This window comes from Phyllobates terribilis, unplaced genomic scaffold (genome assembly GCF_046119375.1).
Source record: "Phyllobates terribilis strain yellow unplaced genomic scaffold, ASM4611937v1 Scaffold_7__3_contigs__length_470593459, whole genome shotgun sequence".
Taxonomy (NCBI): Eukaryota; Metazoa; Chordata; class Amphibia; order Anura; family Dendrobatidae; genus Phyllobates; species Phyllobates terribilis.
In genome coordinates this window covers 140,379,167-140,915,646 of record NW_027362767.1, presented here as the reverse complement: position 1 = coordinate 140,915,646, position 536,480 = coordinate 140,379,167, and the positions used below count along the sequence as shown (strand labels likewise).

Genomic DNA, 536,480 nt, shown 5'->3' with positions numbered 1-536,480 from the left:
TACCCATTGTCCGCTGCTGAGACCCGGTCGATGTCCGAATATATTGAGGAGAATTTGGCCAGGGGATTCATCCGGAAATCTACCTCCCCGGCGGGAGCAGGCTTCTTTTTCGTAAAAAAGAAGGACGGCTCTCTCCGTCCCTGTATAGACTATAGAGGCCTTAACCAGATCACGGTGAAGAATAAGTACCCCCTTCCGCTCATTCCAGAATTACTTGATCGTCTGAGGGGGGCTAGAATCTTCACCAAACTGGACCTCCGTGGGGCGTACAACCTGGTCCGTATCCGTCAAGGGGATGAATGGAAGACTGCATTCAACACCCGGGAAGGCCACTATGAATATCTGGTAATGCCCTTTGGTCTCTGTAACGCTCCTGCCGTCTTTCAAGAGTTGGTCAATGACATCTTCCGGGACCTTCTCTACTCCTGCATAGTGGTGTACCTGGACGACATCTTGGTCTTCTCTCCGGATCTCCAGACTCACCGGAGGGATGTTCGTCAGGTCCTGCTCAGGCTCAGGCAGAATCACCTCTTCGCTAAATATGAGAAGTGCCTCTTTGAGCAGACCTCGCTTCCGTTTTTGGGCTACATTATTTCTCAGACCGGCCTACGAATGGATCCAGAGAAACTGTCTGCCATCGAGAAATGGCCCCGACCGGAGGGGTTAAAGGCCATTCAGCGGTTCCTGGGCTTCGCCAACTACTACCGCCTCTTCATACCGCACTTCTCTTCCCGGACTGCCCCAATTTCCGCGCTCACCCGTAAGGGCACTAATCCCAGAGAGTGGCCGCCCGAAGCAAAGGAGGCCTTTCTTTCCTTAAAACAGGCCTTCTCTTCCGCCCCGGTGCTGCATCGCCCAGATGGCAACAAGCAGTTCTTCCTGGAGGTTGACGCCTCCTCCTCTGGAGCCGGAGCGGTACTTACCCAAAAATCATCTTCCGGGAGAATGGTAACTTGTGGCTTCTTCTCTAAACTCTTCTCCTCTTCTGAGCGCAACTATTCCATAGGAGATCGAGAGTTATTGGCCATCAAGCTGGCATTGGAGGAGTGGCGTTACCTGCTCGAAGGGGCTCTTCACCCGGTAATAATTTACACTGACCACAAGAACTTGGCTTACTTCCAGCATGCCCAGAGACTTAACCCGCGCCAAGCTCGGTGGTCCTTGTTTTTTGCTCTCTTTGATTTTATTCTTCATTTTCGCCCGGCTGACAAAAACATCAAGGCGGACGCCTTGTCCAGATCCTTTCTGGTGTCTGATCTCGAGGAGGAACCGAAACACATCATCGATCCCGCCAGAGTAATGCAGGTGGCTCCCGTGAGTCTAAATCGTCTCCCTCCCGGTAAGACGTTCGTATCAGTACCTGATCGGGAGAAGATCCTACACTGGGGTCACTCGTCTAAACTAGCTGGCCACGCCGGTCAGAAAAAGACCCTCCAGCTTATTACCCGGCACTACTGGTGGCCTACCCTGCACAAGGACGTAATAGACTTTGTTTCTGCCTGTGTGTCCTGCGCCCGCAACAAGGTTCCGAGACATCTGCCAGCCGGTCGCCTCCTTCCGCTCCCAGTACCTGCTGCCCCCTGGCAGCATATAGCAATGGACTTTATAACTGATCTCCCCGTCTCTGCCGGTTGTACGGTCATTTGGGTGGTCGCTGACCGCTTTTCCAAGATGGCTCATTTCGTTCCCCTGCCAGGCCTCCCGTCTGCACCCGAGCTGGCTAAAGACTTTATCCGCCACATCTTCCGTCTTCATGGACTGCCCCTCCACATAGTGTCGGATCGTGGGGTACAGTTCACCTCACGCTTCTGGAGAGCCACTTGTAAATTGCTAGACGTCACCCTGGACTTCTCCTCCGCTTACCACCCACAGTCTAATGGTCAAGTGGAGCGGATCAATCAGAACCTGACCAGTTACCTCCGGCACTTCGTTAATGCCCACCATTCAGACTGGGTGGATCTCCTGCCATGGGCCGAATTTTCTTACAACAATCACGAGAGCGAATCTTCCTCCAAATCCCCGTTTTTTGTTGTCTTCGGTCAGCATCCTCGGATCCCATTTCCCGTCTCCACCTCGGTGGACAATGCGGCTGCGGAATCTCTTGTTAACAAATTTTCCTCCATATGGGAGAGCACCCGGTCCGCACTCCTTCTGTCATCCGAGCGTATGAAAAGACATGCTGACAAAAAACGTCTGGATCCTCCTCAATTCCGTCCAGGGGATAAGGTCTGGCTCTCGTCCAAGTATGTCCGGCTCAAGGTTCCTTCCTATAAGTTAGGGCCTCGGTTCATTGGTCCTCTGGAGGTCATCAGTCAGATCAACCCGCTGGCCTATAAATTGAAACTCCCGGCCAACTTGCGGATCCCTAACTCCTTCCATGTATCTCTCCTCAAACCTGTGGTACTTAACTCTTTTTCCAAGTCTACAGGTACGCCTCCTGCTCCGGTTTCCGCTGAAAACGAATTTGAGGTAGAGAACATTCTGGCCACCAAAAGGGTAAGAGGGAAGACCTTTTTTCTAGTAGATTGGAAGGGGTTTGGTCCTGAAGAGAGAACGTGGGAGCCCCGGGAGAACATCCATGCCCCTCTCATCCTAGCTAAATTTCTCTCTGGCCTAAAAAAGGGGGGGCCTAAAGGGGGGGGTACTGTAGCGCCGGCGTCCCTGCCCTCTGCTAGGCAGGGACGCTGTTCCCCTCACCCCTCTGCTCCGAGCCCGGCGTCCTCCTCCCGCTCTGCTGGCAGCGCGTGCTCCTTCCCAGCCACTGTGCTTAGGGCGCGCGCGCGCGCGCTCCCTCCCTCTTAAAGGGGCCGCGCGCGCCGTCCTAAGGAGTCCCCGGCCAATGGCCGGAGGACTTCACCATATATAAGGCACCTCCTCCAAAATGGAGGTGCCCGAGCAATGTTGTTGCACTGTTCACTACTCTGCTTCAGCCCTCAGGTCCCGTTGCCAGTTACCTGCCAGATTCCTGCCAGTTTGCTGTCTGATTCCTGCCAGATATTCCGCTTACCTGCCTGCTAGCCTGAGGTCCGACGGTCTGCCTACCGACTCCTGTCAGTCTGTCTATGGACCAGCTTGCCCGCTCACCTGGGAGCGCACATCTGCTACCTGCCTGCTAGCCTACCTGGAGGCTCCGCCGTCACGTGCTGTGACCACCCGCCTGTCCAGAGACTCCTGCCCGCTCACCTGGGAGCGCTCATCTGCTGCCTGTCTGCTAGTCTTCCTGGAGGCTCCGCCGTCACGTGCTGTGACCACCCGCCTGTCCAGAGACTCCTGCCCGCTCACCTGGAGCGCTCATCTGCTGCCTGTCTGTTGGTCTACCTGGAGGCTCCGCCGTCACATGCTGTGACCACCCGCTTATCCAGTGACTCTCACCTGCTCACCTGGGAGCTCGCGTCTACCATCTGCCTGCTAGCCTACCTGGAGGCTCAGCCGTCACAGGTCGTACCAACCCTTTACCCAGAGACTGCCCCGGTCACTTGCCGTGACCTCCTGCCCGTTCATCCAGAGACTGCCCCGGTCACTTGCCGTGACCTCCTGCCCGTTCATCCAGAGACTGCCCCGGTCACTTGCCGTGACCTCCTGCCCGTTCATCCAGAGACTGCCCCGGTCACTTGCCGTGACCTCCTGCCCGTTCATCCAGAGACTGCCCCGGTCACTTGCCGTGACCTCCTGCCCGTTCATCCAGAGACTGCCCCGGTCACTTGCCGTGACCTCCTGCCCGTTCATCCAGAGACTGCCCCGGTCACTTGCCGTGATCTCCTGTCCGTTCACCCAGAGACTGTCCCAGTCACCTGCTGTGACTGCCTGCCCGTCTTCCCTGGTCGCCACCCGCTCCCTTACAAGGACCGCCCCCTTGTATAGTAGCTCAGAGGTTCCGCCTCCCAGACCCGTTACATGGAGTATTTACTTATTACCCCCATGATCTCTCTCTTATTTTTCTGGGTTCTCCATTTTTTTCCACCATTTCAAAAACATACTGAGAAAATATTTGGCTTCCATTTAAATGAGAGCAAATGTGTTCATGTTTTTGGAATATTTGATTTTGAGTCTGACTGGGGACAAGGACTGACATGATGACTATATCTCTACACATTGCTAGCTGTTGGTGATATAAATAAATAATTACTTACGAACACTCGGAGAATTTCCACCAGGCGCTACAAGCGGAAGAAACAAAGGTTAGAATTGTTGACAATCTGAAACCAAAAAGTTTTTATCATACTGGGCAGCACGGTGGCTCAGTGGTTAGCACTGTATGGTGGCTCAGTGGTTAGCACTGCAGCCTTGCAGCTCTGGGTCCTGGGTTCAAATCCCACCAAGGACAACATCTACAAGGAGTTTGTATGTTCTCCCCGTGTTTGCGTGGGTTTCCTCCGGGTTCTCCGGTTTTCTCCCACATTCCAAAGGCATACTGATAGGGAATGTAGATTGTGAGCCCCAATGGGGACAGTGCTGATAATGTCTGTAAAGCGCTGTGGAGTTAATGGCGCTATATAAGTGAGTAAAATAAATAAATACATAAGAAGAATCAACATATACTATATTTCCTTAATTTTCAAAGTTGTCCAATTAGTTTAAGACCCTGTCAAGACCATCCCAAAAAATTACCTGAAGTCTGATAGTTGTCAATTGGGTCACATAATATAATCCAGAATGTCTATTGACATCAATGATTGACCATTTAATGCATGATCAAGTCAACGCAACATTCACAAATTATACACATCATCTTATGGAAATGTTCCAGAAAAGACATTGTCTTGTCCCATAACAATTAGACATTGTCAAATCTTTACAAATTACCATCAGTTGTGACATCGTAAAGTTGTACACACAGATAACTCCGGTTCGCATCAAACATCTCAGCTCTGTAGATCTGTCCATCTGTGGGGGTCAACCTTGAAATTACTAAAGAGCCATCGCTGGAGCTGGAGAGTCTTCCGGCATATTTGTAGCTATACTTCTCCAGCTTTAATGGTTGTCCAGGTCTTGTGATCGCAATGATATGCTGTTCAAAGTTCCAATTGATATTAGATAACTGAGTGTATTTCCTACTAACTTGTAGTATGGCGTCTTCCCCTTCATCAAAAGTAAGTGTCTCTGCAGGTCCATCACAGGTGACATCTAGGGTAAAAAAAAGGCAATAGGACCTATGGGTAGGTTTATATTAGCCATAAATTGCACCAATAGTCCACAGTTCGCTTCTAAAACATGTATTGTAAAAAGGGTAGTCCACTTTGGACAGTCGCTTATTGTTAAAAGTGACCCTCTGAGACCACCAAAAGACAACGGTGATCTGAGGTGAAACTAGGCATGCCTGGTGCCCGCCCCACCCCAGGATAAACCAAGCACAACACAGAGTACCTTTGAATTGATGCAATGTTCGTGTAATATACGGACCAGCCTATTCCTTGAGATTGAGATGATTTACTCTGGGATATGTTAGATATGGGCTATGAAAGTGGGATTTTCCTCTAGTAACTGTAAGGATTTCATAACACAATGTTTGAAAATTAGTTTTCTAAACTAGACAATCCTCTAATGTTAGTACTTCCAAAATAATTACTCAATGGAGAGAATTGCATTAAAGGGCTTGTCCACTACTTTATATGATCCCCCAATGTATTCCCCCAGGGCTCATAAGTGTTTCTCTAAATACCTTGTGTGCCTTTTCTGCCTGTTATCGGCGCTATCTCTGGCCATTCACAGGCATCACGTGACCCCCGGCTGCAGCCGGCTCTGACATCCGCTGATGTCACATCAAGTTCTGGTTGTAGCAGGGGGTACTCACTTTTGCGTTCTATGGTGGACGCTGGGCGGTGGACGGGCTTACCCAGTACATCACACCTGGCATCCACCCCGCACACTCCCTCTCCTCATTCACTGGGAAAGCGCGTGGTGGATGCTGGGTGTGACGCATGGGGTAACCCTGCCCACATGGTTGTAGCAGGGGGTACTCACTTTTGCGTTCTATGGTGGACGCTGGGCCGTGGACGGGCTTACCCAGTACATCACACCTGGCATCCACCGCGCACGCTCCCTCTCCTCATTCACTGGGAAAGCGCGTGGTGGATGCTGGGTGTGACGCACGGGGTAACCCTGCCCACAGCCCAGCATCCACCGCGGGGAGCGCATCACTGATGTCACGCCACTCTTGACGTGACATCAGTGACGGGTGACGTGATGCCCCTGAGCGGCCAGCAATAGCGCAGTTCAGAGGCAGAAACGGCACCACAAGGTATTTACAAAAACACTTCTGGGCCCCGGGGGGATACGTTTGGGGGTTCATATAAAGTGATGGACAACTTCTTTAAGCGAGCTGCGCTTTGGGAAAGGAAAAAAAAGAAATGGTAATTTACTTCCAGAATATATTACTCAAACATACATGTGACAAGTGGATGTCGCACTACCAACTTTTTCTCTAAAACAACATATGTGCTTAAATTTGTAAGAGCTGGTTGTTGACTTTGCCCAATCTTACAAATTCTTGGATGGCTTGTGAAAGACTTCACAGAGGAGACAACAACTAAAAACAGAAACAAAATGACACACAAAAAAGTAAATGCTTAAAAAATTGAAACTCACTTAACTGTGTTAAAACAAATGAAATCCAACAGAAGAAGAAGAAGAAGACTCGCGTTAATCTTTCTTGTGACATCTCTGGCGTCCAGGAATGGTTGAGGAAGGTTTACTTCCCTCTTGAATATATTCCACAACTAAACACTGACACAACATCCCCCTTTTCTATATATCCAGTTTCAACGCCCACTGTCGTTAAGGTAAACCAACCAAATGTTGTTAGTAAAAGATTAGGAAATTGTAACGTCTGTCTGAGGCCACTGGCTCAAAAGGCTGCCTCAGACAGACTTGGTACTAGCCACTACATCTGGTAGGTTCCAGAAAAATCCCAATACCCTTTAACTCCTGTACAGGGATCTAGTTGTATAAAAGGACCCAGTGGAATGCTACCATGGATGAGCCGCCATCCAGAGGCAAGAGAGGTGGTCAAACAGGGTCAGAGCTGAGAGGTCAAGGACAAAATCAAGATCCGTAAGAACAGTCAGAAACATTAGCCGGGGTCAAAACAGGAATACTGTTATGCACACGTGGTAGGAAACTCTGGGTTAATCCCTTCCCGACATGCGCCGTATGTGTACTGCTCTGCGGGACTCCTCCTTCCTGCCTGTCCGACGCTGATCTGATGCACAGCAGAGCATCAGATGACTGATTTGCCTGTGTAAAGTTGATGTCCCATCCTGGGACAATGTGAAAAAGTAATAAAAAAGTTAATAAAAATTGTAAAAATCAAAAAAAAATAATCACAAAATAAAGAACAAAAAAAAAAGAAAAAATATTGACATCTGTGTAAAAAAATAAACAAAAAAGCAGCAAAACATAAAAAAAATGAAAATGTAGTATCGCTGTAATTGTACTGACCCGAAGAATAATGCTGCCTTATCAATTTTACCACACGCAGAATGGCGTAAAAAAAATCCCCAAAAAACAATTCCTGAATTGCTGTTTTTTGTTCATTCTACCATCCAAAATACAAAATAGAAAGCGATCAAAAAATGTCTGTTTGCCCGAAAATGGTACCAATAAAAATGTGAACCCGTCCCGCAAAAAACAAGCCATCACATGACTATGTCGGCAGAAATATGGAAAAACTATAGCTATCAAAATATGTGGATACAAAAACTGTTTTTTACAATAAAAAGCGTCTTTTAGTTTGTGACAGCTACCAAACATAAAAACCTGACATAAATCTGGTATCACTGTAATCACAATGGCCTGCAGAATAAAGTCGTCTAATCACTTATATGCCTTATTATAATGAATGGATCTCTCGGGATAGGGTTAAGGTTCTGTTAGGGTTAGGGTTGTGTTAGGGTTAGGATTAGGGTTATAGTTAGGGTTGTGTTAGATTTAGGGTTGCAATTGGGTTAGAGTTGTGATAGGGTTAGGGTTGTGTTGGGATTAGGGTTAGGGTTGTGTTAGATTTAGGGTTGTGATAGGGTTAAGGTTGCGATAGGGTTAGGGTTGTGATACGGTTAGGATTAGGGTTGTGTTAGGGTTGTATTAGGGTTAGGATTAGGGTTAGGGTTGTTTTAGGATTAGGATTAGGGTTGTTTTAGATTTAGAGTTGTGATAGGGTTAGGGTTGTGTTAGGATTAGGATTAGGGCTGTGTTAGGGTTAGGGTTGTCTTGGGGTTGGGATTTTTTTAAAAGTAAAGAGAAAAAAATGATGACGATATGGTGACTAGTGTTGAGTGCAAGTACTCACTACTTGAGTTTGCATTGGGTTCTTGGGTATGCACTGAGTATCGCGGGACATGCTTGAGTCTCCGCCCCATATGTTTCACGACTGTTATACAGCCGAAAAAAACACACGGGGATTGCCTGCCATACACAAGCAATCCCCGCATGTTTTTTTGGGGGGTGTCTAACAATTGTGAAACATGCGGGACGGGGACTCAAGCATGTCACTCGAGCACCCGTGATACATGATGCATACCCGAGCACCCAATGCAAACTCAAGTAGCGAGCACTTGTGCTCAAGACTAATGACAACATATACAATATGGTGACCTAATGTTATCAAATTCTGTGTTGTATCTCTCGGTTAAAAAAGTTCACTATACCCCTTGATAAAATCCTTGACAGGGTGTAGTTTCCAAAATGGGGTCACTTGTTGGGGTTTGCACTGTTTAGGCACATCAGGGGCTCTCCAAATGCGACATGGCATCCAATCTCGATTCCAGACAATTTTGCGTTCAAAAAGTCACACAGTGCTACTTCCCTTCTGAACCCTGCCGAGCACCCAAACAGTGTTTTTTACCCACATATGGGTATTGGCATACTCAGGAGAAACTGCACAACAATTTTGGGGGTCCATATTCTCCTGTTAACCTGGTGAAAATAAAAAAATTGGGGCTAAAAGATAATTTTTGTGGAAAAAGTTAGATTTTTTTTATTTTCTCGGTTCTACGTTTTAAAAATCTGTGAAGCACCTGGGGTTTCAAGGCCCTCACCACACATCTAGATAAGTTACCAAAGGGGTCTAGTTTCCAAAATGGAGTCATTTGTGGGGGGCTTCCACTGTTTAGGCACATCAGGGGCACTCCAAATGCGACATGGCATCTGCTAATTATTCCACAAATTTTACATTCATAAAGTCAAACGGCGCTCCTTTAGTTTCAAACCCTGCTGTGCACCCAAACAGTAGTTTTCCTCAACATATTGGGTATCTGTGTACTCAGGAGAAGTTGCACAACAAATTTTGGGGTCCATTTTTTCCTGTTGCGCTTGTGAAAGTAAAAAAAAATGGGTCTCAAGTAAATTTTTTGTGAAAAAAATCTAAATGTTTATTTTTTCCTTCCACATTCTATTAATTCCTGTGAAGCACCTGAAGGGTTAATAAACTTCTTGAATGTGGTTTTGAGAACCTTGAGGGGTGCAGTCTTTAGAATGGTGTCACTTTGGGGTATTTTCTGTCTTATGGACCCCTCAAAGTCACTTCAAATATGATGTGGTCCCTAAATAAAATTGTTTTGTAAATTTTGTTGTAAAAATAAGAAATCGCTGGTCAACTTTTAACCCTTTTAATTGTGCTGATGTAAAGTAGACATGTGGGAAATGTTATTTATGAATGATTTTGCGTGACATGACATGTGTGACATGACTCTCTGATTTAAAGGCATAAAGATTAAAAGTTTTAAAATTGCAAAATTTTCAAAATTTTCACCAAATTTCAGATTTTTTCACAAATAAATGTAAGTCATATCAAATAAATTTTAACAATATCATAAAGTACAATATGTAATGAAAAAAAAATCTTAGAATCACTGGGATCCGTAGAAGCGTTCCAGAGTTATTGCCTCATAAAGTGACATTGGTCAGAATTCAAAAAATTGGCCTTGTCAGGAAGGTGAAAAAAGGCTTCGGGGTGAAGGGGTTAAAGGATCTAACTATGAAAAATCTGTGCAAACCCCACCCGGTTCCTGTACAGATTAAAGTATCCAGTAATGAAGGCCCTAGCGGCTCCAGTGCAACCTGGATAAACCCTAAAGGTAAAACAAGAGTAGCCAACTCGGACCTGACTACCTGAAAGGTTGTTGAGTGTATCACGTATCTCCTAAGGAACCGAGAGAGAGTGCAGCATAAGAAAGAAACCCCAGCAATACACTTATCTGAATGGCCTAGATACCCAGAAGTAGGACTTGAACTTCAAGCAGAATCCACTAAAGACTATCACGAGCATAGAAGACCAGTACAGGGAAGGTTTAAATAGTAGCACATGCAGTGTGATAGAACAGGCTAGATAACAAATGAAAAACAACTGCTGTCCAAAAGGAGTGGACAAACGCAAAAGGTAATCAGCACCCAGACAGAGACAGAACCTGCTGTGGCTCAGCAGACAGAGATGCCAACAGAAGAGCACAGGACCGTTGGATCGAACCCCAAAGCATGACAGTACTACCCTTCCACGTGGCGCCACCAGACATGTCAAGAGCCCCCTTCCCCAATGTCACTGCCAGAACTCTTTTATCAGACGGCCCGCATGCAGATCTTTCACATTAACCCAGGAGTTGTCCTCTGGGCGGTAACCCTTCAACTTAACCAAGTACTGCAGCCGGCGTCTGACACTTCTGGAACAAAAAAATCGCTCTACATTAAACTACTAATCCCCCTCTAAATCCATCTCAATAGTGCCCTGAGGACTAGGCATCGCTGGCGACATTAATTTTTTGAGGATAACCACATAACGTCTCCTACCCTAAAAATAGGAGCTCTCCTATGTCTTTGGTTAGCAGTTCTCTCGCCCAGTCACAAGTCACTAGAAGACCTTTTTCAACCTTCCTCCATACCTTAATCAAGTGTGAAGAAAATTTCTCTTCCTTTGGTACAGAGGACGGCAACCCAGAAAAATTCCCAAACACAGGATGAAAACCTCCACAACAAAACAAACGGTGAGGTACCGGCAGCTGTAGAGGTGCGATTATTGAGCGCAAGCTCAGCAAAAGATAGAAATTGAACCCAATCCTCCTGATTTGATGAAATAAAACATCTTAAGCACTGTTCAACCTCTTGATTCATTCTCTCTATCTGACCATTAGTCTCGGGGTGGTAACCCGAGAACAAAGGCTTAATACCTAATCTGGAGCAAAACTACACCAATGGTGTCTGCTTTCTTGTCTCCCACAAGATTTCTGAAGGAAAAAAGAAAAGCTATGAAAATGTGTTTTGTTGATTTGTTTATTGATCCCATTGGTTCAAAATATTTAAGGATATCTCCAATGGTGTCTGCTTTCTTGCCTCCCACAAGAAATTTTAATCTGAGATGAAGGAAAATAGGACAATAACTGATCACCATAACCATGATGCCCACAAGCCATTGGAAGGTAACCACACAATGTACATTAGGATGTCAACATAATAGGCAGGTGTCATTGGGAAATAACCAAAAAACAAGCATTCTCTGTAATGCACCCAAGACATAGAGAGCCCAGATAAACCTTGTCATTATAAGGGAAAATGTAGATTTTTAAGACTTACCTTTCACTCTTACATCATAATGTTGGGTACATAGGTGAACCCATTGTTGGTTGAAATGGTCTGCTCTGTAGACATGCTGATCTTTGGTGGTCAGATTAAATATCTTTAAGGATCCATCATTCGTCACAGACAATTTACCATTATAGCTGGAATTCTGGCGATAAATAATGCCGCCTGGTTGTGTAGTAACTATATGATCAATGTTGTTAATGTCCCAGTATATACTTGCAATTCTGGAATGACTTGGAAGCCTCAAAATGACATTTTCTCCAACTTTATACAAGACTTGTATAGTGGGACTGCAGGCCTCCGAAAGAGCTAGGAAAATATTGAGATGAGGGGACGGGTTATTTTCATTCTTTTTTTTTCTGAATTAGTCACATAGAACATTTGTTTAGAGCTGTGCACTAAGTTAAAGTTACAAATGAATGGCTGCAACAACAAAGCAGTAAACAAAATACAACTATGTAAGATCCAAATGGATCCATGCTACTGCATAGATGACCTATTGACAGGACGGACCATCATACGTATAATAATAGGGAGTCTCTGCGTTGCAGAGAAAAAAGACGGCCATAAAGTCCATTAGAAATATAAAAAAAATGTATCTTTATTGAAAAATTCATACACCATATCAAAACCAAGTTCATATATTTACACAAATGATCCACAGTGTGGGAACATGATGCTGGGGACCAAAATTAAAAGAAATACCGCATAAAATCATGTGATGCAGCGGCAGCAGATAGCTGGCCCATTTTTCAATGTATGTATAATAATTAATCAATGACTTCAAAGAGACTAGAAACAAAATATCTAAATTTACCTTATAAGTGTCACACATTATATAGATACAATGTTAACGCATCACCATTGTTCACACATATAGATAGTTGAAGTCATATTATCCAGGATACTCATGCATTGATATTACAATATACTGGTATTCAAGACATCTATAAATCAAACGAATTACATTCATGCAATCATTACCTGTATACGCCACCCCGACGCACGTTTCGGTTTAAAACCTTGAAAAATGAATGTAATTCATTTATAAGGTAAATTTAGATACTTTGTTTCTAGTCTCTTTGAAGTCATTGATTAATTATTATACATATATTGAAAAATGGGCCAGCTATCTGCTGCCGCTGCGTCACATGATTTTATGTGGTATTTCTTTTAATTTTGGTCCCCAGCATCATGTTCCCACACTGTGGACCGCTTGTGTAAATATATGAAATTGGTTTTGATATGGTGTATGAATTTTTCAATAAAGATATATTTTGTGATATTTCTAATGTACTTTAGTGGCCGTCTTTTTTCTCTGTAACGCAGAGACTCCATATTACGAAGTTAAAGTTAGCAGCTAACTCGTAGTCAATCAGCTGGTTATCAAAATGACACTCCACAAATATGGGTACACTTATCATGTTATTCCTCCTAGCCAACAACCTAGGAGATATTCACTACTCACCGTACATTGTGAGTGGTTTCTTAAGCCTTAAGGACTCTTCAAAATATGTATTAATGCATTAAAAGGCTATGGACACCTTTACACTGATATTTTTTTATGGTTCATGTGCAACTTTCCAAATAGTATAGATTAGAAATGCCCTGCTTTTTTGCTGCTGTACAGTGACATGTAAAAGTTTGGGCACCTCTCGTCTAAGGGGCAAAGTTTCTTCTTGTGAAGAGTGACAAGCCAGGCCTGGCATGTCAGAGTGAGGAGACTTATATACGCCATGCATGCTCCTCTGGGAAATTAAATGTGTAAATTGCCTCTTCAGAGAGGAAGAGGACTAGAATTCTAGTGTCACCTATAGGAAGTAGAAATCCTAAAAGTCAATATCGACCCTTGCACCCCTGGCCAAAATTACTGTTATTGTGAACAGTTAAGCAATTTGAAGATAAATTGATCTCTAAAAGAATATCCTCTCATATCCCCCCTGTTTCACAACCCTAAACAACTATTCAACACTTTCAATTCTCTCCTCCATCCCCCAGTGCCTCCTCCCTCTCCTCTCATCTCACCTGAAGAGTTTGCCTCATTCTTCAAGCAGAAGATTGACAACATCAGACAAAGCTTTTGCCTAAAGTCCCCACAGCCCCTCCTCATATCTACTCAACCCTCCTCCTCCAACCCAACTTCTACACCATTACAGAAGATCAAGTCTCGTCTTTACTCTCCAAATCCCACCTCACCACCTGTGAACTTGACCCAATCCCGTCCCACCTCATCCCTAACCTTACCACAATCTTCATCCCACCTCTTCAATCTTTCACTAACAACCGGTGTGTTCCCCTCATGTTTCAAACATGCCTCGATCACACACATCCTCAAAAAGCCCTCCCTTGAGCCATCCTCTCCGACTAGCTATGTCCTCATATCCCTTCTCCCCTATGCCTCAATGCTTCCGATCGCATCACTCCACTGAAACTGCCCTGACTAAAGTCCCCAACGACCTACTAACCGCCAAATTCAAGCGACACTGCTCCATTCTCCTCCTCCTGGACCTGTCATCTGCCTTCTACACAGTCGACCATTCCCTCTTACTACAGACTCTCTCATCTCTTGGCATCACAGACTTGGCCCTATCTTGGATCTCCTCATACATAACAGACCGGCCATTCAGCATCTCCCACTCACATACCACCTCCTCATCTCACCCCCTATCTGTCGACGTCCCCCAAGACTCAGTCCTAGTACTCCTGCTCTTCTTCATCTACACCTTTGGCCTGGGACAGCTCATAGAGTCTCATGACTTTCAATACCACCTCTATGCTGATGACACACAGATCTACCTCTCTGGACCCGATATCAACTCCTTACTAACCAAAATCCCTCAATGTCTGTCCGCTATTTCATCCTTCTTCTCTGATAGAGTTCTAAAACTTAACATGGAAAAAACTGAATTCATCATCTTTCCCCACCTCACTCAACCCCCATCTGACCTATCCATCAAAGTAAATGGCTGCCCGCTCTCCCCAGTCCCACAAGCTTGCTGTCTCGGGGTAACCCTGGACTCTGATCTCTCCTTCAAACCACATATCTAAGCCCTTTCCACTTCCTGCCGACTCCAACTCAAAAATATCTCCTGGATCCGCACATTCCTCAACCAAGACTCTGCAAAAACACTAGTGCATGCTCTCATCACCTCCTGCCTCGACTACTGCAACCTCTGCTCTGTGGCCTCCCTTCCAACACTCTCGCACCCCTCCAATCTATCCTAAACTCTGCTGCCCGACTAATCCACCTGTCCCCCCGCTATTCCCCGGCCTCTCCCCTCTGTCAATCACTTCACTGGCTCCCCATTGCCCAGAGACTCCAGTTCGAAACCCTAACCCTGGAATACAAAGCCATCCACAACCTGTCTCCCCCATACATCTGTGACCTAGTCTCCCGGTACTTACCTGCACGTAACCTCTGATCCTCACAAGATCTCCTTCTCTAATCCCCTCTTATCTCCTCTTCCCACAATCACATACAAGATTTCTCCCATGCATCCCCCCTACTCTGGAACTTTCTACCTCAACATATCAGACTCTCGCTTACCGTGGAAACCTTCAAAAGAAACCTAAAGACCCACCTGTTCAGACAAGCCTACAACCTGCAGTAACCACCACTCCACCACATCGCTGCACGACCAGCTCTACTCTCACCTACTGTATCCTCACCCATCCATTGTAGACTGTGAACCCTCGCGGGCAGGGTCCTCTCTCCTACTGTACCAGTCGCTGACTCGTTCTGTTAAGATTATTGTAAGTGTTTTTTGCTATGTATACCCCCTTTTTCACATGTAAAGTGCCATGGAATAAATGGCGCTATAATAATAAATAATAATAAAAGAACTACAGTTAAAGAGGACACATTTCCTTTGCATTTTAGGCAAAAAAACCTTGTATGGTTAGTACCTAGTAGCACCCAGGGGTGCCACTGTATGCCACTGTATAGTCTGTGTAACTCCATCACCTTGATGACTGTCCTGTTGCCTCAAACAGCAGAATGCTCCCATCAGTGATTGACAGCGGCATTTAACCTGTTAACAGTCGCGAGTGGATCGCGATTACACCAGCGGCTTATGAGATCAGGAGTCATGTCCCCGGAAAGGTGCAGGCTCATCACCGTAGCCCGCTCCAAAGGGAGAGACACGACATGTGCCGTACATGTACGGCACATGTCGGAAAGGGGATAAAGTAACCACAAACATATGAAACATATTTTATTTTCGCAGGACACATTCTTCTTAAAACTAATCCATGGTCAAAAGTTATCAATGGCCCTTGAAGTGCAGGTCAGCAGCTCCTAGGTTCAAAACTAACCAAGAATAATATTTGTATGGAGTTTTCATATTCTCTCCATGATCTCTCTCTTATTTTTCTGGGTTCTCCATTTTTTTCCACCATTTCAAAAACATACTGAGAAAATATTTGGCTTCCATTTAAATGAGAGCAAATGTGTTCTTGTTTTTGGAAAATTAGATTTTGAGTCCTACTGGGGACAAGGACTGACATGATGACTATATCTCTACACATTGCTAGTTGTTGGTGATATAAATAAATAATTACTTACGAACACTCGGAGAATTTCCACCAGGCGCTACAAGTGGAAGAAACAAAGGTTAGAATTGTTGACGATCTGAAATCAAAAAGTTTTTATCACTCATAAGAAGAATCAACATATACAATATTTCCTTATTTTTTCGAAGTTGTCCAATGAGTTTAAGACCCTGTCAAGACCATCCCAAAAAATTACCTGAGGTCTGATAGTTGTCAATTGGGTCACATAATATAATCCAGAATATCTATTGACATCAATGATTGACCATTTAATGCATGATCAAGTCAACGCAACATTCACAAATTATACACATCATCTTATGGAAATGTTCCAGAAAACACGTTGTCTTGTCCCATAACAATTAGACATTGTCAAATCTTTACAACTTACCATCAGTTGTGACATCGTAAAGTTGTACACACAGATAACTCCGGTTCGCATCAAACAGCTCAGCTCTGTAGATCTGTCCATCTGTGGGGGTCAACCTTGAAATTACTAAAGAGCCATCGCTGGAGCTGGAGAGTCTTCCGGCATATTTGAAGCTATACTTCTCCAGCTTTAATGGTTGTCCAGGTCTTGTGATCGCAATGATATGCTGTTCAAAGTTCCAATTGATAATAGACAACTGAGTGTATTTCCTACTAACTTGTAGTATGGCGTCTTCCCCTTCCTCAAAAGTAAGCGTCTCTGCAGGTCCATCACAAGTGACATCTAGGGTAAAAAAAAAGGCAATAGGACCTATGGGTAGGCTTCATATTAGCCATAAATTGCATCAATATTCCACAGTTCGCTTCTAAAACATGTATTGTAAAAAGGGTAGTCCACTTTGGACAGTCACTTATTGTTAAAAGTGACCCTCTGAGACCACCAAAGGGCAACGGTGATCTGAGGTGAAACCAGGCAAGTCTAGTGCCCGCCCCACCCCAGGATAAACCAAGCACAACACAAAGTACCTTTGAATTGATGTGATGTTTGTGTAATATACAGACCAGCCTATTCCTTGAGATTGAGATGATTTACTCTGGGATATGTTAGATATGGGCTATGAAAGAGGGATTTTCCTCTAGTAACTGTAAGGATTTCATAAGACAATGTTTCAAAATGAGTTTTCTAAACTAGACAATCCTCTAATGTTAGTACTTCCAAAATAATTACTCAATGGAGAGAATTGCATTAAGCGAGCTGCGCTGTGGGAAATGAAAAAAACAAATGGCAATTTACTTCCAGAATATATTGCCCAATCTTACAAATCCTTGGATTGCTTATGAAAGACTTCACAGAGGAGACAACAACTAAACGCAGAGAAACAAAATGACACACAAAAAAGTAAATGCTAAAAAATTTAAACTCACTTAACTGTGTAAAAACAAAAGGAATCCAGCAGAAGATCAAGAAGACTCGCGTTAATCTTTCGCGTGACATCTCTGACTTTCAGGAACGGTTAAGAAAGGTTTACTTCACTCTTGAATATATTCCACAATTAAACACTGACACAACATCCCCTTTCTTTATGTATGTCCAGGTTCAACGCCCACTGTCGTTAAGGTAAACCAACCAAATGTTGTTAGTAAAAGATTAGGAAATTGTAATGTCTGTCTGAGGCCACTGGCTCAAAAGGCTGCCTCAGACAAACTTGGTACTAGCCACTACATCTGGTAGGTTCCAGAAAAATCCCAATACCCTTTAACTCCTGTACAGGGATCTAGTTATATAATAGGACCCAGTGGAATGCTACCATGGATGGGCTGCCATCCAGAGGCAAGAGAGGTGGTCAAACAGGGTCAGAGCTGAGAGGTCACATCAAGGACAAAATCAAGATCCGCAAGAACAGTCAGAAACATTAGCCAGGGTCAAAACAGGAATACTGTTATGCACACGTGGTAGTAAACTTGGGATTAAAAGATCTAACTATGAAAAAACTGCACAAACGCCACCGGGTTCCATTACAGACTAAAGTATCCAGTAACAAAGGTCCTAGTGGCTCCAGCACAACCTGGATAAACCTTGAAGGTAAAACTAGAGAAGTTAACCTCGGACTAGGCTCCCTGAAAGATCGTTGAGTGTATCGGGTACCTCCTAAGGAACCAAGGGAGAGTGCAGCATAAGAAAGAAACTCAAGCAGTACACTTATCTGAATGGCCTAGATCACTAGCATAGAAGACCAGCAGGGGGAAAGTTTAAATAGTAGCATCTGCAGTGTGATAGAACAGGCTAGAAAACAAATGAAAAACAGCCGCTGCCCGAAAGGAATGGACAAAGGCAAAAGGTAATCAGCACCCGGACAGAGACAGAACCTGCTGTGGTTCAGCGGACAGATACGCCAACAGAAGAGCGCAGAACCATTGGATCGAATCCCAAGGCATGACAGTACCACTCCTCCCCAGGGGCCACTGGACCAGCCAAGATCCCCATTCTCCAATATCACTGCCAGAACTCTTTTATCAGACGATTCACATGCAGATCTTCCACATTAACCCAGGAGTTGTCCTCTGGGCACTAACCCTTTAACTTAACCTTTTAAGTAGAGAGGAGTGAAAGAAATTATTGATCTTTCATGCCACCGGGAGCTGGAGTTTGAACGTCACAGCATTAAGGATTTTAATTACCTTATATGAACCAACAAACTTGGGAGAAAATCTTCTATAAGGTACTTTGAGACGTCCATTTTTGAGGATAACCACACAACTTTTCTTACTCTGAAATTAGAAGCCCTCCTACATCTATGGTAACTAGTTCTCTCGACCGGTCACAAGTCACTAGAAAACCTTTTTCAACCTCCTTCCGTACCTTAATCAAGCCTGAAGAAAATTTCTCCTTTGGTACAGAGGACTGCAACCCAGAAAAATTCCCAAACACAGGATGAAAACCTCTACAACAAAACAAAAGGCGAGGTACCAGTAGCCGTAGAGGTGCGATTATTGAGAGCAAACTCAGCAAGAGGTAGAAATTCAACCCAATCCTCCTGATTATATGAAACAAAACATCTTAAGTACTGTTCATCATCTTCATGCATTCTCTCTGTCTGACCATTAGTATCGGGGTGGTAACCTGAGGAGAATAAAAGCTTAATATCTATTCTGGAGCAAAAACCATGCCAGAAGCTGTCCAAAAACTGAATTTTCTTAGGAACACCATGTAATTTAACAAAGTGCGAGATGAACAATGCAGCCAGACTTTTAGCCATATGCAATTTCTGCAGTGGATCAAGTGCACCATTTTACTGAAACGGTCCACCACCACCCACACTACCATATTACCCCACGAACTAGGCAGATCAGTAACGGAGTCCATGGACAAGTGTGTCTATGGTTGAGATGGGATCTTGTTAGGCAAGAGAAAACCCACCAGGGCTTGACGAGAGGCTTTGGCTCTGGCACAAACTCTGCACTTCCAGACATAATCATCAACATCTTTATGAGTGTTTTGCCACCAAAAGGACCTAGCTATAGCTCTCCAGATGGTTGAAGAACACGGGTGCCCGGCCAACACAGAATCATGTACTATGTTGAGAAGATGTGTGCGTAATAAGGTCAGCTCAAAAAGCTTGCTTTGGGGTAAGCCCTCTTGCACACCATCACAGGGTCAATATACAGCAGTCTTTTTTGATCAGTAAAGACCGTTACCTTATGTCTAGCCTCCTCCAACCCTTGACTCCATTCCTCAAATGCTGTCTTAACTGCAAGAGTTCTTGGTCCCCAATATCAGTTAGACTCTGTTTATGAAAATTTTAGAGAAAAAAAAGCACAGGGATGAAGGTAACCATCTCTCTTTTGCAACAGAATGGCACCCATCCCAACAGAAGAGGCGTCTATCTCCACTATAAAAGGCAAGTCAACCTCAGGTTGACTGAGAACAGGGGCCTTCAAGAAGGCTGTCTTCAGAGCAGCAAAAGCATTCACAGCCTCATTAGACCAGGAGGAGAAGTCAGTACCCTTTTTGGTCATATCAGTAAGGGGTTTAACTATGACTGAGAAATTCTTAATGAACTTACGGGAATAGTTAGCAAAGTCTAAAAACCTCTGCAACGCTTTAAGGTTGGTGGGTTGCATGCAACCTAGGACAGCCTGCCCCTTAATGGAGTCCATCTGAAATCCTGATGCCGAAATCAAATGACCCAAAAAATGAATCTGTTGCACCTCAAATTGACATTTCTCCAGTTTGGCAAATAAATGATTGTCATGAAGAATTTGAAGAACTAGTCAAACATGCTCCTCATGCTGCTCACGAAAATATGAGTAAATCAATATGTCATCCACGTATATAACTACAAACCTACCCTATAAAGGGCAAAAATTGTCATTTATGAAGTGCTGAAAAACCGCCGGGGCATTCATCAACCCGAACGGTATCACCAAATTCTCAAAGTGACCCTCTGATGTATTGAAGGCAGTTTTCCATTTATCACCATGCCAAACGCATATGAGGTTATATGCTACCCTCAGATCAAGCTTAGAAAACCATTTAGCTCCCTCTAGTTGACTAAAAAGGTCAGGTGTAAAAGGCAAAGGATAAGGATTACGGATCGTGATCTTAATAATCTTCCTAAAATCCAGGTAAGGACGCAAAACTCCATCTTTTTTCTTGACAAAGAAAAACCCCACAGTGACTGGAGAGGTGGATGGATGTATATGCTCCTTGGCCTGACTCTTTTAAATATACTCTTTCCATGCATCTCTTTCGGGAAGTGAGAGGGTAAACAGACAAGACTTTGGCATTTTGGCACCAGGTATGAATTTGATCGAGCAATCATACAGTCTCGATGGAGGAAGAAATTCATGCTTGGTCTCAGAAAACATATCCTCAAAATCTTGAACGGACCCTGGAAGATAAGATCTCACGGACGCTAAGGACTTTGATAGACCTAAGGACTTCCCCAAGACCTAATCTCACAAGACTCCCAATCAATGGTAGGGTTGTGTTTAACAAACTAGGGCATACCTAAAACTAGTTTAGCAGGTAAGCAAGGAAAACCATTAATGAAATGAATTCTGTGTATAATACGCTCACTCTCATGCATACTTTCTCGACCTTAGATGTAACATGACTTTGAGCGAGAGGAGAGTTGCCAATTTCTGAAACTTGAATGGGATAATAATGTGTAGAAATAATGTAACCACATTTAATAGAGAAATCACAGTCAATGAGATTTAAGGCAGAAGCAGAATCTACAAATGCGGAAGTAACAATAAACCCAGTTTCAGTCTTCACATACTTGTAGGAAAAAACTGTTTGTATGCATGAGAGATCATTTCAGACACTTAGAACCTGCATCTTTACACCTTAAATTTGTTTTCTTTTTCAAGAAATGATTTTTTTATATTTGAAGCATTGAATCATAACATGACCAGAATGACCACAGTACAAACAAAAATGAGCAGGTCAGTTCCCTCATTGGGACCTCAGCAAGCACCAATTTGCATAGGTTCGTCTGGATCTTCCAAAGAGGAAGAAGTAGTAATTGGCACAGCCTTAAGGCTGTGTGCCCACGGTGCGTTTTTTAAGCGTTTCCGCAGCGGCAAGAACGCTGCAGAAATGCTTAAAAAACGCTTGGTAGAAGGCCTGCCATGTTCCCCAATGATAATCCGCATGTGCTGTGCACATGCTGCGGAAATTTCTGCTGCGGATTATCATTGCGGAAAAAAACGCAGCACTACCAATTATATTGCGGAAGTGCTGCGTTTTCGCTGCCATTGACTTGCATTAGATCGCATGGATTACGCATCACTGTATATGTAGATGCGCATTCCATGCGTTCCAATGTGCGGATGGTACCCAGGTCTGGAGGACAGGAGACTCTCCTCCGGACCCGGGTACCATAGAACCTGTAAAAAAAAGAATAAAATAAAAAATAAATATATACTTACCTTCTGGCGGCCCGCGGTGCGCTCCTCCTCGCATGCCGGCAGTTCGCGATGGACTGGAGGACCTGCACTAACGTCATAGTCATGTGACAGGTCACGCGACGCTGACCTCGGCAGGTCCTTCAGTGTACCGCTGCCGGCAAGGGAGAACGGAGGGAAGCAAGACACTGGGGGCCATCAGAGGGTAAGTATATATTTATTTTTTTATTTTTTACCATTCTTTTACGGTCACAGTATATAAATCCATGCTGTTTGCATGGATTTATATAGTGTGACCAAGTTGACAAGCACTTTCCAAGTGATGCTAAAATCGCTTGGAAAGCGCTTGTCAACCCGCATGCGGAAATGCAAGTGAAGAACACTTCACATCCGCATGTCCCTGGCAGGAAAATGCATGTACAATCCGCATGTACAATCTGCATGTACAATTCGCATGTACAATCCGCATGTGTTTTTTTCTGCCAGGGAGATGCAGAAACGCTCAGGAAAAAATCCTGAGCATTTCTGCATCGTGGGCACATAGCCTTAAAGTGTCTTTATCCCTCAGACATCTGTCTAGACGGACAGCAAACATTGCCTCCTCCAGTGACATTGGGGAAGGGCTGTAAACCATCCTGTGTCTAATCTGATTAGAAAATCCCTGGCAAAGAGCCAGTCATTCCAGGATGTCTCCATTGACCAATGTGTAAATTGAGAGCAGAAATCTCCCACTTTATGATTACCCTGAACCAACCTGCGAATCTTGGACGCAGCATCTGCGACCCTATCGGCATTGCCATAAATGAGTCCAAGTGCAGAAAAAAAGAGTCAACAGAAGAAAACACTGGAGGATCCCCAGGCAAAGAAAATGCCCAGGCCTGAGGATCCCCATGGAGCAACGACAGAACAATATCCACTTGTTGACTTTCTTCCCCGGAGGAAACAGGCCAGAGGCAAAAAATACAGCCTACATGATGAAAGAAAAATTGAAAACTTACTTCAGTCCCCGTCAAAGCAATGCGGCAATTTTACCTTAGGTTCAGGAAGAAACATTGGAAGGGCTGAACCTCCAGCAATGGTGGAGAGTGTCATTTGCTGTTATTGCTTGATAGCTGCTACCTCCATAGATAGGGACTGTAGCTGCATAGCCAAGGTGTCCATAATGTCCATAAAAAAGTCTCAGCTCACACAAAAATTGGATCAGCTAGTGACAATGTTATGGCCACATGGTAGTAAATGTGGGGTTAACGGATCTAACTATGAAAAAAATGCACAAACCCCTCACGGTTCCTGAACAGACTAAAGCAGGGATGTCAAACTCAAATACACAGAGGACCAAAATTAAAAGCTTGGACAAAGTCGCAGGCCAACCATGATAGTTATTAAAACATCTCTACAATTGAGGAAGTTTTTCCTTATCATCATATATTCATATGGAAACAAACTTAAAGGAGTTGTCCTACAAACAAAGTACATTTTAAATAATAGATCTTAGAATAAAATATTGAAATAATATAATATGTTAGTTAAGAGCAGTAAAAAGCATATGGCCCAATGACCTAATTTAAATATGTAATAACAAAGGATAAAAAACCTTGAATAAGACAGATAATAAAGAATGATGCAAACAAAAGTTCCCCCAAACAAAGTATGATACCCTCACAGTGACCCTTCACATGCACGGTATGATTCCCCTACTGTACCCCCCCACACCTTAATCCCCCCAACAAAGAATGGTGCCCCATCACAGTATGATTCTCAAACTGTAATCCCCACACAGCCCTCCACACAGTATAATGGCCCCATATAGTCCCACATAGAGTATAATGGGGCCCTGCATTGCCTTCCATACAGTATAATGGCCCCAAATAGTCCTCCATTAAGCATAAAGGGCCCCACATAGTCCTCCATACAGTATACTGGCCCCATATAGTGCTCCATAAGGTATAAAGGTCCCACATAGTCCTCCATACAGTATAATGGCCCCATATAGTGCTCCATACAGCATAAAGGGCCCACACATAGTGCTCCATACAGTAAAATGGCCCCACATAGTCCTCCATACAGTATAATGGGCCCCACATAGTCCTCCATACAGTATAATGGGCCCCACATAGTCCTCCATACAGTATAATGGTCCCACATAGTCCTCTATACAGAATAATGGGCCCCACATAGTCCTCCATACAGTATAATGACCCCACATAGTCCTCCATACAGTATAATGGCCCCACATAGCCCTCCATACAGAATAATGGCCCCACATAGCCCTCCATACAGAATAATGGCCCCACATAGTCCTCCATACAGTATAATGGCCCCACATAGTCCTCCATACAGTATAATGGACCCCACATAGTGCTCCATACAGTATAATCGGCCACACATAGTGCTCCATATAGTATAATGGGCCCCACATAGTCCTCCATACAGTATAATGGCCCCACATAGTCCTCCATACAGTATAATGGGCCCCACATAGTGCTCCATACAGTATAATGGGCCCCACATAGTTTTCCATACAGTATAATGGGCCCCACATAGTCCTCCATACAGTGTAATGGGCCCCACATAGTCCTCCATACAGTATAATGTAGGCCCCTGAGGAATCCACAAAAGGTGGCGACATGCGTTGGGCAGTTCATCGCGCTGGTCCATGCTGGTCACCTTTTGCTCTTTATTTGATCTTTGCTTTTGTCAGGTAGTTACCATATTTTTCGGATTATAAGACGCAACGGACCATAAGACGCACCCCAATTTGGGGTGGAAAACAGGGGGAAAAAAAATTATAAGATGGGGTTCCATCTTAGAGTCCAAATAGGTATCTTACCTGGGGGGGCAGTGGAGAACGGGTCCCTCAGGAAGCTGGCGGAAGTGGTGGAATGCTGCGGACCCTGGGTGGGAGAAGGGGGTGCCACAGCAGCAGGGGTTTGCGGTGGTGGTCGAGCAGGCTCGCAGGAAGCAGGATCCCTCCATTACCTCCCTCAGGAACCATACAGTAAAATGGCCCCACATAGCCCTCCATATAGAATAATGGGCTCCACATAGTCCTCCATACATTATAATGGCCCCACATAGTCCTCCATACAGTATAATGGCCCCACATAGTCATCCATACAGAATAATGGGCCCCACATAGTGCTATATACAGTATAATGGACCCCACATAGTGCTCCATATAGTATAATGGCCCCACATAGTCCTCCATACAGTATAATGGCCCCACATTGTGCTCCATACAGTATAATAACCCCACATAGTCCTCCATACAGTATAATGGCCCCACATAGTTCACCATACAATATAATAGCCCCACATAGTCCTCCATACTGTATAATGGGCCCCACATAGTCCTCCATACAGTATAATGGGCCCCACATAGTCCTCCATACTGTATAATGGGCCCTACATAGTCCTCCATACAGTATAATGGCCCCACATAGTGCTCCATACAGTGTAATGGGCCCCACATAGTCCTCCATACAGTATAATGGGCCCCACATAGTCCTCCATACAATATAATAGCCCCACATAGTGCTTCACACAGTATAATGGCCCCACATAGTACTCCATGTAGAATAATGGCCCTACATAGTCCTCCATATAGAATAATGGCCCCACAGAGTGCTTCATACAGTATAATGGTCACACATAGTGCTCCATACAGAATAATGGCCTCACATAATGCTCAATACAGTATAATGGCCTCACAAAGTGCTACACACATTATAATGGGTCCCACGTAGTCTTCCATACAGTATAATAGCCCATCCAGTTCTTCATAGAGTATAATGGCCCCACATAGTGCTCCATACAGTGCAATGGGCCCCACATAGTGCTCCATACAGTATAATGGCCCCACATAGTGCTCCATACAGTATAATAGACCATCCAGTGCTTCATAAAGTATAATGGCCCCACATAGTCCTCCATACAGTATAATGGGCACCACAAAGTCCTCCATATAGAATAATGGCCCCACATAGTCCTCCATACAGTATAATGGCCCCACATAGTCCTCCATACTGTATAATGGCCCCACATAGTTCTCCATACAGTATAATGGCCCCACATAGTCCTCCATACAGTATAATGGCCCCATATAGTTCTCCATACAATATAATGGGCCCCACATAGTCCTTCATACAGTATAATGGGCCCCACATAGTCCTCCATACAGTATAATGGGCCCCACATTAAAAAAATAATACTTACTTCTGCCCGTTCCCCCTCTGCTCTGGACATGGTGTCTTCAGATCTTCTGCACATCTCGGTACAGCAGGTGCGTTGTAATGACATCATCGAGCCCGCTGTGCTGAGACATCAGAGGCAGAGGGGGAATGATGTGAGCTGCCGCTCCCTCCTCCATCATTGCTTTCAACTGTATCAGCATCTAGGACGCCGATATAGTTAAAAGTGCGATGCCAGGTGAAAGTATAGGCTAAAATATACTCGGGAAACCAGCCCGGCATCCAGGCCCAATATTCTCACCCTGCGGGCCAGAGTTTGACATATATGGACTAAAGTATCCAACAACAAAGGCCCTAGTGACTTCAGCGCAACCTGGATAAACCCTGAAGGTTGAAATAGAAAAGACAACTCGGACCTGGCTCCCTGAAAGGATATCGAATGTATCACGCACCTCCTAAAGAACCGAGGAAGAGTGCAGCATAAGAAAGAAACCCAAGCAATACACTTATCTGAATGGCCTAGATACTTAGAAGTAGGGCTAGAACTTCAAGGTGAATCCACCAAAGACTATTACTAGCATAGAAGATCAGCAGGGAGAGGTTTAAATAGTAGCACCTACAGTGTAATAGGACAGGCTAGATAACAAATGGAAAACGCCTGCTGTCCGAAAGGAATGGACAAAGGTAAAAGGTAATCAGCACCCTGATCAACAGTAAGCTGGAAGCTTTAGTAGGGTGTGGTGCTCTCCAGTTGGCTGGCGCACGGAGCTGATAACTTCAGCTGGCAGCACACACACCCATACTGCCAAACTGGACAGCACTGCAGATCCCAGCCACTCTAACCTTAGTGGCTGGATAGAGCCCACCATCCAGAGCTCCTGATTCTGACATCTCTTCTATCACCAGACCCACCCGCAGAGTGAATAGTATGGCATCTGGTGACAGAAGCAGAAGTCACAGGAGCAGGTTCTGGTGATGTCGCAGAAAGTTTTGAGAAACTTAAATCTTAAGATTGAGCCAGTCCCAACCTTATTGTCCATGCAAAAAAATAGAAACATCTGAGTAAAAGCTTGCTTGTTTCCATATCTACTAGTTGAGTTGTAGAGGTATTTTTTTTACTCTTTTACAAGCCTGGATAAATGTTATTCAATATTGTCTTTCCTTAAACCCAGATCCCAAAATTGAGTCAGTCCCAACCCTCCATAAAGCAGAGATGGTCCTACTAACCTCTGAAGTGTTTCCGGAACTCTTATTTGTAATATTATATTTTTTCACAAGACTGGACAAGAGTGATTTTGCCAAATCCTAAGACTCAGTCACTCCCAACCTTCAATGGAAAGGTTGACCCTACAAGAAAGAATAACCTCTGAATAAATACTTGGACATGTTTGCGTAAATCTTATTTGTGTTGTAAAAGTGTTTCTTACTTTTATAAGTTTGGACAAATGTGTTTTGGCTTGTCTTTCAAAATATTCATGAACCAAAATTTAGAGAGTCACAACCTTCATAAAAAGATGTCCACACAAGAGATAGAAACCTCTGAATGCTTTCACATATTTCCCTAACTTCCATTTGTGTTGTTTTTGGACCAGTATGGACAATGTGTTTCTGCCTTGTCTTTTGTCTAACCCGAAATTGAACAATCGATGAGTAGAGCATAGGTACCCTAATTTCAAAAAGGCTGATCTATAGATATCAATAGCCCATAACTTGAGTTAGCACCGGTGTCAATAGCTTGAAACTGACCAACGACAAGATTTGCATGGAGTTATCATGTTTTTCTTAAAAAAAGGTACACCCTACAAGATTTGGAAATGCATTAGATGATTGTCCGACTGTTCAGCAGGCAGACATCTTAGCTGTCTCTCCCATACACAAGAGCACTTGCTTGGCTGAACACTCATGTTCTCTATGGGAGAGCAACCCTTAGACAAGTCTAGGAAAACAATACTATCGACAGTCCAAAATTGGACCTGTTGGATCGATATTTCCTTCAGCAATAAATTGTCCAGGGCTGCCATTGACATTAGATCGTTGGTTGACACTAGTCTAATAAGGGACTTAAAGGCTTGCCGATATTTACAAAATCCCTTTTTAAAGTGTGCTTCTGTCTTGTCTTTCGACTAACCTAAATTCTGAGATTCAGTTAGTAGAAACCTTTGATAAAAAGTTTGGTCCTCTAATAGATAGAAGCTTCTGAGATAAGGCTCTCACGTGATTCTGTAACTCCCTTATTGTCTCCATTGTTCATAAACTCTACATTCTGCTGCATCTTGGGCACAATATATTTCTCTTGTATGGCTCATTAAAGGAATTCTTCCATCAGGTTGAGCTAAATACAAAGAGTTCAGAAGAAGATACTGACTGCACAGTGCCTATCTATGATAATGGCCACAATGAGTCCTCCAGAACTTTGAGTGGTTCTCCACAGAGAACCTTTATCGTCAGAAGTCATCTTGGAATTCCGTGTCCTGTCGTCACAATATATATTTCCATGTATTTTTTACCAATGTCATCTTATCAACTCTGTAAGACATTTCCGGGAGTCGACCTTTAATCTTTCATCATTAGTCTTGTTTTGTTCTTTCACATCCTCTTTCTCTACATGAAGCAATAACAGAGAGGCGTTCAGGTCTGTTGTAACGTCAGACTTCCCTCATCATTTCTGTTATACATGGAAAAGATTTTGAAACTCTAGTAAATTGTCAGTTCTTGAAACTATTACCAGCCACATTTCTACTTGTTTTCAACTTTTACACATAGGATCTCAATATATCTGATGATTTCAAGTAATGGGCATTATACATTATGCCTCTATTTAATAATTACATTCACGATTATATGCCTTGCAAAATTTACACCTCAGCTGCAGCAGTACATTTTTGTGAGACATAGGATAGGTGATAACTTACTAAGGGTTCAACCTCTGGGACCTCCAGCGATCCTAAGATCGGGACTTTGTGTATGTACGGTGTATGTTTTCTTTCTGCTCCATTCATTGGCTATGGTACTGCTGATTGCAGCACTCGGCTATTTCCAGCAGTCCCATAGACTGGACCAGATGGAGCAGAGATTGAACATGTGCACCTCTTCTTCATTCAGGACAGTACTAGAGAGTAGAGATGAGCAAATGGTTCAATGTTTGGTTTGGATTATGATCGGCAAATTTGCAATATTCACCGATTTATTTGTCAAATAGTCGCCGAACATTACCGAACGCCATTAGATTCAAAGGTGGGGCAAAAACAAATACATACACAACACCTTCCAATGGGTCCAAAAGCTGCCAAAACACATCAAATTTGGGGCAGACACCAGGAAAGTGCCATCAATTGACTCAGAGTACAAGTACTATAATTATTATTATTACAGCGACATTTATTCCGTGGCACTTTACATGTGAAAAGGGGTCACCGACTGGGACAAGAGGAGAGAGGACCCTGCCCGCGAGGGCGCACAAACAATCTAAGGGATGGGTGAGGATACAGTAGGTTAGGGTACAGCTGGACGTGCAGCGGTATGCTAGAGCAAGGGTTACCGCAGATTGTACGCTTGTCAGAAGAAGTGGGTCTTCAGCTTCCTTTTTAAGGTTTCCACAGTAGACGAGAGGCTGATGTGTTGGGGTACAGAGTTACACAGTAGGGGAGATGCACGGGACAAATCTTGTATGCGATTGGGGCAAGAAGAGATAAGAGGGAAGTAGAGAAGGAGATCTTGGAAGGATGGGAGGTTACATGCAAGTAAGTACAGGGAGACTAGGTCACACATGTATGGAGGAGACAGGTTTTCGATGGCTTGGTATACCAAAGTTAGGCTTTTCAACTGGAGTCTCTGGGCTACGCGGAGCCAGCGCAGTGACTGACAGAGAGAGGGGAGAAGCCAGGGAATAGCGGAGTGACAGGTGGATTTGTCGGCCAGCACAGTTTAGGATAGATTGGAGGAGTGCAAGAGTGGTAGAAGAGTGGTAGAAGGGAGGCCACAGAGCAGGAGCTTGCAGTAGTCGAGAAGGGAGAGGATGAGGGCATGCACTGATACTTTGAAGTTGGAGTCGGCAGCAAGTGGAAAGGGCTTGGATCTGATGTTTAAAGGACAGATCAGAGTGGGCAGCCAATGACTTTGATGGATAGGTCAGTTGGGGGGGTGAATGAGATGGTGGAAAGATGATGAATTTGGTTTTATCCATGTAAAGTTTTACAAATCTAGCAGAGAAGAAAGTTGAAATAGCGGACTCACATTGTGGTACTCTGGTTAGTAAGGAGGAGATAGCAGGTCAAGAGAGATTGATCTGTGTGTCATCAGCATAGAGGTGATACTGAAAGCCATGAGGCTCTACGAGCTGTCCCAGGCCGAAGGCATAAATTTAGAAGAGCAGGGGTCCTAGATATTAATCTTGGGACACACCGACACATAGGGGGTGAGATGAGGAGGTGGTGTGTGAGTGGGAGAGACTGAATGTCTGGTCGGTTAGGTATGAAGAGATTCAAGATAGGGCCAAGTCGGTGATACAGAGACAGCGGTAAGCTTTGTAGATGAGGGCCAGAAAGAACATGTGCTTGAGTAGATGACAAGCGCTGCATCAAGTGGCCTCTGCTCCTGTTCCTCCACCTTAACATCACAAACAGTACAGTCCTCAAAGATGACACCCCAATTACCCTTGTTTTTTCCCCACATCACAACTCTCCAACCGCCCAACTGACTGTGGAGAACCACAGATGGGCGAGTCTGCAGAGCTGTTCACACATTCTATTCGGGGGCATCAGAGGTGTGATACAAATCTTCACAGATTCAGGAGGGGGAAAGCATGTGTAGTGATTCCCCAAATTTTAATTTCAGTTGATCCGGGCCCGGACGAAGTACGGTCCGAGCAGAATCCAAACCCTCGTCAACAAACGTTAACCCCTGGGGGTGGCAATGGATGGGTTGTAGAACAAAACAAATACACACCAGCACATGGAGAACTAAACTAATATCCAACAGGGGTTGGAAAACTAAACTACTAAAGAGCTACGGTTGGAGAACTAAACTACTACACACAAGAGGATGGAGAACTAAACCACTAGACACCAGAAGATGGAGAACCAAACTAATAGACAACAGGGGTTGGAGAACTAAACTACTAAACAGCTAAGGTTGGAGAATTAAACAAATACACACCCGAACATAGAGAAAAAAGCTAATAGAAAGTACAGGTTGGAGAACTAAACTATTACAGACCAGGGGATGAAGAAGTAAACCTCTAGACACCAAGGTGTCACTAGACAGCAAGTGTTTGAATCCCCAAGGCTTGCGGGACAAATCTCTGTATCTAACACTTCCTCCAGTGCTTCTGCCTCCTCCTCCTCCTTTAGGGCCTCCACCTGCGGGCTCAACCTCTGCCTTAATGAGACACTCATTCCAACAGTGCAGAGAGAATCCCTCCCACATCTGTACTGTGCAGCCAGGGATCACCGCAATCAGGCAGTGTTAAAATTAATATGCCTTGGAGATCGCAGTCATACAGCTGAAGAGTGTGTGACATACAGAAGCAGTGCTGTTGCAGAGTGTGACATGTAGAAGTAGTGCTGTTGCTTTAAAAGCATTCAGCAACTATTAGAAGTAACACAAGCACATGATACAGGAAGTGTTGTGCTCCAGAAGTATCCAGCAACTAGAGAGGTTAACACAGTCACAGGAAAAGTGGAGTGTTTTAGCAGAGCCCCAGGGGGATTGTGGGGAAGTTGTTTACTGTCTGGCTGGAGCCGAAGAGAAAGGTGGTGTGCGTGTCCTGCATCTGACAGAAGTGCCCCTGCAAGTGAAAATGATTCAAGTCAGAAATGAAGCTAAGCACAGGTCAGGTACAGTTCCTGAAGTAGCAGTGCAGAGTATTGTCAAGCAGAAAGATAAGGACTGGAAGAAATGGTGTCACAGGGATTATCTCCCTCAGCAAACCCTGCCCCCTCCTCCATCTCACTGTGCTGTAAAGAATGCTGCGTTCATTAATGTGCCTTTGCATTAGAACTGTGCTGTCCAGTACTACTGGGAAGACTGTGAACTGCTGTGCTGCTAAGGAAACTTTTTGTCACTGGAGCCTGTTGCTCATAAGACTTAACTTGGACTGGCTGTGCAGCTTCTTATTAAATGCTACTGTTCTACCATTTATGAGGACTCTTGTCAAGTGTGTTTGGTCAGCAAGTGAAACAACCTATGTGTCTGTGCCTGAGGGTCAATACCCCTGTGTATCTGAGAGAAGCTGCAGCACATGGTCTATGGTCGCCCTGAGTAACAGTTCCCCCAGGATTCCAAAGAATTCATGTAACCTGTCTCACCCCTGTTTGAACCTAGCGGCGTCCGTGTAACATTGGTGGCCCTTCCGGGGAGTCCTGAGCGGGAATTAGCGTGTAGAGGGAGAAGAGGAAAAGTGTCTAGAAAAGCACAGCAGCACAGCACCTCAACTCAACTCTGCTACACCAGTTAAAGGGGACCAGCCCTAAAGAAGATTCACTAGCAGCAATGGATGTGGAAATACAATGGACAGAATTAGTGAGCTGCTTCTTCAGTTAACCTGTGAAGAATTGAGAACAGTAGGAGAACATATAAAGATGTCAGAAGAACAGATTTCTAAAGGACACAACCGCAGGCAACTGTTAATGCAAAAATGGATGAGCTAGGGGAGAAAGAAGCTGAAAATGTCATGGGGATATTCCTCCAGGAACTAACACAGTTTCTAACCAGGTTGAAGTTGGAGGATGGAGGGGCAGCACCAATTAGCAAAAGCAGGAATCTCCGTCCACAAACTGAACTACAGGAATTGAAAGAACAATTCAGAGCCCTAACAACAGCCCTGCAGGAATCAACCAATATCTCTTAACGGGTGACAGACACAGACAGGACCTTTAACCTGCTCGGGTTAAATAAATCAGGGAGACAGTCCTCTCAAACACAACACATCACTAGAAGGAAAGAATTCAAGATCCTGGGACAGATTGGAGAGTGTGAACAGAAAGAGAGACTGTCTTATATGAACTTGTTGCACCAGATCCATGCAGGCTTACTGAGAGGCTACCAGTCAGATGAGATTGTTGAGGGAGTGGTGAAAGTGATCAGCCCAGGACTGAACCTCCGTAGTATGCTAGAAATGAAAAGTCAACTCACCTTGCAACAGTTGAAGATGATTTTAAAAGGGCACTATAAATAAGAGAGTACTTCAGAATTCTTCCACTGACTCATTAACCTCTCACAGAAAAATAATGAATCACCCCAAAGTTTCTTTTCAGAGCAATTAAACTGAAGGATAGACTGTTGTTTGCATCCAGAGATGTAGAAGCGGAAGAGAAGTTTCATGCTGGACTAGTCCAGAAGAAGTTCTTGAGATCATTGGGAATGGGGTTAATCAGCAAAGATATCAAGTTGCAGCTGAAACAGTACCTAGAAGATCCTGGCATTCTGGACAAAGTCCTAATTGAAAAAATGAATGAGGCAGCCAGTTTGGAGCCAGAGAGCGAACAGAAGTTAAAGAAAGGCTCTGCTCCTAAAATTACCAAATTGAGTTACCTGAAGTTGGAGACCCCCAGTGGCCAGCCCAAAGATCATCATGGAGACCCTCCACTGCCGCCTCCGAGAGGGAACCTTAAATCACCAACAAAAGAGAGAACCGCCAGCGCTGACTGGGAGGAAGTAATAGGAGAACTGAGAGCCGAGTTGATTGAGGTGAAAAAGTTGATTCGTTCCAGGCCAGAACTTGTATCCCTTAGACCCAGGAGTGGGTTCCAAAACAGAAGATATCCAGCTTGTGAAGCGTGCCGTTCATCAAATCAGAATACGGTGTGTGTTCACTGTCTGAGATGTGGTGAGGAAGGACATTACGCCAAGGAATGCCAATGGTCACGGTCATTTGGGTTAAAAGACAGGAGGTTACCAGTGCAGGTCGACTGGTAACCACGACACAGAGAAGGCCCCAGAAGCAAATCCAAATCTCACCAAACCCCAGTACGGTGCATGAGTTAAAAATGGCTGCGTCAGTACTATCCCCAAGTGTGTTTCCGTCTACAACAGCTGCAAGGGAGACAGGGGCTTCAGTAATTTAATGCCCAGTGCGGAGGTCAAATGATGTACTCATGGATTCCTCGGTCAGTAAAGATAGCCTCATCAGCCTAACCGGTAAAAGGTGCTTTATACAGTGCCAGCTAGATGGACTCCTGGTAAAAGCACTGTGGGACACAGGAGCCAAAGCGAGCCTTTTAAATTAAGAATGGAGAAGGCGCTACCTGCCACATACCTGCCTTCGGTCAATAAAAGAACTCTTAGGACCAGTGGAACTCCACGGCAAAGCCGTCAACCAGACCGAAATCCCTTTCAAAGGCTGGGTGGAAGTGACTTTCCAACTCAGGGCCATGAAGAACAGCAACACCATTGAGCTTTTGGTACCTTTTCTCGTGACCAGGGATCAGAACGTGGCAGAGGATCCTATCCTGGGTTATAATGTAATCAGTGAGGTCATCACGAAACACAAGACAGGGGGGTTGGTGGTGGATGCAATTACCAGATCGTCCGCCATACCTAACGCCGTGGTGGAAAACGTGATTCATAGAGTAAAGAAAGCACAGAATACAATGGACCTAAAAAAAGTCAATGAAGGCTTGCACCCAACCATCATCACTGCAAACCAAATGGTGGGGTGAGGTGTGGAGTCCATGTAGAACTAGGAAGAAAAGTCCAGAAAAGACTGTTCGTGCCAAAAGACTCCTCAAAACTTCCGGAAGGCCTAGTTCAAGGTGAGACTGTGCTTACGATTCCTACTGGTGGGTTTGTTCGAGTGACAATACCGGTGAGGAATACTACGAAACACAAAATTAGACTGGATCCAAAGACTGTGTTAGGCCACATTGAAACCGTTAAAATGGTATATCCAGCTAGTGTGAGACCCTCCCAGGGGTCTATAATGAATTCAGTCTCCCCACCAAGGAACAGAAGTTGCCCAGGGAAAGACATTGCACGACCCATCTTGGAGTCCTGGGATCCCCCAGTACCCCTGGAAAACTTGTGTGCTGAAGATCGAGCAGTAGCAAAACAGATGCTGAGAGAAGAGTGTCATGCATTCTCCAAAGATGACTTTGATATGGGCTGTATCTCATCATTGCAGTTGGAAATCAATTTGAAAGACACGAACCCAGTAACAAGAAGTTACATGTCTGTGACGAAACCATTACACCGTGAAGTGAAAGAGTATACAAGACCTAATCAACAGAGGTTGGGTCCAAAAGTCAAAGTCGTCTTATTCCTCTCCTATTGTTTGTGTTAGGAAGAAGACAGTACGTTGAGACTCTGCTGTGATTACCGGGAACTAAACCGAAAGTCAGTACCTGATAGGCACCCAATACCAAAGATCCAAGATATGCTGGATAGCCTATCAGGAAGTACCTGGTTCTCTGTCCTCGATCAGGGTAAGGCATACCACCATGGGTTTGTTGAAGAGTCCAGTAGACCCTTGACAGCATTCATCACACCGTGGGGATTATATGAGTGGATCCACATACCGTTTGGGCTCAGTTCAGCTCCAGCAGAATTCCAGAGGAGCATAGAGACATGTTTAGAAGGATTCAGGGACAATATCTGCCAGCTGTACTTAGATGACAATGTGGTGTACAGCAAAACCTTCCGGGAGCATGTTGAACACATGTGGCCCGTATTACAGCGGTATCAACAATACAGAGTTAAGTTGACCCCAAAGAAGTGTGAACTGTTCAAAAGGCAAGTCCGATTTCTAGGGAAAATTGTGTCTGTGGAAGGATATACCATGGACCCAGCAGAAATCGCTCCGGTACTGGCCTTAAAAGACAAGCAGCTCTCTACCGTTGGGGAGTTGAGGCAGATATTAGGATTCCTCTCCTACTATCGTACTTACGTTCGTAACTTCTCCAGGATTGCCACCCCACTATACCTCCTCTTGGGGGTGACGACAGAGACCACAACACCCACGGAGAAAAAGAAGAAAACGTGTAGGACCAGGCTTAAAAGAAACAGCGCTGTTTCGTCCAAACAGCCCATTTTCTGGACAGGAGACCACCAGGAGGTATTGGAAGAACTAGTAGACTACCTGGTAAAACCACCCATCTTGGGATATCCTGATTTCAATTTACCATTTGTTTTTCATTGTGATGCTTCTCAAGTTGGACTGGGAGCTGCCCTCTATCAGAATCAAGATGGAAAATTGAGAGAGTCATCGGTTACAGTTCTAGAAAATTGACAGATGCCGAGAAGAATTGCCATCTACATTCCGGAAAATTGGAGTTCCTGGCACTGAAATGGGCTATCTGTGAACGATTTAGAGATTATCTCTACTACAGCAAAGAGTTTGAGGTATACACTGACAACAACCCTTTGACCTATGTCTTTACTAAAGCCAAACTGAATGCAACGGGTCAGAGATGGGTCGCTGAACTAGCCAACTTTAATTTCAGCATCAAGTACAGGCCAGGAAAATGCAATGCGGATGCTGACGGATTGTCGTGATTGCCACTAGAGCCTGAGGAGTTCATGCAAGAATGCTCAGAGGAAGTCAGCCTGGAAGCAATTAAGAGCATTACCCAAGCAGTACAAGCTTATCAGAATGAAGACACAGCATTGTGGTGTAAGTTGACGGTGGAAACCACCATAAAAGCGAGAGAACAAGATCACCAACGGTCTATTCAACAACTGCCAAAAGAGAAAATACAAAGAGTACAATGGGGAGATCAGATAATTGGTAGAAGACTACTTTATGTGGACCAAAATCGGTTTCCAAGTAAACGAGAGAGAGACAATGAGTCACCAGCAGTATCTGTTTTAATTATAGAATGGATGAAGCTCTACCTCAGTGAAGATGGTATCTTGTATCGTAAAGGAGGACACAACCGGCAGTTGGTACTACCCAGAGTATTCCGTAGGTTGGTCTTCAAAGAACTCCATGAAAACATGGGACACCTGGGAGTGGAAAGGATAACCAACTTGATCCGTGAACGTTACTTCTGGCCATACATACAGAGAGATATTGAGAGGTACGTGACCAGGGAGTGTGGGTGTCTGAAAGATAAACGTCCCAACACATCAACCCGGGCACCTATGGGCAGCATCCAAACTACGTATCCATTTGAGATGGTCTCAATAGACTTTATAGATCTCAAGATGTGCAAGGGTGGCTACGAATACATCTTGGTGGTGATGGACCATTTCACTCGATTTGCTCAAGCATATGTCACCACCAATAAATCAGGTCGAACAGCGGCAGAGAAGATCTTCAATGACTTTTCTTTGAGGTTTGGGTTCCCTACGAGGTTACACCATGACCAAGGAAGAGAATTTGAGAACCAGCTCTTTCTCAAGCTAGGAAAGTACTGTAGAATTCAGAGATCCCAAACTACGCCCTATCACCCAGAGGGTAATCGACAAGTGGAATGTTTTAACCGGACATTATTGTTGATGTTGCGCGCTTTAACAGCTGATGAGAGGAAAGACTGGAAGAGTTCTCTGTCAAAAGTAGTACATGCCTATAACTGTACAAAGAGCAATGCAACGGGTTACTTACCCTTTTTCCTATTGTATGGATGATCTTCAAGACTGCCAATCGACATCATGTTCGATACTCCGGTGTCAGAGACTTACAGAACGTATCCGGAGTACGTTCGGAAATGGAAGGAACGGATGGCAGAGGCATACAACATAGCGTCCAAAGTGGTTACGCAAGGACAGAGCAAGAGTAAGGAGTACTATGATCGAAAATGTTATGGAGCAGAATTGGCACCAGGAAGCCGGGTGCTAGTCAAGAATGTACGTGAGAAAGGCGGTCTAGGAAAACTTTGTTCATACTGGGAAGACAAGGTGTATGTGGTCGTAAGGAGGAAAGCTGATGACAGCCCAGTGTATGAAATCCGATTGGAAACGGGAGACAAGAAAACCAGAATAGTCCATCGGAATTTACTGTTACCCTGTGATTATCTCCCACCACAACAAGACTTCCCAGAAGTAGTCCGAGATCGACTAAGGGACCACCACAGACTGAAGGTCCAGAGGTGGATAGTGACCTTGAAAGTTCTGATGGAGAAGAACACACCGTTTTATTTCTCGGACATGCAAGGAGAGGGATGTACCATCCTCAGGAGAATGAACTAAGTCCTGAGGCTCCAGAGTTCGTACCAAGGAGTACAGATGAACTCCAATTCAGATCTGATAATTGAGCACCGGCCCCTGAAGAGACCGATCAACACTCAGGAGGAACGGAATTACCAGACCGTGTGGAAACAGGTGACTCAGGAGAAGTACAGGAACTTACAGAGGCAGTTCCAAGAGCATCTGAGGAAGCACGGGAAATGAGTGCAGCAGAAAAAACTCCTGTGACCACAGAACCCGTGGTATCTGAGGAACAACCCACCAGAAGGATGTTGACTCTAGAAGTGAGGAGGCCCGTGATGCTGACGTATGAGACACTTGGTGCCAAGTACTGTCGACTGGAAACAAGTATCTCTGCCTGCGGACCAAGTAATCCCACTTGAGTGGTATTCACCACCGAGAGGCAGTATGGAAGATGTTGCATATTGGAAAGACTTGTTTTCATACTTTGATTTTTCTTAAAAGATTTTGTAGAAACAAAGAACTGTTAAAGCATAGATAGAGAGAGCTGGTTGAAAACGTATGAAAATTTCCAGCTGAAGGGATGCTGATTGTTTTAATTGTGTTAATTGTTTATTTCTTACAGGCATCCTACAAGAGAAAGGTCATAAGATTAGGTTGTTATCAATGTTTATGAACGTTCTACCAATTTCTCAATGCCAATTTGTATATAAAGCTATCCAACTTTCACCACGGTCTCAGAATTGGTCAGATTGACCAATTAAGACGAATGTCGAGGACGACATTAAAAAAGGAGGGAAGAGTGTGACATGCAGAAGTAGTGCTGTTGCAGAGTGTGACATGCAGAAGTAGTGCTGATGCTTTAAAAGCATTCAGCAAGTATTAGAAGTAACACAAGCACATGATACAAGAAGTGTTGAGCTCCAGAAGCATCCAGCATCTAGAGGGGTTAACACTGTCAAAGGAGAAGGGGAGTGTTTTAGCAGAGCCCCAGGGGGATTGTGGGGAAGTTGTTTACTGTCTGGCTGGAGCCAAAGAGAAAGGTGGTGTGCGTGTTCTGCATCTGACAGAAGTGCCCCTGCAAGTGAAAATGATTCAAGTCAGGAATGAAGCTAAGCACAGGTCAGGTACAGTTCCTGAAGTAGCAGTGCAGAGTATTGTCATGCAGAAAGATAAGGACTGGAAGAAATGGTGTCACAGGGATCATCTCCCTCAGCAAACCCTCCCCCCTCCTCCATCTCACTGTGCTGTAAAGAATGCTATGTTCATTAATGTGCCTTTGCATTAGAACTGTGCTGCCTTGTACTACTGGGAAGACTGTGAACTGCTGTGCTGTTAAGGAAACTGTACTGTTTGTCACTGGAGCCTGTTGCTCATAAGACTTACTTTACACTGGCTGTGCGGCTTCTTATTAAATGCTACTGAGCAATGGCTGTGTCCACTGAACCTGGAGCAAGGGAAGGCCATGTGCGATAACGGTGCAAACCAGGTGGTGGCCCTACGCCAGGGCAACCTCACACACGTTTCTTGCATGGCTCGCATCCTCAAACTGATGGTACAGCAATTTCTCCACCACTATCCTTGCCTGCATGCACTGCTGCACAAACCACAGTCTCTGTATGCTCACTTAAAACTATAAAAATACCAGGATCTCTAGTATAAAAACCAGATTCACCAATGTAACCGCTTTATCCTCGCAAGTTAGACAGCAGTGGAGGTTGGTCCCCTAGACTACGAGTAAACTCCTTCATAATAATAGAGGCCACCATCTCCTTAGCTTGTTGGTACTTTTCTGTGGGAATGAGCTTGTCTCCAACCAGTTAGGAATATCCAGTGAATGGCACGCCACTGTTTGGTATTAGCACCCAATACCAGAAGCGAAGCCATCCACAATTTCCTTCTCTGGAATTTTATTTGGTAGACTGCCTGCCCAAACGTTACTTTCTCACAAAGAAGCTGAAGACACTGAGTGGCAGTAGGTGCAAGTTTCTCCAGCATGTTAGACCGGAGATTATGTAAGGGAATATAGCGGTAGATTAGTTAAGAGATGTACTGAGGAGAAAGGATATGGATGGCTTTGTAGGTCAGTGTTAGTAGTTTGAACTGGATACACTGGGCAATCGGGAGCCAGTGAAGGGATCTTATAGATTGCAATCTTATAGATTGCTGGAGCCAATCCACAGTAAAAAAGAAGCCATATATTGTCCAGCAACCTTAACACAGGCTTTTCTTAGCCAGGGGTGCTTCTCGGCAGGGTTGGACGGGCCCACCAGAGAAGTGGAGACTCCTCCTGTGGGCCCTGGCTTCTCTATCAGGAGAGTTCATAACACAAACCTTGCAGCTGCTATGGGGCTCTTGAGCGGGGGAGAAAGTTGGGCCCTCAGAATCAAATCCTCTGGTTGGCCCAGTGTTCTTCAGTCTGACACTGCTTCTCGCTGACAGTTGTATTTCACAACAGCCATATTATTTAGCTTGGTGAAAGGACTGGCATAGAGGGAAACTGTATCTACTCCCCTGGCTGTCATTTCTCCCAGGAAAGTCCTGTAATGCAGCTTGTTCCATAAGCAATGACATCCCGTCCAACATAAGCTCACACTTCTCGATGCTGCTTCGACACATAAAGATCTTTCTTTGTGCCTTGAATTTCATGACTACAGAGTTGGGCAATGGCCTGATCTGTAATGCACTTTCAGAAATAACGTGCATAAGCAAAGCCACGGTTTAGGCCACTCAAGGTCATCATTAAGCAAAACTCATACAGCTTTCCCACAGACTGAAAGAGGGGTATCAAGACTTCCAAGACAGCCAAGACTTCCCTGTTGCTCCGCCTGCAATACCTCCTCTTTAATTGTGAGCAGCGAACATTTCAGTAGAGAGAGAAGTGGGATGGTGATGCTAATTATGGCGTCATCGCTGCTCACCATCTTGGTGGCATCCTCAAAGTTTTGGAGGACAACACAGATGTCAGACATCCATGCCCACTCATCAGCTGTTATGTGCAGAGGCTAACCTGAATTCCAACGGGCTTGTTGAAGCTCGTACTCAACAACTGCTCTCTGCTGCTCACAAATCCTTCCCAAAATCTGCAACGTTGATTTCAAACGTGTGGTCACATCGCATACCAGTCGGTGAGCTGGAAGCTGCAAACGCTGCTGAAGCACTGCCAGGGTGGCGGAAGCTGTACTTTCTGAAATGGGCACACATGTGGCATACTTTCACAAGCAGCTCTGGCAGATCTGGGTAGGTTTTGAGAAACTGCTGAACCACTAAGTTGAGCACTTTTAGTGCTCGCCCATCACTAATGGGTAACCCTCTCTGGAGAATAATGTTTTTACCACAGAATTAAAAGAAGAAATATAGCCTGCTTTATATACCACAGTACTAAGAAAACCAACTTTGATTATATCATGTGTACCCCTGTGACAACAATATCTGCACCAAAGAATTAATTTCACTAGAGTAGAACTAGAATAATGGGGACCGACAACTCTTCCACTACAGCCAACCCAGCAGATGTTCACATTTAAAAAAATTAGGGCCTGACACCACCATTTCCGTGGCCAACAGATTGGAGATGGCGGAGTGCAATCTCTTAGCTTTGTCATGTGTAGGAGGAAACAATCTTTCACGTGACCACAGCTATGGGACTGAGGGCTGGCTGCAGTGCTGAGAGAGCGGAGTATGGTGAACCGGACAAACAGCTGGACCGTGAGTGAGATGCAGGTGGAGATATTTCAATGGTTTGTTAAGGTTCTGGTGTGCTTGTTCTCTGAGATCGGTCAAAAACACCAGGCATGTCTGCTTTCGTTACAGCTGACGGGTTCTCACTCAGCCTGACTGGAGCGAGTAAAGAACTGGAGGTTCTGCGGTGGGAAACCTGTGTGACAATACTTGGCAAGGTAACAGAGGAGGAGGAAGAAGCAGCAGCAGAAGTAGTTGTTGGGGTGGCTGATGGTTGTTGAGGTCAGCATTATATCGCAGTGAGATTGACAGAGTAACGCATGTTGATTGCGCATGCAATGGCCCATGGTAGCATGGTCTGTCATGTCTGTGTACCCCTGTGTGGAGAATAATATCTGTACCAAAGAATTAAAAGATGAAATATAGCCTGCTTTATATACCACGGTAGAAAGAAAACCAATTTCTATTATACCATGTGTACCCCTGTGACAACAATATCTCCAACAAAGAATTTGATTGCTAATTGCAATAGAGTATAACTATTATAATGGAGACAGACACCTCTTCCACTGCAGCCAACCAAGCAGATGGAGACCCAATCAGGAGTGTTCACATTTCCATAAAATAGGGCCTAACCCTACCAAAGTGGCATCAATTTCACCACAGTAGAAGTAGATTAAGGGAGACCAAAACCTCTTCCACTACATCCAACCCAGCAGATGGAGACCCAACCAGGATTCTCCACATTTACAAAAATTAGTGGCAGATACCAGCAAAGTGGCATCAATTTCAGTACAGTAGAAATAGTAGAATTAGGAACGACACCTGTTCCACTACAGCAAACCCAGCAGATGGAAACCCAATCAGGATTCTCCACATTTCCAAAAATTAGGGCCTAAAACCACCAAAATGTCATCAATTTCACCAGAGTAGAAGTAGTATAATGGGGACCGACACCTCTTCCACTACAGGCAACCCAGTAGATGGAGACCCAATCAGGATTGTTCACATTTACACAAAATAGTGACATACACCAAGGAAGTGGCATCAATTTCAGTACAGTAGAAATAGTAGAATTAGGAACGACACCTCTTCCTCTACTGCCAACCCAATAGATGGAGACCAAATCAGGATTCTCCACATTTCCAAAAATTAGCGGCAGACACCAGTGAAGTAGCATCAATTTCACTACAGTAGAAATAGTAGAATTAGGAATGACACCTCTTCCACTACTGCCAACCCAGTAGATGGAGACCCAATCAGGATTCTCCACATTTACAAAAATTTGTAGCAGACACCAGCAACCAGCAAAGTGACATCAGTTTCAGTACAGTAGAAATAGTAGAATTAGTAATGACAACTCTTCTACTACAGCTAATCCAGCAGATGGAGACTCAATCAGAAGAGTTCACATTTTAAAAAAAGTAGGGCCTAAAACCACCAAAGTGGCATCAATTTCACTAGAGTAGAAGTAGTATAATGGAGACCGACAACTCTTCCACTACAGCCAACCCAGCAGATGGAGACCCAATCAGGACTGTTTATATTTAAAAAAATTGGGGCCTAAGACCACCATTTCCGTGACCAACAAATTGGAGATGGTGGACTTCAACCTCTTAGCTTTGTCATGTGTAGGAGAAAATAGTCTTTTATATCACCACAACTGTGGGACCGAGGGCTGGCTGCAGTGCTGAGAGAGGGTGAGTAAGGTGAAATAGATAAACTGCTGGACCGTGAGTGAGGTGCAGATGGAGTTGTTATGGTGGATTGAGAAACATGTGGTGTTCTTGGTGAAACAAACACAGCAGGTATGTCCTCTTCCATTACAGCTGACGGGCTCTCACTCAGCCTGACTGGAGCGGGTATACAACCGTAGATTCTGTGATCAGAGACCTGGGAGACACTACTTGGCAAGGTAACAGAGGTGGAGGAAGAAGCAGCAGATGTGTTTGATGGGGCGGCTGATTTGTTGTTTATTTAGTGTAGAGAACAATATCTGCACCAAAAAATTAATTTCACTAGATTATAACTATTATAATGGAGACCAAAACCTCTTTCACTACATGCAACCCAGCAGATCAGATGGAGACCCAATCAGGAGTGTTCAGATTAAAAAAATTAGGGCCTAACACCAGCAAAGTGGTATTAATTTCAACAGAGTAGAAGTAGTATAATGGGGACAGACACCTCTTCCACTACAGCAAACCCAGTAGATGGAGACCCAATAAGGATTCTCCACATTTACAAAAATGTGTGGCAGACACCAGCGAAGTACCATCAATTTCAGTACAGTAGAAATAGTAGAATTAGGAACTACACCTCTTCCCCTACAGCCAACCCAGCAGATGGAGACTCAATCAGGAGTGAACCATCCTCTCCAGTCGTTCACCACGTGTCAGACTTGTACTCTGTTGTGCTGGGGCATGAGCTTTTCTAAAAAATGTGTGAAAGGACTCACAGAAATTGATTCTGCCACTTTCACTACTGCTGCTACTAATATTTTGGCGTTGACGAATTGACGTGCCAGAGGTAGGAAGTGTATAGCTGCGATGCACACTGTGTGCCTCACTGCTGGGGAAGACCTATCTTAAGGTTGTGTAAAAGCGTGTTTTGACACTCCGGCATTCGTGGGTCTCTTTCCAGGAAGGGAAGAATCTGGCAAAATTTACTCTTATAACATGGATCTAACAGAGCGGCAACCCAGTTGTCATGCTTATTTCGAATCATAACTATACGGGGATCATGTTGCAGATAGTGCAGCAAGAAGGCACTCATATGTCGGGCTCTTCCATGAGGTTCAAGCTCATGCTGTGTTGGTGGCTGGGTAATTCTGATGCTTGTTTCCTCTGTCACCTCCCGCCAAACACGAACAGAGAGGGGGCGATTATCCTCTTCATCTTCTGACTGTTGCTCGCCCATCACCTCTTCCTCCTCCGTTTGTTCCTCTCCTCTTGCACCTTCACTAACAGTTTGTCTGGTATCACCAACCCCCCTTGATCGCAGTGATCCACCCTCTCTTGGCACCCTGAGATGTCCCCTAGTGTATGACGTTAGTAACAGAAGAAAGTATTTCTTTAGTGTGGATGATGCCTGTATAACATAGCAGATATGCTCCAAACTATTTCAAACTGAGATGTCCCCTGCTGTATAATGTTAGGAACAGAAGAAAGTATTTTTTTAGTGTGGATGAGGCCTGCGTAATATACGAGATATTCTCCAAACTATTTCAAACTGAGATGTCAACTGATCCCTGATGTTTAACGTTAGGAACAGAAGAAAGTATTTTTTTTACTGTGGATGAGGCTTGTATAACATATGAGATATTCTCCAAACTATTTCAAACTGAAATGTTCCCTGCTGTATAACGTTAGTAACAGGAGAAAGTATTCTTTTAGTGTGGATGAGGCCTGTATAACATAGAACATATGCTCCAGGATATTTCAAACTCAGATCTAGCTTGCTGTATCACATTTGTCACAGCAAAAAATCGATTTTTTTACTCTGTATAAGGTCTGCATACAGCTGAATTTCACCACCACAAAAGGACTAAGTGGCTTATAGCAGACGCTATCATGTTTGTCACAGAAAAAAATATTTTTTGTACTCTGGCTAGCAACAGAAAAAATATATTTTTTACTCTGAAAACAGGTGAAGTTCAACGTCACAAAAGGAATAGGTGGCTTATAGCAGACTGTATGACATTTGTGACAGAAAAAAATATGTTTTGGACTCTGGCAAGCAACAGATAAAATATATATTTTTACTGTGTGTGCAGCTGAATTTCACCCCCAAAAAATGGCAAGGTGGGCTACTATAGCTTGCACTATCACATTAGCAAATGAAAAAAATAGATTTTTGTACTCTGCATTCAGGAGTTCTGCATACAGCTGAATTTCAACCCCACAAAGTGAAAAGGTGGGCTACTAGGGCTTGGTTGCTGTATCACATTAGCAAGTGAAAAAATAGATTGAAGGGATATTCGTGCATAGAGCACAATACAAGCAGTGCACAACACAGTTCTAGGACATGGGCCCAGCTGTTTTACTCTGAACCTCAGTCACTAATAGCACAAGAAAAAAAAAATCTGCTGCAAGGTCGATTTCACAGACACACAGGTTATCTAAACTATTTGATTTCCAAGCAACCGCCTATCTGTCTAGCTAAAATCTCTCAGTACACAGGAGCAGCATCCAGCAGCAGCGTCTGTGACCAGTGACATGCATAAAATGGTGCTCAGAGAACATGGTCGCTCTTTATATAGAGAGGACATGTGATTTTAGCAGCCAATGACAGAAACCCTTGTGTCTAGACAGTGTGGATGCTTCCTGCGCTCTGATTGGCTAGCCATGATTTGCACACATAAAGTTACAGAAAAAAAATTAGAAGCATGGCGCTGCTCTCAGCTTGTGTCTGCTCTCCGACCAGCCCCTCCCCTCATCAAACACATCCCCCCGCTCATTATACACAAGCAGTATGCCAGCCAAACTGGTAAAAACACTGTAGTTGCACTGCAATAATTTTCCCGCGTTTTTTCATTGAATGTTACCGATTTTTGCCGATTTTAAGAAAAAATGCTCGCGTTACCAATCACGATTCCAAATGTCCCATATTCGTGCCGAATTTAACATTTGAGATCGGAATTCGAACATATTCGCTCATCACTACTAGAGAGCCCTGTTCAAAGGGCTCCAAAGCCCAAGAGATCCAGGCTATGGATAGGGAATAACTTACTTTTTTTGAAGAGGGGAATAACCTTTTACTGATTTTTTTCAACTATGTCACCCTGATAAGTGAAGAATTCCCAAACAGCACTAAAAAAAAATGTGAATAGCAATATTTACTTTTTCACATGACCGTATCTTAATGAAAATTCTCCATTACAATATAACATAATAGCAGGAACAGTAACTGTGTCATATGGGGGCATTTTATAAAGACCTAGAGTAATTACAGGAAATTCATACACTTAACAGGATGGATGAGTCCTACAAGAGAAACAGAAAAAGGAAGTCTTTGGCAGAGTTTTCACTGAATTTACAAATGTAACATAAATGCAACAAAAATATCACAAGATGTAAAATACCAGGAACTGTTGTCTGAGGTCACAGTATGGGCCCACTGTAATACTAAGGCAAATTACAGAGATCACCGAACAGAAAGGGAGGGGGACTGAGTAGAGAGATTAATATTTCTCCTCCAATGGGATAAAAATAACATTTAAAGTGCCATTCACATAGCTGTATGGCTATGCCCCAAATTCTCCAAACCTTACAATTAATAATATGTTACAAACATGTAAAAACAGAAAAATGTAATCCTCCAACTGATCCCATACATTGGCCATGTGGTAGAATGGTTGTTTTACTTTACGTGGTGACATACCCTTTTTCCGAAAGTGATGAGACTGGTTCTAGACTCTGAAATGGCAAAGGGCATACAAATAGGTGACAGTACAACTGCTTTATTCACAGGAAGGCAATGAACTTAAAGGTTACATAGATTTTTATGGGTTAACGTGCTTGATGTTTACAAAATCTCATAAGAGGAAACAGTCGTGGACAGAGGTAGACAGTCGGCATAGAGTAATGGATAAGCTTCCCTTTTACTTATAATTGTGACACTTTATTTGCACTTGTCACAGGCTGCTGGCAAGCTCCTCAGCAGCACCTCCTTAACTCTGTCAGAGGCACAGTGCACATATTCAAATCTCTTGGCACCACTGCCCTGTAATAGCTCTTGTATGGCAATTTGCATACTCCTATTCTCTCAGTTATGCTTTTCGGTAGCTGAACCCTAATAGTTGTTGCTACCTTCCTCCACTTGTTAGGTGGCTAAGACACAGGTCTTTATGCCGGGCACATTTCTAATTAAAATTACACAGTTCCCCAAGCAAAATTAAAAAACATGTATGAAATCTATTGCTGCTGACAACAAGCCTGTATATCATATGTGATAGGTTGTCAGCCCCGTCCTCTGGTGATGACATCATTGATATAATGTTATTGTGATCAGACATGAGACCACACACCTTCTACCACAGCACCAGCTCATCATCTTTTACTGCTGACAATAAGGCTGTATGATAGGTTGTCAGTCCCGTCCCCTGGTGATGACAACACTGATAGTATATAATATGTGTCACCCACTTGCGTATAAACCCTTCATCATCATTTTACTCCACAGACAATATTTATACTAAGAAATAATTGTGCAAGAGAATTCAGAGTGTTCCCCGAGCGGACAAACAGGAAACAGGAAATCATTGATCAGGACAAAGTTTTGTCAGTTTGCAGTTTTCATACTCCATACAAACTATCTCCTAGAATTGTTTTTTTGTGCAAGGTGAAAATTAGACTACATAATGTATATATCACTGTCTGCCAGAAAGTATACAGCTGAGTACTGTGTAAAGGGTGAAAGGTGGAACCTCATCTCCTGCTTGGTCTTCTCTTTATTGCATGTTCCTTTAAGGACTACTGTTTGCCTTTAAGGACTGCATGCTATGTTGTACTGTGTATAAATGTTTTTGTTTTGCAAGAACCGCAGGAAGAGGGGCCACGGTGCCCTCTGCAATAATAGTGCTGTGACTGGATGAATGAATGAGGGGATTTTAGGGAGATGATACCAGAAAGGGTGCTAATTAATCCCAGGAAGAGCCAGGGGCCAAAGGAGGATGCTAGGGAGATCCCATAAATTGCACCACTTTGGAGACGCTAGACTTGGGAACGTGGCCACGACCATAGGGTGTGGCAATTTCTCCCTCTGGAGGACAGACATAATTTAAATAAAAGGTTCTGGATTCATGGATGGTGGGAAGTGGTGACTAGTGACATGTGAGGAGCAAGTCAGAGTATGTCATTTGTGGGATCAGGTGTTGACCAAAAAGTGGGACCTGGTGAGTGAGTCACAATGTCGAAATTGAGCTAGTGATAAGTAATGTTCTTGGCCTAGAGCGTTGGACCTTTAATGGTGGCCTTCCATGTGGAACCTAATGAGTGATGACTGAAGAGACTTGTCAGGAACCAGTGTGGATGAGAGCCCAAAATCTAAATTCAAGGGAGGCTGTAGTTATCACCTTGCCATCAATGATGGCGGTGATCAGGTTGACCTGTTAGCTTGAAATGTGACCTGGACACATAGTCCCCTAGGGAAGCAGACAGTGTGGACAAGACAAAGGCAGGGGTGGTTCTTCTAAATAACCGGTCACCAAAGAGTGGCTTCTATTTGTACAGCCGAGGATTGTTGGCTTGCCCCAGAGACTAGTTTGGGTATATTCTTCTGAGCACTGTACACACCACTAGCTAAGCCATATTCTGAAAATTCAGCCTCCAATACTAATACAATGACTTAGAACTTTCTGAGGAATCATGTGAGTGGTCAGTAACAAGATGCTGAAGCAGCTTTGTGTCCAGAAATCCAGGAGCCGTCCCTCCACTTTTCAGGAAACCAACATTTCATTTTTTTCATATGCTTTTCCTACAGCAGAAAAACAACATCCATTCAGCCACAGATAAGCCCAGGCACCATGTCAGCTCTAGTCCTGTGTCTGCTAGCCTGTGAGTATGAATGTATCTACTTTATTATAGACTTATTGTTGTGTTATACTGTTTTATAGCGCTAATATACTATTATCCTTATACTATGATGGTCATGCATGGAGTCATTGTGTCTGATAGATGTAATAGTATTACAGATCTAGTCTGTGGAGTAAAAACTTTTTTGAACTTTCTGAGACACAGAAGATATATATTCTATATTACATGCATTGTATATTGTGATTATTCCACTTTGTAGTTTTTAGTGTACTTAGTTTTGTATATTTTATTATATTATTTACAGCTGTAAAAAAATGCCACATTACACAATAATAGTGCAGTGATAATTAGTTACTCATCATATCATTTTACATCAGAGTTAAAAAGGATATATAAAAACATTTAAATATAATTTTTTGACCCATTGTCCAGAACAGGATGCAAATAATTTACCACTACGACAAGTGTCGGAAGGACAGTTCTTTGTTTCGACCCAAATCCCCTAAAATAAGTGCAAATCAGCCATGAAACCTGAATCCCTAACTGACACTTTACTGTTCCCTACCGTGTTGAATATCTATATTTTCCACAGGGTTAGGGGATTGTGGGCCCCCAGATTTGGAAGATGAATCTCTTATCTAGGCAGGATGTTTCATCTTGTGCACAGAAGATATTGTCAAAATCTCTAAAATCTCCACAGAATCCAAGGAATTGGCCAAAAATCTAACCTGGGTTTCCATCTTGGGTGGCATTTTTGAAGATCTCCACTCTATGATTATTGGTGGGATGTCCACTCCTTCTTGAATCTCTTATTCGCAAGCCTATTTGATGATTACATGAAACCATAGGGACTAAGTTATGATAAGCTAGTACAATATCACAGGAACCTTTAAAAGAAAAGTAGAAAACACATTTGCCAGCAGAAGACCTCCTGCCGAATTGAAGACCACAAATATTTGTGCAATGCTTCACTCAAGTAGAACGTCTTCACAAATGCCAATGGCTACTAGTCACGTGGTGTCAACATTGGCAAAGCTATATCTATCCTTCTGGCTTCCATATGGGAGCTAGGCACTCAAATGAACAGTTGTTGCCTCGTTCACTATCAGGCTCATAAAGTCCAGGGGTCTCATGGAAAAAGTGGAGACCTTCCAGACTCTCAGAAGAGTTGAAAAATCTACCAAACGAAGTAGAAGCCACCTGAGACCTCTTAGTAGAAGGCAGCTCTTGTCCTGAAGGTTTTGTTGCCATGAGGTCAATCTCCAGTGTCCAGAGTTGCTTTCAAGGGCCAGAAAATGTGAAATCAAAAGATAAAAATGTGATTTTTCAACTGGAAATGGTCTATGAAGTTTAATCTCTCCGAATAGTGACCATGTAGAAAAACTAAGATCTTTCTGTGGTTTTGACTACATAAATATAAAATATATAATAAGGCATAATATACACTGTGTGCAGAATTATTAGGCAAGTTGTATTTTAGAGGATTATTTTTATTATTGATCAACAACTATGTTCTCAATCAACCGAAAAGACTCATAAATATCCAAGCTTAGTATTTTTGGAAGTTGGAGTGGGGTTTTTTAGATTTGCTATCTTGGGAGGATATCTGTTTGTGCAGGTAACTATTACTGTGCAGAATTATTAGGCAACTTAATAAAAACCAAATATAATCCCATCTCACTTGTTTATTTTCACCAGGTAAACCAATATCAGTGCACAAAATTTAGAAATAAACATTTCTGACATGCAAAAACAAAAAACAAAAAAATTAGTGATGAATATAGCCACCTTTCTTTATGATGACACTCAGCAGCCTTCCATCCATAGATTCTGTCAGTTGCTTGATCTGTTTTCGGTCAACATTGCGTGCAGCAGCCACCACAGCCTCCCAGACACTGTTCCGAGAGGTGTACTGTTTTCCCTCCCTGTAGATCTCACATTTTATCATGGACCACAAGTTCTCTATGGGGTTCAGATCAGGTGAACAAGGGGGCCATGTCATTATTTTTTCTTCTTTTAGACCTTTACTGGCCAGCCACGCTGTGGAGTAGTTGGATGCATGTGATGGAGCATTGTCCTGTATGAAAATCGTGTTTTTCTTGAACGATACCGACTTCTTCCTGTACCACTGCTTGAAGAAGTTGTCTTCCAGAAACTGGCAGTAGGTTTGGGAGTTGAGCTTCACTCAATCCTCAACCCGAAAAGGTCCCACAAGTTCATCTTTGATGATACCACCCCATACCAGTACCCCACCTCCACTTTGCTGGCGTCTGAGTCGGAGTGGAGCTCTCTGCCCTTTACTGATCCAGCCTCTGGCCCATCCATCTGGACCATCAAGAGTCACCCTCATTTCATCAGTCCATAAAACCTTTGAAAAATCAGTCTTAAGATATTTCTTGGCCCATTCTTGACGTTTTATCTTATGTTTCTTGTTCATAGGTGGTTGTTTTTCAGCCTTCCTTACTTTGGCCATGTCCCTAAGTATCACACACCTTGTGCTTTTTGATACTCCTGTAACATTGCAGCTCTGAAATATGGCAAAACTGGTGGCGAATGGCATCTTGGCAGCTTCACGCTTGATTTTCCTCAATTCATGGGCAGTTATTTTGCGCCTTTTTTGGCCAACACGCTTCTTGCGACCCTGTTGGCTATTTGCCATGAAACGCTTGATTGTTCGGTGATCACGCTTCAAAAGTTTGGAAATTTCAAGACTGCTGCATCCCTCTGCAAGACATCTCACAATTTTGGACTTTTCAGAGCCGTCAAATCTCTCTTCTGACCCATTTTGCCAAAGGAAAGGAAGTTGCCTAATAATTAAGCACACCTTATATAGGGTGTTGATGTCATTAGTCAACACCCCTCCTCATTACCGAGATGCACATCACCAGATTTACTTAATTGGTAGTTGGCTCTCAAGCCTATGCCGCTTGGAGTAGGACGACATGTATAAAAAGTATCATGTGATTAAAATACTAATTTGCCTAATAATTCTGCACGTGGTGTAGAACAATATAATAAAACATTATGATAAGCATCCTATAATATATGACAATATAACATTACATTACATACAGTATAAAAACATAATAAATATATCATATAATATATGATATAAAAAACAATAATATATAATAATATAATAAAGCATAACATGATTGATTCATTGAAGTCTTGTCTTTTTCTTTTCACGCAGCAACTTTTCTACCCATTTTCGGTGAGTACTATTGTATTTTGTCAAGTCAAAAAAGGTATTATTGGTTCTTGACAATTGGGAAAAACGATGGAGAGGTTAATTTACTATTAAATGGGCATAGACAGAACATGGAAGAGAGGGGTTGAAGAATTAAAAGTAAAAAAGAAAAGAGGGGAGTCTTGTAGTGACACCTCTATCCTTAGTATTTATTATTTATGACACATTTTTGTAGAAATATTTTAGTAATCAGATTTCTCATATATTGAATTAACATTTTTCTACCCGTTTTGTTATTTTTTTTAGCTGAAGACATGGAAAACCCAGGTAAGCTGGTAAATACAATGCATAGATAGGTAGAACATGCAAGCTCTATGCATAGATAGGTAGAGCATGTGAGCCTCATCCTAATATTGGTGTCTTCTGCCCTATCTTAGATGTGGACAGGCCGGTGGTGTCCTTTACACCTGACTGGAGAATGATGTTCTATAATGAAACTTTGACCATATCTTGCCTCCACCCGTACAATGTGAAGGACAATGAGACGTACACTTGGTACCGGAATGACATTGAAATGAATGTAAATCGACAGAACTTCACTGTCTCCTCCATTCAGTTGTACGATCGGGCAGTCTACCAGTGCCAGACCCGCACCAGTTTGAAAAGTGAACCTGTTCGACCACATGTAATAACAGGTGAGACAATGACATGTATAATATCTGCTCACCATTATATCAGTCGTGTTTGAAGGTGGAGAGAAAAAGATAACAATATTTTGGTCATAGTGTAACATCGGTCTACATTTCATGCATCCTTCCACCAGATCTTACCATACTGAGGGTCTCTCGCTACGTCTTCGAAGGTGACATCCTAACCCTGAAGTGTGACAGTCGGCTTGATGTGAATACAACCAATGCTCAAGTCTCGTTTTTCAGAAACTATGAATTAGTGAAACCTATGAGCTATGAGACACATTTATTTATTGGGAAAGTGGACAGAACTGTGACTGGAAGATATAAGTGTTCGAAAAAAGCCATCTTCAAGAATGAAATAAAGGAGTCTGCAGCTGAAGAGCAGATTGAAATCACAGGTAATGTCTTTTTCACCTTTGTATATAATGTTCATTGTGATTCTTAGTGGCACAGACCAGAGAAGACCTATAGCACCTCGTTTTCCATGACTCTGAATTGTGTGGAGGCACTTAGCTGGCCCTAGGACATGTGTGTGTCTAGTCAGTCCAGTGGTTCATTGTTATTCTTAGTGGCACAGACCAGAGAAGACCTACGGCATTTCATTCCCCATGACTCTGAATACGTGGCAGCACTTAGCTGGCCGTAGGACTTCTGGGTGTCTAGTCAGTCCAGTGGGTCATTGTGATGTTTGGTGGCACACACCAGTGAAGTCCTATGCCACCATGTTTACCATGTTTCTGATTTGGGGTAATGTAGCTGGTGTCCAAACTTTGGTGCCTCTAGGCAGACTAGTGGTCGATTATGATGCTTGGTGACACAGACAAAAGAAAATCTATAGCACCTCATTTCAATTTTCTGATTTGAATTGAGACACTTGAACTGTTCCAGAACTTTTGAGCCTCTAGCTATCCCTGTGGTCCACTGTAATGCTTGGTGGTACAGACCAGAGAAGACTTAAATGATTTTGTTTCCCATGATTCTGATTTGGGGTGAGACACTCAGTTGGTCCCAGAATTTTGGTGTTTATCTCCAGCCCTGTGGTCTATTGTGGAACTTGGTGTTTCTTCTCCTTTTAGGAGAAATTTACACTACCAAGATAGCACACCGACTAAAAATAAGGTCATGGCAACGCAATGAATACCATGGACCATACCATTATGATTCAGCCCTCAGTGTGTTGTTTTTAGCTTACTGTGTATAGTGTTACTAATTTATTTTGCCTTTCCCAATCTCTTCCAGAGTTGTTTTCGCCTCCAGAAGTAAAAATAAGTCAATATCCAATATTGGTGGGGATGGACATGACCCTGACTTGCATGACAACTCTTAATCCTTTTAAAGTAGACACAGAATTAGAATTTGCTTTTTACAGAAATGGTTGGCATGTCCGAGAATTTGGGTCCTCCAATAAATACACAGTTCAGTTTGTTCAACTGGATGATTCTGGGGATTATACATGTGAAGTAAGAACAATAATGAACAGTGTGAGGAAGACGAGTAAAGAACTGTTGGTCCTTATACAAGGTAAGTAACTCTACATAGCTCTTTGCATTAGACAAGAGCAAGATTGGAGTTGTTACTCACTTCATTCTTGTAATACTCTGATTCCTACCACAACTAGAGAATGAACCAAGCAGGCAGCACAAATTTACCTACAGCAAGACATTTACCATTACCGTGGTTAGAGTTGAGGAACTCACGTTGTAGACTGTGTCTAAGCATAAGGCTCCAGCAGGCATGTACCCCTGAAACTGATGCACGGTAAAGTGCACATTCGCTCTGCCGGCACCATTATAGCCCTGCGACACACACCAAATCCTGTTTTGGGGGGGTTTGGACGTAAGCACCCAGGGGCCACCGAACGGGTGCCGGAATGAAATGTGAAAGCACCCTTAGCGTTCCTGCAGCCAGTAGAATCGAAGGCAATCCAGCTCACAGGCACTTGATAATTTCTTTATTTACATGAATATGGTACAGAGAAGTAAATCAAGGCTTTCATGATAAAAATGACGTGTTTCTGGTGACAGTCGCTGATACAGTTTCCTGAAGTCTTTCTGCAGTATATTGAAAGTAGAAGTTTTGAAGGACACTTTTTTGTCATACAATGAAAGGATATGAACATCAACGTTGGATTCAAATCAAGGTGACGGGTGTATTAATATTCAATTTGTGAAAAACTGTTCAGGGTTGGGTCTACTAGTTTTGGATTGGGATTTAACTTGGATAGACCCTTGATTATATGGTGAAGGGTTGATCCATTCTTCACAATTAATCACCTTGCAAAGTGGCGTCCTCAGATTATAGTTCCCTGGATAGTTTTTCTAGCTCAGTAGATAAACAACGGATGGATCATATACTGTACAAAGCAAAGGGTCAATGTAGACGTCTGATGTCCAAACACAAGATATGGGATATAGGTCGGGAAAGGAGGGGAATCAATAACAAGGTCCAAGTCAATGTTCTCATCCTCAATATATTGGAGAAGGTCCACTGATGCATTGTCACATGTGACTAATAGTTGTGGTTATGCAACAATGGACCAAACCATCTTATCAAATAAAATATAGGATTGCTTTATATGAATATGATTATTTTAATAAACAAATATAAATGATATTGTGTTTTTACGATAGAGTCCATTAAGCCTGTGCTGTCCGCTAACCCAAACTGGAACAAAGTCTTTAGATTTGATCAAATCACCTTGACATGCAATGACCAGACGAGCACAAAGTTTTCTTGGTATAAAGACAAAGTCAAGCTACGCTGGACTGAAAGGACGCTAAAAATGTTAAGTACTAGCGACACAGATATTGGACATTACCAGTGCCAGGGCGAATCTGGTGAGACGAGCAACCCTATTCATCTGGATGTTTTCTTTGGTAAGATTAGCAGTTCAACTCCAAAATCTTTGAAGTTTAGCTACTGCTGATAGGGCAAAAAAATATACAGTGGCATGTAAAAGTTTGGGCACCCTTGGTCAAAATTACTGTTATTGTGAACAGTTAAGCAAGTTGAAGATGAAATGATCTCTAAAAGGCCTAAAGTTAAACGTGACACATTTCCATTGTATTTTAGGCAAAACATATATATATAATGTCATATTTTACATTTTAAAAATTGCAAAAAGGACAATGGGTCGATGGAAAAGTTTGGACACCCTTGGAGATTTGTGTGCTCAGATAACTTTGACCAAGGTTTCAGACCTTAGATAGCCTGTTAGGGTTATGGCTTGTTCACTATCACCATTAGGAAAGGCCAGGTGATGCAAATTTTACAGCTTTATAAAAAGCCAGCCTCCTCTAACCTCGTGCCAAAACACTGCAGCCATGGGTTCTTCTAAGCAGCTGCCTAGCACTCTGAAAATGAAAATGGTAGAGACCCACAAAGCAGGAGAAGGCTATAAGAAGATAGCAAAGCGTTTTCAAGTTGATCTTTCCTCAGTTCGAAATGTAACTAAGAAATGGCAGTTAACAGGAACAGTGGAGGTCAAAATAAGGACTTGAAGAACAAGCAAAATTTCAGTGAGAGCTGCTCGTAGGATTGCTATGGAGGCAAATAAGAACCACCGCTTGACTGCAAAAGACCATCAGAAAGATTCAGCAGACTCTAGAGTTGTGGTACATTGTTCTACTGTTCAGAGACACCTACACAAATATGGCCCCCATGGAAGAATCATCAGAAGAAAACCTCTCCTGCATCCTCACCATAAAATTCAGTGTCATAAGTATGCAAAGGAACATCTAAATAAGCCTGATGCATTTTGCAAACAAGTCCTGTAGACCGATGAGGTTAAAATAGAACTCTTGGGCCACAATGATCAAAGGTACACACGTGGTCAAAATTGTTGGTACCCCTCGTTTAATGAAAGATAAAACCCACAATGGTCACAGAAATAACTTGAATCTGACAAAAGTAATAATAAATTAAAAATCTATGAAAATGAACAAATGAAAGTCAGTCATTGCTTTTCAACCCTGCTTCCACAGAATGTTTTTAAAAAATTAAACTCATGAAATAGGCCTGGACAGAAATTATGGTACCCCTGAAAATAATGTGACAAAAGGGACATGTTAAATCAAGTTGTATTCACTAATTAGCATCACAGGGGTTTACAGTCTTGTAATCAGTTAGTGGGTTTGTATATAGGGCTACAGATACTCACTGTGCTGTTTGGTGACATGGTGTGTACCACACTCAATATGGACCAGAGGAAGCAAAGGAAAGAGTTGTCTCAGGAGATTAGAAAGAAAATTATAGACAAGCATGTTAAAGGTAAAGGTAATAAGACCATCTCCAAGCAGCTTGATGTTCCTGTGACTATAGTTGCACATATTATTCAGAAATTTAAGATCCATGGGACTGTAGCCAACCTCCCTGGATGTGGCCGCATGAGGAAAATTGATGGCAAATCAAAGAGACGGATAATACGAATGGTAACAAAAGAGCCCAGGATAACTTCTAAAGAGATTAAAGGTGAACTTCAAGCTCAAGGAACATCAGTGTCAGATGGCACCATCCGTCGTTGTTTGATCCAAAGTGGACTTCACGGGAGACGACCAAAGAGAACACCATTTTTTAAAAAAAATCATAAAAAAGCCAGACTGGAATTTGCCAAACTACATGTTGACAAGCCACAAAGCTTCTGGGAGAATGTCCAATGGACAGATGAGACAAAAATGGAAGTTTTCGGCAAGGCACATCAGCTGTATGTTCACAGATGGAAAAATGAAGAATATCAAGAAAAGAACACTGTCCCTACTGTGAAACATGGAGGAGGCTCTGTCATGTTCTTGGGCTGCTTTGCTGCATCTGGCAAAGGGTGTCTTGAAACTGTGCAGGGTACAATGAAATCTCAAGACTATCAAGAGACTCTAGAGTGAAATGTGCTGCCCAGTGTTAGAAAGCTTGGTCTTAGTCGCAGGTCATGGGTCTTGCAACAGGATAATGACCCAAAACACACAGCTAAAAACACCCAAGAATGGCTAAGAGGAAAACATTGGACTATTCTGAAGTGGCTTCTATGAGCCCTGACCTAAATCCTATTGAGCATCTTTGGAAAGAGCTGAAACATGCTGAAACACGAGACAACTGGAGCAGTTAGCTCATGAGGAGTGGGCCAAAACACCTGTCGAGAGGTGCAGAAGTCTCATTGACAGTTACAGGAATCGTTTGATTGCAGTGATTGCCTCAAAAGGTTGTTCAACGAAATATTAAGTTAAGAAGAACCATCATTTCTGTCCAGGCCTATAAAAGAAGTTAAATTTTTTGAAAAACATTCTGTGGAAGCAGGGTTGAAAAGCAATGACTGACTTTCAGTTGTTCATTTTCATAGATTTTTTATTTATTATTACTTTTGTCAGATTCAAGTTATTTCTGTGACCATTGTGGGTTTTTCTTTCATTAAACGAGGGGTACCAACAATTTTGACCACGTGTGTATGTGCAAAGAGAAAAGAGCACAGAATGTCATGAAAAGAACATCTCGCCAACCATTAAGCATTGGGGTGGATCAATTATGCTTTGAGGTTGTGTTTCAGCCAATGGCAAGGGGAACATTTCACGGTTAGAGGGAAGAATGGATTCAATTAAATTTCAACAAATTCTTGATGAAAACATAATAATATCTGTAAAGAAGCTGACGTTGTAAAGAGGATGGCTTCTACAAATGGATAATGATCCTCAACACACGTCAAAATCCACAATAGACGACTTCAAAAGGTGCAAGCTGAAGGTTTTACAATAGCCCTCACAGTCCCCTGATCTGAACATCATTGAAAATCTGTGGCTAGACCTCAAAATAGCAGAGCATGCAAGCCGACCCAGGAATCTCACAGACATGGTAGAATTTTTCTTTTTTTGCTCCTCTTTTTCCCAGAGCCATAACTATTTTATTTTTCCATCAATATGGCCATGTGAGGGCTTTATTTTTTGCAGGACAAGTTGTACTTTTGAACAACGACACCATTGATTTTACAATATTGTGTACTAGAAAACGGGAAAAAATTCCAAGTGCGGTGCAATTGCAAAACAAGTGCAATTCCACAATTTTTTTTTTTTTTTTACCATGTTCACTTAATGCTAAAACTGACCAGCCATTATTATTCTGCAGGTCATTATGAGTTCGTAGATACCAAACATGTATAGGTTCTTTTTTATTTAAATGGTGAAAAAAAAAAAAAAGTTTAAAAAAAAAAAGGCGCCATATTCCAAGACCCGTAGCGTCTCCATATTTCAGGATCTGGGGTCGGGTGAGAGCTTATTTTTTGCGTGCTGAGCTGTCATTTCTATTGATACCATTTTGGGGTTGATACGATGTTTTGATCAATGTTGCAGCGATCCAAAAAATTTAATTCTGGAGTTTTTCTTCTCGTTACGCCGTTTACTGATCGGATTAATTATTTTTATATATTGAAAGATGGGGCAATTCTGAACGCAGCGATACCAAATATGTGTATTTTTGTTTGTTTTTTGAATTGTTTTATTTTGAATTGGGCGAAAAGGGGGGTGATTTGAACCTTTATATATTTTTTATTTTTTTAATATTTAAAATAAAAAAATTTCACTGGCTTCAGTAGTCTCCATGGGAGACTAGAAGCTGCGATCATCCGATCACTTGCAAGGCTTCAGCGCTGGTAAGTGTAACAGAAATACTCATCTGCTATGAGCGCTGACCATGGGGCGGCGCTCATAGCAGTTCGGCAATGACAACAACAGAGGTCTCCTGCAGACCCCGGGTTGTCATGCGAACCCATCTGTGGCCCGTGATCATATGACAAGGGCCCCGATGGGCAGGGTTTGTGACGCGCTTCTGGCGCGATTATTTTAAATGCTGCTGTCAGAGATTAACAGCGACATTTAGCATGTTAGGGGCACATGAATCAGCTGTCATGTGCCTAAAAAGGTGTGGGCTCAGTGCTAGAGCCAGCACCAAAAAGGGGGAGGCAACCTATGACGTACCTATATGTCATAGGTCATAAAGGGGTTTAACCATGCAGGGTGCTCAAACTTTTGCATCAGCCCATTATCCTTTTTGTAATTTTTAATATGTAAAAGATGACTATATATGTATATTTATTTATTTTTTATTATTATTATTTTAAAAAAACAATTCTTGCCTAAAGGAAATGTGTCATCTTTAACGTTAGGTCTTTTAGAGATCATTTCATCTTCAACTTAATTAACTGTTCACAATAACAGTAATTTTGACCAGGGGTGCCCAAAACTTTTACATGCCACTGTAAGTTAGTATGGTTGAATAAAGATCAGTGGAGTTGAGGATTAATTTTCCTCCAGCCAGAATTTGTACAAATTCTTGCACAAATTTTTCATATGACTTTTAAGACTAAAAATTGCCTTTAAAGATGGCCACACTCAACGATTTCAATGGAACCAGTTGAATACATTCTGACTTATAAAAACTAGAAGATGTTAGATGGAAAAAGACAGGGCTTTTAGCATTTCAACATGCCAGATTGTTTATTTTCAAGGGAAATCAAAGTCCTACAGAGTTTTCTGGCAGCGGCTCACTCCCCCCTCTCTACTGAAGTCACAGCCAATCCGAGCATGCATGTGGAACAAAGCATCAGGGGAAACAGCTGTTGTCCTAATGAGCATTCAGGCAACAGCAATCTAAAATGTACGCCCAACCTTATTCTTATTTTTTTTCCACCTGTATTGACCGCTTAACCATTTTGTTTCTCTTCTGTAACTTTTCTAAGTTAGAAACCATCTTATATATCAACGAGTTTCCTTAAGTGAACTATATACGGTAGGCTGCTCCACTGCTATGTAATAGCATTATGCTTCTGTCTAGAGGGGTCAAGCCTGTAATAATACACAACAGTAATCTCCAGGCTTTAGGAGCAGCTTACTGGCATTGACCATTAATTTTTCTATTATGTTAAAATAATTTATTTTTGTGCTTCCAATCTGGAAACAGATAATATCAGTGATCAAATATTAAGTGGTTTTAGTAATATATAAAGTTTGTCTTTACAGTTTTTCCTCTTTATTCCAGTATGGCTTATCCTACAAGTACCTTTTTCCATCCACGAAGGGGACAGCGTGACACTGAAATGTAACATGTGGCGCAGCGGCACGGCTGTTAATACCACATTTTACAAGGATGACAATATGATACAGTTTTTGGGTTCTCAGTCTGACTTAATACTTGGAACTGTTTCCAAAAACGCTACAGGAAAATATAAGTGTACAAGATTTATAAACACGGGGTCTATATCTAAAATCTATGATGCCGAGGAGTATATTTCAGTAACAGGTAAATCTGGGATATTTAGATATTAAGGGTTCATTGTTTTCATTGTATATCGTAGAGTAGTCCTATCAATTTTTTTATTTTATTCAAGGCGATTTTCCAGGTATAGAATATTGATGGTCTGTCGTTAAGATATCAGATTGATGAGCGTCCGAGTCTAGAGCCCATGCCGCTAGCAGTAGTCTCTTCATACCACCTATGTGTATGCCGACTGCTTATTAAGGACCAGAGCAGGTTCCCATTCACTTCAGTGGGTCAATGATCTGATATTGATGACCTATCCTAAGATCATCAAAGTCTAAGGATAAGCCATCATTATCCTGATCATGAAAACCTTCTAAGCATGATGAACACCAATATTTCCCCCTTTCGCAAAAGTCATCCAACTCCTCCATTTGGGTTTCCAAGCCAATGACCCTATATAAGGGTGAGTGGTGCTTTCTACTAGTCCTGATTTCTTAAAATTATTTCTTAGGAAGGAAGGTGGCTTGACACTGTCCACGTCCAACACCATTACCAGTCCACATCCAACATCTTTACCACAATGTAACACAGGTACTTTAGATGCAGTGACACAGAAACACAGAGCAGCCTGTACAGGGTTAATAAACAAGGGGGATTTACTGTAACAGGGTCAATCTCCATGCAGGGAGTAACAGGGGAAATATATGGGGACAACAAGGGAAGTAGCAGGTAATATGCTATAACTGCCAATCCACAGTTGGGCTAGTTGTAGCAAAGTCGACACGGTTGTAATCGGCAGTTTTACACTTAACTGACTCTTGCTCCTCACAAGGCCGTTGCCGGCTGATGCCGGTGTTGCCTTCTTCCAGCTTCCACGCCTAAACAATGCTCCATCTTCTGGCGGCAGCGGGCGGTCTCCGGTTTGACCCGCTGAGCCCCTAGCCCATAACAGTGCACCTCACTTGCTTGGCTCCAGGGATCCTGCATCTCTTCTCCCTCTAGTTGGGCTTGACTCCCACTGTCGACTGCCGCTTTTCCTGAGCAAAAACTCCTTTTCCACCCTCTTCCTAGACATGAGCTCAGCTCCCCGGTCACCTGACTCCTCAGCTCTCTCTCTGGACACACCCCCAGCTTCCCGGTCACCTGACTCCTGTCTCCCAGTCTGTTTTCCCCCTGCAACAAGAGGCACGGCCCCGGCAGTTCCGGATCCCTTGTTCTGAAAGTACTTATACCCCGGTCTTCCCCCTTACACTCCCGCTCTCCTTTAACTCGCCATTCCACGGGCGAGAGTTCCTTTACCAAACGTTCACATTCTTGGACTTCCTGGATGATACATTGCCATATAAATTGATCTTGTTCGTAACGGTGAGGAGGCACTCCTGCTGTTGTCCGTTCTGACCGACGTAACTCAGTTTGACCGATGGGGGGTGCAGGGTCACTTGGATTCCCAATCTCCGCCTGCCCGGTGGCTTCAACCAATGGTGTTCCTTCGCCGCTTGCACTAGGGACTGCAGATAATCGAGTGCTGGGGCTCCGAGGTAGAATCAACAATTCTTCTTCATCCACATCATGGCATGGGGCAACTGTGACAGGACCCTCTCTAGAAGCAGGTGATTCTTCTTCATCCTCGTCATCTTTAGACAGACAGGGCCGCAGCATACAACGATGAACCACTCTGGTAGGGGCTCCTTCAGCCCCCTCGGGTTGAACTTCATACACAGGTCCTTCAGCACCAAACCTGCGCTTCACTCGGTGCGGGGTCCGTTCCCACCGCCTACTCAATTTGCCCCGGGGCCACCTGTCTCGAACCAACACCCGCTTCCCTGGCGAACAGAGCTGTCCCTCGAAGAGGCAATGTCTCATGATGTTTGAGCTCCCGACACTTTTGTTGTATCAACCATCAGAGGGTCTGCAGTCGATGCTGGTGTTCTCGGACCCAGGAAGACATCCCTGTCCGTGGGTAGTCCTCCTCGGGGTCCAGCTCTAACTCGGTAATCTCTCGCCCCTTTCGCCCGAACAGTAAGGTTCAAGGAGTGAACCCCGTCGTACTATTCACTCGGTTGTTGTAGACCCACACCAGCTCGGCTACAAAATCAGTCCATCACACCTTCCGATCTTCCTCCAACGTGCGGAGCATTTGGATCAGTGTCTGATTAAAGCGTTCACAGGCCCCATTTCCTTGAGGGTGATAAGGAGTAGTCCGTGACTTCTCAATCCTGTACAACCGGTGCAGCTCTTCCATCACCCGGCCCTGGAAGAAGGCGCCTTGATCGGAATGGATCCTCTTTGGGCATCCGTACACACGAATGTTGTCTCGGCAGATGGCCTGCGCAGCTGATTCGGCGGTCTGATCTCTGGTCAGGGTCACCACAGCAAACTTTGTGAAGTGGTCTGTCATTACCAGGCAATGTTCATACCCGAGATTCGCCAGTCCAACAGTCAAATAGTCGATCATCAGCACCTCCAAGGGGACAGAAGTCACAATGGTTTGTATGGGGACCCGCTGCTCCGGGGGCTTAACCAGCTCACAGCTCTGGCATCTTCGACAAGTGTCTTCTATTGTTGCTCGCAGTCGGGGGTGATACACCAGCCTCTGCAACCACTGAAATGTCTTCTCTGGTCCGAAGTGAGCCCCTCGTTCATGAGCCTCCTTAGCCACTACTCCGACCAACTTCTCTGGGATCACCACTTGCCAGGTGGTCCCGAACTCTCGCAGTAGCTGTACCCATCGGTACAGCAGCCCGTCTCGCAAACACAGTCTCTCCCATTGTCCCAGCATTTTCAGCGCTCCCGGGGACAGGGTACTCCTCTCCTCTTGACTGGGGACCTGCCTCAAAGCCACCCATTGACGTAATTGAGCAACTTCTCTGTCAGTCTGTTGAAGTCGGACCCAGTCATCTCTTGGCCGCCCTAGCACTTGTTCTTCCGACATCTCTCCGATCTATCCCTGCGCCGCGACCAGCGGTCCCACGAAACTTCGGAAGCTAGGGATCTCATCTGCCTCCAAATCTTCATCGCGGCCATGATCAGGCCGTTCATATGTCATTCTGGAGAGGGCGTCGGCGTAAATATTCTCTGCCTTAGACTGGTAGGCGATTTTATACCGGTACCTGGCCATGCGGGCCACCTATCGCTGCTCCAGGGCCCCCAACTTCGCATTCTCCAGGTGAGACAACGGGTTGTTATCTGTTCTCACCAGTACTTCGGACCCGGACAAATACTCTGCAAACTTCACAGTCATTGCCCAAACCAGAGCCAGCAACTCTAATTTGAAAGAGCTATAATTATCTGGGTTCCTCTCGAAGTCGTGAAGGGAGCGACTGGCGTACGCAATCACACCTTTAGACCATGACTCTGTAGGCGGCTCAGTACTTGCTCCAGTCGCTGGAGGTGCTCCTCGAAGGTCGTGGCATATACAATTATGTCGTCAAGATAAATCAGTGTCGCATCGAAGTTCAAATCGCCCAGGCACCTCTCCATCAGATGCTGGAACGTCCCGGGGGGCGTTAGTCAGGCCGAAGGGCATCCGATTGAACTCGAACAGTCCCATGGGTAATATGAATGCCGTCTTCGCACAGTCATGTTCGGCCACGGGCACCTGGCAGTACCCGCTGACCATATCCAAGGAGAAGTATCTTGCCTTCCCTAAGGCCGACAAAGACTCTTCAATTCGGGGTAGTGGGTAAGAGTCTCGTACTGTACAGGCATTCAGTCGTCTATAGTCCACACAGAACCACAGGGTCCCATCTTGCTTCCGGACCAGGACAATCGGGGCTGCCCACGGACTCTGACTCTCCCGTATCACACCATTTTGTAACATATGGGCTAGCATCTCCTTAACCTCTTTATACATCTGGGGAGGTATCTGCCGGTATCTCTCCCGCACTGGGGCAGCGCTCCCCATGGGAATCTCGTTGGTAATGGCTTCGGTGCAACCAAAATCATCCTCATGGCAAGCAAAGACTTCCTGGTACCGCTCTAGTACCTCCTCAACCTGCTGCACCTGTCGAGGTGAAAGTCCCGTCAATTCAGCCCGCATTCGTTCTAGGATTCTTCGTCCACCCTTCGCACCAGCACAGTGGGATTCAGGCGACACGGTGACCGCCAGACTCCATGGGTCTCCTCGTACAGCGGACAGCTGTAAAGCATCAGGTTGCACCAACTTCTCTGGCATTCCCAGAATCTGGGTTATTTCCGCCCTCAGAGGGAGTGTGAGATCACCTTCGCCCAGATTAACGCACCGCACTATAACATTGCCACCCTGGACGGTGGCCAATGTCCGAGCCACCAGGAGTCCGGGGGGTACTTTGTCCATCGATGATGGTTCTATCTGTACTTCGACCCCCTCAAGAGGTGTGCAGGCCCGTGCGGGTAATGTGAGTACAGTTTGTCCTGGCGGTAAGGTGAGCGCTATAGTTGCTGGTACTATTACTTTCCCCAGGACCTTCCCTTCACTTGACATCTCCTGAGCCTGGGCGGCTCGGATTAATTGTTGAAAAACCCTCCTTTGGGAGGTTCGTGGGTCCCACCGGTCTAGAGGAATCTCCTTCGGCTCACTAATCATAATTTGCCCGATCTCTTTCAGCACATTCATTCCGAGGGTCACCGGGGGTCCACTTCCGGTTCCCCCTGCGACCAAGACGACCCCTTTTTTTCCCACATCTTTTCCACACACTCGGATCTTCATCCACACCACCCCTGCAGCCGGGATGGGTAATTGATTAGCTGCCATGAGTCTAATTACTGGTCCCCATTCAGGCCGTGCTATCTCTGGAAATTGCTGTTGAAAGTAGGCTTCTGTCATCGTAGTCACCTGGGATCCCGTGTCAATCAGGCAGTGAACAGCCTGACCACTCATTTCGACCCAGACAGTCGGGCTGGTGGAAACTAGGTCCTTGGGACTTCCTCTTTTTCTTTCCCATTCTTTTGGCTCCGGGCTGTGTCCCCCAAAACACGGAGCCCGTTAGTTTAACGGCTGCCGCGACAGGGGCCGCCCTCGGCTAGCACAGCCCCTGGCGTAATGTCCTGCGCCTCCACACTTCCAGCAGGTCGTGTCTCTGTCTGTGTAGGGCTGCCTCACTTCTCTACGGAACTCTCCTGCAGGGTGGGGCCTGAATTCAATTCTTTCCCTAACTGGGGCAATCGATCTGGGTATCTCTGGTGTCGGTGCAGGGGCCTTCTTGAGCTTGGACCATTCACTCCGCATCTCCTGTATCTCCTTTCGCATCTCTCGAGCCCATTCCAGTTCAGCTGCAGGCGGGGTGGGTACCTCGTTACTCCGGACCATCCCTGCCAGGGCCATCACCCCCATTTCCTGCTCTCTCACACGTGCCTCCGCCCCCACTTCTAGAAAAGTCATACATGGGTTAGGGCGCAGGCGCTCCCGCAAGGCCTGCTTCAGCTGCACATCCCTAAGGCCTGCCACAAATTGGTCCCTTAAGATCACGTCAGGGGGGCCCATTCCCAAATTCCCCAAGCGTCTTTTCTAGTGATATAGGCATTAACATATTGCGTCACAGTCTCCCCCTCCTGCTGCACTTGGTGAAACAGTCGTATCCTCAGCTCTCCTACATTGGTGGGATCCCCATGCATCTCCTCCAATATCCGCACCACTTTTTCTACAGTATCCCGGTCATGAGGAGGGCAGTAGATCATGGAGTGCTGGGCCTCGCCGTCCACGGCCAGTAAGGCTATTTCGGCTTGCATAGCTGGGGTCATTGGATGCATACGTAACATACTCCTAACTCTCTCAACCCAGTCCCACAGCATCATATTGTCCCCGGTGAACTTTGGGAGATTGCTGAGCATGGCCCCCCGAGGCAAGCTAGATCTAGGGGCTCCCAGGATGGACTGATCTGCAGTGTCTGTGTCTAAAGACTGCATCCTGCCGACTACGCCAAATGTAACACAGGTACTTTAGATGCAGTGACACAGAAACACAGAGCAGCAAGTACAGGGTTAATAAACAAGGGGGATTTACTGTAACAGGGTCAATCTCCATGCAGGGAGTAACAGGGGAAATATATGGGGACAACAAGGGAAGTAGCAGGTAATATGCTATAACTGACAATCCACAGTTGGTCTAGATGTAGCAGAGTCGACACGGTTGTAATCGGCAGTTTTTACACTTAGCTGACTCTTGCTCCTCACAAGGCAGTTGCCGGCTGATGCCAGTGTTGCTTTCTTCCGGCTTCCATGCCTAAACAATGCTCCGTCTTCTGGCGGCAGCGAGCGGTCTCCGGTTTGACCCGCTGAGCCCCTAGTCCATAACAGTGCACCTCTCTTACTCGGCTCCAGGGATCCTGCGTCTCTTCTCCCTCTAGTCGGGCTTGACTCCCACTGTCCACTGACATTTTTCCTGCGCAAAAACTCCTTTTCCACCCTCTTCCTAGACACGAGCTCAGCTCCTCGGTCACCTGACTCCTCAGCTCTCTCTCTGGACACACACCCCCTTCCCGGTCACCTGACTCCTGTCTCGCAGTCTGTCTTCCCCCTGCAACAAGAGGCACGGCCCCGGCAGTTCCGGATCCCTTGTTCTGAAAGTACTTACACCCCGGTCTTCCCCTTTACAACTACATAGGCCCCATTGCTCTGCAGTTCACCATTGGATGGGTTTGAAATTAGAGAAGTCAACTGTTTGTGGTTTCAGAGATAGTGGGAAAAAAAACAAAGGAAGCACCTTACAGGCTAAGCCCCAGGGGTTTTGCTCCATTATGACTTTATTTTGTGTTCTGTTTTTCAAGCTATTAGTTTTATCAAATACTATAAGTTGTACTGATTTATGTTTCATGCTTCCTTATTTCATTTTGACTTCACATGAGATTTCAGCCATGAGCATTAGGAGTACTAAGTAGGCTTCATAATTTAGTTACCACAGCAGATATAGTGACATACTGTATAAGTTTTATTGTGGAATTTCTTACAATGCAATCATTTTATACTTTGTTTTATTTCGTTTAAGAACTTTTTAGTTCTCCGGAAATAGGACTAAATTTACATCCAGTGGTGGAAGGAGCTGACATGACCTTAACCTGTCACACCACCATTAGTCCACTGAGACAATCGACACGTTTGGCCTTTTCCTTTTATAAAGATGGAAAGATTCTGCAAGAATTCAGTGACTCAAATAAATACAAACTTTCATCTGCCCAGTTGGAGGATTCTGGGAGTTATGCATGTGAGGCAAAATCGTCCTCCAATACTGTGAAGAAAAGGAGTGAGACATTATCTATTAATGTACAAGGTGAGGCGGTTGTGTGTCTGGAGGAGAAACATACTGGTTAAGGGTTTTTTACTGTCTTATAAAAGTCAGATTCCTTTATTTAGCTTTGAGTTAAGTTACAAAAGGAGACTGGTAGTATGGGGCAAACTCGGGAAACCAGTTGTACTGTACCATCCGGATATATGACAATATTCTCACCAATCATGGCCACTACCTTAAAGTTATGGGATTCCTGGAGAGCTAAGGCAAGCCCAATTCCATTTTTGTATAGGTGATTTGGACTTGTTCTGAGCTTACCCTCACCAGTTTATGTCACCCTTTTCCCTTATGATGAGAAAAGAATAAGCAATGGATGCTTCTGCCAAAGAAAGGGGTGAAATAGTGTGAACCCAACTTATAATTTCACTAGAGTCACTTCCCCTCATATTGGTGTGGACCAAACAAGGTCTGTGTTATCTTATGGGCAGCTCAGCAAATTTAAATGGAATACCCTATCCCTTAAAAAGAAAAAAAATACATTTTTCCAAGACATGGATTCATTAAGAATAACAAACATAGGCATTCTCACTTGTTGTAACTCCCGTGAATCTAGTCTGTATCCGGTATGAACAAGATCCAGTTGTAGGAAAAATCATGCCAGAAGCACTTCAATGCATGTTTTGCAATCTTCATTAGGAGTTGTCTCAGGGCCAGCTGAGCTAATTAAAAAAATGGCTGTCCTTATCCTTAAAAATATTTTTTCTTAGGCATGGATTCATTAAAAATAACAAACTAAAGGCGTTTTTTTTTAAGAACAGCCATTCCTTTTAAGCTAGCTGAGCTTGCCCCTAAGTAAACTCCTGATGAAGGTTGCAAAGCACACATTGAGGTGCTTCCGGGATGATTTATTCTGCCACTAGACTGGATCCAGTGGTGGAAGGAGCTGACATGACCTTAACCTGTCACACCACCATTAGTCCAATGAGACAGTCGACACGTTTGGCCTTTGCCTTTTATAAAAATGGAAAGATTTTGCAAGAATTCAGTGAATCAAATAAATACAAAACTTTATCTGCCCAGTTGGAGGATTCTGGGCAGATATTCGTCACTTACTGTCACCAGCGTGGATCCAGTCCAGTGGTAGAATAAATCATCCCAGAATCACCTCAATCTGTGTTTCGCAACCTTCATCAGGAGTTTACTTAGGGGCAAGCTCAGCTAGTTTAAAAGAAATGGCTGTTCTTAAAAGTTCTTAGGCATGGATTCATTAAAAATAACAAACTAAGGCATGCTCACTTGCTGTCACCAGCTTGAATCCAACATAGACTGCTCCATTGGTCATGGAAGTGATAACTGCATTGTAAAGAAAACACAGGACGACAGAAACCTGTAATTGTCTGCAGTGGTTCCTATGCCTGGTACAGCGAGTTGACGGATGTTTCTGTACCCCATGTCACAGTTTCTCATTTTCAAGATTTTCATTATCTTATTTTCTTTTTTTTTTAGGTATGGCAGTGGTGTCTTTTACACCCAATTTTGGTAAAATATTGACGGCAGAAACCATGACCATGACATGTAATGTGGATGCCAAAATCAAAGACAAACAAGCATATTTCTGGTACAAGGATGGTAACCAGATGAATATAACTCAGCAGAGCTTTACCATTCAGGATGCACTTGTCAGTGACAGTGGGTATTACCAGTGCCAATCCACTAATACTCATATGAGTGAACCCCTCAGGCTGGATGTCTCTAATAGTAAGTCATTTACGTGAAGAAGAATCTCATTACTTCCTAAACCTTAATGAGGTTGTATGAAGTCAGAAATTTGACCATTTTCCAGAAGCAGCCCCACTTTCCTCCACAGGCTGTGTATGATATTGCAACGTTATGTAGTCCAACAACAATCAGTGAAATGGTGCTCAAAGGCAGGCACATCTTCTAACTCTACACTTTGTGTTTTTATGTCTTTCAGGCAATCTCATTGTGCAAGCTCCTCCATTCATATTAGAAGGTGACGAGCTGACCCTCACATGTCACCATCGTAAAGGTCTAGATTTAGAACGCACTAAGTTTTATAAAAATGGCGCTCTCTTTAAAATTCTGGAAAGTAAATCTGCTATGACGCTAGGAAATGCGTACTATAATATGACCGGGGAATATAAATGCACTAAGAATACCAGGCTGTCTTCTTTCTCCTATGGCTCTTACTCCGCATATCTATACGTCCCCATCTCTGGTAAGATCTCGTATTTTTACATCAATAGTTCTCACAATTAATTAGTGATTCCTTGCTTTATGTTGGTGATTTGCCAGGGCATTGTGCTTGGTGCTGGGTGCCAGATAGACAGCACAGAAGCTTCTTCATGCTGGTCAGGGTACTTAGGGCATCGAATTGTATTTTTGTTTGTAGTGAAGGAGAGTCTATGGTCGATATTATCATGATGGCATCTAAATGGCACGAAATAACAATACCCTACAGTAGCAAGTTCAAAACAGATCCGGGAGACCAGGGAAGAGGTTTGGAGATGTCCACTCTTGCAGAGAGCTGGTTGGTGGATGCTTTGGAGTAATCATGATGAAAGCCCTGTATGGGATGATGACAATTGATGATATTGATTTAGCTCTAGGCTTCACTGAGTCAAAAAGTGTCCAAACTTCGTTACAAGAACCAGGTGTCACTCCCAAATTCCTTGTACACATAAACGCTTACTCCACTGAGTGATCACTTCTCTCTGTTGAGATCATATGTGTCTCTTGGGTGAAACACGATCAAAAGGATCGGGTGTTAGAATTCAAACTGGATGACCCTTATCTCCTCCAACATCATCTGGAATATTGAGTTGGAAGACCTCGATAGACATCAGATGTTTAGCCAATCCCAGCAAAATTGGCCAACTTTATTTGATCAAGACTAGGGTTGAGCGAGTATGTTCTGTCCGAGTATGATCGGGCCGAGCTCCGAGTATTTACAGCTGCTTGGTGATATGGTTGAATCGCTCCCGTGTGCATGATTTGCGACTGTTTGACAGCTTTATTACATGTGAGGAATGTGTAAGAAATAGACATTCCTCACATGTAATAAAGCTGTCAAACAGTTGCAAATCATGCACACGGGAGCGATTCAACCATATCACCGAGCAGCTGTAAATACTCGGAGCTCGGCCCGAGCATACTCGGCGCAAGGGTTAATAGAACATACTTGCTCAACACTAAAGACGTTTCCATTTTTGTAGCCTATAAGTTCATGCTCAGTTTAGTCTCCATTAACAGTAGTTGAGGTATAGAAGATTGTAATATATGGTACCAAAGAGGAAGACGAAAAGTCAGGATCAGGCAAAGGTCTCACAATGGTATACGTGTGTCTTTCAAGAATACCATTTTTTAGAATTTTCAAGAGTAATTGGACTACTGTTGGTGTTTCCCTAACCGGGGCAGTAATCATTCCTTGCTTACATGGGAAAGACGATATCTAACATAGGTATTGATTAGAATCTTCCATCTTCTTCTCTTTGGTTTCTCCTTTATTCTTTGTCCCCTGCTTCTTTGTCGCTTGTTTCTATTTTTCTAAAACTAGACGTTAGAGCTCCCGATTGGAGCTGATTGAATCTATTTTGGCGTAAAGTTAACTTGACAGCATTTAATCAGATTTCTTTTCAACCTTTTTTTTCTTCCCCTAGAATACTTTACCTATCTGGTTCTAAAAGCAAAAACAACTTCAATAATAGAAGGAGATCCCATCACTCTGTCCTGTAATGTCGCTCTAAATCCAACCTTGAATCCTCTCCGTGGTAGCACAAAGCTGGAATTTGCATTTTACAAGGACGAAAAAAAATTACAAGATTATGGTGAACTCTCTACGTATCAAATTGCATTTTCTATAAAGAGGGATTCTGGAAATTATACGTGCAGTGTTAGATGCACAAGTAATGATGTCGTGAAGGTCAGCCAAAAACTTGACATTGACGTACAAGGTAACAAAAAGTGGGATCGGCTAGTTTAGTGGGATTCATGCAAGATTGTGTTTTTCTTTACATTTTATAACTCATTCAGTGTAAACACCATTTTATATCAAGATGCAGGGGCAAATATTGGTGTTGGTGGCCTGGATCCTGGGGTGAACCCCAAATCTTGAGCACAAAAATCACATTGTTCACCCAAATTGAAAAAGCAGCCCCCACACTCAGTAGGTATGGTGGCTGTAAAAACTATGTCATTTAACTCTAGTGTGAAAGAAGTAAGAAATGTAGAGGTACACTGCCGATTTTGCAAGTTTTCCCACCTACAAAGAATGGAGAGGGCTGTAATTTTTATCGTACGTACACTTCACATGTGAGAGACAGAATTTAAAAATAATTAAATTTTATTGCATGAAATAAGTATTTGATCACCTACCAACCAGCAAGAATTCTGGCTCTCACAGACCTGGTAGTTTTTCTTTAACCCCTTTACTCCCGAAAGTTGTTTGCACATTAATGACCGGACCAATTTTTACAATTCTGATCAGTGTCACTCATTTTATGATGTAATAACTCTGGAACACTTCAATGGATCTCACTGATTCTGAGAATGTTTTTTCGGGACATATTGTGCTTCATGATAGTGGTAAAATTTATTCGATATGACTGGCGTTTATTTGTGAAAAATTCAGAAATTTGGCGAAAAAAATTAGCATTTTTAAACTTTGAATTTTCATGCCCTTAAATTAGAGAGATATGTAACACAATATAGTTAATAAATAACATTTCCCACATGTCTACTTTACATCAGGACAATTTTGGAACCAACATTTTTTTTGTTAGGAAGTTATAAGGGTTAAAAGTTGACCAGTAGTGATGAGCGAGTGTGCTAATATATTATGTTGGAGTCCCTGTGTCTGCATGATTTACAGCTGTAAGACAGCCTGAACACATGCAGGGATTGCCTGTTTGTTAGAGAATCATCACTTGCTGAAGCTGTCTTACAGCTGTAAATCATTGAGACACAGAGACTCGAGCATAATATATGAGCACGCCGAAGCTACTCGGTAAGCACCCGAGCATGCTCGGTTAACCCCTTAACCGAGCACATTCGCTCATCACTATTGACCAGCAATTTCTCATTTTTCCAGCAAAAGTTACAATTTTTTTTAGGGACCACATCACATTTGAAGTCACTGTGAGGGGTCTATATGACAGAAAATACCCAAAAGTGACACCATTCTAAAAATTACACCCCTCAAGGTGCTCAAAACCACATTCAATAAATTTAATAACCCTTCAGGTTCTTCACAGGAATTTTTGGATTGTGGAAGAAAACAATGAACATTTAACTTTTTTCACAAAAATGTTACATTAGACCCAAATTTTTTTATTTTCGCAAGGGTGTTGTGCAATTTCTCCTGAGCACACAGATACCCCATATGTTGGGGAACACCACTGTTTGGGCGCACAACATGGCTCAGAAGGGAGGGAGCGCCATTTGACTTTTTGAATGTAAAATTTGCATGAATAATTAGCGGACGCCATGTTGCGTTTGGGGAGCCCCGGATGTGCCTAAACAGTGGAAACCCCCCCACAAGTGACATCATTTTGGAGACGACCCCTCAGGGAACTTATCTAGATGTGTGGTGAGGACCTTGAACCCCCAGGTGCTTCACAGAAGTTTATAACACTGAGCCGTAAAAATTAAATTTTCACATTTTTCCCGCAAAAATGTTTTTCAGCCCCCAATTTTGCATTTTTATAAGGGTAACAGGAGAAATTGCACCATGCAGTTTGTTGTGCAATTTCTCCTAAGTAAGCCAATACCCAATATGTGAGAGAAAACCACTGTTTGGCCACACGGCAGGGCTCGGAAGGGAAGGAGCGCCATTTGACTTTTTGAATGTAAAATTTGCTTGAATAATTAGCAGATGCCATTTCGTGTTTGGAGAGCCCCTGATGTGCCTAAACAGTGGAAACCCCCCATAAGTGACACCATTTTGGAAACTACACCCCTCAAGGATTTTATCAAGGGGTATAGTGAACATTTTGAACCCAGAGGTACGACACAGAATTTGATAATATTAGGTCATCATATTGAATAAGTTGTCATTAGTCTTGAGTGCAAGTGCTCGCTACTTGAGTTTGTATCGGGTACTCAGGTATGCACCAAGTATCATGTGTGCTCGAGTGACATCCTCGAATCCCTGCCCCGCATGTTTCACAGTTATTAGACACCCAAAGAAGAAAACATGCGGGGATTGCTCGTGTATGGCAGGCAATCCCCACGTGTTTTTTTTGGCTGTATAACAGTCGCGAAACATATGTGGCGGAGACTCAAGCATGTCACTCGAGCACCCGCGATACTCGGCGCATACCCGAGCACCTGATGCAAACTCAAGTAGCGAGCATTTGAGCTCAACACTAGTCGCCATATCGGCATCATTTTTATTTTCCTTTACTTTTGAAAAAATCCCAACACAACCCTAACCCTAACACAAACCTAACCCCAACCCTAACCCTAACACAACCCTAATCCTAACCCTAAAACAACCCTAACCCTATCACAACCCTAATCCTAACACAACCCTAATCCTAACCCTAATACAACCTTAACCCTAATACTAATCCTAACACAACCCTAATCCTATCACAACCCTAACCCAATCCCGAGGGATCGATTCACTATAATGAGGCAGCAGAGTTACTCTGGACTCCGTCTGGCCTCTGTTTAGCGGTATCCTTTTTTTCATAGGGTCACAAAACTGTGGCCGACAGCACTTTTATGCATGCCTAATAAAAAGACAGACACCGTGGGATCACAGGCCAGACAGCATCCACAATGCTGCCATCTGCCTCATTATGGGGAATCTTCTGCCGCGGGTTCCGTCTGAATCACGTATTTCAGAGATTTACACAGAAACCTCGGTGTGAGCGCTCAGCGCAGAGCGCAGGATAAATGTGAACCGAGCCTTACTGCGATCTTTGGGAGGCAGAATTAACAAATCAGAAGCAGGTGAAGAAATTGGTTTTATTTATTTTTTGTTCCTCGTGTGATATAAGTGATTAGACGACTTTGTTTTTCAGGCCGATGCGATTACAGCGATACCAGATTTACATCAGGTTTTTATGTTTGCCAGCTGTCACACACTGAAAGATGCTTTTATTTTGCTAAGACCAGTTTTTGCATCGCCATATTTTAAGAGCTATAATTTTTCCATATTTCGGCCAACAGAGTCATGTGATGGCTTGCTTTTGTGGAACAAGTTGACATTTTTACTGGTATGTAACAATTTCTGATCGCTTTCTATGCTGATATTTGTGAGGCAGAATAAACAAAAAACAACAATTCAGGAATTGTTTTTTGGGTTTTTTTTTTTAAGGCGTTCCGCGTATGGTAAAATTGATAAGGCAGCTTTATTCTTCGGGTCAGTATGATTATAGCAGTACTACATTTATATCTTTTTTATGTTTTGGTGCTTTCACACAATAAAAACTATTTTATAGAAAAAAAAATTTTTTTGCATCACTTTATTTTGAGAGCTATAACTTTTTTATTTTTTGGCTGACTGAGCTGTATTGAAGCTTGTTTTTTGAGAGAAAAGATGACGTTTTCAGTGGTGCCATTTTTATTTACATTCATTTTTTTATCGCGTTTTATTTCACTTTTTTTGGCAGTATGATGATAAAGCACCATTTTTTGCTTCGTTTTTCATTTATTCTTTTACTGTGCTCACTAAAGAGGTTAACTAGTGAGGCAGTTTTATAGGTCAGGTCGTTCCGAATGTGGCAATACAAAAATATGTGTACTTTTATTTTTTGTTTTTTTTTCATAATATTTATTTATGGGTGCTATATATATATATATATATATATATATATATATATATATATATATATATATTAAAATATATATATATACAGTTGAAACCAGAAGTTTATATACACTATATAAAAAGACCCATCTGCATATTTTTCTCAATATCTGACATGAAGTCGGAATAAACCTTTCCCGTTTTAGGTCAGTTAGGATTACCATAATTTTTAATATTTGCCAAATGCCAGAATAATGAGAATGAGAGAATGTTTTAAGACATTTTTATTACTTACTGCAAAGTTAAAAGTTTCCATACATTTCATTAGTATTTGGTACCATTGCCCTTAAACTGAATGACTTGGGTCAATGGTTTGGGATATTCTTCCACAAGCTTCTCACAATAGTTGGTGGGAATTTGGGCCCATTCCTCCTGACAAAACTGGTGTAACTGATCCAGGTTTGTAGGTCGCCTTGCTCGCAGCCTTTTCAGCTTTGTCCATAAATTTTCAATAGGATTGAGATCAGGGCTTTGTGATGGCCACTCCAAATCATTGACTTTGTTATCCTTAAGCCACTTTGTTACCATTTTGGCAATATGTTTCGGGTCACTGTCCATTTGGAAGACCCATTTCCGCCCAAGCTTTAACTTCCTGGCAGATGTCTTGAGATGTTGCTTCAATATTGCCACATAATCTTCTTTTTTCATGATGCCATCTATTTTGTGAGGTGCCCTAGTCCCTCCTGCAGCAAAACAACCCCACAACATGATGCTTCCACCTCCGTGTTTCACAGTTGGGATGGTGTTTTTAGGCTTCCAAGCTTCTCCCTTTTTCCTCCAAGCGTAATGATGGTCATTATACCCAAAAAGTTCAATTTTAGTTTCATCAGACCACAGGACATGTCTCCAAAATTAAGGTCTTTGTTCCTATGTGCATTTGCAAACATTAATCTGGCTTTTTAATGTTTCTTTTGGAGTAATGGCTTCTTCCTGGCAGAGTGACCTTTCAGTCCATATTGATACAGTACTCGTTTCACTGTTTATATTGGCACAATCTTACCACCTTCCGCCATCATCTTCACAAGATCTTTTGCTTTTGTCCTTGAGTTGATATGCACATGTCAGACCAAAGCACGTTCATCTCTGGGACACAGAACCAGTCTCCTTCCTGAGCGGTATGATGGCTGGACATTCCCATCTTTTTTGTACTTGCGTATAATTGTTTGTACAGATGAACAAGGCACCTTCAGGTATCTTGAAATTGTACCCAAGGATGAGCCAGACTTGTGCAAGTCCACAATTCTCTTCCTGATATCTTGGCTGATTTTTTTAAACTTTCCCATGATGCTACACAAAGAAGCAGTGTTTTTCAGGTATGCATTAAAATACATCCACTGGTGTGTCTCTAATTAACTCAGATGTTGCCAAAAACATGCCATCATGATATGGGCAGTCCAGAATTGTTTGAAGGCATAGTAATTTTAGTGTATGTAAACTTTTGACTTTGCAGTAAGTAATAAAAATGTCTTAAAACATTCTCTCTCTCTCTCATTATTCTGGAATTTGGCAAATATTAAAAATTATGGTGATCCTAATTGACCTAAAACGGGAAAGGTTTATTCTGATTTCATGTCAAATATTGAGAAAAACATGCATATGTGTCTTTTTATCTAAGGTATGTAAACTTCTGGTTTCAACTGTATGCATATATATATTATTATTTTTTTATATCGTAGTTATAATGTATAGCAGTGCAGGATCACTGCTATACCTTATGATCTGTCAGTGCTGCAGACACAAGTTACTTTGATCATGCACTGCGCATGATCAAAGTAATTTGCTGGGGCCTGTTGACCCAGATGTCGTCATGATGACATTGGGTCACCATGGCAACGATCAGGACCCTGCGCTGACAGTGCAGGGTCTCCGATCTAAGAACCAGAGGGACTTTTGTCCCTTTGCTCGCTTACTAAATGCTTCGATCGCTGTGATTACAGCATTTATGGGGTTAAAGTACCGGGAGCGGTGCGGACACCGCTCCTGGCACTGAGTGCTGGGTGTCAGCTGTCAGAATCAGCTGACACCTGGCGGCGATCGCGCCTTCACAGCCTATGCGTGGGCGCGATCTCCATGTCGTAATAATACATACCTGGTCCATAAGTACCAAGGCACAGGGACATATTATTACGTAGTATGTCAGAAAGAGGTTAAGAAGCCCTCCTACTCTGCACTCATTACCTGTATTAATTGCACCTGTTTGAACTTGTTACCTGTATAAAAGACACCTGTCCTCACACTCAATCAATAACACAAACCCCAAGAACACCGTCCCAATTGTGAAGCATGGTGGGGGAAACATCATAATTTGGGAATGCTTTTCTGCAAAGGGGACAGGACGACTGCACCATGTTGAACGGAGGATGGATGGGGTCATGTATCACGAGATTTTAGCCAACAACCTCCTTCCCTCTGGAGGAGCATTGAAGATGGGTCGTGACTGGGTCTTCCAGCATGACAATGACCCGAAACACACAGCCAGGGCAACTAAGAAGTGGCTACTTAAGAAGAATTTCAAGGTTTTGGAGTGGCCTAGCCAGTCTCCAGACCTGAACCCAATAGAAAATCTTTGGAGGGAGCCGAAACTCAATGTTACCCAGCGACAGCCCCAAAACCTGAAAGATTTGGAGAAGATCTGTATGGAGGAGGGGGCCAAAATCCCTGCTGCAGTGTGTGCAAACCTGGTCAAGAACTACAGGAAACGTCTGACCTCTGTAATTGCAACAAAGGTTTCTGTACCAAATATTAAGTTCTGTGTTTCTATTGTATCAAATACTTATTTCATGTAATAAAATGCAAAATAATTATCTAAAAATCATACCATGTGATTTCCTGGTTTTTGTTAGATTCAGTCTCTCACAGGTGAAGTGTACCTGTGATAACAATTACAGACCTCTCTATTCTTTGTAGGTGGGAAAACTTGCAAAATCAGAAGGATCAAATATTTATTTTACCCACTGTATGTATGGTAGAAGTATGAAGTACGAAGCCCCCAAGGTTTAGTAGGGGGACATTCACTATAAAACTAAAAAAAGATATGCGTGTTCATGCGATATATATTAATATATGTGTACAAATTATTTCTTTTTATTGTTCAATTCTTGATTTTAGAGCTTTTCTCCACTCCTGTTGTGTTGGTAAACCCTACAAATGTTCAGCTTGGGAAATCAATGTCTATAACATGTGACTATATAGTTCATCCAAAAAGAAGTATTTCACATGTGACCATTACCATGTACAAGAATGCCAAAGTTTTAAGGAAAGGATATGCTAAAACTTATTTCGCTGAGGACAGCGATTCTGGAGAATATATGTGTGAAGTGGCTGATTCCAGCAGAAGCATCATCAGATACAGCAAAACCAGTTACATTATGGTTGAAGGTAATCAATTTGCATTACAATTGGCCTGACATCCTGGACACCTTTGGCACTTACTAGGCTCTGAGACTAAAGCCCCCGTCTCACATAGCGAGATCGCTGCTGTGTCACGGTTTTGGTGACGCAACAGCGACCTCACCAGCGATATCGCTATGTGTGACACTTTGCAGCGATCAGGCCCCTGCTGTGAGGTCGCTGATCGCTGCAAAGTGTCCTGGACTATTTTTTGGTCGTTGCCCTCCCGCTGGTCAGCACACATCGCTGTGTGTGACCAGCGGGAGCAGCGATCAGGCTGGTAACCATGATAAACATCGGGTTACTAGGGGCACACGCGCACCTAGTAACCCGTTGTTTATCATGGTTACGAGCCTGCTAAAGTGAGCGGTAACCGCTCACCGTAGCAGAGTGGTAACCATGATAAACAACGGGTTACTAGGTGCGCATGTGCCCCTAGTAACCTAATGTTTACCATGGTTACCAGCCTGCTCCTGCTTCAGCAGGCTCGTAACCAGGAGCAGGACATCGTGGAAAGATTCTTTCCACGATGTCGCTGCTCCCCTGATCGTTGGTGAGCCTGCCTGTTTGACAGCTCACCAGCGACCACATAGCGACGCAGCAACGATCCCTGACAGGTCGTATCGTTGTCGGGATCGTTGCAGCGTCGCTAAGTGTGACGGGGCCCCTAGTCTGGAATCCAGCCTGTCCTCCATAGCGGATGGTCTTCACATCATGCGTTTGACATCCTGGTACAGCATTCTGGGCGCCTCTGATGCTTACCAGACTCAGTGACCTGGTCAAGTCTTTTGGCATTTAGTCTTCAATTTTGTGCCCGGCACTCTCATCCTATCATTCTGGGTGCCTCTGGCATTTGCTTAGCCCCATGATGTCAAGACAATGTCCAGTCCTGTCCTCCGTTTTTACAATTTTAGCTTACAGACATTTGAGGGGTGGGACTTTGTTGATTTCCAATCGCAGACAAAGCAGTGTGGGGAAGTTCCTTCTGCAGATGATTGCCTAAGGCCACGGTCCCACTATCAGTATTCAGTCAGTATTTTTTCTCAGGAGTGGGTGATAAATGCAGAATTGGTGACTTGTTTCTATTATACTTTTTCTCTGATTGTTCCTCACCTCGTTTTGGCTCCCACTCCTGAGAAAAAATATTGACCGAATACTGATAGTGGGCCGTGGCCTTACAGCTAGTAACAGGTTTGATCTTAGGTTTATGAGTAGAATGGGGAGGGTGATAATTTCTTAGAATATATATTGAATACTTTACCTTTTTTGGAGTTGATTGCAACATACTGTATGACAGAATGGGTGATATATATATATATATATATTTTTTTTTTTTTTTGCAGAAAAAGTGGAAGGTGCAAAAATCAGAGCTGACCCAGAAGACCCCAAGATGTTGGTTGGAAGTAATGTAACAATCACGTGCTCTGTGTCTAAAGGAAGCTCTCTTTCATTTACCTGGCTACACAATATGAAGCAGATAGATGTGAGCAGTGAGTCTTATCAAGTCCGACAGGATGGGAGGGTACTCTTTATAGGATCTCTTCAGAAGTACAACTCCGGATTGTATCAATGCAAAGTCAGCAACCACTTCTCCTCCACTGAGAGTAATGAGCTGAAGGTCTCTGTCATAGGTAAGAGTCATGAAAGCCAACAAGATGAAAAAGACATCACTCAAATGTTTTTTATTGTACCCCAAAAGAGCTAATTGAAGCGATTCCTAACATTTCTCTTACAGAACCGATAGGTGGCGCCTTCCTCAGCACCAACAGGAAAGTCCTTGACTTGGCATTTGAAGACAGTTTCACCTTTACTTGCTTTTTGGCTCAAGGCAATGGTTCCCACTTCTTTTGGATACACAACGAAGAACACTTGAAAAAAGACACATCTACATACGAGTTCAGGGAAGGAGGCAAAGTGCTTCATATAAAGTCTGCCCAAGCCCACCATGAAGGATCATACCAATGTAGGGTGGAGAAGGACATCTCTTCTAGACAAACATTGGTATCAAAAAGTAATACTCTGACCTTAAAAATGTCAAGTAAGTCTTCTACTGATGGCCTAAGGACCTAGTAGATGACACAGGACCAATCAGCTCTCTTAATCTTGACTTATTTCATAGGTAAATGTGGCTCATACGTGAAACCATTGCTTATTATCTTTGTGGTGGCGTCTCTCGTTTTCATCTCTATTGTTGTGTACAAGTATCAGAACAAGATAGTAAAGCCTCAATTTCTCCAAAGAAAACCACACATCACCAGAGGTAAGTAGAAAAAGAATATTTTATTAGGGGTGTGAATAATATTGCTTCACCAGGACATACCGAATAAAACATATAAAAAAACACCTTTTAGAGGAGACCATCCGCATCTAGACCACATAGTGGTTAGCACTGCAGCCTTCCATCACTGGGGTCCTGGGTTCAAATCCCACCAAGGACAACATCTGCAACACCTGTGTTTGCGCCGGGTTCTCCGGTTTCCTCCCACACTCCAAAGACATACTGATAGGGAATGTAGATTGTGAGCCCCAATGGGGACAGGGATGATGTCTGTAAATTGTCTGAATTGTAAAGCGCTGTGGAATATGTTGGCGCTATATAAATAAAAAGATTATTATTATTATATTTGTAAGGTGGGGTAGCCCTCTTTTCTCCTCTTTGGGTTTCTTGTCTCCTTATATATTAGTTCTTGTCCTGATTGGTGGATCCCTACTTGTTGACTATATGGGGTTCTCTCTCCTTGCTACTTATGCCTTTTTTTTACTCTTGTTTTGTCAATGTATTCAACGGTCCTGAATTTGCTGCAAACAATCCTGGCAAAAATGTAGGAATATCCTGTTTCAAAAAGGAGAATGGTTTATGTAAACCCCACTCAAAAGTGTCTAGGTTTTGGAGGTTTCCAATGTTGTTTGGAGCCAGCAGGCCACTGTATGTAGCACCATCAAACCCTGCCGGCATGCAAGGAGAAAAATCTGGCATCAGCATGGACCTATAAAGGGATTGATGTTGACGTAAAGGCAGTGTTATGGCAATAACTGCTGCCCAGAAGTATTGTTGGATAGCAATGAACCATTAGAAGAGTATATTAGGAGGAAGAAGTGAGGAGCAGTGCGGTAGTGACCACATGTAGTTGTGGCGCCCGTGTCTATAGCGCCACAAAAGGCCTGCATGTGTGATATAATTCATATGTATTGCCAGCTATGGTGAGGGATAAGTTCTCTGCTGTTTTCATTACATACACATATTGTTACCTGATCCCTTACTGAAGGATTGTGCACTTTTGTCCAAACCAGCAAGTTTTGCAGGATCCCTCAGATAGAGGAGGGGATGCTTGAGTTCTAGTTGTAGTTTTGAGGAGGAAAGATGTAGCATCATGGAGGGTCCTGGTGAAGGGGAGAGAAGCGTGCTCCCTCTGCAAGGACAAGCTGCACAAGGCCGGGTCTCAGTCCCGCGAGCACAGAGACTTCCAGGGTCCATGCTAAACTGAAAGACTGCTCAGTCTTTATGACTGGCAGAAAAGTGCTTTTTCCTAGGGGTTCAGCGGCACATAGAGTAAGGAACACTACTACAGGAGAAAGTAGGTGTTTTCCACAGGATTCAAGCTGCCTGCTCGCTAGAAGGGATCACGGATCCAATAACTGTTCACCTTGGACCCCTGAAGATCCAAGGAATCGTCTACCAGAGGTGTAATTAGCAGCAGGGAGGCTACACAACCTCACAGCAGAGAGTCTGAACCCTCACCATGCAGATCTGTCTAAAATTCTGTATGTGAATTGTACAGAAGCTTCTGGAACTGTTTGCAGAACTACAGTACACTGTGTGCAGAATTATTAGGCAAGTTGTATTTTAGAGGATTATTTTTATTATTGATCAACAACTATGTTCTCAATCAACCCAAAAGACTCATAAATATCCAAGCTTAATATTTTTGGAAGCTGGAGTGGGTTTTTTTTAGATTTGGCTATCTCAGGAGGATATCTGTGTGTGCAGGTAACTATTACTGTGCAGAATTATTAGGCAACTTAATAAAAACCAAATATAATCCCATCTCACTTGTTTATTTTCACCAGGTAAACCAATATCAGTGCACAAAATTTAGAAATAAACATTTCTGACATGCAAAAACATAAAAACCCAAAAAATTAGTGATCAATATAGCCACCTTTCTTTATGATGACACTCAACAGCCTCCATCCATAGATTCTGTCAGTTGCTTGATCTGTTTTCGATCAACATTGCGTGCAGCAGCCACCACAGCCTCCCAGACACTGTTCCGAGAGGTGTACTGTTTTCCCTCCCTGTAGATCTCACATTTTATGATGGACCACAGGTTCTCTATGGGGTTCAGATCAGGTGAACAAAGGGGCCATGTCATTATTTATTCTTCTTTTAGACCTTTACTGGCCAGCCACACTGTGGAGTAGTTGGATGCATGTGATGGAGCATTGTCCTGCATGAAAAACATGTTTTTCTTGAACGATACCGACTTCTTCCTGTACCACTGCTTGAAGAAGATGTCTTCCAGAAACTGGCAGTAGGTCTGAGAGTTGAGCTTCACTCAATCCTCAACCCGAAAAGGTCCCACAAGTTCATCTTGGATGATACCAGCCCATACCAGTACCCCACCTCCACCTTGCTGGCGTCTGAGTCGGAGTGGAGCTCTCTGCCCTTTAGTGATCCAGCCTCTGGCCCATCCATCTGGCCCATCAAGAGTCACTCTCATTTCATCAGTCCATAAAACCTTTGAAAAATCAGTCTTAAGATATTTCTTGGCCCATTCTTGACGTTTTATCTTATGTTTCTTGTTCAAAGTGTAGCGCTGGCGTCCCTGCCCTCTGCTAGGCAGGGACGCTGCTCCCCTCACCGCTCTGCTCCGTGCCCGGCATCTTCCCCCCGCTCTGCTGTCAGCGCGCGCTCCGTCCCGGCGTCCTCCTCCTGCTCTGCTCTCAGCGCGCGCTCCTTCCCGGCCCCTGTGCTTAGGGCGCGCGCGCGCGCGCTCCCCTCCTCTTAAAGGGGCCGTGCGCGCCGCCCTAAAGAGTCCCCGGCCAATGGCCGGAGGACTTCATCATATATATGGCACCTCCTCCAAAATGGAGGTGCCCGAGCAATGTTGTTTGCACCTGTGTCTCACCTGTGCTTCAGCCCTCAGGTCCCGTTGCCAGTTACCTGCCAGTTACCTGCCAGTTACCTGCCTGATTCCTGCCAGTTACCTGCCTGATTCCTGCCTGAATACTTGTTACCTGTCTGCCAGTCTGAGGTCCGACGGTCTGCCTTACTACTCCTGTCAGTCTGTCTAAGGACCAGCCTGCCCGCTCACCTGGGAGCGCATATCAGCTACCTGCCTGCTTGCCTGAGGTCCGATGGTCTGCTTTACTACTCCGGTCAGTCTGTCTATGGACCAGCTTGCCCGCTCACCTGGGAGCGCTTCTCCGTTACCTGCCTGCTTGCCAGCCCGGAGGCTCCGTTGTCACGTGCTGTGACCACCAGCTATCTCAGAGACTCTTGCCCGCTCACCTGGGAGCGCATCTCCGTTACCTGCCTGCCTGCCAGTCCTGAGGCTCCGCCGTCACGTGCCGTGACCACCTGCTATTCCAGAGACTCTCGCTTGCTCACCTGGGAGCACCCATCTACCATCTGCCTGCTTGCCTACCCGGAGGCTCTGCCATCACAGGTCGTACCTACCCCTTACCCAGAGACTGCCCTGATCACTTGCCGTATCTCCCTGTCCGTTCATCCAGAGACTGCCACCCGCTCCCTTACAAGGGCCGCCCCCTTGTATAGTAGCTCAGAGGTTCCGCCTCCCGGACCCGTTACAGTTTGCTCGGGCCATGGAACCCGGTGGCACCCAAGCTCCCTCGCTCTCGGACCTCTGTCTTGAACTGTCCCGTCAGAGGTCCCAACAGGAGACCATCCTGGGTCACCTGCGGAATGTTAATACTCGCCTGAACACTCTGTCTGATCCACCAACAACCTCCGCCAGTACCATGGTATCCTTTTCCAGACCCCGGCTCTCTGCACCTCCTCGCTTCGGAGGCGACTCCGTCCTGGCTCGGGGCTTCATAAATCAGTGCACCCTGCATTTTGAACTATTATCCCACCAGTTTAACTCCGACCGAGCCAAAATTGCCTTTATCATGTCCCATCTCACCGGGGAGGCCCTGGCCTGGCTAAATCCTCTATGGGAGAGAGGAGATCCCCTGGTGTCCGACTTGCCTGCCTTTCTCATGGCTTTCCGGAAAGCCTTCGACGAACCCGGACGGAGGACCTCATCCGCATCTTCACTGCTTCGCCTCCGTCAGGGAAGCCTCACCGTGGGCCAATATGCCATACGGTTCCGTACCCTTGCCTCGGAGCTGGCCTGGGATAACGAAGCCCTGGTATCCGTCTTCTGGGAGGGTCTGTCCGGCCGTATTAAAGATGAACTTGCTGGTCGGGACATTCCTACCACTCTCGATGATCTAATAACCCTTGCCACCCGGATTGACCTACGGTTCCAGGAGCGTGCCAAAGAGGTCACCCGTGAGAGAAGGATTCCACGTCTAGCTCCTACTTTCCAGGAACCCGTCATTCCTTCCGTTTCTCCACAGGTACACTCTCCTGAGCCTATGCAGGTCGACCAGACCAAGATGGTCAAATCCCGTCAGGATTTCCGCCGTGCCGAGGGGAGCTGCTTCTACTGTGGCAGTAAGGAGCATCTGATCCGTGCCTGCCCGGAGAGGTCGGGAGAACGCCTGTATCTAGGTTCACTCAGAGGGGTCGATCTAGACAAAAATAAATCCTCTCCATCCCTGCTGTTGTCAGTCTCAATCATCTGCGGGGAGAATCGTTATTCCGAACTAGCCCAACTTGACTCTGGAGCAGCCGGAAATCTTATTTCACAGTCCCTGGTGGAGAAATTCCGCATCCCCACCAAACCTCTGGCTGTACCCTTGTCTGTTGTTGCCGTGGATGGGGGCCTCTTACCTCGCCCCATCCAATTCATCACCGAATCCATTACTCTGCAGGTGGGAATGCTGCATTCAGAGAGTATCTCCTTTCACGTTCTGCCTGGTCTCCCTCACGCCCTCTTGCTAGGTCTGCCTTGGCTCCAGAGACATGCACCCGTGCTTGACTGGCAAACCGGAGAAGTCCTTCACTGGGGACAGGCCTGTCATAAAACCTGCCTGGTTCCCGTCCATTCCGTCCGTCCCTCTCCTATCCCAGCTAATCTACCTGGACTTCCGATTCCTTATTGGTCTAGTGCTGATGTCTTTGTTAAGGAGGAGGCAGAGACATCACCACCTCATAGACCATGTGACTGCCCCATCGATCCCGCCAGAGTAATGCAGGTGGCTCCCGTGAGTCTAAATTGTCTCCCTCCTGGTAAGACGTTCGTATCGGTACCTGATCGGGAGAGAATCCTACACTGGGGTCATTCGTCTAAACTAGCTGTCCACGCCGGTCGGAAAAAGACCCTCCAGCTTATTACCCGACACTACTGGTGGCCTAACCTGCACAAGGATGTTATGGACTTTGTTTCTGCCTGTGTGACCTGCGCCCGCAACAAAGTTCCGAGACACCTGTCGGCCGGCCGCCTTCTTCCTCTGCCAGTACCTGCTGCCCCCTGGCAGCATTTAGCGATGGACCCTCCTCAATTCCGTCCTGGGGATAAAGTCTGGCTCTCGTCCAAATATGTCCGACTCAAGATCCCTTCCTATAAGTTAGGGTCTCGGTTCATCGGTCCACTGGTGGTCATCGGTCAGATCAACCCGGTAGCCTATAAATTGAAACTCCCGGCCAACTTACGGATCCCTAACTCCTTCCATGTATCTCTCCTCAAACCTGTGGTACTTAACTCTTTTTCTAAGTCTACAGGTACGCCTCCTGCTCTGGTTTCTGCTGAGGACAAGTTTGAGGTAGAGAACATTCTTGCCAGCAAAAGGGTAAGAGGAAAGACCTTTTTTCTGGTAGATTGGAGGGGGTTTGGTCCTGAGGAGAGAACGTGGGAGCCCCGGGAGAACATCCATGCCCCTCTCATCCTAGCTAAATTTCTGTCTGGCCTAAAAAAGGGGGGGCCTAAAGGGGGGGGTACTGTAGCGCTGGCGTCCCTGCCCTCTGCTAGGCAGGGACGCTGCTCCCCTCACCGCTCTGCTCCGTGCCCGGCATCTTCCCCCCGCTCTGCTGTCAGCGCGCGCTCCGTCCCGGCGTCCTCCTCCTGCTCTGCTCTCAGCGCGCGCTCCTTCCCGGCCCCTGTGCTTAGGGCGCGCGCGCGCGCGCTCCCCTCCTCTTAAAGGGGCCGCGCGCGCCGCCCTAAAGGGTCCCCGGCCAATGGCCGGAGGACTTCATCATATATATGGCACCTCCTCCAAAATGGAGGTGCCCGAGCAATGTTGTTTGCACCTGTGTCTCACCTGTGCTTCAGCCCTCAGGTCCCGTTGCCAGTTACCTGCCAGTTACCTGCCAGTTACCTGCCTGATTCCTGCCAGTTACCTGCCTGATTCCTGCCTGAATACTTGTTACCTGTCTGCCAGTCTGAGGTCCGACGGTCTGCCTTACTTCTCCTGTCAGTCTGTCTAAGGACCAGCCTGCCCGCTCACCTGGGAGCGCATATCAGCTACCTGCCTGCTTGCCTGAGGTCCGACGGTCTGCTTTACTACTCCGGTCAGTCTGTCTATGGACCAGCTTGCCCGCTCACCTGGGAGCGCTTCTCCGTTACCTGCCTGCTTGCCAGCCCGGAGGCTCCGTTGTCACGTGCTGTGACCACCAGCTATCTCAGAGACTCTTGCCCGCTCACCTGGGAGCGCATCTCCGTTACCTGCCTGCCTGCCAGTCCTGAGGCTCCGCCGTCACGTGCCGTGACCACCTGCTATTCCAGAGACTCTCGCTTGCTCACCTGGGAGCACCCATCTACCATCTGCCTGCTTGCCTACCCGGAGGCTCTGCCATCACAGGTCGTACCTACCCCTTACCCAGAGACTGCCCTGATCACTTGCCGTATCTCCCTGTCCGTTCATCCAGAGACTGCCACCCGCTCCCTTACAAGGGCCGCCCCCTTGTATAGTAGCTCAGAGGTTCCGCCTCCCGGACCCGTTACACAAAGGTGGTGGTTTTTCAGCCTTCCTTACCTTGGCCATGTCCCTGAGTATCGCACACCTTGTGCTTTTTGATACTCCAGTAATGTTGCAGCTCTGAAATATGGCAAAACTGGTGGCAAATGGCATCTTGGCAGCTTCACGCTTGATTTTCCTCAATTCATGGGAATTTACTCCTCCTGAGTAATAAAGTGCATCTTCTGATGTAGCCTTGCCACCATTTTATAGTTTGCAGGTGGGTTGGGTATGGGAATCTTTGGCAAAAATTACTCATAGAAAAATGTAGCATGTGTAAAATATAGTATATAACATATTGTAGAATAATATGTATAACATGTGAATGATGTAATTGGACCCTTTAAACATGTCAGGACAAATAGTAAATTGAGATAAGCACAAAAAGAAGAAAAAACACAATCAGATGTCCCCAATAATAGTGAAAATACTAAAAAAAATGTACTGAGAAACCAAAAGTGGGGGAAAGGGGTATAAACACACATGTGAGGAAACAGGGACGCACATACCAAAAAGCATCAATGGTATATAAATATATGTCAAAGAACCCAATAGTAAATTTACATGAGTTAATGCACAATTGCATAACCCAAATCTGTATGTAAGGGAGATGTATATCAGTGCCCAGGGTTAGCAGTGTGACTGCATTTGTAAGTGTATCAAGTATTGTATAGAGTAAAAATTACCTGGGACTTGTACTAATTATACACACCAGGGCTAACACATGCGTCCACTCCAACGCGCGTTTTGTCACAGCCTTTGTCAGGGGGAGCCCTGGTGTGTGTAATATGAATCCTCCCAGCGCACACACTGCGCTGCAGGGATTTGCCGGTTTCAGACCCGGAACCGAAGGGTATGTATGAGTTATACATACTCCAGGCCAGTGGGCGCATCCTCTCTCCCCATACACTTGTATTGAGTGTGGACTCGCCCTCTATTCGAACACGCCCATTGGCCTCCGCATCACTAGACGGGGCGCAGCCTCGTCTCTATACCAGTGTATGGAGAGAAAGGCCATGCCCACCACTGGCCGGGGGTATGTAAAATTCATACATATCCTCCGGTCCTGGGTCTGAAACTGGCGAATCCCCGCAGCGTACAGTGCATGCACTGGGGGGATTCATAAGTCTGCAGTCAAACAGTGTGACTGCAAACTTATCAGTATTGACTGGACAACCCCTTTAACTCATGTAAATTTACTATCGGGTTGTTTGACATATATTTATATGCTAATGATGTTTATTGGTATGTGGGTTCCTGATTCCTCACATGTGTGTATATACCCCCTTACCCCACTTCTGGTTTCTCAATAAAAAAGTGTTGTATTTTGACTAATATTGGGGACATTTGATCATGTTTTTTCTTCTTTTTGTGCCTATGGGTATCTTTGGGTAGAAAGGGTTTATTCATAGTAACATTTTATCCTATTATTGATCTCCAGTGTTCGTGGAAAAGGTTGAAGATAAGGTTCTTCTCATGGAAAATATGGAAAATATTGAGAGGTCAGTACTTATTGCTTTAACATTAAAATGGCTCCTTGTTTCTTTTATGAAGGTACATTAGTCCAAATTAATAATTAAGAACAGTTCCGGTTTAGATACCCCACTAGACAATGCAGAGTGTTAACCGGAGTTCTTCTTTTAGGGTTGACTGGACAAGAGAGGAGCTACAAAGAGTGTCTCTCTATCACTCTTTGGAGGACTTAAAACTATCATGCATTACACTGACAAACCATTGTTTTCAATGTTATATGTATAATGCTTCGTTTCTCCTGTGGGGAAACTGCAGGCAGTGTCATACTGAAGAACATAGGGCCCACCAGAGGATATGATTCTGAGGGGCCACCTTTCTCCCCCACTCAAGAGCCTCATAGCAGCTGCAAGGTTTGCACTATGAACTCTCCTGAAGGAGAAGCCAGGGCCCACCGGAGGATTCTCTGGTGGGCCAGTCCAACCCTGACTGCGGGGGAATTGAACACATGCTTCCCAACAGTTTCCAGATGATCACTGTTGATCAAGGTGATGGGACATCTAGTGATGAGCTTAATTTTTTGGGGGAACATTCTAAGAAAAAAAGGATGTGTATCTGGGGGTAAAAGCAGTGGTTTTGTTCCTCATTTCTAATTTTTCTATTTTGCTTTCAGAACTTCCAATTCCCTTCACTGAAAAGACAGGAGAATATGAGAGGAACAAATGAATAATGACTTGGCCATGGGTGCACTCCGTCTGTTTACTACAAATGTGGCCCTCAATGGTTTTATTGTGACTAGAATTTGTCCCCCTGTGTACTAAATTGCCAAAGTGTTGCCCTTATTGTGGCCCCTGTGTAGCCTTTAAACCTTCAAAATAGAGATGTACTTCTTCATGCTTTGATGGTGGTCCTTACATTTCCTTCATCCTTCCTTCATCCCTTCACTGGGGCCTTTATGCATACTTTCTAACTTTTCAGGATGCCCTTCCAGGAGGGGATTTTACGTCGGAGCTTCACCAAAGGTGTTTTCTCATTGCCATGGTATTTTGGGGGCATATCGTCCTCTTCCAAGCATTCTGGAGTTTCTTAGGCTGCAGCATGAGCAAGGGAAATTTGTCAACTCTTACTGGAGTCCAGGAGGTCTCCCCTTGGCCAGTATGTGTATATGTAGCCATTCATGAATGTACTAGGCCAATAGATCCAGTATGTTTATATGCCTTATTTATGCCCTACATGTCATTCTTCACACCTTTACTGTATTCCCTCACCCTCCATCCACATCTTTGCTACGGCCTAAAGGTTCTCCCCTTTGAGTCTACTTTTGCCTATATGTTGATCTTCATGCCCACATGGTCTAAATGTGATCTTACCTATTGTTCTGTGGCCCTAATGTGACCTTCATTGTCTTAACGTAGGCTTATAATTAATTTTTTTTAAGAATTTTGAATATTTCAAACAGAATTAGAATACTACATTTTTCACTTGATTTTTCTGAAAAAAAAAAAAAAATAAAAATAATGCAAAAAAAAAAAAGAATTTAAAAACTACCAGGACTGAGTTATTTATTTTTCTTTTGGTGTTTTTTGTTTTTATTCATTTATATTGCTCAAAGGTGTAGATCATTTCTTTTTCAAGCATTATGTTGCATCAATTACCAATGTCGGAGAGAGTGGAGATCACCGAAGCTTATGAGACCCAAAGTGGTTCAAGTTCTACCCTAAACACCAGCAAAAACATTTTTTTGAACAAAATAGAAAGATAAAATCTCTTTCTTATTGTTATGACAGCGGTAATGCTAACTTAAAACATTCAGTTCACAGCCACTAAGAATATAAAATACATAGCTAATAGCTTGCGATTTACAACGATCTCCAATGTTTAAGGGAGTGCTCGTTTTTTCATACCCTTGATGAATATAGGCGATACGTACATACATTTAGGGTTTTTACATAATAGCAAAATTTATAGCTACATAAGTAAACGACCCTTTGAGATTTGGCAGATCTGAAGACATTAATCATATTTGCTCCAATTTCAGGAGGAATTTGATACATATACATTTATAACAGTGGTATAACAAGAGTCTGATGGGCCTCGATGCAAAATTTAGATCTGGGCCCCCCCCACATGTTGGTCAGATGTATGGGCCCTTTTAGTGTTCCAAATCCTCTAAAGACATATGTGTTCCTCCCCTTCATTATGTAGTATTGTCCTCCATCCTGGGGCCCTTCCAAGAGTATATGTCAGTCTATCCTGGACCCCTTCCAGGTACATATGTTCCCCATCCTGGGCCCCTTCCAGGTATGAATGTTCCCCATCCTGGATCTCTTCCAGGTAAATATGTCTCCCTTCTTGGTTTGTGTGTCCCCCATCCTAAGCCCCATCTTGGTATATATGTCCTTCATCCTGGTATACATGCCCCCCCCCATCCTGGGCCCCTTCCTGGTATATATGTCCACCTTCTTGGTATATGTGTCCCTCATCCTGGGCGCCATTATGGTATATATGTCCCCCATCCTGGTATAAATATTCCCATTCCTGTATACATATTCCCTTCCTGGTATATACTGTATGTCCTCCTTCCTGATATATATGTCTTCCTTCCTGGTATATATGTCCCCCATCCTGGTATATATGTCCCCCATCCTGCTGTGTATATCCCCATCGTGGTATAAATATCCCCCATCCTGTATACATATCCCTTTCCTGGTAGGTATGTATGTATGTATGTCCCTCTTGCTGGTACATATATTTCCCCCATCCTGTTATATATGACTTCCTACCTGGAAGCATCCTGGTATATGTGTTCCCCATCCTGTATCCATTCTCACATATGTCCTCCATCCTGGGCCGATCCTAGTATATATGTCCCCCATCCTCAGACGCACATCCAGCTGAAGTAGGCGCTGGCGTCGGCAGCCCCCCTCCAGCATGGACCTGGATGCAGTCGCACCCTTTGCTACCACAATTGTTACTCCCCTGCATTTATAGTATACCAGATCGAAAGTTGAAAATGTTTTATTATTTGTAATCCAGATAGAGTGTTTATGACAAGATAAAGCACAATGTGATTGGTATGTCACGTTCAGTGGGGTCTATGCTTCACAACGGCGTAAGTGGCAGTCGCATCAACCTGCAAGGAAAAAAGTAAGAAAATAATTAGTATTTTTGGATAATGTTTCTTTACAATTATATTTTTGTACAGTTGAAGATAATATAGATAACATACACCACAGAAATAGGTTGATGGTTTTTCAGGGGAGCTCATGATTATTGAGACAGTATCCTACAAGGCTCAGCAGTGGTGAACAGGCCACCAAAGCTTCCTACACACTTCTCCTTCAAAGGTTGTGTTGCACCTATTGAAATGTGCCAAATCCTTCAGACAGAGAAGCATGGACAGATACAACAGCCCAATGGGACAAAGGGGCCGAAGGCAGTGTGGGTAAACATAACAGAGAGAGAAACGTGGGCAGATACATGGGCCTACTGGGCCTGAGGGATCAAAGCCACTCTGGGTAAACATACCAGACAGAGAAAGATGGGCAGATGCAAAAGCCTATTGGGCGTGAAAGCCAAAGGCAATCTGGGTAAAACATACTTTACAGGCCAACAGTAGGGCAGGGAAGAGGTCCATTGTAATCCTTATACACAAGGGCCAACAAAAAACAGTAGTCCTCTGTGCTCCCAGTGAAGGATATGATTTTTCTAGTGGCATTCCATTTTGGCTAATAGAGGGGTCCCAAGTGGGATTCCCTCTTTTTACATTCATGGGGAGGGATCATAGTCATGGAAAAGGCTCAACTTCTTTAGGTCTAATGTGAAACTATCAAGGTTAAAACTATGTTCTTCCACCAGTTATACACTTTTGATAACTCTACTGCAATGTTCCCAAACCTAAAATGTTCCATATTGTATGCATGTAGATTATACTCACTATTTCGATGGCCGATGTGGATGAGGCTAGAAAAAAGTAAAGAACATAGAAAATTAATAACTATAAAGGACAAAACGGAGACTTAAAGAGAATTTCCAACCTGACTTGACGGCCCTACAGTCCCTAGTCAAGAGCAGCGATAGCGAAGCATGTGGAGGCCGACATATGCAGGAATCGTATTAGAAAACAGATAAACTGCTTTCATTGTGGTGGTATAATGTTGTCATTCCAAGTCTACTAAACAGAAAAAGAGTCGGTGATGCCCACAGGAAGGAAGAGGTTGTAGGACACTGTTCTGATAGCCACAAACTACTAACATGGGTACTGGGCCAGAGTCCTTCAAATCTTTTTGCTCAACGTTCCTGAGAGGTTCTTGGGGTCACAAAAAAAAAGAATAACTAAGAGATTCTAAACTATGAGCTCTCAAATGTCTTCTATGAACTTCAGCATCAACACCAGCCACCCTTTTCCTTCTGTTGTCACACAGTACTGAAGATCAAGCACTAAAACTAAAATGCTCGAGTGTTCGGTACTCAAATTGAACAGGTCGGACTCATGGACAGGTTCGAGTAACGAGAATAATGGAAGTCAATGGGAAACTCGAGCATTTTTCCAGAAGGCCCCAACAGGAGGAAGGGGGGGGGGGCAGAAAAATCATTGAAGTGAATGGAAATAGTGCTTAAATGGAATGGGAACAGCACAGGGAAGATGCCTGGATGCATCTCTGACTCCCAGGTCGCTGCTGGGAACAATGAGTATTACTGAAATTTTACGAACTGACAATAAAACATATAAAACCAAAGATAAAATTGATTTACGGGAAAAAATGTTAGGAAACATTCTTTCCTGTATAATGACTAGTATATAAGGAATAATTGAAGAGAATGAATGTAATAGAAAAAAATATTTTTTGAACTATCATATAGTCATAAATACAATAAATACCTACAGAAGACTACATAACAACAGTATACTCAATTGAAATTAATTATAACCAATATAAATTGGTTATAATAACAGAATCTAAAAAAGGAATGTAAACAACAGGTGGAAAGAATTAGGCTGAGGACAAAAGATAAATATATCACAGTGTGATAAGAGATTGGAGAAAATGCTTCAAACTACATGGCAGCACAAAAATAAGTCTACAGATACCAGTTGCATATACAGAAAATGAAATCTGACAATATGTCACTGAGCACACAGTACAGTATAATACCCAGCTTCCCACAAACCAAATTATACATTATATGATGACCCTGTTGATATGGTGAAGGAGGAGGAGGAGGACAAGAAAAAAAAGAAACCATGAACCCTGTACTCTTTTTTAGGTGAGAAGGGGTGCATGGGAATAAATTATGAGTGAAGGCTCCCTGATGACCTTCTAAACATTATGAGCGAAGGCCACCTGATGACCCTCTAAAAATGATGAGCGAGGGCCACCTGATGACTCTCTAAAACTTGTGAGGGAGGGCCTCATGATGATCCTGTTGATATGGTGGAGGAGGAGGAAGGCAAAAAAAAGAAGAAACCATGAACCGTATACTCTTTTTTGTGTGTGAAGGAGGTGTGCATAGTAATACACCAAAAAATAAAAGGAACATTTGAATTGGCTTTATGTTCTGCTGCTGTCATCCAGTGGCGTTGAGAATTCTGGGCCAATTCTGGCCTTATTCATTTTTATAAGAGTCAGCCTGTCAGCATTTCCAGTTGATGTTGATTTTCAGGATGCGCTTATCAGTTATAATTCCACCAGCGGCACTAAAAACCCGCTCTGATAAAACGCTGGCGGCAGGGCAGGCCAGGACCTCCAAGGCATAGAGAGCCAGTGCATTCCACGTATACAGCTAGGATACCCAATAATTATAAGGCACAGAGGAATCACGGAGGACGTTGGTACGGTCGGCGAGGTACTCCCTCAGCATCTTCCCAAACTTTTCCCTCCTTGTCAGACAACCCTGCACATTAGGGCCTGGGCCCTGGGAGGGTCTGAGAAAACTGTCCCTGACCTTTGATAGTGTTCACATGCCTCTGTTGGACCTGGTGTGTGTCTGTAAGGGTGTGACATATCTCCCTCCACCTGCTCCATCATCATTGCCATATCTCCCCCACCTCCTCTATCACTAATGCCATGTCATATCTCCCCTACCTCCTCCATCACCATGCCATGCATATCTCCCCCCACCTCCCCCATTGTCATGCCATATATCCCCCACCATGTCATATCTCCCCCCACATCCCCCATTGCCATGCCATATCTTCCCCCATTGTCATGCCATATATCCCCCATGTCATATCTCCCCCCACCTCCCCCATTGCCATGCCATATATTCCCCCATTGCCATGTCATATCTCCCCCCACCTCCCCCATTGCCATGCCATATCTTCCCCCATTGCCATGTCATATCTCCCCCCACCTCCTCCATAGCCATGCCATATCTCCCCCCACCTCCACCATTGCCATGCCATATCTCCCCCCACCTCCTCCATCACCATGCCATATCTCCCCCCACCTCCTCCATCACCATGCCATGCATATCTCCCCCCACCTCCCCATTGCCATGCCATATATCCCCCACCATGTCATATCTCCCTCCACCTCCCCCATTGCCATGCTATATATCCCCCACCATGTCATATCACCCCCCACTTCCCCCATTGCCATGCTATATCTCCCCCCACCTCCCCCATTGCCATGTCATATCTCCCCCCATAGCCATGCCATATCTCCCCCCACCTCCACCATTGCCATGCCATATCTCCCCCCACCTCCTCCATCACCATGCCATGCCATATCTCCCCCCACCTCCACCATTGCCATGCCATATCTCCCCCCACCTCCTCCATCACCATGCCATGCATATCTCCCCCCACCTCCCCATTGCCATGCCATATATCCCCCACCATGTCATATCTCCCCCCACTTCCCCCATTGCCATGCTATATCTCCCCCCACCTCCCCCATTGCCATGCCATATCTTCCCCCACCATGTCATATCACCCCCCACCTTCCCTATTACCATGCCATATCATCCCCCACCATGTCATATCTCCCTCCACCTCCTCAATCATCATTGCTCTCCCTCAAAAAAAAAACTTACCTCTCAACGCGCTCCCCCGCAGCACCGTCCCTGTGCTTCCTGCCCGGCGTCTTTCTCCCTGACACAGGCCCGCGCTGCATGATGACGTCATCAAGCAGCGCGGGCCTGTGTGAGGGAGGAAGCGCCGGGCAGGAAGCACAGGACAGATCACTACAGCTCCGCTGCCATTTTCCTCCTGTCGGCAGCGGAGCTGGAGGGATCGACCCTGTCCGCCGCACAGGAAGAGGGCAATCTGGCCATGGGCCCCCCTGGAGCCTGGGGGTCCGAGAAGTAGGCCAGATTGCCCTCATCAGCTGCCCTGCAAGGCCCCACCTGACCCTCCGGGCCCTTGAAGTGCGGAGCACTGGCGGCCATGTTAACCAGGGGCCCCCGTGCATCCTGCTCGGGGGCACGCTGAGGACCCGGGCCCACTGGAAAATTCTCCAGTGTCCCGGTGCCCCAGTCCGACCCTGAATGTAGCTAAAGTATAGTGTTATAGTGCTGATGCTGCTCTTCGGGTACTGCAAGGTAACTCTGGTACACTTGTGGAGAGATGAGTATAGTTGATGCCTAGCTGAGTAACTGCAAGGAAACACCGCCATCTGCTGGTCAAAGACGAAAGTGAAAATAAAGGAAGAATTAGAGTAGTAGGAACTGAATAGGGAGATCCTATTTTCCAAGAGGAAGAGTTTAAAGACGACACTGGGTCAGACGACACCTGTGTCGCAGTGACTAATTATAAAATGCCTGACTGGGCTGAGAAGAGGCAGTTGGCGCCAGAACCTTAACCAGGAAAAGTCATTTGGCTGCTAGGTGGACCTACAGCCACCATCACCACAGAAGAGCCCGGAAGTGATCAGATGCCAGAGAAGGCCTGAGCTGATAGGAAGATCCGTGACCATAAGCAGCACCAGTAGAACATTCGCACCCCGCACCAGTAGCAGATTCATACCCCTCACCAGTAGCAGATTCATACCCCGCGCCAGTAGCAGATTCATACCCTGCACTAGTAGCAGATTCATACCCCTCACCAGTAGCAGATTCATACCCCGCGCCAGTAGCAGATTCATACCCCGCGCCAGTAGCAGATTCATACCCTGCACTAGTAGCAGATTCATACACCCTCACCAGTATCAGATTCATACCCCGCACCAGTAGCAGATTCATACCCCTCACCAGTAGCAGATTCATACCCCTCACCAGTAGCAGATTCATACCCCGCGCCAGTAGCAGATTCATACCCTGCACTAGTAGCAGATTCATACACCCTCACCAGTATCAGATTCATACCCCGCACCAGTAGCAGATTCATACCCCTCGCCAGTAGCAGATTCATATTCCTCTCACCAGTCGCAGATTCATACCCCTCATCAGTAGCAGTTTCATACCCCTCGCCAGTAGCAGATTCATACCCCTCACCAGTAGTAGATTCATACCCCTCACCAGTAGAAGATTCGCACCCCGCACCAGTAGCAGATTCATACCCCTCACCAGTAGCAGATTCATACCCCTCACCAGTAGCAGATTCATACCCCGCGCCAGTAGCAGATTCATACCCCTCACCAGTAGCAGATTCATACCCCTCACCAGTAGCAGATTCATACCCCTCACCAGTAGCAGATTCATACCCCTCACCAGTAGCAGATTCATACCCTGCACTAGTAGCAGATTCATACCCCTCACCAGTAGCAGATTCATACCCCGCGCCAGTAGCAGATTCATACCCCTCACCAGTAGCAGATTCATACCCCTCACCAGTAGCAGATTCATACCCCGCGCCAGTAGCAGATTCATACCCCTCACCAGTAGCAGATTCATACCCCTCACCAGTAGCAGATTCATACCCTGCACTAGTAGCAGATTCATACCCCTCACCAGTAGCAGATTCATACCCCGCGCCAGTAGCAGATTCATACCCCTCACCAGTAGCCGATTCATACCCCTCGCCAGTAGCAGATTCATACCCCTCGCCAGTAGCAGATTCACACCCTGCACCAGTAGCAGATTCATACACCCTCACCAGTATCAGATTCATACCCCTCGCCAGTAGCAGATTCATACCCCTCGCCAGTAGCAGATTCATATTCCTCTCACCAGTCGCAGATTCATACCCTGCACTAGTAGCAGATTCATACCCCGCACCAGTAGCAGATTCATACCCTGCACTAGTAGCAGATTCATACCCTGCACTAGTAGCAGATTCATACCCCGCACCAGTAGCAGATTCATACCCCGCACTAGTAGCAGATTCATACCCCTCGCCAGTAGCAGATTCATACCCTGCACTAGTAGCAGATTCATACCCCTCACCAGTAGTAGATTCATGCCCTGCACCAGTAGCAGATTCATACCCCTCACCAGTAGTAGATTCATGCCCTGCACCAGTAGCAGATTCATACCCCTCGCCAGTAGCAGATTCATACCCCTCGCCAGTAGCAGATTCATACCCCTTGCCAGTAGCAGATTCATACCCCTTGCCAGTAGCAGATTCATACCCCTCACCAGTAGCAGATTCATACCTCGCACAAGTAGCATATTCATACCCCTCACCAGTAGTAGATTCATGCCCTGCACCAGTAGCAGATTCATACCCCTCGCCAGTAGCAGATTCATACCCCTCGCCAGTAGCAGATTCATACCCCTTGCCAGTAGCAGATTCATACCCCTTGCCAGTAGCAGATTCATACCCCTCGCCAGTAGCAGATTCATACCCTGCACTATTAGCACATTCATACCCCGCAACAGTAGCAGATTCATACCCCTCGCCAATAGCAGATTCATACCCTGCACTAGTAGCAGATTCATACCCCTCACCAGTAGCAGATTTATACCCCTCTCCAGTAGCAGATTCATACCCCTCGCCAGTAGCAGATTCATACCCTGCACCAGGAGCAGATTCATACCCCTCACCAGTAGCAGATTCATACCCCCCTCCAGTAGCAGATTCATACCCTGCACTAGTAGCAGATTCATACCCCTTGCCAGTAGCAGATTCATACCCTGCACTAGTAGCAGATTCATACCCCTCGCCAGTAGCAGATTCATACCGTGCACCAGGAGCAGATTCATACCCCTCGCCAGTAGCAGATTCATACCCCTCGCCAGTAGCAGATTCATAACCTGCACTAGTAGCAGATTCATACCCCTCGCCAGTAGCAGATTCATACCCTGCACCAGTATCAGATTCATACCCCTCGCCAGTAGCAGATTCATACCCCGCACCAGTAGCAGATTCATTCCTCTCACCAGTCGCAGATTCATACCCTGCACTAGTAGCAGATTCATACCCTGCACTAGTAGCAGATTCATACCCCGCACTAGTAGCAGATTCATACCCCGCACCAGTAGCAGATTCATACCCCTCGCCATTAGCAGATTCATACCCTGCATTAGTAGCAGATTCATACCCCTCACCAGTAGTAGATTCATGCCCTGCACCAGCAGCAGATTCATACCCCTCGCCAGTAGCAGATTCATACCCCTTGCCAGTAGCAGATTCATACCCTGCACTAGTAGCAGATTCATACCCCTCGCCAGTAGCAGATTCATACCCTGCACTAGAAGCAGATTCATACCCCGCACCAGTAGCAGATTCATACCCTGCACTAGTAGCAGATTCATACCCCTTGCCAGTAGCAGATTCATACCCTGCACTAGTAGCAGATTCATACCCCTCGCCAGTAGCAGATTCATACCCTGCACTATTAGCAGATTCATACCCCGCACCAGTAGCAGATTCATAGCCCTCTCCAGTAGCAGATTCATACCCCTCGCCAGTAGCAGATTCATACCCTGCACCAGGAGCAGATTTATACCCCTCGCCAGTAGCAGATTCATACCCCTCGCCAGTAGCAGATTCATACCCCGCACCAGTAGCAGATTCATATCCCTCGCCAGTAGCAGATTCATTCCCCTCGCCAGTCACAGATTCATACCCTGCACTAGTAGCAGATTCATACACCGCACCAGTAGCAGATTCATACCTCGCACAAGTAGCAGATTCATACCCCTCGCCAGTAGCAGATTCATACCCTGCATCAGTAGCAGTTTCATACCCCTCGCCAGTAGCAGATTGATACCCCTCACCAGTAGTAGATTCATACCCCTCACCAGTAGAAGATTCGCACCCCGCACCAGTAGCAGATTCATACCCCTCACCAGTAGCAGATTCATACCCCTCACCAGTAGCAGATTCATACCCCGCGCCAGTAGCAGATTCATACCCCTCACCAGTAGCAGATTCATACCCCTCACCAGTAGCAGATTCATACCCTGCACTAGTAGCAGATTGATACCCCTCACCAGTAGCAGATTCATACCCCGCGCCAGTAGCAGATTCATACCCCTCACCAGTAGCAGATTCATACCCCGCGCCAGTAGCAGATTCATACCCCTCACCAGTAGCAGATTCATACCCCGCGCCAGTAGCAGATTCATACCCCTCACCAGTAGCAGATTCATACCCCGCGCCAGTAGCAGATTCATACCCCTCACCAGTAGCAGATTCATACCCCGCGCCAGTAGCAGATTCATACCCCTCACCAGTAGCAGATTCATATCCCTCACCAGTAGCAGATTCACACCCCGCGCCAGTAGCAGATTCATACCCCGTGCCAGTAGCAGATTCATACCCCTCACCAGTAGCCGATTCATACCCCTCGCCAGTAGCAGATTCATACCCCTCGCCAGTAGCAGATTCATACCCCTCGCCAGTAGCAGATTCACACCCTGCACCAGTAGCAGATTCATACACCCTCACCAGTATCAGATTCATACCCCTCGCCAGTAGCAGATTCATACCCCTCGCCAGTAGCAGATTCATATTCCTCTCACCAGTCGCAGATTCATACCCTGCACTAGTAGCAGATTCATACCCCGCACCAGTAGCAGATTCATACCCTGCACTAGTAGCAGATTCATACCCTGCACTAGTAGCAGATTCATACCCCGCACCAGTAGCAGATTCATACCCCGCACTAGTAGCAGATTCATACCCCTCGCCAGTAGCAGATTCATACCCTGCACTAGTAGCAGATTCATACCCCTCACCAGTAGTAGATTCATGCCCTGCACCAGTAGCAGATTCATACCCCTCACCAGTAGTAGATTCATGCCCTGCACCAGTAGCAGATTCATACCCCTCGCCAGTAGCAGATTCATACCCCTCACCAGTAGCAGATTCATACCTCGCACAAGTAGCATATTCATACCCCTCACCAGTAGTAGATTCATGCCCTGCACCAGTAGCAGATTCATACCCCTCGCCAGTAGCAGATTCATACCCCTCGCCAGTAGCAGATTCATACCCCTTGCCAGTAGCAGATTCATACCCCTTGCCAGTAGCAGATTCATACCCCTCGCCAGTAGCAGATTCATACCCCTTGCCAGTAGCAGATTCATACCCCTTGCCAGTAGCAGATTCATACCCCTCGCCAGTAGCAGATTCATACCCTGCACTATTAGCACATTCATACCCCGCAACAGTAGCAGATTCATATCCCTCGCCAATAGCAGATTCATACCCTGCACTAGTAGCAGATTCATACCCCTCACCAGTAGCAGATTTATACCCCTCTCCAGTAGCAGATTCATACCCCTCGCCAGTAGCAGATTCATACCCTGCACCAGGAGCAGATTCATACCCCTCACCAGTAGCAGATTCATACCCCTCTCCAGTAGCAGATTCATACCATGCACTAGTAGCAGATTCATACCCCTTGCCAGTAGCAGATTCATACCCTGCACTAGTAGCAGATTCATACCCCTCGCCAGTAGCAGATTCATACCGTGCACCAGGAGCAGATTCATACCCCTCGCCAGTAGCAGATTCATACCCCTCGCCAGTAGCAGATTCATAACCTGCACTAGTAGCAGATTCATACCCCTCGCCAGTAGCAGATTCATACCCTGCACCAGTATCAGATTCATACCCCTCGCCAGTAGCAGATTCATACCCCGCACCAGTAGCAGATTCATTCCTCTCACCAGTCGCAGATTCATACCCTGCACTAGTAGCAGATTCATACCCTGCACTAGTAGCAGATTCATACCCCGCACTAGTAGCAGATTCATACCCCGCACCAGTAGCAGATTCATACCCCTCGCCAGTAGCAGATTCATACCCTGCATTAGTAGCAGATTCATACCCCTCACCAGTAGTAGATTCATGCCCTGCACCAGCAGCAGATTCATACCCCTCGCCATTAGCAGATTCATACCCCTCGCCAGTAGCAGATTCATACCCTGCACTAGTAGCAGATTCATACCCCTCGCCAGTAGCAGATTCATACCCTGCACTAGAAGCAGATTCATACCCCGCACCAGTAGCAGATTCATACCCTGCACTAGTAGCAGATTCATACCCCTTGCCAGTAGCAGATTCATACCCTGCACTAGTAGCAGATTCATACCCCTCGCCAGTAGCAGATTCATACCCTGCACTATTAGCAGATTCATACCCCGCACCAGTAGCAGATTCATACCCCTCTCCAGTAGCAGATTCATACCCCTCGCCAGTAGCAGATTCATACCCTGCACCAGGAGCAGATTTATACCCCTCGCCAGTAGCAGATTCATACCCCTCGCCAGTAGCAGATTCATACCCCGCACCAGTAGCAGATTCATATCCCTCGCCAGTAGCAGATTCATTCCCCTCGCCAGTCACAGATTCATACCCTGCACTAGTAGCAGATTCATACACCGCACCAGTAGCAGATTCATACCTCGCACAAGTAGCAGATTCATACCCCTCGCCAGTAGCAGATTCATACCCTGCATCAGTAGCAGTTTCATACCCCTCGCCAGTAGCAGATTCATACCCCTCACCAGTAGTAGATTCATACCCCTCACCAGTAGAAGATTCGCACCCCGCACCAGTAGCAGATTCATACCCCTCACCAGTAGCAGATTCATACCCCTCACCAGTAGCAGATTCATACCCCGCGCCAGTAGCAGATTCATACCCCTCGCCAGTAGCAGATTCATACCCTGCACTAGTAGCAGATTCATACCCCTCGCCAGTAGCAGATTCATACCCCTCGCCAGTAGCAGATTCATACCCCTCGCCAGTAGCAGATTCATACCCCTCACCAGTAGCAGATTCATACCCCCCGCCAGTAGCAGATTCATACCCCTCGCCAGTAGCAGATTCATACCCTGCACTAGTAGCAGATTCATACCCCTCACCAGTAGCAGATTCATACCCCTCACCAGTAGCAGATTCATACCCCTCACCAGTAGCAGATTCATACCCCTCGCCAGTAGCAGATTCATACCCTGCACTAGTAGCAGATTCATACCCCTCGCCAGTAGCAGATTCATACCCCTCGCCAGTAGCAGATTCATACCCCTCGCCAGTAGCAGATTCATACCCCTCGCCAGTAGCAGATTCATACGCTGCACGAGTAGAAATCTGACCTGATCCAAACCAAGGTCTGGAGATGATCCGACTGTAGCAGAGGACCGTTCTTGTGGGCCATTACTTCCAGAGCAGACGTACGGTACAGGGGGTGGGGTGGGGATTTTTGTGTTTGTTAAATAAATAGTGTGGGCTAAGTACCACTGTCTCCTCATTCTCTGCGCTGCTGCATCCAAGTAACCTGCTTACACACTCAGCTGAGAGTTAGGGAAAGCATAGTATATAGATTAGGATAAGATGTATGTTAGGGTTTAGTACCCAGAGCAGTGATAGAGTAAGGCAGGTAGTGGTGGGCCTTATTAGTATATAAGTGATAGGAATAGTGTATAATATAGTTAAATGTTTGGGACCAGCCCAGGGTGGGAGGGTGTAGGTCAAGTCAAAAGGGGAACTACTTCCTGCTATAGTTAGTTACAGTAAGTGTGAGGTTCATGTCAAGATCAAGTTCAAGGTGCAATGGGCTGGAGTCATGTGAAGTACATATCGTTCTAGCAGTATGAGATCGTACCAAATTTCCTGCGGACCTTGCTTCAACGTCCGGGGCCTACGGACTGAACTTGGCACTGAGGAGTGTTGCTTAATCCCTTCCATACAGAGGAAGCTGGACAGGGAACCATGTAAGGGAAACGTAGCGGATCTCGGGAATACTGTAGTGCTGGATGGGGAATCCCTAGGGCTCACAGGAGCTGTTAAAGTGGGGACAATCCAAACTGAACTTAAGCAAATGCTTAAAATGTATTGTGTTAATGAAACAAGAACCGGAGGGTGCTGTGCCTGATAATGCGTCTTAAAGACTAATGTACTTGAAGTATCCAGTAAAGTTGAACTTCTTAAAAATGAATCAGGTGTCCCCTGACGTGTGTGCTGATCCTGTGACAGAGGACGTGGATGCAGCGGAAGCCTCTGGCCTACAGGACAGTGCAAACCAAACTTCACAGCACAACACATATGGACTGGGACACAATTTATTTGTAATGTGCCAGGGCTTTATGGAGCAGCAGCTCACTCACAGCTACAGTCCTGGGCACCTTACATGTCACCCTTGTCTCTCCTCCTTGGTTGCCCAAAGATCTATGACCTCTGCTGCCAGCATTGTCAGATGGGATTTTTTTTTACTAATTGTTCGACTAGTACCTTGGTATTGCACCATTTTACTAGCCCTCTCTGCCACAGGAAGGAGGGATGGAAAGTTCTCCTTGTAGTGTGGGTCGAGAAGGGTGAATGACCAATAATCAGTGTTGGCCAAAATGAGTATGATGCGAGGGTGACAGGAAAGGCAGTGGAACGTAAAATGTTGCCAACAGGCAAGACTTCCCTGTCCACACCTGGAGGACAACGGCTCTCCTCCTCCTTCTCCTCCTCCTTCTCCTCCTCCTCTTCAGCCCTTCCATGCTGAACAGACGAGATGAAGCTGGTGTGGGTAGTACCCTCTGTAGCGCAGGCAACCATCTCCTGTTCCTCCTCCTCCTCAGCCCCCTCCTCCTCATTATCAGCTATTTTGTGCTGCGAAGATGAGATGAGGCTGGGCTGGGTAGTATCATCCTGTGTACTTTCCTCCTCCATCTCCACCGAGTCCAAAATCAATGTGTAACATCCCTGGCGGCGTGCTGACATGGCTTACCATCTCCCACCATGCAAGATCGCCAACTTACGTGCCAGTCCAGGCTGCGCACTATGCTCCTCTACTTGCAACGTGCATGTCTCTTGTCTGCTGACTTAGGGCGGTGGCGCTGGAATTTCCTGGGTCTTAAAGGAGCAGTGCACGCAGTCCTAATATATCCCCAGCCTATTGCTGAGAGGCACTGGATACTTAAACCACCTCCACCCATTGGGAGGGGCCTGAGCATCACTATCTTTCAGTGTGTTCTGTGCAACTGTGAGTTCCCAGGTCCTGTCCTGTCCTGTATCTTGCCTGTTTCTGCCACCCTGGGGGTTGAGTACCCAGCCTGTACCTGTGTTCCTGTATCTATCTTGTTCCACCACCCTGGGGGCTGAGTACCCAGGCCCATTACCTGTACCTGTGACTTCTAGTCTATTTCCGCCATCCTGGGGGCTGAGTACCCAGGCTTGTACCTGTATCTCATTCCTGTGTCAGTTCCTGTCTGAACTGTGTCCTAGCCCGTTACCTGTTTGTCTCTACGTCCAATCCTTCCCTTTGACTGCAATGTCTGTACCAGTACCTAACTCCAACTCGTTGTCGCTGTACTTTTGTTTGTGAGTTCTGTGTCCACTCGCTACTTCATAGCAAGTACCTTGTGTGTATCTGACTCTGCTGGTCCTGTTTCCCTGTCTGTTCCATGTGAATAGAGCCCTGTACCACCTGGCCGCTCCTGCGGAATTCTCGCCTGGCTGCTCCTGTGGCATTCCCGCCTGGCCGCTCCTGCGGTATTCCCGCCTGGCCGCTCCTGCGGTATTCCCGCCTGGCCACTCCTGCGGCATTTCCACCTGGCCGCTCCTGCGGTATTCCCGCCTGTCCGCTCCTGCGGCATTCCCGCCTGGCCGCTTCTGCAGCATTCCCATTCGCACATGCAGCTCTGCTCCGCTTCCCGTCCGCACCTGCAGCTCTGCTCTGCTCCGCTTCCAGTCCACACCTGCGGCTCTGCTCTGCTCCGTTTCCCATCCGCACTTGCGGCTCTGCTCCTGTATCCCAGTCTTTACTGGTCCCTATCCAGCCTGTCTACCTGCCTTCCTGTATACCATCCGTGCGCGCCAGTACCTGCCTGCCTGTATACCAGCTGTGCCCGCCAGTACCTGCCCGTTCCTGCATACCCCAGTGTGGATCAACAGCTGTGTGTCCGGGGTCTGCCCTGGAGTTGCACCTGGGCCACCTCCCTCATCACTCCTTAGTTCACGGAGTCGACTAAGCTGCTGTATGAGCCAGGGTCGGATCTGGCGAGGCCCCTAGTCAAGCCCCTCCAGGCACTCCTCGGTTCGTGGACCAGTGGGACCACTAACCATGCTCACGCCAGAAGATCGAGCCTCCTCTTTAATTGTAAGCAGCAAGCTTTTGAGTAGACACAGAGGCAGGATGGTTATGCCGATTATGACGTCATCACCGCTCACAATCTTGGTTGATACCTCAAAGTTTAGGAGTACTGCACAGATGTCAAACATCCATGCCCACTCATCGGTTGTTGCGTGCGGAAGCTGATCGGAATACCGGCATGTTGTAGCTAGTATTCAACTACTGCTTCTGCAGTTCACAAAGCCTTGCCAACATATGTCATGTGGAGTTCCAGTGTGTGGTTACGTCGCATACCAGTTGGTGAGCTAGCACTTGCAAGCATTGTTGCAGCACTGCCAGACCAGCAGGAGCTGTGGCTGACTTGCGGAAATGGGCGCACAAGTGGCATACCTTCACAAGTAGCTCAGACAAGGTTTTCAGAAACCGCTGAACCACTAAGTTGAGCATGTGGGCCAGGCATGGTACATGTGCGAGCTTGCTAAGCTTCAGAGCCACCACCAGGTTATGGCGATTATCACACACGACCATGCCTGGTTGTACATTCAGCGGCAAGAGCCACAGATCTGTCTGGTCTGTTAAACCTTTCAACAACTCTGCGGCGGTGTGCCGTTTGTCACCTAAATAAATTAGTTTCCGCAGAGCTTTCACCGAGGCAGTGCTGCAGTGCTTCCAGCTTGCGACTGATATGGATGACAATTTGGAGATGGAGGATGAGGAGGGGGTGCAGGAATTGGTGTAGGAGATGGAGGAAACCATTGTGGAACAAGGACCCGCAATCCTCGGCATTGGTAGCATGTGTGCCGCCACCGGGTCGGACCCGGTCCAGCCTCAACTAGATACACCCAGTCAGGGAAATGTAGCGTCCTTGGCCACAAGCACTTATCCACGTGTTGGTGGTTATGTGGACTTTCCCAGTAACTGCAACTCTTTTTAAGGTGGGAAGGTGTGCATAGGAATACACCAGAAAAAAAAGGTACATTTGAATTAGCTTTATGTTCTACTGATGTCATCCGGTGGTGTTGAGAATTCTGGGCCAATTCTGGCCTTATTCATTTTGATAAGAGTCAGCCTGTCAGCATTTTCAGTTGACAGGTGGATGCGCATATTAGTTATAATACCCCCGGTGGCACTAAAAACCTGTTCTGCCAAAATGCTAGCGGGAGGGCAGGCCAGCACCTCATAGGCATAGAGAGACAGTTTATGCGATTCATACGACGTGTCCAGCTTGGATACCCAATAGTTATAAGGCACAGAGGAATCATAGAGGATGCTGGTACGGTCCACAAGGTACTCCTTCAGCATCTTCCAAAACTTTTCCATCCTTGTCAGACAACTCCGCACATTAGGGCCTGGGCGCTAGGAGGGTCTAATGAAACTGTCCGGCCTCAACTAGATACACCCAGTCAGGGAAATGTAGCATCCCTGGCCACAAGCACTTGTCCACTCGTCGGTGGTTATGTGGACTTTCGTCAGGGCACGGGTGATGTTATGGGACACGTGCTGGTGTAAGGTGGGGACGGCACACTGGGAAAAATAGTGGCAGCTGGGGACTGAGAATCGAGGAATGGCCACCCTCATGAGGTTGCAGAAAAACTCAGTGTCCACAAGCCTAAATGGCAACATTTCCTGGGCAAGCAGTCTGGAATTGTGGCTGTTTAGTGTTTGGGCCTGTGGGTGGCTGGGTATTTACACTTGCGTTCCAAGTCCTGGGGTAGGGAAACTGAAAGCTGCACTAGGACAAGAAATTGGACGTTGTTGCTGATGGTGCTTACGAATGTGCAACGACAGGTGCAGGGCAGGGGGCATCTGTGCCTGCATCATGGACAGGGGATTGACAAACACATAGCATAGGGGAAGTGGCAGTGGTGTCACCCGCAGACACTGATTGTGGACCCAGGCGTTCAACCCAACTAGTCGGGTGCTTTGATGACATGTGCCTGAGCATGCTGATGGTGGTCAAGATGGTAGGGGTCAGGCCCCTGCTAATCTTGGTATGGCACAAATGACCATTAGTTTATCGTCTGCACTTTCTTTAAAAAAGCTCCAGACTGGGGAAAACCTAACCCCTGGCCTGGGAACTTGCTGCATGTTGGTGCTCTAGGGAACAGTTGCCCGCCTTCTCCCTCTGGCCACCCCACTGCATCTTCCTGCTTGTTGCGGTGCTGCGTTCTCCCCCCTCTGTACTACACTTCATCATCCACCACCTCGTCTTTCACTTCCACACTCTGATCCTCCTGACTTGTTGACTTAACAACATCACTTATTGGCAAATGTGTGTCATCATCATCCACCTCTTGAAACACCAATTGACATTTCACACAGTCATCTTCTATTGACCGTGGCTGCTCAAATATTTGGGCATCACTACACACAAGCTCCTCAAGTCCCTCTTGAAATGTGCAGGGTGAGAGGCTAGAATCAATAAATAGAAATGTAAAGAGCTCCTCAGAATGTCTAAGTGTGGGATCACTTGTCTCCTGGGACTCGCCATGGTGGAAGGAAGGAGGATCAAGGTTAGGATTATGTGGTCCAAACTCTTGGCTAGTGAGACTGGACCGTGTGGAAGACAGGGTGGTGCTGGGAAACATAGTGGAAGCATTATCTGCCATCCAACCGACCACCTGTTCGCACTGTTCGGGATGTAAGAGTGGTGTCTCATGCCACCCTGCAAAGTGGGACAGGAAGCTAGGTCTCATGGATAAGCGTGTTTATTGTGTTCTCGCTGCAGGCACAGTTTCACCTGGCCCACGCCTCGGCCTCTGCATGGACCATCAGCAGCACGTCTACTTTCCCATCCCTTAATATTTTAAATCCCTTGCATTTTTTAAATTAGGTATATATGCATGCAAAGTTTACAGTATTAATAGGGAAAAAAATATTTAGCCCTGAAAAGGACTGTTGTTTTAAAGGTGTAGCAGCAGTGGTGGTATACTAGTACTGCAATAATCCTAAACTTTCCCTCCACTGAATGCAGGTAACAGCAGTTTTACTTCAGAAAGTAAAATATTTTGCCCTGAAAAGGACCGTTGTTTTAATGCTGCAGAAGTATGCAAGTACTGCAATAGCAATATTATTAAACCCTGACTATATACTGCACCTGCTCTTAACTACACTCTCCCTCCTTTACCAACTCTCACTGAACTGCTTCCTGAACACACTGTGCCGACCATCGCGTCACCGGGTTTTATATTACACCCCATGACGTGATGAGGTCAGCTAATCACAGTAATGCCAGTAGCCAACATGACTACGGCATCACTCTGCATGGCGGGCAATTCCTTCATGTTCATTGGCTGTCTAACAGGCGCCAAACATGCGGGGCGGGGATTCAAGCATGCCGCTCAAGCACCTGCAATACTAGATCGAGTACTGAACATGACCAAGCACCTAGATACTCGATGGAGTATAGAGCAGTGGCAAGCACGCTCGCTCATCTCTATCACCAGTTCATACAGTCGGACTGGTAGACTATTGTCCTAGTTCCACCTTGACTATCTCCTGTGGAATATATGGCAACCTTGGACAGCGGTTTTGAAATAGAGGGTACAACACCAACCTGTCTGCAAGTGGTCCATATTGAGAAAGATATAGCAGATATCCTCATCAGGAGCAGCTACAAAATCAAAAAACAATATGTTGACATTGTTTAGGTGTCAAAGCCAACTGAAAAATGTAAATCCACTGTAAAACTTTTGTACTATCCAAAAAAAATCCCGTCTCACCATGGTTACCACCTGCATGTTTTTTCTAAGCTCTCCGTATGCATCCCTCTCCAAATGTCCTCCTTGATAAAGAAAGGATTAGCATGCTAGTGAGGGTACACGATAACTGCTCAGTACCCCCATTGGTCCTTCAGTCTTTTCTGCAGGAAGTGAACAATTTGGTTCTGCGAAGAGGACAGCCGTAGCCTACAATAATCACACTTCCCCAATTTTAATAGACATAATTGGTGACCTCCCCATTGGCCAATGACTTTAGTTCTACAATAACTTCTGTATTCGATGATTCTTCGCCTCTCTTACTTACCCTACTATGATGCTTCAACCATATTGGCCACCCAAAAATAATCCTCCGAACCCACCAATATTACCATGACATAAGCACTCTCTTTTCTAAAAATTAGTTACCTGCTATTGGTGCGCTGGTTACTTGCTGTTCTTGACATGAAGATAGTGCAGTTTTTTTATTTCTACACTTCCAGAAAAAAATAAGAAAGAGGATGAAAATGGCTACTAGAGTCCCAATTGTAGCTCCGGCAATGATAATGTGATCGAATCCATTCCCTGAAGAAGAACGTCCTGAAATAGATTGCAACATTTTGTGATCCTAAAATCTTAGAGCATCATGAATGATGACTCTTCAAGTATTAGTAATGTCATAATATTTTCAATTATAATACCACTCCTGGCCACATGGTGTGCTGTTATACACTCGAAACAATGGAAACAATGGAAATGCCCCTTTGGACATGTCATAGAGCATGCTTACTATACTCTCTATTAGTATTCAGTAAGTTTCTGACTCAGTGAGTAGCTGATATTACCAGGAGTGGTTGCAGGATCCCTCATGTTCTATCAAATATTACACAGGGTCTACAAAAATAATCAATTATACAATATATAACCATGCTTAATTGCTCTTATTTATTATGAAAAAAAATCTAATTACCAATTGTATTCTACCTGCTTCCAAAATGAGTGAATCTGGGTGATTTTACCTGTCTGAGGCGACCACTAGAGGGAGCTCTAGTAGCCATGTTTTTTTTCATTATAGACTTACCCAATACTGAGATGTATGTTTCTGCATTGTAGATGTGATATTGATTATTTTTTCCAACCAGTTTAGTACACTTGTATTTCCCGGATGAACCCTCAACTGCTGTAACTATATGTAACTCCGAATCATTGACCGAGAACTTTATTTCTTTATCTTCCTTGTAAAATGTTGTGTTTATTCCTTCAAATCCAATTGAACTGTGACATCTCAGAGTCAGGGGGTCTCCTGCATAGATAACTGGGGGTCTCTGCAGGATGAGAAAACCTGCAATAATAACGGTGAGTACACAATAATGAATTTTCTCTGGATATGACGTTAGTAGTTTGCTCGGATGAGATGGCTGCTTACTTGCACTTGCGTTCAATGTGACACGAGGACTGAGGACACCACTGCTGGTCCTACACTGGTAATCGCTTAAATCCTCTCGATGAACAGAGTGAATCTTCAAGCTCTGCTGAACTTCATCTGTTAATAGTGACCCATCTTTATACCAGGAATACCTCTGTTTCTCCAGGACACCAGACCCCACATCACATAATAAGATCACTGGATCCTCGTATAATATTTCACTCCAGTTAGATGTAAAAATCACCAAAGGTCTGACATCTGCTCCTAGAAAAACATAAAGGGTTAAATAAAGAAGTATTCCGGATTTACTTGTGTATTAATTCTTCACAGTTTTCAAGATTTGAGCATCAAGCGTTCAAGAAATTTCGAGAACATCTCTCTTTCCTTCCTTTTCCTATTCTCCCCTCTATATTCCATTCTCCTTAATCTCAAAAAAACACATAAGACCTTTTGGATCACTAATACAATTCACTAAACTTTGGGAACATGTATTAAAATTCTGTGGGAGATTTACTAAAATTGTGTCATTTTTAGACAGCGCAAATTTAGACGATAAAGTTGAGATGAACTAATGTCTTGTAATTTGAATTTGGAACATCATGATGACTCTTATTCAATTATAATGTTTTGTGTTATTTTCAGTTGTAATACCCCTCCTGTCCACATGGTGTGCTGTTATTGACGCGCCCCCTGGGCCGCGGGGTACTCGGCAGCCGGGCCTCTGGTTGCCGGTATGGGGGTTATCACGGTGGCTGGCCCGGTCCGTGACCCAGGGCGGTCAGTAAAAGGGGATAGATATGGGGGATTTGGACAGTTCGTGATGCCACCTTTGGAATGCGGCCAAGGGGTGCCATCGTTGCGGAGCAGTCCTCTGGAGCTGGTGTTACGGCAACAGGGATGGTGTGGCTCTCCACAGGTAGAGCTAGCTCCAGGGCAGCGTGGGGGGTAATGGATGGTGGTGCAGGGGAGAGACGGCAGGACGGTCCTGGAGGAAAGACGGACACTCACATGGGGGTAAGCTTCAGTACCTTTACTGGTGATGCTGCAGGCACGGTCCAGGGTACTCCAGGCGAAGGGCGCACTTTTGGACTCTCTCCCCAGTGAGCGGGTATAGGGCCTCCTGATCCGTTGCTTTGTTCTCTAAGCTTCTGACCTGCCTGGAGCTAGGCCTAGCTTGGTTACTGTCTCTCTTAGCACCTGCTGACCTGGTGGTAGGGCCTTCTCTTTGGAGATCACTCTCCCTGGACGCTGGGACCTCCGTGACTCCTAGCCCTGGTACTGTAGTCAGCGTTTGGTGAACCTGGGACATGTAGTCCTCCAGGGGTTCCGGTGGTTCCTACTGGGTATAAAGGGTCCCTGTAGGCGCGGACCCGGTGTCTGGTATATAACTCGGGGTGAGCCTGGTATGCTCCTCTGCCCCCTCACTACTTCTTCCTTCTCCTCTCTGCCTTCGGCCCACTCAGGGCCCTCACTAGACCTTCACACGCGCTGTAGGCCTTGGCTCACCTAAGCACAGCAGCCAGCTCGCTGCCTCTACTCTGCTCTCTGAGCGTCAGCACGCTTTCTGCTCATCTCTGAGCTGTGTTCCTCTCTGTCTCTGAACACTGAACTTCAACTAACTGAGCTGCCTAGCTCCACCCTCCCTATATATGTCCCTAACGGGCTCCCTCTGCTGGTCTGAGGTGGTAGGGTGGAGGTGTGTGAATGTGTGAGGGCCTCTTGTGGAGAAGTCCATCCATGTACCCTTCTGGGTTCTGTGGCACCTCTGCGCAGCGGGGCGCCACATTTTACATATGAAAGAATTTTCACTCAGGTGGAAGTGCTGCTTTACTATTAGAAAGCCGAATTCAAATTTTGCCAGTAATTGATTGTCAGCAAATGGATTACCTGCAAATGAAAAGTTCTCCAAGGCCTCCAAATTGCCTTGATATGACGAGTATGACACTTTGAGGTCTCCTTTATCTCTCTTTCCATTAGTTAAGCATTTTACTCTTTTACTCACACACTGCTGTCCTGTCACACACTATCTGTACTGTTTCTTTAGTGTTATATGGCCTCTTCTTCGTATCTCTAAACTAACCTATGAGCAGTGGCATCCTCTCACTATCCATATTCACCACAAAATGGCTGCTGTATTCCTTGCATCTGCTTTTATAAAGGCTCTCCTTATTAACTTTCTTTCATTGTCTCAATAGCTAAGTTGTGATGTCCTCACACTATCTAGATTGCATTCCATGCATATGCTTTTATACTGGCTGTGATTGCCCCTCTTGATTGACTGTGACAGCTGCAACACACTATGGAAAAGCCTGCCTGGCCTCGTTTGGAGTCATATGATAATTTTCTGGCTGATGCAATCTTTTGCTATACAAAAATGTTGTTGGCCATTTTAGGTAATTTTTGCAAATTTTGTTTGAATTCACAGAGTTCAGCAAATTCCTAAAAATTCAAGACAAATTTTATTCACATTGAATTCATTTGCTCATCTCTCCAGTTTTAAAATTCACCAAAGTGGCTCACACTGTTGATCATTTTTGGTATATTTTTAGACTGTTTGATTTTGCATCCAAAAATTTGTACCAGAAATTTTCCAAAAAGTTTGTCTCATTTTACGATTTGGCAATTTAAATGAGTAGTAGAGAAAGAACTGCTACCACATCCATTACCCTGCCTTTTAGTATGTCCATTTTAGTCCAAAAATGTATTCGATAAAAAGAAAACAATAATAGTTTCCAGACTTTGCAAACTGGAACTAAAACTCAGACACTGCGGTATGAGAGGAAGAAACACTAACAGTGAGCCACAGGCATCAACACTTTTGGGGAATTTTCTCAACCTACAAAGCTAAATAGCATTCTTCACTGCAAGTTCATTTCACTGATAGATAAGGGGTAACTTTCCGACTGCCGTGGCCCCCAGCAATTCTGAAAACCGGGGTGATGAAGAGTCCTGGCTGAGTAGAGCAGTGGTCGATCATGCGCACTGTCGCTCCACTCAGTCTTAAAGGAAGATTGCCAAGCGCATCGCTCAGCTAGTCTTTGGTATTCCCATAAGGATGAGTAGTTTGGCAGTGCACTCAAACTTAGACTCTGCGGTATGAGAGGAAGAAACACTAACAGTGAGCCATAGGCATCAACACTTTTGGTGAATTTTTTCAACCTAAAAAGCTAAATTGCATTCTTCACTACATGATAATTTCACTGTTATACACTCACAAAGGATAAGGGGTAACTCTTCGACTGCCGAGGCCCCCAGCAATTTTGAGAACCAGGGTTATGATGAGCCCTGGCTGAGTAGGGCAGTGGTCAATCATGCACATTGCTGCTACACTCAGTCTTAAAGGGAGATTGCCGACCGCATCGATCAGCTAGTCTTTGGCACTCCCATAAGGATGAATGGTTTGGCAGTGCACATGACCAACCTCTGCTTCATTCAGCCGGGGCTTTTCATTGCTTTGGATCTTGGGATCACAGGTAGAACCAACGATTGGAAAGTTATCCCCTATTAAACTTAAATATACCCCTTTAACAAATGTCTAGAAGACTTTAAGACATAGACTAGTCCCCAATTCAATTTTGCACGGAAAAGTTTCAAGCTTGTTAAATTTATTTCTGTCTTAAAAGTGGTGGAAATATCATGCGGCTGTATTTTACTCACCAAGTCCTCTGATATTCAATACTGAAATGAGAAGACAGAAGTACGAGAGTTTCCGCCAATCCATTATCACACTCATATACTTGTATTATAGGTTTCTTAAATATCCACTTCTGTCTTACATCTTCTCCCCAGATCTTAGTTAAGTAGTCGTATTCCTCCAGTTGTTAGAAGTTTTAGCTTTATCGCAATAACTTCTTAGTATTATGACTGTAGCCAGGATGGGCATGGCGCAGTCACATTTTTTATGAGGTCAGTTTCCTGGCTGTTTCGTAAACCAAAAAATGGAAATAGCCACTAACTTCCCAATTTTATAGCAGAAGTATAAGAAGAAGCAAAGGGTCATGCAAAAAAAAAAAGTTTATGAGTACTTTATTGATGCCCTGTAAAAATGCTGACCCTGACATGAATCAGACGGGGAAGTGATGCCATTCACATTTTTACTACGAGGTTGACCAAATAACTCTGAGCTGATGATTGCATCCATAGTCTACATGTATATTACTGACTCGCCCAGGGGAAATAGGAATTACTCGGTTACCCGGGCCTTTAGCCTTGGGGATGTCGCGGTGGTTGGCTCCCGGGCCCGTACCCTGGGGTCTCTCTTTAAAAGCGTTAATAATTGTTTATTTTATAAAAGTTCGTGACGCCACCTGTGGCTTCTGGTGAGGATCACCAGCGCTGCGTAGTCCACTGAGGCCGATGATAAGGCAGCTTGATGGTATTGCTCCCCACAGGTGGAGCTAGGCCTCAGGGCAGTGTATGACAGGGAATGTAGGACAGGCGAGACCCAGCCGGGTCAGAGCAAGAACAGGGACAGACACGATAGTCACTTCAGTACCTTTTACTGATGGAAATTTAGGCACATCCCGGAGCACTGTAGGGTGAAGGGTGCACGTCAGGATCCTCCCCAATGAGCGGGTTTTGGGCCTCCTGTTTCTTGCTTCTGCGTAGTAAGCTTCTGACCTGCCTGGAGCTAGGCCTAACTTTGTCTCTGTCCTGCGCTGGCTGACCATGTGGTAGGGCCTTTTCCTGGAGTACACGCACCTTAGCTGCGGGCCTATGTGTCTCCTGGCTCTGTTACGATCCTGGGACTTGTAGTTCCCCAGAGATTCCGGTTATACCTTACTGGGTCGTGGAGATCCCGGTAAACTTCGGACCCGGTGTCCGGTAACTGCTTCGTGGTGAGCCAGTTAAGCTCCTCTGCCCCCTATGTACTAACTCTCCACTCGCCTTCGGCCTACTCGGGCCCTCAGTAGGCTACTCACACTAACGGCAGCTTGCCGCACTTCACCGATCTTATGGTGCCGGCACACCTAAAGCTCCCTCCTTTGAGCTACACTGAGTCTTGATCTGGAAGCTCCACTGCAGGATAGCAATTGCAGGAGCTGGAACAGGCTTTTGTCCTCTAAGGTAACTCTTCTCAGACTGCACTGGTCTCACTGCTAAACCAGACTCTGACTCCAACTAACTGCTGCCTGGCTCCACCTTCCCTATTTATCTATCCCTAATGGGCTCCCTCTGGTGGTCTGAGGTGGAAGGTGGAGATGTGTGAATGGTTATGAGGGCCTCTAGTGGAGGAATCCATCAATACACCCTTCTAGGATCTGTGATACCAATCGCAGCTGGGCGTCACATTACTAATGATAAAGAGATGTTATGGAATTTCAAATCCCTGATATAAAACTAGAATTAGAATCTAAAGCGATGCATGCAGCTACCACTAGGGGGAGCCCAATTCATACTTCTTATACATCGATGCCTGTTAAAATACGGAGATTTACTTTAAGCACTTAAAGGGATCGTTCATACTTAGCAAATAAAATGTATTAGTTGCATAAAAAAAAGTTCTGCCTTTTGTAATAATGAAAAATAAGTGTGAAAATTATTTCTAACACATTGTACACACAGACGACAACAAGGCCATCCTGTTGCAAAGATTTCAAATTGTGGTGGTTGTTCAAAAGAAGTGTGGGTTTCTAGACAATATATTCCTCGTGTTATATGTGTGAATTGTTAAAAATATGACATGAAAACTACTCATTGACATTTATTCAGGGATTTGACTTAAAAGCCAATCATGTGTAGATTACACATAGCCATGGGGTTCTTTAACGTTTTTTGATAATTCTTTCTTAAATTATTTTCTACTATTAGGTAAATAGACTTTCACACTATTTTCATGATCAAACAAGAAAGTTTGTTTTTAAGTTTTCCTTATTAATTTGGTGGAGAATGCGGGCACGTACGGCTAATCAACGTTCCAATGCAAGCTACTCACACAGGAGGATCGTTCAGACACATATCTTTGCATCAATACTTTATTGATAGTAGTCTATCAGGACCACCACTGTATTTTATTCTTTCGCAATGTGAGGTTGAGACCCAAATCCTACTATTGATTGTGCGCACAATTGTAAGCATGGGGAATATCTTTGGGAGATACAAGTAGCGGCAGAAGTCTAGGATTCCAGACATCGTTGCCGACAAAAGCGTTGCACTAATGCACCTTCACCCACTTATGTCAAAAGTTGACATTGCACATAAAGGTGGATTGGGGCTGGAATGATCTCCTAGATCCCAGCATGCTGCTGTTACATTTATGAACACTGAATGAGATGAAACATCAGAAAGTTGTGATCATTTTCATTTTATTCATAATAGAAAGTCAAACTGAAAAAAATGGCAAAGTAAGGAAACCTCGCTGCCCTAACATCTAATGCCCTCTGTCCTGGAGACATCCGGATCCAAGCCAGAAGTTTTGTAACAGTATATAGCAATTGCTCACTGGCGCCTCTGTGTGGTTAGATGGAGAATTGCACAGTGATTGATAAAGCTGTCACCATCTCCATGGACATCATCCTGTCATTCGGCATCACGTGAAGTTACATGTTGTGATTCTTTGTGATAGAGGAGAACGCAGGCGGCAGCCATTAGTGTCAGTCCGGACAGCACCAGTCTCATTATATTCTGGTTGGTGTAGTCTGACAGAGGGGGATAAAAAAAAGAGGAATTATACGTGACATTCATAGTCTGCCCTGCTTTATATGGGGGTGGGTATTATTCATTGGCTCAACCTAGTAGACAATGGATCCTTAATGTAACAATCAGACTTATAGAAGATCCGTCACTCGCGATATGTAATATTTTACCTGGTGTAAATGCCGCTGTTCTCCTGAATCCAGCGTTGTTTTTCTTTTGTACCTACGCCTCTCCGTTCCTGAGATATGGCCTCCTTTTCTCTGAATCTAAATGTAGTCTTTTTAGCCAAGTGTGCGTGGTGACGCGCCCCCTGGGACATATTCCTTTTTGAGGGGAATACCCGGCACCGGATCAGATGGGGGGTTGTAGTCTCCGAGCGGCTGTGACCCGGTCCCGTGCCCAGGGCGTCAAGCTCAGGGTTATGTGGCAGTCCTTACTGATGTTATAAGAGTTCTTTTGTGTCGACTACGCCACCCGTTGTAATGCGGTCACTGTGGCCGCCGCTGCAGCAGGGTCCGCTGAGGCTGATGGTGGATGTGCAGCTTGGTGGGATAACCCCCAACGGGAGGGGTATAGCCTCAGAGGGGACAGGCGCAGAGGATGGGGGTTGTGGTGGTGCGGTGCAGCCGGTAATGATGACAGACTCGGGTAGTGCAGTTAAGGGTCTTTACTTACTGCAGATGTTCCTGGTCACTCTAGCTCCAAGTGACCTCCCGAGCCGTGCTGCGTCCACCAGGTCCTGGATCCGGCCAACCCCCAAACAAGTCCGGAGCGTGGCCCTGAGCTCTCCCTCTGTCCTTTCTTCAGCCGTCCCCACCAGTGATTCACCTAAATCCAGCTCCCTCGGGCCTTCTGTTGGGCAACCTTTGGCCTCAGGTTCCCTGACCCTCCATGTGGTGTGCCTTCAGGGTGAATGTAGTGGGTGACCGTGACAGACACTGCCCACGGTCTCCGGTCTCTGGCTGGGGAATGTCTTTACCCCCACCAGCTTGGGTTCCGGTACCCTTCTGCTGACTCCTCACCCGGTGTTCTTATTTGGGTTCTTGGGTCCCTTCTTTGTCCCCCCTCTGGGTCTTTCTGCACTCCACTCTCTCTCTCTTCAGGCTCAGGTCTGCTCTGCTCCCTTGCTGCAGGCTGACTTCCTCTGCAGCAGACTTGTTCTCTGCAGCTGACTGACTGACTGACAGGCTCCTCTGCGTCTGACCCTGATCCTAGTTGGTGCCCACCTTATATAGCCCTCTATGTGTGAGCTCAGGTGACCAGCACCCAATGAGCTCCTACCACTACCCAGACTGCTCCCCCTATCTGCCCCTACACTACATGGGATGTTCCTCCCCCCTCCCACTCCAGCCAGGAACAGGCTCGGTCGCACCTGCACATTTCTAAGTGGGAGTGCCGTCGGCCTGCTCCTCTGGAATGGGATGTATGTAGTGCATGCAGTCTATCTGAGCTCAGTTCCACACTCCTTCCTTACCCGGGAGTGGAATATCACACCTCTGGGTTGAGGTGCAATACTCCTGTAGCAGCCGAATCCTCAGGGTGCTACATTCCCCCCTGGTAAATCACAGCACGTCCTCGGGCTGCAAAGACAAAAAACACCAAAACATACAACATTTTATAAACATGTAAAACATATTAAATTTTATACGAAATACTATATAAATATATATATAAACTTTTTCAGGTAAACAACATTCTCGTCGTCTCTTTCTCTCTTCTGTTCCTCTGGTCACCGTGCAACTCGTGACCAGGTAGAGTGCGACAGTCTTTTAGAAAAATGGTTTTTCCTATAAAACCGGTAGGGGGCGCTTTAGCAAGCGCAACTATGTACAGGGAATTTTGGCCGTTCTCAGTCCCCGGCCAGGTAAAGGGAAAGGGATGGCTGCTCACAGTCCTCAGCCTGGTATGGAAAGGGTTACAGGTAACAGTTCGCTGGTCCCAACGGGGACTATTTTAGCAGCAACAACAGTTCCAGTTTCAGTTCCGATTCACTGTGCCCCGACAGGCAACTATATACAGTCTCCTGCTCTGCCGCACTCAACGGCGTCTGCCTCCTGCTCTTATCTTACGGCTGGTGGTTTCTTCAGACCCGTCCGGGTCCTCTTGCTCCTCCTCCTCGCACCGCAACTCCTCCTCCGTCAAGCGATGCACGTGGAGGGCGTAAGGTCCCTTGGCACACTTGTGCCGGGTGAACGTTACCTCATCACCGACGTAGAGGTCACGGCCTTTGTGACCCTCTGGCAGGTGGGACTCGACGTCCCGTCGTGTAACGAAGACGTCACCCATGGTGTTCCGGTCCCTTATGAAGCCCCACCCATGCTGCGCATTAAACTTTATTACCGTCCCGATGGTACGGGGACGATCTGCTGCACGGGGGTCCCTTCTGGTCCGACTCTTTTGCTCCGCGCTGCGGGTCTGGGCCCATTGCTCTTTGGCCTGCCTCTCCTCCCGCTCTCTCTTGAACTCTGCCAGCTGTTGACGGCAACACTCTGTGCGCGCTGCTGCAGCTGCCCGAGTCTCTCCGGTGAACCCCATCAGATCTTCTCCCTTGGGGTCCCACGCAAATTGAGCCTCTTCTAGGGGAGGCGAGACCCGAGTCACGGGCTTTGGAGCCGGGATCAGGGGCTCACACAGGGGACCTAGTTGCTTCTGCCGCTCCAGCTCCAAGAATCCTTCGGGCCAGATGAAAGGCCGACCGTCCGGCCACGTTAGCTGGCTGAAGGGGTCCTCTCCCAGATGTGGCACCCTAGGTATTACGGGCGCGGGCGCGGTGGTGGTGGCGCCCGGGTTGCCCAGGCCTTGCGGCCAGGCCTGGGGCACCTGGAAGGTGAAGGGCACCGTTAGGACGGCGGCGCCCTGGGTTACCTGGCCTTGCGACCAGGCCGGAGGCTCCGCGGAGGTAGATGGCTCTGCTTTGGATGCGGCGCCCGGAAATGCTAGGCCCTGTGACCAGGCCGGAGGCTCCTCTTCCGGCGCCACGCTCCGGGTCACGATGCGTGACGTCATCGGGGTCGCGACGGCGGCTTCCGGTCGGGGCCTAGTCGGTGGCGATGTCATGGCGGTCTCGGGTACGGCCGGGGGACCTTCGGGCTCTGCGACGGGGAGCTGGGGCAGGTAAGCGGTCTTCCGGTATGGGGTATAGGCATCCCCCTTACCTGCTGCCATGCGTCTCGCTCCCTCTTCTGCGCCGTCTCCGGCCTTGGGTCCTCCCGCGTCATCCGCAGAGGCAGTCGATGTCTTCTTCCAAGGGAGCGGGTTAAGTGGACGGGTTCCAGCTTGCTGGGCCATCTCCCGGCCCCACTCCGCCAGGATCTCCCTCTGCACTCGGGCCATCCTTCCCGCGAGGCCCTCCAGGGCACTCCGCGCGCACTCCCGATCTCGGGGAAGCTGCGCCAGGATCTCCGCTAAGCCTAGCGGGGTTGTTGACTCCAGCAGGCTCCTGACCATCGGGTCGGTGCTGCTCTGCTCTGCTTCCGGCAGGCTCCTGGCCAGCGGGCCGGTGCTGCTCTGCTCTCCTCCTTCTTCCTCCAGCAGGCTCCTGGCCAGCGGGCCGGTGCTGCTCTGCTGCCGCTCCATTCCCGGGTCCACTCTTTCTCTCCTCGACTCCGGGTGAGCTTCTCCGCTACTCCTCATTAGACCTCTTGCCTCCGGGTGCGCTCGTTCTAGACTGCTCCAAGCGACACCCATCTTTGCTCTTTTCTTTCGTCTCCTCCCACTTCGAGGGCGGTCCCGGGGCAACTCGGTGACTGTCAGCTCCAGGGGGAGTTCTTTCACGCTGACAGACACCTCCAGCATCACAGTCTCTGTTGGTGGGGGCGGTTTCCACTTTTGGCGCCATTTTCGGTCCTGGCCCACGATGGGATGTGGCCTCTTGCCCTCCTTTGGCACGCCCATAATGGCGTCCGCTGCTCTTCCAAGGCGGGAAATCTGCGGTTTTGGCGGGAAGCGTCGCCCAGTGGCGGGAAACTCTGCAGATGGCGGGAACAAGCTGGAAATGGCGGACAATCGGCGGGAAACGACTGGTGATGGAGTCCGATGGCGTGGACCCTCCGGAACCGGCGGGAGACTTCTTTCTGAGGTAAACTTGCACTTTTCTTCAGGCACGCAGTACCCGGGTGTTGCGGGCACGTAATCCTGCCGACTACGCCAAAGTTGACGCGCCCCCTGGGACATATTCCTTTTTGAGGGGAATACCCGGCACCGGATCAGATGGGGGGTTGTAGTCTCCGAGCGGCTGTGACCCGGTCCCGTGCCCAGGGCGTCAAGCTCAGGGTTATGTGGCAGTCCTTACTGATGTTATAAGAGTTCTTTTGTGTCGACTACGCCACCCGTTGTAATGCGGTCACTGTGGCCGCCGCTGCAGCAGGGTCCGCTGAGGCTGATGGTGGATGTGCAGCTTGGTGGGATAACCCCCAACGGGAGGGGTATAGCCTCAGAGGGGACAGGCGCAGAGGATGGGGGTTGTGGTGGTGCGGTGCAGCCGGTAATGATGACAGACTCGGGTAGTGCAGTTAAGGGTCTTTACTTACTGCAGATGTTCCTGGTCACTCTAGCTCCAAGTGACCTCCCGAGCCGTGCTGCGTCCACCAGGTCCTGGATCCGGCCAACCCCCAAACAAGTCCGGAGCGTGGCCCTGAGCTCTCCCTCTGTCCTTTCTTCAGCCGTCCCCACCAGTGATTCACCTAAATCCAGCTCCCTCGGGCCTTCTGTTGGGCAACCTTTGGCCTCAGGTTCCCTGACCCTCCATGTGGTGTGCCTTCAGGGTGAATGTAGTGGGTGACCGTGACAGACACTGCCCACGGTCTCCGGTCTCTGGCTGGGGAATGTCTTTACCCCCACCAGCTTGGGTTCCGGTACCCTTCTGCTGACTCCTCACCCGGTGTTCTTATTTGGGTTCTTGGGTCCCTTCTTTGTCCCCCCTCTGGGTCTTTCTGCACTCCACTCTCTCTCTCTTCAGGCTCAGGTCTGCTCTGCTCCCTTGCTGCAGGCTGACTTCCTCTGCAGCAGACTTGTTCTCTGCAGCTGACTGACTGACTGACAGGCTCCTCTGCGTCTGACCCTGATCCTAGTTGGTGCCCACCTTATATAGCCCTCTATGTGTGAGCTCAGGTGACCAGCACCCAATGAGCTCCTACCACTACCCAGACTGCTCCCCCTATCTGCCCCTACACTACATGGGATGTTCCTCCCCCCTCCCACTCCAGCCAGGAACAGGCTCGGTCGCACCTGCACATTTCTAAGTGGGAGTGCCGTCGGCCTGCTCCTCTGGAATGGGATGTATGTAGTGCATGCAGTCTATCTGAGCTCAGTTCCACACTCCTTCCTTACCCGGGAGTGGAATATCACACCTCTGGGTTGAGGTGCAATACTCCTGTAGCAGCCGAATCCTCAGGGTGCTACACGTGGTACTCAAGAACACACCAACAGTGAAGAGTCGAGGGCCACTCCCACTTGTCTAAAAAGACTAGATTTACCTACAGAGAAGAAAGGTCCATATCTCAAGGAGCGGACAGGCGCAGGAAGAAAAGAAAAACATAGCTGGATTGAGGAGAACAGCGGCTTTTACACCAGAAAACTTACATATTTATGGTCCTCTTTAAGGTCGAATGTCATCTTCAAATGCCATATAAGGAAATTCTGAGATCACAGTAAGGTGTCATCCCTCAACCCAACACTTCCCCTTAATACATTTGCCCTGTTAAATATTTGCTCCCTGGTTGTTCTGCAGGTTGCAGATGATTGTTCAGGGTTTTAACTGTGAGATTTCTTGTATCTTCTAGTCTTATAACAGAGGTTGTCTTATGTGCAGAGCCCCTTTAATATCCTGAACTTATTGTAAATTACTTTTACGTTTATAGAAATGATCAGATCCATCTAGTCTGGGGAGATATCTTGCATTATATACCCCTGTAATGGCTCACCCTGTATATGGACATATGAGATGTTGCTCATTTTCCTTGTAAGACCAGACACCGTCGACACCGCTGTTGCGGGTCCGGGTGGTGGAACCTCTGTGCCGAGGTGCAAGGAGGGACCCAGAGGGGCGTGACTAAGTATCTACCCGAACCGACCCTGGTCGTACGGCAGCTAACGACACCGTGACCAGGGAGGATCCGGGCTGAGGGACCAGGTGCTACTCTGGGGACGACCTTGTAAGAGAGCAGGTGGCTCCCACGGGTCAGATGGCTGGGACTGACCGGTATGACGGATGGACACAGCAAGCAGGCGGAAGTCTCTGGTAGCAGACAGGTGGTCACAGTTCGAGAAAGCAGGGCAAGTAGAAGTCTTTAGGTTTACCAGGAAGGTGGTCACAGCAAGTGACGGCAGGGTCTCCAGGCAGGCTGGCTGGAAACAGGCGGGTGCTCCCAGGTGAGAGGGCAGACAGACGAGGCAGGTCACTGGCAGGTAACAGGTGGGCGCTCCCAGGTGAGCGGGCAGACAGACGAGGCAGGTAACAGGCGGGTGCTCCCAGGTGAGCGGGCTGACGGACACAGCAGGTAACAGATGGGTGCTCCCAGGTGAGCGGGCAGACAGACGAGGCAGGTAACTGGTGGGCGCTCCCAGGTGAGCGGTCTGACAGACAAGGCAGGCGAATGCTCTCAGGTGAGTGGACAGATAGCCAAGGCAGGTAACAGGCAGGTAACAGGTGAGCGCTCCAGGTGAGCAGGCTGGCAGGCTCGGCAGGTAACGGGCAGATAACAGGCTGGCAGGCAGGACGAGAAGTCAGGCTACCAGCGGGACCTGAGGGCTGAAGCACAGATCAGACACAGTGCAAACAACTTTGCTCGGACACCTCCATTTTGGAGGAGGTGCCTTATATATGGGAGATCCTCCGGCAATTGGCCGGGGACTCCTTAGGACGGCGTGCGCGGTCCCTTTAAGAGAGGGGGACCGCGCGCGCGCCCTAAGCACACAGCTGGGGAAGGAGCGCGTGCCGGAAGCAGCGGGGAGAGAAGCGCTAGAGGACGCCGCGCCAGGAGCGGGGAGGTGAGAGGGACGGCGTCTCTGCCTAGCAAGGGGCAGAGACGCTGATGCTACAACCGCACAGGTATAATTCCCAGAATCCTCCAGCCGAGCGGACTGAATTGTGTATGTGTCCAATGATCTCGATTGCTGCACCTCCTGGCCATTTCTATAGAAGGTAATCTGTAGTTCTTTACCGCGTCGGAGAGGGTTCAGTCTGGTGACACACGTTAGGGTCAGCTCATGCCCTAATATTCTATGCAGGTCCACCTCAATTTCTGGAAAGGAGAACAGTTCTAGAAGATGAAATATCAGATGAGATATACCGGTAAGTAAAAAATGTGGAATATATTCGAGACAAGACAGACCAAGCTTCAGTCACCTTGTACATGGATATATGACACATCACTCATCTTCCTTATCGTGGGAGTCATCACCTCGCAGGTGTAATTCCCAGGATCCTCCGACTGAACAGACGGGACCCTGTACTGTCGGAAGAGCTGAATTCCTGCACTTTCCGTCCATCTCTGTAGAAGGCAAATTTCAGTTCTGTATCACCTCTGAGAGGATTGAGTCTTCTGACACAGCTCAGGTCATCATCTTCTACTATAATGTATGGGGGAGCTATTATTTTTGGATGTGAGAAAAGCTCTAAAAATAAAAAAGTTATTATAATCTATGTGATATATAGACCATAAAGTATCTGTTGTTGAGGTTGGACTAGAAAAAATTAGTCATTCTTGGCCCTTGCCCCATTACTTGTTTCTTTCCTCGTATCGGTGGCTTGGACTTGTGACGTCAGGGTAGGTTAAAGAGTCAGAAGAAAAAGTGATATCTCTCTTACTACTTTAGTATTAGATTTGGGTGCACCAACAAACCTGAAACACTCTGCTAATCCGCCATAATTTACCCTCATCTACTGTACATTCCTTCCGATGTTCTCAATTTATTGTCATAGGTTCCACATCCCTATGTCTCGCCCAACCTATCACATTTAGTCTACCCCATGATCACACAGTCACTGTTACTCTACACATGATCACATAATCACAGTTATTTCGGCACATGATCACACAATCACCCTTACTCTACACTTGATCACATAATCACAGTTACTCTAGCACAGGATCACACAACCACCGTTACTCTAGCAGATGATCATAAAATCACTGTTACTCTAGCACATGATCACACAATCACCATTACTCTACACTTGATCACATAATCATAGTTATTCTAACACATGATCACACAATCACCGTTACTCTAGCACATGATCACACAATCACTGTTACTCTAGCACATGATCATACAATCACTGTTACTCTAGCACATGATCATACAATCACTGTTACTCTAGCACATGATCACACAATCACTGTTACTCTAGCACATGATCACACAATCACTGTTACTCTAGCACATGATCATACAATCACTGTTACTCTAGCACATGATCATACAATCACTGTTACTCTAGCACATGATCATACAATCACTGTTACTCTAGCACATGATCACACAATCACCGTTACTCTCGCACATGATCACACAATCACTGTTACTCTAGCACATGATCATACAATCACTGTTACTCTATCACATGATCACACAATCACTTTTACTCTAGCACATGATCACACAATCACTTTTACTCTAGCTCATGATCACAAAATCACTTTTACTCTAGCTCATGATCACACAATCACTGTTACTCTAGCACATGATCATACAATCACTGTTACTCTAGCACATGATCACACAATCACTTTTACTCTAGCTCATGATCACACAACCACTGTTACTCTAGCACATGATCACACAATCACCGGTACTATAGCACATGATCACACAATCACCAATATAGCAATATAGCACATGATCACACAATCACTGTTACTCTAGCACATGATCACACAATCAACGATACTCTACACATGATCACACAATCACCGTTACTCTAGCACATGATCACACAATCACCGGTACTATAGCACATGATCACACAGTCACTGTTACTCTACACATGATCACATAATCACAGTTATTTCGGCACATGATCACACAATCACCCTTACTCTACACTTGATCACATAATCACAGTTACTCTAGCACAGGATCACACAACCACCGTTACTCTAGCACATGATCAAAAAATCACTGTTACTCTAGCACATGATCACACAATCACCATTACTCTACACTTGATCACATAATCATAGTTATTCTAACACATGATCACACAATCACCGTTACTCTAGCACATGATCACACAATCACTGTTACTCTAGCACATGATCATACAATCACTGTTACTCTAGCACATGATCATACAATCACTGTTACTCTAGCACATGATCACACAATCACTGTTACTCTAGCACATGATCACACAATCACTGTTACTCTAGCACATGATCACACAATCACCGTTACTCTCGCACATGATCACACAATCACTGTTACTCTAGCACATGATCATACAATCACTGTTACTCTATCACATGATCACACAATCACTTTTACTCTAGCACATGATCACACAATCACTTTTACTCTAGCTCATGATCACAAAATCACTTTTACTCTAGCTCATGATCACACAATCACTGTTACTCTAGCACATGATCATACAATCACTGTTACTCTAGCACATGATCACACAATCACTTTTACTCTAGCTCATGATCACACAACCACTGTTACTCTAGCACATGATCACACAATCACCGGTACTATAGCACATGATCACACAATCACCAATATAGCAATATAGCACATGATCACACAATCACTGTTACTCTAGCACATGATCACACAATCAACGATACTCTACACATGATCACACAATCACCGTTACTCTAGCACATGATCACACAATCACCGGTACTATAGCACATGATCACACAGTCACTGTTACTCTACACATGATCACATAATCACAGTTATTTCGGCACATGATCACACAATCACCCTTACTCTACACTTGATCACATAATCACAGTTACTCTAGCACAGGATCACACAACCACCGTTACTCTAGCACATGATCAAAAAATCACTGTTACTCTAGCACATGATCACACAATCACCATTACTCTACACTTGATCACATAATCATAGTTATTCTAACACATGATCACACAATCACCGTTACTCTAGCACATGATCACACAATCACTGTTACTCTAGCACATGATCATACAATCACTGTTACTCTAGCACATGATCATACAATCACTGTTACTCTAGCACATGATCACACAATCACTGTTACTCTAGCACATGATCACACAATCACTGTTACTCTAGCACATGATCATACAATCACTGTTACTCTAGCACATGATCATACAATCACTGTTACTCTAGCACATGATCATACAATCACTGTTACTCTAGCACATGATCACACAATCACTGTTACTCTAGCACATGATCACACAATCACCGGTACTATAGCACATGATCACACAATCACCAATATAGCAATATAGCACATGATCACACAATCACTGTTACTCTAGCACATGATCACACAATCAACGATACTCTACACATGATCACACAATCACCGTTACTCTAGCACATGATCACACAATCACCGGTACTATAGCACATGATCACACAGTCACTGTTACTCTACACATGATCACATAATCACAGTTATTTCGGCACATGATCACACAATCACCCTTACTCTACACTTGATCACATAATCACAGTTACTCTAGCACAGGATCACACAACCACCGTTACTCTAGCACATGATCAAAAAATCACTGTTACTCTAGCACATGATCACACAATCACCATTACTCTACACTTGATCACATAATCATAGTTATTCTAACACATGATCACACAATCACTGTTACTCTAGCACATGATCACACAATCACTATTACTCTAGCACATGATCATACAATCACTGTTACTCTAGCACATGATCATACAATCACTGTTACTCTAGCACATGATCACACAATCACTGTTACTCTAGCACATGATCACACAATCACTGTTACTCTAGCACATGATCATACAATCACTGTTACTCTAGCACATGATCATACAATCACTGTTACTCTAGCACATGATCATACAATCACTGTTACTCTAGCACATGATCACACAATCACCGTTACTCTCGCACATGATCACACAATCACTGTTACTCTAGCACATGATCATACAATCACTGTTACTCTAGCACATGATCACACAATCACTTTTACTCTAGCTCATGATCACAAAATCACTTTTACTCTAGCTCATGATCACACAATCACTGTTACTCTAGCACATGATCATACAATCACTGTTACTCTAGCACATGATCACACAATCACTTTTACTCTAGCTCATGATCACACAACCACTGTTACTCTAGCACATGATCACACAATCACCGGTACTATAGCACATGATCACACAATCACCAATATAGCAATATAGCACATGATCACACAATCACTGTTACTCTAGCACATGATCACACAATCACCGATACTCTACACATGATCACACAATCACTGTTACTCTAGCACATGATCACACAATCACCGGTACTATAGCACATGATCACACAATCACTGTTACTCTAGCACATGATCACACAATCACTGTTACTCTAGCACATGATCACAAAATCACCGTTACTCTAGCACCTGATCACACAATCACCGGTACTATAGCACATGATCACACAATCACTGATACTTTATGCATAATCACACAATCACTGTTACTCTAACACATGATCACACAATCACTGTTACTCTACACATGATCACACAATCACCGATACTCTACACATGATTACATAATCACAGTTATTTCAGCCTATGATCACACAATCACCGTTACTCTAGCACATGATCACACAATCACCGTTATTCTAACACATGGTCACACAATCACCGTTACTCTAGCACATGATCACACAATCACCGTTACTCTAATACATGGTCACACAATCACCGTTACTCTCGCACATGATCACACAATCACCGTTATTCTAACACATGGTCACACAATCACCGTTACTCTAACACATGGTCACACAATCACCGTTACTCTCGCACATGATCACACAATCACCATTACTCTAGCACATTAGCACATAATCACAATTATTCTAGCACATGATCACACAATCACCGATACTCTCGCACATGATCACACAATCACCATTACTCTACCACATGATCATACAATCACCGTTACTCTCGCACATGATCACACAACCACCGTTATTCTCGCACATGATCACACAATCACCGTTACTCTAACACATGGTCACACAATCACCGTTACTCTAACACATGGTCACACAATCACCGTTACTCTAACACATGGTCACACAATCACCGTTACTCTCGCACATGATCACACAATCACCATTACTCTAGCACATTAGCACATAATCACAATTATTCTAGCACATGATCACACAATCACCGTTACTCTAACACATGATCACACAATCACCGTTACCCTAGCACATGATCACACAATCACCGTTACCCTAACACATGATCACACAATCACCGTTACCCTAACACATGATCACACAATCACCGTTACTCTAACACATGATCACACAATCACCGTTACCCTAACACATGATCACACAATCACCGTTACTCTAACACATGATCACACAATCACCGTTACTCTCGCACATGATCACAGTTACTTACCACTTACAGAGACATAGGTCTCATCGGAGAGCGAATGGAACGTTCCATCATAATCTTGTAATGTTTTCGTACATTTGTATTTCTCAGCCACCGCTCCCTCCACCTTATCAATATGTAGTTGTGAGTTGCCGTCCGAGGACTTTATCTCTTTGTCATCCTTGTAGAATATTGTGGCTACGACTGTATATTCAGAGCGACTGTGACATCTTAGAGTCAAGGAGTCTCCTTCGAGAATTTCCTGTGGCCTCTGCAGGATGAGGGCGGCTGATATAGAAGCATTGAATTAGAGACATATTCCTTAATTAGGTAATATATTCTGACTAATATGTGAACTCACCATTAATCACATTCAGTTTGGCAGGATAACTGATATCACTTATGTTGGTGTAACACTGGTAGCCCCCTATATCTCTCCATGAAGCAGACTGGATCGTAAAGTTCTGTTGCTGAGCATGTGCTGGTTTTTCATCTATATACCAGTAATACATTTGTGTTGTTTGGTCATCTGAGACCACATCATAGGATATAGTCACTGTGTCACCAGACAATATGTTTCTCCAGTTGGGTTTGAAGGTGACCACTGGCCTGAGTGCAGCTTCTATAAAGCAAGAACAGACTATTAGAATTATATAGATTTATTTATGGAAAAAAAAAACTTGTATATGTTGCACATCCCATCGGAGAAGTCCAATACTGATGCCGTTATTACTTACCAAATTATAATTTTACAATGAAACGTTTAGATTATTAGTAATATTTCTAATGTTCACTTGTAACTTAGAATTTTTGGTGAAATTCGAAATCCCATGTAATTGGGCTTAAGTGTTTTAACTAATAGTTCTGAAGCCTGATGTCAAATATATTTTAGAAGTATCCCTTGGAGACAGGAAGAGGTAATTAGGTTGAGTAATTTTTCAGATTTTTCACCTGTACGATGAATTAGTGAAAGTGACTATTAGCTCAAGGATTATGGTAAGAGGAACCAGGAAAAGTCCCATCACATGCTCTGAGAAATATAGAAGAATTATGGAAGTATACTCACTTGTAACATGGATATAAGTTTCACATGACAATGTATGGAGAGATCCATCATCATCTACTATCACTCTACTACATCGGTATTTCCCACTCACATCTCCATCTACTTTCTTGAGATATAACTCGGACTCGGAGTCAATGGTTGAGGTCTGAATCTCTTCATCTTCCTTATAAAATGTTGTGTTTATGACCTTATATCCAAAGCGGCTGTGACATTTGAGAGTCAGGGGGCGTCCTTCATGAATGGACACCGGTCTCTGCAGGATGAGCATTGCTAATAAAAAGAATAATGTCATAGATCAGTCCAGTAACGTAAATTGGGTTACGAGGTGGAGATATGCAGAGCTCACCTTGACTAACATACAGTCTGATGGGATGACTGATGTCACTCGTACTGGTATGACACTGGTAGTTTCCTATATCTGTCCATGAGGCTGATTGGATAGTTAGATCCTTTTGGCTGATTCCCATTAATTCATTCTCTTTGTACCAGTAATAGGTCTGGTTCTCCGGGGTAACATTACATGTTAGGGTCACCGTGTCTCCAGATAATATATTTTCCCAGTTGGGTGTGAAGGTCACCATTGGTCTTATGGCAGCTCCTATCACTTAAAAGTAACATCATTAGGTAATTTTTAGAGGGGAACAACACCCACATGTCGTTATAAAGAATAACTCACCTGGTCGATCAATGATCAGCACTGAAAAATAGGGAAAAATTCACAATAAATGAGAATATATTGACAAGGTAATGACAGAGACATAATCCATTTATTAAAGACATTCTCTTACTAGGACCACCAAACAAGATGTCATAGAGAGGGTCTCCCATTCAGGAGTCCCATATTCCCCTCTTAGCAGCTACTTGACTCTGCTAGTTCCAACCATAGCCAGCCATAGTGGAGGCTGTGGAGGGTCGGACATGGTCACCTGGACGCTGAGTCTACATATACATATAGGGTACTAGAAGACAAAATATAAATACCATCTCCATCATCTCAAGCCTCGGAACTTACATGCCAGCGTGATGAGGAGGAGAGAGGACATGGCGTCGGGCACAGACACAAACTGTTCAATGTTTCTGGGTCATAGATGTTAAACCTCTGCTCTCACATCCTGTGGTCAGTGATGTAACTGCTATTAGCCCTTAAAATGTGACCCAGAAAAATAATAACGAGGTAAGAGAAACCCCCCAGTATGGAAAATCTTACATTCTCCGGAATCAGTTGTCAGATTAAACACAGGCATCACATGAACACAAAGGGGGTCCATGTGGCGGCACCGTGAGGGGGGAAAAGACTGGTTGGGGGAATGTGCCTGCACTGTTAATAGGGTAAGATGCCGCCACAGTAAATGGCTTGTGTGGCAACAATGTTGTAGGCAAAGTGGATTGGATAAAAAGTTGGAACTGTTAAGGAAAATGTTGGTAAATTGTGTAAGGGATTGTAGTCTTTGCCATTGCAGAAGCATGCACAGCTAAAAGTAATGGGGGCACTAAATATGACGTCCCATCATGTTTGCAGCAATTCCTCTTACTGAACACCAGATGGCGCTGTGCACTACCTACTTTCATCAATAATTGCGCTCATTAACATTATGTAAATGACAATCCATTTTCACATATGCTGACACCTATGACACCCAGAGCTGGGCCTTGGGGCGTAAATATTGGGGGGCAGTAATCTGCCAGAAAATTATTGGCCATGCTTCAATCTATAGTCTTCATATTTTGTGAAATTGTTATTAAGCATTTTCCAAATCTGTTTTTCATTTTGTGATCCGCCACCTGCAGTATTCCAGCTGTTGGGAAACTATAACTCTCATCATGCACTGACAGCAGGAGTAGGGGGTTAATAAGTATACGTATAGACTGAACGTGGAGGCAACGACATTCCATCACTAGACCACAGAAAGTCCAGCTCAGCACATCAGTCTCACCCCGGCCGACTCCTGGACGTATAATCTGCTTAGTAATGAGGATGTATCGTTCTTCTGCCCACATGTATATGTATGCTGCCATTCAGGGGTCTGGAAAAGATAGGTGACCATCGTAGAGAGCCCTGGACTGACGAAGTTGTAATAAGAGGTGAGGAACGGATGAAGAACTTCTTCTAAGTATTAACCCCCTGAAGTGCTGCAGATGTTCCACCCCCGCATCCTCCACTACTTGTTGAATTTCACCTTGACCCCTCCATCATCCACGTCTCTGTGGCTTGGGGCAGTTTCCACCTCTGCTGGGTGGCCGTTCCATGGATCCACGCCCCTGGGCAGCTGCCCTTGAATTTGTAGGCAGCGGGTCCAGGAAAAACCAGGATTATTTTTAGCTGCCAATGAAAGGGGGCAGGAGACGCAGGGACTGAGGACAGAGCGAGCTTTCAGCTTGTGGCTGGGGAACACCCATCTGCATCCTAAATTCTGGGCACTTTTTTCCTCCCCATCGCCTGAGCTGTGACCATGGAGCCTCACAGATCCCTCACCTTCCTGCTCTTCCTCCTGTCCACACAAGGTAAGCGCTGGACTCTGGGGTCTCACAGTGGCCACTTGTTGAATGTTGTCTTCTTCATTGGTCAGGAGTGGTCACTTTCAGGGGTCCGGTGTTATCTCTCTGGTGGGTCACATTATTGCACTTTTCAGTCCAGTAATATCTCTCTTAAGGGTGTAATGTTGTCATTCTTACCTGTACGGTACAATGATGCTTGAGGATTCGGTGTTGATGCTCTTGTTGGTTCGATGTTGTTGATCTTATGGGTTTGATGTTGTAGTTCTCATTGGCCAGGTGTTGACACTCTCACATGACGAAAGGTGTCTTTCCTGCTGGTCCATTATTATCACTTGTAGATCCACTGTAGTCATTCTTGTCGGTATGGCATTATCACTTTAGCATCCAGCATTGTTCTTCTCGTGGGTCCAGTGTTGTCCTTCTCATGGATCCAGTGTTGTCCTTCTCGTGGGTCCAGTGTTGTCCTTCTCGTGGATCCAGTGTTGTCCTTCTCGTGGGTCCAGTGTTGTCCTTCTCGTGGGTCCAGTGTTGTCCTTCTCGTGGGTCCAGTGTTGTCCTTCTCGTGGGTCCAGTGTTATCCTTCTCGTGGATTCAGTGTTGCCCTTCTTATTGGTCCAGAATGATCATTCTCATGGGCTCAATGTTTTAGTTCTCAAGGGTCCAGAGTTGTTGCTTTTGTCAGTATAGTAATATCTCTATTTTGTGGGACTGGTGTCGTCGCTCTCATAGGTCCAGTACTATCTTTCTTGTCGGTCCAGTGTTGTTGATCTTGAGGATCCTACAAAGGACCAACACAGTCCTGAAATAAATTGTCTTGCTACCAATAAAAAACTTTGCCATTTATCAGCACACATGCTTCTGGATTTACCCTGGGGAGCAGCACAGCACTGAAGACGTAACTTTGCCCACATCCAACCATAGTTGATCCAGTGTGGTTTCTCTTGAGAGTCCAAGGTTGTCTTTTTTGTAGGTCTGGTTTTGTTACACTCGTGGTTTCAGTACTATTGTCCTTGTAGGTGCAGTGTTGTCCCTCTCGAGGATCAGGTGATAACATTCTTGTCGGTCAGGTCTTGTCTCTTTTGGGGCTCTAGTGTCATTCTTGTAGGTCCAATTTAGTCTCTTTTATTGTCGTTCTTGTAGGTTTGGTGCAGTTACTTTTGAGATATCAGTGTTGATGATCATATTTTGGGTCTTGTCAGTACAATGTTAATTTTACATGTAGCCAGTGCTGTTCTCGAAGATCCAGTTTTGTCATTTGTAGATCCAGTCTTCTTGCTCTTGAGGGTCTGGTGTAGCTTTCACAGTTCCAGTGTTACCGATGCTGTAGGTTTGATGTTGGAGCACTAGTGGCTTCGAGTGTAGTTCTCAGGAGATCTTTGTTGATGTTCTCTTGCGTCTCCTGGGTCCAAGAGTGACAACATCATCCTACATTCCATGCGCTTTCTTCGTTCCCGTTGTCTGAGCTGGAATCCCATGTCATTCAGCTGTTTCCCCTGCTCAGACAAGGAGAATCCCTGGAGATCTCACACTTGCCACTTGTTGAGTACTGTCACTCTCATGGATCCAATGTATTTGGGGGCTGTATCTCTGAATAAACATCTCATTCATCATATATCCCCCTACTCTTATATTTCCATATCATTATCCCCTCTATTATCTGCAATAGGATCATGAGACTTCCATCATGTTTATTGAATGCTGGAGACATTTTGGATTTGGAGGGTCCTTATAAGATTTTCTCAGGACGCAACACATGGAGGTCAGAAAATCATATATACTTATGAGTCAGATTTAAACATACATTGCCTTCCCATTGCTACACATCCCCTTTAAGTGTTGTCGCCTCATCCTCGCTCTGTCTGGGGGCAGGATTAGGTCGTTTTCTCCTTTGTCTCCTCTGACCCCGGTGACCAGACAATTCTTCTTGCCATTGTCATCTGTAAATAACCGTGAGTGCCCCACCAGGCGAGGTGTCCTGAGGTGTGGGTGATGAGTATTTATAGATATTGTAGGGTGTATTTAGTTGTCTCCAGGCTGTAATTTACGGTCTCCACTAAGAATTTAAATAGCAATGTGTGTAACTTTTAAACTCAACCCCCACACGATAAACACCACCTCTGCCCAGCAGCCACGATAGCCCCCTTCAGTCAATGTATCCCCCACTGTCACTCCAGCAACCAGAAGTGACCTTTGCCCTTCTAGAAATATGGCAGTATTCCCCACCATTACCCCAGTAAACAAGAGTTACCCTAGAAAACCACAGTCACCATACCCCCTTCACTGTCACCAAAGCACCCAAAGTTATTCCACCCCCAAGAGTAAAAGCACTCACCTTCAATTAATCTAAATTCCCCATTGTCACCGCAGCACCCCACTGTCACATAATGTCGCTGCAGCCCCATTATTGTTACTGCAGCTTCTTTACTGTCATTACACTGCCATGGATAAGAGGCCTGATGGATGTCACCACACATGCTGGAGATGAAGCCTAATTTTTTTTATTTATTTTTTTATTGAAGGTTTTGTAATTTCATTTAACATCGATGCTAAGCGGCCACAGGTTTTCCGGGGTCCTGAAGATGCTCAATTTGGATACAGAGTTCTCCAGCATGAAGCAGACGGAGAGAAATGGTGAGTTACATGACACAGTGATCAGCCCTTTATTTAATGCTCCCAGAATGAAGAAAAGCAGGGGATGCAAGGTAAATGGAAGTGTGCCAAGCCATGCTGCAAGTAATCACTGTTAAGATTCTGTCTACATCTACCACTAGGTGGAGCTCCCTGTATACAGAGACACATGATACGTTTCTGTCTGCAGCCCCCACTAGGGGGAGCTCCGTGCATACAAAGATACATAATAAGATTCTGTTTGCAGCCACCACTAGGGGGAGCTCCCTGTATACAGAGATACATGATAGCATTCTGTCTGCAGCCACCACTAGGGGGAGCTCCCTGTATACAGAGATACATGATAGTATTCTGTCTGCAGCCACCACTAGGGGGAGCTCCCTGTATACAGAGATACATGATAATATTCTGTCCGTAGTCACCACTAGGGGGAGCTCCCTGTATACAGAGATACATAATAATATTCTGTCCGCAGTCACCACTAGGGGGAGCTCTCTATATACAGAGATACATGATAATATTCTGTCTGCAGCCACCAATAAGAGGAGCTCACTGTATACAGAGATACATGATAATATTCTGTCTGCAGCCACCACTAGGGGGAGCTCACTGTATACAGAGATACATGATAGTATTCTGTCTGCAGCCACCACTAGGGGGAGCTCACTGTATACAGAGATACATGATAATATTCTGTCTGCAGCCACCAATAAGGGTAGCTCACTGTATACAGAGATGCTTGATAAGATAATGTCTGTCTGTAGCCACAACTAAGGGGAGCTCCCTGTATACAGAGATACATGATAAGATTCTGTCTTTCTGCTTCCACCACTAGGTGGATCTCCCTGTATACAAAGATTCATAAGATTCTGTCTGCAGCCACCACTAGGTGGAGCTCCCTGTATACAGAGATACATGATTAGATTCTCTCTGCAGTCACCACTAGGGGGAGTTCCCTGTATACTGAGATACATGCTAATATTCTGCCTTCAGTCACCACTAGGGGAAGCCCCCTGTATACAGAGATACATGATAATATTCTGCCTTCAGTCACCACTAGGGGAAGCTCCCTGTATACAGAGATACATGATAGTATTCTGTCTTCAGCCACCACTAGGGGGAGCTCCCTGTATACAGAGATACATGATAAGATTCTGTCTGCAGCCAGCACTATGGGGAGCTCCTTGTATACAGAGATACATCATAATATTCTGTCTGCAGCCACGACTAGGGGGAGCTCTGTGTATACAGATATACATGATAAGATTCTGTCTGCAGCCACCACTAGGGGGAGCTCCCTGTATACAGAGATACATGATAAGATTCTGTCTTTCTGCTACCACCACTAGGGGGAGCTCCCTGTATACAGAGATACATGATTAGAATCTCTCTGCAGTCACCACTAGGGGGAGCTCCCTGTATACAGAGATGCACGATTAGATTCTCTCTGCAGCCACCACTAGGAGGCGCTCCCTGTATACAGAGATACATGATAATATTCTGTCTGCAGCCACCACTAGGGGGAGCTCCCTGTATACAGAGATACAGGAGAATATTCTGTCTGAAGCCATCAGTAAGGGGAACTCCCTGTATACAGAGATACTTGATAAGATTCTGTCTTTCTGCCCCCACCACTAGGGGGAGCTCCGTGTATACAGAGCTACATGATAAGATTCTGTCTGCAGCCACCACTAGGGGTAGCTCCCTGTATATAGAGATACTTGATGAGATCATGTCTGTCTGCAGCCACCACTAGGGGGAGCTCCGTGTATACAGAGATACATGATAAGATTTTGTCTGCAGCCACCACTAGGGGGAGCACTCTGTATACAGAGATACATGATAAGATTTTGTCTGCAGCCACCACTAGGGGGGGCCACTCTGTATACAGAGATACATGATAAGATTTTGTTTGCAGCCACCACTAGGGGGAGCACTCTGTATACAGAGATACATGATAAGAATCTTACTGCAGCCACCACTAGGGGGAGCTCATAAATCTATAACTGAGCTCCCCCTAGCGGTGGCTGCATGTAAACATGATTGCATCATGTACCTCAGTGGCTGTGTAAGGGAGAGATCCCCTGCAGCATTCAGCAGCATTCATACAAGAGTCTAAATGAGTTCCAGATGAGAAAGGGCTAATGGGGTCTCATCATACAACCCACCTATAGGAAGTGGGGTCTCGTGGGAACCTCCTTTATACAGAGAGTCTGATAATGCACTCTTCTAGATCAAGTTACATCAGTGTGTAAATGATGGGAAAATCCAAGCTCCTCGTACCTTGCACCTCATATCCTCTCTGCCCCCGGGTAGGCGGAGGTTCCCTTTAATAACTTATCCAGATGGGAAATTGTAGGAAAGTGTGTCCAATAATGAATGTTCGTGTGCAGACATAACGACACAGACATGTCTCATCTCTGGTCCAGGGATGATTGCTGAAAAAATATTGTACTGTCACTTTAAGACAATTTTTTCCGTCTTTTTTCGGGGGGGGGGTTTAATCGCTGTTTTCTCCATCTGAGAAATGAGAATCACAGCCGCATGTATCCTGCCGAGGAAGGTGGGAGGGAGTTGGAACCAAAAACATGTTATGTTACATGTCCACCGAGCCGTGTATCTAATCGCTGAGACTTATACAGTGGAGGCCAAAAGTATTGGCACCCCTGCAATTCTGTCAGATAATACTCAGTTTCTTCCTGAAAATGATTGCAATCACAAATTCTTTGGTCTTATTCTCTTCATTTCATTTGTCTTCAATGAAAAAACACAAAAAGAATTGTCCTAAAGCCAAATTGGATATAATTCCACACCAAACCTAAAAAAGGGGGTGGACAAAAGTATTGGCACTGTTTGAAAAATCATGTGATGCTTCTCTAATTCGTGTAATCAACAGCACCTGTAACTTACCTGTGGCACCTAACAGGTGTTGGCAATAACTAAATCACACTTGCAGCCAGTTAACATGGATTAAAGTTGACTCAACCTCTGTCCTGTGTCCTTGTGTGTACCACATTGAGCATGGAGAAAAGAAAGAAGACCAAAGAACTGTCTGAGGACTTGAGAAACCAAATTGTGAGGAAGCATGAGCAATCTCAAGGCTACAAGTCCATCTCCAAAGACCTGAATGTTCCTGTGTCTTCCGTGCGCAGTGTCATCAAGAAGTTTAAAGCCCATGGCACTGTGGCTAACCTCCCTAGATGTGGACGGAAAAGAAAAATTGACGAGAGATTTCAACGCAAGATTGTGCAGATGGTGGATAAAGAACCTCGACTAACATCCAAACAAGTTCAAGCTGCCCTGCAATCCGAGGGTACAACAGTGTCAACCCGTACTGTCCGTTGGCGTCTGAATGAAAAGGGACTGTATGGTAGGATACCCAGGAAGACCCCACTTCTTACCCCGAGACATAAAAAAGCCAGGCTGGAGTTTGCCAAAACTTACCTGAGAAAGCCTAAAACGTTTTGGAAGAATGTTCTCTGGTCAGATGAGACATAAGTAGAGCTTTTTGGGAAAAAGCATCAACATAGAGTGTGCAGGAAAAAAAAAGAGGCATTCAAAGAAAAGAACACGGTCCCTACAGTCAAACATGGCGGAGGTTCCCTGATGTTTTGGGGTTGCTTTGCTGCCTCTGGCACTGGACTGCTTGACCGTGTGCATGGCATTATGAAGTCTGAAGACTACCAACAAATTTTGCAGCATAATGTAGGGCCCAGTGTGAGAAAGCTGGGTCTCCCTCAGAGGTCATGGGTCTTCCAGCAGGACAATGACCCAAAACACACTTCCAAAAGCACTATAAAATGGTTTGAGAGAAAGCACTGGAGACTTCTAAGGTGGCCAGCAATGAGTCCAGACCTGAATCCCATAGAACACCTGTGCAGAGATCTCAAAATGGCAGTTTGGAGAAGGCACCCTTCAAATATCAGGGACCTGGAGCAGTTTGCCAAAGAAGAATGGTCTACAATTCCAGCAGAGCATTGTAAGAAACTCATTGATGGTTACCGGAAGCGGTTGTTCGTAGTTATTTTGGCTAAAGGTTGTGCAACCAAGTATTAGGCTGAGGGTGCCAATACTTTTGTCCGGCCCTTTTTTGGAGTTTTGTGTAAAATGATCAATGATTTGATTTTTGCTTCATTCTCTTTTGTGTTTTTTCCTTGCAAGCAAATTAAATGAAGATAATAATACCAAAGAATTTGTGATTGCAATCATTTTCAGGAAGAAACTGAGTATTATCTGACAGAATTGCAGGGGTGCCAATACTTTTGGCCACCACTGTATCTAATCCTATCGGACCTCAGAGTACTAAAATCCCCATCATATAAATTTCTGGACTTTTCCTAGCTTCCTCCTATTTCCGCAGGATCCTGGTGGGGGCGCCGTGGGCCGGGGCAGATGGTAACCGACAGGGAGAAGTATATAAATGCACCGTCGGAGCGCACAGTAATTCCTCCTGCACCAAGATCCGCTTGGGTGAGTATCTTCCTGTGATACCGTGGGGGCTGGAGTGCCGCCATATAGTCACCCAGCTTTCCCAGCCACTGATAGAACACTATGCATTAAATATGGTTCCATGTCATAGGGACCCTCTAATTTCCATATTTCATCCTCTCTACCCATCATCATCTCCCCGCTGAAGGTGATCTCGCCCCCCAGAATATCTCCAGGCAGATGAATAACATGCATTTCGGGATGTCGCTGGCACAGGATGCACATGGCGGTTTTGTGGTGAGTCTATGAAAAGTGTTTGACCCTTAAAGGAATTGTCCATTTTGCAAAACCACTTTCATATGTCCTGTTAGACTTTGGAGTGGTAATGAACTGAATGGTAAAATTGCCATATAATGTACATATACTTGTGCCATATAGTCCACACATAATAGTGCAGTAATAAGTCACATACTAGGTCCATGTAGTACTACCATATAGCACAAGCAAAAAAGTGCCCTAGTAACATTGCCATGTTATGTATATATAGTAGTGCCATATATTGCTGTTAAAATAGCGCTATAATGCCATAACTTACAACCTGATACTATGGCCACCGTCTGTCAGTGAACAGACATGTTTTCCACTTTCCACCTAGTTCTAGGTTGACACTCTCCGTGTCATGTTTTTGTAGCCCTGGTAATTCATGGGTTAATGGCAGGAAGAAGTCAGGAGGGGGCAGGGGGTGCGGGCATACTTGTGGTCTTCCGGACCAGCAATTGCTGACGTCTTGTGCCAAAACAAGCTCTTGTGACTGCTGAGGCCGAGGCAGGTAAGACATTCCCTCCTTCCTGAGTCAGCAGCACCCCTCATCGGGTCAACACCTCAGAGAAGGAGTCCAGAGACCACTAGAAAAGACATAGTGCAGGCACTTGAAGCACCGGTGGTCGGGAGGTGCTGATGACTTGGCCAAAAATATTAATAATCTGGAGGGTGTACAAGAAACCCAAAAACCAGGACCCAAATTCAGTATAAGATGGTGGAAGGATCACATACATTCTAATTCATCTAAGATCCTATCCATGGAACGTTCTACAGGTCATTGGATGTTGCCCGACTTCTAGATGTGATAGAGACTGCAGACTTGTGAGTGATTGGTGACCGAAGAAGGCACTGATTTGGACAGATGGCTCAGCGGTGACCTGGCTAAGGATATCCTAACTTGAACTGATGGGTCAGAGACCTGGCCAAAGAGATCCTGACTTGGATCATGTGTTAAAGACCCATCTCAAGAGGCCTTGACTTGGACGCACAAGTCGGAAACCAAACCAAGATATCCCTAACTTGGACTCATGGGCCAGAAACCCAAACAAGGAGGCCTTGACTCAGACTGATGGGTCAGTGATCCAACTTAGGAGGCCCTGACTTAGACTTACTGACTCATGGATCAGTGTTCCAACTGAGAAGGCCCTGGCTTGGATTCACTGGTTGGAGACCAAGCCAAGGTGGCTCTGACTTGGACAGATGGGTTAGTGATCCAACCGAGGAGGCCCTTACTTAGACTGACGGATCAGTGTGCCAATTCAGGAGGCTCTGACTTAGACTTAAAGGTAGGAGACCAAACCGATGTGGCCCTGACTTGAACTGATAGGTTTGTGATCCAACCGAGGAGGCCCTGACTTGGACTGATGCATCAGTGTTCCAAACGAGGAGGTCCTGACATGGACACGCAGGTTAGAGATCAACTGAGGAGGCTCAGACTTGGATTGATGGATCGGTGACCCAAATGAGGAGGTTCTGACTTGGACTGTCGACTCAGTGACCCAACCAAGAAGGCCCTAACTTGGAATGATGGGCCAGTGACCCTACCGAGAAGGCCCTGACTTGAACTGACGAATTGGTGACCCAACTAAGGAGGCCCTAACTTGGATTGACAGGTTGGTAACCCAATTGAGGAGGCCCTGACTTGGACTTACAGGTCAGTGCTTCAACCGAGAAGGCCCTGACTTTGACTGATGGGTCGGTGTACCTACCGAAGAGGCTCTGACTTGGTCTGATGGGTCAGTGAACCTACTGAGGAGGCCTTGACTTGGACTGACAAATAGTTGACCCAATCAAAGAGGCCCTAGCCTAGACTGATGGATCGGTGCCCCAACCGTGGAGGCTCTGACTTTGAATAATGAGTCAGTGCCCCAACCAAGGAGGTGCTGACTTGAACTGATGGGTCAGTGACCCAACTGAGGAGACCTTGACTTGGACTTGCAGGTCATTGACCCAACTGAGGATGCCCTCACTGATGGGTTGTTATTATCATCTCCGCATATTTTGGGATTACATCTCCTTCTGTTTCTCCTTAGGCTTGTGCCCCTCTCTGGTCTCAGGAATGTGGAACCTCCATGTACAGCACCGGGATCTGCGCCAGAGTAGATAAATCCTTTAAACCTACAGGGACCATTGCCCCCACAGTGCAGAGTGAGTCGTGACAATGTGCCAGATACAAGGCATGGAGAGATTTTTGGGGGGTTTCAGTGCAGAAACTGAAAAAAAAAATGTTTGGTCCAAGCGTAAAGGTGAAGTGTTAATGTAACATTGCCCATAGTGGACATATTCACATGAAAAATGATGAAGAATTTTGAGATGTACAGTACAGACCAAAAGTTTGGACACACCTTCTCATTTAAAGATTTTTCTGTATTTTCATGATTATGAAAATTGTACATTCACACTGAAGGCATCAAAACTATGAATTAACACATGTGGAATTATATACTTAACAAAAAAGTGTGAAACCACTGAAATTATATCTTATATTCTAGGTTCTTCAAAGTAGCCACCTTTTGCTTTGATGACTGCTTTGCACACTCTTGGCATTCTCTTGATGAGCTTCAAGAGGTGTTCACCGGAAATGGTCTTCCAACAATCTTGAAGGAGTTCCCAGAGATGCTTAGCACTTGTTGGCCCTTTTGCCTTCACTCTGCGGTCCAGCTCACCCCAAACCATCTCGATTGGGTTCAGGTCTGGTGACCGTGGAGGCCAGGTCATCTGGTGTAGCACCCCATCACTTTCCTTCTTGGTCAAATAGCCCTTACACAGCCTGGAGGTGTGTTTGGGGTCATTGTCCTGTTGAAAAATAAATGATAGTCCAACTAAACGCAAACTGGATGGAATAGCATGCCGCTGCAAGATGCTGTGGTAGCCATGCTGGTACAGTATGCCTTCAATTTTGAATAAATCCCCAACAGTGTCACCAGCAAAGCACCCCCACACCATCACACCTCCTCCTGCATGCTTCACGGTGGGAATCAGGCATGTAAAGTCCATCCGTTCACCTTTTCTGCGTCGCACAAAGACACGGTGGTTGGAACGAAAGATCACAAATTTGGACTCATCAGACCAAAGCACAGATTTCCACTGGTCTAATGTCCATTCCTTGTGTTCTTTAGTCCAAACAAGTATCTTCTGCTTGTTGTCTGTCCTTAGCAGTGGTTTCCTAGCAGCTATTTTACAATGAAGGCCTGCTGCACAAAGTCTCCTCTTAACAGTTGTTGTAGAGATGTGTCTGCTGCTAGAACTCTGTGTGGCATTGACCTGGTCTCTAATCTGAGCTGCTGTTAACCTGCGATTTCTGAGGCTGGTGACTCGGATAAACTTATCCTCAGAAGCAGAGGTGACTCTTGGTCTTCCTTTCCTGGGGCGGTCCTCATGTGAGCCAGTTTCTTTGTAGCGATTGATGGTTTTTGCAACTGCACTTGGGGACACTTTCAAAGTTTTCCCAATTTTTCAGACTGACTGACCTTCATTTCTTAAAGTAATGATGGCCACTCATCTTTCTTTACTTAGCTGCTTTTTTCTTGCCATAATACAAATTCTAACAGTCTATTCAGTAGGACTATCAGCTGTGTACCCACCAGACTTCTGCACAACACAACTGATGTTCCCAACCCCATTTATAAGGCAAGAAATCCCACTTATTAAACCTGACAGGGCACACCTGTGAAGTGAAAACCATTTCCGGTGACTACCTCTAGAAGCTCATCAAGAGAATGCCAAGAGTGTGCAAAGCAGTCATCAAAGCAAAAGGTGGCTACTTTGAAGAACCTAGAATATAAGACATATTTTCAGTTGTTTCACACTTTTTTGTTAAGTATATAATTCCACATGTGTTAATTCATAATTTTGATGCCTTCAGTGTGAATGTACAATTTTCATACTCGTGAAAATACAGAAAAATCTTTAAATGAGAAGGTGTGTCCAAACTTTTGGTCTGTACTGTATATGGGGTGCATTTACATATGTGGTATATCGTTTTTGGGTACTGTCCAACTGCAATTTTTTATGGGGTACTGCTTGAGTACATGTCTTTTAGGGGTGTCGTACAGTTTAATTTCTCTCGTCCTTCCACTCCCATCTCCGCTCCAGGATGCTCCACGTACCTAGACATTGTCATCCTGCTGGACGGGTCTAACAGCATTTACCCATGGAACGAGGTGCAGAATTTCCTCAGTAACATCCTCAGCAAGTTTTTCATCAGTCCGGACCAGATCCAGGTCAACCTCTGGTTTTGCTTACTTCTTTCTTTCTTTAGGCTTGTTTCATGCCACACACCCTAATTCATTACAGGGTGCATATACATTTTATGTACATCTCATTTAAATTCAAACCCCCTACAGTAGTAAATATTGCAGTATTTCTTTGACTATGGCGCTTCCCCCCCACCTTTTCCCCCTGAGGTCAGTGCTTCCTGTGTGGTTTCCATCCCCTGTCCTGACTGCTTTATATAGCCCCAGACGCTGATCGCTGCACATTAACTAATTAGCCACAGAAATCATGAATAAAACCACGTACATTTGTGCACGAGTCATCCAAAATCTCACCCCTGACATAGAAATCTGATCTACGGGCACAAGGGCAAAGGAAATGGGAGGATAACTACGGCCATGTTCATAGACTAGTCTCTTACAGGTAGGGGTTCTGCAGTATGGAGAGATTGCAGTCCACGAATGGTCCCTGAACGATTACGTCACCTCGAAAGAAGTGGTGGAAGCGGCAAAGAACATCAGTCGCCAGGAAGGAAGAGCGACCCGCACTGCATTCGCCATTCATAAGGCCTGGTATGTCCAAAACCAGAACCAGAATAAATGTTAACTACCCTCTATATAGTGATGTACAGTGCCTTACAAAAGTATTCAAACCCCGTGAACTTTTCCAAATTTTTTCACGTTAAGGTGACATTTTTTGCTCCTTGCTCTTTGCAAACTCACTCTCGCTCAGTGAGACTGGATGGAGACATCTGTGATCAGCAATTTTCAAGTCTTTCCACAGATTCTCAATGGGATTTGGGTCTGGACTGTGACTGGGCCATTCACAGACATGAATATGCCTTGATGTAAACCATCCATTGTAGCTCTGGCAGGATGTTTAGGGTTGTTGTTCATCTGGAAGGTGAACTTATGCCACATTCTCTAGTCTTTTGCAACCTCTAACAGGTTTTCCCCCATCATTACACTGAATTTAGCTCCATCCATCTTCCCATCACCTCTGACTAGCTTCCCTGCCCCTGCTGAAGAAAAGCCTCAACACAGCATGATGCTGCCACCACCATGTGTGACAGTGAGGATGGTGTTTTTAGGATGATGTGCAGTGACAGTTTTCCGCAACGCATAGCGTTTTGCATTTATCCCAAAAAGTTCTCCTTTGGTCTCATCTGACCAGAGCACCTTCTTCCACATGCTAGCTGCGTCCACAACATGGCTTTTTACAAACTGCAAATGGGACTTTTTATGGATTGCAAAAATGGTTTCTTCTTATCAATCTTCCATAAAGGCCAGATTTGTGGAGTATACGACTAGGCCACGTTCACACGTTCAGTATTAGGTCAGTATTTTACATGAGTATTTGTGAGCCAAAATCAGGAGTGGGTGAAAAATGCAGAAGTGATGTACGTGCTTCTATTATGCTTTACCTCTGATTGTTCCACTCCTGATTTTGGCTTACAAATACTGATGTAAAATACTGACCAAATACTGAAAGTATGAACATGGTCTAATATTTCTCCTGTTGACAGATTCTCCCACCGGAGCTGTGGATCTCTGCAGCTCCTACAAACTGACAATGGGCCTTTTGGCAGCTTCTCTAATTAGTGCTCTCCTTGCTTGGGATGTTTGTTTAGGTGGACGTCCATGTCTTGGTAGATTTGCAGTTGTGCCATACCCCTTCCATTTTTGGATGATGGATTGAACAGTGCTCCGTGAGATGTTGAGAGCTTGGGATATTTTTTTTAACCCTGCTTTACTCTTCTCCACAACTTTATCTCTGACATATCTAGTGGGTTCCATAGTTTTCATGATGCTGCTTGATCCCTAATGTTCTCACACTTCTGAGGCCTTCAGAAAACTGCTTTAGTTATACTGAGAAGAAATCTCACACAGGTGGACACAATTTACTAATTATGTGACATCTGGAGGAAATTGGTAACTCAGGATTTTATTTAGGTGCATCAGACTGTAGGGAACTGAATACAAATGCACCTCACACTTGTCAGATTTATATTTTTAAATAATTGGAAAACCATGTATCACTTCCTTTACACTTCACGGATACGTGCTACTTAGTGTTGGTATCACATAAAATGCCCTAACATCAAAAAGGGGTGGAAAAGTTAACGGAGTATGAATACTTTTTAAAGGCACTATGTATAATTATACATGTACAGCCGGTATAACCTGGGCATCTCCTGTATATAATTATATATGTACAGCTGGTATAACCTAGGCATCTTCTGTATATAATTATACATGCACTGTTGCTATAACTTGGGCATCTTCTGTATATAATTATATATTGTGACAGAGTCACTGGTGATATATGTGAGTGGAGATATGTTTCACTATGCTTATTAGCCTTAGTGAACTAAAACTTACAATTTCCTCCAGCATGTTATGTATCGGGGGTTAATTAATTATATTCAAAGGGTGTGGTTTTTGTGAGTAGGTGAGAGACGGGCGGGATGCCTATTCACCGTATCCCTGCCTCGAGGGTGTGGCTGGGAGCAGTTAAATACTCAGTCACTGTTTTTTCCTGTTGTGGTCTGGAGAGTGAAGTTTCCAGGCTGTGTGTTGTGAAGCCAGAGAGCTCCACCGAAGGACTGGTGTTTGGTGGGACTTCACTGTGTCTCCCAGAGTGGGCGAAGCCCCGCTCACTTATGGACTGTGCTATACTTTATCTTTTGTTTCCCGTTATCCCGGAGATGACTTGTTTATTTTTGTGGAACCCTGCTGGAGTTTATGCCATCTAATAAACCAGCAGGAAGTTAACCCGAGACGTGTGTCCTGAGCCTCTGTGAGAGCCGAGCAAGTCGCTCTACCACAGTTGGTGTGGGAGTGCTAGCAAGATTCCAGGAACACGTGTACCTGCCACAGAGAAAGGTGGATGTCCTGACTGAAGGCCGTCAGCCAGCCAAAGCTGTCCGGCAGCATGGAGGAGCTTATTAAGCAATTAGCCCAGAGCCAAGCGCAGCAACACCAGCAACACCTGCAGCAATTACAGCAGCACCGGGAGCTATAGCAAAAGCAGATCCTCTAATAGCAGCAGGCTCAGCAGGAAACGATCAAATTATTGTTGCAACAGATCCAGTTACAGCAGAAGGCGCAGCAGCAGCACCAGCAGGAGCTCCAGCAGCAGATACAGCTTCTGGCGGACGCCATCCAGGGCAGAGCAACCGCCCCACCCCCAGGGCCGACTCACGCGTCAGGAAGGCGGTAAGATGGGCCATGCAGAAGATGATCCCCGGTGATGATGTAGAAGCCTTTCTGACTGTCTTTGAGAGGGTGGCTGATCGGGAGAGACTTCCACCAGAACACTGGGCTGAGGTTCTGGCTCCATATTTGTCCAGTGAACCCCAAAAAGCATATTATGACTTAGCACTGCAGGATGCCAAAGAATATGCCAAACTAAAGACAGAGATCTTGGCACACCTAGAAGTGAATATGGTCGTGAGAGCCCAACGAGTCCACCACTGGGCGTATGCTGGCGACAATCCCCCTCGTTTCGCAGATGTTTGACCTGCATCTCGTCCAGAAGTGGTTGCAGACAGAGTCTTCCACTCCTGCCCAGATGGTCGAGCGGGTGTTGATTGATAGGTTCATACACTCCCTTCCCAAGTCGGTACAGACTTGGGTTGCCCAGGGCGATCCCCAGAATGCAGACAACCTCGTTGGCCTAGTAAAGAGGTACCAGGTGGTTGAGAAATCCCTCGGGAAACCGGATATAGTCACTTCCCCGTACTGGGATACCCAAAAGGGGGTGGGTTCACCATGAAAGGGGTTTAGAGCCACAACTGGGGGCGTCCCACTTCCACTGAAGGTGCCGCAAGGACCGTTGTTAAGGATATGGTCTATTGGCGGTGTCACAATCCGGGACATGTAGCCGCCCGGGGTCCTATGTCAAGTGAGCCAATGGACTGCAGCATAGGCAGACGGTGTTCCTATTATGCATATCCAGCCTGCAGTGTGGACTGCCAACCCGGCGAGGGGCCGCAGGCGTGTGCCGTGTCCATTAATGGAGTAAAGGTGCTTGGACTGTTAGACTCTGGGAGTCTGCTGACTTTAATCAGAGCTACCCTTCCCCACCAGTTGGTCCCTTCCCAAACCGTGGGCGTTCGGTGTTTCTATGAGGATGCCAAAGACTACCCCGTGGCCACAGTGACAGTGGGAACAGACTGTGGTGCCCAGTCCCACGAGGTCGGGGTGGTCAAGGACCTAATACATCCCGTCATATTGGGCCACGATTTTTCTTTGTTTGGAACTTATGGTGAAAGGGAACCGAGCTAAGTAGTATGGACAAAAGCCAGGTCCCTATGGAAGAACCTCCGATGAAGTCTCAAGTGGATGAGTTCCCACTGTGTGTCCTTGCCGTCGATGACTGTGAGACGGTGACCGAGGAGGCTGACCTTCCTGAGTTAGATGTGTCCGGAGAGAACTTTGCGACTGCTCAAGTTCGGGACCTGTACTTAAAGGGGTCGTTTGACCAGGTTACTGTATGTAATGGGGTCACTCAAGAGCCGGGGGCCGACACCAGGTTCCCCCACTTTGCAGTTCAGGGGAAGTTGTTATTTCAGGTGGCAAAACTAAGGGACGGTGAGATAGTGGAAAAGCTGCTAGTGCAGGGCCACACCGTCAGAGGGTATTAGATATGGCCCATTCACATGTTCTGGGGGGACACCTAGGGGTTGAGAAAACTCAGGAGAGGATATTGAGAAGGTTTTATTTTCTAGGGTGTTAACGAGAAATTCTAAACTATTGTAGGTCCTGCCCCACCTGCCAAATACCCGCTCCCTCTTCCCACTTCCGTAGTCCACTAATCCCACTACCGGTGATAGAAATCCCCTTTGAGAGGATTGCTATGGACCTAGTGGGGCCCGTAGTCAAATCAGCCCGGGGCCACCAATACATTCTGGTGGTCATGGACTATGCGACCCGGTATCCAGAAGCGGTACTGCTAATGAACTCATCGAGTAAGTGCATAGCCAGGGAACTTGTTCATATATTTGCCAGGATGGGTCTGCCTAAGGAAATACTAACTGATTAAGGGACACTGTTCATGAGCAAGGTAATGAAGGAGCTGTGTGAGGTCCTCCAGATTACCCAGTTGCGAACCACCATTTACCACCCGCAGACAGATGGCCTACTAGAGCGCTTTAATAAAACCCTAAATGTGATGCTCAAGAAAGTCGTAGAGAAGGATGGACGTGACTGGGACTATTTGCTACCGTTCCTGCTCTTCTCGATAAGGGAGGTTCTACAAGCCTCTACTGGCTTTTCCCCGTTGGAGCTAATGTATGGACGACATCCGCGAGGGCTCCTGGATATCGTTAAGGAAGCCTGGGAAGCCGAGGTTACGCCACACCGGAGCATCATTGAACATGTTGCCAGATGCAGTAAAAAATGGCGAAAGTGATGCCTATCATGAAGGCGCATCTCCTCCAGGCACAGGAGGCTCAGGCAAGGGTCTATAACCAATCGGCGAGGCTGAGGCAGTTTTCAGCCTGGGGTTCGTGTTTTGGTGCTAATCCCTACGGTCAAGAGCAAGTTCCTGGCCAAATGGCAAGACCCATATGAGGTGGTGAAGAAAATCAGCGAAGTTAATTATAAAGTCCACCAACCTGACCAAAGAAAGCCGCACCAAGTGTACCATGTGAACCTGCTCAAGCCGTGGTGAGATCGGGAACCTGCGGAAGTTCCTTGCCTGGGAGCCGCTCCGAAGGCAAGGTGGAAGAGGTCACAATAGCAGAGACTCTATCGCCGGCCCAGAAGCACCAGTGTCGAGAACTGCTACAGCGGAATCGTGAGCTGTTCTCAGAGTTGCCGGGGCGTACTCAGGTGGTAGAGCATGACGTGTTAACAGAGCCACATATATGAGTGAACCTGAAGCCATACAGGATTCCTGAAGCACGCCGAGAGGTGACCTCAAATGTTAGACCTCGGTGTGATAGAGGAATCGAAGCGTAGATGGTCGAGTCCCATCGTCCTCGTGCCAAAACCCAACGGGGAGAGGAGGTTTTGTAACGACTACCGCTGGCTGAATGAGGTGTCCAACTGTGACGCATACCCAATGCCCCGCGTCGCCGAACTCATCGAGAGGCTTGGACAGGCGAGGTACATTACCACCCTCGACCTGACAAAGGGCTACTGGCATACCCCATGTCAGAGACGGCCAAGGAGAAGATGGCTTTCTCAACACCTGATGGGTGCTTCCAATACACTAGGATGCCGTTCGGACTGCAGGGGGCCCCAGCTACCTTCCAGAGGGCTATGGATCAGATCCTAGCCCTACATAAGAAGTATGCCACGGCCTATTTTGATGACATTGTGATCTTTAGCCCAGACTGGGCTAGTCATCTACCTAAGGTACAGGCCATTCTGGATGCTCTGAGGAAGGTAGGATTTACTATAAATCCGAGAAAATGTGCCGTTGGAAAGGAGGAGGCCAAGTACTCGGGTTATGTCATTGGAAGAGGCGAAATAAAGCCAAAAGTCAAAAATGGGAGGCAATCCAGAACTGGCCGCAACCGCTCTCCAAGAAGCAAGTGAGAGCGTTCCTCGGAAATGTGGGATATTACCAGTGGTTTATCCAAAATTTTGCCATGATGGCCACGCCACTTACAGATCTCCTAAAAGGCACCAGGTCAACGATGGTGAAATGGACGGAGGAAACAGAGACGGCGTTCCAACAGTTGAAGCTAGCATTGTGTAAGCAGCCGTCCTGGTCGCACCAGACTTTAAGAAAGAATTCGTGGTCAATACAGATGCTTCAGAAGTTGGCCTGGGAGCTGTACTCTCTCAAGAGATAAATGGGGAAGAACATCCCATTCTCTATCTGAGCCAGAAGCTCTCACCTTGTGAGAAAAACTACGCTATAGTAGAAAAAGAGTGTTTAGCCATAAAATGGGCCGTAGATACACTGAGATATTACCTACTAGGCCGGAAGTTTAAACTTGTGTCAGACCATGCCCCTTTGAGGGAAAAGAGGTGTAAAAACGCCCGAGGAACCAGGTGGTTTTTTAGGTCTCCAGGACTTTAATTTCCACGTGGAGCATAGGCCCGGGAAGTTACACGGGAGCGCTGATGCCCTCTCTAGAATTCCCTGTCTGGTGTCTGAAGGTGCACAAACCCCCGGCTTTGGGCAGAGGTGGGGAATATGTGACAGCGTCACTGGTGTTATATGTGAGGAGAGATATGTTTCACTATGCTTATTAGCCTTAGTGAACTAAAACCTACAATTTTCTCCAGCATGTTATGTGTCGGGGGTTAATTAATTATATTCAAAGGGTGTGGTTTTTGTGAGAAGGTGAGAGACGGGCAGGATGCCTACTCACCATATCTCTGCCTCGAGGGTGTGGCTGGGAGCAATTAAATACTCAGTCACTGTTTTTTTTCCTGTTGTGGTCTGGAAAGTGAAGTCTCCAGGCTGTGTGTGGTGAAGCCAGAGAGCTCCACTGAAGGACTGGTGGTTGGTGGGACTTCACTGTGTTACCCGGAGTGGGCGAAGTCCCGCTCACTTATGGACTGTGCTATACTTTATCTTTTGTTTCCCCTTATCCCGGAGATGACTTGTTTATTTTTGTGGAACCCTGCTGGAGTTTATGCCGTGTAATAAACCAGCAGGAAGTTAACCCAAGACGTGTGTCCTGAGCCTCTGTGAGAGCCGAGCAAGTCGCTTTACCACAGTTGGTGTTAGAGTGCTAGCAAGATTCCAGGAACACCTGTACCTGCCACAGAGAACGTTGGATGTCCTGGGTGAAGGCCGTCAGCCAGCCAGAGCTGTCCGGCAGCATGGAGGAGCTTATTAAGCATTTAGTCCAGAGCTTTGGGCAGAGGTGGGGAATATGTGACAGAGTCACTGGTGTTATATGTGAGGGGAGATATGTTTCACTATGCTTATTAGCCTTAGTGAACTAAAATCTACAATTTTCTCCAGCATGTTATGTGTCAGAGGTTAATTCTGTTACAAGCACGCTGCTAGGTTCAGATAGGGGCGAGACAGGTTATATGAATTCTTTGGAATCCTGGGGGAACCGTTACTCAGGGCGACCATAGACCATGTGCTGCAGTTTCTCTCAGGCACACAGGGGTATTGACCCTCAGGCACAGACACGTAGGTTGTTTCACTTGCTGACCAGACACACTTTACAAGAGTCCTTATAAACGGTAGAACAGTAGCATTTAATAAGAAGCCGCACAGCCAGTGCAAGTTAAGTCTTATGAGCAACAGGCTCCAGTGACAAACAGTACAGTTTCCTTAGCAGCACAGCAGTTCATAGTCTTCCCAGTAGTACAGGACAGCACAGTTCTAATGCAAAGGCACATTAATGAACACAGCATTCTTTACAGCACAGTGAGATGGAGGAGGGGGGAGGGTTTGCTGAAGGAGATGATCCCTGTGACACCATTTCTTCCAGTCCTTATCTTTCTGCTTGACAATACTCTGCACTGCTAGTTCAGGAACTCTACCTGACCTGTGCTTAGCTTCACTCCTGACTTGAATCCTTTTCACTTGCAGGGGCGCTTCTGTCAGATGCAGAACACACACACCACCTTTCTCTTTGGCTCCAGCCAGACAGTAAAGAACTTCCCCACAATCCCCCTGGGGCTCTGCTAAAACACTCCCCTTCTCCTGTGACTGTGTTATCCCCTCTAGCTGCTGGATTCTTCTGGAGCACAACACTTCCTGTCTCATGTGCTTGTGTTACTGCTAATAGTTGCTGAATGCTTTTAAAGAAACAGCACTACTTCTGCATGTCACACTCTGCAACAGCACTACTTCTGCATGTCACACTCTTCCTTCCTTCCTGAATGTCGTCCTCGACATTCGTCTTACTTGGTCAATCTGACCAATTCTGAGACAGTGGTGAAAGTTGGATAGCTTTATATACAAATTGGCATTGACAAATTGGTATAGCGTTCATAAACATTGATAACAACCTACTATTACGACCTTTTTCTTGTAGGACGCATGTAAGAAATAAACAATTAACACAATTAAAACAATCAGCATCTCTTCAACTGGAGCTTTTCATACGTCTTCATCCAGCTCTCTCTATCTATGCTTTAACAGTTCTTTGTTTCTACAAAGTCTTTTAAGAAAAATCAAACCATGAAAACAAGTCTTTCCAGTAGGCAACATCTTCCATACTGCCTCTCGGTGGTGAATACCACTCAAGTGGGCTTACCTGGTCCTCAGGCAGAGATACCTGCTTCCAGTCTATAGTCCTTGACACTTGACTCGGTTCACCAAGTGTCTCATACGTCAGCATCACGGGCCTCCTCACTTCTCGAGTCAACATCCTCCTGGTGAGTTGTTCCTCAGATACCATGGGTTCTTCGGTCACAGGAGTTTCTTCCGCCGCACTCATTTCCCATGCTTCCTCAGATGCTCTTGGAGCTGCCTCTGTAAGTTCATGTAATTCTCCTGAGTCACCTGTTTCCGCACGGTCTGGTAATTCCGCTCCCCCTGAGTGTCGATCGGTCTCTTCAACGACTGGTGTTCGATCATCAGATCTGAATTGGACTTCATTTGTACTCCTTGGTACGAACTCTGGAGCCTCAGGACTTAGTTCACTCTCCTGAGGATGGTACATCACTCTCCTTGCCGGTCCGAGAAATACAACGGTGTATTCTTCTCCATCGGAACTTTCAATGTCACTATCCACCTCCAGAGCTTCAGTCTGTGGTGGTCCCTTAGTCGATCTCGGACGATGTCGGTCTACTTCTGGGAAGTCTTGTTGTGGTGGGAGATAATCACAGGGTAGTAGTAAATTCCGATGGACTATTCTAGTTTTCTTGTCTCCTGTTTCCAATCGGATTTCATACACTGGGCTGTCATCAGCTTTCCTCCTTACAACCACATACACCTTGTCTTCCAAGTACGAACAAAGTTTTCCTGGACCGTCTTACTCACGAACGTTCTTGACTAGCACCCGGCTTCCCGGTGCCAATTCTGCTCCATAACATTTTCGATCATAGTACTCCTTACTCTTGCTCTGTCCTTGCGTATCCACTTTGGATGCTATGTTGTATGCCTCTGCCATCCGTTCCTTCCATTTCCAAATGTACTCCGGATACGTTCTGTGAGTCTCTGACACCGGAGTATCGAACATGATGTCAATTGGCAGTCTTGGCGATCGTCCATACAATAGGAAAAAGGGTGAGTAACCTGTTGCATCGCTCTTTGTACAGTTCTAGGCATGTACCACTTTTGATAGAGAACTCTTCCAGTCTTTCTTCTCATCAGCTGTTAAAGTGCTCAACATCGACAATAATGTCCGGTTAAAACGTTCCACTTGTCCATTACCCTATGGGTGATAGAGCGTTATGTGGGATCTCTGAATTCTACAGTACTTTCCTAGCTTGGCAAAGAGCTGGTTCTCAAATTCTCTTCCTTGGTCATGGTGTAACCTCGTAGGGAACCCAAACCTCAAAGCAAAATCATTGAAGATCTTCTCTGCCGCTGTTCGACCCGATTTATTGGTGGTGGCATATGCTTGAGCAAATCGAGTGAAATGGTCCATCACCACCAAGATGTATTCGTAACCACCACCCTTGCACGTCTCGAGATGTAGAAAGTCTATTGAGACCATCTCAAACAGATACGTAGTTTGGATGTTGCCCATAGGTGCCCGGGTTGATGTGTTGGGACGTTTATCTTTCAGACACCCACACTCCCTGGTCACGTACCTCTCAATATCTCTATGCATATATGGCCAGAAGAAACGTTCACGGATCAAGTTGGTTGTCCTTTCCACTCTCAGGTGTCCCATGTTTTCATGGAGTTCTGTGAAGACCAATCTACGGAATACTATAGGTCAGTGTTTCCCAACTCCAGTCCTCAGGACCCCCCAACAGATCAGGTTTTCATGATCTCCTTAGTATTGCACAGGTGATGGTATTATTATCAAGGCATTAAAAAATGCCACAGGTTCTCTCACCTGTTCAATACTAAGGAGATCCTGAAAACCTGATCTGTTGGGAGGCCCTGAGGACTGGAGTTGAGAAACACTGCTCTAGGTAGTACCAACTGCCGGTTTTGTCCTCCTTTACGATACAGCATACCGTCTTCACTGAGTTAGAGCTTCGTCCATTCTTTAATTAAAACAGATACTGCTGGTGACTCATTGTCTCTCTCTCGTTTACTTGGAAACCGATTGTGGTCCACATAAAGTAGTATTCTACCAATTATCTGATCTTTCCGTTGTGCTCTATGGATTTTCCTTTTTGGTAGTTGTTGAACAGACCGGGGGTGATCTTGTTCTCTCACTTTTATGGTGGTTTCCACCGTCAACCGACACCACAATGGTGTGTCTTCCTCCTGATAAGCTTGTACTGCTTGGGTAGTGCTCTCAATTGCTTCCAGACTGACTTCCTCCGAGCATTCTTGCATGAACTCCTCAGGCTCTAGTGGCATTCTTGACAATCCGTCAGCATCCACATTGCATTTTCCTGGCCTGTACTTGATGCTGAAATTGAAGTCAGCTAGTTCAGCAACCCATCTCTGACCTGTTGCATTCAGTTTGGCTGCAGTAAGGGCATAGGTCAAAGGGTTGTTGTCAGTGTATACCTCAAACTCTTTGAGGTAGTAGAGATAATCTCTAAATCGTTCACAGATAGCCCATTTCAATGCCAGGAACTCCAATTTTCCGGAATGTAGATGGTAATTCTTCTCGGCGTCTGTCAAAGTTCTAGAACCATAACCGATGACTCTCATTTTTCCATCTTGATGCTGATACAGGGCAGCTCCCAGTCCAACTTGCGTCACAATAAAGAACAAATCGTAAATTGAAATCAGGATATCCCAGGATGGGTGGTTTTACCAGGTAGTCTACTAGTTCATCCAATACCTCCTGGTGGTCTGCTGTCCAGAGAATGGGCTGTTGGGACGAAACGGCGTTGTTTCTTTTAAGCCCGGTCCTACCCGCGTTCTTTTTTTTCTCCTTGGGTGTTGTCGTCTCTGTCGCCCCCCCCCAAGAGGAGGTATAGTGGGGTGGCAATCCTGGAGAAGTTCCGAATGTAAATACGATAGTAGGAGAGGAATTCTAATATCTGCCTCAACTCCCCGACGGTAGAGGGCTGCTTGTCTTTTAAAGCCAGTACTGGAGCGATTTCTGCTGGGTCCATGGTATATCGTTCTCCGGACACAATTTTCCCTAGAAATCGGACTTGCCTTTTGAACAGTTCACACTTCTTTGGGGTCAACTTAACTCCGTGTTGTTGATACCGCTGTAATACGGTCCTCACGTGTTCAACATGCTCCTGTAAGGTTTTGCTGTGTACCACATTGTCATCCAAGTAAGGCTGGCAGATATCGTCCCTCAATCCTTCTAAACAGGTTTCCATGCCCTTCTGAAATTCTGCTGGAGCTGAACTGAGCCCAAATGGTATGTGGATCCACTCATATAACCCCCACGGTGTGATGAATGCTGTCAATGGTCTACTGGACTCTTCGACAAACCCTTGGTGGTATGCCTTACCCTGATCGAGGACCGAGAACCAGGTACTTCCTGATAGGCTATCCAGCATATCTTGGATCTTTGGTATTGGGTGCCGATCAGGTACTGACTTTTAGTTTAGTTCCTGGTAATCACAGCAGAGTCTCAACGTACCATCCTTCTTCTTAACACAAACAATAGGAGCGGAATAAGACGACTTCGACTTTTGGACCTAACCTCTGTTGATTAGATCTTGTAAATACTTTTTCACTTCACGGTGTAATGGTTTCAGCACAGACATGTAACTTCTGGTTACTGGGGTCGTGTCTTTCAAATTGATTTTCAACTGCAACGATGGGATTCAGCCTATATCAGAGTCATCTTTGGAGAATGCATGACACTCTTCTCTCAGCATCTGTTTTGCTACCGCTCGATCTTCAGCACACAAGTGTTCCAGGGATACTGGAGGGTCCCAGGACTCCGAGGTGGGTCGTGCAATTTCTTCCACTGGGCCACTCCTGTTCCTTGGTGGGGAGACTGAATTCACTATAGACCCCTGGGCGGGTCTCACACTGGCTGGATATACCGTTTTAACGGTTTCAATGTGACATAACACAGTCTTTGGATGCAGTCTAATTTCGTGTTTCGTAGTATTCATCACCGGTACTATCACTCGAACAAACCCACCAGTAGGAATCGTAAGCACAGTCTCACCTTGAACTAGGCCTTCTGGAAGTTCTGAGGAGTCTTTTGGCACGAACAGTCTTTTCTGGACTTTTCTTCCCAGTTCTACCCGGACTCCACACCTCACTTCCACCATTCGGTTTGCAGGGATGATGGCTGGGCGCCAGCCTACCTTGACTTCTTTTAGGTCCATTGTATTCTGTGCTTTCTTTACTCTATGAATCACATTTTCCGCCACGGCGTTGGGTATGACAAGTGATGCGGCAATTGCATTCACCACCAGCGACCCTGACTTGTGTTTCGTGATGACCTCACTGATTACATTATAACCCAGGATAGGATCCTCTGCCACGTTCTGATCACTGGTCACGAGAAATGGTACCAAAAGCTCAATGGTGTTGCTGTTCTTCGTGGCCCTCAGTTGGAAAGTCACTTCCACCCAGCCTATGAAAGGGATTTCGGTCTGGTTGACAACTTTGCCGTGGAGTTCCACTGGTCCTAAGAGTTTTTTTAGCGACCGAAGGCAGGTATGTGGCAGGTAGCTCCTTCTCCATTCTTTATTTAAAAGGCTCGCTTGGGCTCCTGTGTCCCACAGTGCTTTTACCAGGAGTCCATCTAGCTGGCACTGTATAAAGCACCTTTCACCGATTAGGGTGATGAGGCTATCTTTACTGACCAAGGAATCCTCCTCCCAGGAGTACATCGTTTGACCTCCGCACTGGGCATTAAGTAACTGATGCCCCTGTCTCTCTTGCAGCTGTTGTAGATGGGAACACACTTGGGGATAGTATTGATGCAGCCGATTTACCTCATGCGCCGTTCTGGGGTTTGGTGAGCTATGGATTTGCTTCTGGGGCCTCCTCCGTGTCGCGGTTACCAGTCGCCCCGCACTGGCAACCTCCTGTCTTTTAACCCAAACGACTGTGACCATTGGCATTCCTTGGCATAATGTCCTTCCTCACCACATCTTAGACAATGGACACACACCGTACTCTGATTTGATGAACGGCACGCTTCACGAGCCAGGTATCTTCTGTTTTGGAACCCACTCCTGGGTCTGAGGGATACAAGTTCTGGCCTGGAACGAATCAACTTTTTCACCTCAATCAATTCGGCTCGCAGTTCTCCTATTACTTCCTCCCAGTCAGCGCTGGCGGTTCCCTCTTTTGTTGGTGATTTAAGGTTCCCTCTCGGAGGCGGCACTGGAGGGTCTCCATGATGATCTTCGGACTGGCCACCGGGGGTCTCCAACTTCAGCTGACTCATTTTGGTGATTTTAGGAGCAGAGCCTTTCTTTAACTTCTGTTCGCTCTTTGACTCCAAACTAGCTGCCTCATTCATTTTTTCAATTAGGACTTCATCCAGAATGCCAGGATCTTCTAGGTACGTTTCAGCTGCAAATTGATGTCTTTGCTGATTAACCCCGTTCCCTACGATCTCAAGAACTTCTTCTGGACTAGTCCAGCATCAAACTTCTCTTCTGCTTTTACATCTCTGGATGCAAACAACAGTCTATCCTTCAGTTCAATTACTCTGAACAAGAAACTTTGGCGTGATTCATTATTTTTCTGTGAGAGGTTAATGAGTCGGTGGAACAATTCTGAAGTACTCTCTTCTTTATAGTGCCCTTTTAAAATCATCTTCAGCTGTTGCAAGGTCAGTTGACTCTTCATTTCTAGCATACTACGGAGGTTCAGTCCTGGGCTGATCGCTTTCACCACCCCCTCAACAATCTCATCTGGCTGGTATTGACCCTCAGGCACAGACATGTAGGTTGTTTCACTTGCTGACCAGACACACTTTACATGAGTCCTCAGAAACGGTAGAACAGTAGCTTTTAATAAGAAGCCGCACAGCCAGTGCAAGTTAAGTCTTATGAGCAACAGGCTCCAGTGACAAACAGTACAGTTTCCTTAGCAGCACAGCAGTTCACAGTTTTCCCAGTAGTACAGGACAGCACAGTTCTAATGCAAAGGCACATTAATGAACACAGCACTCTTTACAGCACATTGAGATGGAGGAGGGGGGAGGGTTTGCTGAAGGAGATGATCCCTGTGACACCATTTCTTCCAGTCCTTATCTTTTTGCTTGAAAATACTCTGCACTGCTAGTTCAGGAACTCTACCTGACCTGTGCTTAGCTTCACTCCTGACTTGAATCCTTTTCACTTGCAGGGGCTCTTCTGTCAGATGCAGAACACACACACCACCTTTCTCTTTGGCTCCAGCCAGACAGTAAAGAACTTCCCCACAACCCCCCTGGGGCTCTGCTAAAACACTCCCCTTCTCCTGTGACTGTGTTAACCCCTCTAGTTACTGGATGCTTCTGAAGCACAACACTTCCTGTCTCGTGTGCTTGTGTTACTGCTAATAGTTGCTGAATGCATTTAAAGCAACAACACTACTCCTGCATGTCACAGTCTGCAACAGCGCTACTTCTGCATGTCACAATTCATTATATTCAAAGGGTGTGGTTTTTGTGAGTAGGTGAGAGACGGGTGGGACGCCTACTCATCATATCTCCGCCTCGAGGGTGTGGCTGGGAGCAGTTAAATACTCAGTCACTGTTTTTTTTCCTGTGTTGTGGTCTGGAGAGTGAAGTCTCCAGGCTGTGTGTGGTGAAGACAGAGAGCTCCACCGAAGGACTGGTGTTTGGTGGGACTTCACTGTGTTACCCGGAGCGGGCGAAGCCCCGCTCACTTATGGACTGTGCTATACTTTATCTTTTGTTTCCCGTTATCCCGGAGATGACTTATTTATTTTTGTGGAACCCTGCTGGAGTTTATGCCATCTAATAAACCAGCAGGAAGTTAACCCGAGTCATGTGTCCTGAGCCTCTGTGAGAGCCCAGCAAGTAGCTTTACCACAATATATACAGCTGGTATAATCTGAGCATCTCCTCTACATAATTATATATGTACAACTGGTATAACCCGAGCATCTGTAATTATATATGTAGAGCTGGTATAACTTGGGCGTCTTCTGTATATAATTATGTATATACAGCTGGTATAACCTTGGCATCTCCTGTATATAATTATATATGTACAGCTGCTATAACCTGGGGATTCTCGCGTATATAATTATATATGTACAGCTGGTATAACCTGGGCATCTCCTGTATATAATTATGTATATACAGCTGGTATAACCTTGGCATCTCCTGTATATAATTATATATGTACAGCTGGTATGACCTGGGCATCTCCTGTATATAATTATATATCTACAAGTGGTATAACCTGAGGATCTCATGTATGTTATTATATGTATACAGGTGGTATAACCTGGGGATCTCCTGTATATAATTAATTATATATGTACAGCAGGTATAACCTGAGCATCTCCTGTATATACCTATATATATATATATATACAGCAGGTATAACCTGGGCATCTTCTGTATATAATTATATAGGTACAGCCTGAAGAGCATGACGAGATACTGTCACGGGTATTAAAGGCCATTTTCCATTCATCACCCTTACAGATACAAATCAAGTTGTAAGCCCCTCAGAGATCTAGTTTAGAGAAGATCTTAGCTGCATGGATTCTGTCAAATAGCTCAGAAATCAGAGGCATGGGGGACTTATTCTTTATAGTGATTTTATTGAGACCTCAATAGTCTATACAGGGGCTTAGAGAACCATCCTTCTTAGTCACGAAGAAGTCGGTTCCAGCAGAAGAGGATTTATGGATGAATCCCTTGGCAAAATTCTCCTGATGTACTCCAAATACACAAGCATGGAAACATAGTGGAGATCCCGGAAGATGTCCTTAACGAAATCCTGAAACATGGCTGGTGCATTACACAGCCCGAAGAGCATGACGAGATACTCGTAGTGACCGTCACAGGTATTAAAGGCCATTTTTCCATTCATCACCCTTACGGATATGAATCAAGTTGTAAGCCCCTTGGATATCTAGTTTAGAGAGGATCTTAGCTCCACGGATTCTGTCAAATAGCTGAGAAATCAGGGGGTACTTATTCTTTATGGTGATTTTGTTGAAACCTCGAAGAAAGGAAGAAGGTTGATGGGACAGTCATAAGATCTGTAAGGTGGCAGAATCTCAGGCTTTTTTCACAGAAGACGTCCGCAAAAACACGATATTGAATGGGCAATGAGGTAAGGTTCAAAGGCACAGGAGGCAGAGTCTTTGACGTCACCTTGGCCAGGCAGAGGAGGTAGCAGAGGAGTTATGGCCTGGAACATCTCCAGGAACTTCTCCACATCACAGGTCTCCGGATGACCACTGTCCCAAATAGGGTTCACCCAGGCCAGGACTTGTCCAGACAGCAAGGAGACCATAAATGCTACTCTGATTCAAAGGCTACTCTGATGTAAAGTGGATCTTACACTGATTTACGAAACAGCGGCTCTCTTTAGGGTCTCCATCAAACCGGGAAAGAAATGGAAGCTGGAGCTTGGCGGCTCCACCAGAAACTTGATCATAAGGCAGATCCCTCGTAGAGACTGACTTTCCAGAAGGGGGCTGGCTGACATGGCGGTGGACAGACCCTGCAGCTGGGTTGCCACCACATTCATGGCCTGCATCAGTTGGTCCTGGAGCTCACGCTGAGAGTGGACCTCATCACTGTTATGTCCAACGGTGGCGCTAACTTGGGGTTCACTAGAGCCTCTAGTGGTGAGGTCAGGCTTGTGCAGCAGGTAGATGACAGGTGCCACTCCAGGGCGGTGTCCTGCAGTTGCTGCTGACCCCAGGAGTCAGGTTAGCTGACACTGATTACTGCTCCGTTCAGACTCAGTAGATACAGTCCAGGATCACTGACATGGAGACTTAGATAGGGGAACATTCAGATACTGGCCACACTGGGATCAGAGGGCTTTGGGAGCAGGACACCAGGACCAAGGGACAGGAACTTCAGGGACAGGGCTGGCCGCACCAGGGCCAGGGGACAATGTTCAGGCACTGGCCGCTTCGGGGCCAGGGGATGAAGGTACAGGCAATGACCCCTCTGGGACCAGTTAACAAGGGTGCAGGCACTGGCTGCTCCTGGACTAGGGGACGAGAGTACAAGCACTGACAACTCAAGGACCAAGGGATGAGGATTCAGGCACTGGCCACTCTGGGACCGGGAGGCGAGGGTTCAGAAACTGGCCGCTTCGGGACCAGGAGAAGAAGGTTCAGGCTCTGGTCGTTCTGGGACTGGGGGACAAGGGTTCAGGCTCTAGCCACTCCGGGACCAGGGATTCGGGTACAGGACTCTGGCCACACCCCGGACCAGGGGACTACGGACTCAGGACTGGCCACACAAGGAAAAGAGGTCTATGGACTCAGAACTGGTCACACCGGGACCAGGGGACTACAGACTCAGGACTGCCCACACCGGGACAAGAAAGAGGTCTATGGACTCAGGACTGGTCACACCGGGACCAGGGGACTAAGGACTCAGGACTGGCAACACTGGAACCAAGGGACTACGGTCTCAGGACTGGCAACACCAGGACCAGGGGACTACGGACTCAGGACTGGTCACACTGGGACCAGAAGACTACAGACTCAGGACTCTGACCACTCCAGGACCAGAGGACTACGGACTCAGGCCACTCCAGGATCAAGGGACGTAACAACTCACAAGCAGTACACCTTACTAACTAATGATTCAACTCATTGCTTGGCCACTCCCTAAGGGAGAGGGAGTGTTCTATAAAAGAGGCCTCCCAGCTATTGGCTGGGAGCCATCTTGCAGGTGTACTACTTATGCTAAATGCCTCTCAGCAACCAGCTGAGGGCATTTAGCATTATGTGCACTGCCCCTTTAAGAGCAGGGGAGAGTGGGCACTAGATGCCGCCAGGAAGCGAGGACAGGGAGCGCACCTGAAACCATGTTGAGGGCGGACAATAAGCCAGCATCCCTGCATAGAGGAAGAAGAGGACACCATGCAGCGCTACATTTCCCCCTTTATGCCCCCTCTTCTTCAAGTCCGCAAGGACTCTTTGTAGAGAAGTTGGAGGCTGACACCTTATCATGGACTCCCACGACTTCTCATCAGGATCACGATCTCTTCTGTTCACTAGAAGAAAAGTGACACCTCTCACCATCTTCTCAACTAGGATGCTTCTCTCCATCAAGCCATCCTCAGCATTGGACAAAGCGGGCATAGTACCAAGAACTGGGCATTGGAAAGTCTCTCTCTGTAGATTGAGATCAACTACCACCCCGGAGGATTCAAAGACCGACTGGAGTTCGTCCGCTTGGTTGGTGGAATGCAGAGACTTGGAAGATGCCACCACCTTGACGTTCTCTTCACCAGACCTACTAAAAACTGAAGATACCTGCTCAGGGTCCGTCTTCAGCCTGGTCTCCAAGATGAGGTCTCCATGAGGCTGGGAGGTTCCTGGGGGCAGATCATTGGAACAATAGGGACTGTGTGGGGATACCGCCTCCGCTTTCCTTCATTTGGAGGTACTGGCAAACAGCGACTCGGCGACTAACAGACTTCGCGGAGAAAATGACGACACTACTGACTGACCTAGGCATATGGGGACCAGACAGCTCTTGTGACTCAGCTGTCCCCAACGAAGCACCATGCCGGGTCTCCAGACTAAAACAGACACTTGAGTTCTCAGCTCTGGATGACCGATGGGAATACCAGAGAGCACGTGGAAGGCAATCTTCTCCGTGTATAACGCTCTGATCTGGAGCTTAAGTTGTTCCTTCATGACTTGACTGTTTTTGAATAGGGCTCATCCTTCACCTGACAACACCCTCACTGTCATCTGGAGCTGTCGGACAGGAATCTGACACCGACTCTTTACGGCTTGCAGAATGAACTCTCCCGCCGAACCGAAGCCTCCACTTGCCACAGATACAGTCACAGTCATCTGTGGAGAGGTAATACTCCCGTCAAGGGCAGCCTCTCCCACTGGCCCAAGGTTTTGGAGTTTTTTAAGCTTCACTGGACAAAGACCATCAAGATCCTCCACACAACCGCAGCGATACCGCAATCCCATCTTACGACTGAGTTCCGGCTTCTATTTCGCCTGCTGAACACAGTCGACCCTCATGGATTCAGCACGGGTAGCTGCCTCAACAGGCTGACGAACAGGTGGTCTTTGAAAGGACAGGGCCAGATGTGACGGCTTCCTCACACACGTCACCCGTTTGGTCTGCTCCTGAAAGCTGGGAAGGGAAGTCTCTGCAGAAGATTCAGGATTCGGCTCATTGAAGACCATACGGAGGGCCATCAGGAAGGTCTGCAGGTGATAGGAGCCTCTTTTTCCCATAGGGGCTGAGCCATGCCAGGGCATCTCCTGCTAAGTAGGACATCAGGAATCGCACCTTGGCCTGATCGAAGGAAAACTGCTGACTGAAAACTTCATAGTGCCGCATGCACTGCTCCAGGAACCCACGGCACTGCTTCAGATCACCGTAGTACTGAGGTGGATGAGACAGCATGGGTTCCATTACAGGAGCACAAGTTTCAGGTTGTCCAAACGTCAGGGCTTCCAATCGGGCATCTAGTGTTGTCATCAGATGGCACAAAATTTTTTCCTGGCTCTCTCGCTGGTAGATCACCTGGCGACACAGCTTCGAACATAGAGAGGACTGGGGATCAGCGGGGCCCATGGCCAAGGAAACTCTTACACCCAACGGTGGTGCACGTGGATTTGTTGACCCACTGTGCCATGGACCAGGCCTACCCTGGAGGGGCATGACTAAGCAGCTACCTTGATGTTCACTGGAGCCTCTAGTGGTGAGGTTAGGCTTGTGCGGCAGGTAGCTGCCAGGTGCCACTCCAGGGTGGTGTCTGGCAGTAGCTGCTGTCCCCAGGGATCCGGTTAGCTGACACTGACTAGGGCTCTGTTCAGATTCAGTAGATACAGTCCAGGATCACTGATAAGGAGACTTAGATAGGAGAACATTCAGATACTGGCACACCGGGACCAGGCGACTTCGGGAGCAGAACCAGCCGCACTAGTACTAGGGGACAGGAACTTCAGGGACTTTATGAGCAGGGGAGCGCCCGCGCACTAGACACCACTGGGAACTGTAGCGCACATACAGAAAGCGAGGACAGGGTGCGCACCAGAAACCACGCCGAGGGCCGCAAAGGTGAGTAACCCGGAGTCCCTACATGGAGGAAGAAGAGGACACCATGCAGGGGCGCCGGCAGCAGCGCTACACTCGTACAGCACTTGTACTGTTGACTTGGGGGCCCTGGATCCTGACTTGTCAGCGGGGTCCATGGCCAGAACGCAATGTAACGCTGGCGGGTGTGAACCCACTGTGCTACAGGCCGGGCTTAGCCTGGAGGGGCGTAACTAAGTGTCTACCTGGTCTTCACTAGTGCCTCTGATGGTGAGGATAGGCTTGGCCACAAGTAATCCCCAGGTTCCACTCCAGGGCAGTCCCCAGGTCTGCAGCCGCTGACCAGAGGGTCAGAGGCATGGTACAGGAGGGCAAAGACAACACGAGGTCAAACGGTCCAAGGTAGCGCCAGGCAGCACAGGATCACTATGAATAGCCATGGTCAGGAGTGGAGAGGTCAGACAGGATGGAAAATTGGCTGGGTCAGTAACGCGAATCAGAATACAGGATAGCATGCTCAAAAACAAACAAGGTAGGAACCAAACATTCGGTGAAGGGTTGGTGGGAGGAGATACAGAGCCTGCTCGCATGGGAAAGGCTAGGGTGCCAGATCTCTGCAGGACACAGCAGGGTTAAATTCCTGTATAGAGTAGCGATGCCCCCCTGAGGCCAGATGAAACTGACATGCTTTAATAGCAGAACACGGGAGTGCAGCAAGAAACAGCAAACCGACCTGATGCGAGGATACGCTGCGCTGTGACCATGGTGAGTGGGTCGGCACTGAGGAGGCAGGCGGGTTATTGCCGTGACATGTATATAATTATATATACAGCTGGTATAACCTGGGCATCTCCTGTATATAATTATATATGTACAGCTGGTATAACCTGGGCATCTTCTGTATATAATTATATATACAGCTGGTATAACCTGGGCATCTCCTGTATATCATTATATATGTACAGCTGGTATAACATGGGCATCTCCAGTATATAATTATTTATGTACAGGTAGTATAACCTGGGCATCTCCTGTATATTATTATACATGTACAGCTGGTATAACCTGGGTATCTCCTGTATATAATGATATATGTATAGCTGGTATGACCTGGGCATCTCCTGTATATAGTTATATATCTACAGCTGGTATAACCTGGGCATCGTCTGTATATAATTATATACAGTATGTACAGCTGGTATAACATGGGCATCTTCTGTATATAATTATATATGTACAGCTGGTATAACCTGGGCATCTTCTGTATATAATTATATATGTACAGCTAGTATAACCTGGGCATCTCCTGTATATAATTATATACATACAGCTGGTATAACCTGGGCATCTTCTGTATATAATTATATATATATACAGCTGGTGTAACCTGGGCATCTTCTGTATATAATTATATATGTACAACTGGTATAACTTGGGCATCTCCTGTATATAATTATATATATATAGCTGGTATAACCTGGGCATCTCCTGTATATAATTATATATGTACAACTGGTATAACCTGGGCATCTCCTGTATATCATTATATATACAGCTGGTATAACCTGGGTATCTCCTGTATATAATTATATATGTAGAGCTGGTATAACATGGGCATCTCTAGTATATAATTATTTATGTACAGCTGGTATAACCTGGGCATCTCCTGTATATAATTATATACATACTGTATATTATAAACTGGGCATCTTCTATAATAACAATAATAATAATATTTTTTTATTTTAATAGCGCCAACATATTCCGCAGCACTTTACAAATTTTAGGGGAGGACTTATACAGACAATACAGAATAAGCATATTTCATATTGAAGGGAGTGAGGGTCCTGCTCGCCAGCTTACAGTCTATGAGGAAATGGGGGAGACACAAAAGCTAGAATGTATAATGCAGCCTTCATATACTGAATAGGATAAATAATACATGTACTGGTCGCCTGCCAGTATGTATGCAGTCCTGACCGAGCTATTATGTGCATGGTTGGTATGAACCTGAAATTGAAGAAGATTTTAATATGGGGGAAAATTGGGACGGACTTCTGTATATAATTATATATGTACAGCTGGTATAACCTGGGCATCTTCTGTATATACAGTACAGACCAAAAGTTTGGACACACCTTCTCATTTAAAGATTTTTCTGTATTTTCTTGACTATGAAAATTGTACATTCACACTGAAGGCATCAAAACTATGAATTAACACATGTGGAATTATATACTTAACAAAAAAGTGTGAAACAACTGAAAATATGTCTTATATTCTAGGTTCTTCAAAGTAGCCACCTTTTGCTTTGATGACTGCTTTGCACACTCTTGGCATTCTCTTGATGAGCTTCAAGAGGTAGTCACCGGAAATGGTCTCCCAACAATCTTGAAGGAGTTCCCAGAGATGCTTAGCACTTGTTGGCCCTTTTGCCTTCACTCTGCGGTCCAGCTCACCCCAAACCATCTCGATTGGGTTCAGATCTGGTGACTGTGGAGGCCAGGTCATCTGGCGTAGCATCCCATCACTCTCCTACTTGGTCATATAGCCCTTACACAGCCTGGAGGTGTTTGGGGTCATTGTCCTGTTGAAAAATAAATAATGGTCCAACTAAACGCAAACCGGATGGAATAGCATGCCGCTGCAAGGTGCTGTGGTAGCCATGCTGGTTCAGTATGCCTTCAATTTTGAATAAATCCCCAACAGTGTCACCAGCAAAGCACCCCCACACCATCACACCTCCTCCTCCATGCTTCACGGTGGGAACCAGGCATGTAGAGTCCATCTGTTCACCTTTTCTGCGTCGCACAAAGACACGGTGGTTGGAACCAAAGATCTCAAATTTGGACTCATCAGACCAAAGCACAGATTTCCACTGGTCTAATGTCCATTCCTTGTGTTCTTTAGCCAAAACAAGTCTCTTCTGCTTGTTGCCTGTCCTTAGCAGTGGTTTCCCAGCAGCTATTTTACCATGAAGACCTGCTGCACAAAGTCTCCTCTTAACAGTTGTTGTAGAGATGTGTCTGCTGCTAGAACTCTGTGTGGCATTGACCTGGTCTCTAATCTGAGCTGCTGTTAACCTGCGATTTCTGAGGCTGGTGACTCGGATAAACTTATCCTCAGAAGCAGAGGTGATTCTTGGTCTTCCTTTCCTGGGACAGTCCTCATGTGAGCCAGTTTCTTTGTAGCACTTGATGGTTTTTGCAACTGCACTTAGGGACACTTTCAAAGTTTTCCCAATTTTTCGGACTGACTGACCTTCATTTCTTAAACTAATGATGGCTACTCGTTTTTCTTTACTTAGCTGCTTTTTTCTTGCCATAATACAAATTCTAACAGTCTATTCAGTAGGACTATCAGCTGTGTATCCACCAGACTTCTGCACAACACAACTGATGGTCCCAACCCCATTTATAAGGCAAGAAATCCCACTTATTAAACCTGACAGGGCACACCTGTGAAGTGAAAACCATTTCCGGTGACTACCTCTTGAAGCTCATCAAGAGAATGCCAAGAGTGTGCAAAGCAGTCATCAAAGCAAAAGGTGGCTACTTTGAAGAACCTAGAATATAAGACATATTTTCAGTTGTTTCACACTTTTTTGTTAAGTATATAATTCCACATGTGATAATTCATAGTTTTGATGCCTTCAGTGTGAATGTACAATTTTCAAAGTCATGAAAATACAGAAAAATATTTAAATGAGAAGGTGTGTCCAAACTTTTGGTCTGTACTGTAATTATAAAGTATATCACAAAAGTGAGTACACCCCTCACAATTTTGTTAATATTTTATATTTTTTCATTGGACATCACTGAAGATATGATACTTTGGTACAATGTCAAGTAGTCAGTGTACAGCTTGTATAACAGTGTACATTTGGTGTCTCACACGTCCATTAATGTCTAAACCGATGGCAACAAAAGTAAGTACACCCTTAAGTGAAAATGGCCAAATTGTGCCCAATTAGCTATTTTCCCTTCTCAGTTTCATGTGGCTCATTAGTGTTACAAGGTCTCAGGTGTGAATGGGGAGCAGGTGTAGTAAATTTGGTGTCATCGCTGTCACACTCTCTTATACTGGTGACTGGAAGTTCAACATGGCGACTCATGGCAAAAGACTCTCTGAGGATCTGAAAAAAAGAATTGTTGCTGTATATAAAGATGGCCTAGGCTACAAGAAGATTGCCAACACCCTGACACTGAGCTGTAGTACGGTGGTCAAGACCAGACAGTGGTTTAACAAGACAGGTTCCGCTCAGGACTGGCCTCGTCATGGTCAACCGAAGAAGTTGAGTACACGTGATCAGCGTCATATCCAGAGGTTGTCTTTTCAAAATAGACGTATGAGTGCGTCCAGCATTGCTGCAGAGGTTATAGGGGTGGGGGGTCAGCCTGTCAGTGCTCAGACCATAAGCGAAACACTGCATCAAATTGGTCTGCATGGTTGTCACCCCAGAAGGAAGCCTCTTCTAAAGATGTTGCACAACCTGCAAATAGACAAGTAGACTAAAGACATGGATTACTGGAACTATTTCCTGTGGTCAAATGAGACCAAGATAAACTTATTTGGCTCAGATGGTGTAAAACGTGTGTGGTGGCGACCAGGTGAGGAGTACAAAGACAACTGTGTCCTGCCTACAGTCAAGCATGGTGGTGGGAGTGTCATGGTTTGGGGCTGCATGAGTGCTGCCTGCTGTGGGAAGCTACTGTTCATTGGGGGAACGATGAATGCCAATATGTACTGTTACATACTGAAGCAGCGCATGATACCCTCACTTCGGGAACTGTTCTGCAGGGCAATATTCCAACATGATAATGACCCCAAACACACCTCCAAGATGACCACTGCCTTGTTAAAGAAACTGAGGGTAAAGGTGCTGGACTGGCCAAACATGTCTGCAGACCTAAACCCTATTGAGCATTTGTGGGACATCCTCAAATGTAAGGTGGAGGAGCGCAAGGTCTCTAACATCCACCAGCTCCGTGATGTCGTCACAGAGGAGTGGAAGAGGATTCCAGTGGCCACCGTTGAAGCTCTAGTAAAGTCCATGCCCAAGAGAGTTAAGTGCTTGAAAATAATGGTGGCCATACAATATATTGACACTTTGGACACAATTTGGTTATTTTCACTGAAGGGTGTACTCACTTTAGTTGCCAGCGGTTTAGACATTAATGGCTGTGTGAGTTATTTAGAGGGCACACCAACTGTTATATAAGCTGTACACTGACTACTTTACATTGTATCAAAGTGCCATATCTTCAGTGATGTCCCATGAAAAGATACAATAAAATATTTACAAAAATGTGAGGGGTGTACTCACTTTTGTGATATACTGTAAATGTACAGCTGGTATAACCTGGGCCTTTCGTGTTATCTTACGCCCTCTCGTCCCTTTAGCTCTGAAGCTTTCCATCCGGAGCGCGGGGGAAGGGAAGGTGCCAGTCGACTCCTCATCGTTGTAACAGATGGCGAGTCACATGACGGTGATGAGCTGCCGCACGCCTTGGCGGAGTGTGAGAAGCGCGACATAACCCGCTACGCCATCGCGGTACGATCAGCATGTGATAGACCCCCACGATCAGGGTTGTGAGATTCCATTGACCCTTCCCCCATTAACTCCACAGGTGCTGGGCAGCTATATGAGGAAACAGCAGGACCCCGAATCCTTCATCAATGAGATTAAATACATCGCCAGCGACCCGGATGACAAGTACTTCTTCAACGTCACTGATGAGGCTGCGCTCAATGACATTGTGGACGCGCTGGGAGACAGGATCTTCAGTCTGGAAGGTGCAGTACCACTTCAATCCACTGGAGGGCGATGCATCATCTCTTAGTTTGTAGACTATTCTAGGGTAGGATTCTGTTATAGGTGTACAGTGGGTGCTGGGGAGCCTTTATGGGGGGAATCAAATGCTCCTCAGAGGTTGAACCTCTACTCTCGGACCTTCTCCACAGCAACTCACGAGCTGAATGAAAGTTCCTTCGAGCTAGAAATGTCCCAAGTCGGATTCTCCATTCACATCCTGGAGGTGAGAAGCGGAGCAGCATCACGGCGCCACGGCTGGAGTGGTAGGAACACTTTACATGTGGCCTCTTGGTCTCCGCAGGACGGTATCTTGTTTGGCACGGTCGGTGCTTATGACTGGGATGGAGCGGTTCTAAAGGAGACCCAGAACAGTCGGATCATGCCCCCACGATCTGCCTTCGAGAAGGAATTTCCAGTGAAAATGAAGAAACACGCTGCCTACTTGGGTAATCTGGCATTATACACGACCACTAGTATTGCTAAAGAGCTCCATTGAAATAAATTTTGCTAAGTTGCAATACCACATATGACCTGAGCACGAGGGGGCGCTGTTTGTAAATGAAACTTGCAATATCTCTTATCTCCAGGTTACACTGTTTCTTCCATAACCTTGCGCAGCGGGAAGAAGGTATATATAGCCGGGGCCCCCCGATTCAAGCACAAGGGGAAGGTCATTCTGTTTGAGATGTCCAAGACAGGCGACGTGACCATCTCTCAGGCTTTGGTGGGGGAACAGGTGAGGAGTAATGCTTTTACGCTGATGTTTGTGGGTTACTCCCGGGCAGGATGCCTCTCATACAGGACCCTCTCCGCCATATTTTTCCCCGCAGATCGGCTCCTATTTTGGCAGTGAGGTGTGCCCGATGGATGTTAACGGGGATGGGATCACGGATGTCCTACTGGTGGCCGCCCCAATGTTCCTGGGACACCATAATAAAGAAACCGGACGTGTTTATATCTACCGGGTGGGGCAGGTAAGGCCAAAATAAGGGGGCGCACCAGGTTGAGGGAGGAGGTAAAGCTAAAATGAGGGGGCGCAACAGGTGGAGGAAGTAAAGTGAAAATAAAGGAGCAGACAAGGTGGAGGAGGTAAAGCCAAAATATGGGGGTGAGCTTGGGGGAGGAGGTAATGTCAAAATAAGTGGGCGCACCAGGTTGAAAAAGTAAAGTCAAAATGAGGGGGCACACCAGGTAGAGGAGGTAAAGCCAAAATGAGGGGGCACACAAGGTAGAGGAGGTAAAGCCAAAATGAGGGGGCACACAAGGTGGAGGAGGTAAAGCCAAAATAATGGGGCACACCTGGTGGAGAAAGTAAAGCCAAAATAAAGGAGCACACCAGGTGGAGGAGGTAAAGCCAAAATGATGGGGCACACCAAGTGGAGCAAATAAGGCCAAAGTAAGAGGGCGCATAAGGTGGAGGAGGTAAAGCCAAAATAAGGAGGTAAACCAGGTGGAGGAAGTAAAGAAAAATGAGGGGGCACACCACTGTAAGACTTGATTATCTCAGACATTGATAATGGTGTTGCCTTCTTGGACTCGATCATATAGGTTTCTGTAAGATCAGTGTATGGAGAGTCCCTCTAAGGACTGTCTGAAGTGGTCAACTCACCCTTCCAGGGACTGTTAACATCCACTGGGCAGAGTATCTGCCTCTTCTTCAGGTTTGTCATTATTTCCATCATAGATTCTCCTAACCCAGAACGGCACATTGCACTTGGACCGAAAAGTCCAGGACTCCCGCTTCGGTTACTCCATGGCAAGCGCACCAGATCTGAACCATGATGGCTTCAACGATGTAGTAGTTGGTGCACCTCTAGAGGATAACCACCGGGGGGCAGTGTATATCTACCATGGGTACCGCAATACCATCCTACCGGCTTATAAACAGGTATGGGGTAAGAATAATAGGGCAAATGAAAATAAGTGAACCCTTGTTCAATGAGAGATAATAGGAATATTCTTATGTCATCAGAGAATAGACTCTGTCTCTTTCCATCACGGACTCACATATTTTGGTCGCAGCGTGAACGCTCAGATGGACCTGGATGGTGACGGGTTGGGGGACTTGACCATCGGCAGCCAAGGAGCAGTCGTCATGTTGAGGTATGGACGGTTCGTGGGTCGGAGGTGTAGTGGCATTTTTGGGTGGTGGGTCAAAGGAGGATTGGCATTTTTGGATGGTGGATTGGAGAAGGGTTGGTATCTTTGTGTAGTTGGTTGCAGATGAGGTGGTATTTTTGGACGGTGGATTGGAGATAAGGTGGGATGTTTGGGTGGTGGGTCAGAGATGGAGTGGGATGTTTGAGTGGTGTGTCAAAGATAGGGAGAGTTGGGCGCTTTATAACAGGTCACCACAATACAACAGACTGAGAATTTGCCCCATGATCTCGTGACTCCTATAAAGACCCTTCCACAATGGTGCCAAACCTCCCAGCCTACATGGATAACTACATGGGTCGGAGATGGGGTGGCATTTCTGGATGGTGGGTCAGAAATAGGTTAGTATCGTTGGGTGGTTGGTTAGAGAAGAGGTGGGATGTTTGGGTGGTGTGTCGGAGATGGGGTGGCATTTTTGGGTGATGGATTGGAGATAAGTTGGGATGTATGGGTGGTGTTTCGGAGATGGGGTGGGATGTTTGAGTAGTGTGTCAAAGATAGGGAGATTTGGGCGCTTTATAACAGGTCATGACAATACAAGAGACTAAGTGAGAATTTGCCCCATGATCTCCTGACTCCTATAAAGACCCTACCACAATGGTGCCAAACCTCCCAGCCTACATGGATAACTATGGTCGACTCACCCCCCCCAGGTCTCGCAGCATCGTTCGAGTGAACGCCACCTTGCAGGTAACGCCAACCTCGATTAACCTTCTCCAGAAGAACTGCCTAAGACAAGGGAAGGAGTCCGTCTGCCTGAACATCACCGTCTGCTTCTCCGTTAACTCCAAATCCCCCGGCAAATGGGACAGCCGATTTGGTGAGTAACTAACGATCGTAACCAAAAACAATCGCCTATTGACTCTCCCCGTCATGATTATCAGGAATCTTTTATCATTTTCATAGGACTCCATTACAACTTGTCTTTAGACGATCGGAAGGTCACCCCTCGTGCTGTGTTCGATGACAACTTCCAAAAACTCCTAAGCAAACGAGTTAGAGTAACCACGGGGAAAGTGACCTGTATAAACATCGGATTCCACGTCATTGTGAGTGTCAGGAGTGACTGAACCGAGGGTGAGGACCTCGTTGTAGGTGATATTAACCTTGGCGAGGGACTATTCTGAAAAACTGACTTGACTCTTTGAAAATACTGTCTCTTCTTGGGAGATTCAACTGTTGTAGGGAGTTCTGGTATCCAAATTAGCTATCCTCCTATCTCTCTACTGCTATCTATAGGTCTGACCCATTAAAGTGTTGTGACACATGACTAAGGATATCAACCAAGCTGGAGACTCACTTTTAGGCAGCAGTTTTGGGGTTCTTGCCCCTCAACAAGGTGTTGGTTGCCTGGTTGATATGTAAAATGTCATCTGTATCGATGTTCCTTGCATCCTACGTTCCCCAGAAAACTGATGTTATGAGCATATCTAGCAGCCCCCATTGACATTTGATGGCCTTCGACCAGTGTATGGGTCAAGCTTATCAAATTCTTGTCCCCAATACCTGTTCCTGTAGGGCATCTTAGGTGATAAGTCACCTTGATGGCTGATATGACCAAAGGAGTCTGAAAGACTTCTAATGTCTCTGGAGCCACGCAATACCTGACTGAAATCCTATGATTTATGTGTGATGGTGCGGAGTTTAGAGGGACAGGTCACCAGTTAAAGTAATCTGCTCCCTCAGTACGGCAGGAGACATTGTTGGGCCCTCATAGGACAGTTCCCAGATTTAGAGATTCTCCTCGTCTCTTCTCATCTGTTCCTCAGCTTTGACATTTCTTTGGAGGAGCCTTGTTGGAAGCTTCCACTTGGCTTTCTGCTGCACTGTGCACTACAACTCCTGAAGATGATGGAGTTCCCTTTTAAATTGTCCAATCATCGATATATACCAACTCCTATTCTCTTGCTCAGGATACTGTCGACTATCTGAGACCCATCGGTGTCCACCTCCGCTTCAATCTGAGTGACACAGAGTCCAGTCCTGTTCTTGACGACCGCTGTCCTACTTCTGTGAAAAAACTGGTGAGCTCTATTACCTAGAACCTTCCCTGAGGCAAACCTAAAACATTCCGCAAATTCTCCTCTCCCTTCTTCTTCAGGTTCCTTTCTTCAAGGACTGCGGCGACGATAACGAGTGTATCACGGACTTGTCCCTCCGAGCTCATATGGACATTAATGGCACCCGGTGAGCCACTGCCTGATGACACCAGGGTTTTGGTTCTGATCACCATTTTCCATGGCTGAAACCTTCTACTATTTATCGCCTCCGACTCCAGGGATGAACCGACCATAATACGGAGAGATCGGAAGAAGGTGTCCGTGGAGATCGAGCTGGAGAACCGCAGGGAGAACTCCTACAACACCAGCCTGAAGGTTTGGTTCTCCAGAAACCTCCTGTTCTCCAGCGTCTACAGCAAAGTAAGCGGAGTCCCCCCTAAACCGATCGGCTACCTTGGTGTGTAATATAATGATATAATATTGAAGTGATGACATTATTTCTCTTCTTCCTCCCATTTTAGGGCGATGCTCAGGGTAAGGTGGAGTGCACCTCGCTGTCTCCCAACACCCGCTCCTGCAGCGTGAGCTATCCAGTCCTCAGATCCATGGCCACGGTAAGATTTGGGGTTACCGTGGAGGGTGTCAGCGATGTGAGATGTGACCCGTCTCCCCCTGTAGGTGGCATTCGTCCTGGAGTTAGAGTACAGCTGTACCAGTCTCCTGAATAGGGTGCAGATTAGGCTCTCCGCCAGCAGGTAAGGGGGCGCTCCACAGATGCCGTGCCAGGGAGAACAGTAAACTGACCCGTCTCTTTTCCGCCAGTGACAACACTGAACTGGGCGAGACGCTTCACGACAACCTAGTCCAGCTCAGCGCTCACATCCGATACCTCCCCGAGCTGTTCATCCATAGGTGAGGAGAGCCACAGCGCCAAGTGACCTAAAGAACTTCTACTCTGCTCACCTCCAGAGCTGCATTCTTAATGTTGCCATTCCCCGGGTGCAGTTTTGGAGCTGACAACTCATATTGATTCTGTTTGCAGTGAATCCAGTCTGAACCGCTATGAGGTCCAACCCGTCCTGTTACCCACCCAGGAGCCCGGCCCAGAGTTCATAACGAAATTCAAGGTAATGGGAGAGGACGGACAAAGCCGGTGATTACACCTGGGCATAACAGTGCCATACCGTGTCCAAATAATAGCCCCTCCTCTAGACTGATAGCATCCTGCAGGGAGGCCGCATGTTGCGGTGAGACCCCACTGTAGTGACCACTCCATCCTACTAAAGTCCTGAGGAAATGTATAAGCAATGATGCAATGCAACGCTGCCACCGTGTGGTCGCTGAGCAAAGTGCACCCCATGCTGAAAAACGCAATTCAACTGGTTGGGAGGGAGGTTATAACCCTAGACCCCTAAATTAATGCAGACACTAAACCACAACCCTAAATTAATGCAGACACTAAACCACACCCCTAAATTAATGCAGACACTAAACCACACCCCTAAATTAATGCAGACACTAAACCACACCCCTAAAGCAATGCAGGCAATATAGCAATCCCGTAAAGTAATGAAGACCCCAGAATACAACCCTAAAGTAATAAACCCCAGACCAAACCCCTAAACTAATGCAAACCCAGACCAGACCGCTAAGGTAATGCAAACCCCTAAGGTAATAAGGACCCACTCTAACTATACAGACCGCAGACCCAATCCCCTAAAATAATGCAGAACCCAGATCAGAACCCCACCTAAACTAAGAGTCCCTGAGTACTGACACAAGTAGGAAGTAGAATGGAAGAAAAATGTCTACATATAAAAGACAGGACACATGTGTAGAGACCCCCGCCCATACCATGGAGTGTGAGCCTACTCTAAGAATGCGTGTACAGGGTTCCCCTATAATAACACAGGGTAAGGGGTTCTCCTATAATAACACGGTGTAGAGTTCCCCTATAATAACATGGTGTAGAGTTCCCCTATAATAACAGTGTATAGGGTTCTCCTATAATAACACGGCATACAGGGTTCCCCTATAATAATAACGGTGTACAGAGTTCCCCTATAATAACACGGTGTACAGAGTTCCCCTATAATAACACGGTGTAAGGGGTTCCCCTATAATAACACGGTGTATGGGGTTCCCCTATAATAACACGGTGTACAGAATTCCCCTATAATAACAAAGTGTAAGGGGTTCCCCTATAATAACACGGTCTACGGGGTTCCCCTATAATAACACAGTGTACAGGGTTCCCCTATAATAACACGGTATACAGTGTTCCCCTATAATAACACGGTGTAAGGGGTTCCCCTATAATAACACGGTGTACAGGGTTCCCCTATAATAATACAGTGTACAGAATTCCCCTATAATAACACGGTGTACGGGGTTCCCCTATAATAACACAGTGTACAGAATTCCCCTATAATAACACGGTGTACAGGGTTCCCCTATAATAACACGGTGTAAGGGGTTCCCCTATAATAACACGGTGTACGGGGTTCCCCTATAATAACACGGTGTACAGGGCTCTATAATAACACGGTGTACGGGGTTCTCCTATAATAACACGGTGTACGGGGTTCCCCTATAATAACACAGTGTACAGGGTTCCCCTATAATAACACGGTATACAGTGTTCCCCTATAATAACACGGTGTAAGGGGTTCCCCTATAATAACACGGTGTACAGGGTTCCCCTATAATAACACGGTATACAGTGTTCCCCTATAATAACACGGTGTAAGGGGTTCCCCTATAATAACACGGTGTACAGGGTTCCCCTATAATAATACAATGTACAGAATTCCCCTATAATAACACGGTGTACGGGGTTCCCCTATAATAACACAGTGTACAGAATTCCCCTATAATAACACGGTGTACAGGGTTCCCCTATAATAACACGGTGTAAGGGGTTCCCCTATAATAACACGGTGTACAGGGCTCTATAATAACACGGTGTACGGGGTTCTCCTATAATAACACAGTGTACAGAATTCCCCTATAATAACACGGTGTACAGGGTTCCCCTATAATAACACGGTGTAAGGGGTTCCCCTATAATAACACGGTGTACAGGGTTCTCCTATAATAACACGGTGTACAGGGCTCTATAATAACACGGTGTACGGGGTTCTCCTATAATAACACGGTGTACAGGGCTCTATAATAACACGGTGTACGGGGTTCTCCTATAATAACACGGTGTACGGGGTTCTCCTATAATAACACGGCGTACAGGGTTCCTCTATAATAACACGGTGTAAGGGGTTCCCCTATAATAACACGGTGTACAGAGTTCTCCTATAATAACACAGCGTACAGAGTTCTCCTATAATAACACGGCGTACAGGGTTCCCCTATAATAACACGATGTACGGGGTTCCCCTATCATAACACGGTGTACGGGGTTCCCCTATAATAACACGGTGTACGGGGTTCCCCTATAATAACACGATGTATGCGGTTCCCCTATAATAACACGGTGTACAGAGTTCCCCTATAATAACACGGTGTACAGAGTTCCCCTATAATAACACGGTGTATGGGGTTCCCCTATAATAACACGCCGTACAGAGTTCTCCTATAATAACACGGCGTACAGGGTTCCCCTATAATACCATTGTGCACAGGATCCCTGTGACAAAACAGCTTCTAATCTTAATCAGCCAGATGTCTAGATTTGGTAAGCCAAGAGAAATGCACTATTGTGTTTGTGTTGACTTGTGAATGCATGTGTTTTTCTGTGGCTGCTCAAGGACATACTATTATGTGTATAAACCTGAATGTTGTCTTCTCTTGGTCGGGAAACCATAATGTTTGTTAGTATGCTAATTACATATTATACTAAAGCCAGCTAGTTGTTGATTTACAAGAGCCCCCCACTATACCAACTATGTAAATTGATTAAATGCTCAGACAATGAGACCTGAGCCCTGTGGAATAATACCCTCCCTAATCCTTGACCTGTGGATGTGTGCTTGAAAGAACAATTGTGAACTATTTAAGAAACAAGGCCCCTTTAGCAAGGAGAATCAAAGATCAGACAGACTCTTCAGGACATCAGCTTGGTAGCATGGCTCGATCCAGAGAGACACAGATTTGGATTCTATGTGATTCTGGCCTAAGGGTATACGGCCCTGACTGGAAGGATACAGATCTGCTCCACTGACAATCAGAGAACCCATGGATACATTTGGGAAGACCAGGTTGGGACGATGAAGTTACGTGGCCCCATTGATATGTTGTTTGGGGTTGCCAGGAGGGACCGTCCGGTCACCTGGAACCCATGGAGACATTCGGAGAAGCCAGATTGGGACCCACCGGTCATCTGGCCCCATGGAAACTCTCAGAGAAGCCAGGGTGGGACCCTCTGGTCTCCTGGCCTTGTACGTCGATGGACTATCAGCTTCCTAAGCTTGCTGCTACCTTCTCTCTGTGGGGGCCCGACAGAATCGTGGCACCACTGGTTGAGGTAGTCGGCCCTGGAAGTCACAAAGTCACAGCTGTTCTATTCCAATCGGGCCAGTGGAAGGGTGAGACTAATGCTCTACCATCTTGGGTATTTGCTGGGACTGTTCTGTGAGTTTATTGTCCATTTTGTGGTTTAATAAAGTATTTTCACGCTGTTTTACCCTCACCCTGTGTTGTCTGAGTAGCGTTACACCCACAGAAGACCCCGGGTCTTAACATTCCCCTTATAATAACACGGTGTACGGGGTTCCCCTATAATAACACAGTGTACGGGGTTCTCCTATAATAACACGGTGTACGGGGTTCTCCTATAATAACACGGTGTACGGGGTTCTCCTATAATAACACGGTGTACGGGGTTCCCCTATAATAACACGGTGTATGGGGTTCTCCTATAATAACACGGTGTACGGGGTTCCCCTATAATAACACGGTGTACGGGGTTCCCCTATAATAACACGGTGTACGGGGTTCCCCTATAATAGCACGGTGTACGGGGTTCCCCTATAATAACACGGTGTACGGGGTTCTCCTATAATAACACGGTGTACGGGGTTCTCCTATAATAACACGGTGTACGGGGTTCTCCTATAATAACACGGTGTACGGGGTTCTCCTATAATAACACGGTGTACGGGGTTCCCCTATAATAACACGGTGTATGGGGTTCTCCTATAATAACACGGTGTACGGGGTTCTCCTATAATAACACGGTGTACAGGGTTCTCCTATAATAACACAGTGTACGGGGTTCTCCTATAATAACACGGTGTACGGGGTTCCCCTATAATAACACGGTGTACAGGGTTCTCCTATAATAACACAGTGTACAGGGTTCTCCTATAATAACACAGTGTACGGGGTTCTCCTATAATAACACGGTATACAGGGTTCTCCTATAATAACACAGTGTACGGGGTTCTCCTATAATAACACGGTGTACAGGGTTCTCCTATAACACGGTATACAGGGTTCTCCTATAATAACACGGTGTACAGAGTTCCCCTATAATAACACGGTATACAGGGTTCTCCTATAATAACACAGTGTACGGGGTTCTCCTATAATAACACGGTGTACGGGGTTCTCCTATAATAACACGGTGTACAGGGTTCTCCTATAACACGGTATACAGGGTTCTCCTATAACACGGTGTACGGGGTTCCCCTATAATAACACGGTATACAGGGTTCTCCTATAATAACACAGTGTACGGGGTTCTCCTATAATAACACGGGGTACAGGGTTCTCCTATAATAACACGGTGTACAGGGTTCTCCTATAATAACACGGTATACAGGGTTCTCCTATAATAACACAGTGTACGGGGTTCTCCTATAATAACACAGTGTACGGGGTTCTCCTATAACACGGTGTACGGGGTTCTCCTATAATAACACGGTGTACGGGGTTCTCCTATAATAACACGGTGTACGGGGTTCTCCTGTAATAACACAGTGTATGGGGTTCTCCTATAATAACACAGTGTACAGGGTTCTCCTATAATAACACAGTGTACAGGGTTCTCCTATAATAACACAGTGTACGGGGTTCTCCTATAACACGGTGTACGGGGTTCTCCTATAATAACACGGTGTACGGGGTTCTCCTATAATAACACGGTGTACGGGGTTCTCCTATAATAACACGGTGTACGGGGTTCTCCTATAATAACACGGTGTACGGGGTTCCCCTATAATAACACGGTGTACGGGGTTCCCCTATAATAACACGGTGTACGGGGTTCCCCTATAATAACACGGTGTATGGGGTTCTCCTATAATAACACGGTGTACGGGGTTCCCCTATAATAACACGGTGTACGGGGTTCCCCTATAATAACACGGTATACAGGGTTCTCCTATAATAACACGGTGTACGGGGTTCCCCTATAATAACACGGTATACAGGGTTCTCCTATAATAACACAGTGTATGGGGTTCTCCTATAATAACACGGTGTACGGGGTTCTCCTATAATAACACGGTGTACAGGGTTCTCCTATAACACGGTATACAGGGTTCTCCTATAATAACACGGTGTACGGGGTTCCCCTATAATAACACGGTATACAGGGTTCTCCTATAATAACACAGTGTACGGGGTTCTCCTATAATAACACGGTGTACGGGGTTCTCCTATAATAACACGGTGTACAGGGTTCTCCTATAATAACACGGTGTACAGGGTTCCCCTATAATAACACGGCGTACGGGGTTCTCCTATAATAACACGGTGTACAGGGTTCTCCTATAATAACACGGTATACAGGGTTCTCCTATAATAACACGGTGTACGGGGTTCTCCTATAATAACACAGTGTACAGGGTTCTCCTATAATAACACGGTGTACAGGGTTCTCCTATAATAACACGGTATACAGGGTTCTCCTATAATAACACGGTGTACGGGGTTCTCCTATAATAACACGGTGTACGGGGTTCTCCTATAATAACACGGTGTACGGGGTTCTCCTATAATAACACGGTATACAGGGTTCTCCTATAATAACACGGTGTACAGGGTTCTCCTATAATAACACGGTATACAGGGTTCTCCTATAATAACACGGTGTACAGGGTTCTCCTATAATAACACGGTATACGGGGTTCCCCTATAATAACACAGTGTACGGGGTTCTCCTATAATAACACGGTATACAGGGTTCTCCTATAATAACACGGTGTACGGGGTTCTCCTATAATAACACGGTGTACAGGGTTCTCCTATAATAACACGGTATACAGGGTTCTCCTATAATAACACGGTGTACAGGGTTCCCCTATAATAACACGGTGTACAGGGTTCCCCTATAATAACACAGTGTACGGGGTTCTCCTATAATAACACAGTGTACGGGGTTCTCCTATAATAACACAGTGTACGGGGTTCTCCTATAATAACACGGTGTACGGGGTTCCCCTATAATAACACGGTGTACAGGGTTCTCCTATAATAACACGGTGTACAGGGTTCCCCTATAATAACACAGTGTACGGGGTTCTCCTATAATAACACGGTATACAGGGTTCTCCTATAATAACACAGTGTACGGGGTTCTCCTATAATAACACAGTGTACGGGGTTCTCCTATAATAACACGGTATACAGGGTTCTCCTATAATAACACAGTGTACGGGGTTCTCCTATAATAACACGGTGTACAGGGTTCTCCTATAACACGGTATACAGGGTTCTCCTATAATAACACGGTGTACAGAGTTCCCCTATAATAACACGGTGTACGGGGTTCTCCTATAATAACACGGTGTACGGGGTTCTCCTATAATAACACGGTGTACAGGGTTCTCCTATAACACGGTATACAGGGTTCTCCTATAATAACACGGTGTACAGGTTTCCCCTATAATAACACGGTGTACAGGGTTCTCCTATAATAACACAGTGTACGGGGTTCTCCTATAATAACACGGTGTACGGGGTTCTCCTATAATAACACGGTGTACAGGGTTCTCCTATAACACGGTATACAGGGTTCTCCTATAATAACACGGTGTACGGGATTCCCCTATAAAAACACGGTATACAGGGTTCTCCTATAATAACACAGTGTATGGGGTTCTCCTATAATAACACAGTGTACGGGGTTCTCCTATAATAACACGGTGTACAGGGTTCTCCTATAATAACACGGTGTACAGGGTTCTCCTATAATAACACGGTGTACGGGGTTCTCCTATAATAACACGGTATACAGGGTTCTCCTATAATAACACGGTGTACAGGGTTCTCCTATAATAACACGGTGTACAGGGTTCTCCTATAATAACACGGTGTACAGGGTTCTCCTATAATAACACGGTGTACGGGGTTCTCCTATAATAACACGGTATACAGGGTTCTCCTATAATAACACGGTGTACAGGGTTCTCCTATAATAACACGGTGTACAGGGTTCTCCTATAATAACACAGTGTACGGGGTTCTCCTATAATAACACGGTATACAGGGTTCTCCTATAATAACACGGTGTACGGGGTTCTCCTATAATAACACGGTATACAGGGTTCTCCTATAACACGGTGTACGGGGTTCTCCTATAATAACACGGTATACGGGGTTCCCCTATAATAACACAGTGTACGGGGTTCTCCTATAATAACACGGTATACAGGGTTCTCCTATAATAACACAGTGTACGGGGTTCTCCTATAATAACACGGTGTACAGGGTTCTCCTATAATAACACGGTATACAGGGTTCTCCTATAATAACACGGTGTACAGGGTTCCCCTATAATAACACGGTGTACAGGGTTCCCCTATAATAACACAGTGTACGGGGTTCTCCTATAATAACACAGTGTACGGGGTTCTCCTATAATAACACAGTGTACGGGGTTCTCCTATAATAACACGGTGTACGGGGTTCCCCTATAATAACACGGTGTACAGGGTTCTCCTATAATAACACGGTGTACAGGGTTCCCCTATAATAACACAGTGTACGGGGTTCTCCTATAATAACACGGTATACAGGGTTCTCCTATAATAACACAGTGTACAGGGTTCTCCTATAATAACACAGTGTACGGGGTTCTCCTATAATAACACGGTATACAGGGTTCTCCTATAATAACACAGTGTACGGGGTTCTCCTATAATAACACGGTGTACAGGGTTCTCCTATAACACGGTATACAGGGTTCTCCTATAATAACACGGTGTACAGAGTTCCCCTATAATAACACGGTGTACGGGGTTCTCCTATAATAACACGGTGTACGGGGTTCTCCTATAATAACACGGTGTACAGGGTTCTCCTATAACACGGTATACAGGGTTCTCCTATAATAACACGGTGTACAGGTTTCCCCTATAATAACACGGTGTACAGGGTTCTCCTATAATAACACAGTGTACGGGGTTCTCCTATAATAACACGGTGTACGGGGTTCTCCTATAATAACACGGTGTACAGGGTTCTCCTATAACACGGTATACAGGGTTCTCCTATAATAACACGGTGTACGGGGTTCCCCTATAAAAACACGGTATACAGGGTTCTCCTATAATAACACAGTGTATGGGGTTCTCCTATAATAACACAGTGTACGGGGTTCTCCTATAATAACACGGTGTACAGGGTTCTCCTATAATAACACGGTGTACAGGGTTCTCCTAAAATAACACGGTGTACGGGGTTCTCCTATAATAACACGGTATACAGGGTTCTCCTATAATAACACGGTGTACAGGGTTCTCCTATAATAACACGGTGTACAGGGTTCTCCTATAATAACACAGTGTACGGGGTTCTCCTATAATAACACGGTATACAGGGTTCTCCTATAATAACACGGTGTACGGGGTTCTCCTATAATAACACGGTATACAGGGTTCTCCTATAACACGGTGTACGGGGTTCTCCTATAATAACACGGTGTACAGGGTTCTCCTATAACACGGTGTACGGGGTTCTCCTATAATAACACGGTGTACGGGGTTCTCCTATAATAACACGGTGTACAGGGTTCTCCTATAACACGGTATACAGGGTTCTCCTATAATAACACGGTATACAGGGTTCTCCTATAATAACACAGTGTACGGGGTTCTCCTATAATAACACGGTGTACGGGGTTCCCCTATAATAACACGGTATACAGGGTTCTCCTATAATAACACAGTGTACGGGGTTCTCCTATAATAACACGGTGTACAGGGTTCTCCCATAATAACACGGTATACAGGGTTCTCCTATAATAACACGGTGTACAGGGTTCCCCTATAATAACACGGTGTACAGGGTTCCCCTATAATAACACAGTGTACGGGGTTCTCCTATAATAACACAGTGTACGGGGTTCTCCTATAATAACACGGTGTACAGGGTTCTCCTATAATAACATGGTGTACAGGGTTCTCCTATAATAACACGGTGTACAGAGTTCCCCTATAATAACACGGTGTACGGGGTTCTCCTATAATAACACGGTGTACGGGGTTCTCCTATAATAACACGGTGTACAGGGTTCTCCTATAACACGGTATACAGGGTTCTCCTATAATAACACGGTGTACAGGGTTCCCCTATAATAACACGGTATACAGGGTTCTCCTATAATAACACGGTGTACAGGGTTCTCCTATAATAACACAGTGTACGGGGTTCTCCTATAATAACACGGTGTACGGGGTTCTCCTATAATAACACGGTATACAGGGTTCTCCTATAATAACACGGTGTACGGGGTTCCCCTATAATAACACGGTATACAGGGTTCTCCTATAATAACACAGTGTATGGGGTTCTCCTATAATAACACAGTGTACGGGGTTCTCCTATAATAACACGGTGTACAGGGTTCTCCTATAATAACACGGTGTACAGGGTTCTCCTATAATAACACGGTGTACGGGGTTCTCCTATAATAACACGGTGTACAGGGTTCTCCTATAATAACACGGTGTACAGGGTTCTCCTATAATAACACGGTGTACAGGGTTCTCCTATAATAACACAGTGTACGGGGCTCTCCTATAATAACACGGTATACAGGGTTCTCCTATAATAACACGGTGTACGGGGTTCTCCTATAATAACACGGTATACAGGGTTCTCCTATAACACGGTGTACGGGGTTCTCCTATAATAACACGGTGTACAGGGTTCTCCTATAACACGGTGTACGGGGTTCTCCTATAATAACACGGTGTACGGGGTTCTCCTATAATAACACGGTGTACAGGGTTCTCCTATAACACGGTATACAAGGTTCTCCTATAATAACACGGTATACAGGGTTCTCCTATAATAACACAGTGTACGGGGTTCTCCTATAATAACACGGTGTACGGGGTTCCCCTATAATAACACGGTATACAGGGTTCTCCTATAATAACACAGTGTATGGGGTTCTCCTATAATAACACGGTGTACAGGGTTCTCCTATAATAACACGGTGTACAGGGTTCTCCTATAATAACACAGTGTATGGGGTTCTCCTATAATAACACGGTATACAGGGTTCTCCTATAATAACACGGTATACAGGGTTCTCCTATAATAACACAGTGTACGGGGTTCTCCTATAATAACACGGTGTACGGGGTTCTCCTATAATAACACGGTGTACGGGGTTCTCCTATAATAACACGGTGTACAGGGTTCTCCTATAACACGGTATACAGGGTTCTCCTATAATAACACGGTGTACGGGGTTCCCCTATAATAACACGGTGTACGGGGTTCCCCTATAATAACACGGTGTACAGGGTTCTCCTATAATAACACGGTATACAGGGTTCTCCTATAATAACACGGTGTACAGGGTTCCCCTATAATAACACAGTGTACGGGGTTCTCCTATAATAACACGGTATACAGGGTTCCCCTATAATAACACGGCGTACAGGGTTCTCCTATAATAACACGGTATACAGGGTTCTCCTATAATAACACGGTATACAGGGTTCTCCTATAATAACACGGTGTACAGGGTTCTCCTATAATAACACGGTGTATGGGGTTCACCTATAATAACACAGTGTACGGGGTTCTCCTATAATAACACAGTGTACGGGGTTCTCCTATAATAACACGGTGTACAGGGTTCTCCTATAATAACACGGTATACAGGGTTCTCCTATAATAACACGGTGTACAGGGTTCCCCTATAATAACACAGTGTACGGGGTTCTCCTATAATAACACGGTATACAGGGTTCCCCTATAATAACACGGTGTACAGGGTTCTCCTATAATAACACGGTATACAGGGTTCTCCTATAATAACACGGTATACAGGGTTCTCCTATAATAACACGGTGTATGGGGTTCACCTATAATAACACAGTGTACGGGGTTCTCCTATAATAACACAGTGTACGGGGTTCTCCTATAATAACACGGTGTACAGGGTTCTCCTATAATAACACGGTATACAGGGTTCTCCTATAATAACACGGTGTACAGGGTTCCCCTATAATAACACGGTGTACAGGGTTCCCCTATAATAACACAGTGTACGGGGTTCTCCTATAATAACACAGTGTACGGGCTTCTCCTATAATAACACGGTGTACGGGGTTCCCCTATAATAACACGGTGTACAGGGTTCTCCTATAATAACACAGTGTACAGGGTTCTCCTATAATAACACAGTGTACGGGGTTCTCCTATAATAACACGGTATACAGGGTTCTCCTATAATAACACAGTGTACGGGGTTCTCCTATAATAACACGGTGTACAGGGTTCTCCTATAACACGGTATACAGGGTTCTCCTATAATAACACGGTGTACAGAGTTCCCCTATAATAACACGGTGTACGGGGTTCTCCTATAATAACACGGTGTACGGGGTTCTCCTATAATAACACGGTGTACAGGGTTCTCCTATAACACGGTATACAGGGTTCTCCTATAATAACACGGTGTACAGAGTTTCCCTATAATAACACGGTGTACGGGGTTCTCCTATAATAACACGGTGTACGGGGTTCTCCTATAATAACACGGTATACAGGGTTCTCCTATAATAACACGGTATACGGGGTTCCCCTATAATAACACAGTGTACGGGGTTCTCCTATAATAACACGGTATACAGGGTTCTCCTATAATAACACAGTGTACGGGGTTCTCCTATAATAACACGGTGTACAGGGTTCTCCTATAATAACACGGTATACAGGGTTCTCCTATAATAACACGGTGTACAGGGTTCCCCTATAATAACACGGTGTACAGGGTTCCCCTATAATAACACAGTGTACGGGGTTCTCCTATAATAACACAGTGTACGGGGTTCTCCTATAATAACACGGTGTACGGGGTTCCCCTATAATAACACGGTGTACAGGGTTCTCCTATAATAACACAGTGTACAGGGTTCTCCTATAATAACACAGTGTACGGGGTTCTCCTATAATAACACGGTGTACAGGGTTCTCCTATAACACGGTATACAGGGTTCTCCTATAACACGGTATACAGGGTTCTCCTATAATAACACGGTGTACAGGTTTCCCCTATAATAACACGGTGTACGGGGTTCTCCTATAATAACACGGTGTACGGGGTTCTCCTATAATAACACGGTGTACGGGGTTCTCCTATAATAACACGGTATACGGGGTTCTCCTATAACACGGTATACAGGGTTCTCCTATAATAACACGGTGTACAGGTTTCCCCTATAATAACACGGTATACAGGGTTCTCCTATAATAACACAGTGTACGGGGTTCTCCTATAATAACACGGTGTACGGGGTTCTCCTATAATAACACGGTGTACAGGGTTCTCCTATAACACGGTATACAGGGTTCTCCTATAATAACACGGTGTACGGGGTTCCCCTATAATAACACGGTATACAGGGTTCTCCTATAATAACACAGTGTATGGGGTTCTCCTACAATAACACAGTGTACGGGGTTCTCCTATAATAACACGGTGTACAGGGTTCTCCTATAATAACACGGTGTACAGGGTTCTCCTATAATAACACGGTGGGTGTACAGGGTTCCCCTATAATAACACGGTGTACAGGGTTCCCCTATAATAACACAGTGTACGGGGTTCTCCTATAATAACACGGTATACAGGGTTCTCCTATAATAACACAGTGTACGGGGTTCTCCTATAATAACACGGTGTACAGGGTTCTCCTATAATAACACGGTATACAGGGTTCTCCTATAATAACACGGTGTACAGGGTTCCCCTATAATAACACGGTGTACAGGGTTCCCCTATAATAACACAGTGTACGGGGTTCTCCTATAATAACACGGTATACAGGGTTCCCCTATAATAACACGGTGTACAGGGTTCTCCTATAATAACACGGTATACAGGGTTCTCCTATAATAACACGGTGTACAGGGTTCCCCTATAATAACACGGTATACAGGGTTCTCCTATAATAACACAGTGTACAGGGTTCCCCTATAATAACACGGTATACAGGGTTCCCCTATAATAACACGGTGTACAGGGTTCTCCTATAATAACACGGTATACAGGGTTCTCCTATAACACGGTGTACAGGGTTCTCCTATAATAACACGGTATACAGGGTTCTCCTATAATAACACGGTGTATGGGGTTCTCCTATAATAACACGGTGTACGGGGTTCTCCTATAATAACACGGTATACAGGGTTCTCCTATAATAACACGGTGTATGGGGTTCTCCTATAATAACACGGTGTACGGGGTTCTCCTATAATAACACGGTATACAGGGTTCCCCTATAATAACACGGTATACAGTGTTCTCCTATAATAACACAGTGTACGGGGTTCTCCTATAATAACACGGTATACAGGGTTCCCCTATAATAACACGTATACAGTGTTCTCCTATAATAACACAGTGTACGGGGTTCTCCTATAATAACACGGTGTACGGAGTTCTCCTATAACACGGTATACAGGGTTCTCCTATAATAACACGGTATACAGGGTTCTCCTATAATAACACGGTATACAGGGTTCTCCTATAATAACACAGTGTACGGGGTTCCCCTATAATAACACGGTATACAGGGTTCTCCTATAATAACACAGTGTACGGGGTTCCCCTATAATAACACGGTGTACGTGGTTCCCCTATAATAACACGGTGTACAGGGTTCTCCTATAATAACACGGTATACAGTGTTCTCCTATAATAACACAGTGTACAGTGTTCTCCTATAATAACACAGTGTACGGGGTTCTCCTATAATAACACGGTATACAGGGTTCCCCTATAATAACACGGTATACAGTGTTCTCCTATAATAACACAGTGTACGGGGTTCTCCTATAATAACACGGTGTACAGGGTTCTCCTATAATAACACAGTGTACGGGGTTCTCCTATAATAACACGGTATACAGGGTTCCCCTATAATAACACGGTATACAGGGTTCTCCTATAATAACACAGTGTACGGGGTTCTCCTATAACACGGTGTACGGGGTTCTCCTATAATAACACGGTATACAGGGTTCCCCTATAATAACACGGTATACAGGGTTCTCCTATAATAACACGGTGTACGGGGTTCCCCTATAATAACACGGTTTACAGGGTTCTCCTATAATAACACGGTGTACGGGGTTCTCCTATAATAACACGGTATACAGGGTTCCCCTATAATAACACGGTGTACAGGGTTCTCCTATAATAACACGGTATACAGGGTTCTCCTATAATAACACGGTGTACAGGGTTCCCCTATAATAACACGGTGTACAGGGTTCCCCTATAATAACACAGTGTACGGGGTTCTCCAATAATAACACGGTATACAGGGTTCCCCTATAATAACACAGTGTACGGGGTTCTCCTATAATAACACGGTGTACAGGGTTCTCCTATAATAACACGGTATACAGGGTTCTCCTATAATAACACGGTGTACAGGGTTCCCCTATAATAACACGGTGTACAGGGTTCCCCTATAATAACACGGTGTACAGGGTTCTCCTATAATAACACAGTGTACGGGGTTCTCCTATAATAACACATTATACAGGGTTCTCCTATAATAACACAGTGTACGGGGTTCTCCTATAATAACACGGTGTACAGGGTTCTCCTATAATAACACGGTATACAGGGTTCTCCTATAATAACACGGTGTACAGGGTTCTCCTATAATAACACGGTGTACAGGGTTCCCCTATAATAACACGGTGTACAGGGTTCCCCTATAATAACACAGTGTACGGGGTTCTCCTATAATAACACGGTGTACAGGGTTCTCCTATAATAACACGGTGTACAGGGTTCTCCTATAATAACACGGTATACAGGGTTCTCCTATAACACGGTGTACGGGGTTCTCCTATAATAACACGGTGTACGGGGTTCTCCTATAATAACACGGTATACAGGGTTCCCCTATAATAACACGGTATACAGGGTTCCCCTATAATAACACGGTATACAGTGTTCTCCTATAATAACACAGTGTACGGGGTTCTCCTATAATAACACGGTGTACGGGGTTCTCCTATAATAACACGGTGTACGGGGTTCTCCTATAATAACACGGTGTACAGGGTTCTCCTATAACACGGTATACAGGGTTCTCCTATAATAACACGGTGTACAGGTTTCCCCTATAATAACACGGTGTACAGGGTTCTCCTATAATAACACAGTGTACGGGGTTCTCCTATAATAACACGGTGTACGGGGTTCTCCTATAATAACACGGTGTACAGGGTTCTCCTATAACACGGTATACAGGGTTCTCCTATAATAACACGGTGTACGGGGTTCCCCTATAAAAACACGGTATACAGGGTTCTCCTATAATAACACAGTGTATGGGGTTCTCCTATAATAACACAGTGTACGGGGTTCTCCTATAATAACACGGTGTACAGGGTTCTCCTATAATAACACGGTGTACAGGGTTCTCCTAAAATAACACGGTGTACGGGGTTCTCCTATAATAACACGGTATACAGGGTTCTCCTATAATAACACGGTGTACAGGGTTCTCCTATAATAACACGGTGTACAGGGTTCTCCTATAATAACACAGTGTACGGGGTTCTCCTATAATAACACGGTATACAGGGTTCTCCTATAATAACACGGTGTACGGGGTTCTCCTATAATAACACGGTATACAGGGTTCTCCTATAACACGGTGTACGGGGTTCTCCTATAATAACACGGTGTACAGGGTTCTCCAATAACACGGTGTACGGGGTTCTCCTATAATAACACGGTGTACGGGGTTCTCCTATAATAACACGGTGTACAGGGTTCTCCTATAACACGGTATACAGGGTTCTCCTATAATAACACGGTATACAGGGTTCTCCTATAATAACACAGTGTACGGGGTTCTCCTATAATAACACGGTGTACGGGGTTCCCCTATAATAACACGGTATACAGGGTTCTCCTATAATAACACAGTGTACGGGGTTCTCCTATAATAACACGGTGTACAGGGTTCTCCCATAATAACACGGTATACAGGGTTCTCCTATAATAACACGGTGTACAGGGTTCCCCTATAATAACACGGTGTACAGGGTTCCCCTATAATAACACAGTGTACGGGGTTCTCCTATAATAACACAGTGTACGGGGTTCTCCTATAATATCACGGTGTACAGGGTTCTCCTATAATAACATGGTGTACAGGGTTCTCCTATAATAACACGGTGTACAGAGTTCCCCTATAATAACACGGTGTACGGGGTTCTCCTATAATAACACGGTGTACGGGGTTCTCCTATAATAACACGGTGTACAGGGTTCTCCTATAACACGGTATACAGGGTTCTCCTATAATAACACGGTGTACAGGGTTCCCCTATAATAACACGGTATACAGGGTTCTCCTATAATAACACGGTGTACAGGGTTCTCCTATAATAACACAGTGTACGGGGTTCTCCTATAATAACACGGTGTACGGGGTTCTCCTATAATAACACGGTATACAGGGTTCTCCTATAATAACACGGTGTACGGGGTTCCCCTATAATAACACGGTATACAGGGTTCTCCTATAATAACACAGTGTATGGGGTTCTCCTATAATAACACAGTGTACGGGGTTCTCCTATAATAACACGGTGTACAGGGTTCTCCTATAATAACACGGTGTACAGGGTTCTCCTATAATAACACGGTGTACGGGGTTCTCCTATAATAACACGGTGTACAGGGTTCTCCTATAATAACACGGTGTACAGGGTTCTCCTATAATAACACGGTGTACAGGGTTCTCCTATAATAACACAGTGTACGGGGCTCTCCTATAATAACACGGTATACAGGGTTCTCCTATAATAACACGGTGTACGGGGTTCTCCTATAATAACACGGTATACAGGGTTCTCCTATAACACGGTGTACGGGGTTCTCCTATAATAACACGGTGTACAGGGTTCTCCTATAACACGGTGTACGGGGTTCTCCTATAATAACACGGTGTACGGGGTTCTCCTATAATAACACGGTGTACAGGGTTCTCCTATAACACGGTATACAAGGTTCTCCTATAATAACACGGTATACAGGGTTCTCCTATAATAACACAGTGTACGGGGTTCTCCTATAATAACACGGTGTACGGGGTTCCCCTATAATAACACGGTATACAGGGTTCTCCTATAATAACACAGTGTATGGGGTTCTCCTATAATAACACGGTGTACAGGGTTCTCCTATAATAACACGGTGTACAGGGTTCTCCTATAATAACACAGTGTATGGGGTTCTCCTATAATAACACGGTATACAGGGTTCTCCTATAATAACACGGTATACAGGGTTCTCCTATAATAACACAGTGTACGGGGTTCTCCTATAATAACACGGTGTACAGGGTTCTCCTATAATAACACGGTGTACGGGGTTCTCCTATAATAACACGGTGTACAGGGTTCTCCTATAACACGGTATACAGGGTTCTCCTATAATAACACGGTGTACGGGGTTCCCCTATAATAACACGGTGTACGGGGTTCCCCTATAATAACACGGTGTACAGGGTTCTCCTATAATAACACGGTATACAGGGTTCTCCTATAATAACACGGTGTACAGGGTTCCCCTATAATAACACAGTGTACGGGGTTCTCCTATAATAACACGGTATACAGGGTTCCCCTATAATAACACGGCGTACAGGGTTCTCCTATAATAACACGGTATACAGGGTTCTCCTATAATAACACGGTATACAGGGTTCTCCTATAATAACACGGTGTACAGGGTTCTCCTATAATAACACGGTGTATGGGGTTCACCTATAATAACACAGTGTACGGGGTTCTCCTATAATAACACAGTGTACGGGGTTCTCCTATAATAACACGGTGTACAGGGTTCTCCTATAATAACACGGTATACAGGGTTCTCCTATAATAACACGGTGTACAGGGTTCCCCTATAATAACACAGTGTACGGGGTTCTCCTATAATAACACGGTATACAGGGTTCCCCTATAATAACACGGTGTACAGGGTTCTCCTATAATAACACGGTATACAGGGTTCTCCTATAATAACACGGTATACAGGGTTCTCCTATAATAACACGGTGTATGGGGTTCACCTATAATAACACAGTGTACGGGGTTCTCCTATAATAACACAGTGTACGGGGTTCTCCTATAATAACACGGTGTACAGGGTTCTCCTATAATAACACGGTATACAGGGTTCTCCTATAATAACACGGTGTACAGGGTTCCCCTATAATAACACGGTGTACAGGGTTCCCCTATAATAACACAGTGTACGGGGTTCTCCTATAATAACACAGTGTACGGGCTTCTCCTATAATAACACGGTGTACGGGGTTCCCCTATAATAACACGGTGTACAGGGTTCTCCTATAATAACACAGTGTACAGGGTTCTCCTATAATAACACAGTGTACGGGGTTCTCCTATAATAACACGGTATACAGGGTTCTCCTATAATAACACAGTGTACGGGGTTCTCCTATAATAACACGGTGTACAGGGTTCTCCTATAACACGGTATACAGGGTTCTCCTATAATAACACGGTGTACAGAGTTCCCCTATAATAACACGGTGTACGGGGTTCTCCTATAATAACACGGTGTACGGGGTTCTCCTATAATAACACGGTGTACAGGGTTCTCCTATAACACGGTATACAGGGTTCTCCTATAATAACACGGTGTACAGAGTTTCCCTATAATAACACGGTGTACGGGGTTCTCCTATAATAACACGGTGTACGGGGTTCTCCTATAATAACACGGTATACAGGGTTCTCCTATAATAACACGGTATACGGGGTTCCCCTATAATAACACAGTGTACGGGGTTCTCCTATAATAACACGGTATACAGGGTTCTCCTATAATAACACAGTGTACGGGGTTCTCCTATAATAACACGGTGTACAGGGTTCTCCTATAATAACACGGTATACAGGGTTCTCCTATAATAACACGGTGTACAGGGTTCCCCTATAATAACACGGTGTACAGGGTTCCCCTATAATAACACAGTGTACGGGGTTCTCCTATAATAACACAGTGTACGGGGTTCTCCTATAATAACACGGTGTACGGGGTTCCCCTATAATAACACGGTGTACAGGGTTCTCCTATAATAACACAGTGTACAGGGTTCTCCTATAATAACACAGTGTACGGGGTTCTCCTATAATAACACGGTGTACAGGGTTCTCCTATAACACGGTATACAGGGTTCTCCTATAACACGGTATACAGGGTTCTCCTATAATAACACGGTGTACAGGTTTCCCCTATAATAACACGGTGTACGGGGTTCTCCTATAATAACACGGTGTACGGGGTTCTCCTATAATAACACGGTGTACGGGGTTCTCCTATAATAACACGGTATACGGGGTTCTCCTATAACACGGTATACAGGGTTCTCCTATAATAACACGGTGTACAGGTTTCCCCTATAATAACACGGTATACAGGGTTCTCCTATAATAACACAGTGTACGGGGTTCTCCTATAATAACACGGTGTACGGGGTTCTCCTATAATAACACGGTGTACAGGGTTCTCCTATAACACGGTATACAGGGTTCTCCTATAATAACACGGTGTACGGGGTTCCCCTATAATAACACGGTATACAGGGTTCTCCTATAATAACACAGTGTATGGGGTTCTCCTACAATAACACAGTGTACGGGGTTCTCCTATAATAACACGGTGTACAGGGTTCTCCTATAATAACACGGTGTACAGGGTTCTCCTATAATAACACGGTGGGTGTACAGGGTTCCCCTATAATAACACGGTGTACAGGGTTCCCCTATAATAACACAGTGTACGGGGTTCTCCTATAATAACACGGTATACAGGGTTCTCCTATAATAACACAGTGTACGGGGTTCTCCTATAATAACACGGTGTACAGGGTTCTCCTATAATAACACGGTATACAGGGTTCTCCTATAATAACACGGTGTACAGGGTTCCCCTATAATAACACGGTGTACAGGGTTCCCCTATAATAACACAGTGTACGGGGTTCTCCTATAATAACACGGTATACAGGGTTCCCCTATAATAACACGGTGTACAGGGTTCTCCTATAATAACACGGTATACAGGGTTCTCCTATAATAACACGGTGTACAGGGTTCCCCTATAATAACACGGTATACAGGGTTCTCCTATAATAACACAGTGTACAGGGTTCCCCTATAATAACACGGTATACAGGGTTCCCCTATAATAACACGGTGTACAGGGTTCTCCTATAATAACACGGTATACAGGGTTCTCCTATAACACGGTGTACAGGGTTCTCCTATAATAACACGGTATACAGGGTTCTCCTATAATAACACGGTGTATGGGGTTCTCCTATAATAACACGGTGTACGGGGTTCTCCTATAATAACACGGTATACAGGGTTCTCCTATAATAACACGGTGTATGGGGTTCTCCTATAATAACACGGTGTACGGGGTTCTCCTATAATAACACGGTATACAGGGTTCCCCTATAATAACACGGTATACAGTGTTCTCCTATAATAACACAGTGTACGGGGTTCTCCTATAATAACACGGTATACAGGGTTCCCCTATAATAACACGGTATACAGTGTTCTCCTATAATAACACAGTGTACGGGGTTCTCCTATAATAACACGGTGTACGGGGTTCTCCTATAACACGGTATACAGGGTTCTCCTATAATAACACGGTATACAGGGTTCTCCTATAATAACACGGTATACAGGGTTCTCCTATAATAACACAGTGTACGGGGTTCCCCTATAATAACACGGTATACAGGGTTCTCCTATAATAACACAGTGTACGGGGTTCCCCTATAATAACACGGTGTACGTGGTTCCCCTATAATAACACGGTGTACAGGGTTCTCCTATAATAACACGGTATACAGTGTTCTCCTATAATAACACAGTGTACGGGGTTCTCCTATAATAACACGGTATACAGGGTTCCCCTATAATAACACGGTATACAGTGTTCTCCTATAATAACACAGTGTACGGGGTTCTCCTATAATAACACGGTGTACAGGGTTCTCCTATAATAACACAGTGTACGGGGTTCTCCTATAATAACACGGTATACAGGGTTCCCCTATAATAACACGGTATACAGGGTTCTCCTATAATAACACAGTGTACGGGGTTCTCCTATAACACGGTGTACGGGGTTCTCCTATAATAACACGGTATACAGGGTTCCCCTATAATAACACGGTATACAGGGTTCTCCTATAATAACACGGTGTACGGGGTTCCCCTATAATAACACGGTTTACAGGGTTCTCCTATAATAACACGGTGTACGGGGTTCTCCTATAATAACACGGTATACAGGGTTCCCCTATAATAACACGGTGTACAGGGTTCTCCTATAATAACACGGTATACAGGGTTCTCCTATAATAACACGGTGTACAGGGTTCCCCTATAATAACACGGTGTACAGGGTTCCCCTATAATAACACAGTGTACGGGGTTCTCCAATAATAACACGGTATACAGGGTTCCCCTATAATAACACAGTGTACGGGGTTCTCCTATAATAACACGGTGTACAGGGTTCTCCTATAATAACACGGTATACAGGGTTCTCCTATAATAACACGGTGTACAGGGTTCCCCTATAATAACACGGTGTACAGGGTTCCCCTATAATAACACGGTGTACAGGGTTCTCCTATAATAACACAGTGTACGGGGTTCTCCTATAATAACACATTATACAGGGTTCTCCTATAATAACACAGTGTACGGGGTTCTCCTATAATAACACGGTGTACAGGGTTCTCCTATAATAACACGGTATACAGGGTTCTCCTATAATAACACGGTGTACAGGGTTCTCCTATAATAACACGGTGTACAGGGTTCCCCTATAATAACACGGTGTACAGGGTTCCCCTATAATAACACAGTGTACGGGGTTCTCCTATAATAACACGGTGTACAGGGTTCTCCTATAATAACACGGTGTACAGGGTTCTCCTATAATAACACGGTATACAGGGTTCTCCTATAACACGGTGTACGGGGTTCTCCTATAATAACACGGTGTACGGGGTTCTCCTATAATAACACGGTATACAGGGTTCCCCTATAATAACACGGTATACAGGGTTCCCCTATAATAACACGGTATACAGTGTTCTCCTATAATAACACAGTGTACGGGGTTCTCCTATAATAACACGGTGTACGGGGTTCTCCTATAATAACACGGTGTACGGGGTTCTCCTATAATAACACGGTGTACAGGGTTCTCCTATAATAACACGGTATACAGGGTTCTCCTATAATAACACAGTGTACGGGGTTCTCCTATAATAACACGGTGTACGGGGTTCCCCTATAATAACACGGTATACAGGGTTCTCCTATAATAACACAGTGTACGGGGTTCCCCTATAATAACACGGTGTACGTGGTTCCCCTATAATAACACGGTGTACGGGGTTCTCCTATAATAACACGGTATACGGGGTTCTCCTATAATAACACGGTATACAGGGTTCTCCTATAATAACACGGTGTACGGGGTTCCCCTATAATAACACGGTGTACGGGGTTCTCCTATAATAACACGGTGTACGGGGTTCCCCTATAATAACACGGTGTACGTGGTTCCCCTATAATAACACGGTGTACGGGGTTCTTCTATAATAACACGGTATACGGGGTTCTCCTATAATAACACGGTATACAGGGTTCTCCTATAATAACACGGTATACAGGGTTCCCCTATAATAACACGGTATACAGGGTTCTCCTATAATAACACAGTGTACAGGGTTCTCCTATAATAACACGGTGTACAGGGTTCTCCTATAATAACACGGTGTACGGGGTTCTCCTATAATAACACGGTATACAGGGTTCTCCTATAATAACACGGTGTACAGGGTTCTCCTATAATAACACGGTGTACAGGGTTCTCCTATAATAACACGGTGTACAGGGTTCTCCTATAATAACACGGTGTACGGGGTTCTCCTATAATAACACGGTATACAGGGTTCTCCTATAATAACACGGTGTACAGGGTTCTCCTATAATAACACGGTGTACAGGGTTCTCCTATAATAACACAGTGTACGGGGTTCTCCTATAATAACACGGTATACAGGGTTCTCCTATAATAACACGGTGTACGGGGTTCTCCTATAATAACACGGTATACAGGGTTCTCCTATAACACGGTGTACGGGGTTCTCCTATAATAACACGGTATACGGGGTTCCCCTATAATAACACAGTGTACGGGGTTCTCCTATAATAACACGGTATACAGGGTTCTCCTATAATAACACAGTGTACGGGGTTCTCCTATAATAACACGGTGTACAGGGTTCTCCTATAATAACACGGTATACAGGGTTCTCCTATAATAACACGGTGTACAGGGTTCCCCTATAATAACACGGTGTACAGGGTTCCCCTATAATAACACAGTGTACGGGGTTCTCCTATAATAACACAGTGTACGGGGTTCTCCTATAAAAACACAGTGTACGGGGTTCTCCTATAATAACACGGTGTACGGGGTTCCCCTATAATAACACGGTGTACAGGGTTCTCCTATAATAACACGGTGTACAGGGTTCCCCTATAATAACACAGTGTACGGGGTTCTCCTATAATAACACGGTATACAGGGTTCTCCTATAATAACACAGTGTACAGGGTTCTCCTATAATAACACAGTGTACGGGGTTCTCCTATAATAACACGGTATACAGGGTTCTCCTATAATAACACAGTGTACGGGGTTCTCCTATAATAACACGGTGTACAGGGTTCTCCTATAACACGGTATACAGGGTTCTCCTATAATAACACGGTGTACAGAGTTCCCCTATAATAACACGGTGTACGGGGTTCTCCTATAATAACACGGTGTACGGGGTTCTCCTATAATAACACGGTGTACAGGGTTCTCCTATAACACGGTATACAGGGTTCTCCTATAATAACACGGTGTACAGGTTTCCCCTATAATAACACGGTGTACAGGGTTCTCCTATAATAACACAGTGTACGGGGTTCTCCTATAATAACACGGTGTACGGGGTTCTCCTATAATAACACGGTGTACAGGGTTCTCCTATAACACGGTATACAGGGTTCTCCTATAATAACACGGTGTACGGGGTTCCCCTATAAAAACACGGTATACAGGGTTCTCCTATAATAACACAGTGTATGGGGTTCTCCTATAATAACACAGTGTACGGGGTTCTCCTATAATAACACGGTGTACAGGGTTCTCCTATAATAACACGGTGTACAGGGTTCTCCTAAAATAACACGGTGTACGGGGTTCTCCTATAATAACACGGTATACAGGGTTCTCCTATAATAACACGGTGTACAGGGTTCTCCTATAATAACACGGTGTACAGGGTTCTCCTATAATAACACAGTGTACGGGGTTCTCCTATAATAACACGGTATACAGGGTTCTCCTATAATAACACGGTGTACGGGGTTCTCCTATAATAACACGGTATACAGGGTTCTCCTATAACACGGTGTACGGGGTTCTCCTATAATAACACGGTGTACAGGGTTCTCCTATAACACGGTGTACGGGGTTCTCCTATAATAACACGGTGTACGGGGTTCTCCTATAATAACACGGTGTACAGGGTTCTCCTATAACACGGTATACAGGGTTCTCCTATAATAACACGGTATACAGGGTTCTCCTATAATAACACAGTGTACGGGGTTCTCCTATAATAACACGGTGTACGGGGTTCCCCTATAATAACACGGTATACAGGGTTCTCCTATAATAACACAGTGTACGGGGTTCTCCTATAATAACACGGTGTACAGGGTTCTCCCATAATAACACGGTATACAGGGTTCTCCTATAATAACACGGTGTACAGGGTTCCCCTATAATAACACGGTGTACAGGGTTCCCCTATAATAACACAGTGTACGGGGTTCTCCTATAATAACACAGTGTACGGGGTTCTCCTATAATAACACGGTGTACAGGGTTCTCCTATAATAACATGGTGTACAGGGTTCTCCTATAATAACACGGTGTACAGAGTTCCCCTATAATAACACGGTGTACGGGGTTCTCCTATAATAACACGGTGTACGGGGTTCTCCTATAATAACACGGTGTACAGGGTTCTCCTATAACACGGTATACAGGGTTCTCCTATAATAACACGGTGTACAGGGTTCCCCTATAATAACACGGTATACAGGGTTCTCCTATAATAACACGGTGTACAGGGTTCTCCTATAATAACACAGTGTACGGGGTTCTCCTATAATAACACGGTGTACGGGGTTCTCCTATAATAACACGGTATACAGGGTTCTCCTATAATAACACGGTGTACGGGGTTCCCCTATAATAACACGGTATACAGGGTTCTCCTATAATAACACAGTGTATGGGGTTCTCCTATAATAACACAGTGTACGGGGTTCTCCTATAATAACACGGTGTACAGGGTTCTCCTATAATAACACGGTGTACAGGGTTCTCCTATAATAACACGGTGTACGGGGTTCTCCTATAATAACACGGTGTACAGGGTTCTCCTATAATAACACGGTGTACAGGGTTCTCCTATAATAACACGGTGTACAGGGTTCTCCTATAATAACACAGTGTACGGGGCTCTCCTATAATAACACGGTATACAGGGTTCTCCTATAATAACACGGTGTACGGGGTTCTCCTATAATAACACGGTATACAGGGTTCTCCTATAACACGGTGTACGGGGTTCTCCTATAATAACACGGTGTACAGGGTTCTCCTATAACACGGTGTACGGGGTTCTCCTATAATAACACGGTGTACGGGGTTCTCCTATAATAACACGGTGTACAGGGTTCTCCTATAACACGGTATACAAGGTTCTCCTATAATAACACGGTATACAGGGTTCTCCTATAATAACACAGTGTACGGGGTTCTCCTATAATAACACGGTGTACGGGGTTCCCCTATAATAACACGGTATACAGGGTTCTCCTATAATAACACAGTGTATGGGGTTCTCCTATAATAACACGGTGTACAGGGTTCTCCTATAATAACACGGTGTACAGGGTTCTCCTATAATAACACAGTGTATGGGGTTCTCCTATAATAACACGGTATACAGGGTTCTCCTATAATAACACGGTATACAGGGTTCTCCTATAATAACACAGTGTACGGGGTTCTCCTATAATAACACGGTGTACGGGGTTCTCCTATAATAACACGGTGTACGGGGTTCTCCTATAATAACACGGTGTACAGGGTTCTCCTATAACACGGTATACAGGGTTCTCCTATAATAACACGGTGTACGGGGTTCCCCTATAATAACACGGTGTACGGGGTTCCCCTATAATAACACGGTGTACAGGGTTCTCCTATAATAACACGGTATACAGGGTTCTCCTATAATAACACGGTGTACAGGGTTCCCCTATAATAACACAGTGTACGGGGTTCTCCTATAATAACACGGTATACAGGGTTCCCCTATAATAACACGGCGTACAGGGTTCTCCTATAATAACACGGTATACAGGGTTCTCCTATAATAACACGGTATACAGGGTTCTCCTATAATAACACGGTGTACAGGGTTCTCCTATAATAACACGGTGTATGGGGTTCACCTATAATAACACAGTGTACGGGGTTCTCCTATAATAACACAGTGTACGGGGTTCTCCTATAATAACACGGTGTACAGGGTTCTCCTATAATAACACGGTATACAGGGTTCTCCTATAATAACACGGTGTACAGGGTTCCCCTATAATAACACAGTGTACGGGGTTCTCCTATAATAACACGGTATACAGGGTTCCCCTATAATAACACGGTGTACAGGGTTCTCCTATAATAACACGGTATACAGGGTTCTCCTATAATAACACGGTATACAGGGTTCTCCTATAATAACACGGTGTATGGGGTTCACCTATAATAACACAGTGTACGGGGTTCTCCTATAATAACATAGTGTACGGGGTTCTCCTATAATAACACGGTGTACAGGGTTCTCCTATAATAACACGGTATACAGGGTTCTCCTATAATAACACGGTGTACAGGGTTCCCCTATAATAACACGGTGTACAGGGTTCCCCTATAATAACACAGTGTACGGGGTTCTCCTATAATAACACAGTGTACGGGCTTCTCCTATAATAACACGGTGTACGGGGTTCCCCTATAATAACACGGTGTACAGGGTTCTCCTATAATAACACAGTGTACAGGGTTCTCCTATAATAACACAGTGTACGGGGTTCTCCTATAATAACACGGTATACAGGGTTCTCCTATAATAACACAGTGTACGGGGTTCTCCTATAATAACACGGTGTACAGGGTTCTCCTATAACACGGTATACAGGGTTCTCCTATAATAACACGGTGTACAGAGTTCCCCTATAATAACACGGTGTACGGGGTTCTCCTATAATAACACGGTGTACGGGGTTCTCCTATAATAACACGGTGTACAGGGTTCTCCTATAACACGGTATACAGGGTTCTCCTATAATAACACGGTGTACAGAGTTTCCCTATAATAACACGGTGTACGGGGTTGTCCTATAATAACACGGTGTACGGGGTTCTCCTATAATAACACGGTATACAGGGTTCTCCTATAATAACACGGTATACGGGGTTCCCCTATAATAACACAGTGTACGGGGTTCTCCTATAATAACACGGTATACAGGGTTCTCCTATAATAACACAGTGTACGGGGTTCTCCTATAATAACACGGTGTACAGGGTTCTCCTATAATAACACGGTATACAGGGTTCTCCTATAATAACACGGTGTACAGGGTTCCCCTATAATAACACGGTGTACAGGGTTCCCCTATAATAACACAGTGTACGGGGTTCTCCTATAATAACACAGTGTACGGGGTTCTCCTATAATAACACGGTGTACGGGGTTCCCCTATAATAACACGGTGTACAGGGTTCTCCTATAATAACACAGTGTACAGGGTTCTCCTATAATAACACAGTGTACGGGGTTCTCCTATAATAACACGGTGTACAGGGTTCTCCTATAACACGGTATACAGGGTTCTCCTATAACACGGTATACAGGGTTCTCCTATAATAACACGGTGTACAGGTTTCCCCTATAATAACACGGTGTACGGGGTTCTCCTATAATAACACGGTGTACGGGGTTCTCCTATAATAACACGGTGTACGGGGTTCTCCTATAATAACACGGTATACGGGGTTCTCCTATAACACGGTATACAGGGTTCTCCTATAATAACACGGTGTACAGGTTTCCCCTATAATAACACGGTATACAGGGTTCTCCTATAATAACACAGTGTACGGGGTTCTCCTATAATAACACGGTGTACGGGGTTCTCCTATAATAACACGGTGTACAGGGTTCTCCTATAACACGGTATACAGGGTTCTCCTATAATAACACGGTGTACGGGGTTCCCCTATAATAACACGGTATACAGGGTTCTCCTATAATAACACAGTGTATGGGGTTCTCCTACAATAACACAGTGTACGGGGTTCTCCTATAATAACACGGTGTACAGGGTTCTCCTATAATAACACGGTGTACAGGGTTCTCCTATAATAACACGGTGGGTGTACAGGGTTCCCCTATAATAACACGGTGTACAGGGTTCCCCTATAATAACACAGTGTACGGGGTTCTCCTATAATAACACGGTATACAGGGTTCTCCTATAATAACACAGTGTACGGGGTTCTCCTATAATAACACGGTGTACAGGGTTCTCCTATAATAACACGGTATACAGGGTTCTCCTATAATAACACGGTGTACAGGGTTCCCCTATAATAACACGGTGTACAGGGTTCCCCTATAATAACACAGTGTACGGGGTTCTCCTATAATAACACGGTATACAGGGTTCCCCTATAATAACACGGTGTACAGGGTTCTCCTATAATAACACGGTATACAGGGTTCTCCTATAATAACACGGTGTACAGGGTTCCCCTATAATAACACGGTATACAGGGTTCTCCTATAATAACACAGTGTACAGGGTTCCCCTATAATAACACGGTATACAGGGTTCCCCTATAATAACACGGTGTACAGGGTTCTCCTATAATAACACGGTATACAGGGTTCTCCTATAACACGGTGTACAGGGTTCTCCTATAATAACACGGTATACAGGGTTCTCCTATAATAACACGGTGTATGGGGTTCTCCTATAATAACACGGTGTACGGGGTTCTCCTATAATAACACGGTATACAGGGTTCTCCTATAATAACACGGTGTATGGGGTTCTCCTATAATAACACGGTGTACGGGGTTCTCCTATAATAACACGGTATACAGGGTTCCCCTATAATAACACGGTATACAGTGTTCTCCTATAATAACACAGTGTACGGGGTTCTCCTATAATAACACGGTATACAGGGTTCCCCTATAATAACACGGTATACAGTGTTCTCCTATAATAACACAGTGTACGGGGTTCTCCTATAATAACACGGTGTACGGGGTTCTCCTATAACACGGTATACAGGGTTCTCCTATAATAACACGGTATACAGGGTTCTCCTATAATAACACGGTATACAGGGTTCTCCTATAATAACACAGTGTACGGGGTTCCCCTATAATAACACGGTATACAGGGTTCTCCTATAATAACACAGTGTACGGGGTTCCCCTATAATAACACGGTGTACGTGGTTCCCCTATAATAACACGGTGTACAGGGTTCTCCTATAATAACACGGTATACAGTGTTCTCCTATAATAACACAGTGTACGGGGTTCTCCTATAATAACACGGTATACAGGGTTCCCCTATAATAACACGGTATACAGTGTTCTCCTATAATAACACAGTGTACGGGGTTCTCCTATAATAACACGGTGTACAGGGTTCTCCTATAATAACACAGTGTACGGGGTTCTCCTATAATAACACGGTATACAGGGTTCCCCTATAATAACACGGTATACAGGGTTCTCCTATAATAACACAGTGTACGGGGTTCTCCTATAACACGGTGTACGGGGTTCTCCTATAATAACACGGTATACAGGGTTCCCCTATAATAACACGGTATACAGGGTTCTCCTATAATAACACGGTGTACGGGGTTCCCCTATAATAACACGGTTTACAGGGTTCTCCTATAATAACACGGTGTACGGGGTTCTCCTATAATAACACGGTATACAGGGTTCCCCTATAATAACACGGTGTACAGGGTTCTCCTATAATAACACGGTATACAGGGTTCTCCTATAATAACACGGTGTACAGGGTTCCCCTATAATAACACGGTGTACAGGGTTCCCCTATAATAACACAGTGTACGGGGTTCTCCAATAATAACACGGTATACAGGGTTCCCCTATAATAACACAGTGTACGGGGTTCTCCTATAATAACACGGTGTACAGGGTTCTCCTATAATAACACGGTATACAGGGTTCTCCTATAATAACACGGTGTACAGGGTTCCCCTATAATAACACGGTGTACAGGGTTCCCCTATAATAACACGGTGTACAGGGTTCTCCTATAATAACACAGTGTACGGGGTTCTCCTATAATAACACATTATACAGGGTTCTCCTATAATAACACAGTGTACGGGGTTCTCCTATAATAACACGGTGTACAGGGTTCTCCTATAATAACACGGTATACAGGGTTCTCCTATAATAACACGGTGTACAGGGTTCTCCTATAATAACACGGTGTACAGGGTTCCCCTATAATAACACGGTGTACAGGGTTCCCCTATAATAACACAGTGTACGGGGTTCTCCTATAATAACACGGTGTACAGGGTTCTCCTATAATAACACGGTGTACAGGGTTCTCCTATAATAACACGGTATACAGGGTTCTCCTATAACACGGTGTACGGGGTTCTCCTATAATAACACGGTGTACGGGGTTCTCCTATAATAACACGGTATACAGGGTTCCCCTATAATAACACGGTATACAGGGTTCCCCTATAATAACACGGTATACAGTGTTCTCCTATAATAACACAGTGTACGGGGTTCTCCTATAATAACACGGTGTACGGGGTTCTCCTATAATAACACGGTGTACGGGGTTCTCCTATAATAACACGGTGTACAGGGTTCTCCTATAATAACACGGTATACAGGGTTCTCCTATAATAACACAGTGTACGGGGTTCTCCTATAATAACACGGTGTACGGGGTTCCCCTATAATAACACGGTATACAGGGTTCTCCTATAATAACACAGTGTACGGGGTTCCCCTATAATAACACGGTGTACGTGGTTCCCCTATAATAACACGGTGTACGGGGTTCTCCTATAATAACACGGTATACGGGGTTCTCCTATAATAACACGGTATACAGGGTTCTCCTATAATAACACGGTGTACGGGGTTCCCCTATAATAACACGGTGTACGGGGTTCTCCTATAATAACACGGTGTACGGGGTTCCCCTATAATAACACGGTGTACGTGGTTCCCCTATAATAACACGGTGTACGGGGTTCTTCTATAATAACACGGTATACGGGGTTCTCCTATAATAACACGGTATACAGGGTTCTCCTATAATAACACGGTATACAGGGTTCCCCTATAATAACACGGTATACAGGGTTCTCCTATAATAACACAGTGTACGGGGTTCTCCTATAACACGGTGTACGGGGTTCTCCTATAATAACACGGTATACAGGGTTCCCCTATAATAACACGGTGTACAGGGTTATCTATAATAACACAGTGTACAGGGTTCTCCTATAATAACACAGTGTACGGGGTTCTCCTATAATAACACGGTATACAGGGTTCTCCTATAATAACACAGTGTACGGGGTTCTCCTATAATAACACGGTGTACAGGGTTCTCCTATAACACGGTATACAGGGTTCTCCTATAATAACACGGTGTACAGAGTTCCCCTATAATAACACGGTGTACGGGGTTCTCCTATAATAACACGGTGTACGGGGTTCTCCTATAATAACACGGTGTACAGGGTTCTCTTATAACACGGTATACAGGGTTCTCCTATAATAACACGGTGTACAGGTTTCCCCTATAATAACACGGTATACAGGGTTCTCCTATAATAACACGGTGTACGGGGTTCTCCTATAATAACACGGTGTACAGGGTTCTCCTATAACACGGTATACAGGGTTCTCCTATAATAACACGGTGTACGGGGTTCCCCTATAATAACACGGTATACAGGGTTCTCCTATAATAACACAGTGTATGGGGTTCTCCTATAATAACACAGTGTACGGGGTTCTCCTATAATAACACGGTGTACAGGGTTCTCCTATAATAACACGGTGTACAGGGTTCTCCTATAATAACACGGTGTACGGGGTTCTCCTATAATAACACGGTATACAGGGTTCTCCTATAATAACACGGTGTACAGGGTTCTCCTATAATAACACGGTGTACAGGGTTCTCCTATAATAACACAGTGTACGGGGTTCTCCTATAATAACACGGTATACAGGGTTCTCCTATAATAACACGGTGTACGGGGTTCTCCTATAATAACACGGTATACAGGGTTCTCCTATAACACGGTGTACGGGGTTCTCCTATAATAACACGGTGTACAGGGTTCTCCTATAACACGGTGTACGGGGTTCTCCTATAATAACACGGTGTACGGGGTTCTCCTATAATAACACGGTGTACAGGGTTCTCCTATAACACGGTATACAGGGTTCTCCTATAATAACACGGTATACAGGGTTCTCCTATAATAACACAGTGTACGGGGTTCTCCTATAATAACACGGTGTACGGGGTTCCCCTATAATAACACGGTATACAGGGTTCTCCTATAATAACACAGTGTACGGGGTTCTCCTATAATAACACGGTGTACAGGGTTCTCCTATAATAACACGGTATACAGGGTTCTCCTATAATAACACGGTGTACAGGGTTCCCCTATAATAACACGGTGTACAGGGTTCCCCTATAATAACACAGTGTACGGGGTTCTCCTATAATAACACAGTGTACGGGGTTCTCCTATAATAACACGGTGTACAGGGTTCTCCTATAATAACACGGTATACAGGGTTCTCCTATAATAACACGGTGTACAGGGTTCCCCTATAATAACACGGTGTACAGGGTTCCCCTATAATAACACAGTGTACGGGGTTCTCCTATAATAACACAGTGTACGGGGTTCTCCTATAATAACACAGTGTACGGGGTTCTCCTATAATAACACGGTGTACAGGGTTCTCCTATAATAACACGGTGTACAGAGTTCCCCTATAATAACACGGTGTACGGGGTTCTCCTATAATAACACGGTGTACGGGGTTCTCCTATAATAACACGGTGTACAGGGTTCTCCTATAACACGGTATACAGGGTTCTCCTATAATAACACGGTGTACAGGGTTCCCCTATAATAACACGGTATACAGGGTTCTCCTATAATAACACAGTGTACGGGGTTCTCCTATAATAACACGGTGTACGGGGTTCTCCTATAATAACACGGTGTACAGGGTTCTCCTATAATAACACGGTGTACAGGGTTCTCCTATAATAACACGGTGTACGGGGTTCTCCTATAATAACACGGTATACAGGGTTCTCCTATAATAACACGGTGTACAGGGTTCTCCTATAATAACACGGTGTACAGGGTTCTCCTATAATAACACGGTGTACAGGGTTCTCCTATAATAACACGGTGTACAGGGTTCTCCTATAATAACACGGTATACAGGGTTCTCCTATAATAACACGGTGTACAGGGTTCCCCTATAATAACACGGTATACAGGGTTCTCCTATAATAACACAGTGTACGGGGTTCTCCTATAATAACACGGTGTACGGGGTTCTCCTATAATAACACGGTGTACAGGGTTCTCCTATAATAACACGGTGTACAGGGTTCTCCTATAATAACACGGTGTACGGGGTTCTCCTATAATAACACGGTATACAGGGTTCTCCTATAATAACACGGTGTACAGGGTTCTCCTATAATAACACGGTGTACAGGGTTCTCCTATAATAACACAGTGTACGGGGTTCTCCTATAATAACACGGTATACAGGGTTCTCCTATAATAACACGGTGTTCGCGGTTCTCCTATAATAACACGGTATACAGGGTTCTCCTATAACACGGTGTACAGGGTTCTCCTATAATAACACGGTATACAGGGTTCTCCTATAATAACACGGTGTACAGGGTTCTCCTATAATAACACGGTATACAGGGGTCTCCTATAATAACACGGTGTACAGGGTTCTCCTATAATAACACGGTGTACAGGGTTCTCCTATAACACGGTATACAGGGTTCTCCTATAATAACACGGTGTACGGGGTTCCCCTATAATAACACGGTATACAGGGTTCTCCTATAATAACACAGTGTATGGGGTTCTCCTATAATAACACAGTGTACGGGGTTCTCCTATAATAACACGGTGTACAGGGTTCTCCTATAATAACACGGTGTACAGGGTTCTCCTATAATAACACGGTGTACGGGGTTCTCCTATAATAACACGGTATACAGGGTTCTCCTATAATAACACGGTGTACAGGGTTCTCCTATAATAACACGGTGTACAGGGTTCTCCTATAATAACACAGTGTACGGGGTTCTCCTATAATAACACGGTGTACAGGGTTCTCCTATAATAACACGGTGTACGGGGTTCTCCTATAATAACACGGTATACAGGGTTCTCCTATAATAACACGGTGTACAGGGTTCTCCTATAATAACACGGTGTACAGGGTTCTCCTATAATAACACGGTGTACAGGGTTCTCCTATAATAACACAGTGTACGGGGTTCTCCTATAATAACACGGTGTACGGGGTTCTCCTATAATAACACGGTATACAGGGTTCTCCTATAACACGGTGTACGGGGTTCTCCTATAACAACACGGTGTACAGGGTTCTCCTATAACACGGTGTACGGGGTTCTCCTATAATAACACGGTGTACGGGGTTCTCCTATAATAACACGGTGTACAGGGTTCTCCTATAACACGGTATACAAGGTTCTCCTATAATAACACGGTATACAGGGTTCTCCTATAATAACACAGTGTACGGGGTTCTCCTATAATAACACGGTGTACGGGGTTCTCCTATAACACGGTATACAGGGTTCTCCTATAATAACACGGTATACAGGGTTCTCCTATAATAACACGGTATACAGGGTTCTCCTATAATAACACAGTGTACGGGGTTCCCCTATAATAACACGGTATACAGGGTTCTCCTATAATAACACAGTGTACGGGGTTCCCCTATAATAACACGGTGTACGTGGTTCCCCTATAATAACACGGTGTACAGGGTTCTCCTATAATAACACGGTATACAGTGTTCTCCTATAATAACACAGTGTACGGGGTTCTCCTATAATAACACGGTATACAGGGTTCCCCTATAATAACACGGTATACAGTGTTCTCCTATAATAACACAGTGTACGGGGTTCTCCTATAATAACACGGTGTACAGGGTTCTCCTATAATAACACAGTGTACGGGGTTCTCCTATAATAACACGGTATACAGGGTTCCCCTATAATAACACGGTATACAGGGTTCTCCTATAATAACACAGTGTACGGGGTTCTCCTATAACACGGTGTACGGGGTTCTCCTATAATAACACGGTATACAGGGTTCCCCTATAATAACACGGTATACAGGGTTCTCCTATAATAACACGGTGTACGGGGTTCCCCTATAATAACACGGTTTACAGGGTTCTCCTATAATAACACGGTGTACGGGGTTCTCCTATAATAACACGGTATACAGGGTTCCCCTATAATAACACGGTGTACAGGGTTCTCCTATAATAACACGGTATACAGGGTTCTCCTATAATAACACGGTGTACAGGGTTCCCCTATAATAACACGGTGTACAGGGTTCCCCTATAATAACACAGTGTACGGGGTTCTCCAATAATAACACGGTATACAGGGTTCCCCTATAATAACACAGTGTACGGGGTTCTCCTATAATAACACGGTGTACAGGGTTCTCCTATAATAACACGGTATACAGGGTTCTCCTATAATAACACGGTGTACAGGGTTCCCCTATAATAACACGGTGTACAGGGTTCCCCTATAATAACACGGTGTACAGGGTTCTCCTATAATAACACAGTGTACGGGGTTCTCCTATAATAACACATTATACAGGGTTCTCCTATAATAACACAGTGTACGGGGTTCTCCTATAATAACACGGTGTACAGGGTTCTCCTATAATAACACGGTATACAGGGTTCTCCTATAATAACACGGTGTACAGGGTTCTCCTATAATAACACGGTGTACAGGGTTCCCCTATAATAACACGGTGTACAGGGTTCCCCTATAATAACACAGTGTACGGGGTTCTCCTATAATAACACGGTGTACAGGGTTCTCCTATAATAACACGGTGTACAGGGTTCTCCTATAATAACACGGTATACAGGGTTCTCCTATAACACGGTGTACGGGGTTCTCCTATAATAACACGGTGTACGGGGTTCTCCTATAATAACACGGTATACAGGGTTCCCCTATAATAACACGGTATACAGGGTTCCCCTATAATAACACGGTATACAGTGTTCTCCTATAATAACACAGTGTACGGGGTTCTCCTATAATAACACGGTGTACGGGGTTCTCCTATAATAACACGGTGTACGGGGTTCTCCTATAATAACACGGTGTACAGGGTTCTCCTATAATAACACGGTATACAGGGTTCTCCTATAATAACACAGTGTACGGGGTTCTCCTATAATAACACGGTGTACGGGGTTCCCCTATAATAACACGGTATACAGGGTTCTCCTATAATAACACAGTGTACGGGGTTCCCCTATAATAACACGGTGTACGTGGTTCCCCTATAATAACACGGTGTACGGGGTTCTCCTATAATAACACGGTATACGGGGTTCTCCTATAATAACACGGTATACAGGGTTCTCCTATAATAACACGGTGTACGGGGTTCCCCTATAATAACACGGTGTACGGGGTTCTCCTATAATAACACGGTGTACGGGGTTCCCCTATAATAACACGGTGTACGTGGTTCCCCTATAATAACACGGTGTACGGGGTTCTTCTATAATAACACGGTATACGGGGTTCTCCTATAATAACACGGTATACAGGGTTCTCCTATAATAACACGGTATACAGGGTTCCCCTATAATAACACGGTATACAGGGTTCTCCTATAATAACACAGTGTACGGGGTTCTCCTATAACACGGTGTACGGGGTTCTCCTATAATAACACGGTATACAGGGTTCCCCTATAATAACACGGTGTACAGGGTTATCTATAATAACACAGTGTACAGGGTTCTCCTATAATAACACAGTGTACGGGGTTCTCCTATAATAACACGGTATACAGGGTTCTCCTATAATAACACAGTGTACGGGGTTCTCCTATAATAACACGGTGTACAGGGTTCTCCTATAACACGGTATACAGGGTTCTCCTATAATAACACGGTGTACAGAGTTCCCCTATAATAACACGGTGTACGGGGTTCTCCTATAATAACACGGTGTACGGGGTTCTCCTATAATAACACGGTGTACAGGGTTCTCTTATAACACGGTATACAGGGTTCTCCTATAATAACACGGTGTACAGGTTTCCCCTATAATAACACGGTATACAGGGTTCTCCTATAATAACACGGTGTACGGGGTTCTCCTATAATAACACGGTGTACAGAGTTCCCCTATAATAACACAGTGTATGGGGTTCTCCTATAATAACACAGTGTACGGGGTTCTCCTATAATAACACGGTGTACAGGGTTCTCCTATAATAACACGGTGTACAGGGTTCTCCTATAATAACACGGTGTACGGGGTTCTCCTATAATAACACGGTATACAGGGTTCTCCTATAATAACACGGTGTACAGGGTTCTCCTATAATAACACGGTGTACAGGGTTCTCCTATAATAACACAGTGTACGGGGTTCTCCTATAATAACACGGTATACAGGGTTCTCCTATAATAACACGGTGTACGGGGTTCTCCTATAATAACACGGTATACAGGGTTCTCCTATAACACGGTGTACGGGGTTCTCCTATAATAACACGGTGTACAGGGTTCTCCTATAACACGGTGTACGGGGTTCTCCTATAATAACACGGTGTACGGGGTTCTCCTATAATAACACGGTGTACAGGGTTCTCCTATAACACGGTATACAGGGTTCTCCTATAATAACACGGTATACAGGGTTCTCCTATAATAACACAGTGTACGGGGTTCTCCTATAATAACACGGTGTACGGGGTTCCCCTATAATAACACGGTATACAGGGTTCTCCTATAATAACACAGTGTACGGGGTTCTCCTATAATAACACGGTGTACAGGGTTCTCCTATAATAACACGGTATACAGGGTTCTCCTATAATAACACGGTGTACAGGGTTCCCCTATAATAACACGGTGTACAGGGTTCCCCTATAATAACACAGTGTACGGGGTTCTCCTATAATAACACAGTGTACGGGGTTCTCCTATAATAACACGGTGTACAGGGTTCTCCTATAATAACACGGTATACAGGGTTCTCCTATAATAACACGGTGTACAGGGTTCCCCTATAATAACACGGTGTACAGGGTTCCCCTATAATAACACAGTGTACGGGGTTCTCCTATAATAACACAGTGTACGGGGTTCTCCTATAATAACACAGTGTACGGGGTTCTCCTATAATAACACGGTGTACAGGGTTCTCCTATAATAACACGGTGTACAGAGTTCCCCTATAATAACACGGTGTACGGGGTTCTCCTATAATAACACGGTGTACGGGGTTCTCCTATAATAACACGGTGTACAGGGTTCTCCTATAACACGGTATACAGGGTTCTCCTATAATAACACGGTGTACAGGGTTCCCCTATAATAACACGGTATACAGGGTTCTCCTATAATAACACAGTGTACGGGGTTCTCCTATAATAACACGGTGTACGGGGTTCTCCTATAATAACACAGTGTACAGGGTTCTCCTATAATAACACGGTGTACAGGGTTCTCCTATAATAACACGGTGTACGGGGTTCTCCTATAATAACACGGTATACAGGGTTCTCCTATAATAACACGGTGTACAGGGTTCTCCTATAATAACACGGTGTACAGGGTTCTCCTATAATAACACGGTGTACAGGGTTCTCCTATAATAACACGGTGTACAGGGTTCTCCTATAATAACACGGTATACAGGGTTCTCCTATAATAACACGGTGTACAGGGTTCCCCTATAATAACACGGTATACAGGGTTCTCCTATAATAACACAGTGTACGGGGTTCTCCTATAATAACACGGTGTACGGGGTTCTCCTATAATAACACGGTGTACAGGGTTCTCCTATAATAACACGGTGTACAGGGTTCTCCTATAATAACACGGTGTACGGGGTTCTCCTATAATAACACGGTATACAGGGTTCTCCTATAATAACACGGTGTACAGGGTTCTCCTATAATAACACGGTGTACAGGGTTCTCCTATAATAACACAGTGTACGGGGTTCTCCTATAATAACACGGTATACAGGGTTCTCCTATAATAACACGGTGTTCGCGGTTCTCCTATAATAACACGGTATACAGGGTTCTCCTATAACACGGTGTACAGGGTTCTCCTATAATAACACGGTATACAGGGTTCTCCTATAATAACACGGTGTACAGGGTTCTCCTATAATAACACGGTATACAGGGTTCTCCTATAATAACACGGTGTACAGGGTTCTCCTATAATAACACGGTGTACAGGGTTCTCCTATAACACGGTATACAGGGTTCTCCTATAATAACACGGTGTACGGGGTTCCCCTATAATAACACGGTATACAGGGTTCTCCTATAATAACACAGTGTATGGGGTTCTCCTATAATAACACAGTGTACGGGGTTCTCCTATAATAACACGGTGTACAGGGTTCTCCTATAATAACACGGTGTACAGGGTTCTCCTATAATAACACGGTGTACGGGGTTCTCCTATAATAACACGGTATACAGGGTTCTCCTATAATAACACGGTGTACAGGGTTCTCCTATAATAACACGGTGTACAGGGTTCTCCTATAATAACACAGTGTACGGGGTTCTCCTATAATAACACGGTGTACAGGGTTCTCCTATAATAACACGGTGTACGGGGTTCTCCTATAATAACACGGTATACAGGGTTCTCCTATAATAACACGGTGTACAGGGTTCTCCTATAATAACACGGTGTACAGGGTTCTCCTATAATAACACGGTGTACAGGGTTCTCCTATAATAACACAGTGTACGGGGTTCTCCTATAATAACACGGTGTACGGGGTTCTCCTATAATAACACGGTATACAGGGTTCTCCTATAACACGGTGTACGGGGTTCTCCTATAACAACACGGTGTACAGGGTTCTCCTATAACACGGTGTACGGGGTTCTCCTATAATAACACGGTGTACGGGGTTCTCCTATAATAACACGGTGTACAGGGTTCTCCTATAACACGGTATACAAGGTTCTCCTATAATAACACGGTATACAGGGTTCTCCTATAATAACACAGTGTACGGGGTTCTCCTATAATAACACGGTGTACGGGGTTCCCCTATAATAACACGGTATACAGGGTTCTCCTATAATAACACAGTGAATGGGGTTCTCCTATAATAACACGGTGTACAGGGTTCTCCTATAATAACACGGTGTACGGGGTTCTCCTATAATAACACAGTGTATGGGGTTCTCCTATAATAACACGGTATACAGGGTTCTCCTATAATAACACGGTATACAGGGTTCTCCTATAATAACACGGTATACAGGGTTCTCCTATAATAACACAGTGTATGGGGTTCTCCTATAATAACACGGTATACAGGGTTCTCCTATAATAACACGGTGTACAGGGTTCTCCTATAATAACACGGTATACAGGGTTCTCCTATAATAACACGGTGTACAGGGTTCTCCTATAATAACACAGTGTATGGGGTTCTCCTATAATAACACGGTATACAGGGTTCTCCTATAATAACACAGTGTATGGGGTTCTCCTATAATAACACGGTGTACAGGGTTCTCCTATAATAACACAGTGTATGGGGTTCTCCTATAATAACACGGTGTACAGGGTTCTCCTATAATAACACAGTGTACGGGGTTCTCCTATAATAACACAGTGTACAGGGTTCTCCTATAATAACACGGTATACAGGGTTCTCCTATAATAACACGGTGTACAGGGTTCCCCTATAATAACACGGTATACAGGGTTCTCCTATAATAACACAGTGTACGGGGTTCTCCTATAATAACACGGTATACAGGGTTCCCCTATAATAACACGGTATACAGTGTTCTCCTATAATAACACAGTGTACGGGGTTCTCCTATAACGGTATACAGTGTTCTCCTATAATAACACAGTGTACGGGGTTCTCCTATAATAACACGGTATACAGTGTTCTCCTATAATAACACAGTGTACAGGGTTCTCCTATAATAACACGGTATACAGGGTTCCCCTATAATAACACGGTATACAGGGTTCTCCTATAATAACACAGTGTACGGGGTTCTCCTATAATAACACGGTATACAGGGTTCTCCTATAATAACACAGTGTATGGGGTTCTACTATAATAACACGGTATACAGGGTTCTCCTATAATAACACGGTGTACAGGGTTCCCCTATAATAACACGGTATACAGGGTTCTCCTATAATAACACAGTGTACGGGGTTCTCCTATAATAACACGGTATACAGGGTTCCCCTATAATAACACAGTGTACGGGGTTCTCCTATAATAACACGGTATACAGGGTTCCCCTATAATAACACGGTATACAGTGTTCTCCTATAATAACACAGTGTACGGGGTTCTCCTATAATAACACGGTATACAGGGTTCCCCTATAATAACACGGTGTACAGGGTTCCCCTATAATAACACGGTATACAGGGTTCTCCTATAATAACACAGTGTACGGGGTTCTCCTATAATAACACGGTATACAGTGTTCTCCTATAATAACACAGTGTACGGGGTTCTCCTATAATAACATGGTATACAGGGTTCCCCTATAATAACACGGTATACAGGGTTCTCCTATAATAACACAGTGTACGGGGTTCTCCTATAACACGGTGTACGGGGTTCTCCTATAATAACACGGTATACAGGGTTCCCCTATAATAACACGGTGTACAGGGTTCTCCTATAATAACACGGTATACAGGGTTCTCCTATAATAACACAGTGTACGGGGTTCTCCTATAATAACACGGTATACAGGGTTCCCCTATAATAACACGGTATACAGGGTTCTCCTATAATAACACAGTGTACGGGGTTCTCCTATAACACGGTGTACGGGGTTCTCCTATAATAACACGGTATACAGGGTTCCCCTATAATAACACGGTGTACAGGGTTCTCCTATAATAACACGGTATACAGGGTTCTCCTATAATAACACAGTGTACGGGGTTCTCCTATAACACGGTGTACGGGGTTCTCCTATAATAACACGGTATACAGGGTTCCCCTATAATAACACGGTGTACGGGGTTCTCCTATAATAACACGGTGTACGGGGTTCTCCTATGACACGGTATACAGGGTTCTCCTATAATAACACGGTATACAGGGTTCTCCTATAATAACACGGTGTACAGGGTTCTCCTATAATAACACGGTATACAGGGTTCTCCTATAATAACACAGTGTACGGGGTTCCCCTATAATAACACGGTGTACGGGGTTCCCCTATAATAACACGGTATACAGGGTTCTCCTATAATAACACAGTGTACGGGGTTCCCCTATAATAACACGGTGTACAGGGTTCTCCTATAATAACACGGTATACAGGGTTCTCCTATAACACGGTATACAGGGTTCTCCTATAATAACACGGTATACAGGGTTCTCCTATAATAACACGGTGTATGGGGTTCTCCTATAATAACACGGTGTACGGGGTTCTCCTATAATAACACGGTATACAGGGTTCCCCTATAATAACACGGTATACAGTGTTCTCCTATAATAACACAGTGTACGGGGTTCTCCTATAATAACACGGTATACAGGGTTCCCCTATAATAACACGGTATACAGTGTTCTCCTATAATAACACAGTGTACGGGGTTCTCCTATAATAACACGGCATACAGGGTTCTCCTATAATAACACGGTATACAGGGTTCTCCTATAATAACACGGTATACAGGGTTCTCCTATAATAACACAGTGTACGGGGTTCCCCTATAATAACACGGTATACAGGGTTCTCCTATAATAACACAGTGTACGGGGTTCCCCTATAATAACACGGTGTACTTGGTTCCCCTATAATAACACGGTGTACAGGGTTCTCCTATAATAACACGGTATACAGGGTTCTCCTATAATAACACGGTATACAGGGTTCTCCTATAATAACACGGTGTACGGGGTTCTCCTATAATAACACGGTATACAGGGTTCCCCTATAATAACACGGTATACAGTGTTCTCCTATAATAACACAGTGTACGGGGTTCTCCTATAATAACACGGTATACAGGGTTCCCCTATAATAACACGGTATACAGTGTTCTCCTATAATAACACAGTGTACGGGGTTCTCCTATAATAACACGGTATACAGGGTTCTCCTATAATAACACAGTGTACGGGGTTCTCCTATAATAACACGGTATACAGGGTTCCCCTATAATAACACGGTATACAGGGTTCTCCTATAATAACACAGTGTACGGGGTTCTCCTATAACACGGTGTACGGGGTTCTCCTATAATAACACGGTATACAGGGTTCCCCTATAATAACACGGTATACAGGGTTCTCCTATAATAACACGGTGTACGGGGTTCTCCTATAATAACACGGTATACAGGGTTCCCCTATAATAACACGGTGTACAGGGTTCTCCTATAATAACACGGTATACAGGGTTCTCCTATAATAACACGGTGTACAGGGTTCCCCTATAATAACACGGTGTACAGGGTTCCCCTATAATAACACAGTGTACGGGGTTCTCCTATAATAACACGGTATACAGGGTTCCCCTATAATAACACAGTGTACGGGGTTCTCCTATAATAACACGGTGTACAGGGTTCTCCTATAATAACACGGTATACAGGGTTCTCCTATAATAACACGGTGTACAGGGTTCCCCTATAATAACACGGTGTACAGGGTTCCCCTATAATAACACAGTGTACGGGGTTCTCCTATAATAACACGTTATACAGGGTTCTCCTATAATAACACAGTGTACGGGGTTCTCCTATAATAACACGGTGTACAGGGTTCTCCTATAATAACACGGTGTACAGGGTTCTCCTATAATAACACGGTGTACAGGGTTCCCCTATAATAACACGGTGTACAGGTTTCCCCTATAATAACACAGTGTACGGGGTTCTCCTATAATAACACGGTGTACAGGGTTCTCCTATAATAACACGGTGTACAGGGTTCTCCTATAATAACACGGTATACAGGGTTCTCCTATAATAACACGGTGTACAGGGTTCTCCTATAATAACACGGTGTACAGGGTTCTACTATAATAACACAGTGTACGGGGTTCTCCTATAATAACACGGTATACAGGGTTCTCCTATAATAACACGGTGTACGGGGTTCTCCTATAATAACACGGTATACAGGGTTCTCCTATAACACGGTGTACGGGGTTCTCCTATAATAACACGGTGTACAGGGTTCTCCTATAACACGGTGTACGGGGTTCTCCTATAATAACACGGTGTACGGGGTTCTCCTATAATAACACGGTGTACAGGGTTCTCCTATAACACGGTATACAAGGTTCTCCTATAATAACACGGTATACAGGGTTCTCCTATAATAACACAGTGTACGGGGTTCTCCTATAATAACACGGTGTACGGGGTTCCCCTATAATAACACGGTATACAGGGTTCTCCTATAATAACACAGTGTATGGGGTTCTCCTATAATAACACGGTGTACAGGGTTCTCCTATAATAACACGGTGTACGGGGTTCTCCTATAATAACACAGTGTATGGGGTTCTCCTATAATAACACGGTGTACAGGGTTCTCCTATAATAACACAGTGTATGGGGTTCTCCTATAATAACACGGTATACAGGGTTCTCCTATAATAACACGGTGTACAGGGTTCTCCTATAATAACACGGTGTACGGGGTTCTCCTATAATAACACAGTGTATGGGGTTCTCCTATAATAACACGGTATACAGGGTTCTCCTATAATAACACAGTGTATGGGGTTCTCCTATAATAACACGGTATACAGGGTTCTCCTATAATAACACGGTGTACAGGGTTCTCCTATAATAACACGGTGTACGGGGTTCTCCTATAATAACACAGTGTATGGGGTTCTCCTATAATAACACGGTATACAGGGTTCTCCTATAATAACACAGTGTACAGGGTTCTCCTATAATAACACGGTATACAGGGTTCTCCTATAATAACACGGTGTACAGGGTTCCCCTATAATAACACGGTATACAGGGTTCTCCTATAATAACACAGTGTACGGGGTTCTCCTATAACACGGTGTACGGGGTTCTCCTATAATAACACGGTATACAGGGTTCCCCTATAATAACACGGTATACAGGGTTCTCCTATAATAACACGGTGTACGGGGTTCTCCTATAATAACACGGTATACAGGGTTCCCCTATAATAACACGGTGTACAGGGTTCTCCTATAATAACACGGTATACAGGGTTCTCCTATAATAACACGGTGTACAGGGTTCCCCTATAATAACACGGTGTACAGGGTTCCCCTATAATAACACAGTGTACGGGGTTCTCCTATAATAACACGGTATACAGGGTTCCCCTATAATAACACAGTGTACGGGGTTCTCCTATAATAACACGGTGTACAGGGTTCTCCTATAATAACACGGTGTACAGGGTTCTCCTATAATAACACGGTGTACAGGGTTCCCCTATAATAACACGGTGTACAGGGTTCCCCTATAATAACACAGTGTACGGGGTTCTCCTATAATAACACGTTATACAGGGTTCTCCTATAATAACACAGTGTACGGGGTTCTCCTATAATAACACGGTGTACAGGGTTCTCCTATAATAACACGGTGTACAGGGTTCTCCTATAATAGCACGGTGTACAGGGTTCCCCTATAATAACACGGTGTACAGGGTTCCCCTATAATAACACAGTGTACGGGGTTCTCCTATAATAACACGGTGTACAGGGTTCTCCTATAATAACACGGTGTACAGGGTTCTCCTATAATAACACGGTATACAGGGTTCTCCTATAATAACACGGTGTACAGGGTTCTCCTATAATAACACGGTGTACAGGGTTCTACTATAATAACACAGTGTACGGGGTTCTCCTATAATAACACGGTATACAGGGTTCTCCTATAATAACACGGTGTACGGGGTTCTCCTATAATAACACGGTATACAGGGTTCTCCTATAACACGGTGTACGGGGTTCTCCTATAATAACACGGTGTACAGGGTTCTCCTATAACACGGTGTACGGGGTTCTCCTATAATAACACGGTGTACGGGGTTCTCCTATAATAACACGGTGTACAGGGTTCTCCTATAACACGGTATACAAGGTTCTCCTATAATAACACGGTATACAGGGTTCTCCTATAATAACACAGTGTACGGGGTTCTCCTATAATAACACGGTGTACGGGGTTCCCCTATAATAACACGGTATACAGGGTTCTCCTATAATAACACAGTGTATGGGGTTCTCCTATAATAACACGGTGTACAGGGTTCTCCTATAATAACACGGTGTACGGGGTTCTCCTATAATAACACAGTGTATGGGGTTCTCCTATAATAACACGGTGTACAGGGTTCTCCTATAATAACACAGTGTATGGGGTTCTCCTATAATAACACGGTATACAGGGTTCTCCTATAATAACACGGTGTACAGGGTTCTCCTATAATAACACGGTGTACGGGGTTCTCCTATAATAACACAGTGTATGGGGTTCTCCTATAATAACACGGTATACAGGGTTCTCCTATAATAACACAGTGTATGGGGTTCTCCTATAATAACACGGTATACAGGGTTCTCCTATAATAACACGGTGTACAGGGTTCTCCTATAATAACACGGTGTACAGGGTTCTCCTATAATAACACGGTATACAGGGTTCTCCTATAATAACACAGTGTACAGGGTTCTCCTATAATAACACGGTATACAGGGTTCTCCTATAATAACACGGTGTACAGGGTTCCCCTATAATAACACGGTATACAGGGTTCTCCTATAATAACACAGTGTACGGGGTTCTCCTATAATAACACGGTATACAGGGTTCCCCTATAATAACACGGTATACAGTGTTCTCCTATAATAACACAGTGTACGGGGTTCTCCTATAACACGGTATACAGTGTTCTCCTATAATAACACAGTGTACGGGGTTCTCCTATAATAACACGGTATACAGTGTTCTCCTATAATAACACAGTGTACAGTGTTCTCCTATAATAACACGGTATACAGGGTTCCCCTATAATAACACGGTATACAGGGTTCTCCTATAATAACACAGTGTACGGGGTTCTCCTATAATAACACGGTATACAGGGTTCTCCTATAATAACACAGTGTATGGGGTTCTCCTATAATAACACGGTATACAGGGTTCTCCTATAATAACACGGTGTACAGGGTTCCCCTATAATAACACGGTATACAGGGTTCTCCTATAATAACACAGTGTACGGGGTTCTCCTATAATAACACGGTATACAGGGTTCCCCTATAATAACACAGTGTACGGGGTTCTCCTATAATAACACGGTATACAGGGTTCCCCTATAATAACACGGTATACAGTGTTCTCCTATAATAACACAGTGTACGGGGTTCTCCTATAATAACACGGTATACAGGGTTCCCCTATAATAACACGGTGTACAGGGTTCCCCTATAATAACACGGTATACAGGGTTCTCCTATAATAACACAGTGTACGGGGTTCTCCTATAATAACACGGTATACAGTGTTCTCCTATAATAACACAGTGTACGGGGTTCTCCTATAATAACACGGTATACAGGGTTCTCCTATAATAACACAGTGTACGGGGTTCTCCTATAATAACACGGTATACAGGGTTCCCCTATAATAACACGGTATACAGGGTTCTCCTATAATAACACAGTGTACGGGGTTCTCCTATAACACGGTGTACGGGGTTCTCCTATAATAACACGGTATACAGGGTTCCCCTATAATAACACGGTGTACAGGGTTCTCCTATAATAACACCGTATACAGGGTTCTCCTATAATAACACAGTGTACGGGGTTCTCCTATAACACAGTGTACGGGGTTCTCCTATAATAACACGGTATACAGGGTTCCCCTATAATAACACGGTGTACGGGGTTCTCCTATAATAACACGGTGTACGGGGTTCTCCTATAACACGGTATACAGGGTTCTCCTATAATAACACGGTATACAGGGTTCTCCTATAATAACACGGTGTACAGGGTTCTCCTATAATAACACGGTATACAGGGTTCTCCTATAATAACACAGTGTACGGGGTTCCCCTATAATAACACGGTGTACGGGGTTCCCCTATAATAACACGGTATACAGGGTTCTCCTATAATAACACAGTGTACGGGGATCCCCTATAATAACACGGTGTACGTGGTTCCCCTATAATAACACGGTGTACAGGGTTCTCCTATAATAACACGGTATACAGGGTTCTCCTATAACACGGTATACAGGGTTCTCCTATAATAACACGGTATACAGGGTTCTCCTATAATAACACGGTGTATGGGGTTCTCCTATAATAACACGGTGTACGGGGTTCTCCTATAATAACACGGTATACAGGGTTCCCCTATAATAACACGGTATACAGTGTTCTCCTATAATAACACAGTGTACGGGGTTCTCCTATAATAACACGGTATACAGGGTTCCCCTATAATAACACGGTATACAGTGTTCTCCTATAATAACACAGTGTACGGGGTTCTCCTATAATAACACGGCATACAGGGTTCTCCTATAATAACACGGTATACAGGGTTCTCCTATAATAACACGGTATACAGGGTTCTCCTATAATAACACAGTGTACGGGGTTCCCCTATAATAACACGGTATACAGGGTTCTCCTATAATAACACAGTGTACGGGGTTCCCCTATAATAACACGGTGTACAGGGTTCTCCTATAATAACACGGTATACAGGGTTCTCCTATAATAACACGGTATACAGGGTTCTCCTATAATAACACGGTGTACGGGGTTCTCCTATAATAACACGGTATACAGGGTTCCCCTATAATAACACGGTATACAGTGTTCTCCTATAATAACACAGTGTACGGGGTTCTCCTATAATAACACGGTATACAGGGTTCCCCTATAATAACACGGTATACAGTGTTCTCCTATAATAACACAGTGTACGGGGTTCTCCTATAATAACACGGTATACAGGGTTCTCCTATAATAACACAGTGTACGGGGTTCTCCTATAATAACACGGTATACAGGGTTCTCCTATAATAACACAGTGTACGGGGTTCTCCTATAACACGGTGTACGGGGTTCTCCTATAATAACACGGTATACAGGGTTCCCCTATAATAACACGGTATACAGGGTTCTCCTATAATAACACGGTGTACGGGGTTCTCCTATAATAACACGGTATACAGGGTTCCCCTATAATAACACGGTGTACAGGGTTCTCCTATAATAACACGGTATACAGGGTTCTCCTATAATAACACGGTGTACAGGGTTCCCCTATAATAACACGGTGTACAGGGTTCCCCTATAATAACACAGTGTACGGGGTTCTCCTATAATAACACGGTATACAGGGTTCCCCTATAATAACACAGTGTACGGGGTTCTCCTATAATAACACGGTGTACAGGGTTCTCCTATAATAACACGGTATACAGGGTTCTCCTATAATAACACGGTGTACAGGGTTCCCCTATAATAACACGGTGTACAGGGTTCCCCTATAATAACACAGTGTACGGGGTTCTCCTATAATAACACGTTATACAGGGTTCTCCTATAATAACACAGTGTACGGGGTTCTCCTATAATAACACGGTGTACAGGGTTCTCCTATAATAACACGGTATACAGGGTTCTCCTATAATAACACGGTGTACAGGGTTCTCCTATAATAACACGGTGTACAGGGTTCCCCTATAATAACACGGTGTACAGGGTTCCCCTATAATAACACGGTGTACAGGGTTCCCCTATAATAACACAGTGTACGGGGTTCTCCTATAACACGGTGTACAGGGTTCTCCTATAATAACACAGTGTACGGGGTTCTCCTATAACACGGTGTACAGGGTTCTCCTATAATAACACGGTATACAGGGTTCTCCTATAACACGGTGTACGGGGTTCTCCTATAATAACACGGTGTACGGGGTTCTCCTATAATAACACGGTATACAGGGTTCCCCTATAATAACACGGTATACAGTGTTCTCCTATAATAACACAGTGTACGGGGTTCTCCTATAATAACACGGTGTACGGGGTTCTCCTATAATAACACGGTGTACGGGGTTCTCCTATAATAACACGGTGTACAGGGTTCTCCTATAATAACACGGTATACAGGGTTCTCCTATAATAACACAGTGTACGGGGTTCCCCTATAATAACACGGTGTACGGGGTTCCCCTATAATAACACGGTATACAGGGTTCTCCTATAATAACACAGTGTACGGGGTTCCCCTATAATAACACGGTGTACGTGGTTCCCCTATAATAACACGGTGTACGGGGTTCTCCTATAATAACACGGTATACGGGGTTCTCCTATAATAACACGGTATACAGGGTTCTCCTATAATAACACGGTGTACGGGGTTCCCCTATAATAACACGGTGTACGGGGTTCTCCTATAATAACACGGTGTACGGGGTTCCCCTATAATAACACGGTGTACGTGGTTCCCCTATAATAACACGGTGTACGGGGTTCTTCTATAATAACACGGTATACGGGGTTCTCCTATAATAACACGGTATACAGGGTTCTCCTATAATAACACGGTATACAGGGTTCCCCTATAATAACACGGTATACAATGTTCTCCTATAATAACACAGTGTACGGGGTTCTCCTATAACACGGTGTACGGGGTTCTCCTATAATAACACGGTATACAGGGTTCCCCTATAATAACACGGTATACAGGGTTCCCCTATAATAACACGGTGTACGGGGTTCTCCTATAATAACACGGTGTACGGGGTTCCCCTATAATAACACGGTGTACAGGGTTCTCCTATAATAACACAGTGTACGGGGTTCTCCTATAATAACACGGTATACAGTGTTCTCCTATAATAACACGGTGTACAGGGTTCTCCTATAACACGGTGTACGGGGTTCTCCTATAATAACACGGTGTACGGGGTTCTCCTATAATAACACGGTGTACGGGGTTCTCCTATAATAACACGGTATACAGAGTTCCCCTATAATAACACGGTATACAGGGTTCTCCTATAATAACACGGTATACAGGGTTCTCCTATAATAACACGGTGTACGGGGTTCTCCTATAATAACACGGTGTACGGGGTTCCCCTATAATAACACGGTGTACAGGGTTCTCCTATAACACGGTGTACGGGGTTCTCCTATAATAACACGGTGTACGGGGTTCTCCTATAATAACACGGTGTACGGGGTTCTCCTATAATAACACGGTGTACGGGGTTCTCCTATAATAACACGGTGTACGGGGTTCTCCTATAATAACACAGTGTACGGGGTTCTCCTATAATAACACAGTGTGCGGGGTTCTCCTATAATAACACGGTGTACGGGGTTCTCCTATAATAACACGGTGTACGGGATTCTCCTATAATAACACGGTGTACGGGGTTCTCCTATAATAACACGGTGTACGGGGTTCCCCTGTAATAACACGGTGTACGGGGTTCCCCTATAATAACACGGTGTACGGGGTTCCCCTATAATAACACGGTGTACGGGGTTCTCCTATAATAACACGGTGTACGGGGTTTTCCTATAATAACACGGTGTACGGGGTTCTCCTATAATAACACGGTGTACGGGGTTCTCCTATAATAACACGGTGTACGGGGTTCCCCTATAATAGCACGGTGTACGGGGTTCCCCTATAATAACACGGTGTACAGGGTTCCCCTATAATAGCACGGTGTACGGGGTTCCCCTATAATAGCACGGTGTACGGGGTTCCCCTATAATAGCACGGTGTATGGGGTTCCCCTATAATAACACGGTGTACAGGGTTCTCCTATAATAACACGGTATACAGGGTTCTCCTATAATAACACGGTGTACGGGGTTCTCCTATAACAACACGGTGTACAGGGTTCCCCTATAATAACACGGTGTACAGGGTTCTCCTATAATAACACAGTGTACGGGGTTCTCCTATAATAACACAGTGTACGGGGTTCTCCTATAATAACACAGTGTACGGGGTTCTCCCATAATAACACGGTGTACGGGGTTCCCCTATAATAACACGGTGTACAGGGTCCTCCTATAATAACACAGTGTACGGGGTTCTCCTATAATAACACGGTGTACAGGGTTCTCCTATAATAACACGGTGTACGGGGTTCTCCTATAATAACACGGTGTACAGGGTTCTCCTATAATAACACGGTGTACAGGGTTCTCCTATAATAACACAGTGTACGGGGTTCTCCTATAATAACACGGTGTACAGGGTTCTCCTATAACACGGTATACAGGGTTCTCCTATAATAACACGGTGTACAGAGTTCCCCTATAATAACACGGTGTACGGGGTTCTCCTATAATAACACGGTGTACGGGGTTCTCCTATAATAACACGGTGTACAGGGTTCTCCTATAATAACACGGTGTACAGGGTTCTCCTATAACACGGTGTACAGGGTTCCCCTATAATAACACGGTGTACAGGGTTCCCCTATAATAACACGGTATACAGGGTTCTCCTATAATAACACGGTGTACAGAGTTCCCCTATAATAACACGGTGTACAGGGTTCCCCTATAATAACACGGTATACAGGGTTCTCCTATAATAACACAGTGTACGGGGTTCTCCTATAATAACACGGTGTACAGGGTTCTCCTATAATAACACGGTGTACAGGGTTCTCCTATAATAACACGGTGTACAGAGTTCCCCTATAATAACACAGTGTACGGGGTTCTCCTATAATAACACGGTGTACAGGGTTCTCCTATAATAACACGGTGTACAGGGTTCCCCTATAATAACACAGTGTACGGGGTTCTCCTATAATAACACGGTATACAGGGTTCTCCTATAATAACACGGTATACAGGGTTCTCCTATAATAACACGGTGTACAGGGTTCCCCTATAATAACACGGTATACAGGGTTCTCCTATAATAACACAGTGTACGGGGTTCTCCTATAATAACACGGTGTACAGGGTTCTCCTATAATAACACGGTATACAGGGTTCTCCTATAATAACACGGTGTACAGGGTTCCCCTATAATAACACGGTGTACAGGGTTCCCCTATAATAACACAGTGTACGGGGTTCTCCTATAATAACACGGTATACAGGGTTCCCCTATAATAACACGGTGTACAGAGTTCTCCTATAATAACACGGTATACGGGGTTCTCCTATAATAACACAGTGTACAGGGTTCCCCTATAATAACACGGTATACAGGGTTCCCCTATAATAACACGGTATACAGGGTTCTCCTATAATAACACGGTGTACAGGGTTCCCCTATAATAACACGGTATACAGGGTTCTCCTATAATAACACAGTGTACAGGGTTCCCCTATAATAACACGGTATACAGGGTTCCCCTATAATAACACGGTGTACAGGGTTCTCCTATAACACGGTATACAGGGTTCTCCTATAACACGGTATACAGGGTTCTCCTATAATAACACGGTATACAGTGTTCTCCTATAATAACACAGTGTACGGGGTTCTCCTATAATAACACGGTATACAGGGTTCTCCTATAACACGGTATACAGGGTTCTCCTATAATAACACAGTGTACGGGGTTCTCCTATAATAACACGGTATACAGGGTTCTCCTATAACACGGTATACAGGGTTCTCCTATAATAACACGGTGTATGGGGTTCTCCTATAATAACACGGTGTATGGGGTTCTCCTATAATAACACGGTGTACGGGGTTCTCCTATAATAACACGGTGTACGGGGTTCTCCTATAACACGGTATACAGGGTTCTCCTATAATAACACGGTATACAGGGTTCTCCTATAATAACACGGTGTACAGGGTTCTCCTATAATAACACGGTATACAGGGTTCTCCTATAATAACACAGTGTACGGGGTTCCCCTATAATAACACGGTGTACGGGGTTCCCCTATAATAACACGGTATACAGGGTTCTCCTATAATAACACAGTGTACGGGGATCCCCTATAATAACACGGTGTACGTGGTTCCCCTATAATAACACGGTGTACAGGGTTCTCCTATAATAACACGGTGTACAGGGTTCTCCTATAATAACACGGTATACAGGGTTCTCCTATAATAACACAGTGTACGGGGTTCTCCTATAATAACACGGTATACAGGGTTCCCCTATAATAACACGGTATACAGTTTTCTCCTATAATAACACAGTTTACGGGGTTCTCCTATAATAACACGGTATACAGGGTTCCCCTATAATAACACGGTATACAGTGTTCTCCTATAATAACACAGTGTACGGGGTTCTCCTATAATAACACGGTATACAGGGTTCTCCTATAATAACACACTGTACGGGGTTCTCCTATAATAACACGGTATACAGGGTTCCCCTATAATAACACAGTATACAGGGTTCTCCTATAATAACACAGTGTACGGGGTTCTCCTATAACACGGTGTACGGGGTTCTCCTATAATAACACGGTATACAGGGTTCCCCTATAATAACACGGTATACAGGGTTCTCCTATAATAACACGGTGTACGGGGTTCTCCTATAATAACACGGTGTACGGGGTTCTCCTATAATAACACGGTGTACGGGGTTCCCCTATAATAACACGGTGTACAGGGTTCTCCTATAATAACACGGTATACAGGGTTCTCCTATAATAACACGGTGTACAGGGTTCCCCTATAATAACACAGTGTACGGGGTTCTCCTATAATAACACGGTATACAGGGTTCCCCTATAATAACACAGTGTACGGGGTTCTCCTATAATAACACGGTGTACAGGGTTCTCCTATAATAACACGGTATACAGGGTTCTCCTATAATAACACGGTGTACAGGGTTCCCCTATAATAACACGGTGTACAGGGTTCCCCTATAATAACACAGTGTACGGGGTTCTCCTATAATAACACGTTATACAGGGTTCTCCTATAATAACACAGTGTACGGGGTTCTCCTATAATAACACGGTGTACAGGGTTCTCCTATAATAACACGGTATACAGGGTTCTCCTATAATAACACGGTATACAGGGTTCTCCTATAATAACACGGTGTACGGGGTTCTCCTATAATAACACGGTATACAGGGTTCCCCTATAATAACACGGTATACAGTGTTCTCCTATAATAACACAGTGTACGGGGTTCTCCTATAATAACACGGTATACAGGGTTCCCCTATAATAACACGGTATACAGTGTTCTCCTATAATAACACAGTGTACGGGGTTCTCCTATAATAACACGGTGTACGGGGTTCTCCTATAATAACACGGTGTACGGGGTTCTCCTATAATAACACGGTGTACAGGGTTCTCCTATAATAACACGGTATACAGGGTTCTCCTATAATAACACAGTGTACGGGGTTCCCCTATAATAACACGGTGTACGGGGTTCCCCTATAATAACACGGTATACAGGGTTCTCCTATAATAACATAGTGTACGGGGTTCCCCTATAATAACACGGTGTACGTGGTTCCCCTATAATAACACGGTGTACAGGGTTCTCCTATAATAACACGGTATACGGGGTTCTCCTATAATAACACGGTATACAGGGTTCTCCTATAATAACACGGTGTACGGGGTTCCCCTATAATAACACGGTGTACGGGGTTCTCCTATAATAACACGGTGTACGGGGTTCTCCTATAATAACACGGTGTACGTGGTTCTCCTATAATAACACGGTGTACGGGGTTCCCCTATAATAACACGGTGTACGTGGTTCCCCTATAATAACACGGTGTACGGGGTTCTTCTATAATAACACGGTATACGGGGTTCTCCTATAATAACACGGTATACAGGGTTCTCCTATAATAACACGGTATACAGGGTTCCCCTATAATAACACGGTATACAGGGTTCTCCTATAATAACACAGTGTACGGGGTTCTCCTATAACACGGTGTACGGGGTTCTCCTATAATAACACGGTATACAGGGTTCCCATATAATAACACGGTATACAGGGTTCCCCTATAATAACACGGTGTACGGGGTTCTCCTATAATAACACGGTGTACGGGGTTCCCCTATAATAACACGGTGTACAGGGTTCTCCTATAATAACACGGTGTACGGGGTTCTCCTATAATAACACGGTGTACAGGGTTCTCCTATAACACGGTGTACGGGGTTCTCCTATAATAACACGGTGTACGGGGTTCTCCTATAATAACACGGTGTACGGGGTTCTCCTATAATAACACGGTATACAGGGTTCCCCTATAATAACACGGTATACAGGGTTCTCCTATAATAACACGGTATACAGGGTTCTCCTATAATAACACGGTGTACGGGGTTCTCCTATAATAACACGGTGTACGGGGTTCCCCTATAATAACACGGTGTACAGGGTTCTCCTATAATAACACGGTGTACGGGGTTCTCCTATAATAACACGGTGTACGGGGTTCTCCTATAATAACACGGTGTATGGGGTTCTCCTATAATAACACGGTGTACGGGGTTCCCCTATAATAACACGGTGTACAGGGTTCTCCTATAACACGGTGTACGGGGTTCTCCTATAATAACACGGTGTACGGGGTTCTCCTATAATAACACGGTGTACGGGGTTCTCCTATAATAACACGGTGTACGGGGTTCTCCTATAATAACACGGTGTACGGGGTTCTCCTATAATAACACGGTGTACGGGGTTCTCCTATAATAACACGGTGTACGGGGTTCTCCTATAATAACACGGTGTACGGGGTTCTCCTATAATAACACGGTGTACGGGGTTCTCCTATAATAACACGGTGTACGGGGTTCTCCTATAATAACACGGTGTACGGGGTTCTCCTATAATAACACGGTGTACGGGGTTCCCCTGTAATAACACGGTGTACGGGGTTCCCCTGTAATAACACGGTGCACGGGGTTCCCCTATAATAACACGGTGTACGGGGTTCCCCTATAATAACACGGTGTACGGGGTTCTCCTATAATAACACGGTGTACGGGGTTCTCCTATAATAACACGGTGTACGGGGTTCCCCTATAACAACACGGTGTACGGGGTTCCCCTATAATAACACGGTGTACGGGGTTCCCCTATAATAGCACGGTGTACGGGGTTCCCCTATAATAACACGGTGTACAGGGTTCTCCTATAATAACACGGTATACAGGGTTCTCCTATAATAACACGGTATACAGGGTTCTCCTATAATAACACGGTGTACGGGGTTCCCCTATAATAGCACGGTGTACGGGGTTCCCCTATAATAGCACGGTGTACGGGGTTCCCCTATAATAGCACGGTGTACGGGGTTCCCCTATAATAACACGGTGTACAGGGTTCTCCTATAATAACACGGTATACAGGGTTCTCCTATAATAACACTGTGTACGGGGTTCTCCTATAATAACACGGTGTACAGGGTTCCCCTATAATAACACGGTGTACAGGGTTCTCCTATAATAACACAGTGTACGGGGTTCTCCTATAATAACACAGTGTACGGGGTTCTCCTATAATAACACGGTGTACGGGGTTCCCCTATAATAACACAGTGTACGGGGTTCTCCTATAATAACACAGTGTACGGGGTTCTCCTATAATAACACGGTGTACAGAGTTCCCCTATAATAACACGGTGTACGGGGTTCTCCTATAATAACACGGTGTACGGGGTTCTCCTATAATAACACGGTGTACGGGGTTCTCCTATAATAACACGGTGTACGGGGTTCTCCTATAATAACACGGTGTACGGGGTTCTCCTATAACACGGTGTACAGGGTTCTCCTATAATAACACGGTGTACAGAGTTCCCCTATAATAACACGGTGTACAGGGTTCTCCTATAATAACACGGTATACAGGGTTCTCCTATAACACCACGGTGTACAGGGTTCCCCTATAATAACACGGTATACAGGGTTCTCCTATAATAACACAGTGTACGGGGTTCTCCTATAATAACACGGTGTACGGGGTTCTCCTATAATAACACGGTGTACAGGGTTCTCCTATAACACGGTATACAGGGTACTCCTATAATAACACGGTGTACAGGGTTCCCCTATAATAACACGGTATACAGGGTTCTCCTATAATAACACAGTGTACGGGGTTCTCCTATAATAACACAGTGTACGGGGTTCTCCTATAATAAAACGGTGTACAGGGTTCTCCTATAATAACACGGTGTACAGGGTTCTCCTATAATAACACGGTGTACGGGGTTCTCCTATAATAACACGGTGTACAGGGTTCTCCTATAATAACACGGTGTACAGGGTTCTCCTATAATAACACGGTATACAGGGTTCCCCTATAATAACACGGTGTACAGGGTTCCCCTATAATAACACAGTGTACGGGGTTCTCCTATAATAACACGGTGTACAGGGTTCCCCTATAATAACACGGTATACGGGGTTCCCCTATAATAACACGGTATACAGGGTTCCCCTATAATAACACGGTGGACAGAGTTCCCCTATAATAACACAGTGTACGGGGTTCTCCTATAATAACACGGTGTACAGGGTTCTCCTATAATAACACGGTGTACGGGGTTCTCCTATAATAACACGGTGTACAGGGTTCCCCTATAATAACACAGTGTACGGGGTTCTCCTATAATAACACGGTGTACAGGGTTCCCCTATAATAACACGGTATACAGGGTTCCCCTATTATAACACGGTATACAGGGTTCCCCTATAATAACACGGTATACAGGGTTCCCCTATAATAACACGGTGTACAGGGTTCCCCTATAATAACACAGTGTACGGGGTTCTCCTATAATAACACGGTGTACAGGGTTCTCCTATAATAACACGGTGTACGGGGTTCTCTTATAATAACACGGTGTACAGGGTTCTCCTATAACACGGTGTACGGGGTTCTCCTATAATAACACGGTGTACGGCGTTCTCCTATAATAACACGGTGTACAGGGTTCTCCTATAATAACACAGTGTACGGCGTTCTCCTATAATAACACGGTATACAGGGTTCTCCTATAATAACACGGTGTACAGGGTTCTCCTATAATAACACGGTGTACGGGGTTCTCCTATAATAACACGGTGTACGGCGTTCTCCTATAATAACACGGTATACAGGGTTCTCCTATAATAACACGGTGTACGGGGTTCTCCTATAATAACACGGTGTACGGCGTTCTCCTATAATAACACGGTATACAGGGTTCTCCTATAATAACACGGTGTACGGGGTTCTCCTATAATAACACGGTGTACGGGGTTCTCCTATAATAACACGGTATACAGGGTTCTCCTATAATAACACGGTGTACAGGGTTCTCCTATAATAACACGGTGTACAGGGTTCTCCTATAATAACACGGTGTACGGGGTTCTCCTATAATAACACGGTGTACAGGGTTCTCCTATAATAACACGGTGTACAGGGTTCTCCTATAATAACACAGTGTACAGGGTTCTCCTATAATAACACAGTGTACGGGGTTCTCCTATAATAACACGGTGTACGGGGTTCTCCTATAATAACACGGTGTACGGGGTTCTCCTATAATAACACGGTGTACGGCGTTCTCCTATAATAACACGGTATACAGGGTTCTCCTATAATAACACGGTGTACGGGGTTCTCCTATAATAACACGGTGTACAGGGTTCTCCTATAATAACACGGTGTACAGGGTTCTCCTATAATAACACGGTGTACGGGGTTCTCCTATAATAACACGGTGTACGGGGTTCTCCTATAATAACACGGTGTACAGGGTTCTCCTATAATAACACGGTGTACAGGGTTCTCCTATAATAACACGGTGTACGGGGTTCTCCTATAATAACACGGTGTACAGGGTTCTCCTATAACACGGTGTACGGGGTTCTCCTATAATAACACGGTGTACGGGGTTCTCCTATAATAACACGGTATACAGGGTTCTCCTATAATAACACGGTGTACAGGGTTCTCCTATAATAACACGGTATACAGGGTTCTCCTATAATAACACGGTATACAGGGTTCTCCTATAATAACACGGTGTACGGGGTTCTCCTATAATAACACGGTGTACAGGGTTCTCCTATAATAACACGGTGTACGGGGTTCTCCTATAATAACACGGTGTACAGGGTTCTCCTATAATAACACGGTGTACGGGGTTCTCCTATAATAACACGGTATACAGGGTTCTCCTATAACACGGTGTACGGGGTTCTCCTATAATAACACGGTGTACGGGGTTCTCCTATAATAACACGGTATACAGGGTTCCCCTATAATAACACGGTATACAGGGTTCCCCTATAATAACACGGTATACAGTGTTCTCCTATAATAACACAGTGTACGGGGTTCTCCTATAATAACACGGTGTACGGGGTTCTCCTATAATAACACGGTGTACGGGGTTCTCCTATAATAACACGGTGTACAGGGTTCTCCTATAATAACACGGTATACAGGGTTCTCCTATAATAACACGGTATACAGGGTTCTCCTATAATAACACAGTGTACGGGGTTCCCCTATAATAACACGGTGTACGGGGTTCCCCTATAATAACACGGTATACAGGGTTCTCCTATAATAACACAGTGTACGGGGTTCCCCTATAATAACACGGTGTACGTGGTTCCCCTATAATAACACGGTGTACGGGGTTCTCCTATAATAACACGGTATACGGGGTTCTCCTATAATAACACGGTATACAGGGTTCTCCTATAATAACACGGTGTACGGGGTTCCCCTATAATAACACGGTGTACGGGGTTCTCCTATAATAACACGGTGTACGGGGTTCCCCTATAATAACACGGTGTACGGGGTTCTTCTATAATAACACGGTATACGGGGTTCTCCTATAATAACACGGTATACAGGGTTCTCCTATAATAACACGGTATACAGGGTTCCCCTATAATAACACGGTATACAATGTTCTCCTATAATAACACAGTGTACGGGGTTCTCCTATAACACGGTGTACGGGGTTCTCCTATAATAACACGGTATACAGGGTTCCCCTATAATAACACGGTATACAGGGTTCCCCTATAATAACACGGTGTACGGGGTTCTCCTATAATAACACGGTGTACGGGGTTCCCCTATAATAACACGGTGTACAGGGTTCTCCTATAATAACACAGTGTACGGGGTTCTCCTATAATAACACGGTATACAGTGTTCTCCTATAATAACACGGTGTACAGGGTTCTCCTATAACACGGTGTACGGGGTTCTCCTATAATAACACGGTGTACGGGGTTCTCCTATAATAACACGGTGTACGGGGTTCTCCTATAATAACACGGTATACAGGGTTCCCCTATAATAACACGGTATACAGGGTTCTCCTATAATAACACGGTATACAGGGTTCTCCTATAATAACACGGTGTACGGGGTTCTCCTATAATAACACGGTGTACGGGGTTCCCCTATAATAACACGGTGTACAGGGTTCTCCTATAACACGGTGTACGGGGTTCTCCTATAATAACACGGTGTACGGGGTTCTCCTATAATAACACGGTGTACGGGGTTCTCCTATAATAACACGGTGTACGGGGTTCTCCTATAATAACACGGTGTACGGGGTTCTCCTATAATAACACAGTGTACGGGGTTCTCCTATAATAACACAGTGTGCGGGGTTCTCCTATAATAACACGGTGTACGGGGTTCTCCTATAATAACACGGTGTACGGGATTCTCCTATAATAACACGGTGTACGGGGTTCTCCTATAATAACACGGTGTACGGGGTTCCCCTGTAATAACACGGTGTACGGGGTTCCCCTATAATAACACGGTGTACGGGGTTCCCCTATAATAACACGGTGTACGGGGTTCTCCTATAATAACACGGTATACAGGGTTCTCCTATAATAACACGGTGTACAGGGTTCCCCTATAATAACACGGTGTACAGGGTTCCCCTATAATAACACAGTGTACGGGGTTCTCCTATAATAACACGGTATACAGGGTTCCCCTATAATAACACGGTGTACAGAGTTCTCCTATAATAACACGGTATACGGGGTTCTCCTATAATAACACAGTGTACAGGGTTCCCCTATAATAACACGGTATACAGGGTTCCCCTATAATAACACGGTATACAGGGTTCTCCTATAATAACACGGTGTACAGGGTTCCCCTATAATAACACGGTATACAGGGTTCTCCTATAATAACACAGTGTACAGGGTTCCCCTATAATAACACGGTATACAGGGTTCCCCTATAATAACACGGTGTACAGGGTTCTCCTATAACACGGTATACAGGGTTCTCCTATAACACGGTATACAGGGTTCTCCTATAATAACACGGTATACAGTGTTCTCCTATAATAACACAGTGTACGGGGTTCTCCTATAATAACACGGTATACAGGGTTCTCCTATAACACGGTATACAGGGTTCTCCTATAATAACACGGTGTATGGGGTTCTCCTATAATAACACGGTGTATGGGGTTCTCCTATAATAACACGGTGTACGGGGTTCTCCTATAATAACACGGTGTACGGGGTTCTCCTATAACACGGTATACAGGGTTCTCCTATAATAACACGGTATACAGGGTTCTCCTATAATAACACGGTGTACAGGGTTCTCCTATAATAACACGGTATACAGGGTTCTCCTATAATAACACAGTGTACGGGGTTCCCCTATAATAACACGGTGTACGGGGTTCCCCTATAATAACACGGTATACAGGGTTCTCCTATAATAACACAGTGTACGGGGATCCCCTATAATAACACGGTGTACGTGGTTCCCCTATAATAACACGGTGTACAGGGTTCTCCTATAATAACACGGTGTACAGGGTTCTCCTATAATAACACGGTATACAGGGTTCTCCTATAATAACACAGTGTACGGGGTTCTCCTATAATAACACGGTATACAGGGTTCCCCTATAATAACACGGTATACAGTTTTCTCCTATAATAACACAGTTTACGGGGTTCTCCTATAATAACACGGTATACAGGGTTCCCCTATAATAACACGGTATACAGTGTTCTCCTATAATAACACAGTGTACGGGGTTCTCCTATAATAACACGGTATACAGGGTTCTCCTATAATAACACAGTGTACGGGGTTCTCCTATAATAACACGGTATACAGGGTTCCCCTATAATAACACAGTATACAGGGTTCTCCTATAATAACACAGTGTACGGGGTTCTCCTATAACACGGTGTACGGGGTTCTCCTATAATAACACGGTATACAGGGTTCCCCTATAATAACACGGTATACAGGGTTCTCCTATAATAACACGGTGTACGGGGTTCTCCTATAATAACACGGTGTATGGGGTTCTCCTATAATAACACGGTGTACGGGGTTCCCCTATAATAACACGGTGTACAGGGTTCTCCTATAATAACACGGTATACAGGGTTCTCCTATAATAACACGGTGTACAGGGTTCCCCTATAATAACACAGTGTACGGGGTTCTCCTATAATAACACGGTATACAGGGTTCCCCTATAATAACACAGTGTACGGGGTTCTCCTATAATAACACGGTGTACAGGGTTCTCCTATAATAACACGGTATACAGGGTTCTCCTATAATAACACGGTGTACAGGGTTCCCCTATAATAACACGGTGTACAGGGTTCCCCTATAATAACACAGTGTACGGGGTTCTCCTATAATAACACGTTATACAGGGTTCTCCTATAATAACACAGTGTACGGGGTTCTCCTATAATAACACGGTGTACAGGGTTCTCCTATAATAACACGGTATACAGGGTTCTCCTATAATAACACGGTATACAGGGTTCTCCTATAATAACACGGTGTACGGGGTTCTCCTATAATAACACGGTATACAGGGTTCCCCTATAATAACACGGTATACAGTGTTCTCCTATAATAACACAGTGTACGGGGTTCTCCTATAATAACACGGTATACAGGGTTCCCCTATAATAACACGGTATACAGTGTTCTCCTATAATAACACAGTGTACGGGGTTCTCCTATAATAACACGGTGTACGGGGTTCTCCTATAATAACACGGTGTACGGGGTTCTCCTATAATAACACGGTGTACAGGGTTCTCCTATAATAACACGGTATACAGGGTTCTCCTACAATAACACAGTGTACGGGGTTCCCCTATAATAACACGGTGTACCGGGTTCCCCTATAATAACACGGTATACAGGGTTCTCCTATAATAACATAGTGTACGGGGTTCCCCTATAATAACACGGTGTACGTGGTTCCCCTATAATAACACGGTGTACAGGGTTCTCCTATAATAACACGGTATACGGGGTTCTCCTATAATAACACGGTATACAGGGTTCTCCTATAATAACACGGTGTACGGGGTTCCCCTATAATAACACGGTGTACGGGGTTCTCCTATAATAACACGGTGTACGGGGTTCTCCTATAATAACACGGTGTACGTGGTTCTCCTATAATAACACGGTGTACGGGGTTCCCCTATAATAACACGGTGTACGTGGTTCCCCTATAATAACACGGTGTACGGGGTTCTTCTATAATAACACGGTATACGGGGTTCTCCTATAATAACACGGTATACAGGGTTCTCCTATAATAACACGGTATACAGGGTTCCCCTATAATAACACGGTATACAGGGTTCTCCTATAATAACACAGTGTACGGGGTTCTCCTATAACACGGTGTACGGGGTTCTCCTATAATAACACGGTATACAGGGTTCCCATATAATAACACGGTATACAGGGTTCCCCTATAATAACACGGTGTACGGGGTTCTCCTATAATAACACGGTGTACGGGGTTCCCCTATAATAACACGGTGTACAGGGTTCTCCTATAATAACACGGTGTACGGGGTTCTCCTATAATAACACGGTGTACAGGGTTCTCCTATAACACGGTGTACGGGGTTCTCCTATAATAACACGGTGTACGGGGTTCTCCTATAATAACACGGTGTACGGGGTTCTCCTATAATAACACGGTATACAGGGTTCCCCTATAATAACACGGTATACAGGGTTCTCCTATAATAACACGGTATACAGGGTTCTCCTATAATAACACGGTGTACGGGGTTCTCCTATAATAACACGGTGTACGGGGTTCCCCTATAATAACACGGTGTACAGGGTTCTCCTATAATAACACGGTGTACGGGGTTCTCCTATAATAACACGGTGTACGGGGTTCTCCTATAATAACACGGTGTACGGGGTTCTCCTATAATAACACGGTGTACGGGGTTCTCCTATAATAACACGGTGTACGGGGTTCTCCTATAATAACACGGTGTACGGGGTTCTCCTATAATAACACGGTGTACGGGGTTCTCCTATAATAACACGGTGTACGGGGTTCTCCTATAATAACACGGTGTACGGGGTTCTCCTATAATAACACGGTGTACGGGGTTCCCCTGTAATAACACGGTGCACGGGGTTCCCCTATAATAACACGGTGTACGGGGTTCCCCTATAATAACACGGTGTACGGGGTTCTCCTATAATAACACGGTGTACGGGGTTCTCCTATAATAACACGGTGTACGGGGTTCCCCTATAACAACACGGTGTACGGGGTTCCCCTATAATAACACGGTGTACGGGGTTCCCCTATAATAGCACGGTGTACGGGGTTCCCCTATAATAACACGGTGTACAGGGTTCTCCTATAATAACACGGTATACAGGGTTCTCCTATAATAACACGGTATACAGGGTTCTCCTATAATAACACGGTGTACGGGGTTCCCCTATAATAGCACGGTGTACGGGGTTCCCCTATAATAGCACGGTGTACGGGGTTCCCCTATAATAGCACGGTGTACGGGGTTCCCCTATAATAACACGGTGTACAGGGTTCTCCTATAATAACACGGTATACAGGGTTCTCCTATAATAACACTGTGTACGGGGTTCTCCTATAATAACACGGTGTACAGGGTTCCCCTATAATAACACGGTGTACAGGGTTCTCCTATAATAACACAGTGTACGGGGTTCTCCTATAATAACACAGTGTACGGGGTTCTCCTATAATAACACGGTGTACGGGGTTCCCCTATAATAACACAGTGTACGGGGTTCTCCTATAATAACACAGTGTACGGGGTTCTCCTATAATAACACGGTGTACAGAGTTCCCCTATAATAACACGGTGTACGGGGTTCTCCTATAATAACACGGTGTACGGGGTTCTCCTATAATAACACGGTGTACAGGGTTCTCCTATAATAACACGGTGTACGGGGTTCTCCTATAATAACACGGTGTACGGGGTTCTCCTATAATAACACGGTGTACGGGGTTCTCCTATAACACGGTGTACAGGGTTCTCCTATAATAACACGGTGTACAGAGTTCCCCTATAATAACACGGTGTACAGGGTTCTCCTATAATAACACGGTATACAGGGTTCTCCTATAACACCACGGTGTACAGGGTTCCCCTATAATAACACGGTATACAGGGTTCTCCTATAATAACACAGTGTACGGGGTTCTCCTATAATAACACGGTGTACGGGGTTCTCCTATAATAACACGGTGTACAGGGTTCTCCTATAACACGGTATACAGGGTACTCCTATAATAACACGGTGTACAGGGTTCCCCTATAATAACACGGTATACAGGGTTCTCCTATAATAACACAGTGTACGGGGTTCTCCTATAATAACACAGTGTACGGGGTTCTCCTATAATAAAACGGTGTACAGGGTTCTCCTATAATAACACGGTGTACAGGGTTCTCCTATAATAACACGGTGTACGGGGTTCTCCTATAATAACACGGTGTACAGGGTTCTCCTATAATAACACGGTGTACAGGGTTCTCCTATAATAACACGGTATACAGGGTTCCCCTATAATAACACGGTGTACAGGGTTCCCCTATAATAACACAGTGTACGGGGTTCTCCTATAATAACACGGTGTACAGGGTTCCCCTATAATAACACGGTATACGGGGTTCCCCTATAATAACACGGTATACAGGGTTCCCCTATAATAACACGGTGTACAGGGTTCCCCTATAATAACACAGTGTACGGGGTTCTCCTATAATAACACGGTGTACAGGGTTCTCCTATAATAACACGGTGTACGGGGTTCTCCTATAATAACACGGTGTACAGGGTTCCCCTATAATAACACAGTGTACGGGGTTCTCCTATAATAACACGGTGTACAGGGTTCCCCTATAATAACACGGTATACAGGGTTCCCCTATTATAACACGGTATACAGGGTTCCCCTATAATAACACGGTATACAGGGTTCCCCTATAATAACACGGTGTACAGGGTTCCCCTATAATAACACAGTGTACGGGGTTCTCCTATAATAACACGGTGTACAGGGTTCTCCTATAATAACACGGTGTACGGGGTTCTCCTATAATAACACGGTGTACAGGGTTCTCCTATAACACGGTGTACGGGGTTCTCCTATAATAACACGGTGTACGGCGTTCTCCTATAATAACACGGTGTACAGGGTTCTCCTATAATAACACAGTGTACGGCGTTCTCCTATAATAACACGGTATACAGGGTTCTCCTATAATAACACGGTGTACAGGGTTCTCCTATAATAACACGGTGTACGGGGTTCTCCTATAATAACACGGTGTACGGCGTTCTCCTATAATAACACGGTATACAGGGTTCTCCTATAATAACACGGTGTACGGGGTTCTCCTATAATAACACGGTGTACGGCGTTCTCCTATAATAACACGGTATACAGGGTTCTCCTATAATAACACGGTGTACGGGGTTCTCCTATAATAACACGGTGTACGGGGTTCTCCTATAATAACACGGTATACAGGGTTCTCCTATAATAACACGGTGTACAGGGTTCTCCTATAATAACACGGTGTACAGGGTTCTCCTATAATAACACGGTGTACGGGGTTCTCCTATAATAACACGGTGTACAGGGTTCTCCTATAATAACACGGTGTACAGGGTTCTCCTATAATAACACAGTGTACGGGGTTCTCCTATAATAACACGGTGTACGGGGTTCTCCTATAATAACACGGTGTACGGGGTTCTCCTATAATAACACGGTGTACGGCGTTCTCCTATAATAACACGGTATACAGGGTTCTCCTATAATAACACGGTGTACGGGGTTCTCCTATAATAACACGGTGTACAGGGTTCTCCTATAATAACACGGTGTACAGGGTTCTCCTATAATAACACGGTGTACGGGGTTCTCCTATAATAACACGGTGTACGGGGTTCTCCTATAATAACACGGTGTACAGGGTTCTCCTATAATAACACGGTGTACAGGGTTCTCCTATAATAACACGGTGTACGGGGTTCTCCTATAATAACACGGTGTACAGGGTTCTCCTATAACACGGTGTACGGGGTTCTCCTATAATAACACGGTGTACGGGGTTCTCCTATAATAACACGGTATACAGGGTTCTCCTATAATAACACGGTGTACAGGGTTCTCCTATAATAACACGGTATACAGGGTTCTCCTATAATAACACGGTATACAGGGTTCTCCTATAATAACACGGTGTACGGGGTTCTCCTATAATAACACGGTGTACAGGGTTCTCCTATAATAACACGGTGTACGGGGTTCTCCTATAATAACACGGTGTACAGGGTTCTCCTATAATAACACGGTGTACGGGGTTCTCCTATAATAACACGGTATACAGGGTTCTCCTATAACACGGTGTACGGGGTTCTCCTATAATAACACGGTGTACGGGGTTCTCCTATAATAACACGGTATACAGGGTTCCCCTATAATAACACGGTATACAGGGTTCCCCTATAATAACACGGTATACAATGTTCTCCTATAATAACACAGTGTACGGGGTTCTCCTATAATAACACGGTGTACGGGGTTCTCCTATAATAACACGGTGTACGGGGTTCTCCTATAATAACACGGTGTACAGGGTTCTCCTATAATAACACGGTATACAGGGTTCTCCTATAATAACACAGTGTACGGGGTTCCCCTATAATAACACGGTGTACGGGGTTCCCCTATAATAACACGGTATACAGGGTTCTCCTATAATAACACAGTGTACGGGGTTCCCCTATAATAACACGGTGTACGTGGTTCCCCTATAATAACACGGTGTACGGGGTTCTCCTATAATAACACGGTATACGGGGTTCTCCTATAATAACACGGTATACAGGGTTCTCCTATAATAACACGGTGTACGGGGTTCCCCTATAATAACACGGTGTACGGGGTTCTCCTATAATAACACGGTGTACGGGGTTCCCCTATAATAACACGGTGTACGTGGTTCCCCTATAATAACACGGTGTACGGGGTTCTTCTATAATAACACGGTATACGGGGTTCTCCTATAATAACACGGTATACAGGGTTCTCCTATAATAACACGGTATACAGGGTTCCCCTATAATAACACGGTATACAATGTTCTCCTATAATAACACAGTGTACGGGGTTCTCCTATAACACGGTGTACGGGGTTCTCCTATAATAACACGGTATACAGGGTTCCCCTATAATAACACGGTATACAGGGTTCCCCTATAATAACACGGTGTACGGGGTTCTCCTATAATAACACGGTGTACGGGGTTCCCCTATAATAACACGGTGTACAGGTTTCTCCTATAATAACACAGTGTACGGGGTTCTCCTATAATAACACGGTATACAGTGTTCTCCTATAATAACACGGTGTACAGGGTTCTCCTATAACACGGTGTACGGGGTTCTCCTATAATAACACGGTGTACGGGGTTCTCCTATAATAACACGGTGTACGGGGTTCTCCTATAATAACACGGTATACAGGGTTCCCCTATAATAACACGGTATACAGGGTTCTCCTATAATAACACGGTATACAGGGTTCTCCTATAATAACACGGTGTACGGGGTTCTCCTATAATAACACGGTGTACGGGGTTCCCCTATAATAACACGGTGTACAGGGTTCTCCTATAACACGGTGTACGGGGTTCTCCTATAATAACACGGTGTACGGGGTTCTCCTATAATAACACGGTGTACGGGGTTCTCCTATAATAACACGGTGTACGGGGTTCTCCTATAATAACACGGTGTACGGGGTTCTCCTATAATAACACAGTGTACGGGGTTCTCCTATAATAACACAGTGTGCGGGGTTCTCCTATAATAACACGGTGTACGGGGTTCTCCTATAATAACACGGTGTACGGGATTCTCCTATAATAACACGGTGTACGGGGTTCTCCTATAATAACACGGTGTACGGGGTTCCCCTGTAATAACACGGTGTACGGGGTTCCCCTATAATAACACGGTGTACGGGGTTCCCCTATAATAACACGGTGTACGGGGTTCTCCTATAATAACACGGTGTACGGGGTTTTCCTATAATAACACGGTGTACGGGGTTCTCCTATAATAACACGGTGTACGGGGTTCTCCTATAATAACACGGTGTACGGGGTTCCCCTATAATAGCACGGTGTACGGGGTTCCCCTATAATAACACGGTGTACAGGGTTCCCCTATAATAGCACGGTGTACGGGGTTCCCCTATAATAGCACGGTGTACGGGGTTCCCCTATAATAGCACGGTGTATGGGGTTCCCCTATAATAACACGGTGTACAGGGTTCTCCTATAATAACACGGTATACAGGGTTCTCCTATAATAACACGGTGTACGGGGTTCTCCTATAACAACACGGTGTACAGGGTTCCCCTATAATAACACGGTGTACGGGGTTCTCCTATAATAACACAGTGTACGGGGTTCTCCTATAATAACACAGTGTACGGGGTTCTCCTATAATAACACAGTGTACGGGGTTCTCCCATAATAACACGGTGTACGGGGTTCCCCTATAATAACACGGTGTACAGGGTTCTCCTATAATAACACAGTGTACGGGGTTCTCCTATAATAACACGGTGTACAGGGTTCTCCTATAATAACACGGTGTACGGGGTTCTCCTATAATAACACGGTGTACAGGGTTCTCCTATAATAACACGGTGTACAGGGTTCTCCTATAATAACACAGTGTACGGGGTTCTCCTATAATAACACGGTGTACAGGGTTCTCCTATAACACGGTATACAGGGTTCTCCTATAATAACACGGTGTACAGAGTTCCCCTATAATAACACGGTGTACGGGGTTCTCCTATAATAACACGGTGTACGGGGTTCTCCTATAATAACACGGTGTACAGGGTTCTCCTATAATAACACGGTGTACAGGGTTCTCCTATAACACGGTGTACAGGGTTCCCCTATAATAACACGGTGTACAGGGTTCCCCTATAATAACACGGTATACAGGGTTCTCCTATAATAACACGGTGTACAGAGTTCCCCTATAATAACACGGTGTACAGGGTTCCCCTATAATAACACGGTATACAGGGTTCTCCTATAATAACACAGTGTACGGGGTTCTCCTATAATAACACGGTGTACAGGGTTCTCCTATAATAACACGGTGTACAGGGTTCTCCTATAATAACACGGTGTACAGAGTTCCCCTATAATAACACAGTGTACGGGGTTCTCCTATAATAACACGGTGTACAGGGTTCTCCTATAATAACACGGTGTACAGGGTTCCCCTATAATAACACAGTGTACGGGGTTCTCCTATAATAACACGGTATACAGGGTTCTCCTATAATAACACGGTATACAGGGTTCTCCTATAATAACACGGTGTACAGGGTTCCCCTATAATAACACGGTATACAGGGTTCTCCTATAATAACACAGTGTACGGGGTTCTCCTATAATAACACGGTGTACAGGGTTCTCCTATAATAACACGGTATACAGGGTTCTCCTATAATAACACGGTGTACAGGGTTCCCCTATAATAACACGGTGTACAGGGTTCCCCTATAATAACACGGTGTACGGGGTTCTCCTATAATAACACGGTATACAGGGTTCCCCTATAATAACACGGTGTACAGAGTTCTCCTATAATAACACGGTATACGGGGTTCTCCTATAATAACACAGTGTACAGGGTTCCCCTATAATAACACGGTATACAGGGTTCCCCTATAATAACACGGTATACAGGGTTCTCCTATAATAACACGGTGTACAGGGTTCCCCTATAATAACACGGTATACAGGGTTCTCCTATAATAACACAGTGTACAGGGTTCCCCTATAATAACACGGTATACAGGGTTCCCTTATAATAACACGGTGTACAGGGTTCTCCTATAACACGGTATACAGGGTTCTCCTATAACACGGTATACAGGGTTCTCCTATAATAACACGGTATACAGTGTTCTCCTATAATAACACAGTGTACGGGGTTCTCCTATAATAACACGGTATACAGGGTTCTCCTATAACACGGTATACAGGGTTCTCCTATAATAACACGGTGTATGGGGTTCTCCTATAATAACACGGTGTATGGGGTTCTCCTATAATAACACGGTGTACGGGGTTCTCCTATAATAACACGGTGTACGGGGTTCTCCTATAACACGGTATACAGGGTTCTCCTATAATAACACGGTATACAGGGTTCTCCTATAATAACACGGTGTACAGGGTTCTCCTATAATAACACGGTATACAGGGTTCTCCTATAATAACACAGTGTACGGGGTTCCCCTATAATAACACGGTGTACGGGGTTCCCCTATAATAACACGGTATACAGGGTTCTCCTATAATAACACAGTGTACGGGGATCCCCTATAATAACACGGTGTACGTGGTTCCCCTATAATAACACGGTGTACAGGGTTCTCCTATAATAACACGGTGTACAGGGTTCTCCTATAATAACACGGTATACAGGGTTCTCCTATAATAACACAGTGTACGGGGTTCTCCTATAATAACACGGTATACAGGGTTCCCCTATAATAACACGGTATACAGTTTTCTCCTATAATAACACAGTTTACGGGGTTCTCCTATAATAACACGGTATACAGGGTTCCCCTATAATAACACGGTATACAGTGTTCTCCTATAATAACACAGTGTACGGGGTTCTCCTATAATAACACGGTATACAGGGTTCTCCTATAATAACACAGTGTACGGGGTTCTCCTATAATAACACGGTATACAGGGTTCCCCTATAATAACACAGTATACAGGGTTCTCCTATAATAACACAGTGTACGGGGTTCTCCTATAACACGGTGTACGGGGTTCTCCTATAATAACACGGTATACAGGGTTCCCCTATAATAACACGGTATACAGGGTTCTCCTATAATAACACGGTGTACGGGGTTCTCCTATAATAACACGGTGTATGGGGTTCTCCTATAATAACACGGTGTACGGGGTTCCCCTATAATAACACGGTGTACAGGGTTCTCCTATAATAACACGGTATACAGGGTTCTCCTATAATAACACGGTGTACAGGGTTCCCCTATAATAACACAGTGTACGGGGTTCTCCTATAATAACACGGTATACAGGGTTCCCCTATAATAACACAGTGTACGGGGTTCTCCTATAATAACACGGTGTACAGGGTTCTCCTATAATAACACGGTATACAGGGTTCTCCTATAATAACACGGTGTACAGGGTTCCCCTATAATAACACGGTGTACAGGGTTCCCCTATAATAACACAGTGTACGGGGTTCTCCTATAATAACACGTTATACAGGGTTCTCCTATAATAACACAGTGTACGGGGTTCTCCTATAATAACACGGTGTACAGGATTCTCCTATAATAACACGGTATACAGGGTTCTCCTATAATAACACGGTATACAGGGTTCTCCTATAATAACACGGTGTACGGGGTTCTCCTATAATAACACGGTATACAGGGTTCCCCTATAATAACACGGTATACAGTGTTCTCCTATAATAACACAGTGTACGGGGTTCTCCTATAATAACACGGTATACAGGGTTCCCCTATAATAACACGGTATACAGTGTTCTCCTATAATAACACAGTGTACGGGGTTCTCCTATAATAACACGGTGTACGGGGTTCTCCTATAATAACACGGTGTACGGGGTTCTCCTATAATAACACGGTGTACAGGGTTCTCCTATAATAACACGGTATACAGGGTTCTCCTATAATAACACAGTGTACGGGGTTCCCCTATAATAACACGGTGTACGGGGTTCCCCTATAATAACACGGTATACAGGGTTCTCCTATAATAACATAGTGTACGGGGTTCCCCTATAATAACACGGTGTACGTGGTTCCCCTATAATAACACGGTGTACAGGGTTCTCCTATAATAACACGGTATACGGGGTTCTCCTATAATAACACGGTATACAGGGTTCTCCTATAATAACACGGTGTACGGGGTTCCCCTATAATAACACGGTGTACGGGGTTCTCCTATAATAACACGGTGTACGGGGTTCTCCTATAATAACACGGTGTACGTGGTTCTCCTATAATAACACGGTGTACGGGGTTCCCCTATAATAACACGGTGTACGTGGTTCCCCTATAATAACACGGTGTACGGGGTTCTTCTATAATAACACGGTATACGGGGTTCTCCTATAATAACACGGTATACAGGGTTCTCCTATAATAACACGGTATACAGGGTTCCCCTATAATAACACGGTATACAGGGTTCTCCTATAATAACACAGTGTACGGGGTTCTCCTATAACACGGTGTACGGGGTTCTCCTATAATAACACGGTATACAGGGTTCCCATATAATAACACGGTATACAGGGTTCCCCTATAATAACACGGTGTACGGGGTTCTCCTATAATAACACGGTGTACGGGGTTCCCCTATAATAACACGGTGTACAGGGTTCTCCTATAATAACACGGTGTACGGGGTTCTCCTATAATAACACGGTGTACAGGGTTCTCCTATAATAACACGGTATACAGGGTTCCCCTATAATAACACGGTATACAGGGTTCTCCTATAATAACACAGTGTACGGGGTTCTCCTATAACACGGTGTACGGGGTTCTCCTATAATAACACGGTATACAGGGTTCCCATATAATAACACGGTATACAGGGTTCCCCTATAATAACACGGTGTACGGGGTTCTCCTATAATAACACGGTGTACGGGGTTCCCCTATAATAACACGGTGTACAGGGTTCTCCTATAATAACACGGTGTACGGGGTTCTCCTATAATAACACGGTGTACAGGGTTCTCCTATAACACGGTGTACGGGGTTCTCCTATAATAACACGGTATACAGGGTTCCCATATAATAACACGGTATACAGGGTTCCCCTATAATAACACGGTGTACGGGGTTCTCCTATAATAACACGGTGTACGGGGTTCCCCTATAATAACACGGTGTACAGGGTTCTCCTATAATAACACGGTGTACGGGGTTCTCCTATAATAACACGGTGTACAGGGTTCTCCTATAACACGGTGTACGGGGTTCTCCTATAATAACACGGTGTACGGGGTTCTCCTATAATAACACGGTGTACGGGGTTCTCCTATAATAACACGGTATACAGGGTTCCCCTATAATAACACGGTATACAGGGTTCTCCTATAATAACACGGTATACAGGGTTCTCCTATAATAACACGGTGTACGGGGTTCTCCTATAATAACACGGTGTACGGGGTTCCCCTATAATAACACGGTGTACAGGGTTCTCCTATAATAACACGGTGTACGGGGTTCTCCTATAATAACACGGTGTACGGGGTTCTCCTATAATAACACGGTGTATGGGGTTCTCCTATAATAACACGGTGTACGGGGTTCCCCTATAATAACACGGTGTACAGGGTTCTCCTATAACACGGTGTACGGGGTTCTCCTATAATAACACGGTGTACGGGGTTCTCCTATAATAACACGGTGTACGGGGTTCTCCTATAATAACACGGTGTACGGGGTTCTCCTATAATAACACGGTGTACGGGGTTCTCCTATAATAACACGGTGTACGGGGTTCTCCTATAATAACACGGTGTACGGGGTTCTCCTATAATAACACGGTGTACGGGGTTCTCCTATAATAACACGGTGTACGGGGTTCTCCTATAATAACACGGTGTACGGGGTTCTCCTATAATAACACGGTGTACGGGGTTCCCCTGTAATAACACGGTGCACGGGGTTCCCCTATAATAACACGGTGTACGGGGTTCCCCTATAATAACACGGTGTACGGGGTTCTCCTATAATAACACGGTGTACGGGGTTCTCCTATAATAACACGGTGTACGGGGTTCCCCTATAATAACACGGTGTACAGGGTTCCCCTATAATAGCACGGTGTACGGGGTTCCCCTATAATAGCACGGTGTACGGGGTTCCCCTATAATAGCACGGTGTATGGGGTTCCCCTATAATAACACGGTGTACAGGGTTCTCCTATAATAACACGGTATACAGGGTTCTCCTATAATAACACGGTGTACGGGGTTCTCCTATAACAACACGGTGTACAGGGTTCCCCTATAATAACACGGTGTACGGGGTTCTCCTATAATAACACAGTGTACGGGGTTCTCCTATAATAACACAGTGTACGGGGTTCTCCTATAATAACACAGTGTACGGGGTTCTCCCATAATAACACGGTGTACGGGGTTCCCCTATAATAACACGGTGTACAGGGTTCTCCTATAATAACACAGTGTACGGGGTTCTCCTATAATAACACGGTGTACAGGGTTCTCCTATAATAACACGGTGTACGGGGTTCTCCTATAATAACACGGTGTACAGGGTTCTCCTATAATAACACGGTGTACAGGGTTCTCCTATAATAACACGGTGTACAGGGTTCTCCTATAATAACACAGTGTACAGGGTTCTCCTATAACACGGTGTACAGGGTTCCCCTATAATAACACGGTGTACAGGGTTCCCCTATAATAACACGGTATACAGGGTTCTCCTATAATAACACGGTGTACAGAGTTCCCCTATAATAACACGGTGTACAGGGTTCCCCTATAATAACACGGTATACAGGGTTCTCCTATAATAACACAGTGTACGGGGTTCTCCTATAATAACACGGTGTACAGGGTTCTCCTATAATAACACGGTGTACAGGGTTCTCCTATAATAACACGGTGTACAGAGTTCCCCTATAATAACACAGTGTACGGGGTTCTCCTATAATAACACGGTGTACAGGGTTCTCCTATAATAACACGGTGTACAGGGTTCCCCTATAATAACACAGTGTACGGGGTTCTCCTATAATAACACGGTATACAGGGTTCTCCTATAATAACACGGTATACAGGGTTCTCCTATAATAACACGGTGTACAGGGTTCCCCTATAATAACACGGTATACAGGGTTCTCCTATAATAACACAGTGTACGGGGTTCTCCTATAATAACACGGTGTACAGGGTTCTCCTATAATAACACGGTATACAGGGTTCTCCTATAATAACACGGTGTACAGGGTTCCCCTATAATAACACGGTGTACAGGGTTCCCCTATAATAACACAGTGTACGGGGTTCTCCTATAATAACACGGTATACAGGGTTCCCCTATAATAACACGGTGTACAGAGTTCTCCTATAATAACACGGTATACGGGGTTCTCCTATAATAACACAGTGTACAGGGTTCCCCTATAATAACACGGTATACAGGGTTCCCCTATAATAACACGGTATACAGGGTTCTCCTATAATAACACGGTGTACAGGGTTCCCCTATAATAACACGGTATACAGGGTTCTCCTATAATAACACAGTGTACAGGGTTCCCCTATAATAACACGGTATACAGGGTTCCCCTATAATAACACGGTGTACAGGGTTCTCCTATAACACGGTATACAGGGTTCTCCTATAACACGGTATACAGGGTTCTCCTATAATAACACGGTATACAGTGTTCTCCTATAATAACACAGTGTACGGGGTTCTCCTATAATAACACGGTATACAGGGTTCTCCTATAACACGGTATACAGGGTTCTCCTATAATAACACGGTGTATGGGGTTCTCCTATAATAACACGGTGTATGGGGTTCTCCTATAATAACACGGTGTACGGGGTTCTCCTATAATAACACGGTGTACGGGGTTCTCCTATAACACGGTATACAGGGTTCTCCTATAATAACACGGTATACAGGGTTCTCCTATAATAACACGGTGTACAGGGTTCTCCTATAATAACACGGTATACAGGGTTCTCCTATAATAACACAGTGTACGGGGTTCCCCTATAATAACACGGTGTACGGGGTTCCCCTATAATAACACGGTATACAGGGTTCTCCTATAATAACACAGTGTACGGGGATCCCCTATAATAACACGGTGTACGTGGTTCCCCTATAATAACACGGTGTACAGGGTTCTCCTATAATAACACGGTGTACAGGGTTCTCCTATAATAACACGGTATACAGGGTTCTCCTATAATAACACAGTTTACGGGGTTCTCCTATAATAACACGGTATACAGGGTTCCCCTATAATAACACGGTATACAGTGTTCTCCTATAATAACACAGTGTACGGGGTTCTCCTATAATAACACGGTATACAGGGTTCTCCTATAATAACACAGTGTACGGGGTTCTCCTATAATAACACGGTATACAGGGTTCCCCTATAATAACACAGTATACAGGGTTCTCCTATAATAACACAGTGTACGGGGTTCTCCTATAACACGGTGTACGGGGTTCTCCTATAATAACACGGTATACAGGGTTCCCCTATAATAACACGGTATACAGGGTTCTCCTATAATAACACGGTGTACGGGGTTCTCCTATAATAACACGGTGTATGGGGTTCTCCTATAATAACACGGTGTACGGGGTTCCCCTATAATAACACGGTGTACAGGGTTCTCCTATAATAACACGGTATACAGGGTTCTCCTATAATAACACGGTGTACAGGGTTCCCCTATAATAACACAGTGTACGGGGTTCTCCTATAATAACACGGTATACAGGGTTCCCCTATAATAACACAGTGTACGGGGTTCTCCTATAATAACACGGTGTACAGGGTTCTCCTATAATAACACGGTATACAGGGTTCTCCTATAATAACACGGTGTACAGGGTTCCCCTATAATAACACGGTGTACAGGGTTCCCCTATAATAACACAGTGTACGGGGTTCTCCTATAATAACACGTTATACAGGGTTCTCCTATAATAACACAGTGTACGGGGTTCTCCTATAATAACACGGTGTACAGGGTTCTCCTATAATAACACGGTATACAGGGTTCTCCTATAATAACACGGTATACAGGGTTCTCCTATAATAACACGGTGTACGGGGTTCTCCTATAATAACACGGTATACAGGGTTCCCCTATAATAACACGGTATACAGTGTTCTCCTATAATAACACAGTGTACGGGGTTCTCCTATAATAACACGGTATACAGGGTTCCCCTATAATAACACGGTATACAGTGTTCTCCTATAATAACACAGTGTACGGGGTTCTCCTATAATAACACGGTGTACGGGGTTCTCCTATAATAACACGGTGTACGGGGTTCTCCTATAATAACACGGTGTACAGGGTTCTCCTATAATAACACGGTATACAGGGTTCTCCTATAATAACACAGTGTACGGGGTTCCCCTATAATAACACGGTGTACGGGGTTCCCCTATAATAACACGGTATACAGGGTTCTCCTATAATAACATAGTGTACGGGGTTCCCCTATAATAACACGGTGTACGTGGTTCCCCTATAATAACACGGTGTACAGGGTTCTCCTATAATAACACGGTATACGGGGTTCTCCTATAATAACACGGTATACAGGGTTCTCCTATAATAACACGGTGTACGGGGTTCCCCTATAATAACACGGTGTACGGGGTTCTCCTATAATAACACGGTGTACGGGGTTCTCCTATAATAACACGGTGTACGTGGTTCTCCTATAATAACACGGTGTACGGGGTTCCCCTATAATAACACGGTGTACGTGGTTCCCCTATAATAACACGGTGTACGGGGTTCTTCTATAATAACACGGTATACGGGGTTCTCCTATAATAACACGGTATACAGGGTTCTCCTATAATAACACGGTATACAGGGTTCCCCTATAATAACACGGTATACAGGGTTCTCCTATAATAACACAGTGTACGGGGTTCTCCTATAACACGGTGTACGGGGTTCTCCTATAATAACACGGTATACAGGGTTCCCATATAATAACACGGTATACAGGGTTCCCCTATAATAACACGGTGTACGGGGTTCTCCTATAATAACACGGTGTACGGGGTTCCCCTATAATAACACGGTGTACAGGGTTCTCCTATAATAACACGGTGTACGGGGTTCTCCTATAATAACACGGTGTACAGGGTTCTCCTATAACACGGTGTACGGGGTTCTCCTATAATAACACGGTGTACGGGGTTCTCCTATAATAACACGGTGTACGGGGTTCTCCTATAATAACACGGTATACAGGGTTCCCCTATAATAACACGGTATACAGGGTTCTCCTATAATAACACGGTATACAGGGTTCTCCTATAATAACACGGTGTACGGGGTTCTCCTATAATAACACGGTGTACGGGGTTCCCCTATAATAACACGGTGTACAGGGTTCTCCTATAATAACACGGTGTACGGGGTTCTCCTATAATAACACGGTGTACGGGGTTCTCCTATAATAACACGGTGTATGGGGTTCTCCTATAATAACACGGTGTACGGGCTTCCCCTATAATAACACGGTGTACAGGGTTCTCCTATAACACGGTGTACGGGGTTCTCCTATAATAACACGGTGTACGGGGTTCTCCTATAATAACACGGTGTACGGGGTTCTCCTATAATAACACGGTGTACGGGGTTCTCCTATAATAACACGGTGTACGGGGTTCTCCTATAATAACACGGTGTACGGGGTTCTCCTATAATAACACGGTGTACGGGGTTCTCCTATAATAACACGGTGTACGGGGTTCCCCTGTAATAACACGGTGCACGGGGTTCCCCTATAATAACACGGTGTACGGGGTTCCCCTATAATAACACGGTGTACGGGGTTCTCCTATAATAACACGGTGTACGGGGTTCTCCTATAATAACACGGTGTACGGGGTTCCCCTATAACAACACGGTGTACGGGGTTCCCCTATAATAACACGGTGTACGGGGTTCCCCTATAATAGCACGGTGTACGGGGTTCCCCTATAATAACACGGTGTACAGGGTTCTCCTATAATAACACGGTATACAGGGTTCTCCTATAATAACACGGTATACAGGGTTCTCCTATAATAACACGGTGTACGGGGTTCCCCTATAATAGCACGGTGTACGGGGTTCCCCTATAATAGCACGGTGTACGGGGTTCCCCTATAATAGCACGGTGTACGGGGTTCCCCTATAATAACACGGTGTACAGGGTTCTCCTATAATAACACGGTATACAGGGTTCTCCTATAATAACACTGTGTACGGGGTTCTCCTATAATAACACGGTGTACAGGGTTCCCCTATAATAACACGGTGTACAGGGTTCTCCTATAATAACACAGTGTACGGGGTTCTCCTATAATAACACAGTGTACGGGGTTCTCCTATAATAACACGGTGTACGGGGTTCCCCTATAATAACACAGTGTACGGGGTTCTCCTATAATAACACAGTGTACGGGGTTCTCCTATAATAACACGGTGTACAGAGTTCCCCTATAATAACACGGTGTACGGGGTTCTCCTATAATAACACGGTGTACGGGGTTCTCCTATAATAACACGGTGTACGGGGTTCTCCTATAATAACACGGTGTACGGGGTTCTCCTATAATAACACGGTGTACGGGGTTCTCCTATAACACGGTGTACAGGGTTCTCCTATAATAACACGGTGTACAGAGTTCCCCTATAATAACACGGTGTACAGGGTTCTCCTATAATAACACGGTATACAGGGTTCTCCTATAACACCACGGTGTACAGGGTTCCCCTATAATAACACGGTATACAGGGTTCTCCTATAATAACACAGTGTACGGGGTTCTCCTATAATAACACGGTGTACGGGGTTCTCCTATAATAACACGGTGTACAGGGTTCTCCTATAACACGGTATACAGGGTACTCCTATAATAACACGGTGTACAGGGTTCCCCTATAATAACACGGTATACAGGGTTCTCCTATAATAACACAGTGTACGGGGTTCTCCTATAATAACACAGTGTACGGGGTTCTCCTATAATAAAACGGTGTACAGGGTTCTCCTATAATAACACGGTGTACAGGGTTCTCCTATAATAACACGGTGTACGGGGTTCTCCTATAATAACACGGTGTACAGGGTTCTCCTATAATAACACGGTGTACAGGGTTCTCCTATAATAACACGGTATACAGGGTTCCCCTATAATAACACGGTGTACAGGGTTCCCCTATAATAACACAGTGTACGGGGTTCTCCTATAATAACACGGTGTACAGGGTTCCCCTATAATAACACGGTATACGGGGTTCCCCTATAATAACACGGTATACAGGGTTCCCCTATAATAACACGGTGTACAGTGTTCCCCTATAATAACACAGTGTACGGGGTTCTCCTATAATAACACGGTGTACAGGGTTCTCCTATAATAACACGGTGTACGGGGTTCTCCTATAATAACACGGTGTACAGGGTTCCCCTATAATAACACAGTGCACGGGGTTCTCCTATAATAACACGGTGTACAGGGTTCCCCTATAATAACACGGTATACAGGGTTCCCCTATTATAACACGGTATACAGGGTTCCCCTATAATAACACGGTATACAGGGTTCCCCTATAATAACACGGTGTACAGGGTTCCCCTATAATAACACAGTGTACGGGGTTCTCCTATAATAACACGGTGTACAGGGTTCTCCTATAATAACACGGTGTACGGGGTTCTCCTATAATAACACGGTGTACAGGGTTCTCCTATAACACGGTGTACGGGGTTCTCCTATAATAACACGGTGTACGGCGTTCTCCTATAATAACACGGTGTACAGGGTTCTCCTATAATAACACAGTGTACGGCGTTCTCCTATAATAACACGGTATACAGGGTTCTCCTATAATAACACGGTGTACAGGGTTCTCCTATAATAACACGGTGTACGGGGTTCTCCTATAATAACACGGTGTACGGCGTTCTCCTATAATAACACGGTATACAGGGTTCTCCTATAATAACACGGTGTACGGGGTTCTCCTATAATAACACGGTGTACGGCGTTCTCCTATAATAACACGGTATACAGGGTTCTCCTATAATAACACGGTGTACGGGGTTCTCCTATAATAACACGGTGTACGGGGTTCTCCTATAATAACACGGTATACAGGGTTCTCCTATAATAACACGGTGTACAGGGTTCTCCTATAATAACACGGTGTACAGGGTTCTCCTATAATAACACGGTGTACGGGGTTCTCCTATAATAACACGGTGTACAGGGTTCTCCTATAATAACACGGTGTACAGGGTTCTCCTATAATAACACAGTGTACGGGGTTCTCCTATAATAACACGGTGTACGGGGTTCTCCTATAATAACACGGTGTACGGGGTTCTCCTATAATAACACGGTGTACGGCGTTCTCCTATAATAACACGGTATACAGGGTTCTCCTATAATAACACGGTGTACGGGGTTCTCCTATAATAACACGGTGTACAGGGTTCTCCTATAATAACACGGTGTACAGGGTTCTCCTATAATAACACGGTGTACGGGGTTCTCCTATAATAACACGGTGTACGGGGTTCTCCTATAATAACACGGTGTACAGGGTTCTCCTATAATAACACGGTGTACAGGGTTCTCCTATAATAACACGGTGTACGGGGTTCTCCTATAATAACACGGTGTACAGGGTTCTCCTATAACACGGTGTACGGGGTTCTCCTATAATAACACGATGTACGGGGTTCTCCTATAATAACACGGTATACAGGGTTCTCCTATAATAACACGGTGTACAGGGTTCTCCTATAATAACACGGTATACAGGGTTCTCCTATAATAACACGGTATACAGGGTTCTCCTATAATAACACGGTGTACGGGGTTCTCCTATAATAACACGGTGTACAGGGTTCTCCTATAATAACACGGTGTACGGGGTTCTCCTATAATAACACGGTGTACAGGGTTCTCCTATAATAACACGGTGTACGGGGTTCTCCTATAATAACACGGTGTACAGGGTTCTCCTATAATAACACAGTGTACGGGGTTCTCCTATAATAACACGGTGTACGGGGTTCTCCTATAATAACACGGTGTACAGGGTTCTCCTATAACACGGTGTACGGGGTTCTCCTATAATAACACGGTGTACGGGGTTCCCCTATAATAACACGGTGTACAGGGTTCTCCTATAATAACACGGTATACAGGGTTCTCCTATAATAACACGGTGTACAGGGTTCCCCTATAATAACACAGTGTACGGGGTTCTTCTATAATAACACGGTATACAGGGTTCCCCTATAATAACACAGTGTACGGGGTTCTCCTATAATAACACGGTGTACAGGGTTCTCCTATAATAACACGGTGTACAGGGTTCTCCTATAATAACACGGTGTACAGGGTTCTCCTATAATAACACGGTGTACAGGGTTCCCCTATAATAACACGGTGTACAGGGTTCCCCTATAATAACACAGTGTACGGGGTTCTCCTATAATAACACGTTATACAGGGTTCTCCTATAATAACACAGTGTACGGGGTTCTCCTATAATAACACGGTATACAGGGTTCTCCTATAACACGGTGTACAGGGTTCTCCTATAATAACACGGTATACAGGGTTCTCCTATAATAACACGGTATACAGGGTTCTCCTATAATAACACGGTGTACGGGGTTCTCCTATAATAAAACGGTATACAGGGTTCCCCTATAATAACACGGTATACAGTGTTCTCCTATAATAACACAGTGTAAGGGGTTCTCCTATAATAACACGGTATACAGGGTTCCCCTATAATAACACGGTATACAGTGTTCTCCTATAATAACACAGTGTACGGGGTTCTCCTATAATAACACGGTGTACGGGGTTCTCCTATAATAACACGGTGTACGGGGTTCTCCTATAATAACACGGTGTACAGGGTTCTCCTATAATAACACGGTATACAGGGTTCTCCTATAATAACACAGTGTACAGGGTTCCCCTATAATAACACGGTGTACGGGGTTCCCCTATAATAACACGGTATACAGGGTTCTCCTATAATAACACAGTGTACGGGGTTCCCCTATAATAACACGGTGTACGTGGTTCCCCTATAATAACACGGTGTACGGGGTTCTCTTATAATAACACGGTATACGGGGTTCTCCTATAATAACACGGTATACAGGGTTCTCCTATAATAACACGGTGTACGGGGTTCCCCTATAATAACACGGTGTACGGGGTTCTCCTATAATAACACGGTGTACGGGGTTCTCCTATAATAACACGGTGTACGTGGTTCTCCTATAATAACACGGTGTACGGGGTTCCCCTATAATAACACGGTGTACGTGGTTCCCCTATAATAACACGGTGTACGGGGTTCTTCTATAATAACACGGTATACGGGGTTCTCCTATAATAACACGGTATACAGGGTTCTCCTATAATAACACGGTATACAGGGTTCCCCTATAATAACACGGTATACAGGGTTCTCCTATAATAACACAGTGTACGGGGTTCTCCTATAACACGGTGTACGGGGTTCTCCTATAATAACACGGTATACAGGGTTCCCCTATAATAACACGGTATACAGGGTTCCCCTATAATAACACGGTGTACGGGGTTCTCCTATAATAACACGGTGTACGGGGTTCCCCTATAATAACACGGTGTACAGGGTTCTCCTATAATAACACGGTGTACGGGGTTCTCCTATAATAACACAGTGTACGGGGTTCTCCTATAATAACACGGTATACAGTGTTCTCCTATAATAACACGGTGTACAGGGTTCTTCTATAACACGGTGTACGGGGTTCTCCTATAATAACACGGTGTACGGGGTTCTCCTATAATAACACGGTGTACGGGGTTCTCCTATAATAACACGGTATACAGGGTTCCCCTATAATAACACGGTATACAGGGTTCTCCTATAATAACACGGTATACAGGGTTCTCCTATAATAACACGGTGTACGGGGTTCTCCTATAATAACACGGTTTACGGGGTTCCCCTATAATAACACGGTGTACAGGGTTCTCCTATAATAACACGGTGTACGGGGTTCTCCTATAATAACACGGTGTACGGGGTTCTCCTATAATAACACGGTGTATGGGGTTCTCCTATAATAAAACGGTGTACGGGGTTCCCCTATAATAACACGGTGTACAGGGTTCTCCTATAACACGGTGTACGGGGTTCTCCTATAATAACACGGTGTACGGGGTTCTCCTATAATAACACGGTGTACGGGGTTCTCCTATAATAACACGGTGTACGGGGTTCTCCTATAATAACACGGTGTACGGGGTTCTCCTATAATAACACGGTGTACGGGGTTCTCCTATAATAACACGGTGTACGGGGTTCTCCTATAATAACACGGTGTACGGGGTTCCCCTATAACAACACGGTGTACGGGGTTCCCCTATAATAACACGGTGTACGGGGTTCCCCTATAATAGCACGGTGTACGGGGTTCCCCTATAATAACACGGTGTACAGGGTTCTCCTATAATAACACGGTATACAGGGTTCTCCTATAATAACACGGTATACAGGGTTCTCCTATAATAACACGGTGTACGGGGTTCCCCTATAATAGCACGGTGTACGGGGTTCCCCTATAATAGCACGGTGTACGGGGTTCCCCTATAATAGCACGGTGTACGGGGTTCCCCTATAATAACACGGTGTACAGGGTTCTCCTATAATAACACGGTATACAGGGTTCTCCTATAATAACACTGTGTACGGGGTTCTCCTATAATAACACGGTGTACAGGGTTCCCCTATAATAACACGGTGTACAGGGTTCTCCTATAATAACACAGTGTACGGGGTTCTCCTATAATAACACAGTGTACGGGGTTCTCCTATAATAACACGGTGTACGGGGTTCCCCTATAATAACACAGTGTACGGGGTTCTCCTATAATAACACAGTGTACGGGGTTCTCCTATAATAACACGGTGTACAGAGTTCCCCTATAATAACACGGTGTACAGGGTTCTCCTATAATAACACGGTGTACAGGGTTCCCCTATAATAACACGGTGTACGGGGTTCTCCTATAATAACACGGTGTACGGGGTTCTCCTATAATAACACGGTGTACGGGGTTCTCCTATAATAACACGGTGTACGGGGTTCTCCTATAATAACACGGTATACAGGGTTCTCCTATAATAACACGGTGTACAGGGTTCTCCTATAATAACACGGTATACAGGGTTCTCCTATAATAACACGGTATACAGGGTTCTCCTATAATAACACGGTGTACGGGGTTCTCCTATAATAACACGGTGTACAGGGTTCTCCTATAATAACACGGTGTACGGGGTTCTCCTATAATAACACGGTGTACAGGGTTCTCCTATAATAACACGGTGTACGGGGTTCTCCTATAATAACACGGTGTACAGGGTTCTCCTATAATAACACAGTGTACGGGGTTCTCCTATAATAACACGGTGTACGGGGTTCTCCTATAATAACACGGTGTACAGGGTTCTCCTATAACACGGTGTACGGGGTTCTCCTATAATAACACGGTGTACGGGGTTCCCCTATAATAACACGGTGTACAGGGTTCTCCTATAATAACACGGTATACAGGGTTCTCCTATAATAACACGGTGTACAGGGTTCCCCTATAATAACACAGTGTACGGGGTTCTCCTATAATAACACGGTATACAGGGTTCTCCTATAATAACACGGTGTACAGGGTTCTCCTATAATAACACGGTGTACAGGGTTCTCCTATAATAACACGGTATACAGGGTTCTCCTATAATAACACGGTGTACAGGGTTCCCCTATAATAACACGGTGTACAGGGTTCCCCTATAATAACACAGTGTACGGGGTTCTCCTATAATAACACGTTATACAGGGTTCTCCTATAATAACACAGTGTACGGGGTTCTCCTATAATAACACGGTGTACAGGGTTCTCCTATAATAACACGGTATACAGGGTTCTCCTATAATAACACGGTATACAGGGTTCTCCTATAATAACACGGTGTACGGGGTTCTCCTATAATAACACGGTATACAGGGTTCCCCTATAATAACACGGTATACAGTGTTCTCCTATAATAACACAGTGTACGGGGTTCTCCTATAATAACACGGTATACAGGGTTCCCCTATAATAACACGGTATACAGTGTTCTCCTATAATAACACAGTGTACGGGGTTCTCCTATAATAACACGGTGTACGGGGTTCTCCTATAATAACACGGTGTACGGGGTTCTCCTATAATAACACGGTGTACAGGGTTCTCCTATAATAACACGGTATACAGGGTTCTCCTATAATAACACAGTGTACAGGGTTCCCCTATAATAACACGGTGTACGGGGTTCCCCTATAATAACACGGTATACAGGGTTCTCCTATAATAACACAGTGTACGGGGTTCCCCTATAATAACACGGTGTACGTGGTTCCCCTATAATAACACGGTGTACGGGGTTCTCCTATAATAACACGGTATACGGGGTTCTCCTATAATAACACGGTATACAGGGTTCTCCTATAATAACACGGTGTACGGGGTTCCCCTATAATAACACGGTGTACGGGGTTCTCCTATAATAACATGGTGTACGGGGTTCTCCTATAATAACACGGTGTACGTGGTTCTCCTATAATAACACGGTGTACGGGGTTCCCCTATAATAACACGGTGTACGTGGTTCCCCTATAATAACACGGTGTATGGGGTTCTTCTATAATAACACGGTATACGGGGTTCTCCTATAATAACACGGTATACAGGGTTCTCCTATAATAACATGGTATACAGGGTTCCCCTATAATAACACGGTATACAGGGTTCTCCTATAATAACACAGTGTACGGGGTTCTCCTATAACACGGTGTACGAGGTTCTCCTATAATAACACGGTATACAGGGTTCCCCTATAATAACACGGTATACAGGGTTCCCCTATAATAACACGGTGTACGGGGTTCTCCTATAATAACACGGTGTACGGGGTTCCCCTATAATAACACGGTGTACAGGGTTCTCCTATAATAACACGGTGTACGGGGTTCTCCTATAATAACACAGTGTACGGGGTTCTCCTATAACACGGTGTACGGGGTTCTCCTATAATAACACGGTATACAGGGTTCCCCTATAATAACACGGTATACAGGGTTCCCCTATAATAACACGGTGTACGGGGTTCTCCTATAATAACACGGTGTACGGGGTTCCCCTATAATAACACGGTGTACAGGGTTCTCCTATAATAACACGGTGTACGGGGTTCTCCTATAATAACACAGTGTACGGGGTTCTCCTATAATAACACGGTATACAGTGTTCTCCTATAATAACACGGTGTACAGGGTTCTTCTATAACACGGTGTACGGGGTTCTCCTATAATAACACGGTGTACGGGGTTCTCCTATAATAACACGGTGTACGGGGTTCTCCTATAATAACACGGTATACAGGGTTCCCCTATAATAACACGGTATACAGGGTTCTCCTATAATAACACGGTATACAGGGTTCTCCTATAATAACACGGTGTACGGGGTTCTCCTATAATAACACGGTTTACGGGGTTCCCCTATAATAACACGGTGTACAGGGTTCTCCTATAATAACACGGTGTACGGGGTTCTCCTATAATAACACGGTGTACGGGGTTCTCCTATAATAACACGGTGTATGGGGTTCTCCTATAATAACACGGTGTACGGGGTTCCCCTATAATAACACGGTGTACAGGGTTCTCCTATAACACGGTGTACGGGGTTCTCCTATAATAACACGGTGTACGGGGTTCTCCTATAATAACACGGTGTACGGGGTTCTCCTATAATAACACGGTGTACGGGGTTCTCCTATAATAACACGGTGTACGGGGTTCTCCTATAATAACACGGTGTACGGGGTTCTCCTATAATAACACGGTGTACGGGGTTCTCCTATAATAACACGGTGTACGGGGTTCCCCTATAACAACACGGTGTACGGGGTTCCCCTATAATAACACGGTGTACGGGGTTCCCCTATAATAGCACGGTGTACGGGGTTCCCCTATAATAACACGGTGTACAGGGTTCTCCTATAATAACACGGTATACAGGGTTCTCCTATAATAACACGGTATACAGGGTTCTCCTATAATAACACGGTGTACGGGGTTCCCCTATAATAGCACGGTGTACGGGGTTCCCCTATAATAGCACGGTGTACGGGGTTCCCCTATAATAGCACGGTGTACGGGGTTCCCCTATAATAACACGGTGTACAGGGTTCTCCTATAATAACACGGTATACAGGGTTCTCCTATAATAACACTGTGTACGGGGTTCTCCTATAATAACACGGTGTACAGGGTTCCCCTATAATAACACGGTGTACAGGGTTCTCCTATAATAACACAGTGTACGGGGTTCTCCTATAATAACACAGTGTACGGGGTTCTCCTATAATAACACGGTGTACGGGGTTCCCCTATAATAACACAGTGTACGGGGTTCTCCTATAATAACACAGTGTACGGGGTTCTCCTATAATAACACGGTGTACAGAGTTCCCCTATAATAACACGGTGTACAGGGTTCTCCTATAATAACACGGTGTACAGGGTTCCCCTATAATAACACGGTGTACGGGGTTCTCCTATAATAACACGGTGTACGGGGTTCTCCTATAATAACACGGTGTACGGGGTTCTCCTATAATAACACGGTGTACGGGGTTCTCCTATAATAACACGGTATACAGGGTTCTCCTATAATAACACGGTGTACAGGGTTCTCCTATAATAACACGGTATACAGGGTTCTCCTATAATAACACGGTATACAGGGTTCTCCTATAATAACACGGTGTACGGGGTTCTCCTATAATAACACGGTGTACAGGGTTCTCCTATAATAACACGGTGTACGGGGTTCTCCTATAATAACACGGTGTACAGGGTTCTCCTATAATAACACGGTGTACGGGGTTCTCCTATAATAACACGGTGTACAGGGTTCTCCTATAATAACACAGTGTACGGGGTTCTCCTATAATAACACGGTGTACGGGGTTCTCCTATAATAACACGGTGTACAGGGTTCTCCTATAACACGGTGTACGGGGTTCTCCTATAATAACACGGTGTACGGGGTTCCCCTATAATAACACGGTGTACAGGGTTCTCCTATAATAACACGGTATACAGGGTTCTCCTATAATAACACGGTGTACAGGGTTCCCCTATAATAACACAGTGTACGGGGTTCTCCTATAATAACACGGTATACAGGGTTCTCCTATAATAACACGGTGTACAGGGTTCTCCTATAATAACACGGTGTACAGGGTTCTCCTATAATAACACGGTATACAGGGTTCTCCTATAATAACACGGTGTACAGGGTTCCCCTATAATAACACGGTGTACAGGGTTCCCCTATAATAACACAGTGTACGGGGTTCTCCTATAATAACACGTTATACAGGGTTCTCCTATAATAACACAGTGTACGGGGTTCTCCTATAATAACACGGTGTACAGGGTTCTCCTATAATAACACGGTATACAGGGTTCTCCTATAATAACACGGTATACAGGGTTCTCCTATAATAACACGGTGTACGGGGTTCTCCTATAATAACACGGTATACAGGGTTCCCCTATAATAACACGGTATACAGTGTTCTCCTATAATAACACAGTGTACGGGGTTCTCCTATAATAACACGGTATACAGGGTTCCCCTATAATAACACGGTATACAGTGTTCTCCTATAATAACACAGTGTACGGGGTTCTCCTATAATAACACGGTGTACGGGGTTCTCCTATAATAACACGGTGTACGGGGTTCTCCTATAATAACACGGTGTACAGGGTTCTCCTATAATAACACGGTATACAGGGTTCTCCTATAATAACACAGTGTACAGGGTTCCCCTATAATAACACGGTGTACGGGGTTCCCCTATAATAACACGGTATACAGGGTTCTCCTATAATAACACAGTGTACGGGGTTCCCCTATAATAACACGGTGTACGTGGTTCCCCTATAATAACACGGTGTACGGGGTTCTCCTATAATAACACGGTATACGGGGTTCTCCTATAATAACACGGTATACAGGGTTCTCCTATAATAACACGGTGTACGGGGTTCCCCTATAATAACACGGTGTACGGGGTTCTCCTATAATAACATGGTGTACGGGGTTCTCCTATAATAACACGGTGTACGTGGTTCTCCTATAATAACACGGTGTACGGGGTTCCCCTATAATAACACGGTGTACGTGGTTCCCCTATAATAACACGGTGTATGGGGTTCTTCTATAATAACACGGTATACGGGGTTCTCCTATAATAACACGGTATACAGGGTTCTCCTATAATAACATGGTATACAGGGTTCCCCTATAATAACACGGTATACAGGGTTCTCCTATAATAACACAGTGTACGGGGTTCTCCTATAACACGGTGTACGAGGTTCTCCTATAATAACACGGTATACAGGGTTCCCCTATAATAACACGGTATACAGGGTTCCCCTATAATAACACGGTGTACGGGGTTCTCCTATAATAACACGGTGTACGGGGTTCCCCTATAATAACACGGTGTACAGGGTTCTCCTATAATAACACGGTGTACGGGGTTCTCCTATAATAACACAGTGTACGGGGTTCTCCTATAATAACACGGTATACAGTGTTCTCCTATAATAACACGGTGTACAGGGTTCTCCTATAACACGGTGTACGGGGTTCTCCTATAATAACACGGTGTACGGGGTTCTCCTATAATAACACGGTGTACGGGGTTCTCCTATAATAACACGGTATCCAGGGTTCCCCTATAATAACACGGTATACAGGGTTCTCCTATAATAACACGGTATACAGGGTTCTCCTATAATAACACGGTGTACGGGGTTCTCCTATAATAACACGGTGTACGGGGTTCCCCTATAATAACACGGTGTACAGGGTTCTCCTATAATAACACGGTGTACGGGGTTCTCCTATAATAACACGGTGTACGGGGTTCTCCTATAATAACACGGTGTATGGGGTTCTCCTATAATAACACGGTGTACGGGGTTCCCCTATAATAACACGGTGTACAGGGTTCTCCTATAACACGGTGTACGGGGTTCTCCTATAATAACACGGTGTACGGGGTTCTCCTATAATAACACGGTGTACGGGGTTCTCCTATAATAACACGGTGTACGGGGTTCTCCTATAATAACACGGTGTACGGGGTTCTCCTATAATAACACGGTGTACGGGGTTCTCCTATAATAACACGGTGTACGGGGTTCCCCTATAATAGCACGGTGTACGGGGTTCCCCTATAATAGCACGGTGTACGGGGTTCCCCTATAATAGCACGGTGTACGGGGTTCCCCTATAATAACACGGTGTACAGGGTTCTCCTATAATAACACGGTATACAGGGTTCTCCTATAATAACACTGTGTACGGGGTTCTCCTATAATAACACGGTGTACAGGGTTCCCCTATAATAACACGGTGTACAGGGTTCTCCTATAATAACACAGTGTACGGGGTTCTCCTATAATAACACAGTGTACGGGGTTCTCCTATAATAACACGGTGTACGGGGTTCCCCTATAATAACACAGTGTACGGGGTTCTCCTATAATAACACAGTGTACGGGGTTCTCCTATAATAACACGGTGTACAGAGTTCCCCTATAATAACACGGTGTACAGGGTTCTCCTATAATAACACGGTGTACAGGGTTCCCCTATAATAACACGGTGTACGGGGTTCTCCTATAATAACACGGTGTACGGGGTTCTCCTATAATAACACGGTGTACGGGGTTCTCCTATAATAACACGGTGTACGGGGTTCTCCTATAATAACACGGTATACAGGGTTCTCCTATAATAACACGGTGTACAGGGTTCTCCTATAATAACACGGTATACAGGGTTCTCCTATAATAACACGGTATACAGGGTTCTCCTATAATAACACAGTGTACGGGGTTCTCCTATAATAACACGGTGTACAGGGTTCTCCTATAATAACACGGTGTACGGGGTTCTCCTATAATAACACGGTGTACAGGGTTCTCCTATAATAACACGGTGTACGGGGTTCTCCTATAATAACACGGTGTACAGGGTTCTCCTATAATAACACAGTGTACGGGGTTCTCCTATAATAACACGGTGTACGGGGTTCTCCTATAATAACACGGTGTACAGGGTTCTCCTATAACACGGTGTACGGGGTTCTCCTATAATAACACGGTGTACGGGGTTCCCCTATAATAACACGGTGTACAGGGTTCTCCTATAATAACACGGTATACAGGGTTCTCCTATAATAACACGGTGTACAGGGTTCCCCTATAATAACACAGTGTACGGGGTTCTCCTATAATAACACGGTATACAGGGTTCTCCTATAATAACACGGTGTACAGGGTTCTCCTATAATAACACGGTGTACAGGGTTCTCCTATAATAACACGGTATACAGGGTTCTCCTATAATAACACGGTGTACAGGGTTCCCCTATAATAACACGGTGTACAGGGTTCCCCTATAATAACACAGTGTACGGGGTTCTCCTATAATAACACGTTATACAGGGTTCTCCTATAATAACACAGTGTACGGGGTTCTCCTATAATAACACGGTGTACAGGGTTCTCCTATAATAACACGGTATACAGGGTTCTCCTATAATAACACGGTGTACGGGGTTCTCCTATAATAACACGGTATACAGGGTTCCCCTATAATAACACGGTATACAGTGTTCTCCTATAATAACACAGTGTACGGGGTTCTCCTATAATAACACGGTGTACGGGGTTCTCCTATAATAACACGGTGTACGGGGTTCTCCTATAATAACACGGTGTACAGGGTTCTCCTATAATAACACGGTATACAGGGTTCTCCTATAATAACACAGTGTACAGGGTTCCCCTATAATAACACGGTGTACGGGGTTCCCCTATAATAACACGGTATACAGGGTTCTCCTATAATAACACAGTGTACGGGGTTCCCCTATAATAACACGGTGTACGTGGTTCCCCTATAATAACACGGTGTACGGGGTTCTCCTATAATAACACGGTATACGGGGTTCTCCTATAATAACACGGTATACAGGGTTCTCCTATAATAACACGGTGTACGGGGTTCCCCTATAATAACACGGTGTACGGGGTTCTCCTATAATAACACGGTGTACGGGGTTCTCCTATAATAACACGGTGTACGTGGTTCTCCTATAATAACACGGTGTACGGGGTTCCCCTATAATAACACGGTGTACGTGGTTCCCCTATAATAACACGGTGTACGGGGTTCTTCTATAATAACACGGTATACGGGGTTCTCCTATAATAACACGGTATACAGGGTTCTCCTATAATAACATGGTATACAGGGTTCCCCTATAATAACACGGTATACAGGGTTCTCCTATAATAACACAGTGTACGGGGTTCTCCTATAACACGGTGTACGGGGTTCTCCTATAATAACACGGTATACAGGGTTCCCCTATAATAACACGGTATACAGGGTTCCCCTATAATAACACGGTGTACGGGGTTCTCCTATAATAACACGGTGTACGGGGTTCCCCTATAATAACACGGTGTACAGGGTTCTCCTATAATAACACGGTGTACGGGGTTCTCCTATAATAACACAGTGTACGGGGTTCTCCTATAATAACACGGTATACAGTGTTCTCCTATAATAACACGGTGTACAGGGTTCTCCTATAACACGGTGTACGGGGTTCTCCTATAATAACACGGTGTACGGGGTTCTCCTATAATAACACGGTGTACGGGGTTCTCCTATAATAACACGGTATACAGGGTTCCCCTATAATAACACGGTATACAGGGTTCTCCTATAATAACACGGTATACAGGGTTCTCCTATAATAACACGGTGTACGGGGTTCTCCTATAATAACACGGTGTACGGGGTTCCCCTATAATAACACGGTGTACAGGGTTCTCCTATAATAACACGGTGTACGGGGTTCTCCTATAATAACACGGTGTACGGGGTTCTCCTATAATAACACGGTGTATGGGGTTCTCCTATAATAACACGGTGTACGGGGTTCCCCTATAATAACACGGTGTACAGGGTTCTCCTATAACACGGTGTACGGGGTTCTCCTATAATAACACGGTGTACGGGGTTCTCCTATAATAACACGGTGTACGGGGTTCTCCTATAATAACACGGTGTACGGGGTTCTCCTATAATAACACGGTGTACGGGGTTCTCCTATAATACCACGGTGTACGGGGTTCTCCTATAATAACACGGTGTACGGGGTTCTCCTATAATAACACGGTGTACGGGGTTCTCCTATAATAACACGGTGTACGGGGTTCTCCTATAATAACACGGTGTACGGGGTTCCCCTGTAATAACACGGTGTACGGGGTTCCCCTATAATAACACGGTGTACGGGGTTCCCCTATAATAACACGGTGTACGGGGTTCTCCTATAATAACACGGTGTACGGGGTTCTCCTATAATAACACGGTGTACGGGGTTCCCCTATAACAACACGGTGTACGGGGTTCCCCTATAATAACACGGTGTACGGGGTTCCCCTATAATAGCACGGTGTACGGGGTTCCCCTATAATAACACGGTGTACAGGGTTCTCCTATAATAACACGGTATACAGGGTTCTCCTATAATAACACGGTATACAGGGTTCTCCTATAATAACACGGTGTACGGGGTTCCCCTATAATAGCACGGTGTACGGGGTTCCCCTATAATAGCACGGTGTACGGGGTTCCCCTATAATAGCACGGTGTACGGGGTTCCCCTATAATAACACGGTGTACAGGGTTCTCCTATAATAACACGGTATACAGGGTTCTCCTATAATAACACAGTGTACGGGGTTCTCCTATAATAACACGGTGTACAGAGTTCCCCTATAATAACACGGTGTACAGGGTTCTCCTATAATAACACGGTGTACAGGGTTCCCCTATAATAACACGGTGTACGGGGTTCTCCTATAATAACACGGTGTACGGGGTTCTCCTATAATAACACGGTGTACGGGGTTCTCCTATAATAACACGGTGTACGGGGTTCTCCTATAATAACACGGTGTACGGGGTTCTCCTATAACACGGTGTACAGGGTTCTCCTATAATAACACGGTGTACAGAGTTCCCCTATAATAACACGGTGTACAGGGTTCTCCTATAATAACACGGTATACAGGGTTCTCCTATAACACCACGGTGTACAGGGTTCCCCTATAATAACACGGTATACAGGGTTCTCCTATAATAACACAGTGTACGGGGTTCTCCTATAATAACACGGTGTACGGGGTTCTCCTATAATAACACGGTGTACAGGGTTCTCCTATAACACGGTATACAGGGTACTCCTATAATAACACGGTGTACAGGGTTCCCCTATAATAACACGGTATACAGGGTTCTCCTATAATAACACAGTGTACGGGGTTCTCCTATAATAACACAGTGTACGGGGTTCTCCTATAATAAAACGGTGTACAGGGTTCTCCTATAATAACACGGTGTACAGGGTTCTCCTATAATAACACGGTGTACGGGGTTCTCCTATAATAACACGGTATACAGGGTTCTCCTATAATAACACGGTGTACAGGGTTCTCCTATAATAACACGGTGTACGGGGTTCTCCTATAATAACACGGTGTACAGGGTTCTCCTATAATAACACGGTGTACAGGGTTCTCCTATAATAACACGGTATACAGGGTTCCCCTATAATAACACGGTGTACAGGGTTCCCCTATAATAACACAGTGTACGGGGTTCTCCTATAATAACACGGTGTACAGGGTTCCCCTATAATAACACGGTATACGGGGTTCCCCTATCATAACACGGTATACAGGGTTCCCCTATAATAACACGGTGTACAGGGTTCCCCTATAATAACACAGTGTACGGGGTTCTCCTATAATAACACGGTGTACAGGGTTCTCCTATAATAACACGGTGTACGGGGTTCTCCTATAATAACACGGTGTACAGGGTTCTCCTATAACACGGTGTACGGGGTTCTCCTATAATAACACGGTGTACAGGGTTCTCCTATAATAACACGGTGTACAGGGTTCTCCTATAATAACACGGTGTACAGGGTTCTCCTATAATAACACAGTGTACAGGGTTCTCCTATAATAACACGGTGTACAGGGTTCTCCTATAATAACACGGTGTACAGGGTTCTCCTATAATAACACGGTGTACAGGGTTCTCCTATAATAACACGGTATACAGGGTTCTCCTATAATAACACGGTGTACGGGGTTCTCCTATAATAACACGGTATACAGGGTTCTCCTATAATAACACGGTGTACAGGGTTCTCCTATAATAACACGGTGTACAGGGTTCTCCTATAATAACACGGTATACAGGGTTCCCCTATAATAACACGGTGTACAGGGTTCCCCTATAATAACACAGTATACGGGGTTCTCCTATAATAACACGGTGTACAGGGTTCCCCTATAATAACACGGTATACAGGGTTCCCCTATAATAACACGGTATACAGGGTTCCCCCATAATAACACGGTATACAGGGTTCCCCTATAATAACACGGTGTACAGGGTTCCCCTATAATAACACAGTGTACGGGGTTCTCCTATAATAACACGGTGTACAGGGTTCTCCTATAATAACACGGTGTACGGGGTTCTCCTATAATAACACGGTGTACAGGGTTCTCCTATAACACGGTGTACGGGGTTCTCCTATAATAACACGGTGTACGGCGTTCTCCTATAATAACACGGTGTACAGGGTTCTCCTATAACACGGTATACAGGGTTCTCCTATAATAACACGGTGTACAGGGTTCTCCTATAATAACACGGTGTACGGGGTTCTCCTATAATAACACGGTGTACAGGGTTCTCCTATAATAACACGGTATACAGGGTTCTCCTATAATAACACGGTGTACAGGGTTCTCCTATAATAACACGGTGTACGGGGTTCTCCTATAATAACACGGTGTACAGGGTTCTCCTATAATAACACGGTGTACGGGGTTCTCCTATAATAACACGGTGTACAGGGTTCTCCTATAATAACACAGTGTACGGGCTTCTCCTATAATAACACGGTGTACGGGGTTCTCCTATAATAACACGGTGTACAGGGTTCTCCTATAATAACACGGTGTACAGGGTTCTCCTATAATAACACGGTGTACGGGGTTCTCCTATAATAACACGGTGTACAGGGTTCTCCTATAACACGGTGTACGGGGTTCTCCTATAATAACACGGTGTACGGGGTTCTCCTATAATAACACGGTATACAGGGTTCTCCTATAATAACACGGTGTACAGGGTTCTCCTATAATAACACGGTATACAGGGTTCTCCTATAATAACACGGTATACAGGGTTCTCCTATAATAACACGGTGTACGGGGTTCTCCTATAATAACACGGTGTACAGGGTTCTCCTATAATAACACGGTGTACGGGGTTCTCCTATAATAACACGGTGTACGGGGTTCTCCTATAATAACACGGTGTACAGGGTTCTCCTATAACACGGTGTACGGGGTTCTCCTATAATAACACAGTGTACGGGGTTCTCCTATAACAACAAAGTGTACAGGGTTCTCCTATAATAACACGGTATACAGGGTTCTCCTATAATAACACGGTATACAGGGTTCTCCTATAATAACACGGTGTACGGGGTTCCCCTATAATAACACGGTATACAGGGTTCTCCTATAATAACACAGTGTATGGGGTTCTCCTATAATAACACGGTGTACAGGGTTCCCCTATAATAACACGGTGTACGGGGTTCCCCTATAATAACACAGTGTACGGGGTTCCCCTATAACACGGTGTACGGGGTTCCCCTATAATAACACAGTGTACAGGGTTCTCCTATAATAACACGGTGTACGGGGTTCTCCTATAATAACACGGTGTACGGGGTTCTCCTATAATAACACGGTGTACAGGGTTCTCCTATAATAACACAGTGTACGGGGTTCTCCTATAATAACACGGTGTACGGGGTTCTCCTATAATAACACAGTGTACGGGGTTCTCCTATAATAACACGGTATACAGGGTTCTCCTATAATAACACGGTATACAGGGTTCTCCTATAATAACACGGTATACAGGGTTCTCCTATAATAACACGGTATACAGGGTTCTCCTATAATAACACGGTGTACGGAGTTCCCCTATAATAACACAGTGTACGGGGTTCTTCTATAATAACACGGTGTACAGAGTTCCCCTATAATAACACGGTATACAGGGTTCTCCTATAATAACACAGTGTACGGGGTTCTCCTATAATAACACGGTGTACGGAGTTCCCCTATAATAACACGGTGTACGGGGTTCTTCTATAATAACACGGTGTACAGAGTTCCCCTATAATAACACGGTATACAGGGTTCTCCTATAATAACACAGTGTATGGGGTTCTCCTATAATAACACAGTGTACGGGGTTCTCCTATAATAACACGGTGTACGGGGTTCTCCTATAATAACACGGTGTACAGGGTTCTCCTATAATAACACGGTATACAGGGTTCCCCTATAATAACACGGTGTACAGGGTTCTCCTATAATAACACGGTGTACAGGGTTCTCCTATAATAACACGGTGTACAGGGTTCTCCTATAATAACACGGTATACAGGGTTCCCCTATAATAACACGGTGTACAGAGTTCCCCTATAATAACACGGTGTACAGGGTTCTCCTATAATAACACGGTGTACAGGGTTCTCCTATAATAACACGGTATACAGGGTTCTCCTATAATAACACAGTGTACGGGGTTCTCCTATAATAACACGGTGTACGGGGTTCTCCTATAATAACACAGTGTACGGGGTTCTCCTATAATAACACGGTGTACAGGGTTCTCCTATAATAACACGGTGTACAGGGTTCTCCTATAATAACACGGTATACAGGGTTCCCCTATAATAACACGGTATACAGGGTTCTCCTATAATAACACGGTGTACAGAGTTCCCCTATAATAACACGGTGTACGGGGTTCTCCTATAATAACACGGTGTACAGGGTTCTCCTATAATAACACGGTATACAGGGTTCCCCTATAATAACACGGTATACAGGGTTCTCCTATAATAACACGGTGTACAGAGTTCCCCTATAATAAGACAGTGTACGGGGTTCTCCTATAATAACACGGTGTACAGGGTTCTCCTATAATAACACGGTATACAGGGTTCTCCTATAATAACACGGTGTACAGGGTTCCCCTATAATAACACGGTATACAGGGTTCTCCTATAATAACACGGTGTACAGAGTTCCCCTATAATAACACGGTGTACAGGGTTCTCCTATAATAACACGGTGTACAGGGTTCTCCTATAATAACACGGTGTACGGAATTCCCCTATAATAACACGGTGTACGGGGTTCTCCTATAATAACACGGTGTACGGGGTTCTCCTATAACACGGTGTACGGGGTTCTCCTATAATAACACGGTGTACGGGGTTCTCCTATAATAACACGGTGTACAGGGTTCTCCTATAACACGGTATACAGGGTTCTCCTATAATAACACGGTGTACAGGGTTCTCCTATAATAACACGGTGTACGGGGTTCTCCTATAATAACACGGTGTACAGGGTTCTCCTATAATAACACGGTATACAGGGTTCTCCTATAATAACACGGTGTACAGGGTTCTCCTATAATAACACGGTGTACGGGGTTCTCCTATAATAACACGGTATACAGGGTTCTCCTATAATAACACGGTGTACGGGGTTCTCCTATAATAACACGGTGTACAGGGTTCTCCTATAATAACACGGTGTACGGGGGTCTCCTATAATAACACGGTGTACAGGGTTCTCCTATAATAACACGGTGTACGGGGTTCTCCTATAATAACACGGTGTACAGGGTTCTCCTATAATAACACAGTGTACGGGGTTCTCCTATAATAACATGGTGTACGGGGTTCTCCTATAATAACACGGTGTACAGGGTTCTCCTATAACACGGTGTACGGGGTTCTCCTATAATAACACAGTGTACGGGGTTCTCCTATAATAACACAGTGTACAGGGTTCTCCTATAATAACACGGTATACAGGGTTCTCCTATAATAACACGGTGTACGGGGTTCCCCTATAATAACACGGTATACAGGGTTCTCCTATAATAACACAGTGTATGGGGTTCTCCTATAATAACACGGTGTACGGAGTTCCCCTATAATAACACGGTGTACGGGGTTCTTCTATAATAACACGGTGTACGGAGTTCCCCTATAATAACACGGTGTACGGGGTTCTCCTATAATAACACGGTATACAGGGTTCTCCTATAATAACACGGTGTACGGGGTTCTCCTATAATAACACGGTGTACGGGGTTCTCCTATAATAACACGGTGTACGGGGTTCTCCTATAATAACACGGTGTACGGGGTTCTCCTATAATAACACGGTGTACGGGGTTCTCCTATAATAACACGGTGTACGGGGTTCTCCTATAATAACACGGTGTACGGGGTTCTCCTATAATAACACGGTGTACAGGGTTCTCCTATAACACGGTGTACGGGGTTCTCCTATAATAACACAGTGTACGGGGTTCTCCTATAATAACACAGTGTACAGGGTTCTCCTATAATAACACGGTATACAGGGTTCTCCTATAATAACACGGTATACAGGGTTCTCCTATAATAACACGGTGTACGGGGTTCCCCTATAATAACACGGTATACAGGGTTCTCCTATAATAACACAGTGTATGGGGTTCTCCTATAATAACACGGTGTACGGAGTTCCCCTATAATAACACGGTGTACGGGGTTCTTCTATAATAACACGGTGTACGGGGTTCCCCTATAATAACACGGTATACAGGGTTCTCCTATAATAACACGGTGTACGGGGTTCTCCTATAATAACACGGTGTACGGGGTTCTCCTATAATAACACGGTGTACGGGGTTCTCCTATAATAACACGGTGTACGGGGTTCTTCTATAATAACACGGTGTACGGGGTTCTTCTATAATAACACGGTATACAGGGTTCTCCTATAATAACACAGTGTACGTGGTTCTCCTATAATAACACGGTGTACGGGGTTCTTCTATAATAACACGGTGTACGGAGTTCCCCTATAATAACACGGTGTACGGGGTTCTCCTATAATAACACGGTATACAGGGTTCTCCTATAATAACACGGTGTACGGGGTTCTCCTATAATAACACGGTGTACAGGGTTCTCCTATAATAACACGGTGTACAGGGTTCTCCTATAATAACACGGTATACAGGGTTCCCCTATAATAACACGGTGTACAGGGTTCCCCTATAATAACACAGTGTACGGGGTTCTCCTATAATAACACGGTGTACAGGGTTCCCCTATAATAACACGGTATACAGGGTTCCCCTATAATAACACGGTATACAGGGTTCCCCTATAATAACACGGTATACAGGGTTCCCCTATAATAACACGGTGTACAGGGTTCCCCTATAATAACACAGTGTACGGGGTTCTCCTATAATAACACGGTGTACAGGGTTCTCCTATAATAACACGGTATACGGGGTTCTCCTATAATAACACGGTGTACAGGGTTCTCCTATAACACGGTGTACGGGGTTCTCCTATAATAACACGGTGTACGGGGTTCTCCTATAATAACACGGTGTACAGGGTTCTCCTATAACACGGTATACAGGGTTCTCCTATAATAACACGGTGTACAGGGTTCTCCTATAATAACACGGTGTACGGGGTTCTCCTATAATAACACGGTGTACAGGGTTCTCCTATAATAACACGGTATACAGGGTTCTCCTATAATAACACGGTGTACAGGGTTCTCCTATAATAACACGGTGTACGGGGTTCTCCTATAATAACACGGTATACAGGGTTCTCCTATAATAACACGGTGTACGGGGTTCTCCTATAATAACACGGTGTACAGGGTTCTCCTATAATAACACAGTGTACGGGGTTCTCCTATAAAAACACGGTGTACGGGGTTCTCCTATAATAACACGGTGTACAGGGTTCTCCTATAATAACACGGTGTACGGGGTTCTCCTATAATAACACGGTGTACAGGGTTCTCCTATAACACGGTGTACGGGGTTCTCCTATAATAACACGGTGTACGGGGTTCTCCTATAATAACACGGTGTACAGGGTTCTCCTATAATAACACGGTATACAGGGTTCTCCTATAATAACACGGTATACAGGGTTCTCCTATAATAACACGGTGTACGGGGTTCTCCTATAATAACACGGTGTACGGGGTTCTCCTATAATAACACGGTGTACAGGGTTCTCCTATAATAACACGGTGTACAGGGTTCTCCTATAATAACACGGTGTACGGGGTTCTCCTATAATAACACGGTGTACAGGGTTCTCCTATAATAACACAGTGTACGGGGTTCTCCTATAATAACACGGTGTACGGGGTTCTCCTATAATAACACGGTGTACAGGGTTCTCCTATAACACGGTGTACGGGGTTCTCCTATAATAACACAGTGTACGGGGTTCTCCTATAATAACACAGTGTACAGGGTTCTCCTATAATAACACGGTATACAGGGTTCTCCTATAATAACACGGTGTACGGGGTTCTCCTATAATAACACGGTATACAGGGTTCTCCTATAATAACACGGTATACAGGGTTCTCCTATAATAACACGGTGTACGGGGTTCCCCTATAATAACACGGTATACAGGGTTCTCCTATAATAACACAGTGTATGGGGTTCTCCTATAATAACACGGTATACGGGGTTCCCCTATAATAACACGGTGTACGGGGTTCTTCTATAATAACACGGTGTACGGAGTTCCCCTATAATAACACGGTGTACGGGGTTCTCCTATAATAACACGGTATACAGGGTTCTCCTATAATAACACGGTGTACGGGGTTCTCCTATAATAACACGGTGTACAGGGTTCTCCTATAATAACACGGTGTACGGGGTTCTCCTATAATAACACGGTGTACAGGGTTCTCCTATAATAACACGGTGTACGGGGTTCTCCTATAATAACACGGTGTACAGGGTTCTCCTATAATAACACAGTGTACGGGGTTCTCCTATAATAACACGGTGTACGGGGTTCTCCTATAATAACACGGTGTACAGGGTTCTCCTATAACACGGTGTACGGGGTTCTCCTATAATAACACAGTGTACGGGGTTCTCCTATAATAACACAGTGTACAGGGTTCTCCTATAATAACACGGTATACAGGGTTCTCCTATAATAACACGGTATACAGGGTTCTCCTATAATAACACGGTGTACAGGGTTCTCCTATAATAACACGGTATACAGGGTTCTCCTATAAAAACACAGTGTACAGGGTTCTCCTATAATAACACGGTATACAGGGTTCTCCTATAATAACACGGTATACAGGGTTCCCCTATAATAACACGGTATACAGAGTTCCCCTATAATAACACGGTGTACGGGGTTCTCCTATAATAACACGGTGTACAGGGTTCTCCTATAATAACACGGTATACAGGGTTCCCCTATAATAACACGGTATACAGGGTTCTCCTATAATAACACGGTGTACAGAGTTCCCCTATAATAAGACAGTGTACGGGGTTCTCCTATAATAACACGGTGTACAGGGTTCTCCTATAATAACACGGTATACAGGGTTCTCCTATAATAACACGGTGTACAGGGTTCCCCTATAATAACACGGTATACAGGGTTCTCCTATAATAACACGGTGTACAGAGTTCCCCTATAATAACACGGTGTACAGGGTTCTCCTATAATAACACGGTGTACAGGGTTCTCCTATAATAACACGGTGTACGGAGTTCCCCTATAATAACACGGTGTACGGGGTTCTCCTATAATAACACGGTGTACGGGGTTCTCCTATAACACGGTGTACGGGGTTCTCCTATAATAACACGGTGTACGGGGTTCTCCTATAATAACACGGTGTACAGGGTTCTCCTATAACACGGTATACAGGGTTCTCCTATAATAACACGGTGTACAGGGTTCTCCTATAATAACACGGTGTACGGGGTTCTCCTATAATAACACGGTGTACAGGGTTCTCCTATAATAACACGGTATACAGGGTTCTCCTATAATAACACGGTGTACAGGGTTCTCCTATAATAACACGGTGTACGGGGTTCTCCTATAATAACACGGTATACAGGGTTCTCCTATAATAACACGGTGTACGGGGTTCTCCTATAATAACACGGTGTACAGGGTTCTCCTATAATAACACGGTGTACGGGGGTCTCCTATAATAACACGGTGTACAGGGTTCTCCTATAATAACACGGTGTACGGGGTTCTCCTATAATAACACGGTGTACAGGGTTCTCCTATAATAACACAGTGTACGGGGTTCTCCTATAATAACATGGTGTACGGGGTTCTCCTATAATAACACGGTGTACAGGGTTCTCCTATAACACGGTGTACGGGGTTCTCCTATAATAACACAGTGTACGGGGTTCTCCTATAATAACACAGTGTACAGGGTTCTCCTATAATAACACGGTATACAGGGTTCTCCTATAATAACACGGTATACAGGGTTCTCCTATAATAACACGGTGTACGGGGTTCCCCTATAATAACACGGTATACAGGGTTCTCCTATAATAACACAGTGTATGGGGTTCTCCTATAATAACACGGTGTACGGAGTTCCCCTATAATAACACGGTGTACGGGGTTCTTCTATAATAACACGGTGTACGGAGTTCCCCTATAATAACACGGTGTACGGGGTTCTCCTATAATAACACGGTATACAGGGTTCTCCTATAATAACACGGTGTACGGGGTTCTCCTATAATAACACGGTGTACGGGGTTCTCCTATAATAACACGGTGTACGGGGTTCTCCTATAATAACACGGTGTACGGGGTTCTCCTATAATAACACGGTGTACGGGGTTCTCCTATAATAACACGGTGTACGGGGTTCTCCTATAATAACACGGTGTACGGGGTTCTCCTATAATAACACGGTGTACAGGGTTCTCCTATAACACGGTGTACGGGGTTCTCCTATAATAACACAGTGTACGGGGTTCTCCTATAATAACACAGTGTACAGGGTTCTCCTATAATAACACGGTATACAGGGTTCTCCTATAATAACACGGTATACAGGGTTCTCCTATAATAACACGGTGTACGGGGTTCCCCTATAATAACACGGTATACAGGGTTCTCCTATAATAACACAGTGTATGGGGTTCTCCTATAATAACACGGTGTACGGAGTTCCCCTATAATAACACGGTGTACGGGGTTCTTCTATAATAACACGGTGTACGGGGTTCCCCTATAATAACACGGTATACAGGGTTCTCCTATAATAACACGGTGTACGGGGTTCTCCTATAATAACACGGTGTACGGGGTTCTCCTATAATAACACGGTGTACGGGGTTCTCCTATAATAACACGGTGTACGGGGTTCTTCTATAATAACACGGTGTACGGGGTTCTTCTATAATAACACGGTATACAGGGTTCTCCTATAATAACACAGTGTACGTGGTTCTCCTATAATAACACGGTGTACGGGGTTCTTCTATAATAACACGGTGTACGGAGTTCCCCTATAATAACACGGTGTACGGGGTTCTCCTATAATAACACGGTATACAGGGTTCTCCTATAATAACACGGTGTACGGGGTTCTCCTATAATAACACGGTGTACAGGGTTCTCCTATAATAACACGGTGTACAGGGTTCTCCTATAATAACACGGTATACAGGGTTCCCCTATAATAACACGGTGTACAGGGTTCCCCTATTATAACACAGTGTACGGGGTTCTCCTATAATAACACGGTGTACAGGGTTCCCCTATAATAACACGGTATACAGGGTTCCCCTATAATAACACGGTATACAGGGTTCCCCTATAATAACACGGTATACAGGGTTCCCCTATAATAACACGGTGTACAGGGTTCCCCTATAATAACACAGTGTACGGGGTTCTCCTATAATAACACGGTGTACAGGGTTCTCCTATAATAACACGGTATACGGGGTTCTCCTATAATAACACGGTGTACAGGGTTCTCCTATAACACGGTGTACGGGGTTCTCCTATAATAACACGGTGTACGGGGTTCTCCTATAATAACACGGTGTACAGGGTTCTCCTATAACACGGTATACAGGGTTCTCCTATAATAACACGGTATACAGGGTTCTCCTATAATAACACGGTGTACAGGGTTCTCCTATAATAACACGGTATACAGGGTTCTCCTATAATAACACGGTGTACAGGGTTCTCCTATAATAACACGGTGTACGGGGTTCTCCTATAATAACACGGTATACAGGGTTCTCCTATAATAACACGGTGTACGGGGTTCTCCTATAATAACACGGTGTACAGGGTTCTCCTATAATAACACAGTGTACGGGGTTCTCCTATAAAAACACGGTGTACGGGGTTCTCCTATAATAACACGGTGTACAGGGTTCTCCTATAATAACACGGTGTACGGGGTTCTCCTATAATAACACGGTGTACAGGGTTCTCCTATAACACGGTGTACGGGGTTCTCCTATAATAACACGGTGTACGGGGTTCTCCTATAATAACACGGTGTACAGGGTTCTCCTATAATAACACGGTATACAGGGTTCTCCTATAATAACACGGTATACAGGGTTCTCCTATAATAACACGGTGTACGGGGTTCTCCTATAATAACACGGTGTACGGGGTTCTCCTATAATAACACGGTGTACAGGGTTCTCCTATAATAACACGGTGTACAGGGTTCTCCTATAATAACACGGTGTACGGGGTTCTCCTATAATAACACGGTGTACAGGGTTCTCCTATAATAACACAGTGTACGGGGTTCTCCTATAATAACACGGTGTACGGGGTTCTCCTATAATAACACGGTGTACAGGGTTCTCCTATAACACGGTGTACGGGGTTCTCCTATAATAACACAGTGTACGGGGTTCTCCTATAATAACACAGTGTACAGGGTTCTCCTATAATAACACGGTATACAGGGTTCTCCTATAATAACACGGTGTACGGGGTTCTCCTATAATAACACGGTATACAGGGTTCTCCTATAATAACACGGTATACAGGGTTCTCCTATAATAACACGGTGTACGGGGTTCCCCTATAATAACACGGTATACAGGGTTCTCCTATAATAACACAGTGTATGGGGTTCTCCTATAATAACACGGTATACGGGGTTCCCCTATAATAACACGGTGTACGGGGTTCTTCTATAATAACACGGTGTACGGAGTTCCCCTATAATAACACGGTGTACGGGGTTCTCCTATAATAACACGGTATACAGGGTTCTCCTATAATAACACGGTGTACGGGGTTCTCCTATAATAACACGGTGTACAGGGTTCTCCTATAATAACACGGTGTACGGGGTTCTCCTATAATAACACGGTGTACAGGGTTCTCCTATAATAACACGGTGTACGGGGTTCTCCTATAATAACACGGTGTACAGGGTTCTCCTATAATAACACAGTGTACGGGGTTCTCCTATAATAACACGGTGTACGGGGTTCTCCTATAATAACACGGTGTACAGGGTTCTCCTATAACACGGTGTACGGGGTTCTCCTATAATAACACAGTGTACGGGGTTCTCCTATAATAACACAGTGTACAGGGTTCTCCTATAATAACACGGTATACAGGGTTCTCCTATAATAACACGGTATACAGGGTTCTCCTATAATAACACGGTGTACAGGGTTCTCCTATAATAACACGGTATACAGGGTTCTCCTATAAAAACACAGTGTACAGGGTTCTCCTATAATAACACGGTATACAGGGTTCTCCTATAATAACACGGTATACAGGGTTCCCCTATAATAACACGGTATACAGGGTTCTCCTATAATAACACGGTATACAGGGTTCTCCTATAATAACACGGTGTACAGGGTTCTCCTATAATAACATGGTATACAGGGTTCTCCTATAATAACACGGTGTACGGGGTTCTCCTATAATAACACAGTGTACGGGGTTCTCCTATAATAACACAGTGTACAGGGTTCTCCTATAATAACACGGTATACAGGGTTCTCCTATAATAACACGGTATACAGGGTTCCCCTATAATAACACGGTATACAGGGTTCTCCTATAATAACACAGTGTATGGGGTTCTCCTATAATAACACGGTGTACGGAGTTCCCCTATAATAACACGGTGTACGGGGTTCTTCTATAATAACACGGTGTACGGGGTTCCCCTATAATAACACGGTATACAGGGTTCTCCTATAATAACACGGTGTACGGGGTTCTTCTATAATAACACGGTATACAGGGTTCTCCTATAATAACACGGTGTACGGGGTTCTCCTATAATAACACGGGGTACGGGGTTCTCCTATAATAACACGGTATACAGGGTTCTCCTATAATAACACGGTATACAGGGTTCCCCTATAATAACACGGTATACAGGGTTCTCCTATAATAACACAGTGTATGGGGTTCTCCTATGATAACACGGTGTACGGAGTTCCCCTATAATAACACGGTGTACGGGGTTCTTCTATAATAACACGGTGTACGGGGTTCCCCTATAATAACACGGTATACAGGGTTCTCCTATAATAACACGGTGTACGGGGTTCTTCTATATTAACACGGTATACAGGGTTCTCCTATAATAACACGGTGTACGGGGTTCTCCTATAATAACACGGTGTACGGGGTTCTCCTATAATAACACGGTGTACGGGGTTCTCCTATAATAACACGGTGTACGGGGTTCTTCTATAATAACACGGTGTACGGGGTTCTTCTATAATAACACGGTATACAGGGTTCTCCTATAATAACACAGTGTATGGGGTTCTCCTATAATAACACGGTATACAGGGTTCTCCTATAATAACACGGTATACAGGGTTCCCCTATAATAACACGGTATACAGGGTTCTCCTATAATAACACAGTGTATGGGGTTCTCCTATAATAACACGGTGTACGGAGTTCCCCTATAACACGGTGTACGGGGTTCTTCTATAATAACACGGTGTACGGGGTTCCCCTATAATAACACGGTATACAGGGTTCTCCTATAATAACACGGTGTACAGGGTTCTCCTATAATAACACGGTATACAGGGTTCTCCTATAATAACACAGTGTACGGGGTTCTCCTATAACACGGTGTACGGGGTTCTCCTATAATAACACGGTATACAGGGTTCCCTTATAATAACACGGTATACAGGGTTCTCCTATAATAACACGGTGTACGGGGTTCTCCTATAATAACACGGTATACAGGGTTCCCCTATAATAACACGGTGTACAGGGTTCTCCTATAATAACACGGTATACAGGGTTCTCCTATAATAACACGGTGTACAGGGTTCCCCTATAATAACACGGTGTACAGGGTTCCCCTATAATAACACAGTGTACGGGGTTCTCCTATAATAACACGGTATACAGGGTTCCCCTATAATAACACGGTGTACAGGGTTCTCCTATAATAACACGGTATACAGGGTTCCCCTATAATAACACAGTGTACGGGGTTCTCCTATAATAACACGGTATACAGGGTTCCCCTATAATAACACGGTGTACAGGGTTCTCCTATAATAACACGGTGTACAGGGTTCCCCTATAATAACACGGTGTACAGGGTTCCCCTATAATAACACAGTGTACGGGGTTCTCCTATAATAACACGGTATACAGGGTTCTCCTATAATAACACAGTGTACGGGGTTCTCCTATAATAACACGGTGTACAGGGTTCTCCTATAATAACACGGTATACAGGGTTCTCCTATAATAACACGGTGTACAGGGTTCCCCTATAATAACACGGTGTACAGGGTTCCCCTATAATAACACAGTGTACGGGGTTCTCCTATAATAACACGGTATACAGGGTTCCCCTATAATAACACGGTGTACAGGGTTCTCCTATAATAACACGGTGTACAGGGTTCCCCTATAATAACACGGTGTACAGGGTTCCCCTATAATAACACGGTATACAGGGTTCTCCTATAATAACACAGTGTACAGGGTTCCCCTATAATAACACGGTATACAGGGTTCCCCTATAATAACACGGTGTACAGGGTTCTCCTATAATAACACGGTATACATGGTTCTCCTATAACACGGTATACAGGGTTCTCCTATAATAACACGGTATACAGGGTTCTCCTATAATAACACGGTGTATGGGGTTCTCCTATAATAACACGGTGTACGGGGTTCTCCTATAATAACACGGTATACAGGGTTCCCCTATAATAACACGGTGTACAGGGTTCTCCTATAATAACACGGTGTACAGGGTTCCCCTATAATAACACGGTGTACAGGGTTCCCCTATAATAACACAGTGTACGGGGTTCTCCTATAATAACACGGTATACAGGGTTCTCCTATAATAACACGGTGTACGGGGTTCTCCTATAATAACACGGTGTACAGGGTTCTCCTATAATAACACGGTATACAGGGTTCTCCTATAATAACACGGTGTACAGGGTTCCCCTATAATAACACGGTGTACAGGGTTCCCCTATAATAACACAGTGTACGGGGTTCTCCTATAATAACACGGTATACAGGGTTCCCCTATAATAACACGGTGTACAGGGTTCTCCTATAATAACACGGTGTACAGGGTTCCCCTATAATAACACGGTATACAGGGTTCTCCTATAATAACACAGTGTACAGGGTTCCCCTATAATAACACGGTATACAGGGTTCCCCTATAATAACACGGTGTACGGGGTTCTCCTATAATAACACAGTGTACGGGGTTCTCCTATAATAACACGGTATACATGGTTCTCCTATAACACGGTATACAGGGTTCCCCTATAATAACACGGTGTACGGGGTTCCCCTATAATAACACGGTGTACGGGGTTCTCCTATAATAACACGGTATACATGGTTCTCCTATAACACGGTATACAGGGTTCTCCTATAATAACACGGTATACAGGGTTCTCCTATAATAACACGGTGTATGGGGTTCTCCTATAATAACACGGTGTACGGGGTTCTCCTATAATAACACGGTATACAGGGTTCCCCTATAATAACACGGTATACAGTGTTCTCCTATAATAACACAGTGTACGGGGTTCTCCTATAATAACACGGTATACAGTGTTCTCCTATAATAACACAGTGTACGGGGTTCTCCTATAATAACACAGTGTACGGGGTTCTCCTATAACACGGTATACAGGGTTCTCCTATAATAACACGGTATACAGGGTTCTCCTATAATAACACGGTATACAGGGTTCTCCTATAATAACACAGTGTACGGGGTTCCCCTATAATAACACGGTATACAGGGTTCCCCTATAATAACACGGTGTACAGGGCTCCCCTATAATAACACGGTGTACAGTGTTCTCCTATAATAACACAGTGTACGGGGTTCTCCTATAATAACACGGTATACAGGGTTCCCCTATAATAACACGGTATACAGGGTTCTCCTATAATAACACAGTGTACGGGGATCTCCTATAACACGGTGTACGGGGTTCTCCTATAATAACACGGTATACAGGGTTCCCCTATAATAACACGGTATACAGGGTTCTCCTATAATAACACGGTGTACGGGGTTCTCCTATAATAACACGGTATACAGGGTTCCCCTATAATAACACGGTGTACAGGGTTCTCCTATAATAACACGGTATACAGGGTTCTCCTATAATAACACGGTGTACAGGGTTCCCCTATAATAACACGGTGTACAGGGTTCCCCTATAATAACACAGTGTACGGGGTTCTCCTATAATAACACGGTATACAGGGTTCCCCTATAATAACACAGTGTACGGGGTTCTCCTATAACAACACGGTGTACAGGGTTCTCCTATAATAACACGGTATACAGGGTTCTCCTATAATAACACGGTGTACAGGGTTCCCCTATAATAACACGGTGTACAGGGTTCCCCTATAATAACACAGTGTACGGGGTTCTCCTATAATAACACGGTATACAGGGTTCTCCTATAATAACACAGTGTACGGGGTTCTCCTATAATAACACGGTGTACAGGGTTCTCCTATAATAACACGGTATACAGGGTTCTCCTATAATAACACGGTGTACAGGGTTCCCCTATAATAACACGGTGTACAGGGTTCCCCTATAATAACACAGTGTACGGGGTTCTCCTATAATAACACGGTATACAGGGTTCCCCTATAATAACACGGTGTACAGGGTTCTCCTATAATAACACGGTATACAGGGTTCTCCTATAATAACACGGTGTACAGGGTTCCCCTATAATAACACGGTATACAGGGTTCTCCTATAATAACACAGTGTACAGGGTTCCCCTATAATAACACGGTATACAGGGTTCCCCTATAATAACACGGTGTACAGGGTTCTCCTATAATAACACGGTATACAGGGTTCTCCTATAACACGGTATACAGGGTTCTCCTATAATAACACGGTATACAGGGTTCTCCTATAATAACACGGTGTATGGGGTTCTCCTATAATAACACGGTGTACGGGGTTCTCCTATAATAACACGGTATACAGGGTTCCCCTATAATAACACGGTATACAGTGTTCTCCTATAATAACACAGTGTACGGGGTTCTCCTATAATAACACGGTATACAGGGTTCCCCTATAATAACACGGTATACAGTGTTCTCCTATAATAACACAGTGTACGGGGTTCTCCTATAATAACACGGTGTACGGGGTTCTCCTATAACACGGTATACAGGGTTCTCCTATAATAACACGGTATACAGGGTTCTCCTATAATAACACGGTATACAGGGTTCTCCTATAATAACACAGTGTACGGGGTTCCCCTATAATAACACGGTATACAGGGTTCTCCTATAATAACACAGTGTACGGGGTTCCCCTATAATAACACGGTGTACAGGGTTCTCCTATAATAACACGGTATACAGGGTTCTCCTATAATAACACGGTATACAGGGTTCTCCTATAATAACACGGTGTACGGGGTTCTCCTATAATAACACGGTATACAGGGTTCCCCTATAATAACACGGTATACAGTGTTCTCCTATAATAACACAGTGTACGGGGTTCTCCTATAATAACACGGTATACAGGGTTCCCCTATAATAACACGGTATACAGTGTTCTCCTATAATAACACAGTGTACGGGGTTCTCCTATAATAACACGGTATACAGGGTTCTCCTATAATAACACAGTGTACGGGGTTCTCCTATAATAACACGGTATACAGGGTTCCCCTATAATAACACGGTATACAGGGTTCTCCTATAATAACACAGTGTACGGGGTTCTCCTATAACACGGTGTACGGGGTTCTCCTATAATAACACGGTATACAGGGTTCCCCTATAATAACACGGTATACAGGGTTCTCCTATAATAACACGGTGTACGGGGTTCCCCTATAATAACACGGTATACAGGGTTCTCCTATAATAACACGGTGTACGGGTTTCTCCTATAATAACACGGTATACAGGGTTCCCCTATAATAACACGGTGTACAGGGTTCTCCTATAATAACACGGTATACAGGGTTCTCCTATAATAACACGGTGTACAGGGTTCCCCTATAATAACACGGTGTACAGGGTTCCCCTATAATAACACAGTGTACGGGGTTCTCCAATAATAACACGGTATACAGGGTTCCCCTATAATAACACAGTGTACGGGGTTCTCCTATAATAACACGGTGTACAGGGTTCTCCTATAATAACACGGTATACAGGGTTCTCCTATAATAACACGGTGTACAGGGTTCCCCTATAATAACACGGTGTACAGGGTTCCCCTATAATAACACGGTGTACAGGGTTCTCCTATAATAACACAGTGTACGGGGTTCTCCTATAATAACACATTATACAGGGTTCTCCTATAATAACACAGTGTACGGGGTTCTCCTATAATAACACGGTGTACAGGGTTCTCCTATAATAACACGGTATACAGGGTTCTCCTATAATAACACGGTGTACAGGGTTCTCCTATAATAACACGGTGTACAGGGTTCCCCTATAATAACACGGTGTACAGGGTTCCCCTATAATAACACAGTGTACGGGGTTCTCCTATAATAACACGGTGTACAGGGTTCTCCTATAATAACACGGTGTACAGGGTTCTCCTATAATAACACGGTATACAGGGTTCTCCTATAACACGGTGTACGGGGTTCTCCTATAATAACACGGTGTACGGGGTTCTCCTATAATAACACGGTATACAGGGTTCCCCTATAATAACACGGTATACAGGGTTCCCCTATAATAACACGGTATACAGTGTTCTCCTATAATAACACAGTGTACGGGGTTCTCCTATAATAACACGGTGTACGGGGTTCTCCTATAATAACACGGTGTACGGGGTTCTCCTATAATAACACGGTGTACAGGGTTCTCCTATAATAACACGGTATACAGGGTTCTCCTATAATAACACAGTGTACGGGGTTCTCCTATAATAACACGGTGTACGGGGTTCCCCTATAATAACACGGTATACAGGGTTCTCCTATAATAACACAGTGTACGGGGTTCCCCTATAATAACACGGTGTACGTGGTTCCCCTATAATAACACGGTGTACGGGGTTCTCCTATAATAACACGGTATACGGGGTTCTCCTATAATAACACGGTATACAGGGTTCTCCTATAATAACACGGTGTACGGGGTTCCCCTATAATAACACGGTGTACGGGGTTCTCCTATAATAACACGGTGTACGGGGTTCCCCTATAATAACACGGTGTACGTGGTTCCCCTATAATAACACGGTGTACGGGGTTCTTCTATAATAACACGGTATACGGGGTTCTCCTATAATAACACGGTATACAGGGTTCTCCTATAATAACACGGTATACAGGGTTCCCCTATAATAACACGGTATACAGGGTTCTCCTATAATAACACAGTGTACGGGGTTCTCCTATAACACAGTGTACGGGGTTCTCCTATAATAACACGGTATACAGGGTTCCCCTATAATAACACGGTGTACAGGGTTCTCCTATAATAACACAGTGTACAGGGTTCTCCTATAATAACACAGTGTACGGGGTTCTCCTATAATAACACGGTATACAGGGTTCTCCTATAATAACACAGTGTACGGGGTTCTCCTATAATAACACGGTGTACAGGGTTCTCCTATAACACGGTATACAGGGTTCTCCTATAATAACACGGTGTACAGAGTTCCCCTATAATAACACGGTGTACGGGGTTCTCCTATAATAACACGGTGTACGGGGTTCTCCTATAATAACACGGTGTACAGGGTTCTCTTATAACACGGTATACAGGGTTCTCCTATAATAACACGGTGTACAGGTTTCCCCTATAATAACACGGTATACAGGGTTCTCCTATAATAACACGGTGTACGGGGTTCTCCTATAATAACACGGTGTACAGGGTTCTCCTATAACACGGTATACAGGGTTCTCCTATAATAACACGGTGTACGGGGTTCCCCTATAATAACACGGTATACAGGGTTCTCCTATAATAACACAGTGTATGGGGTTCTCCTATAATAACACAGTGTACGGGGTTCTCCTATAATAACACGGTGTACAGGGTTCTCCTATAATAACACGGTGTACAGGGTTCTCCTATAATAACACGGTGTACGGGGTTCTCCTATAATAACACGGTATACAGGGTTCTCCTATAATAACACGGTGTACAGGGTTCTCCTATAATAACACGGTGTACAGGGTTCTCCTATAATAACACAGTGTACGGGGTTCTCCTATAATAACACGGTGTACGGGGTTCTCCTATAACACGGTGTACGGGGTTCTCCTATAATAACACGGTGTACAGGGTTCTCCTATAACACGGTGTACGGGGTTCTCCTATAATAACACGGTGTACTGGGTTCTCCTATAATAACACGGTGTACAGGGTTCTCCTATAACACGGTGTACGGGGTTCTCCTATAATAACACGGTGTACAGGGTTCTCCTATAATAACACGGTGTACGGGGTTCTCCTATAATAACACGGTATACAGGGTTCTCCTATAACACGGTGTACGGGGTTCTCCTATAATAACACGGTGTACAGGGTTCTCCTATAACACGGTGTACGGGGTTCTCCTATAATAACACGGTGTACTGGGTTCTCCTATAATAACACGGTGTACAGGGTTCTCCTATAACACGGTATACAGGGTTCTCCTATAATAACACGGTATACAGGGTTCTCCTATAATAACACAGTGTACGGGGTTCTCCTATAATAACACGGTGTACGGGGTTCCCCTATAATAACACGGTATACAGGGTTCTCCTATAATAACACAGTGTACGGGGTTCTCCTATAATAACACGGTGTACAGGGTTCTCCTATAATAACACGGTATACAGGGTTCTCCTATAATAACACGGTGTACAGGGTTCCCCTATAATAACACGGTGTACAGGGTTCCCCTATAATAACACAGTGTACGGGGTTCTCCTATAATAACACAGTGTACGGGGTTCTCCTATAATAACACGGTGTACAGGGTTCTCCTATAATAATACGGTATACAGCGTTCTCCTATAATAACACAGTGTACGGGGTTCTCCTATAATAACACGGTATACAGGGTTCTCCTATAATAACACAGTGTACGGGGTTCTCCTATAATAACACGGTGTACAGGGTTCTCCTATAATAACACGGTATACAGGGTTCTCCTATAATAACACGGTGTACAGGGTTCCCCTATAATAACACGGTGTACAGGGTTCCCCTATAATAACACAGTGTACGGGGTTCTCCTATAATAACACAGTGTACGGGGTTCTCCTATAATAACACAGTGTACGGGGTTCTCCTATAATAACACGGTGTACAGGGTTCTCCTATAATAACACGGTGTACAGAGTTCCCCTATAATAACACGGTGTACGGGGTTCTCCTATAATAACACGGTGTACGGGGTTCTCCTATAATAACACGGTGTACAGGGTTCTCCTATAACACGGTATACAGGGTTCTCCTATAATAACACGGTGTACAGGGTTCCCCTATAATAACACGGTATACAGGGTTCTCCTATAATAACACAGTGTACGGGGTTCTCCTATAATAACACGGTATACAGGGTTCTCCTATAATAACACGGTGTACAGGGTTCTCCTATAATAACACGGTGTACAGGGTTCTCCTATAATAACACGGTGTACAGGGTTCTCCTATAATAACACGGTGTACAGGGTTCTCCTATAACACGGTATACAGGGTTCTCCTATAATAACACGGTGTACGGGGTTCCCCTATAATAACACGGTATACAGGGTTCTCCTATAATAACACAGTGTATGGGGTTCTCCTATAATAACACAGTGTACGGGGTTCTCCTATAATAACACGGTGTACAGGGTTCTCCTATAATAACACGGTGTACAGGGTTCTCCTATAATAACACGGTGTACGGGGTTCTCCTATAATAACACGGTATACAGGGTTCTCCTATAATAACACGGTATACGGGGTTCTCCTATAATAACACGGTGTACAGGGTTCTCCTATAATAACACGGTGTACAGGGTTCTCCTATAATAACACAGTGTACGGGGTTCTCCTATAATAACACGGTATACAGGGTTCTCCTATAATAACACGGTGTTCGCGGTTCTCCTATAATAACACGGTATACAGGGTTCTCCTATAACACGGTGTACAGGGTTCTCCTATAATAACACGGTATACAGGGTTCTCCTATAATAACACGGTGTACGGGGTTCTCCTATAATAACACGGTGTACGGGGTTCTCCTATAATAACACGGTGTACAGGGTTCTCCTATAATAACACGGTGTACAGGGTTCTCCTATAACACGGTATACAGGGTTCTCCTATAATAACACGGTGTACGGGGTTCCCCTATAATAACACGGTATACAGGGTTCTCCTATAATAACACAGTGTATGGGGTTCTCCTATAATAACACAGTGTACGGGGTTCTCCTATAATAACACGGTGTACAGGGTTCTCCTATAATAACACGGTGTACAGGGTTCTCCTATAATAACACGGTGTACGGGGTTCTCCTATAATAACACGGTATACAGGGTTCTCCTATAATAACACGGTGTATGGGGTTCCCCTATAATAACACGTTATACAGGGTTCTCCTATAATAACACGGTGTACAGGGTTCTCCTATAATAACACAGTGTACGGGGTTCTCCTATAATAACACGGTGTACAGGGTTCTCCTATAATAAAAAGGTGTACAGGGTTCTCCTATAATAAAAAGGTGTACGGGGTTCTCCTATAATAACACGGTATACAGGGTTCTCCTATAATAACACGGTGTACAGGGTTCTCCTATAATAACACGGTGTACAGGGTTCTCCTATAATAACACGGTGTACAGGGTTCTCCTATAATAACACAGTGTACGGGGTTCTCCTATAATAACACGGTGTACGGGGTTCTCCTATAATAACACGGTATACAGGGTTCTCCTATAACACGGTGTACGGGGTTCTCCTATAACAACACGGTGTACAGGGTTCTCCTATAACACGGTGTACGGGGTTCTCCTATAATAACACGGTGTACGGGGTTCTCCTATAATAACACGGTGTACAGGGTTCTCCTATAACACGGTATACAAGGTTCTTCTATAATAACACGGTATACAGGGTTCTCCTATAATAACACAGTGTACGGGGTTCTCCTATAATAACACGGTGTACGGGGTTCCCCTATAATAACACGGTATACAGGGTTCTCCTATAATAACACAGTGTATGGGGTTCTCCTATAATAACACGGTGTACAGGGTTCTCCTATAATAACACGGTGTACGGGGTTCTCCTATAATAACACAGTGTATGGGGTTCTCCTATAATAACACGGTATACAGGGTTCTCCTATAATAACACGGTATACAGGGTTCTCCTATAATAACACGGTATACAGGGTTCTCCTATAATAACACAGTGTATGGGGTTCTCCTATAATAACACGGTATACAGGGTTCTCCTATAATAACACGGTGTACAGGGTTCTCCTATAATAACACGGTATACAGGGTTCTCCTATAATAACACGGTGTACAGGGTTCTCCTATAATAACACAGTGTATGGGGTTCTCCTATAATAACACGGTATACAGGGTTCTCCTATAATAACACAGTGTACAGGGTTCTCCTATAATAACACGGTATACAGGGTTCTCCTATAATAACACGGTGTACAGGGTTCCCCTATAATAACACGGTATACAGGGTTCTCCTATAATAACACAGTGTACGGGGTTCTCCTATAATAACACGGTATACAGGGTTCCCCTATAATAACACGGTATACAGTGTTCTCCTATAATAACACAGTGTACGGGGTTCTCCTATAACACGGTATACAGTGTTCTCCTATAATAACACAGTGTACGGGGTTCTCCTATAATAACACGGTATACAGTGTTCTCCTATAATAACACAGTGTACAGGGTTCTCCTATAATAACACGGTATACAGGGTTCCCCTATAATAACACGGTATACAGGGTTCTCCTATAATAACACAGTGTACGGGGTTCTCCTATAATAACACGGTATACAGGGTTCTCCTATAATAACACAGTGTATGGGGTTCTCCTATAATAACACGGTGTACGGGGTTCTCCTATAATAACACGGTGTACAGGGTTCTCCTATAATAACACGGTATACAGGGTTCTCCTATAATAACACGGTGTACAGGGTTCCCCTATAATAACACGGTATACAGGGTTCTCCTATAATAACACAGTGTACGGGGTTCTCCTATAATAACACGGTATACAGGGTTCCCCTATAATAACACGGTATACAGTGTTCTCCTATAATAACACAGTGTACGGGGTTCTCCTATAACACGGTATACAGTGTTCTCCTATAATAACACAGTGTACGGGGTTCTCCTATAATAACACGGTATACAGTGTTCTCCTATAATAACACAGTGTACAGGGTTCTCCTATAATAACACGGTATACAGGGTTCCCCTATAATAACACGGTATGCAGGGTTCTCCTATAATAACACAGTGTACGGGGTTCTCCTATAATAACACGGTATACAGGGTTCTCCTATAATAACACAGTGTACGGGGTTCTCCTATAATAACACGGTGTACGGGGTTCTCCTATAATAACACGGTATACAGGGTTCTCCTATAATAACACGGTGTACAGGGTTCCCCTATAATAACACGGTATACAGGGTTCTCCTATAATAACACAGTGTACGGGGTTCTCCTATAATAACACGGTATACAGGGTTCCCCTATAATAACACAGTGTACGGGGTTCTCCTATAATAACACGGTATACAGGGTTCCCCTATAATAACACGGTATACAGTGTTCTCCTATAATAACACAGTGTACGGGGTTCTCCTATAATAACACGGTATACAGGGTTCCCCTATAATAACACGGTGTACAGGGTTCCCCTATAATAACACGGTATACAGGGTTCTCCTATAATAACACAGTGTACGGGGTTCTCCTATAATAACACGGTATACAGTGTTCTCCTATAATAACACAGTGTACGGGGTTCTCCTATAATAACACGGTATACAGGGTTCTCCTATAATAACACAGTGTACGGGGTTCTCCTATAATAACACGGTATACAGGGTTCCCCTATAATAACACGGTATACAGGGTTCTCCTATAATAACACAGTGTACGGGGTTCTCCTATAATAACACGGTATACAGGGTTCCCCTATAATAACACGGTATACAGGGTTCCCCTATAATAACACGGTGTACGGGGTTCTCCTATAATAACACGGTGTACGGGGTTCTCCTATGACACGGTATACAGGGTTCTCCTATAATAACACGGTATACAGGGTTCTCCTATAATAACACGGTGTACAGGGTTCTCCTATAATAACACGGTATACAGGGTTCTCCTATAATAACACAGTGTACGGGGTTCCCCTATAATAACACGGTGTACGGGGTTCCCCTATAATAACACGGTATACAGGGTTCTCCTATAATAACACAGTGTACGGGGATCCCCTATAATAACACGGTGTACAGGGTTCTCCTATAATAACACGGTATACAGGGTTCTCCTATAACACGGTATACAGTGTTCTCCTATAATAACACGGTGTATGGGGTTCTCCTATAATAACACGGTGTACGGGGTTCTCCTATAATAACACGGTATACAGGGTTCCCCTATAATAACACGGTATACAGTGTTCTCCTATAATAACACAGTGTACGGGGTTCTCCTATAATAACACGGTATACAGGGTTCCCCTATAATAACACGGTATACAGTGTTCTCCTATAATAACACAGTGTACGGGGTTCTCCTATAATAACACGGCATACAGGGTTCTCCTATAATAACACGGTATACAGGGTTCTCCTATAATAACACGGTATACAGGGTTCTCCTATAATAACACAGTGTACGGGGTTCCCCTATAATAACACGGTATACAGGGTTCTCCTATAATAACACAGTGTACGGGGTTCCCCTATAATAACACGGTGTACTTGGTTCCCCTATAATAACACGGTGTACAGGGTTCTCCTATAATAACACGGTATACAGGGTTCTCCTATAATAACACGGTATACAGGGTTCTCCTATAATAACACGGTATACAGGGTTCTCCTATAATAACACGGTGTACGGGGTTCTCCTATAATAACACGGTATACAGGGTTCCCCTATAATAACACGGTATACAGTGTTCTCCTATAATAACACAGTGTACGGGGTTCTCCTATAATAACACGGTATACAGGGTTCCCCTATAATAACACGGTATACAGTGTTCTCCTATAATAACACAGTGTACGGGGTTCTCCTATAATAACACGGTATACAGGGTTCTCCTATAATAACACAGTGTACGGGGTTCTCCTATAATAACACGGTATACAGGGTTCCCCTATAATAACACGGTATACAGGGTTCTCCTATAATAACACAGTGTACGGGGTTCTCCTATAACACGGTGTACGGGGTTCTCCTATAATAACACGGTATACAGGGTTCCCCTATAATAACACGGTATACAGGGTTCTCCTATAATAACACGGTGTACGGGGTTCTCCTATAATAACACGGTATACAGGGTTCCCCTATAATAACACGGTGTACAGGGTTCTCCTATAATAACACGGTATACAGGGTTCTCCTATAATAACACGGTGTACAGGGTTCCCCTATAATAACACGGTGTACAGGGTTCCCCTATAATAACACAGTGTACGGGGTTCTCCTATAATAACACGGTATACAGGGTTCCCCTATAATAACACAGTGTACGGGGTTCTCCTATAATAACACGGTGTACAGGGTTCTCCTATAATAACACGGTATACAGGGTTCTCCTATAATAACACGGTGTACAGGGTTCCCCTATAATAACACGGTGTACAGGGTTCCCCTATAATAACACAGTGTACGGGGTTCTCCTATAATAACACGTTATACAGGGTTCTCCTATAATAACACAGTGTACGGGGTTCTCCTATAATAACACGGTGTACAGGGTTCTCCTATAATAACACGGTATACAGGGTTCTCCTATAATAACACGGTGTACAGGGTTCTCCTATAATAACACGGTGTACAGGGTTCCCCTATAATAACACGGTGTACAGGGTTCCCCTATAATAACACAGTGTACGGGGTTCTCCTATAATAACACGGTGTACAGGGTTCTCCTATAATAACACGGTGTACAGGGTTCTCCTATAATAACACGGTATACAGGGTTCTCCTATAATAACACGGTGTACAGGGTTCTCCTATAATAAAACGGTGTACAGGGTTCTACTATAATAACACAGTGTACGGGGTTCTCCTATAATAACACGGTATACAGGGTTCTCCTATAATAACACGGTGTACGGGGTTCTCCTATAATAACACGGTATACAGGGTTCTCCTATAACACGGTGTACGGGGTTCTCCTATAATAACACGGTGTACAGGGTTCTCCTATAACACGGTGTACGGGGTTCTCCTATAATAACACGGTGTACGGGGTTCTCCTATAATAACACGGTGTACAGGGTTCTCCTATAACACGGTATACAAGGTTCTCCTATAATAACACGGTATACAGGGTTCTCCTATAATAACACAGTGTACGGGGTTCTCCTATAATAACACGGTGTACGGGGTTCCCCTATAATAACACGGTATACAGGGTTCTCCTATAATAACACAGTGTATGGGGTTCTCCTATAATAACACGGTATACAGGGTTCTCCTATAATAACACGGTGTACAGGGTTCTCCTATAATAACACGGTGTACGGGGTTCTCCTATAATAACACAGTGTATGGGGTTCTCCTATAATAACACGGTATACAGGGTTCTCCTATAATAACACAGTGTATGGGGTTCTCCTATAATAACACGGTATACAGGGTTCTCCTATAATAACACGGTGTACAGGGTTCTCCTATAATAACACGGTGTACGGGGTTCTCCTATAATAACACAGTGTATGGGGTTCTCCTATAATAACACGGTATACAGGGTTCTCCTATAATAACACAGTGTACAGGGTTCTCCTATAATAACACGGTATACAGGGTTCTCCTATAATAACACGGTGTACAGGGTTCCCCTATAATAACACGGTATACAGGGTTCTCCTATAATAACACAGTGTACGGGGTTCTCCTATAATAACACGGTATACAGGGTTCCCCTATAATAACACGGTATACAGTGTTCTCCTATAATAACACAGTGTACGGGGTTCTCCTATAACACGGTATACAGTGTTCTCCTATAATAACACAGTGTACGGGGTTCTCCTATAATAACACGGTATACAGTGTTCTCCTATAATAACACAGTGTACAGGGTTCTCCTATAATAACACGGTATACAGGGTTCCCCTATAATAACACGGTATACAGGGTTCTCCTATAATAACACAGTGTACGGGGTTCTCCTATAATAACACGGTATACAGGGTTCTCCTATAATAACACAGTGTATGGGGTTCTCCTATAATAACACGGTATACAGGGTTCTCCTATAATAACACGGTGTACAGGGTTCCCCTATAATAACACGGTATACAGGGTTCTCCTATAATAACACAGTGTACGGGGTTCTCCTATAATAACACGGTATACAGGGTTCCCCTATAATAACACAGTGTACGGGGTTCTCCTATAATAACACGGTATACAGGGTTCCCCTATAATAACACGGTATACAGTGTTCTCCTATAATAACACAGTGTACGGGGTTCTCCTATAATAACACGGTATACAGGGTTCCCCTATAATAACACGGTGTACAGGGTTCCCCTATAATAACACGGTATACAGGGTTCTCCTATAATAACACAGTGTACGGGGTTCTCCTATAATAACACGGTATACAGTGTTCTCCTATAATAACACAGTGTACGGGGTTCTCCTATAATAACACGGTATACAGGGTTCTCCTATAATAACACAGTGTACGGGGTTCTCCTATAATAACACGGTATACAGGGTTCCCCTATAATAACACGGTATACAGGGTTCTCCTATAATAACACAGTGTACGGGGTTCTCCTATAACACGGTGTACGGGGTTCTCCTATAATAACACGGTATACAGGGTTCCCCTATAATAACACGGTGTACAGGGTTCTCCTATAATAACACCGTATACAGGGTTCTCCTATAATAACACAGTGTACGGGGTTCTCCTATAACACGGTGTACGGGGTTCTCCTATAATAACACGGTATACAGGGTTCCCCTATAATAACACGGTGTACGGGGTTCTCCTATAATAACACGGTGTACGGGGTTCTCCTATAACACGGTATACAGGGTTCTCCTATAATAACACGGTATACAGGGTTCTCCTATAATAACACGGTGTACAGGGTTCTCCTATAATAACACGGTATACAGGGTTCTCCTATAATAACACAGTGTACGGGGTTCCCCTATAATAACACGGTGTACGGGGTTCCCCTATAATAACACGGTATACAGGGTTCTCCTATAATAACACAGTGTACGGGGATCCCCTATAATAACACGGTGTACGTGGTTCCCCTATAATAACACGGTGTACAGGGTTCTCCTATAATAACACGGTATACAGGGTTCTCCTATAACACGGTATACAGGGTTCTCCTATAATAACACGGTATACAGGGTTCTACTATAATAACACGGTGTATGGGGTTCTCCTATAATAACACGGTGTACGGGGTTCTCCTATAATAACACGGTATACAGGGTTCCCCTATAATAACACGGTATACAGTGTTCTCCTATAATAACACAGTGTACGGGGTTCTCCTATAATAACACGGCATACAGGGTTCTCCTATAATAACACGGTATACAGGGTTCTCCTATAATAACACGGTATACAGGGTTCTCCTATAATAACACAGTGTACGGGGTTCCCCTATAATAACACGGTATACAGGGTTCTCCTATAATAACACAGTGTACGGGGTTCCCCTATAATAACACGGTGTACAGGGTTCTCCTATAATAACACGGTATACAGGGTTCTCCTATAATAACACGGTATACAGGGTTCTCCTATAACAACACGGTGTACGGGGTTCTCCTATAATAACACGGTATACAGGGTTCCCCTATAATAACACGGTATACAGTGTTCTCCTATAATAACACAGTGTACGGGGTTCTCCTATAATAACACGGTATACAGGGTTCCCCTATAATAACACGGTATACAGTGTTCTCCTATAATAACACAGTGTACGGGGTTCTCCTATAATAACACGGTGTACGGGGTTCTCCTATAATAACACGGTATACAGGGTTCTCCTATAATAACACAGTGTACGGGGTTCTCCTATAATAACACGGTATACAGGGTTCTCCTATAATAACACAGTGTACGGGGTTCTCCTATAACACGGTGTACGGGGTTCTCCTATAATAACACGGTATACAGGGTTCCCCTATAATAACACGGTATACAGGGTTCTCCTATAATAACACGGTGTACGGGGTTCTCCTATAATAACACGGTATACAGGGTTCCCCTATAATAACACGGTGTACAGGGTTCTCCTATAATAACACGGTATACAGGGTTCTCCTATAATAACACGGTGTACAGGGTTCCCCTATAATAACACGGTGTACAGGGTTCCCCTATAATAACACAGTGTACGGGGTTCTCCTATAATAACACGGTATACAGGGTTCCCCTATAATAACACAGTGTACGGGGTTCTCCTATAATAACACGGTGTACAGGGTTCTCCTATAATAACACGGTATACAGGGTTCTCCTATAATAACACGGTGTACAGGGTTCCCCTATAATAACACGGTGTACAGGGTTCCTCTATAATAACACAGTGTACGGGGTTCTCCTATAATAACACGGTGTACAGGGTTCTCCTATAATAACACGGTGTACAGGGTTCTCCTATAATAACACGGTGTACAGGGTTCCCCTATAATAACACGGTGTACAGGGTTCCCCTATAATAACACGGTGTACAGGGTTCCCCTATAATAACACAGTGTACGGGGTTCTCCTATAACACGGTGTACAGGGTTCTCCTATAATAACACAGTGTACGGGGTTCTCCTATAACACGGTGTACAGGGTTCTCCTATAATAACACGGTATACAGGGTTCTCCTATAACACGGTGTACGGGGTTCTCCTATAATAACACGGTGTACGGGGTTCTCCTATAATAACACGGTATACAGGGTTCCCCTATAATAACACGGTATACAGGGTTCCCCTATAATAACACGGTATACAGGGTTCTCCTATAATAACACAGTGTACGGGGTTCTCCTATAATAACACGGTGTACGGGGTTCTCCTATAATAACACGGTGTACGGGGTTCTCCTATAATAACACGGTGTACAGGGTTCTCCTATAATAACACGGTATACAGGGTTCTCCTATAATAACACAGTGTACGGGGTTCCCCTATAATAACACGGTGTACGGGGTTCCCCTATAATAACACGGTATACAGGGTTCTCCTATAATAACACAGTGTACGGGGTTCCCCTATAATAACACGGTGTACGTGGTTCCCCTATAATAACACGGTGTACGGGGTTCTCCTATAATAACACGGTATACGGGGTTCTCCTATAATAACACGGTATACAGGGTTCTCCTATAATAACACGGTGTACGGGGTTCCCCTATAATAACACGGTGTACGGGGTTCTCCTATAATAACACGGTGTACGGGGTTCCCCTATAATAACACGGTGTACGTGGTTCCCCTATAATAACACGGTGTACGGGGTTCTTCTATAATAACACGGTATACGGGGTTCTCCTATAATAACACGGTATACAGGGTTCTCCTATAATAACACGGTATACAGGGTTCCCCTATAATAACACGGTATACAATGTTCTCCTATAATAACACAGTGTACGGGGTTCTCCTATAACACGGTGTACGGGGTTCTCCTATAATAACACGGTATACAGGGTTCCCCTATAATAACACGGTATACAGGGTTCCCCTATAATAACACGGTGTACGGGGTTCTCCTATAATAACACGGTGTACGGGGTTCCCCTATAATAACACGGTGTACAGGGTTCTCCTATAATAACACAGTGTACGGGGTTCTCCTATAATAACACGGTATACAGTGTTCTCCTATAATAACACGGTGTACAGGGTTCTCCTATAATAACACGGTATACAGGGTTCTCCTATAACACGGTGTACGGGGTTCTCCTATAATAACACGGTGTACGGGGTTCTCCTATAATAACACGGTGTACGGGGTTCTCCTATAATAACACGGTATACAGGGTTCCCCTATAATAACACGGTATACAGGGTTCTCCTATAATAACACGGTATACAGGGTTCTCCTATAATAACACGGTGTACGGGGTTCTCCTATAATAACACGGTGTACGGGGTTCCCCTATAATAACACGGTGTACAGGGTTCTCCTATAACACGGTGTACGGGGTTCTCCTATAATAACACGGTGTACGGGGTTCTCCTATAATAACACGGTGTACGGGGTTCTCCTATAATAACACGGTGTACGGGGTTCTCCTATAATAACACGGTGTACGGGGTTCTCCTATAATAACACAGTGTACGGGGTTCTCCTATAATAACACAGTGTGCGGGGTTCTCCTATAATAACACGGTGTACGGGGTTCTCCTATAATAACACGGTGTACGGGATTCTCCTATAATAACACGGTGTACGGGGTTCTCCTATAATAACACGGTGTACGGGGTTCCCCTGTAATAACACGGTGTACGGGGTTCCCCTATAATAACACGGTGTACGGGGTTCCCCTATAATAACACGGTGTACGGGGTTCTCCTATAATAACACGGTGTACGAGGTTTTCCTATAATAACACGGTGTACGGGGTTCTCCTATAATAACACGGTGTACGGGGTTCTCCTATAATAACACGGTGTACGGGGTTCCCCTATAATAGCACGGTGTACGGGGTTCCCCTATAATAACACGGTGTACAGGGTTCCCCTATAATAGCACGGTGTACGGGGTTCCCCTATAATAGCACGGTGTACGGGGTTCCCCTATAATAGCACGGTGTATGGGGTTCCCCTATAATAACACGGTGTACAGGGTTCTCCTATAATAACACGGTATACAGGGTTCTCCTATAATAACACGGTGTACGGGGTTCTCCTATAACAACACGGTGTACAGGGTTCCCCTATAATAACACGGTGTACAGGGTTCTCCTATAATAACACAGTGTATGGGGTTCTCCTATAATAACACAGTGTACGGGGTTCTCCCATAATAACACGGTGTACGGGGTTCCCCTATAATAACACGGTGTACAGGGTTCTCCTATAATAACACAGTGTACGGGGTTCTCCTATAATAACACAGTGTACGGGGTTCTCCTATAATAACACGGTGTACAGGGTTCCCCTATAATAACACGGTGTACAGGGTTCTCCTATAATAACACAGTGTACGGGGTTCTCCTATAATAACACGGTGTACAGGGTTCTCCTATAATAACACGGTGTACGGGGTTCTCCTATAATAACACGGTGTACAGGGTTCTCCTATAATAACACGGTGTACAGGGTTCTCCTATAATAACACAGTGTACGGGGTTCTCCTATAATAACACGGTGTACAGGGTTCTCCTATAACACGGTATACAGGGTTCTCCTATAATAACACGGTGTACAGAGTTCCCCTATAATAACACGGTGTACGGGGTTCTCCTATAATAACACGGTGTACGGGGTTCTCCTATAATAACACGGTGTACAGGGTTCTCCTATAATAACACGGTATACAGGGTTCTCCTATAATAACACGGTGTATGGGGTTCTCCTATAATAACACGGTGTATGGGGTTCTCCTATAATAACACGGTGTACGGGGTTCTCCTATAATAACACGGTGTACGGGGTTCTCCTATAACACGGTATACAGGGTTCTCCTATAATAACACGGTATACAGGGTTCTCCTATAATAACACGGTGTACAGGGTTCTCCTATAATAACACGGTATACAGGGTTCTCCTATAATAACACAGTGTACGGGGTTCCCCTATAATAACACGGTGTACGGGGTTCCCCTATAATAACACGGTATACAGGGTTCTCCTATAATAACACAGTGTACGGGGATCCCCTATAATAACACGGTGTACGTGGTTCCCCTATAATAACACGGTGTACAGGGTTCTCCTATAATAACACGGTGTACAGGGTTCTCCTATAATAACACGGTATACAGGGTTCTCCTATAATAACACAGTGTACGGGGTTCTCCTATAATAACACGGTATACAGGGTTCCCCTATAATAACACGGTATACAGTGTTCTCCTATAATAACACAGTGTACGGGGTTCTCCTATAATAACACGGTATACAGGGTTCCCCTATAATAACACGGTATACAGTGTTCTCCTATAATAACACAGTGTACGGGGTTCTCCTATAATAACACGGTATACAGGGTTCTCCTATAATAACACAGTGTACGGGGTTCTCCTATAATAACACGGTATACAGGGTTCCCCTATAATAACACAGTATACAGGGTTCTCCTATAATAACACAGTGTACGGGGTTCTCCTATAACACGGTGTACGGGGTTCTCCTATAATAACACGGTATACAGGGTTCCCCTATAATAACACGGTATACAGGGTTCTCCTATAATAACACGGTGTACGGGGTTCTCCTATAATAACACGGTGTATGGGGTTCTCCTATAATAACACGGTGTACGGGGTTCCCCTATAATAACACGGTGTACAGGGTTCTCCTATAATAACACGGTATACAGGGTTCTCCTATAATAACACGGTGTACAGGGTTCCCCTATAATAACACAGTGTACGGGGTTCTCCTATAATAACACGGTATACAGGGTTCCCCTATAATAACACAGTGTACGGGGTTCTCCTATAATAACACGGTGTACAGGGTTCTCCTATAATAACACGGTATACAGGGTTCTCCTATAATAACACGGTGTACAGGGTTCCCCTATAATAACACGGTGTACAGGGTTCCCCTATAATAACACAGTGTACGGGGTTCTCCTATAATAACACGTTATACAGGGTTCTCCTATAATAACACAGTGTACGGGGTTCTCCTATAATAACACGGTATACAGGGTTCTCCTATAATAACACAGTGTACAGGGTTCTCCTATAATAACACGGTATACAGGGTTCTCCTATAATAACACGGTATACAGGGTTCTCCTATAATAACACGGTGTACGGGGTTCTCCTATAATAACACGGTATACAGGGTTCCCCTATAATAACACGGTATACAGTGTTCTCCTATAATAACACAGTGTACGGGGTTCTCCTATAATAACACGGTATAAAGGGTTCCCCTATAATAACACGGTATACAGTGTTCTCCTATAATAACACAGTGTACGGGGTTCTCCTATAATAACACGGTGTACGGGGTTCTCCTATAATAACACGGTGTACGGGGTTCTCCTATAATAACACGGTGTACAGGGTTCTCCTATAATAACACGGTATACAGGGTTCTCCTATAATAACACAGTGTACGGGGTTCCCCTATAATAACACGGTGTACGGGGTTCCCCTATAATAACACGGTATACAGGGTTCTCCTATAATAACACAGTGTACGGGGTTCCCCTATAATAACACGGTGTACGTGGTTCCCCTATAATAACACGGTGTACGGGGTTCTCCTATAATAACACGGTATACGGGGTTCTCCTATAATAACACGGTATACAGGGTTCTCCTATAATAACACGGTGTACGGGGTTCCCCTATAATAACACGGTGTACGGGGTTCTCCTATAATAACACGGTGTACGGGGTTCTCCTATAATAACACGGTGTACGTGGTTCTCCTATAATAACACGGTGTACGGGGTTCCCCTATAATAACACGGTGTACGTGGTTCCCCTATAATAACACGGTGTACGGGGTTCTTCTATAATAACACGGTATACGGGGTTCTCCTATAATAACACGGTATACAGGGTTCTCCTATAATAACACGGTATACAGGGTTCTCCTATAATAACACGGTATACAGGGTTCCCCTATAATAACACGGTATACAGGGTTCTCCTATAATAACACAGTGTACGGGGTTCTCCTATAACACGGTATACAGGGTTCTCCTATAATAACACGGTGTACAGGGTTCCCATATAATAACACGGTATACAGGGTTCCCCTATAATAACACGGTGTACGGGGTTCTCCTATAATAACACGGTGTACGGGGTTCCCCTATAATAACACGGTGTACAGGGTTCTCCTATAATAACACGGTGTACGGGGTTCTCCTATAATAACACGGTGTACAGGGTTCTCCTATAACACGGTGTACGGGGTTCTCCTATAATAACACGGTGTACGGGGTTCTCCTATAATAACACGGTGTACGGGGTTCTCCTATAATAACACGGTATACAGGGTTCCCCTATAATAACACGGTATACAGGGTTCTCCTATAATAACACGGTATACGGGGTTCTCCTATAATAACACGGTGTACGGGGTTCTCCTATAATAACACGGTGTACGGGGTTCCCCTATAATAACACGGTGTACAGGGTTCTCCTATAATAACACGGTGTACGGGGTTCTCCTATAATAACACGGTGTACGGGGTTCTCCTATAATAACACGGTGTACGGGGTTCTCCTATAATAACACGGTGTACAGGGTTCTCCTATAATAACACGGTATACAGGGTTCTCCTATAATAACACAGTGTACGGGGTTCCCCTATAATAACACGGTGTACGGGGTTCCCCTATAATAACACGGTATACAGGGTTCTCCTATAATAACACAGTGTACGGGGTTCCCCTATAATAACACGGTGTACGTGGTTCCCCTATAATAACACGGTGTACGGGGTTCTCCTATAATAACACGGTATACGGGGTTCTCCTATAATAACACGGTATACAGGGTTCTCCTATAATAACACGGTGTACGGGGTTCCCCTATAATAACACGGTGTACGGGGTTCTCCTATAATAACACGGTGTACGGGGTTCTCCTATAATAACACGGTGTACGTGGTTCTCCTATAATAACACGGTGTACGGGGTTCCCCTATAATAACACGGTGTACGGGGTTCCCCTATAATAACACGGTGTACGGGGTTCTTCTATAATAACACGGTATACGGGGTTCTCCTATAATAACACGGTATACAGGGTTCTCCTATAATAACACGGTATACAGGGTTCTCCAATAATAACACGGTATACAGGGTTCCCCTATAATAACACGGTATACAGGGTTCTCCTATAATAACACAGTGTACGGGGTTCTCCTATAACACGGTGTACGGGGTTCTCCTATAATAACACGGTATACAGGGTTCCCATATAATAACACGGTATACAGGGTTCCCCTATAATAACACGGTGTACGGGGTTCTCCTATAATAACACGGTGTACGGGGTTCCCCTATAATAACACGGTGTACAGGGTTCTCCTATAATAACACGGTGTACGGGGTTCTCCTATAATAACACGGTGTACAGGGTTCTCCTATAACACGGTGTACGGGGTTCTCCTATAATAACACGGTGTACGGGGTTCTCCTATAATAACACGGTGTACGGGGTTCTCCTATAATAACACGGTATACAGGGTTCCCCTATAATAACACGGTATACAGGGTTCTCCTATAATAACACGGTATACGGGGTTCTCCTATAATAACACGGTGTACGGGGTTCTCCTATAATAACACGGTGTACGGGGTTCCCCTATAATAACACGGTGTACAGGGTTCTCCTATAATAACACGGTGTACGGGGTTCTCCTATAATAACACGGTGTACGGGGTTCTCCTATAATAACACGGTGTATGGGGTTCTCCTATAATAACACGGTGTACGGGGTTCCCCTATAATAACACGGTGTACAGGGTTCTCCTATAACACGGTGTACGGGGTTCTCCTATAATAACACGGTGTACGGGGTTCTCCTATAATAACACGGTGTACGGGGTTCTCCTATAATAACACGGTGTACGGGGTTCTCCTATAATAACACGGTGTACGGGGTTCTCCTATAATAACACGGTGTACGGGGTTCTCCTATAATAACACGGTGTACGGGGTTCTCCTATAATAACACGGTGTACGGGGTTCTCCTATAATAACACGGTGTACGGGGTTCTCCTATAATAACACGGTGTACGGGGTTCTCCTATAATAACACGGTGTACGGGGTTCCCCTGTAATAACACGGTGTACGGGGTTCCCCTATAATAACACGGTGTACGGGGTTCCCCTATAATAACACGGTGTACGGGGTTCTCCTATAATAACACGGTGTACGGGGTTCTCCTATAATAACACGGTGTACGGGGTTCCCCTATAACAACACGGTGTACGGGGTTCCCCTATAACAACACGGTGTACGGGGTTCCCCTATAATAACACGGTGTACGGGGTTCCCCTATAATAGCACGGTGTACGGGGTTCCCCTATAATAACACGGTGTACGGGGTTCTCCTATAATAACACGGTGTACAGGGTTCTCCTATAATAACACGGTATACAGGGTTCTCCTATAATAACACGGTATACAGGGTTCTCCTATAATAACACGGTGTACGGGGTTCCCCTATAATAGCACGGTGTACGGGGTTCCCCTATAATAGCACGGTGTACGGGGTTCCCCTATAATAGCACGGTGTACGGGGTTCCCCTATAATAACACGGTGTACAGGGTTCTCCTATAATAACACGGTATACAGGGTTCTCCTATAATAACACTGTGTACAGGGTTCCCCTATAATAACACGGTGTACAGGGTTCTCCTATAATAACACAGTGTACGGGGTTCTCCTATAATAACACAGTGTACGGGGTTCTCCTATAATAACACGGTGTACGGGGTTCCCCTATAATAACACAGTGTACGGGGTTCTCCTATAATAACACAGTGTACGGGGTTCTCCTATAATAACACGGTATACAGGGTTCTCCTATAATAACACGGTGTACAGAGTTCCCCTATAATAACACGGTGTACGGGGTTCTCCTATAATAACACGGTGTACGGGGTTCTCCTATAATAACACGGTGTACGGGGTTCTCCTATAATAACACGGTGTACGGGGTTCTCCTATAATAACACGGTGTACGGGGTTCTCCTATAACACGGTGTACAGGGTTCTCCTATAATAACACGGTGTACAGAGTTCCTCTATAATAACACGGTGTACAGGGTTCTCCTATAATAACACGGTATACAGGGTTCTCCTATAACACCACGGTGTACAGGGTTCCCCTATAATAACACGGTATACAGGGTTCTCCTATAATAACACAGTGTACGGGGTTCTATTATAATAACACGGTGTACGGGGTTCTCCTATAATAACACGGTATACAGGGTACTCCTATAATAACACGGTGTACAGGGTTCCCCTATAATAACACGGTATACAGGGTTCTCCTATAATAACACAGTGTACGGGGTTCTCCTATAATAACACAGTGTACGGGGTTCTCCTATAATAAAACGGTGTACAGGGTTCTCCTATAATAACACGGTGTACAGGGTTCTCCTATAATAACACGGTGTACGGGGTTCTCCTATAATAACACGGTGTACAGGGTTCTCCTATAATAACACAGTGTACGGGGTTCTCCTATAATAACACGGTGTACGGGGTTCCCCTATAATAACACGGTATACAGGGTTCTCCTATAATAACACGGTGTACAGGGTTCCCCTATAATAACACAGTGTACGGGGTTCTCCTATAATAACACGGTATACAGGGTTCCCCTATAATAACACAGTGTACGGGGTTCTCCTATAATAACACGGTGTACAGGGTTCTCCTATAATAACACGGTATACAGGGTTCTCCTATAATAACACGGTGTACAGGGTTCCCCTATAATAACACGGTGTACAGGGTTCCCCTATAATAACACAGTGTACGGGGTTCTCCTATAATAACACGTTATACAGGGTTCTCCTATAATAACACAGTGTACGGGGTTCTCCTATAATAACACGGTATACAGGGTTCTCCTATAACACGGTGTACAGGGTTCTCCTATAATAACACGGTATACAGGGTTCTCCTATAATAACACGGTATACAGGGTTCTCCTATAATAACACGGTGTACGGGGTTCTCCTATAATAACACGGTATACAGGGTTCCCCTATAATAACACGGTATACAGTGTTCTCCTATAATAACACAGTGTACGGGGTTCTCCTATAATAACACGGTATACAGGGTTCCCCTATAATAACACGGTATACAGTGTTCTCCTATAATAACACGGTGTACGGGGTTCTCCTATAATAACACGGTGTACGGGGTTCTCCTATAATAACACGGTGTACGGGGTTCTCCTATAATAACACGGTGTACGGGGTTCTCCTATAATAACACGGTGTACAGGGTTCTCCTATAATAACACGGTATACAGGGTTCTCCTATAATAACACAGTGTACAGGGTTCCCCTATAATAACACGGTGTACGGGGTTCCCCTATAATAACACGGTATACAGGGTTCTCCTATAATAACACAGTGTACGGGGTTCCCCTATAATAACACGGTGTACGTGGTTCCCCTATAATAACACGGTGTACGGGGTTCTCCTATAATAACACGGTATACGGGGTTCTCCTATAATAACACGGTATACAGGGTTCTCCTATAATAACACGGTGTACGGGGTTCCCCTATAATAACACGGTGTACGGGGTTCTCCTATAATAACACGGTGTACGGGGTTCTCCTATAATAACACGGTGTACGTGGTTCTCCTATAATAACACGGTGTACGGGGTTCCCCTATAATAACACGGTGTACGTGGTTCCCCTATAATAACACGGTGTACGGGGTTCTTCTATAATAACACGGTATACGGGGTTCTCCTATAATAACACGGTATACAGGGTTCTCCTATAATAACACGGTATACAGGGTTCCCCTATAATAACACGGTATACAGGGTTCTCCTATAATAACACAGTGTACGGGGTTCTCCTATAACACGGTGTACGGGGTTCTCCTATAATAACACGGTATACAGGGTTCCCCTATAATAACACGGTATACAGGGTTCCCCTATAATAACACGGTGTACGGGGTTCTCCTATAATAACACGGTGTACGGGGTTCCCCTATAATAACACGGTGTACAGGGTTCTCCTATAATAACACGGTGTACGGGGTTCTCCTATAATAACACAGTGTACGGGGTTCTCCTATAATAACACGGTATACAGTGTTCTCCTATAATAACACGGTGTACAGGGTTCTCCTATAACACGGTGTACGGGGTTCTCCTATAATAACACGGTGTACGGGGTTCTCCTATAATAACACGGTTTACGGGGTTCCCCTATAATAACACGGTGTACAGGGTTCTCCTATAATAACACGGTGTACGGGGTTCTCCTATAATAACACGGTGTACGGGGTTCTCCTATAATAACACGGTGTATGGGGTTCTCCTATAATAACACGGTGTACGGGGTTCCCCTATAATAACACGGTGTACAGGGTTCTCCTATAACACGGTGTACGGGGTTCTCCTATAATAACACGGTGTACGGGGTTCTCCTATAATAACACGGTGTACGGGGTTCTCCTATAATAACACGGTGTACGGGGTTCTCCTATAATAACACGGTGTACGGGGTTCTCCTATAATAACACGGTGTACGGGGTTCTCCTATAATAACACGGTGTACGGGGTTCTCCTATAATAACACGGTGTACGGGGTTCCCCTATAATAACACGGTGTACGGGGTTCCCCTATAATAGCACGGTGTACGGGGTTCCCCTATAATAACACGGTGTACAGGGTTCTCCTATAATAACACGGTATACAGGGTTCTCCTATAATAACACGGTATACAGGGTTCTCCTATAATAACACGGTGTACGGGGTTCCCCTATAATAGCACGGTGTACGGGGTTCCCCTATAATAGCACGGTGTACGGGGTTCCCCTATAATAGCACGGTGTACGGGGTTCCCCTATAATAACACGGTGTACAGGGTTCTCCTATAATAACACGGTATACAGGGTTCTCCTATAATAACACTGTGTACGGGGTTCTCCTATAATAACACGGTGTACAGGGTTCCCCTATAATAACACGGTGTACAGGGTTCTCCTATAATAACACAGTGTACGGGGTTCTCCTATAATAACAGTGTACGGGGTTCTCCTATAATAACACGGTGTACGGGGTTCCCCTATAATAACACAGTGTACGGGGTTCTCCTATAATAACACAGTGTACGGGGTTCTCCTATAATAACACGGTGTACAGAGTTCCCCTATAATAACACGGTGTACAGGGTTCTCCTATAATAACACGGTGTACAGGGTTCCCCTATAATAACACGGTGTACGGGGTTCTCCTATAATAACACGGTGTACGGGGTTCTCCTATAATAACACGGTGTACGGGGTTCTCCTATAATAACACGGTGTACGGGGTTCTCCTATAATCACACGGTATACAGGGTTCTCCTATAATAACACGGTATACAGGGTTCTCCTATAATAACACGGTGTACGGGGTTCTCCTATAATAACACGGTGTACAGGGTTCTCCTATAATAACACGGTGTACGGGGTTCTCCTATAATAACACGGTGTACAGGGTTCTCCTATAATAACACGGTGTACGGGGTTCTCCTATAATAACACGGTGTACAGGGTTCTCCTATAATAACACAGTGTACGGGGTTCTCCTATAATAACACGGTGTACGGGGTTCTCCTATAATAACACGGTGTACAGGGTTCTCCTATAACACGGTGTACGGGGTTCTCCTATAATAACACGGTGTACGGGGTTCCCCTATAATAACACGGTGTACAGGGTTCTCCTATAATAACACGGTATACAGGGTTCTCCTATAATAACACAGTGTACGGGGTTCCCCTATAATAACACAGTGTACGGGGTTCTCCTATAATAACACGGTGTACAGGGTTCCCCTATAATAACACAGTGTACGGGGTTCTCCTATAATAACACGGTGTACAGGGTTCTCCTATAATAACACGGTGTACAGGGTTCTCCTATAATAACACGGTATACAGGGTTCTCCTATAATAACACGGTGTACAGGGTTCCCCTATAATAACACGGTGTACAGGGTTCCCCTATAATAACACAGTGTACGGGGTTCTCCTATAATAACACGTTATACAGGGTTCTCCTATAATAACACAGTGTACGGGGTTCTCCTATAATAACACGGTGTACAGGGTTCTCCTATAATAACACGGTATACAGGGTTCTCCTATAATAACACGGTATACAGGGTTCTCCTATAATAACACGGTGTACGGGGTTCTCCTATAATAACACGGTATACAGGGTTCCCCTATAATAACACGGTATACAGTGTTCTCCTATAATAACACAGTGTACGGGGTTCTCCTATAATAACACGGTATACAGGGTTCCCCTATAATAACACGGTATACAGTGTTCTCCTATAATAACACAGTGTACGGGGTTCTCCTATAATAACACGGTGTACGGGGTTCTCCTATAATAACACGGTGTACGGGGTTCTCCTATAATAACACGGTGTACAGGGTTCTCCTATAATAACACGGTATACAGGGTTCTCCTATAATAACACAGTGTACAGGGTTCCCCTATAATAACACGGTGTACGGGGTTCCCCTATAATAACACGGTATACAGGGTTCTCCTATAATAACACAGTGTACGGGGTTCCCCTATAATAACACAGTGTACGTGGTTCCCCTATAATAACACGGTGTACGGGGTTCTCCTATAATAACACGGTATACGGGGTTCTCCTATAATAACACGGTATACAGGGTTCTCCTATAATAACACGGTGTACGGGGTTCCCCTATAATAACACGGTGTACGGGGTTCTCCTATAATAACACGGTGTACGGGGTTCTCCTATAATAACACGGTGTACGTGGTTCTCCTATAATAACACGGTGTACGGGGTTCCCCTATAATAACACGGTGTACGTGGTTCCCCTATAATAACACGGTGTACGGGGTTCTTCTATAATAACACGGTATACGGGGTTCTCCTATAATAACACGGTATACAGGGTTCTCCTATAATAACATGGTATACAGGGTTCCCCTATAATAACACAGTATACAGGGTTCTCCTATAATAACACAGTGTACGGGGTTCTCCTATAACACGGTGTACGGGGTTCTCCTATAATAACACGGTATACAGGGTTCCCCTATAATAACACGGTATACAGGGTTCCCCTATAATAACACGGTGTACGGGGTTCTCCTATAATAACACGGTGTACGGGGTTCCCCTATAATAACACGGTGTACAGGGTTCTCCTATAATAACACGGTGTACGGGGTTCTCCTATAATAACACAGTGTACGGGGTTCTCCTATAATAACACGGTATACAGTGTTCTCCTATAATAACACGGTGTACAGGGTTCTCCTATAACACGGTGTACGGGGTTCTCCTATAATAACACGGTGTACGGGGTTCTCCTATAATAACACGGTGTACGGGGTTCTCCTATAATAACACGGTATACAGGGTTCCCCTATAATAACACGGTATACAGGGTTCTCCTATAATAACACGGTATACAGGGTTCTCCTATAATAACACGGTGTACGGGGTTCTCCTATAATAACACGGTGTACGGGGTTCCCCTATAATAACACGGTGTACAGGGTTCTCCTATAATAACACGGTGTACGGGGTTCTCCTATAATAACACGGTGTACGGGGTTCTCCTATAATAACACGGTGTATGGGGTTCTCCTATAATAACACGGTGTACGGGGTTCCCCTATAATAACACGGTGTACAGGGTTCTCCTATAACACGGTGTACGGGGTTCTCCTATAATAACACGGTGTACGGGGTTCTCCTATAATAACACGGTGTACGGGGTTCTCCTATAATAACACGGTGTACGGGGTTCTCCTATAATAACACGGTGTACGGGGTTCTCCTATAATAACACGGTGTACGGGGTTCTCCTATAATAACACGGTGTACGGGGTTCTCCTATAATAACACGGTGTACGGGGTTCCCCTATAATAGCACGGTGTACGGGGTTCCCCTATAATAGCACGGTGTACGGGGTTCCCCTATAATAGCACGGTGTACGGGGTTCCCCTATAATAACACGGTGTACAGGGTTCTCCTATAATAACACGGTATACAGGGTTCTCCTATAATAACACTGTGTACGGGGTTCTCCTATAATAACACGGTGTACAGGGTTCCCCTATAATAACACGGTGTACAGGGTTCTCCTATAATAACACAGTGTACGGGGTTCTCCTATAATAACACAGTGTACGGGGTTCTCCTATAATAACACGGTGTACGGGGTTCCCCTATAATAACACAGTGTACGGGGTTCTCCTATAATAACACAGTGTACACCGTTCTCCTATAATAACACGGTGTACAGAGTTCCCCTATAATAACACGGTGTACAGGGTTCTCCTATAATAACACGGTGTACAGGGTTCCCCTATAATAACACGGTGTACGGGGTTCCCCTATAATAACACGGTGTACGGGGTTCTCCTATAATAACACGGTGTACGGGGTTCTCCTATAATAACACGGTGTACGGGGTTCTCCTATAATAACACGGTATACAGGGTTCTCCTATAATAACACGGTGTACAGGGTTCTCCTATAATAACACGGTATACAGGGTTCTCCTATAATAACACGGTATACAGGGTTCTCCTATAATAACACGGTGTACGGGGTTCTCCTATAATAACACGGTGTACAGGGTTCTCCTATAATAACACGGTGTACGGGGTTCTCCTATAATAACACGGTGTACAGGGTTCTCCTATAATAACACGGTGTACGGGGTTCTCCTATAATAACACGGTGTACGGGGTTCTCCTATAATAACACGGTGTACGGGGTTCTCCTATAATAACACGGTGTACAGGGTTCTCCTATAACACGGTGTACGGGGTTCTCCTATAATAACACGGTGTACGGGGTTCCCCTATAATAACACGGTGTACAGGGTTCTCCTATAATAACACGGTATACAGGGTTCTCCTATAATAACACGGTGTACAGGGTTCCCCTATAATAACACAGTGTACGGGGTTCTCCTATAATAACACGGTATACAGGGTTCTCCTATAATAACACGGTGTACAGGGTTCCCCTATAATAACACAGTGTACGGGGTTCTCCTATAATAACACGGTATACAGGGTTCTCCTATAATAACACGGTGTACAGGGTTCTCCTATAATAACACGGTATACAGGGTTCTCCTATAATAACACGGTGTACAGGGTTCCCCTATAATAACACGGTGTACAGGGTTCTCCTATAACACGGTGTACGGGGTTCTCCTATAATAACACGGTGTACGGGGTTCTCCTATAATAACACGGTGTACGGGGTTCTCCTATAATAACACGGTATACAGGGTTCCCCTATAATAACACGGTATACAGGGTTCTCCTATAATAACACGGTATACAGGGTTCTCCTATAATAACACGGTGTACGGGGTTCTCCTATAATAACACGGTGTACGGGGTTCCCCTATAATAACACGGTGTACAGGGTTCTCCTATAATAACACGGTGTACGGGGTTCTCCTATAATAACACGGTGTACGGGGTTCTCCTATAATAACACGGTGTATGGGGTTCTCCTATAATAACACGGTGTACGGGGTTCCCCTATAATAACACGGTGTACAGGGTTCTCCTATAACACGGTGTACGGGGTTCTCCTATAATAACACGGTGTACGGGGTTCTCCTATAATAACACGGTGTACGGGGTTCTCCTATAATAACACGGTGTACGGGGTTCTCCTATAATAACACGGTGTACGGGGTTCTCCTATAATAACACGGTGTACGGGGTTCTCCTATAATAACACGGTGTACGGGGTTCTCCTATAATAACACGGTGTACGGGGTTCTCCTATAATAACACGGTGTACGGGGTTCTCCTATAATAACACGGTGTACGGGGTTCCCCTGTAATAACACGGTGTACGGGGTTCCCCTATAATAACACGGTGTACGGGGTTCCCCTATAATAACACGGTGTACGGGGTTCTCCTATAATAACACGGTGTACGGGGTTCTCCTATAATAACACGGTGTACGGGGTTCCCCTATAACAACACGGTGTACGGGGTTCCCCTATAATAACACGGTGTACGGGGTTCCCCTATAATAGCACGGTGTACGGGGTTCCCCTATAATAACACGGTGTACAGGGTTCTCCTATAATAACACGGTATACAGGGTTCTCCTATAATAACACGGTATACAGGGTTCTCCTATAATAACACGGTGTACGGGGTTCCCCTATAATAGCACGGTGTACGGGGTTCCCCTATAATAGCACGGTGTACGGGGTTCCCCTATAATAGCACGGTGTACGGGGTTCCCCTATAATAACACGGTGTACAGGGTTCTCCTATAATAACACGGTATACAGGGTTCTCCTATAATAACACTGTGTACGGGGTTCTCCTATAATAACACGGTGTACAGGGTTCCCCTATAATAACACGGTGTACAGGGTTCTCCTATAATAACACAGTGTACGGGGTTCTCCTATAATAACACAGTGTACGGGGTTCTCCTATAATAACACGGTGTACGGGGTTCCCCTATAATAACACAGTGTACGGGGTTCTCCTATAATAACACAGTGTACGGGGTTCTCCTATAATAACACGGTGTACAGAGTTCCCCTATAATAACACGGTGTACAGGGTTCTCCTATAATAACACGGTGTACAGGGTTCCCCTCTAATAACACGGTGTACGGGGTTCTCCTATAATAACACGGTGTACGGGGTTCTCCTATAATAACACGGTGTACGGGGTTCTCCTATAATAACACGGTGTACGGGGTTCTCCTATAATAACACGGTGTACGGGGTTCTCCTATAACACGGTGTACAGGGTTCTCCTATAATAACACGGTGTACAGAGTTCCCCTATAATAACACGGTGTACAGGGTTCTCCTATAATAACACGGTATACAGGGTTCTCCTATAACACCACGGTGTACAGGGTTCCCCTATAATAACACGGTATACAGGGTTCTCCTATAATAACACAGTGTACGGGGTTCTCCTATAATAACACGGTGTACGGGGTTCTCCTATAATAACACGGTGTACAGGGTTCTCCTATAACACGGTATACAGGGTACTCCTATAATAACACGGTGTACAGGGTTCCCCTATAATAACACGGTATACAGGGTTCTCCTATAATAACACAGTGTACGGGGTTCTCCTATAATAACACAGTGTACGGGGTTCTCCTATAATAAAACGGTGTACAGGGTTCTCCTATAATAACACGGTGTACAGGGTTCTCCTATAATAACACGGTGTACGGGGTTCTCCTATAATAACACAGTATACAGGGTTCTCCTATAATAACACGGTGTACAGGGTTCTCCTATAATAACACGGTGTACGGGGTTCTCCTATAATAACACGGTGTACAGGGTTCTCCTATAATAACACGGTGTACAGGGTTCTCCTATAATAACACGGTGTACAGGGTTCTCCTATAATAACACGGTATACAGGGTTCCCCTATAATAACACGGTGTACAGGGTTCTCCTATAATAACACGGTGTACAGGGATCTCCTATAATAACACGGTGTACAGGGTTCTCCTATAATAACACGGTGTACAGGGTTCTCCTATAATAACACGGTGTACAGGGTTCTCCTATAATAACACAGTGTACGGGGTTCTCCTATAATAACACGGTGTACAGGGTTCTCCTATAATAACACGGTGTACAGGGTTCTCCTATAATAACACGGTGTACAGGGTTCTCCTATAATAACACAGTGTACGGGGTTCTCCTATAATAACACGGTGTACAGGGTTCCCCTATAATAACACGGTATACAGGGTTCCCCTATAATAACACGGTATACAGGGTTCCCCTATAATAACACGGTATACAGGGTTCCCCTATAATAACACGGTATACAGGGTTCCCCTATAATAACACGGTGTACAGGGTTCCCCTATAATAACACAGTGTACGGGGTTCTCCTATAATAACACGGTGTACAGGGTTCTCCTATAATAACACGGTGTACGGGGTTCTCCTATAATAACACGGTGTACAGGGTTCTCCTATAACACGGTGTACGGGGTTCTCCTATAATAACACGGTGTACGGCGTTCTCCTATAATAACACGGTGTACAGGGTTCTCCTATAACACGGTATACAGGGTTCTCCTATAATAACACGGTGTACAGGGTTCTCCTATAATAACACGGTGTACGGGGTTCTCCTATAATAACACGGTGTACGGGGTTCCCCTATAATAACACGGTGTACAGGGTTCTCCTATAATAACACGGTATACAGGGTTCTCCTATAATAACACAGTGTACGGGGTTCCCCTATAATAACACAGTGTACGGGGTTCTCCTATAATAACACGGTGTACAGGGTTCTCCTATAATAACACGGTGTACGGGGTTCTCCTATAATAACACGGTGTACAGGGTTCTCCTATAATAACACGGTGTACGGGGTTCTCCTATAATAACACAGTGTACAGGGTTCTCCTATAATAACACAGTGTACGGGGTTCTCCTATAATAACACGGTGTACGGGGTTCTCCTATAATAACACGGTGTACAGGGTTCTCCTATAATAACACGGTGTACAGGGTTCTCCTATAATAACACGGTGTACGGGGTTCTCCTATAATAACACGGTGTACAGGGTTCTCCTATAACACGGTGTACGGGGTTCTCCTATAATAACACGGTGTACGGGGTTCTCCTATAATAACACGGTATACAGGGTTCTCCTATAATAACACGGTGTACAGGGTTCTCCTATAATAACACGGTATACAGGGTTCTCCTATAATAACACGGTATACAGGGTTCTCCTATAATAACACGGTGTACGGGGTTCTCCTATAATAACACGGTGTACAGGGTTCTCCTATAATAACACGGTGTACGGGGTTCTCCTATAATAACACGGTGTACAGGGTTCTCCTATAATAACACGGTGTACGGGGTTCTCCTATAATAACACGGTGTACAGGGTTCTCCTATAATAACACAGTGTACGGGGTTCTCCTATAATAACACGGTGTACGGGGTTCTCCTATAATAACACGGTGTACAGGGTTCTCCTATAACACGGTGTACGGGGTTCTCCTATAATAACACAGTGTACGGGGTTCTCCTATAACAACAAAGTGTACAGGGTTCTCCTATAATAACACGGTATACAGGGTTCTCCTATAATAACACGGTATACAGGGTTCTCCTATAATAACACGGTGTACGGGGTTCCCCTATAATAACACGGTATACAGGGTTCTCCTATAATAACACAGTGTATGGGGTTCTCCTATAATAACACGGTGTACAGGGTTCCCCTATAATAACACGGTATACAGGGTTCTCCTATAATAACACGGTGTACGGGGTTCCCCTATAATAACACGGTGTACGGGGTTCCCCTATAATAACACAGTGTACGGGGTTCCCCTATAACACGGTGTACGGGGTTCCCCTATAATAACACAGTGTACAGGGTTCTCCTATAATAACACGGTGTACGGGGTTCTCCTATAATAACACGGTGTACGGGGTTCTCCTATAATAACACGGTATACAGGGTTCTCCTATAATAACACAGTGTACGGGGTTCTCCTATAATAACACGGTGTACGGGGTTCTCCTATAATAACACAGTGTACGGGGTTCTCCTATAATAACACGGTATACAGGGTTCTCCTATAATAACACGGTATACAGGGTTCTCCTATAATAACACGGTATACAGGGTTCTCCTATAATAACACGGTGTACGGAGTTCCCCTATAATAACACAGTGTACGGGGTTCTTCTATAATAACACGGTGTACAGAGTTCCCCTATAATAACACGGTATACAGGGTTCTCCTATAATAACACAGTGTACGGGGTTCTCCTATAATAACACGGTGTACGGAGTTCCCCTATAATAACACGGTGTACGGGGTTCTTCTATAATAACACGGTGTACAGAGTTCCCCTATAATAACACGGTATACAGGGTTCTCCTATAATAACACAGTGTATGGGGTTCTCCTATAATAACACAGTGTACGGGGTTCTCCTATAATAACACGGTGTACGGGGTTCTCCTATAATAACACGGTGTACAGGGTTCTCCTATAATAACACGGTATACAGGGTTCCCCTATAATAACACGGTGTACAGGGTTCTCCTATAATAACACGGTGTACAGGGTTCTCCTATAATAACACGGTGTACAGGGTTCTCCTATAATAACACGGTATACAGGGTTCCCCTATAATAACACGGTGTACAGAGTTCCCCTATAATAACACGGTGTACAGGGTTCTCCTATAATAACACGGTGTACAGGGTTCTCCTATAATAACACGGTATACAGGGTTCTCTTATAATAACACAGTGTACGGGGTTCTCCTATAATAACACGGTGTACGGGGTTCTCCTATAATAACACGGTGTACGGGGTTCTCCTATAATAACACGGTGTACAGGGTTCTCCTATAATAACACGGTATACAGGGTTCCCCTATAATAACACGGTATACAGGGTTCTCCTATAATAACACGGTGTACAGAGTTCCCCTATAATAACACGGTGTACGGGGTTCTCCTATAATAACACGGTGTACAGGGTTCTCCTATAATAACACGGTATACAGGGTTCCCCTATAATAACACGGTATACAGGGTTCTCCTATAATAACACGGTGTACAGAGTTCCCCTATAATAAGACAGTGTACGGGGTTCTCCTATAATAACACGGTGTACAGGGTTCTCCTATAATAACACGGTATACAGGGTTCTCCTATAATAACACGGTGTACGGGGTTCTCCTATAATAACACGGTATACAGGGTTCTCCTATAATAACACGGTGTACGGGGTTCTCCTATAATAACACGGTGTACAGGGTTCTCCTATAATAACACGGTATACAGGGTTCTCCTATAATAACACGGTGTACAGGGTTCTCCTATAATAACACGGTGTACAGGGTTCCCCTATAATAACACGGTATACAGGGTTCTCCTATAATAACACGGTGTACAGAGTTCCCCTATAATAACACTGTGTACAGGGTTCTCCTATAATAACACGGTGTACAGGGTTCTCCTATAATAACACGGTGTACGGAGTTCCCCTATAATAACACGGTGTACGGGGTTCTCCTATAATAACACGGTGTACGGGGTTCTCCTATAACACGGTGTACGGGGTTCTCCTATAATAACATGGTGTACGGGGTTCTCCTATAATAACACGGTGTACAGGGTTCTCCTATAACACGGTATACAGGGTTCTCCTATAATAACACGGTGTACAGGGTTCTCCTATAATAACACGGTGTACGGGGTTCTCCTATAATAACACGGTGTACAGGGTTCTCCTATAATAACACGGTGTACGGGGTTCTCCTATAATAACACGGTGTACAGGGTTCTCCTATAATAACACGGTGTACAGGGTTCTCCTATAATAACACGGTGTACGGGGTTCTCCTATAATAACACGGTATACAGGGTTCTCCTATAATAACACGGTGTACGGGGTTCTCCTATAATAACACGGTGTACAGGGTTCTCCTATAATAACACAGTGTACGGGGTTCTCCTATAATAACACGGTGTACGGGGTTCTCCTATAATAACACGGTGTACAGGGTTCTCCTATAATAACACGGTGTACGGGGTTCTCCTATAATAACACGGTGTACAGGGTTCTCCTATAATAACACGGTATACAGGGTTCTCCTATAATAACACGGTGTACGGGGTTCTCCTATAATAACACAGTGTACAGGGTTCTCCTATAATAACACGGTGTACGGGGTTCTCCTATAATAACACGGTGTACAGGGTTCTCCTATAATAACACGGTGTACGGGGTTCTCCTATAATAACACGGTGTACGGGGTTCTCCTATAATAACACGGTGTACAGGGTTCTCCTATAATAACACGGTGTACGGGGTTCTCCTATAATAACACGGTGTACAGGGTTCTCCTATAATAACACAGTGTACGGGGTTCTCCTATAATAACATGGTGTACGGGGTTCTCCTATAATAACACGGTGTACAGGGTTCTCCTATAACACGGTGTACGGGGTTCTCCTATAATAACACAGTGTACGGGGTTCTCCTATAATAACACAGTGTACAGGGTTCTCCTATAATAACACGGTATACAGGGTTCTCCTATAATAACACGGTATACAGGGTTCTCCTATAATAACACGGTGTACGGGGTTCCCCTATAATAACACGGTATACAGGGTTCTCCTATAATAACACAGTGTACGGGGTTCTCCTATAATAACACGGTGTACGGAGTTCCCCTATAATAACACGGTGTACGGGGTTCTTCTATAATAACACGGTGTACGGAGTTCCCCTATAATAACACGGTGTACGGGGTTCTCCTATAATAACACGGTATACAGGGTTCTCCTATAATAACACGGTGTACGGGGTTCTCCTATAATAACACGGTGTACGGGGTTCTCATATAATAACACGGTGTACGGGGTTCTCCTATAATAACACGGTGTACGGGGTTCTCCTATAATAACACGGTGTACGGGGTTCTCCTATAATAACACGGTGTACGGGGTTCTCCTATAATAACACGGTGTACGGGGTTCTCCTATAACACGGTGTACGGGGTTCTCCTATAATAACACAGTGTACGGGGTTCTCCTATAATAACACAGTGTACAGGGTTCTCCTATAATAACACGGTATACAGGGTTCTCCTATAATAACACGGTATACAGGGTTCTCCTATAATAACACGGTGTACGGGGTTCCCCTATAATAACACGGTATACAGGGTTCCCCTATAATAACACGGTGTACGGAGTTCCCCTATAATAACACGGTGTACGGGGTTCTTCTATAATAACACGGTGTACGGGGTTCCCCTATAATAACACGGTATACAGGGTTCTCCTATAATAACACGGTGTACGGGGTTCTCCTATAATAACACGGTGTACGGGGTTCTCCTATAATAACACGGTGTACGGGGTTCTCCTATAATAACACGGTGTACGGGGTTCTTCTATAATAACACGGTGTACGGGGTTCTTCTATAATAACACGGTATACAGGGTTCTCCTATAATAACACAGTGTACGTGGTTCTCCTATAATAACACGGTGTACGGGGTTCTTCTATAATAACACGGTGTACGGAGTTCCCCTATAATAACACGGTGTACGGGGTTCTCCTATAATAACACGGTATACAGGGTTCTCCTATAATAACACGGTGTACGGGGTTCTCCTATAATAACACGGTGTACAGGGTTCTCCTATAATAACACGGTGTACAGGGTTCTCCTATAATAACACGGTATACAGGGTTCCCCTATAATAACACGGTGTACAGGGTTCCCCTATAATAACACAGTGTACGGGGTTCTCCTATAATAACACGGTGTACAGGGTTCCCCTATAATAACACGGTATACAGGGTTCCCCTATAATAACACGGTGTACAGGGTTCCCCTATAATAACACAGTGTACGGGGTTCTCCTATAATAACACGGTGTACAGGGTTCTCCTATAATAACACGGTATACGGGGTTCTCCTATAATAACACGGTGTACAGGGTTCTCCTATAACACGGTGTACGGGGTTCTCCTATAATAACACGGTGTACGGGGTTCTCCTATAATATCACGGTGTACAGGGTTCTCCTATAACACGGTATACAGGGTTCTCCTATAATAACACGGTGTACAGGGTTCTCCTATAATAACACGGTGTACGGGGTTCTCCTATAATAACACGGTGTACAGGGTTCTCCTATAATAACACGGTGTACGGGGTTCTCCTATAATAACACGGTGTACAGGGTTCTCCTATAACACGGTATACAGGGTTCTCCTATAATAACACAGTATACAGGGTTCTCCTATAATAACACGGTGTACAGGGTTCTCCTATAATAACACGGTGTACGGGGTTCTCCTATAATAACACGGTATACAGGGTTCTCCTATAATAACACGGTGTACGGGGTTCTCCTATAATAACACGGTGTACAGGGTTCTCCTATAATAACACAGTGTACGGGGTTCTCCTATAAAAACACGGTGTACGGGGTTCTCCTATAATAACACGGTGTACAGGGTTCTCCTATAATAACACGGTGTACGGGGTTCTCCTATAATAACACGGTGTACAGGGTTCTCCTATAACACGGTGTACGGGGTTCTCCTATAATAACACGGTGTACAGGGTTCCCCTATAATAACACGGTGTACGGGGTTCTCCTATAATAACACGGTATACAGGGTTCTCCTATAATAACACGGTGTACAGGGTTCTCCTATAATAACACGGTGTACAGGGTTCCCCTATAATAACACGGTGTACGGGGTTCTCCTATAATAACACGGTGTACAGGGTTCTCCTATAATAACACGGTGTACGGGGTTCTCCTATAATAACACGGTGTACAGGGTTCTCCTATAATAACACGGTGTACAGGGTTCTCCTATAACACGGTATACAGGGTTCTCCTATAATAACACGGTATACAGGGTTCTCCTATAATAACACGGTGTACAGGGTTCTCCTATAATAACACGGTGTACGGGGTTCTCCTATAATAACACGGTATACAGGGTTCTCCTATAATAACACGGTGTACGGGGTTCTCCTATAATAACACGGTGTACAGGGTTCTCCTATAATAACACAGTGTACGGGGTTCTCCTATAAAAACACGGTGTACGGGGTTCTCCTATAATAACACGGTGTACAGGGTTCTCCTATAATAACACGGTGTACGGGGTTCTCCTATAATAACACGGTGTACAGGGTTCTCCTATAACACGGTGTACGGGGTTCTCCTATAATAACACGGTGTACAGGGTTCTCCTATAATAACACGGTGTACAGGGTTCCCCTATAATAACACGGTGTACGGGGTTCTCCTATAATAACACGGTATACAGGGTTCTCCTATAATAACACGGTGTACAGGGTTCTCCTATAATAACACGGTGTACAGGGTTCCCCTATAATAACACGGTGTACGGGGTTCTCCTATAATAACACGGTGTACAGGGTTCTCCTATAATAACACGGTGTACGGGGTTCTCCTATAATAACACGGTGTACAGGGTTCTCCTATAATAACACGGTGTACAGGGTTCTCCTATAATAACACGGTGTACGGGGTTCTCCTATAATAACACAGTGTACGGGGTTCTCCTATAATAACACGGTGTACGGGGTTCTCCTATAATAACACGGTGTACAGGGTTCTCCTATAATAACACAGTGTACGGGGTTCTCCTATAAAAACACGGTGTACGGGGTTCTCCTATAATAACACGGTGTACAGGGTTCTCCTATAATAACACGGTGTACAGGGTTCTCCTATAATAACACGGTGTACAGAGTTCCCCTATAATAACACGGTGTACAGGGTTCTCCTATAATAACACGGTGTACGGGGTTCTCCTATAATAACACGGTATACGGGGTTCTCCTATAATAACACGGTGTACAGGGTTCTCCTATAATAACACGGTGTACAGGGTTCTCCTATAATAACACGGTATACGGGGTTCTCCTATAATAACACGGTGTACGGGGTTCTCCTATAATAACACGGTATACAGTGTTCTCCTATAATAACACGGTATACAGGGTTCTCCTATAATAACACGGTATACAGGGTTCTCCTATAATAACACGGTGTACGGGGTTCCCCTATAATAACACGGTATACAGGGTTCTCCTATAATAACACGGTGTACAGGGTTCTCCTATAATAACACAGTGTATGGGGTTCTCCTATAATAACACAGTGTACGGGGTTCTCCTATAATAACACGGTGTACAGGGTTCCCCTATAATAACACAGTGTACGGGGTTCTCCTATAATAACACGGTGTACAGGGTTCTCCTATAATAACACGGTGTACAGGGTTCTCCTATAATAACACGGTATACAGGGTTCTCCTATAATAACACGGTGTACGGGGTTCTCCTATAATAACACGGTGTACAGGGTTCCCCTATAATAACACGGTGTACGGGGTTCTCCTATAATAACACGGTATACGGGGTTCTCCTATAATAACACGGTGTACAGGGTTCTCCTATAATAACACGGTGTACAGGGTTCTCCTATAATAACACGGTGTACAGAGTTCCCCTATAATAACACGGTGTACAGGGTTCTCCTATAATAACACGGTGTACGGGGTTCTCCTATAATAACACGGTATACGGGGTTCTCCTATAATAACACGGTGTACAGGGTTCTCCTATAATAACACGGTGTACAGGGTTCTCCTATAATAACACGGTATACGGGGTTCTCCTATAATAACACGGTGTACGGGGTTCTCCTATAATAACACGGTATACAGGGTTCTCCTATAATAACACGGTATACAGGGTTCTCCTATAATAACACGGTGTACGGGGTTCCCCTATAATAACACGGTATACAGGGTTCTCCTATAATAACACGGTATACAGGGTTCTCCTATAATAACACAGTGTACGGGGTTCTCCTATAATAACACGGTGTACGGGGTTCCCCTATAATAACACGGTGTACAGGGTTCTCCTATAATAACACAGTGTATGGGGTTCTCCTATAATAACACAGTGTACGGGGTTCTTCTATAATAACACGGTGTACAGGGTTCTCCTATAATAACACGGTGTACAGGGTTCCCCTATAATAACACGGTATACAGGGTTCTCCTATAATAACACGGTGTACAGGGTTCCCCTATAATAACACGGTGTACAGAGTTCCCTTTAACCCCGTATGTCCTTCCTGCACCCACAGGTCCAGCATGTTGACTGTTACCCCCTGTACAATGTGTCGGTGCACATCCACACGCCGGCCATGGGCTACGGGGGTCTGTACTTCATGTCGGTGTCCAGGATCATCTCTGCTGATGATGTAAGAGGGGGCGATGATGTCATGGGAGAACCTTGCAGGGAGGGGGCACAGGTGACCCGTCTCTGCCCTCTGCCCACAGGTGATCTGCATGGTGTTCAACATGACCAGATCCAGGACCGCCATGGTGCCGTTCCACCCCGAAGACCTGGCCCATACCAGCATAGTGGTGAGCCCGAGCCGTGCACAGCCCCCGGCAGCACAGAGTGTTTCAGGAGCAGTGTGCAGTGTATGGGGCAGTGTTAGTAATGACAGGTGATTGGGGGTCGGCAGTAATATAATGTCTTCATGTCTCCGCATCCCAAATATTAGAACTGCAGTAACAGCTGGTGCCAGAGCATCACCTGCCGCATCCCGGTGCTGGAGAAGAACTCCGACCTCTCCGTCCTGAGGATCCTCCACAACCACTTCTTCTCCAACGTAAGAGCGCGATAGTCTGCAGATTGTGTCACTATGTATCTGTCAGGGGGTAGAGGAGCCGATGCTCTGCAGAGAGGTCAGTGGTGTAATAATCTGCAGGATATATCACTATGTATCTGTCAGGAGGTGGAGGAGCGATGTTCTGCAGAGAGGTCAGTGGTGTAATAGTCTGCAGGATATATCACTATGTATCTGTCAGGAGGTGGAGGAGCGATGTTCTGCAGAGAGGTCGGTGGTGTAATAGTCTGCAGGATATATCACTATGTATCTGTCAGGGGGTAGAGGAGCGATGTTCTGCAGAGAGGTCAGTGGTGTAATAATCTGCAGGATATCCCTGTCAGGAGGTGGAGCGATGCTCTGCAGAGCTGTAGCGGTCGGAGTGGCTGTCAGATGTGATGACTCCATGTCTCCGGGGACAGAACAGGATCTGACTGTCGATCAATCGCAGCTTTAGAGGAGATCGGGGCAGTAATGGCGTCTGCTCCTCATCACTACTGTAACCACAGGAATGCTGGGGCTTGTAGTTCCACACTGGTGACTCTTCTCTTCCTTTACAGGCAAAGTTTCGGTCGGTGAAAGTGATCAGCGAGTTCTACCTGGATATTAAAGACGATGGAGTCCTATTTACTGATGGTGCAAAACACAGGACGGAGGTAACCGAGGGTGGGGCAGGCTGGACCCCCGGGCCGGTAAGACCCCAAATGTCACTTCATTAGTGGTTGACTCCACTTCAAACATGACCCTTTATACTTATAGCCACCACTGGGGGGAGCTCCCTGTATACATCGCTGAGTGCAAGGAGCTCCCCCTAGTGGTGGCTGCAGACAGAATACTATTATGTATCTCTGTATACAGGGAGCTCCCCCTAGTGGTGGCTTTAGGCAGAATATTATGCATCTCTGTATACAGGGAGCTCCCCCTAGTGGTGGCTGCAGACAATCCTATGTACCTGTACAGATATACCGTATTGTAGACGTAAGTGGTGACCTCTTTTCAGAGCGTTTTGGAGTTGCTGCAGCCTGTCCTCCTCCCGCTGTCCCTGTGGATCCTCATTGGAAGTGTTATCGGGGGTCTCCTCCTCCTGGCGCTGATCATCTTTATCCTATGGAAGGTAAAAAAAACATTTTCCAATGTAGACAATGGAGGTCTGGATCAGCAGCACCATCTAGTGGTGAGTGATAGGCTGCACGATGGCACCATCAAGTGGCTGGTGTGTGGCAGTTTACACTGTGACTGCCAGTGGTAGTTGCTGATGGGCCATCTAGTGGTTGGCTAGAGTACTGCACCATTACACTTTTTTTTTCTTTTTTCTCTTGTAGTTGGGATTTTTCTCCAGGAAGATGCAGGGTGAGGAGAAGGAAGAAGAAGAAGAAGCTGCCACTAAGGAAGAGCAATGATCTGCAGCCGCCACGCGGCAGAGGAACAGATTTATCCGCCATTTTCTGTTGTCAGAGCCCTTGATACCTGGTGTTTGCAGGCAGGACTCTGATGATAACGGCTCTGACAATTCCCCTGCCCATCCCCCGTGCCCAGGACACTGTATGAACACTGATGAGACTGACGGGGAGACATCTGCTGACCGGTGAACCATTCTCAGGATTATAAAGGGGAACTCCGGGGGGGGAACGGAGAGGGGAGGGGAGTTTTATATAAAAACTGGAAGATCTACTTATGGGAAAGCATATAAAACACAGTTAATAGCTGGAAACCATCAGCAAGCAGGGTAGTCGCCATTTCTGCACCTTCATGTGCTTTGTGCCCGTGACCACCAGGACCTGAACGTACATCACCAAGGTGGCAAGTGCTAGGAGTGCAGGCAGATCAGGCTACTTGCTGATGGTTTCCACCCCAGCCTGAACTGCAGAATACACAGGTAATAAAGATGCCCATTTCCTGCCGCTCTCGAGTGCACGGATAAGAACGAGGTCGGGCGCGGCGGATCTTTCTGGATATAAGAAGAAATTTATTTTAGATTTACAAATATTTTATTAGATTGTTTTATCTTATGATTCCCCACAATCAGCCGAGGAGAACGCGAGGGGCGGGGGCGTATGTGCAAAAGAAAAAGAAGAAAAACACCGGCCCGGACCCCGTCCCCTCGGTGAGATGTTTGGTCACCGGGGCAGAATCGTCCAGTCCATAGTCCAAGCATCAGTCCAAACTCCCTCCGAATACGGGTCATGTGACCTCGCAGGCCATCGGGCGCCCACTGGAGGAGGAAATGTAAAATGGCCATTGTTCGGGTCCGTCGGGCACAGACCACCGCTGCCAGCTCAGGATGTGGTTGGCAATTTAGTGTCTCTTGCTGGAGACTGCAGGAAGGCCGGGTCCCTGGGAACGGGACCCTTCAGAAGGACCATCTGTCATGCGCCTGGCTTTCCCCACTGTAGCTGTTACTGGCGGAGGCCTCCGAACCGGGCGCTTGTCTCGTCGAATCCTCACCATTTAAACTCTTTCGGCAAACCGGACACGTGTCATGCTGTGAAGAGAAGGGCAAACAAGGGGTAAACCAGCTGGGGGCTCAGACCTCACCTATTTCTATCTAAGACCTACAGATAGAGAGGATGGTGTGCTGCGGCGCCATCTGCTGGTCATCTAGGAGATGGCATTACATCCCATAAATGGCCTCATATTACTGAGGATCTCTTATGTTGTAGGCACAAAAATACTCAGACACATAGAGGAGGGGGCAGGCACGCGCCCACCGGAGGGGGCAGGTGCATTATTACCATCTCGAGCCAAGGCACAATGCAGTCTCCATGGAAGAAGTGATTGCAGGGCAGCTGCCTGACCTCCTCCGACTCAGTGTAGTCATCTTTACACACAGGACACTCCAGGCCCATATCTATAGGACAGACATCGGGTCACCATCAGCGACGCAGGGGTTAACCCCTTACTGACCGGCCCCTGCGGGACTTACCCACTTGCTCCCGAGTTACTGTCACTGTCGGAAGGGAGGAGATCTTCTCTTTGTCTGCCGGCGGGGGGCCGGTATTTTCCAGTTGGCCTAAAAGCTGAAAAAAATAAAAATTAGAACTCAGGACCTGCAGAGCAGCATTCTCTTCCATGGGACTGTTTCTTAAAGGGCCGGTAAGCCTAAAGCCTGCTGCTTACACAGTAATAGTGACCCTGGGATGGGACAAAATGTTTCTCTCACTTCTCATTAAATAATGACCTACTGTAGTGTTCTGAATGGCTGATAACAGAGAACAACAGAATGGATTCAACTGCCCAGCAAATGTAGGGAACTCTCCCAAGTATGCCCTCACCTGAGTGACGATTGAGTCCAGGCCGCTCTGCCCCCAGGCATAGTCGGCAGGATTGGAATGAAGCATCCCGCTCCTGCAAGGGGAACCAAAGGGTTAACATAATCTAACACAAGACAGCAGCAGTTACTATGCAGTTCATGATCTGAGCACCAGAGAGCAGCAGCATGCAGCTTACATCAGGATGTGATATCACACACACTCCACAGGAGGGCAGCAGAGTGCAGCAGTCACTTGATGTGATATCATACACTGTCCACAGGAGGGCAGCAGAGTGCAGCTAATAGGATGTGATATCACACCATACACAAGAGGGCAGCAGAGAGGCCCAGTCATTCTATAGCCAGGACCCTGCAGTCCCTGGTGGAGGCAGTAGGGGGCATTCTCAGCTTTGCTGTATCGTCCTGTGAGGACTCGTGTGTCTGGGGGCTTCTTACATTACAGAGATGAGTAATGTAATCCTCCGCTCGGCCCACACACCAGCTGTGAGTATCGATGACAGCGGCTGTGGATGAGCGCCCCTCGCCGTGACATCTGTGTACTTTATCCACCTCCCCCATCACATGCACCTCGCAGGCTCCACTTTGGGGTGATTTTACATTTGCTGTCATTATATCGCTCCTACAGCGCCCCCTGTGGTCATGTGAGAACTGTCAATTCTTCTCTGCGTTTCAGCCCCCATGCTTTACACTACAGCGGTGCTCCAATGACACTTACCATGAGACGGGACCCCCTGACCCTGGTAAATGAGGATTAGCGAGGAACCCAGTGAAGATCTGCTGGATGATTCTGGGGACCAAAAAAGAAAAAAATAATTTGGTAATTTATGATTGTAAAGGAGACATGGACAATTACTAGCTCCTAATTTGGCTGTCAGATTGTCACTACCAATCATCAGTCTCTAGGCGGTCACGTGATTCTCTTGCGCAGAGGATCATGGGACTCACCCCTCGATGGCCGGGGAGCGGTCGGGCCGGGAGCTGACGCGGGATCTGTAACGGGTGGGCTGCCGCAGGGGCCAGCGGGTCCGGAGGTCTGAGTGGCCCTGGTGGCGCCGCTCGCCATCTCTGTTGTCTTGGTCCAGGGAGCTGCTGCTCAGGAAATGCCGGAAATCGGGGAAGAACATGGTGTGGTCCATGTGGTCCCAGAGCTGGGGGGAAAACATCTCTTAAAGGGGCAGCCGTCACACAGGGAATCTTACCCCCTAATACTAGAAGGAAGAAGCCTGGGCCTTACTCAAGAAAACCATTAGGGACCCCAGGGGGCCACAGAGTATGGACAACACACATTTCCCCACAGGGGTTAAAGATACGGCACTGACCTCTGTGAAATGCGCCGTTCCATTATCATCTATTGTGTTTCCTCCAGAGTCTAAAAGACTGAGAAACAAGGAAGAGGATCAGAGCGGCTCCACCCAGAGCAGAGCGCCCCCCGCTGCTGAACTCCCCGAACCGCAGCCACCAGCATCAGCCGCAGGCAAGACGGAGCCAGCGCCACATCTACCTCCACATTCACCCCACAGGCTGCGTGACGGCTGAGCTCAGCCGCATCATCCACCCCCCACAGGCTGCGTGACGGCTGAGCTCAGCCGCATCCACCCCACAGCCTGCGTGACGGCTGAGCTCAGCCGCATCCAGCACCACCATCCTGGACCACACATGCCACACTGGACGGCTGTCTGACAGCAGAGAGCGACCTGTCCTCTAGTCACAGCCAAAGCTTCACCTGAGGGTGCACATGAGCGCCCCCTACCTGGAGTCTTCAGTCACTTCTTCGATAAAGCTGGAGTCGCAACGGGGGCAAATGTACTCCTGGAAGAGAAGAGAGGAGAGGAGAGCGTGAGGGGAGCCGGCACAGAGCACGTCCAGAGTTGCACTCACTATTCTGCTGCCCAGCCCCGGGAATCTGTAGTTGGACACAGCCCAGGAGCATTCTGGGAGATTATAACAATGCAAGTCAACTCTACATCTCCCAGAATGCAGTGGAGCGGTGAATGCAGCTTCGGGTGTGAGTGGAGCAGTAGCATGGCGACTGCATCTCCGGGTGTAACAATACATAACTAATGATTAAGTACATTCTCTCTATTCACCACCAGAGCTGCAGCATCAGTTTCAGAGAAGAAATCAGAAATGATCAAGGATTTCTGGTGAAAAACAGCCCCGGCCCAGAACACGCATGTAACTGCGACAGGCCAGGAGCGCAGGCCACCCGACAGACCAGGAGCGCAGGCCACAGGGGGCCTGCACCAGGGGCACCCGACAGACCAGGAGCGCAGGCCACAGGGGGCCTGCACCGGGGGCACCCGACAGACCAGGAGCGCAGGCCACAGGGGGCCTGCACCGGGGGCACCCGACAGACCAGGAGCGCAGGCCACAGGGGGCCTGCACCGGGGGCACCCGACAGACCAGGAGCGCAGGCCACAGGGGGCCTGCACCGGGGGCACCCGACAGACCAGGAGCGAAGGCCACGGGGGGGGCTGCACAGGGGGCACCCGACAGACCAGGAGCGAAGGCCACGGGGGGGGCTGCACAGGGGGCACCCGACAGACCAGGAGCGAAGGCCACGGGGGGGGCTGCACAGGGGGCACCCGACAGACCAGGAGCGAAGGCCACGGGGGGGGCTGCACAGGGGGCACCCGACAGACCAGGAGCGAAGGCCACGGGGGGGGCTGCACAGGGGGCACCCGACAGACCAGGAGCGAAGGCCACGGGGGGGGCTGCACAGGGGGCACCCGACAGACCAGGAGCGAAGGCCACGGGGGGGGCTGCACAGGGGGCACCCGACAGACCAGGAGCGAAGGCCACGGGGGGGGCTGCACAGGGGGCACCCGACAGACCAGGAGCGAAGGCCACGGGGGGGGGCTGCACAGGGGGCACCCGACAGACCAGGAGCGAAGGCCACGGGGGGGGCTGCACAGGGGGCACCCGACAGACCAGGAGCGAAGGCCACGGGGGGGGCTGCACAGGGGGCACCCGACAGACCAGGAGCGAAGGCCACGGGGGGGGCTGCACAGGGGGCACCCGACAGACCAGGAGCGAAGGCCACGGGGGGGGCTGCACAGGGGGCACCCGACAGACCAGGAGCGAAGGCCACGGGGGGGGCTGCACAGGGGGCACCCGACAGACCAGGAGCGAAGGCCACGGGGGGGGCTGCACAGGGGGCACCCGACAGACCAGGAGCGAAGGCCACGGGGGGGCTGCACAGGGGGCACCCGACAGACCAGGAGCGAAGGCCACGGGGGGGGCTGCACAGGGGGCACCCGACAGACCAGGAGCGAAGGCCACGGGGGGGGCTGCACAGGGGGCACCCGACAGACCAGGAGCGAAGGCCACGGGGGGGGCTGCACAGGGGGCACCCGACAGACCAGGAGCGAAGGCCACGGGGGGGGCTGCACAGGGGGCACCCGACAGACCAGGAGCGAAGGCCACGGGGGGGGCTGCACAGGGGGCACCCGACAGACCAGGAGCGAAGGCCACGGGGGGGGCTGCACAGGGGGCACCCGACAGACCAGGAGCGAAGGCCACGGGGGGGGCTGCACAGGGGGCACCCGACAGACCAGGAGCGAAGGCCACGGGGGGGGCTGCACAGGGGGCACCCGACAGACCAGGAGCGAAGGCCACGGGGGGGGCTGCACAGGGGGCACCCGACAGACCAGGAGCGAAGGCCACGGGGGGGGCTGCACAGGGGGCACCCGACAGACCAGGAGCGAAGGCCACGGGGGGGGCTGCACAGGGGGCACCCGACAGACCAGGAGCGAAGGCCACGGGGGGGGCTGCACAGGGGGCACCCGACAGACCAGGAGCGAAGGCCACGGGGGGGGCTGCACAGGGGGCACCCGACAGACCAGGAGCGAAGGCCACGGGGGGGGCTGCACAGGGGGCACCCGACAGACCAGGAGCGAAGGCCACGGGGGGGGCTGCACAGGGGGCACCCGACAGACCAGGAGCGAAGGCCACGGGGGGGGCTGCACAGGGGGCACCCGACAGACCAGGAGCGAAGGCCACGGGGGGGGCTGCACAGGGGGCACCCGACAGACCAGGAGCGAAGGCCACGGGGGGGGCTGCACAGGGGGCACCCGACAGACCAGGAGCGAAGGCCACGGGGGGGGCTGCACAGGGGGCACCCGACAGACCAGGAGCGAAGGCCACGGGGGGGGCTGCACAGGGGGCACCCGACAGACCAGGAGCGAAGGCCACGGGGGGGGCTGCACAGGGGGCACCCGACAGACCAGGAGCGAAGGCCACGGGGGGGGCTGCACAGGGGGCACCCGACAGACCAGGAGCGAAGGCCACGGGGGGGGCTGCACAGGGGGCACCCGACAGACCAGGAGCGAAGGCCACGGGGGGGGCTGCACAGGGGGCACCCGACAGACCAGGAGCGAAGGCCACGGGGGGGGCTGCACAGGGGGCACCCGACAGACCAGGAGCGAAGGCCACGGGGGGGGCTGCACAGGGGGCACCCGACAGACCAGGAGCGAAGGCCACGGGGGGGGCTGCACAGGGGGCACCCGACAGACCAGGAGCGAAGGCCACGGGGGGGGCTGCACAGGGGGCACCCGACAGACCAGGAGCGAAGGCCACGGGGGGGGCTGCACAGGGGGCACCCGACAGACCAGGAGCGAAGGCCACGGGGGGGGCTGCACAGGGGGCACCCGACAGACCAGGAGCGAAGGCCACGGGGGGGGCTGCACAGGGGGCACCCGACAGACCAGGAGCGAAGGCCACGGGGGGGGCTGCACAGGGGGCACCCGACAGACCAGGAGCGAAGGCCACGGGGGGGGCTGCACAGGGGGCACCCGACAGACCAGGAGCGAAGGCCACGGGGGGGGCTGCACAGGGGGCACCCGACAGACCAGGAGCGAAGGCCACGGGGGGGGCTGCACAGGGGGCACCCGACAGACCAGGAGCGAAGGCCACGGGGGGGGCTGCACAGGGGGCACCCGACAGACCAGGAGCGAAGGCCACGGGGGGGGCTGCACAGGGGGCACCCGACAGACCAGGAGCGAAGGCCACGGGGGGGGCTGCACAGGGGGCACCCGACAGACCAGGAGCGAAGGCCACGGGGGGGGCTGCACAGGGGGCACCCGACAGACCAGGAGCGAAGGCCACGGGGGGGGCTGCACAGGGGGCACCCGACAGACCAGGAGCGAAGGCCACGGGGGGGGCTGCACAGGGGGCACCCGACAGACCAGGAGCGAAGGCCACGGGGGGGGCTGCACAGGGGGCACCCGACAGACCAGGAGCGAAGGCCACGGGGGGGGCTGCACAGGGGGCACCCGACAGACCAGGAGCGAAGGCCACGGGGGGGGCTGCACAGGGGGCACCCGACAGACCAGGAGCGAAGGCCACGGGGGGGGCTGCACAGGGGGCACCCGACAGACCAGGAGCGAAGGCCACGGGGGGGGCTGCACAGGGGGCACCCGACAGACCAGGAGCGAAGGCCACGGGGGGGGGCTGCACAGGGGGCACCCGACAGACCAGGAGCGAAGGCCACGGGGGGGGCTGCACAGGGGGCACCCGACAGACCAGGAGCGAAGGCCACGGGGGGGGGGCTGCACAGGGGGCACCCGACAGACCAGGAGCGAAGGCCACGGGGGGGGCTGCACAGGGGGCACCCGACAGACCAGGAGCGAAGGCCACGGGGGGGGCTGCACAGGGGGCACCCGACAGACCAGGAGCGAAGGCCACGGGGGGGGCTGCACAGGGGGCACCCGACAGACCAGGAGCGAAGGCCACGGGGGGGGCTGCACAGGGGGCACCCGACAGACCAGGAGCGAAGGCCACGGGGGGGGCTGCACAGGGGGCACCCGACAGACCAGGAGCGAAGGCCACGGGGGGGGCTGCACAGGGGGCACCCGACAGACCAGGAGCGAAGGCCACGGGGGGGGCTGCACAGGGGGCACCCGACAGACCAGGAGCGAAGGCCACGGGGGGGGCTGCACAGGGGGCACCCGACAGACCAGGAGCGAAGGCCACGGGGGGGGCTGCACAGGGGGCACCCGACAGACCAGGAGCGAAGGCCACGGGGGGGGCTGCACAGGGGGCACCCGACAGACCAGGAGCGAAGGCCACGGGGGGGGCTGCACAGGGGGCACCCGACAGACCAGGAGCGAAGGCCACGGGGGGGGCTGCACAGGGGGCACCCGACAGACCAGGAGCGAAGGCCACGGGGGGGGCTGCACAGGGGGCACCCGACAGACCAGGAGCGAAGGCCACGGGGGGGGCTGCACAGGGGGCACCCGACAGACCAGGAGCGAAGGCCACGGGGGGGGCTGCACAGGGGGCACCCGACAGACCAGGAGCGAAGGCCACGGGGGGGGCTGCACAGGGGGCACCCGACAGACCAGGAGCGAAGGCCACGGGGGGGGCTGCACAGGGGGCACCCGACAGACCAGGAGCGAAGGCCACGGGGGGGGCTGCACAGGGGGCACCCGACAGACCAGGAGCGAAGGCCACGGGGGGGGCTGCACAGGGGGCACCCGACAGACCAGGAGCGAAGGCCACGGGGGGGGCTGCACAGGGGGCACCCGACAGACCAGGAGCGAAGGCCACGGGGGGGGCTGCACAGGGGGCACCCGACAGACCAGGAGCGAAGGCCACGGGGGGGGCTGCACAGGGGGCACCCGACAGACCAGGAGCGAAGGCCACGGGGGGGGCTGCACAGGGGGCACCCGACAGACCAGGAGCGAAGGCCACGGGGGGGGCTGCACAGGGGGCACCCGACAGACCAGGAGCGAAGGCCACGGGGGGGGCTGCACAGGGGGCACCCGACAGACCAGGAGCGAAGGCCACGGGGGGGGCTGCACAGGGGGCACCCGACAGACCAGGAGCGAAGGCCACGGGGGGGGCTGCACAGGGGGCACCCGACAGACCAGGAGCGAAGGCCACGGGGGGGGCTGCACAGGGGGCACCCGACAGACCAGGAGCGAAGGCCACGGGGGGGGCTGCACAGGGGGCACCCGACAGACCAGGAGCGAAGGCCACGGGGGGGGCTGCACAGGGGGCACCCGACAGACCAGGAGCGAAGGCCACGGGGGGGGCTGCACAGGGGGCACCCGACAGACCAGGAGCGAAGGCCACGGGGGGGGCTGCACAGGGGGCACCCGACAGACCAGGAGCGAAGGCCACGGGGGGGGCTGCACAGGGGGCACCCGACAGACCAGGAGCGAAGGCCACGGGGGGGGCTGCACAGGGGGCACCCGACAGACCAGGAGCGAAGGCCACGGGGGGGGCTGCACAGGGGGCACCCGACAGACCAGGAGCGAAGGCCACGGGGGGGGCTGCACAGGGGGCACCCGACAGACCAGGAGCGAAGGCCACGGGGGGGGCTGCACAGGGGGCACCCGACAGACCAGGAGCGAAGGCCACGGGGGGGGCTGCACAGGGGGCACCCGACAGACCAGGAGCGAAGGCCACGGGGGGGGGGCTGCACAGGGGGCACCCGACAGACCAGGAGCGAAGGCCACGGGGGGGGCTGCACAGGGGGCACCCGACAGACCAGGAGCGAAGGCCACAGGGGGCTGCACAGGGGGCACCCGACAGACCAGGAGCGAAGGCCACAGGGGGCTGCACAGGGGGCACCCGACAGACCAGGAGCGAAGGCCACAGGGGGCTGCACAGGGGGCACCCGACAGACCAGGAGCGAAGGCCACAGGGGGCTGCACAGGGGGCACCCGACAGACCAGGAGCGAAGGCCACGGGGGGCTGCACAGGGGGCACCCGACAGACCAGGAGCGAAGGCCACGGGGGGCTGCACAGGGGGCACCCGACAGACCAGGAGCGAAGGCCACGGGGGGCTGCACAGGGGGCACCCGACAGACCAGGCCCTGAGAATATAGGACACCCACACTAATGACTGCGGCTGTTTATGGGGGCCCGGGGGTCAGCATTTGGGGCATGGGTGGGCACGGTCCGTGCACTCCTGGGTATAGGGTTGGCACGGTCATCCATGATGCCAACAAAATTCTCCATCCAGTTTTCTCCAGGCAAAATGAAAGGGGCCAAGCTGGGGGGGGGGTGACGGCTTGTACTGACAGGTGGAGCAGGATCGGGTCCCGTTACGCCGGCTGCTCCCCGGCCTCTGCGCCGCCTCCCGCTCTCCTCCTGCCCCGGGCGCTCCGCACTCACCGGCAGTTTGGGGCTGACCTCCCCCTTGCAGTGATGGCAGAAGAAGCGATGCTGGGACACCGCCGCCGCCTCCGCCATTTTTCTCTTCCTCCTCCGCCCGCTCCTCTCGTCACGTCAGTCCTCCGAGCAGCAGAGAGCGCCGCCCCTGCCACAGCCGCTCTATCCTTGCAGCCACCAGCGAGAGGCGTCCGGTCCTCCAGCAACACTGAGGCGCGGGCGGAGCGTCCTGCTTCTGTGGTCGCTCTTTCCATGGAGACAAGCTTTATTAACAAACCTTCCTGATACACGACTGCAAAGCCTGAGCTCAGCGCCCGGGGACTGCTGAGGTGAGAGGTCAGTGTGGTACTACAAGGCCCAGCAGGAGCGGGACTCCCAGCCCAGCTTACTTTGTGGTACTACAACTCTCAGGGTGTTGTGCAGACAGTGCTGTGGGACTACAACGCCCAGCATTTTGTGGTGTGTCAATGATGTAGTGGAATTCCTAATATGGCCGTGTTCTGCTGTAGTACTACAAGTATCAGCATGCCCGTGCTATATCATTGTTGTAGGACTACTCCTCCCATCTTCCCTGCAGATGACGGCGGTGGAGCTGCGGCTGAGCTCGCTGCTGCTGCGGGAACACTACGGGGAAATCGTGGAGCGTGTGGGCACCTTCCTCATCCGGACGGGCGCTCAGCCGCTCAGAGTCATCGTCAACGAGACCGGGACCTCCACCGATCAGGTACCGCTGCTGCCAGTCAGTGACTGGACACCTTCACCGTTGGAGGTTTGGAGCAACCCCAGATCGCTGCTGGCCACAACGGTGTCTGTCCCCCCCTAACCAGATGACTGCCGCGTCTGTTCCACCCATTCCCCCGATGACAGCGTTGTCAGTTCCCCCCCATCCCCTCCTCCTGACAGCGGCACCTGGCCTCCCCCCCCCCTCCTGATGGCAGCTTCTGTCCCCCCCCCCTCTTTCTCGCCCCTGACAGCGGCCTCTGCCCCCCCTCTTTCTCGCCCCTGACGACGGCCTCTGCCCCCCCCTCTTTCTCGCCCCTGACGGCGGCCTCTGCCCCCCCCTCTTTCTCGCCCCTGACGACGGCCTCTGCCCCCCCCTCTTTCTCGCCCCTGACGGCGGCCTCTGCCCCCCCCTCTTTCTCGCCCCTGACGGCGGCCTCTGCCCCCCCCTCTTTCTCGCCCCTGACGGCGGCCTCTGCCCCCCCCTCTTTCTCGCCCCTGACGGCGGCCTCTGCCCCCCCCCTCTTTCTCACCCCTGATGCGGCGGCGGCCTCTGCCCCCCCCCTTCCCCTCCTGATGGCGGCCTCCGTCCCCCCGCAGGTGCGGAAGGCTCTGTGCGTCCTCCTCCAGCACGGCCTGGTCACGTACCAGATGCACAAGCGCGGCTTTGTGGAGTACACCACCCAGTGTGACTGCTGCCTGCGCATCCTCCGCTTCCCCCGCTACATCTACACCGCTAAGACCCTGTACGGAGACACGGGCGAGCTCATCGTGGAGGAGCTGCTGCTGAACGGCAAGATGACGCTGACCGCCGCCGTGAAGAAAGTCGCCGACCGACTGACCGACACTATGGAAGGCGAGTACAGCATCCCCTCATTACTCTGCATGGGGCCTGTGTACTGTTACCCTGTGACCTCTAGTGGTGGCAGGCGGCAGCTGCAGGAATAGTGGCTTCTTCTTGCTGTCAGTTTTTCTCTCAGCTGAGGCTTTGTTACACTGTTTTTGATGTCTTCTTTACAGATGGGAAGAGCATGGAGTACAGCGAGGTGATGGCGACCTTCAGTAAGCTGGCAGACACCCACTTCGTGCAGCGTTGCCCGGGCCTCTCCGATAAGGGGGATACGCCCAGCACAGAGGGACGGCGGCCCCCAGCGCCCACTCTGGTCACCAGTGAGAGCGAAATGTACATAGTGCCCAAGGTCACCCTGATTGGTGAGGAGGCTCAGTGCCCGTGTGGTGCCAGGGACGGACCCCGTTGCCCACAGTCATCAGTCTCATGTTCTCCGCAGGGAGAGGGAAGCGCCGCCGATCTTCTGATGATGACGAGGGGGCGACACAGAGCAAGAGGCCGAAGAGAGAACCCGTGGGAGAGGTGAGTGCTGGTCAACAGAGGGCAGAGCTGTACGCCACGTCGGCCATTCTGTCTTTAGTCATGTGACTTCTCCTCAGAGCGGCCAGGATGACGCCATCTACTGGCAGATCAACATGGATCGCTTTCACCAGCACTTCAGAGACCAGGCCATCATCAGCGCCGTGTCCAACAAGATGGACCAGGTAAGAGGAAGGGCTGTTGCCTAACCTCGCGGCTCACATATGTGCACAATGAGGCCTGGCATGCAAGGGACGCTAGCGGCCCCCACTACGATTCCTAATAGTGATCTGATTGCTTCTATTCCAGACCAGCAGCGAGATCGTCCGCACCATGCTGAGAATGAGCGAGATCACCACTTCCTCCAACGCCGCGTTCACACAGCCGCTCTCCTCCAATGAGGTATAGGTGCAGCTATGCTCCATTTTACACCATTATCTGTGCACTTGAAGAGGTTGTCCACTACTTTTTCATTGATGACCTGAGGATAGGTCACCAGTGTCTGATCAGCTGGGGCCCGGCACCCCCGCTGATCAACTGTTATCGGCGGCAGGCGTAAATACTTTCAGAGCTGGCCATCTTCTGATAGTGGCCGCTGCAGGGTACTGCACATACACCTCCTATTGATTTGAGTAAGGGGCAGATGTGCCGTACCAAACCTCAGCCACTACCAGAAGACGGCCTGCTCCGTAAATGAGTACTTCCGGCCACCGATAACGGCTGATCGGCGAGGTACCGGGTGTCAGACCCCGGCCAATCAGACATTGATGACCTAAACTAAGGATAAGTCATCAATGAAAAAGTAGTGGACAACCTCTTTAAGACAACTTTACATGAAATAAGTGGGTTCCCCTTTAAGATCTCCATGTTGTTTTGTTTTGTTTGTTTTTTTCAGATTTTCCGAGATTTACCCACAGGATACAATATCTCCAAGCAGGTGTTGGACCAGTACCTGACGCTGCTGTCAGACGATCCGGTAATGACTTGGTCCCGTCCTGTCGCCACGTGGCGCTTTGTTTCTGCTTCTCAGTCACTCTGTTCTCTCTCATTGATTTCAGCTGCAGTTTGTGGGGCGGTCGGGGGACAGTGGCGGGGGGACCTTCGTCATCAGTATCCTTTCTAACATATGAATGAGTGGTTTGTTGTCCGATAATCCGGAACTTTACTTTTCACCGTGTTTTGTTGCTGACTTAACCCCGTGAGATTTACACAAAGCCGTCGCCTCCCTGGCCACCTCCAACCTGGAATCCATCGTCCAGGAAAGGTGAGAAATCAGAAGAGAAGCGCACAAGTTTCTGACTATTCTAAGTTTAATTTTTTTTTTCCCGGCAGGTTTGGCTCCCGCTGCGCTCGGATCTTCCGCCTCCTTTTACGTAAGAGACACTTGGAGCAGAAGCAGGTGGAGGACTTCGCCATGATCCCAGCAAAGGAGGCGAAGGACATGTTATACAAGATGTTATCAGTCAACCTAGTCACTCTGCAGGTCAGTAACGTCCACCCGTCCATAAGGGGCAGTATTATAGTAGTTATATTCTTGTACATAGAGGGCAGTATTATAGTAGTTATATTCTTGTACATAGGGGCTGTATTATCGTAGTTATATTCTTGTACATAGGGGCAGTATTATAGTAGTTATATTCTTGTACATAGGGGGCAGTATTATAGTAGTTATATTCTTGTACATAGGGAGCAGTATTATAGTAGTTATATTCTTGTACATAGGGAGCAGTATTATAGTAGTTATATTCTTGTACATAGGGGCAGTATTATAGTAGTTATATTCTTGTACATAGGAGCAGTATTATAGTAGTTATATTCTTGTACATAGGGGCAGTATTATAGTAGTTATATTCTTGTACATAGGGGCAGTATTATAGTAGTTATATTCTTGTACATAGGGGCAGTATTATAGTAGTTATATTCTTGTACATAGGGGCAGTATTATAGTAGTTATATTCTTGTACATAGGGGCAGTATTATAGTAGTTATATTCTTGTACATAGGGGGCAGTATTATAGTAGTTATATTCTTGTATATAGCAGCAGTATTATAGTAGTTATATTCTTGTATATAGGAGCAGTATTATAGTAGTTATATTCTTGTACATATGAGCAGTATTATAGTAGTTATATTCTTGTACATAGGGGCAGTATTATAGTAGTTATATTCTAGTACATAGGGGCAGTATTATAGTAGTTATATTCTAGTACATAGGGGCAGTATTATAGTAGTTATATTCTTGTATATAGGGGCAGTATTATAGCAGTTATATTCTTGTACATAGGGGGCAGTATTATAGTAGTTATATTCTTGTACATATGAGCAGTATTATAGTAGTTATATTCTTGTACATAGGGGGCAGTATTATAGTAGTTATATTCTAGTACATAGGGGCAGTATTATAGTAGTTATATTCTTGTATATAGGGGCAGTATTATAGCAGTTATATTCTTGTACATAGGGGGCAGTATTATAGTAGTTATATTCTTGTACATAGGAGCAGTATTATAGTAGTTATATTCTTGTACATAGGGGGCAGTATTATAGTAGTTATATTCTTGTACATAGGGGCAGTATTATAGTAGTTATATTCTTGTACATAGGAGCAGTATTATAGTAGTTATATTCTTGTACATAGGGGCAGTATTATAGTAGTTATATTCTTGTATATAGGGGGCAGTATTATAGTAGTTATATTCTTGTACATAGGGGGCAGTATTATATAACAGAAAAAAGTAACCTTCGGCACAAAGTAAAGGATTCTTGATTCGTCAGTTCAATAAAAAGAAGTAATGTGTAACAGGCCGAAACGTTGGAAATTTTCTGTTACACATTGCGTGTTTTTATTGAACTGACCAATCGAGAGTCCTTTATTCTGTGCTGAAGGTGATGTCTTCCTGGACTTTTTCCTTCTGGGCAGGACAGTTTCGATATCCTCCTTATCTTTCTATTAGTATCCTATAACAAACACAGATTTCTTATTCTTATATTACATATTTTTATACAGTAATTGAGGTGATATGTGGGGTCTCTTGGGTTGGTGACTGGGGTACATGCTGGTCCTCGGGGTTTCTGACGCGCCGGTTCCTCCTGATGATGTGCAGCCTTTCTCCGGTCTCCTCGTCTTCCTCATTGTAGCGCCTTGTCGCCTCTCTCGTGTTCCTGATGTCCCTCGTTTTGGTGGGAACGTGCCCATTTATAACTGGCGGTGTCCGCTTTATACGCAGCCTTTGGTCTGCAGAGGAAACATAGGAGCACATACCATGATGGGGGCGGTTCCATGTACGAGACACGCCCACTTGAGGGAGGGACCAAAATAAACAACTAATGAGATGATTGTTATCACCCAGAAATGGGGTTCCTCACTCTCCTGTAAACCGTCGCTCTCTTCATCACTCTCATTGGCCGTAGAGAAGTCCCGACCGATCTTCTTATAATAATCCCCTCTCGGTCCCCTCGCTCCTCGGGGGCGGGGCTAGGAGCCGTCTCCATATTTCTCCTTCACTTGAAGTTGCTTGTTTGAGCCGGTATCGACAGACACTGTAAGCAGCGCCGGTCATTATATAGGGCGCGGCCCGGAATACAGTACCTTTATGATCTAATCAGTGCCAAGACAACTGCTTAAAGGGCCAGTAACCGTCTTACAGGAATGGTCTTACAACAAAATTTGGAAAATTCCCTGATTTTTTTTTTAAATATTTTATAAGAGAATATTGGACAATTTGCAGTTAATTTGCTATTGAATTGTCTCCACTCCACTTTTTTTGTTTTCCCTTTTTTTTTTTTTTTTTCCTTTTGTAATTCTCTTTTCCTATACAGGAAATTCCGAAAACTCCCGATCATGCGCCTTCTAGAACCTTCTACCTGTACGCAGTGAATCCCCTCTCAGCGGCCAGGATGCTGCTGCAGCGATGTTACAAGGTAGAAACCACCCCGCAGTACTGGCACAGAAGCCACCATGACCAGTGCCGTAACTAGAGTCTGATGGGCCCCGGTGCAAGATTTGGACCAGACCCGCCCAATCCTGAATAGATATGTATCCCTCATCCTGGAAATATATATACACATGTATATATAAAAAGTTCATTTTTTTTCTCCTTAAAGTGCACTCTGCACCCCATCTTGACAAAAAAACAGAAATGTAGAAATTTTTGCAAATTTATTAAAAAAAAGAAAAACTGAAATATCACATGGTCATAAGTATTCAGACCCTTTGCTCAGACACTCATATTTAAGTCACATGCTGTTCATTTCCTTTGGAAAGGCACACACCTGTCTATATAAGACCTCACAGCTCACAGAGCATGTCAGACCAAATGATAATCATGAGCTCAAAGGAACTGCCCAAGGAGCTCAGAGACAGAATTGTGACAAGGCACAGATCTGGCCAAGGTTATAAAAGAATATCGCCCATTCTGCTATGTCCCTTATCCTGGTATATTATACTCACCAGGGGCGTACATACAAGTCTTGGGGCCCTATAGCAAAAGTATAATGCATCTCCCCATAGTCCTCCATATAGTATAATGCACCCCCATAGTCCTCCATATAGTATAATACACACCCCATAGTCCTCCATATAGTATAATGCACTCCCCATAGACCTCCATATAGTATAATGCACTCCCCATAGACCTCCATATAGTATAATGCACCTGCTCATAGACCTCCATATAGTATAATGCACCCCCCCCACAGTCCTCCATATAGTATAATGCACCCCCCCCACAGTCCTCCATATAGTATAATGCACCCCCCCACAGTCCTCCATATAGTATAATGCACCCCCACAGTCCTCCATATAGTATAATGCACCCCCCACAGTCCTCCATATAGTATAATGCACCCCCCCAGTCCTCCATATAGTATAATGCCCCCCCACAGTCCTCCATATAGTATAATGCACAGCCCATAGTCCTCCATATAGTATAATGCACTCCCCATAGTCCTCCATATAGTATAATGCACTCCCCATAGTCCTCCATATAGTATAATGCACTCCCCATAGTCCTCCACATAGTATAATGCACTCCCCATAGTCCTCCACATAGTATAATGCACCCTCCATAGTCCTCCACATAGTATAATGCACCCTCCATAGTCCTCCACATAGTATAATGCACCCTCCATAGTCCTCCATATAGTATAATGCTCCCCCCCCCCCCCCCAATAGTCATCCATGTAGAAGTATGGCCCTGATTTAAAAAATAATAAATATTCGGCTTCCATTTGCTCCCCACCGTGTGCGTCCTCTTGTGAAGCTGGCTACTGACTTCGTTGTGCGACGAGAGTGTATGCCATCACTGCCATGCGCCCCATCATGTGCACGCCGACATTAGCTGCTGGCTTCTGATTGGCCGGCAGCGTGTATTGCTGAGCACGGACCGACGGGTCTGTGAGCTGCAATGCACTTCATTGAAGTTTCGGTTGGCGTCAGAAGGCACCTGACCCGCCGGGCCCGGTCACAGTGGTGAATGCGGTTGTTATGTCCCTGGCTATGACTATACGCACCCATCCTGGGCTTTTTTTTTTACATAGCAGCATTTTCTCCTTGTCACCCAGTTGGTGACAGTATCCAATGAAGCTATAGCTCCACCTGCAGGTTGGGGGAAGAACTGCACCGATTTTGTATTTTTATTGTGTAATATTCGCAGTATTGTTTTTTTTTTTTTTTTGCTTCTTTTCTTGTAAGACCGTGGCTAATCTGATCGACAGGCGACAGTACGAGACCAGAGAAAACAAGTAAGAATTTTTGCAGCATGCCATAAAATGCTTCCAACAGTTCCATTTTTTTTTTCTGCTGGTGAAAATGTTTAACTGCGACATCTCCACCATCCTTCTCTGCGGTGCAGGAGGCTGCTGGAGAAATCCCAGAGGATTGAGGCCATCATCGCTTCCATGCAGGCCACCGGGGCCGAGGAGTCTCAGCTGCAGGAGATTGAGGAGATGATCACCGCTCCGGAGCGACAGCAGCTCGACAACCTGAAGCGGAACGTGAACAAGTGAGTGGAGGTGGAGGCGCGGCGCCATCCTCAGGGCCTCCGTCACCTCGTCTAATGCTCGCCATTTTCCTTTTGACCTGCAGACTTGACGCCAGTGAGATCCAGGTGGACGACACCATCTTCGTTCTGGAGTCGTATATCAACAGCACAAAGGCCAAGATCTCGTGATAGAGACCCCCCCCCATACTGTATATACTGATCGCCCCCTCACTGTGCTGACCCCTGGGGAGGGTAATGCGGCAGCCATATTGGTTGCCATGTAGACTGAAAGCAGGACATCACAACTAATGTGGAGGTGACCTGCGAGGGACATTACTCCACATGGAGTAGACTTGGGATCCGTCACATTAACTGTATGAAATCAATAAATCTTCTGTAATAAATCCTCCTCCGTGTCGTCCTCAAGTCATTTTATGAAGGAAATTCTCCATCTTTGCAGCTTAGAGGAGGAGGCTTGACTCGACACATGGCCCATAGCAACCAATCAGAGTGCAGCTTGTATTCTTCGCATGAAGGTTACAGTATGTCAGCTCTAATCTTATTGGTCACTGGAGACACACCCACTGTGAGCAACATGGCCGACATGAATTATCCAAAAAGGAGGAATCATTGAGAGCTGAGCCATATATCTAATCCTATCCTGTGTGATACTCTGAGCTGTGTATCTAATCCTATCCTGTGTAATACTGTCTACTGAGCCGTGTATCTAATCCTATCCTGTGTGATACTGTCTGCTGAGCCGTGTATCTAATCCTATCCTGTGTGATACTGTCTGCTGAGCTGTGTATCTAATCCTGTCCTGTGTGATACAGTCTGCTGAGCCGTGTATCTAATCCTATCCTGTGTGATACTGTCTGCTGAGCCGTGTATCTAATCCTATCCTGTGTGATACTGTCTGCTGAGCCGTGTATCTAATCCTATCCTGTGTGATACTGTCTGCTGAGCTGTGTATCTAATCCTATCCTGTGTGATACTGTCTGCTGAGCCGTGTATCTAATCCTATCCTGTGTGATACTGTCTGCTGAGCCGTGTATCTAATCCTATCCTGTGTGATACTGTCTGCTGAGCTGTGTATCTAATCCTATCCTGTGTGATACTGTCTGCTGAGCTGTGTATCTAATCCTATCCTGTGTGATACTGTCTGCTGAGCTGCATCTAATCCTCTCCTGTGTGATACTGTCTACTGAGCCGTGTATCTAATCATCTCCTGTGTGATACTCTGAGCTGTGTATCTAATCCTGTCCTGTGTGATACAGTCTGCTGAGCCGTGTATCTAATCCTATCCTGTGTGATACTGTCTGCTGAGCCGTGTATCTAATCCTATCCTGTGTGATACTGTCTGCTGAGCCATGTATCTAATCCTATCCTGTGTGATACTGTCTGCTGAGCTGTGTATCTAATCATCTCCTGTGTGATACTCTGAGCTGTGTATCTAATCCTATCCTGTGTGATACTGTCTGCTGAGCTGTGTATCTAATCCTCTCCTGTGATACTGTCTGCTGAGCTGTGTATCTAATCCTATCCTGTGTGATACTGTCTACTGAGCTGTGTATCTAATCCTATCCTGTGTGATACTGTCTGCTGAGCTGTGTATCTAATCCTCTCCTGTGTGATACTGTCTGCTGAGCTGTGTATCTAATCCTATCCTGTGTGATACTGTCTGCTGAGCTGTGTATCTAATGCTATCCTGTGTGATCCTGTCTGCTGAGCCGTGTATCTAATCCTATCCTGTGTAATACTGTCTGCTGAGCCGTGTATCTAATCCTATCCTGTGTGATACTGCGTGCTGAGCTGTGTATCTAATCCTATCCTGTGTAATACTGTCTGCTGAGCCGTGTATCTAATCCTATCCTGTGTGATACTGCGTGCTGAGCTGTGTATCTAATCCTATCCTGTGTAATACTGTCTGCTGAGCCGTGTATCTAATCCTATCCTGTGTGATACTGCGTGCTGAGCTGTGTATCTAATCCTATCCTGTGTAATACTGTCTACTGAGCCATGTATCTAATCCTATCCTGTGTGATACTGTCTGCTGAGCCGTGTATCTAATCCTATCCTGTGTGATACTGTCTGCTGAGCTGTGTATCTAATCTTATCCTGTGGGATACAGTCTGCTGAGCTGCATCTAATCCTCTCCTGTGTGATACAGTCTGCTGAGCTGCATCTAATCCTCTCCTGTGTGATACTGTCTGCTGAGCCGTGTATCTAATCCTATCCTGTGTGATACTGTCTGCTGAGCTGTGTATCTAATCCTCTCCTGTGTGATACTGTCTGCTGAGCTGCATCTAATCCTCTCCTGTGTGATACTGTCTGCTGAGCCGTGTATCTAATCCTATCCTGTGTGATACTGTCTGCTGAGCCATGTATCTAATCCTATCCTGTGTGATACTGTCTGCTGAGCTGTGTATCTAATCATCTCCTGTGTGATACTGAGCTGTGTATCTAATCCTATCCTGTGTGATACTGTCTGCAGAGCCGTGTATCTAATCCCATCCTGTGTGATACTGTCTGCTGAGCCGTGTATCTAATCCTCTCCTGTGTGATACTGACTGCTGAGCCGTGTATCTAATCCTATCCTGTGTGATACTGTCTGCTGAGCCGTGTATCTAATCCTCTCCTGTGTGATACTGTCTGCTGAGCTGTGTATCTAATCCTCTCCTGTGTGATACTGTCTGCTGAGCTGTGTATCTAATCCTATCCTGTGTGATACTGTCTGCTGAGCTGTGTATCTAATCCTCTCCTGTGTGATACTGTCTGCTGAGCTGTGTATCTAATCCTATCGTGTGATACTGTCTGCTGAGCTGTGTATCTAATCCTCTCCTGTGTGATACTGTCTGCTGAGCTGTGTATCTAATCCTATCCTGTGTGATACTGTCTGCTGAGCTGTGTATCTAATGCTATCCTGTGTGATACTGTCTGCTGAGCCGTGTATCTAATCCTCTCCTGTGTGATCCTGTCTGCTGAGCCGTGTATCTAATCCTATCCTGTGTAATACTGTCTGCTGAGCTGTGTATCTAATCCTATCCTGTGTTATACTGTCAGCTGAGCCGTGTATCTAATCCTCTCCTGTGTGATACTGTCTGCTGAGCTGTGTATCTAATCCTATCCTGTGTAATACTGTCAGCTGAGCCGTGTATCTAATCCTCTCCTGTGTGATACTGTCTGCTGAGCTGTGTATCTAATCCTATCCTGTGTGATACTGTCTGCTGAGCTGTGTATCTAATCCTCTCCTGTGTGATACTGTCTGCTGAGCAGTGTATCTAATCCTATCCTGTGTGATACTGTCTGCTATGCTGTGTATCTAATCCTCTCCTGTGTGATACTGTCTGCTGAGCTGTGTATCTAATGCCGTCCTGTGTGATACTGTCTGCTAAGCTGTGTATCTAATCCTATCCTGTGTGATACTGTCTGCTGAGCCGTGTATCTAATCCTATCCTGTGTGATACTGTCTGCTGAGCTGTGTATCTAATCCTGTCCTGTGTGATACTGTCTGCTGAGCTGTGTATCTAATCCTATCCTGTGTGATACTGTCTGCTGAGCAGTGTATCTAATCCTATCCTGTGTGATACTGTCTGCTGAGCTGTGTATCTAATCCTGTCCTGTGTGATACTGTCTGCTGAGCTGTGTATCTAATCCTATCCTGTGTGATACTGTCTGCTGAGCTGTGTATCTAATCCTATCCTGTGTGATACTGTCTGCTGAGCTGTGTATCTAATCCTGTCCTGTGTGATACTGTCTGCTGAGCAGTGTATCTAATCCTATCCTGTGTGATACCGTCTGCTGAGCCGTGTATCTAATCCTATCCTGTGTGATACTGTCTGCTGAGCAGTGTATCTAATCCTATCCTGTGTGATACTGTCTGCTGAGCAGTGTATCTAATCCTCTCCTGTGTGATACTGTCTGAGCCGTGTATCTAATGCCGTCCTGTGTGATACTGTCTGCTAAGCTGTGTATCTAATCCTATCCTGTGTGATACTGTCTGCTGAGCCGTGTATCTAATCCTATCCTGTGTGATACTGTCTGCTGAGCCGTGTATCTAATCCTCTCCTGTGTGATACTGTCTGCTGAGCTGTGTATCTAATCCTCTCCTGTGTGATACCGTCTGCTGAGCTGTGTATCTAATCCTCTCCTGTGTGATACTGTCTGCTGAGCTGTGTATCTAATCCCATCCTGTGTGATACTGTCTGCTGAGCCGTGTATCTAATCCTATCCTGTGTGATACTGTCTGCTGAGCTGTGTATCTAATCCTGTCCTGTGTGATACTGTCTGCTGAGCTGTGTATCTAATCCTATCCTGTGTGATACTGTCTGCTGAGCAGTGTATCTAATCCTATCCTGTGTGATACTGTCTGCTGAGCTGTGTATCTAATCCTGTCCTGTGTGATACTGTCTGCTGAGCTGTGTATCTAATCCTATCCTGTGTGATACTGTCTGCTGAGCTGTGTATCTAATCCTCTCCTGTGTGATACTGTCTGCTGAGCCGTGTATCTAATCCTATCCTGTGTGATACTGTCTGCTGAGCCGTGTATCTAATCCTATCCTGTGTGATACTGTCTGCTGAGCCGTGTATCTAATCCTATCCTGTGTGATACTGTCTGCTGAGCTGTGTATCTAATCCTGTCCTGTGTGATACTGTCTGCTGAGCTGTGTATCTAATCCTATCCTGTGTGATACTGTCTGCTGAGCTGTGTATCTAATCCTCTCCTGTGTGATACTGTCTGCTGAGCCGTGTATCTAATCCTCTCCTGTGTGATACTGTCTGCTGAGCCGTGTATCTAATCCTATCCTGTGTGATACTGTCTGCTGAGCCGTGTATCTAATCCTATCCTGTGTGATACTGTCTGCTGAGCCGTGTATCTAATCCTGTCCTGTGTGATACTGTCTGCTGAGCTGTGTATCTAATCCTATCCTGTGTGATACTGTCTGCTGAGCAGTGTATCTAATCCTATCCTGTGTGATACTGTCTGCTGAGCTGTGTATCTAATCCTGTCCTGTGTGATACTGTCTGCTGAGCTGTGTATCTAATCCTATCCTGTGTGATACTGTCTGCTGAGCTGTGTATCTAATCCTCTCCTGTGTGATACTGTCTGCTGAGCTGTGTATCTAATCCTATCCTGTGTGATACTGTCTGCTGAGCAGTGTATCTAATCCTATCCTGTGTGATACTGTCTGCTGAGCTGTGTATCTAATCCTGTCCTGTGTGATACTGTCTGCTGAGCTGTGTATCTAATCCTATCCTGTGTGATACTGTCTGCTGAGCTGTGTATCTAATCCTCTCCTGTGTGATACTGTCTGCTGAGCTGTGTATCTAATCCTATCCTGTGTGATACTGTCTGCTGAGCCGTGTATCTAATCCTATCCTGTGTGATACTGTCTGCTGAGCCGTGTATCTAATCCTCTCCTGTGTGATACTGTCTGCTGAGCTGTGTATCTAATCCTCTCCTGTGTGATACTGTCTGCTGAGCTGTGTATCTAATCCTATCCTGTGTGATACTGTCTGCTGAGCTGTGTATCTAATCCTATCATGTGTGATACCGTCTGCTGAGCTGTGTATCTAATCCTATCCTGTGTGATCCTGTCTGCTGAGCCGTGTATCTAATCCTATCCTGTGTGATACTGTCTGCTGAGCTGTGTATCTAATCCTATCCTGTGTGATACTGTCTGCTGAGCTGTGTATCTAATCCTATCCTGTGTGATACTGTCTGTTGAGCAGTGTATCTAATCCTCTCCTGTGTGATACTGTCTGCTGAGCTGTGTATCTAATCCTATCCTGTGTGATACTGTCTGCTGAGCTGTGTATCTAATCCTATCATGTGTGATACCGTCTGCTGAGCGGTGTATCTAATCCTATCCTGTGTGATCCTGTCTGCTGAGCCGTGTATCTAATCCTATCCTGTGTGATACTGTCTGCTGAGCTGTGTATCTAATCCTATCCTGTGTGATACTGTCTGCTGAGCTGTGTATCTAATCCTGTCCTGTGTGATACTGTCTGCTGAGCTGTGTATCTAATCCTATCCTGTGTGATACTGTCTGCTGAGCTGTGTATCTAATCCTCTCCTGTGTGATACTGTCTGCTGAGCTGTGTATCTAATCCTATCCTGTGTGATACTGTCTGCTGAGCCGTGTATCTAATCCTATCCTGTGTGATACTGTCTGCTGAGCCGTGTATCTAATCCTCTCCTGTGTGATACTGTCTGCTGAGCCGTGTATCTAATCCTATCCTGTGTGATCCTGTCTGCTGAGCCGTGTATCTAATCCTCTCCTGTGTGATACTGTCTGCTGAGCTGTGTATCTAATCCTATCCTGTGTGATACTGTCTGCTGAGCTGTGTATCTAATCCTCTCCTGTGTGATACTGTCTGCTGAGCTGTGTATCTAATCCTATCCTGTGTGATACTGTCTGCTGAGCCGTGTATCTAATCCTATCCTGTGTGATACTGTCTGCTGAGCCGTGTATCTAATCCTCTCCTGTGTGATACTGTCTGCTGAGCCGTGTATCTAATCCTATCCTGTGTGATCCTGTCTGCTGAGCCGTGTATCTAATCCTCTCCTGTGTGATACTGTCTGCTGAGCCGTGTATCTAATCCTATCCTGTGTGATCCTGTCTGCTGAGCCGTGTATCTAATCCTATCCTGTGTGATACTGTCTGCTGAGCCGTGTATCTAATCATATCCTGTGTGATACTGTCTGCTGAGCCGTGTATCTAATCCTATCCTGTGTGATCCTGTCTGCTGAGCCGTGTATCTAATCCTCTCCTGTGTGATACTGTCTGCTGAGCTGTGTATCTAATCCCATCCTGTATGATACTGTCTGCTGAGCTGTGTATCTAATCCTCTCCTGTGTGATACTGTCTGCTGAGCTGTGTATCTAATCCTCTCCTGTGTGATACTGTCTGCTGAGCTGTGTATCTAATCCCATCCTGTATGATACTGTCTGCTGAGCTGTGTATCTAATCCTCTCCTGTGTGATACTGTCTGCTGAGCTGTGTATCTAATCCTCTCCTGTGTGATACTGTCTGCTGAGCCGTGTATCTAATCCTCTCCTGTGTGATACTGTCTGCTGAGCCGTGTATCTAATCCTATCCTGTGTGATACTGTCTGCTGAGCTGTGTATCTAATCCTATCCTGTGTGATACTGTCTGCTGAGCTGTGTATCTAATCCTCTCCTGTGTGATACTGTCTGCTGAGCTGTGTATCTAATCCTCTCCTGTGTGATACTGTCTGCTGAGCTGTGTATCTAATCCTCTCCTGTGTGATACTGTCTGCTGAGCCGTGTATCTAATCCTATCCTGTGTGATACTGTCTGCTGAGCCGTGTATCTAATCCTATCCTGTATAATACTGCGTGCTGAGCTGTGTATCTAATCCTATCCTGTGTGATACTGTCTGCTGAGCCGTGTATCTAATCCTATCCTGTGTGATACTGTCTGCTGAGCCGTGTATCTAATCCTATCCTGTGTGATACTGTCTGCTGAGCTGTGTATCTAATCCTACCCTGTGTGATACTGTCTGCTGCGCTGTGTATCTAATCCTCTCCTGTGTGATACTCTGCTGCGCTGTGAAGTAAGCCTTGTTCCTGTCAGTACCTATGTTTGCCCAGCAGAGGGCACCCTCCCTTTTTTGTTTCCGCCTCTTGCTGAGGATTCTGGGAGGTGACTGCTTCCTGTTCCATGGTACACAAGTGCTCTTAGGTGCAGGTCTCGGCTTTCTGCGGTCTATTACTTGCAGCCGGCGCTGGGATCTATGATGACATCTCATTAACCATCCAAGATGGAGTCTGCAAAACGCGTCCTAGTTTATCTGAGGAAAGAGACGTCTCTGCTGCAATGTGCAAAGTTTGTGCAGGTAATTGTTGGCAGCGCTGCGGTGGCACCATGCTCTTGGTCTGTGGTGGCGCCGTGCTCTTGGCAGCGCTGCGGTGGCGCCGTGCTCTTGGCAGCGCTGCGGTAGCGCCGTGCTCTTGGCAGCGCTGCGGTGGTGCCGTGCTCTTGGCAGTGCTGCGGTGGTGCCGTGCTCTTGGCAACGCTGCGGTAGCGCCGTGCTCTTGGCAGCGATGCGGTGGCGCCGTGCTCTTGGCAGCGCTGCGGTGACACCATGCTCTTGGGCTGTGGTGGCGCCGTGCTCTTGGCAGCGCTGCGGTGGCGCCGTGCTCTTGGCAGCGCTGCGGTAGCGCCGTGCTCTTGGCAGCGCTGCGGTAGCGCCGTACTCTTGGGCTGTGGTGGTGCCGTGCTCTTGGCAGCGCTGCGGTGGCGCCGTGCTCTTGGGCTGTGGTGGCGCCGTGCTCTCGGCAGCGCTGCGGTGGCGTCGTGCTCTTGGCAGCACCGTGATACGAGTCTGGGGGTATTTTCCAGGGCGTCACTGGACACTTTGCCCCTGGCGGTCAGGACCGGGCGACCGTAAACTGCGGCCTGGATCACAATCAATTCATCATCTCGGATCAGCCGTTCAGAGGATCCAGGAAGGCGCAGCTGCAGGTGCGTAAGTGATTCTAGGGAAAGCTGGGTGACCGGTGACATACTGGATGTCATCCTGCTTTCCCGGAGTGACTCCTGTATCCCGCAGAGGCCGTCCTTCTGTCCAATCAAGAACCTGACCGTGGAGCAAGCTATGTCCCTCCCCGAGGAGCTGACGAGCCGCGGCGTGGACGTGGGGGTGGCCGTCTTGGTGCAGTCTGTAAATAAAAGGGTTCTTCTCACAAGACGCGCCAAGGAGCTGCGCATCTTCCCCAACGTCTGGGTGCCACCAGGTCTGTACCACCATTGTAGAAGCGACTGAGAATCCAGTCCTGTCTCCTCACTCTGTCCTCTACTCCAGTCACATCCAAAGCTGCGTTTATGAGTCTTTTCAACTTTTTACAGGAGGTCACATGGAGGACGGAGAGCAAGTACGTTGCACTGCATCATGGGCATAGCCTTCCCACTAATCAGACCGGTAGGAGGCGGAGTCATGGTTATTGCAGGATCGCCGTCAATCAGTGATCGCTGGATCTTCTCCCCCTTTAACAGCTCCATGAGGCCGGTCTTCGAGAACTTCAGGAGGAGACGGGGTTGAACCTACAAGGCGCGGACCTTCTGTGGAGCATTCTGGGATTGTGGGAGGTAAATATTGTGCCTGGAAAATATGGCCACCTACTGGACCCCCCAAACCACGAGGACACCATACCTTATTTCTTTTGTAGTCTGCTTTCCCCCCGCTCCTGAGCCGCGGACTGCCCCAGCGCCATCATATTGTTGCCTACCTGCTGGTCTCGTCCAATGAAACCTACCAGGAGCTGCAGGTAGGTGGGCGTGCCGCCAAAATATGGAAGTGATGGCGCCACGGATAAAGCGCGAGCGCAGACATCCTAACTTCCTGTATTTATGAGAAGCTCCGCCCAGACGAGCAGGAAGTGAGCGCATGCGCATGGATAGACCCAGCGATCGCCGAGAGGATCGTGGCTGCTGAAGAGGGAGTAAAGGATTCTGGGAGGGAAAATCCCGGCCTGCAGACCTCTATAAGGTAAGAGCGGAGCCACCTCGAGGATGGCAATGTTCTGCAGATCTCTACCTTAATACGTCGCGGTTTTTCTAGGATCACAGAAGTCCGCGGGCGATCGCTGACGCAGAAGGATCTCGCTGTGTCCACGCTTCTGAACACGGCCCCTATAGACGGTGAAGATACAGAACGCGTCAGCACCGGCACAAAGTACGCGCTTGAATTGTGGCTGGAGACTCTACGACGAGATGAAGTCACCTAATCTCTCCTCCATCAATCAGTACACTTTAGGATGATACCACAGCGCCCCCGCAGGCCCCTGCACGCAATGATAGGACACACACTGAATAAATAAAAGGGTTTATTCCCACTTTAAAAAAAAAAAAATCTTTTTCTTTTTTTGATGGAAGAAATGTCCGTCCCACTGAGACTACGACGAAGAGACTAAATACAGATACATCGCAGACTTAAATACATAAATAGGCAGATGGCGGCTATTGCGTTAACCCTTCAGTGCCAGGAAGGAGATGTGGAATGGAGATGGCTCTCGGTGTGAAGGGGAGATAGCGGGGCAGTCTTTACAGTCCGTATACATAAAAAAAAACTAAAAATATAAAAATGTCTACGCGTTATTTTTCTGCACAGCGCCCTGTAAATACAAATCAGACAAAAAAAAATAGATACACGGAGGGAAGGGGTGTAGAAAACCTTGATATATGCTTCATATCCTCCATGTATTGAGAATTTGAGATCAGAACAAAAAAAATAAATAAAAAGAGTGCAGTACCAGCTGCTGCCTGTAGGTGACGAACTAAATCGCACTCTACACCAACTACAGGCAGGAACTAGTACTGCAAGCAAAGTTTCTCTATGGCAGGTGATTGCAGAATGATGTGACTATTACAAAACCTAATTTTAATGCATTTTTTATCATCATTAGATAATAGTTTCCTGACTGGAGATACATGATATAAAGTATTGATCTCAGGGGGCAATAAGGTTTCTATATCTCCCCTCACTCATCTCATTTTAAGCTATTACTCCTTTTGGCCTAAAGTGGCTGATAACAGGAAGAAATAGTGTATTGCTTTATATGACACCCCCCCCCCCACACACACACACAATAAAAAACTGAATAATCTGATATATAAACCTGATTATGACATTATTAGAATACTAAAAATCAATTTCTTGGAAAAAAAAAAGTCCCTGTACATTCTTGCTGTCCGTGTGCCGCCACGGCTTTTAATGCTGTTTTTTTATATTGATGTGGCCTGTGTTGGCGCTCAGTCCAATGATATAATGTCCGGTCTGCACCCCGGGATGGTCGGGGTGGAGGTTTGGGATCCGCTGTGTCCGTGGCTTTCTCGTAAGGAGCTGGTGGATACGATGCTGCTGATCCGGCTGGCGCCGTTGCTCGCGCCGTGGGATCCTGCCATGGCCTGGGTGAGGGGGCTCATGTAATGCGAAGTAGGGGCCCGGTACTGGAAAAAGTGGTTGAGGGTATCTTGTTCGTCCAGGGAGGTGATGACAGACGGGCTGTAATGCTGAGAAAAGAAAGGGAAACTCGTACAATGGCCGGTATTTAAGAGGACAGAACGCTGCGGACTATACTATACCTGGAGCGCTGGGATACAACCATGGTGGTCTTAACGAGTGATAAGAGAAACAACTGTACTCTGCTTTTCCTATCTATCCCAAAAGGAGCAGCAGCAACTCTACATGACCACCGGTCAAGAAGAGACCCTTCCCTGCCCTACTGAAATCCCCTTTTAAGGACGACCTATCACCAGGTGAAAAATGACCATTTTTTGCTTTCATCTTATTCCCGTTGCTCCTCTGAGTAATCCATTTCTTATTTTTTTTAAATCTGCCAGACGGTTCCAGAGATATGAGCCTTTCTACTTAGGTTTGATGGTCTCTACCAGAGAGGGAGTGGCTCACAGGGTAAGGAGGCAGGGCAATCTAGAGACACACCCCCGAGGAGCCTTTAAGCCACACCTTCTCCTGTATCTCTGAAACTGTATGACGGATTTTAGTAAAACAGGAACCAGAATACTCAGGGAAGTAGAGGGAATAAAACGGGCAAGAACTCGACACATTTGACTTGGGGACAGCTCCTCTTTTAAGAAGCCGGGTCATCATCATTGTATCACTGTCACTTCTGTACTACAGCAGATCGGGGCCCTTCCTCTCCTAGGCATACACAGATTTCTAACCACATACATTAGGTTACTCATTAGTCAGGTGATTTGCTCATTACAATATAGTTATCAAATGGTCAAGATTTCAGCTGTGATTTTCAACCTGTGGTTTCCTAGCCACTGGCTTTCAGGGCATGCTCAGAGTTGTAGTTTTGCCCCGGCTAGGAAGTCACATAGGGTGAAGATCACTGGTTGAGACAATCTGGAGGCACACTGGAGTCAGGCTTCATGACAAATCATCTAGTCATGTGGAGGTTTCTTGACTCACCTGATTGTCCGTTGTCTGAAGAAAGGAGAAGATATCGAGACCTGAGGAAAGAAGACAGTGATGGACCATACAGCTTTTCTATCACTAGTTGGTAGCCCCAGCCTTAAAGAAGCACTCCAGCCAAAACCTGCGTGCTGGCAGCCTGATTCTGAGAGTGCGCTCCAGTTATTCAGAGTGCTCCTTTAGGACATCAGTTTCATGTTATCAGAGTGAATCAGACACCAGGAGAACTGTTTACCTTGAAGGTCACTTGGTACCGGGAATGTCCGGTGGTAGTCCGGTAGAGAAAGGCTGGACAGGTAATCACTGCCGATCGTCGTCAGCGGGGGGCTTCTCAGAACAGACGAGGGTTGATGGTCCATGCTGATCACCCTAAAAAAAAAAAAGGACATAAGAGTTAAGACCTGCAGAAGGAAAGAAGGACGGTTGGGTTGAGCCAAGCGTTAGGGTCTTCAGTTTTTACCCTTTGGATCCGACAGAGGGCATGGCCGTTGAGGTGATGGGACACGGCCTCTTGGGCGCAGGCTCGTCCTCGTCCGAGGAGCTGTCCAGGGTCAGGTCGATCACCTCCACCTTCTTCTTGGTCTCTGGGTTGTGCTTCAGGTCGGAGCTGAGGTTGTAGATCGTTCCTGCTGGAAGACAAGAGATTAAAATGGAGGAGAGCTCCTTGAATGTGACCAGTCCAGAGCGATTGCCCGGAGCACGCGACCATTTCATACCGTCAACCCCGCCATACGACGCAGGCTGCAGCATGTCCTGCTTCTCCTTTTTGGGTTTCATCGGGCACCAGGATCCGTCTTCCATGAACTGAATCTCGTCACAGTCTGTGCAGGAGTTCAGGATGTCCATGAAGAGACTGAAAATGGAAGAAAGTGGATCAGAGGCGATACCAGGAGCCGCCAATAGGGGGCCCCACCTGAACCAGCCCCAGATTGGTTGCAGGGGTCCTAGACTCACCCGTCTATAATCAGCATATCGTACGGAGCCTTCTTGTCGCACACAGGACACGTCCATGTCGGTTTCTTCTCGTTCATCTGCAGGTAGAGGGCGGCGTCGAAGCACTGGAGGTGGGTGCAGGTGATGGCCCTGCAGGGCACCGTCAGCCGCATCTTCCCTAGCTGCAGAGGTAAGAGAAAATGATGGGTGTGGCTTATTTAAAGGGGGAGTCCATATTCCTCCTATAATGGAATGATCGAACTCACGGGGCACATGAGGGACACACGCAGGCTGGTGGTGGCGATCTCGCTGTCAGGGTCGGCCGTCAGCTTCTCTTTTACTAGAAGGTAACATAGTGTGAGTGACCACTACGAGACTAGAGGTCAGGGGTCGGCTGGGAGACGGGACTCACTGAGCGCTCTGGAATGGTCGGGGTTGCGGATGCCTTTGGCGCGCAGTTTCTGCAGTAGGGTGACCGACGTCAGCTGCTTCACCAGATACACAGACAGCGAGTAATTCTGAAAAACGGAGAGCGTCAGCAAGGATGTGCGCCCTGACGATCACCCCATCGCACTTGGCGTTAACTCTTACTCTGCCAAACTCAGACGACCAGTTGACGACGATGTTGTTGGCCACGGTGGAGGACAGCCGGATGAGCGGGGAGATGTTGATGGGTCGGCTCGGCCTTTTGGGCTCCACTCCGTTCTTGGTGGGGGGTAAATAACCCTGGAGGAAGGAAATAGGGAGGTATACGCTTGCGGTCAGTGAATGGAAACCTAGCTAAAATCCAGAAAATGACAACCTTGTGCCAGATTTACTCACCGGCAACGGGCACAGCTTCCCATTCACCTTCACAAAGAGGTTGGGGGGGAAATAGTCCTCCTGCGGACAGCTGGTCTCACACAGACAGAACCTGGGGGGAGACGTCACGTTATAACACGGCCTTCAGGAGTGGATGGAGGGAGCAGCCATGCGAGACGGCCTCTCCGCTCACAGCGATCAGACATGTATGCCACTGACCTCAGCTGGACCTGCACTGTGTAATCGCACTTGGCGCCGGGCAAGATGTCCCTGAAAAAAAAGAGGAAAAAAAAATAACAATGACTACTCCCATTATGGCCATCAGGGAATGCTGGGAGTTGTGGTTCAAAAAGGATTTCCCCACTCACCTGGAAGTCAGGATTTGGTGGACTTGTTGGGGAGTCAGTGCAAAGCTAAAGTGGGCCTCTTCGAATCGCTGCGTGCTTGTGGAAGCTAAAGGGAAACAGTCAGCAAGGAGGAAGTTAGCAAACAGAGCAGCGACAACGTGACCCTCTAATTGGGGGATCGGAGTAAAAGAAAGGGTCGCTTCAAAATCAGGGACAACTAAAGATGGAGGATGTAGAGCCGGTACCCATCTACAGGGGGCCAGGAGCCAATATTGGTAGAGACCAGGGGGCGTCAGATGAGCGTGCCCCCTCATGTAGGACGGTACAGGTCAGGGGGCGTCAGATGAGCGTGCCCCCTCATGTAGGACGGTACAGGTCAGGGGGCGTCAGATGAGCGTGCCCCTTCATGTAGGACGGTACAGGTCAGGGGGCGTCAGATGAGCGTGCCCCTTCATGTAGGACGGTACAGGTCAGGGGGCGTCAGATGAGCGTGCCCCCTCATGTAGGACGGTACAGGTCAGGGGGCGTCAGATGAGCGTGCCCCCTCATGTAGGACGGTACAGGTCAGGGGGCGTCAGATGAGCGTGCCCCCTCATGTAGGACGGTACAGGTCAGGGGGCGTCAGATGAGCGTGCCCCCTCATGTAGGACGGTACAGGTCAGGGGGCGTCAGATGAGCGTGCCCCCTCATGTAGGACGGTACAGGTCAGGGGGCGTCAGATGAGCGTGCCCCCTCATGTAGGACGGTACAGGTCAGGGGGCGTCAGATGAGCGTGCCCCCTCATGTAGGACGGTACAGGTCAGGGGGCGTCAGATGAGCGTGCCCCCTCATGTAGGACGGTACAGGTCAGGGGGCGTCAGATGAGCGTGCCGCCTCATGTAGGACGGTACAGGTCAGGGGGCGTCAGATGAGCGTGCCGCCTCATGTAGGACGGTACAGGTCAGGGAGTGTCAGATGAGTGTGCCCCCTCATGTAGGACGGGACAGGTCAGGGGACGTCAGATGAACGTGCCCCCTCATGTAGGACGGTACAGGTCAGAGGGCGTCAGATGAGCGTGCCCCCTCATGCAGGAAGGTACAGGTCGGGGGGCGTCAGATGAGCTTGCCCCCTCTTGTAGGACAGACCGGTCAGGGGGCGTCACTCACCCAGCGTGGTTGGTTTGATGAGCTCGTCGTACACGTCGTAGAATGGCAGCCTCTTCATCTTCACGTCGGGGTGGACCGGGTGTATGGGGGGTGACAGGTGCTGGAGGTCCGGCTCATGTTTGGGGCCGAGCATAGGAATGGGGGGCAGCACAGATGAGGGAAGCGCACTCGGCATGGCACCGCTGTCGTATCCCAGGTGGCACACGGCTCCCTGGGCCAGTGAGCCGGAATTGGGCAGCCCCCCGGCCTGCATGTGCAGCATGGTCAGGTCGGTGGCGCTCAGGACCTTGCGAGGGTATCTCCGGCGGTACAGCTCCTTGATCTTCATCGGGATGATCGGGGGGCCGCCGGACGTCACCAGGGGCAGGGCCTTGGAGAGAAGCTTGTATTTCCTGCCACCCAAACCCAGAAGAACTTGTAGCTCCGAGACTCGCAAACCTCATCACCATGTGCTGCGGAGAAGCAGAGGAGGGGACGTTACCATAAGACCCCCAGTGTACGGGACCACCAAAGACCGTGATGTACACATATACCCTGACTCACAGGCCCACCATGGCCACCTGGCACAGGCCGGGGGTCATTACCTGCCGCTATGGCGGAGGGAGACCATGGACATTACTACACGGGGGACACCCCGACATTACTACACAGGGGAGACCCCGACATTATACCCAATCAGGTGGGCTTCACATCTATTCTCTCGTCATGAAAGAGGGTCTTCTGCCCTCCGCACATTATGGTGACAGTGGGACCACCATTAGTACTACTATCCTGACAGAGGGTCCTACCGTTACGCTCACAGCTGGGGGGACCCTGCCTTTATCACATTATTCCATAACCCCATAACTACTGTCTTATCACAGGGGAGACCCCACTACATTGTTGTGACAGTGAGACCCCCACCATTACTATCATGACGGAGGGTGACCGGCCAGTACTACAATGTGGTGACAGTAAGGCCCGGCCGTCACCACATTATCACAACAGGGGGTGGTGCCAGCAGTGGGCTCTGTATATCCATGAACCTGCGGGTAACGTGAGGACACGGGCAGCTGCCGGCTGACAAATACCTGGTGGGCACCAGGACACTGTGTCAGCTATCAGTGACGAGCCCCCGCTGCCCCGGACCACCATAAGCCATTATTACCCTCCTCTAAGCCACGTGTAGACATGGCACAACCCAAACACAGCTGGGCACCACCAGCCCACCCACCCGTGACCTTGTGAGCCCACCGCTGTCATACCAGGACATACCGTACAGCCCCCGATGCCCTCCCCCCCCCCGCACATCACCCATTGTATTCACCCCAGCTGATGTTTTGTTACATTGTATCAGTGCTACCACAATGGAAATCACATGATACAATGTATCAGGGAAGTGCAGGTGGGTAGAGCGCCCCCCTGAGCGCAATCCAGGGCAGCAATCGCCACAAATCCTGCGAAAACCATCAGGGGAGGGCGCTGCAGCCAGGACAGGGTTAATCCACCCCAGGAGGGTCTTTGTTAGGAGCTGGAGCTGCACACCACCCCGAAAGGAAAGACCTCAACCGAAAAAGGGACTAAAACTAGAAGAGTCCCCCCTCCCCCAGTGCAGGGGGCGAGGAGTTCAGCTCTGGGGGCGCAGCAGAGTTACAGGGAGCATCGTACTTACCAGGGGCGGCAGCAGGCGCCTGGGGGTCTCCCCTGATCTAGGAGTGCACTCCTGGCGGTGTCCCCTGAGATCTGAGACCCCGGAGTCCGGACCGAGGGGGAAAAACAGGAGAAATCAGCAGAAGCAAATCCACGATCCGGCGCGACTTTCACTTTATGGAAGTGACTCTCAGGAAATGCACAGGGCGGCGGCTCTGCGGCGCCCCCAGCGGAGCGGCCCGGGACTGCAGCGCCTGCCTCTGCCGCTCAGCCACTGTCCCCAGAGCACACGCTGGCCGAGGAGCTGGCAGTCTGCGCCTGCGCCTGGCCTCTGCTTTACCAACAATAGCACCTCTTTTTTTTTTGCAGAAGGAGCTGTTGTTTTTATTATTATTTTAGGGGGAGGTGAAGTGACCATTAAATAGCGATTCTGCCATTTCAATTTTTTTTTTTCATTGTGACAGGGTTTTTTATAATGAACAAATAAAGTAGCACACTGTAACACTGAGTATATAGATGTGAAATATGAAAAATGAATAGCATTACTGCTGTCAATAAATGAGAAATCTTAGCGCATAAATTGGCCAATTCATGTGTACCTGACAGCCGCGGTAAGGCGTTTCTCGATGTCAGGACCTACCAATGTGAATACCTCTCTAAGAGACCTCCGTCTGCTTATGTGTGGGAAAGCACTCCACCCCCACCCCCATGCCGCAGGTGGTTTTAAATGCATCAGGATCTGTCTTTCCCACACATAAGCAGACGGAGGTCTCTTAGAGAGGTATTCACATTGGTAGGTCCTGACATCGAGAAACGCCTTACCGCGGCTGTCAGGTACACATGAATTGGCCAATTTATGCGCTAAGATTTCTCATTTATTTAGAGCAGTAATGCTATTCATTTTTCATACTTCATATTTCATGCGCTAAAAAAATTTTTTCATTTATTTCTATTTTCTACAGCAGTTATGCTATTCATATTTCATATTTCACATCTATATACTCAGTGTTACAGTGTGCTACTTTATTTGTTCATTATATATGGAGGTAGCTGCTCTTAGTAAGCACCTGTTCACACCTAGTTTTTGTAGTGGAAGTGCCGTCATTTTCTTTGTTACTAGGGTTTTTTATAGTTCCGCACATGACAATTAATACTAATAATAATAAAAAATGTTATTTCTATAGCGCCAACATATTCCGCAGCCCTTTACATTTTAGAGGGGACTTGTACAACCATAAAAGCATAACAATAATCAGATAAATGAACAGATACCGGAGGAGTGAGGGTCCTGCTCCCATCTATGAGACAATCCCACATAGGTGAATGTTTTGTTAATTTTTTATACTTTTATTATTTTTTATTTGTAAAAAATATATATTTTGCTTCATTTTTTTATTGGTCCCTCGGTGTATTGTAAAATGACTCAGGAGGGCATCACTAGGCCGCCGTCATCATGAGCATGTTGTGGCAGGGGGCAAATGGGGTCTGAAGGGACGCTTTCTTCCCTTTCGAACCTTTTAAATTCCACTGTGACCACTGACAGCGCCATCTTACTGCTGCAACCTGAGACAGCGCCATGCATGCGGATCGCACATTGTCATTTAACAGTGGTGTCAAACTGTATGTCAGTGTATGGCAGCACATGGAAGCCATAAGTCAGTGTATGGAGACTGTATGGGGTTATATGGAGAGTATATGTCCGTGTATAGAGACAGCATGGGAGCACATGAAGGCTATACGTCAGTGTATAGAGACTGTATGGAGGCATATGGAGGGTATATATCAGTGTATAGAGAATGTATGGGGCACATGGAGGGTATATGTCAGTGTATGGAGACTGCATTTGGGCACATGGAGGGTATACGTCAATGTATAAAGACTGTATGCTGGCACTTAGAGGGTATATGTCAGTGCATAGAGACTATGGGGGCACACGGAGGAAATACATCAATGTTTAAAGACTGTATGGGGGCACTTAGAAGGTATACGTCAGTGTAAAGAGACTGTATGGGGGAACTTGGAGGGTATAAATCAGTATATGGCGGCTATAAGTCAGTGTATGGAGGCTATACCTTCAGTATCATACTATGATTAAGGACAGCTATATGTCTGAAATGCGTCGGGTTTTTGCCTTAATGCAATATTTTTAATGTGCCTGGAACCTTTTAAGCTGTACTAATAAATTGGTGAAGTTCTGAATCCAAACATCTGGGACACTTTGCTTGCTTTATATGCCAGTGTATGGAGGCTGTATGGAGGCACATGGAGACTGTACATCAGTGTATGGAGGATGTACGTCAGGGTATGGAGGCTGTATGTCAGTGTATGGAGGCTGTATGTCAGGGTATGGAGGATGTACGTCAGTGTATGGAGGCTGTACGTCAGGGTATGGAGGCTGTACGTCAGGGTATGGAGGCTGTACGTCAGTGTATGGAGGATGTATGTCAGGGTATGGAGGCTGTATGTCAGGGTATGGAGGACGTACGTCAGTGTATGGAGGCTGTATGTCAGTGTATGGAGGATGTATGTCAGGGTATGGAGGATGTATGTCAGTGTATGGAGGCTGTACGTCAGTGTATGGTGGCTGTACGTCAGTGTATGGAGGCTGTACGTCAGTGTATGGAGGCTGTACGTCAGTGTATGGAGGCTGTACGTCAGGGTATGGAGGCTGTACGTCAGGGTATGGAGGCTGTACGTCAGGGTATGGAGGATGTATGTCAGGGTATGGAGGATGTATGTCAGTGTATGGAGGATGTATGTCAGGGTATGGAGGCTGTATGTCAGGGTATGGAGGACGTACGTCAGTGTATGGAGGCTGTACGTCAGTGTATGGAGGCTGTATGTCAGTGTATGGAGGATGGATGGAGGATGTATGTCAGTGTATGGAGGCTGTATGTCAGTGTATGGAGGATGGATGGAGGATGTATGTCAGTGTATGGAGGATGCACGTCCGTGTATGGAGGCTGTATGTCAGTGTATGGAGGATGGATGGAGGATGTATGTCAGTGTATGGAGGATGCACGTCCGTGTATGGAGGCTGTATGGAGGCACATGGAGGCTGTACATCAGTGCAAATACACTGACGTACAGCCTCCATACCCTGACGTACAGCCTCCATACCCTGACGTACAGCCTCCATACCCTGACGTACAGCCTCCATACCCTGACGTACAGCCTCCATACACTGACGTACAGCCTCCATACAGTGACATACATCCTCCATACACTGACGTACAGCCTCCATACCCTGACGTACAGCCTCCATACCCTGACGTACAGCCTCCATACCCTGACGTACATCCTCCATACACTGACGTACATCCTCCATACACTGACGTACATTATTATTATTATTTATTATTATAGCGCCATTTATTCCATGGCACTTTACATGTGAAAAAGGGGTATAATACAAGGACAATTACAATAATCTTGAACACAATGTGTCAGTGACTGGTAGCGGAGGAGCGAGGACCCTGCCCGCGAGGGCTCACAGTCTACAAGGGATGGGTGAGGATACAGTAGGTGAGGGTAGAGCTGGTCATGCAGCAGTATGGTGGAGCGGTGGTTACTGCAGGTTGTAGGCTTGTCAGAAGAGGTGGGGGGTCTTCAGGTTCCTTTTGAAGGTTTCCATGGTAGGCGAGAGTCTGATACGTTGGGGTAGAGAGTTCCAGAGTAGGGGGGATACACGGGAGAAATCTTGTATACGGTTGTGGGAGGAGGAGATAAGAGGGGAGTAGAGCAGGAGATCTTGTGAGGATCGGAGGTTGCGTGCGGGTATGTAACGGGAGACTAGGTCGGAGATATATGGAGGAGACAGGTTGTGAATGGCTTTGTATGTCATGGTTAGGGTTTTGAACTGGAGTCTCTGAGCAATGGGGAGCCAGTGAAGAGATGGACAGAGAGGAGAGGCCGGGGAATAGCGGGGGGACAGGTGGATTAGTTGAGCAGCAGAGTTTAGGATAGATTGGAGGAATGCGATAGTGTTAGAAGGGAGGCCACAGAGCAGGAGGTTGCAGTAGTCAAGGCGGGAGATGATGAGGGCGTGCACTAGTGTTTTTGCAGATTCATGGTTTAGGAATGTGCGGATCCGGGAGATATTTTTGAGTTCGAGTCGGCAGGAAGTGGAAAGGGCTTGGATATGTGGTTTGAAGGAGAGTTCAGAGTCCAGGGTTACCCCGAGGCAGCGAGCTTGAGGGACTGGGGAGAGTGGACAGCCATTGACGTTGATAGATAGGTCAGTTGGGAGGGTTGAATGAGATGGCGGAAAGATGATGAATTCAGTTTTATCCATGTTAAGCTTTAGAAATCTGGCAGAGAAGAAGGATGAGATAGCGGACAGACATTGTGGGATTTTGGTTAATAAGGAGGAGATATCTGGTCCAGAGAGGTAGATCTATGTGTCATCAGCATAGAGGTGATACTGAAAGCCGTGAGACTCTATGAGATGTCCCAGGCCGAAGGTGTAGATGGAGAAGAGCAGCGGTCCTAGAACTGAACCTTGGGGGACACCGACAGATAGGGGGCGAGATGAAGAGGTGGTGTGTGAGTGGGAGACACTGAATGTCCGGTCTGTTATGTATGACCTTCATACACTGACGTACATCCTCCATACACTGACATACATCCTCCATACACTGACGTACATCCTCCATACACTGACGTACATCCTCCATACACTGACGTACATCCTCCATACACTGACACACAGCCTCCATACACTGACATACAGCCTCCATACACTGACATACATCCTCCATACACTGACATACAGCCTCCATACAGTGACATACATCCTCCATACACTGACGTACATCCTCCATACACTGACGTACATCCTCCATACACTGACGTACATCCTCCATACACTGACATACATCCTCCATACACTGACATACATCCTCCATACACTGACATACAGCCTCCATACAGTGACATACAGCCTCCATACACTGACATACAGCCTCCACACACTGACTTACATCCTCCATACAGTGACATACAGCCTCCATACACTGACATACATCCTCCATACCCTGACTTACATCCTCCATACACTGACATACAGTGGTGGCCAAAAGTATTGGCACCCCTGCAATTCTGTCAGATAATACTCAGTTTCTTCCTGAAAATGATTGCAATCACAAATTCTTTGGTATTATCTTCATTTAATTTATCTTCAATGAAAAAACACAAAAAGAATTGTCCTAAAGCCAAATTGGATATAATTCCACACCAAACCTAAAAAAGGGGGTGGACAAAAGTATTGGCACCCTTTGAAAAATCATGTGATGCTTCTCTAATTCGTGTAATTAACAGCACCTGTAACTTACCTGTGGCACCTAACAGGTGTTGGCAATAACTAAATCACACTTGCAGCCAGTTAACATGGATTAAAGTTGACTCAACCTCTGTCCTGTGTCCTTGTGTGTACCACATTGAGCATGGAGAAAAGAAAGAAGACCAAAGAACTGTCTGAGGACTTGAGAAACCAAATTGTGAGGAAGCATGAGCAATCTCAAGGCTACAAGTCCATCTCCAAAGACCTGAATGTTCCTGTGTCTTCCGTGCGCAGTGTCATCAAGAAGTGTAAAGCCCATGGCACTGTGGCTAACCTCCCTAGATGTGGACGGAAAAGAAAAATTGACGAGAGATTTCAACGCAAGATTGTGCGGATGGTGGATAAAAAACCTCGACTAACGTCCAAACAAGTTCAAGCTGCCCTGCAGTCCGAGGGTACAACAGTGTCAACCCGTACTATCCGTCGGCGTCTGAATGAAAAGGGACTGTATGGTAGGATACCCAGGAAGGCCCCACTTCTTACCCCGAGACATAAAAAAGCCAGGCTGGAGTTTGCCAAAACTTACCTGAGAAAGCCTAAAACGTTTTGGAAGAATGTTCTCTGGTCAGATGAGACAAAAGTAGAGCTTTTTGGGAAAAAGCATCAACATAGAGTGTGCAGGAAAAAAAAGGCATTCAAAGAAAAGAACACGGTCCCTACAGTCAAACATGGCGGAGGTTCCCTGATGTTTTGGGGTTGCTTTGCTGCCTCTGGCACTGGACTGCTTGACCGTGTGCATGGCATTATGAAGTCTGAAGACTACCAACAAATTTTGCAGCATAATGTAGGGCCCAGTGTGAGAAAGCTGGGTCTCCCTCAGAGGTCATGGGTCTTCCAGCAGGACAATGACCCAAAACACACTTCCAAAAGCACTTTAAAGTGATTTAAGAGAAAGCACTGGAGACTTCTAAGGTGGCCAGCAATGAGTCCAGACCTGAATCCCATAGAACACCTGTGGAGAGATCTCAAAATGGCAGTTTGGAGAAGGCACCCTTCAAATATCAGGGACCTGGAGCAGTTTGCCAACGAAGAATGGTCTACAATTCCAGCAGAGCATTGTAAGAAACTCATTGATGGTTACCGGAAGCAGTTGTTCGCAGTTATTTTGGCTAAAGGTTGTGCAACCAAGTATTAGGCTGAGGGTGCCAATACTTTTGTCCGGCCCATTTTTGGAGTTTTGTGTGAAATGATCAATGATTTGATTTTTGCTTCATTCTCTTTTGTGTTTTTTCCTTGCAAGCAAATTAAATGAAGAGAATAAGACCAAAGAATTTGTGATTGCAATCATTTTCAGGAAGAAACTGAGTATTATCTGACAGAATTGCAGGGGTGCCTATACTTTTGGCCACCACTGTACAGCCTCCATACACTGACATACATCCTCCATACACTGACATACAGCCTCCATACGCTGACGTACATCCTCCATACGCTGACGTACATCCTCCATACGCTGACGTACATCCTCCATACGCTGACGTACAGCCTCGATACCCTGACGTACAGCCTCGATACCCTGACGTACAGCCTCCATACGCTGACATACATCCTCCATACGCTGACGTACAGCCTCCATACGCTGACGTACAGCCTCCATACGCTGACGTACATCCTCCATACGCTGACGTACAGCCTCCATACGCTGACGTACATCCTCCATACACTGACATACAGCCTCCATACACTGACATACAGCCTCCATACACTGACATACAGCCTCCATACGCTGACGTACATCCTCCATACGCTGACGTACATCCTCCATACGCTGACGTACAGCCTCGATACCCTGACGTACAGCCTCGATACCCTGACGTACAGCCTCGATACCCTGACGTACAGCCTCCATACGCTGACGTACAGCCTCCATACGCTGACATACATCCTCCATACGCTGACGTACAGCCTCCATACGCTGACGTACAGCCTCCATACGCTGACGTACAGCCTCCATACGCTGACGTACATCCTCCATACGCTGACGTACAGCCTCCATACGCTGACGTACATCCTCCATACACTGACATACAGCCTCCATACACTGACATACAGCCTCCATACCCTGACGTACAGCCTCCATACACTGATGTACAGTCTCCATGTGCCTCCATACACTGGCATATAAAGCAAGCAAAGTGTCCCAGATGTTTGGATTCAGAACTTCACCAATTTATTAGTACAGCTTAAAAGGTTCCAGGCACATTAAAAATATTGCATTAAGGCAAAAACCCGACGCATTTCAGACATATAGCTGTCCTTAATCATAGTATGATACTGAAGGTATAGCCTCCATACACTGACTTATACCCTCCATGTGCCGACATACATTCTCCATACACTGACTTACAGCCTCCATGTGCTGCCATACACTGACTTATAGCCTCCATGTGCCACCATACACTGACGTACTGTATAGCCGCCATATACTGATGTATACCTTCCAAGATCCCCTATACAGTCTTTATACACTAATGTATACCCTCCATGTGCCTCCATACAGTCTCTTTACACTAACGTATACACTCCGTGTGCCCCCATACAGTCTTTATACACTGACATATACCCTCTTTGTGCCCCCATACAGTCTCTATACACTGACATATACCCTCTAAGTGCCCCCATACAGTCTTTATACATTCATGTATACCCTCTGTGTGCCCACATAGTCTCTATGCAGTGACATATACCCTCTAAGTGCATAGAGACTATGGTGCAAATATACTGTATTGTATTGTATTAAGGGTGTACATCAGTGTATGGAGGCAGTAGGTCAGGGTATTGAGGGTATACGTTAATGTATGGAGGCTGTACGTAAGTGTATGGAGGCTGTACATCAGTATATGGCAGTTGTTTATCAGTGTATGAAGGATATACATCAGTGTATGGAGCATGCACATCAGTGTATAGAGGCTGTATGTCAGTGTATAGAGGCTGTACGTAAGTGTATGCAGGCTGGATGTCAATGTATGGAGGATGTACGTCAGTGTATGGAGGCTGTATGTCAGTGTATGGAGGGTGCATGCTAGTGTATGGAGACTACGTCAGTGTATAGAGGCTGTATGTCAGTGTATGGAGGCTGTATGTCAGTGTATGGAGGGTGCATGCTAGTGTATGGAGGATGTATGTCAGTGTATGGAGATTTTACATCAGTGTATGGAGGATCCAATTTAGTGTATGGAGGGTGTATGTCAGTGTATAGAGGCTTTACATCAGTATATTAAGGAAAAACTTCAGTGTATTTTGGATGTACATCAGTGTATGAATGGTGTATATCAGTGTATGGAGCCTGTACATCAGTGTATGGGGGTTGCACAACAGTGTATGGAGGCTGTACGTCAGTGTATGAAGGATGCATGTCAGTGTATGGAGGCTGTACGTCAATATATGGAGGTTGTATGTCAGTGTATGGAGGCTGTATGTCAGTGTATGGAGGATGCACATCAGTGTATGGAGGATGAAAATCAGTGTATGGAGGCTGTATGTCAGTGTATGAAGGATGCACATCACTGTATGCTGTCTGTATGTCAGTGTAAGGAGGCTGTATGTCAGTGAATGGAGGCTGTATTTCAGTGTACGGAGGCTGTATTTCAGTGTATGGAGGCTGTACATCAGTGTACGGAGGCTGTATGTCAGTGTACGGAGGCTGTATTCCAGTGTATGGAGGCTGCATGTCAGTGTATGGAGGATGTATGTCAGTGTATGGAGGCTGTATGTCAGTGTATAGAGGCTGTATGTCAGTGTATAGAGGCTGTATGTCAGTGTATAGAGGCTGTATGTCAGTGTATGGAGGCTGTATGTCAGTGTATGGAGGCTGTATGTCAGTGTATGGAGGCTGTATGTCAGTGTATAGAGGCTGTATGTCAGTGTATAGAGGCTGTACGTCAGTGTATAGAGGCTGTACGTCAGTGTATGGAGGATGTACGTCAGTGTATGGAGGATGTACGTCAGTGTATGGAGGATGTACGTCAGTGTATGGAGGATGTACGTCAGTGTATGGAGGCTGTATGTCAGTGTATGGAGGCTGTATGTCAGTGTATAAAGGCTGTATGTCAGTGTATGGAGGCTGTATGTCAGTGTATGGAGGCTGTATGTCAGTGTATGGAGGATGTACGTCAGTGTATGGAGGCTGTATGTCAGTGTATGGAGGCTGTACGTCAATATATGGAGGTTGTATGTCAGTGTATAGAGGCTGTATGTCAGTGTATGAAGGATGCATGTCAGTGTATGGAGACTGTACGTCAATATATGGAGGTTGTATGTCAGTGTATAGAGGATGAAAATCAGTGTATGGAGGCTTTACATCAGTGTATGAAGGATGCACATCACTGTATGGTGTCTGTATGTCAGTGTAAGGAGGCTGTATGTCAGTGAATGGAGGCTGTATGTCAGTGTATGGAGGCTGTATTTCAGTGTACTGAGGCTGTATGTCAGTGTACGGAGGCTGTATGTCAGTGTACGGAGGCTGTATGTCAGTGTATGGAGGCTGTAAGTCAGTGTATGGAGGCTGTATGTCAGTGTATGGAGGATGTACGTCAGTGTATGGAGGCTGTATGTCAGTGTATGGAGGCTGTATGTCAGTGTATAAAGGCTGTATGTCAGTGTATGGAGGCTGTATGTCAGTGTATGGAGGCTGTATGTCAGTGTATGGAGGATGTACGTCAGTGTATGGAGGCTGTATGTCAGTGTATGGAGGCTGTACGTCAATATATGGAGGTTGTATGTCAGTGTATAGAGGCTGTATGTCAGTGTATGAAGGATGCATGTCAGTGTATGGAGACTGTACGTCAATATATGGAGGTTGTATGTCAGTGTATAGAGGATGAAAATCAGTGTATGGAGGCTTTACATCAGTGTATGAAGGATGCACATCACTGTATGGTGTCTGTATGTCAGTGTAAGGAGGCTGTATGTCAGTGAATGGAGGCTGTATGTCAGTGTATGGAGGCTGTATTTCAGTGTACTGAGGCTGTATGTCAGTGTACGGAGGCTGTATGTCAGTGTACGGAGGCTGTATGTCAGTGTATGGAGGCTGTAAGTCAGTGTATGGAGGCTGTAAGTCAGTGTATGGAGGCTGTAAGTCAGTGCATGGAGGCTGTACGTCAGTGTATGGAGGATGTACGTCAGTGTATGGAGGATGTACGTCAGTGTATGGAGGATGTACGTCAGTGTATGGAGGCTGCATGTCAGTGTATGGAGGATGTATATCAGTGTATGGAGGATGTATGTCAGTGTATGGAGGATGTATGTCAGTGTATGGAGGCTGTATGTCAGTGTATGGAGGATGTATATCAGTGTATGGAGGATGTATGTCAGTGTATGGAGGATGTATGTCAGTGTATAAAGGCTGTATGTCAGTGTATAAAGGCTGTATGTCAGTGTATGGAGGATGTATATCAGTGTATGGAGGATGTATGTCAGTGTATGGAGGATGTATGTCAGTGTATAAAGGCTGTATGTCAGTGTATGGAGGCTGTATGTCAGTGTATGGAGGATGTACGTCAATATATGGAGGTTGTATGTCAGTGTATAAAGGCTGTATGTCAGTGTATGGAGGCTGTATATCAGTGTATGGAGGCTGTATGTCAGTGTATGGAGGATGTATGTCAGTGTATGGAGGCTGTATGTCAGTGTATGGAGGCTGTATGTCAGTGTATGGAGGATGTATGTCAGTGTATAGAGGCTGTATGTCAGTGTATGGAGGCTGTATGTCAGTGTATGGAGGCTGTATGTCAGTGTATGGAGGATGTATGTCAGTGTATGGAGGCTGTATGTCAGTGTATGGAGGATGTATGTCAGTGTATGGAGGCTGTATGTCAGTGTATGGAGGATGTATGTCAGTGTATGGAGGCTGTATGTCAGTGTATGGAGGATGTATGTCAGTGTATGGAGGCTGTATGTCAGGGTATGGAGGATGTATGTCAGTGTATGGAGGCTGTATGTCAGTGTATGGAGGATATATGTCAGTGTATGGAGGCTGTGTGTCAGTGTATGGAGGCTGTATGTCAGTGTATGGAGGATGTATGTCAGTGTATGGAGGATGTATGTCAGTGTATAAAGGCTGTATGTCAGTGTATAGAGGCTGTATGTCAGTGTATGGAGGCTGTATGTCAGTGTATGGAGGCTGTATGTCAGTGTATGGAGGCTGTTTGTCAGTGTATGGAGGCTGTATGTCAGTGTATGGAGGCTGTACGTCAATATATGGAGGTTGTATGTCAGTGTATAGAGGCTGTATGTCAGTGTATGAAGGATGCATGTCAGTGTATGGAGACTGTACGTCAATATATGGAGGTTGTATGTCAGTGTATAGAGGCTGTATGTCAGTGTATGGAGGATGAAAATCAGTGTATGGAGGCTGTCAGTGTATGGAGGCTTTACATCAGTGTATGAAGAATGCACATCACTGTATGGTGTCTGTATGTCAGTGAATGGAGGCTGTATGTCAGTGTATGGAGGCTGTATGTCAGTGTATGGAGGCTGTATTCCAGTGTATGGAGGCTGTATTCCAGTGTATGGAGGCTGTATTTCAGTGTATGGAGGATGTATGTCAGTGTATAGAGGCTGTATGTCAGTGTATGGAGGATGTATGTCGGTGTATGGAGGATGTATGTCAGTGTATGGAGGATGTATGTCAGTGTATGGAGGATGTATGTCAGTGTATGGAGGCTGTATGTCAGTGTATGGAGGGTGTATGTCAGTGTATGGAGGATGTATGTCAGTGTATAGAGGCTGTATGTCAGTGTATGGAGGCTGTATTCCAGTGTATGGAGGCTGTGTTTCAGTGTATGGAGGCTATATGTCAGTGTATGGAGGCTGTATGTCGGTGTATAGAGACTGTAAGTCGGTGTATGGAGGATGTATGTCGGTGTATAGAGGCTGTAAGTCGGTGTATGGAGGATGTATTTAAGTGTATAGAGGCTGTATGTCAGTGTATGGAGGCTGTATGTCAGTGTATAGAGGCTGTATGTCAGTGTATGGTGGGTGTATGTCAGTGTATGGAGGATGTATTTCAGTGTATAGAGGATGTACGTCAGTGTATGGAGGCTGTATGTCAATGTATGACACTCTGCGGTCCAGCTCACTCCAAACCATCTTGATTGGGTTCAGGTCTGGTGACTGTGGAGGCCAGGTCATCTGACGTAGCACCCCATCACTATCCTTCTTGGTCAAATAGCCCTTACACAGCCTGGAGGTGTTTTTGGGGTCATTGTCCTGTTGAAAAATAAATGATGATCCAACTAAACGCAAACCGGATGGAATAGCATGCCGCTACAAGATGCTGTGGTAGCCATGCTGGTTCAGTATGCCTTCAATTTTGAATAAATCCCCAACAGTGTCACCAGCAAAGCACCCCCACACCATCACACCTCCTCCTCCATGCTTCACGGTGGGAACCAGGCATGTAGAGTCCATCCGTTCACCTTTTCTGCATCGCACAAAGACACGGTGGTTGGAACCAAAGATCTCAAATTTGGACTCATCAGACCAAAGCACAGAGTTGCACTGGTCTAATGTCCATTCCTTGTGTTCTTTAGCCCAAACAAGTCTCTTCTGCTTGTTGCCTGTCCTTAGCAATGGTTTCCTAGCAGCTATTTTACCATGAAGGCCTGCTGCACAAAGTTTCCTCTTAACAGTTGTTGTAGAGATGTGTCTGCTGCTAGAACTCTGTGTGGCATTGACCTGGTCTCTAATCTGAGCTGCTGTTAACCTGCGATTTCTGAGGCTGGTGACTTTGATAAACTTATCCTCAGAAGCAGAGGTGACTCTTGGTCTTCCTTTCCTGGGGCGGTCCTCATGTGAGCCAGCTTCATTGTAGCGCTTGATGGTTTTTGCAACTGCACTTGGGGACACTTTCAAAATTTTCCCAATTTTTCGGACTGACTGACCTTCATTTCTTAAAGTAATGATGGCCACTCGTTTTTCTTTACTTAGTTGCTTTTTTGTTGCCATAATACAAATTCTAACAGTCTATTCAGTAGGACTATCAGCTGTGTACCCACCAGACTTCTGCACAACACAACTGATGGTCCCAACCCCATTTATAAGGTAAGAAATCCCACTTATTAAACCTGACAGGGCACACCTGTGAAGTGAAAACCATTTCCGGTGACTACCTCTTGAAGCTCATCAAGAGAATGCCAAGAGTGTGCAAAGCAGTCATCAAAGCAAAAGGTGGCTACTTTGAAGAACCTAGAATATAAGACATATTTTCAGTTGTTTCACACTTTTTTGTTAAGTATATAATTCCACATGTGATAATTCATAGTTTTGATGCCTTCAGTGTGAATGTACAATTTTCAAAGTCATGAAAATACAGAAAAATCTTTAAATGAGAAGGTGTGTCCAAACTTTTGGTCTGTACTGTATGTCAGTGTATGGAGGCTGTACGTCAGTGTATGGAGGATGTACGTCAGTGTATGGAGGATGTACGTCAGTGTATGGAGGATGTACGTCAGTGTATGGAGGCTGTATATCAGTGTATGGAGGCTGTATGTCAGTGTATAGAGGCTGTATATCAGTGTATGGAGGCTGTATGTCAGTGTATGGAGGCTGTATGTCAGTGTATGGAGGCTGTATGTCAGTGTATGGAGGCTGTATGTCAGTGTATGGAGGATGTATGTCAGTGTATGGAGGCTGTATGTCAGTGTATGGAGGCTGTATGTCAGTGTATGGAGGCTGTACGTCAGTGTATGGAGGCTGTACGTCAGTGTATGGAGGATGTACGTCAGTGTATGGAGGATGTACGTCAGTGTATGGAGGATGTACGTCAGTGTATGGAGGCTGTATATCAGTGTATGGAGGCTGTATGTCAGTGTATAGAGGCTGTATATCAGTGTATGGAGGCTGTATGTCAGTGTATGGAGGCTGTATGTCAGTGTATGGAGGATGTATGTCAGTGTATGGAGGCTGTATGTCAGTGTATGGAGGCTGTATGTCAGTGTATGGAGGATGTATGTCAGTGTATGGAGGATGTACAGTACAGACCAAAAGTTTGGACACACCTTCTCATTTAAAGATTTTTCTGTATTTTCATGACTATGAAAAATGTACATTCACACTGAAGGCATCAAAACTATGAATTAACACATGTGGAATTATATACTTAACAAAAAAGTGTGAGACAACTGAAAATATGTCTTATATTCTAGGTTCTTCAAAGTAGCCACCTTTTGCTTTGATGACTGCTTTGCACACTCTTGGCATTCTCTTGATGAGCTTCAAGAGGTAGTCACCGGAAATGGTCTTCCAACAATTTTGAAGGAGTTCCCAGAGATGCTTAGCACTTGTTGGCCCTTTTGCCTTCACTCTGCGGTCCAGCTCACCCCAAACCATCTCGATTGGGTTCAGGTCTGGTGACTGTGGAGGCCAGGTCATCTGGCGTAGCACCCCATCACTCTCCTTCTTGGTCAAATAGCCCTTACACAGCCTGGAGGTGTGTTTGGGGTCATTGTCCTGTTGAAAAATAAATGATGGTCCAACTAAACGCAAACCGGATGGAATAGCATGCCGCTACAAGATGCTGTGGTAGCCATGCTGGTTCAGTATGCCTTCAATTTTAAATAAATCCCCAACAGTGTCACCAGCAAAGCACCCCCACACCATCACACCTCCTCCTCCATGCTTCACGGTGGGAACCAGGCATGTAGAGTCCATCCGTTCACCTTTTCTGCATCGCACAAAGACACGGTGGTTGGAACCAAAGATCTCAAATTTGGACTCATCAGACCAAAGCACAGATTTCCACTGGTCTAATGTCCATTCCTTGTGTTCTTTAGCCCAAACAAGTCTCTTCTGCTTGTTGCCTGTCCTTAGCAATGGTTTCCTAGCAGCTATTTTACCATGAAGGCCTGCTGCACAAAGTTTCCTCTTAACAGTTGTTGTAGAGATGTGTCTGCTGCTAGAACTCTGTGTGGCATTGACCTGGTCTCTAATCTGAGCTGCTGTTAACCTGCGATTTCTGAGGCTGGTGACTTTGATAAACTTATCCTCAGAAGCAGAGGTGACTCTTGGTCTTCCTTTCCTGGGGCGGTCCTCATGTGAGCCAGCTTCATTGTAGCGCTTGATGGTTTTTGCAACTGCACTTGGGGACACTTTCAAAATTTTCCCAATTTTTCGGACTGACTGACCTTCATTTCTTAAAGTAATGATGGCCACTCGTTTTTCTTTACTTAGTTGCTTTTTTGTTGCCATAATACAAATTCTAACAGTCTATTCAGTAGGACTATCAGCTGTGTACCCACCAGACTTCTGCACAACACAACTGATGGTCCCAACCCCATTTATAAGGTAAGAAATCCCACTTATTAAACCTGACAGGGCACACCTGTGAAGTGAAAACCATTTCCGGTGACTACCTCTTGAAGCTCATCAAGAGAATGCCAAGAGTGTGCAAAGCAGTCATCAAAGCAAAAGGTGGCTACTTTGAAGAACCTAGAATATAAGACATATTTTCAGTTGTTTCACACTTTTTTGTTAAGTATATAATTCCACATGTGTTAATTCATAGTTTTGATGCCTTCAGTGTGAATGTACAATTTTCAAAGTCATGAAAATACAGAAAAATGTTTAAATGAGGTGTGTCCAAACTTTTGGTCTGTACTGTACGTCAGTGTATGGAGGCTGTATGTCAGTGTATGGAGGCTGTATGTCAGTGTATGGAGGCTGTATGTCAGTGTATGGAGGCTGTATGTCAGTGTATGGAGGATGTATGTCAGTGTATGGAGGATGTATGTCAGTGTATGGAGGCTGTATGTCAGTGTATGGAGGCTGTATGTCAGTGTATGGAGGCTGTATGTCAGTGTATGGAGGCTGTATGTCAGTGTATGGAGGCTGTATGTCAGTGTATGGAGGATGTATGTCAGTGTATGGAGGATGTATGTCAGTGTATGGAGGCTGTATGTCAGTGTATGGAGGCTGTATGTCAGTGTATGGAGGCTGTATGTCAGTGTATGGAGGCTGTATGTCAGTGTATGGAGGCTGTATGTCAGTGTATGGAGGCTGTATGTCAGTGTATGGAGGATGTATGTCAGTGTATGGAGGCTGTATGTCAGTGTATGGAGGCTGTATGTCAGTGTATGGAGGCTGTATGTCAGTGTATGGAGGCTGTATGTCAGTGTATGGAGGATGTATGTCAGTGTATAGAGGCTGTATGTCAGTGTATGGAGGATGTATGTCAGTGTATGGAGGATGTATGTCAGTGTATGGAGGATGTATGTCAGTGTATGGAGGCTGTATGTCAGTGTATGGAGGCTGTATGTCAGTGTATGGAGGCTGTATGTCAGTGTATGGAGGCTGTATGTCAGTGTATGGAGGATGTATGTCAGTGTATGGAGGCTGTATGTCAGTGTATGGAGGCTGTATGTCAGTGTATGGAGGCTGTATGTCAGTGTATGGAGGCTGTATGTCAGTGTATGGAGGCTGTACGTCAGTGTATGGAGGCTGTACGTCAGTGTATGGAGGCTGTACGTCAGTGTATGGAGGCTGTACGTCACTGTATGGAGGCTGTACGTCACTGTTTGGAGGCTGTACGTCAGTGTATGGAGGCTGTACGTCAGTGTATGGAGGCTGTACGTCAGTGTATGGAGGCTGTACGTCAGTGTATGGAGGCTGTATGTCAGTGTATGGAGGCTGTATGTCAGTGTATGGAGGCTGTATGTCAGTGTATGGAGGCTGTATGTCAGTGTATGGAGGATGTATGTCAGTGTATGGAGGCTGTATGTCAGTGTATGGAGGATGTATGTCAGTGTATGGAGGATGTATGTCAGTGTATGGAGGCTGTATGTCAGTGTATGGAGGATGTATGTCAGTGTATGGAGGCTGTATGTCAGTGTATGGAGGATGTATGTCAGTGTATGGAGGCTGTATGTCAGTGTATGGAGGATGTATGTCAGTGTATGGAGGCTGTATGTCAGTGTATGGAGGATGTATGTCAGTGTATAGAGGCTGTATGTCAGTGTATGGAGGATGTATGTCAGTGTATGGAGGATGTATGTCAGTGTATGGAGGATGTATGTCAGTGTATGGAGGCTGTATGTCAGTGTATGGAGGCTGTATGTCAGTGTATGGAGGATGTATGTCAGTGTATAGAGGCTGTATGTCAGTGTATGGAGGCTGTATGTCAGTGTATGGAGGATGTATGTCAGTGTATGGAGGCTGTATGTCAGTGTATGGAGGCTGTATGTCAGTGTATGGAGGCTGTATGTCAGTGTATGGAGGCTGTATGTCAGTGTATGGAGGCTGTATGTCAGTGTATGGAGGCTGTATGTCAGTGTATGGAGGCTGTATGTCAGTGTATGGAGGCTGTATGTCAGTGTATGGAGGATGTATGTCAGTGTATGGAGGCTGTATGTCAGTGTATGGAGGCTGTATGTCAGTGTATGGAGGCTGTATGTCAGTGTATGGAGGCTGTATGTCAGTGTATGGAGGATGTATGTCAGTGTATGGAGGCTGTATGTCAGTGTATGGAGGATGTATGTCAGTGTATGGAGGCTGTATGTCAGTGTATGGAGGCTGTATGTCAGTGTATGGAGGATGTATGTCAGTGTATGGAGGATGTATGTCAGTGTATAGAGGCTGTATGTCAGTGTATGGAGGCTGTATGTCAGTGTATGGAGGCTGTATGTCAGTGTATGGAGGCTGTATGTCAGTGTATGGAGGCTGTATGTCAGTGTATGGAGGATGTATGTCAGTGTATAGAGGCTGTATGTCAGTGTATGGAGGCTGTATGTCAGTGTATGGAGGCTGTATGTCAGTGTATGGAGGCTGTATGTCAGTGTATGGAGGCTGTATGTCAGTGTATGTAGGCCCATGGAGGTTGGGCAGCTCCATTCTTCATTATCTCTGAGCCGTTGGGTTGAGAGTTTGGTTCAGTATATACTAGAGGCCGGCCATATGAATATTATCATTAATGTTTCGTTATATAAAATAGCTATTATATATTTTTAGAAGATAATACAACTATAATTCCAATGGCGGCGTGTTCTTGTAGACGGAGTAGTTGCTTTGCTGTGGGTGCAGCCAGTAATGAGGTGGATGGCGGCCCTGCCTCAGGCCAGGCACCAGCTGCTCTCTACACTTTCCACCAAGGTTTGCAATTGTCAGCAGCTCCCTAAACAGCAAGGAGCGCCTCTGGCTCCTCCCCACCATTGCCATAGCAACAGCTGCCTGGGGTCTGGCAAAGGATTCTGGGAGCTGGCCAGTGCTACTGCTGCTTTGGGGGCTGTGCAGGCAGTTATGCCTGCCCATTACTGGGGGCTGGTGGGCCCGACAGGGGGTGATGATCGTGTGAAGCCCTATAACACACACACATATATATATATATATATATATATATATATACATACACACACACGCTTGTAGTGCTCGGTAGAAGCCCTAGTGCAGCCTCGCTCGCTCCGGCATTCTTATAACCTACCGTGTCAAAAAAATGCAAAGGATGTGGTGCAAATATAATGGAAAACTATGTATTTAAATACAGGGCGAAAGATGTCAGTAAATGTGGCGGGGGAGGGGAGGCCGCCTGGGGTCATTCCCACCTCCCCTCCCCCATCTATAGTGGGCGAGGTGAGTGCAGCCATGCAATTCATCATCACTCAGCCACAGCCAGAAAAATGTCCAGCTTCATCTCATTCACAGATGGTAGATAATGCGGGCAAGGAGACGAAACAACCTATGGGATAGTTTTATTATTACTTATGGTGAGGGATCAGTACAGGTAATACAAGGCCACACCGTGAGACCACAGGAACAAGAACAATAAATCTGAGCTTACGGGGGGACACACTGGCATTGAGGAGAGAGGACCCTGCAGAAGGGAGGGAATGGATGAGGCAGCAGGCGAGGAGCTGCTCATGTGGCATCAGCCAGCAGGGCTACTGTAGACTAGTCTTACTGAAGAGGGGGGGTCCCAGGGTCTGTCTGACATGATCTTAGACTGGGGGGCCAACAGAAGAAGGGGCCCACCAACATTCCTTGACATACACTGTTTCAACTGCATCTATGTCTGCAGGAGGTGGAAATAGTTGGTACCGGTGACAGCAGAGAACGGTTGGCTCCCTGCATTGCATCGCTCAGGGCCACACAGTTCTGGCATAAAAAGCAGAACTCCATCTTATATCGGGGCGGAGGGGTTAGGTAAGTTTCAATGTTTTGTTTTTTTTTGCAAAGCCAAAAGAGGGGTATGAAAGGGCAACAAGGGGGACATTACTAATATAAAAAGGGGCACTGATAATAAATGGAGGCACAAAGAGGGCATTATTATTAGATGGAGGCACAAAGAGGGCATTGTTATTACATGGGGGCACAAAGGGGACATTATTTTTACATGAGGCACAGAGGGGCATTATTACATTGACGTACAAAGGGGGCATTATTATTACATGAGGCACAGAGGGGCATTATTACATTGACGTACAAAGGGGGCATTATTATTACATGAGGCACAAAGGGGGCATTATTATTACATGAGGCACAGAGGGGCATTATTACATTGACGTACAAAGGGGACATTATTATTATATGGAGGCATAAAGGGGGCATTATTATTACACGGAGGCACAAAGAGTACATTATTAGTACACGGGGGCACAAAGGGGGCATTATTATTACATGGAGGCACAAAGGGGACATTATTATTACATGTAGGCACAAAGGGTGCACTATTATTAAATGGAGGTACAAAGGGTGCATTATTATTACATGGAGGCACAAAGGGGGCATTATTATTACATGGAGGCACAAAGGGTACATTATTAAATGGAGGTACAAAGGGTGCATTATTAAATGGAGGTAAAAAGGGTACATTATTATTACATGGAGGCACAAAGGGGGCATTATTAAATGGAGGTACAAAGGGTACATTATTATTACATGGAGGCACAAAGGGGGCATTATTTACACATGGAGGTACAAAGAGTGCATTATTATTACATGAAGGGATAAAGGGGGCATCATAATTACAAGGAGGTACAAATGGGACATTATTTAAACATGGAGGCACAAATGGGACGTTATTATTACACGGAAGTACAAAGGGGGGCATTATTACATGGAGGCACAAAATAGCATTATTTATACATGGAAGCACAAATGGGGCATTATTATTAAATGGACGTACAAAGGGGACATTATTATTACATGGAGGCACAAAGAGGACATTATTAGTTCATTGAGGCACAAAGGGGAAATTATTATTACACGGGGGGGGCACAAAAGGGGCATTATTATTAAATGGGGACACAAAGGGGGCATTATTATTAAATGGAGGCACAAAGGGGGTATTATTATTAAATGGGGGCACAAAGGGGACATTATTATTAAATAGAGGCACAAAGGGGGCATTATTATTATATGGAGGCACAAATGGGACATTATTACATGGAGGCACAAAGGAGACATTATTATTACATGGAGGCACAGAGGGGACATTATTATTAAATGGAGGCACAAAGGGTGCATTATTATTACATGGAGGCACAAAGAGGACATTATTAGTACATGGAGGCACAAAGAGGACATTATTAATACTCGGAGACACAAAGTGGACATTAGTACATGGAGGCACAAAGGGGAAATTATTATTACACGGGGGCACAAAGGGGGTATTATTATTAAATGGGGGCACAAAGGGGGCATTATTAAATGGAGGTACAAAGGGGGCATTATTTACACATGGAGGTAAAAAGAGTGCATTATTATTACATGGAGGGATAAATGGGGCATTATTATTATTACACGGAGGTACAAAGGGGGGCATTATTATTACATGGAGGCACAAAGGGGGCATTATTATTATATGGAAGCACAAATGGGACATTATTATTACATGGAGGCACAAAGGAGACATTATTATTACATGGAGGCAGAAAGGGGGCATTATTAGTACATGGAGCCACAAAGGAGACATTATTAGTACACGGAGGCACAAAGGGTGCATTATTTTTAAATGGAGGTACAAAGGGTGCACTATTATTAAATGGAGGTACAATGAGGACATTATTTATACATGGAGGCACAAATGGGGCATTATTACATGGACGTACAAAGGGGACATTATTATTATTACATGGAGGCACAAAGGGGGCATTATTATTACATGGAGGCATAAAGGGGGCATTATTATTACATGGAGGCACAAAGAGGACATTATTAGTACATTGAGGCACAAAGGGGAAATTATTACACGGGGGCACAAAAGGGGCATTATTATTAAATGGGGGCACAAAGGGGGCATTATTATTAAATGGAGGCACAAAGGGGGCATTATTATTATATGGAGGCACAAATGGGACATTATTACATGGAGGCACAAAGGAGACATTATTAATACATGGAGGCACAAAGGGGGCATTATTATTATATGGAGGCACAAAGGGGGCATTATTATTATATGGAGGCACAAATGGGACATTATTATTACATGGAGGCACAAAGGAGACATTATTATAACATGGAGGCACAAAGGGGGCATTATTAGTACATGGAGGCACAAAGGAGAAATTGTTAGTACACGGAGGCACAAAGGGGGCATTATTATTACATGGAGGCACAAAGGGGGCATTATTATTACATGGAGGTACAAAGGGGACATTATTTGTACATGGAGGCACAAAGGGGGCATTATTATTACATGGAGGCACAAATGGTGCATTATTATTAAATAGAGGTACAAAGGGTGCACTATTATTAAATAGAGGTACAATGAGGACATTATTAGTACACGGAGGCACAAGGGGAGACATTATTATTATATGGAGGCACAAAGGGGACATTATTAAATGGCGGTACAAAGGGTGCATTATTACATGGAGGCACAAAGGGTGCATTATTATTACATGGAGGTACAAATGGGACAATATTTATACATGGAGGCACAAATGGGACGTTATTATTACACGGAGGCACAAATGGGACATTATTACATGGAGGCACAAAGGAGACATTATTACATGGAGGCACAAAGGGGGCATTATTATTATATGAAGGCACAAAGGGGGCATTATTATTACATGGAGGCACAAATGGGACATTATTATTACATGGAGGCACAAAGGAGACATTATTATTACATGGAGGCACAAAGGGGGCATTATTATTACATGGAGGCACAAATGGGACATTATTATAACATGGAGGCACAAAGGGGGCATTATTAGTACATGGAGGCACAAAGGAGAAATTGTTAGTACACGGAGGCACAAAGGGGGCATTATTATTAAATGGAGGTACAAAGGGGACATTATTTGTACATGGAGGCACAAATGGGACGTTATTATTACATGGAGGCACAAAGGAGACATTATTAAAACATGGAGGCATAAAGGGGGCATTATTATTACATGGAGGCACAGAGAGGACATTATTAGTACATGGAGGCAAGAAAAAAACGCCCTGTGTGGACATACCCTTATTACTGTGTGAATGCACATAGCGGGTTGCGGACACAGGTCTAAAAGTTGCCCTTGGGCCCACACGATTGTAGTTTTGCCCCAGTTTAGGGGAGAATGTGTCCTAGAGTAGGAGATTTTGTGAGGATCAGAGACTACATGTGGGGTGGTAGCAGGTGGAGAGGATAGGTGTGGACTGGAGATTACTGGTGAGGAGGTTGTGGGAGATTGGGGCAGTGATATAGGTAGGAGACATGTTATGGATGGCTTTGTAGATAGCATGCGCTCTGTATGTCACTACACAGTACTGTATTTCAGAGATCTTCTTTCCTAGAAGCAATGAGGAACATATTCGTAGCAAAGTGTCCCATGGGGCCGCAGAAAAATCTGTGCATGAAATCAAAGATATGCAACGGTGAGTGGACCCTATAAAAGTATGTGGCCGTCTATTATGGCACGACAAGTTGTCAGTAACCATACTTTATAAGAACAATAAAATCCAGCTAAACGTGGAGTGTCATTTTGCTCAGTATCATTAAATCATTTTTACATTATTATATAGAAATATATTTATCTAAGGAAAGTAAGCTATATTATTGAATATTATTTAAAGTCACGTGTAAAACATATTATTTTACTTTTACATGTTTAGAAACTATTCGGTATTTTTTTTCTGAGACACATCTAAACTCTCGTCTTATTTCCGATTTTTGCTAATATTTGGATGTCACACATTTTTTTTTTTAGATATTCCATGGTGTTGGTCTCAGGGAGAGGTTTCCATGGATGTTACAGCCGTCTGTCAGCGTCCCCTGTGTCACTCGCTCCCCCAGGACTGCTCTGTTTTTGTCACAGAAAATTCTCTTTTAACCGAGTTCAAAAAATTTCTCAATGTCTCAAAACTCTGAAGATCGTAACAGTACAAATAAGGTCTGGAAGGAAACACTATATAGATACCACGGTCTGCGAGGACATTGAGGAATGAAAATCCTTCACAATATAGATAACAGTGTGTAAACGTGAAAAGTTACCAGGACAGATAATCAATAAATCCGCTGAACTAGTGGACAATAATGAACCCACTAAACAGGCTCAAAAAGGAATACCTGGGGGCTGAAAAAAAGACTCGTCACAATCCCTAGAATGCCTTAAAATAAGGGAAAACATAGAATTGTATTATTTAATTATGTTTTTATGTTAAATGTAATTTTTTAAACAAATTTGATCATTTTAATCTATACTAAAGAAAGTAAAAACATGTTAAAATCTTCACCCTGGCCACTAGGCCTAATATTTGGGCTCCTACTTCTTGTTGGGCACAGGAGCTTTACCGGCAATAAAGTAAATGAGACCCAACTGAATTGTACTTAAGTATATAGAGGTGTTACCAGTCATTGTACAGAAGGGGAGGAGGTGAGCTGTGACATCACCTATTGTGAATGGTGGATCCTGTGTTATCTACTGTGTATAGAGGTGTTATCAGTCATTGTACAGGAGGAGGAGGAGGTGAGCTGTGACATCACCTATTGTGAATGGTGGATCCTGTGTTATCTACTGTATATAGAGGTGTTATCAGTCATTGTACAGGAGGAGGAGGTGAGCTGTGACATCACCTATTGTGAATGGTGGATCCTGTAATATCTACTGTATATAGAGGTGCTATCTGTCAATGTACAGGAGGAGGAGGTGAGCTGTGACATCACCTATTGTGAATGGTGGATCCTGTGTTATCTACTGTACATAGAGGTGTTACCAGTCATTTTGCAGAAGGGGAGGAGGTGAGCTGTGACATCACCTATTGTGAATGGTGGATCCTGTGTTATCTACTGTATATAGAGGTGTTACCAGTCATTGTACAGAAGGGGAGGAGGTGAGCTGTGACATCACCTATTGTGAATGGTGGATCCTGTGTTATCTACTGTATATAGAGGTGTTACCAGTCATTGTACAGTAGGAGGAGGTGAGCTGTGACATCACCTATTGTGAATGGTGGATCCTGTAATATCTACTGTATATAGAGGTGCTATCTGTCAATGTACAGGAGGAGGAGGTGAGCTGTGACATCACCTATTGTGAATGGTGGATCCTGTGTTATCTACTGTATATAGAGGTGGTATCTGTCAATGTACAGGAGGAGGAGGTGAGCTGTGACATCACCTAATGTGAATGATGGATCCTGTGTTGTCTACTGTATATAGAGGTGTTATCTGTCAATGTACAGGAGGAGGAGGTGAGCTGTGACATCACCTATTGTGAATAGTGGATCCTGTGTTATCTACTGTATATAGAGGTGTTATCAGTCATTGTACAGGAGGAGGAGGTGAGCTGTGACATCACCTAATGTGAATGATGGATCCTGTGTTATCTACTGTATATAGAGGTGGTATCTGTCAATGTACAGGAGGAGGAGGTGAGCTGTGACATCACCTATTGTGAATAGTGGATCCTGTGTTATCTGCTGTATGTAGAGGTGTTATCAGTCATTGTACAGGAGGAGGAAGTGAGCTGTGACATCATCTGTTGTAAATGGTGGATCCTGTGTTATCGACTATATATAGAGGTGTTATCAGTCATTGTATAGAAGGAGGAGGTGAGCTGTGATGTCATCTGTTGTGAATGGTGAATCCTCGGTTATCTACTGTAAAAAGAGGTGGGATGTTATTGTATAGGAGGGAAAGGTGGTGACATCGTGCCAGATGACAGCAGGTAGGAGGTATTTTGCAGGGACCCCCGCCAATCCAGAAAAAGAGTTATTAAAGGCTTTTTAGAATGATAGCCAATTTTCCATTTTAGTCTCTGGAATAGCTGGATATAGCAGAGTACCATATTCATCTATTTCCAGTCCGAGCATTTCAGTGCCTGATTCTCAAGTTGGGAGAAAGCATTTGAGAATGAGGATTGCAGGTCAGTTACATGTGATCCCTCTTGGCTCTGCCGATTGGCTAAGCAGTCTAATAATAATAAGCAGTCCACTAATAGTGCATGTGAGTGGCATGTTAGAAAGTGGCTTAGATGACAATACTGTCCAGTGTTATTAGGACATATATATCAGATGTAGGGGCTGTATAGCAGGCTGAAGTGGTGCTCGATTCCCCTTAATAATGCACATTTTATAGGTCCATCCTCGTTAGTATAGTGGTAAGTTTCCTCGCCTGTCGCAACATGAGACCAAAGTTTGATTCCCCAACTTTGATCCATTTTAATCCCAAAAATATAATTTGGGATATGTGTCACATTCAGGAAAATGTCTCCTGGCTCCAGATTTTTCCAGGACAATTGCATGAGTTGCAATGGAGGACTGACCCGCTCTCACTGCAGTATAGGATAGTCTCATCATGTCGGCTCCACCCTAAAAACAATTATGATTACAGTTTCTGATCAGTCAGATGATATGACGTGGCGTGACTTATCGTCACCCCACACTCCGTATGAGAAACAAGTCACAAAATGTAAAATAAAATTTAATGAAACGAGTTATAACCGTATTAAATATATAAACAAAGGAAACGCAGGCGAAACTGGATCATCAAAATAGATCTCTTCTGTCCAGACATTAAAATAGGAATCTCTTGGCACCTCGCGTATTTACAACCTATATAATGAAGACGCTTAAGAAGGCACATAGACGATGAAGCGCACGCCTCTCGCCACAACATGGCGGCTTCTGATCGCAGATACTCATTTATAAAAATATATATTCATTTTTCCAAGCACCTGTGTGTGAGGACGTTTAGAAATGAGATAAAGTTGGCACAGATTTTCAGATGTTTTTAACTCTTTAGTTAGTAAACCATTTCGTTCTGCATTTTCAGAATCCAATGTAAGGTGAAATGGACGTCTTCATCCATGTGGCCCTGAGGTGAGGAGGGAAGAGAAAGATTCCTAATTACATTGGACACTTACAGTAGGTTCCTAGGCAGAGGGTAACTAGGGTGTATATTCTGCCAGATTATCTAGCATTCTAGTAATGCCCCTTTACTTTTAGCGGCCTGTTCAGACACACATTCTACGTTCACAGAATGATCAGCAATACGATCAGTCTGTGTATATCCAATGTCATGTTATCAGCAGCACATCACCTGTTTACTCAGGATGATATGCAGCTGAAAATGTCATTTAGGGGAGCCAATTATCAGAGAACAATAGCAACTATTAGCCCATCAAAATAGGCCGCCAAACAACCAACGATTGAGTAAACCGTTTGTTTGTCGGGTGCGATTATTTTTAGGCCGGCTTAAAAATTATCGCTCTCAGCAGCACATCTCCTTATGTAAACAGGATCTGTGCTGCTGAAAATATGCTATTGTGTGGCCACAGAACAATTATTCTGCGCATACAGATCGTTCATCCGCCTGTCTATCCAAGCTAGCAAACAAACGTCGATCAGCCTGCATGTCTCCAGTCAATCAACGGACTAGATCGTCCCATGAAACAAGACATTAAAAGTCATTGCACCCGAAAAACAAGCTTTTCACTTGTTTGTCGGGTGATTGACAACCTGTTTAGATGGGCCAATAAAGCAGATGTAGAGAAGCAAATTCCTTCAATGCAATGCATGGCACCAACAACGAGATACAAGATATAATTTATAATCTGAGGCCAGGGAAAGCAAGTGCAATGCAAAAAAGGAACTAATGTGGGTAAATGATTAACATTCGGGAATGGCATGGACAGGACTTACAAGCTTTGGCCTTGCAGTCCCTGTAAGGTCATATGGACGTTTTACAGGGTAGGTGTGCCAACTCCTAGCAGGACGATAGTGAATAATATTGTAAGGCTAGTTGGATCGTGAGACTATCCTCTGTATAACCATCTTCAGATTCTTTTCCCCCTTCCCCCATGGTGCTCTGTACCTGAGCTGCGTTGAGGAGATGTGATCTGTAAATGGAGATTATTTCCTGGTGACGTTTATTGGTATCCTGTTGGATGAAGAAAATAACCGGAAATGAAGCGTTACAGTCAAAACTGTAAATAGATAAATTCATATCTAGGTGTTATCTATATGCTGTTGTTCTATGTTGTCAGCCACTTAGGAAGATTTCTGATACATGGGCTGGAAGTTGCTAGTGTAAGAGAACATCAATTAACTGGGTAGAGCAAAATAAAGGTTTTGTACCCATTCCTAATTCTTGTATGTTGGAAACTTATTGAAACATATTAATATAATTGATGATGATATAATATTTAGAACTTTGATATTTTCACTGCAGGAGAAGCCCATATAGAAGCCATCCATAGACTGTAATAAAAGGCTGCCCCCTGGTGGAGGCATGCTAATAGGAAAATGAGTGATATCCTGTAGATGTAAAGTCAGATACTGTGATGATAAATCTTTTTCTGAACGTTTGTTCGAAAACATCAAGGTAGAGATAATTTGCTATGAGCATAAAAGTCACTCCAACCATACCAGTTGTGAAGTGCTTCAGGGCTCTCCCAACCTGACAATGCGTCTGTAGTCAGCGACTTAATCACATACCTCAAGTTTGCTGGTCAATTCTTCGCATCGCTTATGTTGCAGGTCGATTTCTTTAGTCAAGGACTCCACCTCTTTCATGGATGCCACCATCTTAAAAAAAGATTAACAACATCTAGACAAATGTGCTGCACTAGTAAATTACATACAATTGCAAAAAAAAGGTAATTTGTCAGCAACTTTTTTATATCAAGGTTCACAACCATTTATTCTTGGTGTCACGTGAACAAAGCTGCTGTTTCACAATAGTCTTCATATGTTATAAAGTGTGACTTTACTCTCAGAGGTGGCTGGGTTTAGGGGGTTAATAAGAGGGGGGGAGATTCGCATCCCCTTATTTGCAGTGGTAGGCTTTTGGTGACAAATCTGCTTCTGTCCATCAATTTGCCAAAATAACTAAAAAGTACTCAAAAACCTCACTCTTTTCACATAACCCCCAGTTCTTCCCTCCGTGCAAACGTTAATGGAAAGAACGTTTCGCTCACCTTCTCCTGTTTCTCCTTGGAATCTTTGCAGATATGTTCATACTTTTCATTAAGGTGGCCATTTTCTTCCTCATACTTCTGGGATTTGATCTTCAGTTCATTGGCTTCTTTGCTAAGCTCGTGAATTTTCCCCTCCAGAAGAAATCCCTTCTCCTTCTGAGATGAAAGTACTGTTTGGCAGCCTTCAGCTTCCTTTGAAGCCTGGATATATTTCTCAGAAAGACCCTTAACTTCCGCTTGTAAAGCTTGAATCTGGATCTCCAGACCAGTCCTGATGTTCTCAACCTCCTGGACCATGCTGGCTTCCTTAAGTCGTAAAGTCTGTCCCTCTTCAGACTCTTGTTCCAGTTGTTGTTTCAGGACGATGACTTCTTCACATTTCCCCTCGAGAGCAACTTTACATGCCTCGTTCTCATCCTTCAGAGCTGTAACTATCCTTTCCAGGTCCACCAAGCGGCTCTCGAATTCTTCTTTCGGAATTGAGTTTGAAGTCTGAGCTGCCAATTGTTCTTTAAGTTCGACCACGCTGCCCATTGTTTGGAACAACTTTTGTTTTACATCCTCCGTTTCCCTGATCTTCGTATGCAACTGGTTCTTGATCTCATTGAGAATGTTTTTGTGTTCAGTCATCGATATGGTCTGCACCCGATCATCCAGAAGCTTAAGGTTCTCCTTCTGCAAAGCAGCCGCCTCCTGCAATGCATCGTTGTATTTCCTTACGAGGGTTCCAGTGTTCCAGTATAATTCCTCCAAGATGTCACAACTGAACATCTCTACGGATCTGCTGTTTTCATCCCGAATGATCTCTGGGGGAAAACTGTCCCGTAACACGACCATTTCATTCTGCTGAGCTTCCAGTCTGGTGTTCAACTTTTTCAACTTGTCTTGTTCTGTTAGAAGATCTTCTGAGAGGACTAAGATCTGGTGTTTGTAGTCTTTACATCGTTTTTCAGTTTCCTGTCTCATGGCATATTCTGACTGCATGCTTTCTTGTAGAGCGAGGAGCCCTTCTTCTAAATTCTGCTTTTCTTGAACAACGTGGTTCAAGTGGGTGAGGAGATTGTCATGGGTCAGCTTGAGAGATGACAACTGTGCTTCTAATTCTGTAATCTTCTGCTTTAGAGAGTCTGTGCTCTTTGCCAGGTCGTTGGCCTGTGCTGACCCGCTCTCCAGCTGGGTTATGCTGCTTTTACTCTGGTGCAGGTCATTTCCCTGTAGGCAAGCTATGTTATTTTCTACTTGTCTGTAGTGTTCATTGGCATTCCTCGATAGTTGCATCTCACTGCTTTGCTGCCCAGTGGCACCATTAATAAGTACTGGGTCTAAACTCTCTGTCCTGACAGCGACTATGTCCTTCTGCAGTCTTTCTACTGCCACCATGTAGTTCTCTAAACCTGTGACCGATGACTTCCAATCATCAACATTTTTTTTCAGGACATCTTTTGGCACGTAACCGGAGCATCCTTGGGATGTTCCATTGCTTTGTTTTATATCTACATAAATACAATTACTTTTCAATTTTTTTATTAAGTTACTGAGTACATTGTGGTCCAGTAAACCTTGTTCATTGTCAAGTCTCTTTAGGTGGATATTGTCCACATTTTCTTCTTGCTCATGGAGTTTTTGTAGAAGAACCAGGAGCTCTTCCTTTTCACGTGTGACTTCTGAGATCTGTTCCTGCAGATCTTCGACCACTGTACTCTGTATTCGCTTTCTTTTCTCGAACTGTGACAGCACTTCTCTCATGTTCTCCAGGTGACCCTCCAACTCCGTCACTCTCCTCCGTGCACCTTCTTCCTTTTCTCTTGCAGCAGCTGCTTCACTCTGCAGACGTCTCATCTCTTCTTGGTGTAGTTTTTCCATTAGTCCAGTCTTGGTAGACTTGGCATGTAGGTTTTCGATCATTTCTTCTTGACGGTTACGTTCTTTCAGCTGCTGATCTTTGAAGGACTTAACCTGCTCAAGAAGTTGTGTCAGCAGAACATAAGTGTTGGATATATGGTAATCTTCTGTCTTGGGTTTGACTTTTTCACTTTCACCCTCTAGTAGAATATCTAGTGTGTCAGTCAGGTTTCTGATTCGACTGCACTCAACACTATGTTCCTCAGATATCCTTTCAAGTTCTTGAGTCTTCATCATCAGCTCTCCTTGAAGCCACACGCCACGTTTTTGCTCTTCCTCATATCTTTTCTTCCACATGTTGACCAGCTCCTGCTCTCTGCTAGGGGTCTGACCGACAGCCTAAAATACACACACAGTTAATTAGAATTCAGTATCTGTTTTCTGGCTGTGCTCAGACCTTCCCACACTTATCATCCTATAACCCATTCCTCATAAACATCAGACTACTTCACCCTGGATACATGGCAGCTGCACACATAATTCCTACTTTTATTACTACATGCAGACATATTTTCCTGCTTGTGAATGAACACTTTCATTTTTGCAAGCTACCAGAGTAAAAAGACTTCTTTATTATACCAGTATATTTATAGAGGCGCGTAAAAGCCGAGCATGTGATTTGTAGGGGGCGGCAGACGAAAGATTAAACATTGGATGACGGGATTGTCACTACTGATGTGGGTGTGGGGAGTTTGTGTGTAATTATCTGTAACACAAACTGAGGGGTGGTTACATCCAGATCAGCATCTTCTCTCTATCTATCCATCCATCTATCCATCATCTATCTATCCATCATCTATCTATCCATCATCTATCTATCCATCATCCATCCATCATCTATCCATCCATCATCTATACATCCATCATCTATCCATCCATCATCTATCCATCCATCATCTATCCATCCATCATCTATCCATCCATCATCTATCCATCCATCATCTATCCATCCATCCATCATCTATCCATCCATCATCTATCTATCCATCATCTATCTATCCATCATCTATCTATCTATCTATCTATCTATCTATCCATCCATCATCTATCCATCCATCATCTATCCATCCATCATCTATCCATCCATCATCTATCCATCCATCATCTATCCATCCATCATCTATCCATCCATCATCTATCCATCCATCATCTATCCATCCATCATCTATCCATCCATCATCTATCCATCCATCATCTATCCATCCATCATCTATCCATCCATCATCTATCTATCCATCATCTATCTATCCATCATCTATCTATCCATCATCTATCTATCCATCATCTATCTATCCATCATCTATCTATCCATCATCTATCTATCCATCATCTATCTATCTATCTATCTATCTATCCATCCATCTATCTATCCATCTATCCGTCCATCTATCTATCTTTATGGTAATACATACCTTGGAGCCTGCAGGGCTGTCATGGTTTCGATGTGGCTCTGCCAAGGAAATGTAACAAATATATTAGGATTTTTGTATTTTTCTTTATATACCAGTGTGATTCATATGAGATGCTGTAAATATATATTAGCTATTCATTATACCTTGTAAATGTGACCGATTTAATATTAAAGGGGTAGTCCCATCTCCAAGATCCTATCCCAATATGTAGTAGGTGTCATAATAATAATATTAGCAAATGCCTCCAATTAGAAATGTAGTATAGTATTTTTGATTTTGCTGCGTCTCTTTCCTCATGTGCAGGCATTGCAGGACCTTAGGTATCCATGGTTACGGCCACTGATAAAGTGACAGTTAGTTAGGTAGCTGCTAGTGGTCGTAACCGTGGATACTCAGTGTCCTGTATTGCCTGCACATGAGGTAAGTGACATAGAGAATCAAAAATACTATACTACATTTCTAATTGCAGGTATTTGCTAGTATTATTATTACTACACCAACTACATATTGGGGAAGGATCTTGGGAGATGGGAATACCCCTTTAAATCTAGGTGAAAATTCCCTCATGTGAACACTCTTCCAGATAAGAGTGTCTTATTTTTTTTTAATATGAGACCATCCACATCGATGTCCACACCCTTCCTGCCTTGAATAGTAAAGGGCATTGATGAGGATAGTGTCTGGTGTTTTTTATTCTGTAAATAATCACCATTATTTTTCCTCCGGTCTAGTGCAGTTTGGATCAGTTTTCTTAGCACCTCGTCCCTGGACAGGCTGGTATAATGTAGGGCATCACAGCCTTTGTTGTCGCGCAGTGTCGGGTCCGCTCCTCTGGTGATCAGAGTTTCCACAGCCTGGATGTTGCCCTTCTCACAGGCCAGAAGCAGTGCTGTCCTACAGATTGAAACAAAGAACGAGCGTCATCCCAGAAGTTGTAGGCTCTTCTAATCACTTGGACGAGACACTCACTTGCTGTCCCGGTCACACAGGTCCACCCGAGCCCCTCGGTCCAGCAGCAAAGAGCACACAGTAGGGTGGTTGCGTTGGGCAGCAATCATAAGAGGCGTCCGTCCGTCCTAGTGACAATATAAAGCAAAGTGGTTTCTGAAATTTTCAGTCCTGTATCATTTCCGACACTAAAAAATTCATCCCACGTTCCGGGCATTGACCCTTCCTCTACATACTAAATGGATAAACCACACGACCCCACAACACATCAGCCCTGTGAGCGTGGGACCAGCTACAGACACCGATAAGGAGCCGCCTGGAATTTCCTGTTGGTTTGACACCAGAGAGACAGTCTGCACATGGAAGAAACATAAGACAGGACAAGAAATAGACTCACATCATCCGCAGCATCCAGAACTGTGTCTTCTGCATCACAGAAGAGGAGCACGCTGGAAACGCATCCCGAGGTGGCTGCGAAACAAGACGGAAAGACCCACGGCCAAATCAATACAGAGACTGAGAGAAATATGTGCAAACAGATAAATAGATATGTTATGATATAGATAGAGATAGATAGATAACAGATATATAGAGATAATAGATAGATAATAAATAGATAGATAGATCGATAGATTGCTTGTAGACTCACCAGCACAGTGTAATGGTGTTCGGCTGTGGAAATCTATGGAGTCTTCATGGGCTCCGCGCTAAAGGAACAAATGTCAGTGTAGAGAAGAATCAGACACTTTTAGTTTTAAGAAAAAGTAAAGAATAAGTGTAAAATGTATTTGTGACACCCAGGAATGTACAGCACCCGGCACCTACCTGCAGCAGAAGCTTCACGCACTCCGGGTGACAGTTACTGGCTGCCAGGTGTAGAGCGGTACAACCTGCCGGAGGAGACACACACCGTTATACATCAGAGAGGAGGTGACGGTAATGACCGTGACACACGGGGAGATGAGGGGACAGTAATTAGTGTAACATGGCGTTTACCATCGTCAGTCTTGGCGTTGATCTCAACCTTCTGGGATAAGATGACATTGATGCAGTCTACGAGTCCCCTGGAGGCAGCGAGATGGAACCTGCAGACAAGAAGCCGAGGACGTCAGTGGCGGCAGATATTACTAATCCTCACACTGCAGGGATTACATGTAGTGTGGGTCTTGTGTGGGACACTCACATCTAGGTGTGTCTGACTGCAGCATATTCCTTCCCAGAAGAACGTAACGATCATATTAATGACAGTCTATGTTATAAAATCACGAAAAGGATTGGCAGCCAATTGAATTCCAGCTCTCATCATTTCACTGAAGATCAGAAACTGACAAGGACAATCTGATTGGCTGCTTTGCTCGCCTCTAAAGCTAGGATATGCTGGTGTTCACATCTGTGTTATGCATTCATAAATAAAGTTATTATTACCTCCTATTTATAAGAAGATGGGAACTTAAAAATGACAAGAATCCCTGAAAATGTCCAATTATGAGTGACATTTCTTTAATTCGAAGCAAACTGCTGCTAATGCTCCTCCATCATGTGCAACCGGATCACACGTCACATGCACGTAATCACTCCTCTGCTTCAATCTCCAGAATAAAAGCAGCAGCCAATCATTTCATATCTAATCCTCTCCTGTGTGATACTGTCTGCTGAGCTGTGTATCTAATCCTATCCTGTGTGATACCGTCTGCTGAGCTGTGCATTTAATCCTATCCTGTGTGATACCGTCTGCTGAGCCGTGTATCTAATCCAATCATGTGTGATACTGCGTGCTGAGCTGTGTATCTAATCCTATCCTGTGTGATACTGTCTACTGAGCTGTGTATCTAATCCTGTCCTGTGTGATACTGTCTGCTGAGCTGTGTATCTAATCCTATCCTGTGTGATACCGTCTGCTGAGCCGTGTATCTAATCCAATCATGTGTGATACTGCGTGCTGAGCTGTGTATCTAATCCTATCCTGTGTGATACTGTCTGCTGAGCTGTGTATCTAATCCTATCCTGTGTGATACTGTCTGCTGAGCCGTGTATCTAATCCTATCCTGTGTGATACTGTCTGCTGAGCTGTGTATCTAATCCTCTCCTGTGTGATACTGTCTGCTGAGCTGTGTATCTAATCCTATCATGTGTGATACCGTCTGCTGAGCCGTGTATCTAATCCTATCCTGTGTGATACTGTCTGCTGAGCTGTGTATCTAATCCTATCCTGTGTGATACTGTCTGCTGAGCCGTGTATCTAATCCTATCCTGTGTGATACTGTCTGCTGAGCTGTGTATCTAATCCTATCATGTGTGATACCGTCTGCTGAGCAGTGTATCTAATCCTATCCTGTGTGATACTGTCTGCTGAGCCATGTATCTAATCCTATCATGTGTGATACCGTCTGCTGAGCCGTGTATCTAATCCTATCATCTTATCATGTCTGATACAAAGGATCTTACGCTGACTGTCCGCTTGGCCCAGTCTTGGTGGCTCTGATCTGTTTCTTGGACAGGATGGAGGAGACTTTCTTGGCATCTCCCTTTTCCACCGCTTCTAAAACCTTCTGGTCATGTCGGTTCCACTTGTCCACCTGTCGGAGAGAGAGGACTGGTCACACAAGAACAGAAATCAGAAAACGTGTACCGTGTGCTGCTGATGGGAAGCCGTGAGGAACACGACCTACCAGTCCAGAATTTAATATACAACAAAACCTTATATGTAACTGTATAAACATATGACGGAGGACTGAGGCCCAAAAGTGGCAGCAAATCCTGGAGTGCCAGCAGACAGGTACTGCTGACGATAATGACACTGTGAATGATCATGGTTCAGACTGCAAATCCCCACTGATTGCTGCATATTAAACGATGCGCACCTATAGACCTTGTATATCAAACGGTTTACCTCTCCAAGTAAGAAGGCCCCAGGTTTGTGGTGACCAAGGTCTCAGTCCAAGACCTCCGATATTATCACTTTTATTATATTTTAATTCTAATAAAGATCCTATTGTTCTCAGACAGGATATGGCAATTTCCTCCGATAATAACGAGTGATCCCAGAATAGAAAATACAGTGCAAAAATATCATATTCCCATGTCTTAATAGAAGCATCAATACCTATGTGATAACACTGCACAGTAGCACTTCTCCTGTCCTGTATATATACACTGCACAGTACCACTTCTCCTGTCCTGTATACTGGGTGTAATTCTCAGTATCTGTATTATTCTGTGTATATACACTGCACAGTACCACTTCTCCTGTCCTGTATACTGGGTGTAATTCTCAGTATCTGTATTATTCTGTGTATATACACTGCACAGTACCACTTCTCCTGTCCTGTATACTGGGTGTAATTCTCAGTATCTGTATTATTCTGTATATATACACTGCACAGTACCACTTCTCCTGTCCTGTATACTGGGTGTAATTCTCAGTATCTGTATTATTCTGTGTATATACACTGCACAGTACCACTTCTCCTGTCCTGTATACTGGGTGTAATTCTCATTATCTGTATTATTCTGTATATATACACTGCACAGTACCACTTCTCCTGTCCTGTATACTGGGTGTAATCCTCAGTATCTGTATTATTCTGTATATATACACTGCACAGTACCACTTCTCCTGTCCTGTATATATACACTGCACAGTACCACTTCTCCTGTCCTGTATACTGGGTGTAATTCTCAGTACCTGTATTATTCTATATATATATACTGCACAGTACCACTTCTCCTGTCCTGTATACTGGGTGTAATTCTCAGTATCTGTATTATTCTGTATATATACACTGCACAGTACCACTTCTCCTGTCCTGTATATATACACTGCACAGTACCACTTCTCCTGTCCTGTATACTGGGTGTAATTCTCATTATCTGCATTATTCTGTATATATACACTGCACAGTACCACTTCTCCTGTCCTGTATACTGGGTGTAATTCTCAGTATCTGTATTATTCTGTATATACACTGCACAGTACCACTTCTCCTGTCCTGTATTCTGGGTGTAATTCTCAGTATCTGTATTATTCTGTATATATACACTGCACAGTACCACTTCTCCTGTCCTGTATACTTGGTGTAATTCTCAGTATCTGTGTTATTCTGTATATATACACTGCACAGTACCACTTCCCCTGTCCTGTATACTGGGTATAATTCTCAGTATCTGTATTATTCTGTATATATACACTGCACAGTACTTCTCCTGCCCTGTATACTGGATGTAATTCTCAGTATCTGTATTATTCTGTATATATACACTGCACAGTACTTCTCCTGCCCTGTATACTGGGTGTAATTCTCAGTATCTGTATTATGCTGTATATATACACTGCACAGTACCACTTCTCCTGCCCTGTATACTGGATGTAATTCTCAGTATCTGTATTATTCTGTATATATACACTGCACAGTACCACTTCTCCTGTTCTGTATACTGGGTGTAATTCTCAGTATCTGTATTATTCTGTATATATACACTGCACAGTACCACTTCTCCTGTCCTGTATACTGGATGTAATTCTCAGTATCTGTATTATTCTGTATATATACACTGCACAGTACCACTTCTCCTGTCCTGTATACTGGGTGTAATTCTCAGTACCTGTATTATTCTGTATATATACACTGCAGGTCTTTTTTTTATTGATAGAATAAGTACAGTACATGACAGAACAATAATACATTACAGGACACCGAACATAAGAACAAAACAAGACGACAAATCACAGAAAATAGAAACAAAATAAATCCCCCAGGAATATATATATATATATACAGGAAATAAATATTATAAAACCTATAAAACCCCCGGCCCAGCTTCATTCATACTGCTATATACAATCCCACACAACGCTCACACCGTCCTATATACACATAAAACACCATCCTATATACAAGATTATATACAATAAAACACTAAACCTAATATAACGTATATACAACCGGAAACTAACACTAACCTACTGGTCCCACTGCCTGACCTTACAGTCTCACCCTTACCGCACCTCATTCACACCACAGAAAACCAAAAATAACAATATATACAATAGTGACATGAACAATTTTAAACCATTTTTTTTTTGTATATTTTTTTTTATTTTTTTTTTTTTTTATTTTGTAATTTTTTAATATATATATAAAACACAGACCTACACTAACTATCCCGCCACCCCTGATCCAGCTCTGGCCACAAAGTTCAGGATTACTCCGAGCTAGGATCAGGCCCCAAAGTTTTTCCCCGGGCGGGGCCTGGACCAGGCCAGATCAGTCCTCTTATCACCGCTGATGAAGAACTCCCCCAAATCCCAACCTAACTAAAACCCCCTATTATACATTATATACAATATAAACAGAACACAACCTACACACTCACCATCCAAGGCTCAAGTTCGATGCCGGCAAACCTTCTATTCAGGAGACAGAAATACAAAACAAAAATCTAGGGTGAAAAGACATCAGCCCACCACCAGGATATAGGAGTACTACCGGACTAAGGCACCCTGAAGGAAAAGCCCCTCCAGAGGCGGGCCGCCCTCCGGGCACCCAGTCTTTCATACTCCAGAGAACGTACCTTCACCAGGTCACCTAGGATGTTCCTACAGACTTCATCTACATGGAGGATTTTACTCTGCGTCGAGACTAAAACTCGTGCGTTCCACGTGAAATACCTGACCACTGCGCTGACTATGAATAAAGTGTCTCGGTCCCTTCTCCCAAGGTCTCCGAACGCTCCATAGGCCCACCCGGCGTAGGACAGAGTAGCCAGCCGCGGCCAACCAATGGAAGCCCCCACCCTGTTGTACACCTCTGTATTAAAGGGACAATGAAGCAGGAAGTGCTCCATGCTTTCCAGCACGTTAGCACAAGCCTCACGGGGGCAATTCCTGTCGTCGGAGCTCCTGAACTTCAAATTGTCCCTCACATACAGCTTACCATGGAAGCAGCGCCAAGTCAAGTCCCAGTACTTCTCGGGGATCCTGCTAGAATTTAACAAACTCAACCCAACCTCCAGATCCCGACTTGGGCAGTCTTTGAGGGCCAATGGACTCTGAAAATGAGAAAGCAAGACCCTCATATCGAGGAGTTTCCTCGAGAGGGACCTCACCTCCCACCGGCGGATCATTTTCAGAACCGGGGTAACGTAAGCCGGGAGATGCCCGTGTGGTGTGCGAAGATCCTTCAATCTTCCCCCTGTCTCCCATTCCTGGAAGAAAGGCTGAAACCATCCCTTGCAGGAGAATACCCACGGAGGAGCCCTCTCTTTCCAGAGGTTTGCCATGTTCACTTTCAAGAAGGTGTTCACTCGGAACACCACGGGGTTCACCATATTCAAACCCCCTAGTCTCCTCGTGCGGTAAGTGACCTCCCGCTTGACTAGGTTCAGTCTGTTCCCCCATAACATCTGGAAGAACAGACTGTAGACCCGTGTCCAGAGAGGCTCTGGCAAGACACAGACGCTGCCCAGGTAGATTAGCAGGGGGAGCAGGAAAGCTTTGCACAGGCCAACCCTTTCCCTCAGGGTCAAAGACCAACCCTTCCATTGGTCCACTCTTTGGGCGACACCTTTGATTCTGCCTTCCCAGTTTTTCGTGGGGTAATCACCCTGGCCGAATTCGATGCCCAGGACTTTGGCATGTTCTTGGGGTTCGGGGAGGGTGTCCGGAAGATCAAACCCGGGATCTCCGCCTCCCAGCCAGAGACTCTCACACTTATCCTGGTTGACCTTGGACCCGGATGCCTCCGAGTAGCGCTCCACTTCTGACATCACCGCCGCTGCCTCCTCTTGCGAAGAAACAAAGACGGTGACATCGTCCGCGTAGGCCACCACCCTCAGGATAGCCTCCGGCGCCGCCCCGCCCATCCGCACCCCCGCCAACGGTCCACAATCGATCCTTCTGAGGAAGGGATCGATCGCAAACGAGTAAAGCAAAGGGCTAAGAGGACAGCCCTGACGGACACCGGATCCTACCCCGAAAGGTCGTCCAATCCACCCATTCACCAGAGGGAAAGTCTCAGCCCCTGCATACAAGGTCTTAAGCCAGTCCACAAACCCTCCAGGCAGACCATACCTCAAAAGAGTGGACCAGAGGTACTCATGGTTAACCCGATCAAAGGCTTTTGCCTGATCCAGGGTCAGCAAGAACCCCTTCCATAGGCCCGCCCTGCCTTGCTCCACGGCCTCTCGGACACCTAGAACAGCACTAAAAGTGCTACGGCCAGGAACGCAACAGTGCTGAACCTCCGAAAGGAGCCGGGGTGCAAATTCACCAGCCTGTTGAAAAGTATCTTAGCCAAAATCTTCCTGTCCACATTGAGAAGTGCTATGGGACGCCAGTTCTCAATGCGTGACGGATCCTTACCCTTTGACAAAATGATCAAAGCTGACCTCCTTAATGATCTCGGCAGAGTGCCCGAGGAGAGACACTCGTTAAACACCTGAGTCAAGAGGGGGACCAAAGAGTCCCTAAAGGTCCTAAAGAACTCGGATGTTAAGCCATCCGGACCTGGCGACTTTTTGGGCCTAAGCCCATCGATCGCCAGTCTCACTTCCTCTTCTTTGATCGCTTCTGCCAAATCGCCCAGCGAGAGGTCAGCCCCTGGCTCAGGAACAGATTCAGCCAGGAAAGCTGACATCCCGTCACGATCAAGCTCCCTCCTTCCCAAGAGGTGCGAGTAGTAGGAACTGACGACCTCCAAGATCCCTGATCTGGACCTTCTCAGGGACCCCGTACTGTCCACCAGCCCCGTCACTATCTTACTATTCACTGACATCTTACAGTTTCTGTAAGGGTCGGGCGAGCAGTACTTCCCATAGTCCCTCTCGAAAACCAAAGATGCGTGCCTATCGTACTGACACCTCTTCAGCAAGGACTTCACTCTGGAGATCTCCTCGCGGCTACCTCCAGTCGAGACAAGATGCTCGAGTTTCCTCCTCAGGCTCTGATACAGGCGATCCCTGTTCAGGCTTCTGAGGTTCGAGAGCTGCCGGAAGAATCTCGCCACCCGATGTTTGAACATCTCCCACCACTCTGACTTAGTGTTACTTAGGCCCAGCAATGGTACCTGGCTCTGAAAGAATTCCTCAAAAGACCGTCTTACAGCTTCTTCCTCAAGGAGTGACGAATTCAGCTTCCAATAGCCTCTTCCCATCCGAGGAGTCTCTGTAACGTTCAACGAAAACATAATCAAACAGTGATCGGAGAACTCCACCTCCACAACCGACAACGGTGAAGAGACGGCCTCCTCCTTCAAATAAAACCTGTCTAGCCTAGACCTGCACTGACTACCTCTAAAAAAGGTGAATCCCGTGTCGCCCGGGTTGTGCCGGATGTGGACATCCACCAGGCGAGCCTCACTCACTATCCTGTTTAACGCGACGCAGTCATAAGCCAGCCGGTCTCCGGAACCTCCTCTATCACAGGATCTCGTGACATTGTTGAAATCCCCTCCGAAGACCACCTGCCGACTCGAAAATAAAAAAGGTTTGATCTTCAGGAAGAGACATTTGCGGTCCCACTTGGACTGGGGACCATAGATGTTAATGAGCCGAAGCTCTTGTCCCCCCATGGAGACATCTAGGATCAAGCATCTCCCCATTTCTAATTCGATCACTCGTCTGCATTCAACCGCTGCGGTCTTAAAAAGGATCGCCACCCCGCTATACGGCTCGGCCGCAAGAGACCAGTAGGAGGGCCCATGCCTCCACTCCCGCCTTGCTTTATGCAAGGTTGATATATCGGTCAACCTGGTCTCCTGCAAAAACAAAATGTCGGCGTCAAGTTGGCCGAGAAAATGAAAGGCCGTGTACCTTGCCGCATCTGACTTTATGCTGCAAACATTAATAGTTGCCAGCGGTTACTCCTCTGCCCGTTGTCGGCAGAGACCAGACAGTCTCTGCCCCTCTATCTCGGAAGGCTGAAAGACCATGTCTCTCTATCCAGAAAGACAGATCAACCTCCCTCCCCTCTACAGTGATGGAGCTCTCCCCTCTCCTCAGGGCGTCCAGGAGCTGCTGTTGCAAGTCACCATCCCCAGGGCCACCAGACGAGGGCGCACTACTACCCCCAGCACTGACAGCTCCTGAATAGCTTTGGGCTGAAGCACCTGCCAATGCTGGGGGGGCAGCGGCACCAGCGCCTACTTCCCCCCCACCAACACCAGTGCTGCTCCCACCATTCACTCCACTACTACTCACACCATTCGCAGGACCATTACTCCCATCATTCACTCCACTACTTCTCCCACCATTTGCTGCTTCACTACTCCCACCATTCATTACACCACTACCCCCATTTGCTACACCACTACTCCCAGCATTCATTCCACCACTACCCCCACCATTTGCTGCATCATCATTCACTGCACCACTACCCCCACCATTTGCTGCATCATCATTCACTGTACCACTACTTCCACCATTCCTACTACTCTCACCATCTGCTCCACCATTACTCCCACCATCTGCTCCACCATTACTCCCATCATTCACTGCACCACTACTTCCATTCCCTTTACTTGTCACCCCATTACCTCTGCTGTTCTCTGCACCTTCCACAGTCACCTCCATTCCTTCCTCCCTTGTGTCTGGTGTCTCTGCACTCACACCTGCTGGGTCGGGGGAGGGGAGCACTCCCAGAGACTCCTTTCCCTGCAGCACCACACCCGTTTCCCTTTGGTTGCTGCTGGCTTTCTGCAGGTCATCTGCTGGAGCGCCCCGCACCCCTACTGCAGCATTTTGGTCCTTGTTCTGGCCAGACTGTTTTCTTGGCACCTCTGCCCGCCCTGCACCCACAGACTTTGGGGTCTTAGTGTCCTTTTTGGGCACTGGGGCACACTGCCCCCCTGTCGCAGCAGTGTGCCCAGTGTTCTTTGCAGATGTGTTTTTCACATCCTTCCCTGCCCCCCCAGCCCCGGTGATAACCGGCTTAGCCGCAGAGGGCAGGGTGGGAAACTCCACAGAACTTCCTATGTCCGGCGCTGTGAGTACCTCCACAGCCTCGCCCCCTGCACTGTTCCCCGCACAGATGGCAGCATCGCCGGACGTCCTCCTCCTCTCCCCACCTTGCCTCTGCCTCGAGCCCACTGCAGAGCCCGTGCCTTTAGGTTTGGTGGGGTTTAAACAGAAGGTGGCAGGCGCAACATCAGACATTGGTACATACTTATAACTCACCACCTCCTGTGCGGCTCCTCCGGTCTTCCTCTTCCTCCTCTTGGTCTCCTCCACTGGTTTGTCCTCACCGAAAGAAAACTTTGTCAGGTCCACTGGAGACTCCAGCAGTCGGATCTCCCTCAGCAGTCCTCCTTCCTCCTCCTCCCCTGACACTCCAGCCTCTGCTGTCGGAGTCCTCTGCCCTGCAGGGAGACCACTTGAGCTCCGGCTCTGCCCCTCACTGGCTCCAGCAACTGAGACTCCAGTCACCTCTTCATCCTCCTCCTCCTCTTCACTAAGGACACCGGCTGGCGGTTCTCCTGAGGTGTTTAACCCCTTCATTTCTGAGAACCGTCGCTGGTTCTTAAACCTCTCCAGGAAGGGACCTGCGCTTTTCTCAATCCCCTCCCGGAGGAGCACTAACCTGACCACCTCGTCTCTGAGGGCTTTAAACCTCTGGGAGGTCGCGGGTCTTTCCTTGTTGGACGCCCGGGTGTTCAGGACCCGGGCCTCCCTCAGCTCCTCTTTCAGCTGGGTTAGTGCTTTGCCGGCGTCCTCGTACTCTCGCAACGTGGCGACCACTCGGGAGGAGAAGGAACTTGTGCACTCGCTGGAGCTCATCTCCCCCCAGGATCTTGCTGGGCTCTTGTTCCTGGGGCCTGGGGTGCCCCGGTCTCCCTCTCTGGGCTGGCGGTGAACAGTCTCGGGGTTGGAGCCGGTGGATGTATTCTTCCTCACCCTTCCCGATCTCCTCACTCCCTCCTGGGCCGGTTGTTGAGGCTCCTTCTCCCCCGCCGGCATAGACCGGGGGATAGGAGGCTGGGAAGCCATGCCGGCCTCCCAGAAGGCCTGCCTCTCTCTGAGGAGAAGAGAGGCAGACGACGACCCTCCTCCTGGAAGTGCTTGAGCTCAGGAGGCAGGTGCTACTCTCAGCGCCACTCCTCCTGTCCTGTATATATACACTGCACAGTACCACTTCTCCTGTCCTGTATACTGGGTGTAATTCTCAGTATCTGTATTATTCTGTATATATACACTGCACAGTACCACTTCTCCTGTCCTGTATACTGGGTGTAATTCTCAGTATCTGTATTATTCTGTATATACACCTTACAGTACCACTTCTCCTGTCCTGTACACTGGGTGTAATTCTCAGTATCTGTATTATTCTGTATATATAGACTGCACAGTACCACTTCTCCTGTCCTGTATACTGGGTGTAATTCTCAGTATCTGTATTATTCTGTATATACACTGCACAGTACCACTTCTCCTCTCCTGTATATATACAGTGCACAGTACCACTTCTCCTGTACTGTATACTGGGTGTAATTCTCAGTATCTGTATTATTCTGTATATACACTGCACAGTACCACTTATCCTCTCCTGTATATATACAGTGCACAGTACCACTTCTCCTGTCCTGTATACTGGATATAATTCTCAGTATCTGTATTATTCTGTATATACACACTGCACAGTGCCACTTCTCCTGTCCTGTATACTGGGTGTAATTCTCAGTACCTGTATTATTCTGTATATATACACTGCACAGTACCACTTCTCCTGTCCTGTATACTGGGTGTAATTCTCAGTATCTGTATTATTCTGTATATATACAGTGCACAGTACCACTTATCCTGTCCTGTATACTAGGTGTAATTCTCAGTATCTGTATTATTCTGTATATATACGCTGCACAGTACCACTACTCCCGTCCTGTATACTGGGTGTAATTCTCAGTACCTGTATTATTCAGTATATATACGCTGCACAGTACCACTTCTCCTGTCCTGTATACTGGGTGTGATTCCCAGTATCTGTATTATTCTGTATACACTGCACAGTACCACTTCTCCTGTCCAGTATAATGGGTGTAATTCTCAGTATCTGTATTATTCTGTATATATACACTGCACAGTACCACTTCTCCTGTCCTGTATACTGGGTGTAATTCTCAGTATCTGTATTATTCTGTATATATACACTGCACAGTACCACTTCTCCTGTCCTGTATACTGGGTGTAATTCTCAGTATCTGTATTATTCTGTATATATACACTGCACAGTACCACTTCGCCTGTCCTGTATACTGGGTGTAATTCTCATTATCTGTATTATTCTGTATATATATACTGCACAGTACCACTTCTCCTGTCCTGTATACTGGGTGTAATTCTCAGTATCTGTATTATTCTGTATATATACACTGCACAGTACCACTTCTCCTGTCCTGTATACTGGGTGTAATTCTCAATACCTGTATTATTCTGTATATACACTCCACAGTACCACTTCTCCTGTCCTGTATACTGGGTGTAATCCTCAGTATCTGTATTATTCTGTATATATACACTGCACAGTACCACTTCTCCTGTCCTGTATACTGGATGTAATTCTCAGTATCTGTATTATTCTGTATATACACTGCACAGTACCACTTCTCCTGTCCTGTATACTGGGTGTAATCCTCAGTATCTGTATTATTCTGTATATATACACTGCACAGTACCACTTCTCCTGTCCTGTATACTGGGTGTAATTCTCAGTATCTGTTATTCTGTATATATACACTGCACAGTACCACTTCTCCTCTCCTGTATATATACACTGCACAGTACCACTTCTCCTATCCTGTATACTGGGTGTAATTCTCAGTATCTGTATTATTCTGTATATATACACTGCACAGTACCACTTCTCCTGTCCTGTATACTGGGTGTAATTCTCAGTATCTGTATTATTCTGTATATATACACTGCACAGTACCACTTCTCCTGTCCTGTATACTGGGTGTAATTCTCAGTATCTGTATTATTCTGTATATATACACTGCACAGTACCACTTCTCCTGTCCTGTATATCGGGTGTAATTCTCAGTATCTGTATTATTCTGTATATATACACTGCACAGTACCACTTCTCCTGTCCTGTATACTGGGTGTAATTCTCAGTATCTGTATTATTCTGTATATACACACTGCACAGTACCACTTCTCCTGTCCTGTATATATACACTGCACAGTTACACTGCTCCTGTCCTGTATACTGGGTGTAATTCTCAGTATCTGTATTATTCTGTATATATACACTGCACAGTACCACTTCTCCTGTCCTGTATATTGGGTGTAATTCTCAGTATCTGTATTATTCTGTATATATACACTGCACAGTACCACTTCTCCTGTCCTGTATACTGGGTGTAATTCTCAGTATCTGTATTATTCTGTATATATACACTGCACAGTACCACTTCTCCTGTCCTGTATACTGGGTGTAATTTTCAGTATCTGTATTATTCTGTATATATACACTGCACAGTACCACTTCTCCTGTCCTGTATACTGGGTGTAATTCTCAGTATCTGTATTATTCTGTATATATACACTGCACAGTACCACTTCTCCTGTCCTGTATACTGGGTGTAATTCTCAGTATCTGTATTATTCAGTATATATACACTGCACAGTACCACTTCTCCTGTCCTGTATACTGGGTGTAATTCTCAGTATCTGTATTATTCTGTATATATACACTGCACAGTACCACTTCTCCTGTCCTGTATACTGGGTGTAATTCTCAGTATCTGTATTATTCAGTATATATACACTGCACAGTACCACTTCTCCTGTCCTGTATACTGGGTGTAATCCTCAGTATCTGTATTATTCTGTATATATACACTGCACAGTACCACTTCTCCTGTCCTGTATACTGGGTGTAATTCTCAGTATATGTATTATTCTGTATATACACACTGCACAGTACCACTTCTCCTGTCCTGTATACTGGGTGTAATTCTCAGTATCTGTATTATTCTGTATATATACACTGCACAGTACCACTTCTCCTGTCCTGTACACTGGGTGTAATTTTCAGCATCATTTCCTCCGTAATGATTTATGACGGAGGTGCATAATCCTGAAGTTTATAGACCAGGAACAATCCTATAAATGATAATAATCTGACATCTGTTCTCTACAAGTGACGGTTTCGCCCATCTTCCGCCCACACACAAATGTCTTATCACTCCAACGGACATCACCATCTCGGCAGCTGGTATAACTGCCACACTCTGGACTTGTACAGTCAGGCGTATTGTAGGATTGTAGTCAGGTGTATGAGTGACCAGTTATACCGAAAAGGTGATAATGATCATCATTTTTATTAACTGAAATAGAAACAGTTGTGTTGGAGGCTTAACGTGTACCTACACTTTCACAAGAAAATGATTATAGGGCAGGACTCTTCAGTATAATCATGTTTCTCTATCACTCTATTAGCGTTTTTTGATAATAACCCACAACATGGACCTTATGTGCTACACAAAAGGTCCATGCGTGCTACACAAAAGGAAACAAGAGTCCTTTTTTCTGCTGCTAGCTAATAGGGTCTTCAGTCCAGGAGTGACTTCCTAAGATTTTACAACGCTAGGTCCCACACTGAAGATGGTAGATCAGAGTTAAGCCCCCGTCTCACATAGCGAGATCGCTGCTGTGTCACGGTTTTGGTGATGCAACAGCGACCTCACCAGCGATGTCGCTATGTGTGACACTTTGCAGCGATCAGGCCCCTGCTGTGAGGTCGCTGATCGCTGCAAAGTGTCCTGGACCATTTTTTGGTCGTTACTCTCCTGCTGGTCAGCACACATCGCTGTGTGTGACCAGCGGGAGGAGCGATCAGGCTGGTAACTATGGTAAACATCGGGTTACTAGGGGCACACGCGCTCCTAGTAACCCGTTGTTTATCATGGTTACGAGCCTGCTAAAGTGAGCGGTAACCTCCCGCTCACTGTAGCAGAGTGGTAACCATGATAAACAACGGGTTACTAGGAGCGCGTGTGCCCCTAGTAACCCGATGTTTACCATAGTTACCAGCCTGTTCCTGCTTCAGCAGGCAGGTAACCAGGAGCAGGACATCGTGGAAAGATTCTTTCCACGATGTCGCTGCTCCCCTGATCGTTGGTGAGCCTGCCTGTTTGACAGCTCACCAGCGACCACATAGCGACGCAGCAACGATCCCTGACAGGTCGTATCGTTGTCGGGATCGTTGCAGCGTCGCTAAGTGTGACGGGGCCTTAAGAAGCCGGTTGCTTAGTTTGTTGTAGACTTTGGGTGGTTAGTATGGGAGGTTATCATCAGTTTAGAAAAACATTGTCCTGTACTATAATCATTGTCTTGCAGCAGTGTAGGTACGTATGCTTTAAACCTAGTCGTGAACAGCCAAACTCTGCTACAAAAGTGAGGTTGTGGAAGACATTCATGTCACAGGTATCACACCATGGCAAGATTGAGCACTGCAACAAGATTAAGGTAGTTATAATGCACCAGTCTCTACCAAGAAAAAATTTCTAAGCAAACTGGGGTTTTAAGATTTGTTGTTCAAGCTCTTTTGAAGAAGCATCAAGAAATGGACAACGTTGAAGACCATAGATGCAGTGATTGGTCAAAGAAACTTAGTGCAGTAGATGAAAGACACATCATGTTAACGTCCCTTTGAAATAGGAAGATGTCCAGCAGTGCCATCAGCTCAGAACTGACAGCAACCCATAGGCCCAACTACACCAATCTACTGTTCAGAGAAGTATGGCCAAAAGTGGTCCTAATAGAAGCATTGCGGCCAAAAAGTCACACCTTCCACATGCAAAAAGGCCAAGTCAACTATGCATGAAAACATAGGAACAGTGGTGCAGAGAAATGGCAGCAGGTGCTCTGGACTGAGGAGTCAAATAGTCAAATGTTTGGCTGTAACAGAAGGCAGATTGTTCTCTGCAAGGCTGGCAGGCGGCACAATAATGAGTGTCTGCAGGAAGCATGGTGGAGGATCCTTGTAAGTTTTGGGGATGCATTTCAGCAAATAGAGTTGGAGATTTGGTCAGGATAAATAGTGTCCTCAATGTTGAGAAATACTGGCAGATACTTATCCATCATGTAATATCATCAGGGAGGCGACTGATTGGCTCCAATTTTTTTCAGCGCAAAGAAGAACAAGAAGCCCTGGAAGAGATGATTATACGACCCGACAGAGTCCTGATCTCAGCATCAAACAGTCTGTATGGGATGACATGAAGAGACAGAAGCCTCATACACAGAAGATCTGTGGTTGGTTCTCCAAGATGTTTGCCGAGTTCCTACCGTATACGATTTTAGCAGCCAATCAAATCTTTGCTTTCATTAAATGGCGGTAGGAACTAATTGCTTGCTATGATTTCTCCTCCGCCTCAGTTTTTATGATGTATGACACGTGCTCGCTCTGGTTTGGAGGTGACAATTATTAGACAATTAGTGATTATCCCGGGACACAGATGTGACAAGTCACATACCACAAGTCTCCTCTCCTCTGCCCCAGGCCTCAAGACTGTCACAACAGCACTTAGGCTGAGATACAGTCACAAGTCCTGCAGGTCTACTTACCTCCCTGGTATTTCTATAAAGCCAGACCCAAATATAAAGCTGAGGCCTGAACCAACTATATTGTCTGTGACATGATGCAGTGCTGTATCTAATCCTATCATGTGTGATACAGACAGCTGAGCTGTGTATCTAATCCTATCCTGTGTGATACTGTCTGCTGAGCTGTGTATCTAATCCTATCCTGTGTGATACTGTCTGCTGAGCCGTGTATCTAATCCTGTCCTGTGTGATACTGTCTGCTGAGCCGTGTATCTAATCCTATCCTGTGGGATACTGTCTGCTGAGCCGTGTATCTAATCCTATCCTGTGGGATACTGTCTGCTGAGCTGTGTATCTAATCCTATCATGTGTGATACAGACAGCTGAGCTGTGTATCTAATCCTATCCTGTGTGATACTGTCTGCTGAGCCGTGTATCTAATACTATACTGTGTGATACTGTCTGCTGAGCTGTGTATCTAATCCTCTCCTGTGTGATACTGTCTGCTGAGCTGTGTATCTAATCCTGTCCTGTGAGATACTGTCTGCTGAGCCGTGTATCTAATCCTGTCCTGTGAGATACTGTCTGCTGAGCCGTGTATCTAATCCTATCCTGTGTGATACTGTTTGCTGAGCCGTGTATCTAATCCTATCATGTGTGATACAGACAGCTGAGCTGTGTATCTAATCCTATCCTGTGTGATACTGTCTGCTGAGCCGTGTATCTAATACTATACTGTGTGATACTGTCTGCTGAGCTGTGTATCTAATCCTATCCTGTGTGATACTGTCTGCTGAGCCGTGTATCTAATCCTATCATGTGTGATACTGTCTGCTGAGCCGTGTATCTAATCCTATCCTGTGGGATACTGTCTGCTGAGCTGTGTATCTAATCCTATCCTGTGAGATACTGTCTGCTGAGCCGTGTATCTAATCCTATCCTGTGTGATACTGTCTGCTGAGCTGTGTATCTAATCTTATCATGTGTGATACTGTCAGCTGAGCCGTGTATCTAATCCTATCCTGTGTGATACTGTGTGCTGAGCCGTGTATCTAATCCTGTGTGATACTGTCTGCTGAGCAGTGTATCTAATCCAATCATGTGTGATACTGTGTGCTGAGCTGTGTATCTAATCCTATCCTGTGTGATACTGTCTGCTGAGCTGTGTATCTAATCCTATCCTGTGTGATACTGTCTGCTGAGCCGTGTATCTAATCCTATCCTGTGTGATACTGTGTGCTGAGCCGTGTATCTAATCCTGTGTGATACTGTCTGCTGAGCAGTGTATCTAATCCAATCATGTGTGATACTGTCTGCTGAGCCGTGTATCTAATCCTATCCTGTGTGATACTGTCTGCTGAGCCGTGTATCTAATCCTATCCTGTGTGATACTGTCTGCTGAGCCGTGTATCTAATCCTCTCCTGTGTGATACTGTCTGCTGAGCTGTGTATCTAATCCTATCCTGTGTGATACTGTCTGCTGAGCCGTGTATCTAATCCTATCCTGTGTGATACTGTCTGCTGAGCCGTGTATCTAATCCTGTGTGATACTGTCTGCTGAGCTGTGTAGCTAATCCTATCCTGTGTGATACCGTCTGCTGAGCTGTGTATCTAATCCTATCCTGTGTGATACTGTCTGCTGAGCCGTGTATCTAATCCCATCCTGTGTGATACTGTCTGTTGAGCTGTGTATCTAATCCTCTCCTGTGTGATACTGTCTGCTGAGCTGTGTAGCTAATCCTATCCTGTGTGATACTGCCTGCTGAGCTGTGTATCTAATCCTATCCTGTGTGATACTGTCTGCTGAGCTGTGTATCTAATCCTATCCTGTGTGATACTGTCTGCTGAGCAGTGTATCTAATCCTATCCTGTGTGATACTGTGTGCTGAGCCGTGTATCTAATCCTGTGTGATACTGTCTGCTGAGCAGTGTATCTAATCCAATCATGTGTGATACTGTGTGCTGAGCTGTGTATCTAATCCTATCCTGTGTGATACTGTCTGCTGAGCTGTGTATCTAATCCTATCCTGTGTGATACTGTCTGCTGAGCCGTGTATCTAATCCTATCCTGTGTGATACTGTGTGCTGAGCCGTGTATCTAATCCTGTGTGATACTGTCTGCTGAGCAGTGTATCTAATCCAATCATGTGTGATACTGTCTGCTGAGCCGTGTATCTAATCCTATCCTGTGTGATACTGTCTGCTGAGCCGTGTATCTAATCCTATCCTGTGTGATACTGTCTGCTGAGCCGTGTATCTAATCCTATCCTGTGTGATACTGTCTGCTGAGCTGTGTATCTAATCCTATCCTGTGTGATACTGTCTGCTGAGCCGTGTATCTAATCCTATCCTGTGTGATACTGTCTGCTGAGCCGTGTATCTAATCCTATCCTGTGTGATACTGTCTGCTGAGCAGTGTATCTAATCCTGTGTGATACTGTCTGCTGAGCTGTGTAGCTAATCCTATCCTGTGTGATACCGTCTGCTGAGCTGTGTATCTAATCCTATCCTGTGTGATACTGTCTGCTGAGCCGTGTATCTAATCCCATCCTGTGTGATACTGTCTGTTGAGCTGTGTATCTAATCCTCTCCTGTGTGATACTGTCTGCTGAGCTGTGTAGCTAATCCTATCCTGTGTGATACTGCCTGCTGAGCTGTGTATCTAATCCGATCATGTGTGATACTGCCTGCTGAGCTGTGTATCTAATCCTCTCCTGTGTGATACTGTCAGCTGAGCCGTGTATCTAATCCTATCCTGTGTGATACTGTCTGCTGAGCTGTGTATCTAATCCTCTCCTGTGTGATACTGTCTACTGAGCCGTGTATCTAATCCTGTCCTGTGTGATACTGTCTGGTGAGCCGTGTATCTAATCCTCTGGTGTGATACTGTCTGCTGAGCTGTGTATCTAATCCTACATGATGTATCTGGTAGTATCACGGCTTTCTGTTGTGTAATCGTCAGCCCATATTTACCCGTTATTGATCAGTGTACAGACGGTCAGGTTAGGAGGTCAGGGGTCGGCTCTGTCAATAGCAGCCATGTGCATAGGATTATAACGCACGTTCCTTGTACTGTTGACATCACGACCTAGCTGGTCACTACGGGCAGCGCCACACGTTGACTGTTTGTACAACTCTCTTCCAATGTGTTTTGGTTACTCTGACCATACAATGGCTTATCTGGCTGACAAGACTTTTCCCTTTTATAATAATCCGATCTCTTGTTCTCTGAGTCTGTTGCAGTCGCACATAAAAATATCCTAATCTTGTGACTCTCCAGTCCCTGCCCAAACCCTGGCGATCTCCTGTAAGTTTTCTTCCACACTGTTAACATGAATGATTGCATTAAAGGGGTATTGCCATCTTCAAGATCCTATCCCAATATGTAGTAGATGTAATAATAATAATAATAATATTAGAAAATGCATACAATTAGATATGTAGTATAGTTCTTCTGATTCACCATGTCGCTTATCCCATGTGCAGGGCATTGCAGTAGCTTAGGTATCCATGGTTATAACCACTCATATAGTGACAGTTAGTTAGTTCTAAGTGGTTGTAACCATGGATACCTAAGCTACTGTAATGCCCTGCACATGGAGTAAGTGACATAGCTAATCAAAAGAACCATACTTTATTTGTAACTGGAGGTATTTGCTCATAGCAAATCAGAAGAACCATACTTTATTTGTAACCGGAGGTATTTGCTCAGAGCTAATCAGAAGAACCATACTTTATTTGTAACTGGAGGTATTTGCTCAGAGCTAATCAGATGAGCCATACTTTATTTGTAACTGGAGGTATTTGCTCAGAGCTAATCAGAAGAACCATACTTTATTTGTAATTGAAGGTAATTGCTAATATTATTATTACACCTACTACATATTGGGATTGGATCTTGGAGACAGGAATACCCCTTTAAACATCATTTGTCCCCATACAGTTTGGATCAATCCTTATTAAAGGGGCTTCAAATGAGTGCCGATTGAGTTGCTATGTGTTTGATCGCCGCTCGTTCTTCCCATGTGAACACATGTAAAGGTAGAGAGTGAAGAGGAAGCTGGGCCCCTTACAGGAGTATATGGTGATGTAAAGAGCAGAGGGGATGATCAGATACACCTTATATGCCTGTACAGCCATGGTCAGAGAAAGTAAAGGGCCCCGCCATAACGATGCACACTGGCTTGAGGTTCAGAACACAATCGATCTGGTTGTAATTAGAGCTTTGTGCTCTTCTCCTGCCACAAACAATGGTTTTGGCATAAAAGAAAACTTAAAAAATTCCTTAATTTCGTGCGATTAAAGCCGAAACATCGCAGTATGGAATGTGTCCGGGCTCCCGAGCCAAAACGCAGATTGGATTCAGATTTACAGGTTGGATCCAGATGTGGGAATCAAGCCCGGGTGTCCGGGAACACAGACCATAATTTAGTCAGACTGTAAAAGGACCCACCCGACCGCATGTCTGCATGTGACCAGGCCTGACTAAGCGATCACCGTTGTCATCACACAATCTCGTCAATAAACCAAGATTTCTGAAATTCCAGAATGGCAAATATAGGAGAGGATGGCATAACTAGGCAAATTGGGAATTACACAGTGTGCCACACAGGGAGACATCGCCATTTATTAGGTTTCCTCGGGTAAGTCTCCCAGTCACAACAGTAATGCCCCACACCATTCTTCTCTGCATCGATCACTGTTATAATCCACAATACAGGACTGCGCCTGGATCCAGATCTCAGGGAAAAACATTGCAAGAAGCAGTTTTCTTCTTCCACCTATGTCTCATTTACTTGTAAAAAAAAATTTGGTGCCAGAAAATGTTGAATGCAACCTCTAATTATACGAGTAACAGAGCAAGATGACATGAAAGTAAATGTGTACAGCCATGTAAAAAGAGGTAAACCCGTGTGTACACAGAGAAGACAAAGCTGGCATGTAAGATCACAGGAGGCCGACAGCATATATTTCATCTATATAACTACTATAATACTGCCCCTATGTACAAGAATATAACTACTATAATACTGCTCCTATGTACAAGAATATAACTACTATAATACTGCCCCCTATGTACAAGAATATAACTACTATAATACTGCCCCTATGTACAAGAATATAACTACTATAATACTGCCCCCTATGTACAAGAATATAACTACTATAATACTGCTCCTATGTACAAGAATATAACTACTATAATACTGCCCCTATGTACAAGAATATAACTACTATAATACTGCCCCTATGTACAAGAATATAACTACTATAATACTGCCCCCTATGTACAAGAATATAACTACTATAATACTGCTCCTATGTACAAGAATATAACTACTATAATACTGCCCCTATGTACAAGAATATAACTACTATAATACTGCCCCTATGTACAAGAATATAACTACTATAATACTGCTCCTATGTACAAGAATATAACTACTATAATACTGCTCCCTATGTACAAGAATATAACTACTATAATACTGCTCCTATGTACAAGAATATAACTACTATAATACTGCTCCTATGTACAAGAATATAACTACTATAATACTGCCCCCTATGTACAAGAATATAACTACTATAATACTGCCCCCATGTACAAAAATATAACTACTATAATACTGCCCCTTATGTACAAGTGTATAACTACTATAATACTGCCCCTATGTACAAGTGTATAACTACTATAATACTGCCCCTATGTACAAGAGTATAACTACTATAATACTGCCCCCTATGTACAAGAATATAACTACTATAATACTGCCCCCTATGTACAAGAATATAACTACTATAATACTGCCCCTTATGTACAAGAATATAACTACTATGATACTGCTCCTATGTTCAAGAATATAACTATTATAATATTGCCCCCTATGTACAAGAATATAACTACTATAATACTGCCCCTATGTACAAGTGTATAACTACTATAATACTGCCCCCTATGTACAAGAATATAACTACTATAATACTGCCCCTATGTACAAGAATATAACTACTATAATACTGCCCCTATGTACAAGAATATAACTACTATAATACTGCTCCTATGTACAAGAATATAACTACTATAATACTGCCCCCTATGTACAAGAATATAACTACTATAATACTGGCCCCTATGTATAAGAATATAACTACTATAATACTGCACCCTATGTACAAGAATATAACTACTATAATACTGCCCCCTATGTACAAGAATATAACTACTATAATACTGCCCCTATGTACAAGAATATAACTACTATAATACTGCCCCTATGTACAAGAATATAACTACTATAATACTGCCCCTATGTACAAGAATATAACTACTATAATACTGCTCCTATGTACAAGAATATAACTACTATAATACTGCTCCTATGTACAAGAATATAACTACTATAATACTGTCCCTATGTACAAGAATATAAATACTATAATACTGCTCCCTATGTATAAGAATATAACTACTATAATACTGCCCCCATGTACAAAAATATAACTACTATAATACTGCCCCTTATGTACAAGTGTATAACTACTATAATACTGCCCCTATGTACAAGTGTATAACTACTATAATACTGCCCCTATGTACAAGAGTATAACTACTATAATACTGCCCCCTATGTACAAGAATATAACTACTATAATACTGCCCCCTATGTACAAGAATATAACTACTATAATACTGCCCCTTATGTACAAGAATATAACTACTATGATACTGCTCCTATGTTCAAGAATATAACTATTATAATATTGCCCCCTATGTACAAGAATATAACTACTATAATACTGCCCCTATGTACAAGTGTATAACTACTATAATACTGCCCCCTATGTACAAGAATATAACTACTATAATACTGCCCCTATGTATAAGAATATAACTACTATAATACTGCCCCTATGTACAAGAATATAACTACTATAATACTGCTCCTATGTACAAGAATATAACTACTATAATACTGCCCCCTATGTACAAGAATATAACTACTATAATACTGGCCCCTATGTATAAGAATATAACTACTATAATACTGCACCCTATGTACAAGAATATAACTACTATAATACTGCCCCCTATGTACAAGAATATAACTACTATAATACTGCCCCTATGTACAAGAATATAACTACTATAATACTGCCCCTATGTACAAGAATATAACTACTATAATACTGCCCCTATATACAAGAATATAACTACTATAATACTGCTCCTATGTACAAGAATATAACTACTATAATACTGCTCCTATGTACAAGAATATAACTACTATAATACTGCCCCTATGTACAAGAATATAACTACTATAATACTGCCCCTATGTACAAGAATATAACTACTATAATACTGCCCCCTATGTACAAGAATATAACTACTATAATACTGCTCCTATGTACAAGAATATAACTACTATAATACTGCCCCTATGTACAAGAATATAACTACTATAATACTGCCCCTATGTACAAGAATATAACTACTATAATACTGCTCCCTATGTACAAGAATATAACTACTATAATACTGCTCCTATGTACAAGAATATAACTACTATAATACTGCTCCTATGTACAAGAATATAACTACTATAATACTGCCCCCTATGTACAAGAATATAACTACTATAATACTGCCCCCATGTACAAAAATATAACTACTATAATACTGCCCCTTATGTACAAGTGTATAACTACTATAATACTGCCCCTATGTACAAGTGTATAACTACTATAATACTGCCCCTATGTACAAGAGTATAACTACTATAATACTGCCCCCTATGTACAAGAATATAACTACTATAATACTGCCCCCTATGTACAAGAATATAACTACTATAATACTGCCCCTTATGTACAAGAATATAACTACTATAATACTGCTCCTATGTACAAGAATATAACTATTATAATATTGCCCCCTATGTACAAGAATATAACTACTATAATACTGCCCCTATGTACAAGTGTATAACTACTATAATACTGCCCCCTATGTACAAGAATATAACTACTATAATACTGCCCCTATGTACAAGAATATAACTACTATAATACTGCCCCTATGTACAAGAATATAACTACTATAATACTGCCCCTATGTACAAGAATATAACTACTATAATACTGCTCCTATGTACAAGAATATAACTACTATAATACTGCCCCCTATGTACAAGAATATAACTACTATAATACTGGCCCCTATGTATAAGAATATAACTACTATAATACTGCACCCTATGTACAAGAATATAACTACTATAATACTGCCCCCTATGTACAAGAATATAACTACTATAATACTGCCCCCTATGTACAAGAATATAACTACTATAATACTGGCCCCTATGTATAAGAATATAACTACTATAATACTGGCCCCTATGTACAAGAATATAACCACTATAATACTGCTCCTATATACAAGAATATAACTACTATAATACTGCCCCCTATGTACAAGAATATAACTACTATAATACTGGCCCCTATGTACAAGAATATAACTACTATAATACTGCTCCTGTGTACAAGAATATAACTACTATAATACTGCTCCTATGTACAAGAATATAACTACTATAATACTGCTCCTATGTACAAGAATATAACTACTATAATACTGCTCCTATGTACAAGAATATAACTACTATAATACTGCCCCCTATGTACAAGAATATAACTACTATAATACTGCCCCCTATGTACAAGAATATAACTACTATAATACTGACCCCAATGTACAAGAATATAACTACTATAATACTGCACCCTATGTACAAGAATATAACTACTATAATACTGCACTTTATGTACAAGAATATAACTACTATAATACTGCCCCCTATGTACAAGAATATAACTACTATAATACTGCCCCCATGTACAAAAATATAACTACTATAATACTGCCTCTATGTACAAGTGTATAACTACTATAATACTGCCCCTATGTACAAGTGTATAACTACTATAATACTGCCCCTATGTACAAGAGTATAACTACTATAATACTGCCCCCTATGTACAAGAATATAACTACTATAATACTGCCCCTATGTACAAGAATATAACTACTATAATACTGCCCCTTATGTACAAGAATATAACTACTATAATACTGCTCCTATGTACAAGAATACAACTATTATAATATTGCCCCCTATGTACAAGAATATAACTACTATAATACTGCCCCTATGTACAAGTGTATAACTACTATAATACTGCCCCCTATGTACAAGAATATAACTACTATAATACTGCCCCTATGTACAAGAATATAACTACTATAATACTGCACTTTATGTACAAGAATATAACTACTATAATACTGCCCCCTATGTACAGGAATATAACTACTATAATACTGCTCCCTATGTACAAGAATATAACTACTATAATACTGCTCCCTATGTACAAGAATATAACTACTGTAATACTGCTCCTATGTACAAGAATATAACTACTATAATACTGCCTCCTATGTATAAGAATATAACTACTATAATACTACCCCTATGTACAAGAATATAACTACTATAATACTGCCCCTATGTACAAGAATATAACTACTATAATACTGGCCCCTATGTACAAGAATATAACCACTATAATACTGCTCCTATATACAAGAATATAACTACTATAATACTGCCCCCTATGTACAAGAATATAACTACTATAATACTGGCCCCTATGTACAAGAATATAACTACTATAATACTGCTCCTGTGTACAAGAATATAACTACTATAATACTGCTCCTATGTACAAGAATATAACTACTATAATACTGCTCCTATGTACAAGAATATAACTACTATAATACTGCTCCTATGTACAAGAATATAACTACTATAATACTGCCCCCTATGTACAAGAATATAACTACTATAATACTGCCCCCTATGTACAAGAATATAACTACTATAATACTGACCCCAATGTACAAGAATATAACTACTATAATACTGCACCCTATGTACAAGAATATAACTACTATAATACTGCACTTTATGTACAAGAATATAACTACTATAATACTGCCCCCTATGTACAAGAATATAACTACTATAATACTGCCCCCATGTACAAAAATATAACTACTATAATACTGCCTCTATGTACAAGTGTATAACTACTATAATACTGCCCCTATGTACAAGTGTATAACTACTATAATACTGCCCCTATGTACAAGAGTATAACTACTATAATACTGCCCCCTATGTACAAGAATATAACTACTATAATACTGCCCCTATGTACAAGAATATAACTACTATAATACTGCCCCTTATGTACAAGAATATAACTACTATAATACTGCTCCTATGTACAAGAATACAACTATTATAATATTGCCCCCTATGTACAAGAATATAACTACTATAATACTGCCCCTATGTACAAGTGTATAACTACTATAATACTGCCCCCTATGTACAAGAATATAACTACTATAATACTGCCCCTATGTACAAGAATATAACTACTATAATACTGCACTTTATGTACAAGAATATAACTACTATAATACTGCCCCCTATGTACAGGAATATAACTACTATAATACTGCTCCCTATGTACAAGAATATAACTACTATAATACTGCTCCCTATGTACAAGAATATAACTACTGTAATACTGCTCCTATGTACAAGAATATAACTACTATAATACTGCCTCCTATGTATAAGAATATAACTACTATAATACTACCCCTATGTACAAGAATATAACTACTATAATACTGCCCCTATGTACAAGAATATAACTACTATAATACTGCTCCTGTGTACAAGAATATAACTACTATAATACTGCTCCTATGTACAAGAATATAACTACTATAATACTGCTCCTATGTACAAGAATATAACTACTATAATACTGCTCCTATGTACAAGAATATAACTCCTATAATACTGCTCCTATGTACAAGAATATAACTACTATAATACTGCCCCTATGTACAAGAATATAACTACTATAATACTGCTCCTATGTACAAGAATATAACTCCTATAATACTGCTCCTATGTACAAGAATATAAATACTATAATACTGCCCCTATGTACAAGAATATAACTACTATAATACTGCTCCCTATGTACAAGAATATAACTACTATAATACTGCCCCTATGTACAAGAATATAACTCCTATAATACTGCCCCTATGTACAAGAATATAACTACTATAATACTGCTCCCTATGTACAAGAATATAACTACTATAACACTGCCCCTATGTACAAGAATATAACTCCTATAATACTGCCCCTATGTACAAGAATATAACTACTATAATACTGCTCCCTATGTACAAGAATATAACTACTATAATACTGCTCCTATGTACAAGAATATAACTCCTATAATACTGCCCCTATGTACAAGAATATAACTACTATAATACTGCTCCCTATGTACAAGAATATAACTACTATAATACTGCCCCTATGTACAAGAATATAACTACTATAATACTGCTCCTATGTACAAGAATATAACTACTATAATACTGCCCCCTATGTACAAGAATATAACTACTATAATACTGCTCCTATGTACAAGAATATAACTACTATAATACTGCCCCTATGTACAAGAATATAACTACTATAATACAGCACCTATGTACAAGAATAGAACTACTATAATACTGCCCCCTATGTACAAGAATATAACTACTATAATACTGCTCCTATGTACAAGAATATAACTACTATAATACTGCTCCTATGTACAAGAATATAACTACTATAATACTGCCCCTATGTACAAGAATATAACTACTATAATACTGCCCCCTATGTACAAGAATATAACTACTATAATACTGCTCCTATGTACAAGAATATAACTACTATAATACTGCCCCTATGTACAAGAATATAACTACTATAATACAGCACCTATGTACAAGAATAGAACTACTATAATACTGCCCCTATGTACAAGAATAGAACTACTATAATACTACCCCTATGTACAAGAATATAACTACTATAATACTGCCCCTATGTACAAGAATATAACTACTATAATACAGCCTCCTATGTACAAGAATATAACTACTATAATACTGCCCCTATGTACAAGAATATAACTACTATAATACTGCCCCTATGTACAAGAATATAACTACTATAATACTGCCCCTATGTACAAGAATATAACTACTATAATACTGCTCCTATGTACAAGAATATAACTACTATAATACTGCTCCTATGTACAAGAATATAACTACTATAATACTGCCCTCTATGTATAAGAATGTAACTACTATAATACTGCCCCTATGTACAAGAATATAACTACTATAATACTGCCCCTATGTACAAGAATATAACTACTATAATACTGCCCCTATGTACAAGAATATAACTACTATAATACTGCCCCTATGAAAAAGAATATAACTACTATAATACTGCCCCCTATGTACAAGAATATAACTACTATAATACTGCTCCTATGTACAAGAATATAACTACTATAATACTGTCCCCTATGTACAAGAATATAACTACTATAACACTGCCCCCTATGTACAAGAATATAACTACTATAATACTGCCTCCTATGTACAAAAATATAACTACTATAATAGTGCCCCCTATGTACAAGAATATAACTACTGTAATACTGCCCTCTATGTACAAGAATATAACTACTATAATACTGCCCCCTATGTACAAGAATATAACTCCTATAATACTGCCCCTATGTACAAGAATATAACTACTATAATATTGCCCCTATGTACAAGAATATAACTACTATAATACTGCTCCTATGTACAAGAATATAACTACTATAATACTGCCCCCTATGTACAAGAATATAACTACTATAATCCTGCCCCCTATGTACAAGAATAAAACTACTATAATACTGCCCCCTATGTACAAGAATATAACTACTATAATACTGCCCCTATGTACAAGAATATAGCTACTATAATACTGATCCTATGTACAAGAATATAACTACTATAATACTGCTCCTATGTACAAGAATATAACTACTATAATGCTGCCACCTATGTACAAGAATATAACTACTATAATACTGCCCCTATGTACAAGAATATAACTACTATAATACTGCCCCTATGTACAAGAATATAACTACTATAATCCTGCCCCCTATGTACAAGAATATAACTACTATAATCCTGCCCCCTATGTACAAGAATATAACTACTATAATACTGCCCCTATGTACAAGAATATAACTACTATAATACTGCTCCTATGTACAAGAATATAACTACTATAATTCTGCTCCTATGTACAAGAATATAACTACTATAATACTGCTCCTATGTACAAGAATATAACTACTATAATACTGCCCCCTATGTACAAGAATATAACTACTATAATCCTGCCCCCTATGTACAAGAATATAACTACTATAATACTGCCCACTATGTACAAGAATATAACTACTATAATACTGCCCCTATGTACAAGAATATAACTACTATAATACTGCTCCTATGTACAAGAATATAACTACTATAATACTGCTCCTATGTACAAGAATATAACTACTATAATGCTGCCACCTATGTACAAGAATATAACTACTATAATACTGCTCCTATGTACAAGAATATAACTACTATAATACTGCCCCTATGTACAAGAATATAACTACTATAATACTGCTCCTATGTACAAGAATATAACTACTATAATACTGCTCCTATGTACAAGAATATAACTACTATAATACTGCTCCTATGTACAAGAATATAACTACTATAATGCTGCCACCTATGTACAAGAATATAACTACTATAATACTGCTCCTATGTACAAGAATATAACTACTATAATACTGCCCCTATGTACAAGAATATAACTACTATAATACTGCTCCTATGTACAAGAATATAACTCCTATAATACTGCCTCCTATGTACAAGAATATAACTACTATAATACTGCTCCTATGTACAAGAATATAACTACTATAATACTGCTCCTATGTACAAGAATATAACTCCTATAATACTGCCTCCTATGTACAAGAATATAACTACTATAATACTGCTCCTATGTACAAGAATATAACTACTATAATACTGTCCCTATGTACAAGAATATAACTACTATAATACTGCTCCTATGTACAAGAATATAACTACTATAATACTGCTCCTATGTACAAGAATATAACTACTATAATACTGCTCCTATGTACAAGAATATAACTACTATAATGCTGCCACCTATGTACAAGAATATAACTACTATAATACTGCTCCTATGTACAAGAATATAACTACTATAATACTGCCCCTATGTACAAGAATATAACTACTATAATACTGCTCCTATGTACAAGAATATAACTCCTATAATACTGCCTCCTATGTACAAGAATATAACTACTATAATACTGCTCCTATGTACAAGAATATAACTACTATAATACTGCTCCTATGTACAAGAATATAACTCCTATAATACTGCCTCCTATGTACAAGAATATAACTACTATAATACTGCTCCTATGTACAAGAATATAACTACTATAATACTGTCCCTATGTACAAGAATATAACTACTATAATACTGCTCCTATGTACAAGAATATAACTACTATAATACTGCTCCTATGTACAAGAATATAACTACTATAATACTGCTCCTATGTACAAGAATATAACTCCTATAATACTGCCTCCTATGTACAAGAATATAACTACTATAATACTGCTCCTATGTACAAGAATATAACTACTATAATACTGTCCCTATGTACAAGAATATAACTACTATAATACTGCTCCTATGTACAAGAATATAACTACTATAATACTGCTCCTATGTACAAGAATATAACTACTATAATACTGCTCCTATGTACAAGAATATAACTACTATAATACTGTCCCTATGTACAAGAATATAACTACTATAATACTGCTCCTATGTACAAGAATATAACTACTATAATACTGCTCCTATGTACAAGAATATAACTACTATAATACTGCTCCTATGTACAAGAATATAACTACTATAATACTGTCCCCTATGTACAAGAATATAACTACTATAATACTGTTCCTATGTACAAGAATATAACTCCTATAATACTGCCCCCTATGTACAAGAATATAACTACTATAATACTGCTCCTATGTACAAGAATATAACTACTATAATACTGCTCATATGTACAAGAATATAACTCCTATAATACTGCCCCATTGTAAAGGAATGAGGTGTTTGATCACTGCATACATATCTGTTGTCTCCGCTTAAATATTATTACTAACCACCAACAGCAGATCACTGAGCAAACACCTCTCAGGTCCCAGGCGGCGCAGCAGTGCACAGACACCAGTGGATGCAGCTGAGGCGACCAGGACAAGCAGGAGGTAAGATATCGTAGTGGATGTTGCATGAAGTCCTCACATAACAGCACAGATACCTGACAAACTCAGCTCTGCTATATCAGTAAGAGCAATGGTAACTCAGCACAGCTCACAGCCAAACATGACCAGATATCCTTCAGCATATAACAAGTTAACCCCCTCGTGTATGTCGTACTATCCCCATCATGTACCTCATAGATTCTTCATCCAACTCACATTTTGCAGTACAGTAATCCGGGACTACCACCCCCATCCTCACATCACACCAACAGGAGTCACATGACTTACAGGGAACTGAGAGGTGGAACAGGAGAAGATCTTCTTCATGTTGGAGAAAGTGCAAAGAGGAACCTGGAGGAACACTAAGAAGAGCTCATCCTGCCTGAGCCTGAGCCATGCCTCCCAGGGAAATGGGTGTCACCGCCAGAGTCCTCCCCCAGCACCCAGATTAACACCTAGAGTGCCACACTCACCCTGCGCTACTGTCAGCTTGTCACTGTATGCACCCCGAGTGTCACTATCCTGTACCCGAGTGTCAACGTCATTACCCTGTACCCCAAGTGTCAGTGTCATTATCCTGTACCCCAAGTGTCAGTGTCCTTATCCTGTACCCCGAGTCAGTGTCATTATCCTGTACCCCGAGTGTCAACGTCATTATCCTGTACCCCGAGTCAGTGTCATTATCCTGTACCCCGAGTGTCAGCGTCATTATCCTGTACCCCGAGTGTCAGCGTCATTATCCTGTACCCCCAGTGTCAGTGTCATTATCCTGTACCCCAAATGTCAGTGTCCTTATCCTGTACCCCGAGTGTCAGCGTCATTATCCTGTACCCCGAGTCAGTGTCATTATCCTGTACCCCGAGTGTCAACGTCATTATCCTGTACCCCGAGTCAGTGTCATTATCCTGTACCCCGAGTGTCAGCGTCATTATCCTGTACCCCGAGTCAGTGTCATTATCCTGTACCCTGAGTGTCAGCGTCATTATCCTGTACCCCGAGTGTCAACGTCATTATCCTGTACCCCGAGTCAGTGTCATTATCCTGTACCCCGAGTGTCAGCGTCATTATCCTGTACCCCGAGTCAGTGTCATTATCCTGTACCCCGAGTGTCAACGTCATTATCCTGTACCCCGAATCAGTGTCGTTATCCTGTACCCCCGAGTGTCAGTATCATTATCCTGTACCCGAGTGTCGTCATTATCCTGTACCCCAAGTGTCAGTGTCCTTATCCTGTACCCAGAGTGTCAGCGTCATTATCCTGTACCCCGAGTCAGTGTCATTATCCTGTACCCCGAGTGTCAACGTCATTATCCTGTACCCCGAGTCAGTGTCATTGTCCTGTACCCCGAGTGTCAGCGTCATTATCCTGTATCCCGAGTGTCAGCGTCATTATCCTGTACCCCGAGTGTCAGTGTCATTATCCTGTACCCTGAGTGTCAGCGTCACTATCTTGTACCCCGAGTGTCAGCGTCATTATCCTGTACCCCCAGTGTCATTATCCTTTACCCCCAGTGTCATTATCCTGTACCCCGAGTGTCAGCGTCATTATCTTGTACCCCGAGTGTCATTGTCATTATCCTGTACCCCAGTGTCAGTATCATTATCCTGTATCCCAGTGTCAGTGTCATTATCCTGTACCCCGAGTGTCAGCGTCATTATCTTGTACCCCGAGTGTCAGCGTCATTATCCTGTACCTCGAGTGTCAGTGTCATTATCCTGTACCCCGAGTGTCAGCGTCATTATCTTGTACCCCGAGTGTCAGTGTCATTATCCTGTACCTCGAGTGTCAGTGTCATTATCCTGTACCCCGAGTGTCAGTGTCATTATCCTGTACCCCCCAGTATCAGTGTCATTATCCTGTACCCCAAGTGTCAGCGACATTATCCTGTACCCCAAGTGTCAGCGACATTATCCTGTACCCCCAGTGTCAGTGTCATTATCCTGTACCCCCAGTGTCAGTGTCGTTATCCTGTACACCCAGTGTCAGTGTCATTATCCTGTACCCCCAGTGTCAGTGTCGTTATCCTGCTCCCTGTCAGTGTCATTATCCTGTACCCCCATTGTCAGTGTCGTTATCCTGTACCCCCAGTGTCAGTGTCATTATTTTGTACCCCCAGTGTCAGTGTCATTATCCTGTACACTCAGTGTCATTATCCTGTACCCCGAGTGTCAGTGTCATTATTCTGTACCCCAGTATCAGTGTCATTACCCTGTACCCCAGTATCAGTGTCATTATTCTGTACCCCGAGTATCAGTGTCATTATCCTGTACCCCAGTATCAGTGTCACTATCCTGTACCCCCAGTGTCAGTGTCATTATCCTGCACCCTGAGTGTCAGTGTCATTATCCTGTACCCCAGTGTCAGTGTCGTTATCCTGCACCCTGAGTGTCAGTGTCATTATCCTGTAGCCCAGTGTCATTATCCTGTACCACCAGTGTCAGTGTCATTATCCTGCACCCTGAGTGTCAGTGTCATTATCCTGTACCCCCAGTGTCAGTGTCATTATTTTGTACCCCCAGTGTCAGTGTCATTATCCTGTACACTCAGTGTCATTATCCTGTACCCCGAGTGTCAGTGTCATTATTCTGTACCCCAGTATCAGTGTCGTTATCCTGTACCCCGAGTGTCAGTGTCATTATTCTGTACCCCAGTGTCAGTGTCATTATTCTGTACCCCAGTATCAGTGTCGTTATTCTGTACCCCAGTGTCAGCGTCATTATTCTGTACCCCGAGTGTCAGTGTCATTATCCTGTACCCCAGTATCAGTGTCATTATCCTGTACCCCAGTATCAGTGTCGTTATCCTGTACCCCAGTATCAGTGTCATTATCCTGTACCCCAGTATCAGTGTCATTATCCTGTACCCCAGTATCAGTGTCGTTATCCTGTACCCCCGAGTGTCAGTGTCATTATCCTGTACCCCAGTGTCAGTGTCATTATCCTGTACCCTGAGTGTCAGTGTTGTTATCCTGCACCCTGAGTGTCAGTGTCATTATCCTGTACCCTGAGTGTCAGTGTCATTATCCTGTACCCCAGTGTCAGTGTCATTATCCTGTACCCTGAGTGTCAGTGTCATTATCCTGTACCCCAGTGTCAGTGTCATTATCCTGTACCCTGAGTGTCAGTGTTGTTATCCTGCACCCTGAGTGTCAGTGTCATTAGCCTGTACTCCCAGTATCAGTGTCATTATCCTGTAGCCCAGTGTCGTTATCCTGCACCCTGAGTGTCAGTGTCATTATCCTGTACCCCAGTATCAGTGTCATTATCCTGTACCCTGAGTGTCAGTGTCGTTATCCTGCACCCTGAGTGTCAGTGTCATTATCCTGTACCCCAGTGTCAGTGTCATTATCCTGTACCCTGAGTGTCAGTGTCATTATCCTGTACCCCAGTGTCAGTGTCATTATCCTGTACCCTGAGTGTCAGTGTCATTATCCTGTACCCCAGTGTCAGTGTCATTATCCTGTACCCTGAGTGTCAGTGTTGTTATCCTGCACCCTGAGTGTCAGTGTCGTTATCCTGCACCCTGAGTGTCAGTGTCATTATCCTGTACCCCAAGTATCAGTGTCATTATCCTGTAGCCCAGTGTCGTTATCCTGCACCCTGAGTGTCAGTGTCATTATCCTGTACCCCAGTATCAGTGTCATTATCCTGTACCCTGAGTGTCAGTGTCGTTATCCTGCACCCTGAGTGTCAGTGTCATTATCCTGTACCCCAGTATCAGTGTCATTATCCTGTACCCTGAGTGTCAGTGTCGTTATCCTGCACCCTGAGTGTCAGTGTCATTATCCTGTACCCCCAGTGTCAGTGTCGTTATCCTGCACCCTGAGTGTCAGTGTCATTATCCTGTACCCCAGTGTCAGTGTCATTATCCTGTACCCTGAGTGTCAGTGTCATTATCCTGTACCCCAGTGTCAGTGTCATTATCCTGTACCCTAAGTGTCAGTGTCATTATCCTGTACCCCAGTGTCAGTGTCATTATCCTGTACCCTGAGTGTCAGTGTTATTAGCCTGTACTCCCAGTATCAGTGTCATTATCCTGTAGCCCAGTGTCGTTATCCTGCACCCTGAGTGTCAGTGTCATTATCCTGTACCCCAGTATCAGTGTCATTATCCTGTACCCTGAGTGTCAGTGTCGTTATCCTGCACCCTGAGTGTCAGTGTCATTATCCTGTACCCCAGTGTCAGTGTCATTATCCTGTACCCCAGTGTCAGTGTCATTATCCTGTACCCTGAGTGTCAGTGTCATTATCCTGTACCCCAGTGTCAGTGTCATTATCCTGTACCCTGAGTGTCAGTGTCATTATCCTGTACCCCAGTGTCAGTGTCATTATCCTGTACCCTGAGTGTCAGTGTTGTTATCCTGCACCCTGAGTGTGTCATTATCCTGTACCCCCAGTATCAGTGTCATTATCCTGTAGCCCAGTGTCGTTATCCTGCACCCTGAGTGTCAGTGTCATTATCCTGTACCCCAGTATCAGTGTCATTATCCTGTACCCTGAGTGTCAGTGTCGTTATCCTGCACCCTGAGTGTCAGTGTCATTATCCTGTACCCCAGTATCAGTGTCATTATCCTGTACCCTGAGTGTCAGTGTCGTTATCCTGCACCCTGAGTGTCAGTGTCATTATCCTGTACCCCCAGTGTCAGTATCGTTATCCTGCACCCTGAGTGTCAGTGTCATTATCCTGTACCCCAGTGTCAGTGTCATTATCCTGTACCCCAGTGTCAGTGTCATTATCCTGTACCCTGAGTGTCAGTGTCATTATCCTGTACCCCAGTGTCAGTGTCATTATCCTGTACCCTGAGTGTCAGTGTCATTATCCTGTACCCCAGTGTCAGTGTCATTATCCTGTACCCTGAGTGTCAGTGTTGTTATCCTGCACCCTGAGTGTCAGTGTCATTATCCTGTACCCCCAGTATCAGTGTCATTATCCTGTAGCCCAGTGTCGTTATCCTGCACCCTAAGTGTCAGTGTCATTATCCTGTACCCCAGTATCAGTGTCATTATCCTGTACCCTGAGTGTCAGTGTCGTTATCCTGCACCCTGAGTGTCAGTGTCATTATCCTGTACCCCAGTATCAGTGTCATTATCCTGTACCCTGAGTGTCAGTGTCGTTATCCTGCACCCTGAGTGTCAGTGTCATTATCCTGTACCCCGAGTGTCAGTGTCATTATCCTGTACCCCCAGTATCAGTGTCATTATCCTGTACCCTGAGTGTCAGTGTCATTATCCTGTACCCCAGTGTCAGTGTCATTATCCTGTACCCTGAGTGTCAGTGTCATTATCCTGTACCCCAGTGTCAGTGTCATTATCCTGTACCCTGAGTGTCAGTGTTGTTATCCTGCACCGTGAGTGTCAGTGTCATTATCCTGTACCCCCAGTATCAGTGTCATTATCCTGTAGCCCAGTGTCGTTATCCTGCACCCTGAGTGTCAGTGTCATTATCCTGTACCCCAGTATCAGTGTCATTATCCTGTACCGAGTGTCAGTGTCGTTATCCTGCACCCTGAGTGTCAGTGTCATTATCCTGTACCCCAGTATCAGTGTCATTATCCTGTACCCTGAGTGTCAGTGTCGTTATCCTGCACCCTGAGTGTCAGTGTCATTATCCTGTACCCCCAGTATCAGTGTCATTATCCTGTACCCCCAGTGTCAGTGTCATTATCCTGTACCCCAGTGTCAGTGTCATTATCCTGTACCCTGAGTGTCAGTGTCATTATCCTGTACCCCAGTGTCAGTGTCATTATCCTGTACCCTGAGTGTCAGTGTCATTATCCTGTACCCCAGTGTCAGTGTCATTATCCTGTACCCTGAGTGTCAGTGTTGTTATCCTGCACCCTGAGTGTCAGTGTCATTATCCTGTACCCTGAGTGTCAGTGTTGTTATCCTGCACCCTGAGTGTCAGTGTCATTATCCTGTACCCTGAGTGTCAGTGTCATTATCCTGTACCCCAGTGTCAGTGTCATTATCCTGTACCCTGAGTGTCAGTGTTGTTATCCTGCACCCTGAGTGTGTCATTATCCTGTACCCCCAGTATCAGTGTCATTATCCTGTAGCCCAGTGTCGTTATCCTGCACCCTGAGTGTCAGTGTCATTATCCTGTACCCCAGTATCAGTGTCATTATCCTGTACCCTGAGTGTCAGTGTCGTTGTCCTGCACCCTGAGTGTCAGTGTCATTATCCTGTACCCCAGTATCAGTGTCATTATCCTGTACCCTGAGTGTCAGTGTCGTTATCCTGCACCCTGAGTGTCAGTGTCATTATCCTGTACCCCCAGTGTCAGTGTCGTTATCCTGCACCCTGAGTGTCAGTGTCATTATCCTGTACCCCAGTGTCAGTGTCATTATCCTGTACCCCAGTGTCAGTGTCATTATCCTGTACCCTGAGTGTCAGTGTCATTATCCTGTACCCCAGTGTCAGTGTCATTATCCTGTACCCTGAGTGTCAGTGTCATTATCCTGTACCCCAGTGTCAGTGTCATTATCCTGTACCCTGAGTGTCAGTGTTGTTATCCTGCACCCTGAGTGTCAGTGTCATTATCCTGTACCCCCAGTATCAGTGTCATTATCCTGTAGCCCAGTGTCGTTATCCTGCACCCTGAGTGTCAGTGTCATTATCCTGTACCCCAGTATCAGTGTCATTATCCTGTACCCTGAGTGTCAGTGTCGTTATCCTGCACCCTGAGTGTCAGTGTCATTATCCTGTACCCCAGTATCAGTGTCATTATCCTGTACCCTGAGTGTCAGTGTCGTTATCCTGCACCCTGAGTGTCAGTGTCATTATCCTGTACCCCGAGTGTCAGTGTCATTATCCTGTACCCCCAGTATCAGTGTCATTATCCTGTACCCCCAGTGTCAGTGTTGTTATCCTGCACCCTGAGTGTCAGTGTCATTATCCTGTACCCCAGTATCAGTGTCATTATCCTGTACCCTGAGTGTCAGTGTCGTTATCCTGCACCCTGAGTGCCAGTGTCATTATCCTGTACCCCGAGTGTCAGTGTCATTATCCTGTACCCCCAGTATCAGTGTCATTATCCTGTACCCCCAGTGTCAGTGTTGTTATCCTGCACCCTGAGTGTCAGTGTCATTATCCTGTACCCCGGAGTCTCCTTTTCCTGGCATCCTTGTGTATAGTGTGTGTGCGGTGGGTGTGAGCCGCCCACAGTGGGGTGTTCAGTGACAGTCTGTAGAGGAGTGGGCGCTCAGGATTTTGTGTGGGGAGATGATCGGGGGGTCGGGGACACCACAGGACTATGAGTGGATGGTGATATGAGGAGGGTGAGGCAGGAGACCTCGCTCTACGGCTGCACGTTTGGTATACAGGGTGTGTACGGACACAGACATTTTATATGTTGTGCAATCATTCTAAATCTAAAATTAGATTTTTTTTTTTTATCAGTCTCAATTAAAAACATTACAGCTTTGTATATACAGCTCCTATGCAAACCTCTATGTCTCCATGGTTACAGACTACAAGCAAACCTAGCGTAGTCAGACCCTTCAGTCCTGTGTTCCTCTCATCTGTCGGACCCTCACATTGCTCTGTGGAGTATTTAGGGTTGAGATGGCCTCAGCGACTACACTCTGAATTCAGGCATAACACTGACATAACGCTCAGTCCAAGGCTCCAAAAACATGGGGAACTTACGACCAACGATGACCAAAACCCAGCGCGCCCCAAAATCCTAAGAGCCCCAGACAACTGCCTACATGGTAAAATCCAAAGCAGATAAGAGGTTAACTTGGATATGCTGGGGGCTATGAGGCGGCCATATGTCCCCGACAAACAGGGCCGGGCGTGCCCGGCAGGTGATGATGGTGTACTCTTTATTACCTAGCTGAAGTACAGAGGCCCAGAAACAAAACAACCCGTCACAGGGTGTCAGCGACCGAAACTGGAGCACGCAGGTCGGGGCATGTAAGGAGAGGAGGGCACCCTGCACGTGGGGCGGGTGAGACATCTGTAACCTTCCCAAAATATTCAATGAAGAAGAGGGAAGAGGCCAATATAGGAAGGCTGCAGATGTGCAGGATGTCAGCTCCTCTGCAGATGGCCTCTGGATGGTCTGCAGATCCCCGGAGAGGCCGGTGGTGTAATAATCTGCAGGACATGCACAGAGCAGTCACTTTATTTCTGGGTTTTGGACTTGTTGACTTTGGAGCAGGTCGTGGACTCCCCCGTATCCGGCTGGTTCTGATTTACAAAGCAAAGAACGTCGCATGCAAATACTGAATGTCATCAGCGGATTATGGCGGCAGGACAATTATATGTGGCCATAAAAGTCAGCAGCTCACCCGTATACCCGCTGACGGGGCACCCTGACAATGGCACTGATGCCGGAGGCCAGGCATACCCCACAGCGGGGCACAATAGTAATTATGTACGTCCTAATCCCAAAGGAGAGAGACCCAGGAAGGGAGCCCCTAAAACACATGGGCACCTGAAGCTCACCAGTGCCTGCTCCAGGGGTCTGAGCTCCTCATAGCCAAGACTAGGACCATGCCCAGGTTATACCAGCTGTACATATATCAGTATATACAGGAGATGCCAAGGTTATACCAGCTGTACATATATAATTATATACAGGAGATGCCCAGGTTATACCAGCTGTACATATATAATTATATACAGGAGATGCCCAGGTTATACCAGCTGTACATATATAATTATATACAGGAGATGCCCAGGTTATACCAGCTGTACATATATAATTATATACAGGAGATGCCCAGGTTATACCAGCTGTACATGTATAATAATATACGGAAGATGCCCAGGTTATACCAGCTGTATATGTGTCAATATATACAGGAGATGCCCAGGTTATACCAGCTGTACATATATAATTATATACAGGAGATGCCCAGGTTATACCAGCTGCACATATATAATTATATACAGGAGATGCCCAGGTTATACCAGCTGTACATATATAATTATATACAGGAGATGCCCAGATTATACCATCTGTACATATTTAATTATATACAGGAGATGCCCAGGTTATACCAGCTGTACATATATAATTATATACAGGAGATGCCCAGGTTATACCAGCTGTACATATATAATTATATACAGGAGATGCCCAGGTTATACCAGCTGTACATGTATAATTATATACGGAAGATGCCCAGGTTATACCAGCTGTATATGTGTCAATATATACAGGAGATGCCCGGGTTATACCAGCTGTACATATATAATTATATACAGGAGATGCCCAGGTTATACCAGCTGCACATATATAATTATATACAGGAGATGCCCAGGTTATACCAGCTGTACATATATAATTATATACAGGAGATGCCCAGGTTATACCAGCTTTAAATACAGTGCATTGTGAAAGTATTTGGCCCCCTTGAACTTTTCTACCTTTTGCCACATTTCTGGCTTCAAACATAAAGATATAAAATTCTATTTTTGTTGGAAGAATCAATAAGTGGGACACAATCGTGAAGTTGAACGAAATTTATTGGATATTTTAAACTTTTTTAAAAAATTAAAAACTGAAAAGTGGGGCGTGCAATATTATTCGGCCCCTTTACTTTCAGTGCAGAAGTTCAGTGCGGATCTCTGAATGATCCAATGTTGTCCTAAATGACTGGTAATGATAAATAGGATCCACCTGTGTGTAATCAAGTCTCTGTATAAATGCACCTGCTCTGTGATAGTCTCAGGGTTCTGTTTCAAGTGCAGAGAGCATCATGAAGACCAAGGAACACACCAGGCAGCGCCGACATACTGCTGTGGCGAAGTTTAAAGCCGGATTTCGATACAAAAAGATTTCCCAAGTTTTAAACATCTCAAGGAGCAGTGTGCAAGCGATCATATTGAAATGGAAGGAGTATCAGACCACAGCAAATCTACCCAGACCTGGCCGTCCCTCTAAACTTTCATCTCGAACAAGGAGAAGACTGATCAGAGATGCAGCCAAAAGGCCCATGATCACTCTGGATGAACTGCAGAGATCTACAGCTGAGGTGGGAGAGTCTGTCCATAGGACAACAATCAGTCGTACACTGCACAAATCTGGCCTTTATGGAAGAGTGGCAAGAAGAAAGCCATTTCTCAAAGATATCCATAAAAAGTCTCCTTTGAAGTTTTCCACAAGCCACCTGGTAGACACACCAAACATGTGGAATAAGGTGCTCTGGTCAGATGAAACCAAAATCAAACTTTTTGGTCACAATGCAAAATGATATGTTTGGCGTAAAAGCAACACAGCTCAAAACACCATCCCCACTGTGAAACATGGTGGTGGCAGCATCATGGTTTGGGCCTGCTTTTCTTCAGCAGGGACAGGGAAGATGGTTAAAATTGATGGGAAGATGGACGGAGCCAAATACAGGACCATTCTGGAAGAAAACCTGTTGGAGTCTGCAAAAGACCTGAGACTGGGACGGAGATTTATCTTCCAACAAGACAATGATCCCAAACATAAAGCAAAATCTACAATGGAATGGTTCAAAAATAAACATATCCAGATGTTAGAATGGCCAAGTCAAAGTCCAGACCTGAATCCAATCGAGAATCTGTGGAAAGAGCTGAAAACTGCTGTTCACAAACGCCTCCATCCAACCTCAATGAGCTCGAGCTGTTTTGCAAGGAAGAATATGCAAGAATTTCAGCCTCTCAATGTGCAAAACTGATAGAGACATACCCCAAGAGACTCGTAGCTGTAATTGCAACAAAAGGTGGCGCTACAAAGTATTAACTCAAGGGGGCAGAATAATATTGCATGCCCCACTTTTCAGTTTTTAATTTGTTAAAAAAGTTTTAAATATCCAATAAATTTCGTTCCACTTCACGATTGTGCCCCACTTGTTGTTGACTCTTCCCCAAAAAAATTAGAATTTTATATCTTTATGTTTGAAGCCAGAAATGTGGCGAAAGGTAGAAAAGTTCAAGGGGGCCAAATACTTTCACAGTGCACTGTATATACCGTAATTATATACAGGAGATACCCAGGTTATACCAGTTGTTTTGAGGTAATAACTCTGGAACGCTTCAGCGGATCCCCCTGATTCTGAGACTATATTCTCGTGACATATTGTACTTCATGATTGTGGTAAAATTTCTTCGATATCACTTGCAATTATTTGTGAAAAAAAATAGAAATTTGGCAAAAATTTTGAAAATTTCGCAATTTTCAAACTTTTAATTTTTATGCCCTTAAATCAAAGAGATATGTCACACAAAATAGTTAATAAATAACATTTCCCACATGTCTACTTTATATCAGCACAATTTTGAAACATTTTTTTTTGTTAGGGAGCTATAAGGGTTAAAAGTTGACCAGCAATTTCTCATTTTTCCAACAAAATTTACAAAACTATTTTTTAGGGACCACATCTTATTTGAAATGACTTTGAGGGGTCTTTATGAGAGAAAATACCCAAAAGTGGCATCATTCTAAAAACTGCACCCCTCAAGGTGCTCAAAACCACATTCAAGAAGTGTATTAACCCTTCAGGTGCTTCACAGGAATTTTTGGAATGTGGAAGAAAACAATGATCAATTAACTTTTTTTCACAAAAATGTTACTTTAGTTTTATTTTTGCAAGGGTAACAGGAAAAAATGAACCCTAAAATGTGTTGTGCAATTTCTCCTGAGTACGCCGATATCCCATATGTGGGGGAAAACACTGTTTGGGCGCACGGCAGTGCTCGGAAGGGAAGGAGCGCCATTTGACTTTTGAATGTAAAATTTGCTTGAATAATTAGCGGATGTCATGTCGCGTTTAGGGAGCCCCTGTTGTGCCTACACAGTGGAAACCCCCATAAGTGACACCATTTTGGAAACTAGACCCCTCAGGGAACTTATCTAGATGTGTGGTGAGCACCCTGAACCCCCAAGTGCTTCACAGAAGTTTATAACGTAGAGCCGTGAAAATAAAAAAAATCTAACTTTTTCCACAAAAATGATCTTTTAGCCTCAATTTTTTTTATTTTAACAAGGGCAAGAGGAGAAAATAGACCCCAAAAATTGTTGTGCAATTTCTCCTGAGTACGCCAATATCCCATATGTGGAGAAAATACACTGTTTGGGCGCACGGCAGAGTTCAGAAGGGAAGGAGCACTGTGTGACTTTTTGAACGCAAAATTGGCTGGAATCGAGAGCAGACGCCATGTCACGTTTGGAGAGTCCCTGATGTGCCTAAATAATCGAAACCCCCCACAAGTGACCCCATTTTGGAAACTACACCCCTCAAGGATTTTATCAAGGGGTATAGTGAACATTTTGAACCCAGAGGTACGACACAGAATTTGATAACATTAGGTCATCATATTGAATAAGTTGTCATTAGTCTTGAGTGCAAGTGCTCGCTACTTGAGTTTGCATCGGGTACTCAGGTATGCACCATGTATCGAGGGTGTTCGAGTGACATCCTCGAATCCCCGTACCGCATGTTTCACGGTTCTTAGACACCCAAAAAAGAAACATACGGGGATCACTCGTTTATGGCAGGCAATTCCCGCATATTTTTTGGCTGTATAAAAGCCGCGAAACATGCGGGGCGGGGACTCAAGCATGTCACTCGAACACCCATGATACTCGGTGCATACCCGAGTAGCGAGCACTTGCGCTCAACACTAGTCGCCATATCGTCAACACAACCCTAACCCCAACCCTAATACAACCATAATCCTAACAGAACCTTAATCCTAACACAACCCTAATCCTAATCGTAACCCTAATCCTAACCATATAGCTAATCCTAACCCTAACAGAACCTTAACCCCAACATAACCCTAATACAACGCTAACCCTAATCCTAACACAAACCTAATCCTAACCCTAACACAACCCTAACCCTATCCCGAGGGATCCATTCACTATAATGAGGCAGCAGAGTTACTCTGGACTCCGTCTGGCCTCTGTTTAGCGGTATCCTTTTTTTCAGAGATTCACAGAACTGTGGCCGACCGCACTTTTATGCACGCCTAATAAAAAGACGGACACCGTGGGATCACAGGCCAGACGGCGTCCACAGTGTCTCCATCTGCCTCATTACAGTGAATCTTCCGCTGGGGTTTCCGTCTGAATCACGTATTTCAGAGATTTACACGGAAACCCCGGAGTAAGCGCTCAGAGCAGAGCGCAGGATAAATGTGAGCCGAGCCTTACTGTGATCTTTGGGAGGCAGAATGAGCAAAACAACAGCAGGTGAAGAATTGGTTTGATTTATTTTTCACGCCATTCTTCGTGTGGTATAAGTGATAAGACGACTTTATTCTTTGGGTCGGTGCGATTACAGCGATACCAGATTTATATAGTTTTATTTCTGTTCTGTCACATACTAAAAGACATTTTTTTTGCAGAGACTGGTTTTTGCATCACCATATGTTCATAGCTATAATTTTTCCATATTTCAGCCGACAGTCATGTGACGGTTTTTTTTTTTGCTGGACAAGTTGACGTATTTATTGGTACCATTTTCGGGCACGTGACATCTTTTGATCGCTTTGTATTCCGATTTTTGGGAGGCAAAATAAACAAAAACCAACAATTCTGGAATTGTTTTTTTTTTTTGTTTTTTTTTATTCTGTTCCGCGTGTGATAAAATTGATAAGGCAGCTTTATTCTTCGGGTCAGGACGTTTACAGCGATGCTAAATTTATATTTTTTTATGTTTTGGCACTTTTACACAAAAACTATTTTATAAAAAAAATAAAAATTTTTACATCGCTTTATTCTGAGAGTTATAACTTTTTATTTTTTCGGCTGATGGAGCTGCATGGCGGCTTGTTTTTTGCGGGACAAGATGACGTTTTCAGCGGTACCATTTTTATTTACATTCGTCTTTTTGATCGCGTTTTATGCCACTTTTTGTTCTTCGGTATGAAGATAAAGCGTTGTTTTTTTTTTTGTTGTTGTTTTTTTACAGTGTTCACTAAAGGGGTTAACCTAGTGGGACAGTTTTATAGATCAGGTCGTTCTGGACGTGGCGATACCAAATATGTGTACTTTTATTTATTTATTTATTTTCATAATAATATTTATTTATGGTTACTATATATATATATATATATATATATATATATATATATATATATATAAAAAATTGTAAAATATTTTAAAAATATATATATATATATATAATTTTATTCTTTTTTTCAAATATGTTTGCAACTGTTTTTTTTCACATTTGTACTTAGTGCCACGATGGGACTTTCACTTTCTGCAGTCTGATCGCAGTTATAATGTATAGCAGTGCAGGATTACTGCTATACATTATAACCTGTCAGTGCTGCAGACACAAGTTAGTATGACCATGCACTGTGCATGCAAGACCAAACTAACTTGCTGGTGCCTGGTGACCCGGATGTCGTCATGACGACATCCGGGTCACCATGGCAATGATCAGGACGCACTGATGGCGCAGGGTCTCCGATCCAGGAGCAGAGGGGCTTCTGTCCCTCTGTTTGCTCGCTAAATACTGCGATCGCAGCATTTAGGAGATTAAAGTGCCGGGAGCGGTGCGGGCACCGCTCCTGGCACTGAGTGTCAGAGTCAGCTGACACCCGGCTACGATCGCGCCCGCACAGCCTGTATGCGGGCACGATCGCCATGTCGTAATAATACGTACCTGGTCCATAAGGCCCAGGGCAACGGGACCTATTATTACATACAACGTCAGAAAGGGGTTGAGACAATTTGCACATGTAATTTCCCAGAGGAGCATTGCATGGCCTATGAATCTCCTTATGCTGGTTGGCACTCTACACAAGGAAAGGTTTTACCCCTTAGAGCCCCATCAGAGGCCTCTCATCCAGCCATATCAGACCTCTTGCTTTGCACTGAGGAGGAGTAAACACCCTGAAACATGTGTCTACAGAGTGCATGGTTTTGCTATTATTCTAAGACATGTGCCAAGATTCGTTAAAGGGTCCATGTTGACTCTAGAATTGCTTCTTCCTATAGGTGGCGCTAGAGTTCAAGTTCTTTTTCTCTCTGAAGAGACAATTAGCATATTTAATTTCCCAGAGGGGAATTGCACGGCCTATGCCTGTTTGGCACTCTCCACAATGAGATCTTACCCCTGAGATAATAATAGTTGTGTTATCCTGCCTATCTAGTCTCCAGTAGAACAGAAATGCTGCCAGTCATTATCACTCCATCCTTATTTAGGTGAATTTTCTGTTAATCAATTTGCACAGCAGAGCTGTAAAGTGAGCTTTCCGACATGCTACAGTATGCCCTCTAGTGGCCGAGAGGTCTTAGTATTTCTTTTATTTCTATAATTTCCTCTGCCTCCTTCCGCACGTGAGACTGCAGTGAATCATTTTAGTGAATGGGTTGGAGCAATCGATCGTGTGGGGTCACATTCATGTGCTGACTGGCTGAGATAAGAATCCTATTCACCGCACATTGCTCTAGGGGGCTCCTGACAGATCAGCAGATGGAGGGAAGAACAAGAATTATACTACGTAATTATAGCCGGCAATTACAAGGAGAGCCAAAGCAGGACTCATAGCTGTTAGTGAAGCAGCAGAGGAGTGCTGGAACTTTTAGTCCTACACAAATAAGTTCTTTCAGGTCTTCTCAGTCCATGCTGAAACTCATCTCATGATGGGCATTAAAATAAATAGGATTTGGTAAGTAAATTGTGTTTCTGGTGTAAAAGTCACAATACCTTCTACTAATCCTGAGTTACATCCTGTATTATACCCCAGAGCTGCACTCACTATTCTGCTGGTGCAGTCACTGTGTACATACATTACATTACTGATCCTGTACTGATCCTGAGTTACATCCTGTATTATACTCCAGAGCTGCACTCACTATTCTGCTGGTGCAGTCACTGTGTACATACATTACATTACTGATCCTGAGTTACATCCTGTATTATACTCCAGAGCTGCACTCACTATTCTGCTGGTGCAGTCACTGTGTACATACATTACATTACTGATCCTGTACTGATCCTGAGTTACCTCCTGTATTATACTCCAGAGCTGCACTCACTATTCTGCTGGTGCAGTCACTGTGTACATACATTACATTACTGATCCTGAGTTACATCCTGTATTATACCCCAGAGCTGCACTCACTATTCTGCTGGTGGAGTCACTGTGTACATACATTACATTACTGATCCTGTACTGATCCTGAGTTACATCCTGTATTATACCCCAGAGCTGCACTCACTATTCTGCTGGTGCAGTCACTGTGTACATACATTACATTACTGATCCTGTACTGATCCTGAGTTACATCCTGTATTATACTCCAGAGCTGCACTCACTATTCTGCTGGTGCAGTCACTGTGTACATACATTACATTACTGATCCTGAGTTACATCCTGTATTATACTCCAGAGCTGCACTCACTATTCTGCTGGTGCAGTCACTGTGTACATACATTACATTACTGATCCTGAGTTACATCCTGTATTATACCCCAGAGCTGCACTCACTATTCTGCTGGTGGAGTCACTGTGTACATACATTACATTACTGATCCTGTACTGATCCTGAGTTACCTCCTGTATTATACCCCAGAGCTGCACTCACTATTCTGCTGGTGCAGTCACTGTGTACATACATTACATTATTGATCCTGTACTGATCCTGAGTTACATCCTCTATTATACTCCAGAGCTGCACTCACTATTCTGCTGGTGCAGTCACTTTGTACATACATTACATTACTGATCCTGAGTTACATCCTGTATTATACTCCAGAGCTGCACTCACTATTCTGCTGCTACAGTCACTGTGTACATACATTACATTACTGATCCTGAGTTACATCCTGTATTATACTCCAGAGCTGCACTCACTATTCTGCTGGTGCAGTCACTTTGTACATACATTACATTACTGATCCTGAGTTACATCCTGTATTATACTCCAGAGCTGCACTCACTATTCTGCTGCTACAGTCACTGTGTACATACATTACATTACTGATCCTGAGTTACATCCTGTATTATACCCCAGAGCTGCACTCACTATTCTGCTGGTGCAGTCACTATGTACATACATTACATTACTGATCCTGTACTGATCCTGAGTTACTTCCTGTATTATACTCAAGAGCTGTACTCACTATTCTGCTGGTGGAGTCACTGTGTACATACATTACATTACTGATCCTGTACTGATCCTGAGTTACCTCCTGTATTATACTCCAGAGCTGCACTCACTATTCTGCTGGTGCAGTCACTGTGTACATACATTACATTACTGATCCTGAGTTACATCCTGTATTATACTCCAGAGCTGCACTCACTATTCTGCTGGTGCAGTCACTGTGTACATACATTACATTACTGATCCTGTACTGATCCTGAGTTACCTCCTGTATTATACTCCAGAGCTGCACTCACTATTCTGCTGGTGCAGTCACTGTGTACATACATTACATTACTGATCCTGAGTTACATCCTGTATTATACCCCAGAGCTGCACTCACTATTCTGCTGGTGGAGTCACTGTGTACATACATTACATTACTGATCCTGTACTGATCCTGAGTTACATCCTGTATTATACCCCAGAGCTGCACTCACTATTCTGCTGGTGCAGTCACTGTGTACATACATTACATTACTGATCCTGTACTGATCCTGAGTTACATCCTGTATTATACTCCAGAGCTGCACTCACTATTCTGCTGGTGCAGTCACTGTGTACATACATTACATTACTGATCCTGAGTTACATCCTGTATTATACTCCAGAGCTGCACTCACATTTCTGCTGGTGCAGTCACTGTGTACATACATTACATTACTGATCCTGAGTTACATCCTGTATTATACCCCAGAGCTGCACTCACTATTCTGCTGGTGGAGTCACTGTGTACATACATTACATTACTGATCCTGTACTGATCCTGAGTTACCTCCTGTATTATACCCCAGAGCTGCACTCACTATTCTGCTGGTGCAGTCACTGTGTACATACATTACATTATTGATCCTGTACTGATCCTGAGTTACATCCTCTATTATACTCCAGAGCTGCACTCACTATTCTGCTGGTGCAGTCACTTTGTACATACATTACATTACTGATCCTGAGTTACATCCTGTATTATACTCCAGAGCTGCACTCACTATTCTGCTGCTACAGTCACTGTGTACATACATTACATTACTGATCCTGAGTTACATCCTGTATTATACTCCAGAGCTGCACTCACTATTCTGCTGGTGCAGTCACTTTGTACATACATTACATTACTGATCCTGAGTTACATCCTGTATTATACTCCAGAGCTGCACTCACTATTCTGCTGCTACAGTCACTGTGTACATACATTACATTACTGATCCTGAGTTACATCCTGTATTATACCCCAGAGCTGCACTCACTATTCTGCTGGTGCAGTCACTATGTACATACATTACATTACTGATCCTGAGTTACATCCTGTATTATACTCCAGAGCTGCACTCACTATTCTGCTGGTGCAGTCACTTTGTACATACATTACATTACTGATCCTGAGTTACATCCTGTATTATACTCCAGAGCTGCACTCACTATTCTGCTGCTACAGTCACTTTGTACATACATTACATTACTGATCCTGACTTACATCCTGTATTATACTCCAGAGCTGCACTCACTATTCTGCTGGTGCAGTCACTTTGTACATACATTACATTACTGATCCTGAGTTACATCCTGTATTATACTCCAGAGCTGCACTCACTATTCTGCTGGTACAGTCACTTTGTACATACATTACATTACTGATCCTGACTTACATCCTGTATTATACTCCAGAGCTGCACTCACTATTCTGCTGGTGCAGTCACTTTGTACATACATTACATTACTGATCCTGAGTTACATTCTGTATTATACTCCAGAGCTGCACTCACTATTCTGCTGGTGCAGTCACTGTGTACATACATTACATTACTGATCCTGAGTTACATCCTGTATTATACCCCAGAGCTGCACTCACTATTCTGCTGGTGCAGTCACTGTGTACATACATTACATTACTGATCCTGAGTTACATCCTGTATTATACCCCAGAGCTGCACTTACTATTCTGCTGGTGCAGTCACTGTGTACATACATTACATTACTGATCCTGAGTTACATCCTGTATTATACTCCAGAGCTGCACTCACTATTCTGCTGGTGCAGTCACTGTGTACATACATTACATTATGCATTAATATCAGACAGTGACTCCACCTGCGGTCAGGTATGGGACAGTGACCTCCGGAGCTGTCGGAGTGCAGCTCTGAGGTTCCTCTATGGTAGCAGTGCAGTACAGTAGATGTGTCCTGGCCCGCTGGTTGTGTACACAGGTGCTTGGTAGGAGGGGTGTCCTATTCTGTGCACAGCACATACTCTTACACAAAGACCTGAGGAACATGGTGAAAAGCCTTTTGTGTGGTGTAACACAATCCTAATGTGTCGCTCAATGCGGATTCTCATTATAAAGAATCTCAGGCAGTCTGTGCCAGCCGGTGGGGGGGTGGTAGGGGTTTAGCCTGAAAGAGATACGGCCCAGCCCCCACCCAGCACCTGGAGGCAGGAGAGTCCAGAAACCCAAATATGTCCCCTGGAGGATATAATACATGACGTGGTACCGGCGTGGTATACAGCGTCCACCCTGAGTCCAGACCTCCTCTGGTAATAAGATCAGCACAATCGCTGCGCCACCGCCAGGAGCTTTATGGCCGAGCAGCTGCATGCCGCCGTACATCACCAAGCACAATGAGTGTCAGATGGAGTGGTGTAAAGCCGCCACCACTGGACTCTGGAGGAGAAGTGTTCTGTGCAGTGACGGATCGCACTTCTCTAGATGGCGTCTGATGGAGAGGTCTGGGTTTGGTGATTCCAGGAGGACGTTACCTGCCAAGTCAATAGTCTTAGATAACATTTTGCCCAATATTTAGATCACCCTCCTGTATTCAAGGAAGTGCAGACGAGGAAGGGGGTCATCTGTGTCACCACCATCACATTGATCACGCCATACAAAGTAAGCTATACGAGTACTGGCTACAGAAGGGGTTCATTTAGGTCCCATACTGGCACCCCCACCTGAAAAATAATTCCCCATTGGAAGAAAAATAATTATATTGCAACAAATATTATACCCCCCCCCCCCCCTCCCCCGGGGTCACAGACTCCAAAGATAGCAAGACGTGATTACAGCTGTATCTTGTACAGGAGATGTGGTAACTCCCTCAGCCCTTCCCCAATCACAGGAACATACCAGGAACCAGCATGGCGGCAACATCTCCAGAACAACAGCGCCCCCTGGTGAGGAAACAGGGAGCTTTACTCAGCTGAGAAAATAATAAACTGGACTCATTACTGCTAAAACGTAAGGTACAGGATAACAGCACTGACACTAGGGGTACAGGATAACAGCACTGACACTAGGGGTACAGGATAACAGCACTGACACTGGGGGTACAGGATAACAGCACTGACATTGGGGGTACACGATAACAGAACTGACACTGGGGGTACACGATAACAGAACTGACACTGGGGGTACAGGATAATGACACTGACACTCGGGGTACAGGATAACAGCACTGACACCGGGGGTACACGATAACAGCATTGACACTGGGGGTACAGGATAACAGCACTGACAGTGAGAGTACAGGATAATGATACTGGGGGTACAGGATAATGACACTGACACTGGGGGTACAGGATAATGACACTGACACTAGGGGTGCGGGATAATGACACCCCGGGGGTAGAGGATAATGACACTGGGGTACAGGATAATGACACTGACTCTCGGGGTACAGGGTAATAGCACTGACACTCGGGGTACAGGATAATGACGCTGACACTGGGGTACAGGATAATAACACTGACACTGAGGTACAGGATAATGGCACTGACACTCGGGGTACAGGATAATGATGCTGACACTCGGGGTACAGGATTATCGCACTGACACTCGGGGTACAGGATAATGGCACTGATACTGGGGTACAGGATAATGACACTGACACTCGGGGTACAGGATAATGACCCTGACACTCGGGATACACGATAATGACACTGACACTCGGGGTACAGGATAATGACACTGACACTCGGGGTACAGGATAATGACACTGACACTCGGTGTACAGGATAATGACACTGACACTCGGGGTACAGGATAAAGACACTGACACTCGGGGTACGGGATAATGACACTGACACTGGGGGTACAGGGTAATGACGCTGACACTCAGGGTACAGGATAATGACACTGACACTGGGGGTACAGGATAACGACACTGACACTCGGGGTACAGCATAACAGCACTGACACTCGGGGTACAGCATAATGACCCTGACACTGGGGATACAGGATAATGACACTGACACTTGTTGTACAGGATAATGACACTGACACTCAGGGTACAGGATAAAGACACTGACACTCGGGGTATGGTATAATGACACTGACACTGGGGGTACAGGATAATGACACTGACACTGGGGGTACAGGGTAATGACGCTGACACTCAGGGTACAGGATAATGACACTGACACTGGGGGAACAGGATAATGACACTGACACTCGGGGTACAGCATAACAGCACTGACACTCGGGGTACAGCATAATGACCCTGACACTGGGGTACAGGATAATGACGCTGACACTCGGGGTACAGGATAATGACTCTGACATTCGGGGTACAGCATAACAGCACTGACACTCATGCTACATGATAAAGACACTGACACTCGGGGTACAGGATAACAACACTGACACTGGGGGTACAGGGTAATGACGCTGACACTTGGGGTACAGGGTAATGACACTGACACTGGGGGTACAGGATAATGACTGACACTCAGGCTACAGGACAATGATGCTGACATTCGGGGTACTGGACTATGACCTGATATTTGGGGATACAGGACAATGATGCAGACACTCTGGCTACAGGACAATGATGCTGACACTCGAGGTACTGGACAATGACACTGATATTTGGGGATACAGGACAATGATGCTGACACTCAGGGTACTGGACAATGACACTGATATTTGGGGATACAAGACAATGATGCTGACACTCGGGTACAGGACAATGATGCTGACACTCAGGGTACTGGACAATGACACTGATATTTGGGGATACAGGACAATGATGCTGACACTCCGGGTACTGGGCTATGACCTTATATTTTGGGGATACAGGACAATGATGCAGACACTCAGGCTACAGGACAATGATGCAGATACTCGAGCTACAGGACAATGATGTTGACACTTGGGGTACTGGACAATGACACTGATATTTGGGGATAGAGGACAATAATGCTGGCACTCGGGTACAGGACAATGATGCTGACACTCAGGGTACTGGACAATGACACTGATATTTGGGGATACAGGACAATGATGCTGACACTCAGGCTACAGGACAATGATGCTGACACTCAGGGTACTGGACAATGACACTGATATTTGGGGATACAGGACAATGATGCCGACACTCAGGCTACAGGACAATGATGCTGACACTCAGGGTACTGGACAATGACACTGATATTTGGGGATACAGCACAAGGAAGCTGACACTGAGTCTACAGGACCATGATGCTGACACTCAGGGTACTGGACAATGACACTGATATTTGGAGATATAGGACAATTATTTTGACAGTCAGGGTACTGGAGAATGATACTGACACTCAAGGTACAGAATAATGACACTGATATTTGGGGATACAGGACAATGATGCTGACACTCAGGCTACAGGACAATGATGCAGATACTCAAGCTAGAGGACAATGATGTTGACACTTGGGGTACTGGACAATGACACTGATATTTGGGGATAGAGGACAATAATGCTGGCACTCGGGTACAGGACAATGATGCTGACACTCAGGGTACTGGACAATGACACTGATATTTGGGGATACAGCACAATGATGCTGACACTCAGGCTACAGGACCATGATGCTGACACTCAGGGTACTGGACAATGACACTGATATTTGGGGATACAGGACAATGATGCTGAAACTAAGGGTACTGGATAATGACACTGACATTTGGGGATACAGGAAAATTATGCTGACACTCAGGCTACACGACCATGATGCTGACACTCAGGGTACTGGACAATGACACTGATATTTGGGGATACAGGACAATTATGCAGACACTCGGGCTACAGGACAGCGATGCAGACACTTGGGCTACAGGACAATGATGCTGACACTCAGGGTACTGGAAATTGACACTGATATTTGGTGATACAGGACAATGATGCTGACACTCGGGCTACAAGACAATGATGCTGACACTCAGGGCACTGGACAATGACACTGATATTTGGGGATACAAGACAATGATGCTGACACTCGGGTACAGGACAATGATGCTGACACTCAGGGTACTGGACAATGACACTGATATTTGGGGATGCAGCACAATGATGCTGACACTCAGGGTACTGGACAATGACACTGATATTTGGGGATACAGGACAATGATGCTGACACTCAGGGTACTGGACAATGACACTGATATTTGGGGATACAGGACAATGATGCTGACACTCCGGGTAGTGGGCTATGACCTTATATTTGGGGATACAGGACAATGATGCAGACACTCAGGCTACAGGACAATGATGCCGATACTCGAGCTACAGGACAATGATGTTGACACTCAGGGTACTGGACAATGACACTGATATTTGGGGATACAGGACAATGATGCCGACACTCAGGCTACAGGACAATGATGCTGACACTCAGGGTACTGGACAATGACACTGATATTTGGGGATACAGCACAATGATGCTGACACTCAGGCTACAGGACCATGATGCTGACACTCAGGGTACTGGACAATGACACTGATATTTGGGGATACAGGACAATGATGCCGACACTCAGGCTACATGACAATGATGCTGACACTCAGGGTACTGGACAATGACACTGATATTTGGGGATACAGCACAATGAAGCTGACACTCAGTCTACAGGACCATGATGCTGACACTCAGGGTACTGGACAATGACACTGATATTTGGGGATACAGGACAATTATGCAGACACTCGGGCTACAGGACAGCGATGCAGACACTTGGGCTACAGGACAATGATGCTGACACTCAGGGTACTGGAAATTGACACTGATATTTGGTGATACAGGACAATGATGCTGACACTCGGGCTACAAGACAATGATTCTGACACTCAGGGCACTGGACAATGACACTGATATTTGGGGATACAAGACAATGATGCTGACACTCGGGTACAGGACAATGATGCTGACACTCAGGGTACTGGACAATGACACTGATATTTGGGGATGCAGCACAATGATGCTGACACTCAGGGTACTGGACAATGACACTGATATTTGGGGATACAGGACAATGATGCTGACACTCAGGGTACTGGACAATGACACTGATATTTGGGGATACAGGACAATGATGCTGACACTCCGGGTAGTGGGCTATGACCTTATATTTGGGGATACAGGACAATGATGCAGACACTCAGGCTACAGGACAATGATGCCGATACTCGAGCTACAGGACAATGATGTTGACACTCAGGGTACTGGACAATGACACTGATATTTGGGGATACAGGACAATGATGCCGACACTCAGGCTACAGGACAATGATGCTGACACTCAGGGTACTGGACAATGACACTGATATTTGGGGATACAGCACAATGATGCTGACACTCAGGCTACAGGACCATGATGCTGACACTCAGGGTACTGGAAAATGACACTGATATTTGGGGATACAGGACAATGATGCCGACACTCAGGCTACATGACAATGATGCTGACACTCAGGGTACTGGACAATGACACTGATATTTGGGGATACAGCACAATGAAGCTGACACTCAGTCTACAGGACCATGATGCTGACACTCAGGGTACTGGACTATGACCTGATATTTGGGGATACAGGACAATGATGCAGACACTCGGGCTACAGGACAATGATGCAGACACTCGGGCTACAGGACAATGATGCTGACACTCAAGGTACAGAATAATGACACTGATATTTGGGGATACAGGACAATGATGCTGACACTCAGGGTACTGGACAATGACACTGATATTTGGGGATACAGCACAATGATGCTGATACTCAGGCTACAGGACCATGATGCTGACACTCAGGGTACTGGACAATGACACTGATATTTGGGGATACAGGACAATGATGCTGACACTCTGGGTACTGGACTATGACCTTATATTTGGGGATACAGGACAATGATGCAGACACTCGGGCTACAGGACAATGATGCTGACACTCGGGGTACTGGACAATGACACTGATATTTGGGGATAGAGGACAATAATGCTGGCACTCGGGCTACAGGACCATGATGCTGACACTCAGGGTACTGGACAATGACACTGATATTTGGGGATACAGGACAATGATGCTGACACTCTGGGTACTGGACTATGACCTTATATTTGGAGATACAGGACAATGATGCAGACACTCGGGCTACAGGACAATGATGCTGACACTCGGGGTACTGGACAATGACACTGATATTTGGGGATACAGCACAATGATGCTGACACAGGAGCTACAGGATAATGATGCTGACACTTGGGCTTCAGGACAATGATGCTGACACTCGGGGTAGAGGATGTTGGCAAGTTGGTAAAATCTCATACCAAGTTAAAATGGAGCAATTTTTCATAGAACCAGAAAGGTTGCAAATTTTAAATATAAAAAAATGGGATGCGATTATAGTTGCCAAGATCAGTTGTGATGATTGGTTGCTATTATCTACATCAATTAAGGAAAGTGCTCCTCTGACGTTGTGGGGGCGTCACAACCAGGGACCAGACCTCAATCATTGGACAATAAAACTTTCACCCTCCTTATCCATGAACTGCACCGATATTTCCTGCCATGTCTCTCCCCTCCCCATACTACACTGTGTGCAGAATTATTAGGCAAGTTGTATTTTAGAGGATTATTTTTATTATTGATCAACAAATACAGTGGTGGCCAAAAGTATTGGCACCCCTGCAATTCTGTCAGATAATACTCAGTTTCTTCCTGAAAATGATTGCAATCACAAATTCTTTGGTCTTATTATCTTCATTTAATTTGCTTGCAAGGAAAAAACACAAAAGAGAATGAAGCCAAAATCAAATCATTGATCATTTCACACAAAACTCCAAAAATGGGCCAGACAAAAGTATTGGCACCCTCAGCCTAATACTTGGTTGCACAACCTTTATCCAAAATAACTGCGAACAACCGCTTCCGGTCACCATCAATGAGTTTCTTACAATGCTCTGCTGGAATTGTAGACCATTACATAGTTTATAAGGCCGAAAAAAGACAAGCGTCCATCCAGTTCAGCCTATTTCTTGTGCACTGCAGCTATTCCGCAGCGTTGATCCAGGGGAAGGCAAAAAAAACAAACATGCGGTATAGGCCAATTTACATCATTGAGGAAAAATTCACTTCCCGACACCAATCTGGCAGTCAGATTAAATCCCTGGATTAATTAACTAAGCATAAGATGTAATTTTATTGTTCTCAAGAAAGGCGTCCAGGCCTCTCTTGAACTCATTAAGTGAGTTGGACATCACCACTTCCTCTCGCAGAGAGTTCCAGAGTCTCACGGCTCTGACCGTAAAGAATCCCCTTCTATGCTGGTGCAGGAACCTCCTTTCCTCCAGACGCATAGTGTGCCCCCTCGTCTTTGTCACCATCCTTGGTATAAACAGGTCATGGGAGAGATCTCTGTACTGCCCCCTGATGTATTTATACATGTTTATGAGGTCTCCCCTAAGCCTTCTCTTTTCCAACGTAAATAGGCCTAATTTTGACAACCTCTCTGGGTATTCTAGTCCCTCCATTCCCTTTATTACCTTAGTCGCCCTCCTTTGTACCCTCTCTAGCTCCAATATGTCTTTCCTGAGCACCGGAGCCCAGAACTGTGCACAATATTATAAGTGCGGCCTTACCAGCGCTTTATACAGAGGAAGAACAATGTTCTTATCATATGCCCCTATTCCTCTTCTGATGCATGCCATGACTCTATTTGCCTTCTTCTTTGGCAAACTGCTCCAGGTCCCTGATATTTGAAGGGTGCCTTCTCCAAACTGCCATTTTGAGATCTCTCCACAGGTGTTCTATGGGATTCAGGTCTGGACTCATTGCTGGCCACCTTAGAAGTCCCCAGTGCTTTCTCTCAAACCATTTTATAGTGCTTTTGGAAGTGTGTTTTGGGTCATTGTCCTGCTGGAAGACCCATGACCTCTGAGGGAGACCCAGCTTTCTCACACTGGGCCCTACATTATGCTGCAAAATTTGTTGGTAGTCTTCAGACTTCATAATGCCATGCACACGGTCAAGCAGTCCAGTGCCAGAGGCAGCAAAGAAACCCCAAAACATCAGGGAACCTCCGCCATGTTTGACTGTAGGGACCGTGTTCTTTTCTTTGAATGCCTCTTTTTTCCCTGTACACTCTATGTTGATGCTTTTTCCCAAAAAGCTCTACTTTTGTCTCATCTGACCAGAGAACATTCTTCCAAAACGTTTTAGGCTTTCTCAGGTAAGTTTTGGCAAACTCCAGCTTGGCTTTTTTATGTCTCGGGGTAAGAAGTGGGGTCTTCCTGGGTATCCTACCATACAGACCCTTTTGATTCAGACGCCGACGGATAGTACGGGTTGACACTGTTGTACCCTCGGACTGCAGGGCAGCTTGAACTTGTTTGGATGTTAGTCGAGGTTCTTTATCCACCATCCGCACAATCTTGCGTTGAAATCTCTCGTCAATTTTTCTTTTCCGTCCACATCTAGGGAGGTTAGCCACAGTGCCATGGGCTTTAAAATTCTTGATGACACTGCGCATGGAAGACACAGGAACATTCAGGTCTTTGGAGATGGACTTGTAGCCTTGAGATTGCTCATGCTTACTCACAATTTGGTTTCTCAAGTCCTCAGACAGTTCTTTGGTCTTCTTTCTTTTCTCCATGCTCAATGTGGTACACACAAGGACACAGGACAGAGGTTGAGTCAACTTTAATCCATGTTAACTGGCTGCAAGTGTGGTTTAGTTATTGCCAACACCTGTTAGGTGCCACAGGTAAGTTACAGGTGCTGTTAATTACACGAATTAGAGAAGCATCACATGATTTTTCAAACAGTGCCAATACTTTTGTCCACCCCCTTTTTTAGGTTTGGTGTGGAATTATATCCAATTTGGCTTTAGGACAATTCTTTTTGTGTTTTTTTCATTGAAGACAAATTAAATGAAGATAATAAGACCAAAGAATTGGTGATTGCAATCATTTTCAGGAAGAAACTGAGTATTATCTGACAGAATTGCAAGGGTGCCAATACTTTTGGCCACCACTGTATGTTCTCAATCAACCCAAAAGACTCATAAATATCCAAGCTTAATATTTTTGGAAGTTGGAGTGGGTTTTTTTTAGATTTGGCTATCTTAGGAGGATATCTGTTTGTGCAGGTAACTATTACTGTGCAGAATTATTAGGCAACTTAATAAAAACCAAATATAATCCCATCTCACTTGTTTATTTTCACCAGGTAAACCAATATCAGTGCACAAAATTTAGAAATAAACATTTCTGACATGCAAAAACAAAATCCAAAAAAATTAGTGATCAGTATAGCCACCTTTCTTTATGATGACACTCAGCAGCCTCCATCCATAGATTCTGTCAGTTGCTTGATCTGTTTTCGATCAACATTGCATGCAGCAGCCACCACAGCCTCCCAGACACTGTTCCGAGAGGTGTACTGTTTTCCCTCCCTGTAAATCTCACATTTTATGATGGACCACAGGTTCTCTATGGAGTTCAGATCAGGTGAACAAGGAGGCCATGTCATTATTTTTTCTTCTTTTAGACCTTTACTGGCCAGCCACGCTGTGGAGTAGTTGGATGCATGTGATGGAGCATTGTCCTGCATGAAAATCATATTTTTCTTGAAAGATACCGATTTCTTCCTGTACCACTGCTTGAAGAAGTTGTCTTCCAGAAACTGGCAGTACGTCTGGGAGTTGAGCTTCACTCCATCCTCAACCCGAAAAGGTCCCACAAGTTGATCTTTGATGATACCAGCCCATACCAGTACCCCACCTCCACCTTGCTGGCGTCTGAGTTGGAGTGGAGCTCTCTGCCCTTTACTGATCCAGCCTCTGGCCCATCCATCTGGACCATCAAGAGTCACTCTCATTTCATCAGGCCATAAAACCTTTGAAAAATCAGTCTTAAGATATTTCTTGGCCCATTCTTCACGTTTTATCTTATGTTTCTTGTTCACAGGTGATCATTTTTCAGCCTTCCTTACCTTGGCCATGTCCCTGAGTATCGCACACCTTGTGCTTTTTGATACTCCAGTAACATTGCAGCTCTGAAATATGGTAAAACTGGTGGCGAATGGCATCTTGGCAGCTTCACGCTTGATTTTCCTCAATTCATGGGCAATTATTTTGCGCCTTTTTTGGCCAACACGCTTCTTGCGACCCTGTTGGCTATTTGCCATGAAACGCTTGATTGTTTGGTGATCATGCTTCAAAAGTTTGCAAATTTCAAGACTGCTGTATCCCTCTGCAAGACATCTCACAATTTTGGACTTTTCAGATCCCGTCAAATCTCTCTTCTGACTCATTTTGCCAAAGGAAAGGAAGTTGCCTAATAATTAAGCACACCTTATATAGGGTGTTGATGTCATTAGACAACACCCCTCCTCATTACAGAGATGCACATCACCAGATTTACTTAATTGATAGTTGGCTCTCAACCCTATGCAGCTTGGAGTAGGACGGCATGTATAAAAAGTATCATGTGATCAAAATACTCATTTGCCTAATAATTCTGCACACAGTGTAATATTTTAAAATGTTTCACAACAGTGATCCCAAGGGTTTGAGAATTAAAGGCATTGACCATATTGATATGAGAAGTAGGGGTGGTGACCTGGGCCAGGCTCTTGCTAGATTGGAAAGCAAGTGGATTTTCAGATTGGGTACTGTCTCACCACAAGGTTTGAACGAGCAATTTGGTTTCTCTGCTTTTTTGTAACATATTGACATATGGCCATAATCGCCCTCCCTACCATCTTTCACATTACTCTATTTATCATCTTGGTTTAACACCATATACTGTTCCCCTCTATCTCTGCTTCCATTCAGCGAGGTACCATTTTATTGTGTGTGTCTTTTTTGTTTTGTTTTTTTCTTATGTGGTTTTAACTTTTAACATTTACATTTAGTACTCATTGGTGATGTCTGCTGTGGGTTCGGTCCTGGAGTGGTTCTTTGGCGTTGGCGTTTGGAGATGTGGTGCGGTGGCTGATGTCCTTTCTTTCTTGTACCCGGCCCTTTCCAATATGGATATGAAGACAAAGCACAAGAAATCAAGGAATATAATTTATATAACTATATGTATATTTCTCTTTATTAGTATTATGCAGTACTTCACTATTTGGTTTTAATTCATTAATACTTCGATCATTGAATTTGGTCTGACTATGTCTTGCCATTTGTTCATCTTTGCATCATAATTATTGGAAGACCTCCAAGCATAGTGCCCTATTAATTCTTCACACTTTATTGTATTTCTCACATCCCCCCCCCCCTTATATTTCACTTACTTTTCACTGATGCATTCACTTTCCCTTTTTTTCATTTATTATTGAGTCACAATAGTTATTGCACTTATGTTCTGTGTGACCCGCCCCCCTCTAGCCACGCTACTTCTATATGGGGATTCTATGATGGAGGTGCGCGTGCGCACGAACGGACCCGTTTGACTTCCGGCTATGCGCAATAGACACCAATGCGTTCCACCGCATGCTTGTGAAGCGCTACGCCCCGGAAGTCACTCTTTACTTAAGCGGAAGTCCTAGTAGGGAGCGCACGCGCCGCATCACTCCATCAATGATCCTTTAGTTCTAACAGCTGATCACCACCATATTTAAATGAGACACTGCGCACATGTACACACGCCCCCTTGGAAGAAGCACTTGCGAAACGGCGTCGTCGGGGCAGGTTCCATCCCTCTTCATGTAAGTACACATGCATATCCCCTAGTAACTTTACACTTATTACTCATTTAACTATATTTATTTGTCCTTACACATAATAAGGGATTTCCCGGTATATGCACTTGCACTTCTTTTTGTATGTGACAAGCAGTCAAGTCTAGCATTGCTATTTTAGCCCACATTTTTGGACATATGTGTCCAGTGATTCTTGACTGGTATAGGTTGTCTATGGGTGACTTGATGCTTTATGGGGCTATGTAATACTTTTGCATTAACTTGAATATTTCATTCTTGTGGGTGATCGTACTTTAGTATTGGAAATAAAATTCTTTTTTTAACCATTTCTATGTGACGCGCCCCTGGGCCTGTGCTGAGTAGCGTTGCGCACGCGGGAGCCTACCCGGAGCCGGATCTGATAGGGGTAGTAGTCTCGTGGCGGTGACCCGGTCCGTGCCCAGGGAGTCAGACTAAGTGGCGGTATATTAGCAGTAGATGTAGGACGACTACGCCACCCGTTGAATGCAGCTATGGAGCTGCCGCTGCAGGGCAGACCGCTGAGGCCGGTGGTAGGATAGTGCAGCGTAGATGGTATAACGCCCAACGGGAGGGGTATGGCCTCAGGGCAGCCGACGTGGATGATGGGGGTAGCAGGAACCACTCAGAGACGATGCGGTGTAGTTCAGGGTCTTTACTGGTGACAAAGATAGACCCTCCCGGAGTACTGGCTAGCGGTCGGGGCCTGGTCAGTCCTTGAGCAGATGGGATCCCCCTTGGCCAGGCGGAGTTGTAGGCCTCCCCAACTAATTGTACTCTTCTGGCTTCCTTGCTAGAGGCGGGTTGTGATGAACCTGTAGCCGCCATCTTGGTAATGATAAATCATATCCAGGGATGGCCACACTTCAGCAGCCCCCACCCTTGGGACCTTCTGTTAAAACGTCAACTAGATAGTTTCCCCCCATCCAGGCTCCTGTAAGATAAGAAGCCTACTTAACACTTGAATGCTAGGAGCTTCAAAGACTTCGAGAGGAAACACAGCCAGCAGGGGGGGGTGCTTCGTCTATCTGTACCTGACCATTTGTCCCATAGGACTAGTTTCTTTGTCTGTCACAAGCATGGAGGCATAAGATATAGAAACATGAATAGTACACGCATGTTGCGTGGGATGGGCCAATAAAAAAATATCACGGCGTCCCGGAGCCATTGCGCACACAAGCCTCCGCGGTAGACGTTTGTACGTGCTCTGGAAGCCAAGATATAGCGCGGAGCCATTCCTGAGGACCGTATGGTATCATAATTGATATCAAAAGGTCGGTTACGGCGGCCCGAATCCATGGGAACCCCTGGGGGTATCATGAGACCATCCCAGAAGAAGTTATTGGGTTCCATAGAATTTGGGCTTCTGATCGAAGTTAGACCTGAGGGTGGAGACTGAGCCAGCTGACCTCACCAGCAGTGGGCGGGACGGGGCAGGTAAGATAGCAGGACAGACAAGAGACAAGTCAGTCTTGACCCAAGAGTGGTGTGCTGAACATCTGAGCACCAGCTGAGGCCACCAAGGGGAGGAGCAGTTTGACCATGCGGTGGTAGGCCTCAGCCTGTAACAAAGAACCGTGCCTGCGACCGCAGAATCCTCTCCCTGCGTCACAAGAAAATCAAGAAACCGGTAACTGATATGCTGTGGTGATTCTGTGTGTTGTATTCCATTGTTGTATAGTTTAGCCTGACCTTATACCTGTGTATATTTAGTTGTATATCGTGTATCTAGTGTATTATTATAATCAATTACCTCAAGTAATTGTGGGCCTGCCTTTTATTCTGCATAACGAACGCACGTCCGTGTGAGCTCGGCTCAAGCCAAAAACGCTACCCAGGGTTGGTTCCTGACCCGATATAGGCCCATTCACGGACTGGGCGTATATCTAAAATAGGGACTGGTGGCAGCATACCAACTGGGGATTGGGGAAGGCTGGTAGTGACGGTCGGAGGTTCAGATATATATATTCCTGGCGCGGCCAAGGAAGATATATATACCGCCCTCACTACAGAGGGCCCCGATACCCAGTAGGTTACAGGACAGTCTCCCTGGCGACCGCTTATCCTAGGTGCAGTTCCTTGACTGACCTGAGGCTAAGAGGGCGCTAGCGAGTTGTGCTGTGTAGTGACGTTACGGTTTAGTGACGTTGAAGGGAACACTCTACCGTGTTCCCTGCGCTGGTTGCAGCTTCCTGGCACTACTTTCTCTAGGTGCAGTACTTTGACTGACCTGAGAGGTAAGGGGGCGCCAGAGAGCTGCACCCACCGGCCGGCTTTCATCACATTGGTGGCAGAGCGGTGGGATTGCAGAATAATAGTGTTGTGGGACCCCTACTCCCAGGCACTAAAGACTGCCAGTGGTAACTTCCACTGCTGGAGTCTTAAGGTCAGCCCAACGTTAGACGGTCAGGCTAAAAGTATAACAAGGTGTGTGCAAACTCAGGGTTGCAGCGGTGTCGGTTACCAAGATGGCAGACGGCACCAGGAGCAAGACCCTGCAGGAGGCTAATGCTACGGTCCGTGTGGCAGGAGGGGAGGACATTGTTACTCATGGCGAGGAGGAGTCCAGCCCGGGCACCTCAGGGAGCCAGTCCCCAGTATACGGTCCCGCAGTGGGCTGCCCACCACCTACCCAGCCCAGCCTGTCCAGATCACAAGCCCTTTTACAAGCGGCTATGGCAAGTCTCCAGTCTCATGGCGATGCCGTCTACAAAACCCTCCTGGCAGCATCAGAGAAGGCAGCGGAGGAGGAGCGCGAAGCTGCGGAGCGCCGGGAGGCTGCGGAGCGTGAAGCTGCAGAGCGCCGGGAGGCTGCGGAGCGTGCAGAGCGAGCTGCGGAGCGCCAGCACCAACTGGACCTGGCCCAGCGGGGGCTTCCGCTAGAGCAACCAACCCATCAGGAGACCAAGTCGTCCAAAGTCCGAGCTGAGGACTTCCCTCTACTGGAGAAGGATGGGGACCTGGACTCCTTTCTGGTGGCATTTGAACGGACCTGTCTTCAGCACCATCTGGCCCGGGATCAGTGGGCCAGATACCTGACCCCCCGTTTGAGGGGTAAGTCCCTGGATGCCTTGGGGGACTTACCTGCCGGGGAGGTACAGAACTACGACTGCATCAAGCGGGCCCTGATCCGGCAGTACAACCTCACTCCCGAGTCGTACCGCCAGAAGTTCCGGAGCCTGCTGCGTGGCCCCAAGGACACCTGGACCGATCATATGCGGGCGCTGTTGAGAGCCGCAGAGCACTGGACCTCGGGTCTAGCGCTTACTACCCGCCAGGAGGTCCAGGAACTGTTCGTCACGGAGCAGTTCTTGTGGAACTGCCCAGAGGACCTCCGACAGTTCCTCCGTGACCGAAAACCAACAGGGGCTTCTGCTACAGCCGCCCTGGCAGACGAGTATGCCAATAACAGGGCGCCTGAGCTGAAGAAGTCTGCCAGCAGCACCTGGAGAGGGGGTAAGCCCAGTCATGCCCCTGTTTCCCCGGCCCCTAGAACACAAGGGGTGTATCCCCCTGTTGCCCTCTCCAGGCAAGGACCAGACGTAAGACGTTGTCATCTATGCAACAAACCAGGACACTTTAGGGCTGAGTGTCCCCAGCGCCAAAAGACCCCATCCCATTCCCAGAGAGCGCCCAATGTTTTGTGTGTGGGAGGGGGTGGTGGTAGGTCCCTGGACAACATCCAACCCGTCACCATAGGCCGTTCTGCGGTCATGGGACTGCGGGACACGGGCGCTGAACGAACACTGGTACGGCCTGAGGTGGTGTCCCCCCAGGACTTGGTACCAGGAAAGACTCTTTCCGTCTCCGGGGTTGGAGGCGTGGAGCCGGCACTTCCCGTTGCCATGGTGTATTTGGACTGGGGTGCCGGAAGGGGGATGCGGGAGGTGGGAGTAACGCCAAATATTCCCGCAAATGTTTTATTAGGGACCGACTTGGGGCGTCTAGTATCGCAGTATGTACCCTCTGAACCCCCAAGTTCGGCCCCCCAAGAGTGTATTGATTTGTCTGCTGCTAATGCCAACCATGTTGTATGTAGTGTGTGTCCTGCTGAGGAGGAGGGAGTGAAACCTGAGGGTAACACCTGCACAGACACAACACAAACAGGGTTAGTGAAAGCAGGTGGGGAGTGTGGGGGATGCCCGCAGAGGTGCTCAGCCGGCGTGCCGTGACCTCTTGTCCTCCGGTGAGGGAGGGGGCGGGCAGGATTCTGTAGAGGGAAGCTCAGGGATGGAGAGGGGGGCAGCTACCGGCAGTGTAGGGCTCCCAGGGGTATCCAGGCTGCTGAGTATAGGCCCACTGCAGGGGGAGGAACAGGCCATGGGAGGTGGGGGTGTCCCAAGAGAGGAGCCGCCAGGTAAGACCCCAGGGCAGGAGTTCCCCACATCCGAGATGTCCAAAGGCCTAGGAAGCCTGCCTGATCGGGCGGCTTGGTCAGAAACAGAGGGGAAGCAGGCACTACCCACGGTCACAGCGGTCATAGCCGCTGTCACCAGGAGTGGGAGCGCCGGAGCCCAAGGAGCCTTGCAGAGGTCCGACGGCTTCCCCACTTCTGACCAAGTGTCTGCCGGGTCAGACAGCGGCCAGGTGACATGCCCGGAGGGGCTGACGGAGGATGTGGCAGTTTCGTCGATTCTGGCCACATCAAGTCAGGAATTTCAGGCTGCGTTGGAAGCAGACGACAGCCTGAAAGCTCTCAAGGAACAGGCGGCACAGCCTCCCATGGAGTCAGACTGCGAGCGGGTGGTCTGGGACCAGGGACGGCTGTACCGGGTAACGGTCCAGCAGGGTTCACCGGAGGCGTGGCCCAGGGACCGACAGTTAGTGGTACCCTATCCGTTCAGGGCGGAATTGTTGCGGATCGCACACGAGATTCCGATGGCCGGACACCTAGGGATCGCTAAAACCAAGGCCAGGATAGCTCAGCATTTCTACTGGCCTGGGATGGGAGCCGCGGTGGGTGCCTACTGCCGTTCGTGTGACACCTGTCAGAGGGTGGGGAAGGCGGGGCCGCGCCCCAAAGCCCCACTGGTAACTCTGCCAATCATCGAAGAGCCTTTCTCGAGGGTTGCTGTGGATCTTATTGGACCTCTGTCCCCTCCCAGCCACTCCGGGAAATGCTTCATACTCATGGTAGTGGACTATGCCACCCGGTACCCGGAAGCGGTAGCTTTGTCGTCCATTCGGGCCGACAAGGTGGCTACCGCCTTACTGGAGATCTTCTCCAGAGTGGGTTTCCCCCAAGAAATGCTCACCGACCGAGGGACCCAGTTCATGTCGCGGCTGATGGAGTCCCTCTGTAAGCAAATGCAGGTGCAACATCTGGTGGCCAGCCCGTATCACCCACAGACTAATGGCCTGTGTGAGCGGTTCAATGGCACCTTAAAGCAGATGCTTAAGATGTTGGTCGACTCCCACGGGAGAGACTGGGAGCGTTACCTCCCACACCTCCTATTTGCTTACCGGGAGGTTCCGCAGGCCTCAACGGGGTTCTCCCCCTTTGAGCTCCTGTACGGGCGACGGGTACGGGGCCCCCTGGCTCTGATGAAGGAAGCATGGGAAGGGGATTTGGCCACCCCCGAGGTGTCGGTCATCGAGTATGTCGTGCGCCACCGGGACAGGATGATGGCCTTGGCAAAGCTGGTGCAGGACAATATGGCCCAGGCCCAGGCCGACCAGAAGCGGTGGTACGACCAGAATGCTTGTGAGAGGACCTACCAGGTGGGTCAAAAGGTGTGGGTACTGGTCCCCGTACCACAGAACAAGCTTCAGGCAGCCTGGGAAGGTCCCTACTTCGTGCACCAGAAACTCAATGCCGTCACCTATCTGGTCACCCTGGATCACGCCCGTGGAAGGAGGAAGGCCTTCCACGTGAACATGATGAAGGCTCATCATGAGCGGGAAGCGACTGCCCACCCAGTGTGCAACCTTCCCGAGGAAGGAGAGGTAGAAACCCTCCTGGATCTGCTCACCCAAGCCAAGGCGGGTGGGTCCATCGAGGATGTGGGGGTTGGCCACCAGCTCACGGAGGACCAACGGTCCCAGCTGGGGACCACCCTGCACCCCTTCCGGGGGCTGTTCAGCAGCCTGCCCGGAAGGACTGAGATGGCTGTCCACGACGTGGACACTGGCGATCACCCGCCGATCCGGCGTTCAGCATATCGGGTCTCTTTCGAGGTGCAGGGAAACATGCGCCAAGAGATAGACGAGATGCTGAAGCTGGGGGTGATCCAGGCATCCAGCAGCGCGTGGGCCTCGCCTGTAGTCCTCGTACCAAAGAAGGACCGAACTACACGGTTCTGCGTGGACTACCGGGGGCTCAACGCTGTAACGGCCACCGATGCGTTCCCCATACCACGCATCGATGACCTGCTCGATCGGATGGCCGGGGCTAAGTACCTGACCATCATGGATCTGAGCCGGGGGTACTGGCAGATTCCTCTGACCCCCGCGGCAAGGGAACGCTCTGCCTTTATCACCCCTTTTGGACTGTACGAGTCCACAGTGATGCCATTCGGCATGAAGAATGCCCCTGCCACTTTTCAGCGGATGGTCAATACGCTGCTTGAGGGACTTGAAGGGTACGCGGCTGCGTACTTGGACGATATTGCAGTCTTCAGTCCCACTTGGGAGGATCACCTAGAGCACCTGCGGCAGGTGCTCGGTCGGATCCACCGGGCAGGCTTGACCATCAAGCCGGAAAAGTGCCAGCTGGGCATGAGTGAGGTCCTCTACCTGGGTCACCGGGTAGGCGGGGGGGTTCTGAAGCCAGAACCGGGGAAAGTGGATGCCATCGCATCCTGGCCCACTCCTAGGACCAAAAAGCAGGTGATGTCCTTCTTGGGGACCGCCGGGTACTATAGGAGGTTCGTCCCACACTATAGCACCCTGGCCAAGCCCCTGACGGACCTCACCAAGAAGAAGCTGCCCGTCGCAGTCGACTGGACAGTCGCCTGCGAGACAGCTTTCGGGGCACTCAAGGCCGCCCTAAGTAGCTCCCCTGTACTGCAAGCTGCCGACTTCGACCGGCCGTTTGTGGTACAGACCGACGCCAGTGACTTTGGCCTCGGTGCTGTGCTAAGTCAGGTCAACACGACAGGCCAGGAACATCCTGTCTTGTACCTGAGCAGGAAGCTACTGCCCCGGGAGGTGGCTTACTCCACGGTGGAAAAAGAATGCCTGGCAATTGTATGGGCCCTGCAGCGTCTGCAGCCCTACTTGTACGGGAGCCATTTCACCGTGGAGACGGACCACAACCCCCTCAGCTGGTTACACACGGTCTCTGGGTCGAATGGCAGGTTGCTACGCTGGAGCCTCGCTCTCCAGCAGTACCACTTCTCCATTCGCCACAGAAGAGGCCGTGACCACGGTAACGCTGACGGGTTATCCCGGCAAGGGGAGGGTGCAGAAGGACGCACGGGGGAACACAGGAATGTGCTACCCCCTCGCGCCCTCGTATAGGGGGAGGTGTGATGAACCTGTAGCCGCCATCTTGGTAATGATAAATCATATCCAGGGATGGCCACACTTCAGCAGCCCCCACCCTTGGGACCTTCTGTTAAAACGTCAACTAGATAGTTTCCCCCCATCCAGGCTCCTGTAAGATAAGAAGCCTACTTAACACTTGAATGCTAGGAGCTTCAAAGACTTCGAGAGGAAACACAGCCAGCAGGGGGGGGTGCTTCATCTATCTGTACCTGACCATTTGTCCCATAGGACTAGTTTCTTTGTCTGTCACAAGCATGGAGGCATAAGATATAGAAACATGAATAGTACACGCATGTTGCGTGGGATGGGCCAATAAAAAAATATCACGGCGTCCCGGAGCCATTGCGCACACAAGCCTCCGCGGTAGACGTTTGTACGTGCTCTGGAAGCCAAGATATAGCGCGGAGCCATTCCTGAGGACCGTATGGTATCATAATTGATATCAAAAGGTCGGTTACGGCGGCCCGAATCCATGGGAACCCCTGGGGGTATCATGAGACCATCCCAGAAGAAGTTATTGGGTTCCATAGAATTTGGGCTTCTGATCGAAGTTAGACCTGAGGGTGGAGACTGAGCCAGCTGACCTCACCAGCAGTGGGCGGGACGGGGCAGGTAAGATAGCAGGACAGACAAGAGACAAGTCAGTCTTGACCCAAGAGTGGTGTGCTGAACATCTGAGCACCAGCTGAGGCCACCAAGGGGAGGAGCAGTTTGACCATGCGGTGGTAGGCCTCAGCCTGTAACAAAGAACCGTGCCTGCGACCGCAGAATCCTCTCCCTGCGTCACAAGAAAATCAAGAAACCGGTAACTGATATGCTGTGGTGATTCTGTGTGTTGTATTCCATTGTTGTATAGTTTAGCCTGACCTTATACCTGTGTATATTTAGTTGTATATCGTGTATCTAGTGTATTATTATAATCAATTACCTCAAGTAATTGTGGGCCTGCCTTTTATTCTGCATAACGAACGCACGTCCGTGTGAGCTCGGCTCAAGCCAAAAACGCTACCCAGGGTTGGTTCCTGACCCGATATAGGCCCATTCACGGACTGGGCGTATATCTAAAATAGGGACTGGTGGCAGCATACCAACTGGGGATTGGGGAAGGCTGGTAGTGACGGTCGGAGGTTCAGATATATATATTCCTGGCGCGGCCAAGGAAGATATATATACCGCCCTCACTACAGAGGGCCCCGATACCCAGTAGGTTACAGGACAGTCTCCCTGGCGACCGCTTATCCTAGGTGCAGTTCCTTGACTGACCTGAGGCTAAGAGGGCGCTAGCGAGTTGTGCTGTGTAGTGACGTTACGGTTTAGTGACGTTGAAGGGAACACTCTACCGTGTTCCCTGCGCTGGTTGCAGCTTCCTGGCACTACTTTCTCTAGGTGCAGTACTTTGACTGACCTGAGAGGTAAGGGGGCGCCAGAGAGCTGCACCCACCGGCCGGCTTTCATCACACGGGTAAAGGTAGCCCACGTCCCTGAGTGTACCGTGTGGTGCTCACCCGTATGGCCGGTGACTCGGGGCCTTCTAGTGGCTTCCGCTCCACGACGGCGGTGCTGGTCCCACGCGTGTGACCGTGCCTTCGGGTTTCTTGGCCAGAGGACCTGAAATCCCCTGCCGGGCGGTTTCTGCTGCTGGGTCTGGGTTAATCCCCACAGCCTCGGACTCCGGGTCCGGTAAGAAATCTTCTCAGTCAGGGCGAGCTCTGCAGCTGCCAGCCCCTGACTCCTTGTAACACTGCTCCCACAGAGCTCCTGTTGTTTCTTCCCATAGCTGCTTCTCTTCTCTGTCTCTACTTCTGGCATGGCCCAGGAGCTGGGCCCAGCCGGAGCCACAGCTCCCTGTCAGCCCTCCTGGCTGAACTCTCCCTCTGAACTCTCTAACCCTGCCTCAGCCCCAGGTTTATATAGGGGAAGTTCTTCCCCCCCCCAGGACTGGGCAGGAGGTGTGGCATGCATAGGATTCCTGACCAAGAGACCTCCCACCTGCTCTCAGACATAACATTGCTGTTACTGTGGAAACCAGACCCCTGGGGTGCCACATATGCATCTTCCTTTTTGAGCTGGGCCTCTATAGCTTGAGCTCTTTTTTGTGATACACAGTGTAATGGGTCTGATTACTGCACTATTCCTGTGCACTGTTGTGTACAATATGTGACTCCTCAGATATTGTGCTATACTGAGCCTGATGAAGAGACCGGAGGAGTCTGGAAGGCTGCTCTGCTCATCTATTCTATTTGGTTGCTATGTGTAACTTCTCCCCTCCCCTTGCAGCAGTTTGAGAACTTTCTTGGAGTTGTCGGATGATCTTTATTTGGGGTTCAATTCACTGTTTCGTGTAAAAAAACAAACAAAAGCATTTCCACAGAACTCCCATCATCTACTGGGTCTTGTTACAGGACTAATTGTTGATTGTGTCAAGGGGCCAGTAATTCCAAAATGGACCTTATAACACTGGTATACAGTGGTCTTAGTGCCAACGATGTCTAAAAGGTTTTATATTAAGTTTATGGTGCTGATTAAGAATATGACTTCCGTTTCTGAGATAATTAACTACAGTAGAATTCTGGCTTCAAAAAGTCACTTTTATAGCATTGTAAGCCTACAAACTGAAATACAAAATAATTACATGGGATATTTCATTACCTAAGACGCTGTTAAAGAGTCAAAAGACCAAAAGCTATCGCATCTGTTATCACACACAAGTCGCATTGGGGGAATGCATTATTTTCATGGATGAATTATCTCAAAAACTAGAAAAAATTCAGCAAAAGTAATGGGATTTTTGAATTCAGCACCCTCAAAATACACTAAATCCATTCAAAAAACCTTGGTACCTGAGAAGAATTTTTTTTGCAGACCTGTGTAATCATAGTGAGGTTCTCGGTACTGGGAATCTGATCATAAGCTTGCAGAGACTTATCCCATTGGAGACATTACAGTTGTCCTCTCCTGGCTGATAGCAGACAGTGAGTGCAGTGTCTCGGAACCATGTGCATGTTCTACACTTGTGCGCCCTTCACTCCAGATCGTATTCTTCACCCTTTCAGGGGACCCTGCGTCCTCATGCCACCTCTCCCACTTTACTCACCGCTGACGGGCTGTATGTCTGCTTTCCGAATAAGGTCTGCCACTTCCTCATAGCAGCCATGCCCTCCTTGACGATCCTCCCTGGCATACAGGTAGAGATGGCAGACACCAACTCAACCCGCAGACAAGCTCAGCCGACTAACATTTAATAGAGGCGAAACCTTTCCTGGCAGCAGGACTATGTAGGGGGGGGCAGGGAGCGAGTCTCTGTGTGTGCGGACACCTGCCGTCATAACACAATGACACATTAGGTGGATCCCTCCCACCGAATGGGCCTGAATATCCCAGAAGTCACCACTCTGCTGCTATTGGAGGGTTAATATTTTCATTAGGACTAGTCACATTCATCCCACTTAGGACCCCACTTCTTGACCTCCAACTTTTGCAATGTTGTATGCGGTGGGATGACCAGGAGGGGCGCTGTGGGACCGTTCACAGTACTACTATTTTAAGCCTCTGACAATTGCTCGGAGGGACGCCCTTGTGTATGCTAATAGCAGGGTTGGGCTGAGTTACACAATATGGCGAAGATTATTTAACCTGTTTCTTCTCGGATTAAACTTTATTTAGAAAAAAAAAAAAAACTGAGGTCACCACCATCTTTCGAGCAGTAGATCTTATAATCTCACGCTAAGGCTGTGTGCCCACGATGCGTTTTTGGTGCGTATTTTGGTGTGTATTTGCAGCGCGTAAACGCTCCAGAAACGCATTGCATACCTTATCCCATGACTTCCTATGACATTCTGCAAGTTCTGTGCACATGGTCCGTATTTTTTCTGCGCAGATTTTACTCGCAGAAAAAATACGGACATGACCAATTCTTGTGCGTTTCTGCACGCGTATTTGCCTATACAATGCATTGGAAAAAACGCATGGCAAATACGCGTCAAAAACTCATGTAAAAAAACGCATGCGTTTCTCTGCCAAGGAGATGCAGAAATGCTCAGGAAAATTTCTGCTTCATTTCTGCATCGTGGGCACTAAGCCTTAACAACAGAAGATTGGCTTTGATCTACGTTCACACACAACTTTCCACAGCTAAAGTCCCACAACGGAATCTGTAGCAAAAAAAAGAAAAACGGGGCTTTTGTTGCGTATTTTTCCTCAGGGTATCTGCAGAAAGTTTTCGCTTTCAGATTTATTTATTTAACGGCCTTCTGCTCGATCTCAGGCCATGGCGACTTGATGAACGATCTGTAGGAAGATCGATCTGTAGGAAGCCTAGATAGGTCCACCAGGGTCTTCTCCACCACTATCTTGATAGTATCAAGCCATCAGGTTGCTGGTCTTCCTCTTCGCCTTGTTTCTTCTAATCTTCCGACCATGATTTCCAGTTTATACTGTCGATTTTCGTGTGGATTTGCTCGATTGTAATCCCACCTAGAATTGACACGCTGCAGACTATAAAATCCACACCTGGTGCCGCGGAAAATGATCACCAACGTGCAGGTGAGATTTGTACCGAACTGATGTGTAGACTTTCCACATGTGAACCAGCGCACACCACCACATTTCCACTCTTTATGTTACATACTGTGGATGAGATTACACAAAATCCCCAATTCCGGCACCGTTATACTATAGTCAGGAAATCCCGAACAGGAAAATCCGGAGATTGTTATTTTTTCCATAGAAATACCCTGAGCATTTACTGCGAAGAGTAGAGCCTCGCTGACTAATCCCGTGTCATGGACTGAGACTGGTTTTGCTGTGAGACACTGACTTCCCGGGTGCTGAAGATGCAAGAATTTGGAGTGTTTGCCCTCATGACATGTAATGTGTTATTCTTACAGTCATACGCAGTCATACGCAGTCATGTATATAGCGGAATACGACAGCAGGGTTGGCGAACATTATTATTGTTATGTCCCTTATACTTAATCTTGAGGTGGTTTTCTTTTTTCGGAGCTTGAAGTGTTTAGGTTTCCGGGTATCTGAAAGGCAGAGATGGCCTCGGGTGCCATTCCTGTGAGGAAGCTTGGTCTTCTAGTATAGGGCACCACACGAGGAAGCAGAGGTGTGAGGATGTTGGGTGTTACAGAAGAAAACCACTAGATGGGCTAGAGAGGGGCCATTGACTTAGTGGCCTGAGAGGATGTTTCTTTCTAAAGGATTATTCCCACTGTTGGGACCCCAACCAATCCTGAGAACGGGATTCTTAAAAGCACTGGTGGAATGGTGCAGGGGCCGTGCATGCTCCATTTATTTTCCACAGGACTACAGCACTGTCTAGCACAGAGTATGAATGGAGCATGCACAGCATCCATTTTAACGGGACAATAGAGAACTTCCTGGTCTCGACAGAAAATTACCACTTCTCCTATGTATCGGCACTAAATTTAAGCAACATCAGGAAGTGATAGAGTAGGTGTGCAAGCAACCGACCCGAATAAGAAAGTGAATACGCTGGAGGGAAGCATGTTGAAAAAAAAAGACCTGAGGGGACGGTAAGGAGTCCATCTACTGTTTGTGAGGGAACTGTGCAGAGGAAAAACTACCACAATCTATCCATTGGTCACATGTGTGCATAAGTGATTTCTTACAGTACATCCACATGAAGCATGACTAGGTTTAGCTTGCAGATTTGTTGGAAATGTTACCCTATAAATTGCGAAGGATGAAAATTAGCAAAGTAAAATTACGTGCTACAGATGTAAAATCCGCACTGCAGGTCAAGTACCACGTGGACTCATTTCCCAACATGTGGATCTGATTTGATCTGTATCTTGGCCCCGTATACGGCCAGAAGTGGTGTCCACCAGAGCACACAGCGACTCCATCTGCATCATTGCAGTCAATCAGCAAAAACGTCCGAATCCTATTTTCCAGGGCTTCAGGCGTGAGGGTAAAAACGCAATGTGAACATAGCCTTTCCAGTGACTAAGGATACTGAAGATTTATTTTTGTAGCCTAAACAAACCCACAACTCACAATCCATTCCTGCCCCCTGAATGCGACTCTAAACATTGGGGCTCAGAGTCATAGCGAAGGAAACCCTAAGGGAACGATGACTTGCAGAAGGTTTTTGTAGTGACCGGGCGTTTCGCCAACTCTTTCATGAGTTGCAGAACTTTTCTGACTATTTTCCCCCACCACCCGTCTTGTTATTATGTGAGCTCTTCATACGACCATACACTCTAAGTTTCGCCATGGGTGACACAAACTCAAATAAAAAAAGAGAGCCGCCAAAGCCTAATTTACATTAACCATACACAGTGATATATACAGATAGAAACAATAAACATAGGCAACAGACTGACACAGGGGGTCCCTTAAGGAAGCACCTGGGAAACTATTGCTTTGGTAGGAGTTTCCCTTTAAATGTCAGGATTTGCATTTACATAGTACCACCACTAGATGACAGCAGAACACATATGTTCCATGCAGCACAAGCAGATTGGGAATTTCCAATGTGTGTTCCCAGCACACACAACCTTCCTCCCATTACAGGTTCCTTTTCCTTCTACATTTCTCAAATGTCTGTGCAGCAGGGCGTATATTGTACAGGCTGTACAGAGCATATAGCTGCTTCTGTCCCCAGGTTATCACTTTTACTCACTTATAGGGATCATTTCATAAAAAAAAAAATCAATAACCCTATCTGTACATGTATGAATAGGAAGAGAAAAGCAGGGAACCAGCCAGAATCCTGGAAATCATGGGCAGAAAAAATCAATTTCATGCAGATGCATGCCATCCTCTATATACAGTGCCAGACATAACGTGCCTCATACAAAGTGCAACCATACAGGTCTCCCATACACAGTGCCAGTCATAGAGGTCCCCTATACACAGTGCATGCTATAGAGGTCCCCCATACACAGTGCCAGCCATAGAGGTCTCCCATATACAGTGCAAGACACAGAGGTCCCCCATACACAGTGCCATAGAGATCCCTAATATACAGTATCAACCATAGTGGTCTCCCATACCCAGTGCCAGCCATGGAGGTCTCCCATACACAGTGCCAGCCATATAGGTCTCCCATATACAGTGCAAGACACAGAGGTCACCCACACACAGTGGCATAGAGATCTCCCATATACAGTATCAACCATAGTGGTCTCGCATACACAGTGCCAGCCACGTAGTTCTCCCATATACAGTGTCATTCAGAATGTGCCCCATATACAGAACCAGAATTAAGTGACCCCATAATGAGTGCTAGATAGAGTTTTCTCAAGCACCGTGTTATCTAGAATATGTCCTATACACAATTTCAGCTAGAAAGTGCCCCAATATATACCAGCTATAACATGCCTTCATATACAGTATCACACATAAACTGCCTCCATTTAGAAATGTAGCAGCCAGGATCATATTCCTCGCCAACCGCTACACTGATGCCTCTTCCCTGTGCCAGCCATTGCACTGGTTACCCATCCAATACAGAGTTCAATATAAACGTATCACTCTCAGCCATGAAGCCCTCCATGGTTCAGCACCGCGCTACATCTCCTACCTCGTCTCCGTCTACCACCCTACCTGTACCCTCCGTTCTGCTAATGACCTAAGGTTAACATCCTTAATAATCCGAACCTCTCACTCCCGTCTCCAAGACTTCTCACGTGCTGCACCAATTCTTTGGAACGCCCTACCCAGGGCTCTTCGATTAATCCCCAATAGCCATAGTTTTAAGCGTGCCCTAAAAACGCATTTCTTCAGACTGGCCTAACGCCTCACCACACTTATCTAACTATCCTTTTTTTTCACATACAAAACCTCCTTCCAAATCAGGACCCTCGTATCATCTGTTCACACGCCCCCATTCACTTTATAGACTTCTGTGTCTGTACTTGTTCACAGACTGGTTGGTGACTGGTTCATTCAGCATTATATGATTACCCTATTTATTACATTGATGGTTGACCGTACAATACAAGCAATTATTACCATCCACCTTTCGTGTCTCTCCTATTTCCTCATAGATGGTAGCTTGTGAGCAGGGTCCTCTCTCCTCCAGGTATCTGTTAATTTATGTGATTATTGTTATTCTGTAATGTCTTTTATTGGTGTACAAGTTTCCTCTAAAATGTAAAGTGCTGCAGAATATGCTGACGCTATAGAAATAAAAATTATTATTATTATTATTAAAGTACCACACATACAGTGCTCCCATACAGTGGATTGTACACAGTAATAGCCCCGAAACAGAGTGCTATCTAGTAATCTAGTATCACCATTCGTATTACTAGTCACAAGCTGTCCTCTAACACAGTGCTATAGTCACAGAGTGACCCCCATGTACAGTATCAGGAAAATAACTCTGTCATACAGTTTCAGCTACAACATGATTGTATATAGTGCACAAGCAGAGAGCCTACATTAGCCTTAGAGTGTCTACTACACACTAGAATGCCCCCATAAATAGTCCCAGCTACAAAGAGTCTATACAATTACACAGTGCTCCCATGCAGTGTTATCTAGAAAGTGCCTCTATATACATTACGAGCCATACAGTGTTGCCTATACACAATCCCAGCCATTGAGTACAACTATAAAGGGTTAGCAGGGCTGCATCTCACACAGTTCCAGGCAGAAAGTGCCCCTATCAACAGAATCAGCCATAAAGTGCCCCCATACACAGTGTCAGACATATTTATTTATTTTACTGACTTATATAGCGCCATTTATTTACAGACATTATCGGCACTGTCCCCAATGGGGCTCACAATCTAGATATAGAGTGCTTACATACACCGTACCAAAGAGGGCTCCTGATACTGTACACAGTACCCAAGAGAGCTCCTTATACTGTACACAGTACCAAAGAGAGCTCCTTATACCGTACACAGTACCAAAGAGAGCTTCTGATACTGTACACAGTACCCAAGAGAGCTCCTTATACTGTACACAGTACCAAAGAGAGCTTCTGATACTGTACACAGTACCAAAGAGAGCTTCTGATACTCTACACAGTACCCAAGAGAGCTCCTTATACTGTACACAGTACCAAAGAGAGCTCCTTATACTGTACACAGTACCAAAGAGAGCTTCTGATACTGTACACAGTACCAAAGAGAGCTTCTGATACTCTACACAGTACCCAAGAGAGCTCCTTATACTGTACACAGTACCAAAGTGAGCTCCTTATACTGTACACAGTACCAAAGAGGGCTCCTGATACTGTACACAGTACCCAAGAGAGCTCCTTATACTGTACACAGTACCAGAGAGGGCTCCTTATACAGTACACAGTACCAAAGAGCTCCTTATACTGTACACAGTACCAAAGAGGGCTCCTGATACTGTACACAGTACCCAAGAGAGCTCCTTATACTGTAGACAGTACCAGAGCGAGCTCCTTATACTGTACACAGTACCAAAGAGAGCTCCTTATACTGTACACAGTACCAGAGAGGGCTCCTTATACTGTACACAGTACCAAAGAGCGCTCCTTATACTGTACACAGTACCAAAGAGAGCTCCTTATACTTTACACAGTACCAAAGACAGCTCCTTATACTGTACGCAGTATCAAAGAGGGTTCCTTATACTGTACGCAGTATCAAAGAGAGCTCCTTATACTGTACGCAGTATTAAAGAGGGCTCCTTATACTGTACACAGTACCAGAGAGAGCTCCTTATACTGTACACAGTACCAAAGAGAGCTCCGTATACTGTATACAGTACCAGAGAGCGCTCCTTATACTGTATACAGTACCAAACAGAGCTCCTTCTACTGTACGCAGTACCAAAGAGCTCCTTATACTGTACACAGTACCAAAGAGGGCTCCTGATACTGTACACAGTACCAAAGAGAGCTCCTTATACTGTACACAGTACCAAAGAGAGCTCCTTATACTGTACACAGTACCAAAGAGAGCTCCTTATACTGTACACAGTACCAAAGAGAGCTTCTGATACTGTACACAGTACCAAAAAGGGGTCCTTTTACTGTACACAGTACCCAAGAGAGCTCCTTATACTGTACATAGTACCAAAGTGAGCTCCTTATACTGTACACAGTACCAAAGAGGGCTCCTGATACTGTACACAGTACCCAAGAGAGCTCCTTATACTGTACACAGTACCAGAGAGGGCTCCTTATACAGTACACAGTACCAAAGAGCTCCTTATACTGTACACAGTACAAAAGAGGGCTCCTGATACTGTACACAGTACCCAAGAGAGCTCCTTATACTGTAGACAGTACCAGAGCGAGCTCCTTATACTGTACACAGTACCAAAGAGAGCTCCTTATACTGTACACAGTACCAGAGAGGGCTCCTTATACTGTACACAGTACCAAAGAGAGCTCCTTATACTTTACACAGTACCAAAGACAGCTCCTTATACTGTACGCAGTATCAAAGAGGGTTCCTTATACTGTACGCAGTATCAAAGAGAGCTCCTTATACTGTACACAGTACCAAAGAGAGCTCCGTATACTGTACGCAGTACCAGAGAGCGCTCCTTATACTGTATACAGTACCAAAGAGAGCTCCTTCTACTGTACGCAGTACCAAAGAGCTCCTTATACAGTACCAAAGAGGGCTCCTGATACTGTACACAGTACCCAAGAGAGCTTGTGATACTGTACACAGTACCAAAGAGAGCTCCTTATACTGTACACAGTACCAAAGAGTGCTCCTTATACTGTACACAGTACCAAAGAGAGCTCCTTATACTGTACATATTATCAAAGAGAGCTCCTTATAATGTACACAGTACCAAAGAGAGCTTCTGATACTGTACACAGTACCAAAAAGGGGTCCTTTTACTGTACACAGTACCCAAGAGAGATCCTTATACTGTACACAGTACCAAAGAGAGCTCCTTATACTGTACACAGTACCAAAGAGAGCTCCGTATACTGTATACAGTACTAGAGAGAGCTCCATATACTGAACGCAGTACCAAAGAGCTCCTTATACTGTACACAGTACCAAAGAGGGCTCCTGATACTGTACACAGTACCCAAGAGAGTTCCTTATACAGTACACAGTACCAGAGAGGACTCCTTATACTATACACAGTACCAAAGAGAGCTCCTTATACTGTACACAGTACCAAAGAGCTCCTTATACTGTACACAGTACCAAAGAGGGCTCCTGATACTGTACACAGTACCAAAGAGGGCTCCTGATACTGTACACAGTATCAGAGAGAGCTCCTTATACTGTAGTGTACACAGTACCAAAGAGAGCTCCTTATACTGTACACAGTACCAAAGAGAGCTCCTTAGACTGTACACAGAAACAGAGAGGGCTCCTTATACTGTACACAGTACCTATGAGAGCTCCTTATACTGTACACAGTACCAAAGAGAGCTTCTGATACTGTACACAGTACCAAAAAAGGGGTCCTTATACTGTACACAGTACCCAAGAGAGCTCCTTATACTGTACACAGTACAAAGAGAGCTCCTGATACTGTACACAGTACCAAAGAGCTCCTTTTATTGTACACAGTACCAAAGAGGGCTCCTTATACTGTACACAGTACCAAAGAGAGCTTCTGATACTGTACACAGTACCAAAAAGGGTCCTTATACTGTACACAGTACCCAAGAGAGCTCCTTATACTGTACACAGTACCAAAGAGAGCTCCTAATACTGTACATAGTACCAAAGAGAGCTCCTTATACTGTACACAGTACCAAAGAGAGCTCCTTATACTGTACACAGTACCAGAGAGAGCTCCTTATACTGTACACAGTACCAAAGAGAGCTCCTTATACTGTACACAGTACCAAAGAGGGCTCCTGATACTGTACACAGTACCAAAGAGAGCTCCTTATACTGTACACAGTACCAAAGAGGGCTCCTGATACTGTACACAGTACCCAAGAGAGCTCCTTATACTGTACACAGTACCAGAGAGGGCTACTTATACTGTACACAGTACAAAAGAGAGCTACTTATACTGTACACAGTACCAAAGAGCTCCTTATACTGTACACAGTACCCAAGAGGGCTCCTGATACTGTACACAGTACCCAAGAGAGCTTGTGATACTGTACACGGTACCAAAGAGAGCTCCTTATACTGTACACAATACCAAAGAGAGCTCCTTATACTGTACACACAGTACCAAAGAGAGCTCCTTATACTGTACACAATACCAAAGAGAGCTCCATATACTGTACACAGTACCAAAGAGAGCTTCTGATACTGTACACAGTACCAAAAAGGGGTCCTTATACTGTACACAGTACCCAAGAGATCTCCTTATACTGTACACAGTACCAAAGAGAGCTCCTGATACTGTACACAGTACCAAAGAGAGCTCCTTCTACTGTACACAGTACCAAAGAGGGCTCCTTATACCGTACACAGTACCAAAGAGGGCTCCTTATACCGTACACAGTACCAAAGAGAGCTTCTGATACTCTACACAGTACCAGAGAGAGCTCCTTATACTGTACACAGAACCAGAGAGAGCTCCTTATACTGTACATAGTACCAAAGTGAGCTCCTTATACTGTACACAGTACCAAAGAGGGCTCCTGATACTGTACAAAGTACCCAAGAGAGCTCCTTATACTGTACACAGTACCAGAGAGGGCTCCTTATACAGTACACAGTACCAAAGAGCTCCTTATACTGTACACAGTACCAAAGAGGGCTCCTGATACTGTACACAGTACCCAAGAGAGCTCCTTATACTGCAGACAGTACCAGAGCGAGCTCCTTATACTGTACACAATACCAAAGAGAGCTTTTTATACTGTACACAGTACCAGAGAGGGCTCCTTATACTGTACACAGTACCAAAGAGAGCTCCTTATACTGTACACAGTACCAAAGAGAGCTCCTTATACTGTACACAGTACCAGAGAGAGCTCCTTATACTGTACACAGTACCAAAGAGAGCTCCTTATACTGTACACAGTACCAAAGAGGGCTCCTGATACTGTACACAGTACCCAAGAGAGCTCCTTATACTGTACACAGTACCAGAGAGGGCTCCTTATACTGTACACAGTACCAAAGAGAGCTCTTTATACTGTACACAGTACCAAAGAGAGCTCCGTATACTGTATACAGTACCAGAGAGCACTCCTTATACTGTATACAGTAACAAAGAGAGCTCCTTATACTGTACGCAGTACCAAAGAGCTCCTTATACTGTACACAGTACCAAAGAGGGCTCCTGATACTGTACACAGTACCCAAGAGAGCTCCTTATACTGTACACAGTACCAGAGAGAGCTCCTTATACTGAACACAGTACCAAAGAGAGCTCCTTATACTGTACGCAGTACCAAAGAGAGCTCCTTATACTGTACACAGTAACAGAGAGGGCTCCTTATACTGTACACAGTACCAAAGAAAGCTCCTTATACTGTACAGAGTACCAAAGAGAGCTCCTTATACTGTACACAGTACCAAAGACAGCTCCTTATACTGTACACAGTATCAAAGAGGGGTCCTTATACTGTACGCAGTATCAAAGAGAGCTCCTTATACTGTACGCAGTATCAAAGAGGGCTCCTTATACTGTACGCAGTATCAAAGAGAGCTCCTTCTACGGTATGCAGTATCAAAGAGAGCTCCTTATACTGTACGCATTATCAAAGAGTGCTCCTTATACTGTACGCAGTATCAAAGAGTGCTCCTTATACTGTACACAGTACCAAAGAGAGCTCCTTATACTGTACGCAGTACCAAAGAGCTCCTTATACTGTACACAGTACCCAAGAGGGCTCCTGATACTGTACACAGTACCCAAGAGAGCTTGTGATACTGTACACGGTACCAAAGAGAGCTCCTTATACTGTACACAATACCAAAGAGAGCTCCTTATACTGTACACACAGTACCAAAGAGAGCTCCTTATACTGTACACAATACCAAAGAGAGCTCCATATACTGTACACAGTACCAAAGAGAGCTTCTGATACTGTACACAGTACCAAAAAGGGGTCCTTATACTGTACACAGTACCCAAGAGATCTCCTTATACTGTACACAGTACCAAAGAGAGCTCCTGATACTGTACACAGTACCAAAGAGAGCTCCTTCTACTGTACACAGTACCAAAGAGGGCTCCTTATACCGTACACAGTACCAAAGAGGGCTCCTTATACCGTACACAGTACCAAAGAGAGCTTCTGATACTCTACACAGTACCAGAGAGAGCTCCTTATACTGTACACAGAACCAGAGAGAGCTCCTTATACTGTACATAGTACCAAAGTGAGCTCCTTATACTGTACACAGTACCAAAGAGGGCTCCTGATACTGTACAAAGTACCCAAGAGAGCTCCTTATACTGTACACAGTACCAGAGAGGGCTCCTTATACAGTACACAGTACCAAAGAGCTCCTTATACTGTACACAGTACCAAAGAGGGCTCCTGATACTGTACACAGTACCCAAGAGAGCTCCTTATACTGCAGACAGTACCAGAGCGAGCTCCTTATACTGTACACAATACCAAAGAGAGCTTTTTATACTGTACACAGTACCAGAGAGGGCTCCTTATACTGTACACAGTACCAAAGAGAGCTCCTTATACTGTGCACAGTACCAAAGAGAGCTCCTTATACTGTACACAGTACCAGAGAGAGCTCCTTATACTGTACACAGTACCAAAGAGAGCTCCTTATACTGTACACAGTACCAAAGAGGGCTCCTGATACTGTACACAGTACCCAAGAGAGCTCCGTATACTGTATACAGTACCAGAGAGCACTCCTTATACTGTATACAGTAACAAAGAGAGCTCCTTATACTGTACGCAGTACCAAAGAGCTCCTTATACTGTACACAGTACCAAAGAGGGCTCCTGATACTGTACACAGTACCCAAGAGAGCTCCTTATACTGTACACAGTACCAGAGAGAGCTCCTTATACTGAACACAGTACCAAAGAGAGCTCCTTATACTGTACGCAGTACCAAAGAGAGCTCCTTATACTGTACACAGTAACAGAGAGGGCTCCTTATACTGTACACAGTACCAAAGAAAGCTCCTTATACTGTACAGAGTACCAAAGAGAGCTCCTTATACTGTACACAGTACCAAAGACAGCTCCTTATACTGTACACAGTATCAAAGAGGGGTCCTTATACTGTACGCAGTATCAAAGAGAGCTCCTTATACTGTACGCAGTATCAAAGAGGGCTCCTTATACTGTACGCAGTATCAAAGATAGCTCCTTCTACGGTATGCAGTATCAAAGAGAGCTCCTTATACTGTACGCATTATCAAAGAGTGCTCCTTATACTGTACGCAGTATCAAAGAGTGCTCCTTATACTGTACACAGTACCAAAGAGAGCTCCTTATACTGTACGCAGTATCAAATAGAGCTCCTTATACTGTACGCAGTATCAAAGAGGGCTCCTTGTATTGTACACAGTACCCAAGAGAGCTCCTTATACTGTACACAGTACCAAAGAGAGTTCCTTATACTGTACACAGTACCCAAGAGAGCTCCTTATACTGTATACAGTAGCAAAGAGAGCTCCTTATACTGTACACCCTACCAAAGAGTGCTCCTTATACTATACGCAGTACCAAAGAGAGCTCCTTATACTATACACAGTACCAGAGAGAGCTATTTATACTGTACACAGTACCAAAGAGAGCTCCTTATACTGTACACAGTACCAAAGAGAGCTCCTTATACTGTACGCACTATCAAAGAGGGCTCCTTATACTGTACACAGTACCAAAGAGAGCTCCTTATACTGCGCGCAGTATCAAAGAGAGCTCCTTATACTGTATGCAGTATCAAAGAGAGCTCCTTATACTGTACGCAGTACCAAAGAGAGCTCCTTATACTGTACACAGTACCAAATAGAGCTCGTTATACTGTACACAGTACCCAGGAGAGCTCCTTATACTGTACACAGTACCAAAGAGAGCTCCTGATACTGTACACAGTACCAAAGAGAGCTCCTTATACTGTACACAGTACCAAAGAGAGCTCCTGATACTGTACACAGTACCAAAGACAGCTCCTGATACTGTACACAGTACCAAAGACAGCTCCTGATACTGTACACAGTACCCAAGAGAGCTCCTGATACTGTACACAGTACCCAAGAGAGCTCCTTATACTGTACACAGAACCAAAGAGAGCTCCTTATACTGTACACAGTACCAAAGACAGCTCCTTATACTGTACACAGTATCAAAGAGAGCTCCTGATACTGTACACAGTACCAAAGAGAGCTCCTTATACTGTACACAGTACCAAAGAGGGCTCCTTATACTGTACACAGAACCAAAGAGAGCTCCTTATACTGTACACAGTACCAAAGAGGGCTCCTTATACTGTACACAGTACCAAAGAGGGCTCCTTATACTGTACACAGAACCAAAGAGAGCTCCTTATACTGTACACAGAACCAAAGACAGCTCCTTATACTGTACACAGTACCAAAGAGGGCTCCTGATACTGTACACAGTACCAGCCAGAGTTCTCACATAATGCCACCTACTGATTCATTTTGCAAGTAAATGTCCCCTTAGTGCCAGCCAGAGCGTGCCCCATAACCTCTGCCCCTGCACATTTTTTTAGCCAGCATTTCTGTTTTTGATACACTGCGAGTACATAAATGAGTTTTCATCCATTTCCAACTTTACAGCTGCAGTTATGGAGGATATTAACCAGCGATGGGAACTGGGAGAATCCAGACGTAGGTGGTGGCCTGGAGGGGGAGGGTTGGTCTGTGATTTTAATTAAGAAACCATCTGGAAATTAGTATCAGTAACACGTTGGTAAACATCCGTGCTGCGCGTTGTGTTTTGTGAGAGCAGGAGGGGGTCCCGTGTTGTACGCGCTTACACACACACACACACACACTGCACACGCTAATCTCAAGTCAATATTGATCTGGGCTGTGCATAAAAACTAAAACCTTTATTATCTCGTCATAAAAGTGGTAATTAAATAGTGTGTGGGGTATATGGAAGGAAGGAGCCGGTGCTGGGGGCGGACACATGAGTTGGATATCACCATTTCTCGTGAGTTGGCTACAACAATGATGGGGCAATTTATTGCCCGCATGCTACATCATCTGTGATTGTGCCGTGTGGAAGGATGGTACTTCTCTTGTACTTACTCTAAGATACATCTAGTATTATGCCACAGAGCTGTATTCGCAATTCTGCTGGTTGCCATTGTAAATATGCTGCAAGTTTGTGAACAGACAGCCTTCTAAGAGCTTGGCTGAACTCCTGCAATGCAAGGCGGTAAATTAGTTTTCCTACTTCTGATGAACGAAAAATGCCTGGTGTAGAGGTCACTATCTGGAATGCAAATTGCCAAAAAAAACACTGAACAAACAGGGACTGCTGGAGGCATTGAGCTCTGAAGTCCTTAGAACTGTGAATGAAGGTCTGGGGAATAATATATGCAGTAACATGGGAAGGCAATGAGATAGCCAAAGTAAGAGGTAGAGGGGGTCTGTCAAGGATAATGCAGCTCACTGATATATTGCAGCTCCCATAGCAGGTCATAATACCCCCTTCCTCATTCTTTGGGTGGAGGATTATTTGCAAAGTCCTGTCACCGGTGGCGGCACCTGACTGATCCTTCACTGTCCTCTCCTGTCATCCAGTAGCTCCAGCTGATAACCACTCATAAATGGGAAATGTTCCCTAGTGATTTGTGACCATTGAGCAAACAGAGATCATCCTCTATACTCCTCACCACCAGCGGTGCCACCGCCTCATGCTATATACTCTACACTAACAGCAATGTATCACCGCCTAATGCTACATACTCCTCACCACCAGTGTACCACCTTATCTTCTATACTTCTCACCACCAGTGTACCACCTCCTCCCCCTTTATAATCTTGACCACCAGTGTACCACCGCCTCACTCTTTATACTCCTCACCACCAGTGTACCACCGCCTCACCCTTTATAATCCTCACCACTAGTGTACCACCACCTCACTCTTTATACTCCTCACCACCAGTGTAACACCGCCTCACCCTTTATAATCCTCACCACCAGTGTACCACCGCCTCACTCTTTATACTCCTCACCACCAGTGTACCACCGCCTCACCCTTTATAATCCTCACAAGTGTACCACCGCCTCACTCTTTATAGTCCTCACCACCATTGTACCACCGCCTCACTCTTTATACTCCTCACCACCAGTGTAACACCGCCTCACTCTTTATACTCCTCACCACCAGTGTAACACCGCCTCACTCTTTATACTCCTCACCACCAGTGTAACACCGCCTCACTCTTTATACTCCTCACCACCAGTGTAATACCGCCTCACTCTTTATACTCCTTACCACCAGTGTAACACCGCCTCACTCTTTATACTCCTCACCACCAGAGTACCACCGCCTCACCCTTTATAATCCTCACCACCAGTGTACCACCGCCTCACCCTTTATAATCCTCACAAGTGTATCACCGCCTCACTCTTTATAGTCCTCACCACCAGTGTACCACCGCCTCACCCTTTATAATCCTCACAAGTGTACCACCACCTCACTCTTTATAGTCCTCACCACCAGTGTACCACCGCCTCACTCTATATACTCCTCACCACCAGTGAATCACCGCCTCACTCTTTATACTCCTCACCACCAGTGTACCACCGCCTCACTCTTTATACTCCTCACCACCAGTGTAACACCGCCTCACTCTTTATACTCCTCACCACCAGTGTACCACCGCCTCACCCTTTATAATCCTAACCACAAGTGTACCACCGCCTCACTCTTTATACTCCTCACCACCAGTGTAACACCGCCTCACTCTTTATACTCCTCACCACCAGTGTAACACCGCCTCACCCTTTATAATCCTCACCACCAGTGTACCACCGCCTCACTCTTTATACTCCTCACCACCAGTGTACCACCGCCTCACCCTTTATAATCCTCACCACTAGTGTACCACCGCCTCACTCTTTATACTCCTCACCACCAGTGTAACACCGCCTCACCCTTTATAATCCTCACCACCAGTGTACCACCGCCTCACTCTTTATACTTCTCACCACCAGTGTACCACCGCCTCACCCTTTATAATCCTCACAAGTGTATCACCGCCTCACTCTTTATAGTCCTCACCACCAGTGTACCACCGCCTCACCCTTTATAATCCTCACAAGTGTACCACCGCCTCACTCTTTATAGTCCTCACCACCAGTGTACCACCGCCTCACTCTTTATACTCCTCACCACCAGTGAATCACCGCCTCACTCTTTATACTCCTCACCACCAGTGTAACACCGCCTCACTCTTTATACTCCTCACCACCAGTGTAACACCGCCTCACTCTTTATACTCCTCACCACCAGTGTAATACCGCCTCACTCTTTATACTCCTCACCACCAGTGTACCACCGCCTCACCCTTTATAATCCGCACCACCAGTGTACCACCGCCTCACTCTTTATACTCCTCACCACCAGTGTACCACCGCCTCACCCTTTATAATCCTCACAAGTGTATCACCGCCTCACTCTTTATAGTCCTCACCACCAGTGTACCACCGCCTCACCCTTTATAATCCTCACAAGTGTACCACTGCCTCACTCTTTATAGTCCTCACCACCAGTGTACCACCGCCTCACTCTTTATACTCCTCACCACCAGTGAATCACCGCCTCACTCTTTATACTCCTCACCACCAGTGTAACACCGCCTCACCCTTTATAATCTTCACCACCAGTGTACAACCGCCTCACTCTTTATAGTCCTCACCACCAGTGTACCACCGCCTCAGTCTTTATACTCCTCACCACCAGTGTACCACCGTCTCACCCTTTATAATCCTCACCACAAGTCTACCACAGCCTCATCCTCAATACTCCTCATTACCAGTCTACCACCGCCTCACTCTTTATGCTCCTCACCACCAATGTACCACCGCCTCACTCTTTATAATCCTCACCACAAGTCTACCACAGCCTCATCCTCAATACTCCTCATTACCAGTGTACCACCGCCTCACTCTTTATACTCCTCACTACTAGTGTACCACCGCCTCACTCTTTATACTCCTCACCACTAGTGTACCACCGCCTCAGTCTTTATACTCCTCACCACCAGTGTACCACCGCCTCACTCTTTATACTCCTCACCACCAGTGTACCACCGTCTCACCCTTTATAATCCTCACCACAAGTGTACCACAGCCTCATCCTCAATACTCCTCACCACCAGTGTACCACCGCCTCACTCTTTATGCTCCTCACCACCAGTGTAACACCGCCTCACTCTTTATGCTCCTCACCACCAGTGAACCACCACCTCACTTTTTATACTCCTCACCACTAGTGTACCACCGCCTCACTCTTTATACTCCTCACCACCAATGTACCACCGCCTCACTCTTTATATTCCTCATCACCAGTGTACCACCACCTCACTCTTTATACTCCTCACCACCAGTGTACCACCGCCTCACTCTTTATGCTCCTCACCACCAGTGAACCACCGCCTCACTCTTTATACTCCTCACCACCAGTGTACCACCGCCTCACTCTTTATACTCCTCACCACCAGTGTAACACCGCCTCACGCTTTATAATCTTCACCACCAGTGTACAACCGCCTCACTCTTTATACTCCTCACCACCAGTGTACCACCACCTCACCCTTTATAATCCTAACCACAAGTGTACCACCGCCTCACTCTTTATAGTCCTCACCACCAGTGTACCACCGCCTCAGTCTTTATACTCCTCACCACAAGTCTACCACAGCCTCATCCTCAATACTCCTCATTACCAGTGTACCACCACCTCACTCTTTTTGCTCCTCACCACCAATGTACCACCGCCTCACTCTTTATAATCATCACCACAAGTCTACCACAGCCTCATCCTCAATACTCCTCATTACCAGTGTACCACCGCCTCACTCTTTATGCTCCTCACTACCAGTGTACCACCGCCTCACTCTTTATACTCCTCACCACTAGTGTACCACCGCCTCAGTCTTTATACTCCTCACCACCAGTGTACCACCGCCTCACTCTTTATGCTCCTCACCACCAGTGTACCACCGCCTCACCCTTTATAATCCTCACCACAAGTGTACCACAGCCTCATCCTCAATACTCCTCACCACCAGTGTACCACCGTCTCACCCTTTATAATCCTCACCACAAGTGTACCACAGCCTCATCCTCAATACTCCTCACCACCAGTGTACCACCGCCTCACTCTTTATGCTCCTCACCACCAGTGTAACACCGCCTCACTCTTTATGCTCCTCACCACCAGTGAACCACCACCTCACTTTTTATACTCCTCACCACTAGTGTACCACCGCCTCACTCTTTATACTCCTCACCACCAATGTACCACCGCCTCACTCTTTATATTCCTCATCACCAGTGTACCACCACCTCACTCTTTATACTCCTCACCACCAGTGTACCACCGCCTCACTCTTTATGCTCCTCACCACCAGTGAACCACCGCCTCACTCTTTATACTCCTCACCACCAGTGTACCACCGCCTCACTCTTTATACTCCTCACCACCAGTGTAACACCGCCTCACGCTTTATAATCTTCACCACCAGTGTACAACCGCCTCACTCTTTATACTCCTCACCACCAGTGTACCACCACCTCACCCTTTATAATCCTAACCACAAGTGTACCACCGCCTCACTCTTTATAGTCCTCACCACCAGTGTACCACCGCCTCAGTCTTTATACTCCTCACCACAAGTCTACCACAGCCTCATCCTCAATACTCCTCATTACCAGTGTACCACCACCTCACTCTTTATGCTCCTCACCACCAATGTACCACCGCCTCACTCTTTATAATCATCACCACAAGTCTACCACAGCCTCATCCTCAATACTCCTCATTACCAGTGTACCACCGCCTCACTCTTTATGCTCCTCACTACCAGTGTACCACCGCCTCACTCTTTATACTCCTCACCACTAGTGTACCACCGCCTCAGTCTTTATACTCCTCACCACCAGTGTACCACCGCCTCACTCTTTATGCTCCTCACCACCAGTGTACCACCGCCTCACCCTTTATAATCCTCACCACAAGTGTACCACAGCCTCATCCTCAATACTCCTCACCACCAGTGTACCACCGCCTCACTCTTTATACTCCTCACCACCAGTGTACCACCGCCTCACTCTTTATACTCCTCACCACCAGTGTACCACCACCTCACCCTTTATAGTCCTCACCATCAGTGTACCACCGCCTCATTCCCTATACTCCTCACCATCAGTGTACCACCGCCTCATCTTCTATACTTCTCAGCACTAATGTACCACTGCCTTACCGTTTATACTGCTCCTTTTCAGCAGAGTACCACCGTCTCATACGCTATACACCTCACCACCAGTGTACCACCGCCTCACCCTTTATACTCCTCACCACCAGTGTACAACAAACTCATCCTTTATACAGCTCCTCATCTGCAGAGTACCACCACCTCATCCTCTATACTCTTCACCATTAGAAGTGGCCCTGCCCCTCACCCTTTTAACTCCACATTACCAGCATAACCTCTATACATATTCCTATACTGTATAGTATCAATACTCTACTACTGATGTGATAAAACTTTTTAGCAATGATCAGGTTGCAGTGCTGTTTTCCACTGCTGCACCCTGTGGTATAACGCACACCCTCCCCATCTTTGCAATCATCTATAATGTGCGTCTGGAAACATGCTGAACGTCACTCACATGAAAATTGACAGCAAAGTCGCTAGAAAGCGAGGAAATTATTTTCTGTCTTTATTATTTCCTTGAGAGAATCGCCTGCTGTTCATACAAGTGTCTTGTGTGCGCTCTGGAGGCTGTTTGTCTTTTGGAAGGTCAAGCAGCACTCGAGAGGGTCCCAGGAATGAGATGGTGCTGGGAGATGTGGTCTAACCTTGCCCACAGCACCAGCAGCAGCACTTTACTTTATCTCAAGTAGATCTACTAAGCGAAATGACTTAAGGAATGGGAAATTATATCCCTTGTTTACTTATATAGCAGCAACATATTTCACAGTTCTGTGCAGACTTTGTGATCACAACTCTTCCAATTATGGCTAAGAATATAAATTACAAATTAATGCATCATTATGTTTTTAGGATACATTGCGCTAGAGAAATTTCCATGTTTATTACTGGGGTAGCAGCACAGCCCTTTAGACAAGGAAACATATTGTCTGTGATAACATTCTGAACACCTCACCCCACCACTAGGGGGAGCTCCAAGTATACAGAAATACATGATAAGATTCTGTCTGCCTGCAGCCACCACTAGGTGGAGCTCCCTGCATGCAGAAATACATGATAAGATTCTGTCTCGATCCACCACTAGGGGGAAATTACTGTATACAGAGATGCATGATAACATTCTGTCTGAAGTCAACACCAGGCGAAGTGCCCTGAAGAGATATATGAGAAGATTCTGTCTGCAGCCACCTCTAGGGGGAACTCCCTGTATACAGAGAGACGTGATAAGATTTTGGCTGCAGCCACCACTAGGGGGAGTTCCCTGTATACAGAGATGCATAATACGATTCTGTCAGCCTGCAGCCACCACTAGGGGGAGTTCCTTGTATACAGAGATGCATAATATGATTTTGTCAGTCTGCAGCCACCACTAGGAGGAGCTCCCTGTATACAGAGATACATGATAAGATTCTGTCAGTCTGCAGCCACCACTAGGGGGAGCTCCCTGTATACAGAGACACGTGATAAGATTTTGTCTGCAGCCACCACTGGGGGGAGCTCCCTGTATAGAGATACATGATAATATTCTGTCTGCAGCCACCACTAGGCGGAACGCCCTGTATACAGAGCCACGTGATAAGATTTTGTCTGCAGCCACCTCTAGGGGGAGTTCCTGGTATACAGAGACACGTGATAAGATTCTGTCTGCAGCCACCACTAGGGGGAGTTCCCGGTATACAGAGACACGTGATAAGATTCTGTCTGCAGCCACCACTAATGGGAGTTCCCGGTATACAGAGACACGTGATAAGATTCTGTCTGTAGCCACCACTAGGGGGAGTTCCCTGTATACAGAGATGCATAATAAAATTCTGTCAGTCTGCAGCCACCACTAGGGGGAGCTCCCGGTATACAGAGACACGTGATAAGATTCTGTCCGCAGCCACCACGAGGAGGAGCATCTGCATGTCAGTCACTGTACTGTACAGAGTAGAAAGGCTGCTGCATCTTTAGTGCCGCACAGAATGTCAGCGTTTTCTAATTTGGAAGTGGTAAAATGCAATAGACTAAAGGTCACACGATACATAAAAAATGTTATACGCCGCTGTCATAAAAGCTGCTGATCAAGTTCTGTAACAACACATGTAACTCGTTTCCACTGGAATTATTCATTACAAGCCTTTTAGAGTGTAAGGTGCTGTGACTACAGTCACTTTTGCAAGCCACGGTAAGTGCTTAAACCCATAGGAAAAAGAACAGTCCCAGATGACCCCTTTAATTAGCTGCTTCTCACAAGGGCAGTGCCATGATGTAAAGATATCAATGAGGACCAGTGGTGGCACAGAGCAGTTCAGGAATATATATCTATCATACGGTACATATCTCGGCAGCACATCCTGTGGCATCCTGATATATTTTGCTCATCAGCGGGGAGGATTTCTCGGCATTGCACTTTATGGCAGGGTCATTGTGTGGTTGTAATTTCTGTGGTTGTCAAGATAAAGTCTCTTCAGGTCCATTATCAGGTCATATATCAGCAGTAATGACTTCATTATTCTGTGTATCTCACTACTACTCCTCACATCTCACAGATACTTATGACAGGAAGGTTATTATGGTGGCAGCACAGGGTGTGAGGACTGTGGGGGTCTGCCACGTTGTGGTCTTTATGGTCTAGGCTAGGGTTTTATACTTCATTGCTTCTACCATGGATAGAAGCACAATGGTGAGGGTTAATCGGCTTCTGTTCACACTGGGATGTGAATGTGGGCCTCCCGACTATCTGGAAGGATTGGGCATGTTCTGACTGAGGAAAAAGAGGTTTCTGGCAGCGGCGTACAACCCTCTCCCCATTGATAGCACCACGTGTATGCTAGGCACGTGTTTATGGGACGGTTGAGACAAATAACTGTCCACTGAATGCTAGTTAACCCATTTCTGACATAGGTCGTAATAGTATGGGTTTATGGAGTGGGCTTAGAATATGAGCCAGGGTGGCACGGTGGCTCAGTGGTTAGCACTGCAGCCTTGCAGCTCTAGGGTCCTGGGTTCAAATCCCACCAAGGACAACATCTGCAAGGAGTTTGTATGTTCTCCCCATGTTTGCGTGGGTTTCCTCCGGGTTCTCCGGTTTCCTCCCACACTCCAAAGACATACTGATAGGGAATCTAGATTGTGAGCCCCGATGGGGACAACGACAATAATGTATGTAAAGCGCTGCGGAATATGTTAGCACTATATAAAAAATAAAAAAAAGAGCCTTTTCCATATCAGGAGGGTGCTGGCTGTGTTATACAGCAGGCACTTGCTGCATTTAAGGAGCATTATCCCTGCGGTGTGTTGATTTAAGGACCCTCCTGCAATGTGATCACATAGTGCTGATGGGTTAACATGGCATCAGGGCGTCTGCTGAAGGTCCTCGACGTTGGCGTCTTGGTAATTCAGTGAAGCTAAAACACAGGCTGGGCTAAAAAGGAGACTGTGAGTTTTCACTGTATACTGCAATACTGTTGTATTGTAGTATATTGCTCAAGATATCTAACAATTACTGGTTCAAGTCGCATAAAATAAATAATGTAAAAAATATTGAAAAATTTAAAAAAACATAAAATTTATAATCAACCCCCTTTTCTAAATACAAAAAGAAAGAAGAAATGACCCTATTTAGTATCGCCATGTCTGCAAAAGTTTGATCTATCAAAATATAAATAGCCAAGAAAGAAGAAGTCAGCTCACCGTTTCATTGCTCTGTGCCTGGGTGGGAATGGCGTCCTCACACAGAGCCGTCCTGGTACAGGATATCAAGGCTGCAAGAGAGGGGTTATAAGAGGGGCTGTAAGAGAGGGGTTATAAGAGGGGCTGTAAGAGAGGGGTTATAAGAGGGGCTGTAAGAGAGGCTGTAAAAATGGACATTGGACAGAGCGAATTCAATAGTCGCAGGAATTGACAGGAGCAATCTGGCAAAAAAATTTGGAAAAACACTGCCCACAGGAATAATGACAAGAATAACAAACACATCATCACTTTTTCAACACAATATAGTCCACAATATTATGGCATTATTAACCTCAATACAAAATATCTTCCCGTACTTAATCAGGACAAAAAACTGTCGGAGAAACCCATGACAGATTTATTTGTCACGGGTTTACCGCGACAGAGAGGAGCCAGAAGATCGCCGCGTCTGAGTTCACGTACTCCTGCATGGAGTAGAAGCACTTCTACTGGTGGGTTTTTTTTCCAGCAGTGCAAGAGTTAAACTGCATAACTTTCAGTCTCTGTAGCTTCCTTCTTGGAAGTTCTCATCTGTGCAGTATCAACCACTCCCCTCTACTAAATAGTCTCTGCTCTGGCAATCTGTATTGCCAGTGTTAAGTCTTGTACTGCCTGGTGAGGAGTGGAGGTGTTGGTGTTCGGTAGAGGCGTTTAAGGAGAGTTGTTCTGTGACTGTTGCTTGGTGTTTTGGTTGTGTGCATAGTCCCATCCTCTTCTATTTTTGATTACCTTCCTCATCCCTTCGGTGTCTGCCTCTGTTGTCTGTGGGTGCATATTTTGTGTGTTTGGTATTTTCATTTGCCCTTGTACATCCTCCCTTGTTTGTCTGTTTGGTGTATTTACATACACTATCCACCCCCCACTTCCCTGAATGAGGGAAGGGACAGATAAGGGATGATTCAGGAGAACAGCAAGATACGTGGCCCCAGCATCTTCACCATCAGAAGTTACCTGGGGAGCTGGGATAGCTAGGGTGCTCTAAGCGTTAGGGACAGGGTAGGAGCCCCTGGTCCCAGGTTATCAGACAACAGTATTGTGACATTATTGCAAAAAAAGCGTCCACAGTGGATACTATTTTATCTTCCAATCTTTTTTTCAAAACCTGCAGAAAACTTAGGAAATACTTGGCTCTCTGTGAAGGGTTCTTACATATGTGGACATTCGCAATGTATTTTGTGCAATCATGTCACTAAAGGTTGCGGGAGAACAGTTTTCTATAGGACACTTTATCAGCTGTAACACCACTGGGGTTATATATCTGGTTGAATGTTGTACATGTAAAAAAAAAAGTACGTTGGCTGTACGCTAGGACCCCTGAAAAACGCATCAGGAGACACGTCAGATACAACAGCGATTAATGTGTCAGCGGTTTCCAGACATTTTTCCAAAGTCCACATAGGAGATGTAACAGCATTTAAATTTATGGGCACAGAAAAGCTCCACAAGGGGAGGGGACCTCACAAGAAACATCCTCAATAGAGAATCATCTTGAATTTTTAAACCACAAACCAGGACTCCAGGTAGAATGAACGTTAGGTAAGATCTGATATTGCAATATACTGTACATAAAGAACCCATTTGTTGCTCCAATGTGCATTTAAATGTTTCTAACCCTTTATTTCTCAGGGACATGTCCTTAATTGGGATAGTTTTAGCTTTGGTTGATATTCACACCTGGGTTACTTGTTCTAATGACACATACAGGTGCTTCTCACTAAATTAGAATATCATCAAAAAGTTAATTTATTTCAGTTCTTCAATACAAAAAGTGAAGCTCCTATATTATATAGAGTCATTACAAACAGAGGGATCTATTCAAGTGTTTATTTCTGTTAATGTTGATGATTATGGCTTACAGCCAATGAAAACACAAAAGTCATTATCTCAGTAAATTAGAATACTTTATAACAACAGCTTGAATAATGATTTTAAAATCCGAAATGTTGTCCTACTGAAATGTATGTTCAGTAAATCCCCTCAATACTTGGTCAGGGCTCCTTTTGCATCAATTACTGCATCAATGCGGCAATGTGGCATGGAGGGATCAGCCTGTGGCACTGCTGAGGGGTTATGGAAGCCCAGGTTGCTTTGATAGCAGCCTTCAGCTCATCTGCATTGTTGGGTCTGGTGTCTCTCATCTTCCTCTTGACAATACCCCATAGATTCTCTATAATAGATTCTCTATGGGGTTGAGGTCAGGCGAGTTTGCTGCCAATCAAGCACAGTGATACTGTTGCTTGTAAACCAGGTATTGGTACTTTTGGCAGTGTGGACAGGGGCCAAGTCCTGCTGGAGAATGACATTTCCATCTCCATAAAGCTTGTCGGCAGAGGGAAGCATGAAGTGCTCTAAAATGTCCTGGTAGACGGCTGCGCTGACTTTGGTCTTGATAAAACACAGTGGACCTACACCAGCAGATGACATGGCCCCCCAAACCATCACTGATTGTGGAAACTTCACACTAGACCTCAAGCAGCTTGGATTGTGGCCTCTCCACTCTTCCTCCAGACTCTGGGACCATGATTTCCAAATGAAATGCAAAATTTACTTTCATCTGAAAACACCTTGGATCACTGAGCAGCAGTCCGGGTGTTTTTCTCCTTGGCCCAGGTAAGACGCTTCTGGCGTTCTCTATTGGTCATGAGTGGCTTGACACAAGGAATGCGACACTTGTAGCCCATGTCCTGGATACGTCTGTGTGGGGTGGCTCTTGAAGCAATGACTCCAGCAGCAGTCCACTCCTTGTGAATCTCCCACAAATTTTTGAATGGCCTTTTCTTAACAATCCTTTCAAGGCTGCGGTTATCCCGGTAGCTTGTGCACCTTTTTCTACCACACTTTTTCCTTCCACTCAACTTTCCATTAATATGCTTGGATACAGCACTCTGTGAACAGCCAGCTTCTTTAGCAATGACCTTTTGGGGCTTACCCTCCTTGTGGAGTGTGTCAATGGCTGCCTTCTGGACATCTGTCAAGTCAGCAGTCTTCCCCATGATTGTGGAGCCTACTGAAACAGACTAAGGGACCTTTTTAAATGCTTAGGAAGCCTTTGCAGGTGTTTTTTGTTAATTATTCTACTTTACTGAGATAATGACTTTTGTGTTTTCATTGGCTGTAAGCCATAATCATCAACATTAACAGAAATAAACACTTGAAATAGATCACTCTGTGTGTAATGACTCTATATAATATAGGAGTTTCACTTTTTGTATTAAAGAACTGAAATAAATACAATTTTGATGATATTCTAATTTAGTGAGAAGCACCTGTACCTTGTCATTTTTCTTATAAAAATATAAAGTCATTTAACCTTTAGGAAAAATCAAAAAGTTGAAACAGCAAAATTGCCGTTTTTCAGTCACCCAAAAAATGCAATAAAAAGTAATTAAAACATCCAATGTGCCTCAAAATTATACCAAGAAAAGGGTCAGCTCCCCATAACAAGCTGTTGTTCAGTTCCATCGATAGAAAAATAAAGTTATGGTGTCAGAAAATGGACGAAACAGTTATGCTTCTTGGAAGAACGGGAGGGAAAAATGAAACTGCAAAAAAGAAAAATTTACCGCGGCAGGAAAGTTGTAAGTTACCAGAAGTCTGGTCCATAGCACGGCAAGTTATGGCCTATGCACAGGAAGGCTTGAGGAGGTTCTCATGGCTTCCGTCCATCGTCCAGTTTGCTGACGTTGGGACATTCGGCAGTGACTCTGCGCCATTTACAGTGTGTAGCCATATAGGACATCGCTGGTGACCCGCTCACCTGTCTGCCACATATCTGTCACCACAATGCAGTTACCCGCTTATTATAGCCGTAGATGCATCTGGGGTATTTATAGCTCAGTCCAATCACATTACAATAACACAACATGAAAATGACAAGGGAATACAGCTTCTGCCGTCCTATTCTCGGATTCTTCATCAGCTTTACTTGCAGACAGTAAAGGGGACATTTGAAGGGGTTTTTCAGTTTCCAAAAACCCCTAACCCCTAAAAAAATAAATAAAAAAAAATAAAAAAAATGGTGTATTACTCACCACCCCAAGGTCCAGTGCTGAGTCTCCGCCACTGCTCCCAGTGTCTGCGGTTCAGACATCACACCAATTACTGAGCTCGGCGGCACTGCCCGCGTTTCTGAGTCCACTGATTGGCAGCAGCGCTATGGAATTGACAACAGTGTTGCAGACAACAAATATTGAGAGCGACGGCGGAGACTCAGCGCTGGACCCGGGGATGGTGATTAAAGCATAGTTTCTTTTTTATATATAGTAAACTGCAGCAGGAGAACAGAGGGTATCTGAAACCATAAATTGCCTTAAAACACTTTCAAATATAAAGGCAATGCCCATAAAAAGTGACGATTGCCTATATCTGTCCGATCGGCGCTCGTTTATATGCAGCTGAAATATGTGCAGTAATAGGATGTGACTTGTTCCCACCGATGAAAGCCAAGGGATAAGCCTGGTGCGGATTAGCCCCAATAAATAGGGATAATCATCATATGGCTAGGCAGCAATTCACAGGTCTAAATCTGACGTGTGGATGTCCCCTTACGGGGGCTTTATGAGATATGCAAGCAAGACAGCACCTCTCCTGTCCCAAGAGCTTGGTAAAATGTGTCAGTGCAGGTATAATGCATCAGTCTGAGCTTTAGACAGTTAATGCCGGCCGAACCTAGGAGTGACTGTCGATGTAATATGTATGGGGACTTCCGACTCTCCTCTGACATCGTTAGGATGGGGCATAACCATCACGGTCGCAGAGAGTGCGACTGCGACCAGGCCCGTGCTGGAGGAGGGGCACGCCGACACCAGCGCCAACTTCAGCTGGATGTGCGTCTGCGGATGCACATCCAGGACCTTCTGTATCTCTGCACCGCAATACATACCGCAGCCAATCAGAGGCCAGCAGCTGACGTCAGCGTGCCAGGCATTGGTGTCACATGGTAGTGACGTCAAGCATCACCATAACAGGCAGGCCAATGTCAGCTGCATCGGCTACAGAACAGAATGCCGTGTGTCATGGGATCGGAGGAAAATGACGAGAATGGGGTTTGCTTGTTTTTTTATGCAGAGGCAGAACAGGGGGCATACATACTAGAAGGGGGCCCAGGATTGGGGAGAAATATACCAAGATGGGGCACATATACACCAGGAAGGGGGACCTATATATCAGGAAAGGATTCAGGATTGGGGACATATATACCAATATAGGCACAGGATTGGAGACATATATACCTGGATGGTCCCAGGATTGGGGACATATATACCAGGATGATCCCAGGATAGGGGAAATATATACCAGGATGGGCCGAGGATTGGGGACATACATACCAGGATGGGGCCCAGGATTAGGGACATATATACCAGGATGGGGCCCAGGATTAGGAACATATATACCAGGATGGGTCCAGGATGAGGGACATATATACCAGGATGGGCCCAGGATTAGGGACATATATACCAGGATGGGCCCAGGATAATGGACATATATACCAGGATGGGCCCAGGATAATGGACATATATACCAGGATTGATCCAGGATTAGGGACATATATACCAGGATGGGGCCCAGGATTGGGGATATATATACCAGGATGGGCCCAGGATTGGGAACATATATACTATGATGAGCCCAGGATTGGGGACTTACATACCAGAAACAGTGTGTGCCAACCTTGTGAAGACTTACAGAAAACGTTTCACCTCTGTCATTGCCAACAAAGGATATATAACAAAGTATTGAGATGAACTTTTGTAATTGACCAAATACTTATTTTCCACCAAAATTTGAAAAAAATGTCTTTCCAAATCAGACAATGTGATTTTCAGGATTTGTTTTCTCATTTTGTCTCTCATAGTTGAGGTCGAGCTATGATACCAATTACAGGCCTCTCTCATCTTTTTAAGTGGGAGAACTTGCACAATTGGTGGCTGACTAAATACTTTTTCTCCCCACTGTATATACCAGGAGAAGGCCAATGATGGGGGACATTACTACATAATGAAGGGAGGCGGGCGAACACATACAGTATGTCGTTATAGGATTTAGAATGCTACAAGGGCCCATATATCTGACCAACATGCAGGGGGGCCCAGGTCCAAATGTACTCTAGTTATACCACTAAGAGCTGACAGCCGCTTTTTCACCTCTCCTCATATAAAGCACATGCACACTCAGATTAATAGAGCATGCTTCTGTACGTTGAAGTCAAAGAAATAGCTGACCAAAAGAGCGTTTGGCCGCGTTGTTTGGGAACCCTGAATCGCAGAGGATTGTCTAGGCTGGATACATTAGAAATATAAGTTTATATATACAGAAAACTAGTATGCTTCTTAAGAGGTTAATATAATTTCCACTTCTCAAGACTTTCAGGAGGGGGAAGGGGCTCCTTAGCTTCAGACGCTGCCATTATTGTGACTTATGAAAGGGGAAAATGGTCATTATATAGAGGTAATTAACCCTGCCTCAATGTATGCACAGCAATGCTCCTCACGTACCAGTATATAATGTGCAGGCCACCTGCCTGCCAGCGGCCGCGGGGAGGCCAAGAATAGGATGTAAAGAGTTAATATCGATGAGTCCGAAAAGTTATGTGCTGGTGAAAAACAACAATCTGATCCCAGCAAATCCCAACTGCTCACCGTAATATGAAGTAAATTGCAAGTTAACGACATTGATGACACCTATATACTGTGCGGTGGGGAGGAGGAGGATATATATAGACAAGGTGGGAGTCGTTGTCACTGGCCCCGGCTCAGTAACCAGGAGCCCTGATTAGAGAGAATCAGCACTGAACAATCATAGCAGACCGCAGCAATTACCCCTAATGTATGGAGCCAGGCACAGAGCATGCTTAACCCTTCCTGCAGAGCATCGCTCCTCCACCTCCTGGCAGATATTACACCACTGACCTCTACAGATCTGCAGAACATTGCACAGCTCCCTTTACCTACAGTTCTACACAAAAGAGTGGTGCAAGTCTTCAATAAATTTCAGCATTAAGTTTTCCCAAACCATGTTCATTTTTTTGGAGTACAGGGAAATGTCTCCATCCAATTTGTGTTTATTGCGCAGACTTTATAAGGTTGGTCATAAAATGCTGGATTTATTGTTTTGTACCCTGGCTTCTCGTAGCCTCATCTTAGGATCTCGCTCTGGTGGTTATTCTTATCAGAAAGCTTGTTCTATCTAAGCAAATGTAGCATTGGGTTATAGCCCAGCCTCTTGTGGAGAACAGCCCCCAGCACTGATAGACAAGTCAGGAGCAAGTAGCTGGGACCGTCACACTGCATGTGCTCTGTCACAGTCCACTTGCGTATAATTCCTGCAATAGGGTGAGGCAGACCGAAAGCACATAAGAAACACAATGGTGACCCCTGAGCAGATGAGGAACTAGGGATCAACCACAGATCGTACTGGTGGTGGCACGTTGAAGGATTGAAGAGAGTTGTTGAACCCTCGACCAGTCTTATCAGTGACTCTGGACACAATGTGGATTTCCTAACATGCTCCAATGACTGATTCTACTACAAAGTTGGATATCATGGATTTCAACTTGACTTTGTCCTTGGCCGGGAACACCTCTGAGGAGATGGCAGGTCTGAGCATAGACGATGATGCCACCATACCCACCTATGGGCTGGTGAGTTTCCGAATTCTCATCTCTACAATCTACTTTTTGGTCTGTGTGGTAGGATTGCTGGGAAACTTCTTTGTGATGTATTTAATCAGGGCGAAGAAAGTCACTGGTCTCACTGCCATCGACATCTTTGTCTTTTGCCTGGCCTTGAGCGATTTTCAATTTGCTTTTACCCTGCCTTTTTGGGCTGTGGATGCCATCTTGGATTTCAGCTGGCCATTTGGACATCCCATGTGTAAAATCATCCTGACTATGACCGTCCTCAATGTTTACAACAATGTTTTTCTACTGACTGCTATGGCTGTAACCAGATATTGGTCGGTGGCCTCGGCACTGAGTCTAAGGTGTCGGGTGTCCACCTATGTTGCAAAATGGATAAGCTTTGCTCTTTGGGTTCTGGCTTTGGTGGCCACAATCCCAACTACCATTTTTTCCAGCACCAACAAAGTTCTAGGAGATGAGCTTTGTCTTCTCAAGTTTCCTGGAAACAAATGGCTGGCCACCTACCATCTTCAGCGGGTTATCATCGGCTTCGTCATTCCACTGGTGGTGATATCTTCTTCTTACATCATGCTCTTGAATTTTCTGAGGCAACACAAAGTCAATTCCAACAACCAACACCGGCAAAGCAGGATAACCAATTCCATCCAACTGGTTATAATTGTCTTCTTTGTTTGCTGGTTTCCCAATCATGCTGGAATCTTCTGGGGGATCCTCATGAAGTATGAAGTGGTACAGTGGAGTGATGCATATTACTACTTCCATACCTATGTCTACCCAATCACCCTATGTCTTGCACACAGTAACAGTTGCCTCAACCCGGTTATCTACTGCCTTATGAGGAAAGAGTTCCGGAAATCACTTAAAGCTTTGTTTTGGCAGATAGCAAGCATGGTTGCTTCTTACTTGCCCACTAGCAAGGGCAAACAAAGAAGCCCTGATCAGGAAACGTCAGTGCCCTTGTATCGGAAATCCAGCTTTCCTCAAACTGTTAGTAAGGACTACCCTGTAGCTTCCATGTCCACTATAACTTTACTTCCAGAAGTGACTCAAGATCAGACTCAACAAAATGCAGAGCCTAATCGTCAGGAGACCTCGATAGACTAGAGCACTGATCTATAAATGGCTTTTTGCTCACACTTATTAATAATCGACAAGAAGTGTCCATGTCAGTGGCAAAACCAGATGAGTGCGGGGTACCTGTTTTCGGTTAGCTTTCTGTGAACAACATCGATGGTGGTGTCGTGGCCACAGTTAATTCTGTTTTGTCTCTGATACTACAAGACACTTCAAAGCGTGTCAATGACTCCTGAGCTGTAATCCGCAGTTAAACACGTCAATACCAGCTATTTGCCTAATGATCCGAAACAGCGTCTTTCATTCTTCGTAAACAAAGATCGTTGAATGTCCCTCAATAATTGAGCCGGTTGCCGTGGTCCTGCATAGCCTAGGCAGCGCTCCGCAAAACGGTTTATCTGTGCATAAACCTTGAACGACACAAATTGCTGGTTATCGATCTCGAGCAGCCGAGAAAGAAAACTGTGTTGGAACAAATGGGGGGAATGGAGTTTCTGTTAATCACAGACTTGGTGGTAAAATTCTATATGCATCGTTAAATGGCAAGATTAAGATAATGGACAAACCTCTCGTACAAAAGTTATATGTATTGTGCTTTAAAACAACGTTTGTCAGTTGTTACAGTTGGTCATCAATGGGTTGAAGAAAACATGTCCAGTAACAATGGATCTCACATAGACTTCAGTTATCTTTTCCCAGGGGGGCAAATTAGCCTTTCATCTTCATGACTCTTCCTCTATGGTAGAGATCACAAGCATCTTATTAATCGATATGGTCTTAAGACTGCCAATTTTCACTTCATGATCTGCAATTAATGATTTCTAAAGATTGCTCCTGGCAGATACTGGAGACACGGTTATTGAACTTATTAATACTAACTGTAAAGAAGTGCAATGTTTTGGTCTCACAGTCTGAGACGTGTTGTACAAAGTGTGTTTCTTTTTTAATTCTCGATGAACACTGTGTAATATTTTTTTTTGGTGTATTGTTGAGCGCAGTTGCACTGTTTAAGTCTTTGTAGCTCTGGATAATCAGGAGTTGGCCGTACATAAATACTGTTGTTAGAAGAGATAGGTGCAGGTCCTGTAAAAGTGGCTGTCGTATCGAAAATGTTTTGCCCCATTTCAGAAAGTTTTCATGCCACTGGTATTATGAAATGATATCTATGTTGCATTGATCTGATACCTCCCCCCCTTATATATTTTTTGGGGGAAAAAAAATCTAAAAAATTGTCACCTTTTTCCATCTAAGGTCACATAGCTTTTAGACCTATGCCCATTAGAAACGCAGCAATTTTCATTATATCTTCTTGCTCTCTAGTTTACATTTATACATTGCCGTGCGTCTGTGTCTTGGATGTGATAAAACAGGTTGTTTTCATTTCTTGCAAGCAAACAGAGATATTAAAAATGGTGAAAAATGTATATAATAAATTAGAGAGATGCAGGACGTTACTTGATGCAATGATTATTCCTAGGGGTGAACTCAAAGTGGAGGGATAAGTAGCTGATTCTCCACTCTGGATGTGTCTGCTGAAAATCTGCTGCGTATCACAGGATCAGGGTTGTGAATGCGATATAAAAAAAAAAAAATCTTATGTGCCATGGTGCAGTCATGTGATCCTTTTCAGCAAATCAGGAGACAGGTACTCTACTTTTTCATTTATGATGATCCACATTTGTATTACTTCTTGATGCATTTTTATTGCCCTTTATTTTTAGTTTTGATGTGTCCTTGAAATATGCGTTAGCAGAAGAGAATAAGATAAGTATACACTAGTGATCACCTTAAAATAACTTTATTGAATCAATAACAAGACAAACCACAACAAAAAAAAAACAATTAAAACATTTAAAAAGAGCAAAAATGGCTATAGTATAACAAAACCGACCTAGTCTATGAGGCCTAGGTCCACCCAACCTGTGGTTTCCTAAGATATAGAATATATAGCGCTGATTGTATATTAAGAAGGAATATACCTATACAGAAATTACTGCCAAAGAGATATGGTTAATAAGGTGCACTAAGTGTGTAAAGTGCAATATAAAATAATCATTTCATATGTATTAGTAGTAAACAATAGTAACTGTACATGATTAGATGCCCACAATACATGGCCCTGTATAGGTTGGGTACACCTAGGTCTCATATAGACTAGGTCGGTTTTGTTATACTATAGCCTTTTTCTGCACTTTTTAAATGTTTTAATTGTTTTTTGTGGCTTGTCTTGTTATTGATTCAATACAATTATTTTGAGGTGATCAGGAGTGTATAGATATCACTTTCTCTTCTGCTAACTCTATGTACTTTATGATATGTAATAGTTGATCCTTTGTTATATTGGTGCTGCCCTCCAATCACTAGCTACAACATCCTTGAACAATGCAGTGCACTGAAGGTACAGTGTCCGAATCCATATTTCTTCCTAATAGCATAAGTAAAGGAGCTCAAGGCCGACCCCATGAATAATCTGAACAGTTTAGAGGAAGATCTGATGCAGATTTTTATTCATTTTTTACAGCTGTTTGCAATTCGAAAAGTGGTAGGTACTGACGATATAAAATGGTTACTCAGAACTTTGTAATCACCTCTCCGGCACCGTTGCTTATTAGACTTGTGAATTTTCACAATCATAATTGTTTCTTGAATCTCGCATCTTCTCAAAACACGTCTCGAATCTTCCTGTAATCTTAAGTATTCTGATGAGTGCAAAACTGCTAATACGTAACTTTCTATCTAGCCGTTATCAATTCTGTTGAGAAGCCTCTTATGGCCCCTTCAGATGGGAAGTTAAGGAAAAGTCAAACATTCTTCACTATTAGAATAATATTTTATCGGCAGCACGTCACCTGTTTTACAATGGACCATGTGCTGCCGATAACCGAGATTTTTATGCTGGATTTTTATGCTGGATAAAAAATAAAAGCAGTTGATGAGTGATTTGCTGGTTCATCAGGAAGACTGCGCTCATACGAATGCTCGTTATTCGGTTATTTACCTGTCTGAATGGACCATAAGGCCACGGCCCCACTATCAGTATTCGGTCAGTATTTTATCTCAGGAGTGGGAGACAAAACCAGGTGAGGAACAATCAGAGAAAAGGAGAATAGAAATAAGTCACCAATTCTGCATTTATCACCCACTCCTGAGAAAAAATACTGACCAAATACTGACCAACTACTGATAGAGGGGCCGTAGCCTAAATCATATCTGCATCTGAGAACGCCGGGTGACAATAAAGAGTGGCCATCATTACAGTTCCAAGGGTTGAAAAATATTAAAAATTGAGAGTCCTCAGTGGTTGATATCTTTTAATTGCTAACTGAAAAGAAGGTAACAAATATCAGCTTTCGAGACTAATCAGATGTCTTCATCGGGCTCAGCAGTTTAAAAGGGCTGTCACCACGTTTTGTAGACTCCTGCGTGACAAGACAAATTTGCCATTCAGAAGTTTAAGAAAAACTAAGAGACAACCCCAATGTCAGCTGTAATAGGGGTAATAATTATTGACCCTGGTCCACTTTCGTTGAGCGATCAGTGAGAATTGAGGAAGCAGAACCTCTTTTGATCACTGGCGCTGCACTTGGGCTACAAAATATCACAAAAATGTAGTTACACTTTAAAAATGGGTGGTTCTACTGCTCTTCTACAGTATGTTGGGGTCACATCTGCCAGTGTTTTTGCTGCTCTTGAAAGGAGAAGGCGGAAGCCAGGACTATGAGGACTTGCCATAAATAACATGAACAGGCTTGTGGAATGCTGACAGTGATTTTATTACTGGTGTAACAAGACATTACCTTGTGAAAGGTGGAGCGCTACACTGTAAATCATGGCCCGAGCTCCCTGAGAGCACACTCCTGGGTAGGACACCACGGACATTCTCACTATTAGTCATTGCTATTGCTTGTACTGTCCAGTTATTGTCTAGATGCTGAGTATTTTATATAATGTTACAACTCTTAACTGTGAATTGCCTGTGTACTAAAGTATAAATACAGTATATACAGTATGTGTCTGTATTATATATACATGTACCCACTCTTGCCGTAACACCAGTCTGTTGAAAGTGGAGCTTGTGTAACAGTAAGAAAAATGCAAGGAAATGCCACTAAGATGAAAATGGTGATTAAAAATATATTAACTCAGCACAACGTCCAAGTGTCCTTTACATAGCAAGTATCCCATATTATTTATTACAGCAGTGACATCACCGCTCCCCACATATAACGATTTATTACAGCAGTGACATCACCGCTCCTCACATATAATGATATATTACAGCAGTGACATCACCGCTCCCCACATATAATGATATATTACAGCGGTGACATCACCGCTCCTCACATATAATGATATATTACAGCAGTGACATCACCGCTCCTCACATATAATGATATATTACAGCGGTGACATTACCGCTCCTCACATATAATGATATATTACAGCAGTGACATCACCGCTCCTCACATATAATGATATATTACAGCAGTGACATCACCGCTCCTCACATATAATGATATATTACAGCAGTGACATCACCGCTCCTCACATATAATGATATATTACAGCAGTGACATCACCGCTCCTCACATATAATGATATATTACAGCAGTGACATCACCGCTCCTCACATATAATGATATATTACAGCAGTGACATCACCGCTCCTCACATATAATGATATATTACAGCAGTGACATCACCGTTCCTCACATATAATGATATATTACAACAGTGATATCACTGCTCCTCACATATAATGATATATTACAGCAGTAACATCACCGCTCCTCACATATAATGATATATTACAGCAGTGACATCACCGCTCCTCACATATAATGATATATTACAGCTGTGACATCACCGCTCCCCACATATAATGATATATTACAGCAGTGACCTCACGGCTCCTCACATATAATGATATATTACAGCAGTGACATCACCGCTCCTCACATATAATGATATATTACAGCAGTGACATCACCGCTCCTCACATATAATGATATATTACAGCAGTGACATCACCGCTCCTCACAAATAATGATATATTACAGCAGTGACATCACCGCTCCTCACATATAATGATATATTACAGCAGTGACATCACCGCTCCTCACATATAATGATATATTACAGCGGTGACATCACCGCTCCTCACATATAATGATATATTACAGCGGTGACATCACCGCTCCTCACATATAATGATATATTACAGCGGTGACATCACCGCTCCTCACATATAATGATATATTACAGCAGTGACATCACCGCTCCTCACATATAATGATATATTACAGCAGTGACATCACCGCTCCTCACATATAATGATATATTACAACAGTGACATCACCGCTCCTCACATATAATGATATATTACAGCAGTGACATCACCGCTCCTCACATATAATGATATATTACAGCAGTGACATCACCTCTCCTCACATATAATGATATATTACAGCAGTGACATCACCTCTCCTCACATATAATGATATATTACAGCAGTGACATCACCTCTCCTCACATATAATGATATATTACAGCAGTGACATCACCGCTCCTCACATATAATGATATATTACAGCAGTGACATCACCGCTCCTCACATATAATGATATATTACAGCAGTGACATCACCGCTCCTCACATATAATGATATATTACAGCAGTGACATCACCTCTCCTCACATATAATGATATATTACAGCAGTGACATCACAGCTCCTCACATATAATGATATATTACAGCAGTGACATCACTACTCCTCACATATAATGATATATTACAGCAGTGACATCACCGCTCCTCACATATAATGATATATTACAGCAGTGACATCACCGCTCCTCACATATAATGATATATTACAGCAGTGACATCACCGCTCCTCACATATAATGATATATTACAGCAGTGACATCACCGCTCCTCACATATAATGATATATTACAGCAGTGACATCACTACTCCTCACATATAATGATATATTACAGCAGTGACATCACAGCTCCTCACATATAATGATATATTACAGCGGTGACATCACCGCTCCTCACATATAATGATATATTACAGCAGTGACATCACCGCTTCTCACATATAATGATATATTACAGCAGTAACATCACCGCTCCTCACATATAATGATATATTACAGCGGTGACATCACCGCTCCTCACATATAATGATATATTACAGCGGTGACATCACCGCTCCTCACATATAATGATATATTACAGCGGTGACATCACCTCTCCTCACATATAATGATATATTACAGCAGTGACATCACTGCTCCTCACATATAAAGATATATTACAGCAGTGACATCACCGCTCCTCACATATAATGATATATTACAGCAGTGACATCACCGCTCCTCACATATAATGATATATTACAGCAGTGACATCACCTCTCCTCACATATAATGATATATTACAGCAGTGACATCACCTCTCCTCACATATAATGATATATTACAGCAGTGACATCACCGCTCCTCACATATAATGATATATTACAGCAGTGACATCACTACTCCTCACATATAATGATATATTACAGCAGTGACATCACCGCTCCTCACATATAATGATATATTACAGCAGTGACATCACCGCTCCTCACATATAATGATATATTACAGCAGTGACATCACCGCTCCTCACATATAATGATATATTACAGCAGTGACATCACCGCTCCTCACATATAATGATATATTACAGCGGTGACATCACCGCTCCTCACATATAATGATATATTACAGCGGTGACATCACCGCTCCTCACATATAATGATATATTACAGCAGTGACATCACCGCTCCCCACATATAATGATATATTACAGCAGTAACATCACCGCTCCTCACATATAATGATATATTACAGCAGTGACATCACCGCTCCTCACATATAATGATATATTACAGCGGTGACATCACCGCTCCTCACATATAATGATATATTACAGCGGTGACATCACCGCTCCTCACATATAATGATATATTACAGCAGTGACATCACCGCTCCCCACATATAACGATATATTACAGCAGTGACATCACCGCTCCTCACATATAATGATATATTACAGCATTGACATCACCGCTCCTCACATATAATGATATATTACAGCAGTGACATCACCTCTCCTCACATATAATGATATATTACAGCAGTGACATCACCTCTCCTCACATATAATGATATATTACAGCAGTGACATCACCGCTCCTCACATATAATGATATATTACAGCAGTGACATCACTACTCCTCACATATAATGATATATTACAGCAGTGACATCACCGCTCCTCACATATAATGATATATTACAGCAGTGACGTCACCGCTCCTCACATATAATGATATATTACAGCAGTGACATCACCGCTCCTCACATATAATGATATATTACAGCAGTGACATCACCGCTCCTCACATATAATGATATATTACAGCAGTGACATCACCGCTCCTCACATATAATGATATATTACAGCAGTGACATCACCGCTCCTCACATATAATGATATATTACAGCAGTGACATCACCGCTCCTCACATATAATGATATATTACAGCAGTGACATCACCGCTCCTCACGTATAATGATATATTACAGCAGTGACATCACCGCTCCTCACATATAATGATATATTACAGCAGTGACATCACCGCTCCTCACATATAATGATATATTACAGCAGTAACATCACCGCTCCTCACATATAATGATATATTACAGCAGTGACATCACTGCTCCTCACATATAATGATATATTACAGCAGTGACATCACTGCTCCTCACATATAATGATATATTACAGCAGTGACATCACTGCTCCTCACATATAATGATATATTACAGCAGTAACATCACTGCTCCTCACATATAATAATATATTACAGCAGTAACATCACTGCTCCTCACATATAATGATATATTACAGCGGTGACATCACCGCTCCTCACATATAATGATATATTACAGCAGTGACATCACCGCTTCTCACATATAATGATATATTACAGCAGTAACATCACCGCTCCTCACATATAATGATATATTACAGCGGTGACATCACCGCTCCTCACATATAATGATATATTACAGCGGTGACATCACCGCTCCTCACATATAATGATATATTACAGCGGTGACATCACCGCTCCTCACATATAATGATATATTACAGCGGTGACATCACCGCTCCTCACATATAATGATATATTACAGCAGTGACATCACCTCTCCTCACATATAATGATATATTACAGCAGTGACATCACTGCTCCTCACATATAATGATATATTACAGCAGTGACATCACCGCTCCTCACATATAATGATATATTACAGCAGTGACATCACCGCTCCTCACATATAATGATATATTTCAGCAGTGACATCACCTCTCCTCACATATAATGATATATTACAGCAGTGACATCACCTCTCCTCACATATAATGATATATTACAGCAGTGACATCACCGCTCCTCACATATAATGATATATTACAGCAGTGACATCACTACTCCTCACATATAATGATATATTACAGCAGTGACATCACCGCTCCTCACATATAATGATATATTACAGCAGTGACATCACCGCTCCTCACATATAATGATATATTACAGCAGTGACATCACCGCTCCTCACATATAATGATATATTACAGCAGTAACATCACTGCTCCTCACATATAATGATATATTACAGCAGTAACATCACTGCTCCTCACATATAATGATATATTACAGCGGTGACATCACCGCTCCTCACATATAATTATATATTACAGCAGTAACATCACCGCTCCTCACATATAATGATATATTACAGCGGTGACATCACCGCTCCTCACATATAATGATATATTACAGCGGTGACATCACCGCTCCTCACATATAATGATATATTACAGCGGTGACATCACCGCTCCTCACATATAATGATATATTACAGCGGTGACATCACCGCTCCTCACATATAATGATATATTACAGCGGTGACATCACCTCTCCTCACATATAATGATATATTACAGCAGTGACATCACTGCTCCTCACATATAATGATATATTACAGCAGTGACATCACTGCTCCTCACATATAATGATATATTACAGCAGTGACATCACCGCTCCTCACATATAATGATATATTACAGCAGTGACATCACCTCTCCTCACATATAATGATATATTACAGCAGTGACATCACCTCTCCTCACATATAATGATATATTACAGCAGTGACATCACCGCTCCTCACATATAATGATATATTACAGCAGTGACATCACTACTCCTCACATATAATGATATATTACAGCAGTGACATCACCGCTCCTCACATATAATGATATATTACAGCAGTGACATCACCGCTCCTCACATATAATGATATATTACAGCAGTGACATCACCGCTCCTCACACATAATGATATATTACAGCAGTGACATCACCGCTCCTCACATATAATGATATATTACAGCGGTGACATCACCGCTCCTCACATATAATGATATATTACAGCGGTGACATCACCGATCCTCACATATAATGATATATTACAGCAGTGACATCACCGCTCCCCACATATAATGATATATTACAGCAGTAACATCACCGCTCCTCACATATAATGATATATTACAGCGGAGACATCACCGCTCCTCACATATAATGATATATTACAGCGGTGACATCACCGCTCCTCACATATAATGATATATTACAGCAGTGACATCACCGCTCCCCACATATAACGATATATTACAGCAGTGACATTACCGCTCCTCACATATAATGATATATTACAGCATTGACATCACCGCTCCTCACACATAATGATATATTACAGCAGTGACATCACCTCTCCTCACATATAATGATATATTACAGCAGTGACATCACCTCTCCTCACGTATAATGATATATTACAGCAGTGACATCACCGCTCCTCACATATAATGATATATTACAGCAGTGACATCACTACTCCTCACATATAATGATATATTACAGCAGTGACATCACCGCTCCTCACATATAATGATATATTACAGCAGTGACGTCACCGCTCCTCACATATAATGATATATTACAGCAGTGACATCACCGCTCCTCACATATAATGATATATTACAGCAGTGACATCACCGCTCCTCACATATAATGATATATTACAGCAGTGACATCACCGCTCCTCACATATAATGATATATTACAGCAGTGACATCACCGCTCCTCACACATAATGATATATTACAGCAGTGACATCACCGCTCCTCACATATAATGATATATTACAGCGGTGACATCACCGCTCCTCACAAATAATGATATATTACAGCGGTGACATCACCGCTCCTCACATATAATGATATATTACAGCAGTGACATCACCGCTCCCCACATATAACGATATATTACAGCATTGACATCACCGCTCCCCACATATAATGATATATTATAGCAGTGACATCACCGCTCCTCACATATAATGATATATTACAGCAGTGACATCACCTCTCCTCACATATAATGATATATTACAGCAGTGACATCACCGCTCCTCACATATAATGATATATTACAGCGGTGACATCACCGCTCCTCACATATAATGATATATTACAGCAGTGACATCACCGCTCCTCACATATAATGATATATTACAGCAGTGACATCACCGCTCCCCACATATAATGATATATTACAGCAGTGACATCACCGCTCCTCATATATAATGATATATTACAGCATTGACATCACCGCTCCTCACATATAATGATATATTACAGCAGTGACATCACCTCTCCTCACATATAATGATATATTACAGCAGTGACATCACCGCTCCTCACATATAATGATATATTACAGCAGTGACATCACCTCTCCTCACATATAATGATATATTACAGCAGTGACATCACCGCTCCTCACATATAATGATATATTACAGCAGTGACATCACCGCTCCTCACATATAATGATATATTACAGCAGTGACATCACCACTCCTCACATATAATGATATATTACAGCAGTGACATTACCGCTCCTCACATATAATGATATATTACAGCAGTGACATCACCGCTCCTCACATATAATGATATATTACAGCGGTGACATCACCTCTCCTCACATATAATGATATATTACAGCAGTGACATCACTGCTCCTCACATATAATGATATATTACAGCAGTGACATTACCGCTCCTCACATATAATGATATATTACAGCAGTGACATCACCGCTCCTCACATATAATGATATATTACAGCAGTGACATCACCGCTCCTCACATATAATGATATATTACAGCAGAGACATCACCGCTCCTCACATATAATGATATATTACAGCAGTAACATCACTGCTCCTCACATATAATGATATATTACAGCAGTAACATAACTGCTCCTCACATATAATGATATATTACAGCGGTGACATCACCGCTCCTCACATATAATGATATATTACAGCAGTGACATCACCGATTCTCACATATAATGATATATTACAGCAGTAACATCACCGCTCCTCACATATAATGATATATTACAGCGGTGACATCACCGCTCCTCACATATAATGATATATTACAGCAGTGACATCACCTCTCCTCACATATAATGATATATTACAGCAGTGACATCACCGCTCCTCACATATAATGATATATTACAGCAGTGACATCACTACTCCTCACATATAATGATATATTACAGCAGTGACATCACCGCTCCTCACATATAATGATATATTACAGCAGTGACATCACCGCTCCTCACATATAATGATATATTACAGCAGTGACATCACCGCTCCTCACATATAATGATATATTACAGCAGTGACATCACCGCTCCTCACATATAATGATATATTACAGCGGTGACATCACCGCTCCTCACATATAATGATATATTACAGCGGTGACATCACCGCTCCTCACATATAATGATATATTACAGCAGTGACATCACCGCTCCCCACATATAATGATATATTACAGCAGTAACATCACCGCTCCTCACATATAATGATATATTACAGCAGTGACATCACCGCTCCTCACATATAATGATATATTACAGCGGTGACATCACCGCTCCTCACATATAATGATATATTACAGCGGTGACATCACCGCTCCTCACATATAATGATATATTACAGCAGTGACATCACCGCTCCCCACATATAACGATATATTACAGCAGTGACATCACCGCTCCTCACATATAATGATATATTACAGCATTGACATCACCGCTCCTCACATATAATGATATATTACAGCAGTGACATCACCTCTCCTCACATATAATGATATATTACAGCAGTGACATCACCTCTCCTCACATATAATGATATATTACAGCAGTGACATCACCGCTCCTCACATATAATGATATATTACAGCAGTGACATCACTACTCCTCACATATAATGATATATTACAGCAGTGACATCACCGCTCCTCACATATAATGATATATTACAGCAGTGACGTCACCGCTCCTCACATATAATGATATATTACAGCAGTGACATCACCGCTCCTCACATATAATGATATATTACAGCAGTGACATCACCGCTCCTCACATATAATGATATATTACAGCAGTGACATCACTACTCCTCACATATAATGATATATTACAGCAGTGACATCACCGCTCCTCACATATAATGATATATTACAGCAGTGACATCACCGCTCCTCACATATAATGATATATTACAGCAGTGACATCACCGCTCCTCACATATAATGATATATTACAGCAGTGACATCACCGCTCCTCACATATAATGATATATTACAGCAGTGACATCACCGCTCCTCACGTATAATGATATATTACAGCAGTGACATCACCGCTCCTCACGTATAATGATATATTACAGCAGTGACATCACCGCTCCTCACATATAATGATATATTACAGCAGTGACATCACCGCTCCTCACATATAATGATATATTACAGCAGTAAAATCACCGCTCCTCACATATAATGATATATTACAGCAGTGACATCACTGCTCCTCACATATAATGATATATTACAGCAGTGACATCACTGCTCCTCACATATAATGATATATTACAGCAGTGACATCACTGCTCCTCACATATAATGATATATTACAGCGGTGACATCACCGTTCCTCACATATAATGATATATTACAGCAGTGACATCACCGCTTCTCACATATAATGATATATTACAGCAGTGACATCATAGCTCCTCACATATAATGATATATTACAGCGGTGACATCACCGCTCCTCACATATAATGATATATTACAGCGGTGACATCACCGCTCCTCACATATAATGATATATTACAGCGGTGACATCACCGCTCCTCACATATAATGATATATTACAGCAGTGACATCACCTCTCCTCACATATAATGATATATTACAGCAGTGACATCACTGCTCCTCACATATAATGATATATTACAGCAGTGACATCACCGCTCCTCACATATAATGATATATTACAGCAGTGACATCACCGCTCCTCACATATAATGATATATTACAGCAGTGACATCACCTCTCCTCACATATAATGATATATTACAGCAGTGACATCACCTCTTCTCACATATAATGATATATTACAGCAGTGACATCACCGCTCCTCACATATAATGATATATTACAGCAGTGACATCACTACTCCTCACATATAATGATATATTACAGCAGTGACATCACCGCTCCTCACATATAATGATATATTACAGCAGTGACATCACCGCTCCTCACATATAATGATATATTACAGCAGTGACATCACCGCTCCTCACATATAATGATATATTACAGCAGTAACATCACTGCTCCTCACATATAATGATATATTACAGCAGTAACATCACTGCTCCTCACATATAATGATATATTACAGCGGTGACATCACCGCTCCTCACATATAATGATATATTACAGCAGTGACATCACCGCTTCTCACATATAATGATATATTACAGCAGTAACATCACCGCTCCTCACATATAATGATATATTACAGCGGTGACATCACCGCTCCTCACATATAATGATATATTACAGCGGTGACATCACCGCTCCTCACATATAATGATATATTACAGCGGTGACATCACCGCTCCTCACATATAATGATATATTACAGCGGTGACATCACCTCTCCTCACATATAATGATATATTACAGCAGTGACATCACTGCTCCTCACATATAATGATATATTACAGCAGTGACATCACCGCTCCTCACATATAATGATATATTACAGCAGTGACATCACCGCTCCTCACATATAATGATATATTACAGCAGTGACATCACCTCTCCTCACATATAATGATATATTACAGCAGTGACATCACCTCTCCTCACATATAATGATATATTACAGCAGTGACATCACCGCTCCTCACATATAATGATATATTACAGCAGTGACATCACTACTCCTCACATATAGTGATATATTACAGCAGTGACATCACCGCTCCTCACATATAATGATATATTACAGCAGTGACATCACCGCTCCTCACATATAATGATATATTACAGCAGTGACATCACCGCTCCTCACATATAATGATATATTACAGCAGTGACAACACCGCTCCTCACATATAATGATATATTACAGCGGTGACATCACCGCTCCTCACATATAATGATATATTACAGCGGTGACATCACCGCTCCTCACATATAATGATATATTACAGCAGTGACATCACCGCTCCCCACATATAACGATATATTACAGCAGTGACATCACCGCTCCTCACATATAATGATATATTACAGCATTGACATCACCGCTCCTCACATATAATGATATATTACAGCAGTGACATCACCTCTCCTCACATATAATGATATATTACATCAGTGACATCACCTCTCCTCACATATAATGATATATTACAGCAGTGACATCACCGCTCCTCACATATAATGATATATTACAGCAGTGACATCACCACTCCTCACATATAATGATATATTACAGCAGTGACATCACCGCTCCTCACATATAATGATATATTACAGCAGTGACGTCACCGCTCCTCACATATAATGATATATTACAGCAGTGACATCACCGCTCCTCACATATAATGATATATTACAGCAGTGACATCACCGCTCCTCACATATAATGATATATTACAGCAGTGACATCACCGCTCCTCACATATAATGATATATTACAGCAGTGACATCACCGCTCCTCACATATAATGATATATTACAGCAGTGACATCACCGCTCCTCACATATAATGATATATTACAGCAGTGACATCACCGCTCCTCACGTATAATGATATATTACAGCAGTGACATCACCGCTCCTCACATATAATGATATATTACAGCAGTGACATCACCGCTCCTCACATATAATGATATATTACAGCAGTGACATCACTGCTCCTCACATATAATGATATATTACAGCAGTGACATCACTGCTCCTCACAAATAATGATATATTACAGCAGTGACATCACTGCTCCTCACATATAATGATATATTACAGCAGTAACATCACTGCTCCTCACATATAATGATATATTACAGCAGTAACATCACCGCTCCCCACATATAATGATATATTACAGCAGTAACATCACCGCTCCTCACATATAATGATATATTACAGCAGTGACATCACTGCTCCTCACATATAATGATATATTACAGCAGTGACATCACTGCTCCTCACAAATAATGATATATTACAGCAGTGACATCACTGCTCCTCACATATAATGATATATTACAGCAGTAACATCACTGCTCCTCACATATAATGATATATTACAGCAGTAACATCACTGCTCCTCACATATAATGATATATTACAGCGGTGACATCACCGCTCCTCACATATAATGATATATTACAGCAGTGACATCACCGCTTCTCACATATAATGATATATTACAGCAGTAACATCACCGCTCCTCACATATAATGATATATTACAGCGGTGACATCACCGCTCCTCACATATAATGATATATTACAGCGGTGACATCACCGCTCCTCACATATAATGATATATTACAGCGGTGATATCACCGCTCCTCACATATAATGATATATTACAGCGGTGACATCACCGCTCCTCACATATAATGATATATTACAGCGGTGACATCACCGCTCCTCGCATATAATGATATATTACAGCAGTGACATCACCGCTCCCCACATATAATGATATATTACAGCAGTAACATCACCGCTCCTCACATATAATGATATATTACAGCGGTGACATCACCGCTCCTCACATATAATGATATATTACAGCGGTGACATCACCGCTTCTCACATATAATGATATATTACAGCGGTGACATCACCGCTCCTCACATATAATGATATATTACAGCGGTGACATCACCGCTCCTCACATATAATGATATATTACAGCGGTGACATCACCGCTCCTCACATATAATGATATATTACAGCAGTGACATCACCGCTCCTCACATATAATGATATATTACAGCATTGACATCACCGCTCCTCACATATAATGATATATTACAGCAGTGACATCACCGCTCCTCACATATAATGATATATTACAGCATTGACATCACCGCTCCCCACATATAATGATATATTACAGCAGTAACATCACCGCTCCTCACATATAATGATATATTACAGCAGTGACATCACCGCTCCTCACATATAATGATATATTACAGCGGTGACATCACCGCTCCTCACATATAATGATATATTACAGCGGTGACATCACCGCTCCTCACATATAATGATATATTACAGCGGTGACATCACCGCTCCTCACATATAATGATATATTACAGCGGTGACATCACCGCTCCTCACATATAATGATATATTACAGCAGTGACATCACCGCTCCTCACATATAATGATATATTACAGCATTGACATCACCGCTCCTCACATATAATGATATATTACAGCAGTGACATCACCTCTCCTCACATATAATGATATATTACAGCAGTGACATCACCTCTCCTCACATATAATGATATATTACAGCAGTGACATCACCGCTCCTCACATATAATGATATATTACAGCAGTGACATCACTACTCCTCACATATAATGATATATTACAGCAGTGACATCACCGCTCCTCACATATAATGATATATTACAGCAGTGACGTCACCGCTCCTCACATATAATGATATATTACAGCAGTGACATCACCGCTCCTCACATATAATGATATATTACAGCAGTGACATCACCGCTCCTCACATATAATGATATATTACAGCAGTGACATCTCTACTCCTCACATATAATGATATATTACAGCAGTGACATCACCGCTCCTCACATATAATGATATATTACAGCAGTGACATCACCGCTCCTCACATATAATGATATATTACAGCAGTGACATCACCGCTCCTCACATATAATGATATATTACAGCAGTGACATCACCGCTCCTCACATATAATGATATATTACAGCAGTGACATCACCGCTCCTCACGTATAATGATATATTACAGCAGTGACATCACCGCTCCTCACGTATAATGATATATTACAGCAGTGACATCACCGCTCCTCACATATAATGATATATTACAGCAGTGACATCACCGCTCCTCACATATAATGATATATTACAGCAGTAACATCACCGCTCCTCACATATAATGATATATTACAGCAGTGACATCACTGCTCCTCACATATAATGATATATTACAGCAGTGACATCACTGCTCCTCACATATAATGATATATTACAGCGGTGACATCACCGCTTCTCACATATAATGATATATTACAGCGGTGACATCACCGCTCCTCACATATAATGATATATTACAGCGGTGACATCACCGCTCCTCACATATAATGATATATTACAGCGGTGACATCACCGCTCCTCACATATAATGATATATTACAGCAGTGACATCACCGCTCCTCACATATAATGATATATTACAGCATTGACATCACCGCTCCTCACATATAATGATATATTACAGCAGTGACATCACCGCTCCTCACATATAATGATATATTACAGCATTGACATCACCGCTCCCCACATATAATGATATATTACAGCAGTAACATCACCGCTCCTCACATATAATGATATATTACAGCAGTGACATCACCGCTCCTCACATATAATGATATATTACAGCGGTGACATCACCGCTCCTCACATATAATGATATATTACAGCGGTGACATCACCGCTCCTCACATATAATGATATATTACAGCGGTGACATCACCGCTCCTCACGTATAATGATATATTACAGCAGTGACATCACCGCTCCTCACGTATAATGATATATTACAGCAGTGACATCACCGCTCCTCACATATAATGATATATTACAGCAGTGACATCACCGCTCCTCACATATAATGATATATTACAGCAGTAAAATCACCGCTCCTCACATATAATGATATATTACAGCAGTGACATCACTGCTCCTCACATATAATGATATATTACAGCAGTGACATCACTGCTCCTCACATATAATGATATATTACAGCAGTGACATCACTGCTCCTCACATATAATGATATATTACAGCAGTAACATCACTGCTCCTCACATATAATGATATATTACAGCAGTAACATCACTGCTCCTCACATATAATGATATATTACAGCGGTGACATCACCGTTCCTCACATATAATGATATATTACAGCAGTGACATCACCGCTTCTCACATATAATGATATATTACAGCAGTGACATCATAGCTCCTCACATATAATGATATATTACAGCGGTGACATCACCGCTCCTCACATATAATGATATATTACAGCGGTGACATCACCGCTCCTCACATATAATGATATATTACAGCGGTGACATCACCGCTCCTCACATATAATGATATATTACAGCGGTGACATCACCGCTCCTCACATATAATGATATATTACAGCAGTGACATCACCTCTCCTCACATATAATGATATATTACAGCAGTGACATCACTGCTCCTCACATATAATGATATATTACAGCAGTGACATCACCGCTCCTCACATATAATGATATATTACAGCAGTGACATCACCGCTCCTCACATATAATGATATATTACAGCAGTGACATCACCTCTCCTCACATATAATGATATATTACAGCAGTGACATCACCTCTTCTCACATATAATGATATATTACAGCAGTGACATCACCGCTCCTCACATATAATGATATATTACAGCAGTGACATCACTACTCCTCACATATAATGATATATTACAGCAGTGACATCACCGCTCCTCACATATAATGATATATTACAGCAGTGACATCACCGCTCCTCACATATAATGATATATTACAGCAGTGACATCACCGCTCCTCACATATAATGATATATTACAGCAGTAACATCACTGCTCCTCACATATAATGATATATTACAGCAGTAACATCACTGCTCCTCACATATAATGATATATTACAGCGGTGACATCACCGCTCCTCACATATAATGATATATTACAGCAGTGACATCACCGCTTCTCACATATAATGATATATTACAGCAGTAACATCACGGCTCCTCACATATAATGATATATTACAGCGGTGACATCACCGCTCCTCACATATAATGATATATTACAGCGGTGACATCACCGCTCCTCACATATAATGATATATTACAGCGGTGACATCACCGCTCCTCACATATAATGATATATTACAGCGGTGACATCAACTCTCCTCACATATAATGATATATTACAGCAGTGACATCACCGCTCCTCACATATAATGATATATTACAGCAGTGACATCACCGCTCCTCACATATAATGATATATTACAGCAGTGACATCACCGCTCCTCACATATAATGATATATTACAGCAGTGACATCACCTCTCCTCACATATAATGATATATTACAGCAGTGACATCACCTCTCCTCACATATAATGATATATTACAGCAGTGACATCACCGCTCCTCACATATAATGATATATTACAGCAGTGACATCACTACTCCTCACATATAATGATATATTACAGCAGTGACATCACCGCTCCTCACATATAATGATATATTACAGCAGTGACATCACCGCTCCTCACATATAATGATATATTACAGCAGTGACATCACCGCTCCTCACATATAATGATATATTACAGCAGTGACATCACCGCTCCTCACATATAATGATATATTACAGCGGTGACATCACCGCTCCTCACATATAATGATATATTATAGCGGTGACATCACCGCTCCTCACATATAATGATATATTACAGCAGTGACATCACCGCTCCCCACATATAACGATATATTACAGCAGTGACATCACCGCTCCTCACATATAATGATATATTACAGCATTGACATCACCGCTCCTCACATATAATGATATATTACAGCAGTGACATCACCTCTCCTCACATATAATGATATATTACAGCAGTGACATCACCTCTCCTCACATATAATGATATATTACAGCAGTGACATCACCGCTCCTCACATATAATGATATATTACAGCAGTGACATCACCACTCCTCACATATAATGATATATTACAGCAGTGACATCACCGCTCCTCACATATAATGATATATTACAGCAGTTACGTCACCGCTCCTCACATATAATGATATATTACAGCAGTGACATCACCGCTCCTCACATATAATGATATATTACAGCAGTGACATCACCGCTCCTCACATATAATGATATATTACAGCAGTGACATCACTGCTCCTCACATATAATGATATATTACAACAGTGACATCACCGCTCCTCACATATAATGATATATTACAGCAGTGACATCACCGCTCCTCACATATAATGATATATTACAGCAGTGACATCACCGCTCCTCACGTATAATGATATATTACAGCAGTGACATCACCGCTCCTCACATATAATGATATATTACAGCAGTGACATCACCGCTCCTCACATATAATGATATATTACAGCAGTAACATCACCGCTCCTCACATATAATGATATATTACAGCAGTGACATCACTGCTCCTCACATATAATGATATATTACAGCAGTGACATCACCGCTCCTCACATATAATGATATATTACAGCAGTGACATCACTGCTCCTCACATATAATGATATATTACAGCAGTAACATCACTGCTCCTCACATATAATGATATATTACAGCAGTAACATCACTGCTCCTCACATATAATGATATATTACAGCGGTGACATCACCGCTCCTCACATATAATGATATATTACAGCAGTGACATCACCGCTTCTCACATATAATGATATATTACAGCAGTAACATCACCGCTCCTCACATATAATGATATATTACAGCGGTGACATCACCGCTCCTCACATATAATGATATATTACAGAGGTGACATCACCGCTCCTCACATATAATGATATATTACAGCGGTGATATCACCGCTCCTCACATATAATGATATATTACAGCGGTGACATCACCGCTCCTCACATATAATGATATATTACAGCAGTGACATCACCTCTCCTCACATATAATGATATATTACAGCAGTGACATCACCGCTCCTCACATATAATGATATATTACAGCAGTGACATCACCGCTCCTCACATATAATGATATATTACAGCAGTGACATCACCGCTCCTCACATATAATGATATATTACAGCAGTGACATCACCTCTCCTCACATATAATGATATATTACAGCAGTGACATCACCTCTCCTCACATATAATGATATATTACAGCAGTGACATCACCGCTCCTCACATATAATGATATATTACAGCAGTGACATCACCGCTCCTCACATATAATGATATATTACAGCAGTGACATCACTACTCCTCACATATAATGATATATTACAGCAGTGACATCACCGCTCCTCACATATAATGATATATTACAGCAGTGACATCACCGCTCCTCACATATAATGATATATTACAGCAGTGACATCACCGCTCCTCACATATAATGATATATTACAGCAGTGACGTCACCGCTCCTCACATATAATGATATATTACAGCAGTGACATCACCGCTCCTCACATATAATGATATATTACAGCAGAGACATCACCGCTCCTCACATATAATGATATATTACAGCAGTGACATCACCGCTCCTCACATATAATGATATATTACAGCAGTGACATCACCGCTCCTCACATATAATGATATATTACAGCAGTGACATCACCGCTCCTCACATATAATGATATATTACAGCAGTGACATCACCGCTCCTCACATATAATGATATATTACAGCAGTGACATCACCGCTCCTCACATATAATGATATATTACAGCAGTGACATCACCGCTCCTCACGTATAATGATATATTACAGCAGTGACATCACCGCTCCTCACATATAATGATATATTACAGCAGTGACATCACCGCTCCTCACATATAATGATATATTACAGCAGTAACATCACCGCTCCTCACATATAATGATATATTACAGCAGTGACATCACTGCTCCTCACATATAATGATATATTACAGCAGTGAGATCACTGCTCCTCACATATAATGATATATTACAGCAGTGACATCACTGCTCCTCACATATAATGATATATTACAGCAGTGACATCACTGCTCCTCACATATAATGATATATTACAGCAGTAACATCACCGCTCCTCACATATAATGATATATTACAGCGGTGACATCACCGCTCCTCACATATAATGATATATTACAGCGGTGACATCACCGCTCCTCACATATAATGATATATTACAGCGGTGACATCACCGCTCCTCACATATAATGATGTATTACAGCAGTGACATCACCTCTCCTCACATATAATGATATATTACAGCAGTGACATCACCGCTCCTCACATATAATGATATATTACAGCAGTGACATCACCGCTCCTCACATATAATGATATATTACAGCAGTGACATCACCGCTCCTCACATATAATGATATATTACAGCAGTGACATCACCGCTCCTCACATATAATGATATATTACAGCAGTGACATCACCACTCCTCACATATAATGATATATTACAGCAGTGACATCACCGCTCCTCACATATAATGATATATTACAGCAGTGACATCACCTCTCCTCACATATAATGATATATTACAGCAGTGACATCACCTCTCCTCACATATAATGATATATTACAGCAGTGACATCACCGCTCCTCACATATAATGATATATTAAAGCAGTGACATCACCGCTCCTCACATATAATGATATATTACAGCAGTGACATCACTACTCCTCACATATAATGATATATTACAGCAGTGACATCACCGCTCCTCACATATAATGATATATTACAGCAGTGACATCGCCGCTCCTCACATATAATGATATATTACAGCAGTGACATCACCGCTCCTCACATATAATGATATATTACAGCAGTAACATCACTGCTCCTCACATATAATGATATATTACAGCAGTAACATCACTGCTCTTCACATATAATGATATATTACAGCGGTGACATCACCGCTCCTCACATATAATGATATATTACAGCGGTGACATCACCGCTCCTCACATATAATGATATATTACAGCAGTGACATCACCGCTCCTCACATATAATGATATATTACAGCAGTGACATCACCTCTCCTCACATATAATGATATATTACAGCAGTGACATCACTGCTCCTCACATATAATGATATATTACAGCAGTGACATCACCTCTCTCACATATAATGATATATTACAGCAGTGACATCACCTCTCCTCACATATAATGATATATTACAGCAGTGACATCACCGCTCCTCACATATAATGATATATTACAGCAGTGACATCACTACTCCTCACATATAATGATATATTACAGCAGTGATATCACCGCTCCTCACATATAATGAGATATTACAGCAGTGACATCACCGCTCCTCACATATAATGATATATTACAGCAGTGACATCACCGCTCCTCACATATAATGATATATTACAGCAGTGACATCACCGCTCCTCACATATAATGATATATTACAGCGGTGACATCACCGCTCCTCACATATAATGATATATTACAGCGGTGACATCACCGCTCCTCACATATAATGATATATTACAGCGGTGACATCACCGCTCCCCACATATAATGATATATTACAGCAGTAACATCACCGCTCCTCACATATAATGATATATTACATCAGTGACATCACCGCTCCTCACATATAATGATATATTACAGCGGTGACATCACCGCTCCTCACATATAATGATATATTACAGCGGTGACATCACCGCTCCTCACATATAATGATATATTACAGCAGTGACATCACCGCTCCCCACATATAACGATATATTACAGCAGTGACATCACCGCTCCTCACATATAACGATATATTACAGCATTGACATCACCGCTCCTCACATATAATGATATATTACAGCAGTGACATCACCTCTCCTCACATATAATGATATATTACAGCAGTGACATCACCTCTCCTCACATATAATGATATATTACAGCAGTGACATCACCTCTC

The 536,480-nt window shown here is 45.0% G+C and overlaps 11 protein-coding genes and 1 long non-coding RNA gene across 21 annotated transcripts in view; 6 read left to right on the top strand and 6 right to left on the bottom strand.

The window, feature by feature from the left end:
• LOC141155398 (Fc receptor-like protein 3) overlaps positions 1–7 on the bottom strand; it is a 99,812-nt gene extending 99,805 nt beyond the window's left edge. The window contains exon 1 of the mRNA XM_073642266.1: positions 4–7. Within this exon, the coding sequence (XP_073498367.1) occupies positions 4–7 (4 nt within the window). The remainder of the gene's footprint in view (positions 1–3) is intronic.
• A 4,728-nt stretch (positions 8–4,735) lies between these two features.
• Positions 4,736–17,606, bottom strand: LOC141153987 (uncharacterized). The gene is made up of 5 exons (XM_073639336.1): positions 17,470–17,606; positions 16,508–16,828; positions 16,130–16,156; positions 11,557–11,874; positions 4,736–5,124 (listed from the first exon to the last, which is right to left on the bottom strand). Exons 1-5 carry the CDS (start codon positions 17,537–17,539, stop codon positions 4,793–4,795), a joined length of 1,068 nt encoding a protein of 355 aa, XP_073495437.1. The 5' UTR covers positions 17,540–17,606; the 3' UTR covers positions 4,736–4,792.
• Positions 17,607–49,341: 31,735 nt separating this feature from the next.
• LOC141153985 (Fc receptor-like protein 5) lies at positions 49,342–92,087 on the top strand. The gene is made up of 18 exons (XM_073639333.1): positions 49,342–49,465; positions 52,638–52,658; positions 52,941–52,961; positions 53,072–53,329; positions 53,458–53,724; positions 54,566–54,847; positions 55,957–56,202; positions 61,340–61,600; positions 68,523–68,804; positions 70,269–70,520; positions 70,738–71,001; positions 72,443–72,736; positions 79,708–79,977; positions 81,333–81,620; positions 81,725–82,027; positions 82,109–82,249; positions 90,515–90,575; positions 91,217–92,087. The coding sequence occupies exons 1-18, from the start codon at positions 49,435–49,437 to the stop codon at positions 91,236–91,238; spliced, it is 3,564 nt and encodes a 1,187-aa protein (XP_073495434.1). The 5' UTR covers positions 49,342–49,434; the 3' UTR covers positions 91,239–92,087.
• Positions 92,088–93,545: 1,458 nt separating this feature from the next.
• Positions 93,546–134,455, bottom strand: LOC141155397 (Fc receptor-like protein 4). The gene is made up of 12 exons (XM_073642265.1): positions 134,425–134,455; positions 134,089–134,109; positions 133,759–134,010; positions 133,413–133,682; positions 132,708–132,968; positions 132,374–132,634; positions 113,067–113,330; positions 112,722–112,982; positions 112,070–112,240; positions 111,499–111,555; positions 94,481–94,506; positions 93,546–93,676 (listed from the first exon to the last, which is right to left on the bottom strand). Exons 1-12 carry the CDS (start codon positions 134,453–134,455, stop codon positions 93,629–93,631), a joined length of 1,923 nt encoding a protein of 640 aa, XP_073498366.1. The 3' UTR covers positions 93,546–93,628.
• Positions 134,456–135,616: 1,161 nt separating this feature from the next.
• On the top strand, positions 135,617–339,818 carry ITGA10 (integrin subunit alpha 10). Of its 2 annotated transcripts, XM_073639326.1 has the most exons (30): positions 135,617–135,914; positions 138,428–138,539; positions 142,897–143,006; positions 143,173–143,261; positions 145,319–145,433; positions 147,381–147,508; positions 147,924–148,072; positions 174,082–174,232; positions 174,309–174,474; positions 174,643–174,716; positions 174,795–174,939; positions 175,081–175,229; positions 175,324–175,467; positions 176,178–176,381; positions 176,466–176,596; positions 177,304–177,470; positions 177,557–177,699; positions 178,564–178,674; positions 178,752–178,837; positions 178,929–179,070; positions 179,172–179,264; positions 179,329–179,405; positions 179,473–179,562; positions 179,693–179,777; positions 336,810–336,926; positions 337,006–337,092; positions 337,236–337,343; positions 337,901–337,996; positions 338,341–338,454; positions 338,663–339,818. In XM_073639326.1, the coding sequence occupies exons 1-30, from the start codon at positions 135,863–135,865 to the stop codon at positions 338,738–338,740; spliced, it is 3,513 nt and encodes a 1,170-aa protein (XP_073495427.1). In that variant the 5' UTR covers positions 135,617–135,862; the 3' UTR covers positions 338,741–339,818. The 2 variants fall into 2 exon arrangements, with proteins under 2 accessions (XP_073495427.1, XP_073495428.1); XM_073639327.1 differs by lacking the exons at positions 135,617–135,914; positions 138,428–138,539; positions 142,897–143,006; positions 143,173–143,261 and adding an exon at positions 143,736–143,793.
• On the bottom strand, positions 339,286–348,901 carry RNF115 (ring finger protein 115). The gene is made up of 9 exons (XM_073639331.1): positions 348,736–348,901; positions 342,362–342,420; positions 341,931–341,988; positions 341,557–341,759; positions 341,327–341,398; positions 340,613–340,685; positions 340,264–340,357; positions 340,073–340,188; positions 339,286–339,822 (listed from the first exon to the last, which is right to left on the bottom strand). Exons 1-9 carry the CDS (start codon positions 348,811–348,813, stop codon positions 339,691–339,693), a joined length of 885 nt encoding a protein of 294 aa, XP_073495432.1. The 5' UTR covers positions 348,814–348,901; the 3' UTR covers positions 339,286–339,690.
• On the top strand, positions 348,878–357,211 carry POLR3C (RNA polymerase III subunit C). Of its 3 annotated transcripts, none has more exons than XM_073639330.1 (15): positions 348,878–349,061; positions 349,284–349,456; positions 350,053–350,308; positions 350,473–350,664; positions 350,742–350,824; positions 350,902–351,006; positions 351,131–351,223; positions 351,717–351,797; positions 351,880–351,931; positions 352,025–352,085; positions 352,154–352,304; positions 354,641–354,742; positions 356,514–356,563; positions 356,674–356,823; positions 356,907–357,211. In XM_073639330.1, the coding sequence occupies exons 2-15, from the start codon at positions 349,310–349,312 to the stop codon at positions 356,989–356,991; spliced, it is 1,608 nt and encodes a 535-aa protein (XP_073495431.1). In that variant the 5' UTR covers positions 348,878–349,061; positions 349,284–349,309; the 3' UTR covers positions 356,992–357,211. The 3 variants fall into 3 exon arrangements, with proteins under 3 accessions (XP_073495431.1, XP_073495430.1, XP_073495429.1); XM_073639329.1 differs by having other exon boundaries at positions 348,878–349,068; positions 349,310–349,456; XM_073639328.1 differs by having other exon boundaries at positions 348,879–349,061; positions 349,310–349,456.
• A 7,236-nt stretch (positions 357,212–364,447) lies between these two features.
• NUDT17 (nudix hydrolase 17) lies at positions 364,448–366,863 on the top strand. 2 transcript variants are annotated; one of them, XM_073639324.1, is made up of 8 exons: positions 364,448–364,664; positions 365,171–365,293; positions 365,382–365,565; positions 365,678–365,703; positions 365,825–365,917; positions 365,998–366,097; positions 366,182–366,317; positions 366,390–366,863. In XM_073639324.1, exons 1-8 carry the CDS (start codon positions 364,590–364,592, stop codon positions 366,553–366,555), a joined length of 903 nt encoding a protein of 300 aa, XP_073495425.1. In that variant the 5' UTR covers positions 364,448–364,589; the 3' UTR covers positions 366,556–366,863. The 2 variants fall into 2 exon arrangements, with proteins under 2 accessions (XP_073495425.1, XP_073495426.1); XM_073639325.1 differs by having other exon boundaries at positions 365,998–366,096; positions 366,187–366,317; positions 366,390–366,862.
• PIAS3 (protein inhibitor of activated STAT 3) lies at positions 366,638–372,575 on the bottom strand. The gene is given in 15 exon segments (XM_073642263.1): positions 366,638–367,840; positions 368,766–368,806; positions 369,004–369,137; positions 369,229–369,394; positions 369,485–369,621; positions 369,723–369,883; positions 369,968–370,041; positions 370,114–370,219; positions 370,293–370,427; positions 370,524–370,614; positions 370,722–370,772; positions 370,871–370,955; positions 371,995–372,427; positions 372,429–372,446; positions 372,546–372,575. Coding segments are annotated over 15 exon segments (1,923 nt in total). The 3' UTR covers positions 366,638–367,579.
• A 20,053-nt stretch (positions 372,576–392,628) lies between these two features.
• Positions 392,629–480,355, bottom strand: ANKRD35 (ankyrin repeat domain 35). Of its 6 annotated transcripts, XM_073639322.1 has the most exons (15): positions 480,176–480,280; positions 468,781–468,894; positions 458,744–458,787; positions 409,011–409,141; positions 407,562–407,650; positions 407,391–407,455; positions 407,215–407,272; positions 406,963–407,036; positions 406,587–406,693; positions 406,327–406,511; positions 405,618–405,655; positions 402,304–404,544; positions 401,822–401,911; positions 401,204–401,264; positions 392,629–400,204 (listed from the first exon to the last, which is right to left on the bottom strand). In XM_073639322.1, the coding sequence occupies exons 2-15, from the start codon at positions 468,791–468,793 to the stop codon at positions 400,128–400,130; spliced, it is 3,273 nt and encodes a 1,090-aa protein (XP_073495423.1). In that variant the 5' UTR covers positions 468,794–468,894; positions 480,176–480,280; the 3' UTR covers positions 392,629–400,127. The 6 variants fall into 6 exon arrangements, with proteins under 6 accessions (XP_073495423.1, XP_073495419.1, XP_073495418.1 ...); XM_073639318.1 differs by lacking the exons at positions 458,744–458,787; positions 468,781–468,894; positions 480,176–480,280 and adding exons at positions 414,629–414,726; positions 416,096–416,588; XM_073639317.1 differs by lacking the exons at positions 458,744–458,787; positions 468,781–468,894; positions 480,176–480,280 and adding exons at positions 414,629–414,726; positions 414,853–415,177.
• Positions 399,517–422,909, top strand: LOC141153980 (uncharacterized). Its single transcript, XR_012247375.1, has 2 exons — positions 399,517–401,074; positions 422,691–422,909. It is a non-coding gene; the product is annotated as an uncharacterized lncRNA (long non-coding RNA).
• Positions 480,356–510,227: 29,872 nt separating the features above from the next.
• RXFP4 (relaxin family peptide/INSL5 receptor 4) lies at positions 510,228–515,871 on the top strand. The gene has a single exon (XM_073639315.1). It carries the CDS (start codon positions 510,563–510,565, stop codon positions 511,793–511,795), a length of 1,233 nt encoding a protein of 410 aa, XP_073495416.1. The 5' UTR covers positions 510,228–510,562; the 3' UTR covers positions 511,796–515,871.
• The last annotated feature ends 20,609 nt before the right edge of the window (positions 515,872–536,480 follow it).

Excerpts from the sequence above, each read along its gene's own strand:
- RNF115 (XM_073639331.1), bottom strand. The coding sequence starts at position 348,813 with ATGGCGGAGGCGGCGGCGGTGTCCCAGCATCGCTTCTTCTGCCATCAC. Across the intron at positions 340,686-341,326 it reads TCAGGGGGTCCCGTCTCATG|GAGCGGGATGCTTCATTCCA; the intron begins GTAAGTGTCATT and ends TTCCCCTTGCAG. Across the intron at positions 339,823-340,072 it reads TTGTGCCTTGGCTCGAGATG|CATGACACGTGTCCGGTTTG; the intron begins GTAATAATGCAC and ends TTCTCTTCACAG.
- NUDT17 (XM_073639324.1), top strand. The coding sequence starts at position 364,590 with ATGGAGTCTGCAAAACGCGTCCTAGTTTATCTGAGGAAAGAGACGTCT. Across the intron at positions 364,665-365,170 it reads AATGTGCAAAGTTTGTGCAG|GGCGTCACTGGACACTTTGC; the intron begins GTAATTGTTGGC and ends GGTATTTTCCAG. Across the intron at positions 365,294-365,381 it reads CCAGGAAGGCGCAGCTGCAG|AGGCCGTCCTTCTGTCCAAT; the intron begins GTGCGTAAGTGA and ends TGTATCCCGCAG.
- LOC141155397 (XM_073642265.1), bottom strand. The coding sequence starts at position 134,455 with ATGTCCTCTCTCCTCCTCATCACGCTGGCAT. Across the intron at positions 113,331-132,373 it reads TGAGACCTATGTCTCTGTAA|GAGCAGATGTCAGACCTTTG; the intron begins GTGGTAAGTAAC and ends ATGTTTTTCTAG. Across the intron at positions 112,241-112,721 it reads AACATACATCTCAGTATTGG|GACGTTCTTCTTCAGGGAAT; the intron begins GTAAGTCTATAA and ends AATCTATTTCAG.
- LOC141153987 (XM_073639336.1), bottom strand. The coding sequence starts at position 17,539 with ATGTCACGCGAAAGATTAACGCGAGTCTTCTTGATCTTCTGCTGGATT. Across the intron at positions 16,157-16,507 it reads TTACGATGTCACAACTGATG|CGCCTGGTGGAAATTCTCCG; the intron begins GTAAGTTGTAAA and ends TTCCACTTGTAG. Across the intron at positions 11,875-16,129 it reads TGGAAATTCTCCGAGTGTTC|CTCTTTCGGAGGCCTGCAGT; the intron begins GTAAGTAATTAT and ends ATATTTTCCTAG.
- ITGA10 (XM_073639326.1), top strand. The coding sequence starts at position 135,863 with ATGGAGCCTCACAGATCCCTCACCTTCCTGCTCTTCCTCCTGTCCACA. Across the intron at positions 174,940-175,080 it reads GAAACACGCTGCCTACTTGG|GTTACACTGTTTCTTCCATA; the intron begins GTAATCTGGCAT and ends TCTTATCTCCAG. Across the intron at positions 338,455-338,662 it reads TCATCTTTATCCTATGGAAG|TTGGGATTTTTCTCCAGGAA; the intron begins GTAAAAAAAACA and ends TTTCTCTTGTAG.
- RXFP4 (XM_073639315.1), top strand. The coding sequence starts at position 510,563 with ATGACTGATTCTACTACAAAGTTGGATATCATGGATTTCAACTTGACT.
- ANKRD35 (XM_073639316.1), bottom strand. The coding sequence starts at position 417,545 with ATGGCTTCCCAGCCTCCTATCCCCCGGTCTATGCCGGCGGGGGAGAAG. Across the intron at positions 407,037-407,214 it reads AACACCATTACACTGTGCTG|CCACCTCGGGATGCGTTTCC; the intron begins GTGAGTCTACAA and ends CTTGTTTCGCAG. Across the intron at positions 406,512-406,586 it reads CTGTGTGACCGGGACAGCAA|GACAGCACTGCTTCTGGCCT; the intron begins GTGAGTGTCTCG and ends TTCAATCTGTAG.
- LOC141153985 (XM_073639333.1), top strand. The coding sequence starts at position 49,435 with ATGTCAGCTCTAGTCCTGTGTCTGCTAGCCT. Across the intron at positions 53,725-54,565 it reads AGAGCAGATTGAAATCACAG|AGTTGTTTTCGCCTCCAGAA; the intron begins GTAATGTCTTTT and ends AATCTCTTCCAG. Across the intron at positions 56,203-61,339 it reads TCATCTGGATGTTTTCTTTG|TATGGCTTATCCTACAAGTA; the intron begins GTAAGATTAGCA and ends TCTTTATTCCAG.
- POLR3C (XM_073639330.1), top strand. The coding sequence starts at position 349,310 with ATGACGGCGGTGGAGCTGCGGCTGAGCTCGCTGCTGCTGCGGGAACAC. Across the intron at positions 351,798-351,879 it reads CGCTGCTGTCAGACGATCCG|CTGCAGTTTGTGGGGCGGTC; the intron begins GTAATGACTTGG and ends CATTGATTTCAG. Across the intron at positions 354,743-356,513 it reads TGCTGCAGCGATGTTACAAG|ACCGTGGCTAATCTGATCGA; the intron begins GTAGAAACCACC and ends TTTTCTTGTAAG.